General features: G+C 43.4%; 5 protein-coding genes and 3 long non-coding RNA genes across 21 annotated transcripts in view; 4 read left to right on the forward strand and 4 right to left on the reverse strand.

Moving 5' to 3' along the window:
* Positions 1-15,159: 15,159 nt before the first annotated feature.
* LOC130355014 (ADP-ribosyl cyclase/cyclic ADP-ribose hydrolase 1-like) lies at positions 15,160-38,273 on the forward strand. The gene is made up of 8 exons (XM_056555182.1): positions 15,160-15,482; positions 19,305-19,434; positions 25,164-25,299; positions 26,402-26,484; positions 30,758-30,834; positions 32,735-32,827; positions 33,788-33,874; positions 37,757-38,273. Exons 1-8 carry the CDS (start codon positions 15,256-15,258, stop codon positions 37,824-37,826), a joined length of 903 nt encoding a protein of 300 aa, XP_056411157.1. The 5' UTR covers positions 15,160-15,255; the 3' UTR covers positions 37,827-38,273.
* A 6,898-nt stretch (positions 38,274-45,171) lies between these two features.
* LOC130355163 (uncharacterized) lies at positions 45,172-51,751 on the forward strand. Its single transcript, XR_008888456.1, has 3 exons — positions 45,172-45,294; positions 45,944-46,050; positions 51,523-51,751. It is a non-coding gene; the product is annotated as an uncharacterized LOC130355163 (long non-coding RNA).
* Positions 51,752-93,900: 42,149 nt separating this feature from the next.
* Positions 93,901-188,605, forward strand: LOC130355174 (uncharacterized). The gene is made up of 3 exons (XR_008888457.1): positions 93,901-94,021; positions 140,634-140,743; positions 188,475-188,605. It is a non-coding gene; the product is annotated as an uncharacterized LOC130355174 (long non-coding RNA).
* FGFBP1 (fibroblast growth factor binding protein 1) lies at positions 119,135-122,856 on the reverse strand. The gene is made up of 2 exons (XM_056555188.1): positions 122,479-122,856; positions 119,135-120,554 (listed from the first exon to the last, which is right to left on the reverse strand). Exon 2 carries the CDS (start codon positions 120,546-120,548, stop codon positions 119,877-119,879), a length of 672 nt encoding a protein of 223 aa, XP_056411163.1. The 5' UTR covers positions 120,549-120,554; positions 122,479-122,856; the 3' UTR covers positions 119,135-119,876.
* FGFBP2 (fibroblast growth factor binding protein 2) lies at positions 177,152-177,724 on the reverse strand. Its single transcript, XM_056555189.1, has one exon. The coding sequence runs from the start codon at positions 177,722-177,724 to the stop codon at positions 177,152-177,154; it is 573 nt and encodes a 190-aa protein (XP_056411164.1).
* On the reverse strand, positions 179,511-429,128 carry PROM1 (prominin 1). Of its 14 annotated transcripts, none has more exons than XR_008888450.1 (30): positions 428,962-429,128; positions 405,863-406,247; positions 309,649-309,707; positions 307,283-307,309; positions 297,087-297,292; positions 294,069-294,189; positions 286,622-286,685; positions 286,041-286,130; positions 276,976-277,193; positions 276,821-276,895; positions 275,484-275,547; positions 268,346-268,505; positions 248,683-248,835; positions 248,406-248,529; positions 228,910-229,013; positions 227,390-227,474; positions 226,573-226,719; positions 224,479-224,550; positions 221,011-221,103; positions 218,027-218,044; positions 210,717-210,770; positions 208,201-208,281; positions 207,900-207,968; positions 203,093-203,185; positions 196,941-197,056; positions 192,671-192,694; positions 192,218-192,286; positions 188,625-188,704; positions 186,161-186,197; positions 179,511-179,959 (listed from the first exon to the last, which is right to left on the reverse strand). XR_008888450.1 is itself a non-coding variant. In XM_056555183.1 (29 exons), the coding sequence occupies exons 2-28, from the start codon at positions 406,074-406,076 to the stop codon at positions 186,179-186,181; spliced, it is 2,619 nt and encodes an 872-aa protein (XP_056411158.1). In that variant the 5' UTR covers positions 406,077-406,247; positions 428,962-429,127; the 3' UTR covers positions 179,511-179,959; positions 186,161-186,178. The 14 variants fall into 14 exon arrangements, 5 of the variants coding, with proteins under 5 accessions (XP_056411158.1, XP_056411162.1, XP_056411159.1 ...); XR_008888448.1 differs by having other exon boundaries at positions 188,607-188,704; positions 405,863-406,244; positions 428,962-429,127; XR_008888447.1 differs by having other exon boundaries at positions 188,607-188,704; positions 428,962-429,127.
* A 71-nt stretch (positions 429,129-429,199) lies between these two features.
* LOC130355185 (uncharacterized) lies at positions 429,200-447,459 on the forward strand. Its single transcript, XR_008888458.1, has 2 exons — positions 429,200-429,325; positions 447,231-447,459. It is a non-coding gene; the product is annotated as an uncharacterized LOC130355185 (long non-coding RNA).
* Positions 447,460-476,469: 29,010 nt separating this feature from the next.
* Positions 476,470-521,643, reverse strand: part of TAPT1 (transmembrane anterior posterior transformation 1) — a gene marked incomplete in the record, with an annotated part of 65,456 nt that continues 20,282 nt past the window's right edge. Inside the window, 12 exon segments of the mRNA XM_056555190.1 lie at positions 476,470-477,617; positions 479,676-479,836; positions 489,003-489,079; positions 490,667-490,735; positions 491,933-491,992; positions 494,061-494,170; positions 494,376-494,456; positions 496,349-496,418; positions 496,555-496,652; positions 497,389-497,524; positions 497,993-498,155; positions 508,224-508,342. Coding sequence (XP_056411165.1) covers positions 477,394-477,617; positions 479,676-479,836; positions 489,003-489,079; positions 490,667-490,735; positions 491,933-491,992; positions 494,061-494,170; positions 494,376-494,456; positions 496,349-496,418; positions 496,555-496,652; positions 497,389-497,524; positions 497,993-498,155; positions 508,224-508,342 — 1,368 coding nt within the window.

A 521,643-nucleotide genomic window follows, 5' to 3' on the forward strand; every position in this document is an offset into this window, starting at 1 on the left:
AACCACACGTGCTAACAAAATGGTGATGGACTCCACACCCCACGTGCACGTGAATACGGTAGGTGTGTGTATGTATGTGTGTAAGTGTACTAAATGTGTGACATCAAATGCCACTGGTGTGTGATAGCTGCCATGTAAGTCTAAATGTTGGCACCCCTGGAATTTTTCAAGAAAATGAAGTATTTCTCACAGAAAAGGATTGCAGTAACATGTTTTGCTATACACGTGTTTATTCCCTTTGTGTGTATTGGAACTAAACCAAAAAAGGGAGGAAAAAAATCGGATTGGACATAATGTCACCAAACTCCAAAAATGGTCTGGACAAAATTATTGGCACCCTTAACTTATTATTTGGTTGCACACCCTTTGGAAAAAATAACTGAAATCAGTTGCTTCCTATAACATCAATAAGCTTCTTACACCTCTCAGCCAGAATGCAGGACCACTCTTCCTTTACAAACTGCTCCTGGTCTCTCTTATTGGAAGGCGCCTTTTCCCAACAGCAATTTTAAGATCTCTCCACAGGTGTTCAATGGGATTTAGATCTGGACTCATTGCTGGCCACTTCAGAACTCTCCAGCACTTTGTTGCCATCCATTTCTGGTGGCTTTTTGACATATGTTTGGGGTCATTGTCCTGCTGGAAGACCCAAGATCTTGGACGCAAACCCAGCTTTCTGACACTGGGCTGTACCTCGCGACCCAAAATCCATTGGTAATCCTCAGATTTCATGATGCCTTGTACACATTCAAGGCATTCAGTGCCAGAGGCAGCAAAACAACCCCCAAAACATCATTGAACCTCCACAATATTTCACTATAGGTACTGTGTTCTTTTCTTTGTAGGCCTCATTCCGTATTCGCTAAACAGTAGAATGATGTGCTTGTTACGCCGAGCACTCCGGGTCCCCGCTCCTCCCCGGAGCGCTCGCTACACTTCCCTCACTGCAGCGCCCCGGTCGGTTCCACGGACCCGGGGCGCTGCGTTACCACCTCCGGCCGGGATGCGATTCGCGATGCGGGTAGCGCCCGCTCGCGATGCGCACCCCGGCTCCCGTACCTTACTCGCTCCCCGTCAGTTCTGTCCCGGCGCGCGCGGCCCCGCTCCCTAGGGCGCGCGCGCGCCGGGTCTTTGCGATTTAAAGGGCCACTGCACCGCTGATTGGTGCAGTGGTTCCAATTAGTGTTTACACCTGTGCACTTCCCTATATCACCTCACTTCCCCTTCACTCCCTCGCCGGATCTTGTTGCCCTAGTGCCAGAGAAAGCGTTCCTTGTGTGTTCCTTGCCTGTGATTCCAGACCTTCTGCCGTTGCCCCTGACTACGATCCTTGCTGCCTGCCCCGACCTTCTGCTACGTCCGACCTTGCTTCTGTCTACTCCCTTGTACCGCGCCTATCTTCAGCAGCCAGAGAGGTTGAGCCGTTGCTAGGGGATACGACCTGGTCACTACCGCCGCAGCAAGACCATCCCGCTTTGCGGCGGGCTCTGGTGAAAACCAGTAGTGACTTAGAACCGATCCTCTAGCACGGTCCACGCCAATCCCTCTCTGGCACAGAGGATCCACTACCTGCCAGCCGGCATCGTGACAGTAGATCCGGCCATGGATCCCGCTGAAGTTCCTCTGCCAGTTGTCGCTGACCTCACCACGGTGGTCGCCCAGCAGTCACAACAGATTGCGCAACAAGGCCAACAGCTGTCTCAACTGACTGTTATGCTACAACAGTTACTACCACAGCTCCAGCAATCATCTCCTCCGCCAGCTCCTGTACCTCCTCCGCAGCGAGTGGCCGCTTCTGGAATACGACTATCCTTGCCGGATAAATTTGATGGGGACTCTAAGTTTTGCCGTGGCTTTCTTTCCCAATGTTCATTACACTTGGAGATGATGTCGGACCAGTTCCCCACTGAAAGGTCTAAGGTGGCTTTCGTAGTCAGCCTGCTGTCTGGAAAAGCCCTGGCTTGGGCCACACCGCTCTGGGACCGCAATGACCCCGTCACTGCCTCTGTACACTCCTTCTTCTCGGAAATTCGAAGTGTCTTTGAGGAACCTGCCCGAGCCTCTTCTGCTGAGACTGCCCTGTTGAACCTGGTCCAGGGTAATTCTTCCGTTGGCGAGTATGCCGTACAGTTCCGTACCCTTGCTTCAGAATTATCCTGGAATAATGAGGCACTCTGCGCGACCTTTAAAAAAGGCCTATCCAGCAACATTAAAGATGTTCTGGCCGCACGAGAAATCCCTGCTAACCTACATGAGCTCATCCATCTTGCCACTCGCATTGACATGCGTTTTTCCGAACGGCGTCAGGAGCTCCGCCAGGATATGGACTCTGTTCGCACGAGGCGTTTCTTCTCCCCGGCTCCTCTCTCCTCTGGTCCCCTGCAATCTGTTCCTGTGCCTCCCGCCGTGGAGGCTATGCAGGTCGACCGGTCTCGCCTGACACCCCAAGAGAGGACACGACGCCGCATGGAGAATCTCTGCCTGTACTGTGCTAGTACCGAACACTTCCTGAAGGATTGTCCTATCCGTCCTCCCCGCCTGGAAAGACGTCCGCTGACTCCGCACAAAGGTGAGACAGTCCTTGATGTCTACTCTGCTTCTCCACGTCTTACTGTGCCTGTGCGGATGTCTGCCTCTGCCTTCTCCTTCTCTGCTGTGGCCTTCTTGGACTCTGGATCTGCAGGAAATTTCATCTTAGCCTCTCTCGTCAACAAGTTCAACATCTCGGTGACCAGTCTCGCCAGACCCCTCTACATCAATTGTGTAAACAATGAAAGATTGGACTGTACTATACGTTTTCGCACGGAGCCCCTTCTAATGTGCATCGGATCTCATCACGAGAGGATTGAACTGTTGGTCCTCCCCAATTGCACTTCTGAAATCCTTCTTGGACTTCCCTGGCTTCAACTCCATTCCCCAATCCTGGATTGGTCCACTGGGGAGATCAAGAGTTGGGGGCCCTCTTGTTCCAAGGACTGCTTAAAACCGGTTCCCAGTAAACCTTGCCGTGTCCCTGTGCTTCCTCATGTAACCGGTCTCCCTAAGGCCTATATGGACTTTGCGGACGTTTTTTGCAAAAAACAAGCTGAGACTCTACCTCCTCACAGGCCTTATGATTGTCCCATTGACCTCCTCCCGGGCACTACTCCACCCCGGGGCAGAATCTATCCTCTGTCCGTCCCAGAGACTCTTGCCATGTCTGAATACGTCCAAGAAAATTTAAAAAAGGGCTTTATCCGTAAATCCTCCTCTCCTGCCGGAGCCGGATTTTTCTTTGTGTCCAAAAAAGATGGCTCTCTACGTCCTTGCATTGACTACCGCGGTCTTAATAAAATCACGGTTAAGAACCGCTACCCCCTACCCCTCATCTCTGAACTCTTTGATCGTCTCCAAGGTGCCCATATTTTTACCAAACTGGACTTAAGAGGTGCTTATAATCTCATCCGCATCAGAGAGGGGGATGAATGGAAAACGGCATTTAACACCAGAGATGGACACTTTGAGTATCTGGTCATGCCCTTTGGTCTATGCAACGCCCCTGCCGTCTTCCAAGACTTTGTTAATGAAATTTTTCGTGATCTACTATACTCCTGTGTTGTTGTATATCTGGACGATATCCTGATTTTTTCTGCCAATCTAGAAGAACACCGCCAGCATGTCCGTATGGTTCTTCAGAGACTTCGTGATAATCAACTCTATGCCAAAATAGAGAAATGTCTGTTTGAATGCCAATCTCTTCCTTTTCTAGGATACTTGGTCTCTGGCCAGGGACTACAAATGGACCCAGATAAACTCTCTGCCGTCTTAGATTGGCCACGCCCCTCCGGACTCCGTGCCATCCAACGTTTTTTGGGGTTCGCCAATTATTACAGGCAATTTATTCCACATTTTTCTACCATTGTGGCTCCTATTGTGGCTTTAACAAAAAAAAATGCCGATCCCAAGTCCTGGCCTCCTCAAGCGGAAGACGCCTTTAAACGACTCAAGTCTGCCTTTTCTTCGGCTCCCGTGCTCTCCAGACCTGACCCATCTAAACCCTTCCTATTGGAGGTTGATGCCTCCTCAGTGGGAGCTGGAGCTGTCCTTCTACAAAAAAACTCTTCCGGGCATGCTGTTACTTGTGGTTTTTTTTCCAGGACCTTCTCTCCGGCGGAGAGGAACTACTCCATCGGGGATCGAGAGCTTCTAGCCATTAAATTAGCACTTGAGGAATGGAGGCATCTGCTGGAGGGATCAAGATTTCCAGTTATTATTTACACCGATCACAAGAACCTCTCCTACCTCCAGTCTGCCCAACGGCTGAATCCTCGTCAGGCCAGGTGGTCTCTGTTCTTTGCCCGATTTAATTTTGAAATTCACTTTCGGCCTGCTGATAAAAACATTAGGGCCGATGCTCTCTCTCGTTCCTCAGATGCCTCTGAAATTGAACTCTCTCCTCAACACATCATTCCTCCTGACTGCCTGATTTCCACTTCTCCAGCCTCCATCAGGCAAACTCCTCCAGGAAAGACCTTTGTTTCTCCACGCCAACGCCTTGGGATCCTCAAATGGGGTCACTCCTCCCATCTCGCAGGTCATGCGGGCATCAAGAAATCTGTGCAACTCATCTCTCGCTTCTATTGGTGGCCGACTCTAGAGACTGATGTGGTGGACTTTGTGCGAGCCTGCACTATCTGTGCCCGGGATAAGACTCCTCGCCAGAAGCCCGCTGGTTTTCTTCATCCTCTACCTGTCCCCGAACAACCTTGGTCTCTGATTGGTATGGATTTTATTACTGACTTACCCCCATCCCATGGCAACACTGTTATTTGGGTGGTCGTTGATCGATTCTCCAAAATGGCACATTTCATCCCTCTTCCTGGCCTTCCTTCAGCGCCTCAGTTGGCTAAACAATTTTTTGTACACATTTTTCGTCTTCACGGGTTGCCTACACAGATCGTCTCGGATAGAGGCGTCCAATTTGTGTCTAAATTCTGGAGGGCTCTCTGTAAACAACTCAAGATTAAATTAAATTTTTCTTCTGCATACCATCCTCAATCCAATGGACAAGTAGAGAGAATTAACCAGATCTTGGGTGACTATTTACGACATTTTGTTTCCTCCCGCCAGGATGACTGGGCAGATCTTCTACCTTGGGCCGAATTCTCGTATAATTTCAGAATCTCTGAATCTTCCTCCAAATCTCCGTTTTTCGTGGTGTACGGCCGTCACCCTCTTCCCCCCCTCCCTACCCCCTTGCCCTCTGGTCTGCCCGCTGTGGATGAAATTTCTCGTGATCTTTCCACCATATGGAAAGAGACCCAAAATTCTCTCTTACAGGCTTCTTCTCGCATGAAGAGATTCGCAGATAAGAAAAGAAGAGCTCCTCCCATTTTTTCCCCTGGAGACAAGGTATGGCTCTCCGCTAAATATGTCCGTTTCCGTGTCCCGAGCTATAAGTTGGGACCACGCTATCTTGGTCCTTTTAAAGTTTTGTGTCAAATTAATCCTGTCTCTTACAAACTTCTTCTTCCTCCTTCTCTTCGTATCCCTAATGCCTTTCACGTCTCTCTTCTTAAACCTCTCATCCTCAACCGTTTTTCTCCTAAATCTGTTCCTCCCACTCCTGTTTCCGGCTCCTCGGACATCTTCTCTGTCAAAGAGATTTTGGCCTCTAAAAAGGTCAGGGGAAGAACTTTTTTTTTAGTGGATTGGGAGGGTTGTGGTCCAGAAGAGAGGTCCTGGGAACCTGAGGACAATATCCTGGACAAAAGTCTGATCCTCAGGTTCTCAGGCCCCAAGAAGAGGGGGAGACCCAAGGGGGGGGGTACTGTTACGCCGAGCACTCCGGGTCCCCGCTCCTCCCCGGAGCGCTCGCTACACTTCCCTCACTGCAGCGCCCCGGTCGGTTCCACGGACCCGGGGCGCTGCGTTACCACCTCCGGCCGGGATGCGATTCGCGATGCGGGTAGCGCCCGCTCGCGATGCGCACCCCGGCTCCCGTACCTTACTCGCTCCCCGTCAGTTCTGTCCCGGCGCGCGCGGCCCCGCTCCCTAGGGCGCGCGCGCGCCGGGTCTTTGCGATTTAAAGGGCCACTGCACCGCTGATTGGTGCAGTGGTTCCAATTAGTGTTTACACCTGTGCACTTCCCTATATCACCTCACTTCCCCTTCACTCCCTCGCCGGATCTTGTTGCCCTAGTGCCAGAGAAAGCGTTCCTTGTGTGTTCCTTGCCTGTGATTCCAGACCTTCTGCCGTTGCCCCTGACTACGATCCTTGCTGCCTGCCCCGACCTTCTGCTACGTCCGACCTTGCTTCTGTCTACTCCCTTGTACCGCGCCTATCTTCAGCAGCCAGAGAGGTTGAGCCGTTGCTAGGGGATACGACCTGGTCACTACCGCCGCAGCAAGACCATCCCGCTTTGCGGCGGGCTCTGGTGAAAACCAGTAGTGACTTAGAACCGATCCTCTAGCACGGTCCACGCCAATCCCTCTCTGGCACAGAGGATCCACTACCTGCCAGCCGGCATCGTGACAGTGCTTTACCAAAAAGCTCTATCTTGGTCTCATCTGTCCACAAGACCTTTTCCCAGAAGGATTTTGGCTCACTCAAATTCATTTTGGCAAAATGTAGTCTTGCTTTTTTATGTCTCTGCGTCAGCAGTGGGGTTCTCCTCGGTCTCCTGCCATAGTGTTTAATTTCATTTAAATGTTGATGGATAGTTCACGCTTACACTGATGCTCCCTGAGAATGAGTCAGGACAGCTTGAATATCTTTGGAACTTGTTTGGGGCTGCTTATCCACCATCTGGACTATCCTGCGTTGACACCTTTCATAAATGTTTCTCTTCCGTCCACGCCCCAGGGAGATTAGCTACAGTGCCATGGATTGCAAACTTCTTGATAATGTTGCACAATGTGGACAAAGGAAAATCTAGATCTCTGGAGATGGACTTGTAAACTTGAGATTGTTGATATTTTTCCACAATTTTGGTTCACAAGTCCTCAGACAGTTCTCTTCTCCCCTTTCTGTTGTCAATGCTTAGTGTGTAACATGGAACACACTAACATGCAAAGACTAAGTGAACTTCTCTCCTTTTTATCTGCTGTTAGGTGTGATTTTTATATTGCCCACACCTTTTACTTGCTCCAGGTGAGTTTAACCCTTTAACGACGCAAGACGTATATTTGCGTCCTGCGCCGGCTCCCTCACATCGCGTCGGTCCCCGCGCTCATCAACGGCCGGGACCCGCGGCTAATACCACACATCGCCGATCGCGGCGATGTGCGGTATTAACCCTTTAGAAGCGGCGTTCAAAGCTGACCGCCACTTCTAAAGCGAAAGTGAAAGTATCCCGGCTAGTCAGTCGGGCTGTTTGGGACCGCCACGGTGAAATCGCGGCATCCTGAACAGCTTGCAGGACACCGGGAGGGCCTTTACCTGCCTCCTCGGTGTCCGATCGACGAATGACTGCTCCGTGCCATAGATCCAGGCAGGAGCAGTCAAGCGCCGATAACGCTGATCACAGGCGTGTTAATACATGCCAGTGATCAGCATAGGAGATCACTGTGTGCAGTGTTATAGGTCCCTATGGGACCTATAACACTGCAAAAAAAAAGTTTTAAAAAAGTGTTAATAAAGGTCATTTAACCCCTTCCCTAATAAAAGTTTGAATCACCCTCCTTTTCCCATAAAAAAAATAAAACAGTGTAAATAAAAATAAACATATGTGGTATCGCCGCATGTGTAAATGTCCGAACTATAAAAATATAATTAATATAATTAAACCGCACGGTCAATGGCGTACGCGCAAAAAAATTCCAACGTCCAAAAAAGCGTATTTTGGTCACTTTTTATACCATAAAAAAATTTATAAAAAGTGATCAAAAAGTCAGATCAACAAAGAAATCACACCGATAAAAACTTCAAATCACGGCGCAAAAAATGAGTCCTCAGACCGCCATGTATGAGGAAAAATAAAAAAGTTATAGGGGTCAGAAGAGGACATTTTTAAACGTATACATTTTCCTGCATGTAGTCATGATTTTTTCCAGAAGTACGACAAAATCAAACCTATATAAATAGGGTATAATTTTAACCGTATGGACCTACAGAATAATTATAAGGTGTCATTTTTACCGAAATATGCACTGCGTAGAAACGGAAGCCCCCAAAAGTTACAAAATGGCGTTTTTTCTTCGATTTTGTCGCACAATGATTTTTTTTTCCGTTTCGTCGTGAAATTTTGGGTAAAATGACTGATGTCACTGCAAAGTAGAATTGGTGACGCAAAAAATAAGCCATAATATGGATTTTTAGGTGGAAAATTGAAAGGGTTATGATTTTTAAAAGGTAAGGAGGAAAAAACTAAAGTGCAAAAACGGAAAAACCCTGAGTCCTTAAGGGGTTAAAGGAGCATCACATGCTTGAAACAATCTTATTTTTCCACAATTTTGAAAGGGTGCCAATAATTTTGTCCAGCCCATTTTTGGAGTTTGGTGACATTATGTCCAATTTGCTTTTTTTTCCTCCCTTTTTTGGTTTAGTTCCAATACACACAAAGGGAATAAACATGTGTATAGCAAAACATGTGTTACTGCAATCCTTTTCTGTGAGAAATACTTCATTTTCTAGAAATATTTCAGGGGTCCCAACATTTACGGCCATGACTGTAGATGTGCGACCATGTCTGTTTCTTTTCTCTACTTGAATTCACATTGTGTAATATTTGATAAGACACAGTGAATGCAGAACAGTCATAAAGTCGTAAAATCAATGCTAACTTCAAATACGATGACAAAAATAGATTTCTACTACTTCAATAAGACACAGGTAAAACCAGATTAGATATTTTACCAACAATTCTGGAGAATCGCAATTCACCCCAGGACAGATTCTTCTCATTGCTGTAACCTATAATCATGATGTGAATTAATCCAAGTGTCAGTCAACAGCATCGGATCCATGACAGTGCAGCGACACTGGTGGCGCCTGTGATACTGATAGGTCTGTGGGCTCCATTCATTGAGTCTTAGATTTTTACACCCTTTTACTTGTTCTAACCTAGTATATAGAAGCAGTGTGGGGAGAAGGAAGCAAATGCCCTAAAGCAGGGAGGGTGTATGCTAAAAAAGAAATATTCCAGTACATACAGTATCCAATCTATCATGAATAGGCCATATGGCACCATACTAAGTAGTCATACAAGCTCAGTCCATAAGAAACAGAAAATATCGGCACTCACCAATTCAGCTTGCAAGTCTTCTTTATTGAAGCATACTTACAAAAAGGGTACAGAAGAGAAGGGTAGTGGGGGGATAGTGAATGGCGACCGAGCTCCTGTTTCGCACGCTCGGCGTGCTTCGTCCGGCCATGATGGCCGGACGAAGCACGCCAAGCGTGCGAAACAGGAGCTCGGTCGCCATTCACTATCCCCCCACTACCCTTTTCTTCTGTACCCTTTTTGTAAGTATGCTTCAATAAAGAAGACTTGCAAGCTGAATTGGTGAGTGCCGATATTTTCTGTTTCTTATGGACCGATCTGTACATTGCTTGCCTTACCTGAGCACCACCTCCAGCAGCATAGCTACACTAGCATCCATCTGCCGTCTTATACCCCAGGACACCACCAGCAGTGCCGCACCACTTCTAATGTGAATAGTCATACAAGCTCTCTGCACCCAGTATGTCACAAAGGGGTTTTCTTATGAAGACAACCTCAAAGTTCATGACCATATACAACATCATGGTTAGACTCCCCCTTATGTGCCTTAATGGAGAGCCACTCTATAAGAGCAGCTTAGACCATCCCGGTATTAAATGGCCAACCATTATCTGAATGGCTGACTATTTCCCTTGCAGGGAGATGTCAGGTGCCGGATGCCCAGCCATCAGATGATGCATTCTGATAGAGGTTGTCTTCAGGGGCTATTCCTGGGGTGCCAAATAGACTGATATCGCCCTGTGACATAGAGGCAGCGATCATCCAACAAACATGCAAAGATGCGTTTGTCGGCTAATCGCTTGGTTTTAACCTATCGAAAAACCATTGCTAGTCAGCCGCACATCTGCCTGAGTATCCTGCTCTGGACAGTTCCTGACATGGACAGAGGTGTCAGCAGAGAGCACTGTGGTCAGACAGAAAAGAACTATACAACTTCCTCTGTAGTATACAGCAGCTGATAAGTACTGGGAGGATTAATATTTTTAATAGACATAATAAAATATGTGTTTAACTTTCTGGCACCAGAGTACACTTTAAGGTCAGTGCACCCCACAAACATTGGCTTGTGTATTAAGCATCTAGAACATTCCCCAATGCAAATTTTGGGTGAAATAGTTCCAACATATCAAGTCCATTGTTTTGCTGGGAGAAAGGCACTTACCAGAAGGGTCTAGCAGCTGCTTGTCTCTCTTCGTCTCTATTAATAAACATACACGCCTGCAGAGCTGTGTGTATTTATGGAGAGGTCGGGAAAGATAGCTCCTGTATCTTCTGAATGAGCCGACAGATTACTTTCATGTGTAGCCAACTTGACACGAATAAAAGCCATGAGCAAAAATTCTTTACATATTATTGTGCGTAATAGAATCCCTCAACATACAATGGTAATTATTTCCAAATGAACCATCGTTACTTGGATCCATCGTATGTTGAGGGATCCGTGCAATAATAATATAGAAAGTTATAGTCACGTGTCCCCGCCGCTCCGGACCGTCATCACTACCCTGGATCGTCGCTCTCCATCTCCATCATCACGTCCTCGGGGTGTCCCCGCCGCTCCGGACCGTCATCGCTGCCCTGGATTGTCACTCTTCATCACCATCATCACATCCCTGGGGTGTCCCCGACACTCCGGCCTGTCATCGCTGCCCTGGATCGTCGCTCTCCATCTCCATCATCACGTACCCGGGATGTCCCCACTGCTCCGGATTGTCATCACTGCCCTGGATCGTCACTCTCCATCGCCATCATTACATCCCCTGGGTGTCCCCGCCGCTCCGGACCGTCACCGCTGCCCTGGATCACTCTCCATCGCCATCATCACGTCCCCGGGGTGTCCCCACCGGTCGGGACCATCATCACTGCCCTGGATTGTCGCTCTCCATCGCCATCATCACGTCCCCGGGGTGTCCCCACCGGTCGGGACCATCATCACTGCCCTGGATCGTCGCTCTCCATCGCCATCATCACATCCCCGGGGTGTCCCCACCGGTCCGGACCATCATCACTGCCCTGGATTGTCACTCTCCATCGCCATCATCACGTCACTGTGCATGCCACTCCTATTGGATGACGGGACGGCGTGCGTGGCGACGACGAAGGAGAGCGACGGCTATGTAGCGGAACCTGAAGAGGACGGTCCAGAGTGGCAGGGACACGTGAGTGACACTCAACGGAGCACACGGGGCACATTAAATAGCTATCCGGTGGCAGCTGAAGCAGTCTGCCGGATAGCCGTTTATGCGATGGCCCCGACATATAAAAGCATCGTTTGTTGATGCTGCCTTCAACATGCGATGGCCTTACATACAAGGTAATACTGAGCTAGGGATTAAACTGCTATCATATGGCAAAATTATAATAAGTTGTAAATTATATGATATATAAAGTCCAGCTGCAACTTTGAATAATAATAAAATGGTCAGTCCATCCTATTCTTACATTTGGCACGTATAGGGGTACTCCGCTGCTCAGCATTTGGAACAAATTGTTCCGAACGCTGGAGCCGGGAACTTGTGACATCATAGCCCCGTCTCCTTATGATGTCACACCCCGCCCCCTCAACACAAGTCTATGTCTATGCCCCCTCCTATAGACTTGCATTGAGCGGGCGGGGCGTTACATCATAAGGGGGCTGGGTTGTGACGTCAGGAGCTCCCGGAGCCGGCTCCAGCATTTGGAACAGTTTGTTCCAAACGTTGAGCAGTGGGGTACCCCTTTAAAGTGCATTTGTTTTATTTTTTGTTTTTAATGAATTAAAGGGGTATTCCAGGAAAAAAAAAATTATATATATATATATATATATATATATATATATATATCAACTGGCTCCAGAAAGTTAAAAATATTTGTAAATAATTTCTATTAAAAAATCTAAATCCTTCCAATAATTATCAGCTGCTGAAGTTGAGTTGTTCTTTTTTGTCTGGCAACAGTGCTCTCTGCTGACATCTCTGCTTGTCTCGGGAACTGCAGAGTAGAAGAGGTTTGCAATGGGGATTTGCTTCTACTCTGGATAGTTCCTGAGACAGGTGTCATCAGAGAGCACTAGGGTGCGTTCACACTACGGAATTCCGCGGTGTGAACTTAACATTAGTGTGAATGGGTCTGCACGAGACCGGTTCACACTGCGGAATTTCCGCGGCGGACAATTCCGCCGCTGAAATTGTTTCACGCTAAGAAAGAACATGTTCATTCTTTGTGCAGATTCCGCGAGCACTGCATAGCCGTCAATGGTGACAGCTCAGTGCCCCGCGGCCCTAGCGCCGAAGTACCCCTGGCGGCGGCCGCCAGGCGGAATCTCCGCTCATGGAATTCAGCCGCGAGAATTCCGTAGTGTGAACAGGGCCCTAGACAGAAAAGAACAACTCAACTTCAGCAGCTCATAAGTGCTGAAAGGATTAAGATTTTTTAATAGAAGTAATTTATAAATCTAATAGTAGTAAGAGAGGAGTGGGTGGGCACTGCTGAAAAACCACTATGCAGACATCTAATCAGTATTCCCGGGTGTGGCTGGATAAGGTGCTGGACATACACAGGTAACAGTCCTGATAAAATCTCAATAGAAGAAGGAAATGATGTCCGCACTCACCATGCCGTAGAAAATTGGATATGCTTTATTAGCGTCTTCAGAGTTCCATAAGAAACAATATCAAAAACACCCGGGTGCAGGGAGGGGGAGCTGCTCCTGGCAAGGAGACTGGGAGCGGCTGTCAGGAACAACAGCACCGTTTCGCGTTATCCACGCTTCTTCCGGTTCCTGGTTCTCTGGAATACTTTTCAGGTATATATTGGGAAAGACGGGAAGGGGAGGAGTGAACCCATCACCAATATAAAATACCTCATAGGGATACAATAAAAGTTAAAAACAGAGAGGACAGTATAAATCCTATTATCATGTATACTTATTGTTAACTGCTGGACCATATATTATAATTTATAGAAAAGAACTAAGATCGTTCCGATCGTTAAATCCCATTGGGCCCAATGCCTTTAATTTAATTATCCATCTGGCTTCGCTTTGAATTAATTTAAGGTGCCTGTCCACACCTTGCGGTTGTAACGGGATATGTGCTATGCCTCCGAATTTCATGCATTCAAACTTTCCTTCGTGTTTTTCTTCTATATGTGTAATAAGACGTGTCGCTCCTATTTTAGATTTTAATGAGTAAATATGTTCTCTGAACCTTGTGTTTAAATTTCTTTTAGTCTGTCCAATATAATATTGTCCACAAGGACATACTATGCAATACACTACAAATTGCGATTTACATGAAATAAATTGATTTACATTAATAACATTACCTCCTAATTGGAATGATGTCATTTTTAATAGAAAAGTACAATATTTACAATGCCCACATGGAAAATTTCCATGTGGTGCTTGTTTATTTAACCAATCGGATTTATTTACATAATTTTTTTTATCTTTTTTAATTACATCTGCTATTGTTTTATTTTTTCGAAATGTAATAATAGGTTTGTTTTTTGCTATATCTGATACAAGAGGATCCTGTTCCAGCATATACCAATTTGATCCTATAGAATTATTTATGGCAGTGTTCATGGGGCTATTTTCGAACGAAAAAATAAATTTCTTCTGTTTGAGATTGGATTGTTTTCTCTTTTTTACTCTGTTGGGAATTAGTAGCTCTTCTCTTTCTCTGGATTCTGATTTCATAAATGCTTTATCAATGAAATTTTTTGGATAATTCCTTTCTTTTAGTCTTTTTTTCAGATCTTCTGCTTGTTTGTAATAGGTGGTTTGATCACTATTTATTCTTTTTAGTCTGACAAACTGAGAGTATGGAATATTATTTTAAATATAATAAGGATGCGAACTTTGATAATCTAGTAGGGAATTTCTTGCTGTAGTTTTTCGATAGCCCTCTGTTTTTAACACATTATTTTCTATATTTAAAGTCACATCTAAGAAGTTCAGAGATTTGCCTCCATATTCATGTCATTCAAATTTAAATAATGTACAAATTCTTCAAATTGTAATTCCTCTCCGTCCCAAATAATAAGGATGTCGTCCACATATCTCAGGAATCCCTTCACAAAACGGGTGAAGGGATTCCTGAGAGTGTGGACGTAGGCCTGTTCAAATACTGCCAGGTATATATTAGCCAGTGGATATGATACCGATGACCCCATCGGGGTTCCATGAATTTGTCTATACCATTCTTCGTTAAACATAAATGTGTTATTACTTAAAATGAATTCAAGGGCTTCACTAACAAAATCTATGAAATCTTTTGATTTTCCTGAATGTGAAAGAAAATGGGTCATAGCTCGTATCCCTGCTTCCCAGGGAATACGCGTATAGAGACTTTCCACATCTAGTGAAACTAGTTTGTATGAATCTTGCCAAGTATACAGTTCTAAAATACTGAGTAAATTTATAAATCTGTTTAACTTTCTGGAGCCAGTTGATATATAAAAAAATTTTTTTTTTCCTGGAATACCCCTTTAAGGCTAAGTTTCCAATTTTTTCCACAGGTTTTTTTGGTCAGTTTTTGGATATCTGCCACTGCAGTTTTTGAGCTTAAGTCAGAAGTGGGTCCATAATGGAGGAGAAGTGTAAGTCCTTCCATTATATTTCCTATTCCTTTTGAATACATTTCTGGCCTTGGCTCAAAAAGTGCAGTGGCAGATATCCAAAAAAGAAAAAGTGGAAACTTAGCCTTATGCTTATTTCTTCTTTGTCAGTGATTGAACAATCTGATGCGCAGACAGGTGTCAGTGTTTTAGATCAGTTGCACAATGTGAACACAGTCTCACAAAACTTTTTTTTTTTTTAAACTAATTTTCTTAGAAATTCCTTGCCATCCAATGATGAACCAGCCTTTCAAAACTTGACAAAGACCTGCATGTCTGTGTAAGCTGAAACGAACAAGAGTGGGAAGGGAGGGGTCAAACAGTGTATATATTGAGCTGCTGGTCTTCTCAGAAACTCGTCTGGCTGTGTGCATTGGAGGAGTGGGTAGCACATTCCAAGGCCAGCACTGGGACGCATACAGAGCAGCCTTGTCCTGCAGAATAGAAAGCAATGACTGGGCACTGGGCATCTAGACCTGGCATTAGAAACCTGACGCTGGGGATCATGCTGGCTCTGGTACTGATGGTGTTAGCATCCAGCGTAGTGAATGCACACGCAGCAACAGGTCAGCCGAAAGACCAAGCCAAAAAATATAAAGGAGCAGGGACAACGTCCAACCTGAGAAACATCGTCATTGGGCGTTGCTACCACTACATGTCTCTATATCCCGGCATTGGGTGAGTAAAATTATATGGATCTCAGTAGTTGGATTTGAAATATCATTATAAAAGGTAAGTGAGGGGTAACTTGCTGCCTGTTGCATTGTTAGACTGGTATGTTCACATGAGGAAGTCGATATGTTAAAGCTGCAGCATGTAATCAGGGAATTTAAATATTTACTTTATTTTTCTTTTAAACATTGGACACAAACTAAAATCCATAATAAAGTCCTCAGCATCAGGGCTAGGTTTTATGCCACGGAACTCGCTGCTTATACCTGTGGAGTTTCTTGTGTGAAGTCTATAGAATAAACGTGACCTGTGAACATACCATACGGCTGCCATTACACACGCTGCAATTTTTATTTATTTATATTCATTTCTTTATATATTTTTTTTAATCAAATCTTTTTTATTATTATGACAAAAACAAACAAAGTTCAAGGTAATTTTACATATGTTGCTCTATAGAAGCGTATTTAGCCAAATTAGCCAAACCTCTAAGACAGTGTTTTTCAAACAGTGTGCCTCCAGCTGTTACAAATTACAAATCCCGGCCAAAGGCTGTCCAGGCATGCTGGGAGTTCTAGTTTTGCCACAGCTGGAGACACACTGTTTGGAAAACACTCTTAAAGGGTTATTCTGGGATTTTTTTAATATATATATTAGAGGGGCTGTAAAGTTAGTGTAGGTCATAATATAGTGTCTGTACCTGTGTTTAATGGCTGGTCTCACAATTCTTATATGATCATTGCCCCAATGTTTATTTTAGCAGCATACAAAATGAGTGTTGTCTCAGGCTTTTCTCAGGTTGCACTGCGGCCCGAGACATTACATCACTAGTCAGGTGTTGAAAGGGAGCCTGTCTGTGCTTCAATGGGTGGAGTGACGCTGGGTGGGAGAGAGATCATTCTTCACAGGGCTGCAGGGAATTGTAGTTTCAAGCACAGCACAGCATGGAAGGGAGCCCAGCTGTGCTGTAATGGGCGGGGTGGCTGATTTATGGAAGGGAGAAAAGTGACAAACATAGGATCCTGGGATTGTAGTTGGAGGGAGGGAATTCGAACAGGAAATAGCCATTTCACAAAAAGAAAGAAGTAGCATGATGGGGGACTCGCAGCACAGCAATTTAGCCCCAAGACAATCACGGATCCTTCCAAACATATCCACAGATGCAGTTTTCTGACAAAATGCAGAAATGCCAGAAAATAAATTACTAAAACCAGATTCGGGTGCATTTTGACCAAAAAAAAAAAAAGAAAAGAAAAATTACCACTGACACAAATATGTATTCTTTGTGTCAGTGGTGATTTTTGTTTTCAAAATGACACCTAAAAGAATGCCACAAACACAAATGCATCATTTTTTGTGCTTTTTTTGACACATTAAATAAAGCCAAAAAGGCACTGCCCACAGAATTTTAGCTTCACATGTGCCACAAATGCAGCATGCTTAAAGGGGTACTCCAGTTTTCTAAATCAACTGGTGGCGGAACATTAAACAGATTTGTAAATTACTTCTATTTAAAAATCGTAACCCTTCCAGTACTTATCAGCTGCTGTATGCTCCACAGGAAGTTCTTTTCTTTTTAAATGTCTTTTCTGTCTGACCACAGTGCTCTCTACTGACACCTCTGTCTGTCTCAGGAACTGTCCAGAGCAGCATACGTTTGCTCTGGGGATTTTCTCCTGCTCTGGACAGTTCCTGAGACAGACAGAGGTGTCAGCAGAAAGCACTGTGGTCAGACAGAAAAGAAATTTAAAAAGAAAATAAATTCCTGTGGAGCATACAGCAGCTGGCGGGTTGAGATTTTTAAATAGAAGTAATTTACAAATCTGTTTAATGTTCTGGCACCAGTTGAGTAAAAATAAAAAATAGTTTTTCACCGGAGTACCCCTTTAACAAGCGGACCTGGCCTATCAGAAAAGGGGCATGACATGGATGGGAAAGGAGCATGAACTTAATTCTGTGCCATGTGCAAAAATAATGCACCAACATTTATCTGAAGTAAGCCAACTAATTGTTGGTGTAAACTAAAGCTCAAAAATGCAAACAGTCTACAGGTCTATCAATCCGCCTAAGCCACTATATTAGATCTGGTGCATGTGAAGTCTGCCCATCGAAGTTTGTACTGTGTAAGAATTAGCCAGTTTTAGTAAATACCATATATACTCGAGTATAAGCCAAATTTTTCCGCACAATTTTTCGTGCTGAAAACGCCCCCCTCGGCTTATACTCGAGTGAACTATCAATCCCTTCTCAGTGGTCTTCAACCTGCAGACCTCCAGATGTTGCAAAACTACAACTCCCAGCATGCCTGGACAGCCATCTGCGGCCTTCATCATCATCCAGACCCCCCCTTTAGTTTTCTACTCACCTCCCCTCGGTGGGAAGGAAGGTGAGCTGGTCCGGGCCATCTATGCTGCAGGGACCGTCCGGTGGGGAGGGTTAGTCGTTCCAGGCTGTCCATTTTCACCCGGGGGGCCCTCTTCTCCGCGCTCTGGGCCCAGCCCCGGACTAGTGACATTGCCTTGACGACGACGCACAGGGACGCGCATGAACGAGATGGCCTGGACCAGCTCACCTTTCCTTCTCACAAGGGGAGGTGAGTAGAAAACTAAAGGGGGTGTCTGAATGATGACGAATGCCGCAGTGGTCTTCAACCTGCGGACCTCCAGAGGTTTCAAAACTACAACTCCCAGCATGCCCGGACAGCTGATGGCTATTCGGGCATGCTGGGAGTTGAAGTTTTGCAACATCTAGAGGTCCGTAGGTTAAAGATCACTGATCAAGGGATTGACAGGCGGTGATGATGAAGGGGGTCTGGATGATGATGGGGGGGGGGAGTGATGTATTTCCCACTCTAGGCTTATAGTCGAGTCAATAACTTTTCCTGGGTTTTTGGGGTGAAATTAGGGGCCTCGGCTTATATTCGGGTTGGCTTATACTCGAGTATATACGGTACCCTCCACTGTAAATGAACCCCTGTCCTAGGATTCTCATACAGAGTGGCCAATCCATGGGAATCATACTTGGTTTACATGGTACCATAGCAAGAAATGAATCACCACAATGAGCGTTAACTGTGGCCAGATACCGCAAGCACCTTAATTGACAAACGACCACAAGAAATGAGCAGACAACTACAACTGTCTGCACATACCTATACTAAAGGCTTGATAATGGCGCCGAGAGGACGCGGAAACGTTGCTCTCCTGAACCTTGCACTGGAATAATGCAATAAAATCCCTGTTTTTTCAAAAAAAAATGTGTGTGCTGCTATTCTCTGGAATAATATACTAAAGGCTAGGGATCCACAGTAGCCTATGATTTGCTGGAATATTACAGTATTCCCTATAAGAAAATGACAAGCGACATTGCAAAAACTGCAAAACAAATCTAACCTGAATAGGTTGGATTTTTCACCATAAAGGAAAATTTTTGCAACTTTTTTTTTTCTCAGTAATATTTTACTGTAAATCGTGGCCGAATCTTTGCCGCTGTAGTGTCCTCGCTTTAGGTACAGTGGTATTGCACATGTCATCTTACAAATGTTGCTAAAATCTCCCCCTGAATCAGTGTTATCAGGTGCCTAGTAATAGCAAACCTCCCCTACATACAACCCTGTCTTTGAGAAGGAATCAGAATTGTGACAATGCAGTCCAAGGGATCCCATATGCTGCTCTTTTTTGTATTGATCGGATGAATAAATAGCACTTGTTTTCATTGGACGGCTGGAGTGCCGTCTGTTACTTTGTGTGGACTATATATATATATATATATCCATATATACTGTTATTTCTACTACAAGCTCTCACATCTGTCTATTTTCCTACAAAGGGATAAGAACTGCACTGATGTCTGGCAAGAACTACTTGATGCCGTACAGAGAAAAGATCCATGTAAGGTCGCTGAAGAAGATTACAAGCGTCTATCACTTGTGGCTGCACAGACCATCCCATGCAATAAGGTGACAAAATTCTACTTCGTATTACACCGCCATGGCAAGAGCATTGTTTTAAAGGGGTACTCCCGTAGAAACCTTTTTTTTTTTTTTTTAAATCAACTGGTGCCAGAAAGTTAAACAGATTTGTAAATCACTTCTATTAAAAAAAAACTTAATCCTTCCAGTACTTGTATACTGTATACTAAAGAGAAATCCAAAAAAGAAATGCAGTGCTCTCTGCTGACCTCTGCTGTCCATTTTAGGAACTGTCCAGAGCTGGAGAAAATCCCCATAGCAAACATATGCTGCTCTGGACAGTTCCTTAAATGGACAGCAGAGGTCAGCAGAGAGCACTGTGGTCATGACATCAGAGGAAATGCATTTCTTTTTTGGATTTCTCTTTAGTATACAGCCCCTAAAAAGTACTGGAAGGATTAAGATTTTTTAATAGAAGTGATTTACAAATCTGTTTAACTTTCTGGCACCAGTTGATTTAAAAAAAAAAAAAAAAAACGTTTTCCACGGGAGTACCCCTTTAACCCCTTCATGACCCAGCCCATTTTCACCTTCATGACCTGGGCATTTTTTGAAAATCTGACCACTGTCACTTTAAACATTAATAACTTTGGAATGCTTTTACTTATCATTCTGATTCCGAGATTGTTTTTTCGTGACATATTCTACTTTATGTTATCGGTAAAATTTCACTGATATTTGTATCCTTTCTTGGTAAAAAATCTAAAAATGTCATGAAAATTTTGAAAATTTTGCATTTTTCTAACTTTGAAAGTCTCTGCTTGAAAGGAAAATGGATATTCCAAATAAATTACATATTGATTCACATATACAATATGTCTACTTTGTGTTTGCATTAAAAAATTGACAAGTTTTTACTTTTGGAAGACACCAGAGGGCTTCAAAGTTCCGCAGCAATTTTCCAATTTTTCTCAAGATTTTCAAAATCGTAATTTTTCAGGGCCCAGTTCAGGTTGGAAGTGGATTTTAAGGATCTTCATATTAGAAATACCCCATAAATGACCCCATTATAAAAACTGCACCCCCCAAAGTATTCAAAATGACATTCAGTAAGTGTTTTAACCCTTTAGGTGTTTCACAGGAATAGCAGCAAAGTGAAGGAGAAAATTCTAAATCTTCATTTTTTACACTCGCATTTTCTTGTAGACCCAATTTTTGAATTTTTACAAGGGGTAAAAGGAGAGAAATCACCCTAAAATTGGTAACCCAATTTCTCTTGAGTAAGGAAATACCTCATATGCGTATGTAAAGTGTTCGGCGGGCGCAGTAGAGGGCTCAGAAGGGAAGGAGCGACAATGGGATTTTGGAGAGTGAGTTTTTCTGAAAGGGTTTTTGGGGGGCATGTCCCATTTAGGAAGCCCCTATGGTGCCAGAACAGTGGACCCCCCCCCCCCCCCACATGTGACCCCATTTTAGAAACTATACCCCTCATGGAATTTAATAAGGGGTGCAGTGAGCATTTACACCCCACTGGCGTTTGACAGATATTTGAAACAGTGGACTGTGCAAATCAAAAATTTAATTTTTCATTTTCACAGACCACTGTTCCAAAAATCTGTCATACACCAGTGGGGTGTAAATGCTCACTGCACCCCTTATTACATTCCGTGAGGGGTGTAGTTTCCAAAATGGGGTCACATGTGGATATTTATTGTTTTGCGTTTGTCAGAACTGCTGTAACAATCAGCCACCCCTGTGCAAATCGCCTCAAATGTACATGGCGCACTCTCCCTTCTGGGCCTTGTTGTGCGCCCCCAGAGCACTTTGCGTCCACATATGGGGTATCTCCGTACTCAGGAGAAATTGCGTTACAAATTTAGAGGGTCTTTTTTCCCTTTTACCTCTTGTGAAAATGAAAAGTATAGGGCAACACCAGCATGTCAGTGTAAAAAATTTATTTTTTTACACTAACATGCTGGTGTAGACCCCAACTTCACCTTTTCATAAGGGGTTAAAGAAGAAAAAGCCCCCCAAAATTTGTAAGGCAATTTCTCCCGAGTACAGCGATACCCCATATGTGTCCCAAAACTGTTGCCCTGAAATACGACAGGGCTCCAAAGTGAGAGAGCGCCATGCGCATTTGAGGCCTGAATTAGGGATTGCATAGGGGTGGACATAGGGGTATTCTACGCCAGTGATTCCCAAACAGGGTGCCTCCAGCTGTTGCAAAACTCCCAGCATGCCTGGACAGTCAATGGCTGTCCGGCAATACTGGGAGTTATTATTTTGCAACAGCTGGAGGCTCCGTTTTGGAAACAGTAGCGTACCAGACGTTTTTCATTTTTTGGGGGGAGGGGGGCTGTGTAGGGGTATGTGTATATGTAGTGTTTTTTACTTTTTATTTTAGGTTAGTGTCAGTGTAGTGTAGTGTTTTTAGGGTACAGTCACATGGGCAGAGGTTCACAGCAAGTTTGCCGCTGGAAGTTTGAGCTGCAGTGCAAAATTTGCGCCATCTCAAACTTGCAGCACTCACTGTAAACCTCCGCCCATGTGAGTGTACCCTGTACATTCACATTGGGGGGAGGGGGCAAACATCCAGCTGGAGGAAAACTGGTTTGGAAACACTAAGTTAAGTAATAAACTTTCAAGTGTTTTGCAACCAAACTTAGTGTTTCCAAACCAGTGTGCCTCTAGCTGTTGCAAAACTACAACTCCCAGCATGCATGGTCTGTCAGTGCATGCTGGGAGTTATAGTTTTGTAACAATTGCAACAGCTGGAGGCACTGAGGTAGGAAACGGACAATGTTTCCCAACTAGTGTGCCTCCAGTTGTTGCAAAACTACAACTCCCAGCATGCCCAGACTGCCAAGGCATGCTGGAAGTTGTAGTTCGGCAATATCTGAAGGATCAGATGTTGCCGAACTACAACTTCCAGCATGCTTGGGCAGTCTGGGCATGCTGGGAGTTGTAGTTTTGCAACATCTGGAGGTCCACAGTTTGGAGACCACTGTATAATGGTCTCCAATCTGTGCTCTTCCAGATGTTAGAGAACTACAACTCCCAGCATGCCTGGACAGACTGAGCATGCTGAGATTTGTAGTTTTGCAACATCTGGAAGAGCACAGATTGGAGACCATTATACAGTGGTCTCCAAACTGTGGACCTCCAGATGTTGCAAAACTACAACTCCCAGCATGCCCAGAAAGCCAAAGGCTGTCTGGGCATGCTGGGAGTTGCAGTTTTGAAACTCTCAGAGGCAGCAGTGAGATCGCTTTACGGCGATCTCACTGCTGCCAATGAAGATGCCGCACTGCTGCCGGAAACTCACCTCCGGGACGCAGCGCAGCCGGGACCGCACGGAGGACGCCGGGACCGCTCGGGACACCGCTCCGTCGGGTAAGTGACGCCGGGGGACGGGTCAGGGACACTTAGCAGAGCGGTGTGTGTCCCGATCCCCGTGATCGGGACTCACACACCGCGCTGCTAAGTATTCTGATAGCGAAACGCTGCTATCAGCTAGTCAGATTTGACCAGCTGATAGCAGCGATCGCTGGGGGGGGGGGGGTGGGGGACGAAACCCCCCGTGGTCGCACGGTAAGATGGCTGGCTATCAGTGATAGCCACCATCTTACCGGGCGCTGCGGGATGCCGCGAGTAGTGGCAGTAATGTCCATGACGTACCTGTATGTCATGGGTCGGGAACACCTTGCCACCCATGACGTACAGGTATGTCATAGGTCGGGAAGGGGTTAAGTAGATTTGTGAAGAGAAGAGAATTGTTTAAAGAAGATTTGTTCTAAGGAAATTGCCATTTATGGCCTTTCCTTAGAATGGGCTATCAATATTTGAATGCTGGGGGTCCAAAATGAAGGACACTTGCCAAACACGCAAAAGTGAATGGGCTGCATGCTCATACAAGTGGTTGTGCCAGGTACTATTCTCTTGACTTCCTTATATTAAACATTGTTTGTTTAGCCTATCCTAAACCCATCTCTGTTAAAGGTGTTATCCAGCTGTTAGCCTTCCTTACAATAGGTCACCAATATCAGATTGGTGGAGGTCCAATTCCTGAGACCCCTGCCAGTTAGCTATTGGAACAGGCTCCTGCTTTTGGTTGAATTCCCTAACCTGTTCAGTTTTTACTGCTGCTCATTCCTTCCTCACCACCCCACCAGGAACTGTCAAGAGCAGGAGAAAATCCCCATAGCAAACATATTCTGCTCTGGACAGTTCCTAAAATGGACAGCAGAGGTCAGCACAGAGCACTGTGGTCATGACATCAGAGAAATCTAAAAAGATAAGCATTTCCTCTGTAGTATACAGCCCCTAAAAAGTACTGGAAGGATTAAGATTTTTTTAATAGAAGTAATTTACAAATCTGTTTCACTTTCTGGCACCAGTTGGGGGCAGTGGAGTACCCCTTTAATAGAGGTGGTGCAAGGTACTGCAGGCAGCCTTGTCAAATGAATGGGGCAAGCTGCAGAACCATTTCATTCCAAAGTTTTTCTTGTTTTATTTTCAATGTATATTCATTTTAAAGGTATAAAAATTATGAAGGCATACGTATAGTAGTAAAATAATGAATATGGTAGTATCTAGTAAACAAAAAAACAAAAACAAAAAAACACAATGGGGGAGATTCATCAATCAGCCTGAAACCCTAATTGTCTGTTTTTTCCCATAACAACCATAACAATATGAAAGCTCAGCTTTCATATCTTAAAGGGGTACTCCACTGCCCCAGCGTTCAGAACATTTTGTTCCGAATGCTGGGTGCGGGCTGTGGGGGTCGTGATGGCCCCTCGTGATGTTGTGCCACGCACCCTCAATGCAAGTCTATGGGAGGGGGTGTGGCGGCTGCCACGCCCCCTCCCATAGACTTGCATTGAGGGGGTTTGGCACGATGTTACATTAACAGAGCCTCCAAGTAGAACCACATACAGTGGTCCCTCAAGTTACAATATTAATTGGTTCCAGGACGACCATTGTATGTTGAAACCATTGTATGTTGAGACCATAACTCTATGGAAACCTGGTAGTTGGTTCTGAAGCCCCAAAATATCATCAACAAAAAATAGTAAAAAGTGAGGATTAAATAAGTAGGTAACTAATACAGATAAAGCAAGTCCTTACATATAAAAGTAATAAAGATCTGCTGGGGGCTGTAATCACTGTCTATTTCAGTGTTTCCCAAGCAGGGTGGCTTCAGCTGTTGCAAAACTACAACTCCCAGCATGCCCGGACAGCCAAAGGCTTTCCGGCCATGCTGGAAGTTGTAGTTTTGCAACAGCTGGAGCCACCCTCGTTGGGAAACAGGTCTATGAGCTTCTTCAGGGTCCTGTACAGTACACGCAATGTCCTAAAAAGTAAAATGGAGCCGCCCCCTTACTTGGTGTCCAAAGGAGCAGCTAACCCTGGTACAGGTAAAGTGTACAGAACATGTAATACCTCCCTGTACTGTAGGGGGCGCTACCAGACAGCCAGTCAGTACATGCACTTTTGGAATACGTGGGTTTTACCAGTGAATGCCCATTCTGATTGGTTGGTTCTTCCAGCCATTGACATGTTTTGCAGATTCCATAGCATTGTATGTTGAGTCTGGTTTCAAGTTACGATGGTCCAGAAAAGACCAGTGTATGTTGAAACTATTGTATGTTGAGGCCATTGTAAGTTGAGGGATCACTGTATTTAGCACCCATGTTTATACATGTACCTAACATGGCATCATACCACTGACTACTTCTAACCACCCATAATAACATCTTGTGTCTTCTCAGACTCTCCTATGGAGCAGGACCAATGACCTTGTTCACCGTTACACAAAAGCCACAGAAAAGTTCATCACATTAGAAGACACATTCCTAGGCTTCGTCTTCAATGGTCTTATGTGGTGTGGGAAACCTCTTAGACCAGGTAATCTCTATTGCTAAACTAGAACGACAAGCAATTTCTTTTTGAGCCTTTTGTAGCTAGCGAGTGGGGGAAGATCTAATAAATAGTAACCTAAAGGCAGAGGCGTAGCTTGTAGCTTCAGGGCCCCGATGCAAAATCTACAACAGGGCCCCATATGCCAATTATTGTACTGGTCTCTTATGGGGCAGATGTGTTTGGGGCCCCCTTAGGCACCAGGGCCCCGTTGTGACTGCTACCTCTGCTACCTTTATAGCTATGCCCCTGCCGAAAGGGGTTAATGCCAGCATCCCTGGTGGTCCGTGGCAATGTATGGGTAAGTGTCCGCATCCCTCATGGTATGAGGCAGTTATTAATTGGATGTTAACATACCTAGTCAATATCCCTAGGGGTATTGAAGTAATAAAGTGCAGCAAAGAAGGTAATGTCAATATACCTGGAGGCCGAGGGCAGTTAACTGGTTCATTTAAATATTTCTTGTGGTCTAGGGCAATCAAGCTGTCCAAATCAATACCCCTGGTGGTCTAGGGCAGTTAGGGGGCTAATTGTAGATTACTGGTGGTATAGAGCAGTAAAGGGGTACCATACCAAGTTCTCTGCTGGAAGGTAGTGAAGTGGTTAGTCTTTCACACCTAGGGTCGTGTGGTTACTCAGGTTTTGTGACTCCGGTGCAGTCCTAGCTCTAATGAGAGGCTGAACACTGATAGTTCAGCTTCTTGTTTTGTCCCTGCACTGCTTGCAATGATCACAAAGATGAAGGCAAGGAGTAGATAGAGAGTACAAAGAAGCAGCCATTGTACTGCACTCTTTCTCTGCCTGATCAATAAAGAGGTTGTCTCACCATAAGAACATGTTCCCTATCAACAAAATATCATGAGGGGTCCATCTGCTGGGACTCCCCATAATCTCACCTGGACTGGGGAAGCTTCTAAACTACCTGGGCACGCAGCATATAGAGGTTATCTCAGGATTAAAATATGATTTTGACACCTACATATTGAACAGGTATAAAACTTATGGACACCTTCAGAGGTCTTGCGGAGTTCAAGCCTCAGGGGGTCGGAGCTGTTTATCAGTAAATACCTGATAAATCTTTTATTTTTAGGAATGAACTTTAAGTCTTGTCCTGCCTGGAATGAATGTGACAAGAACTCAATTTCCTCGTTCTGGAAGATGGCATCTGCTGCAGTAAGTAACAAGCACCGACCGCTGGTTATATACATATGGGAGAATATTCATTGGACAGTTCTCTTGTCATTTACTTTAACTCCTTAAGGACCCAGCCAATTTTCACTCTAGGACCCGGCCATTTTTTTGCACATCTGACCACTGTCACTTTAAGCATTAATAACTCTGGGATCCTTTTACCTTTCATTCTGATTCCGAGACTGTTTTATCGTGACATATTCTACTTTACGTTAGTGGTAAAATTTTGTTGATACTTGCATCGCTTCTTGGTGAAAAATTCCAAAATTTGATGAAAAAATTGAAAATGTTGCATTTTTTTTTAACTTTGAAGCTCTCTGCTTATAAGGAAAACAAATATTCCAAATAAATTATATATTGATTCCCATATACAACATGTCTACTTTATGATTGCATCATAACGTTGAGATGTTTTTACTTTTGGAAGAGATCAGAGGGCTTCAAAGTTCAGCAGCAATTTTCCAATTTTTCACAAAATTTTTAAAATCAAAATTTTTCAGGAACCAGTTCTGTTTTGAAGTGGATTTGAAAGGTTTTCATATTAGAAATGCCCCACAAATGACCCCATTATAAAAACTGCTCCCCTCAAAATGACATTCAAAAGGTTTGTTAACCCTTTAGGTGTTTCACAGGAATAGCAGCAAATTGAAGGAAAAAATTAAAAATCTTCATTTTTTACACTGGCATGTTCTTGTAGACCCAGTTTTTGAATTTTTACAAGGGGTAAAAGGAGAGAAACCTTCCTAAAATGTGTAGCCCAATTTCTCTTGAGTAAGGAAATACCTCATATGTGTATGTCAAGTGTACGGCGGGCGCAGTAGAGGGCTCAGAAGGGAAGGAGCGACAGTGGGATTTTGGAGAGTGAGTTTTTCTGAAATGGTTTTTGTGGGGCATGTCGCATTTAGGAAGCCCCTATGGTGCCAGAACAGCAAAAAAAAAAAAAAAAAAAAAAATGGCATACTATTTTGGAAACTACACCCCTCAAGGCACATAACAAGGGGTCCAGTGAGCCTTAACACCCCACAGGTGCTTCACAACTTTTTGTTAAAGTTGGATGTGTAAATGATTTATACATTTTTTTCCACTAAAATGCTAGTTTTCCCCAAAATTTTAAATTTTTCCAAGGGATAATAGGACAAAATGCCCCCCAAAAATGTGTAACCCCATTTCTTCTGAGTATGGAAATACCCCAAGTGTGGAAGTCAAGTTCTCTGCCTGCGCACTACAATGCTCAGAAGAGAAGAAGTCACATTTGGCTTTTGAAAAGCGAATTTTGCTGAAATGGTTTTTGGAGGGCATGTCGCAAATAGGAAGCCCCTATGGTGCCAGAACAGCAAAAAAAAAAAACACATGGCATACTATTTTAGAAACTACACCCCTCAAGGAACACAACAAGGGGTACAGTGAGCCTTAAAACCTCACAGGTGTTTGACGACTTTTTGCTAAAGTCGGATGTGTAAATGAAAAAAAGAAATTTTCACTAAAATGCTGGTTTTCCCCCACATTTTATATTTTTACAAGGGGTAATAGGAGAAAATGACCCCCAAAATTAGTAACCCCATTACTTCTGAGTATGGAAATACCCAATGTGTGGATGTCAAATGCTCTTCTGGCGCACTACAATGCTCAGAAGAGAAGGAGCACCATTGAGCTTTTGAAGACAGAATTTGGTTGGAATAGAAGTCGGGGGCCATGTGCGTTTACAAAGCCCCCCCCCCCCCCGTGGTGCCGGAACAGTGGACCCCACCACGTGACCCCATTTTGGAAACTACAGCCCTCACAGAATTTAATAAGGGGTGCAGTGAGTATTTACACCCCACTGGCGTTTGACAGATCTTTGGAACAGTGGGCTGTGCAAATGAAAAATTACACCTGTGGGGCGTAAATGCTCACTGTACCCCTTATTACATTACATGAGGGGTGTAGTTTCCAAAATTGGGTCATATGTGGGGGAGGTCCATTGTTCTGGCTCTATGGGGGCTTTGTAAACACACGTAGCCTTCAATTCAAGGCAAATTTTATCTTCAAAATCCCAATGGCGGTCCTTCTCTTCTGAGCATTGTAGTGCACCCGCAGAGCACTTTACATCCACATATGGGGTATGTTCTTACTCAGAAAAAATGGGGTTACAAATTTTGGGGGGCTTTTTTTCCTATTTTTCCTTGTGAAAATGAAAAATTTTGGGTAACACCAGCATTTTTGTGAATTATTATTATTTTTTTCATTTTTCCATTTAACTTTAATGAAAATTCGTCAAACACCTGTGGGGTGTTAAGGCTCACTATACCCCTTGTTACTTTCCGTGAGGGGTGTCGTTTCCAAAATGGGGTCACATGTGGGTATTTATTATTTACAGAACCGCTGTAAAATCAGCCCCCCCTGTGCAAATCACCAATTTAGGCCTCAAATGTACATAGTGCGCTCTCACTCATGAGCCTTTTTATTCGCCCGCAGAGCATTTTACGCTTACATATGGGGTATTTCTGTACTCAGGAGAAATTGCGTTACAAATTTTGGGGGTCTTTTTTTCCTTTTAACACTTGTGAAAATAAAAAGTAAAGGACAACACCAGCATGTTAGTGTAACATTTAAAATTTTTTACACTGACAGACTGGTGTAGCTCCCAACTTTTCCTTTTCATGCTGGGAGTTGTTGTTTTGCAACAGCTGGAGGCTCCATTTTGGAAACACTGCTGTACAATACGTTTTTCATTTTTATTGGGGGGGACAGTGTAAGGGGGTGTATATGTAGTGTTTAACCCTTTATTATGTGTTAGTGTAGTGTAGTGTAGTGTTTTTAGGGTACATTCACAAGGGCGCAGGTTTACAGTGAGCTTCCCGCGAAAAATTTGCCGCAGCTCATACTTGAAGCAGGAAACTTACTGTAAACCTGTCCGTGTGAATGTACTCTGTACGTTCACATGGGGGGGCAAACCTCCAGCTGTTTCAAAACTACAACTCCCAGCATGTACTGACAGACCATGCATGCTGGGAGTTGTAGTTTTGCAACAGCTGGAGGCACACTGGTTGGAAAACCTTCAGTTAGGTTCTGTTACCTAACTCAGTATTTTCCAACCAGTGTGCCTATAGCTGTTGCAAAACTACAACTCCCAGCATGTACTGATCGCCGAAGGGCATGCTGGGAGATCTAGTTATGCAACAGCTAGAGGTACGCACCTACTTTTCCCAGCATGCCGAGACAGCTGTTTCGGCATGCTGGGATTTGCAGTTTTGCAACATCTGGAGGGCTACAGATAGAGACCACTGCACTGTGATCTCCAAACTGTGGACCTCCAGATGTTGCAAAACTACAAATCCCAGTATGCACAGACAGCAAACAGCTATGTGGGCATGCTAGGAGTTGTAGTTTTGCAAGATCTAGAGTGCTACAGTATAGAGATCACTGTGCAGTGGTCTCTAAACTGTAGACCTCCAGCTGTTGCAAAACTGCAAATCCCAGCATGCCCAGCAGCTGTCTGGGCATGCTGGGAGTTGTAGCTTTGCAACATCTGGAGGGCTACAGTCTCAGACTGTAGCCCTCTAGATGTTGCTAGGCAACTTACCGGCTTCCGTCGGATCCAGGGAGCCGCCCTCTTCTGCCGCACAACATCGCCGCCCGCGCCGATCACCGCCGCTGATCCCGTCCCGCAGCTTCCACCGACGGGTAAGTGGATCTTCGGCGTTCGGTCCCCGCCCCTGATCTGCTATTGGTGGTCGCGTCTAGACCACCAATAGCAGAGATAGGAGGGGTGGCACCTCTGCCACCTCACTCCTATCGCTACAGGGGGATCGTAGGTGTCTTAGACAACCGCAATCCCCCTTATATTCTATCACCATAGACCCGTATGACCCGGAATCGGCACAAATGTGAATGTGAATTCACTTGCGATTTGCGCCGATCGCCGACATGGGGGGGGGTCTGATGACCCCCCTGGGCATTTGCACGTGGTGCCTGCTGATCGATATCAGCAGTCACCCCAGTCCGGTCCCCGCCCGGCGCGCGGCGGGGACCGAAATTCCCACGGGCGTACAGGTACACCCTGGGTCCTTAAGACCCAGGTACAGAAGGCGTATCCATACGTCCTAGGTCCTGTACGGGTTAATACAATAAAAGGGAACAGGGTTTTTACAGTACATTCAACCTACATCATGTCTGACAAACACCAGGTAAGTGGTCTTTAACTACACTTTACCAGGAAACTGTATACAGAATACTGTATATACGAGACTCATAAGTGTTTGCTTTGTTTTCCCAGTTTGCGCGAGAATCCTGTGGAGTAGTAAATGTGATGCTAAACGGTTCAGCAGATGGTGATATTGCCAGGAAAGAAAGGTATTGTACAGAGGGGGTAGAGAAGCTCAATGAACACATGCAGAAACTTGAAGAAAACGTGAAATAGATAGTGATCCACACATGTACATGACTAAACTATACTATTTATGTAGCTTTGAACAATACATTTTCTAGGTTAAGTTCTGACTTCTTGGAAATCGGAAGCAATTTATAGTAAACGTGAATGGGATTTTGGAAACGTGTTGCAGAAATTCTTCCCATCCAGCTGTATCATGTCTGTGCATTCCACTTCTGATTTACACCTTGGATTTCAACCTTTCAATATGTAGGAGTAAAACCCATGAGGCATCCACAGCACAATCCACAGCAAAACATGCATGGAACTAATCATCATTTTTCTAGACCACCTATATTGCTGCCATCTTTTCAACAAACTGCATAAATAGATAGTTCAAGCGAATGTAAGAAACTTTGTAATATATCTTATCAGGGAAAATGGCTTCTTTCTCCTCTAACGGAGCCCCCTCCCCTTCACTTTTAGACAGCTAAATGCAGGATCAAGTTAGATGCTGCCCATACAAGTCTATGGAAAGGGGAGGAAATAGGAGTCTGATGGGAGGAGGAGAGACACAGACACTGCAAAGGGACTATATAAGATCTAACTATAAGTATTAAATATCACCCCACCCAAGGGCTTGGTTCATAGATTATACTGAAACCAATCCACAATAGATAATACCCGACACTACTACTCCGCTAATTCATCTGACGCTATGCTCCTCTGGTACAAGGACCATTCCAGTGCTTACATATAAAGTCCAAGTCATATCCAATAGGAGAATAAAAAGAATGGAGCACTCACCTGCTCTTGAGGGACAGCAAATTTCTTTATTGCATTACAACTTCATGTCGTTCCGATACATGCAGGAGAGCGGACGGATGTGGAGGGGAGTGGGTTGGGCGACGGTCCGTCGCCCAACCCACTCCCCCTCCCCTCCACATTCATCCTCTCTTCTGCATGTATCGAAATGATATGAAGTTGTAATGCAATAAAGAGATTTACTGTCCCTCAAGACCGGGTGAGTGCTCCATTCTTTTTATTCTCCTATTGGATATTACAGATTATACTGTTCACTACTGTTCTAAAATGCTCTCACACTACCCCAGGGACAAGTGAAAATTAGACATGAGGCCTGCAGAGAGAAACAGGTGAAGCATGTCATATATACAGCATATAATGACCAGAAATAGGGTTACTCCTCTTGTTTTTGTTACAATTTACCTTAAAAAAACTGGCACATTTTATCACAAACACTGCAAGTATGATATCAGTTAACTTTTAGAGTCAAACAAGATAAAATAAAAAATGAGAGAAGATATATCATGTGTGAATCCAGCCTTAGAAAAGTAATGGAAAACACAAAACACACATCAGAAGGTCATCCCACCATCAAAGAAAGTAAAGCCACATCTCACAGCCATAATTTGGTAGAGGTGTAGCGATGATGTAGGCAAAAATAATGCTACCATGAAATTTCAGCTTTTAGATCCAAGGCCGCAACATGTCACCTCACCCTTTGAACATTAAAGGGGTACTCCGCTGCTCAGTATTTGGAACAAACTGTTCCGAACGCTGGAGCCGACGCCGGGAGCTTGTGACGCCCCCTCAATGCAAGTCTATGGGAGGGGGTGTGACGGATGTCACGCCACCTCCCATAGATTTGCATTGAGGGGGCAGGTGTGACGTCATGAAGGGGCTATAACGAGCTCCCGGCGCCGGCTCCAGCGTTCGGAACAGTTTGTTCCAAACACTGAGCAGTGGAGTACCCCTTTAATGGCTTCTGATGACTTAGGTCAATGGATCCTATTGCTCACACAATGAGTTGATGTCATGTAGATGCTCAGAGACATCAGTATTAATACCTGTTTTGTTTTCCAGTATCCTAAGAACTGTGGAAGTCCCCAATATGGACCCAACAAGAGTCTCTGAAGTGAAGGTTTGGGTAATAGACGACATTCAAGGAGAGGACAAGTAAATCCTAAATCTTTTCCCAACTTGACAATTGTAACTATTGTTATCACATACCTCATGAATATATTATATTTGGCCTCCACACGTGCCAGGCATCCTCTGGTTCTCTGCCAATCATCATAATGAACCAAGTGAATAGGGCTGAGCTTGGTGCCCCCTTGGTTCTGATGATTAAGTGCCCCCCCCCCCAATCGAATATTGATGCCCTACGGCCCATTATAGCAGAGGACCTAGTAAATTAATGGGCATCTTTTGGTCATTTTGCCTACGGCCAGCTTTATAGTTGTCTATAGTCTGCTCTGTCATCCGGTGTTGCTGCTTGCACATAGTGTACACTCTCCACATATCAGATGCACAGGTAAAAGAGCTGCTCATATTATCTGCATTTGCCCACAATAAAGGAGTGCAATGTCTCCTGACTACCTACAAGTTCCAAGCACAGTTAATACTGAAGGCTGATACCAGTACTAGTCTTTGTAGAAGAAAACGATGATCCAGCACGTCACCGAGGAAGAGTACATGCGCTCAAAACGCGTCTGATGGTATGGTCGGTTTTAACAGTGTCAAGTGATCTTCAATAAAGCTATCATTTCCAAGTGCTGGATCACCGTTTTCTTCTGCATATTGTGTGCCTTGCCAGCCACAGGTCCGTGCACTACATTGGAGTTGTGAGCTGGATTTCCTTTCATATTTAGTACTAGTCTTTGTGTATGTTAATAGTTCTGTGTGGGATCTTTTCACTGGGGTTCAGAAAAAGCATGTAAAGTCCATAGAATTGCCCGGGCTCTTACCTCTGTAAGAGATGTTATCTGTCAGCCTGACTAAGGTCATACTTTGCCTCCTAATTTGCAGATAACACTATATATTGGGCATTGTGGGATGGGTGATCTAGTGTATAGTACTCCTTTTGTATAGAAGTCTGTTTATTTCTAAACAATAAAAATGACTCTTTTATTTCAGAAATTCATGTGACAGCAAGACCTTATTAGAACTAAAAGATTACATTGAAGGCCACAAGCTGCAATATTCCTGCATTGACAACTACAGGTTTGTAGCCCCAACAGTAAAGTATTAGTGATATACGACAGCCGGTTCCAAACGATTAGAGCCGGCACCGGGAGCTCGTGACTTAGTCGCCCCGCCCCCTCACGACATCACCTCCCGCCCCTTCAATACAAGTCTATGGGAGGGGGCGTCATTTTTTTTTATTTGACTATGCTACAGGGGCTGTAAAGTTAGTGTAGTTCATAATATAGTGTCTGTACCTGTGTGTGACGGTTTTCTCACAATTCTTATGTGATTTTCACCCCAATATTTATTTTTAACAGCATACAAAATGACTTCTGTCTCAGAATTTTTCCCAGCTTGCAATGCGGTCGAGACCTGACTCACTAGTCAGCTGATGACAGGGAGCCTGTCTGCTTCAATGGGTGGAGAGAGCAATCTGCAACTAATGTAACAGCTGTAGGCACCCTGATTGAAGAACACAGGTCTGCAGCTCATTTATGTTTCAATGGGTGGGGTAGCTAATGTGTGGGAAGGAGGAAAATAGTATCAAGGGATTTGTAGGCAAACAAGAAAACTGAAAACAAGAAATACAAGTTCACAAAAAGCTAGCCACAGTATTATGGTAATCTCACAACATAGCCATTTAGCCCAAGACAAGTGCAGATCCTTCCTAAGCATGAACATTACTGTCTGCCAGGTATGTACTAAAATCACCTTATGGTGGATAACTCCTTTAATGACCCTACTGTCTCATGGGATCAACCTTGGTATTAATTACCCCCTGGGAACTGGGTAAAGTGAACTAAGATTGTGACAACGTATATTAGTCAAAATATATTTTTCTTCTAGTACTGATATTGATACCTTCAAAAAAATACTTCTCCCACAACACAGTTAAACAACCCAAAAGGTGAAAAACAATAAAACACAGCATAAAATAGGCGTTCCAGACAATAATTTCAGTGTGTCTGCTCTGTGTGAGGTGCAAGTAAGGGATTTAGAAATCTTTTAATGGAAAAGTTTGAAAGAAACTTTATTTTAACGGGTTTCAAGCCAAAGTCAGTGTTATGACTTTTAAACGCATAAAATTAAGTTTATTTTGGATTTTACCCTCAGGTGCTGGATTTTTTCTCCTTTGAAAACAAGCCCTCAGACAGTTATGTTGAAGAAACAAATAAAATAGTTTAAACAGTTAGGGCTATTCACACTACTGATTTTTGAGCAGAATTCTGCTCAAATTCCACTTGGAAAATACGGTGCAGCAGCCTCCTGTTGTTCTTAGTGTGATCTTGCTGCACCAAACACAGGGCTTAAGTCCTGCAGGAACGTGTTGGAACTGAACTCCTGTACTTTTTCCACAGCAGGAACACCGTTCCCATCAGCAGCAGCCCTGCAGTACCAGCCCTTATATGGAAGAGTTCTCACCCTTTTTTTTCCAGGACTCAATCCCTGACCAAACCCACTACGGAATCTAATTCACAAATAGAGAAACATAATATGGCCGCACATCCACAACTTGTACAATGATCTAATGGATTCTCAGCATAATTTCAAAAACTAACAGGTTGTTAGTGGACCTTTTGATCAAAAAGTGCAAGCCCCATCTGATGCTCAAATATCGGATGACTGAATGGTATGCTTTGGAGTCCCTGAAGGGAACTCTTGGAGCTCTTGCTGTAGTAGAGGAATGATTACCTGCTTATATGAAAATATGATGATATTGTTTCATAATGCTCTGTTGTGTTCTTTGTTTTTGGATTTGGTATCTCTATATTTCGATTGAAACTTTACAGACCACGATGTGACATGAGATACATTGTTCTATCCTGGTTGTAGTCCTTGGTTGCTCTGTATGTACGACATAATCACATTTTAGGAATATGTAAGTCTCTTTTATTATGTTGCGGGAATCTCTGTACTGCGCAGATACTTTCTGCAATCTTACTATATGACTACCTGACATGAATGTATGTACATTTGCTTTATAAAAAAGTTCAATAAATTGTTATTTCAAAAAAAATAAATAAATAAAAAAGTGCAAGCCCACTCGCCACGTCAAGGCCACCTGATTAGAGTGGGTCCCTACACTAACATCGGAGTAGCACCGGGCGGCAAACACTGTGGCTGCGACACCAAGCCACAAGGGGAAAGACCCAGTGGCCAGCCAGCCCCATTGCTGCCGACCAAGGCCTCGGTTCTAGGCCACACCACCCCACAGACAAAGCACCACAATAATAATGGTGCAGCAGAGCACCACACCAGTGTGGATGTGCGACCATGTTTATGGTTCTCTATTTGTGAGTTACATTTGTATTCTGTCCCCTCTTCCATGACCAGCACTGCACTTCATCCATTCGGCCCAGGCATTTTTTAATCAGCAGGAGACATAAGGGTTTCCTCCTAGTATTCTCCCAGCTCTTTGGCAGGGAGCAGATGATAGGTGTTCACACTGGTGTGATGCTCTGTGGTGGCCATTGTTGCTGTGATGCTTTGTCTGTGGGGTGGTGTGGTCCAGAGTCGGGGGATTAATGAGGCAGCAGTGTGTCTGCCTGGCATTGGGTCATTTCCCCTGTGGGCTTGATGTTGCAGCTGCAGTGGTCGGCGCCAGGGGCTACGCCAGTGTTAGTTTAGGAACCCAAGCCTGTGTTAGTTTAAAGGAGTAGTCCAGTGATGACTCCGTGGTTTACAACTTATCCCCTATCTTAAGGATAGGGGATAGGTTGCAGATCGCGGGGGGTCCGACCCCTGGGGCCCCCCGCGATCTCCTGTACGGAGCCCCGACAGCCCGCGGGAAGGGGGCGTGTCGACCTCCGCACAAAGCGGCGGCCGACACGCCCCCTCAATACAACTCTATGGCAGAGCCGAAGCGCTGCCTTCGGCAATCTCCGGCTCTGCCATTGAGATGTATTGAGGAGGCGTGTTGGCCGCCGCCTCGTGCGGGGGTCGACACCCGCTATCTCGGCGGAGAGCCGGGGCCCCGTACAGAGAGATCGCGGGGGGCCCCAGCGGTCGGACCCCCCGCGATCTCAAACTTATCCCCTATCCTTAGGATAGGGGATAAGTTTTTCACCACTGGACTACCTCTTTAAGGTGGCCTTGACGTGGCGCGTGGGCTTGCACATTTTCAATAAAAAATCCACTAACAATCAGTCAGTTTTTAAAATTATGCTGAGAAGCAAATAGATCATGTGCAGCCATGTTTCTGGTTCTCTGTGAGTTACACTACGGAGTCTCCAGAGTGGACATTCCTCCGAGGAAATTCAGGATCTCAGACTCCGCCTGAATCCACTCTGTAATGCATTGCCATATATTGAGATGATGCATTGCCATCTATTGAGATGATGCATTGCCATCTATTGAGATGATGCATTTCCGGGGGGGGGGTCCTAGTGTCCACTTGTTCCCAGTGCCTGCTCTAAAAGGAACCTCTGGGTACAGATTTCGTCATGTGAACGCCCTTATGGCTTTCAGAACATAGAAATGACAAAAATTGCTCTGTCCTCCAGGCTTAAGATAGAGAAAGCCTATGACAGTGGGTGACATCACACTTGGCTGACCCCCTCACCATGGTTATGCTGGTGAGGGGCTAGGGGGGCCCCTAGTGATCCATAGGGTGACTGCAGCGATAAAACATTTATCACCTATTCTGCATAGACATAATGACTGGATTTTGGGTACAAACCCTGGAGACTCACTATTTTCCTAAAGGTTTCCAGTTCAGTCTGGTAAATTTGAATATAATTGTTGTCATACATTTTACCTATTGGTCCCAGAGACTGGTAATTGGATTCCTGAGGAGTCCAGAAGATTCCGTGTCTCCACAATACCTACATTATCTCCCATCTTCTCTGTGACATGAGATGTAATACACGTTAACATGGTATTGCTTTCCTATTAACCCTTACATTTTCTTTCCAACAGGCCGGTCCAAGCCCTGCAATGTGCTGACAATCCTGACCATGCTGCCTGCAATCGCTGCAATTACCAATAAGTTAACTCATTGCTAAGTAAAAAAAAAGGATGATTTACCTGCATTTTGTTACCTGATATCATGCGCTTTGGCCTTTCCAAGGTATATGTAAAATACTTGGTTAGTAAAGATCAGTGGCTCAGATTAATTTAAAGGGGTATTCCAGGAAAAAACTTTTTTTTTATATATATATATATCAACTGACTCCAGAAAGTTAAACAGATTTGTAAATTACCTCTATTAAAAAATCTTAATCCTTTTAGTACTTATGAGTTGCTGAAGTCGAGTTGTTCGTTTCTATCTTAGTGCTCTCTGATGACACGTGTCTCGGGAACCGCCCAGTTTAGAAGCAAATCCCCATAGCAAACCTCTTCTACTCTGTGCAGTTCCCGAGACAAGCAGAGATGTCAGCAGAGAACCCTGTTGCCAGACAGAAAACAACAACTCAACTTCAGCAGCTGATAATTATTGAAAGGATTAAGATTTGTTAATAGAAGTAATCTACAAATCTGTTTTACTTTCTGGAGCCAGTTGATATATATAAAAAAGTTTTTTCCTGGAATACCCCTTTAAGAATACTTTACCAGCACTGCGGGCTGTTGTTTTTTTTTTTTTTTTCATATCATGCACACTCACTATCATTAGTCAGTCATTCACTTGGTCATGTGATCACTATTTTGACCCACAGAAATGTACATGGCTTAATGCAGGGTTTTAAAAACAGTGTGTCTCCAGCTGTTGCAAAACTACAACTCCCAGCATGTCCAGACAGCCTTTGGCTGTAAAGTCCTGGGTCAGCTGATTTCCTGTGAACTACAGGATGATGACATCATCACCTATTAGATGCCTCCTGCTAACTAACAGATCCCTCCCCTCCCTGATCTGTATACTGCTGCTATTTATATGAGATCAGAATATATAGTAGATATGCACTCCTCCTGAGGCTGTGTAACACATTGTGTTTTTTTTTTTTTATTGCTGAGAGTTCCCTAATTGTGAAAGTCATGGCAAAAATGTGTCACTTTTTGTTACCACAATTTTGCAGCAGAAACAGTCAAGATGCAGAGAAATGTGTGTAAAATGCAGTAAAAATTCAACATGCAAAAAGACTTCAAATCTGCATTAAAAAAAAACTTGGCTATGGCAATATCTCTCTTAAAAAACACACTTTGAATAAGAAAACGCATCAAAACTGCACATAATGTGAACAGACCTCTACCAGGGTGAACATCAGCAACAACAGCATGATTAGACGACCAGGTGCAGTGATCAAACGCTACACCTAAATCTAGAGGATTCATGGGAAATGTAGGCCGCATTACATGGAATTGCTGCACTATCTAAGCAAAGAAAAAAAATGTGTTTCTTTAATGTGTAGTCACTGGCGGCCACATTTCAGCCTCATATGGTGGGCTGTTTATGTGGCCTCACCCTACATGAGAATCAAGGCTGAAATCAATAAGTCTACATCCCGCATCTCCTACCTCAAAGCCACTGGCTGTTCGGACATGGTGGGAGTTGTAGTTTCAAGCTCCATACCGAATCTACATGAAGAACGAGAACATTAGCAAAACCCCAGTGTATACAGACTACATGTGATTGTAAATATTTTTATGTGATGTTTGTAGTTAACAAACTAGCAATAAACCACTATATACCACTAGATCAGTGTTTTTCCAACCGTGTGTCTCCAGCTGTTGCAAAACTACAACTCCCAGCATGCCCGGACAGCCTTTGGCTGTCCGGGCATGCTGGGAGTTGTAGTTTTGCAACAGCTGGAGACACACAGTTTGGTAACAACTAGATATATTAGTAGTACTAGTAATAAAAAAAAATACTTTCACTTATGTTGTATTACATAGCTGTACCAGTAGAGGGTGCCAAAGTCTTTTTCTGTGCCAACACCAATAAATATGTTGCACTGCCTATTTTGTCCACTAGATGGTGATATAGTTCAAGATAAAGAATTACATGATGTTAACGAAGTAAAGGATGAGGATTCAATGTGCAGCAAAGGAGAAGTCTCATACTGAAAAACGTATCCCCTATCCGCATAGGTCAAAGGGAGTCCGACTGCGATCTCCTGTACGGGGCCCCGGCTCTATCCGGCCACCACGTCCCCTTCATATATCTCTGTGGGAGAGCTGGAGATATCCGAATGGCTCTCCTATAGTCAATATATGAAGGGGGTGTGGCAGGTCCCCCAATTCAGGCAGGGGTTGTGACGCTGCATTCCCAGGGAGAGTCAGAAAAACTATGGATAGAGAGGAAACAGAAAAGAGCGCAACAGTGTGCCGTTACTCCTAGCAACCGTGGATGAGTGTGAAGACGTGGATGAGTGTGGGACAATTCTGCTCACCTTTTGGTGTTGTACTGCGGGTACAACACTATATAGCGTAGTATATGAAAAGCTTGGGAGTGCTGCCACGTCACCTTCCCCGTCTTAAGATGATCCTAGGCGGTCTCGGAAATGGAAACAACTGTGGTCTGCATTGCAGCAGAAAATATCGGTGTATTCGGACGCTCTCCTCACAGATGTAGATCAGTCCCGGATAGGACACAGATCAAATCCAGAGTGGGAAGTGATATAAGCAAATGAACTTTATTTGGCATAGAGGATAAAAAAAAACAATAAAAAGGCCGTATCACAGGGGGTGGGACTACGCGTTTCGAAGGGCGAAGAGGGGATCACGCCCTTTGAAACGCGTAGTCCCACCCCCTGTGTTACGGCCTTTTTATTGTTTTTTATCCTCTATGCCAAATAAAGTTCATTTGCTTATATCACTTCCCACTCTGGATTCGATCTGTGTCTTATCCGGGACTGACCTACATCTGTGAGGAGAGTGTCCGAATACACCGATATTGTTACGCCGAGCGCTCCGGGTCCCCGCTCCTCCCCGGAGCGCTCGCAGCGTTCTCTCATTCGCAGCGCCCCGGTCAGACCTGCTGACCGGGTGCGCTGCGATATTACTTCCAGCCGGGATGCGATTCGCGATGCGGGACGCGCCCGCTCGCGATGCGCATCTCGGCTCCCGTACCTGACCCGTTCCCCGCCTGTGTTGTCCCGGCGCGCGCGGCCCCGCTCCTTAGGGCGCGCGCGCGCCGGGTCTCTGCCATTTAAAGGGCCGCTGCGCCACTGATTGGCGCAGCAGGCCTAATCAGTATTCTCATCTGTGCACTCCCTATTTATACCTCACTTCCCCTGCACTCCCTCGCCGGATCTTGTTGCCATTGTGCCAGTGAAAGCGTTTCCTTGTGTGTTCCTAGCCTGTGTTCCAGACCTCCTGCCGTTGCCCCTGACTACGATCCTTGCTGCCTGCCCTGACCTTCTGCTACGTCCGACCTTGCTCTTGTCTACTCCCTTGTACCGCGCCTATCTTCAGCAGTCAGAGAGGTTGAGCCGTTGCTTGTGGATACGACCTGGTTGCTACCGCCGCTGCAAGACCATCCCGCTTTGCGGCGGGCTCTGGTGAAAACCAGTAGCAACTTAGAACCGGTCCACCAGCACGGTCCACGCCAATCCCTCTCTGGCACAGAGGATCCACCTCCAGCCAGCCGAATCGTGACAGATATTTTCTGCTGCAATGCAGACCACAGTTCTTTCTAGGGAGAATCAGAACCCCGTACAGGAGATTGCAGGGTCCCAGTGATCAGACCCCCCCCCCCCCCACACACACACACTGTGGATAGGGGATACGATTTTTTGTATGACATATCTGCTTTCTAAGGTTATGTTCACATCAGCGTTACGGAGCTCCATTACACATGCTGATAGCGAGGTTGGGTGGAGTTTGTCGAAACAGACGAAACGCAACAGGTCCCACTGACTAGGAATGGGGTCCATCAGGGTTGGGTTAGATGTCTGTTATTTTGAAGAATTTTAGCGGACAAAAGAAAAACGACCCACAGAATTTAGTTTTCTCTTCTAAAGTCCCATTGTTACAATGGAATTAGCGAAAGGTGCTCCGAAAGCTGAAGTGAACATAGTCTTAAAGGAAAACGGTCATCTGTTCACCCACACTTAACCCAATACACTGGGGTTATAGTGTGGGTGAACAGGAGACTGATGAGGGGTTAATGGGTTAAATCCGTATCTGCACTCTGGAGATCTTCTTCTATCTTCAATTAATTGCGCGCAGGAAGCGGGCCCGCTGGCTCAATATGAATATTCATTGTCGCAGGTCATGTGAGCACTGCACCGATTGAGCGCTCACGTGACCTCCGATAATAAATATTCAAATGGAGCTAGTGGACCCGCCTCCAGCGCGCAATTCACTGAAGATGGAAGAAGATTTCCGGAGTGCAAGTACGGATTTAACCCCTCATCGGTCTCCTGTTCACCCACACTATAACCCAGTGTTACCCACTAGCAGTGTTACCTGCTATTGTTACCTACTAGTGCGACGCAAGCTCCACTGCTGTCTCCTTCGTGAGAGGAAGGATCTTCGGCTGCAGAAGGTCCGAGAATGGACTGAGAATTTCTGGCATCATGAGGAGTGTCTTGCACGTCCAAACAGTGCCCGTTGGGTGAAGTTCATGTTTTTACGCTATTTTGATATTGGATGGATTATGTATTCCAGGAATGAAATTGCACTAAAGCATATCTTTTGATATTACATGGATAGATTCGCTGTCAGATTATACAAGGATCTGATTAACTGCATTTGATGAACAGCTAGTGGCACAAACAGCGATTACAAAAATGGGGGTCCCGAGTCCCCATTCTAAACAGCTGACTGTTGCTCCTGTACTGGGGACTCTTGTCTCTCTACCAGTTCTATATTCTTTACACAGGCAGTCCATGCAGCTGTGGTCATCTAGAGATATTGGACACTGCGAAATATATGTGCACGTACACTGAGTGCTAATTTTTATTTCACAATACAAAACCTGTTGTACAAGTGTTTAACCAGCTGCTGCACAAATTTTTGCGCATATGGTCAATTCTGTGCACCAACCAGTTGATCTGCGAACCATGTCCTCTGCAAGGCCATGATAAAGGGGCCTGTTGACCTGAAACTCGTCTGCGTTGCTGTTTTGTCCTATGTGTATTCATCAGATGCCTAATTAAACCCCCTGTTTGTACACCTCACAATGGGGCTAGAATCCTTTTTTGTTCAGTCTTACTGTCCAGAGTCTCTTTTGTCAACTAAAAATTGTCTTAAAGGGGTACTCCGGCCCCAACACATCTTATCCTTTGGATAGGGGATAAGATGTCTGATCGCGGGGGTCCTGCAGATAGGAACCCCCCACAATCTAGCATGGGGATGGAGTTGTGACGTCACGATACTCCATCCCCGTGGTCGGGAGACATAACACTGAGAGCCTCCAGCGCTTCCAGCAGTGCTTACAGGTGGGTGCTGCAAGCTAGATTGCAACGGTTCCCAGCAGCGGGACCCCGCGATCAGACATCTTACTCCCTATATTTTGAATAGGGGATAAGATGTCTTGGGGCCGGAGTACCCCTTTAATTAGAGAACCCCTTTAAATGGAACCTGTCAGCAGTTTCATGCTCCTTTAACCACGGACAGCATGAAAGAGGATGATGGTATGCTATAATTTACTCTGAAATGCTACGCAGAATCATAGTTTTTAAAGCCACCAGGAACAGGGTAAGCAGTCAGAAGGGTGGACCCTGCAGCTGCTCTCTGCCCCGCCAACCTTGAGTGACGTTATCTCTGTCAATACACACATAGTGAGAGATGTGTGACTCAAGGCCAGCGGAATGGGGACCAACCGCTGGGGACTGCAGAGTCTCATTATTTTCAATAGGATTCCGCTGCACTGTGCACACGGAGGAATAACTGCTGTGGAAAATTCTGATTTCGACCTCTGCAGAAAGAACTGGCACGTCAGTTTGTATTACTTGAAAATGCATTGTCATCTATGGAGACTGTGTATTTCTGGGCATCTATGAAATGTCCTCTGCAAATAATCTGCAGCGTGAACATACCCTAAGGGTATGCAGATAATAGAAGAAAAGACTCAGCGACTCACCATTCTGCAGAAACTTCTTTTATTCCGTCAGGAAATCACAGGAGGCACATAATGCAGGGAAGGGCAAGGAATGAGGCAGGGGGTGCGGGTGGGCACGGCACGAAACCACACTGTCCTACCCACACCCCCTGCCTCATTCCTTGCCCTTCCCTGCATTATGTGCCTCCTGTGATTTCCTGATGTTCCTCCTGTGATTTCTTCTATTATCTGCATTGAATGAGATTCCTATACTGGCTGCACCACCTGAATCTGCACATGAACTGTCCGGTTTTATCTTTGGTCGCTGCCCACACTGTGGTCTGATTGTTGCGGTAGTGCCACTACTGTTGTTCTTACAAGTATTCGTTTGATACCCTAAGGGTATATTTACACATAGCATATATGCTGCAAATGTCTCGCAAGCAAATCCGCAGATAAAATCTGTAGCATGTAATCAGCGAATCTGAACATTTGCTTTATTCTTATTATTATATTATATTATATACAGCATCAATTCTGCAAAGAAATCCTCAGCACCATAGCACTGGGTGTACACATAGAATATCATAGTATACATATAGGGGGAGATTTATCAAAACCTGTCCAGAGGAAAAGATACTGAGTTGCCCATACAACTTCCTGTGGAGCATATAGCATATGATAAGTACTGGAAGGATTAATATTTTTCAATAAAAGTCGTTTACAAATCTGTTTAACTTTCTGGAGCCCGTGATTTGATTTGAAAACATTTCCCCCCCCCCGGAGTACCCCTTTAAGGGAAACCACAGTGTGTAATTAGGGAGTTTATCTCAGTGTATACACTATGGGGGAGATTTATCAAAACCTGTCCTGAGGAAAAGTTGCTGAGTTGCCCATAGCAACCAATCAGATCGCTACTTTCATTTTTCAGAGGCCTGTTCAAAAATGAAAGAAGCTATCTGATTGGTTGCTATGGGCAACTCAGCAACTTTTCCTCTGGACAGGTTTTGATAAATCTCCCCCATGTGTGAACATACCCTTAAAGTAGAAATAAGGCTTAGCATTCCATTGATACATAAGCTTGGACTGCCATCTTTACATGTCCCTGTATTATGTGATATTACTATGGTCCTGCTGTCCATAATAGCGGGTGCTGAAATCTCATTTGTAATATGGTCTTGTGAAGACAACCTGACTGTCTATGTTTGCTGCACAACTACACACCTTTACACACTGTAACAGGGGGAGATTTATCAAAACCTGTCCAGAGGAAAAGTTGTCCCAGTTGCCCATAGCAACCAATCAGATCGCTACTTTCATTTTTAACAGGCCTCTTCAAAATGAAAGGAGCGATTTGATTGGTTGCTATGGGCAACTCAGCAACTTTTCCTCAGGACAGGTCTTGATAAATCTCGACTGTCTAAGGAAAATTCAAGGAGTCTGCTTCACGTCTGCTTGTACAAACATGTCTCCTAACCTGACACTAATACAGTAACAAGAGGAGGAAGTACTGTGAGAGGAATGATACATAATAGTATAGTTATATACGCCTGCAGGATTTGTATGTGGCGCAGCAGTCAGATCTAAGCTTTATTACTATCCGCAGTCACATACAATATAATGGCGGAGACTTATCACAAAGGTGGAGGTGCACTCTGTATCCACTATCCACAATTAATACATCAGGCGTTGCTTTAAATCATGCTTTCCAAACTGTGGCCCCCCATGTGTTGCATAACTACAATTCCCAGCATGCCCGGACAGCCAACGGCTGTCCGGGCATGCTGGGAGTTGTAGTTTTGCAACATCTGGGGGGCCACGGATTGGAGACCACTTTGTGCCAGTTTTGATGTCTTCGCTATTCTGTTCAGTGGTAAAAACGTTACACTGGCCCGGTGATAATTTACTTTCTACAGACTAGTACAGTCATATTGTTATGGAACTCCAACTTTAAAGCGTACCTGCCATATCACAGAAAAAAATAATGCTTATATATATGTTCTGCTGCTCACTCAGTCTCACATCCACTGCTCAGGAAGGGGCGTGATCAAAGAAAGCACTAAGCCTGCCCTCACTCACCATGCATTGACTATCTCCCTGAGTCTGCTGTGCTTTGCCGTGTCTCTTCATCCATTCACTGCAGGCTGCTCTGTAACCCCCTCCTCTCTGTTTTTATGCTGCAGTTTGATAGGACAGGAGTGAACACAGAGAAGTGCTAGCCTCACCTTTACTTACTGGACTTTTTCCCAACCTGTGTATCAGCGAGGAAAAAAATGATGCTCTCAAAGAGGTGGTATTTCACTGTATATAATACATGGTTCTACTATATATATATATATATATATATATATATATATATATATATGCAATTAACAAGTATAATTCTACTTCTACATTCTTTCCACTTCGAAATATCATGTGCTTGAAAACTATCTACAGTTGAAGCTGGGCTTACACATGTTCAGGCTGTATACATTACTAGTATACTGGATGTCTGGATGCTGGCAAAATAGTATGGCAGTGTATATCTTGACATACCTGTGGAATGCCCACTGACTTAAAAGGGGTACTCCGATTAAAAAAAAAAAAAAGTAAATCACCTGGTGCCAGAACTGGTGCCAGAATTAGGGTGCGTTCACACTACGTTTTCTCCCATACGGGAGCGCATACGGCAGGGGGGTGCTAAAACCTTGCGCTCCCGTATGTAATTCATTTCAATGAGCCAGCCGGAGTGAAACGTTCGGTCCGGTCGGCTCATTTTTTGCGCCGTATGCGCTTTTACGACCGGACCTCAAACCGTGGTTGACCACAGTTTTAGGTCCGGTTGTAAAAGCGCATACGGTGCAAAAATGAGCCGACCGGACCGAACGTTTCACTCCGGCCGGCTCATTGAAATGAATGACGTACGGGAGCGCATCCGAAGGCATACGGGAGCGCGAGGTTTTAGCTCCCCCCTGCCGTATGCGCTCCCGTATAGGAGAAAACTTAGTGTGAACCCAGCCTTAAACAGATTTGTAAAATACTTAATCCTTGCAGTACTTATCAGCTGCTGTATACTACAGAGAAATTTCTTTTCTTTTTGAATTTCATTTCTGTCTGACCACAGTGCTCTCTGCTGACACCTCTGTCCATATCAGGAACTGTCCAGAGCAGGATAGGTTTGCTATGGGGATTTGCTCCTGTTCTGGATAGTTCCTGACATGGACAGAGGTGTCAGCAGAGAACACTGTGGTCAGAAATTCAAAAAGAAAACAACTTCCTGTGGAGCTGATAAGTACTGGAAGGATTAAGATTTTTTAACACAATGAATTTACAAATCGGTTTAACTTTCTGGCACCAGTTGATTTAAAAATAGTTTTCCACCGGAGTACCCCTTTAAAGGATCAAACAGTCTACTACAGACATTTGGTCCATTTCCCGAATGTATATGTTTATTTTGCACAGCACAAGAAGCTGGGCGCCGGCACCACTGAATAATGTAGTAGAGAAATTATGCATACAGGGCAAAGAAACTCTACCATACACTATAAAACAGCATACACTTGTGGAAATAAAGAAAATAAGCTATACTGACAAAAGAAGCTCACTCAGTTAATACAAATATTTTTGATAAATGGACTAAATGTTGTCACTAGTAAACCATTTGGTCCATTAAAGTGAATGGATAGGCCACACTGTATACTTCGGCATGCCTGTTTTGTCAATATACTGATGCATAATGGTGACGCAGAGCCCAAGAGAGGTTAGGTTCACATCTGCGTCAAAGCTCTGTCACAGAGTCCAAACAGACTCCACCAGACCCTATATACATTAATAGGGTGTCCCTGGTTTCCGTCTCTTTGCAGCATTTGTTGTCCGCTCATGTCTTGCTAATTGAACGAATTCTGTGTATGGAGCACCAATGCAAATGAATAGTAGTATATAACAGTATACAGGGGTGGACTGACAACACTCAGGGCCCCCAGACCAAAAAAAAGCAAGGACCCCCTGTAATGCTCTGCTGCTGGTCACACTTCTGCCCCTATTCTACCCAAATCCCTCCACCACCCCTACACACAAAATAAACAAAATTTTATATATAAGAAATACTTCAAGGTAGGTAAAATAATTTTCCATGACCAATAGTGTTGCTCGCGAATATTCGCAATTCGAATTTTATTCGTGAATATCGCAAATTCGCGAATATAGCGCTATATATTCGTAATTACGAATATTCGTTTTTTTTTTTTTTGTTTTTTTTTTCACAGTACACATCACAGTCTGGAATCATCCCTCTCTGCTTCCAGCTTGTGTGGTGTAAAGAAGGCTCTAATACTACTGTGTGAGACCGGTGTGCGAACTTTCGCATATGCGAAAATTTGCATATGCAAATGTTCACATATGCGAATTTCCGCATATGTTAATTTTCGCACACGCGAATATTCGCATATGCGAAAATCAAACGAGGATATTACGAATATGCGAATATTCGCGAATATGACGAATATTCGTCCATATATTCGCGAATATTCGCGAATTTGAATATGGCCTATGCCGCTCAACACTAATGACCAATAATACCAGTATATAAGGAGTATTGTAAGGACAATGTTGGTGTAAAGTAGAATATATTTTACCCCCGTTTGCTTGGTGTATTTGCACAGTTGCTCAAAAGGACATGATACATTTTGCTCAACTATAGAAACCAGTGAGCTGCAGAGACTGGTTCAAGCTTTGTGCTCTAGCATCTGACACTTTTGTACATGTCCTATTGTTGGTTTGCGCAAAAAAAGTAGGCTGTGTGCAAAAAAAACATTTCTAAATTTAATTTTCGCAAATAATAAATACAGCTCCATTGCAAAAAGTAGGGTATGGTGCACCAAACAGTAGACAACTTTGAAAGAGGTTCTACCAAAAATTGTGCAAATAAACTGCGCAAAAAATGCAATTGCGCAAAATTTGCAGGGACATTTAGAACACTGAAGTGGTGTAAAGCCAATGATAAATGTCCCCCAGGATGTGTATACCATATAAGTGATTACAGTTACAGCAAGGGACTCACAATTACGTCTTTCCTTTTCTTCTCCATTCGGATCAGACCGCCATGTCAATCTGCAGGACAAACATGTTAGACTCTGCATTTTTCCACAAACTGTAATAATGCCCTCCTTGGTGTCCTGCACAGTAAAAGGGCAGGTAGGTAGGTAGCCAGGTAAATAGTTAATTAGGTAAGTAGATCAGGAAGCCAGATATGTAGGTAGGTGACTAGCCAGGTAGTTAGGCAGCCATATATGAAGGCCAGGCATGTACATAGTTAGGTAGCCACGAAAAACAAGGTGATTTTGCAGCACTACTTAGCTTGATGAAAAAAATAGTCGGGTGCCAGCTCCAAATGAACTTGATCAAAGTCCCAAAATTAATCCATCCAAAGAAATGGTGCAGCACTCCGTAAGTAAATCCAAGGTGCAAAAAAGATTTATTCACTTCACATCATAGCATAGCAACGTTTCAGATCACACAGGATCCTTTTTCAAGCTCATACAAACACACATTAGGGGGTAATAAATACCCAAGTGAACATTTCAATCATGGTATAATAATTATAGTGCCAATTAATAAAAAGTGTACGAAAAGTGCATATTTAGTGCATCATATTACAAGTATAAGGCATTAGTGCAATATATAAATAAAGTGCATACGTGTATATTAAAATCATTAAAATAGCTTGAAAGATACAGTTAATATTATACAAACATAGTTAATTGCACACACATGTCTGTCATATTGTATAATCATACCCATGTGTGGCAAACATAAATCATAAACATAAACACTGGCACGGAGAAGGAGGAACGCTCACCTATTGTAATGCATAATGGCGCCGGCAAGCGCGAGGCAATCTCTACTGCGCAAGTGCAGAGAGTTGTGACGGGATCTGTGTGGGGATGTCAGCTGACTCACCCGATCACGTGTTCCACGTCATTGTGTTGTTCTTGTATCACATGACCGTCGTCATGGAGACGGGCAACGCCAACTTGTGCTCTCTCCATGCTACTTGGTCAGACATAAACTATCGCATATTGATATATTAGGAGATCTGCCATGTTATTTGTATTTAATCTATATATGTGGCTACCGAATATAAAGTGAATACAAATATATATATTATTATATAAAAAGATCTCTTATATAAAAAATATTTTTATATATTGTGTATATGTGAGAAAAAAATATTCTCTATTAGGATGCAGTAATAACGGGTCCATGTGGGCAAAAACCCAGCATAACTCAGAGTTATATAGAGATAGCATTAAGAGAGCTAAAAATAATTAAAAAATATTATTATGCAAAGAAAAGAGCAAGAGAGAGAAAAAGAAAGAGAAAAAGAGATAATAGAAAATAAAATTAATATAGTAAATAAATAAAATTATAATAAAAAAAATATAACAAACAATGAAAAATCAAAAATCAAAAATCAAAAATAGAAAATAAATAAAAATAATAAATATAAATATATTGCAAAATAAAATTACTAAAAGATATAAAACATAAAAAGTAAAAAAATAAAGAAAATATTTAATTTGATCTTGGATCATCACAGATGAGAAGAACTCCATGCCTTCCTTAATGAAATCGATGACAAGATCAAATTTACAATGACCCAATCTTTAGATAGCGTTAACTTTTTGGATGTCCTGGTGGTCAAGAAAGATAATCAGTTACAAACAAGACTTTATGTTAAACCTACAGACAAAAATACACTACTGCATTTTCAGAGCTGTCACCCTCGACAGATGGTCAATTCGCTGCCGTTTGGCCAAATGTTAAGGGTGAAAAGGATAGTTAATGAAGAAGAAGCCATGAAGAAGTCCCTTGACCACATGACGTCCAAATTCATAGAACGCAAATATCCAAAACATCTTATTGAGAAACATAGAAATAGAGTGGAGGCCCTGGATAGAGAATCCACTCTACAAACTAGAATAAGAGACCCAGTGAAAAGGATTCCCTTTACTTCTACATATAACACTAGAAGCGGATCAATCTCAAAAATTTTAAACCAACATTGGTACATTCTAAGTAGGAGCTATCCTAATATTGAAGAATTTACATCTAGACCACTTATGTCATATCGTAGGACACGTAATTTAAGGGATAGACTTGTTCAATCAGAAGTCAAGAATAAAAAGAGATCAGGTCAAACGTTCTTGACATCTAGAAGACTGGGATCCTTCCCATGTCTTTCTTGTGTCAATTGTAAACTTATGTCTAAAGGTTCAACGTTTACCCACCCAGGCACAGGCAAAATATACAATCTCAAACACTTTCTTACATGTGATTCGACATGGGTAATATATATACTTATGTGCCCATGTGATCTGATATATGTAGGCCAAACTACCTGGAGCTTAAAAGTTAGATTGAATAATCATAGATATAGCATTAGAAAGAAGAAGTTAGACCTCCCTGTGTCCAAGCACTGTACGGAGGCTGGACACACGGAGAATGATATAAAATTCATGGCGATTGATTGCATACCAGTACCTGCCAGAGGTGGTGATAGACTTGCTCTACTCCGTAAGCGAGAACTATGGTGGATCCACCAATTGGACTCACTACGTCCGAAAGGTCTTAATGTAGACTTTAATATAGTGTAACCATGATGAATTCTTGAGTCCACTCAACAGTATATGATAAATAGACACACATTTTATTATTTACTCTGTAATTAAAATATACTTGTATGTTCTACTTACACTATTTTTTTATTATTATTTTTTAGGTAGATTATGGAATTATATCTGGATGGAGGAGGAGGAACATCTCAACAATTTGAATTCTATCAAGAAATTAATGTAATTTGACATCAATTTTATGATTATTGAAGGGAGACCTGCCATCTTGTTTGATAAAATTAATAAAATATAGACTTCTTTAAGAAGATATATATGAGAGATATTTATAATTTTTTCTAATATTTTCGTAGTTGTGATGCAGTTGATGGATTACCATGTGTGGGCAGTAAACATCTCTCAGAGGGATACATTCTATGTATTTATTTAATTTTCTCTCTATATTTATTATTTTGTTTTATCAATTTCTTTCATCCAAAAAATATTTTTTCTTTTTTTCCCTTTCTTTTGTTTTTTTTGAGTAATTTGACAATTTTGTTTTGTTTTTTATTTTCTTTTTTAGTTTACATTTTTGTTTTTGAAAACAATAAGGAATGAAAATGGGGGGACCCACCCAGTATGATAAGTCGCTGCTGAAATAGCGGGCGCGCTCCATCATTGGACTATGGTGAAGAGAGCCTCTGGACAAGGGTCTAGCGACCTAACTCTGAAGGCTCTCTCTTTGACTGATGTCAGGGGATTCATTGATAGTGTGCCCCCGGGCACTGGTCCCATGGCACCAGGAGTAGATATTAATAGGGATTCTATATGGGTCCCCTTATCCTGAAAAAATCTAGAGACCACTGAGCATTCATGTGATGATCCATGATCAAATTAAATATTTTCTTTATTTTTTTACTTTTTATGTTTTATATCATTTAGTAATTTTATTTTGCAATATATTTATATTTATTATTTTTATTTATTTTTTATTTTTTATTTTTCATTGTTTGTTATATTTTTTTATTATAATTTTATTTATTTACTATATTAATTTTATTTTCTATTATCTCTTTTTCTCTTTCTTTTTCTCTCTCTTGCTCTTTTCTTTGCATAATAATATTTTTTAATTATTTTTAGCTCTCTTAATGCTATCTCTATATAACTCTGAGTTATGCTGGGTTTTTGCCCACATGGACCCGTTATTACTGCATCCTAATAGAGAATATTTTTTTCTCACATATACACAATATATAAAAAGATTTTTTATATAAGAGATCTTTTTATATAATAATATATATATTTGTATTCACTTTATATTCGGTAGCCACATATATAGATTAAATACAAATAACATGGCAGATCTCCTAATATATCAATATGCGATAGTTTATGTCTGACCAAGTAGCATGGAGAGAGCACAAGTTGGCGTTGCCCGTCTCCATGACGACGGTCATGTGATACAAGAACAACACAATGACGTGGAACACGTGATCGGGTGAGTCAGCTGACATCCCCACACAGATCCCGTCACAACTCTCTGCACTTGCGCAGTAGAGATTGCCTCACGCTTGCCGGCGCCATTATGCATTACATTAGGTGAGCGTTCCTCCTTCTCCGTGCCAGTGTTTATGTTTATGATTTATGTTCGCCACACATGGGTATGATTATACAATATGACAGACATGTGTGTGCAATTAACTATGTTTGTATAATATTAACTGTATCTTTCAAGCTATTTTAATGATTTTAATATACACGTATGCACTTTATTTATATATTGCACTAATGCCTTATACTTGTAATATGATGCACTAAATATGCACTTTTTGTACACTTTTTATTAATTGGCACTATAATTATTATACCATGATTGAAATGTTCACTTGGGTATTTATTACCCCCTAATGTGTGTTTGTATGAGCTTGAAAAAGGATCCTGTGTGATCTGAAACGTTGCTATGCTATGATGTGAAGTGAATAAATCTTTTTTGCACCTTGGATTTACTTACGGAGTGCTGCACCATTTCTTTGGATAGTTAGGTAGCCAGGTATGTAGGTAGGTAGCAAGATATGTAGATAAGTAGTTAGGCAGCCAGGTATGTAGGTAGTTAGCCAAGTAGTTAGTCAAGTACGTAGCCAGCACCACCCTCCACCCAGTGGCGGATCCAGAGTCTAGTCTCAGAGTATTTTGTGTTAGCGGACAGAAAATAAGATGTTGCTTACGGAAGTTACAGGTAGGTAATGTCCCCAGGAGGTAGTGCCCCCTAGTAGATCATGCCCCCAGGTAAATAATGTCCCCCAGGTAGGTAGTCATGCCCCCTGTAGGTAAATCCCCCAGATAGCTGACTCTGTATGAAAACCCCCTATGTAGTTAGTAGGTAGCCCTCCTATTAGTATGGTAGTTTGTAGGCAGCAGAGTTCTCTCACATTAGGTGTAGGCAGCAGAGTTCCCCCATAGTAGGTGTAGGCAGCAGAGTTCCCCATAGTGGGGTAGACAGCAGAGTTCCACCACAGTGGGTGTAGGCAGCAGAGTTCCCCCACAGTGGGTGTAGGCAGCAGAGTTCCCTCACAGTAGGTGTAGGCAGCAGGGTTCCCCACAGTAGGTGCAAGCAGCTGAGTTCCCCCACAGTAGGTGTAGACAGTAAAGTTCCTCCACAGTAAGTGTAGGCAGCAGGGTCCCCCCACAATAGGTGTAGGCAGCAGGGTCCCCCCAGAGTAGGTGTAGGCAGCAGTTTTTCCCCCTCCCCCAGCAGGTGCAGTCAGCAGAGTTATTCCCCCTAACCCCCCCCCCCCCCCCATTTCTAGTAGGAGTAGGCAGCAGAGTTAGAGTCCCCCAGTAGGTGTAGACAACAGATTTTTCCCCCTCCCCCCAGTAGGTGTAGACAGCAGAGTCCGCCCCCCCCAGTAGGTGTAGGCAGCAGAGTTCCCCCCCAGTAGGTGTAGGCAGCAGAGTTTCCCCCCCCCTTCCCATGTTGAAAAAAAAATCATGATCTTCTCCTCCAGAGCGCAGCAGGGGCCCGCGTCTTTCTTCCTCCACAGTGCAGGGGCTGATGAGTGACATCATCGGCGCCTGCACTGCTTGCTGCGTGGGGGCGGAGGTCACTTCTTCTCTGAGTAGGCCGCATATGCGGCTCACACAGAAGGGACGTCTTTTCCTGTATGTGCGAGTCCCGCACACACAGGAGAAGGCAGCGCCATCTGCTGGGGATCCGGGACAAGTGTCCTGGGTCCTCAGTAGCGGCGGGCCCTTAACCCGTCCAGGCCCTCGGACCACGTCCGATCGGACCTGCCTGTCAGTATAAGAGTACATTTACATGTTCAGAATTTGTATATATGAAAAAGGATTTGCACCAGAAATCCAAGAATCACACTTTTTTGCAATTTGCTGGTGGATCTGCACAAGGTTTAGCCGCATTTTATTATTCTCACTGATGACTGTTTTTCTTAAAATCCCATTTAGTCTGCATTCACATCATGTTTGGGGCATACAACAGCAATATCTGGGTGGGACTGCCAGACTTGAGGGTCTACCAAGAAGCTGCAGTCGTTACATCCGTGTTAGACTTGATCTGGCAGGAGGATTTTAAAAAATGGGTATCTATAATGGCTCCCCCACCATAGACTTGTATTGAGGGGGCAGAGCGTGACGTCATGAGGGTGGCAGAGCCGTGACGTCACGATACTCCGTCCCCTGCATTGCCCGTCATCAACCACAGAGTGATCCTCGCTCTGTGCAGCTGAGAAGCGGTGGGACCCCTGTGATCAGACATCTAGGGGCAGAGTACCCCAAATTTTTTATTTATTTATACAGTTATCACTTTTCTGGGCACTAGTAATCATGCAATATTACATGAGATGCTTTCACCAGAGTTTTCCGAGAAGTAAAATTTGGTGCCAAAATCAGCAATTTTGGCAAAAAAACCAATCCAATCCAAGTGGCATGAAAATGAACTCTCACGGATTTTCATATTTTTAAAGCCGCACAAGAGACCTTTGAAAATGTGAGGAGAAAAAAAAGTGTAATTAATATCAGTGTAACAGAAATTACAGTAGTTTTTGACTATCTCCCCCAATGTCTTGCTCAGCTATGGTGAAGGAAAAGAACTATAAGATTATCTTGAGATGGTAGGGAACCCTCCTCCATATATGGTGGAGCTGACCAAACATCCGGGTCTTCTGGGACAAAATATTTGACCAAATATTCGAGGTATGTAGGCGATACAGTACAAAATACACCTCAAATTGCTTTATTGATGTTGTTTAATGGCCCAGTGGGAACTTTGAGATTTTGTTTGGCAGCCGCCAGATTAGTAATACAAAGACATTAGTGTAGACAAGTGGTCCCCTCCCTTAGTGAATGGTTTATGGAACTTGCTCAGATCATGAGAGTCGAGGAAGGTATGGCAGTGGCACAGGGTCAAACTGAGTTATATCATAAAATTTGGAGTAAGTGGCTTTTCTTTACAGAAACATCAGAGTTTCCTCGGCTGCTCCTTTATTGAACATGAGCTTATGGAGCAGCAGGGAGAGAGACTCTTCCTTCCCTTTTTTTTTTCTCTTTCCTTCTCGCACTTTTCCTTCATTCCTATATGTTGGGGTGTGTGTGTGTGTGTGTGTGTGGGGGGGGTGACAGGTTTTTTGAACATGAGCTAATGGAGCAGCAGGGAGAGAGACTCTTCCTTCCCTTTTTTTTTTCTCTTTCCTTCTCTTACTTTTCCTTTATTCCTGTATATTGGGGTGGGGGGGGGGGGGGGGTGACAGGTTTAAGTGTGCAGCGGTCACCCCAACCCTGGGCGGGGGCTTATTAGTAGAATGATGTAGAGTAGTTGCCTATTTTTCTTCTGGGGTGGCCAAGTTATGTTCCTGTAGTAACAACATAATTATAATTGCTATTTTGTGTGTAATCACAGGTATTGACATTTTTGAAAATGAATAAAAATGATTTAAATTAAAGCACAGGTAAAAGTCTGTGTATTTATAAAATGCCAATATTCAGGAATAAACCCTCTGAATGTTCCTGAAAATATTACAATATTCAGTTCATTCCAGTTCGTGTTTTATGCGGATTCCAATTTCCAGTCAGTCCTTATAAATGATGACAGAACAAAGACTCCTTGTAACTCTTGTGACTCCTTGTAAATCATGCAGCGTGCGGTATTACTAACCTCTGAATGCTGTGTGTTGTGTAAACCTTGTAGAGAGGTGCTTGAGGGTTACATGTGGTCGGTGAACATCTCGCCTGCCATGTGCCTGAGAACTAATATGTTTTATTTGGCATTGACCAATGTTTCTTTAAATCTATCATGTAGCGCTACTAGGTGTACAGGGAAATGTTTAGGCACTTTGCATACTACAGAATTTCTGCCCGGGAGATTCTGGCGCTGCATCCTTCTATTATCTTCAATGCAGTTCTGCTGCACTGTGCACACTGAAGATTTTCATGGTAGAATCTTAAATTCCAAACTGATAAATAAACATGTTCAACCCATTGGCGGAATTTCGCCCGGAACTGCATTGCTGTCAATGGGGATGGCGCATAATTGCAAGGTCATAGCAGGTGGAAGGTGTGCAGGGAGCCTTACATTCTAAACAGCTAGCTCTGCTAACTCTCTCACCTACATGCATGTTCGGATTGGGAGGGTGTGCATTTATTAGTAAGAAGGGAGTAAAAGACACCAATGTCATCATTCCTCTTGGCCCTCCACACATAGTTCAGTGACTTTACTAGGTATGACTTGTCAGGTGCTATGACTATGTGCATTATTCCTGTGCTATGAAGTGCTTTGTCTCTGTATTGTGATATCATTTTATGCCTGTACTGTTCATCACTGTTTGTGTTTCTCCTGTGATAGATCTATCTCCTTGATAGATTATTATTAAAGGGGTACTCCGGCCCTAAGACATCTTATCCCATATCCAAAGGATAGAGGATAAGATGTCTGATCGCGGGTATCCCGCCACTGGGGACCCCCGCAATCTCTCCATGGTCGTGAGGCTTCAGACACAGAGCGATCATCACTTTGTGCAGCTGAGACAGTTTTACAACATGAATCCATTAACTTCAATGGAACTGAGCTGCAGAAGCACACCCAAACTGGAGACAGACAGGGAGAGGTCTTTGAAAGTAAAAAGGCCTGTTTTTTTTTTATTCCTGGAATACCCCTTTAACCTCTAATATGCTTCATACAATCTCCTTTTTATAGAAACCACTAGGGGTCCCCATACCATCCGAAACATAACCCTGTCCAGCAGCATCATCTTTGACCCAGCTTAAGAATAGGCTGGGACAAAGTCCAGGAAGTGAGGGTGGGACTAGAACTCCTCTGTGCTCACTCCTGTCCTGTCTATTAGACTCCTGTCTGAAAACAGAGAGGAGGGGGTTACAGAACAGCCTGTAGAGACTGGGTGAAGAGATCCAACACATCACAGCAGACTCAGGGAGGAAGTGAATGCATGATGAGCAGTGGATGTCAGAATGAGTGAGCAGCAGAACAGAGGGATTTGCGAGCCACATACAGAAGCTAGACACATGCAAAAGACATGTATAGCATTTTCTATGATTTTACAGGTGCACTTTAAAGTGTCAGTAACAATAAAGCTGATTGTGCCTCTACGTGAGAAAACAAAATATTTCTGTTTACTAAAGAAAAGTACCTGCAACATTCCAGCAAGAGTGTCAGGTCCCTTGTTGCAGGCTGTAATACTGTGCTTATATACACTCACTGTGCAGTTAACTTGCTAGCACAGGTTTACTTGATTGGCTGTATATTTTTTTCCCCTAACTCTGTTTACTGGTTAAAGAGGTACTCCACTGGAAAACATTTTTTTTTTTTTTTTATAAATCAACTGATGACAGAAAGTTAAACAGATTTGTAAATTACTTCTATATAAAAATCTTAATCCTTCTAGTACTTATCAGCTGCTGTATGCTCCACAGGAAGTTCTTTTCTTTTTGAATTTCTTGTCTGTCTGACCACAGTGCTCTCTGCTGACACCTCTGTCCATGTCAGGAACAATCCAGACCAGGAGAAGTTTGCTATGGGGATTTGCTCCTACTCTGGACAGTTTCTGACATGGACAGAGGTGTCAGCAGAGAGCACTGTGGTAGACAGAATGGAAATTCAAAAAGGAAAGAACTTCCTGTGGAGCATACAGAAGCTTATAAGTACTGCATGGATTAAGATTTTTTAATAGAAGTAATTTACAAATCTGTTTAACTTTCTGTTATCAATTGATTAAAAATAAAAAAATATTCCAGTGGAGTGCCCCTTTAACACCTTCCTAGTGCCAGATCCCCTAAAAAGCTGATACCTGTCTTGTGTCTCACCAGCATGGAGCTAGCTTTATCTACAATTTATCAAGGATCTCTGATGTCCATATACCAGTGTTTCAAAACCAAGGTGCCTCCAGCTGTTGCAAAACTACAACTCCCAGTATGCCCGGACAGCCTTTGGTTTCCGGGCATGCCGGGAGTTGTAGTTTTGAAATAGCTGAAGGCACCCTGGCCGGGGAACATTGCCAAATACTCATTCATACTTCCTTGCTGTGGTTTATGGTGGCACGTCTCTATTTCCACATTACATCACAGATAAGACAGAAAGCTACAGTGTAGCTACATCATTTCTTCCTATACCTCTGTGTGACTGTATATCTTCATTAGAGAGATAAAAAACAAAACAAAAAAAAAACAAACAGGATGCGCTCTGTAATGTGATACCTGGAAAAATGGAAATGCTGAATGTGAACCGCACTCAAGGCAAGTTGTACTCCGCCCAAGTACAACAATGGGGTAGGGTATATATGATAGTAGGTCTCTGCAGCCGCTCCACGCCACCATTCAGCATAAAACCAAGAAAGCTCCTCCAACAACTGGCGGAATCAATCAGGCACAGAGACCAAGGTAAGATGAGGGAATTTTATTACCCACAATGCAACGCGTTTTGCGGAGAATCCGCTTCCTCAGGCATGTAGGATTGGAAAAGGTACAGAGGTTATATAGGGAGAATTTACTAAGTGGGATAAAAAATGTACCATTTACAAACAACTTCACAATATATACTACACATAATATAAAACTGATGACAGGTCCATCATATGAATAGTGACAACTGCATGAAGAGACAAAACAACAACACTACAAAATGTTCACATAATTTTTTTTTATAAGTATACATATATAACAAAAAAATATAAAAGTATTAAAAATTTAGCGGTCATTTTCTAATGTCTCATTTAAACCATCCGGGAATAATGTATCCAAAAAGCTTCTCTATTGTTTAGTTTTTACACACGGTTATGAATGTGATGTGGAATGGTTTCAAGTATTGTAAGTTTTAAGTTATTGATGCATTTATAATGCTTTATGGATGGATGACGGGAAATACTGTGAAGCATAAACCCGTTTCGAACCCGTTGCGAAACAGAAATCTCTCATGCCTTTTTCCACTATTGTTAATCAAACTGATCTTGAGCCCTTGATATGTGAGCGATCAGACCAAACTCTGCCTGTCTCAGCTTCATTTTCAACATCTTCTCCTCAGATTCCATGTGCATCTAGTATATCTTGTACATCGGCTTCTTCAGATGATAATACTTTTCCATTAGAGATTACAGTCCATGAAGTTATGGATGATAGTTCCACCTCTACTTACGGATAATTATTCCACACATGAGAATTCCCCATGTTTTTTAGGCTCCCGTCCTGCGTGTGTGAACATTACCCATCCATTCCTACCACTAAAAAGTCCACCATTGAATCACATTACCCAATACTTTTCACCAGTTTACAATACTTCTCTAAAAAGAAAGGTCACCCCTGAGGGTCAAGAGAAGGGGCTAAACATAAAAATTGATCACAATACAAAAAAACAAATTATCAATGTAGAAGTTGAATTAGTCCCACCTGATATAATAGATCAGTCCAAGAAAATGTAATTGTTTAATCTTTCTTGTTATATTTTACAACCGAGCGAAATTGAACTACTAACTGAAGGTCTTTTATTTTGTCCGACAGCTTTAATAATTTTCAGCTTTTCCTGGACCTTAATAAATTTATTCTATTAAAATCATGCTCACTTTGGGGTGACACTTTTCTTAAATACAAAAACGTGATACCGAAGATGCCACCTGGCACTTTTGTGATATACCTGTAACTACAAGTACATCCTCTACATTGTCTACTAGTGGGAGCGAGAGTATTGATTCTATCAGTTCTTCTATTATAAGACATGTAGAGGTTACAACTGTTTCCTCTTTTTATCCTTTGCAACATAGGGGTTGACATTTAGAAACATTTTATTCTTTGGTTTTTAAAGAGTTGTGCAATTTACATGAGACATTAAGATTTTATGGTAATACTGACAACCTTAAAATAAGGAACGTAACATCATTAAATCACTGCAAAATAATACTTTCATCATTGTTCGCCCCGCCGTATGCCATTCATAACCGTGTGCAAAAACAAAACAATAGAGAAGCTTTTTGGATATTTCCCCTGGTTACATTATTCCCGCACGGTTTAAATGAGACATTAGAAAATGTCCCCTAAATTTTTATAAATTTTAGATACATTTTATATATTTTGTGTTATATATGTATATTTATACATTTTTTATGTGAACATTTTGTAGTGCTGTATGTTATGTCTCTTCATACAGTTGTTACTATTCATATGATGGACCTGTAATCAGTTTTTTATTATGTGTAGTATATATTGTGAAGTTGTTTGTAAAGGGTTAATTTTCTATCCCACTTAGGGTTAAAAAATGCTCTCTATATATCGTCTGTACCTTGTCCAATTGTAACACTGCTGGATGTGGGTCCTCCGACCTCTGTGGCAGATGGCACGGGCTGTATCGGGGAGCAGAGTCTAAAGTGCAGCTGGTCTTCACCAGAGCCCGCTGGATGGGCTTGCTGCACCCAGGTCGCTACCCCCGGTACGACTCGACCACACAGGAAGCTGGGCAAGACGAGGTACAGATGGATGAAGCAGAGGCATAGTCGGACTAAGCAGAAGGTCAAGGCAGGCCGCAAAGACGCGTAGTCAAATAACGTAGCGGAAGTGTCAGATATACGGGTAAGGCAAACAGACAATAGGGAACGCTTAATCTCAGGCTAGGGCACTGAAGATCCGGCAGGGAAGAGGAGGAGAAGCTGGCTTAAATAACATATGGGAAGGACCAGGCACCAATGAGTGGTGCGCTGGCCCGTTAAATGTGACGAAGCCAGCGCGCGCGTGCCCTAGGAGGCGTGCCCTAGGAGGCGTGCAGGGAACCAGAGAGCCGGGCAGCAGCAAGTAACAAACGGGTCATGAAAGATATGGCAAAGGAAAAGCTTAGGAAAAGATATGGCAAAGGAAAAGCTTAGCAAGCTGTTGTGCAGATGGTAATCCCGGCAGATGCACAAAATGAGCCATTTTAGAGAGTCGGTCCACTACAACCCAAATGACCGTTGTTACGCCGAGCGCTCCGGGTTCCCGCTCCTCCCCGGAGCGCTCGCTTCACCTCCTCCGCTGCAGCGCCCCGGTCACGTCCTCTGACCCGGGGCGCTGCGATCCTGCTGCTAGCCGGGATGCGATTCGCGATGCGGGTAGCGCCCGCTCGCGATGCGCACCCCGGCTCTCCTACCTGACTCGCTCCCCGTCTGTTCTGTCCCGGCGCGCGCGGCCCCGCTCCCTAGGGCGCGCGCGCGCCGGGTCTCTGCGATTTAAAGGGCCACTGCGCCGCTGATTGGCGCAGTGGTTCCAATTAGAGTTATCACCTGTGCACTCCCTATATTACCTCACTTCCCTTGCACTCCCTTGCCGGATCTTGTTGCCTTAGTGCCAGTGAAAGCGTTCCTTGTGTGTCCCTTGCCTGTGTTTCCAGACCTTCTGCCGTTGCCCCTGACTACGATCCTTGCTGCCTGCCCCGACCTTCTGCTACGTCCGACCTTGCTTCTGCCTACTCCCTTGTACCGCGCCTATCTTCAGCAGCCAGAGAGGTGAGCCGTTGCTAGTGGATACGACCTGGTCACTACCGCCGCAGCAAGACCATCCCGCTTTGCGGCGGGCTCTGGTGAAAACCAGTAGTGGCTTAGAACCGGTCCACTAGCACGGTCCACGCCAATCCCTCTCTGGCACAGAGGGTCCACTACCTGCCAGCCGGCATCGTGACAGTAGATCCGGCCATGGATCCCGCTGAAGTTCCTCTGCCAGTTGTCGCTGACCTCACCACGGTGGTCGCCCAGCAGTCACAACAGATTGCGCAACAAGGCCAACAGCTGTCTCAACTGACCGTTATGCTACAACAGTTGCTACCACAGCTTCAGCAGTCATCTCCTCCGCCAGCTCCTGCACCTCCTCCGCAGCGAGTGGCCGCTCCTGGGATACGCTTATCCTTGCCGGATAAGTTTGATGGGGACTCTAAGTTTTGCCGTGGCTTCCTTTCCCAATGTTCCCTGCATCTGGAGATGATGTCGGACCTGTTTCCCACTGAAAGGTCTAAGGTGGCGTTCGTAGTCAGTCTTCTGTCCGGAAAAGCCCTGTCATGGGCCACACCGCTCTGGGACCGCAATGACCCCGTCACTGCCTCAGTACACTCCTTCTTCTCGGAAATCCGAAGTGTCTTTGAGGAACCTGCCCGAGCCTCTTCTGCTGAGACTGCCCTGTTGAACCTGGTCCAGGGTAATTCTTCCGTTGGCGAGTATGCCGTACAATTCCGTACACTTGCTTCAGAATTGTCCTGGAATAATGAGGCCCTCTGCGCGACCTTCAAAAAAGGCCTATCCAGCAACATTAAAGATGTTCTGGCCGCACGAGAAATTCCTGCTAATCTACATGAACTTATTCACCTAGCCACTCGCATTGACATGCGTTTTTCTGAAAGGCGTCAGGAACTCCGCCAAGATATGGACTCTGTTCGCACGAGGCGTTTCGTCTCCTCGGCTCCTCTCTCCTCTGGTCCCCTGCAATCTGTTCCTGTGCCTCCCGCCGTGGAGGCTATGCAGGTCGACCGGTCTCGCCTGACACCTCAAGAGAGGACACGACGCCGTATGGAGAACCTCTGCCTGTACTGTGCTAGTACCGAACACTTCCTGAGGGATTGTCCTATCCGTCCTCCCCGCCTGGAAAGACGTACGCTGACTCCGCACAAAAGTGAGACAGTCCTTGATGTCTACTCTGCTTCTCCACGTCTTACTGTGCCTGTGCGGATGTCTGCTTCTGCCTTCTCCTTCTCTACAGTGGCCTTCTTGGACTCTGGTTCTGCAGGAAATTTTATTTTGGCCTCTCTCGTCAACAGGTTCAACATCCCAGTGACCAGTCTCGCCAGACCCCTCTACATCAATTGTGTAAATAATGAAAGATTGGACTGTACCATACGTTTCCGCACGGAGCCCCTTCTTATGAGCATCGGAGCTCATCATGAGAGGATTGAACTTTTGGTCCTCCCCAATTGCACCTCGGAGATTCTCCTTGGACTTCCCTGGCTTCAACTTCATTCCCCAACCCTGGATTGGTCCACTGGGGAGATCAAGAGTTGGGGGTCCTCTTGTTCCAAGAACTGTCTAAAACCGGTTCCCAGTAACCCTTGCCGTAACTCTGTGGTTCCTCCAGTAACCGGTCTCCCCAAGGCCTATATGGACTTCGCGGATGTTTTCTGCAAAAAACAAGCTGAGACTCTACCTCCTCACAGGCCTTATGATTGCCCTATCGACCTCCTCCCGGGTACTACTCCACCCCGGGGCAGAATTTATCCTCTCTCTGCCCCAGAGACTCTTGCCATGTCCGAATACGTCCAGGAGAATCTAAAAAGGGGCTTTATCCGTAAATCCTCCTCTCCTGCCGGAGCCGGATTTTTCTTTGTCTCCAAAAAAGATGGCTCCCTACGTCCTTGCATTGACTACCGCGGTCTTAATAAAATCACGGTTAAGAACCGCTACCCCTTACCCCTCATCTCTGAACTCTTTGATCGCCTCCAAGGTGCCCACATCTTCACTAAATTGGACTTAAGAGGCGCCTATAACCTCATCCGCATCAGAGAGGGGGACGAGTGGAAAACGGCATTTAACACCAGAGATGGACACTTTGAGTATCTGGTCATGCCCTTTGGACTGTGCAATGCCCCTGCCGTCTTCCAAGACTTTGTCAATGAAATTTTTCGTGATCTATTATACTCCTGTGTTGTGGTATATCTGGACGATATCCTAATTTTTTCTGCCAATCTAGAGGAACACCGCCGGCATGTCCGTATGGTTCTTCAGAGACTTCGTGACAACCAACTCTATGCCAAAATTGAGAAATGTCTGTTTGAATGCCAATCTCTTCCTTTTCTAGGATATTTGGTCTCTGGCCAGGGACTACAGATGGATCCAGACAAACTCTCTGCCGTCTTAAATTGGCCACGCCCCTCCGGACTCCGTGCTATCCAACGCTTTTTGGGGTTCGCCAATTATTACAGGCAATTTATTCCACATTTTTCTACCATTGTGGCTCCTATCGTGGCTTTAACCAAGAAAAATGCTGATCCCAAGTCCTGGCCTCCTCAAGCAGAAGACTCCTTTAAACAACTCAAGTCTGCCTTTTCTTCGGCTCCCGTGCTCTCCAGACCTGACCCTTCCAAACCCTTCCTATTGGAGGTTGATGCCTCCTCAGTAGGAGCTGGAGCTGTTCTTCTACAAAAAAATCCTTCCGGGCATGCTGTCACTTGTGGTTTTTTCTCTAGGACCTTCTCTCCAGCGGAGAGGAACTACTCCATCGGGGATCGAGAACTTCTAGCCATTAAATTAGCACTTGAGGAATGGAGGCATCTGCTGGAGGGATCAAGATTTCCTGTTATTATCTACACCGACCACAAGAACCTCTCCTACCTCCAGTCGGCCCAACGGCTGAATCCTCGCCAGGCCCGGTGGTCTCTGTTCTTTGCCCGATTTAATTTTGAGATCCACTTTCGTCCTGCCGATAAGAACATTAGAGCCGATGCTCTCTCTCGTTCCTCGGATGCCTCAGAAGTTGATCTCCCTCCGCAACACATCATTCCACCTGACTGCCTGATCTCCACTTCTCCTGCCTCCATCAGACAGACTCCTCCAGGAAAGACCTTTGTTTCTCCACGCCAACGCCTCGGAATCCTCAAATGGGGTCACTCCTCCCATCTCGCAGGTCATGCGGGCATCAAGAAATCTGTGCAACTCATCTCCCGCTTCTATTGGTGGCCAACTCTGGAGACGGATGTTGGGGACTTTGTGCGAGCCTGCACTATCTGTGCCCGGGATAAGACTCCTCGCCAGAAGCCCGCTGGTTTTCTTCATCCTCTGCCTGTCCCCGAACAGCCTTGGTCTCTGATTGGTATGGATTTTATTACTGATTTACCCCCTTCCCGTGGCAACACCGTTATTTGGGTGGTCGTTGATCGATTCTCCAAAATGGCACATTTCATTCCTCTTCCTGGTCTTCCTTCTGCGCCTCAGTTGGCTAAACAATTTTTTGTACACATTTTTCGTCTTCACGGGTTGCCTACGCAGATTGTCTCGGATAGAGGGGTCCAATTCGTGTCTAAATTCTGGAGAGCTCTCTGTAAACAACTCAAGATTAAATTAAATTTTTCCTCTGCATATCATCCCCAGTCCAATGGACAAGTAGAAAGAATTAACCAGATCCTGGGTGATTATTTGCGACATTTTGTTTCCTCCCGCCAGGATGACTGGGCAGATCTCCTTCCATGGGCCGAATTCTCGTATAACTTCAGGGTCTCTGAATCTTCCTCCAAATCCCCATTTTTCGTGGTGTACGGCCGTCACCCTCTTCCCCCCCTCCCTACCCCCTTGCCCTCTGGTCTGCCCGCTGTGGATGAAATTTCTCGTGACCTTTCCATTATATGGAGAGAGACCCAAAATTCTCTCTTACAGGCTTCTTCACGCATGAAGAGGTTCGCGGATAAGAAAAGAAGAGCTCCCCCCGTTTTTTCCCCTGGAGACAAGGTATGGCTCTCCGCTAAATATGTCCGCTTCCGTGTCCCTAGCTACAAGTTGGGACCACGCTATCTTGGTCCTTTCAAAATTCTGTGTCAAATTAATCCTGTCTCTTATAAACTTCTTCTTCCTCCTTCTCTTCGTATCCCTAATGCCTTTCACGTCTCTCTTCTCAAACCACTCATCCTCAACCGTTTTTCTCCCAAATCTGTTCCTCCCACTCCTGTTTCCGGCTCCTCGGACGTCTTCTCGGTCAAGGAGATTTTGGCTGCCAAAAAGGTCAGAGGAAAAAATTTTTTTTTAGTAGACTGGGAGGGTTGTGGTCCTGAAGAGAGATCCTGGGAACCTGAGGACAACATCCTTGACAAAAGTCTGCTCCTCAGGTTCTCAGGCTCCAAGAAGAGGGGGAGACCCAAGGGGGGGGGTACTGTTACGCCGAGCGCTCCGGGTTCCCGCTCCTCCCCGGAGCGCTCGCTTCACCTCCTCCGCTGCAGCGCCCCGGTCACGTCCTCTGACCCGGGGCGCTGCGATCCTGCTGCTAGCCGGGATGCGATTCGCGATGCGGGTAGCGCCCGCTCGCGATGCGCACCCCGGCTCTCCTACCTGACTCGCTCCCCGTCTGTTCTGTCCCGGCGCGCGCGGCCCCGCTCCCTAGGGCGCGCGCGCGCCGGGTCTCTGCGATTTAAAGGGCCACTGCGCCGCTGATTGGCGCAGTGGTTCCAATTAGAGTTATCACCTGTGCACTCCCTATATTACCTCACTTCCCTTGCACTCCCTTGCCGGATCTTGTTGCCTTAGTGCCAGTGAAAGCGTTCCTTGTGTGTCCCTTGCCTGTGTTTCCAGACCTTCTGCCGTTGCCCCTGACTACGATCCTTGCTGCCTGCCCCGACCTTCTGCTACGTCCGACCTTGCTTCTGCCTACTCCCTTGTACCGCGCCTATCTTCAGCAGCCAGAGAGGTGAGCCGTTGCTAGTGGATACGACCTGGTCACTACCGCCGCAGCAAGACCATCCCGCTTTGCGGCGGGCTCTGGTGAAAACCAGTAGTGGCTTAGAACCGGTCCACTAGCACGGTCCACGCCAATCCCTCTCTGGCACAGAGGGTCCACTACCTGCCAGCCGGCATCGTGACAACCGTATTGCCACATTGCCTTAGACAGAACAGGATGTTTCAAAGTAGGCCCCCAATGCTGAGAGATGAGCTGCAAGGACTTACGTATTCCGGCATGACCGGCTAGAAGAGATGAATGACCCCATTTCAAGACTCGGAGTCTTAGACGGGGAGATACGTAAGTCTTTCCAGGAGGCAGATGCTGAAGACTTGCTGGCGCTGCAGAGATGAGACGATCAGGAGGAATAATATGTTGCGGGTGGGATTCCTGGTCTTGGACATCTGAGGATCTAGATAGAGCGTCAGCTCGAAGATTTTTCTCTGCTGGACGGACGTGAATAAAAAAGTCAAATCTGGAGAAGAACAGAGACCCACAAGCCTGCTGGGGGTTGAGACGATGGGCAGTTTGATGATAAAGCAAGTTCTTGTGGTCAGAGTAAATAGTAAGAAGATGTAAAGAGCTCTCCAAGAGATTACACCATTCTTCCAAAGCCAGCTTTATTGCCAAGAGCTCGCGATCTCCAATGGTATAGTTTTTTTTCCGCAGGAGAGAAGGGCTTAGAGAAAAAAACGCAGGTTACAATTTTTCCTTTAGAGGACTTTTGCGTTAAGACTGCACCTGCCCCAACAGAAGAAGCATCCACTTTCAAAATAAATGGCTTTCCTGGATCAGGTCTAGATAAAACAGGAGCAAAAGCGAAGGTGGACTTTAACTGTTTGAAAGTTTCTTCAGCCTCTGGAGTCCAGACCTTTGGATTAGCACTCTTCTTGGTGAGAAAACGATGGGGGCTACCAAGGTGGCGTAGTGAGGAATGAATTGTCGATAATAATTGGCAATGTCGAGAAAGCGCTGAACAGCTTTCAAGTCAAAAGGTCTTGGCCAGTCCAGTACTGTGGACAACTTGTTAGGATCCATTTGAAGACCTTGACTGGTAACAATATACCCCAGAAATGGAAGGCTGTTTTTCTAGAAAGTACACTTCTCAAATTTAGCATAGAGATGATTGTCTCGGAGACGCTGTAAAACCTGGTGGAGGAGAAAGTGATGAGTCTGGACATTGGGTGAGTAGATAAGAATGTTGATCAAATAGACAATGACAGAGGAGTATAGGAGGTCACGAAATATATCATGAACAAACTCCTGGAAGACTGCTGGAGCACTGCAGAGTCCGAATGGCATCACGAGATACTCGAAATGTCCATCACAAGTATTAAACGCGGTCTTCCACTCGTCTCCTTCACGTATATGGATCAAATTATAGGCCCCACGAAGTTCAAGTTCGGAAAAAATCCTGGCACCACGCAGATAATCAAACATTTCCGAGATCAATAGAAGTGGATAGCTGTTCTTGATAGTAATTTTATTCAAACCACAGTAGTCGATGCAAGGCCGCAAATCCTCTCTGAAGATTTTCTTGGATGTAAGAAGACATGGCCTGAGTTTCAGGAAAAGACAAAGGGTAGATTCTGCCCTGAGGAGGTGTGGTGCCGGGCAATAAGTCAATAGGACAATCATAGGGATGATGTGGTGGTAACACTTCAGCTTGCTTTTCACTGAAGATGTCAGCAAAGTCCTGAAGAAAGGCAAACCAGGCATGGGACGAGAACATGGTCCCAATTTTGATACTCGTACGTGGATACAGTGTTTGTTGCAATGCGGACCCCAGTGAAGAACTTCTCAATGGCAAACCGGACATAGGACTAAAAGGAGACACCAGCTTGGACGGAAGGGTATGAAACCAGTTGTTAAAGCAGTAGGTTCGCCAACGAAGTACTTCTCCAATTTTCCAATCAAGATGTGGAGCATGTAGTTGCAACCAAGGAAGGCCAAGTAGACGAGTGGAGGTACAATGAGGAAGTACATAGAAGGACAATTTTTCCTTATGCAGAACTCCTACTTGCATAGATAAGGGTTCTGTGCGGAATACGACAGTACAGTCCAGATTTTATAGAGGCATCTTTAAAATTTCCCACGGAACCAGGGTCCAGGAAGGCAAGAACTAAAATAGTCTCTTTGGAGGCTAGAGAAAGCTGGACTGTCAAATTCAAGCATGGAGAGGTGGCATTCACACCTAGGGAGGCCTCTCCCACAAACCCTAGGTGCGAGCGTTTCCCTGTGACTGGGGACGCAGAGGACAATCTCTGAGGAAATGATCTACACTGGTGCAGTAGAGGCAAAGATTCTCAGCTCGTCGGGTCAGGCGAGACCGGTCCACCTACATAGCCTCCACTGTGGGAGGCAACGTAGAAGGTTGCGTGGTTGCTGGAAGACAGGTACAAGGCAAGGAAAGTGCCGAACTTGTGCAGCATCCCTTTCTTGACATAGTTCCTCACGTCGTTCAGAGAAACGGATATCAATCCGAGATGCCAACTGTATGAGCTCATTTAGGGTAGATGGCAATTCCTGGGCAGCGAGGACATCCTTGATATGACTAGAAAGTCCTCTCTTGAAAGTGGCACAAAGAGCTTCATTGTTCCAAGATAACTCAGATGCCAGGGTGTGAAAACGAATGGCATACTCGCCCACAGAGGAGTTGCCCTGGGAAAGACTCAGCAAAGCCGTCTCAGCAGAAGAAGCTCAAGCAGGTTCTTCAAAGACACCCCGGAATTCAGTAAGAAAAGCCCTAAGATTAGTTGTGAGTGGATCACTGCGATCCCATAGCAGAGTTGCCCAGGCCAAGGCCCTTCCAGTTAGGAGACTGACGACAAAAGCCACCTTTGCTCAATCCGTGGGAAACTGTTCCGCCACGAGTTCAATGTGCATGGAACACTGTTACACGAAAAAACCACGGCAAGACTTGGAATCCCCCTCATACTTCTCAGGAAGAGACAAACGGAGCTTAGATCCCGAGAAGACTGCAGGTGCGGGAGGCAACACTAGAGTAGGAGGAGGCTGTGGCTGCTGCGGTTGTTGTTGAGCAGATAGCAACTGCTGCACCATGGCAGACAATTGGCTTAACTGTTGTGCCTGCAGGGCCAACTGCTGTGACTGGAGCGCCACGATAGAAACGAGATCCGGATTATGAGGCAGAGGAACCCCAGCGGGATCCATGCCCGGATCTTGCTGGAACACTGCTGGAACACGGGCCGTACCAGGGAAAGCAGAGTCTAAGGTGCCGCTCGTCTTCACCAGAGCCCGCAGCAAGGCAGGATGGGCTTGCTGCGGCAGGCCACATCCAGGTTGCTACCCCCGACACAACTCACAAAGGTAGCTGGGCAAGATGAGGTACAGATGGATGAGGCAGAGGCGTAGTCGGGCTTAGCAGAAGGTCGGCAAAGGTGCGTATTCAAATAACGTAGTGGAAGGGTAAGATATCAATAGGGAATGCTTAATCTCAGGCTAGGGCACTGAAGATCCAGCAGGGAAGAGGAGCTGGCATAAATAACATATGGGAAGGACCAGGCACCAATTAGTGGTGTGCTGGCCCTTTAAATCTGGAGAAGCCGGTGCAAGCGCCCTAGGAGGAGGGGCGTGCACGCAGGGAACCAGAGAGCTGGGCAGCAGCAGGTAACGAATGGGCCACGATTCGCATGTGGGCGCGTCCCAAGATGCAAATCGCGGTCCCGCCGGGGGAAGGAGGCGGCAAGCGCTCACGGTCAGATCGCCGGACCGGAGCGCTCGCCATGAAACCAATCCTACATGCCTGAGGAGGCGGATTCTCTGCGAAACGAATTGCATTGTGGGTAATAAAATTCCCTCATCTTACCTTGTTCTCAGCGCCTGTATATTTTCATGGCTAGGTCACGTCTATTTAACAGCTTTACAATGATTGCTTTTCTTGCACATATATCTATAGAAATGACACAGTGTATATAACACTGAGCTGGCTGTTAGGTAATAGTCTCTCCCCACCCATAAATTGTTAAACTACCAGGATAAGAAAAGTCTTATGTGGGATTATAGCTGGTTCTCTAAGGATCATTTCTACTTGGACAATAATTATACATCTTTAGGTATCTATTCACAAATGACGGAAGATGCAGCTTCAAACTACGTAAATCTTACTTAAGCAATATCAAAGGGGTACTACAGTGGAAAACAGTTTTTTTTAAAGACACACAGAAAATGACTACTAAGGCTACATTCACACTACCATTGTGCCCCATCAAGAACGGCCATCAAACTTTTTTTTTTTTTGTTTGACAGCTGTGATTTTGACGCGGCGCAACAAGCATTATATTCATTGGGGTCCATCGGTCATCATTGTTTTTCAGTGGGAGTAGCAGGAGAAAAAGGCGGCGCAAGTAGTATTTTTTCTCCCGCTATTCTCCCTGGCGTTCCCGACGGCAGTCACACTACTGTGTGACAATGGTTGTGTGAAAGTAGCCTTAGCTGATCACTGGCCAAGACGACTAAATGCTATAGCCAGTGATTGGAAGAGCCAAAAGCAGGAAGTGCTGCTCAGACACCATCAAGACCGATGTAATGGGGGGTCTGGACAAGTGAGTATAACCACATTTTTATGCCAGTGCAAGCCTATACTTTTCAATTTTGTCATGCCAGACAATCCTTTAATTTTGCATACACTGTGGTCCCACAACCCTAGTCCATATATCCTGTTAAGGCACATGAACAACACATAGACCGGATTCCCTGTACAGGATCCCCCTGAAAAAGCCAAAGAAGAACTCTGGCAGACCAGCACCTGAATACAATACACGGTCGGACGTTCATTTAATTGACCGGCCTGTAATTGTACATGTTACAACTGCATAGCTGGATGAAGCTTACCCTGGGGACAACACCTAATTGTAAAAACAGGAGGGCTAGGTTGACACTATGGAATTTATGTCTAGAATTCTGCTTAGGAATTTCAATCGGAAAATCTGAAGCAACAGAATCCCATTGCACATGAACAGCTGCACAGTGCACACAATGGAATTTCAGCAACGGCCAAAAGAATGAACTTGCTTATTCTTTAGGCGGAATCCACACGGTAGACATTGCCGTCTATAGGGATGGCAATGTCAGTGCATACCTAGCGCTGACTCATTTAGTCAGCGCTGGGCACTTTTGGAACCTAGTGTGAACCCAGCCTAAGAGAAGCCAGACACACAGTGCTCAAAGCTTTACCAGACCAGATTCAGTTTAAGAAGACAACTCATTTAAGACAGTATATTACAGTAGAATTAAAAATGATTTAACCTTTACAGATTTGTTTTATTTTTACTTATTTGTCACATTTAAATGTTTCAGATTATCCAATTGTAATATAAGATAAAGATAATAAAAAAACATAAGAAAAGCTTGTGCCACCCTTTGCAGTAGTTTTACATCGCTGCTGAGGAGTTTACGAGAATTAATTCAGCTACATCAAAAGGTTTTCATTTATGACCTGTCCATTTAAAGGGTACCTATCATCCTATTCAGGTTGATAGGATCCCTGCACAAAACTCTGGCAACTCTGTAGTCAGTTTCTGTGCCTAGTTCTGTCCGTTTATTCTTTTATTCATATTGCGCTCCATCACTTATTCGAGGCAGGGAGCCAGCTCACCAAGCTCCCCAAGCTCCCCTACCTCATCAATATTCACTCCCCAGCATGCCCCCTTCTGTGATGTGGGAGACTGTGTGTGTGTGTGTGTGTGGGGGGGGGGGGGGGGTTGGGGTGTTCTGACAGAGAGAGGAATTCTTGGATTACTATGTGGCTGAAGCTGAAGTTATCATCCAATAAATGGGCCAATGCCGAGGTGATTAATGCTGAAAAATTATTTCCTGATTTTATAAACTTTTTGGGATTTCAGCAGTGCTATTTTATCTTTATTTTTACTGACTCTTTATATCAGATTCTAAGGCTTTTTATCTGAATGTATCCCGTCTGCTGGTGCTGCTCCTAAAGGCAAGGCTGTTCCTATACTAATGTATTATGTTTTGTGCAATATTGTGAATGCAGGCTATGAGCTGGATCTGCAGAACCATGATTCCCATTTGATGAACAGGTCATTTAAATGGAGAGTTAAATGTTACATTATACTGTAAGTGCCATTTTATCATCAGACATTGTACATTTCTGAATAGAGCACTTTCATAAAGCAAATAGACTTTTTCAAGGTACCCTGGCACATTTATATACAAATAATTGGTAAAGCACATAAGCATTTACATAAAAAGCAATTTATATTACAAAATGAAACCCTGTTATGTGAAATCAAAGCGACATTGATATCCCATATAATATAATATTCATCATATTAAAATACCTATAGTAAATAAAAGTATAACAAATTATTAATAGGAGCCATCTGTGATAATATATTAACATTTACATTTATCAAATGTTCATTCATATACAATGCACACGGTGACAGGAAACCAGGTGCTACGGAATGATGATATTATGCACTGTGCATATGGAGGAGAAGCAACTAATCTCTCCCCTTTAAAAAAAAGTATGCCGGGTTTTCTATTTCTGGCTATACTCATGCACAGTCACTTACTATTACTAGTCCTACAGCGCCATTTATTTTATTCCAGCGCAGCAATATCCCGTCTTAGATAGCGATTGGTGGAGCGGACCGTCACTCCCCAGATCAGATCGTCTTGGAAGGTGAGGGCTGGAGAGCTCCGAGGTTAGAGAAAGGCCCTGTTCTTGAGATCACTGGGGGTCCCATTGGTTGGACCCCCAACAATCAGACACTTATCCCCCCCTGTGGATAGGGGATACATTTTACCTATAAATGGTGGCAAAAAGGTGCTGTTCTACAGCTATTGAGCAATTCACTGTAAAAATGTGTAATTTTTACCACAATTTTGAATAATCGTAGCAAAAAATAGCCAAAACTGCTGTACCCATGTGTAAAGAAATGCAGCAAAAAATTCAAAATGTGAACACAGCCTAAAGTTTTCAGATCTTCATAAAACACCTCAGTTGTGATTATATTTTTGTCTCATGGCAATATTTCACTAAAAAAGAACTTTGAATAAGGAAGCACATCAAAACTGCATGTGATGTGAACTGACACCAACCCACTTACGCACTAGCAGCTTAATTGGATGACCAGGGCAATCGTCATGTGGTGTTCCAGCACCAAAAACTGTCCTATGCCTTCGGACTTCCTTGGGCAGACCTGCAGCACAGGTGTTGGGACCCCTAAAGGACTGGTTATTATCCCTATTATTATGTTGAGCACTATATCAAATGGTTAATATATTTTCATAAGTATTATGTTATCTGTTATTTATAAATGTGTTGTGTCTTTAAGAGTGGAGCAGTGCAAGCCCATGTGACCCTGGTTGCCCAATGGGAACCCCTAAACTGTTAGCCATAGTGTAGTGGGGGAGGAGTTGAACCAGGTCTAGTTTAGTAGTGTCTGAGCTTGTGTGGTAAAGGTGTGAGCTGTATGTGGTGAAGCTCTGAGGGAAGGCCCAGAACAAATCTAATCTCAAGTCTCATCCAGTCATTCTGCAAGGATCCCCCACATATAGGAAATTCAAGCCTGGCGGAGAAAGTCTTAGGACTTTCTCAGAACCCTAGCGACCTGGCACAATCTTCAGTCCTATATCAAGTCAGTATCTATCAATCTATTGGGTTAAAAGCACCCAATAGATTGCCTTGCTGGTAGATAGGATTTGATTATGGCATCTAAAGAGTTAATGCTGAATATCAGCGTGATAGCTGATGTCCGGCATTAACGGTGAGTCTCGGCTGCTGAGAGCAGACGTTACTCATGGGTATAAAGCCTGCTCAGCTTATGCTCCATACACCCGCACCTTCAAAACAGCGTAAATGCACACCCAGTGTTATTAAGGTGTAAATAACATTAAGCCGGGGAACAAATATGGAATCACCTTGTAATTTGTATTTCTAGAACAAATACCAACATAAATGTAAATACTGTATACAAATATCAACAAAAATGTAAATACTGTATACAAATACCAACATAAATGTAAATACTGTATACAAATATCAACATAAATGTAAATACTGTATACAAAACAGTCTTCATGTAGATGGTCTGCTGACAGTAGTTATAGTGAGTATATGTCTGAATGTTTCCTATTCTTTTATACATAAAGCAGGTTCACACATGACTTTAATTACTGTTATTAACAGACAGACCTGCCCTGTACAGTAATTGGCCTATTAAAATTGGTATTTCATGTACTTTTCAAATATTTAACCTCTTAATGATCGAGCCATTTTAGCCTTAACAACCGAGATAATTTTTTCGGTCATAACTGTATTTTTTTTTTTAAGCGTTTTTTTCCAGATTAAAAAAATAAATAAAAAACGAAAAAATAAGGTGGGGTTGCTTTAATTATAAAGAATGATGGCTACTCACCTGCCTGGTACTCCAAAGAATGTTTACTTTCCATCACTTGTTAGGGTAACATACATCAAAAGAGATGCACATTTTTTGCAATGACAAATCCAAATCCAAGTGCAGAGATAAAGCTGGTATGTTGTTGAGTTGCTACTGTAGATGTTAGTTTTGACAACAGTAATATTTAAAAAGGACATAAACATATTTAGGGTAGGTACACACGTGCTGTATTTTGCTGCGTATTTGCTGCTTATTTTTTTCCTACCTCTTGAAGTCAATGGGTAGTAAAATCAGCTGCAAAAAATACGCAGCAAAATACGGCACATGTGATCCTACCCTTAAATCATAACTCTGGTCCCTCTTTGGCACCAGGAAATTTGTTTCAATCTTCCTGCAGCTTTGTAGCCCGGGACTACAGTGATCAGAATACGGATTTACGGGAAGTACCATAGAATTGCATGGGACTTCAGCTAAATCAACAGTTTTGCATTTGCAGCATTTCTGCTGTATGACGGCGAACCTGTCATCAGATTTTACTATACAGTCATGGACGTAAATGTTGGCAACCCTGAAATTTTTCAAGAAAATTAAGTATTTCTCACAGAAAAGGATTGCAGTAATACATGTTTCAAAATTGTGGATAATTAAGATTGTTTCAAGCATGTGATGCTCCTTTAAACTCACCTGAGGCAAGTAACCGGTGTGGGCAATATAAAAATCCCATCTGAAAGCAGATAAAAAGGAGAGAAGTTCACTTAATCTTTGCATTGCAAGACTACATTTTGCCAACATGAACTTGAGTAAGCCAAAATCCTTCTGGGAAAATGCCATTTGGACAGATGAGACCAAGTTAAAGCTTTTTGGTAAAGCACATCATTCTACTGTTTACTGAAACAGAATGAGGTCTACAAAGAAAGGAACACAGTACCTACAGAGAAATATGGTGGAGGTTCAATGATGTTTTGTGGTTGCTTTGCTGCCTCTGGCACTGGGTGCCTTGAATGTGTACAAGGCATCATGAAATCTGAGGATTCCCAACAGATTTTGGGTCGCACTGTACAGCCCAGTGTCAGAAAGCTGGGTTTGCATCTGAGATCTTGGGTCTTCCAGCAGGACAATAACCTCAAACATACGTCAAAAAGCACCCAGAAATGGATGGCAACTAAGTGCTGGAGAGTTCTGAAGTGGCCAGCAATGAGTCCAGATCTAAATCCCATTGAACACCTATGGAGAGATCTTCAAATTGCTTCCAATAAGAGAGACCTGGAGCAGTTTGCAAAGGAAGAGTGGTCCAACATTCCGGCTGAGAGGTGTAAGAAGCTTATTGATGGTTATAGGAAGTGTCTGATTTCAGTTATTTTTTCCAAAGGGTGTGCAACCAAATATTAAGTTAAGGGTGCCAATAATTTTGTCCAGCCCATTTTTGGAGTTTGGTGTGACATTATGTCCAATTAGCTTTTTTCCTCCCTTTTTTGGTTAAGTTCCAATACAAACAAAGGGAATAAACGTGTATAGCAAAACATGTTACTGCAATCCTTTTCTGTAAGAAATACTTAATTTTCTTGAAAAATGTCAGGGGTGCCAACATTTACGGCCATGACTGTATATAGCGTATGGCAAGGCGTTATTTATAATAAAATCTTCTTCCTTACCATCATCGGGAGATGCTCCTACCTGCAGGGATGCCAGGAGGGATATACTTGGTTTGCAACAATGTTATATTCGCATGAATGCCAAAATCCAAGATTTCCAAGCAGAATATTGCCCAAATCATTACACTATCTAAGCTAAGAAAGGATATGTTTAGCAGCTTTCACATGACCATTTCAGGTAGCTTTCCTTCAAAAGTCAGGGTTTAACTTTAAAGGGGTACTCCGCTGCCCCAGTGTTCGGAACATTTTGTTCTGAACACTTGGAGTGGGCGGCAGGGGGTCGTGATGTCATGGCCACACCCCTCATAATGTCACACCTCCTCAATGCAAGCCTATGGAAGGGAGCGGGGCCGTCAGGCCCCTCCCATAAACTTGCATTGAGAGGGCGCGGAGTGATGTCACGTGGGGCGCAGCCATGACATCATGACCCCCTGCTGCCCACTCCAAGCGTGGGGGACCCCCGCGATCAGACATCTTATCCCCTATCCTTTGGATAGGATATAAAATGTCTAGGGATGGAGTACCACTTTAACTCATTCTTAGGAACTGACTGGGAAGGAAAGAATACCTTATCTTACCTTAACTAAAGACAATTGTGAAAACTCAAAAACTACTGATTTTTTTTTTTAACTACTTCCTATGAGAAAATAGGTAAATGTATAGTTCCTGTACACTTTGAGTTTGTTTGCAGGCAAACTATTAAATATTCTATATCATATTGCTTTGTTGCTTCTAGAATTAAATATTTCTAAGGGATCTGCAACAAGACTTAATGTCTGACGCCCCCACATCAGATTCCTACGTATATACTGTATTAGTCTGCACATTGAATTCTGAAACTTTTGCATCATATAGTTATAGGGGAATGTTATATAGCCAAGCCCAAACAAGAATTCCCTAATTTTATTTCTTGGAATAACATCTCTGTCATTTCCTAAGATCCACATCATTGGTTTCCAACACAGAGCTCTGTAACTACATTAAATACACAGTAGCTGCTCGTTCTATCAAAAAATCAACATCTACTCCCAAAATGCCACGCCTGGTAAGCCAGTGATGACTACTGAATATGAATTACTGGTATAATGGCTGGTGCCTGTACATTTAAAGGGACACTAGAAGATGCATCAGCCTCAGAATGCCCCCCCCCCCCCTCCTCTTTTTTTAATTTTTTTTAAAGGGTACCTTTCATTAAAAAAAACTTTTGATATATTATAGATTAATGTATGCAGAATAACTTTCCAATAGCATGTGTGACAGTGTGGCAAGGGAATGGTGTATTTCCCTAGCTAACCCTGGAGAAACCTTCACCTGTGGCCTAATTAATGAAGTAGCAGAAAGGGGAAGTGTGTTTAAAAGTAAGTGAAACAGAGTAGTCTGGGCTCTCCCCAGAAGACAGCAAGGTGGCTTTGGGGGGAGGCAGGGGTCCTGGTGAGGAACACACAGCCCGAGCTGTGAGTGGACCCAAGAATGATGTGGATGAGACACACAGCAAGATGTTGCAAATGCTGTGTGTGAACAATGAGTAGAAGGTTGCAGGAGGCATAAGTTTAACTGGCTGGGAAAAGCCCACCAGTTGATAGTCAGGGCATGCTGGATTGTTTAGTTAGTGACTAGCCGGTCTAGGGTTTTGTTTGTTCCTGTCTTATGTTTTTTTTATCCTGCAACCTGTCAAATAAAGCTGGCGAGGGGCCGGACTTGCATAAAGTACTGTTGTTTGCCTGCTGATTGAATGGAAACGTGTCCTGTGGCGGTGTCAAGGACGATCCCAGAACTATACCCAGATAGAAATCCTTACACGTTATTAGAAAATATGCTTCTTTCTATTTAATTTTCCACTTTAAAAATACCCACTAGGGGTCGCCCTACCAGTCCTGCCCACAAGCCTTTTTTTTTATAGATTTCAGACTCATTCTGGAGTCCTAAATCTCAGACTGCAGCCGGGACACAGACAAGCTCCGCACTGCTCCCTGCCAAGTGGAAAATTAAATAGAAAGAAGCATATTTTTTAATAAGATGCTATTGGAAAGTAATTCTGCATATATTAATCTATAATATATCAAAAGTTTTTTGATGAAAGGTACCCTTTAAATTTTTATGACCCAAGAGCTGCTCCTGCTCTACTAGGCTGCAAATGATTTCCAAAATAAATAATAGAAAAAAACTATAAATGTTTGGCATTGCTCGTAATTTAACATAAACATATTGTTACGCCTAGCGCTCCGGGTCCCGCTCCTCCCCGGAGCGCGTACGGCGTCTCTCTCTCCGCAGCGCCCCGGTCGGTCCCGCTGACCGGGAGCGCTGCACTGTCATGGCCGTCGGGGATGCGATTCGCACAGCGGGACGCGCCCGCTCGCGAATCGCATCCCAGGTCACTTACCCGTTCCCGTCCCCTGCTGTCATGTGCTGGCGCGCGCGGCTCCGCTCTCTAGGGCGCGCGCGCGCCAGCTCCCTGAGACTTAAAGGGCCAGTGCACCAATGATTGGTGCCTGGCCCAATTAGCTTAATTGGCTTCCACCTGCTCCCTGGCTATATCTGATCTCCTCCCTTGCACTCCCTTGCCGGATCTTGTTGCCTTGTGCCAGTGAAAGCGTTTTGTGTGTCCAAAGCCTGTGTACCAGAACTTCTGCTATCCACCCTGACTACGAACCTTGCCGCCTGCCCCCGACCTTCTGCTACGTCCGACCTTGCTTCTGCCTACTCCCTTGTACCGCGCCTATCTTCAGCAGTCAGAGAGGTTGAGCCGTTGCTAGTGGATACGACCTGGTCACTACCGCCGCAGCAAGACCATCCCGCTTTGCGGCGGGCTCTGGTGAAAACCAGTAGTGACTTAGAACCGGTCCACTAGCACGGTCCTCGCCAATTCCTCTCTGGCACAGAGGATCCACCTCCTGCCAGCCGGCATCGTGACACATATATGTCTGTACCTATGTCAAGAGCAAAGGCAACCTGGTGAGATGGCCATTGCCTTTATAGTTATATAGTTTGTTAGGCTAAAAAAAAAAGAAAGTCCATCGAGTTCAACCTAAAACCCTACTGTGTTGATCCAGAGGAAGGCAAAATGAGGCTGATGGCTGATATTTCCTGACTCCAGTATGGCATCAGAATAAATCCCTGGATCAACGTTCTATTCATATAAGTCTAGTACCTTTAACCTGTAATATATTTTTCCAGAAAAAACATCCAGGCCCCAGACATCACAACATCTGTGTCGCTCTGCACTCCGGTTGCAAGCATCGTCCGCGAGCGCAGAGTCTCTGTGTACCCGTCTGCCGGCGAGGCCAAGATTCGCATCGTGGGATGTGCCCGCATGCGAATCCCGGCCCGTCACTCACCATGTACAGCTGCCGCCTCCTCTCCTGTGTCTGAGCTCCGGCGCGTGCGTCCCCGTCTCCTAGGGCACGCGCACGCCGGAGCTCTGAAATTTAAAGGGCCAGTACGCCCATAATTACTGTTCGCACCTGACACTACCTTATAAAGTCCCTGTACCTCCCACAATTCCCTACCAGATCTTCAGTGCCCCTAGCCTGAGATTAAGCGTTCCCTATAGCCTGTTAGCCTTACCCGTGTATCCAGACCTTCCGCTACGTTATTAGACTCCGAACCTTTGCCGCCTGCCTTGACCTTCTTCTACGTTTGACTACGCTACTGCCTTGTCCTTCGGTACCTAGCTTGCCTAGCTACCTGATCGGGGTAGCGACCTGGGTGTCGCCTGCCGCAGCAAGCCCATCCCGCCTTGTCGCGGGCTCTGGTGAAAATCAGCGGCACCTTAGACTCCGCTCCCCGATACGGTCCGTTTCATCAGCCATACAGGTTAGAGGATCCACATCCAACTTCATTACAACATCATGTGGCAGAGAGTTCTATAGTCTCACTGCTCTTACAGTTAAAGGGGTACTCAATGAAAAACTATTTTTTTTTATATCAACTGGCTCCAGAAAATTAAACAGATTTGTAAATGACTTCTATTTAAGAATCTTAAAGAGTACCTGTCACCAAACAAACTTGTCTAAACTAACTCAGGCTGTTACCTAACTACTCCTAACACCCCTCCAGCCCTTAAAAACTATTTCAGAGCTTTAAAAAGCTGTGTATCTTACCTTTCTTCTTGCTCACATACTGCAATTTCCCAGCAGGAGAAAGGGGGCATTGCCCAGCAGGCATTACATCACTGAAGCCTGCTGTGGGGCCACTTTCGCCCTCACATCCTTGCAGTGCTGTGATGAATAGAAGACCTCAAGCTCTGTGCAGCAGCCTTCAGTCTGTGCTTCTTTCAGTGAGGATTTTAGCAGCTTTCAGTATTTGCACCTTTTAGTCTGTGCAGCTGTCAGTGAGGCTCTGGGCAGCTGTCAATCAAGCTCAGCACAGAGAAACACTTTCTTGAGTTTGGTCTCCTGCCATTACAGGCAGGAGACCAAAATCTGAGATTTTGACCATACAGAATGTGTTCTGGCCAAGAAGGGAGACCCCAGGTGGCCAGAAGTATACAGCAGATAAACTAACATAAAACATTGTTTTTTTTTTTTTTTGTTTTTTTAATGGAAGACAATTACAAAAGTTATTTATTTGGCATAAGGAATCAAATATTAAAATTCATGTTTAATGACAGTGCCCATTTAATCCTACCAGTACTTATCAGCTGCTGAAGTTGAGTTGTTCTTTTCTGTCTGTTTTGTATATTTATTGTATAACCTTTCATCTTTATGTATATTGGGCCAATTGGGGTAGTGCATTAGAACTGTATATTGCAGGTGCCCTGATAGGGGTCCAGAGGGATCCTCCCTGTTGTGAAATGGCCTTTTGTGTCTTTTTAAATGTTTTTGAATGTCTGGCTAGTTCATTCTTTGTATATGTAATAACATTTTAATGTTGATTTCAATGGGATCTTTGAGTGTGCGCTATATTGTGTATTTTTCTTTCTTTTGTTGTTTCTTGTGTATTTTTGGTACATTTGGTAGCACCCCTGATTACCAGTGTGGATTGAGCCTGCTTATTGTTCTATTGTCATTCTTTTTCTGTCTGACAACAGTACTCTCTACTGATACCTCTGTCTGTCTCAGGAACTGTCCAGAGAAGGAGCAAATCCCCATAGCAAACCTCTCTTGCTCCGAACTGTTCCTGAGGCATACAAAGGTGTCAGCCGAGAGCACTGTTATTAGACAGAAAAGAACAACTCAACTTCAGCAGCTGATAAGTACTGGAAGAATTAAGATTTTTTAATAGAAGTAATTTACAAATCTGTTTTTGGCGCCAGTTGCTGTAAAAAAATTGTTTTTCACCGGAGTATCCCTTTAAGAATCCCGTGTGTGATGATGGTGAAACCTTCTTTCCTCTAGATGTAGAATCATAGTTTTTGGCCTAAGTATAAACTAGAAAGATCTCTGTACTGTCCATTCATATATTTGTACATTGTGATCAGATCGCCCCTTTTAACCAAACTAAATAACCCCAAGCTTGATAACCTGTCTTGGACCTGGAAACATTCCGTACCATTCATTATGGAGAGAATGAGAGGAGGCCATCAATGTGCACATCTCAATTAATTTCTATGGGATTTACAGGATCCACATCTATCAGACGTTTATGGTAGAGCCCTGCGCGGGACTGTTTTTTTTTTAAATCTGTTTATTGGAATATAAAGAATGAAAAAACAGAAACATGGACATGGCAATGCCACAAAACAGCATAATATGAGGGTAGGGAAAAAAAATAGAAGGGTAGGGGGAAGAGAAATCAAAAGTACACCATGGAGCAACATGCAGCATCATAATTATCCAGTACATATATATGACTTATCCAAAATAGCATCTGTCAAAGAAGTAAAAAATGTAGGGTAGATAAATTAGAATCATAAAGAAAGTTCCCATAAAAGTATACATCACAGTGTGGGTCGTGAGGACCTACTGAGACTAGATTGCAGCCAGTAGTCCCAACATTGAAATTAACGATTAGTTAATTAGTACGATTAGCTACCAGTCTTTCCATAGAGCATGAAAAATTTACTTTGGCCACCAAAGCCGAAAGGTCCGGAATGTCCTGAGATTTCCACAGAGCAGCAATAAGTGTGCGGGCAGAAGTAAGCACATGAAAGATAATGGTGCTGCATTCCGTAGGTAGGTCCTGAAGCCGGAGTGAAAGTAGAGCCATGCCTGGATCTCTCGGTAGTTGGTGATACAAGATCCTAGAAAGAAGGTCAAAAACAGAACCCCAAAACGGAACAATTTTGGCACACGTCCACCAAACATAAAGGAAGGTCCCCGTTTGGGCACCACACCTCCAACACACAGGATTAGCAGATGCATAAATATGAGACAAACGTTCAGGTGTGTATACCGTCTATACATTTGGAGAGTTGCAACGGAAGAGAATATATGCTCGCCCATTGATCCTTGTCAATAGAAATGCCTAGATCTCGTTCCCATGCAGCTTGGAAGGGAAGTGTCTCAGGGGCTAACAGGCGTGGAAAAGCTCGGTAGGCGACCGATACCGCCCCCCCTAGTGCCTGTGTGTTTAGCCAAGTACAAATGGCCAAGTGTGGTAGGATAAGAAGTGACGCAACTGGAGGTATTTATAGAAGTCGTGTGCTGAAATCTGAAATTTGGATTTAATAGTATCAAATGGAAGTAGAGACCCCTGCTCACAGATGTCTCCCAGGCAAGTGATACCCTTGTGGATCCAGTCGGAGAAGGAGATATGAGGAAGGAGGAGAGGAAGGACAGAAAGTGGGGTTGAAGGAAGAGAGATAGGAGAGAGGTTAGACGACAGGGCTAAAGGTGGAAACAGGGGTTTTGGTAATCGCCACTTACCATAGCAGGTGGTACAAGGAGGGGACCCCATCTATTGCTGCCTCCATGGGGAGCCACCCGGCATTGGACTCAGCTCTCCACCACTGCTGGAGACTAAGTGCACTGCTCTATAATAGTTGAGTAAATCAGGAAAGCCCAATACTCCTATTTTAGTGGGAAGGAATAATATTCTAGCTGAGACTCTTGCCCGTTTTCTCTGCCATATAAATCTCATAAGCTGCGATTGAAGCCATTTAATAGAAGTTAGTGGGAATTTGATGGGTAGGGTACGGAACATGTACAGAATACAGGGCAGGAGAAACATTTTGACTATTGCTATGCGCACGAACCAGGAGAGGGAGAATTGAGAGCATTGTTTAATGTCCCGAGAAAGCTGGATGTTAAGTACAGACAGATTAGAAGAAACCAGAGTAGAAGGAGAGGGGGTTAGAAAAATGCCAAGATAAGAGATTCGGGTGGTAGCCCATTTGAAGGGGTATTTATGCAAAAGGGTCTGGATGTCTCCCTGCTCTAATTGTAAAGGGTCTGCGGTGGATTTGCAGATGTTGAGTTCTTAAAGGCTAGCAGTACTAAAGAGTTTAATAAGTTCCAGAACAGGCTCCAGAGAGAAAAGAGGGTGGGTCAATGCGATCAGGACGTCATCAGCGAAGAGACTGATTTTATGGATTTCTCCTCCTACCTGTATGTCCGTAATAGAGGGGTGACATCTAACGCATTCAGCAAATGGTTCCATCACCAGGGTAAATAGAATGGGGGACAGGGGGCAACCCTGACGGGTTCCGCTAATAATTAGGAAGGGGGAGGACAAAGCACCAGAAGTGAATACCTGAATACCCTAGCTGAGGGGGGAGGTGTAAAGAGCCATTAGTGCCGAAATAATGGGGGGGGGAATTACATTTAGCCAGGACCGCCCGTAGGTACGCCCAGTGCACCCGGTCAAATGCCATCTCCATGCCCAGAGAGAGGAGCAGATATGGTGTCCGACCCAGGCGAGCAGCCGCAAGGACATTCAGGATCCTCCTAGTACCATCAGAGGCCTGCCGGCCCCTCACAAAGCCAACTTGGTTGCCATGTATCAGTGACGGAGAATATCAGCTATGCGGACGGCTCACAATTTAGAGTATAACTTGATATCCGTGTTTAACAGAGAGATAGGGCGAAAATTGAGGAGCTCAGTCGGAGGCTTACCGGGTTTGGGAAGTGTTACAATTACGGCATTGAGCATCTCAGCAGGAACAGTGCCCGAACTAACTATTGAGTTAAAGAGAGCGGCGAGTTGGGGGGCAAGAAGAGGCGCATTTAACTTGTAAAATTCATTCACTATGCCGTCTGGGCCCGGAGATTTGGCACCCTTCAACGTCCCGATCGCATTAAGCACCTCTGTAGCAGTAAAAAGGGAGAAAAAGAGAGTCCATGGCTGCAGTGGTGAGAGTAGGCAAAGAGACTGAGTTAAGAAAAGTAGATATAGAGTCAGGGATGGGTAGGGTAGGAGAGTCAGAGCGGGAAAGATTGTACAGGGAGTCATAATAGGCCGCAAAAGCGTTGGTTATGCCCTGGAGGTCGAAGGCCTTTAAACCATCTGGCAAGGTAACATAGGCTATGCGATTCTTAGCTTCTTGAGCTTTATCCTGCCTAGCCAGCACCTTTCCAGGCTTGTTTGCATGCCAGTAAGAATTTACCGCAAATAAAGTAGACAGATAGATCGGCACTACTTAGTCTGTAACACTAGGACTTGTGGGCATAGGGTAGCTAGCTTGGCTGCTTCAGTGAAACTTTGGTGGTGCTCTGACTGGACGTGGTACAGCAGTCTTATAACAGTAGAGTAAGAAAAAAGTCGGCGACTCACCAGAGCTGGTTTTCAAGCAGTTTCTTCTTTATTAGTACTCACATGCATGGGGAGAGAAAAGACGTACAGGGGGTACAGCTGTCTGGCTACGGGACCGTTTCACATGTTCTACATGCTTCGTCTGGCCTATGCTGAATGACTAACTCGTTGCTCTAAATACAGGTGAGGGCTTCTTCCTAACCTATCCCCTGATGACACGTAGTTAGTAATGGGAGAGATGGGTGGTAACCTAATAAGGTATTGGTCCATCTATAGAAATAAAATCATGAAATACAAAAATGTGTAGATACGTAACTTTAAAAACATGGGGCTAGATCAACTCGATCATTAAGACCCAAAGGGCCAGTTGCTTCTGTTTTTAAAATCCAGTAGGTTTCTCTCTGAAGTAAATACTTGTCACGTAGTATACCTGGTCTATGCTCCACCCTTTCTATTCCTGCAAAAGATATGGCTTCTGGATTTGCTCCGTGCGCTTCAACCATGTGGTTTATCAGACGCGGCGCACCTTTTCGGGTGCGTAAAGAATAGATATGGGTATGTCCGCTGGAGAAGCCGGTGAGTAGTGCGGAGGTGAGGTCGCTGGCATTGAGCCTGCAGAGCTCGGGGAGGAAGATCCACCAGGCGAGAGAGCGCTCCTGGAAGCCGAGGAGCAGCCATGTGCGTGAGATCCGGACAAGCCGGCGGCTGGCAGGCCGCCGGCGCCATCTTGCGAGTCCGCAGCAGGGAGGAATTGGGTGAGTTTTAGCAGGGTTTTCTTCCATTTCTGTGCTCGGGCCATCGCAATCAGGAACAGCTGGCAGGGCTGGGAATGACAATTAGAGTAGGATATAGCCAGCTAGTGCCGATATAGAGCCAGAGACAGACGGAGCTCACTGATCAAGTGTCCTCCGCCATGCGCGTCCAGGCCACGCCCCCTGCGTGTCCAGGCCATGCCCCAGCGCGTGCAGGCCATGCCTCCCAGGACTGGTTTTTCAATGTTTGCTCCACTCCCGCCCGCTCCCGCTAAAATGTTTGTCCAATCACGCCAGCTCCTGCTAACATAGGAATGTACAGACACTAGGGTGCAATGCTCTGCACATACTCCCCATGTATAGCAGTGTGTGTAGTGTATGTACAGATGTGAATAGCAGTGACTGAGTAGACTCAGAGGCCCTGGGTCACTGACCGATACAATGCTCTGCACCTACCTGGCCTACAGGGATGTATGAGGGCTAATTTTTTGCGTCATGATCTGTAGTTTTCATATGTACGATTTTTGTTTTAATGGGACTTTTTGATCGCTTTATGTAATTTTTTTATGGCATATGAAGTGACCAAAAATGTTGGACTTTAGTATTTTTTTTAGGTATACGTCATCGACCGTGCAATTTGATTAACATTATTTTTTTAATAGTTCAGACATTTACACATGCAGCGATACCACATCATTTTTATAAAAAATGTTGACATTATTTTAGTTAAAAAATGGGAAAGGCGGGCGGGGATTCAAGTTTTTATTGGGAAAGGGGTTCATTTTATTTTTTTTACACTTTTTACTATAGCTCCCAAAGGGAGCTCTCATAGGGTAGGTGCAGACTGCAGAGCATTGCACCTTAGGGTCTTTAGAAGACACTAGGGTGCAATGTTCTGTCTGCAGTCTACTCTGCACATACCCCCCATGTGTATAGCACTGCTGCAGTCACTGCAGACAGAGGCCCTGGGAGGATCACTGACCCGGCCGGGGCCGCAGCACAGCGCACAGTGGGTGTGTGCTGTAAAATGTTTGGACATTCTGACCTACCGTACGGGGCCCGGGTGGCGGCGGCAGCAGAAGAAGATGGATGGTCACTGATCCTCCAGGGCAGGCTGAGCGGGAGATCCAAATACATAAAATGGCGGCTGGGGGAGGAGACAAGTTGGGAGGAGCAGCAGACCCACCCTGGTGAGTCCGGATCTAAGGAAGAAGCAGGTGAGTGGTGGCTGTAAGCAGAGGGTTGGGCTGAGACTGAGTCACTGAGGCTGCTGTGGGATTATGCGAGAATTGCGGGACCTGCAGGCATAGAGCCTGACCGTCCACAGCAGCCTCCTGACCGCCCGCACATTTTGGGTTGAGTCCCACGGGTCCCCAATCCCAATGCAGGCTCTAGTTTATGGCATTTCCACTGGATATCTGTGATAGGAATACACCTAGGAAAAAGTCCTAGGGAACTCCTAATGATACTGCTTTTCCAGGATTACTGCAAAATAATAATAATATTAGTCATTTGAATCAGGATCTGACTGCACCGTGTGAATAGGCCTCTATGAATCTATCAGTATTCACAGGGGCATTGGTGTTTTCTTTTAGGGATTAGCGTTTTCTTTTAGGCAAATAGCATGCATTTTATATAAAGCAAGGTTTATGACAAACATTTAAATGCCATGATCAAAACATCACAAAGGCCAGTCATGATCTGACGTCACGTTGACGGGGCCCACCCCCTTACTCATGTGTGACCCTTATGCACATAAACATTTAAAGGGGTATTACGGTATTTATTTTTATTTAACCATGCTACAGGGGCTGTAAAGTTAGTGTAGTTCATTATATAGTATCTGTACCTCTGTTTCATGGTGGTCGGGCAATTCTTCTGTGATTTTTGACCCTACATTGATTTTTAACAGCATATAAAATTAGTGTTTTCTCAGGTTTTCCCAGGTTGCAGTGCGGCACAAGACATTACATCACCAGTCAGGTGTTCAGAGGGAGCCTGTCTGCTTCAATGGCTGGAGGCACCCTGGTCAGAAAACACTGGTCTATCGCATTGGAGGCAACACAGGTGTGTTTCAATGGGCGGGGTGGCTGATGTGTGGAAGGAAAAAAAATTACCTCACACCTACAAGCAGGGAACTATGGGACTTTGAGTGAACAAACTCCAACAGGAAATAGCCAGTTCACAAAAAGATAGCCACATCGTTATGGTAATCTCACAAAATACCCATTTAACCCCAAGACAACCACAGATCCTTCCTAAGCATGTCCATTACTGTCTGTCAGGTACGTACTAAAATCACCTTATGGTGGAAAACCACTTTAAACCCCGTTTGTTGTCTGGGCGTGCTGGGAGTAGTAGTTTTGCAACAGCTGGAGGCACACTGTTTGGAAAACACTGCCTTATTCATACTTCGCTCACAGGTACCTTACCTCTGAGACAGTCAGCAAACAGACTAGAACGTGAACTTTAAATGCTATGCGTGCCATCAGTCACAGACATGTCACTACACCAAAGATCAAAGACGCAGAAACAAATACACAAACCAACACTCAAGAACGACAATAGAGTGCAATGTGTCAAGTATGTATACAGTACATGCGCTGTGCACTATAAACACAACCTTAACTTCGCATTTATTTATTTTTTACTGTCAGAATCAAAAACTTTTTATATGTTGTACATCTTGGCAAAACATTTACCTTTCCATATTACTTCATAAAAAAAATGTATTTCCTTTTTATAGAAATCATGGTTTATAAAAATAAAAAAAAACACTAGGGGACTAGGGGTTCCTATACCATTCAGAGCATCCTGTCTGGCTGCAGCATTATCTTTGTCCCAGCTGAAGGACGGGCTTGGACAAAGTCCAGGAAGTGAGGACGGGACTAGCGCTCCTCTGTGCTCACTCCTGTCCTATTAGAATGCAGCATGAAAACAGAGAAGAGGGGGTTATGTAGCAACCTGCGGTGATTAAAGAGACCTAGCACTATTAGGGCTCATTTTGTGTGGGAAAACTTGTTTTTGGAAAACCATTTTGGAATACCTATGACTTTTTAATAGGTTTTTATTTTTTATTTTTATAACTTGCAGGATAAATAATAAAATTATTTTATTGTTCAGGTTGTTAAGGATGTAGTTATACCAAATGTGTGTGTTTTTTTATGTATAAAAGGGATTTTCAGGGGAAAAAAATAAATATATATATTATTTTTTTTGGAGGCAATGTACATCTGAACAGCACAGCTGGGTATTAGGACACCCATGGCCCCCGACTGCCATCGAAATAGGTGAAAAGTTTTGCAGGAGCCAGAGATCTCCGGGGCAGATGTCGGAGGTAAGCGGCACTCTTCACATACTGCGGTCATAAATTGAAGGGTTAAACTACCCAGAGCAGAGTTTCTCCTTCTTCATGGTAGCTACAGCAGGGTCTATAATTCATATAATGATGTCCTGAAAGCCAAAGGGGGCTCCTCTCCTTCTTGGCCCTACCAGGCGGTCAGGCAACCAGATATAGCCTAAGTAGGGGTACTGCCCAGCCCGGGACGAACAGGGTGATAAAATATGGGTGTATTTCCTCCATTTGAAAAGTGACTTACCAAAATGATGTCCCACAAATAAAGAATTTGTGGAAAAAAAAGCTAATTTCTAGTTTTTCCACTGACTTTGAAATAATTCTAGCCACATAATAAGGTCTCAATGTACATACTTTTGCCCTAGGTGAATACTTTAGGGGGCATAGTTTCAAAAATGGGGTCACTTCTGGGGGTGTAGTATTGTTCTGACAGCTAGAATGCTTTGCAAGATAAAGTGCGGCCTATAATTTGTATAATGATATCCTGAAAGCCAAATGGTGCTCCTCTCCTTTTGGGTCTCACCATGTGGCCATGCAACCAAATATGGCCTAAGCAGGGGTATTACCGAACACGGGACGAAATAAAATATGGAGCGCTTTTTCTACTTTTCAGATGCAATGTACAAAAAATATGTCCCACAAATGATGCATTTGTGGAAAAAAAAGAACATTTTTGTTTTTCCACTGACTTTGTAACCATTCCAGCCACACAAAAAGGACTCAAAATACTCACTTCTGGTCTAGGTGAATACTTTAGGGGTGTAGTTTCCAAAATGGGGTCACTTGTGGGGGTTCTTTATGGTTTTGGCAGCTAAAAGCCTTTGCAGGCATGAAGTGCGGCCTATAACCCATCTGGCCTAAAACGATGCCCTGAAAGCCAAATGGCGCTCCTCTCCTTCTCGGTCCCACCACGCGGCCAAGGAACCAAATATGGCCTAAGCGGGGGTATTTCCAAACATGGGACAAGCAGGTAAATAAAATATAGGGTGCATTTCTTTCAATATCAGAAGTGATGTACAAAAAATATGTCCCACAAATGATGCATTTGTGAAAAAAAGCAAATTTAGAATTTTTAACACTGACTTTGTAATAATTCCTGCCAAAAAACTATGGTGTATACTCTCTGTGCCCCCTAGCGAATACCTTGGGAGGTCTAATTTTTAGAATGGGGTAATTTGGGTGTGGGGGGTCCTATGTTCTACTACCTTCAAATTTCTGCAAACCTTGCATAGCACATAAAAAAAAGATGTACTTTTCAAATTTTTAAAATTTCAAGTAAAATTATTAGGCTTCTAATTCATTTAAAATGTTAATTAAAAACGAAAGAAATGCTTTCAAAATAAAGTAGACATCAGAAAGTATATGTTTCATAAACTATTTGGTCAGAAAGTATAAATATTTGCAACCTATTAGTGTTAAAATAGCGAAAAATCTTTATTTAAAAAAAAAATTCATGATTTTGTGCATTGTAAAAAAGAAAACTACAAATGAAATCGGCTTACTCTTACTATGTGCATGAAGGACAACTTGTGACAAAAAAACAATGTCAGAATTATCGTGATTGGCAAAACGTTACCAGAGTTATTCTCTAATTAAGTCAGACATCCCCGATTTGAAAAAACAGGCCAGGGCGTACAGGTTTACTCGTGTTGATCCTTAAAGGAGTACTCTGGTGCAGAGTATTCCTGCTTTGTTCTGCCAAGGCTGCAAAAAAAATGAAAATAAACCTTCATTCCCGGGTTCCCACGGAGCGCCACTACAGCTGATCGGCCCTCCGATTCCATCTTCTTCATACTTCCGTGTGAACGAAGTGTCACATGGCGGTCAGCCTATCGCTGGCCGCCGCAATGTTCTGCCTCGGCCCATAATAGGCTGAACGCCATGTGACACTTCGTTCACACGGAAGTATGAAGAAGATGGACCGGAGGACTGATCAGCTGTAGTGGCGCTCCGCGGGAACCCAGGAATGTGAGTGATGGTTTATTTTCATTTTTTTTTGCAGCCCGGGCAGAACGAAGCAGTAGTCTGCACCAGAGTACTCCTTTAAGGGGTTAAAGAGACTCTGTCATCATTTTCACCCAAACTGACCTGTTGGTACAGGGTTATGGCGCAGGTGACACTGATGAAAACCATACATACCGATTTTCTGTCCGTAGCTCAGTCTTCTGGATATGGTAATGAGGAGCTTGGAGCACGGGGGACGTTCCCATGCCAACCATCCACCCACCCACCATCGTACACAGTGCAGTGTTCTGAAGATCTGTGCACACTGCCTTCTTGTCACTCTTCTCCCACTATGCTGTGCCTGCTGTGCTGCAGAACGGAGCTCCACTCTGCAGCATAAAGTCTCTCCTCCGCATGGACAACAGCCGTTAAGCTACAGAGTGGAGCTCCACTCTGCAACACAGCAGGCTCAGCACAAAACTCAAGAAAGTGCTTGCTTGAGGAAGGGCACATGGACGCGTGAAACAGCTGTTCCAGTCTGCCCTCTACACCCCGATACCTGTATCAATATGCGACATCTGAAATAAAGAAATTGTCACCAATAGTGAATGCCGCATTATCTTTGTTCTTCTATATGTGGATTTGTCACTTGATATATACAGTGCAGAGCACCACCGGAGCACAGCACTAGGACATGGTTCACACAGGTGTCTCCGGTGCCCCGTGTGCCAGATCCTTGTCTTTTAGACAAGGTTCACACACTGCATTTTGAGGCTCGGAAAATGCTTTATGGTAGCTGTCACGCCCCCTCCCATAGGCTTGCATTGAGGGGCGGAGTGTGACGTCACACGGGGGCGGAGGCATGACGTCACACGCAGTCGGCCCTGTGGTCGCTGGTAATCAGACCCGGAGCGAACACGATCTGGGGACTGATTACAAACGGGGTGCCGCGTGCAAGATCACGGGGGGTCCCGAGCGGCGGGACTCCCGCGATCAGGCATCTTATCCCCTATCCTTTGGATAGGGGATAAGATGTCTAAGCACCGGAGAACCCCTTTAAAGTAAAACTGATTTTTTTTTAAATCAGTTTTATGTCCCAAGATTGAACGGCGCCTAAGACATCGTCTTTCCCTTCATGTCACTGTATCTCATTTTATGACAATTTAAAGAACGAGTTTTTTTCCAGAAAAAAACTTGAATAACTAGCTTTTTCCAGAATTCGGGTTTCCTACATTTCTCATGGATCTCTATATTATCTGTCGATGAGGATACAAGTGAAATGGGTCAGCGTTTCCCAAGCAGGGTGCCTCCAGCTGTTGCAAAACTACAACTCCCAGCATGGATGTTAGTCATCTGCATCTAGGTCAGTGTTTCCCAAGCAGGGTGCCTCCAGCTGTTGCAAAACTACAACTCCCAGCATGCCCGGACAGCCGAAGGCTGTCCGTGCATGCTGAGAGTTGTAGTTTTAAAACAGCTGGAGGCACCCTGCTTGGAAAACACTGAATGTATGTACAGGTGTAGATGCAATTAATTTGTCCTTGCCTAAACCACTAGACAAAACATGTATGCTGCTGTATATGACAGTGTCGGCTCTGCTGCATCACATAGTGCAGGTGTATACGGCATGTACGTGCCATGCTTTCTATTATGGCACAGTAACAATGAATGAGGAGGGCAGGGCTCGCCTACACCTGCAGGGTATTCTGGCAGCGGTATGGGCGGAAGTGCTGGCAGCTAGGAGCTGGTGCCCGGCCAGATCTCCTGGAGTGAAGGTGTGAGGCACCCGGAAACATCCGACCGCACGAAGTCACCGCTCATTGGTCGCCAGTGCTGGGGAGATAATCAGGAGCTGCGCTGTGATTGGAGGAGGAGCGGGGGGCGGGGCTAGAGGGGGGACCTGGCGGCGGTACACAAGCTGTGAGTCACCTGGAGACCGCGCCAGATAGATCGGGGAGTGCGCGTGGAGTGACGTCATCGCCTCCCTGGGACTGTAGCACGCACAAGTCTGCCGGGTAGGGGGAGGAATGTGGCAATTATAAATACGGGGGGCCTCAGGGGGACAAAATTGTCTCACCATAACTAACTTCAGGCCAGCGCTTACATTGTTTCTGAGGGAAAAGGAAAGATAAAGTTTGGTTGCCATTAGATACAATGGATACCAGTGAAGCTTTTATGTGAGGTAGAGGAGCAAATGCATTTACCATGCCCTTAATGATGTGTGCACTGTGCCCCCAATGACCTGTGCCACCATGGCCCCAATGACCTGTGCCACAAATTGTACCACCATGCTCCATATGATCTTTGTCACCGTTTCCCTAATGACCTGTGCCACAGTGCCCCTAATGATCTGTGTTACTGTGCCCATAATGATCTGTGCTACCATGCCCCTGGTGATCTGTGCCACGTGCCTCTAATGATCTGTGTTACTGTGCCCATAATGATCTGTGCTACCGTGCCCCTGGTGATCTGTGCCATGTGTCCCTAATGATCTGTGCTACCGTGCCCATAATAATCTGTGCTACCGTGCCCCTAATGGTCTGTGCCACGTGCCTCTAATGATCTGTGCCACGTGCCTCTAATGATCTGTGCTACCGTGCCCCTAATGATCTGTGCTACCGTGCCCCTAATGATCTGTGCTACCGTGCCCCTGGTGATCTGTGCCATGTGTCCCTAATGATCTGTGCTACCGTGCCCATAATAATCTGTGCTACCGTGCCCCTAATGATCTGTGCCACGTGCCTCTAATGATCTGTGCCACGTGCCTCTAATGATCTGTGCTACCGTGCCCCTAATGATCTGTGCCACAGTGCCCCTAATGATCTGTGCCACGTGCCTCTAATGATCTGTGCCACGTGCCTCTAATGATCTGTGCTACCGTGCCCCTAATGATCTGTGCTACCGTGCCCCTAATGATCTGTGCTACCGTGCCCCTAATGATCTGTGCTACCGTGCCCATAATAATCTGTGCTACCGTGCCCCTAATGATCTGTGTTACCGTGCCCCTAATGATCTGTGCTACCGTGCCTCAAATGATCTGTGCCACGCGCCCCTAATGATCTGTGCTACCGTGCCCCTAATGATCTGTGCTACCGTGCCCCTAATGATCTGTGCCACGTGCCTCTAATGATCTGTGCTACCGTGCCCCTAATTATCTGTGCTACCGTGCCCATAATAATCTGTGCTACCGTGCCCCTAATGATCTGTGTTACTGTGCCCCTAATGATCTGTGCCACAGTGCCTCGAATGATCTGTGCCACCGTGCCCCTAATAATCTGTACCACCATGTTCTAATAATCTGTGCTACCGTTCCCCTAATGATCTGTATCACTGTGCACCTAATGATCTGTGCCTCAGTGCTCCTTATGATCAGTGTCACTTTGCCCAAAATGATCTGTGCCATTGTGCCCCTAACGATCTGTACCGCCATGTCCTAATGATCTGTGCCACCTTGCCCCTAATGATCGGTATGACCGTGCCCCTAATGATCGGTATGACCGTGCCCCTAATGATCGGTATGAACGTGCTCCTAATAATCTGTATCCCTAAGGATCTGTGCCACCGTGCCCCTTATGATCTGTGTCATTGTGCCCCTAATATTCTGCATTGCCATGTTCTAATGATCTGTTCCACCTAGGGATGTCCCGATACCATTTTTTTAAGACCGAGTATGAGTACCGATACTTTAATTCTAGTACTTGCCGATACCAAGAACGAGTACTTATATTTTAAAGGGAATCTGACACCAGGGTGACGCGGTTTCTGATGCTGCTGACCGTATGATATGTGGGTTCTTGTTGTGTACAATGGAGGCGGCTGCTGTAATATGAGCCAAGATTTCTCTCTTCTCCATTGGACAGAACAGGGAATTTGCATTGGCGGTGAGACCGATGACCACATGGTGAGCAGCGATAGAAACCGGTTTACCTGCACGATCTACATATTAATTGAAGTTAGTGCAGGTGACTCTGCTGTAAGATTGTCTTTAATAGTAGGTAGTATCCCCTTGCAGACATTAGCAGCAGCCCCCCGGCAGTCATTAGTAGCAGCTCCCCCTGTAGACTGCTGCCCCCCTGTAGACATAAGTAGCAGCCCCCCTTTAGACAGTGGGTCCCCATTTAAACAGCAGCAGGCCCCCCCTTTAGACAGCAGCAGGCCTCCCCTTTAGACAGCAGCAGGGCCCCCCTTTAGACAGCAGCCCCCCTTCACACTACACTACCGTGGTTGACCACAGTTTTAGGTCCGGTTGTAAAAGCGCATACGGCGCAAAAATGAGCCGACCAGACCGAACGTTTCACTCCGGCCGGCTCATTGAAATGAATGACATACGGGAGCGCATACGGTGACATACGGGAGCGCGAGCTTTTAGCTCCCCCCTGCCGTATGCGCTCCCGTATGGGACAAAACGTAGTGTGAACCCAGCCTTAGACAGCAGCAGCCCCTCCCCCTTTAGACAGCAGCAGGACCCCCCGTTTAGACAGCAGCAGGGCCCCCCGTTTAGACAGCAGCTGGCCCCCCCCCCTTTAGACAACAGCAGGGCCCCCCCGCTTAGACAACAGCAGGGCCCCCCCTTTAGACAACAGCAGGGCTCCTCCTTTAGCCATTAGTAGCAGCCCCCTCCTTGCAGGCAGCTCACCTCCTCTGTCGGGTGCTGGTGCTGCCGCTTTCCTGCCCCGTTCTCCGGTCCACATCATGGCATCCTATAGGGGAGCATGTGACATATACGTCACTCTCCTTCCTCCGTAGCGTTACGCTGGGCGCAGGGGAGGAGGCGAAGTGACGAGTGTGTCACATGCTCCTCCATGGAACACTATGATGCGGACAGGAGGATGGAAGAATGGGGCAGCAGAGCGGCAGCAGGTATCAGGCATGGTATCGGGGACATTAAATGAGTCCCCGATACCATGCAAATGGCTAGTATCGCCCCCGATACCGATACCAGTATTGGTATCGGGACACTTCCACCATGCCCCTAATGATCTGTGTCACCGTGACTCTAATGATGTGTGCACTGTGCTCCCAATTAACTCTGCCACCTGTCCTCATGCTCTATGCCACCATGCTCCTAATTATCTGTGTCACCATGCCCCTTATGATCTAAGCCACCGTGCCCCTTTGTGTAATTTGTGTCACTGTACCCCTAATGATCTGTGCCACCATTCCACTACTGAGAATAGGAGAATGGTTTTAGCAGGTCCTGCCAAATCCTATGCAGTCCCGCAAACCTCTAAAATGACACATGGAGCTGATGAAATCACAAGGAGGTGATGAAATGCCACAGGGATAATGAACTTGCATGGGGGAGGGTTATAAAATTGCATGGGGGGGTCTATCTCTAAAGTCTGTGACTATGTGTTTGCGGAGGAACTCGGGAATGGACACACATGTTGCGGGAGGGGGTTGGAGTGGAACACACACCTTGCAGGATCTGGCAATAATGGTCAGAAATCAGCGGAAGCCGGATTAAGAAAACAATTCTGTGCAGGGCCGTAATCTGTGCCACCTTGCCTCTAATGATCTGTACCATCATTTTTTAATGATTTGTACCACCTGATCGTGCCCATAATTATCTGTATCACCGTACCCATAATGATCTATGTCACCGTACTTATAATGATCTATGTCGCCGTACCCATAATGATCTATGTCGCCGTACCCATAATGATCTGTGTCACCATACCCATAATGATCTTTGTCACCGTACCCATAATGATCTATGTCACCGTACCCATAATGATCTATGTCACCGTACCCATAATGATCTATGTCACCGTACCCATAATGATCTATGTCACCGTACCCATAATGATCTATGTCACCGTACCCATAATGATCTATGTCGCCGTACCCATAATGATCTATGTCACCGTACCCATAATGATCTATGTCACCGTACCCATAATGATCTATGTCGCCGTACCCATAATGATCTATGTCGCCGTACCCATAATGATCTATGTCACCGTACCCATAATGATCTATGTCACCGTACCCATAATGATCTATGTCGCCGTACCCATAATCATCTATGTCGCTGTACCCATAATGATCTATGTCGCCGTACCCATAATGATCTATGTCGCCGTACCCATAATGATCTATGTCACCGTACCCATAATGATCTATGTCGCCGTACCCATAATGATCTATGTCGCCGTACCCATAATGATCTATGTCGCCGTACCCATAATGATCTATGTAACCGTACCCATAATGATCTATGTAACTGTACCCATAATGATCTATGTCACCGTCCCCATAATGATCTATGTCGCCGTCCCCATAATGATCTATGTCGCCGTACCCATAATGATCTATGTCTCCGTACCCATAATGATCTATGTCACCGTACCCATAATGATCTGTGTCACCATACCCATAATGATCTGTCACCGTACCCATAATGATCTATGTCACCGTACCCATAATGATCTATGTCACCGTACCCATAATGATCTATGTCGCTGTACCCATAATGATCTATGTCACCGTACCCATAATGATCTATGTCACCGTACCCATAATGATCTATGTCGCTGTACCCATAATGATCTATGTCGCTGTACCCATAATGATCTATGTCACCGTACCCATAATGATCTGTGCCCCTATTGATCTATGCCACTGTGCCCTTAATGATCTGTGCCACCGTGCCTCCAATAAAAGTTTAACCCCCCCCCACCTTTTCCCATTTTTCAAATAAGTTCATGTAAACCAAAATAATCATATTTGGTATTGCTGCTTATTAAAATATAACATTAAGGAAACTGCATAGTGAATGGCATAAACTATAAAAAAAATCCAGAATTGCAGATTTTTGGTCACTTCATATTTCAACCCGACCATAAAATGTAACCTTTATTTCGGTCTAATAATACATTATAGTAGTACAACACAATTTAAAATACCAATATCACTAGGGGGTCATAAGTATATCTGTACACAAAGCCTACTTCATAGTTATCTTATATAGGTATAGTGTATAATGTATTCAACAATGATTCTTGCAGCAGTGGGATGCTGATGGCTGCTATCCACCAACAACCAAACCCCCAGGGACACAGAACTTTAAAAACTTAACCTACATAGCCCCCTTGACATGTTTTGCTCAAAAGAGCTTAATCAGAGATCTAGGCTAATGAATGACCCCCTGTGCACCAAGTGGGTCATTTCCATATAACTAAGAAGAGGGATTGCTGGGGAAAGAAGGCACAAAGTATAATTGTCATCGGTGTCACACACACTACAAGCCTGTAACAACAGGTTAGAGCAGGTGATACTGATAAGAGATTCCCTTTAACCCCTTAAGGACATAGTGTTTTTCCGTTTCTGCACTTTCGTTTTTTCTTCCTTACCTTACCCTTACATATATAACCCTTACAATTTTGCACCTAAAAATCCATATGATGGCTTATTTATTCCATGTGAACAAGGGTATGGGTGTGTTGTAACACCTGGGTGTAACGAGATGCAACTGAGTCTCCACGCTACTCAGTATATACCGTATCCAGTCCAATGTAAATAGCACTCGTACAACAGATGTGTTCCAAGCCTTTTAACACTTTTACTTCCAATACTTCTTCATACAAAGATTATTTCATACAGGAATAGTGTACTTGAACACAATGCAAAATCACCCAGTGCATACTCGCCGATACGCGGTCACAGCATTACAACAGACCTTTTCGGCTCCATGTGAACATGTCCATTTACGCTGTGAACCTTGCTTTCTTCTGAGACTAGCGTAGAAGGCTCACCAGCCGGTGAGCTTGATTGGCGACGTTTCAGGATCACTCCCTTTCTCAAGCCTGACCTGAATAACCCACCAGCACATTATATAGACCTGAGTCTCGCGATATTTCATATCTAAAAGTTAAAATCATTATAAAATCTATATAGTGGTAGATGGTAAATCCACAAAAATTACATCAGAACGGTATTTATAAGAATACATTAAAATTACAATATTCATTAATACCATTTGGGAACATCGCATTTAACTTGGTAATCCAAAATACCTCCCTTTTCAATAACCTATATTTTATTTCTACACTTCTAGTCCCATTTATTTCTTCCAATACCATCCATTTCAGGTCACAGACCTGGTGTTGGCTCTGTTGGCTGGGTAGCCTTCTACGCTAGTCTCAGAAGAAAGCAAGGTTCACAGCGTAAATGGACATGTTCACATGGAGCTCCAGCTGGAGCCAAAAAGATCTGTTGTAATGCTGTGACCGCGTATCGGCTAGTATGCACTGGGTGATTTTGCATTGTGTCCAAGTACACTATTCCTGTATGAAATAATCTTTGTATGAAGAAGTATTGGAAGTAAAAGTGTTAGTCTTGGAACACATCTGTTGTATGAGTGCTATTTACATTGGACTGGCTTATTTTTTTTGTCACCAATTTTACTTTGTAATGACATCAGTCATTTTACCCAAAAATCTACGGCGAAGCGGGAAAAAAAATCATTGTGTTACAAAATGGAAGAAAAAATAACATTTTGTAAATTTTGGGGGCTTCCGTTTCTACACAGTACATTTTTGAGTAAAAATGACACCTTATCTTTATTCTGTAGGTCCATACGATTAAAATAATACCCTACTTATATAGGTTTGATTTTGTCGTACTTCTGAAAAAAATCATAACTACATGCAGGAAAATGTATAAGTTTAAAATTGACATCTTCTGACCCCTATAACTTTTTTTTATTTTTCCACTTTTTTATTTCCACAGGTTTTTTTTTTATGGAAAAAGGGGGGTGATTAAAACTTTTATCAGGGAAGGGGGTTAAATCATCTTTATTAATATTTTTTTCACTTTTTTTTTGCAATGTTATAGCCCCCATAGGGGACTATAACATGCAGTACATTGATTTAATACACTGATCAATGCCATTGCAATGTATTGATCAGTGTTATCGGCAGTTGATTGCTCAAGCCTGGATTTCAGGCTTGGAGCAATTAATCGCCGATCAGACACGCAGGAAGCAGGTAAGGCACCCTTCTGCTGCGTCCTAGCTGATCTGGACATCGTGATTTGACTGAGCTGCCGGGAAGCTTTCACTTTCACTTTAGACGCGGTGATCAACTTTGATCGCCACGTCTAAATTAATGCTGGACATCTGCCTGAACTTCGATGTCCAGCATTAGCCATGGGACCTGGCTGCTGATAGCAGCCGGGACCGTGCGGGTATGATGCGTGCTTAGCTCCTGAGCTCGCTTCATTACCCTCCCGTGCCGCAGCGCCATTTAGAAACAGTGTTTTGAGGCAAGGGTTTAAGTGATTTTGAACGTGGCATGGTTGTTGTTGTCAAACAAGCTGGTCTGGCTATTTCAGTAACTGATCTAATGTGATTTTTATGCACAACCATGTCTAGAAGATATCTAGTGAGCCGCAGTTTAGAGTTCTGTGGAGGAAAATGCATTGTTGATGTCAGAGGAAAATGAGCAGACTTGTTCGAGATGACAGAAAGGCAACAGTAATTCAAAAACCTACTTGTTACGACAAAGACTACACCGGGTGCCACTCCTGTCAGCTAAGAACAGGAAACTGAGGCTGCAATTCCCACAGACTCACCAGAACATTGCCTGGTCTGATGAGTCTGGATTCCAGCTGTGACATTTAGAATTTTGCATAAATAACATGAATGGAGGGATCCATCCTGCCTTGAACTGAGCCGCATGAACGGTTCAGGCTGCTGGTGGTTGTGTAATGATGTGTAGGACATTTTCATGGCACACTTTAAGCCCCCTTAGTAGCAGTCTGCATGAGCATTGTTGCTGTCCATTCTTATATGACCAAGGTGCACCCATCTTCTGACAATGAGTTTACTGTTTAACAATGGCCTCCACAGTCACCAGATCTCTATCCAATAGATCACCTTTGGGATGTGGTGAAACGGGAGATCCGCATCATGGATGTGCAGCCGACATATCTGCAGAAACTACGTTATGCAATATGGAGGAAAAATCTGTGAGGAATGGTTCCAGCACCTTGTAGAAAGTATACCTCGAAGAATGAAGGCGGTTTTGAAGGCAAAAGGGGGTCAAACCTGGTTCTAGCAAGGTGTACCTAATAAAGGTAACAAGCTTAGAGTACCATTAAATAGGAGCACAAATTGAACATATGTGTGAGAAACCCTAAAGTAAAAATAAAAGAAGTCCTTAGTTGATGGAGACCTGCACTCAGACAGAAGGAGCAGCAGAGCATCAAAATAGCAGAATGATGTCAGAAGGGGCATCAGAGTACCAGAGTGCTATGAGAAGGAGTAGCAGAGTATCTGAGTGCTGTCAGAGGAAGCAGCAGAGGCAGGAGCGCTTGATAATAAGCTGAAAATGTAAATCCTGATAGTAGAGACGTGGGGTAACTGGCACCATTTATTGCCTCTTGTCAATATTTATATGCTCGATGGGTCTCACAACCAGTTCACCTGTTTGCATGCGGTATGGTGGTGCTCATGCCAGCCAGAGAGCTATGACTGCATAAACCAATATATGTAGAAAGAAGATGCGGATCACTCACCACTGCTGAGATGCTGTATTCTTTATTCCATAATAACGAACTTAGATGGCTTTACAAACTGTGGATGTCATGGCAGGGCAGAAGAATTGATTCCAAGCCTGAAGAAACTCCTCACATTTTGTAATATTGCAACCTTGTGCTAAATATATAAAAAATGATGACAATGTGATAATATTGTTAGAAATCTTTGCTAATTTATTGAAAAGGAAAAACTCAAATATTGCATTGATATAAGTATTCAGACCCTTTACTCAGTACTTAATTGAAGCATTTTGAAGCACACCTAGATTGAAGCACACCTAGATTTGGGATTTTCTGCAGATTCTCTCAAGCTCTATCATGTTGGATGGGGATCGTCGGTGGAAGCCATTTTCAGGTCTCTTTAGAGCTGCTCGATTGGGTTCAAGTCAGAACTTGACTCTGGCTGGGCCACTCAAGGACATACTCAGAGTTGTCCCTAAGCTACTCCTATATTGTCTTGGCTGTGTGCTTAGGGTTACTGTATTGTTAGAAGATTGTTTTCCTTGCACATATCTTATTTAGCTTTTCCTCAAACCTGACTAATCTTGCTATCCCAGCCTCTAAAAAAAAACACAGCATGATGTTGCCACCACCATGTTTCATGTAGAGATGGTACTAGATAGGTGATGAGCAGTACTGCCTGGTGGCCTCCAGACATGATGCTTAGAATTGAGGCCAGAAAGTTTAATCTTGGTTTGATCACAGTCTGAAAGTCCTTTAGGTGCTTTTTGCAAAGTTTAGGTACCGAGTTTTTCAGCATGATTTTTCGTGCTGAAAACGCCCCCCCCCCCCCCCCCCTCAGCTTATACTTGAGTGAACTCTCCTCCTGTCAATCCCTTCTCAGTGGTCTTCAACCTGTGGACCTCCAGATGTTGCAAAACTACAACTCCCAGCTGGGAGTTGTAGTTTTGAAACATCTGGAGGTCCGCAGGTTGAAGATCACTTCGTCATCATCCAGACCCCCCTTTAGTTTTATACTCACCTCCCCTCAGTGGGAAGGAAGGGTGAGCTGTTCTGGGCCATCTATGCTGCAGGGACCGTCTGGTGGGGAGGGTTAGTCGTTCTGGGCTGTCTATCTTCACCGGGAGGCCCTCTTCTCCGCTCTGGGCCGGCCCAGACTAGTGATGTTGCCTTGACGACGACGCACAGGGACTTCCGTCCCTGTGTATGAACGTCCTTGTGCGTTGTCATCAAGGCAACGTCACTAGTCCGGGGCCGGCCCAGAGCGGAGAAGAGGGCCTCCTGGTGAAGATGGACAGCCCGGAACGACTAATCCTCCCCACCGGATGGTCCCTGCAGCATAGATGGCCCGGAACAGCTCACCCTTCCTTCCCACCGAGGGGAGGTGAGTGTAAAACTAAAGGGGGGTCTGGATGATGATGAAGGCCGCAGTGGTCTTCAACCTGCAGACCTCCAGGTGTTTCAAAACTACAACTCCCGAACTACAACAGCCGAAGGCTGTCCGGGCATGCTGGGAGTTGTAGTTTTGCAATATCTGGAGGTCCGCAGGTTGAAGACCACTGATGAAGGGATTGACAGGCGGTGATGATGAAGGGGTTGATGATGACAGGCGGTGATGATGAAGGGGGGATGATGACACGGTGATGATGACAGGCGGTGATGATGAAGGGGGGGATGATGACGGGGGTGTTAATGACCGAGGTCTGGATGATGACAGGGGGGGATGATGACATGGGGGGGGATGATGTATTTCCCACCCTAGGCTTATAGTCGAGTCAATAACTTTTCCTGGGTTTTTGGAGTGAAATTAGGGCCCTCGGCTTATATTTGGGTCGACTTATACTCGAGTATATACGGTAAGCTTTCATTTGTCTTCCACTGAAGAGAGTCTTCTTTCTTGCCACTTTGACGTAAAGCTCAAATTGGTGAGGTGCTGCAGTGATGGTTGACCTTTTGGAAGCTTCTCCCATGTGCACACAGGATCTTCCTGTAACTCAGCCAAAGGGACCACTGGATTCTTGGTCACCTCCCTTCCCAAGCCCTCTTCCCTGATTATTTTCTGGTTGTTCCAAACATTTTCTATTAAACTATTATGGAGGACACTGTGCTTATGGGAACTTTGAACTAGGGGAATACTCACATACTTTATTCCTTTTGGGAAAATGTACTTTTTAAAATATTACCGGAAAACCTCTTGTAGGAAAGGCCACCCAGAAAGTACCAGTACTAACGTGTTTCCATTTATGTTATGTATTAAGTACATTTCCTCATGACATGACATATCCCTTATGGTGGTTTGTTTGTCCTGGCACGTCGGTCTGTAATAATTTGCCTCATAGTCATTATGGTGTCTTTTATATATTATGTGCCTTTCTGGAAGCTTAGTTCTTATCCAATGATGAAATACATAGATACAGTAGAGTTTTGTGGAGTCGTCATAAGTAGTAAAGCTCAGAATGAACATCACTCTGCTTAATGTTTGTTAAACCTGAGGACTATTCCAGTCTGAGACAAAAAATTATTGAAAATGAATGAACAATACATGTTGCTAAACTTTAAGGGCTGATACTTTAGAAAGTTCAGAACCTTTCATGTTATGACTAATGTGACCTGTAGTAAAACATTCCTATTCTTTTAGTCATCAGTACATAGTGATACTCTAGAGCATTGTTCACTTGTTCATTAATGTTAGTGTCAACAAAATGACAAGTCCTAACAGCAGTTACAATGTACAGATGAACATTACATGATGTAATCTAATTATAAAGGGGTTTTCCAGGAATGGGGTTCTAAAGTATTTTTTTTATTTCTTTTTTCAACAAATGCACAAAAAAATATATACTTTCTGTATTAAAGGGGTTATCCAACATAAGGTGACTTTATTATTCACCTGTCAGATAGTAATGGACATGCTTAGGAAGGATCTGTGCTTGTCTTGGGGCTAAATGGTTGTGAGTCCACCATGACACTGCCATTTCTTTTTGTGAAATGGCTATTTTCTATTAGAGTTCCCTCCCTCCAACTACAAGTCCCGGGATCCCTTGTTTGTAAGTGTGAGGTCACTTTTCTCCCTCCCACACATCAGCCACCGCACCCATTGCACCACAGCTTAGCCACCTTGCATGCACTATTTCTCCCGTTACTATCTTCCGTCACAAAATAACGGCCGTTATTAATAATGGACTATAACGGGTTAAAACGGCTATTAGAACAATCCCATAGACTATAATGGGTTTTTCTAATGGCCGTATAGGATTTTGTAACTGCCATTTTCAGCTGATTTTCAGACGGAACTTCGTACGGATCTTTAAAATGGAGTAATTTTGTAGTGTGAAAGGGGCCAAATGTGTATAGGGTGGTTAGATTTTAACTACCCAACCCTTTTGTTTTTAAGGGGATAAGATGCTGGCAGACCTGTTCACATCCCCTATAAACATTTGGCTGACAGCTGTATGTGGGCACCTTTAGGAAACCAGTGAACCTATCATAATGCTTTTAGAGTGTAGGAGGATACCTGAGTGTCTGAAGAAAGTCCACGTAAATACGGAGAGAACATGCAAACTCCATTCACATGATAGCATTTGTCATATTTGAACTCAGTGCTATTTACTATACAACCCATATAGTATATGTGTCTGTTTAGTTTAAAGGGGGTTTCTAATTTAAAGGAAAAGCTGCAGAAACCAAAGACTGTTCATTCACACGCAAGAACACTACCTTTTAGAGTTATAGGGGGAGATTTATCAAAACCTGTCCAGAGGAAAAGTTGCTGAGTTGCCCATAGCAACCAATCAGATTGCTTCTTTAATTTTTGAAAAGGCCTCTGAAAAATGAAAGAAGAGATCTGATTGGTTGCAACTTTGCAACTCAGCAACTTTTCCTCTGGACAGGATTTTAATAGATCTTCTCCATAGACCGTTATCCAGAGACTGTCATATTCTTGTTTAGCAGAACATTGAGGTGCAGTTCTTACAGGACGTACCCTTTGCAGTCTCCTCCTTGTCTCCTTTGGGTGTTTCATAAGATGGGACTTAAATAGCCCAATTTTGCTACTTTAAATACTGGCAATTTTTCCTTCCCTTCCTCTAAATCGTGCCTATACTGCAGATACGATTATTGGAATTTTGTAAACTGGTTTTTTATAGCTATTTTTCACGTTGGATATTTGCTGTACAGAAGAACAAACAGGGACTGCAAGTTTCACTAAGTATCGGTGTCATTTACACAATAATTCTGGTCTCCTCTTGGTTTTGGACTTCTCAGGTGTTCACAGGAATTTTGCATACATTATTTAACAAGAGAAGAAATATAAAGCTGTAAAACAAGTTTATTGTTAATCTGACTCTTGCAATAAACGAAAGGTATTGCAACTTCAGAAATGCTGTGCTCTAGGTTATTATGTATGAAAGCAGTCATAGCTATATGGTGGTCCTTAGACCCTTGTCAGAGCGGGCCCTGGGAAAGGCTTCTGCAGAGAGGGATTAAAGGGGTACTCCCACCCTAGACATCTTATCCCCTATCCAAAGGATAGGGGATAAGATGTCTGATCATGGGGGTCCTGCCGCTGGGGACCCCCGCATTATTGATGCAGCACCCACCTGTTTTTTCACTGGAACCGCTAGATGGTCTGAGTCGCGACTACGGGAACGGAAGTCCGTGACGTCAGGACTCCGCCGCCGTGTGACGTCATGCCCGTCCCCTCAATGCAAGTCTATGGGAGGGGGCGTGACGCCCCCTCCCATAGATTTGCATTGAGGGGACGGGCGTGACGTCACATACCCTTTAAGGCTATGTTGAGACGTCAGAAAATCTCTGTGCGGATATTCCTCAGACTGCACAATATGGACTATATGGACCGCACAGGAATTCACCATCTCTTAGACGGCTATGCATTGCGTGCGTAGTTCGCAGAAAGAATGGACGTGTTTATTCTTTCTGCGGACACGGAAATTCTGGCATGTGCACGGAAGAATCCCATTAAATCTAATGAAACTCTGCTGCAGTGGAATCTCTGTGCAGAATTCCAATGCAGAATGCTGCACAGAAATTCAAAAATGTTCCTTAACTCTAGGTATTGTTTCTGCTTATAGTACTTAGAGTACAGAAGAGCTGTCGTTTATACCCTACATTCTCCAAAGCCAAGAGTATAATTTTAATCCTCAAACATATATAAGAACATGGAAAAAGGAGTAAGTGACATCCATTAAAACAAAGACTGAGGTGGTGGGATCACTTATATAAATGAACTATAATATCTGTCATAATGTGCAGGTGTATTAATAAAACCTGGGTCATACCAATGGTACTACAATCCTAACCATAAGGGCTGCAAACATAGATCACAGTAATATATACACAAGACCTTTGGTGCCACAAAAAGCATAATAATAATCTGGACCAAAAAACAGACAAAGATGTGGATAGAAGCAGACAGGAAAAATGCTCTCTCACCGCAAAATGAATGAAGAGAGATCCAACTTAAAACAAAAATAGGCCTCAAAATGGAGAGAAACCACAGTGCCCAGCAATGAGAGATCAAGATAAATGGCAAACAAATAACACTGTTCTACAGGTAAAATGTTGCCAGCATGAAAACAGCTGTTCTTACATAATTTTGGGGTGCTAAAAAATTACATAAAAAAATGTATATTGGCTCTAGTTTCCATGATATAAGCAACCAACTAATGAAGTAAGGTTTATAAAGTGCTTTATGCAACTTACACCATAGATTAGATAGTCAGTATTGGTGACCAATAGAAAACCGCCAAGCGTACCAAGATGATGCAGTATTAGCTAATATTACGTCACCAAATTCTATAAAAGTTACAGTATCTGTTGCTTGGAGGGTTTAGGGTGGGTTTACACTGCGTTTACTAACTACGGGAACCCGGACACCTTCTAATTCATTTGAATGAGACAACCAGAGTCACATATTAACTCCGGTTGGCTCATTTTTGCCCTGTATCCTGTTTTCTGACCGGACTGAAATCTGTGGTATGCCGCAGTTTTCAGTCCGATCCCAAAAACGGATACAGGGCAAAAATGAGCCGAACCGAGTTAATATGTAACTCTGGTTGTCTCATTCAAATGAATTAGAAGGTGTCCGGGTTCCCGTAGTTAGTAAACGCAGTGTAAACCCACCCTAAACTCGCAAAACAACAGATACTGTAACTTTTATAGAATTTGGTCACGTAGTATTAGCTAATACTGCATCATCTTGGTACGCTCAGCTGTTTTCATGCTCGCAACTTTTTACCTGTAGAACAATGTTATTTGGCTATTACCTGTAGGTGGAAAATGTAAAATGTCCGTTGCATGAAAACTAGAGCCAACTAACAAATTTCATTATTATATTTGAATTCAGCATGTGAAATTCATTAAGAAATGGCACGTTTCATTTCTGAAACAAAAAAAAAGTTAAAGTTTGTAGAACAGTGTAATCAAAGTCCATTAACTGGGAGAGCGTACCTCAGATAGCTCAGATAGTGAGGTAGGTCCCTCTCTGAAAATATAAGCCCTCTTTAGCAAATTTTCATCCAAAATAGTGGTGTAGATTGCTCTTCTATGTTATCATTTTTTCCAAAAAGAATTGCTTGACTAGTTGCTGGGGCTGCAGTAAGAGTACCGCTGCCTTGTACCCAAGTGCCCAGTTCCCGATGCGGTCCTCTTCTTTCTGGTTCTTGTGGTGTTTTGTGTGGGCAACTCTTCCCCCCTGTACATAATTGTCCTTTATTATTGCCAAAAACCTGTTTCCTTTGCTGGACCTTTCAGCTCCCCAGAGTAAACTTCTCCATAATAATAATTTTTTCCTGCTTCTCTGCCTTATCTACGTGCCTTATTATTAGGTTTGTGCTGCTTCCATTATACTTGGAGGCTTATAACAAGCCCCTATCAGTAGTTTATTATTCTTTCTCATTCCCTTTTTTTCTTTCTTTCTTTCTTTCTTTCTATGTATGGGGACTCCACATATTGACTTTCCTGACAGATGTATCCATGCAGACTCTGTGAGGCAGGATTTTACATATAAGAAAACTCCTTCACCCTTTGTATGGTCATTCTTAAATAGTCTGTAACCCTGCAAAGTTACCCCCTTAAGGGAGCAGCCAATTTTCATTTTTAAATTTTCATTTTTTCCTCCTTACCTTTAAAAGAGAACCTATCATCAGTGTTTATCATGTATAGCATGTGGCAATGTCTTTATAGTTGGTAAACTCTTGTTCTTACTATGCACAGGACATGTAAAGTTTTGAAGCTTAAAAGGTGTCCCCCGCCAGCCCGTAAGTAGTCCCCTGGGTGGAAGCCATCTTCTTCTAATCCCATTTGCTCCAGCTGTAATCATGTCCCTCTCAGCATGATTGACAGCCCAGGCTTGGCCTGCGTCATCCCTTTGCTCCATCTGCTTAGGGAGCAGCATGGTGACAAGGGCTGTCAGTCATGCTCAGTGGACGTGTGGTGTCGGTGCACGATGAGGGAATCATCCTGTTCGTGTCGCCAAAAGAAAGTTTTGGCGGCCACTGGGTGTTAGTAGACGTACCTTGTTTACTTTGTGATGCCATGGCACTGTTTATCCGATCCATGGTCCGAAGGTGGGAAGCAGTTTTCCTGGGCCAGACACGATGAGCTTGTAATGAGCTTGTGAAGTTGGTATATCACAAACAGCTGGCCTCAGTGTGAGAGTGCAGCGTACCCCTTGCGAGCCTTGTTGCCGTTCTGAGACTTGTGGTGCTTTTCACAGAACTGAATTGTAGACTGTAGATTCTGGTTGCTAGGATCCTTCCAAGACACTGTAGACTATTCTGCAGGGGCATGAATCTTCCCAGCGAGTGACACTTGTAGGATAACCAGTGGTAAACTTGAAACTGAAGTAGGCCTCTGCTTAGGACATAGTAGGAAAAAAAGGGAGAAAAGGAGGACAGCGCCTCGTGTATTACCCAAGGTGCCAGTGTCAACAAGGACAGGGTAAGGTTGGCTCTTCAAGATGGCCACTCACTTGATAGGAGAAGAAATTGCGCATATCACCCCAATGAGGTACTGGTGGTAATCTGGAGACAAACTGCTGGGCCCAATGGTGAAATGGAAAAGAAGAAAGCTTCTCCCATACAGGATATAGAGGATAATGTGGAAAAAAAAACTTTTGCGTGCGCTGTTCCTGGTTCCAGTGAATTCAAGCCAGATGTTAAAGTATGGTTAAAGTGCTGCAAATGGTTTTGGTTTTAATATTTAATAAACATAGTGCTTTGCAGCACTTTAACCATACTTCAGCATCTGACTTGAATTCACTGGAACCAGGAACAGCGCCCACAAAAGGTTTTTTTGCACATTATCCTCTGCTTAGGACATGACACACAGCACACCTGAGCTTAGCTGTTGACCAGTAGACTCACTAAGTTGGAAACTAACTGTAGACCAACTCCTCCTCTGTATCTCACTACATAGAGGGGACATTTGGGGTCTCATTGGCTCACATGGTCACATGGGGTTCACTGCTCACATTTTTAAAGGCACAGTGACATATTAAACTTACATACATGGAATCATAACAAAATCAATTTAACCCCTTCAGGACACAGTGCGTACAGGTACACCCTGATGTCCTGGTACTTAAGGACAGGGCGTACCTGTACACCCATGGGAATTCCTGTCCCCGCCGCTTGCCGGGCGGGGACCGGACCGGGATGCCTTTTGAAATCATTCAACAGACACCTCATGCAAACCCCTGGGGGGGGTCCTTAGACCCACCATGTCAGCGATATCCGAAAATCGCCGGTCTATTCAGAAAAATTATTCGGAAAATTAGCGTTGATTCCAGGTCAATTGGGTCTCCAGTGACCCAGGGGAAAAGGGTGATAGATCACCCTTTACCAGCAGAAGTGAGGTGGCACGGGTGCCACCTCAGGATCACGTGATTGGTCGGTCGGAACAATCACTGTCCTGCTGTGCGGTGATCGGGGCGGCAATCGAGGCCTTACATACCTCGGCGGAGGTCAGCGGCAGGATCAAGACAGTAACGGCAGGAGCTGCGGAGGCGGCAGGATACAACAGGAACAACTCCCAGCATGCACAGCCAAAGGGCATGCTGAGAGTTGTAGTTTTGTAACAGCTGGAGACACAACTACAACTCCCAGCATGCTCTTTGGCTGTCTGTGCATGCTGGGAGGTATAGTTATGCAACAGCTGGAGGCACATTTTTTCTATGAAAAAGTGTGCCTCCAGCTGTTGCATAATTACAACTCTCCGCATGCACAGACAGCCGAAGGGCATGCTGAGAGTTGTAGGAATGTGCCTCCAGCTGTTGCATAACTACAACTGCCAGCATGCCCTTTGGCTGTCAGTGCATGCTGAGAGTTGTAGTTTTGCAACAGCTGTAGGCACACTGGTTGGGAAACACTGAGAGTTTGTTACCTAACTCAGTATTTTGCAACCAGTGTGCGTCCAGCTGTTGCAAACTACAACTCCTAGCATGCACTGACAGACCGTGTTGGGATTTGTAGTTTTGCAATAGCTGGAGGCACACTGGTTGCGAATGGTTGGAGTTAAGTAACAAATTCAGTTTTTTGCAACCAGCGTGCCTCCAGCTGTTGTATAACTACAACTCCCAGCATGCATGGACATCCAAAGGGTATTGCATTAGGAGAAATTGCATTCCAAATTTTGAGGGGCTTTTTCTCCTTTTACCCCTAATGAAAAGGTAAAGTTGGGTTCTACACCAGCATGCTATTGTAAAAAAATTTAATTTTTTACTCTAACATGCTGGAGTTGCCCCATACTTTTCATTTTCACAAGAGATAAAAGGAAAAAAAGCCCCCCAAAATTTGTAACCCCATTTCTTCAGAGTATGAAAATACCCCATAGGTAGATGTAAATTGCTCTGCTGGTGAACTACAATGCTCAGAAGAGAAGGAGCGCCATTGGGCTTTTAGAGAGAGAACGTGTCCGGAATTGAAGGCCATGTGCGTTTACAAAGCCCCCATGGTGCCAGAACAGTGCACCCCCACCCACATGTGACCCCATTTTGGAAACTACACCCCTCACAGAATGTAATAAGGGGTGCAATGAGCATTTACACCCCACAGATGTCTGACAGATTTTTGGAACAGTGGTCAGTGAAAATGAAAAATTTTATTTGCACAGCCCTCTGTTCCAAAGATCTGTCAAACGCCAGTGGGGTGTAAATGCTCACTGCACCCCTTAATAAATTCTGTGAGGGGTGTAGTTTACAAAATGGGGTCACATGTGGGGGGTCCACTGTTCTGGGACCATGGGGGCTTTGTAAACGCACATGGCCCCCTTCCATTCCAAACAAATTTTCTCTCCAAAAGCTCAATTGTGCTCCTTCTCTTCTGAGCATTGTAGTTCGCCCTCAGAGCACTTTACGTCCACATATGGGGTATTTCCATACTCAGAAGAAATGGGGTACACATTTTGGGGGGCTTTTTCTCCTATTAACCCTTGTGAAAATGACAAATTTGGGGTAACACCAGCATCTATGGGGTGTAAAGGCTCACTGTACCACTTGTTAGGTTCCTTGAGGGGTGTGGTTTCCCAAACAGTGTGCCATGTGGGTTTTTACAGCATGCAGCAATACTAATTAGTTATTTTTTGTTTGTTTACATTGTTTATATGAAGAGGGGTGATTTCTTTTTTAGTATTCTTTAAAAAAAAAATTGTCTCCCCTAGCGGACTTGTATCAGTAATTATTCAAGTGGCCATACAGATTAAGGACTCATTCACACTGCTGTCAGGCTTTGTTAGGTGGAGCTCCATTGGCAGTTCTGTCAAGTTTAGCAGAGAAAAAATGGTGCAAGCACTTTTTTTTTCTCCGCTAAATTCCTGTAAAAATACCAGATCACTAACGGGCCTCATGCAAGTGAATCAGAGCCGTCGGGACCCGGCAGTAGCTGTTTTTATCCAAACTGTTTTGGGGTCTGATCAGCTCAAGAGAGAAAAAAAAAAAGCCCATCGGATCCTTAATGGGTTGGTGCAAACGGCCGTGTGAACCTAGCCTAATGCAGTTATATTGCAGTATTTGTAGCCAAAAACAGGAGGCAGTTATTTGCCTTACTGGTTAACAATTTTGTGGTCTTTAGTGGTAAATACTATTATCATGTTTCATAACAATATGATAGGCAATGGTAAAGTATGCAGTTTTTCATCATACAGTTTTTCATTGTGAAGGTGGTTTATATATTCCCCCGCACACTGGCTTTAGTCGTCCATAATACGGTTACATATTAACATCCATATTAAAGCTGTAAAGAGATGTAACTCCCGCAGTCCTTAGGATAAATGTTTTTTCTAACCCTCTGAAACAATTTTATTAATATATCAATTATACCTTTTGGTTATGTGCCAACAAAATTTTTTTGCTGACATTTTACAGCTCAAATAACATACATTTTTTAGGCAAAAAATGCTTTATTGAGTAATATTTCTGGCTGTTTTTTATTTATTTACTTTATATATATATATATATATATATATATATATATATATAGATAGATGAAGGGGAGCACCGTGCTCAAGGATTCCAGATCCATATAAATTTTGAGACTTTTATGGGACCTAGAAAAAGATAAAGCCCAAGAAGTTTTTGGAATTTTTATATCCCAAAATATGTTTTAAAAACCATGCCAAAATATGGATGTATTTTCACGCATAAATAGTTGAAAAAAGTGAACTGATGTGTAATTTTAGTGCTGATACTATTACATCTGTAAAATTAAGATGTGTGTGAACTAAGTGACATTTTACTATTGACTTCAATGGAACTTAATGGTAAATAATGGCAATTTTTGGGACTTTTTGGTGGTGATATAAAACAACAGTTTTTGGGACATTTCACAGCCCCAAAAATGGTAAAAACTGTGGTTTATTAACACCTGTGTAGAGGAAGAGTAGTGCAGTTGCCCAGTGAAAAATGAAAGAAGCAATCTGATTGGTTGCTATGGCCAACTGCACCACTCTTACTCTACACAGGTTTTGATAAATGTCCCCCTGTGTGTGCACATAGCCTGATTTTTATATTCCAATGTTTTTTTTAGGTGTCAAACTGCCATTTTGCCCTGAAAACACTAACTCAATGGGGCATTAAATTAAGTGGGAAATTACTGCACAGTTTACATGTCATTATTTTTGTCTGTAATTATTACGACCATAAAAAAAAGTGACAAGAATTTATTTTGTAGAGTACGGTAATGTGTTTTTAATGCTTTTTTACGAGTTTGTTGCCCTTTTTTGCATTTAGACCTGTCAAAATACTTGCAAACAACTACCTAATTGACATGCAAAAAACATACTAAAAATTCCAAGAAGAAACTACAAAAGATACAAAAACATGCATGAAAGTGCTCAAAATGGGCTGAATAGCAGTAGCCTAAATGGCTGTTGTGAAACATGTGAGCAATCTCAGACTGGTTTTCCTATGCCTTGTTAAAATTATAAAATCTACACTAATTTGCATAATTGCACTGTAAGATGCCTGAAAATATCCCAAAAATGCAGAATAAAATCACTTAGGAGTGTTTTAGGCCCAAATTGAAGCATTTACAACACACTTTCCCTGATTTACTAGGACTGGAGGGTAGTTTTGTGCATGTTTTTTTTTTCCACAAATTTTTCACAGCATTTCCACATTTTTACCTACATTTGGACTTTTTCCTATGTTTAAATTTTTTCACAAATGCTCTGAGCTGTCCGGTTTTCCACAGCTCAAATCCAAAAAAGCCCCTCAAAATTTGTAACCCCATTTCTTCAGAGTATGAAAATACCCCATAGGTAGATGTAAATTGCTCTGCTGGTGAACTACAATGCTCAGAAGAGAAGTAGCGCCATTGGGCTTTTAGATAGGGAACGTGTCCGGAATTGAAGGCCATGTGCGTTTACAAAGCCCCCATGGTGCCAGAACAGTGCACCCCCACCCACATGTGACCCCATTTTGGAAACTACACCCCTCACAGAATGTAATAAGGGGTGCAATGAGCATTTACACCCCACAGATGTCTGACAGATTTTTGGAACAGTGGTCAGTGAAAATGAAAAATTTTATTTGCACAGCCCTCTGTTCCAAAGATCTGTCAAACGCCAGTGGGGTGTAAATGCTCACTGCACCCCTTAATAAATTCTGTGAGGGGTGTAGTTTACAAAATGGGGTCACATGTGGGGGGTCCACTGTTCTGGCACCATGGGGGCTTTGTAAACGCACATGGCCCCCTTCCATTCCAAACAAATTCTCTCTCCAAAAGCTCAATTGTGCTCCTTCTCTTCTGAGCATTGTAGTTCGCCCTCAGAGCACTTTACGTCCACATATGGGGTATTTCCATACTCAGAAGAAATGGGGTACACATTTTGGGGGGCTTTTTCTCCTATTAACCCTTGTGAAAATGACAAATTTGGGGTAACACCAGCATCTGTGGGGTGTAAAGGCTCACTGTACCACTTGTTAGGTTCCTTGAGGGGTGTGGTTTCCCAAACAGTGTGCCATGTGGGTTTTTACAGCATGCAGCAAGTGAATCAGAGCCGTCGGGACCCGGCAGTAGCTGTTTATATCCAAACTGTTTTGGGGTCTGATCGGCTCGAGAGAGGGAAAAAAAAAGCCCATCGGATCCTTAATGGGTTGGTGCAAACGGCCGTGTGAACCTAGCCTAATGCAGTTATATTGCAGTATTTGTAGCCAAAAACAGGAGGCAGTTATTTGCCTTACTGGTTAACAATTTTGTGGTCTTTAGTGGTAAATACTATTATCATGTTTCATAACAATATGATAGGCAATGGTAAAGTATGCAGTTTTTCATCATACAGTTTTTCATTGTGAAGGTGGTTTATATATTCCACCGCACACTGGCTTTAGTCGTCCATAATACGGTTACATATTAACATCCATATTAAAGCTGTAAAGAGATGTAACTCCCGCAGTACTTATGATAAATGTTTTTTCTAACCCTCTGAAACAATTTTATTAATATATCAATTATACCTTTTGGTTATGTGCCAACAACATTTTTTTGCTGATATTTTACAGCTCAAATAACATACATTTTTTAGGCAAAAAATTGCTTTATTGAGTAATATTTCTGGCTGTTTTTTATTTATTTACTTTATATATATATATATAGATGAAGGGGAGCACCGTGCTCAAGGATTCCAGATCCATATAAATTTTTAGACTTTTATGGGACCTAGAAAAAGATAAAGCCCAAGAAGTTTTTGGAATTTTTATATCCCAAAATATGTTTTAAAAACCATGCCAAAATATGGATGTATTTTCACGCATAAATAGTTGAAAAAAGTGAACTGATGTGTAATTTTAGTGCTGATACTATTACATCTGTAAAATTAAGATGTGTGTGAACTAAGTGACATTTTACTATTGACTTCAATGGAACTTAATGGTAAATAATGGCAATTTTTGGGACTTTTTGGTGGTGATATAAAACAACAGTTTTTGGGACATTTCACAGCCCCAAAAATGGTAAAAACTGTGGTTTATTAACATCTGTGTAGAGGAAGAGTAGTGCAGTTGCCCAGTGAAAAATGAAAGAAGCAATCTGATTGGTTGCTATGGCCAACTGCACCACTCTTACTCTACACAGGTTTTGATAAATGTCCCCCTGTGTGTGCACATAGCCTGATTTTTATATTCCAATGTTTTTTTTAGGTGTCAAACTGCCATTTTGCCCTGAAAACACTAACTCAATGGGGCATTAAATTAAGTGGGAAATTACTGCACAGTTTACATGTCATTATTTTTGTCTGTAATTATTACGACCATAAAAAAAAGTGACAAGAATTTATTTTGTAGAGTACGGTAATGTGTTTTTAATGCTTTTTTACGAGTTTGTTGCCCTTTTTTGCATTTAGACCTGTCAAAATACTTGCAAACAACTACCTAATTGACATGCAAAAAACATACTAAAAATTCCAAGAAGAAACTACAAAAGATACAAAAACATGCATGAAAGTGCTCAAAATGGGCTGAATAGCAGTAGCCTAAATGGCTGTTGTGAAACATGTGAGCAATCTCAGACTGGTTTTCCTATGCCTTGTTAAAATTATAAAATCTACACTAATTTGCATAATTGCACTGTAAGATGCCTGAAAATATCCCAAAAATGCAGAATAAAATCACTTAGGAGTGTTTTAGGCCCAAATTGAAGCATTTACAACACACTTTCCCTGATTTACTAGGACTGGAGGGTAGTTTTGTGCATGTTTTTTTTTTCACAAATTTTTCACAGCATTTCCACATTTTTACCTACATTTGGACTTTTTCCTATGTTTACATTTTTTCACAAATGCTCTGAGCTGTCCGGTTTTCCACAGCTCAAATCCACCACATTTTATGCGGGAACATTAGTAAATATGTTTGGATTTTTTTTTAAATGTCATGGACACACCCCTTTTGACAATCACACCCCCTTTCCCAGGCTGTCATAACCCAAATGGAGAGTTGGTCGGGTATGGACACCATTTGGGCACAAAACCTGAGAAAAAACTGTTGGGATAGCTTTAAAAAATCAGCCCACTGTGTGTACATAGGTGTACAGTGTAATTTTACTCAGCCTCATTTGCTTTAATTCTTCTGTGTGTATTTGTGTACTACTGAAAGTAGACGGCATTAAAATAAAATAATATGATTAAATTAATAAAAACATAATAAAAAGAGCACAACAAGCAAGTCATCTATTAACTTTTTTAAATGTATTTACATATGCAGGGTGAGTCCAATATAAAGTGGATTTACAGGTATAAATGTTATAACAGCTTTTCACATTCAAGACAATGTAGAATTTAAACGAAACATTTACATCACTTAATTCACAAAATAGCTTAATAAAATATGGGAAAAAAAAATATATAATTTTATCACGATAAGTGCACAGAAATAACCCGACTCAACAAACTACCCTCATGGCTGCATATGGCCTTGTAGATTCTGTAGTATAAAAAGGACGGATTTGGCATATAAGTGAACATATAATAAATACGATTAATACATGTAATAAAATTTGATCAGCCTGAATAATATCACCCATGTGGGCTGTGTAACTGTAGCAGTGTTGTTTGACCTGCTGTGTGAGTTAAGCCTAGCAAAAACTGAAATTATGTCTGTGTACTAGCTCATGCCAACACACCACCCATGGTACATGCTTTTCCCACTCTTTACCGGCCAAGAAAAATACATGTAAAATAACACGTGCTCGTTCAAACTGGGTCCTTAAAGGGGTATTCAGGGCAAAAGCATTTTATCCCCTATCCAAAGGATAGGGGATAAGATGTCTGATCGCGGGGGGCCCGCTACTGAGACCCCCGCGATCTCCCTGCTGCACCCGCATTCTATGTGGCTGCTGAATCTCCAGTTTCAGACACCTCCGGTTTCCGGGACTGGGGACATGACGTCACGCCATGCCCCCTCCATTCATGTCTATGGGAGTCACGCCCCCTCCCATAGACATGAATGGAGGGGGCGTGATGTCACGTCCCCAGTCCCGGAAACCCGAAGGTTCAGCACCCGCATAGAATGTGGGTGCAGCAGGGAGATCGTGGGGGTCTCAGCAGCGGGCCCCCGCGATCAGACATCTTATCCCCTATCCTTTGGATAGGGGATAAAATGTTTATGCCTGGAATACCCCTTTAACCCACTATGGTGCCTGGTTTTGCAACCATGGCTAGAAGAGACTAGTGTTTGTTTCCCTCTCTATGGTCTTTTTTGACCCAACTGGAAAGAGAATATCACCAGCAAAGATGTGTCTCTCTCCAAAGACTGAATAACAGCAACCTAAACCGTCTCTATGGTTCATGATGCTAGCTTTATACCTATTGTTTTATAAGAGAGCAATTTCTGACTGGTTCCTCTATGTTTTGTTAAAATTGTGGAACCCAACAATGAGAGAGAGTTCACCTTAGGTTCATACAACCCAGAGGAAAAGGAGATGTTGCTAACTTGGCTTCTTGTTCTCTCACTGCTAGCCATGAAGCAGATGAATGTGCTGCCTCTTTGTTATATTTACCCTTCACTCTAAATATGTGTTTTGATCTTTATTGGTTATGATAGTGCTGAATGGTTACATATAAATTACCCAACCTTTGTTGAAAAAATCTTTATTGTATAAAAAAAAACATATAAAATAATGTACATAGTACTGTGAAGATGAATCAGTTCTGTTAAGTTTTGCGAGTCCACAAATTAGAAAATCGATTCATCATGTACAATCCATGTTCAGTATATCATTCTGAAGACACATTAAAGAAATCTTGAAAAGCCTTTGAAAGTTAAAATTTTAAATACTGTATATAGCATTTATATATAGCAATAAAAATGATAAAATAAAAAAAGAATTTCATTCTATTTACAAAACAAATCACTGTGGCTTAGCAACTTGAACCCTGCACCATTGAGAAGAAGACTGAGCACAGTGAGCCCCAGGATTCTCCACAATACTCCTTGGCTAATCTTTGCTTCTCAAGTACATCTGCATCCTCTACACAGCCTTTAGTCGGTTCAATGACGTCGACTTTTGTTGGCTGTTCTTGGACTTTGTGTTCATGGTTTGGCGCTGACACACTTGGGGGGAGGTATTTTAGATGTGCCTCTGGTGGTCCTTTCTTACATTCTTTAGACTTAAGGACAGCTTTTTGGTCCTGGCAGATGTTCTTCTGCCTTTTCAGTGCCCGCATGATTTGCTTCCAATACATCTTCTGATTTGCTGCATAGTTTGGACATGTTGTAGGGTTTCCTCCATAGGCGCAGGATACCTTTGTTTCCCCTTTTGTACATTCAACATTTAAAGCCACTGTCTCAGTCCCAGATACAGACCAAGTGCACTCTGCTTTGTCTTTACTGACAAATTTTCCTTGAAGTGATCCTCTCCCTCCTTTAGATCCTCGTTCTCCATTGTGAGTTGGAGATTTTGGCTTTTCCTCTTTACCTGCCCCTCTCTGTCTGTCTTTCTTTCCTTCTTTTTCCTTATTTCCTTCTACCAGAAAAGCCTGTGAGATCAGGAGGGTCAGCAGAGTAAGCAAGGCAAACCTTTCCAGCTTCATGATTCTCTGTTCATGAGAAATGAAAGGACGACATGATAAGCATACCAGGATGTAATGGACAGTGTATGTCAATGTGTAAGAATCTTTAAAAAAAATCTGTATGAATTATATGTATGCTTAAACATACTAGAGGAAACCTTCAAAGGATATTCTAAAATAATCTTCTAATGGTTATATATACATGTAAGAGGATCACATTTGTAAACATTGACAGCTCATTCAGTATTTAAAGGCAATATATAACAGACATCACCTTGGCACTGCTCAGAGCTTTCTAATATTGGAAATTGGAATCATTCTAAGCAAAATAATTTTTTTAAGGAAATCTGTCATTAGTGTCACTTGCACTAACCTGTTGGTACAGGCAGGCAGTGGCAGGTGACACTGAAGACAGCCATACTTACCTGTCCCCGCTCTGTGCACCCGTTTTTCCTCTATCTTCCTCCATATCTTCTGTACCAGGACGGACTTGGAGCATGGGTGTAGGTTCCTGACGTTACTGCTGTTGCTTCCCTGCTGGGTACGGCTGCTAGCAAACAGCATCAGTGACATCAGAAAGCTCCATCCATGCTCCAAGTCAGCCCCGGAACGAAAGATATCGAGGAAGATAACTGAAGCATGGAGCGGGGTCAGGTAAGTATGGCTATCATCAGTGTCACCTGCACTACCTGTCTGTACCGAAAGGTTAGTGCAGGTGACACTGATGACAGATTACCTTTAAATTACATTTTTTAGTAAGATTTCCATTGAAAGTAACATGGCCCTTTTATTATGGAAATCAGTGGTGGCCAAATAACAATTTTCTCACATGTATCTATCACCAGATAATTTCAACTACATTTTCTCTTGCCAAGCCTAGTATGTTAAATAGTACAAAAGTTCTACTTATAGGATGGAAATGAAAGCATGAATTATGAGTTGTGACATGATGTGATGGTACTCTACTATAAGAATGCATAGCTTTGTACTTTACAAGGGATTCAGTGTATCTACAAAATAAAGATAGGCAGTAATTGCATAGTACCGAAATATACTATTTGCAGTCAACATCTTTTTCATGTGTGACTCAAACAAGGTAAAGTTAAATCATACAATGTCATGACTCACTCTATATAGTCCCACCCTGGACTTTAATGGGCACTGTCAGATGCAGAAATATTTTATATGTTGCACATCTTGGCAAAACATTAGCCTTTCTAATATACTTCATAAAAAAATGTATGTCCTTTTCACAGAAATCATTGCTTATAAAATAGACCACTCAAGGTCCCCATACCATCCAGAACATAATACTGTCCAGCTGCAGCATCATCATTGTCACAGCTGAAGCACAGGCTTTGACAAAGTCCAGTAAGTGAGGGTGGGACTATTACTCCTCTGTGCTCACTCCTGTCCTGTCTATTAGGCTGCAGCATGAAAATGAAGAGAAGGGGGTTACAGAGCAGCTTGCAGGTATTTGATGAAGAGACTTAGCACAATACAGCAAACTCAGGGAGGAAGTGAATGTATGGTGAATGAGGGCGGGCTCAGTGCTTGTCTCGGACATGCCCCTTCCTGAGCAGTAAATGTCAGAATGAGTGACAGCCAACGGCTGTCCGGGGATGCTGGGAGTCGTAGTTTTGCAACATCTGGAGGACCACAGTTTGGAGTCCAATGGTCTAGTGCATAGGGGGTGATGCATGATACAGGGATTTAAAGAACACCAAAGAGATTTGCGTTAATCTTTTTTTTTTTAGAGCATTCCTTTAAAAAAAATAACCTTTCAACCCTAGTATTTATAAACAGTCTAAATCAATTACTGTTAAACCAATAACATAATATACAACTCCAATATATACTCATTATGTATTCTTGTCCCATAGATAAACTTCTCCTATGCCATTCATTGGTTTATCAAGAAATGTCTACATAGTAATATCATGATGCATACCGTGTGGTTTGAAGAGTTCCTCCTCGGATGTGTTCTCTTCCAGTGTTGTGTCACATGTGTTGCTAGTTGTAAATGAGAGGTATTTATAAAGTAGAGACACACCTAATCTTCAGATTACGACACAGTCTTCCAATATTTGTTTCAATAGACTCCTCTGCGACACACCTCCTGGATATAGGCCAGCATGAGATGTGCTACCTGACAACCATAATACTGGATTTCCTTTTGTTGTTTCATTGTTCGCTGCCAAATTACCTGCTTAGCAGTCGCTGCCAGGAAGTCTTTCATGTCTCTGTACCAGCATAAGCCCTCTTCCGGGCTCTACCTGTAATGCAGGCATCTTTAATATGCAGGAGAGCTGGTTTTCATCTTCAGTTTGCACAAGATTTTCTAAATGTCATCCAAAAATAGGAAAAAGTGAGGATTAAAGAAAAATAAGCAGGGTAACTTATACAGATAAAGCAAATCCTTACATATAAAAGTAAGAAAGAGCTGCTGGAAGCTGCAAATCACTGTCTATGTAGAGGCCTGAGGCTTCTGAGTCCTGTACAGTACACTCAGTGTCCCAAAAAAGTTAAATGGAACCAATCTTACCTGGTGTCCAAAGCAGAGGCAAAGATAAAGAGTAGTACAGAACATGTAGTACCTCCCTGTACTGTAGGGGGCGCAACCAGACAGCCAGACAGTACATGCACTTCAGTAATACAGGTGTTTTACTGGTGAATGCCCATTCTGATTGGTCGGTTCTTCCAGCCATTTACATGTTTCGCAGATCTGGACTGTATGTAGCCTTGTATGTTGAGTCTGGTTTCAAATTACAATGGTCCAGAAAAGACCATTGAATATTGAAAATATTGTAACCCGAGGCCATTGTAAATTGAGGGATTACTGTAATAACATGTACAATTTTATCAGACACCATAAAAGTATAGAAGTTATAGCTTGGCAAAGTTATGACCACTCCATATTCCACCATACAGTCTGTCTGTACAGCACTCTATTCACACCCTAGAGCAGTATTTCCCAAGCACAGTCCTCAAGTCCCACCAACAGGTCATGATTTGAGGATAGCCTATACAGAGAACGCGTGTGGTGATGCCTGATTCACTGACCATAATTATAATACCAAAAGAAATCCTGATCTAGAGGAATAGAACCATGAAAAGAAATGGGCCCTCATTTACTAAGAGTGTTGTGTAGGTTTCTTTGTGGTTTTTAATTCCCTACAATGTATTTTCCACGGTATTTACTAAGGTTTCCCTACATTTTGCTTTTTTTTTAATACATGCTCTGATCTGTGGGGTTTTCCTCAGCTCAAATTCACCACATTTTATGTGGAAACCTTAGGAAATATTTAGTTTTTTTGTGAAAATTTCGGGAACACGCCCCTATTCGGAGACCACGCCCATTTCCCCAGTGACAACTCCCCTTTGGGTTTTCTTAGCAAAATGGAGAGTCAGTCGGGCTTTTTTTCAATTCTGGCACAAAATCTGGCTCAGACAGAATTTCGGGCGCAAAGCGGCAGAATCTGGCGCACAACCCGACAAAACATGTCGGGTTTGCAATAGTAAATGAGGGCCATGGAGTCCATGTGAATCTGAAGGAAAATAAATCTTTATATACCACTACATAAAATTGAAGGTTTAGTATGGGTTGTTTTCTACACCATATATAACATTCCTATGCACTACAGCCATGTGCACACGCTACATGATAAAAATAAAATCTACATGGAACCTGTGTGAAGCCTTTCCCTACACTGCTCAGATGTTTTTTTGATGCAGACCACTTCTTAGTTCTTGGCATTGTTAGCTTACATTACACCTTCTGGTCCTGCTAGCTCACATTAAGGGGATATGTATCAAAACCTGTCCAGAGGAAAAGTTGCCCATAGCAACCAATCATATTGCTTCTTTCATTTTTAACAAGGCCTCTGCAAAATGAAAGAAGCGATCTGATTGGTTGCTATGGACAACTGGGCAACTTTTCCTTTGCACAGGTTTTGATAAAGCTCCCCCATTATGTTTTAGAGACTGCCTGTCTGAAGCGCAGATGCTGCTGGAATCACCAGACTTTATCAGCTGGCATGTTTACTCTACAGACACAAGGGCCGGACTTGGACTAAAGAGCAGCCCTGGCCACTTGGATTTGTAAACTAACACCAGACTAATCTTTATGGTAGACTTAGCTGGGGGTAGCGCTCACTTTTTGGGCCAGTTCAAATATGTGGTCAGAGTGTGCTTCTCTCCCTGCTCTGTGTCTGTGAGACCTGGACGGCTTCAAAGACTTACATTGTGAGTCGAGTCCATCATAGTCACGTGACACGGAACTGGAAGAGAACGCAAATAGTGCGCACTTCTACCAGCTCTTTCTCGTGATCAGTCGGGGTATAAACACTCAAACCCAAACTGATTAAAACTTTTCATGTGTCTTTACAACATATATATATGCTTGAAAAAGGCTTGTTAGCCGAAACGTTGCATTGTCTCTCTTGATGCAATAAAGACCCTGTAGCTTGCACTTTACCTGGACCTTGTGTTGGGTGCTGTTTCCTTGTGGAGGAAGATCTATATATATATATATATATATATATAACTCCAAAAAAGGAAAGCGGCACTCCAATGGCAGAAAAAAGGTGTATTTATTCACCCATCAAGTCAAATGCGACGTTTCAGCCTCACAATGAAGCCTTTCTCAAGCAGTGTATTAGTGTTACATCACTTCCTTAAATATCATTAATCATAGTGACATCATCACCTCATTTACATTAATTAAATATTAAACATCCATATACAAAATAGAAAAGTACATTTATGCCATCATGTGCATCATAAAACCATATTTGACATCTATGCAAATCATAGCCAAGTGTTGATCTATAGAAAACAGTGTTTAAATACAAAAGTGCATTATGTAAACATAACATCACGTCAGCCGAGAGGGTGGTCCCTCACCTTCATAGCCATGTGTTCACCTCCTGATTCGCTGCTTCATCATCGGGTCCTCTGTTTGTAAATAACTCTACTGCGCAAAACCGGAAGGGCATCGCGTCACTCACGCGCGTTTCCCCTTCACTGACTTCACATACTTAATGCGCAGGACCGGAAATGTATAACTTGACATGCATCCTTATTACTTTCTAAGTGTTTCTCTCATCCGGCTTACTGTGTTACCCCGGCGCATGCGCACACACCGGAGACCACAGAATCAGACATCTTGAAGTCGGGCTATATAGAGAAAACAAAGGGCCAATGCCGTATCTTCAATATTCATTCAGTGGCCATTTTACTAAGGGGCACACTGCCCTCACATTCATTCCACCATATGTAAAAGATTGGCATCGGCACTAAGTCATATCAATACCACTAGGGATAGAATTGGACACACTGAAAATGTACCCCATCAGCCCGATATTCACTGGTGTGTGGCACCTAATCTCAATGGGAAATCCGTGTGGGGTATGAAAAGTATCGGGGCACTCAGATTAGGGAATAATGGAGATGACATAGAACATATAGGAATCATTGAGAGGACAAAAGTAGTTCCATGGTTACCCTAAGTTAATTACCTTGATCAATAGATTATATCAGTTGTATTATTCATCAACAAATGTATATATCCACAGTACCCTATATGTCCCAAGTGTATGCTGAAACAGTCACACACTTATAGGACGGGTATGATCGTCAATACACGATTTATAATCGTATATAGCCCGACCCTGTGTATATCATGTACTTAATAATCGGTCATTTGGGACATCCCGTCCACATATGTGACCATCTAATTGCATACCATCGGGTGTTCAAGGGCTATATCCAAGCTTCCACACTCCATATCAGGTGCATATATGAACCTATGTCCTATCTCTTGTCCAGCTCAATAGATTCCCCCACTGTCCATGTCATCACCTCTCCCCTCCGAGGTCCCACAGAAAACTCCTCCCCTTCCACAACTGTTATCCCAGATCAGTGCCATCACACCAAAGAACATCGGTGAAATTTGGGGCCATCCCCCGTGAACCAAAAACATCCACATTTATTGTCTACAGTACCATATATAATGCAAGAGATTGAAATTCCGGACAGTAAAGAATTCTCAATTTCAGATGACACGATGAATGAAGTCGCGATCAGTGGTGACGTGATGTATCCTCAAGTGAACTTTGTGCACTAAAAATGAAGAAAATAGAAAAAAATATAATTAAAATCAAGAAATGATAAAATCCAAACGTATACTGTTCAAGTCAAGTGGACATCATACTATGTGCCACCAGTCGTATTCCCTCAGTTATCATGACATGAGAGGTTTTAAGCAAAAATCCCTGTTCAGCCCCCTCGGGTATAGGGAGCCTAGTCTGTCAATCCACATGAGTTCCTTCTTTTTTAATTCTTTAGTCCTATCACCTCCTTTGCGTAGTTTAGGGACATGGTCTATAATCATAAATCTCAACTGATCTACCTGGTGATTATGATCTTTAAAGTGCCTAGGTACAGGTAGTTCAATTTTACCAGTGCGGATGGACGACCTATGATTGCTCAACCTAAAGCGGCACTCAGTAGTCGTCTCACCTACATAAATGTATGGACAGGGGCACACCAGGACATAGACTACAAAATCCGACCTACATGTCAAATGATGGCGAATCTTGTACTGTGCATTAGAATTGGGGTGAGTAAAGATATCACCTTTCAATATATGTTTGCAATTATCGCAATGCATACATGGAAAACTACCCGGCTTATATTGTGTAGATAAGTTGGTCTTAACATTGAGGACATCCGTCTTCACGAGTTTGTCTCTGAGGTTCAGAGATCTCCTATAAGCCAACATAGGAGGTGCCTGAAATTCAGGTATATGCCCAAAAGTATCAGAGATGATACTCCAGTGTCTCCGGATACTTCTTCCTATCCTATTACTCAGACGGGTAAATGTGGATACAAAGGGTATACGTGTTTGTTGCGACTTATCTTTACCAGATGTTAATGTATCTGCCCGGTCCAACTGTTGAACCCTCTCAGTGTGATGCCTGATCAGTTCCCTTGGGTAACCCCTCCGGATAAATTTATCCCCCATCTCATTCAGCCTCCCCTCTACTTTTACTGGATCATCCACGATCCTCTTCACTCTGAGGAGTTGGCTGTATGGTAGAGATTTCACCATACTCCTAGGGTGAGAGCTGTCAAACATCAATAAATTGTTCCTGTCAGTGGGCTTAACAAAAAGGTCTGTTTTCAAAACATTGTTCTCAACGTAAACCCATGTATCCAGGAACTGGATGCCATCCTGGGAACATTCCATCGTAAATTTTATGTCCCCGTCTATGGCATTCAGCCCCTGAAAAAACTCTTTTAACTGGGTCTCTGTACCTGTCCAGATAACGAAGATGTCATCTATATACCGATACCACCTTGAGACATGCTCAAATAGGTGGGATGGGTATATAGACGACTCCTCGAGATCTGCCATCACTATGTTCGCGTAAGTTGGCGCCATGTTCGAACCCATGGCGGTCCCCCTTAATTGAACATAGTAATCCTCTCCAAATAAAAAGTAATTACAACTTAAGATGATATCTACCAAGCCTATGATAAATTCTTTGCACTCCGGTGTCTGTGAGTTGTTTCTCAACACCTTGTGGATGCTCTGTATACCTCTATCATGATTGATAGAGGTATACAGGCTTACCACATCAAAGGAAACCAACCATGTTCCATCTGGAAAATGGATGTCCCCCAGTTTAGACAGAAAATCAGAAGTGTCCCTGATATAGGATTTTGTATTAACTGCATACTGACGCAGAAATTTGTCAACATAAATAGCTGATGGACTCAATAAAGACTCTCGTCCAGAAACAATAGGTCTCCCTGGTGGTCTAGTGAGGCACTTATGTATCTTGGGCAACATATAAATCATTGGTGTTTTAGGATTTTTTGGTAGTAGAAAATCATGCAAATCTGAATCAATAATATCAGTTGCTAACGCATTATCCACAAGAATCCTCAACCTCCTTTCCACGATGGCTCTAGGATCCTGTTTCACACACTTGTATACCTCTGTATCTCTAATTTGACGGTAAACCTCCTCCAAGTAGGTTGAGGATTCTTGTGGATAATGCGTTAGCAACTGATATTATTGATTCAGATTTGCATGATTTTCTACTACCAAAAAATCCTAAAACACCAATGATTTATATGTTGCCCAAGATACATAAGTGCCTCACTAGACCACCAGGGAGACCTATTGTTTCTGGACGAGAGTCTTTATTGAGTCCATCAGCTATTTATGTTGACAAATTTCTGCGTCAGTATGCAGTTAATACAAAATCCTATATCAGGGACACTTCTGATTTTCTGTCTAAACTGGGGGACATCCATTTTCCAGATGGAACATGGTTGGTTTCCTTTGATGTGGTAAGCCTGTATACCTCTATCAATCATGATAGAGGTATACAGAGCATCCACAAGGTGTTGAGAAACAACTCACAGACACCGGAGTGCAAAGAATTTATCATAGGCTTGGTAGATATCATCTTAAGTTGTAATTACTTTTTATTTGGAGAGGATTACTATGTTCAATTAAGGGGGACCGCCATGGGTTCGAACATGGCGCCAACTTACGCGAACATAGTGATGGCAGATCTCGAGGAGTCGTCTATATACCCATCCCACCTATTTGAGCATGTCTCAAGGTGGTATCGGTATATAGATGACATCTTCGTTATCTGGACAGGTACAGAGACCCAGTTAAAAGAGTTTTTTCAGGGGCTGAATGCCATAGACGGGGACATAAAATTTACGATGGAATGTTCCCAGGATGGCATCCAGTTCCTGGATACATGGGTTTACGTTGAGAACAATGTTTTGAAAACAGACCTTTTTGTTAAGCCCACTGACAGGAACAATTTATTGATGTTTGACAGCTCTCACCCTAGGAGTATGGTGAAATCTCTACCATACAGCCAACTCCTCAGAGTGAAGAGGATCGTGGATGATCCAGTAAAAGTAGAGGGGAGGCTGAATGAGATGGGGGATAAATTTATCCGGAGGGGTTACCCAAGGGAACTGATCAGGCATCACACTGAGAGGGTTCAACAGTTGGACCGGGCAGATACATTAACATCTGGTAAAGATAAGTCGCAACAAACACGTATACCCTTTGTATCCACATTTACCCGTCTGAGTAATAGGATAGGAAGAAGTATCCGGAGACACTGGAGTATCATCTCTGATACTTTTGGGCATATACCTGAATTTCAGGCACCTCCTATGTTGGCTTATAGGAGATCTCTGAACCTCAGAGACAAACTCGTGAAGACGGATGTCCTCAATGTTAAGACCAACTTATCTACACAATATAAGCCGGGTAGTTTTCCATGTATGCATTGCGATAATTGCAAACATATATTGAAAGGTGATATCTTTACTCACCCCAATTCTAATGCACAGTACAAGATTCGCCATCATTTGACATGTAGGTCGGATTTTGTAGTCTATGTCCTGGTGTGCCCCTGTCCATACATTTATGTAGGTGAGACGACTACTGAGTGCCGCTTTAGGTTGAGCAATCATAGGTCGTCCATCCGCACTGGTAAAATTGAACTACCTGTACCTAGGCACTTTAAAGATCATAATCACCAGGTAGAACAGTTGAGATTTATGATTATAGACCATGTCCCTAAACTACGCAAAGGAGGTGATAGGACTAAAGAATTAAAAAAGAAGGAACTCATGTGGATTGACAGACTAGGCTCCCTATACCCGAGGGGGCTGAACAGGGATTTTTGCTTAAAACCTCTCATGTCATGATAACTGAGGGAATACGACTGGTGGCACATAGTATGATGTCCACTTGACTTGAACAGTATACGTTTGGATTTTATCATTTCTTGATTTTAATTATATTTTTTTCTATTTTCTTCATTTTTAGTGCACAAAGTTCACTTGAGGATACATCACGTCACCACTGATCGCGACTTCATTCATCGTGTCATCTGAAATTGAGAATTCTTTACTGTCCGGAATTTCAATCTCTTGCATTATATATGGTACTGTAGACAATAAATGTGGATGTTTTTGGTTCACGGGGGATGGCCCCAAATTTCACCGATGTTCTTTGGTGTGATGGCACTGATCTGGGATAACAGTTGTGGAAGGGGAGGAGTTTTCTGTGGGACCTCGGAGGGGAGAGGTGATGACATGGACAGTGGGGGAATCTATTGAGCTGGACAAGAGATAGGACATAGGTTCATATATGCACCTGATATGGAGTGTGGAAGCTTGGATATAGCCCTTGAACACCCGATGGTATGCAATTAGATGGTCACATATGTGGACGGGATGTCCCAAATGACCGATTATTAAGTACATGATATACACAGGGTCGGGCTATATACGATTATAAATCGTGTATTGACGATCATACCCGTCCTATAAGTGTGTGACTGTTTCAGCATACACTTGGGACATATAGGGTACTGTGGATATATACATTTGTTGATGAATAATACAACTGATATAATCTATTGATCAAGGTAATTAACTTAGGGTAACCATGGAACTACTTTTGTCCTCTCAATGATTCCTATATGTTCTATGTCATCTCCATTATTCCCTAATCTGAGTGCCCCGATACTTTTCATACCCCACACGGATTTCCCATTGAGATTAGGTGCCACACACCAGTGAATATCGGGCTGATGGGGTACATTTTCAGTGTGTCCAATTCTATCCCTAGTGGTATTGATATGACTTAGTGCCGATGCCAATCTTTTACATATGGTGGAATGAATGTGAGGGCAGTGTGCCCCTTAGTAAAATGGCCACTGAATGAATATTGAAGATACGGCATTGGCCCTTTGTTTTCTCTATATAGCCCGACTTCAAGATGTCTGATTCTGTGGTCTCCGGTGTGTGCGCATGCGCCGGGGTAACACAGTAAGCCGGATGAGAGAAACACTTAGAAAGTAATAAGGATGCATGTCAAGTTATACATTTCCGGTCCTGCGCATTAAGTATGTGAAGTCAGTGAAGGGGAAACGCGCGTGAGTGACGCGATGCCCTTCTGGTTTTGCGCAGTAGAGTTATTTACAAACAGAGGACCCGATGATGAAGCAGCGAATCAGGAGGTGAACACATGGCTATGAAGGTGAGGGACCACCCTCTCGGCTGACGTGATGTTATGTTTACATAATGCACTTTTGTATTTAAACACTGTTTTCTATAGATCAACACTTGGCTATGATTTGCATAGATGTCAAATATGGTTTTATGATGCACATGATAGCATAAATGTACTTTTCTATTTTGTATATGGATGTTTAATATTTAATTAATGTAAATGAGGTGATGATGTCACTATGATTAATGATATTTAAGGAAGTGATGTAACACTAATACACTGCTTGAGAAAGGCTTCATTGTGAGGCTGAAACGTCGCATTTGACTTGATGGGTGAATAAATACACCTTTTTTCTGCCATTGGAGTGCCGCTTTCCTTTTTTGGAGTTGTTTAAGAAGGGTTTGGAGTTTGAACCTGCGAAGGCTGAGCACCCGATCTGGACTTTAAGTCCCATTGTACAGTGCCGGTTCCCTCAATTTTTCTTTTATATATATATATATATATATATATATATTATGACAGTGCCCATTTAATCTCCATAGGCATATATGTATATATTCAGATACTTTCCGAGCAGTATGGGCTGACGATGGTGTGAACACAGCCTAAGCTGTTAATGGCTTCCAGTAATCCTGCTGAGTCATACAGGTAGGGTCTGTGCAAGTTGACTGTAGTCAGGATGTGAACTTATTCATACAATTAATGTATATTCCACGGAATCTAGTGTGTTACAGAATACGATAACTTTAGTCTTGCTATTACATGTCCTTTCTGTGTATATTTTCTTTTCTGGTAGTCATCATTGTAGTCTCTGCTATTTTCTTTTTTCCTCATGATGAAAGAAGAGATGTTGGATCTATTCCTCACTCCCATTCATTCACAGCTGTTCAAATCTGCACCCGCTTCTTGGTTTCTGCTTTCTTTGAATTCTGGGTCTGAAAAAACTCAATAAACTTGTAATGTGTCACTAGTCTTTGTATTGTAGGCGTTCATTGATGCCCACGCTGTTTACCTGCAGCGTCAAAGCAAAAATAATGACTGGAATGTGCGGTTACTTAACCACCAGATCTTGGCTCCTGGATGTTGACTGAATGGTTGAGCATCTCTGTGATGGTCCACGATAAGAACAGAAACATAGCATAGCATCTATCCAAGGGTCATACTGTATGTAGTTCAGCTCTGTTGAAATGAAAGGGGTTGAATTGCAATACCACACACAAGCAGTGTGGTGCTGTTCTTCTAAAAGAAAGCAGCCATATTTTTTCTTGGAAACTCTTCGGCAACATATGATGTACAGGTAACGCGCAGGTGCCTGGACCCTAAGGGCCTGTGCCATACAAGTATGTCATAGTAATGCCGTTAGTCTGTAAAGCAAGATTATGAACTGAGCTTGTGTCTTAAATGGTTAGTGACCGCTGATATCAGCAGCCGGTACTCCCTGTCAATGACCAACATCAGAAATCATGCTGTGTTTGTCATTTAACCCCTTAAGTGCCACAATCAATAGCATTCGCTGAATTTAAGCGGTTCAATGACAGGTTTATAAAAGTATAAAGTATGAAAAGCCTTAACCCTTTAATTAGGCGGGATTGTTTTAGCATTAATGGCCGGGACGTTTATTTTAGCGTTTTGCCTTTTTTAGGCTACATTCACACTACCGTTGCGCCCCGTCAAGAACGGCGCCACTGTTTTTCAGCGGTAGTAGCGGGAGAAAAAGACGGTGCAAGTTGTATTTTTTCTCCCGCTATTTTCCCTGGCGGCTCCGATGGTCGTCACACCAACATGTGATAACGGTGGTGGGAAAGGGGCCTTACTCCTTGCCTTTTATAATCCATAACTCTTTGAGTTTGTATGAGGGCTTGCTTTATGTGGGACATATTGAACTTTGTAATGACATCATTCATTTTACCACAAATTCTACATCGAGGCCAAAGTAAAATTATTTTGGCGACAACATTGAAATTAAAAAAGCAAGTTTGAGGAGTTTTGTATCTACGCAGGGCACTTTATGGTTAGAATGACATGTTATCTTTATTCTGTAGGGCAATACGATTACATTGATAGCTAATTTATAAAGGTTTTGTTTTATCTTACTACTATAAAAATTATAACTTTTTGAAAGAAAAGGAGTATGTCTAAAATTGTCCTCTTCTGAACCATAGAACTAATTTACTTTTCTGTATACAGGACTGTATGAGGGCTCATTTTTTTGCACAGTGATCTGTAGTTTGATCGATATTTTTGTTTTGTTAAGACAATATGATTGCTTTTTATTCCTTTTTCTGGACTTAGGTATTTTGTTTTACATTCAATCCATTTACTGGACTGTTTCACTTTATGTTATTTTTTTTTTTTTATGGAAAAAGGGGGTGATTTCAACTTTTATTTGGGGGGGAGGATAATTCACATTTATTACAAAATTTGGTACTTTAATTAAGTAATAAAATAATACAAAAGTTAGCTATGTATGTGTATTGCTGTATTCATATTGAACAAAGAATAAAGATATCATGTAAGTCCTGGGTCTCGAAATTGAAGCCTGCAGGATGATATTTTGCGGCCTCCTGTCCCGTCCGGATTTAGGACATCCCTGAGTCCTGAAAGATCTTTTTGGGGACTTCAAAAACTTAGTGATTTTTCAGGACTTAAAAAAACGTAGTGGCTGCTGGGAGGTAGCTCACGCAGCGATGTCACTGACGTCCCTGCCATGCGGCCATAGGAGCAGAGCATTGTGCAGGAGGATGTACACGATGCCTGGCATGGTAAGTTACAAGCGGCACTTCAGCTTCGGTACTTCAACCTCCACTCCTCCGTTCCTGGGACCTACTACTATGGCCTATGGAGTAGATCCTGACCCCAGACCAGAGAAGCAGTGGTCAGAGCACCGAAGTGGGACAGTACACAGACATACAGCCTGCAGCCATATACTGTATGGCTGGAGGCTATATGTCTGTGGGGTCATTGCCTACCTAATGTGGGGAAACTATGCTGCCTACCTAATGTGGGCGAATGATGCTGCCTACCTATTGTGAGGGAACTGCTGCCTACCTAATGTGAGGGAACTGCTGCCTACCTAATGTGGGGGAACTGCTGCCTACCTCATGTGGGAGAACTGCTGTCTACCTCATGTGGGGGACTTATGCTGCCTACCTAAAGTCGGGCTCTTATGCTGCCTACATAATGTGGGGGAACTGCTGCTTGTCTAATGTGGGGTAACTGCTGCCTACCTAATGTGAGGGAACTGCTGCCTACCTAATGTGGGGGAACTGCTGCCTACCTAATGTGGGAGAGCTGCTGCCTACCTCATGTGGGGGACTTATGCTGCCTACCTCATGTGGGGGACTTATGCTGCCTGTTTAATGTAGGGGAACTGCTGCATATCTTATGTGGGGGACTTATGCTGCCTACCTAATGTAGGGGACTTAGGCTGCCTACCTAATGTGGGGGAAATGCTTGTTACTTTTTGTGAAATACTTGATGCGGCCCAGCCTCACCCAGCCTCTATATCCAGCGGCCCCCAGATAATTTGTGTTTGAGGCCCCTGATATAAGTTGTACTGTGTAAAAAAAAAAAAATCCCCCAAAAGTTGCTGTCTAATTTATCTATTTGTAATTTTCTGTGAAGTGTTTCCCATGTTATACTTGCAACTTATTTATATTCAAGATATCTTTTTTATATAAGCACTGTGATTGCACCGATAACTTCAAATGCTTTTTTAAATCCATGTAAGGTGGTTTCTGCCCCAAAAATCCTGATTCCGGCATCTGCAGAAAGAATAGACATGTCTATTCTTTCTGCAGATTTAGCTCGAAAATACATCTCATAGACTGCGCACTTCCCAGAGGTCCTAGCGCCCACCGGATCATGCAAATGTGGGGAATGTCCACCTGTGTTTACAAGGCGGACATTCTGCACATATTATGCCCTGTGAACATACCCATACACTTCCTTACATTCTGTTTTGCTTTATACAGGATAATATACAAGAATTTAAAACGCTATAAAACTATAGACGCTGCCTTTCTTTGCTTCTGAGTATTTTATAATCAATGATTTTTTAAGTTTACAGTAGTTACAGTTTTGGCTATAGTAAAAGTAATTTTAATTTATGGCTCATATAAAAACTGTTGTTTTAAAGGCTTGGAGCACCTTTGACATAGAACAATTATATTTGACATGTGATTGTGGTTGGTTTGGGATTTAAAAAGTTGCATCACAATTGTAGCAGCTGCCAACTCTATTGAAAGTGCGGCCCACAGTGCTTCCGGTGATTGTTCAGTGTTCGTTGATTGTCACTTCATATTCACCGGGCTGGGTGCAAGAGCATTAGCAAATGCACTATACAGCAAGGTTTAACGCTATGTAGCATTGGAAGGCCCTACACCTGTATGTTTCAAACTACTAATTTCATTGCTTAAAGGGGTACTCCACCCCTAGACATCTTATCCCCTATCCAAACCTGATGCCAGAAAGATAAACAGATTTGTAAATTACTTCTATTAAAAAAAATCTTAATCCTACCAGTACTTATTAGCAGCTGTATACTACAGAGGAAATTATTTTCTCTCTGCTGACACCTCTGTCCATTTTAGGAACTGTCCAGAGCAGGAGAAAATTCCCATAGCAAACATATGCTGCTCTGGACAGTTCCTAAAAGGGACAGAGGTGTCAGCAGAGGTGTTAGCTGTAGTATACAGCTGCTATTAAGTACTGGAAGGATTAAGAATTTTTAATAGAAGTAATTTACAAATCTGTTTAACTTTCTGGCACCAGTGGATTTAAAAAAAAAAGTTTTCCACCAGAGTACCCCTTTAATACTGGTCTATTGTAAGAGAAGGGAGACGAGAGCAGACACAGCAGCAGTGTGCTTTGAGATCTGTGCCAGAACCAGTAGGACAGTAAGCTATGTCCAGTTAAGCATTACTGTCAACCTAAAGCAAGAGTTTCCCATCTCCTAACCATGTCTCTATGTGTATGGCTGCATAAACAAGTTTGTACACCAGCAATCCTGGAAGTGTGAGCAGATAGCAGAGAGAGAGAGGTAATCAGCCAGAGGAAAAGATCCCTTTAAAAAATTTGGGCCCAGACAAGTCAAAAGTTTTAGTCAGTCAGGGTCTGGGTTTTCACACCCTTAGCGATTGTTAGATACAGTTGGGAGAACCACAGATACCTCATGACACCTCCAAAGGCCTTGTGAAGTGGCAAAAAGGGGAACTAATCAATATGAAACCGATGATTTTAATATTATGGATAATCATAGGTTGTAACATGCCCATTGACATTTCCAAGGTTAGCTTTCTCTGTTATGGCATTTGTTTCCTACTAGTACTAAGCAGATGACAGTAACTAGTAAATAAACCAGATCCATTGGAAATGGAAATTTAAATTTTTCTGGATGACTGATTTTCTAATTTTAGATTTTTTTAACTATAAGGGTCTTCAAACAACTCTCAGAAGCCATCGTAAGTTGAATGTAGCATCAACTTACGATGCAATGTCAGATGCCATTAGCAGCTACCCTGTGGTGTTGATTGTTACAGCTGCCGATGGACTGCTCATTGTCGTTCCCTGTCACGTCTGCGCCGTTGCACCAATGCACATACAGTAAAAACACAGTAAGAATTAATTACTCACTGTGTGTCTGTGCTGCTTCATACCCCCAGCTCTGTGCTTCCCCCTTAGTAACCTGAAGGAAAAAAGAGCAGGTGGATTAGATTGCCTGAATCGCCTGCTGAACCTCCTCCCTCTTACCCACATCAGGAGGCTCAGCACTCCGTGTACTGTACAGGATCCTTGAAGAAGCTCCTGTCCTCTACATAGACAATGATTTACAGCTTCCAGCTGATCTTTCTTACTTTTATATGTAAGGACTTGCTTTATTTCTATTAGTTATCAATTTTTTTCCTTTAATTCTCACTTTTTCCTACTTTTGGATGACATTTTGGGGACTTCAGAACCAATTACCAGGTTCCCATAGAGTTATGTTCATAACATACAATGGTTTGAACATACAATGGTCGTCCTGGAACCAATTAATATTGTAACTTGAGGGAGCGCTGTACGTATGTGTATATAAATATATATATATATATATATATATTTATAGTATATACACTAATGAACAGTAGGGGGCAGACTTATACTGTTAAATGTATTTGGAACGAGAGTCTTTTCAAAGAATGAAAGCACATCTATGTAATTGTATTTTGGCCCACACCTAACAATATAGTAAATTCACTTCATTACATATCACAGACATCAGGCTCTATGATGCTGTAGAGACCGAACGTAATGCTCTTAAAAATTCCTATCACAGACGGAAGAAATGGTATTACTATAAACTTTACTTTTAATTACCAATAGCTAAAAGATAATTATCGCTAACCAGTGGTGATATGAAAGAATAAACCCTTAGGTTACAAAATGCATGCAAATCCATGTTTAAGCAAGACAAAAATAACAAGATAAATTAAGTTGCCCCTTTTATGTCTTAACATACAGATGTATTGGCAGGAACCTACTAAGATATTTAGCGGTTAGTTAGATGCCAATGGCTAAACGTCAAGAGCAAAAACACGATCCTTAGAATTGTGACTAAACAACAACCCAAAGCGTTTCCCCCTAACAATATACAGGGTCCATCAGGAGTGTGTATATAGAGAGCGATAACCATATCCCAGCAATTCTTGCTCTTGATGGAATGTAGATACATAGAACAAAACACAGTCTGCTGGAGGAGCACTCATTTAGATAGCCATGAGCCTGTGCCACTACTATAGTGATGAGATGAGGCAGCAGGATACTCTACGCAGGAACATTCACGGCCGGTTGTTGATGCAAATCCCCAGTAGCCGCACGTGGGAGCAGTGGTTCCCTGCTTAAATGCCCCATCCTTGGCGCCAAAATGAAACAAAAACCACTCCCCTACAGGTCTACCTGGTAATGGGGCCAAGGATTATTTGGTAGATATGGTTGGGAAAATTAAATGTAGATATTGGACAGTAAACATATGGGTAAAAAAAGGGGTACAGGTGATAGGTGCAACACATACCATTAAACTATTTAATAGTGTCCAAGTCTGAGATATTTAGATATAACATGCCCTGTATAAGAATAAATACATCAAGGCACATATAACTAAGAGGCAATTAACACAGTAATAATAGCTAAGGATTCAAAGCCCTGGGTAACCACCCAGTATGAATGAGAAAAATAGTCCTACATACCCCTAATAAATGCAACATCCCTACCTATCTAATGCGGGGCTACCGTCCTAAGAAGGATGACACCACCCGAAACCTGTCCCTCAAAAATCCCTGCCTATCTAACACAGAGCACTCACCCTTAAAAGGGCGAACCCATCCAGAACCTGACCCTAAGGAACCCTATGATACCCTAACAATCACATAGGGGATATGGGTGATGGGAAGAGTGGTTTAGGGAAAATAGGCTATAAGAGGCCATAGTACGACTCATGGGAATATCCAAACGACTGGTCCCCAGTGAACCATTAACCCAGCAATATCCCATACTAGTAAAAATGAAAACTGAGGGTTGTGCACTTACGCATTATAAACCCACTATGTACAGACACTTGTCCTTAAGGTATTACAGTATCAAAAATGTTTTTAAATAAAACCCTCAAGACCTATAAGTACACAATATTGTGTTGTCACCAATTGTTCTAGCTTCAGCATGTTTCTGCTTGAAATGACAGGAAGTTGTTTAGTCATTGTCAGTGTGGAGTTGTTTCAGCAGCTTCCTGGCTCTTTCTTCTCTTCTATGATGATGCATAATCCTCTGCAATCTCCAGAGGCTTAGCTGGATCTTGTCTTTAAAGGGGTACTCCGCCCCTAGACATCTTATCCCCTAGGGATAAGATGTCAGATCGCTGCGGTCCCGCTGCTGGGGAGCCCCGAGATCGCCGCTGCGGCACTGCGCTATCATTGCTGCACAGAGCGAGTTTGCTCTGTGCGTAATGACGGGCGATACAGGGGACGGAGAACCATGACGTCATGGCTCTGCCCCTCGTGACATCAATGCCTGTCCCCTTAATGCAAGTCTATGGCAGGGGGCGTAATGACGCCACGCCCCCTCCCATAGACTTGTATTGAGGGGGGCGGGCCGTGATGTCACGAGGGGCGGAGACACGACGTAACGATGCTCCGGCCCCTGTATTGCCCGTCATTACGTGCAGAGCGAACTTGCTCTGTGCAGTAATGATAGCACAGTGTCGCAGCGGCAATCCCGGGGCTCCCCAGCAGCGGGACCGCGGCGAACTGACATCTTATCCCCTATCCTTTGGATAGGGGATAAGATGCCTAGGTGTGGAGTACCCCTTTAAGCTCTAGCCCTGCCTCCTGAGCAATGTCAACTCCTCTAACCAACCCTACAGCTTACATCTCCATCTCCTAGTCATATACATATATACATATGTGTTCTTATTGGGGCAATTATGTAAGAATAAGGTGTGTTTACAGCACCTTACCTTGTGCTGAACAATGCCATAGCTGAGGAGCAGGCAGGAAATTAATACAGCAGGTGCTGCAGACTGTTTTGCTCTGTAGAGCAATGTTCGGAAGCAGCTATGGGTGGAAGAACTGGTAGGAGTGCTGTGAAAAGGGAATAGGCAGGGTGGAAGTATAGTAATGGAGAGCTAGGGAAACGTAGTTAGAGGAACATAGAAGGGGAGAGGACTGCAGATGCAATAAAGAAGGAGGGCACCTTAAAATCAGGAACATGCCCAGACATTGTCAGGAGTGGATACAGTCACATGGGGGCGATATACACTCAGGCACATGGGGGTGATACACACTGCAGATGCACATAACGAGTTGCAGTGACGAAATTTACGTATATTGGTTCCTCCTGTAATTTAGATTTTTTATTTGTGTGGTTTGGAATCCAGCCCTCAGTTGGTGGATGACTTCGGTTTCCATGGACTGTGGACACGTGTTATTTATGTGAACAATTAATATCAGTAAAGATTTATTACTTGAATCAATAGTTCACCTTTTATGAATTTTTTGTCGTAGGTTGAAAGTCACATGCGACTTTGCCACCATTGACCTCATACACCCAAAAAGAGAAGCTGACATGCCATCATCCTGGTCTCTGCACTGTGATCTCTTGTGAATACCAATAGGTTTGTATATTGGCTTGCCTTGTGTATAGTTTCCATTGTATTACTGCTTTCTCTATTATACTGGCACAAGGCACTTTATTTAGCATATCCCATTTTATTCATATACTGTTAAGAGGGTGTACTGCCCCTGTATATTTATCATCCTTTGTTGCTGGCATTTAGGGCCGGGCTGCCTATCAATTTCTCCTGAGTACAGAAATACCCCATATGTAGGCGTGAAATGCTCTGCGGACGCACAAGAAGGCTCAGGAGTGAGAGCGCACTATATACATTTGAGGCCAAAATTGGTGATTTGCACAGGAGTGGCTGATTTTTGCAGTGGTTCTGATATAAACGCAAAAAAAATAAATACCCATGTGTGACCCCATTTTGGAAACTACACCCCTCACGGAAAGTAACAAGGGGTATAGTGTGCCTTAACACCCCACAGGTGTTTGACGATTTTTAATGTGTCGCATAAAGTGTCGCACGAGCTGTGCGACACAATTTTAGTCGCACAACCCCACAAAAAGTGACGGGATTACCTTAGTAAATGAGGGCTAATATGTCTACTTTATGTTGGCATCATAAAGTTGACATGTTTTTACTTTTTGAGGACATTAGAGGGCTTCAGAGCAGCAATTTTCTAAATTTTAACCAAAAATTAAAAACCTGAATTTTTCAGTTTGAAGTGGATTTGAGGGGCCTTTCTGTGAGAAATACCTCATAAATGACCACATTATAAAAACTGCACCTCTCAAAGTATTCAAAATGACATTCAAAAAGTTTGTTAATCCTTCAGGTGTTTCACAGGAATAGCAGCAAAGTAGAGGGGAAAAAACAAAATCTGCATTCTTTACACTAACATGTTCTTTCAGACCCATTTTTTTTTTCATTTTTAAAAGTGGTATTTGGAGAAATAGCCCTCCAACATTTGTAGCCCAATTTCTCTCGAGTATGGAAATACCTCATATGTTGACAAAGTGCTCTGCGGGCTCTCAACATGGCTCCAGAAGGAAAGAGCAACTGTGGGATTATGGAGAGCGAATTTTGCTGTCATGGATTTTAAGGGGCCAGGTTGCATTTAGGAAGCCCCCATGGTGCCAGAACAGCAAAAAAAAAAAACACACGACATGCTATTTTGGAAACTACACCCCTCACGGAAAGTAACAAGGGGTATAGTGTGCCTTAACACCCCACAGGTGTTTGACGATTTTTTGTTAAAGTTGGGTGGGGGAAAAAGTAAAATATAATTTTTTTACTAAAATGCTGGTATTACCCTAAATTGTTCATTTTAACAAGTGAAAATAGGGAGAAAAAAGCCCCCTAAAATTTGTAACCCAATTTCTTCTGAGTAAGAACATACCCCATATGTGGATGTAAAGTGCTCTGCGGGTGAACTACAATGCTCAATTTTCTCTTCAAAAGCCATTGGGCTTTTGAAGAGAAAATTTCTCTGGAATTAAAGGCCATGTGTGTTTACAAAGCCCCCATAGTGCAAGAACAATGCACCCCCCCCCCACATGTGACCCCATTTTGGAAACTACACTCCACTTGGAATGTAATAAGGGGTGCAGTGGGCATTTACGCCCCACAGGTGTCTGACAGATTTTTGGAACAGTGGTCCGTGAAAATGAAAAATGAAATTTTTTATTTGCACAGCCCATTGTTCCAAAGATCTGTCAAACCACAGTGGGGTGTAAATGCCCACTCCACATCATATTAAATTCTGTGAGGGGTGTAGTTTCCAAAATTGGGTCACATGTGGGGGTTTCCACTGTTCTGTCACCATGTGGGCTTTGTAAATGCTCATGACTTCCATTCCAAACAAATTCTCTCTCCAAAAGCCCAATGGTGCTCCTTCTCTTCTGAGCATTGTAGTGCGGCAGCAGAGCACTTGACGTCCACACAGGGGGTATTTCCATACTCAGAAGAAATGGGGTTACAAATTTTGGGGGGCATTTTCTCTATTACCTCTTGTAAAAATGTAAAATTTGGCAAAAAAAAAAAAAATTGTGAAAAAATTATTCTTTTTATTTACACATCCGATGGGTGTGGGGGGCTAAGGCTCACTGTACCCCTTGTTACATTCCTCGAGGGGTGTAGTTCCAAAATAGTGTGCCATGTGGTTATTTTTTTTTTCTGTGTTGGCACCATGGGGGCTTTCGAAATGCAACATGCCCCCCAAAAACCATTTCAGCAAAATTTGCTTTCCAAAAGCCAAATGTGGCTCCTTCTCTTCTGAGCATTGTAGTTTGCCAGCAGAGCACTTGACGTCCACACATGGGGTATTTCCATACTCAGAAGAATTCACCAAGAAAGGATGCAAGTAACAATGAAAATTTACCACTATGTTAAAGTAGAATATGTCCCGAAAAAACTTTCTCGGAATCAGAATAAATGATAAAAGCATCCCAGAGTTATTACTGTATAAAGTGACAGTGGTCAGAATTGCAAAAAAGGGCTCAGTCCTTAAGGTGAAAAAGGGTTCAGTCCTTAACCCCTTAACGACGCAGGACGTAAATGTACGTCCTGGTGCAGTGGTACTTAACGCACCAGGACATACATTTACGTCCTAGCCGCAAGTATTGGAGCAGCCAGAAACCTGCCGGTAATGGCGGACATCCGCGATCGTGCGGATGTCCGCCATTAACCCCTCACATACCGTGATCAATACAGATCACGGCTCCGGATCGCGGAGATCCGATCATCCAGAACGGCAGACGGAGGTCCCCTCACCTGCCTCCGCTGAGTTCCACGGGTCTTCTGCTCTAGTCTGAGATCGAGCAGATCAAGTGGTTGTGCAAAAAACAAGCCCTCATACTAGTCTGTGGATGAAAATATAAGAGAGTTATGATCTTTAGAAGACAAGGAGGAAAAAACAAAAACTTCAAAATAAAATTGTTTGAGTCCTTAAGGCCCAAATGGGCTGAGTCCTTAAGGGGTTAAGGAGTTAAAGTGGTACTCTGGTGGAAAACTTTTTTTTTTATTTTTTATTAACTGATGCCAGAAAATTAAACAGATTTGTAAATTACTTGAATTAAAAAAATCTTAATCCTTCCAGTACTTATTAGCAGCTGTATATACTACAGAGGAAATTCTTTTAATTTTGGATTTCTTTTCTGTCACAACCACAGTGCTCTCTGGTGACACCTCTGTCCATGTAAGGAACTGTCCAGAGCAGTGGAAAATCCCCATAGCAAACAAATGCTGTTCTGGACAGTTCCTAAAATGGACAGAGGTGTCAGCAGAGAGCACTGTGGTCGTGACAGAAAATAAATCCAAAAATAAAAGAATTTCCTCTGTAGTATACAGCAGCTGATAAATACTGGAAGGATTACAATTTTTTAATAGGATAATAAAAGAATTGGGTGAGCTGACGTCTTCTGCTCCATACAGAATTTACAAATCTGTTTAACTTTCTGGCACCAGTTGATTTAAAAAAAAAATAAAAATCAAGTTTTCCACTGGAGTACCCCTTTAACCCCTTAAGGACCAAGCCCATTTTCACCCTAAATGGTAACTCTCATTAAAACAAATTCTTGCTATTGTACTCCTTATGGTAAATAAAAAATATTTCTAATAAACTTTGTTTAAAAATATTTTATTTGTGCATAAAAAGCTCAAGAGCACATTTTCACAGACTTTGGACCAAAGCCTAAACACAGGAAGTGCAGCCTGGAGTGCTGAGGGGGGGGAGGGTGTCCATTAAGCACAAATGAAACATTAAAAAAATTAAAACATTTTAAATCAAAGTAAATTAGAAATATTTTTTATTTACCATAAAGAGTGCAATAGCAAAAACATTTTTTATGAGAGTGACCATTTAAGGACCAGAGCATTTTTTGCACATCTGACCACTGTCACTTTAAGCATTAATAACTCTGGGAGGCTTTTACTTACGAATTTGATTCCGAGTACGTTTTTTTGTGACATATTCTACTTTAACATAGTGGTTATTTTTCGTTGATACTTGCATCATTTCTTGGTGAAAAATTCAAAAATTTCGAAAAGTTTTTCTAACTTTGAAGCTCTCTGCTTGTAAGGAAAATAGACATTCCAAATAAATGATATATTGATTCACATATACAGTATGTCTACTTTAAATTTTCATCATAAAGTTGACATGTTTTTACTTTTGGAAGACACCAGAGGGCTTCAAAGTTCAGCATCAATTTTCAAATTTTTCTCGAAATTTTCTAAATCAGAATTTTTCAGGGATCAGTTCAGTTTTGAAGTGCATTTGAAGGGTCTTCTTATTAGATATACCCCATAAATGACCCCATTATAGAAACTGCACCCCTCAAAGTATTCAAAATGACATTCAGAAAGTTAACCCTTTAGGTGTTTCATATGAATAGCAGCAAAATGAAGGAGAAAATTCAAAATCTTCATTTTGTATACTCACATGTTCTTGTAGACCCAGTTTTTTTTATTTTTACAAGGGGTAATAGGAAAAAAAGCCCCCCAAAATTTGTGACCCAATTTCTCTCGAGTAAGGAAATACCTCATATGTGTATGTGAAGTGCTCAGAGAGTGAGTTTTGCTGAAATGGTTTTTGGGGGGTATGTCGCATTTAGGAAGCCCCTATTGTGCTTGAACAGCAACCCCCTCCCACAAGGCATACTATTTTGGAAACTACACCCCTTCATGGCACGTAACATGGGGTCCAGTGAGCCTTAACACCCCACCGGTGTTTGACAACTTTTCGTTAAAGTCGGATGTGTAAATTAAATTTTTTTTTCACTAAAGTGCAGTTTTTCCCCTCAAATTTACCATTTTTGCAAAGGGTAATGGGAGAAAATTCCCCCCAAAAATTTGTAATCCCATCTCTTCTGAGTATAGAAATACCCCATGTTAGGATGTAAAATGCTCTGCGGGCGAACTACAATGCTCAGAAGAGAAGGAGTCACATTTGGCTTTTGGAAAGCAAATTTTGCTGAAATGTGTTTTGGGGGGCATGTCGCATTTAGGAACCCCCTATGGGGCCAGAACTGCAAAAAAAATAAAAATAAACATATGGCATACTATTTTGGAAACTACGCCCCTCAAGGAACGTAATAAGGGGTACAGTGAGCCTTAACACACCACAGGTGTTTGACAAATGTGTAAATGAAAAAAAAAAAGTTTCACTAAAATGCATTTTTTCCCCAAATTTTACATTTTTACAAGGGGTAATAGGACAAAATGCCCCCCAAAATTTGTAACCCAATTTCTTCTTAGTATGGAAATACCCCATATGTGAATGTCAAGTGCACCCCATTTTGGAAACTACACACCTCACAGAATTTAATAAGGGGTGCAGTGAGCATTTACACCCCACTGGCGTTTGACAGATTTTTGGAACAGTGGGCTGTGCAAATGAAAAATTACATTTTTCATTTTCACGGACCACTGTTCCAAAAATCTGTCAGACACCTGTGGGGTGTAAATGCTCACTGTACCCCTTATTACATTACGGTACGGAGGGGTCCATTGTTCTGGCACTATGGGGGCTTTGTAAACACACATGGCCTTAAATTCCGGACAAATTTTCTCTCCAAAAGCACAATGGCGCTCCTTCTCTTCTGAGTATTGTAGTGCACCAGCAGACCACTTTACATCCACATATGGGGTATGTTCTTACTCAGAAGAAATGGGGTTACAAATTTTGGGGGTCTTTTTTTGAAGACTAAATTAGATTGAATAAGGGTGGACATAGGGGTATTCTATGCCAGTGATTCCCAAACAGGGTGCCTCCAGCTGTTGATAAACTCCCAGCATGCCTGGACAGTCAGTGGCTATCTGGAAATGCTGGAAGTTGTTGTTGTTTTGCAACAGCTGGAGGCTCCGTTTTGGAGAAACTGCAGGGGATAGATATGTAGTGTTTTACCCTTTATTATGTGTTAGTGTAGTGTAGTGTTTTTAGTGTACATTCGCACTGGCGGGGGTTTACAGTGAGTTTCCCGCTAGGAGTTTGTGCTGCGGTGGAAAATTTGCCAATTTCATTTTGTGTCGCACGGGTGGAAATTTGTGTTGCATGCTAAATTATGTGAAAGGGAATGGCCATGATTGATCAGTATTTTTTATTTACTTTTTAATGGTTGGGGCTGCCTTGATAAACTTATTATTGGTTGTAATATACCCTGAAACCTGTTTAATTGTAATTGAACAAACATTAAAAAAAATAATATTAGATTACAATAAATATAATCCTAATAGTGATGTGTTATGTACAAATTTTAATTATAAAGGTTATATAAGTAATAAAAATAGGTAATTAACAGATATAATTAAATACATTTCCAAAAAATTGGCTTATATAATATGCAAAGGTCTATAAAAAGGTTTTCAGCATAAACACTCCATTCTAATTACTTTACCGACTGCTCAAAGGTGTAGGGTTTTGGTTTCAACAAACTCACATGTTTTTATGTGTATTTTCTCACACACTCGGAGTGATTTTTTAAATTTGTCGGGAACATGCCCCGTTTTTCAAAAACCACACCCCTTTTGTTGGGTTTTAAAACCACTTGGAGAAATGCTGGTTCATGTCGGTAAAATGTGTCGCATAAAGTGTCGCACGAGCTGTGCGACACAATTTTAGTCGCACAACCCCACAAAATGTGACGGGATTACCTTAGTAAATGAGGGCTAATATGTCTACTTTATGTTGGCATCATAAAGTTGACATGTTTTTACTTTTTGAGGACATTAGAGGGCTTCAGAGCAGCAATTTTCTAAATTTTAACCAAAAATTAAAAACCTGAATTTTTCAGTTTGAAGTGGATTTGAGGGGCCTTTCTGTGAGAAATACCTCATAAATGACCACATTATAAAAACTGCACCTCTCAAAGTATTCAAAATGACATTCAAAAAGTTTGTTAATCCTTCAGGTGTTTCACAGGAATAGCAGCAAAGTAGAGGGGAAAAAACAAAATCTGCATTCTTTACACTAACATGTTCTTTCAGACCCATTTTTTTTTCATTTTTAAAAGTGGTATTTGGAGAAATAGCCCTCCAACATTTGTAGCCCAATTTCTCTCGAGTATGGAAATACCTCATATGTTGACAAAGTGCTCTGCGGGCTCTCAACATGGCTCCAGAAGGAAAGAGCAACTGTGGGATTATGGAGAGCGAATTTTGCTGTCATGGTTTTTAGGGGGCCAGGTTGCATTTAGGAAGCCCCCATGGTGCCAGAACAGCAAAAAAAAAAAACACACGACATGCTATTTTGGAAACTACACCCCTCAAGGAATGTAACAAGGGGTATAGTGAGCCTTAACACCTCACAGGTGTTTGACGACTTTGCTTTAAAGTTGGACGTGAAAATTAAAATTTTTATCTTTAACACTAAAATGCTGCTGTTACCCCAAATTTTTCTTTTTCACAAGGGGTAATAGGAGAAAATGCCCTCCAACATTTTAAACCCCATATGTAGACGTGAAGTGCTCTGTTGGCACACTACAATGTTCAGAAGAGAAGGAACAAAATTTTGCTTTTTTCCAAAGAGAATTGTGCTGAAATTGTTTTTGAGGAGCATGTTGCATTTATCAAGTCCTCAGGGTGCCAGAACTGCAAAAAAAAACAACACATGGCACACTATTTGGGAAACTACACCCCTCAAGGAATGTAACAAGGGGTACAGTGAGCCTTAACATCTTACAGGTGTTTGACGGGTTTGCCTTAAACTTGGACAAGAATTTTTTTTTGGATTTTTAACACTAAAATGATGGTGTTGCTCCAAATTTTTCATTTTCACATTGTGTAATAGGAGAGAATGGACCGCAACATTTGAAGCCCAATTTCGCCCGATTAAGAAAACGCCCCATATGTGGATGTAAAGTGTCTACAGGTCTCAGAACAGAAGGAGCGCCTTTGGACTTTAGGAGAGGGAATTTTGCTGGAATTAAAGTCGAGGGCAATGTGTATTTACAAACCTCCCTTGGTGCCAGAACAGCAGAAACCCACCACATGTGACACCATTTTGGAAACTACACCCCTCAAGGAACATAACAAGGGTTACAGTGAGTACTTACACCTCACAAGCTTTTGGAACAGTGGGCCGTAAATGTTAACACTGAATTGCTGGTCTTAACCAAATTTTTTTTGGTAGGAAGAGAAAAAAAGCTCCACAAAATGTGTAGCCCAATTTCTCCAGAATAAGTAAATACCCCATTTTTGGCGGTAAAGCACTATGCGGGTGCAAAACTATGCGGCTTAGGAGTGAGACAGCACCGATGAGATTTGAGGCCTAAAGTGGTGATTTGCACTCACTGCAATGGTTGAGGTCCTGACATAAAATCTTTAAAAGAAAAAAAAACCCAGGCAAGTGACCACAATTTTGAAACTACACCCTTCAAGGAAGGTAACAAGGGGTACAGTAAGTACTTATACCTCACAGGTTTTTTGAACAGTAAATTGAAAAATATGATTTTTTAACACTAAAATGCTGGGGTTACCCAATTTTTTACATTTTCACAAGGGGTAATGGGAGAAATTGGGTTACAGATTTTGGAGGGCTTTTTCTTCTGACTATGGAAATACATCCACATATGGGGTAACGTGCTGGGCGGGCACATAACAAGGCTCAGAAGTCATAGAGGTCTGTTTGCATTTGAGGTCTATGGCATATCAGTAGCTGACGGTTACATACATTCAGAGGAAAATACAAAAAAGAAACACCCACATGTGACACCATTACAGAAAGTACCCAGCCTGAGGAATGGGTATAGGGCTAAAAAGGACATTTTAAAGGGGTACTCCGCCCCTAGACATCTTATCCCCTATCTAAAGGATAGGGGATAAGATGTCAGATTGCCGCGGTCCCGCTGCTGGGGACCCCCGGGATCGCCGCTGCGGCACCCCGCTGTTATTACTGCACAGAGCGAGTTCACTCTGCACGTAATGACAGGCAGTACAGGGGCCCGGAGCATCGTTACGTCACGGCTCCGCCCCTCGTGATGTCATGGCCCGTCCCCCTCAATACGAGTCTATGGGAGGTGGCGTGGTGGTCGTCACGCCCCTGCCATAGACTTGTATTAAGGGGGCGGGCCGTGATGTCATGAGGGGAGGAGCCATGACGTCGTGCTGCTCCGTCCCCTGTATCGCCCGTCATTACGCACAGAGGGAACTCACTCTGTGCAGTAATAACAGTGGGGTGCCGCAGCAGCGATCCCTTGGGTCCCCAGCAGCGGGATCGCGGCAATCTGACATCTTATCCCCTATCCTTTGGATAGGGGATAAGATGTCTAGGGGCGGAGTACCCCTTTAAATGCACGGTTGTTTCCTAAATTTACAGGAATGGATGAAAGATAGCTTTTGAAAATTGCAATTTTCAACCTATACTCTGCTTCATCTTTCTGGGAACAATTAACATGTGACTCCGAATTGTCGCCTGGAAATACGACAGAACTCAGCGAGAACTCTTCGCATTTGAGGCCGATGTTTGTTACGGACTTAACAGTTACATACATTCAGAAGAAAATACAAGAAAGGAACACCCACATGTGAGAATATTACAAACAGTACACCCCCTAGTGAAGGTGTATAGGAGTGAAGTAGAGATTTAAAATAGACGGGTGTTCGCTAAATTTATTTTCCAGAAATGGATGAAGTGTAGTTTGGGGAAAATGAAAATTGCAATTTTATTACTGATATGCCAATTATTTTCCCAGAGTATAGCCAAAAGTAAAAATTATGCCCACCCCAAACCCTATGCTCTGAATCATCATTCTGGGAATGTGAAGTGTGATACTCCCTGAAGCAATCTCTAATGCAGAGGCCCGGATGATAGGGGCAAGTGTCCCACTGAGTGGTGGTGTCCTTACAAATCCCCCTCCTGTGACACACTCTGCATTTTTCTGGGATCGTCCCTTCTTTCCAGTGTGGGGGACCTCACCTGGAAAGTGTTAGCCGGGGACAATCCAGGCAACCACAGTTCCAGAGGTGCTCTGACCTGCTCTTTGGCGGATACCAAAGATTAGGGCCTTTAGAACTTCCTCTTGAAACTGCAGGAATGTCCCTGTGTTGCCAGCGTACTGGGACAGTACAAAAGAGTTGTACCTGTACCTGTAACATGTAGCCCGCAACTTTTTTTGTACCATACCCATGTTTTCCGCATGGCATCATATGGCTTGAGGACTTGATCAGAAAGATCCACTCCCCCATATACTGATTATAGTCCAGAATACAATCGGGCTTGAAGACTGGTCCCGCGGTAGCTCGCACAGGGACAAGGGTGCTGCAGTTCCCATAAATTGTGGACAGCATAAGGACATCCCTCTTATCCTTATACCTGACAGCAACAGGTTTTCATGGTAAAAGGCACGGGACTCACCCCGGATAATAGGAGTATGTAGGGGATGGGTCGGAAGGCCTCTTTTATTCTTCCGGACTGTCCCACAAGCGACCGTGGATCTGGCGGCGAGGGACGTGAACAGAGGGATACTAGTGTAAAAGTTATCCACGTAAATGTGGTAACTCTTATCTATCAATGGATGCAAAAGGCCCCAAACGATTTTCCCGCTAACACCCAGAGGGGGGGGGGGGGGGGGACATTCTGGGGGTTCAATACGGGAATTTCGTCCCTCATACACCATAAACTTGCCAGTGTACCCACAGGTACTCTCGCAAAGTTTATACATCTTCACGCCATACCGCGCCCACTTGGTTGGGATATATTGCCGGAAGCTGAGTCTCCCCTTAAAGCTAATGAGAGACTCATAAATAGTGACCTCCTGCCCAGGGGCATAGGCCTCCCAAAATTTGACCCCAAATTGGTTGATGACCGGCAGGATTTTACACAAGCGATCATACGCGGGATCACTTTGTGGGGGACATGCCGCATTATCAGCATAATGCAAACATTTCCGAATGGCCTTGAACGGGGACGTGTCATGGCCATACTGTGGAGCGGGGTCTGGTAGAGGACGTCCCCACTCCGGTTCTGCCTGACACTGGTTTGTTAACTAGGCACATATGCAGCACGAGGCCCCAAAATGTCCTCATTTCAGCTGCATTGACGGTGTACCATCCATTGGGTCTAGCTAAAAAAGAGCCCGGGTTTGCAGCGACGAACTGTTAGGCCTACAGGTTCGTCTGGTCAATAATCATATTGACAAAGTCGTCACTGAAATAAAAATTAAATAGTCCATTTCAGTGAACCCGACTATGTCAATCTTGATACCTGAGTCGCCAACAAACTCAGGAATCATGGGCTCGTGGTCCGCTGGCTGAGTCCAGACAAATTCGCCGGTACGGGGAGTAAGCTTGGCTGGTTTGACTAGTATGAGCTCCAGGGGGACTCATACTAGCATGGGGCACAGGGTCAGGAGCAGAGGAGCTTTGCGGCCTCGCATGGCAGCATCTCTGCCGCCTTGGTGGTTCATCATTAGAAGATGATGAGGAGGACATGGAAGAAATAAGGAAGGTGGGGTCTTCCTCGTCCTCACTGACGCTTTCATTGTCAGTGGCCAGTAAGGCATGTGCCTCCTTTGCTGAGAACGCCCTGCGGGCCATTTCCCTACTGTAATGGGGGGTGAAGTTTATGTATGTGTGGGGGAAAAACTTTATTCGTTTATGTGCTGCGTGTGGTGTGGTCCGATACTTTCTGCCCTACCCTAACCCTCCCTAACCCACCACCTAACAAAAATATAAAACTAATCTAAAAAAAGAAAAAGAAACTTAAAAAAAAAAAGACTTCTAGCACAAAAAGCCCTGCGCCAGAAAAAAGTGTTTACCTAATCAGTGGTGTGTGCACTAATTAGCAGTTGGTGGCAGCAGGGGGCCCAGAAGTCAGAGGGGGGTCCTGCCACTCAGCCCAGAACAGTGGCTGGAGACACGTACACAGACCCCCACACAAAAAAAGAAAAGAAAAAAACACTAAAACCCCCAAAAAAGCACCTGCCTGAACCCCCCCCAAAAAACACTGATCAGTGATAAATCACTGACAGCGATGGGGCAGGCCGCACACACAGGTATGCTCCGCTCACACAGCACAGGCCTGCTGCTGTTGGCACAGACAACTATGGGTGCAAAAAACTAAATAAAAAAAACTCTTTAATCCGCAAAAAAGTGCATTCTCCAGAACAACAAAAAACGCTGATCAGTACTACGGGACTGATCAGCGGTGGGTGGGCTTTAGCTAACTGTGGCGGGCCTGTAGGGCCGGGGTCACGCAGCTAAAGGTGCTACGGACGAGCGGACCCCTACAATAACGGTATGCTATTTTTACCACCTAAAAACTCTCCCTACCTAACCTAAAGCTGTCCCTTATTGCTAAAAGTGCCGGAAATAGTGCTGAATGGGGAAGATTTGGTGAGCAGGGGCTCCATCCTGCTCACCAGCTCAGAGATGTGTGGTGGGCAGAATGGAGCAATATGCTCCTTCACCCTCCTCATCCCTCCCCATACTGTCGTGATTGGTGCGGTCACTACGAACGCCCAATGACAGATGTACTTATCAGCTGCTGTATACTACAGAGGAAGTTCTTTTCTTTTAGAATTTTTTTCCTCTCTGACCACAGTGCTCTCTGCTGACCCCTCTTTTCATGTCAGGAACTGTCCAGAGCAGAAGCAAATCCCCATAGCAGACCACTGCTAATGATCGCCCAAAACAAAGGCATGCTGCTATGATCAGTGCCATCTTGGATGTGCCTTTGTACCTTGAGCTTGACTACTTTACTCTACCCGACCCTTGATGTAATTTGGAAGTTCTAGCAGGGGAAAGGGTTATCTGCTTTAGACAACCCCATTAACCCTGTATTCACCTACTGGAGAAGTTCACCTGGATATGTAAGAGAGAAATGCAGCCCCCGCCTAGCCATCAATATGGTGAAGAATATCGCAGCCAAATCTCTCTCCCATCCGGTTTACTATATGTGTTGTCTTTTTTTATTATGTTGTTGTCTGTGAATTGTGTAAAATGTGCAAGTTCTTAAATTGTGCTATGCTACATATTGGCATTACCCTCTAAGCCCAGAGGAGGGGCAGCTCTCCAGTCATGGCTCCCTCGAGGTTTCCCCCACAGGGGTTTTTCCTCACCTGAGTACTGGAGGGTGACTCTTTGTGAGACGGGGGTTTGCCATTTTCAGTGTCATGTCATTTTAAATTAAATTGTGACTATTTGACACCTGATTACAATGTTTTGTGAGTTTATTTTGCGTTCTTTGGTGTAATTCCTTTTGCTTGGGAGTTGGGGGTCCATGAGTCCATTACATATTTAAAGTCATAAAGGAAGATATCTGCCTACCACATAGGACCACAACATCCACCATGAGTATGCATGTTTTCCTCAAAGGACAAGATGGAGCAGATGGACAAGATGGAACAAGATGGAGCAGATGGAAGCAGATGGACAAGATGGAGCAGATGGACACAGATGGACAAGATGGAACAAGATGGAGCAGATGGACAAGATGGAACAAGATGGAGCAGATGGACGTAGATGGACAAGATGGAACAAGATGGACGCAGATGGACAAGATGGAACAAGATGGAGCAGATGGAAGCAGATGGACAAGATGGAACAAGATGGAGCAGATGGAAGCAGATGGACAAGATGGAACAAGATGGAGCAGATGGAAGCAGATGGACAAGATGAAACAAGATGGAGCAGATGAAGCAGAGGACGACACAACTCCTGCAAGTTTCCACTCATCGTTTGATTAAAAGAAAACTATAATCATAAAAAATACGGAGAAAAAAAAAGAAAAAACAGTGTATTAAAATTTTAAAGGGGTACTCCAGTGGAAAACATTTTTTTAAAACCAACTGGTGCCAGAAAGTTAAACAGATTTGTAAATTACTTCTATTAAAAAATTCTTAATCCTTCCAGTACTTATCAGCTGCTGTATACTACGGAGGAAGTTGAGTTATTCTTTTCTGTCTGACCACAGTGCTCTCTGCTGACACCTCTGTCCATGTCAGGAACTGTCCAGAGCAGGAGCAAATCCCAATAGAAAACCTCTCCTGCTCTGGAACAGTTCCTAACATGGACAGAGGTGTCCGCACTGTGGTCATACAATAAAGCAGAGGTGTCAGCGCTGTGGTCAGACAATAAAATTCAAAAAGAAAAGAACTTCCTCTGTAGCATACATCAGCTGATAAGTACTGGAAGGATTAAGATTTTTAAATAGAAGTAATTTACAAATCTGTTTAACTTTCTGGCGCCAGTTGATTTTAATCACATTTTTTTCCACTGGAGTACCCCTTTAAGTGTTTGAGGGAATCTGTCAGCTCTGCATCATGCTCAGAGCTCAAGTGTCAAATGGACTAACTCTAACTTCACCAGGTAGAGCTGGAGAAGAGGTTCTCAGATTTCAGATGTAGAATTTTTGTGCTGTGGCCTGTAACTTTTCGATTTATTTGAATTCTTACAGGGTTAGAGGTGAAGGGTTCATTTAAATTCCAGAAACATGTTCCAAATCCTCATACTGTACACGTTGCAGGGTAGCCATGCATTGTGGACTTAAAACCTGTCACACAAAATCCGGTCAGGATGATTGGGTGGTCTTTGTGAAGAGGTGGTCTCTGGAGAGGTTTCACTGTATTCTATTGAGATAATGATCGTAGTAAGGGATCCTGTTACTGACGCCATATGCCCTCTTCTTGGTATTACCGATAGTGATGTAAATCTGGAAGGGCCATGCCTCCAACATTCTAGGGAATAGCTTATGTTTTACCAGGCACTGAAGATTAAATGGGGCCCTTATATATTGTAATTACAGTGACCCCTCGACCTACGATGGCCCCGACAAAAGATCATTACACTCAGAGGCCATCGCATGTTGAAGGCAGCATCAACATACGATGCTTTTTTATGTCGGGGCCATCGCATAAACAGCTATCCGGCAGCGCTGACTGCTTCAGCTGCCGCCGGATAGCCGTTTATAGTGCCCCGTGAGCTCCGGTGATGTCTCTTACCTGTCCTCGGGGCTCCGGCACGTCCTCTTCGGGATCCACTGCATTGTCGGCGCTCTCCATCGACGTCATCACGTCGCGTCCCGTCATCCAATAGGAGTGGCGTGCGTAGCGACATGATGGCGGCGATGGAGAGCGCGGTTGCCGGGGAAGCAGAGGCCTTGTAGGAGCGTCGGGGACACCTCGTGGACGCGGCGACAGCGATGGACGGCGACATCCCGGGCAGCGGTGACGAGCGGTGATGGTCCGGAGCGGCGGGGACAGGTGAGTACAACTTTCTCTAACAGTGGTCTCCAACCTGCAGACCTCCAGATGTTGCAAAACTACAACACCCAGCATGCCTGGACAGCCAACGGCTGTCCGGGCATGCTGGGTGTTGTAGTATTGCAACATCTGGAGGTCTGCAGGTTGTAGACCACTGTCCTATACTTTACATTGCACGGATCCCTCAACATACGATGGTTTCAACAAACGATGGTCCGCTTGGAACGGATTCCCATTGTATGTTGAGGGACCACTGTATGGGTAATTTTTCCTGCATACTATTTAGGTCCATTCCGAAAAGCAAAACATTTCTGTATCCTTTATCTTAGACAAAATTCACCCACAAGTGCTCAAACCACAAACTCCACTTTCAGACACATTTCCTGTCAGTCCAGTCAGGATTAGCAGCTATTTCAGCAGCAAAATGATGGCGCCCTATTGCGCTCGGTCAGTGCTTTTTCCTTTGGCAGGCTGCTGCTCATCCAGAGCACTGAAAGTGGAATTTGCGTACTTATGGGTACACTGATGTTGTTTTGTGTAATTTTTTAAGTCAATTTAGTTGCAGGTTTTTTGGCGGACATGCACATAATTTATCATATAGTTTCCCCATGTGTGATAAATAAAGTCCGCCAAAACGCACAAAATGACTTCAAAACACCATAAAGCAGGTTTCTAGAGCAGCACTTAGGGTGGTTTATGTTTGGGGGGGGGGGGGGGGGGGGGGGGGGGGGGATTCAACCAGTGCGTTATCATTTGGCATTTTTCAAAAAAATATGCAAAATTACAAGTTCATGAAAACTGAACGTAAAGTGGCCCTAATAGACAAGTCTTCAGAAATTAATAATATTGTAAGTAAAAAAAATTTAAAAAAAGAACAACCAAAGCCAACATTGCTCAAAAAACACTCAAAGTAGACCACTAACAAGTGAAAAAATCTCCCCCATAGTGTTTTGGTCAGGATTTTGCTTTGTATTCTTATCCAAAATTAGCAGTGGAACCCACAGACAAAGCTGCATATCTTTTCATTATAGTTTATTTCTGGATCATTTTTGCTACAGGTTTTAATTTAAAAAAAAAAGGAAGCAAAATACCGTGTGTGAACATAGCCTAAGCTATATAAAGTGAATCTCTTCAGCAAAAAATCAATAGAAATCTTCTATGTGTAAACATACCCTTAGATGTGCACACAACAAATTAAGGTGTAACATCTAAAATGATGAAGCATAGCATTACTTTAAGGCTAAGTTTCTACTTATTTTGGGGAAAAACGCTGAGAAAAAGGCAAATCTGCCGCATAGCGTTTTTTCGGCCAAAAAACGTTGTGGCCAGATGTTAGCTGTAAATCAATGAGAAATCGCTAAGTTCTTTTTCTCCTTTGCATTTTTCAGTGTGGTGTTTTTTTAAATCCTTTTGGCATTTTTCACTCTTTTTTGGCGGTTTTCAGCTCCTTGGCGGTTTTGCAAAGACACAGCATCTTGAGCCTATGGCGTTTTTTTTCCCTGAAATCGTGGCTTTTTTCCCCCATAAAAGTCTATGGGAGTAAAAAAACACCAAGAAAAACACCATGTGGATTTTAACTTTGGCATTTTTGCAGGCGGTTTTTATTCTTTTTTAGACTTTAGCGATCCAAAAAAGTGATGGAGAAACCCTTTTTTTAATAAAATTTCGTAGAGTACCATTGGGAAAAAAAAATAAAGATACAGTAGTAATAGAAAAAATTGTATCTAACGAAATGTATCTTTTTTTAACAAAATTTTTAAAACAGGGACCAATTTATGTGGGCAGGCAGGGCACTAAAAATTTTGCCGAGAATAATAAAAAAGGAGTGTGTGTGTTTTTCATCTTTTTTTCTTTATTTTTTAATTTTTTAGGTAGTACTACTACTCCCAGCATGGAGCAGAGTGTGCTCCATGTTGGGAGCAGTAGTACCTGCAGTTAAGGACAGATCAGAGCGAATGTCACTCCTGACACCCGTTGCGATCCTCCTGTATGATGTATAGATGCGGGCTGGCGGGCGCTCTTCTATGGTCCCCTGCACTGCCATATATATATACACCAATTCATATTTCCTACAGAGAGCTGTGATTGGCCAGATGGTTCCAGCCAATCACAGCTCTCTGTGGAAAATATGAATAGGTGTATATATACACGTCAGTGCAGGTGACCATAGAAGAGTGCTTTGCCGCCTCTATACATTATACAGGAGGATTGCAACGGGTGACAGGAGTGACATCCGCTCTGATCTGTCCTTAACTGCAGGTACTACTGCTCCCTCCATGCTTGGAGCAGTAGTACCTGCAGTTAAGGACAGATCACAGCGGGTGTCACTCCTGACACCGGCTGTGATCATCCTTCGTCCCTGAGATGCGGAGCGGCTTTCTCCTGCGCTCGCATTTCTGCTCTGTACTCCGGCCACTCACTCATTCATATTTCCCTCTGAGAGCAGGGATTGGCTGCCACCATCCGGCCAATCCCCATTCTGGGCGGAAAATATGAATGAGTGATGTGAATTTTTTTTCACATCACTGGCTGGCCAGAGTACAGAGCAGAGATTTGAGCACTGTATAGAGCCGCTCCGCATCTCTGTTATATTATGGACGATCGCATTGGGCGTCAGGAATGACAGCCGGGGCGATCTGTCTATTAGTACAGGAACTACTACTCCCATCATGGAACAGTCTGTTCCATGCTGGGAGTAGTACAACCTAAAGAATATATAAAAAAAGAAAAGAAAAGAAAAAAAATAAAAATAAATAAAACACTACATTTTTATTATTGTCGGCTACATTTTTTGTGCCCTGCTCGCCCTCATTAGTGCCCTACCCGCCCTGTTAAAAAATGTATAAAAATATGTTCCATTATAAAAAATATGAATTTTGTTAAATACATTGTTTTTCCATCACTACTGCAGGAAATTGCACCAGCTTTTTTTTCTTGCGTTTTTTTCACACAAAAAACTCAGGACAAAAAAAAAAAAAAAGAAACTGAGCCTAAAGGGGTACTCCGGTGGAAATTATTATTACTTTTTTTTAATCAACTGATGCTAGAAAGTGAAACAGATTTGTAAATTACTTCTATTAAAAAAATCTTAATCCTTCCACTACTTTTTAGCGGCTGTATACTACAGAGGAAATTCTTTTCTTTTTGGATTTATTTTCTTTCTGACCACAGTGCTCTCTGCTGACCATGTCAGGAACTGTCCAGAGCATAAGAAAATCCCCATAGCAAACATGCTGCTCTGGACAGTTCCTAAAATGGATAGAGGTGTCAGCAGAGAGCACTGTGGTTGTGACAGAAAAGTAAACCAAAAAGAAAATACTTTCCTCTGTAGTATACAGCCGCTAATAAGTACTGGAAGGATTAAGATTTTTAAATAAAAGTAATTTACAAATCTGCAAATGTGTGTGCAGCTCACAAACCAAAAATCCGAGGATATATCTGGTTATATGCCGAAACCCAACGGCCAGAGGTAAAATATGTAGGAAAAAATTGTATAAAAATCCACGGCGAAACGGAAAAAAATTAATTGTGCGACAAAATTGAAGAAAAAATGTCATTTTGTAACTTTTGGGGGCTTCCGTTTCTGCGTAGTGCATTTTTTGGTAAAAATAACCCCTTATCTTTATTCTGTAGGTCCATACGATTAAAATGATCACCGGGGTCGGGCGTAGGGCGTTCAGGTACGCCCTTCGTCCTGAAGGAGTTAAAGGAGTACTCCGCTGAAAACATCTTAGGGTATAAGATGTCTGATCGCGGGAGTCCCGCTGCTGGAGCCCCCTGCGATCTTCCGCAGCACCCGGCCTTCTAAACATGACATGAATGGAGTGGGCGTGACATGATGTTACAAGGGGTGTGGCCTACACATCATAATCACGGCCTCCGTCTCCGAGCGTTCTGATCAAAATGTTCAGAATGCTGGAGCACTGAAGTACCCTTTAAGGTTTTAAAAATATAAAAGAAATGATAAAGATGATTGTTCAGTAAAGGAACATCCTAAGTACCTAAAATTTCTAACACTGCCCGTAATGTCTTTGTGTGAAATTGGTGTTCACAAACATTGTATCCTAAGTCCAATATCTATACATATATCATGTTTCTTTAGATATAACACAGAGTAGTCATAGTTATTTTATTAATTAATTCATAGTGTATGTATCATGAAAAAACAAACAAAAGCAATCAGATTGCTATAAAAAGACATTATATACAACAGCTATTCTTTTCCTTGGTATACTTGAGACTCCAGACGACGTTCGGTGAATACAGTCCATGTTCCATGTATTCTGCAAAACTGGGGTTTATAGAAGCCGTTTAAGTATTGGATGTGATGGGTAAATAATATCTTTATTTACAAGGACAGTCCCTTTGCAAAATGTCAAACACCCTGCAGCTTGAAATTCTTCCATCTTTTGCTTATCATCTGTAAGACAAAATGATGTCATATGAATTTTATAATTTTTTTTCTGCATTGCAAAAATGATACTATGTGAATGTTTTCTCATGCTCTATAATTGGCATTGGTAATGCTATTGACCCAAACACAATTTGGAGATTTAACAACACTCACACTAAATAAACATAGATGAGTTGCCCACAGCACCCAAAATAACTTAAAATAAGAGTTAGATCATGTGCCTCCAGCTGTTGCAACACTACAACTCCCAGCATGCCTGGACATCCCTCTTACTTCAGTCATTATCGTTATCAGCCATTTACTGCTTAGACCAGGGCTGCTTTTGTGATGCAACCCCTTTAACTAACAAAGCACCTTGGAAACCAAGTACATCAATAACCCCTTCCCCCTACATGCCTACTATAGTAGTGTACTGTGTAAATCACTTCCCAGCACAATGCCAGTACTTCTCCAGCACTAATTACAGTATGTTATGGCATGGAAGGTGGGCTTTTGAGTAGATGCTCCCCTGTAATTGGCCAGAGAAGTAAGGGAAAGGAAGTTCAGGTGTGAATACCAGTAGCAAACAGACAAGCTCTGGCCCAACCCCCTGAAATAAAAAGAACAAGAAGCAGTGTGTACCATGAAGGGAGCTCTCAGGAACTCATTAACAACAGTGAGAGCACTAAAATGACATTGCCACCTTTCTGGGGATTATCCGTCGAAAAGGGATTTAAAGAAAAATAAAAATATTCCTAGGCTGCCAAAAAAAACTTTAGGTACCTCTCAATGGGTCCCCTAAACCTCCCCTAAACATCAGAGTGCTGTTCAGCCAGCCAGTGGATAAGGAGGGGGGGGGGGGGGGGCAGCTGTGAGCAGTTGATTAGCTGAGCCAATGTGATGTATTGGGCCGCAACACCAGGAAGTGGTTTAGTGGAGGCCGGAGCAGTAATACTTGAGGCAACAGGACTAAGTGAGAGGTAAGTGTAGGTTTTTTTTATTTTTTTTTCCCTTTTGTCAGCCTGAGCTTTGATCTTGATGTTGTAACAAAACTATAAGGTTTTTTAAAATTCTTTTGAGTGCAGATAGGCTTTAACCTATGATCGTTAGTTTCAGGAACTGAATAAAATATTTGCTATTGCCACCTATGACATATACTCTATCTTTGGCATGCTTCTTTTACATCTAACCACTGGTGTTTTTACATCATCACCAGGGGTTAAGTCCTGGGAAGAAAAGTGTGGAAACTCACTCAAGATTTCCACTCAAGGGCTGGTCCCGCAAGATTCCTGCTAATGGAAACAGGGTTCCTGCTGTGGACAAAGTGCAGGAACTCCATTCTCATGCGTTCCTGCAGGACTTCAGCCCTGAACCTCTAAACTTACTGAAAACCATTGTGACAATATGGAAAAGTACTGAATTGGCACATTGCTAATTTTTCCACTAATAATTTGGTATCATATGTGACGTCCCTCATTGCTCAATCTGCTGTCACTTTGATGGACATTGCTCGGGCAGGAAAATGTGGCATTTGGTGTTTTAAAGTCTGTCTTCAGTCATGTCTGCCAAGATGGAGTCCACTCTATTCTTTCTAAAGGGTCATTTTATGTTGTGATGTTTATCCCTGCAGTCGATGGTTAAAGGAAAATATCATATTCCCTTAATAGTAGGTATTATATAGGCTGCCTACTGTAATGGGAAGGGACAGTATATAGTCCTTGCTGATTGCACCAGCATAGTAGCTGATGAACTGTTATAGCAGTTTTCTATAGAGTAGAATATCTATATTTTCTGTATTTTCTGCATGTAAAAATTTGCTCTTCTGCTTCACCGATGAGTTGCAGAAGTTTTCTATTTTCTGATCATAAGGTCATGTTCACACAACAGAATTTCCGAGTGGAATCTGGAGGAAAAATTCAGTTACTGCTTTCAATGGGATCGGCTGCACCTTGCACATGGCGGAAACATTGGCCACGGAAATCCCGATTTGCGCCATGTCAATCCAACTGGAAATGCATTGCTGTCTGTGGAGATGGTACATTTCCAAATGGTCCTAGCGCCAAAATATTGTGCCAGCGCCCGCTATTTGCGTAATGTCCTTTCTGTCGTGTAAACCTAGCCTTATAGTCATAGCCTACTAAACCATGTTAAAATCCACCAGATCATGGTATAGCAAGTATTAGGATGTCAAAATCAATGCACCAAAAGCAAAACATTTTGAAAAAATTGTGTAGTAACATAGCCTCATAAAAAAAAAAAAAAAAAATGCAAATAAAGTATGTGAGAACACTTAGGCAAAGTTTCCACTTGTTTTTTTTTGTGGATTAGCCGGATGGTGGCAGCCAATCACCGCTCTCAGCGGGAAATATGAATGGTTTGTGGCCGGCTGGAATACAGAGCAGAGATGCGAGTGCAGGAGAAATCCGCTCCGCATCTCAAGGATGAAGGATGATCGCAGCGGGTGTCAGGAGTGACATTCGCAGTGATCTGTCCTTAACTGCAGGTACTACTGCTCCCAACAGGTAGCACACTCTGCTCCATGCTGGGAGCTGTAGTACCTGCATTAATAGACAGATCGCAGTGAGTGTCACTCCTAACACCCGCTATGATCCTCCTGTATATTGTATAGATGCGGGCAGCCGCTCTTCTATGGTCCCCTGCACTGGCTTATATATACACCTATTCATATTTCCCACAGAGAGCTGTGATTGGCTGGAACCATCTGGCCAATCACAGCTCTCTGCAGGAAATATAAATAGGTGTATAAATACATCAGTGCAGGGGACCATAGAAGAGCTGCCACCGCATCTATACATTATACAGGAGGATCACAGTGGGTGTCAGAAGTGACACCCAGGGCGATCTGTCAATTAGTACAGGTACTACTACTCCCATCATGGAATCGTGTGTTCCATGCTGGGAGAAGTAGTACTACCTAAAAAATGTAAAAAAGAAAAAAAAAGAAAAAAAAGTGAAAAACACACACACGCTACATTTTTATTATTGTTGTTACATTTATAGTGCCCTGCCCGTCCACATAAATTGATCACTGCTTAAAAAAGAATAAAAATGTTTATACAAAAAAGATAAATTTGGTAAATAACTTTTTTTTCCCATCACTACTGTATCGTTTTTATAATTTTTTAAAATGGTACCCTACAAAATGTTATCAAAAAAGGTATCTCCATCCCTTTTTTGGATTGCTTAAGTCCAAAAAAGAATAAAAACTGCCTGCAAAAACGCCAAAATTAAAACCCACATGTCGTTTTTCTTGGCGTTTTTTTACTCGCCACGATTTCAGGGAAAAAAACACCATAGGCTCAACATGCTACGACTTTGCAAAACCGCCAAGGAGCTGAAAAATGCCAAAATAGAGTGAACAGACGCCAAAGTGAAAAACGCAAAGTGAAAAGAATTTGCATTTTTTTCATTGATTTACAGCTAACTGGCCACAACATTTTTTTCAATGAAAAAACGCCATGGGGGCCATTTTGGCATTTTTTGGGCAAAACGCCCCCCCAAAAAAAACTAAGTGGAAACTTAGCCTAAAGCATGTACTCTCCTGACCCGCCTCCCACTGCTGTTCCAATGGGTTAGATGAGCAAGAAAGTGTCCATCGTTGTGGTGACTGATGAGTTGAGTGGGCACTTCTCTGTGCTAAGACCAAGACCAAGAAGTTCTGCACAGCAGGACTGGGAAAAGTTAGAATGTCGGCAATAGGGAGCGGCGTAGGTAGAGATTTTTTTATTGTTTTTTTTCTCCCACATGTCCACAAGTATCTAGAGCATGCACCTGATGTCATCTTCACTTGATAAGGCGCACCCCTAGGCCATGTTCACACAACAGAATTTCCAAGCATAATTTAGATCAGGAAATTCTGTTGCAGCAGAGTCCCATTGCTTACTGTGCACATCGACCAAAATCCCGATTATGACCGCCATCAAAAGAGTTAACATGTCTGTTCTTGTAGCAGACTCCACTCAGTAATGCATTACCAAGCATTTTCTGCTGGTGCCGACTATTTGCAGAATGTCTGCTCGTGTTTCCTGCGAGGACATTCTGCAAAATTTCCGCCATGTGAACATGGCCTTATAATAGCAACTGTCACGATGCCGGCTGGCAGGAGGTGGATCCTCTGTGCCAGAGAGGGATTGGCGTGGACCGTGCTAGTGGACCGGTTCTAAGTCACTACTGGTATTCACCAGAGCCCGCCGCAAAGCGGGATGGTCTTGCTGCGGCGGTAGTGACCAGGTCGTATCCACTAGCAACGGCTCAACCTCTCTGACTGCTGAAGATAGGCGCGGTACAAGGGAGTAGACAGAAGCAAGGTCGGACGTAGCAGAAGGTCGGGGCAGGCAGCAAGGATCGTAGTCAGGGGCAACGGCAGGAGGTCTGGAACACAGGCTAGGAACACACAAGGGAACGCTTTCACTGGCACAATGGCAACAAGATCCGGCGAGGGAGTGCAGGGGAAGTGAGGTATACATAGGGAGTGCACAGGTGAACACACTGATTAGAACCACTGCGCCAATCAGCGGCGCAGTGGCCCTTTAAATCGCAGAGACCCGGCACGCGCCCGCCCTAGGTAGCGGGGCCGCGCGCGCCGGGACAGGACTGACGGAGAGCGAGTCAGGTACGGGAGCCGGGGTGCGCATCGCGAGCGGGCGCCACCCGCATCGCGAATCGCATCCCGGCTGGAGGCGGTATCGCAGCGCACCCGGTCAGTGGATCTGACCGGGGCGCTGCGGGAGCGAGAGTGTAGCGAGCGCTCCGGGGAGGAGCGGGGACCCGGAGCGCTCGGCGTAACAGTACCCCCCCCCCCTTGGGTCTCCCCCTCTTCTTGGAGCCTGAGAACCTGAGGACCAGATTTTTATCTAGGATATTGTCCTCAGGTTCCCAGGATCTCTCTTCAGGACCACAGCCCTCCCAGTCAACCAAAAAGAAGGTTTTTCCTCTGACCTTTTTGGAGGCCAGTATCTCCTTTACAGGAAAGATGTCAGAAGAACCGGAGACAGGAGTGGGAGAGATAAGTTTAGGAGAGAAACGGTTGATGATGAGTGGTTTAAGAAGAGAAACGTGAAAGGCATTAGGAATACAAAGAGAAGGAGGGAGAAGAAGTTTATAAGAGACAGGATTAATCTGGCACAAAATTTTGAAAGGACCAAGATAGCGTGGTCCCAATTTGTAGCTGGGAACACGGAAGCGGACATATTTAGCGGAGAGCCATACCTTGTCTCCGGGAGAAAAAATGGGGGGAGCTCTTCTTTTCTTATCAGCAAACTTCTTCATGCGTGATGAAGCCTGTAAGAGAGAATTTTGGGTCTCTTTCCATATGGTGGAAAGATCACGAGTTATTTCATCCACAGCGGGTACACCAGAGGGCAAGGGAGTAGGGAGGGGGGGAAGAGGGTGACGGCCGTACACCACGAAAAATGGGGATTTGGAAGAAGATTCAGAAACTCTGAAGTTATACGAGAATTCGGCCCATGGTAGAAGATCTGCCCAGTCATCCTGGCGGGAGGAAACAAAATGCCGTAAATAATCACCCAGGACCTGGTTAATTCTTTCTACTTGCCCATTGGATTGAGGATGATAAGCAGAAGAAAAGTTTAATTTAATCTTGAGTTGTTTACAGAGAGCCCTCCAGAATTTAGACACGAATTGGACGCCTCTATCCGAGACGATCTGCGTGGGCAACCCGTGAAGACGAAAAATGTGTACAAAAAATTGTTTTGCCAACTGAGGCGCAGAAGGAAGACCAGGAAGAGGGATGAAATGTGCCATCTTGGAGAATCGATCAACGACCACCCAAACAACAGTGTTGCCACGGGATGAGGGTAAGTCTGTAATAAAGTCCATACCAATCAGAGACCAAGGCTGTTCGGGAACAGGCAGAGGATGAAGAAGACCAGCGGGCTTCTGGCGAGGAGTCTTATCCCGGGCACAGACAGTGCAGGCTCGCACAAAATCCACAACATCCGTCTCCAGAGTCGGCCACCAATAGAAACGAGAGATGAGTTGCACGGATTTCTTGATGCCCGCATGACCTGCGAGATGGGAGGAGTGACCCTATTTGAGGATTCCGAGGCGTTGGCGTGGAGAGACGAAGGTCTTCCCTGGAGGAGTTTGCCTGATGGAGGCTGGAGAAGTGGAGATCAGGCAGTCAGGAGGAATGATGTGTTGCGGAGAGAGCTCTACTTCCGAGGCATCCGAGGAACGAGAGAGAGCATCGGCCCTAATGTTCTTATCGGCAGGCCGAAAGTGAATTTCAAAATTAAATCGGGCAAAGAACAGAGACCACCTGGCCTGGCGAGGATTCAGCCGTTGGGCAGACTGGAGATAGGAGAGGTTCTTGTGATCGGTGTAAATAATAACTGGAAATCTTGATCCCTCCAGCAGATGCCTCCATTCCTCAAGTGCTAATTTAATGGCTAGTAGCTCTCGATCCCCGATGGAGTAGTTCCTCTCCGCCGGAGAGAAGGTCTTAGAAAAAAACCCACAAGTAACAGCATGCCCGGAAGAATTTTTTTGTAGAAGGACCGCTCCAGCTCCTACTGAGGAGGCATCAACCTCCAATAGGAAGGGTTTAGATGGGTCAGGTCTGGAGAGCACGGGAGCTGAAGAAAAGGCAGACTTGAGCTGTTTAAAGGCGTCTTCCGCTTGAGGAGGCCATGACTTAGGATTGGCATTTTTTTTGGTTAAAGCCACGATAGGAGCCACAATGGTGGAAAAATGTGGAATAAATTGTCTGTAATAATTGGCGAACCCCAAAAAACGTTGGATAGCACGGAGTCCGGAGGGGCGTGGCCAATCTAAGACGGCAGAGAGTTTGTCTGGATCCATTTGTAGTCCCTGGCCAGAGACCAAGTATCCTAGGAAAGGAAGAGATTGACATTCAAACAGACATTTCTCCATTTTGGCATAAAGTTGATTGTCACGAAGTCTCTGAAGAACCATGCGGACATGCTGGCGGTGTTCTTCTAGGTTGGCAGAAAAAATCAGGCTATCGTCCAGATACACAACAACACAGGAATATAAGAGATCACGAAAAATTTCATTAACAAAGTCTTGGAAGACGGCAGGGGCGTTGCACAGGCCAAAGGGCATGACCAGATACTCAAAGTGTCCATCTCTAGTGTTAAATGCCGTTTTCCATTCATCCCCCTCTCTGATGCGGATGAGATTATAAGCACCTCTTAAGTCCAGTTTGGTAAAGATGTGGGCACCTTGGAGGCGATCAAAGAGTTCAGAGATGAGAGGTAGAGGGTAGCGGTTCTTTACCGTGATTTTATTAAGACCGCGGTAGTCAATGCAAGGACGTAGGGAGCCATCTTTTTTGGACACAAAGAAAAATCCGGCTCCGGCAGGAGAGGAGGATTTGCGGATAAAGCCCTTTTTTAAATTTTCCTGGATGTACTCAGACATAGCAAGAGTCTCTGGGGCAGAGAGAGGATAAATTCTGCCCCGGGGTGGAGTAGTGCCCGGGAGGAGGTCAATAGGACAGTCATAAGGCCTGTGAGGAGGTAGAGTCTCAGCTTGTTTTTTGCAAAAAACATCCGCAAAGTCCATATAGGCCTTAGGGAGACCGGTTACAGGGGGAACCACAGGGTCACGGCAAGGAGTACTGGTAACCGGTTTAAGGCAGTCCTTGAAACAAGAGGGACCCCAACTCTTGATCTCCCCTGTGGACCAATCCAGGGTTGGGGAATGGTGTTGAAGCCAGGGTAGTCCAAGGAGAATTTCGGAAGTGCAATTGGAGAGGACCAAAAACTCAATTTTTTCGTGGTGAGGTCCGATGCACATTAGGAGGGGTTCCGTGCGGTAACGCACGGCACAGTCCAATCTTTCATTGTTAACGCAATTGATGTAGAGAGGTCTGGCGAGACTGGTCACTGGGATGTTGAACCTGTTGATGAGAGAGGCCAAAATAAAGTTTCCTGCAGATCTGGAGTCCAAGAAGGCCTTAGTGGAGAAGGAGAAGGTAGAGACAGATATCCGCACAGGCACAGTAAGACGTGGAGAAGCAGAGTTGACATCAAGGACTGTTTCACCTTTGTGCGGAGTCAGCGTACGTCTTTCCAGGCGGGGAGGACGGATAGGACAATCCTTCAGGAAGTGTTCGGTACCGGCACAGTACAGGCAGAGATTCTCCATGCGGCGTCGTGTCCTCTCTTGAGGTGTCAGGCGAGACCGGTCAACTTGCATAGCCTCCACGGCGGGAGGCACAGGAACGGATTGCAGAGGACCAGAGGAGAGAGGAGCCGGGGAGAAAAAACGCCTCGTGCGAACAAAGTCCATATCCTGGCGGAGCTCCTGACGCCTTTCGGAAAAACGCATGTCAATGCGAGTGGCTAGATGAATGAGTTCATGTAGGTTAGCAGGAATTTCTCGTGCGGCCAGAACATCTTTAATGTTGCTGGATAGGCCTTTTTTAAAGGTCGCGCAGAGGGCCTCATTATTCCAGGAAAGTTCTGAAGCAAGAGTACGGAATTGCATGGCGTACTCGCCAACGGAAGAATTACCCTGGACCAGGTTCAGCAGGGCAGTCTCAGCAGAAGAGGCTCGGGCAGGTTCCTCAAAGACACTTCGAATTTCTGAGAAGAAGGAGTGTACAGAGGCAGTGACGGGGTCATTGCGGTCCCAGAGCGGTGTGGCCCATGACAGAGCTTTTCCAGACAGAAGGCTGACTACGAAAGCCACCTTAGACCTTTCAGTAGGAAACTGGTCCGACATCATCTCCAAGTGCAGGGAACATTGTGAAAGAAAGCCACGGCAAAACTTAGAGTCCCCATCAAATTTATCCGGCAAGGATAGTCGTAGGCCTGAGGCGGCCACTCGCTGCGGAGGAGGTGCAGGAGCTGGCGGAGGAGATGATTGCTGAAGCTGTGGTAGTAGCTGCTGTAGCATCACGGTCAGTTGAGACAGCTGGTGGCCTTGTTGCGCTATCTGTTGTGACTGCTGGGCGACCACCGTGGTGAGGTCGGCGACAACTGGCAGAGGAACTTCAGCGGGATCCATGGCCGGATCTACTGTCACGATGCCGGCTGGCAGGAGGTGGATCCTCTGTGCCAGAGAGGGATTGGCGTGGACCGTGCTAGTGGACCGGTTCTAAGTCACTACTGGTATTCACCAGAGCCCGCCGCAAAGCGGGATGGTCTTGCTGCGGCGGTAGTGACCAGGTCGTATCCACTAGCAACGGCTCAACCTCTCTGACTGCTGAAGATAGGCGCGGTACAAGGGAGTAGACAGAAGCAAGGTCGGACGTAGCAGAAGGTCGGGGCAGGCAGCAAGGATCGTAGTCAGGGGCAACGGCAGGAGGTCTGGAACACAGGCTAGGAACACACAAGGGAACGCTTTCACTGGCACAATGGCAACAAGATCCGGCGAGGGAGTGCAGGGGAAGTGAGGTATACATAGGGAGTGCACAGGTGAACACACTGATTAGAACCACTGCGCCAATCAGCGGCGCAGTGGCCCTTTAAATCGCAGAGACCCGGCGCGCGCACGCCCTAGGGAGCGGGGCCGCGCGCGCCGGGACAGGACCGACGGAGAGCGAGTCAGGTACGGGAGCCGGGGTGCGCATCGCGAGCGGGCGCAACCCGCATCGCGAATCGCATCCCGGCTGGAGGCGGTATCGCAGCGCACCCGGTCAGTGGATCTGACCGGGGCGCTGCGGGAGCGAGAGTGTAGCGAGCGCTCCGGGGAGGAGCGGGGACCCGGAGCGCTCGGCGTAACAGCAACTTTATGCACGTGCCTACGCTTTTAATTACAGTTGGAGATGGCCCTTTTTTTTGGGTGAAACAAGTGGCTCCCACCAATCATGGGATGTAAGGTGGTCCTTTAGTGCAGTATTTTCCAACCAGGGCGCTTCCAGCTGTTGCAAAAATACAACTCCCAGCATGTCCTTAAAGGGGTACTCCGCTGTTCAGCATTTGGAACAAACTATTCTAAACGCTGCGGCCTTTGCTGGACTATTATTTTTAGTTATAGATATAAACAAAAAGTTAAGCTTTATGGTTCACCATATGGTACGTTGGACATTTAGGATATTTTGTTATCTATTGGCAATCTGTAAATATTTCAATAGGCTTATTACCCGGCACACATCTGGTACTTTTGGCGTTGTCTGGTGATAATTCAATGACAGTATCTTGCTCAGCGTGGTTCATGCTCTGAGTAACTGAATTAATGTTTTATATATAAATAAAATACTAGTGAGCTTGTATACTTTTTTAGGATACAGTGACTCCAGTGCATTTCAGGACCAGACTATGCATTTTTTATTATACTTGTTCTACATCCTTTTATAGGTTTAACATACATTCTGTATCCATAACATTAAAACCACTGACAGGTAAAGCGAATAAAATAGTTTTGAAATTGATGTTTTGGAAGGAGGAAATGTTGGCACCCCTGAATTTTTTTAAGAAAATGATGTATTTCTCACAGAAAAGGATTGCAGTAACACATGATTTGCTATACACATGTTTATTCCCTTTGTGTGCATTTGAACTAAACCAAAAAGGGGAGGAAAAAAAGCTAATTGGACATAATGTCACCAAACTCCAAAAATGGGCTGGACAAAATTATTGGCACCCTTAATTTAATATTTGGTTGCACACCCTTTGGAAAAAATAACTGAAATCAGTCGCTTCCTATAACCATCAATACGCTTCTTACACCTCTCAGCCGGAATGTTGGACCACTCTTACTTTGCAAACTGCTCCAGGTCTCTCTTATCGGAAGGCATTTTTTCCCAACAGCAATGTTAAGATCTCTCCACAGGTGTTCAATGGGATTTAGATCTGGACTCATTGTTGGCCACTTCAGAACTCTCCAGCGCTTTGTTGCCATCCATTTCTGGATACTTTTTGACATATGTTTAGGGTCATTGTCCTCCTGGAAGACCCAAGATCTCGGATGCAAACCCAGCTTTCTGACACTTGGCTGTTCAGTGCGACCCAAAATCCATTGGTAATCGTCAGATTTCATGATGCCTTGAACACATTCAAGGCACCCAGTGCCAGAGGCAACAAAACAACCCCAAAACATCATTGAACCATATTTCACTATAGGTACTGTTTTCTTTTCTTTGTAGGCCTCATTCCATTTTCGGTAAACAGTAGAATGATGTGCTTTACCAAAAAGCTCTATCTTGGTCTCATCTGTCCACAAGACATTTTCCCAGAAGGATTTTGGCTTACTCAAGTTCATTTTGGTAAAATGTGTCAGCAGTGGGATCCTCCTCGGTCTCTTGCCATAGCGTTTCATTTCATTTTAATGTCGACGGATAGTTCATGCTGACACTGATGCCCCCTGAGTCTGCAGGACAGCTTGAATATCTTTGGAACTTGTTTGGAGCTGCTTATCCGCCATCCGGTCTATCCTGCCTTGACACCTTTCATCAATTTTTGTCTTCCGTCCACGCCCATGGAGATTAGCTACAGTGCCATGGGTTGCAAACTTATTGATAATGTTATGGACTGTGGACAAAGGTAAATCTAGATCTCTGGAGATGGACATGTAACCTTGAAATTGTTGCTGTTTTTCCACAATTTTGGTTCTCAAGTCCTCAGACAGTCCTCTTCTCCTCTTTCTGTTGTCCATGCTTAGTGTGGCACACACAGACACACAATGCAAATACTAAGTGAACTTCTCTCCTTTTTATCTGCTTTCAGGTGTGTGTTTTATATTGCCCACACCTGTTACTTGCCCCAGGTGAGTTTAAAGGAGCATCACATGCTTGAAACAATCTTATTTTTCCACAATTTTGAAAGGGTGCCAATAATTTTGTCCAGACCATTTTTGGAGTTTGGTGTGACATTATGTCCAATTTGCTTTTTTTTTCTCCCTTTTTTTGGTTTAGTTCCAACAAGGGAATAAACATGTGTATAGCAAAACACGTGTTACTGCAATCCTTTTCTGTGAGAAATACTACATTTTCTTGAAAAACTTCAGGGGCGCCAACATTTACGGCCATGACTGTAGGTGTCATTACTACAGTGCCTTGCAGCTTGCTGTGTACAGTATGGTGCTGTGTAGCCACAGACCCGTCAGAGTTCCCATGCTGACCTCTTTCCACTGATCAAGTCTGAAGCATGGAAGCCACACCTCATAACTTACAGGACTTAAAGGGTACCTCTCATGAAAAAAACTTTTGATATATTATAGATTAATGTATGCAGAATAACTTCACAATTGAATGTTATTAAAAAAAATATGCTTCTTTCTATTTAATTTTCCACTTTGAAGAAATGACCACTAGGGGTCTCCCTACCAGTCCTGGCAGCAAGCATTTCTGACTCATGCTGGAGTCCTAAACACTGCGAGCTGCCAGTCTGCTTTGTTCACAAAGGAGAACACTCAGAGCTGCCAGCCTGCTTTGTTCACAGCCTGTTTGGCTGTGAACAAAGCAGGCTGGCAGCTCTGAGTGTTTAGGACTCCAGCATGAGTCAGAAATGCTTGCTGAAAGGACTGATCGGGAAAAATACAATAGAAAGAAGCATATTTTTCATTAACATGTTATTGGAAAGTTATTCAACATTCATTAATCTAAAATATATCAAAAGTTTATTTGATGAGAGGTACCCTTTAAAGGATCTTCTGCCAACAGCTTAGTGCTATATATCACAGAACACCTTCAGAGATCTTGTGGAGTCCATGCTGTGATAGGCTAGTGTTGTTTTAGGGGGATGAGGGGGACCTACACAATATTAAAGTTATGGCTTATCAGTGTATTTCAATACATAAAAATACATCCCTACCACTTAGCTGTATATAGCAAAGCTCAGCTCATAGCAACTAAGAAACTCCCTTAGAGAATAAATGGAGCTGTGTTTGAGCATACACACTGCCGCATCAACAAATTTTTATTCTTAAAGGGGTACTCCGGTGGAAAACTTTTTTTTTTTAATTAACTGGTGCCAGAAAGTTAAACAGATTTGTAAATTACTTCTATAAAAAAAATCTTAATCCTTCCAGTACTTATTAGCTGCTGAATACTACAGCGGAAATTATTTTCTTTTTGAAACAAATCATGAGCACAGTGCTCTGTGCTGACATCTCTGTCCATTTTAGGAACTGTCCAGAGCAGCATATGTTTGCTATGGGGATTTTCTCCTAATCTGGACAGTTCCTAAAATGGACAGAGATGTCAGCAGAGAGCACTGTGCTCGTGATTCAGCAGAGAGCTCTGTGTTTCAAACGGAAAAGAATTTCCACTGTAGTATTCAGCAGCTAATAAGTACTGGAAGAATTAAGATTTTTTTTAATAGAAGTAATTTACAAATCTGTTTAACTTTCTGGCACCAGTTGATTTAAGAAAAAAAAAAAAAAAAGTTTTTCACTGGAGTACCCCTTTATGTTAACCCCTCCACCATATAGTCATCAGTAAATAGAGTAAAGAACACTGATTCCTAATCTGTATTTTTATGTTTCTATTCACTGGCATTCGCCTGCTGTTAGCCTGAAAATAGGGAAGGCTTATGTATAGAGATGACTACAGTGGTCCCTCAAGTTACAATATTAATCGGTTCCAGGACGACCATTGTATGTTGAAACCATTGTATGTTGAAACCATAACTCTATGGAAACCTGGTAATTGGTTCTGAAGCCCCAAAATGTCATCCAAAAATAGGAAAAAGTGAGGATTAAAGAAAAATAAGTAGATAATTAATATAGATAAAGCAAATCCTTACATATAAAAGTAAGAAAGATCTGCTGGGAGTTGTAATCACTGTCTATGTCAGCATTTCCAAACCAGGATGCCTCCAACTGTTGCAAAACTACAACTCCCAGCATGCCCGGACAGCCGTTGGCTGTCTGGGCATGCTGAGAGTTGTAATTTTGCAACAGCTGGAGGCACCCTGGTTGGGAAACAATGGTTTATGTAGAGGACAGGAGCTTCTTCAGGGTCCTGTACAGTACACACAGTGTCCCAAATGGAGCCGCCCTTACTTGGTGTCCAAAGGAGCAGCTAACCCTGGTACAGGTAAGGAGTAGTACAGAACTTGTAGTTCCTCCCTGTACTGTAGGGGGCGCTACCAGACACCAGTCAGTGCATGCACTTCAGTAATACAGGTGATTTACCAGTAAAATGCCAATTCTGAATGGTCAGTTCTTCCAGTTGTGACATTTCACAGATCTGGACTGTCTGTAGCATTGTATGTTGAGTCTGGTTTCAAGTTACAATGGTCCAGAAAAGACCATTGTATGTTGAAACTATTGTATGTTGAGGCCATTGTAAGTTGAAGGGATCACTGTACTTACATTATTCCACCAGTCGTAATAAAAAGGAGAAGACTACTTAGACTCCTAAATTTTCAGGCTTACATCACAGGAATACGAGTGAGTAGAAAGATCAGTGTCTTTTTTATCTGTTTACTGGCTTGAGAATGGTGCTGTGAGAGCATCGAAACGTCGCACTCTTTGTTCATGGAATAAACCAGACTTTTTTTTGCTTTAAACTCCTTTGTGCTGCGGCCAACTCTTTGTGAATGATCTAACTTTGGACCCTGGGACCGGGGTCCCTTGGACCGACCTGCACCTACTTCTACCCTGGATGTGCTGCCTTCCTTTTTGTACTATATATATATATATATATATATGTGTGTGTGTAGATACATTGGGGGAGATTTATCAAAAAACTGTGCAGAGAAAAAATTGCCCAGTTGCCCATAGCAACCAATTAGATATTTTTTTTTTTTTTTCAGAGGTCTCTTTGCACAGGTTTTGATAAATCTCCCCCATTAATCTAGGAGACATCTTTATGAAGTGGCGGTCTGTTGAGGAGGTGTCACTATGTAGGGGAATGTTTATTGTAAAGATTTACATACCCCTATTAATAGCTGTCATTATAAGACATTCTTTGGCTCTGTCCTTATAAAGATAGCGGTCACCTGTCAGAGCCGTCAGAAAAAACATGAAGTCACATGAAGGCCTTTTCTGACCACATCGTAAATTAGGTAAAAAAAGCAAGAAATATATAGAGAGCATTAATAAATAAATGAGTAAACAAACCCCACCACCAATCATCCATCTATGATCCAATGACACTAACTGGGGTATGTTATACATCAAAGTATCCATCAGGTAATAGCGTAATTAAATATTACTTGGATTTCAGGAGGTTGTTTTCTGGAGAATTATATTTCTACTTGTTTTGTACAATAAAACCCACTACTATTTAAAACAACAAAGCAATAATACAAAACAAATAAAGCCCCAAAAAAGGAACACCTTAAAAACTCAAATTTAAAGATCCACTGAGGAAAACTTTTATTCCTTCCCAGCATTTATATTGGTGAGGGTAAGTAGCCACCCTCAATATTCCCCAATATGACACCCATCCAGTCTCCACACTCTCCAACGTGACTGACAGCCCTTGCTTTGTGAATCAGAAGTCACTTTTTCTATATAACTCTATAAGACAGCAGTGACCAGATTGGGAAAATGAAACCATCCGGTAAGAAAGGGAACAGGATGGCTATTAATCCTCACCGTGCTAATGTCGGAAGAGAAAAAAGGTTTTCCCAGAGTGGTTCCATAAAGAGTTCGAACTGCTTGACCAGTACATGGGAAAAAAAATGAGTTAATAGGGTCCAAAATACCTCAGGTATTATAGAGTTAAAGGGGTACGCTAGTATAAAAAGAATGTTTCAAATTTTGCTGATGATGTTATCAAAGGGGTGATACTCACTTACCCTGGTCCCCCAGAGCTCTGCTTGCAGATCATTTCGATCAGCTGTGACTCATATTTTCTTTCTGCTTCTGAGATAAGATGAAGCAAGACTGTGCCGCTCAACCAATCACTGTCTGCAACAGTGTTCCTGAGATAAGTACCGTATTTTTCGCCGTATAAGACACACTTTTTCTTCCCCAAAACTGTGGGGAAAAAGTCAGTGCGTCTTATACGGCGAATACACCCCTATCGCGGCGGTCCCTGCGGCCATCAACGGCCGGGACCCGCGGCTAATACAGGACATCACCGATCGCGGTAATGCCCTGTATTAACCCTTCAGACGCGGCGATCAAAGCTGACCGACGCGTCTGAAGGGAAAGTGACACTAACCTGGCTGTTTGGGACCGCCGCGATTTCACCACGGCGGTCCCGAACAGCCCGACTGAATAGCCGGGTTAGTGCTTACAGGACACCGGGAGGGACCTTACCTGTCTCCTAGGTGTCTTCTCCGTTCAGGGATCCCCTGTATGGCCGGCGCTCTCCTTCCTCGTCATCACGTCGTCGCATACGTGCGTAACGATGTGATGACGGCGGCGGAGAGCGAGGATACCCGGCCGGCAGCAGAGACATTCTGGAGCGACGGGGACACGGCGACAGTGATGGAGCGACATCCAGGGCAGCGGTGACGGGTCCGGAGCGGCGGGGACACGTGAGTATTACCTCCTATGTAGTGGTCTTCAGCCTGCGGACCTCCAAATGTTGCAAAACTACAACTCCCAGCATGCCCGGACAGCCAACGGCTGTCCGGGCATTCTGGGAGTCTTAGTTTTGCAACATCTGGAGGTCCGCAGGTTGAAGACCACTATTGGGTTCAAAATCTTTATTTTTTTAGATTTTGCACCTATAAATTGGGTGCGTCTTATACGTCGGTGCGTTCTATAGGGCGAAAAATACGGTAGTAGGGCACCAGAGTAAGCTGCAGTTGGAGCTGCAGAGGACTGAGCTAAATAAGTATCTTTTTTTATTTTATTTGTAGCACAGCCACAGCAGCATATTCATTTTTTATTTTTTATTTATTTATTTATTTCCGGAATACCACCTTAATGGGTCATGATAAAAACTGTGATAGCAGTGAATGAATGCATATAAATTAGGCTTTATCAATTAAATAAAATATTAATATTACCTGTAGATTATACGAAAATCTCTATGATGTAGGAGCAGAATGTCTGGAAGAACCATGAGCAGTGATCTTTTGCCATCTTCACGGCTTTGGGATTTTGCTCTTCCGGTTGTTTAGGCTTGGGAGGGTCTGGTTTCTTGGTAGCTGGAGGTTTTTTAGTTGTTGGTTTCTTAGTTGTTGGTGATGGCTTTTTCTCAGGTTTCGAGGTATCAGACTGTTGGTTCCTGGGCACTACTTGCCTGAATTGAGAAGGAGCAGGAGCCTTTGGGCACATGCTATGCCTGAACACTTGGGGTTCACATGGGTTTCCACTCTTTCTTAAATCTTGGCTAAGCTGGTTCCAAAATCCCTTTGGGTCCTTGTTGTATGCTCGACAGAAGGATGGCTTGGACGCAAATTCACATAAAAAGTTCTTGCCCTGATTTTTGCATTCGATCCTTACTCTCATCTCGCCTTGACCACTGACGCTCATGACACAAGCATCTCTGCTTTTAGTTTGAAAGGGAATTTTTTCTTCAGGCTGCTGGGCTAAGGTCCCCACCCAGACCAGGGTCATAGTGACTATGACCGTGCCACACTTCATGGCCGGAAATTCAATCTGTAAGCCTCCTGCGCTGTAGAGATGATGGACCAATGCTTCAATCGGGCAGCTGTGCTTAGTGTGAGCTATAAAGGTATACTGATGCCTGAATCTAAGAATGTAATGTTTTCTGGAAAAAAGAGAAGCTTGTCCATACAAAGAATGTGTATGTAATGCATAGCTCAAAGCAGTATTTAATGACCCAGTGTGATCTCAGAGATGGGAACAAGACACATCTTGTTAAACATAGTCAAGTGGTGAAAGTGTCATTTACAAGTTATAGATTCAGAATTTCCTTTTTTATAAAACATTGTAATAATACTGGTTCTAAGAGTGGTAGTAATATCAATAGCTGGTACAACATAAGGCCTGTAATGCTAATATTTTACAGGACTTTTGTTTTCACCTTTTATAATAAAGAACTTTAAAAATATATAACAAAAAATTGGAAACAGTCAGTATAGAATCTATTGTAAGTGTAAACTAAGGCTGGGTTCACATTACGTCTGTGATGTCTGTAAAGTGTGTATGTCAAGAATGCTCCTGCAAGTTGGAGACCAAAATGTTGTTCGGCTAATGTTAGGTTGGGACTTTCCCCATGGCGCACAGATTTGCACAGCATGCGTGAAAAATAGACTGGGTCTGTTGAGTATGATCAATAGACGCAAAAAAATTTGTGCACAATACATCTGGTGTACACTTTAAACTAAGCATGGAGCGGCTAGCTGCGTGTCGTTCGGGGTGGAGAGACCTTTGTGCAAATTTATACAACTTTTGCTAAATTCTCACATCAAACATGAAGGGAGAAAATCGGTACAGCAGTGAAACTGCACTTAAGATACACCCACTGGCGCACTCGGCACAAAAAGGCATCTATGTCAACTAAATTATTTACATGTGGCGCACACATGTAAGACAGGTGCCATGGGCTTGATGTAGAGAAAGAAAGATAATCTTCAGCTCAATTCTCTAGTCGCTTGCTCGGATCTTCACCTGGCCTTGTGATGTATTGATCCAGCACCACTAAAAATGCTAGTCTTTATTGGCATCCATTTAAAGAAGTTCATGTACAAGACATCACATCATCGTGCTGTAAAGCAATCAGACACGTTTTGAGCGCATGTGCTCTCTTGGACACCATGCACCCGAAACGTGTGCTGTGATGTCTTTAATTGGAATTCATTAAATTCATCATTAATGAATTCCAATGGAGACTAGCATTTTTAGTAGTGCTGGATCAAGCTATTCTCTTTGCACAGGGCTTGATCCATCAGCCTCTTTATTAAGCAGATCCCATATTGGTCTATGGCTGATGGATGCCACAGTCAGGCATCTGTCAGAGCCTCTGTTGAATAAATGTATATATTGGGGGCTTACCTAGACAAAAAAGTGTAGATAGCCATAGTGTGAACGTTGGACTAAGTAAAAAAGAATGCAATAAAAAAAATATAATAAGTACTTATGTAAGCAGCCCTTATAACTACGCTGGTTGGTAAGGGACCCATGGTCATTTTTGCCTAGCACCCAAACCTTGTACAAGCACCAGAAATTTTTCAAACAGCTTATTGCTGTGGTTAGGATCCCTACCGATGTAACCAAGGATAGCTCATCAATATTAAAGCCTAGATAACCCCACTAAACATGTAATATAGTTCTACCACTGAAACGTGTCCAAGGAAATGTATGGATTTTATTCCCAGATTCATACACTCACTTTACCAGATGACAACCTTCAATGAAAACACAGTAAGTGATCATGTGATTATTACACGTAATAACTAAGCCACACTAGAGGTTATTAAACAATGTTTACTGACCATACAAGTGAAGATATACAAACTGACATGGTACGCCATTACTCTTAGGTTTTTTTTTCCTCTTTTTACAGAACATGTAACTAAAATACCATAATAAATAGTGAGTATAAATACAAAAGTTTGTCATACAAAAATTAGTACTAGTGTAAACACTTGTACTTAACCCCATAGTTCTGCTATGCATAGCATTACTTCTTGGCAGTGACAGATTTACATACAGTAGCATTAAAAGTAGTGTCACAAAATATGGAACTTGTATGAGTTTCTCTACAGTCCACATGTACTTCTTCCCGGAAAGGACATTTTTGAAGACTGTGAAGGTTTACTGTCTGTCAGGCATTCATGTCTTATGGATTACAAAAAAAAAAGCTTACACTCTGCAGAGACTGAAGTTGAGTGATCTCAGTGTATAATGCTGCCCCTAGAAAAGAAACAGATATAATATTATACTCGGAATACAACTATTTGTTATTAGTCTAATAGGGCCAATCAGAGGGTGGATTCTTAAGAAGTCACCCAAAAAGATACCATAGGGATTTCTAGTTCCTATAAAATCCTTTGCTCGGTGTCATGGCTAAAAGAAACACTACAAACTGGGGTCAACATACTGTAGGTACAATTTTATAGATGTCATGCAGGTGGCGGTGCTATGTTCTGTCTTGCAGAGCTGTAGGCACTCTGTGCGCTGCATATGATGCCTCCATACAGCACAATATTGCTACCTTCATAAAATGGCATCCGATAGAAAATGCTTTATTTTCATTTGGCTTGTGTCAATCTGTGTGTAAAAAAGTGTGTATGGCTCAGTAGGAAATTACTGTTTTCTGAGCTTTCAGACTTTTTATGTCTTTATACAATTTAGAACTTCTACCAGAGTAGATATTTTCACATTCTTAGTTGCTTATTTAATGTAGAAGGTATGTCGGCACTTTCATGGAATCCGCAGTGATGCACGAGGTAGGGTAAGGTAACTAGTAATAAAGATGGTTCCCAGACCTCACCACTATTGCAAAGTGAAGATTTATTAAGCCGAAATATGGTACAAGGATAGGCAGACAGCTGAGGAAGGCTCCTACGCCGAAACGCGTCCTTGTACCATATAATGGCTTAATAAGTCTTCACTTTGCAAGATTGGTGAGTGGCGAGTCTTTATTCTTAGTTGCTTGACCTTAAAGTACAACTACAACAGTGCTTCACAAGTGCAGACCTCAAGTACCCCCAACAGGTCATGTTTTCAGGATTTCCTTAGTCTTTCACAGCTGATATACTTGTAGTCATTGCATCAGGCATCGCTACAATTTTAAAACCTGTGAAAGACTAAGGAAATCCTGAAAACATGACCTGTTGGGGGTACTTGAGGATCTCACTTAGGGAACACTGTTTTAGTTGTGCAGGGTGGGCCATTTATATGGATACACCTTAATAAAATGGGAATGGTTGGTGATATTTACTTCCTGTTTGTGGCACATTAGTATTTGTGAGGGGGGAAACTTTTCAAGATGGGTGGTGACCATGGCGGCCATTTTGAAGTCGGCCATTTTTAATCCAACTTTTGTTTTTTCAATAGGAAGAGGGTCATGTGACACATCAAACTTATTGGGAATTTCACAAGAAAAACAATGATGTGCTTGGCTTTAACGTAACTTTTATTCTTTCATGAGTTATTTACAAGTTTATGACCACTTATAAAATGTGTTCAATGTGCTGCACATTGTGCTGGATTGTCAATGCAACCCTCTTCTCCCACTCTTCACACACTGATAGCAACACCGCAGGAGAAATGCTAGCACAGGCTTCCAGTATCCGTATACACTGCTATATACTACTATATACACCGCAGGAGAAATGCTAGCACAGGCTTCCAGTTGCTGCAGAATGGGCAAAACAAAAATTGGAACAGGACCCTCAGTTTACGCAGAAGATTTTGTTCAGTGATGAGGCAAACTTTTATGTGAATGGTGAAGTTAACAAACAAAACCACCGCTATTGGTCTGACACTAACCCACATTGGATAGACCCCTCTAAGACTGTTGGAACACAAAAATTAATGGTATTGTGTGGTATATGGGGTACAAAGATAGTGGGGCCATTCTTCATCAATGGAAACCTCAAGGCCACTGGATATGTGAAATTGCTACATGATGATGTGTTTCCCTCTTTATGCACTGAAGCTGGCACGTTCCCTGAGTTTTTCCAGCAAGATGGTGCACCACCACATTATGGCTGTCAGGTCCGAGCATTCCTAGATGAACAGTTTCCTGGAAAGTGGATTGGTCATCATGGGCCAGTTGAATGGCCCCCAAGGTCTCCCGATCTGACCCCATTAGACTTTTATCTTTGGGGTCATCTGAAGGCAATTGTCTATGCTGTGAAGATACGAGATGTGCAGCACCTTAAACTATGGATACTGCAAGCCTGTGCTAGCATTTCTCCTGCGGTGTTGCTATCAGTGTGTGAAGAGTGGGAGAAGAGGGTTGCATTGACAATCCAACACAATGGGCAGCACATTGAACACATTCTATAGGTGCTCAGAAACTTGTAAATAACTCATGAAAGAATAAAGATATGTTAAAACAAAGCACATCATTGTTTTTCTTGTGAAATTTCCAATAAGTTTGATGTGTCACATGACCCTCTTCCTATTGAAAAAACTTAAGTTTAATTCAAAATGGCTGACTTCAAAATGGCCGCCATGGTCACCACCCATCTTGAAAAGTTTCCCCCCTCACATATACTAATGTGCCACAAACAGGAAGTTAATATCACCAACCATTCCCATTTTATTAAGGGGTATCCATATAAATGGCCCACCCGTTACTTTAATGTCAAGCAACTAAGAAAATGATGCCTGATGCACTGATCAAAATTATATCAATTGTGAAAGACTAAGAAGATCTTAAAAGAATGGCCTGTTGAGGGTACTTGAGGACTGCACTTGGGAAACATTGAATCACAACGTGATATCTGCGGCAGCCAGATACACTATTAAAGGGGTATTCCAGGCCAAAACTTTTTTTTATATATCAACTGGCTCGGGAAACTTAAACAGATTTGTAAATTACTTCTATTAAAAAATCTTAATTCTTCCAATAGTTATTAGCTTCTGAAGTTGGGTTGTTGTTTTCTGTCTAACTGCTCTCTGATGACTCACGTCCCGGGAGCTGTGCAGTTCCTATGGGGATATTCTCGCATCATGCACAGCTCCCGGGACATCATCATTGAGCAGTTAGACAGAAAACTTCAGAAGCTAATAACTATTGGAAGGATTAAGATTTTTTAATAGAAGTAATTTACAAATCTGTTTAACTTTCCGGAGCCAGTTGATATATATAAAAAAAAGGTTTTGCCTGGAATACCCCTTTAAAACTTGTAGCCTGCTGCTAAAGTGAATGGTCAAATTGCAGATAGTCCCATAGACTTGCATGGGACATCCTGGTACTGCTTCTTCTCATGATTATGGAATGTATGGATTAAGCCTTCAAGAACACCTTAGTGGTGACATCCACCATCCATGCCATTAATAGGACTAAGGCCCCTTTTACACTGCTGGTAAGCTCCGGCAAACTCCCTTTTTTTTTTTTTTTGCAGTTTGCCGGCCGTAATTTTGCGGGAGCATACCGGCAAATTACGGGTCCCGATGAACTCCATTGCATTCAATGGCCGCCTTTATTTTTGGAGAAAAAAAGCTGAAGAAAAAGACGGCGCAAGCACAATTTTTTCTCCTGCTTTTCTCGATCCTAAAAAACGGGCTTGACACTGCCGTAGACAGCCGGCAGTGTGAACGTAGCCTAAGGCTGCATTCCCAATTTTTGCATACGTAAAATCCATACAATTCTATACTTCAAAAACTTACAGAATTGTATATCTAGACGTATCCATTGACTTCTATTGACACATCATATCAAAACACATGCACCCCTTTTGGTCCGTTTATATTTTCTCCCAATTTTTTTGTCAGGTGGAAAATCATAGTTGGCCACAATTTTTTCGGCCAAATTCTAAATGGATTGAAATCGTATACATTTTTTTTTTTTTTTTAACATTAACGTCTACAGGTGAAACTCGAAAAATTTGAATATCGTGCAAAGTTCATTTCTTTAAGAAATGCAATTTAAAAGGTGAAACCAATATATGAGAGAGACTCATTACATGCAAAGCAAGATAGTTCAAGATGTGAATTGTCATAATTGTGATGATTATGGTTACAGCTCATGAAAACCCCAAAGACGAACCCCCCCCCCCCCAATTACTATGATTTGGGGAGCCATGTCATCTGCTGGTGTTGGTCCACTGTGCCTTATTAAGTCCAGGGTCAACGCATCCGTCTACCAGGAGATTTTGGAGCACTTCTTGCTTCCTTTCCTTTTAAGTTGTATTAATGAAATACAATGGACTTTTGCACGATATTCACATTTTTCGAGTTTCACCTACATGTAAATCATATTTGAATCGTATCACTGTATGCTTTGATCTGTATAATTGCAAACATGTTTTTACACACATGCGAGAAGCTTTGGTCTAGAATGAATGAGAAACATTTATTTTAACGTACTATTTCATACAATTTTAGGCCATCCGTTACAACAATATGTTTGATGGATGCAAAAAATAGTCATGTGAATGCTGCCTTAGACTTCTCTGTAGGTTTCATTAGAAAGCCTTCATTACAGGGTCTGTCAAAAATGGCAGACAAAATAGCACAGCATGCAGCAATGTTTTCATTGTGGACACATGAAAGAAACCCAACAGACCCCTTTATAATGAGTGGGATCCATCGGGCTCTGCTGTGACAGATCTATCTATCTAACATAGCCAAGAACAAGAAGTTATTACAGTGCTGTTCTGTTACTCACATCAATCAATTGTAATCTTTTACTACTATTCTATTAATAATGCTGTTTATTTTGGTTTCTTAAAGAGACGGTAGACATGAAATATATGTGTGATAAAAACAAAGAATCACAATATCTACTTTTATTTTATTTTTTATTTTATTTTTTGCTTTTATTTTTTTTTTATTTGCACATTGCTGTGTTGGAAATATGAGAGATAATGTAATGTTTATGGGAGAAGACATTTCCCTGAACTTCTGTCAGACATCGCTATGAAGAACACTAGTTATCTTCTCTTTAACAAGGACCTATGGCCTGTCCTGATATGCCTGTATTCTACGAGAAATAACAATTCTGCAATTACTTTTCTTTTTGTTGTGTGTTGTGCCATCTGAGTGTAACCAGTTTGGGACGTGTCCTTACACCATTTGACTATCTAATCAAAAATGACAGTGCTAGATTGTGTGCAGACAACCCCCCACCCCCACCCCAAACTGGCTACACCCAGATGGCTATTAGTTATTTACTTTTAGTAAGAATAATGGAGGAAAGGCATAAAACAGAGCTATTAGGAATTTCACAGAGAATACATGTATCTGCAATAGCAGACAGGCCCGGAATGGTCTCTGTAAGATGGTAATATGATTAAAAGGTGTCTGAACCTACAGACTGTAGTAAGATTAACCAACGATCTAATACATATGGTGCCAGCCTGACATTCCCCCCAATGTATTGGGTATGTTGGTTTTTTAACATACTAGAGTCTTTGTTCCAAGCCACATGTTTATGTCTATGATGAGCATTCAGCTTACCGCTATCTCATGTTTATTGCAAATGTAGATAACATAAACTTAGGTGTGGTGCCTCTTAAAGTTCCTTAAATAAACTGTTGCAACCTTTTGGATGTTTAGTCATATTCTTTTTTAACTCATCGTTATTCTGTAAGATGAATTTACGTTTTTTCAGTATTCCAGACATTTACGAGAACAGGCCCAAGGCAGAATGTGTCGGGGCTTTCCATTGTCGTCTGAATGGTTGCTTGGAATGTTCCTTTTGGGCTTTTTATTATCTCTACAGTCATCCTATAGTATTTATCCCAATACTTAATGCTTTCTACATTTCTTACTTCCAAAAGTGTTATTTGTTAAAGCCCAGAGAGTCTTTTATCTGCATGTGTCTATACTTTATTCAAAACTAGTATCAGACGTTGCCCGCAGAACAATATCTATCTATCTATCTATCTATCTTTATATATTCTGCTTCACAAGACAGGTAAATTCTTCAGCAAACTGGGAAAGCTGGGGAAGTAGTGTAGGCTTTGCACTGTGTACTGCCTGCCACCCAACTTTCCCAGTATGCTAAAGATAATATTTGAATGGTAAAGTAACCAGAGAGTAACGCGATCAAGAGAGGTACCAGAAGTCGGACACATTGAGTCTCGGCACTGGTCTTCTTCCTGGTGCCGGGGCTCAATCTATCACACTGCCTCTTAGCCAATTTCTCGTTGAGGTGGGACATGGCTGCGGCTGGCGATTAGCTGAGGGCAGTTTGATGTGTCGACCACCGGCAACATGGAAGAAGACCAGGGCAGGAGGATGGGAGCAGCAATACTGGTACAGCGGTGGAAGGGTAAGTTTTGTTTTTGTTTTATATGCTGGCAGCCTAGGGATAATGTTTAAAGAAAAAAAAAAAATATATATATATAAATATATATATATATATATATATATATATATGTATTTTATTTATTTATTATTTTTTTTGTTTAATACAAGTTTAGCTGAACATACCAGAATCTTCATTGTCTTCTACCACTGTTCCATAGCACTGAAATGAATAAAACAAGAAATTTAAAAATACATAAGAGAAATGTGATTGTATAAAAAAAAAAGTTAACACCCTCTGTACACACAAGATGGTCGCATATAGAGCTATTTTTTTTCCCTATAAATTGAAAATATATGACTTTTTTGATGGCAATAGTATAAGTTCTATCAGCTTCTTGTGGGCAAAAGAAAACCCCTCTCCTCACTAGTAGTCTATTCTGAGTTGTCCTATGTAGCTAGTCATGGGTTTAACCAGGCCAAAGCTTGACTGAATACACAACTTTTTGATATTTTATCATCATCATGTGTTTTAACTTATGTATTCATTACGTGTGAAGTTAAATACTTTTTGTCAAAAAAGTACTACAGAAGTGATACCTATTTTGGCTAACCAGAAAAATTATATTTGTAAGCTTGTGAGTAATATCATGTGTTATTTAGCGCTAAACATTTTTAAAAGTTGTAAACAGACTTTCCAGCTTCTTCAGAAAGTAGGCATTTCGTATAATATTCAAAAATGTTCAACAAGTATTACTTTCTACATTTATTACTTACACAGCAACCTAATTCCTTATTTAGTTTACTATAAAAACTTGGTTTATGACTTGATCCAAATTTTTCTTATTATTATTTATTTTTATTCATAGACTTAGGAATTGGAACAGTGTCATTTGACATTTTTCATTTTTAATGAACGAGTAATATATAAAGCACTTTTCACATGAGGTTACAAAACTATGGTGTCCCTTCTATAATCTTGATTTATTTTATTTGCGATCAAGTACCTTTTAAACCATATTTTGGCTACATCAACCATTAAGACTTTATACCATGACATATTACTTCACAGACAATGTCAATAGCATTTATACAGCAGAAAACATATAGAACAAGTAATAGCTTACATGTGACAGAGCCAAAAAACAGACATTGTGACTTATTTTACCAGAATTAAAAGATAACTACCGTATTCGGTTGTAAGACCATTTTTGGTAAAAAATGGCATTGACATAAATAATTAAATGACAGCATTAATCCAGAGCACACCTTTATCTTGAAAGAACATAAATATTCTCAACACTTTACAATTTATTGATGTAAAATGTGTGACTAAAGCAAACCTTGGGTATGGCAATGGGAATCATGCATGCTCCCTTCAAAGACATACCACCATTTTAATTATTCAAGTAAGTTTATTCAGGGTCATTTATAATTAGAGATTAAAAGGGTTATCCAGGAAAAAAAATTTTTTTATATATCAACTGGCTCCAGAAAGTTAAACAGATTTGTAGATTACTTCTATTAAAAAAATCTTAATCCTTTAAGTACTTATGAGCTTCTGAAGTTGAGTTGTTATTTTCTGTCTAAGTGCTCTCTGATGACACCTATCTCAGAAACTGTTCAGACTAGAAGCAAATCCCCCATAGCAAACCTCTTCTACTCTGTGCTGTTCCCGCGACAAGCAGAGATGTCAGCAGAGAGCACTGTTGCCAGACAGAAAAGAACAATTTAACTTCAGCAGCTGATAATTATTGGAAGGATTAAGATTTTTTAATAGAAGTAATTTACAAATCTGTTTAACTTTCTGGAGCCAGTTGATATAAAACAAAAGTTTTTTCCTGGAATACCCCTTTAACCCTACACATGTACTTGTTTTATATCAAATTTATGAAGGACTTTGTTTAAAATGTAGCTCTTAAAACTGATTATTTCCATTATTGATTTGATTAAAAACGCAATACTTTATCATGCTATAGGCCTCTACCACATTTTAGGTCTAAAGTATGTGTTCAATACTGGCTTTATAAAATGTAAATAGCTTTTTAGATTTAGGTCAAAATCTTGATATTAAGCATTATTTAGAACAAGAATGTTTAAAAGTACTGTATTAAATATAGTACTGTGTTAATATAACCAATTTTTTAAATAATTTTATTTTCTTATTGTTTCTAATAACAGCTATACAGTTTTTGCTTTGTTGTATTGTTTAAAATATTAAAAAAATATCAGCTATATTTACCCTGCTGAACCCCTACCATGCTGATGGTTGGGTTGGAGACCACTGCCTTAGAGTACTACATAGGTATAATGGGCCTACGTGGTTGCTGTGCAATTCTGCTCAATATTTAATATAATAATAACTAAATATACTATTTTATATAATATTTAAATGAAATAAAATTTAGGCTGTACGTGAATATTTTATAACAATAGGAAATGTTTTACTTTTCATAATCTTCATTAAGATTGTTGAGAATAATTATGTGAAATATTGCAGAAGCGCCAGTGTTATAAAGTTGTAAAGAAACCAGTTAGAAGGAATTTAGAGAATTTCGTAACAGTAAAGGATAAAGGCAAAAGCTGGAGCCATGGCGAACAAGAGTGAAGCTACAGAGAACAGATATGATACCTCCGCGATCTCAAACACCTGATAGGTTTCATCAATCATCTTGACGTGGTGGGGCAGAAGCTCGAGGGAATCTACTCACAGTGTCAAATGAAGATAGGCTATTCAAGTAGGAAATTCAAGGAACGTAGTATAAAAAAACAGATGTCACTAGGTGGAAGCCAGCATTTACTTAGGAAAATTCAACATTATTTTAAGCTGTAAATTTGAAACCATGCAGTTTTACATTTTACACAAAAGCTGGCACTGCAAGACTCTTGACAAAGCATAAAGACAATATATAGGTAGCCTGAGGCACACATTAAAGGGGTTGCCTGGTTTAGAAAACACATTCTTAAATACATTATTTTGGAGATTATGAGTAAAGAAAAAAAAAGTCCCCCTAATAAGATAGCTTACCTATTTACCATGGCAGAAAGTAGTAACAAAAAAGCATCTCAAGCTATAGAGAACCCAGTACATTGGACAGATCATTGATCAATTTAATGAGCACAGGGTAAGGGCTACATTCACATTACGGAATCTCTGCCTCTGAAACAGTGGACGTTACGACCACTGGGACATGCGCTGTCTCCATGGCAATACATATCGAAGAAGATTCCGCCAAAAGAATAAACCTGATCATTCATTCAACGGAGTCCAGAATTTGTAATTCACTAGAACTGCTGCTGCACTGGAATTTAGCTTTCACAGCTCGGAAATTCCATAGTGCAAATGTACCCATGGTAGTGCTTCTGAGGAAAAGCAATTGTCCAAAGTAGACAACCCCTCTAAAAACACATAAATATTACAAAACATGATATGAATGTAATTCTATAATTGACAAAATAGGGACATTTATCTATTAAACTACCCTTATATGACATTGAAGGATTGTGGCTGTACACAGTTTTTCCCTCCATTTTTTTCTGTACAATAAAAGGGTCTTCTAGCGAAAAAAAAACGTATCCCCTATCCACTTGGGCATCTTCAGGTCTCCCATAAAAATGAAAGGAGCCCATGCTGTCTCTCTGAGAGCCGTCACCCCGTTCTGTAGATCGCAGGGTGTCCCAGCGGTCGGCTCCCCACAATAAGGCATTTAATAGCTTTAAATTCCACAATACCACACAGATGTATAGAGAAAGTGATTTCTGGCCCACACAGCAAGTGCTGTGTGAATTGGGAAGACACAATGGCGAACAACAAGATCCGAAATGGCTTGGTATTGTGGAGCTAAAGCCACCTGGAAAGAGAGGGAGTAGCTGTTAAAGGGTATGTTCATATGTACTAAGAAAATGCAGATTTTATGCTGTGAATTGTATCATTGAGTTACCAGCATAAAATCTAACGTATAAAATCCTCAGTGTATACAGCATGTGTGAACATACCCTAATTGTTGAATGTTACGGCAGGGACTGAAAATACTATTATTTTGCCGTGAGCGATAAACAAAAAAGTGATTTTTCAAAGACGACCAAAAATATGAACGTAAGAAATATGCCTGTATTTTTAATGAACATAGCCTAATACCAGACATAACTAATGTACAACAATGCTGTGGTTTAGGGCCAAAAAAAGCTTATCCTATTTTTCTAATCTTAGACAACCCCTTTAGGAGTACTCCACTGGAAAACATTTTCTTTAAAATCAACTGGTGCCAGAAAGTTAAACAGATTTGTAAATTACTTCTATTAAAAAAATCCCAATCCTTCCAGTACTTATCAGCTGATGTATGCTCCACAGGAAGTTCTTTTCTTTTTGAATTTTCATCTGTCTGACCACAGTGCTCTCTGCCGACACCTTTGTCCATTTTAGGAACTGTCCAGAGCAGCATATGTTTGCTATGGGGACTTTCTCCTACTCTCCTTCAGTTCCTGACATGGAAAGAGGTGTCAGCAGAGAGCAATGTGGTCAGACAGAAAGGAAATTCAAAGAGAAAAGAACTTCCTGTGGAACATACATCAGCTGATAAGTACTGAAAGGATTGGGATTTTTTAATAGACGTACTTTCAAATCTGTTTTAACTTTTTAGCACCACTTGATTTAAAAAGAAAAACTTTTCTAGTGAAGTACCCCCTTTAAGACTCTATTCTACCAGGCAAAATGCAAGATTGAATTTCCCCAACAGCTAGCTGTCATATAGCAATTACAAATGCAATGTGACTTAAGAAATATGTGAACTGTTATTTTCAGCCTAGTAATGGTTAGATATGGTTGTCCAACAGACCGTACAGAAAACATAACATTTCAACTTTCTAAAATGATTTAAACAAGCAAGAGAAAAAGCAAACTATTGCACAGTAGTTCTTTAGATGCTCATGCTTCAGTTTTCTTCAGCCTTAAACAGCCATGCACTAGATTGTCAGACATACTTAGAAAACAGAACAGTAGACCAACCAGCAGACCCCTCTCTGACAGAAAAGCTCTACAGCCTCAGTTTTTGTTTCAAACATTTTAAAACATGCAAATATCACCGACACTGTGTTCAAATTGTGTTTGGCACATATGCCAGGAAAAGCGTCTAAAGGTATACACTGAAAGATATACAGATTTGTAAATTAATTCTATTTAAAAATCTTCCCTTTCAGTACTTATCAGCTGCTGTATGCTGTGGAGAAAGTTGTGTAGTTCCTTCCAGTCTAACCACAATGCTCCCTACTGCCACCTCTGTCCGTGTCAAGAACTTTCCAGGGCAGAAAAAAAATCCCCATAGCAAACCTCCTTCTCTGGACAGTTCCTTGACATGGACAGAGGTGGCAGTAGAAAGCACTGTGGCCAGACTGGAAAGAACTACACATCTTCCTCTGGAGAATACAGCAGCTGATAAGTACTAGAAAGCTGAAGATACTTTGTTTACAAGACGGCAGCGATGACATCCTCCCAACATGGGTCAATTACTAACCGCAGCACAACTGGTTGGTTTGGTTGCAGCTTAGGGTGACATAATTCCTCTAGTAGTGTACACAATTTTTTGTTCGTTTAAAGGGGTACTCCGGTACTAGACATCTTATCTCCTATCCACAGGATAGGGGATAAGTGTTTGATTGTGGGGGTCTGGTCGCTGGGACCCCACATGATCTTATACCCAGCACCCTGGTAATCTGCATGCACGGAGCAATTTCCGCATTGTGCGGGATTACTGTTGACCACGACAGGCCCCCTCCATTTACCTGTATGGGAGATTCGGAGATACACAAATACTGTATCTCCTTCTTTCCCATAGACATGAATGGAGGGGGTGTGTAGACCACAGCCACTTCGAAGCCTAGCACAGCCGGCATTCTGAACATAAAGTAAATGTTTAGAAAGCCATGGTGCTGGGCCGGAGATCCTGTGAATAGAGGATAAGATGTCTAGTACCGGAGTACCCCGTTAACACATCTACAGCCTATTTTAAAAATGTTTAGAAGCCTGAAAAAAATCCTGTATTAAAAAACAAAAAAAACAGACAAGACCTTTGAGCAACTAAGCCAACTGTATAGATTAGCAAATGACATGGACGAATATGTTACAAAATGTCCATGCAACCTGCCCATGTAAGAAGGACAGACAAATGTCATGCAAGAAAAAAAAAAAAAACATGCATAAAAATGAATCATAAAACCAGAACAGCATGCTTAAAAAATGTTTTTTACCTGGTCATTATAGGATTGCGTATACCATACAAATACTCATTATGATAACCATTATTACCATTTTCCATACTGTAACAAAACAATTGCATGAAAAAAATAAATCAATGTGTTGTGACAAAGGAAAAAATAATTTAAATAAAAAAATGGGAAAAAATATAAAAAAAAATACGTGACATGTAAAATTATATCTATGTGATACTTTGTGACAGTAACAGGATAGTTAAAAGAGTGCCATGCAGTAAAAAATCCAAAACTGTATGAAAATAAATCGAGTTACTGTTACCATGATCTTACATCGTGCATATAATTGGAAAACTAGTGATCCCGGTATAAAATACATAGATAAGCACAGACTGACACAGTAAAGGTATCACAAAATGCAAGATAGCCCCTCTGTAAAGATTATACAAAAAGAAAAAGAAAAAAAACACAAAAATAGCATAAAAAGCTTACTTTTTCATGGGGACAGTTTCAACACTACAAGATATAAAAAAAGGGAAAATTACTTTAAAATTGTAAAATTAGTATATTATAAATTACTTATACAAAAAAAAATCATCAGCTTGTGCTCTAGTGGGTCAGGCTTCCAGTCAGTCCTGAATTTTTACATTTGGTTAGTAGTCTATGTGCCAGAAGCACCTTTGGAAGAAAGCAGTGCATTCCCATAGCACCGGTATTGCACAATGCAAATTATATCGGTGAATGCGAAATACAAGAGGAAATATGGGGAACATAGAGCGGTAAAGGTTCTCGGAGAGTGATTTAAAACGCAATAAGGAGGCATGGTTGGAGGTCCAATGGTAAAAACAGTTATCATAAAGTGAAATGCCAAGTCCCTGAAACAGAAGTACTGTAGATAAGAGAAGAAAAACTAGTTAGAACAGACACGTTCCGCCACAGCGAGAGTACAAAGTAAACTTCTTCAGGTCACAATGGTCATGTGGTGAAGTATGTGGTGAAGTAATGATGATGAAACAATAAAACCATATAGATTCATAAATTCCCCACTCTGACAGTGCTCTGGATTGCCTAAGCCACATCTCAAATGTTGTCATTTTAAAGGGGCATTCCGGTTTTATACATCTTATTTTTTGGATAGAGGATAAGATGTATGATCGCAGGGGTCCCATCGCATTCTGTGCCGGGCGCTGCCTCTGAGATGGGGACGTGACGTCATGACCACGCCCCCTAGTAACGTCACGCCCCCTCCATTCATGTCTACGGGAGGGGGCGTGACGGCCGTCACGCCCCCTCCCAAATACATGAATGGAGGGGGCGTGGTGTGATGTCACAGAATACAGGGGGCTGCACCGAGATCATAAGGGTCCCCACAGCGGGACCCTGAGATCATGCATCTTATCCCCTATCCTTTGGATAGGGGATAAGATGTATAAAGCCGGAATACCCCTTTAACGATCTTACCGTCTGAGTATGTGAAGTTTGTATTCTGGTACTGAAGCCGAGGATTTTCAAATTCTCATGTGAGATCAGGTGTTAGTTAGAAGACTACAGTGGCAGTGATCCTAATTCCACAAGGATTTCAGGCAGGCAGGTTTTTAGGTAGAATCCACATGGAAAATCTGTTGGAATCTGCCTGAAATTACTTGGGTTTATGTTTACACTACGGAATAATCATCCGTAGATATTACAGGTGGATGTTCCAAGTGCAGTGGCCACCACTGAAATCCATCATGGCTGGGACAGAGGGGGGAACATGTTTATTCTTTCGAGTGGGTGAACTGAATATCCATTCAAACTAATGATAGATTCATGCAGTGGATTTTTTATAATGTAAACATAGCCTTAAAGGGGTACTCCAGTGGAATTTTTTTTTTAATCAACCGGTGCCAGAAAGTTAAACAGATTTGTAAATGACTTCTATTTAAAAATCTTAACCCTTCCAGTACTTATCAGCTGCTGTATGCTACAGAGGAATTTGTATAGTTCTTTTCTGTCTGTCACACTGCTCTCTGCTGACACCTATGTTTATGTCAGGAACTGTCCAGAGCAGAAGCAAATCCCCATAGCTAACCTCTCCTGCTCTGGACAGTTCCTGACATGGACAGAGGTGTCAGCAGAGAGCACTGTGGTCAGACAGAAAGGAAATTCAAAAAGTAAAGAACTTCCTCTGTAGTATACAGCAGCTGATAAGTACTGGAAGGATTAAGATTTTTAAATAGAAGTCATTTACAAATTGGTATAACTTTTCTTGCACCAGTTGATTTAAAAAAAATAAATAATTTCCACCAGAGGACCCCTTTAAGGCCATGTTCACACATCATAAAATGTGTGGAATTTCCGCACATTTGAAGAATTCAGCGGGTGCAAGGACAGCTCAGAAATGCACCATCTCATAGACTGCATTGCATTTCCGAGCAAAATCCGCAAAAAGGTTAGACATATTTAGTCTATTCTTTTTGCAAACGCTAGAATCAGGATTTCTGCGGCAGAAGCATCTGCTGCGAAAATTCCACCCCGTGCAAAGTGCAGCAGAATCCTAGCGAAATACATGGGACTCTGCTCCACCGTGTGAACATACCCTTAGAGTGCACTAGTTTCCTGCATGGGGTGAACAGATCGCAGATCCACCAAGGAATTTCCTCCCTGAATTTATCTCAGTGTGCATGAGGCCTTATAGATCCCCAGTACTCTTTGAAGGAAAACTGTCAGTTCGCCCGGCCTTTCGCCCGCAATTGTAGTTTTATTCTATGTGTATATCTTGCTGTAACTGGCACGGGCGGGGCTTCTGCACTGACGTCAGCGCCGCTTATGAATATTCATCTCTCTTCACCACTCCTAACTGGAGGGAGGGGGGATGAATATTCATAAGCGGCGCTGACGTCAGTGCAGAAGCCCCGCCCGTGCCAGTTACAGCAAGATATACACATAGAATAAAATCACAATTGTGGGTGAACGGCCGAGCGGTCCGGGTAAGATAGGGCTCATTTTAATCAACGTCTCCCACACTATCCACCAGTACTGTGGATAGTGCGGGAGAAAATATCTGACAGTTTTCCTTTAACAGATCTGATGCATTTACAGTGTACATGAAAACAAACAATGTAAATGTTCAAATTGTACTGTATAAATGCCTGCTTTTACTAACCCAAAACCAACTATAGGGCACCATCGCCGAACCAACATTTAGGCTACGTTCACACGGCAGAATTTCTGCACGGAATTCTACATGAAAAGTTTGGATGAATTTATAGCCAATTTACTTTTATGTAATTCCTTCAGCGTGTGTATGGGACAGCAGAATCCCATTGAAGTGTATTGGCTATAAATTTATGCAGAATTCCATGGTGTGTGAACATAGCCTTATATCGGTAACATCACCCAAGAGGCATAGATAAAATATCCACCAAATCTTTGAAGAATGAATGGGTGCGTTTGCAACACCTACCAAGTCCTATAACGTAATGTTTTAACCAACCAATGCTTCATCAGGCATTAACTCAATTGCGTATAAATTGTGGTGAATAGAATTATAGAATTATGAAGAAATGCATTTCACCCTATTTATTGATGTCATGCGCCACACTTTCCTGTTTTTCCTGTGAAGTCTTCACTTTCATCTATTTGTCTGAAATGTGGGCGTTGCTTTTCCAAATTTTCACAATCCATGTAATGTAATAAATAGTCTGCCCTGTTTTTGACATCTTTTTCCTTTAGATATTTTACTTGTAAAAGAAAGGTAAAATAAATAGAAACTTCCCTCCATTTACATTCTTGTGTTCCTTCCTGTTCCTGTTCGGCTGTGCGATCCTGTGATGTCCCATTCCTCATCACTGGTATCGCTACTAGAGATGAGCGAAGTTACAGTGATTCGATTCGTCACGAACCTCGCAGCTCAGCGGTTGATGACTTATCCTGCATAAATGAGTTGAGCTTTCAGGTGCTCCGGTGGCTGGAAAAGCTGGATACAGTCCTAGGAGAGAGTCTCCAGCCACCGGAGCACCTGAAAGCTGAACTCATTTATGCAGGATAAAGTCATCAACCACCGAGCTGCGAGGTTCGTGACGAATCGAATCACTGTAACTTCGCTCATCTCTATTCGCTACCTTGTTCATGGCCCTGTGTCTGGCATTAAGCTATGGTTCTGCCATACCAGGTTATTATTGTTATTAGTTTTGTATTGTTTTTAGTATGTAGTCTTCTGTGTGGTGCTCGAATACAGGAATCAGTAGTGTTTCCTACAAAACTACAGAATACTCCAAATTACACTCCTAATGTCCTATGCAAACCTTTCCTGCACCATGAAAAAATTGCGCACTTTAGTACATGTCTAATGCGTCACAGATTCCCCATAATATGAAAATCACGTTCACGAATACTTACTAGAAATTTGAAATGGAAATGAACAAGAACAACTATGAATTATTGATAGGGCCATTATGTTGGGTATTTAGAAAGTACAGGAGTTTGGGCATTTTACCTAGCGCTTTTCTCTCTTCATTTTGGTAATTCAATCTCACAGGCTATTAACTATTCTCTACAGCACAATAGAATAAAAAAAGGATCTTCTGCCTCAACATAAAGGCGAATGTACAGTCACCTGGAAAAGCAAATACCCCCAAAAAGCAGACAAGGAATGTCCATATTATATCTTCAACAAATACTTTCATTTGTTGTAAAAACAAAAACAAAAAAAAAAAACAAAAACTAAGTAAATGCATAAATAAATAAATGAATGAATGACGATAGACTGATATATACTTACTCATCATAAACATCTTCTGTCTCCATTCTACGATAGAACTTTGCTAGCTTGATAGCAAAAATAATAGCAGGAATTAAAAAGATTGTAGAGCCTCCCAAACCAAACCAGAAGGAATTCTAAAAAAAATAAACAAGATAAATTGACTTTAACAACTCAAATATTAAGTATAAGGAACACAACAGTCATAACTTATACACTTTGTCAGTGATACTTTAAAAGGGTACTCCAGGAACCTAAACCCATATCCAATCCTTTCCCTCTCACCTATTTATTTGTCTAAATATCATTTATTAGCTATATAGATCAGTTTCCCTCTTTCAGCTGTCACTTATATGCAGGGAGTAAGAGAATGACGTCATAATCAGATCCACCCCGGAAGAAGTCTGGTGACGAAACGTCGGGTGCTGGAGGTCTGCAACTGTTAGCCACTAGGCAAGTTACTGTGTTACTTTTATGTGAATATAGCAATGTCAGTATGATGCTTTGATCCCTAATGTAGCTCATTTAAGCATGAGGTGATGTGTCAAGGTGCCTTTGTATTGTTTTGCACCTTCGCATTAAATGTTTACATGCGCATTTATTTTGTATCTTGGTACAACTTTGTTACTGAGCATTGCATACACCTTCACCGTTCTCTCTTCCCACTGGTTTCCCTCGGATATGTATGTCCATTACATTGGGCATCTTTATTTATTTACCTCTCTCCTCTTTTGGTATTTTAAAGTTTTAAATGTTTGTATTTGCATTCATGTCTAATAAACTTTGTTAAATTGATATATACGCTTCCTTTTGTTGTTATTATACTTTCCTTGCGTATGATCTGTTGCTATTGGCGATTGCTGTATGTTTTCTTGTGTCTAGCAAAAGTACTACACACACTAACACTGGCCAACTTCAGGACATTGTACATGGCAGCATCTGTAACTTAAGAGGACCCCAAAGTAATGTGTAAAGGGGTATTCCAGGAAAAAACGTTTTTTTATATATATCAACTGGCTCCAGAAAGTAAAACAGATTTGTAATTACTTCTATTAAAAAATCTTAATCCTTTCAGTACTTATGAGCTTCTGAAGTTAGGGTTGTTATTTTCTAAGTAATCTCTGATGACACGTGTCTCGGGAACCGCTCAGTTTAGAAGTAAATTCCCATAGCAAACCTCTTCTAAACTGGGCGGTTCCCGAGACACGTGTCATCAGAGATTACTTAGACAGAAAAGAACAACCTTAACTTCAGAAGCTCATAAGTACTGAAAGGATTAAGATTTTTTAATAGAAGTAATTTACAAATCTGTTTAACTTTCCGGAGCCAGTTGATATATATATATATATAAAAAAAGTTTTTCCCTGGATAACCCCTTTTAATTCCTTTTTAGGGATTTGGTCAAAAAGTCTGATTCACTCTTTTAGTCTAGTTCGGGGTCTGAATTAATTTTAGAGGGTTGGTTAATATTTATTGGTCAATTTTTGGTTATGAACTATTTTAGGGTTTAATCGTTTAATCTTGCTTCTGAATTAATTTTAATACTAATCATAATAGTAATAATATATATATACAAAAAGCAAAATCATCGGTAGTTGCAGTATCTTGTAATACCTTTTTTATTGGACTAACAAGATTTTGTAGAGACAAGCTTTCGGGATTCCTCCCTTTATGAAGTCATAAGCATTTCTGAGCTCACAAAGAGAGAACACAGGTTCTATCTCACAAAACATGCAGGGGTGAAAACAACATTAGTGGAGAATGGACATTAAGTTGGGCCATAAATTGTATAGCAATAGGACGATAGATACAGATAAGGATGAGGAGGGGGGGGGGGGGCTGGAGAGCAGAGGTGAGAATGGTGGTTACGCTGGACAGACAATTTTACTATAGAGCCATAGACTGAAGATAAGACTAGACAGGGGAGGGGGAGCAGGGGTGTAATGGTGTTAGAGCAGGGAGAGGGTAGAGAGTTTAGCAAAGGTTATAGGAAATTTTGATAATGGGATAAGAAGCTTAAATCCACATTAAGTCCTCTGTTCTTGGAGTCATAAAGAACTATCATTTTGGCTTCAAATGTCTTTCTTTCCTGGGTGTTCTTGAAGTTTCCTTTCAGGATCTTGATTTTGAGGTCCTGTAGGGAGTGACCTGTTTGGGTGAAATGGTGTCCAACTGGGTGCAATAGTCCTTTACTCTATGGTTGTTGATGGCCGATCTGTGGAGGTTCATCCTTTTATTGAGTGGCTGACTGGTCTCACCAATGTAACATCCCAGGTCACACTTGGTGCATTGTATCATGTAGACTACATTCTCTGTGGTGCAGGAGTATTGTCCCTTGATGTTGTATGTCTTGTTGTTGTGGGAGGCCTCAGAATTTGTGCAGATGTGTTGACAGAGTTTACAGCGCGGTTTGGCGCAGGGTTTGGTCCCATTGTCTGTATCTGATGTGTCTGTGGGTAGTTTCCTATTGACCAGCTTTTGTTTTAAGTTGGGTGGTTGTCTGAAGGCCAAGATGGGTGGTTCAGGAAAGATTTGCTTTAACACCTCATCTTCTGCTAGTATTGGCTGCAGGTCCTTGATGATTTTGCGTATTTCCTCAAGGGTGGGATTGTATGTGGCTACCAGTGGTATGCGTGATGAGGTTTGTTTCTCTCTGTATTGCAGCAGGTGTTCACGTGGTGTTTGAAGAGCAGAGTGGATTTTCTTATGGATGGTCCTTGGTTTGTAACCTTTTTGTTTAAATTTCTCAGCTAGCGTTTGCAGATGTGTGTCTCTGTCATCAGGGTTGGAGCAGATGCGGTGGTACCTGATGGCTTGGCTGTATATTATGCCTTTCTTGTTGTGGGACGGATGGGAACTTGAATAGTGTAGATAGCTGGATCGGTCTGTGGGTTTTCTGTATACAGATGTCTGTATTGTGTCCTTGTTTATAGTTACAGTGGTGTCCAGAAAGTTTACACTTTCTGTAGAGAAGTCCATTTTGAGTTTGATGGATGGATTAAATGTGTTGAAGGCATCATGAAATTGTTTGAGTTTATCCTCTCCTTCAGTCCAAACAATGAAAATATCATCAATGTATCTGTAGGGTTTGTGAATTTGGGTATTCAGGAATCGCTCTTCAAGGTCAGCCATGAACAGATTGGCATATTGTGGTGCCATCTTGGTCTCCATAGCAGTTCCCATCATCTGTAGGTATATTTTATATTTGTAGGTATTGTAGGTATACCTATATTTGTAGGTATATAATGAAATATACCTACAGATGACGGGAACTGCTATGGGGATCCAGATGGCACCACAATATGCAATCTGTTCATGGCTGACCTTGAAGAGCGATTCCTGAATACCCAAATTCACAAACCCTACAGATACTACAGATACATTGATGATATTTTCATTGTTTGGACTGAAGGAGAGGATAAACTCAAACAATTTCATGATGCCTTCAACACATTTAATTGAGGTGTTAAAGCAAATCTTTCCTGAACCACCCATATTGGCCTTCAGACAACCACCCAACTTAAAACAAAAGCTGGTCAATAGGAAACTACCCACAGACACATCAGATACAGACAATGGGACCAAACCCTGCGCCAAACCGCGCTGTAAACTCTGTCAACACATCTGCACAAATTCTGAGGCCTCCCACAACAACAAGACATACAACATCAAGGGACAATACTCCTGCACCACAGAGAATGTAGTCTACATGATACAATGCACCAAGTGTGACCTGGGATGTTACATTGGTGAAACCAGTCAGCCACTCAATAATAGGATGAACCTCCACAGATCGTCCATCAACAACCATACAGAAAAGGACTATTGCACCCCAGTTGGACACCATTTCACCCAAACAGGTCACTCCCTACAGGACCTCAAAATCAAGATCCTGAAAGGAAACTTCAAGAACACCCAGGAAAGAAAGACATTTGAAGCCAAAATGATAGTTCTTTATGACTCCAAGAATAGAGGACTTAATGTGGATTTAAGCTTCTTATCCCATTATCAGAATTTCCTATAACCTTTGCTAAACTCTCTACCCTCTCCCTGCTCTAACACCATTACACCCCTGCTCCCCCTCCCCTGTCTAGTCTTATCTTCAATCTATGGTTCTGTAGTAAAATTGTCTGTCCAGCGTAACCACCATTCTCACCTCTGCTCTCCAGCCCCCCCCCCCCCCCTCCTCATCCTTATCTGTATCTATCGTCCTATTGCTATACAATTTATGGCCCAACTTAATGTCCATTCTCCACTAATGTTGTTTTAACCCCTGCATGTTTTGTGAGATAGAACCTGTGTTTTCTCCTTGTGAGCTCAGAAATGCTTATGACTTGATAAAGGGAGGAATCCCGAAAGCTCGTCTCTACAAAATCTTGTTAGTCCAATAAAAAAGGTATTACAAGATACTGCAACTACCGATGATTTTGCTTTTTGCATCACTGGACTAATACGGCTACTCCTAACTAATCTATATATATATATATATATATATATATATATATATATATATATAGCAGCAACAGATTCTGCATTAATTTTCAGTTTTGGGGGGGAACAAATAAAGACAGGTATCATACAATAGTCATTTAAAACTGTGGATGTTGGGTATAAGTTTAAGGGTTCAGGGTATCGCATTTCAGAGAACTGGTGCAGCACAAGCAAAGTCATGGAGACCGGAGTGAGAGGTTCGGATTATAGAAGATGTTAGTTTAAGATCATTAGCAGAGCGGAGAGAACATGTAGGATGACAGAGGTGAGGAAGGAGATGTAGGGAGGTGCAACACTGGGGAGAAGTTTGTGGGTGAGAGTTAAAGGGGTACTCCGGTGAAAAACTATTTTTTTTACATCAACTGGTGCTAGAAAGTTAAGCAGATTTGTAAATTGCTTCTATATAAAAATCTTAACCCTTCCAGTACTTATCATCTGCTGTATGCTCCACAGGAAGTTCTTTTCATTTTAAATTTCCTTTCTGTCTGACCACAGTGCTCTCTGCTGACACCTCTGTCTGTCTCAGGAACTGTCAAGAGCAGGAGAGGTTTGCTATGAGGAGCTGCTCCTGAGACAGACAGAGGTGTCAGCAGAGAGCACTGTAGTCAGACAGAAAATAATTTTAAAAATAAATGAACTTCCTGTGGAGCATACAGCAGCTGATAACTACTGGAAGGGTTAAGATTTTTAAATAAAAGGAACTTACAAATCTGTTTAAATTTCTGGCACCAGTTTATTTAAAAAAAAATTGTTTTTCACCGGAGTACCCCTTTAAGATTTAAGATGTAAATACATTTTAGCAGTCTGTTCTCAGATTTGAATTTATTTTAGGGGTCTGATCTGGTGTCTGAATTCATTTTAAGGGCTGGTCTGTCAGCTGTTTTATTTAAGATATCTGTTTTGGGGTCTGGAAGTTATATGGGTCTAGTCTTGGGTGTGATTAATTAAGGTGTCTGGTCTTGAGTCTGAATTATTGTTTATGGTCTGGGGTGGAGTTCAGATATATTTTAGGGGTCGGTCCTAAAAATTAATGAATAAAATTAAAGGCATAAGGCCTGGGGGGGGGGGGCTACTGTTACTTTTGACCTTTATTAAGACTAGCTAAGCCCCCCTCAATTATGTTATGCCTAGTACAGAATATGGGGGCACTTCATGACATGAGGATCCAAAGTATACCGAGGACAGAATTCATGTGTGCTTTTTGGGCCACAATGTCGATATAACACAATGTATACGTTTTTTGCTGATACATTGTGGAGAGTTACTTTTCCTTTTTCTTTACGTTTAGGAGTATTTTTAAATATGCAGCAGATTTTATGTACACAGTATCATTTATTCCTCATTGATTAAAAAAGTTGCAGTTGATCTGAGCTCCATTATGTGATGTACAGAGGTTATTGTTGTTTATTGTCTCCACAAAATCTAAAAGACATGAGGCTGATGCTGAGAAACTGCACCAGGGTTCCAGTAATAAAACTGTAAAAATAATTCTACTTTTTGGGGTAGAATAGCCCAATGTTGTATGTTATTTGTCAGAGTTAGTGGTAAATGCTGATTGTAAGGAATTGGTAATCCCATGCACACAGGTCCATGCACCCAGCTTCATGTTAAATGTCAATACAAACTCCAGTTTTCTATTAATATTTCAGAAATTGAATGGGAAATTGGAAGTTGTTTCTTACCACTGAATCTATTATATAGCTGCATAAAAAGACATCTACAGCAGTGTCTACTACATTTGCAATTGGTTTACATCCTGCAACATCCAGGGCGATCTGAAAAAAATAAAAAATAAGAAAGATGGGGATAAGTAACCTCAGAGAATAATACATTTATTACAGTTAAAGTGTAAGCAGTGTGGCAGTAGCTTCTTTAACATATCATAAACCTACATACCGACTGCTTCCTTTTTTCATATAGAATAGTTGTATACTAAAAACAGCAAATTAACAGATTTCTTCAAGTTTTTTCAAAGTACAGAAAACTTAAAATGTCTAGCGAATAGTTGAATTTGCTGTATTCATTTTCTTTTATAAAGTGCAGCATAGACTATTATTAGAGAATAATGTAGAGGTTTTTGTGTATGTCTTGTGCTTACCTGTTTTAGCATGGATGGGATAAGCTCCACAAATGTAAATTGATCACTGAAGTGGTTCTGTAATGCTGCCTCCATTTTCCGTGAATCCTCTGGCTTAAGGTGGGGTATTTGATCACTGCACCTGTTTATCTAATTAAAGGGGTTATCCAGGAAAAAACTTTTTTTTAATATATCAACTGGCTCCAGAAAGTTTAACAGATTTGTAAATTACTTCTATTAAAAAATCTTACTTTCAGTACTTATGAGCTTCTGAAGCTAAGGTTGTTCTTTTCTGTCTAAGTGCTCTCTGATGACATGTATCTCGGGAAACGCCCAGTTTAGAAGCAAATCCCCATAGCAAACCTCTTCTAAACTGTGCGGTTCCCGAGACACGTGTCATCAGAGAGCACTTAGACAGAAAAGAACAACCTTAACTTTAGAAGCTCATAAGTACTGAAAAGATTAAGATTTTTTAATAGAAGTAATATACAAATCTGTTTAACTTTCTGGAGCCAGTTGATATATAAAAAAAAGTTTTTTCCTAGATAACCCCTTTAAGCTGCCAGTACTGGAGTTTAGCCAAGTCAACTCATTAAAGGGGTACTCGGCTGCTATACATCTTATCCTTTGGATAGGGGATAAGAGGTCTGATCAGGGGGTCCTGCTGCTGGTTGTCTGATCTGATGGATGTCTGATCGACGAGTTCCTACGAAGTGGCCGTGATGTCACGTTCAAAGCCTCCGGCTCAGAGCGTTCTGAACAAGATGTTCAGAACGCTGGAGCACAGGAGTACTCCTTTAAACTCATAAGTGGATTGAGGTCAAAGTTCATTTTTTTTTTTTTTTTTACTAATGTCATAAGAAGAAAATAAATTGACCTAGAATCACAACTGAGGTGTTTTATGTAGATCTCAAGTCTTTAGGCTGGGTTCACATTCTTACTGCATTTCCCCACATTTGTTTTACAGCATGTTGGCTGTTTCTGCTGCAATTTTTCAAAATTAAAGTAAAAATTAAACTTTTTTTTTTTTTTTACCATAATTTGCACATTTGCAACAATTTTGGCAGAAACTGAAAAATCGCAGCAAGAAAGGCAATGTGTGAACAAATCCCCAGGGGAGGTGTATATCTACTAAATATCCTGATCACATACAGATAGCAGAAGTTTACAGATTGGGGAGGGGTCTGTCAGCTATTAATAGGGGATCTAGGTGATGATGTCATCCTGTAGTTCACAAGAAGTCATCTGACCCTGGACTTGACCTCCTATTGACACATTCAACACTGTAATTATCTAGTCAAACTGGTGATCACATGATCAAGATAGAGATAAAAAGCAGTGCTAGAATAAAGCAAATGGTGCAGTACAACTTGTGATGGAAAGTGTGCATGATGTGGGAACCAAAAAAAAATAAAAAAAAAAATGGGCGTGCCGTTGGCTGTCCGTGCATGCTGGGAGTTGTGGTTTTGCAACAGCTGGGGGCACCCTGGTTGGGAAACACTGGTATGCAATATACCAAGAACACCATACTGTGGGCATACAATAGATTTCCCTTCACTGACGAATGACAAGATTTTCCATTACCTTGACATATATTATTTCTATATATTGCAGGTAGTTTGGTGATTCATTGTGATAAAGTGTGCGCTGTATATAACCATGAGACAGCCTTTAGGTATTTGCTGGAAACACCTTATGTACATTTACTCCTAAACTTTACATTGTCAATCAAAGGATTTCTAGGTTTTAGTTTAGTAATAATACTTAGTCACTATGTAAAGGAAAATGTCTTCAGGTTTTAAAGATACATTGGGGGATATCTTCTACAATATATATTTAGTACTGTGTATCTTCCAGAGTCACAAATTTTTTTGCACTGAAATGGCGATGTTTAAGGTTAAACATCACTATTTCCGTGCAAAAATGTGTGACTCGAGAGGAATTACGTTGCTCTTAAGAGGCATGAGGGGGGCTTTGCCTCGCATGGAGGGAACGTGCCCGGCTTCACACCCTCTTAGCATTAACAACTTTTAAGCTTGGAGATAGTGTGTTGTATGGCCAGCCACAGTAGTGTCTGATTTTTTATTAATTCCTGAGAATTCTTCTCCTATTTAACTGTGCTTAAGGTGCATATAAATCATTAAAAACGGTACTTACAGTGGGGATCAAAAGTTTGGGCTCCCCAGGTAAAAATTTGTATTAATGTGCATAAAGAAGTCAAGGAAAGATGGAAAAATCTCCAAAAGGCATCAAATTAGATTAGACATTCTTATAATATGTTAACAAAAGTTAGATTTTATTTCCATCATTTACACTTTCAAAATAACAGAAAACAAAAAAAAAATGGCGTCTGCAAAACTTTGAGCACCCTGCAGAGTTAATATCTTGTACTGCCCCCTTTGGTAAGTATCATAGCTTGTAAACACTTTTTGTAGCCAGCCAAGAGTCTTTCAATTCTTGTTTGAGGTATCTTTGCCCTTTCTTCCTTACAAAAGTCTTCCAGTTCTTTGAGATTTCTGGGCTGTCTGTCACGCACTGCTCTTTTAAGATCTATCCATAGATTTTCAATTATGTTGAGGTCAGGAGATTGTGAAGACCATGGCAAAATCTTCAGTTTACGCCTCTTGATGTAATCCCCCGTGGATTTTGAGGTGTGTTTAGGATCATTATCCATTTGCAGAAGCCATCCTCTCTTTAACTTCAGCTTTTTCACAGATGGCATCAAGTTAGCATCCAAAATTTGCTGAAATTTAATTGAATCAATTTTTCCTTCTACTCGTGAGATGTTCCCTGTGCCACTGGCTGCAATACAACCCCAAAGCATGATTGATCCACCCCCATGCTTAACAGTTGGACAGAGGTTCTTTTCATTAAATTCTGTTCCCCTTCTTTTCCAAACATACCTTTGCTCATTCCGGTCAAAAAGTTCAATTTTAACCTCAGCGGTCCACAGAACTTGTTTCCAAAATGTATCAGGCTTGTCTGTATGTTGATTTGCAAAGTTCAAACGCTGATTTTTGTGGTGAGGACATAGAAGAGGTTTTCTTCTGAACACTCTTCTATGAAGAACAGTACCACAACTCCAGTGTCTGCCAGATCATACGTGGGTTTTGAATTGTTTTTCTCACAATCCTGCGAGCTGTTCTGTCTGATATTTTTCTTGGTCTTCCAGATCTTGCTCTAACTTCCACTGTTCCTGATGACTGCCATTTCTTAATTACATTCCGAACAGAGGATATTGACAACTGAAAACGTTTTGCTATCTTCTTATAGCCTTCTCCAGCTTTGTGAGCGTCAACTATTTTCAGTTTCAGATTCTAGACAACTGCTTAGAAGAACCCATGGTGCTGATTGTTGGGGCAAGGTCAGATGAGACTGGGCATTTAAAACCTTTGAGATTGACATCACCTGGTCTTCCCAGATGATGATTGAGAACAATCCATGACACTGGCAGGTCTCAGCTTTGCAAAGAGGGCAGTGCATGCTATAAATTCTGCAGGGTGCCCAAACTTTTGCAGACACCAATTTTATGTTTTCTGTTATTTTGAAAGTGTAAATGATGGAAATAAAATCTAACTTTTGTTGACATATTATAAGAATGTCTAATCTGTAATTTGATGCCTTTTGGAGATTTTTCCGTCTTTCCTTGGCTTCTTTATGCACATTAATACAAATTTTTACCTGGGGTGCCCAAACTTTTGATCCCCACTGTACCCTCCTTGTTTTCACACGGCGCCTGCTCTATCTGTGTCAGTTCCCTGCCGTGCTGCAGCTCCTTTGGTCTGTGTTGCAAAAGTTCCTTCCTGCTCAGCCAATCAGTGACTGCAGCAGGTCCTTGTGCGACACAGACACAATGAAGTGGAACATGGGCGATAGCGGGTGAGGCAGGAGAGCAAGGGGGGTAAGTATATGTTTTTTTCTATTAAGCTGTACCCTGAGCACAGTTAAATAAAAAAATAATTCTTAGAAATATACCTTTAAGAAGATTGCACTTCTTAATAAATTGAGCGACCTGGAAGCCAGCAGGATTTTTCTTAAAACCGATGTGTAAAACATTGTCCCTATTTTATCCTAAGGAACTCCAATAAATTGATCTGAGATTTTGACACTGCAGAAGACATTTCCTAATCTCTCATTGGGTTTGCAAAACCATCTCTAGTTACTAGCCCCCGGTCCATTGAGGGGCACTGGCAACATCCCCCACACTTTTTACATTATCCTATTCTGTCACCGAACTAAGGGCATTGTCATTTATTTTTTTAAATTTTTATATAATAAATTATTGCAAGCTAGGGCTTGTGGGCCTGGCAATAGTATTAGAATGTTATACCAGGCATTTATAAAAAGCTGACTATAAACACTGACTGTACATTTTACATTAAAAGTTCTACAATAAATATATAGTTACTTACTGAATCTTTCACCCACTGAACATACTGAACAAAATAGCCGATCACTGTATCCATAAACTTTTTAGATTCCTGAAACAAAACATAAATTATTAGTAGATTTTACCCAACTTTTTTTTTTTTTTTTAACTGTATCCAATGAGTAGTTCATAAGAAGTGACGTTTATATCGCTGAATCTGCACTTTTTAATCTGGCTGGTGTATAGGCTGGTAGCACATCATACTGCCTGACTTCTAAAACAATATGCTAGAGCTCTGATAAATGCTAACTTATTATAGGGATCAAATACAACAAATGTCTTACCTGCTTTATAATTGTAGAAGCATTATTATTGATCAGTGTTTGAGCTGCATCAATGGATGAAATGACATCATGCACCTTTTCCTGGAAAAAAAAAAAGAACTACTTATAAAGATATGCCTCATTGGACACCATTTATACACTAAGAATTTCACGCCTCATTTCCTACCATATTTGTTGTATGTCAAGTGGTAACATTAAAGGGGTACCCCAGGGAATAGAACTTATCCCATAGCCACAAGATAGTGGAAAAGTGTTTAATCACAGGGTGTCAGACCACTGGGACCCCCGCGATCTCCAGAACGGGGCCTGTCTCTTCCAACACAAACTGATTTCAGGAGTGACAGACCGCTCCGCCAATCAAAAGCCGCAACAATGTCCTGTCTGCTGGTGGAGCAGGCTTTCACTCCTAAGACCAGGAGCCTGAGCACTCTGAGGTAGGAGAGTGGCCCTGTTTTGAGGATTGCGGGGCATCTCAGTGGTCGTACACCCCCCACAATGAAGTTTATTCCCTGGGTAACTCCTTTAACATTACTCCAAACCCTACTAGTAGATGCATTAGCAGTTCTAATGCTACATACTAGCAACCAGGGTACATTTAGATTGCCATGTGTGTTCCTATGTCCCTGCAGGAGAACCTTTTGCATTTTTATTTAAATGGGTTCACACATAGTATTTTGATCAGTGTTTTAGCCAAATTCAGGAGTGCATCCGACACAATAAAACTACGATAAAAAGATTTGCAGCTTTTAAAGTGTTTTGTAGCCACTCCTGGGTGAAGGTAAACATACTGATAAAAATGAGGACCAAATACTAACAGGAATAATACATGTAAACCCAGTCTGATTCAATTAGATATGCCAGAAAATTACTGTAGGATTACTATGTACAAGAATGTCAGGAAAAGAAAAAATCTAAGCAGGACGGAAAACATTATAGAGAGCATTACTAGTTGTAGGTACAGTATGCCCAGTGACTAAAGACAGTTCTGCGTAGCCTTCAAAATTTGCTAACTAAATCTTATCGTTTTATATAATATAATATGCAATAATTTAAAAAGGAAACTGAACAAAATCTCACACTTTTCCAAGGTGCTGTGTACACTATAGGTCCTCAACATTACAAGCAATAAAAAAATTGTTGAATGTCACAGGGCTGTACAGTAAAAGTCTGTGGGGTGCAGCTTAAATGGGCACTCTCATAAAAAAAAATTTTGTTATTGCACTCCTTATGGTAAAGAAAAAAATCTTTCTAATGTACTTTGTTTAAAAAAAAAAAAAAAAGTTGTTTTATTTGTGTTTAAAAAAGCCTCCACTAGCTGTCTCCCTACTTGTCCAGAGCACATTTTCCCCCCATCTTTTGCACAGACTTTGGACTCCTACTGGCCTGGCAGAAGTCCAAAATCAGGAAATGCTGTGTGCAGCCTTATCCAATCAGAGCTCATCTCACACACTGAATTGCTCTTGGCTGTGTGTAGCAGAGTGAGGGAGGAAGTTCTCCCCTGTCTGGCTTCAGATGATGTCACGCCTGTCAGAGAACTAACAAATAATAAAAATAAAGGCAGGGGGTGGTTTATCATGATGGGGGCAGTGAACTGGGAGGATTATAACATAGAACATGAGAGGTATTCTTTAAGCCAGTAGCTGCAGATCAGGAAGTCTGTATAACTTCAGGCAATAGCTGCAAAGCAGGAAGTGATATTTAAGAAGGGGGCGAAGTTTTGATACAAGGGTGCAAGGCTTGCAGGAAATTTGGACTTGAGGGACTTGAATCAACTGTCAGCCCTGCATTGTTGTTATTATGAAAATTCGCTCAGAGTTTTACTGTAAAGCATTACTGTCATTTAGAATAACGGTTAAATAATAAAAGGTTAAATCTGCTAGCCAGCCGGGGAGCGGAGCATGTTGCTTTGAACTTCCCCGGCTTATAACTGGTGATCGCAGAAGGTCTTAGTAGTGAAGCCCAGGATGATCTCAACTCATGACCTGTATGAGCAACACGTCTATAAGCCCTGGCCTATATAACTAGCAGGAACCTGAAAAGAGGTCTGTTCCTAGCAGTCTTCTAGTTCTCTAACTGGGAGCACATGGTGAGTGAGCGTTGCCATCTGTTCACACTGGTGGGGTATTGTGCGGCAGCCATTGCTGCAGTTGGCACCATGTCTGTGAGCTAAGTCAGGCAGTATTGGAGTTGCTCTGCCACTGGGCCGTTCCTCTTATGTGCACTGATGTCGCAGCAGTGATTGTCGCCGCCCAACGCCACGTCATTTAATGTAAGGGACCCGTTACACACAGATGGACGTGATGTGACTAACAGACTTGCACTTTATTATCATAACATATACTATGATCTGCTGGCTTTAAAATTTTACTGAGAAGCACAGGATCTTTGTGCAAGATGTAGATGCTTCAAAAGGTGTTTTCAATTACAGTAATGCTTTAAGAATATTGGGTTAATATTGACAGTGTATTATATTTATACATGATATGGATGTCATATTGTAGTCATGAATTGCATACCTCAATATCAAATGACGTCCTCTCAAGCAATTTAATACTTTGATTTAAAACACTCTGCAAAATAAAAAGATTTCCATCAACACAATAGGATTGGTTAGTAGCATAATCATTCTGACAAATACATAGTAATAAATAAGCATAAAATTATCATGCAAGCATTTCAACTTGTTTGACTCGCCTCAGATACTGTAATAAAACACACGTGTGCAATAATTAGGAACAAAGAAGAACAAGGAATAGAAGCTTGTCCCAATCTGTCAACATTCAAAACATGAATGGTAGGTATAGCCAAAAGGTATTAAATTAAATACACACAATGCATTTCTGGGCAGTATTAGCCCTTTCATCAGACCAGATGAAAAGGCTAATATAAGCTAAAAACACGTTATGTATATATAATTTAATAAATTCCTTTTGGATATACCTACCATGGATAATAAAGTGCATACATCTGTACTACAGTAAAGTACAATTGCCAGTGTTACACTGACTTTCATTCAGCCTGAGAGGCTGAGCCTCATAAGTCATTGTACCTGGCAACCTTAGAAGGTGCCATGTGAACCATTGGAACTCCGGAATCGCATTGCCAGGTATCTGATGGGTGACAGGAGAAGCCCCCTCCCCTGTCATACCTGTAAGTGCGGCGGTCCCACTGACCGCGGCATCTACAAGGTTAACTGTCTGGCTCGGAGCTCCGATCTGCTACTGACAGTTGTGACAGGACCTCTGCTGTAGATGACAGCCGGCTACCGTTGTTTCTCAGCCTGTTAACGCTCTGTGACGGGTAGAAAGATCAAAATGTGCCCTCTAAAATAAAAATTTCGAACAATTGTGCCCCAGATAATATAGTGCACCACACAGAAAATGTGCCTTTCTTCATGCTCCACAAAGTAATAGTGCTACCTATTGTACCCACACAGTAATACCCTCATAGTGATCTTCTTAGAGCCAAACACACTGTAATAGTGCCCTACACAATAATACCCACCATTGTGCCCTCTAAAAGTAATAATGCCACTTTGTGCTTCTTCGAACAGTAACAGAAGCACCTCTATGCCTCAAAACTGTTATATTGATCACATTTATGACCACCACAAAGTAAAAATGACCATCTTTGTGCCCCTGACAAGGTAATGTTGCCCATATTTATGTCTCCTAAAATGTAAAAAGCTTTCAGAAGATAAAATGTTATGTACCTAATATGACTGATTTCACAAAATGTTCTTTATCAAATGTTCTTTGTATGATTCTTGCACACTTGGCTTAATATGGGCAGATATTACCTGTATCGGCAACAGTGTTTGGTCTGTGCAGCTGGACTTCCACTACAAGGCACGCTTTATACAAGCAAGTGAACAATTGAAAGGGGGTAAGCTGACTTTTCTACAAAGTTTTTTACCCCATATAGCTATACAACTTTGGGAAGTGGAAGCTGCGTGTGATCAGTTTTAATGGACTGACCACCTTAGTGAGAAAACTGAGGTGTCTAGACAGCCAAACTAAAAAGTCGCCATTTGTACCACCTTCTAACCCAAATGAACTGGGATAATAGTTTTATTACACTGAAGTAGAATTTTTATTATTTTTATTATTATTGACCCAATAGTTAATCCAAAAAAGATACTCTTACAAACAACTTAATAAACCACAACATAATATTCACTTACTAGCCACCTTCTAAGCTACCAAAACCTGACATTTCCATCTCAGCGTATGGCACTATCATGATTTCCAGGCAGTAGGCTGCCTTGAGGTTATTCTAGACTCTAGACCTTTATTCTAAACAATATGGGGTGAATTTATCAATGTACAATGTTTTTTTGGCTCTGCTTGGCACAAAACATAGTTACATAGTTAGTATGGTTGAAAAAAGACATACGTCCATCAAGTCCAACCAGGGAATTGAAGTGAAGAGTGTAAGGGGAAGGGATGTAGTTTTATAATTCTGCATAAGCATTAATGTTATTTTGTTCCAGGAATGTATCTAACCCTGTTTTAAAGCTGTTAATTGTTCCTGCTGTGGACCGTTCCATAAATTCACAGTCCTCACGGTAAAGAAGGCGCGTCGCCCCTTTAGACTAAACCTTTTCTTCTCCAGACGGAGGGAGTGCCCCCTCGTCCTTTGGGGGGGGTTTAACCTGGAACAGTTTTTCTCCATATTTTTTGTATGGGCCATTTATATACTTATATACGTTTATCATATCCCCCCTTAAACGTCTCTTCTCAAGACTAAACAATTGTAACTCCTTTAATCGCTCCTCATAGCTAAGATGTTCCATGCCTCATATTAGTTTAGTTTAGTCTCTGCACCCTTTTCAACTCCGCAGTGTCCCTTTTATGAACAGGCGACCAAAACTGAACAGCATATTCCAGGTGAGGCCGTACCAATGCTTTATAAAGGGGGAGTATTATGTCCCTGTCCCTTGAGTCCATGCCTCTTTTGATACATGACAATATCCTGCCGGCTTTGGAAGCAGCAGCCTGACATTGCATGCTATTCTGTAGTCTGTGATCTACAAGTACACCCAGATCCTTCTCTACCAGTGACTCTGCCAGTTTAATCCCCCCTAAGACATACGACACATGCATGTTATTAACATATTGCACTAAGCCTTTTTTTGCCCACAGCAGCTTTATGTACAGTCAAATTTCTGTTTGTGGATGCAGTGGTTAGGTATTTACCAATGCTTTGGCGGTTCTGCTATGCTTTTAAAACCACCTTATATTTGGTTTTCATCATTTTAATAATGTGAAATAAATTTTGGACTTTTAAAATCACTTTTTGGGAGCTGGATCCTGCACTTTTCCATTTAAGGACCTATTTATTGTCAGGATCCGGACTGGTATGCAGCGAGGACACTGGAGGTGGATCCTCTGTGTCAGTGGGGTGATGGCGTGGGCCGTACCAGGGGAACGGAGTCTATTGGTTACTGGTTTTCACCAGAGCCCGCCGCAAAGCGGGATGGACTTGCAGCGGCAGGTAACCCCCAGGTCATTCCACCCGATAGCGACTCAACCCCAACTGACGGCTGAGACAGGCGCGGTACACAGGGACAAGGCAAGAGCAAGGTCGGACGTAGCAGAAGGTCAGGGCAGGCAGCAAGAGTCGTAGTCAGGGGCAACAGCAGAAGGTCTGGGTACACAGGCTTGGGAACACACTAAACGCTTTCACGGAGCACAAAGGCAACAAGATCCGGCGAGGACAGGAAGGGGAAGTGGGTTTAAGTAGTGCTAGGGTGTAAAACACTGATTGGGCCAGGCACCAATTAATGGTGCACTGGCCCTTTAAATTTCAGAGAGCCGGCGCGCGCGCGCCCTAGAGAGCGGGGCCATGCGCGCCGGGACAGAACAACAGGAGGACGGGGCAGGTGAGGAGATTGGGATGCAACCCGCGGGCGGGCACGTCCCGCTACGCGGATCGCATCCCCGCCGGTGAGAACAGTGCAGCGCTCCCGGTCAGCGGGTCTGACCGGGGCGCTGCACACAGAAGAACGCTGCGAGCGCTCCGGGGAGGAGAAGGGACCCGGAGCGCTCGGCGTAACATTTATCATTGCAACTTTCTCTGAAATGTCGCAAATCCATGTTTAAAAATGACTAGCCACAGCAGTGTTTGACAATGTTTTATATAAAATGAAATTATCATGAAAAAAAATACAATTTCTGTTCTTGGAATTGCCCCCTCCACTATTAGCATCAACAGTTCGTCCACAGACTTTGAAGACAAATGGTTTAAGCTTTTAGAAACAGACTTTGGCATCTTGATTAAGAAGATTACTGTAAAAACCTTTCCTCCAGATTAGCAATACAATACAGCAACACACATCACTTAGAACAGCCTTGTTTTTCCTTTCAGTTTGAAATTGACTGTGCTGAGGTAATTTCCCCTAATTGTGTATTGCTCAGACAAATTTATCTTATGTTGTGCGTAATTTCATAAATTTGTCGCACGTCAGCACTTTCACAGCTGAAAATTATTGATTGTAAAACACGTCAACCATAAACAGTAATGATAAATTCCCCCCAATATTTAGTCACTCGCACTGTCTTTGTCAACTGCACCCCAAAAACATCTCTAGAATCCACCCTTTTATTACTGTTCATATAGCTAAAACTCTGACTATTGCTCCAATGTATTCTGACCTTGATTACTGTATCTCTATACTCATCACTCTCCCCTCTCCCATCCTTTCTAAATGCAGCAGCCCAACTCATCTTCCTGTCCATCGGCTACAGCAATGTCTTCCCCCTGTGCCGGTCACTACACTGACTTCCCATTAAGTTCAAAATACAATTTAAAAATCTCACTCACAAAGCTCTCCACAGTGCTACACCTACCTACATCTCCTCCCTCATTTCTGTCTGCCATCCTACCTAGGCTCTACGTTCACCTTACAATCCTAAACTAAAATCTGAACCTCCCACCTTAATCTAAATACTTTGGCCATGACCACATGCCCATGACCCCATACCACTATAAATGCACTTCATATCTGAACACACAGAGGTGTGCTGGTAACTGGCTCATCCACCTTTATGTACATGCACATGTAGATTTGGAAAGTCTTCGGATTCTTTAATTTCTTACACATTTTGTTACGTTGCAGGCTTTTCCTCCATCATTCTGCACACAAAACCTCATAAAGACAAAGAGAAAACAAAATGCTACAAATCTTTTTCTAATTTATTGAAAAGGTAAAACTAAAATGTTGCATTGACATAAATATTCAGACCCTTCACTATGTACTTAGTGGAAGCACCTTTGGTAGCAATGGATGGGGGCTGTAAGTGGACAGTTATTTTTAAGTCTCTAGAAATGTTCTACTGGGTTCAAGTCAGGACCCTGGCTGGGCCACTCAAGGACATTCACAGAATTGACCATAAGCCACTCCTGTGTTGCCTTGGCTGCGTGTCTTTTGTCATTTTCTGGTTGGAAGTTCAACTTCAGCCCAGTCTAAAGGTCCAGATCACTCTGGACTTGTTTTTGCTTAAAAATATCTCTCCTCCATTCTGCTTTTCTTCAACTCTGACCCTGACCAGTGGTATTGTCCCAGCCACTGAAAAACACCCAGGATGATGCTGCCACCACCATGCTTTACTGTAGAGGTGGTATTGGGCAGGTGATGAGCAGTGGTTCGTGTCCTCCAGACATAACGCTTAAAATGGAAAGTTCAATCTTGATTTCATCAGACTAGAGAATCTGCTTTTTCACAGTCTCAGAGTCCTGCACAAGTTTTTTTTGCTAACTCCACATGAAATTTCATGTGTCTTTTACTGAGGAGAGGCTTCTTACTGACCACTCTGTCATCAAGCCCTGATTGGTGGAGTGCCCCAGCGATGGTTGACCTTCTGGAGGTTTCTCCAACTTGGACCACAGTCAGAGTGACTACTGGGTTTTTGGTCACCTCTCATTTCAAGGCCATTCCCTTCTTATAACTTAGTTTGGTGGGGCAGCCAGCTATAGGAAGAGTCCTGATTTTTCCATTTATGGAGACCACTGTGCTTTCGGGAACTTTTGTATCCTTCTTCAGCACTTGGGAACTTTTGAACCCTTTCCAGATCTGTGCCTCAACACAATCTCGTCTCTAAGCTCTACATGCAGTTTTTTTCCAACTCATGGCTTGGTTTTTGCTCTGATATGCATTACCAGCTGTGAGACCTTATATAGACAGGGCTGGGTCTTTCTAAATCCTGTCCAATCAACTGAATTTACATCAGGTGATGCCAACCAACATCTCAGAGATGAAGTGAAATGGGAGGAGCCCAGAGATAAATATGAAGTCTCATAGTAAAGGATCTGAAATTATAAAATTCTGTGTGATGGGATTTCGAGTGCAGATTGATGGTGGGGAAGCTTGATTTTTTTAAATTAATTATTTATATTTTTTATTAACATAACAAAATGCGATCCAAAGGATCTAAAGACGCTCCGAATGCATTGTGTAGTATCCTGTTTATATATGATTTCTGGACCATTATACAAATAAAGCACTTTCTGCCTTTAGTCTGAACCCCATTCTGTATAGATTGTAAGCTCTTGCGTACAGGGCCTTCACTCTTCTTGTTAGAATAATTAATGTGTAATTCTATAATGTCTCATTGTCTGCGGAATACGTAGACACTATATGAAAAATCTCATTATTATTATTATAACAAAGCAAAGTAATAGTCTGACCTGGATAGACATGTCTTTTTTTCAGTCTTACAAACTATGTTAAAGGGGTACTTCACTGGAAATGTTTTTCTTTTTTTATCAAATGGTGCCAGAAAGTTAAACAGATTTGTAAATTACTGTCCAGAATAGGAACAAATTCCCATAGCAAATCTATCCTGCTCCGGACAGTTCCTAAAATGGACAGAGGTGTCAGTAGAGAGTACTGTGGTCAGACAGAAAATAAATTCAAAAAGAAAAGAACTTCCTCTGGAGCATACAGCAGCTGAAAAGTACTGGATGAATAATTTTTATTAAAATAGAAGTCATTTACAAATCTGTTTAACTTTCTGGCACCAGTTGATTAAAATTTTTTTTTCCAGGGGAGTACCCCTTTAATAATAAGCCCCTGCCGGTTAGTTTCTCTTAGTACGCAAATGTTTCCTCTCTGTCCTTCATCCAAATATTATATACAGTATAGATGCAATAAATTCGATCAGATGAATTAGAACTGTCATACACAGCAACTGAGTTACCAGTGTCAAGTTGGAGATCCCTTGTGTAGTCCCTACATTTGTGTAGTACATTTTATTTATTTAACTGGTGCCAGTAAGTTAAACAGATTTGTAAATTACTTCTATAAAAAAAAAAAAATCTTAATCCTTCCAGTACTTATCAGCTGCTGTATGCTCCACAGGAAGTTTTTTTTTTTTCTTTTTGAATTTCTTTTCTGTCTGACCCCACTGCTCTCTGCTGACACCTCTGTCCATGTCAGGAACTGTCCAGAGAAGGATATGTTTGCTATGGGGATTTGCTCCTGCTCTGGACAGTTCCTGACATGGACAGAGGTGTCAGCAGAGAGCACTGTGGTCAGACGGAAAAGTCATCCAAAAACAAAAGAACTTCCTGTGGGGCATACAGCAGCTGATAAGTACTGGCCGGATTAAGATTATGAAATAGAAGTAATTTACAAATTTGTTTAACTTTAGTTTTTTTTTTTTTTTTTTTTTATAATCGTGTGCCACAGTGTACCCCTTTAAGCCTTCTTTTATCACAAGATGGCACTGAAGACAAAGGATCTTTAATAGTAATATATAACACCACAGGTACACCACAGGTAAAACATACATTTACAGACGTGCAACATGTCACGTATCCTTACCCGGGCTTTAACATATTTCTTGAAAGGCAGAAGGAGGAATAAAAAAGCAACATCAACAACAGTATTTAAACTACACCGTGATTCCAAGACTAGCTGAGAGCAAACCATTGTTTAGACCATTGGTCTTCAACCTGCAGACCTCCAGATGTTGCAAAACTACAACTCCCAGCATGCCCGGACAGCCGTTGGCTGTCCGGGCATGCTGGGAGTTGTAGTTTTGAAACATCTGGAGGTCCGCAGGTTGAAGACCACTGGTTTAGACCATTAGTCTTTAACCTGCAGACCTCCAGATGTTGCAAAACTACAACTCCCAGCATGCCCGGACAGCCAACGGCTGTCCGGGCATGCTGGGAGTTGTAGTTTTGAAACATCTGGAGGTCCGCAGGTTGAAGACCACTGGTTTAGACCATAATAAGATGTGTAAGCATGCTGTATCATACAACAGCCCTAAAACTATGCCATTTACTGATCTCAGGGCAGTATATGCTATCTATAGAATAGTCTAGAACCATGATGAGACATGTACAGAATATTGTTTATCACTCAACGCCTCAAGAACATTGTGTACTGAAAGGAACAGGAAGAGGCAGATTGAAGCATATCAAATCCATTAGGGAAATAGACCGGAGGGGTGACAACAGTTACAATTCATTCAGAAAGTTTTCATAGCCTTTCACATTTTGTTATGGTGTGGCCTTGTGCCACAATACAAAAAAGTTTGACCAAAACGAAATTTTTGCACGGACATAAGTATTTAGACCTTTTGCTATGACACTTTATATTTAGCGTTGGCTCCTCCCATTTCTCTTGATCCTCTCCGAGATGTTTCTACACCTTGATTGGACAGGATTTGGAAAGACCCAGCCCAGTCTATATAAGGTCTGTAACCATGCAATGGGGGGGGGGGGGGGGGGGGAAATAAATGCCGGTAGAGCTCAAAGTCATGGTTACATGGAGACACAGATCTGGAGAAGGATACGAAAAATTTCTGAAACACTTAAAGTTCCGGTATAGCTGTAGAATAGATGTAGGGTATCTACCCACCTCAAATAGAACACTTAAAGTTCCCAAAAGCACAATATTCTCTATAATTCTTAGATAGAAGACATTTTGAAGAACTAGGGCTCCTTCATGAGTGGGCCTCCAAACCAAACTAAGTAATCGGGGTACAAGGTCTTGGTAAGGCGTTGGTAAGAGAGGTGACCAAGAAGAACCCAATGGTCACTCAGGCTGAACCCTGAAGATTCTGTGTGTAGATGGAAGAAACTCCCAGAAGGTCAACCATCACTGCAGCCATCCACCAATCTGGGCTTTATGGCAGAGTGGCCAGAAATTAGCTTCTCCTCAGTAAAAATACACATGAAAGCCCACCTGGAGAGGGTTAGTGGCTGGGATAGAGTGACTGGCTAGCATTAAGGGAAGGCTGAAATGACCAAAATACAGAGATATTCTTAATGAAAACCAGATCCAGAGTACTCTGGACCTCAGACTGGGCTGATGCTTCACCTTCCAAAAATGACCCTAACACAGGAGTGGCTTAGGAACATCTCTGTGAATGTCTTAGAGTGGGACAGTCCTGACTTGAACCCAAAATCTCTGGACTTGGAAATACCTAAAAATAGGTTCCACTGACAGTTCTCAACCAACCTATCGGAGCTTAAAAGGTTCTGCAGAGACAAATTGCAGAAAATCCACCAATCCAGGTATGTAAACCTTGTGGCATTATCCCCAAGAAGACTGGAAGGAGTAATCTCTGCAAAGGTGCTTCAACTGAGTAAAGGGTCTGAATATTTGTGTCCATGTAAAATGTTAGTTTTGCCTTTTTAATATTTATTTTTAAATTTCTAAAATTCTGTTTTCACAATCTTATTATGGGGTATTGAACACGGAATGGTAGGGGAAACTTGAATTTTGTGGATTTTAGCACAAGGCCACAAGTTAACAAAATGTGAAACAAGTAAAAGGGTCTGAAGACTTTCCGAATGCATTCTAAATATCAGGCTGAAAAGAATGGTGTATATGTTTCATAAGCCCTTCGTGTTCTTATATCAAGCCTATCTAAAATAAAATAGGCCACTGTATAAGCTATCGTGATTTAGCTGTTCACTGCAAGAAAAATAACAAAAAATACATTCATTAAAGTGACATTCTGCTGCCCAAATTTTCAAGCAATGATAAGAAGGGACATGTGATGCCTTTTGGCATCAGTTCAGTCCTTATTTTAATATACCGTAACCCATCCATTCATTCATCAGAAGAGTTTGAGCCCAGCTTCATAACATTTGCAAAGTCTGACCACTGTGGACCAGCTTGGAATGTTCCATGCCACTTTGATTTTTGATTTCTCTACTTGACTTTTTTAGAGGCCATATAGTTGGCCAATTATGGTCATGATCCAACGAAAAAAGCTAAGATAGGCCATGTTCACACGGGCAAAAAAAAGCTCTGAAAAGCCTTGAAAAAAGCTATAAAAAGCTGCAGAGAGTTCCAAGAGAGGTACAGTTTCCAGCTCCCATTAACTTTTTTTTCAGTGCTGATTTTGAAAGTTCCCAATGAAGTCAATGGGAACTGGAAGATTCTTTTGGGGCTTCTTTTGCCCATATGAACATGCCCTTAAACTGTCAGGAGTCAGAGTACCATGGTACTACATTTTAGGGCATACAGGCAAGGGTGTAGCTATAGGGCATCCAGAACTAGCAGACATACCCATGGCCTGGTGCTGCTGTTCACAACACAAAGCAAGCAAAGGCATGGGATGTAGCTAGACCATGATTTGTTACCATTTCCAGCTACATAACGGCAACCAATGTATGACAGTCAAGTATTCATAGATATAGGAGTAATCCATATGTTAGTAACAAGAATATGCTGCTATAGCATTAGAGTTTTAGCAGTCGCAATGAAACGAAAATGTGTAGCCCAGCTATATTTTCTTTATCCCCGCATCTATCTACTGAAAAAAGAATACCCATAGTGTTGTTTACCATTGTCTGCTCCATTGGTACGACTTGCTGAATGTGTATCATCCGTATACTATTAGCGTGTCCTTTTATAGCATTTCCTAATGCTCCTCTGGGCTAAAAGCAAATAGAAAGACTTCTGAGCAAAGCGGTTATTGGTAGTGTGATAGGGGGAGATAAGCAAAAGCCGTGTTACAACATAAGGGTTAATCTTCGGAAAACATTGAATATATTGCAAGTTTTATTACTGCAGCAGTTCAGAACAGCAGTGCAAAGCAGGGCTGCAATCTTCATATCGGATTCTCTTTTTTATTCATGTCATATGTTCCATTTAATTATATTTCAGATGTAGCAGAAAGGAGTTTGTTGTCTATTACCTCATAGTGAGTTATGTTATTGGATCACAGTGTATAAATAATCCCCAAAACAGAAATAACAAATTCAGCTCTGCTACATTTCTGTAAAAACACGCTATGCAACATTTACATTATATTATGGAGCAACGTCACTGGTATATACTCCTCGGCATGTAAACACCATGAAGGACCAGTCATGAGGTTATGCTAATGGGTTAATAGCAGGTGTCACTAAGATCTGCAAAACTGAGGGCCTTCTAGATATAAAAGCCAAATAAAAAGCTGATTTAATCATGTATTTCTGAAAAAGAAATAAAAATAGACAATCGTAGAAAAAAAACTTATAAATGTAAAAAGCAAAGCCCATAATTTAGGGAAGGGCTGTGTCTTCTCCTGTGGTCACACATCCTAACAAGTTAGTAGCGACTGTAGAAAAAGCTAAAAACTATTACTTGCAAACATTGGAAGGAGCTGGAATACAGATGTAGCCTTCTATTTCAAGTAGTAAACGTACACTCTACATCCAACCCTATGGGGGACATATTCAAAAGGTTTTTTTGCAACAAAATTTTGGTGCAAAAAGTTTCTAAATATTCAAAGGGTTTTACATGAGAATGATCCAAGGTTTACACTAGCCATGCAAGTATTTCAAAAGTGGGTGTGGTGATGTACCGTATTTTTCGCCATATAAGATGCTCCGGCACATAAGACGCACCCAATTTTAAAGGGTGAAAATCTAAAATAAAAAGATTCTGAACCAAATACAATGTAAAGTATAGGACAGTGATCTTCAACCTGAGGACCTCCAGATGTTGCAAAACTACAACTCCCAGCATGCCCGGACAGCCGTTGGCTGTCCGGGCATGCCGGGAGTTGTAGTTTTGCAACATCTGGAGGTCTGCAGGTTGAAGATCACTGGATAGGAGATAATACTCACTGTCCCCGCCGCTCCGGAACCGTCACCGCTGCCCTGGTTGTCGGCCTCCATCGCTGTCGCCGTGTCCCCATCTGCTGCCCGGTATCATCGCTCTCCGTCGCCGCCATCACGTCGCTACGCACGCCACTCCTATTGGATGACGGGACGGCATGCGCGACGACGTGATGACGACGAAGGAGAGCGCCGGCCATGCAGGGGATCCCGGCATGGAGCAGACACCGAGGAGGCAGGTAAGGTCCCTCCCGGTGTCCTGTAAGCTGTTCGGGACGCCGCAATTTCACCGCGGCGGTCCCGAACAGCTCGACTGAGCAGCCGGTTACTGTCACTTTCGCTTCAGACGTGGCGATCAGCTTTGATCGCCGCGCATCTGAAGGGTTAATACAGGGCATCACCGCGATCGGTGATGCCCTGTATTAGCCGCGGGTCCCAGCTGTTGATGGCTGCTGCGGTATTTGCCGTATAAGACGCACCAACTTTCCCCCTCCAGTTTGGGGAAGAAAAAGTCCATTTTACATCAAAAATTTTACTTTGCTAGTGTGAAGGTCCCAAAAAATTTTTTTTTATTTTCTTTTTTTTTAAAAGGTGTTATTTGCTCAGTTATTGAAATATAATTATACATTTTTGGTGAATAATAATAATAAAAAAAACACTTTTTAAACTTCGACTTAGACTATGTTTTTTGTCATTGGGTGGCAATACACATCTGTCATCATGGTTGTTTCAATTAAAATTGAAGGGCCAGGTTTTACTACCTGACTACAGTCACTGCACATGCACTCACATTTAACCCCTAGAGGACACGCAACCTACATGTAAGTCACTGTGCCCTGGGAATTAACGCACAGTAACGTACATGCAAGTCGTTGTGCCCTTGTCATTAGCGCACAGTTACGTACATGTACATTGCGGCGGGTTTACAATCTAGTGCTGGAGCTATATAATGGTGGACATCAGCTGACCACACTGAAGTCTGCCATTAACCCTTTAGACAACCTGATCAATACTGATATCTATATCTATTTTCCTCATTTTTGTCAACTGGGGGAGATTTATCAAAACCTGTGTAAAGGAAAAGTGGAGCAGTTGCCCATAGCAACCACTAGGATCACTACTTTCATTTTTTCAGAGGTCTTTTTAAAAATGAAAGAAGCCATCTGATTGGTCGCTATGGGCAACTTCACCACTCTTTTGCTAAATCTGCCAAAGTTGTCACTTGTCGGGGCACTAAGGAGGAGATTTATCAAAACCTGTGTAGAGGAAGAGTGGTGAAGTTGCCCATAGCAACCAATCAGATCGCTTCTTTCATTTTGCAGAGGCCTTGTTAAAAATGAAAGCAGTGAGCTGATTGGTTGCTATGGGCAACTTTTCCTCTGGACAGGTTTTTATAAACCTCCCCCTAATAGTCTAATAATGGAATATTAAAAGAGATTTACAATTTGGCGCCTAACTCTGACAATTTTGGCACGAAAAAGAAAGCAAAAGTGGTGTGGAAAAAACCAAAAGGGGTGCAAAAAAAAAGTATAGAGCAGTATAGAGGACCCTTGAAAAGATGGGGAGAAAAAAAATATAAGTGACCGATATTGGTGTAACACTGGTTACAGTAGGTTTGGAATTTGTCCCCCTAAATATTATAAAGACATCAGCTTTATCTAACAGATCTTATCAGATTTCTGGTAAATAAATAAAGAATATTACGATAGCACAGGCTACATCTGTACATCTCCCGCAGTTCGGGTAGAGCAAAAGTTTTATTTAAAAAAATGATGAAAGAAATAAGAAGAGCATGACGTTTATTTTAGAACGCAGTATTTAAACAGGCTCTATAGGAATAACAAATGTTCTATCAAAATATTAGAACAAGAAAGATGCAATATCTGTCATTCTATAACATTTGGTCATATATTTTTGAGGTATAAAGCAGTGTTTTCCAAACAGCGTGCCTCCAGCTGTTGCAAAACTACAACTCCTAGCATGCCCAGACAGCCGAAGGCTGTCTGGGCATGCTGGGAGTTGTAGTTTTGCAACAGCTGGAGCCACGCTGTTTGGAAAGCACTGCTTTATACCTCAAAAATATGGTACAGAGTGAATTTAAAATGTAATATATATATATATATATATATATATATATATATCTATATATATATATATAGAGAAGTGAAATAATACTGTATATTTTGGATATACAGATGGCACACTTACCAGCAAGTCAGCATTCCCTTCCAGTTCATTGGCGAATGCCAGGAGATCCACTTTAGTACTGCTTTTGCCTGCCTAGAGTAAGAGATGGACATTGTTTATATAAAACAGCACAATATGTTATAACACTTGTGGCAGTGTGGCAAGGAAAGGGTGTATTTCCCTTGCTATCTCTGCAGAATGCTCCACCTGTGGCCTGATTAATGAGGTATCAGGAAGGGAAAGTGTGTTTAAAAGGAAAAGAAACAGAATAGTTGGGGCTCTCCCTGGGTAACAACATGTCGCTGTAGGGGGAGACACACGGACCCTGTTGAGGAAACACACAGTGAACTGTGAGCGGTCCAAGAAGTGGTGTGAACTGTGAGTAAAACAGGTTGCAGGGGCACATGTTTTATGCTGGCTGAGGGTAGCTCACCAGATAGTAGTCAGGGCATGCTGATATGTGTAGTCAGTGACCAGACGGTCTAGGACTTTGGTTTGTTCCTGAGTTATGTTTTGTTTTACCTGCAACCTGTCTAAATAAAGCTGGCAAAGTGCCAGGCTTGCATGAATAACCGTTGTCTGCGGGTTTATTGAGTGGAAACGTGTCCCGTGGCAGTGTCCAGGACGATCCCGGAGCTAATCCCCAAGGAGGAATCCTTACACACTAAAGAAATTTACGGCATTGTTGCGTAACGAGGGGTTGTGGTGATTGTTTATGGGTTATATGGCGTGGTCCAGGCCATTCCTTCCACTGTTGGGGCCTTGCTGATGGATGCCTCCATTATGAGGACACTTTCGTAGGTTAGATCTATTATGGAGGTACTGCTGTAGGCCTATTAGACATGATTGTTCATGAGATAGTGAGGCTGCACTGTAATGGGGGTGACGTGGCTGCTCTATAATGGGCTCCCTGTGGCTGCTCAAGAAAAGTATAAAAGCACATACTATAGGGGAGATTTATGAAAAGTTGCCCAGTTGCCCATAGCAACCAATCAGATCACTTCTTTCATTTTTAATTTATTTATATATTTTTTATTTTTTAATTAATTTAATTTGCCTCTGCAAAATGAAAGAAGCGATCTGATTGGTTGCTATGAACAACTTTTCCTCTGGACAGGTTTTGATAAATCCCCCCCCCCCCCCATAGTATTAATACAAAAACCTTATACACTAATTCAATCCACTTCAATATTTATTAAATATTTATAAAAAAAAATAGACAGACAACACATATACAGTGTGATAAAGAACTACACAGTAATAGAATTTTATGGTACAGTAATATTGCTCTATGGGACCAAGGAGATGGGAACCAAAAGGTATCGTGGTTACCTAATTCTACATATAAAAGTCTATGGGCAATAAAGTGCTAAACACAAGTATTATCCATTATGGGGCTTGTAGCGGGTGTTCAACTCATTGCAATATGGGCAAGGCTGCGTTTACACAGCCATCTAGACCCGTCCCATTCTTCTCCTGTCAAAATAAAAACGGACTTTAAAAAGAAAAAAAAAAAAACGGACAATTACGGATGCAAGAGGATGTTATCCATTTGGATTCGTTATTGTTCAGTTAATAAACCCAAAAAAAAAATATTTTTGTTCTGGGCATACTCAGTAGTTAAAACGGATGAAAAAACAGATTGAAAAAGATGGATGCAAACGGATGAAATGAAAGGGGTGTTCCGGGAAAAAACATCTTATCCCTTATCCAAAGGATAGGGGATAAGATGTCTGATCACGGGGGCCCGCTGCTGGGACCCCCCGCGATCTCCCTGCAGCACCCGCATTCTATGCAAGGCTGCGTCTCCAGATTCGGAAACCGACCATCACGCCCCCTCCCATAGACATGAATGGAGGGGGCGTGGCATGACGTCACGTCACCAGTCCCGGAAACCGGAGGTTTCCGAAACTGGAGACGCAGCCCCGCATAGAATGCGTGTGCTGCAGGTAGATTGCGGGGGTCCCAGCAGCGAGACCCCCGCGATCAGACATCTAATCCTCTATCCTTTGGACAGGGGATAAGATGTTTTTGTGGCCAAATTTGTGGTTGTGGCCAAACTGTGATTATAAGGGTGCTTGGGGATTATATGAACATCCTATGAAATGCACTTACTTCTGCTAAAAATGCATCGAAGTCTATTGTATCTATTCCTGTAGCACTAAAGTCTTCTAAATTCCTTCTTCCTTTTTGGTCCAGCAAAACTATATTCTTCAGGTTTATGTTCATCATCTCAATCCGATCTGATATTTCATCGACATACTAGGAAAGCAAAGGCAATAGACGTTATTAAAAGTCCTGATCTGCAAACTCATTCCTAGTCATATAAATCATCAGATGTGATATTCATATGTATTAAATGATACTACTATTTGTGATATATCTCATATTCAACTCCAGCTATCCCCTTACATAAACTATGGATCTTAGTCATGTGTGAACCATAGACATAGCTCCTGTGGTTTCAGAGATTAAAGGGGTATTCCGCTGCCCAGCATTCGGAACATTTTGTTCCAAACGGTTGGAGTGGGTGGCTGTGAAGTCACGACCACGCCCCCTCGTGATGTCACACCACACCCCCTCAATGCAGGTCTATGGGAGGGGGTGTGGTGGCCACCAAGCCCCCTCCCATAGACTTGCCTTGAGGGGGCGTGGTGTGACATAACAAGGGGCGTGGCTGTGACGACATTACCCCCAGCTGCCTGCAGCAGGTGTTCTAAACAAATACTGAGTTCTGCAGAGGGATTGCGGGGGTCCCAGCGCTGGGACCCCCACGATCAGACATCTTATCCCCTATCCTTTGGCCAGTCACTGAAACCTATGTTATTCCCATTCTGTAATACTTGTTACACTACATCTCAGGAATCATGGGGTTTGAACCCAAATTATTATACTTTCTGACTAAATCTTCTTTGACGTATACAATACTTACCATGCTGATGTTTAAGAATTCATTGAGATTAAACAGATTATCAACCTGAAAAGCTGTAAATATGCCCTTGTTATCCTTGCAGTCACTAAAAGAGAATATGAAGAGATATTATTGTTAGCAATTTCTAAAAGACATAAATCACCTATACACTGAAAGTGCACGTCTGCTTTAGTTATCCATTTGTCGTCAAGCAGATTCTGCAGCAAAAAGTTGAATGCATTGGTTCCACATTCAGCGAGTGCTCTTTGCGGCAATGCATGGTACTCAATAAAATCTATAGGACCCGGTATCAGGCTTTATTTACATCTTCTATTCGGAAGTCATAATCCAGATGTGAACATAGCTGCATGAATAGAAGATTCTCCAGAGCAGGGTTTCTCGACTCAAACTCTCAAGTACCCCCAACAGGTCATGTTTTCAGGATATCCTTAGTATTTTACAGGTATCATCACAAGTGTTCTCTGTACGGGGTCTTTAAATCATGACCTGTTCAGGGGAATTGAGAACTATAGTTGGGAAACACTGATCTACAGCACTTTGTAGCTGCACATACTACAATTCATAGAACCCAGTCATTTCTCAGAATTGATTTTCAAAAACTGATAACAGGACAATTCTTATCATTTTATCTTATTACCTAGTAAAAGTAGATTTTGACCCAAAGCATAAAAATTGCCCCAAATGGGTAAATGAGACATTAAAGTGGCTTCAACTTCTTATTTAAACCATCTACAGCAAGAGTACAGGGTGTCGCTGCCCAAATACAGAGAATAGTTCTCAGCACTATCAAACAGAATACTTCAAAATGTAGGAGGATATTGCATATTGAATATGTGCATATTCCTTAATTAGGGACAAGGTGGTTAAACTAAGTCACCCTTGTTGGCTTTCCCTATTACACCCTTTTTGGATGTTTCACCCTTAGGCTATGTTCACGCAGCAAAACTTCTGCTATTCTGCTCAGATTCCACACAGAAATGCAGACTGCAGATTTTTCTGACCCTACTTATACCCTTGTTACTCTGATCTCCCTACGTGTTTCTTCCACCTATAACGGAGGAGTCCTCAGGGGACTTAGTGTAAAAAGCTAGTCATGAGAAAAATATATGTTGTAGACAGAACAGAAGTGTATATATATATATATATATATATATATATATATATATATATGAAAGCAAGTATATACAAGTACTGTAATATGTTTTACTTGACACAGTTATTTTACTTGGCACATCTCTCATGACACAACTTCTGTTTTACGCAAATATTGCCCATTTTACATTGTGGTGAAAATCCCTGTTTTTTGCTTTTGGCTATTTTTTGTACAGGTTCATTATACCAAAAATTTACCAAAATTTAGAACAATGTTCAGAAAGAATAAAACCGGCCTACAATGGAATAAGGATAGGTTAGAAATTGAACCTCGGTAAAATGTTTGTCAGAGGGTGAAAGCCTTTACTCCACACCTCTGCTCTTTCATATAAATCAATTCCTACCGAATGTTCTAACATTTTTTTTACCTGTAGACTTTTTCAAAGGTGAGATTCATGTTGGCATTTTGATACAGGACTCCGGAGAGGTAATTTTTCCACTGTGAGTTCAGCAGATATGGAGTATCCAGAACCTTGTAAACAAAAAGAACCCAATGTTATTACATATGACAAGATATCAATTCATTGCTGGTAACAAGACCAGGGATGTACATGAGTGTATAACTTATGATCCAATAGGTGCAACAGGTGCGGCACAGCTCACTCGGTCGCCCCTCCCGCTCACGGACAGGACCGGACCTCAGTCCATATAATCATAGAAAGAAATGGAATTGTCCATCGCAGGATGTCAAGCAATACGGTTTTTATTCAGCGGTAACAGTGGGTGATGACATGTCATCACCCACTGTTACCGCTGAATAAAAACCGTATTGCTTGACATCCTGCACTGGACAATTCCATTTCTTTCTATAACTTATGATATACAGTGCTGTGGAAGGGTTTATTATTTGCCACCACAAAGGCCAACGGTTAGTCCCATTGAAGGCGGTCCTCTTCTTTATGCTGGTGTACACAGTGATTACAAAGAGCATCTCCCACTCTGGAGGAACTGTCCTGTCCTGCATTGTACAGACAGTCCATTGACTTGAATGGCCACTGTGTAATATTTGTAATTCTATATTTATATAGTGCACACAGATTTCTGTACTGGACACACAAATTGGCCTCTGTTCCCATTGGGTCTCGCATTCTAAAATTACCTATCAGTATGTTTTTATTTTGGGGAAAAACTGGAAGACCTGGAGGAAACCCACACAGACACGTGGAGAACATACAAACTTGTTGCAGATTTTGTCCTTGGTGGGATTTGAACCCAGGACCCAAGACAACAGTGCTAACCACTAAACCCCAATGGTGGTTACTTTTACCATTGATGGGGCTACAGAGAAAAGGAAATTGAACTGGATCTGTACAGTATTACAGTGAAAGGTGACACCAGTATATAGATTAAACAATAGGGGCTTATCCTCCCCTCCTCTGTAGAATGACCTCTGCACTGGTCACCAAGCATGCTTCTAATGCCCAATACAAAGAATAGCGCTTGTAGGTTGAGTGGATAATATCAAACATGTACAAATGGAGCATAGCTCGCCATCACTGCCCTAGAATATGCAAATAAAATTGGACAGCAAATCGTGTACATTGTTGTTTCTCTTCTGTACATAGCATATTTTCATATACAATCCGAAAAGGAATAAAACCCATGGAGAAAATATAATGAATAATTCTAAGCGGCATGATTGGGATAAGAGACGCATAATAGAAAAAATGTAATTGCAACTTCATTAGTGTGAACAAAAACCAAATGTAAGGGTCCAAAAGAATGAATGTACAGGCTGCAATACTTCTACAATAGTATGACATTAATATGTAAGAATCAAATTGTGACGTAAATTAAGTCCATTTGGTTGTCTACTTCCTATACTAAATATCCAAAAACTTTCTCTATTTAGAAGCTTTCTATGAAAATCGCCTCCTCTCTTCAGTAAATAAACCTTCTCAATACCTTGTATTTCTAAGCTTAAAGTGTCTCCGCTGCTCAGCATTTGGAACAAACTGTTCCGAACGTTGGAGCCGGCGCCGGGAACTCGTGACATCATAGCCCCGCCCCCTCAATGCAAGTCTATGGGAGGGGGTTATGTCTTCTGACCTGAAATTTCAGAGAATTTACAGTACAACCAACCTATTGTTTTCTACAACTAGTGCATGATCCCAAATAAACAACTCCTTTTGTGTTGCAATTAATAAAATTCCTATGTCCATACTTTTTTCCTGTGACCTTCATTCCTTCACATTCACTCCTTCATTGCCTGACCTTCAATTAATAAACATCTAATTTTAATTCATATGGCATTGGTGGGGTCAGAAGAAAGTTTTCTGTATGTGGTCAAATCGTTGAGTAACTAACTCCTCATTCATTTTTTTGTACAAACCGGCATCAAGTAAAACAACTGTGCTGCGCACCACAATATCGTGGTTATTGTGCAGCGGTTATACCACTTTCTTTAGCAGACAGTTCACAGGAAAAAAGTATGCACATAGGAATTTTAATAATTGCAACACAAAAGGAGTTGATTATTTGGGATCATGCACTAGTTGTAGGAATCAATATGTTGGTTGTCCAGTAAATTCCCTGAAACCTCGGGCCAGAAGACATATTTCCGATATTTCAAATAATACTGTGGGAGTTTCAGGTCTGACAGGACATTTCAGAGAACATCACAATGGAGACACTTCAAGCTTAGAAATACAAGGTATTGAGAAGGTTTATTTACTGAAGAGAGGAGGCGATTTTCATAGAAAGCTTCTAAATAGAGAAAGTTTTTGAATATTTATTATAGGAAGTGGACAACCACATGGACTTCATTTACTTCATGATTTGATTCTTACATATTAACCTCTTAAGGATGCAGGGCGCAGTCTATAACGTGGGATCATAGCAGCCCCGCGTCATAGTGCGTTGGTCCTGGAAGCTAATGAAAGCCGGGACCCTAAGCTAATAGCGTGCGGCACCGATCGTTGGGCCACGTGCTATTAACCCTTTAGACACGGCGATCCATGTTGAAAAAATTGCATCCCGGCAGCTTAATCGGGCTGATCGGGACCATCGCAGTGAAATTACATTGTCTTGATCAGCTAGGACACGAGCAGAGGGTCCATTACATGCCTCCGTTTCATGCCTCCGATTGACTTCTCCATGCCTAAAATCTAGGCAGGAGAAGTCATGCCCCGCATGCTGATGATCAGTGTTAGGAATCAATGTACTGCATGTTATGGCTACTAGAGGGAGCTATAACATAGCAAAAAAAAAAGTACTAATTACTAATGATGAATTAACCCCTTTCCTAATAAAAGTAAGAATCACCCCCCCCCCCTTTTCCCATTTTCCCCCCAAAAAAACTGTAAATAAAAATAAACATATGGGGTACCGCCATGTGCGGAAATGTCCGGACTGTAAAAATATATTGTTAATTAAACCACACGGTTAATGGCGTACACGCAAAGAAATTCCAAAGTCCACAATAGCGTATTTTTGGTCACTTTTTATAGCACAACATTTTTTTAATAAAAAGTCCAATCAAAACAAAAATGGCACCAATAAAAACTTTATATCACGGTGCAAAAAATGAGCCCCCATACCAGCCCGTACGCGGAAAAATAAACGTTATAGTGGTCAGAAGATGACAGTTTTAAACGTATACATTTTCCTGCATGTAGTTATGATTTTTTTCAGAAGTACGACAAAATCAAACCTATATACCATATTTATCGGGGTATACCACGCACTGGCCTTTAACACGCACCCTCATTTTACCAAGGATATTTGGGTAAAAAAAGTTTTTTACCCAAATATCCTTGGTAAAATGAGGTTCAGTGTGTGTGCATGTGTATACCCCGATACACTGTTTCTGACAGAAGCCCCCAGGAAAGGCAGGGGGAGAGAGGCCGTCGCTGCCCGCTTCTCTCCCCCTGCCTTTCCTGGGGTCTAGAGCCCTGCTGCCGCCGCTTCTCTCCCCTTGGCTATCGGCACCGTTGCCCCATTGCCTCCCCCATCCCCGGTTTTATGATTACCTGTTGCCGGGGTCGGGTCCGCGCTGCTTCTGGCTCCGGTGTGGCGTCTATGCGTCGTTACACAATGACGAGTGACGTCGCGTCACTCGTCATTGCGCCTCGCAGCGCATAGCAACGACACATAGACGCCACACCGGAGCCAGAAGCACCGCGGACCGGAGCCAGAAGCACCGCGGACCCGACCCAGACAACAGGTAATCATAAAACCGGGGATGGGGAGGGGGAAAGAAGCGGGCAGCGACGGCCTCTCTCCCTCTGCCTTTCCTCGGGGCTACTGCGGGGTCAGAAAAAACGGGGGGGGGGGGGCGGGGGATGAGGGAGGTAATGGGGCAGTGGCAGTCTCTGGACCCCAGGATAGGCCGGGGCAGTGAAGCTCAGGTCTCTGGACCTGCAAAAGCCGCTGCAGTTCATTGATTTAAAGCGCCGCTTTAAATCATTGAACTGCTGCGGCTTATCGGCGTATAACACGCAGATAGACTTTAGGCTAAAAATTTTAGCCTTAAAAATGCGTGTTATACGCAGATAAATACGGTAAGTAGGGTATCATTTTATCTGTATGGACCTACAGAATAAAGAGAAGTTGTCATTTTTACAGAAAAATTTACTGTGTAGAAACGGAAGCCCCCAAAATTTACAAAATCGCATTTTTTCTTCAATTTTGTCTCACAATGATTTTTTTTTCCATTTCGATTTTTTGGTAAAATGACTAATGTCACAGCAAAGTAGCCATAATATGGAATTTTATGTGTAAAATTGATTTATAATTTTTAGAGGAAAAAATGAAAATGCAAAAATGTAAAAACCCTGCATCCTTAAGGGGTTAATGTCATACTATTGTAGAAGTATTGCAGTCTGTACATTCATTCTTTTGGACCCTTTCATTTGGTTTCTGTTCACACTAACGAGGTTGTGATTTTTTCTATTATGCGTCTCTTATCCCAATTATGCAGCATAGAATTATCTATTATATTTTCTACATGGGTTTTATTCATTTTAAGATTGTGTATGAAAATATTCTATGTACAGAAGAGAAACAACAACAATGTACACGATTTGCTGTGCAATTTTATTTGTATATTCTAGTGGTTAACTTTGACCCTGTATTCATGAGAAGTGGTGCATTCGTGTTGCTCATTGTTTTGTGTGCCTCCAGCTGATGGCTATCAGTTCATGAAGTTGTACTCTATTTTAATGTTGGGTAAAACGCTTGCAGTAATCTTTTGAAAAAGTGGGACACCGCAAAACGAGTTAAGCTGAGCTATGCTCCATTTGTACATGTTTGTAAGCTGCTATTTTGAAAGGATTCAATAAAGCCTGTGATATTATCCACTCAACCTACAAGCGCTGGTTCTTCTTCCTTTGATTGTATCCTGCCTCCACCACACCGTGGTTTTTCCGTGCACTGGGACTGCTCCTAGGTTGGAGGGTGAGCTGATCTTGTACTATATACAAAGAATAGGGTCTAGATTGTGTCTATGTCCAAGGGGGTGGCAGTAAAACATATCACAAAATGCTGCTAAAAAACTACATTTAAAGGGGTACTCCAGTGGAAAACTTTTTTTTTTAAATCAACTGGTGCCAAAAAGTTAAACAGATTTGTAAATTACTTCTATTTAAAAATATTAATCCTTCTAGTACTTATCAGCTGTTGTATGCTACAGAGGAAGTTGCATATTTATTTTCTGTCTGACAACTCTGATCTCTGCTGACAACTTTGTCAGTATCAGGAACTGTCCAGAGTAGGGGCAAATCCCCATAGCAAACCTATTCTGCTCAGCACAGTTCCTGACATGAACAGAGATGTTAGCAGAGAGCCCTGTGGTCAGACAGAAAAAAAAACTATACAACTTCCTCTGTAGCATACAGCATCTGATATGTACTGGAAGGATTAAGACTTTTAAATAGAAGACATTTACAAATCTGTACAACTTTCTGCCACCAGTTGACTAGAAAAAAAATTGTTTTCCACCAGAGTACCCCTTTAAGTGTTTTTATGCCATAGCCTGAATTAGATCCTAAAGAGAATGAAAAGCATTAAAGGGGTACTCCGCCGCTTTATGAACAAAATGTTCCGAACGCTTAGAGCCAGGAGCTCGTGACATCATAGCCGCAACCCCTCATGACATCACGCCCTGCCCTCTCAATGCAAGTCTATGGGAGGGGGCATGACAGCCGCCACGCCCCTCCCATAAACTTGCATTGAGGGGGTGGGGCGTGACGTTATGAGGGGATGGAGCTATGACATCACAAGTTCCCTGCGCTACCTCTAAACGTTCGGGACATTTTGTTCTAAACGCTGAGCGGCGGAGTACCCCTTTAAGGTAAAACTGGACATCTCCAGTGTTTTGGTTCAAGAAACTGCATTAGAAACTTCACGTGTGATTTTAGCCTAAGCTGAGATTTACACATTGGGCCTTATTTAAGAGTGGAGGTATTTTCAATGGTATTTACTAATATTGGTCTTTTTATACATTTTGCATTTTTTTTTTAACCTGCTCTAAACTGTTGGGTCTTTCAGAGCTCAAATTCGCCACATTTTATCTGGGGACATCAGTAAATTTGTCATTTTTCCCCCCATAAATGTTCGGCCACAGCCCTTTTTTTGTAAGCACACAACCTTTTGTCAAGCAGCCACGCCCCTTTTACAGGTTTTCTAAGTAAAGTGAAGAGTTGGAAAAAAACGCCAAAGATTCCAGAGCAGCAGAGTCCCATTGACTTCAACGGGTTTTTGCTGCGCTGTGCACACTTCAGGAATTTCTGTGCCAGATGTTGCTGGCATGCAAATTCCTTTTTCCTTGTCCGCACAAAGAATGAACCTGTTTATTGTTTGTGCAGACAACGCGCAAAATGATTTGCCATCTACGGCACATTCCCGTGTGGACCACACTTTCCGGAATGTCCGCACGGAGATTTTCCATGCAAACATTCCAGAAGTGTGAACATAGCCTTAGGGTACGTTCACACGGGCGGAATACCTACGCAATATATCCACAGATATAACAGATTTTGCTACCATTGACTTCAATGGGTTAGCAGAAAATCCTCAATAGAGGCAGATTTATTTCTTCAGACCCATTGAAGTCATTTGGTAGCAAAATCTGCTGTGGATTTGCTGCAGCAAAACCGCTGCTGAGGGGGGCGTGGCTAGCCATGTAAGGAGACGGCTGCAGGACTTTAGAGCTCCGTCCTTGCGGACGAATTGAGGGGGATTCTTGTACTCCACATGGGCTCCAGAAAGTCTGGGAGACAGAGGCACCGCTTGGGACTCTCTCAGGAGCCGGGGGTCCCTATTTCTAGCTTTTTTGGGCCGCTACAGGCACTGGAAGAAGAGCGGCCCGGAATGGCTGGACTCTCCAAGATGGCGCCGCCACACCAGCCGACGCGCGCCTCTGCTCACCCCACGCAGAAGGGGAAGCAGGGAGCGTCCAGCACTAGTGCCGAAGCACTGAAGAAGTCCTTACCGACACTGAGGAATCTTCCGACGAGGAAGAAGACTGGCGGCGCCCCTCGTGGAGGTTCAGCTGCGGCTCCGGTGTCGCCGGCAGAGACACGGATGGTGACACAGCAGGATTCGCGGTCGCAGCACGGGAGGCCTCCACCGCTACACATCAGAGGCAACCGCTCTCCCCCTCTGCTGCCGCGGAGGAGAGGATGGAGCAGGCTGTGAAGACTCCATTGCCTGGCAGTGGGAAGGAGGTAGGTGGCCATGAGAACATCTCTGAATCCCACCATCAGGAGGGCCCCTCCTCCTCCCCTGAGCCCCGAGGCCGGTCCCCTTCACCGGCCTTCAGTATACCCTCTATCTTTAGGAGCCCACCTGACTCCCCTGAACAGCATCTGTCTCCCTCTGGGGGGACTCTGGCCGTAGAGGGACTTCCACCAAGCAGGGGCCACACCGCTGTGCACACTGTCCTCCCCCCACCAGTGTGCAGAGGAGACAGCACCTTAGAGCCCTCAGGTGCTGATGCTATGGGACTTCCCTTACAACCCCCCCCCCCAAATAATAGGGGCTATGGACTTATTGAACCAACCGTCAGCTTCACCTCTTACTGCTTCTCAGGGACTGAGTACCCCAGACGGACCGACCGCTATGCTCACCTCTGTGCTACCACCACCTGATAATGCTGTTGCTCTTCTCAGAGGTCATCCTGAACTACAGGCCCTACTAGCGCTGTTACCAACTAAGGCGGATATGTCCGCTCTTGATATGAAATACGCCTGTCGCCAGGATCTCCAAACCGTTAAGGATGATGTGTCAGCAGTGAAGGAGAGGGTCAGCGCATTAGAGGACTTCCAGACTTCTGTTCTTGATACTATAAAGGACATGCAAACCCCTATGCCCTCTCATACTCATACCCAGCAAGCTCTCGCTGTGCATTTGGATGATATTGGGAACCGGAATCGCCGCAACAACGTGAGAATCCAAGGGCTCCCGGAGGCCACCCGGACTCAGGATTTACTCCCCACGGTCACTGGCATCTTTAACATGATTTTAGGTCACCCGCCTGACTCTTCTATTGAAATTGACCGTGTCCACAGGGCACTTCGGGCTCCTAGTTCGGACCCTGACCACCCCAGAGATGTGATCTGCAGAATTTATCGTTACTCCCTTAAAGAACAATTGATGCATAAAGTACGCCTGAAGGGCTATTTGGACTTTGACGGAGCCACCATTCAGATTTTTCCTGACCAGTCACGGCGCCAAAGGGCCATGTTGAGACCTCTACTCCGCATTCTGTAGGACCGCCATATTGCCTATAGATGGGGCTTTCCATTTGCCTTACGTGTGAACTCGGGGGACACTTCTGTGACTTTGAAAACACCAGATGATCTCTCTCGTTTCCTGGCCACACTTAACCTGCCACCTCTGACTCTCCCGGAATGGGTGGCATTTCTACAAGATCCTTATGCATCGCTTCTCCCGACGGGGACCTCGCAGAGGACTGCTACTAGACGCCCCCATCCTGATTGGCCGATGCCGTAACGCCAACGCTGGCCGAGACATCGACTGGACGGTCCTATCAACTAAGCTTGACAGCCGAACTTCTCTCATCCTGGCGTACCCATATTGCCTGGAGGGTCCCTCTGAACTGTTTGTATTGAGTATTACTAATGACTCTCTGCCGCCTCGCTGAGTAGTTATTGCTTCCCATGTTCATCTCTAATCTAGTTTCAACCCCCCCCCCTCATAGATTATATTGTTAACCCGATCCAGCCCTAGGATCAGATTCATAGCTTCCCATGGCCGTGGACAGTTTTCGCTGTCCGCTAGCAATTTTTCATTGTTGCTTAGCTTAATTGGTCTTACACCTGTTCTCCTTTGATAACACCCCCACTTAGGGCTAGTGTGCGTTTTGCACACTCATTTTGCAGATAGATATCCTGCACTTAGACTACCTTAGCAAGAACATTTGCTTATTTTGTTGTCCCTAATTGAGTTGGTGAATTTATTCATCTTATCTTACATTCTCACCAACCTCTATCTTTCTGTGTTTTTTCTTTCCAGCCTCTGGACATCCCGGACCGTCCCTCGGCCAACCTGCCTTAATCCACCTTCTTTGACCGCTCCTCCAGCTGACTGTGAGTATGACTGACATTAAACTGGCCACACTTAATGTACAAGGGTTCAACGTCCCAGAAAAAAGGTCCAAAGTCCTTTACCACCTTCACAAACAGAAGACAAACATTGTCTGCTTACAGGAGACACACTTCAAGACAGACCATATCCCCAACAGGCTCAACGGCTACTTCCCCACCTGGTTTCATGGCTCTAATGCAGATTCACGCACGAAGGGTGTTTCGATTGGTATTCACCGTTCGTTGCCCTTTCAAATGCAAGCAGTACGCTCGGACCCTGAGGCCCGCTACTTATTCGTACGAGGCCGAGTCTTGGACCAGGTGGTGACAGTGGCGTCGATATATGCTCCCAACTCTGACCAGATCACTTTCTTGACACGTGTACTGGAGGACTTATCTTCCTTCTCTCAAGGCATGCTATTGCTTTGTGGGGACTTCAATATCCCGCTGCAGCCCTTGCTGGATACATCCACCCAGCGCTCGGCTGTTCCTTATAGCCGTCTCAGCAGGCTTCATCGTCTCTTACACTCGCTACAGCTTTGCGATGTGTGGCGTCTACAGCATCCTGCAGATAGGGACTATACCTATTTCTCAAGTCCCCACGGAACATATAGTAGATTGGACTACATATTCCTGACTCACTTCTCGCCTCTCCTCTCCTATGATAGGTAATATTTATCTATCTGATCACGCCTCGGTCTTCTGTACCCTGCACATCCTCTCACTTAGTCCCCCACGATTCATGTGGCGACTCAAGAGAGTCCCTTCTCCTTGACACAGTGTGTGTTTCGGAACTGAAATCAACAATTGTGCAATTTCGAGCGGATAATGCCCCTGATCAGACCCCCTCGCCAATACAATGGGAAGCTCTTAAATGTGTGTTGCGAGGGGTGCTTATCAAACATGGGTCTCGCCTTAAAAGACAAAAACAAGTAAAGCTGAAGCGTCTCTTTGACACCCTTGCTGATTTAGAAGCCTCGCATAAACAATCCTTGATGGAGTTACCTTGAGAGAGATCATCAAGACACGACACAACATCGACACCATTCTAAACGACTCATACAAATATCGCAAACAAAGGTGTTCCAAATCTTTTTACTAGTGGAGCAACAAACCTGGCAGACACTTAGCTAGAGCTCTCCATAATCAGAGAGCGGCGCTATACATCCCTTCCATATGCACATCCAATGGGGAGAAAAATTGTCTCACCAGTGACATCCTGACAGCTTTTGAACGCTATTATACCAGCCTTTATAACCTCCCTACACCACCTACCGACCCCCCAGCGCCGTGGACATACGTCTCCCTGCGAGACTACATCTCCCAAACGGCACTACCCACACTGGACAAAGACATAGTAACTACACTGGAAGCCCCCTACACGGAAGAGGAGATAGGTGAGGCTATTAGCCGCCTACCCTCGGGTAAGAGCCCGGGCCCTGATGGGTATGCCGGAAAGTTCTTTAAAACACTTAAAACTGACCTGATTCCACTTCTCCATCGTTCTTTTAATAGCATTTCCCAAGACCTAGGGTTCCCGACGGACACTCTGAGTGCTCACATCACGGTCATTCCCAAGGAGGGCCGTGATCCTAACCTTTGCGCGAGTTACAGACCCATTTCGCTACTCAGTATTGACACAAAACTGTTTACGAAACTAATTGCGGACCGATTGGTGGCGATTCTTGGACCTCTGATTCACCCGGACCAAACTGGCTTTATGAGATCGTGAGAAACCTGTGATAATACGGTTCACGCCTTCTCCATTATACATCGAGCAGTGACTCGGAAACATCTACTGATGCTTTTATCCCTGGATACTGAAAAGGCATTCGACTGGGTGAATTGGAGGTTCATGGAGGCCTCCTTGGGACAAATTGGTCTGGGCCCTCGAATGTTGGGACGGATAGCGGCTCTGTATAAAGACCCTCGGGCGAGAATCAAAGTTAATGGTTCCCTCTCCTCCCCCATTCCCATTCGCAACGGCACGAGGCAGGGGTGCCCGCTTTCCCCACTATTGTACGTTATATGCATGGAACATCTTCTCATTGCACTTAGGAAGGACCCCACTGTTAGGGGCTTCCAGGTGGGGGGAGAGTCGCACCTCTGCTCGGCCTTTGCCGATGATCTGCTGCTTTACATTTCATCCCCTTCCACGTCCTTACCCACGATTGAACAGACTCTTGATCTCTATTCTCCTTTTAGTAACCACATACTGTAATATGGATAAAAGTGTGGCACTGAACATCACCCTCCTGACGGAGGAGGCCCTTGCTATACAACATACCCATCCCTTTAAATGGACCTCTAACTCAATTAAGTATTTGGGAGTGCAGGTCCCGGCTACCCTGACGGATAGTTACACGTTAAACTTCCAACCCATACTTGTGACGCTGGGGAGAGACTTGTCCAGGTGGTCCAAGGGTGCCTTCTCGTGGTTAGGTAGAGCGAACATTTTAAAGATGAACGTGTTGCCCCGCTTACTGTGTCTTTACCAGACTGTGCCCCTGGCCCTCCCGCTGACGTTTTTCAAAAGATTTGACTCTATGATACGCGCCTTTGTTTGGGCGGGACGGCCATCGAGGACAGCCAAACAGATTATTACTAGACGAAAGCAGGCTGGCGGGCTGACAGTCCCGGACTGCAAGGCTTATTACATAGCTGCCTCGCTAGCTCGATTTCTAACACTCCGTAACACTAGTCTTTTTGCCCCTGTAACACTCTGATCCTGCATAATCCCAGGTTTCCACCGGGCTTGTCTTGCTCCACTTTCATGGGTCTCTCGAGCCCCCCTTCCCTACCCTTACAGTCCCTTTTAACAGGCACTATGCTTCGTCCTTATGAGGAACTGGAGCAGACGGGTCTTCAAAATGCAACCCGTTACCTGCAATATTGTCAATTAAAACACTTTGTACTGACTGAGGGCAGACTTTTGAGACTAGGGAGATCCCTCCTCCCTTTTGAGAAACTATGCACTGACACCTCTCCACCAGCTAGAGCGGTTTCATTGATATATAGCCTTCTCCTTGAGGAAGAGGTGCAGGACTTACCGGCCTATACTCAGGCCTGGGAATCCGAACTCCACACTTCCATAGCTCCCTCTGACTGGACGACGGCCTTTGCAATGTGCCATAAACTGTCTATTTCGTGTAGAGCTCAGGAGACTAATTTTAAAATATTGGCTAGATGGTATTGGGTGCCTGTTACCCTACATAGAATCTATCCATTGGTCCCGGACCTATGCTGGAGGTGTGGTTCGGACAAAGGCTCAATGACACATATATGGTGGTCTTGCCCTGGGCTATCTTCTTTCTGGTCCACAGTAGTGTCTCGTATTAAGACAATCACAGGGGTAGAGCTCAACAATGACCCTAAAGTATTGCTGACTATTCTCCCGACCTCCCGAAAAAAAAACCTCCAGACGACTAGCGAATTTCCTGTTCATGGCTGCTCGGACGGTGATACCTAGACAGGGAAAAGCACACGACCCCCGACTTTGACGGACTGGTACACAGAAATATTATTCCTGTGTCGTATGGAAGAGCTGATGGCTGATTCCTCAGGTCGGACTGACAGATATGCAGCCATATGGCAACTCTGGCTGGCATTTATTGAGACCCCAATGTACAGAACTCATTGAGTCACTCCCCCCCCCCCCCCCCCCCCAATGCCCTTCTTGTCTTGGAGTGATCTGAACCCTGCTAGTTCCCTATTACATGAACAAATGCTGCTGGAGGTGGAGGATGTCGCGCCGGGGATGGCGACCGGAGATGTCCAGGTTGGTTATTTTAGACGTTTTCTCCCACCCAGTTTTGAGTTGTCTCCTTTCCTTGTGTTTTCCTTACTACCCCCTTGTCTATACTGTCCCCTCCGCTCCCTCACCCTCACTTCCCTTCCCTCTTTTTCCTATCATAGTTATCCCCTGAATTCTCACTAGAGTAGCACCACTGTTGACATTCCATATGTCCCTCATTAATGTGCTGAAGCTTGCTTCATTTTCCTCGGTGCCGCTCCATGCAGTTGGCTATTAGCATATTTTAGTAAATGTCTGTACTCAATCCTTCAATGTTAATATTTGATACACCAGATGATGTACGTCAATTGAGTGATACTAGACAGACTATTGTTAACCTTTCAAATGCGTTCAATAAAGTTTTGTTGAATATTTAAAAAAAAAAACGCTGCTGAAATTCTGCAGCAAATCCACATACGTATCCCTTATAAGGTTTTGTTTTTTTTGTCGTAAATTCTGGCGCACGACACATGCGACACAAAAACCCTACAAAATCTACTCAGCAAAGCCTTGGTAAATTAGTGGGTCTGAAACACAGAAAAATGGGCTTTTCTCCTGGTTCTGGAGTGGAACCAACACAATAATGAACAGAATACCATGTGCAGACCTAGCCTAAGGGGGTAAGCTTTTAGTCTTTTTCCTGCAATGTTGGATTTTACATATTTAGAATACCTGTGTATCTCCTACATAGTCTGACTGCAAATTCGGTGATTTTTAAGATTTGTTAAGTTCCTAAGTCATCTTTTTGTGAGGTTTTTTTTTCTTTTTTTTTCTGACCTATCTTGGTGTCTACACTGATAACACATGTTCAGTGACAACCATTAAAGGGGTACTCCGGTAAAAAAAAAAACTATTTGTAAATTACTTCTATTTAAAAAATAATAATATTAATCCTACCAGTACTTATCAGCTGCTGAAGTTGAGTTGTTCTTCTCTGTCTGACCACAGTGCTCTCTGCTGACACCTCTGTCTGTCTCGGGAACTTTCGAGAGCAGGAGAGGTTTGCAATGTGGATTTGCTCCTACTCTGGACAGTTCCTGAGACAGACAGAGGTGTCAGCAGAGAGCACTGTGGTCAGACAGAAAAGAACAACTCAACTTTAGCAGTTGATAAGTACTGGTAGGATTAAGATTTTTTAATAGAAGTAATGTACAAATCTGTTTAACTTTCTGGAGCCAGTAGATATGAAAAAAAAAATGTTTTTCACTGGAATACCCATTTAATGGTGGCTATTACAATGCTCAATGTTCCAGCTTTCTCTCCCTATATGCTCCACAAGTGTTTCCCAACCGGGGTTCCTCCAGCTGTTGCAAAACTACAATTCCCAGCAGGCCCAAAGGCCAAAGGCTGTCCGGGCCTGCTGGGAGTTGTAGTTTTGCAACAGCTGGAGGCACCCTGGTTGATAAAACACTGTGTTACACTATTTTTGACTGCTCTATAGTTTTGACTATATCCTCTTGAACCAGACAGTTCATGATGTATAGAGGCACGGAGACATGAATACATCCTGGATTAGCTCTTTTCTATGCACCGATCACAATAATATACATATAATCTAATCGTGTTTGTTAAGCATTCCTTCCTTTTATTATTAAGCCATTTAATTAAAAAAAAAAATTTAAAAAAATACATAACCTGACAAAGTGAAATAATAGTCTATTACTAGAAATAAGGGGGGGAAAGTCTTTATTTATTTGCGAAAGAAGATTCCAGTGCGGCTTCTGGTGCCTGGAGGTGTAAGGGAGTGAGTGACATATCTTGGCTGTCATACAGGCTGCGGCTTGAGAAAGCATGCACCATTAAATGAGCTGGAAGGACAGACAAATGGGATTTTCCCCCGCAGCGTCATATTTCTGTGGATTATATACAGACTCCTACTATTCCAAAATGTATAAGGAAGGTAACATGTCAAGAAATATCACAGTGCCTTATGATGAAGTGGAATGTGCACAGAGTACGATCCATTCTTCCATGTAGAACAATACTTGTCTTATTAGTCAACTGTGGAGTGACTAATGGAGCCCATACATATTACTTTAAAGGGGTTATCCAGAAAAAAAACTATATATCAACTGGCTCCAGAAAGTTAAACAGATTTGTAAATTACTTCTATTAAAAAAATCGTAATCCTTTCAGTACTTATGAGCTTCTGAAGTTGAGTTGTTCTTTTCTGTCTAAGTGCTCTCTGATGACACGTGTCTCGGGAACCGCCCAGTTTAGAAAAAAAAAACCATAGCAAACCTCTTCTAAACTGGGTGGTTCCCGAGACACGTGTCATCAGAGAGCACTTAGACCGAAAAGAACAACTTAACTTCAGGAGTTCATAAGTACTGAAAGGATTAAAAAATGTTAATAGAAGTAAGTTACAAATCTGTTTAACTTTCTGGAGCCAGTTGATATATAAAAAAAAGTTTTTTCCTGCATAATCCCTTTAACATTGGCTGAGCCCCTGATTTCTGTAGGATGGGACAGCAATCAAACATGTATGGGGTTGTCCGGACACTTACTTGACAGCAGATGTCAAGGCAAAGAAGGGTAGGGCATGCTGGATTTCAATATGCATGATGTTGTAATCCAATGTGTTTACACAGGAGATTAGCGACCATTATTGGTGTCTGTCAACAGTTTATTCCTCTCTAGTAATTGGGAACAAATGTACAATTGTCTTAATAGACACTACTAATGGAAACCTGGATCTCCTAAGGATGTTATGAACAGTAACTGGATGGCAGTAGGGCTGTACGGGGATTATCTTTATATATGTACTCTTTCAAAACTCCCATATAGAGGTTATATTGGAGTCTTCTTTGGCACGAGGCCTTTAGGACCATTTATAAAGGCTGTACCTTAGGAAGTCCTGGAACATCTGGTACTGGACTCCTTGGGTTGTATTATCCACATGATGTTGATGTTGTCTCTCTGGGCCTATTGCCAACAGCTATTTAGTGTGCTGTATAGAAGGTTTGTGGTTATCCACAAAAAAAGGAAGTTAATTTAACCTCTAGATATCTTAGTGGGGGCCTGTTCAAACACCTTTTTATAGCAGGTCATTCCTGAGATAGTGCTTTGTAGTCCCTCTGACGATTGAGGAGGTCCGTCAGAGGGGTGTGAATGGGATTATGTGTTGTGACAGGTGGTCTTAAATATTTAATGTCTGGGGGCATGTATTCAGCGCTGTCCAAGCTCAGTAAACAGGATCTAGTGATCACACAAGATCCTATTTACTAAGCGCGGCCAATACAGCTGTCTGGAGGTGATTATAGAGCAGTACTGAGAAGTATAAACTGTTAATCCAGCACTAGGGTAAGATATAACACTTGCAGTTTCTCTGTGTCTTTCTCCCTCGCTCTGTGTAGGTGGAAAAGTGTAAAGAACCTGAAAATACATATTACACAGTTTTATATTTGCTTGTACTATTGATTTATAAAAATTTTGCTGAAAATCTAGAGATGTCACGTCCCCGTCTCGGAGGCAGCGCCCAGCACAGAATGCCAGGGGCTGCACAGAGATCCCCAGTGGCGGGACCCCTGCAATCGTACATCTTATCTCCTAGCCTTTGTATTGGGGGGGGGGGGGGGGAAGAGAAAATGTATAAAGCCAGAATACCCCTTTAATGATTTCTGGTACCCTTGGGATGGTGAGAGCAGCTAAGGGTAAAACAGCTGTAAACATTAAAGAGGGGAAAACGTAAAAGGGGTTTTTTACACACAAGTTTTTTTGCTCACTTTTGGGTCATAAAAATGGCACAAAAAAATGGTCAAAAGCATATTGTCACAGTAGATTATATCGAATCCAAGGAGAGAACGACTGTTCAAAAACATGGTAATTTTATTTGTAAAATTGTTGCAGCTGTAAAGTTGTTAGGCTTTTTTTTTTTTTTTTAGCTCCAGTTGTATGTTGGCATGTTTTATGCCTTTAAATGGTCATAATAATTCCTAATCACAAACATTTATTTGGGCTAAACCTAGGCTGAAAAAAAAACACATCAGGAAAAACATGTCACATAAAAAAAACTAATGAAAATAAGTCTGCAATTTCAGCTGTATATTGAGCCATAAAATGATGGCTCAAAAAGTGCAAAAAAAAACAAAACAAAAGCAAGAAAATTTTTTTTTTATAAAAAAAAAAATAAAAACCCTGTATGTACACATAACCAAAATACTCAAAACAATACCCTGAGATGGGTCAGGGTCAAAATTATGCCCGTTCCCCTCCTAAGGACGTTGCTGAGGCAACAAAACATGTAAAGGGGGCATTGTTTGCATTTTAAATAGCAATCTCTGTTAGTGTGCTTTAGTAACCTGTGGTACTGCAGGCCACTGGCTGCTTACAGAGCAACATTGGAATTACCACTATAAGTACATTATCACAATACACTGTATCAACACACTAAGAGATTGTGTTGGGTTTTTAGTTGTTTTCCACTTATACTTTTAACAGTGCTTAAATGGGCACTGTCAGATACAAAAACTTTTGATATGTTGTAAAGCATGTATAACCAATAGGTTTTGCAATTGCTTTCATTAGAACAGTTTCAGTATTTCATACTGAAAAAGCCAGTCAAACAACTGACCCCCTGCCTGCTTGAACACATACTAGTCCTGCTGTGTCCATGCATCATCACCTATGTCATGGACACACTTCCTTGATTGACAGCTGTGAGCGCAGGGCTCATAGCTGGAGGAAAAATCCTCCCACTGTCAGCTTGTGTCCCGCTACTGTCAGTGAGGACAAGCTGGGAGTTGTAGTTTTGCTAATGCTAGGGGAGATGTGAGCAGATAGCATACTGAGGGGGCGGAGACCTGAACAGTGAGGCCACGCCCCCTCCCTTTGAGAGGAATTCAGACTAGTGAGCTAGTGTAATAAAAAAAATATATAAAGGTGCTAGACACATAAAAATTAGATGTACATGGTCAGGATTAGATACCGAGTGATATATTACATTTTTTTATTTTTGTTGGATCTGACGGGTACACTTTAATAAAAGCTACATTTTAGGGGGTGGGAACAAAATAAGGGTATTGGTGGCCTAGGGCCTAGTCCTGGGTCAAAACAGTTTCTACACATAAGAAAAGTATATAATAATTGATGGGAAAAGATATTGCCTTCAGGGACCCTTCCCAGCACTCTTTGTTACGATGTTACTTAAAATTTATGTTTGTACTTTGTATTTTATGGGGAGTTTTGGTAGATAAGGTGATATCTTAAGAGGTTATGTTGCTGCTACAATGCAATGGCCTTTCACCACAACAAGGTTTACAAGTCTAAAAAAAAAAGACTCCTGCACTATTTACACATGGTTACAGAGGTGTAACTTGTAGCCCAGAGCCCTAATGCACCAGGACCAGGGTACAACTAATGCCCCAGCATCCTCTATAGTTACACTCTTGCATAGCTGGGAAATATAGGGTTAACTGCTATTTATCAGTCACTATCCTTGCAGAATCTGAGTTACACAGCTGACACTATGGGATGCTCTATTCATACTGGTGTTATTGTTTAAGGCTGCTATGGTTACTTGACACCTTTTTTTATGCTTATGTAATTTTTTTCGTATTTATGTAATTTTTCCGTATTTTACAACAAATTTACTAAAATGTTGCAGGTCAGTTATTAAGTATGTAACAAATCATACAGACCATCTGCCAAAAAAAAAAAAAAACTGTGGTGTACAATATCAGATTTATCAATAGATTTGTCTGGCTGACTTTATGCCACCCGGAATGCCATTGCACCAAAATGTAACAACTTTTTTATAAGCAAGAAATAATAAGAGCAGAAACAGGCACACATCATACAAAACAAAAACAAAAAATATGTTGACCTAGATGCAAAATAGGGGAAAAAATAAGTGCAAACGAGTGATAACTCTATTAGTTGCAGTAAAACATCACATGTCTAATACATGAGCCCTTTAGTAGAGCCCGGCATCAGAATTGGTATCCCGAAAGTTGTTGCGGGCAGGAGCAAAAGTACTGCGCAGTCCCGCAAACCTTTGAAATGCCACAGGGGGCTGACAAAATGGCACAAGGGGGAGATAAAATAGAACAATGGGGAGATAAAATAGCACAAGAGGGAGAAAAAAAAAGGCACAAGGGGGCGATAAAATGGCACAAGAAGGTAATAAAATCATACAGGAGTTAATGAAATGGCACAGGGGGCACTATTTCAAAAAGCCGTGACAAAATGTTTTTGCAGGAGTGGAGCGGGATTAGATGCACATGCATGGACACACATGTTCCCGGAACGGGCGGGAGTGGAACATGTACCTTGTGGGAGATGGCGGTAATGGTCAGAAATTTAGCAGGAGCTGGATTAAAAAAATAATAAAAAAAAAAGGCTTGTGCAGTTTTTTTCTCTTATTTAATAGATAGTTTTCTTCCTTTATGAGGAGTGCTAATTTGCATAACTTTTCCAGGAAGCAAAATACTAAAAACTGGACCTCGTGAAGAAGAATGTGAAAGAGAATTTAGTGACATAATTGTGTAGTTGTCCTTTTTTACGCTATGACATGTATTCTCACCTTAAACAAAGTCTTGTCTTGGAAAGGTTCACACACCAGCTTCTCTACATTTCCACCCGCCAGGAATGTAACAATCACAATAAGCATGAGAACCCAGGAGAAGATGAAACTGAAGCCAACTCCGCTGCATAGAAATAATCAATATTATTAGAGGAACACAGAGTATAACAGAACATAAAACTATGAATTAGAGAAGACCCCCACTGAGAACACCACGTATCAGGGGGATCAGGAGGTGTATATGATGGTAGCTATAAGATGTATAAAATATACTCACGCCATGATAAGGTTCCCTCCGGTATTTGAGATGCAGCCTCTCGTGGTTGGAGAAGCATGTTGGTCATAGCCACAAGTACCAAACAATAGGCCAAGGAAGTAGAAAACGACAATAAGTGACACCATGCAACAGAGGACAAGAGATCCCAGCCACCTGGAGAGGAGAAGTCATTGTGAAATGTATAACATCACATTTCTGGAACTAGAGAAAGTTGTATTATCTGTGAAACATTATTCTTCTAAGATACACCTCATCTGAAAGATATCTGGTGGTCATGAGGCTAATGGCTTTTGCCATCTAAAACTTGGTTTCAAGTCAAAATACTTAAAGGGGTTATCCAGGAAAATAAAATGTATATATATATACATATATATATATATATATATCTCAACTGGCTCTAGAAAGTTAAACAGATTCGTAAATTACTTCTATTAAAAAATCTTAATCCTTTCAGTACTTATGAGCTTCTGAAGTTAAGGTTGTTCTTTTCTGTCTAAGTGCTCTCTGATGACACATGTCTCGGGAACCACACAGTTTAGAAGCAAATCCCCATAGCAAACCTCTTCTAAACTGGGTGGTTCCTGAGACACGTGTCATCAGAGAGCACTTAGATAGAAAAGAACAACCTTAACTTCAGAAGCTCATAAGTACTGAAAGGATTAAGATTTTTCAATAGAAGTCATTTACAAATCTGTATAACTTTCTGGAGCCAGTTGAGATATATATATAAGTTTTTTCCTGGATAACCTCTTTAATGTAAAAGTTGTAGAATCACATAGAATACTAGATCCTATAATATGAAATGTTAACTCTTCTATTGGCTATCTAAAATTAAAAAAACAAATAAGCAGCCCCACTTGACAATAAAGTTGCCCCTTTAAGCACCAAAAAGACCAGATGGACAAAATTAAGCTGTGATTTTGAGGATGAATGGTTCCACATGAGGGCCTTATATTACCCAATATCCCAGGCGTATAGGGTAATGGATAGGTTAATGCCATAATCCCTTGTGGACAAGGGTGATAAGGGGTCAATGCCGGTTTCTCTGGTAGACTTGGTAATGAAGGGGTCAATGTATAAAATCTCTGGTGGTCTAGTGAAAAGATTAGTGTGAGCATCCCTTGTGGTCTAGGGCAATGAAAACATCAATATTGGCATCCTTAATGGTCTTGTGTGGTAAAGGGAGTAAAATCAGCATCCTTAGCGGTTATCTGGGGTCAAGGGGCGAATGTCAGAATACCTGGTGGGTTAAGGGAGAAAAGGGAGATAATCTTTATCAGCCTAAAGATAGTTACCAGCGGCAAGAGTGTAACTTGAGGGGGTGCAGAGGTAGCAATTGCACCTGGGCCCCTCTGCCACATAAGAAAACTCCTGTCTTATAAATGGAACATGGCAGGTGGGGGCCCTGAAACTAAATTTGCACTTGGGCCTAGGAGCCGGCAGGCTGGTAAGTTACTAGTAAGGTGGCTACCCTTTTGTCCAAACCTGGTTTTGCAGCACATCCCTTTCTAGAAGTCGTGAACTACTCACAGTTTATTTTTCCAATCCTTTCTTTCCTGCATAGATACCATAGATGTTCCTGTGCGTCACATAACATATTTTATAGGTGAATACTTCCCTTTATAGGACCAGTATAACATACCTGCAAAATGACTATGAAGTATACATATTTTCTGCTAAATACCCACAGGAATCAATTGCCTAGAGTAGTAGAAGTTCCTCTTAGGAATTTACACATCATGTCTAGAATAGCTGTTTTTTTCAACAGTGTCGAATAGTTAAACAGGTATAAGAAACACCTGGGAGTTCAGGAATATAATGCTTAAAGAGAGCTTAAAGGGGTACTCCAGCCATAAGACTTCATGGCACCCACAAACAGTATATGGGATAATATAGAATACTAAAACCACAAAAACACATTGTATGTACGTCCTTAACCTCTTAAGGACCAAGGACCTGGGACGTCCCCGCACCCTGGGCCTTAAGGACCAATGACGTCCCACGACGTCATGGCCTTTTCCGGTCCCTGCCGCTCGCCGGGCAGAGATCGGAACTGGATGCCTGCTGAAATCCTTCAGCAGGCATCCAGGGCAAACGCCGAGGGGGGCCATGTAGGCCCCCCATGTTGGCGATCGCCGCAAATCGCAAGGGAAATCGCCCTTGCGATCTGCGGCGATACCGGGCTGATCGGGTCTCTGGGACCCGATCGCCCGGTAATTTCGCATGATCCCGGCTGTCACAGACAGCCAGGACCATGCTGGAGTATAGGAGTGAGGTGGCAAGCCTGCCACCTCCTCCTATACCCTGCGATCTGTCGGTTAGTTAACCGACCAATCGCAGGAGGGGGGCGGTTACTTCCTCCCGTCCTGCCCGGCCCCTGGAAGTCCGGAGAGGACGGGAGGAAGACCGGAGGAAGCGGCGGGGGACGGGGGAATGCGGGGGACCGGCCCTGGTACTTACCTCGTCCCTGAAGACCCGGATCCTGGCGATGAAGATGGCGGCGGCGGCGACAGGTGAGTAGATCTTCAGCCGCGGTCGGGCCCTTTACAGCAATGCACGTCGCCATAAAGCGACATGCATTGCTGTATTGGGACCCTGTATACTACAACTCCCAGCATGCCCAGACAGCCCTTGGCGTCTGGGCATGCTGGGAGTTGTAGTTTTGCAACATCTGGAGGTCCACAGTTTGGAGACCACTGTGCCCTTCCAGATGTTGCAAAACTACACATCCTCAGCATGCCCTTACTGTCCAGGCATGCTGGGAGGTTGTAGTTCTGTAACATCTGGCCCTTCAGATGTTGCAGAACTACAACTCCCAGCATGCCTGGACAGTTTGGGCATACTGGGAGTTGTAGTTTTGCAACATCTGGAAGGGCACAGATTGGGAACCACTGTATTAGTGGTCTGCAAACTGTTGTCCTCCAGATGTTGCAAAACTACAACTCCAAGCATGCTGGGAGTTGTAGTTCGGCAACATCTGGCTCTAAAGATGTTGCCGAACTACTACTTCCAGCATGCCTGAGAATGCTGGGAGTTGTAGTTTTGCAACAACAGGAGGCACACTGGTTGGGAAACATTGTCTGTTTCCTAACTCAGTGTTTCCCAACCTGTGTGCCTCCAGCTGTTGCAAAACTATAACTACCAGCATGCACTGAGACTGTGCATGCTGGGAGTTGTAGTTTTGCAACAGCTGGAGGTTCCCCCCCTGTGAATGTACAGGGTACATTCACATGGGCAGGGGGCTTGCAGTGAGTATCAGGCTGCAAGTTTGCAATGCAGCAAATTTTGCGTGGCAGCTCAAACTCGCAGCGGGAAACTCGCTGTAATCCCCCGCCCGTGTGACTGTACCCTAAAAACACTACACTACACTACCACAAAATAAAATAAAAAGTAAAAAACACTACATATACACATTCCCCTACACAGCCCCCCTCCCCTCCCCAATAAAAATGAAAAACGTCTGGTACGCCACTGTTTTCAAAATGGAGCCTCCAGCTGTTGCAAAACAACAACTCCCAGTATTGCCGGACAGCCGTTGACTGTCCAGGCATGCTGGGAGTTTTGCAACAGCTGGAGGCACCCTGTTTGGGAATCACTGGCGTAGAATACCCCTATGCAAATCCCTAATTCAGGCCTCAAATGCACATGGCGTTCTCAATTTGGAGCTCTGTCGTATTTCAAGGCAACAGTTTAGGGACACATATGGGGTATCTCCGTACTCGGGAGAAATAGCCTAAAAAATTTTGGGGGGGCTTTTTCTCCTTTGACCCCTTATGAAAAGGTGAAGTTGGGGTCTACACCAGCATGTTAGTGTAAAAAAATAAAATTTTTACACTAACATGCTGGTGTTGCCCCATACTTTTCATTTTGACAAGAGGTAAAAGGGAAAAAAGCCCCCCAAAATTTGTAATGCAATTTCTCCCGACTACAGAGATACCCCATATGTGTGCGCAAAGTGCTCTGGGGGCGCACAACAAGGCCCAGAAGGGAGAGTGCGCCATGTACATTTGAGGTGATTTGCACAGGGGTGGCTGATTGTTACAGTGGTTTTGACAAACGCAAAAAAAACAAAACCCCACATGTGACCCCATTTCGGAAACTACACCTCTCACGGAATGTAATGAGGGATGCAGTGAGAATTTACACCCCACTGGTGTCTGACAGATCTTTGGAACAGTGGGCTGTGCAAATAAAAATTTTTGTACAGCCCACTGTTCCAAAGATCTGACAGACACCAGTGGGGGGTAAATGCTCACTGTACCCCTTGTTACGTTCCTCAAGGGGTCTAGTTTCCAAAATGGTATGCCATGTGGGGGTTATTTTGCTGTCCTGGCACCATAGGGGCTTCCTAAATGTGACATGCCCCCGAGCAAAATTTGCTCTCAAAAAGCCAAATATGACTCCTTCTCTTCTGAGCATTGTAGTTCGCCCATAGTGCACTTCAGGTCAACTTATGGGGTACCTCCATACTCAGAAGAGATGGGGTTACAAATTTTTTTTTGGGGGGGGGGTATTTTCTGCTATTAACCCTTGCATAAATGTGAAATTTGGGTATTTCTAATATGAAGACCCTTCAAATCCACTTCAAACCTGAACTGGTCCCTGAAAAATTGTGATTTTGGAAATTTTGTGAAAAATTGGAAAATTGCTGGTGAACTTTGAAGCCCTCTGGTGTCTTTCAAAAGTAAAAACACGTACATTTTATGATGCCAACATAAAGTGGACATATTGTGTATGTGAATAAAAAAAAATGATTTGGAATATCCATTTTCCTTACAAGCAGAGAGCTTCAAAGTTAGAAAAATGCAAAATTTTCAATTTTTTCATTAAATGTTGGAATTTTTCACTAAGAAACGATGCAAGTATCGACAAAATTTTACCAATAACATAAAGTAGAATATGTCACGAAAAAACAATCTCGGAATCAGAATGATAGGTAAAAGCATTCCAGAGTTATTAATGTTTAAAGTGACAGTGGTCAGATGTTCAAAAAACGCTCTGGTCCTAAGGTGTAAAATGGCCTGGTCCTTAAGGGGTTAAAAGGGGTACTCCCCTGGAAAACATTTTTATTTTTATTTATTTTTTAATCAACTAGTGCCAGAAAGTTAAAACAGATTTGCAAAATACTTCTATTTAAAAATTCCAATCCTTCCAGTACTTATGAGCTGCTGTATGCTCCAGAAGAAGTTCTTTTCTTCTTTAATTATTTTCTGTCTGACCACAGTGCTCTCTGCTGACACCTCTGTCCATTTAAGGAACTGTCCGGAGCAGGAGAGGTTTGCTATGGGGATGTTAGGATTCGACAGGCTGGAGGTGGATCCTCTGTGTCAGCGAGGGATTGGCGTGGACCGTACCGGTGGACCGGTTCTAAGTTGCTACTGGTTTTCACCAGAGCCCGCCGCAAAGAGGGATGGTCTTGCTGCGGCGGTAGCAACCAGGTCGTATCCACCGGCAACGGCTCAACCTCGCTGACTGCTGAGAGTGGCGTGGAACAGGAGGACTAGACAGAGGCAAGGTCAGATGTAGCAGAAGGTCAAGGCAGGTGGCAAGGTTCGTAGTCAAGGGTAACGGCAGAAGGTCTGGTAACAGTGGTAAGGCAATCACAGAAACGCTTTCACTAGGCACAAGGCAACAAGATCCGGCAATGCAGGGAAGGGGAAGTGAGGTAATATAGGCCTGGAGCAGGTGAGCTAATTACACTGATTGGGCCAGGCACCAATTAGCGGTGCACTGGCCCTTTAAATCTTAGAGAGCTGGTGCGCGCGCACACTAGAGAGCGGAGCCGCGCGCGCCAGGAGGTGACAGCCGGGGACCGGGACAGGTAAGTAGATTGGGATGCGATCCGCGAGCGGGCGCGTCCCGCTATGCTGATCGCATCCCCGCCGTCAGTGTCAGTGCAGCGCTCCCCGTCAGCGGCTCTGACCGGGGTGCTGCAGAGAGAAGAGCGCCGCGAGCGCTCCGGGGAGGAGCAGGGACCCGGAGCGCTCGGCGTAACAGGGGATTTGCGCCTACTCTGGACAGTTCCTAAAATGGATAGAGGTGTCAGCAAAGGGCATCATGGTCAGACAGAAAGGAAATTCAAAAAGAAAAGAACTTCTTTTGGAACATACAGCAGCTAAGTTCTGGAAGGGTTAGGATTTTTTAATAGAAGCAATTTACAAATCAGTTTTACTTTCTGGCAACAGTTGATTAAAAAAAAAGTTTTCCAGTGGAGTAACCCTTTAAGTGCATATATATATATATATATATATATATATATATATATATATATACACACAGTTGTGGTCACTATTTTGTAAAAGTTCAGTTGCTTTTTATTTCTCTCTTTAAAGAGGACCTGTGCTCTATCCTGACATTGTGATTTTTATGTCATAGGATCCCAGTATACAGGCTGTCATACAATGACAAGGGCTTTGGACTCCTAAAGGTTTAATTTTTGTCAGGGGCATGTCTGTGATGAACACACTCCCGTCTGTAGCATGCTTCAGGAATCTCACCAGCTCACACAGATAGCTAAACCCAGAGGTTGGTTCATAGTAGGGATCGACAGATATCGATTTGTTAGGGCCTATACCGATAATCTGTGACCTTTCAGGCCGATAGCTTATACTGATATTCCGGTATAAGTCAGGGATGTGGAAATCCTATAGCCCGACGCCCGGGACAAGTAGTTTTGGGCGCCGGGCAGGTGAATTGTTTACAGATTTAGCCCTGTATCGGGCAGGGAGAGACAGACTTCCCCCTTATTTTTCTTTAATGTCGGTGTGAGGCGCAGGAGCCGATGGAAGTCTACACCTCACACCAGCTCTGAGTGAATGGAGGGGGCGGCGGCCTCCAGCTGACTGCAGAGCCCCCTTATCTCCCCTCCCGGAGGATTGAGGACGCAGCTCAGAAGACACAGCAGGGGGAGAGAAAGGACGTAGACAGCTCCGTGCACAGCTCCATCCCCCGCACACAGCTCTATCCCTCCCCTGCTCTGTCTAGACAGGACCTAATCCACCACGGGGAGGTTGCTTGTTTGCACGGGGAAAACACAGAGCAGGGGGGGGGGAGAGGGGGAGGACGGAAATCTCACCTCACACCGGCGGTGACTACAGCTCTGATGTCCACTCATGGCCGGATCAGGTGAGGAGACAGAGAATACAGGCGGCGGCAGGAAGGGTGGTTGTATATGTATGGTGTGAGTGTATGTGTGATGTGTGTATGTAATGTATGATGGGGGGGCAGCGGCAGGTGTATGTATGATGTGTGCATATGTATGGTGTATGTCAGTGTTTCCCAACCAGGGTGCCTCCAGCTGTTGCAAAACTACAACTCCCAGCATGCTCTGGGCATGCTGGGAGTTGTAGTTTTGCAACAGCTGGAGGCACCCTGGTTGGGAAACACTGGTGGATATGTATGGTGTGAGTGTATGTGTGTATGATGTCTATGTGTGATGTGTATGTAATGTATGATGTGAGTATAATGTCTAAGTGTGATGTGTATGTAATGTATGATGTGTGTATAATGTCTAAGTGTGATGTGTGTGTATGTGATGTATGATGTGGGGTGGGCAGCGGCAGGTGTATGTATGATGTGTGCATATGTATGGTGTATATGTATGGTGTGAGTGTATGTGTATGTAATGTATGATGTGGGGGGGCAGTGGCGGGGGTGTGTGTGTATGTATGATATGGGGGCAGTGGCTGGTGCATGTATGATGTGTATGCATGAATGTTTGTATAGGAGCAGACTGGCATTAGGGCAGTTGTGCCATCTAATTTTATTTATTTTTAGTGGCACCCGCACTAAATTACACCCCCAGAATCCCGCCCCCTTCATACTCACCCGCCAACCAAGAGCCCCACGGATGCACACAAACACGCCCGAACCAAAACTACAACTCCCAGCATGTTGGACCATAACCTAAACTGTAGAACTATACAGTGCAACATGCTGGGAGTTGTAGTTTTGGTTCGGGTCAGCTGCAGAGCTATAGGCTGTATCAGGGCATGCTGGGTGTTGTAGTTACTAACTGTAATTCCCAGTATTCCTTGACATAGACTATGGTTCTGCAGCTGACACAAACCAAAACTACAACTCCCAGCATGTTACACAATAACCTTAACTGTAATACTATACAGTGCAACATGCTACAACACCCACACAACCATAGGCTGTATCAGGGCATGCTGGGAGTTGTAGTTATCTACTAACTAAATGCAACTTCCAGCATTTTCTGACACAAAATGCACCATATAAACTGGAGAAGCAGAACACCCCCCCCCCCCCCCCCCAGTAACACATAAGTCCCTATTGAGACTGAAAAATAGTGATTAAAAGATTTTAAAAAGTGCGTATACATGTGAATAAGCCCCTTTCCTAATAAAAGTTTCCAATTTTCTTTAAATAAAAATAATGTACAAAAATAAACATAAGTGGTATCGCTGCATGTGAAGATGTCCAGACTATTAAAATATGATGTTAATTAAACCGTACGGGGAACGGTGTAAATGTAAATAATAGTCCAGAATTGCTCATTTTTGGTCACTTCATATTAGAATTTTTTTTTAAGGTGATCAAAAAGTTACATCTATACTTATCTGGGCTCGGGTGTAAGAGGATCTACAGCTCTCCGGCCGCTAATATCCTGGCATGCTGCGATCGCCTATTAAACCATTAGATCACCGCTGTCAGCAGTGTCTAAAGGAATCTTATATCCATCCCTGGTGGTCTAGTGGGGGGGGGGGATCAGACTATTTTGGTTGAAATTATTTTATCTACCCAGGACAAGTGGATTTTCTTGAGGGACAAGTAGATTGTGTTCCGCTTTAGTCCCTTGGACAAGTAGTTTTTTTTTTAATTTCCACACCCCTGTAAGTTATCGGCTATTTACCCCCCATCACCCACCCGGCCCTGCAGAAGCCACTGCAGATCAATGATTTAAACCGGGCGCTTTAAATCAATGAACTGCAGCGGCTTTTGCGGGGCCAGAGACCGCCGCCGCCCGCTTCTCTCCCCCCTGCCTGTCCTGGGGTCCTCCCTAGTCCAACCACCACCGCCGCTGCCCCTTTGCCTCCCCCATCCCCAGTTTTATAATTAACTGTTCCTGGGGTCCGCGCTACTTCTGGCTCCGGCGGCGTCCTGAGCTGTCAATGTGTGCACTGACGGTGACGTCATGTTGAGGACGTCATTCGTCATTGCGCTGCGCAGCGCAGGACGCCGCAGGAGCCAGAAGTAGCGCGGACCCCGGGAACAGGTAATTATAAAACCAGGGATGGAGGAGGCAATGGGGCAGCGGCGGCGGTGGTCTCTGGCCGGGGAGGCGGGGCATTATCGGCATGGTAATTGCCGATAATGTCCAAAATCGATAATATCGGCCAAACCGATAATCGGTTGATCCCTAGTTCATAGCAGACATGACAATAAGCAAAGCATAGCAGCAGTGATAGGAAGTAAAGTACAGTACAGGCCCCTTATGTAATTAATAGTACTCATGCATGGCAACTTGTCTGGCATTGTACAGTAGACTCAGTGAACTTTGCTGATTATGCTTCGAGTTCTTTGAATGGTGTACTTCATTTTCCATATTTAGAACCATCTTCTGTAGGGTTCTATAATTAGTTTCCCTACATCCTAAAAGGTTGTACGTGAGTAGCAAATTTTATAAGATCTTGGCCTGTTGAAGCCGAGGTGCCAAGATCTTTAGAGATAGTTTCTAACCTCAAGACCAGTTGTCTCCAAAGGTGGACCTTCAGCTGGTACAAAACTAGTTTTTCAAATGCTAGAAGTCCACAGTTTGGAGACCAATGTTCTAGACTGTTTGAGCTTGGTGATAATAGCTTGGTACAAGCATCATAGCCACCGTTCATAGGCTAATAAAAGTCACATGAGCAGAGACAAGGGGTCAACATGGTCGTCACACAAGGGCCATTATTCCCGTCATGACATTGTTTTCATTTTAGTATCCTTTTTTCTTTGCACATCTCTATCTTGTTTTGTTTTTTCTTTGTATACTGCATTGTGCTTTGCTGTATTAAAACATGAGTTTAAATATATCCAAACATTTTCCATTTTTCCATGAACTTTTTATTTCAGGTGATTTTATACATGGTGAAGTCAACAGTATTAGCACCACTGAATATTTAGAACAACTGTATTTTGTAGTTAAAGGTTCTATTCATATGTCCACACTTTAAATTTTATTTTTAATGCTGTTTATTAAAAAACAAATACACTGTATAAAAAAATGTCCCAGCAAGTTTATCAGAGTCAAAAAATGTCCCGTCCACGTGGTAGTGTAGAGGTCACTTAATACTATTTATGAAGTAATCTTACAAGTAGATATGGTAAGTTATAATCATAGGGCAAAGTTTATAGCTACTTTGTTGTGTACACCTGATAAACAGTGCCTTGATGACATATTGCTAATACGATTGGCAATACTCTTCGGCTGTTTATTTCCTTTAGTGCTGGTTGTACAGTTACTTTATCAGCAAACAGCAGTGATCTGTCTGGAGTCTACAACATGTCTTATCATGGGTTCAGATTGTAGCTCTGTGATTCCTCCAATAAATTTCTTCTATCTTTTCATGTGACAACACTGAAGAAGTGACACTCTACTACAATGTAAGTGTTCCGTTATGCGCTCCGGCCGCACACGCTGGCTGTGAGCGCATGGTCCCGTTACCTGCTGCTGCCAGCAGGGCTGGGATTCACATGGCGGGACGCGCCCGCATTTGAATTCCAGTCTGTCACTCACCAGGTGCTTCTCCTGCCTCTGCCTCTCTGATCTGGCACGTGTGTCCCCATCCCTTAGGGCACGCGTGCCCCGGAGCTTTAAAATTTAAAGGGCCAGTGCACCCATTAGTGTAGTACACCTGTGGCACCTTAGACTCTGCTCCTTGGTACAGTCCGAGTCATCTGCCACACAGGTCCAGCTGATCCACATCCACTGGTGTTCATGTCTCATGAAACATATGTGTTATAGTAAGATCTGGCCATGGATCCCGCTGAGGTACCCCTGCCTGAATTTGCAGATCTTCCCTCCGTTGTGGTACGTCAGTCACAGCAATTGGCGTGGCAGGCGCAGCAACTTACCCAACTGTCTGCTATGATACAACAGCTTTTGCCCTTGCAACAGCACCCGCAACCTGTCCCACTCCCTTCTCCAGCTCCTGCAGTGTCTTCTGGTTCCCAGCTATTTCTACCATTACCCTCTAAATATGACGGTGATTCTAAGTTATGCAGAGGCTTCGTTACACAGTGCTCCATGCATTTGGAGCTCATGTCTGAACTGTTTACGACGGAACATGCTAAGGTGGCCTTTGTTATTATCCTACTGTGCAGAAAAGCCCTGGCCTGGGCTACATCCCTTTGGGACCGCGGTGATCTAGTAGCTTCCAACTTGACAGCTTTTCTGGCAGAATTTCGCCATGTCTTTGAGGAACCCGCACGTGCCTCTTCTGCTGAGATGGCTTTGCTGAACCTATGTCAAGGGAATTCTTCCTTTGGTGACTACGCGGTTCAATTCCGCACTCTAGCCTCAGAACTACCATGGAATGATGAGGCCTTGTGTGTCACATTAAAAAAAGCCAGGATTAAAGATGCACGTGATCCTCCTTCTTCTCTGACTGAACTTATCCACCTGACCACATGTATTGATGTGCTGAAAAGCAGGAAGAACTGCGCTTAGAGAGGGAACCTGCTCAAACACGGAGATATCCTCGCCTGGCACCCATGTTTCAACGTCCACCTCTACAGTTTCCTGCGCCTCTTGCCGAAGAGGCTATGCAAGTGGATCATTCCAGTCTTACGCAAGAGGAGAGGTCACGACGACACAGTGAGAATTTGTGTTTGTATTGTGCTAGCCTGGAACACTTCCTCAGAGACTGTTCTGTTCATCCACAGTATCGGGGAAAACGCTCGCATCTAGGGCATGTAGGAGAGGCGTCCCTAGGTGTGAATACCACCTCTGCTCGCTTGACCATTTCTGTACAAGTCTTCGCTTCTGCCAAGTATTTTTGGATTCTGGATCTGCCGGTGACTTTATTGATGCTTTTTTCGTCCACAAATATCTTCCTGTTACTCGGCTATCCAAGCCTTTGTTCATCTCCTCTGTTAATGGACAAAATTTGGACTGTAAGGTGCTATTCCGTACTGAGCCTCTCGTCAGGCAAGTGGGAGTCTTGCATAAAGAAAAGATTTTATTCTTTGTACTGCCTCACTGTACTTCTGAGCTTCTTCTTGGCCTTCCTTGGCTCCGACTTCACTCTCCGCAACAAGATTGGAGAACTGGAGAAATTATTCGCTGGGGACAGTTCTGTCAAAATCTTTGCCTCAGTCCAGTCCAGCCTAAAGTTGTTTCTCATCCTCCTCCTTTGCCTGGTCTTCCTCCACCTTACAAAGATTTATCTGACATTTTCTGCAAGAAACAGGCTGAGTCTCTTCCTCAACATCGTCCTTACGACTGCCCTATAGACCACTCCTCCTCGAAGAAGGATCTACCCTTTATCGGTTCCTGAGACCAAAGCCATGGCTGAGTATATCCAGGAGAATCTCCAAAAGGGATTTATCCGTAAGTCCTCTTCTCCTGCTGGAGCTGGTTTTTTCTTTGTTGGGAAGAAGGATGGCTCACTCCGTCCATGCATTGACTAAAGGGGACTTAACAAAATCACGGTCAAGAACCGTTACACACTACCTCTTATCTCAGAAGTTTTTGACAGTCTACGTGGTACCAAGGTCTTCTCCAAGTTGGACTTACGTGGAGCGTATAACTTCATTCATATCCGCAAAGGAGATGAATGGAAAACGGCATTTTGAGTATCTCGTAATGCCATTTGGTCTCTGCAATGCTCCAGACATTTTTCAAGAGTTCATCAATGATATCTTCCGTGATCTTCTTTATACCTGTGTTGTCGTATACCTAGATGACATCCTGATCTTCTCTTCCAACATAGAGGAGAATCATACTCCTGTTCGTCTGGTTCTTCAGCGACTATGGAAGAATCATCTCTATGCTAAACTGGAGAAATGGCTGTTTGAGAAGTCTAGTCTTCCGTTTCTTGGCTACATTGTCTCTCATTGGGGCCTGCAGATGGATCCAGAAAAATTGTCTTCAGGCCTACATGCTAATCAATGGTTTCTGGGATTCGCTAACTATTATCATCAATTTATCCCACATTTTTGTCCTTGTTTGCTCCAATTGTGGCTCTCACTAAGAAGGCATCTGATCCTAAGTATTGGCCTCAAGAGGCTGAAGAGGCCTTCTCCCGTTTAAAGTCTGCATTTGCCTCTGCTCCCGTACTTACAAGACCTGATCCAGAGAGGCCCTTTGCTTTGGAAGTTGATGCTTTATCTATTGGAGCGGGTGCCGTTCTTACTCAGAAAAATGCCAAGGGCAAGAATGTAACTTGTGGGTTCTTCTCCAAGACATTCTCTCCTGCTGAGAGGAATTACTCCATTGGAGATCGTGAACTCCTCGCTATCACGCTAGTTTTGGAGGAATGGCGACATTTATTGGAAGGTTCTTCTCATCTGGTCAGCACCTACTCCGACCATAAGAAATCTTCTATACCTTCAGTCCGTTCAGCATTTGAACCCCCGCCAGGAAATGTGGTCACTGTTCTTTTCTAGGTTCAACTTCTTCATCTTCTTCCATCAAGCAGGCAAGAACATCAGAGTAGATGCTCTCTCCAGGTCCTCTGACGTCATTGGTTTGGACTCCACGCCTAGGCATATAATTCCTCCTGACCGATTGATTCCTGCCACTCCTGCCGAAATTCAGCAAGTTCCTCTGGGAAAATCCTTTGTGCCCGCCAGATTGAGACGCAAGGTACTGAAATGGGGTCATTCTTCCTTGACAGCAGGTCATCCTGGAATACACAAGACTCTACTTCTAATCTCCCGGCACTGCTGGTGGCCCCATCTTGAACGTGATGTTTCTGATTTTGTTCGTTCCTGTGAAACTTGTGCCCATGACAAAACCCCTCGACAGAAACCTGCAGAACTCTTACAGTTTTTACCCATTCCGGAGACTCCCTGGTCCCATATTGCCATGGATTTCATCACAGATTTGCCACCATCTCATAATAACACTATCATTTGGGTCGTTGTAGATCGGTTTTCCAAGATGGCTCATTTAATTCCTCTACCAGGTCTTCCTTCTGCTCCACAGCTGGCAAAGTACTTCTTGCTGCATGTCTTTCGTTTACATGGTCTTCCTCTGCATATCGTTTTGGATCGTGGTGTGCAGTTTGTCTCTAAGTTCTGGCGAGCCCTTTGTAACCATCTGGACATCAAACTGGACTTCTCGGCCTACAACCTTCAGTCCAACAGTCAGGTGGAGAGGGTTAATCAAATCTTTGAGACTTATCTTCGGCATTTTGTTTCAGCTCGCCAAGACGATTGGGTCGACCTTCTCCCCTAGGCTGAATTCTATTGTAATCATAAGCATTCCGAGTCCACGAGGTCGTCTCCCTTTTTTGTTGTCTATGGACTCCATCTCCGTTCTCCTCTTCCTCTCCCAGTTTCCTCCAGTGTGCCTGCTGTTGATGAGCTGGTCCGTGACTTCTCCACCATCTGACAACAGACCCGACAGTCGTTATCCCAGGCTTCTTCATGCATGAAGGTGCAAGCTGATAAAAGTAGAAGACCTCATCCGTCCTTCTCTCTTGGTGAAATGGTGTGGCTTTCATCCAAGTACATCCGCTTTAAGATACCCTGTAACAAGCTTGGTCCTCGTTACCTTGGTCCTTTACAGATTCTACAAAAAATTAATCCTGTCTCCTAAAAACTCTGTCTACCTGCTATGTTAAGAATTCTCAATTCCTTCCAGGTCTCTCTCCTAAAGCCTCTTGTCATAAACCGGTTTTCTCAAAAGAATCTTGTCCCCACACCTGTCTCTTGCTCTTCTGACGTCTACAAAGTTAAACAGATTCTTGCCCCTAAAACCGGTAAACAATTTTTTGCGGTCGACTGGGAGGGTTACGACCCTGAGGAGAGATCTTGGGAGCCTGAGGAGAATATCTTGGACTGTGACCTTCTCAGGAGTTTTTAGAGTTGAAAAAGGGGGGGGAAGACCAAAGGGGGGGGGGGACTGTTACATAATGCGCTCCGGCCACACACGCGTGCTGTGAGCGCATGGTCCCATCCCCTGCTGCTGGCAGGGCTGGGATTCGCATTGCGGGATGCACCCGCATGCGAATCCCAGTCAGTCACTCACCAGGTGCTTTTCCTGCCCCCGCCTCTGCCTTTCTGCTACGGGGCCTGTGTCATCGTCCCCTAGGGCGCGCGCCAGAGCTTTAAGATTTAAAGGGCCAGTGCGCCCATTAGTGTAGTACACCTGTGACTCACTGATAAATCCCTCCTCCTCCCACACTTCCCTGCCAGATCTTTGTTGCCTTGTGCCTGAGAGAAAGCATACCTGAGAGTTGCCTTGCCGTGTATCTGATCCTTTGTTCTGTGACCTGACCTTGCTCCTCTGCCGCTTGCCTACTGACCTCCTGCTACATCCTGACTACACCTGCCACCTGCCCTGACCTTCTGTTATCCCGACTATGAGCTGCCTTATCCCTCCTGTGCCTCGCATCTCCTGAGCCACCTGTGGGGTTTAGCTGTGCCAGGGGTAGCGACCTGGGTGCCACCTGCCGCAGCAAGTCCATGCCGCTTTGCGGCGGGCTCTGGTGAAAACCAGCAGCACCTTAGACTTCGCACCCTGGTATGGTCAGAGTCATCTGCCACACAGGTCCAGCAGATCCACATCCACTGGTGTTCCTGTCTTCTGAAACATGAGTGTTACAGTAAGGTAGTGCGTGCATGGTCCCTCCCATATACTTGCATTGAGGGGGTGGGGCGTGACGTCATGAGGGGACGGGGCTATGACGTCAAGAGCTCCCAGCGCTGGCTCTAGCGTTCGGAACAGTTTGTTCCAAACGCTGAGCAATGGAGTACCCCTTTAATGTTGTGTCCCCACAAAATAACTTAAATGGGCACTGTCAGATACAAAAACATAATAGTCCTGCTGTGTCCATGCATCATCACCTATGTCATGGACACACTTCCTTGATTGACAGCTGTGAGCACAGGGCTAACAGCTGGAGGAAAAATCCTCCCACTGTCAGCTTGAGTCCCGCTACTGTCAGTGAGGACAAGCTGGGAGTTGTAGTTTTGCTAATGCTAGGGGAGATGTGCAGACAGCATACTGAGGGAGGGGGCGGATACCTGCACAGTGAGGCCACGCCTCCTCCCTTTGAGAGGAATTCAGACTAGTGAGCTAAATTAAAAGTGTAATAAAAAAAATAAACAAAGGTGCTAGACACAAAAACTAGATGTAAATGGTCAGGATTAGGTAATGAGTGATATATAAAAATAAAAATGTTTTGTTGAAACTGAGGGGTACGCTTTAAACAGCCATTAATGTCTAAACCTTGGCAACAAAAGTGAGCACATCATTAAGTGAAAATGTCCTAATTGGACCCAATTAGTAATTTCCCCTCCCTGGTCTTGTGATTCATTAGTGTTACAAGGTCTCAGGCCTAGGTTATAAGAAGATTGCAAGGACCCTAAAACTTAGCTGCAGCATGGTGGGCACGACCATACAGCAGTTTCACATGACAGGTTCCACTCAGATCATGCCTTGCCATGGTCAACCAAAAAAGTTGAGAGCATGTGTTTAACATCATATACAGAGGTTGTTTTTGGGAAATAGACACACGACTGCTGCCAGCATTGGCGCAGAGGTTGAAGGGTCGGGGGTCAGCCTGTCTATGCTCAGACTATATGCCGCACACTGCAATAAATTGGTGTGCATGGCTTTTGTCCCAGAAGGAAACCTCTTTGATAGATGATGCAGAACGTCCGCGAACAGTTTGCTGAAGAAAAGCAGACTAAGCACATGAATGACTGGAACCATGTCCTGTAGTCCCATGAGACCAAAGGACATGGTTCCAGTAATTCATGGTTTAGATGGTGTCAAGTATGTGCGGCTGCAACCAGATGAAGAGGACAAAGATAAGTGTGCATTGCCTACAGTCCAGCATGGTGGTGGGAGTGTCATGTCTGGAGCTGGATGAGGGCTGCTGGCACCGGAGAGATACAGTTCATTGAGGAAACCCATGAATGGCAGCACGTACTGTGACATACGGAGGCATAGCATGATCCCCCCCTTTGAAGCTGAGGCTGAGACTCTGTATACTTAACTATATAAAGTACAAAGCCCACTACAAGCACACCAATGAATTGGAAATGGCTCTTTATGCACTAACTATAAAACCATAACATAAGAAAAATATTTTTGTTCCTATGATATATTAAAAGAAAATAAAGCAAAAAGCTGAATAAAATTTTCCCCTGAAATCAAGTCTATAGCGTGCCTGGACAAAATGTCTCATATATCAACATTCAGTCTCATAAATGACATTTTTTACATTATGTGACTAATAGCTCAATGGAATCTAAACTATTTGGTATATATACTTAGAGAGATAGACACACACATACACTCACTGGCCACTTTATTAGGTACACCTTCAATTGCTTGTTAACATAAACAATCACAATTAACCAATCACATAGCAGCAACTTAGTGGAACCTGACGATTCCATCATGTCCATATGGACCAAAATCTCGGAGGAATGTTTCCACCACCATGTACAAAGTATGCCACAAAGAATGAAGGCAAAAGGGAGTCCAACCCGATACTAGCAAAGTGTACCTAATAAAGTGGCCAGTTAGGATATATATATATATATATATATATATATATATATATATATATATATATATACATACATACACACACACACACACACACACACACACACAAACACAGAATACATATATTCGAGTCTATTATACATGTTGGCCCTCATTTACTAAGAGTGTCGGGTTTATCTCTGAGTGTTTCTTCATTTACTCCGTGTATTTTTCTCCCTGATTTACTAATGTGTCGCACGGGGAAAAAAAATTGTGTTGCAGGGTAATTTGTATATATGCCCCCCACACAGCGCAATCACATGCACCCAGCAGCGCATGTGTATATATATATATATATATAGATATAGATATACCCCCCACACAGCTCTATCATATGCCCCCCGCAGCGCATGTGTACATATATAAATATCCTCCCCGCATAGCTCTATTATATACCCCCCACAGCGCATGTGTACATATATATATATCCTCCGCATAGCGCTATTATATACCCCCGCAGCGCATGTAGATATATATTATATATGCCCCGCACAGCGCATCTATATACATATGCCTCTGAAGCGCTATTAATGACTAATGCAGTGGTCTTCAACTTGCGGACCTCCAGATGTTTCAAAACTACAACTCCCAGCATGCCCGGACAGTCGTTGGCATTCTGGGAGTTGTAGTTTTGCAACATCTGGAGGTCCGCAGGTTGGAGACCACTGCGCTTCAGAGGCGTATGTATATAGAAGCGAAGTGGGGACCAGATATATAGCGTTATCTGGTCCCCACTTTGCTACAATACATAATCCTCAGCAAACACCACAGCTGCCCCATCGCCTCCCCCATCCCAGTGTTATAATTACCTGTTGCCGGGGCCTGTGGTTCGTGATCATTCTGGCTTAGGCGCTGTTGCTGTGTGCTGTCACTGTGCGCACTGACGAGTGACGTCCCCAACGCACGTTGTGAAGTCACCGTCAGTGCGCACAGACACTAATAGAGGTGAAAAACAAAAGAACAGGATGCGCTCCGTGGTGTATTACCCTCAGTATATGGTAACACTCAATGTGGATTGCGCTTTACCATGAGCGGTTGTACTCCAATCAAAGTACAACCATGGAGTAACATGTGAAGGAAGGCAAAGTCTCTGCAGCCACTCCACGCTAGGTAAACAGTATCAAACAGCGGACATACCTCCGGGAACAGAGCGGGATGAACAGGGGCTGAGACAGGGTGAGTAACTAATAAAATTTATTTCCCACAATGCAACGTGTTTCACGGGCTGGGCAGCTTCCTCAGGCATCTTTTTAATAGAGGATTAGATAAAACGATTTTTTTTTTAAGACACCCCCTAGCCCCCCCTAAATCAGACACTTATCACCTATCCTTTAGATAGGGCATGTATTCCTGCACCAGGGTACTCCTTTAATATTTATAGTGTTGTGGGGATCCAGAGTGGTTAAGTGATTGGTACCAAATATCTCTAGTGGCCTAGGGTGGAGATGGGATTAACACTGATATCCACACTCCATAATAGCTATTGGTTAGAAAATCCTGTGTCTACAACTGACCATAGAGGGATTTATACAACTCTTTCTTAGGAGTTCCAGAGAATTGCATGCGTCCCTTAGGTGTCCCCCTGCTATTATGATGTATCCTTAAAGCTGTTTTTTGCCCTGCACAACATATACCACAATGCATATGTTTTGCCCACAGGGGCTCTCTCAGGTCAAAACACTGTTGACCTATCAGATCTGTATGGGACCAATGTATGGGACCCCTGCTGTTCAGCTGTATGGTATTTGCACAGGTGAGTGCAGTGGCCTTTGTATGGTGAACGCTGATTCATTCACCTGCACACCATACATTTGCTAAAGACTCAGGATAATATGCAGCCATATTCCATCCATGTATTTTAGTCTTAATAAAGCATTTAGATACATGCATCATACTGTGCAATAAACAAGGCAGCAAAACAAGCCATACCTGTAAGAATCATACTGTTCGACCACAGGATAATACTCCCGGACATACGCCTCACTTTGAGTTAAGTAGGTTGTGAGGTTGGATATTATATGAACAACTGGGATCATTTTGGAAAAGGTAGTGATATTTACTCCAATGGAATCCAAAATGTTCTTTACATCTAGAAAAAAAAAAGCAATAAAAACAACAAAACAAAATCAACATTTTTGGCCAATACCTGCAATCTCAGGTGGCACAGCTTTATCAAACTACATACCCGAAATAGAGCATGCAGCTTTCCAAGAGCTGAATATCCAAAGGCTGCCCATCTATGTCCATACATTAAAGGGGTCATCTAGTGTTTATACAGTATTACATTAAAGGGGTCATCCAGTATATGTATATATATATATATATATATATATATATATATATATATATATATATATATATATATATATATATACACACACATACACACATATACATATACATAGTGGGGTGGGGAGGTGAAAAAGAAAAGAAAACTGTATACATTTACCTAGCCCGGATCCCCGCAGCTCCCATATGCCTCTGTGTGGTCTCCCATTCTTCGCTTATCTTCTCACTTCCAAAATGAGCATTTGTTGAAGGACCTTCCCACTCAGCCAATCACTGACCAAGATGGGACACTGCTGCATCAAGTGATTGGCTGAGCCAGCAGGTCCTGCAACAAGCTCTTTTCTCTGAAGCGGGAAGAAGAGAGAAGATGGGGGTACCAGACAGATGCATATGGAAGCTGCGGGGGACCAGGCTAGGTAAGTTTTTTTTTCCTATTCCCCCCAACCCCAGCACTAAGACTAACCCCTTTAAGTTACGGTATTTACTCCAAAACTCACAAATGTATCATGAATGAGGAAAACAGGGCACATGATGAATGATGAACACGATACACACTGGACGCACTGAACTGGTGTTCAATGAAGTTTGAGGGGAAAGTCAGAGTTCTCTTTATCTTTCGCATGAAAAATCTCATGAACATACTTTTTCAGCTCTGACTCCAGGTTTTAGAATTTTAGGTATTTTTCTTCTTTTGCCTGTGGGATCTAGATTCAAGCAAGAGCTGTCAGATTCTGCTAGTGATGTTCAGACTTGAAAGGGGTGTGCGGAAAGTAATAGCCCCGCTTCTGTAATGTGTCAACTTTTACCTAAATATACCTGGTAACATATAACATTGACGGATCTATGTATTATACAAGCATTTCATAACACTACAAGGATTTCATAACACTACAAGAGCCCTGTATAGTTGGAGAATAACATATAAAGCAAATGTGTTATATGGCGACTGGTACCTAATAATGCTAAAGACGTAGATGCTGCGTACATAAAGTCCCCCTCAGGGTGCAATCCTTACATTTATTATCTCCCCACATTTCAGTGAACCCTATCACTCGAAGCATTTTGGAGGCTTACATATTAGCACCAACCAGCCTGTTCTCCACCCTAAGGGCATGTACACCCTCAGATTTCTGTAGTAGATAAGCAGCTTGTACGCTCTGGATCATTCCCATTCAGTGGGGCCAATCGGCATCTAGGCTAGCTGGTGCAGAATGAGTGGATTCCATATCAACAAAGTAACATCTGTCTATCTTTTATTTTTTAACGGAGATTTCAATTTCACAGCAATAATCATGGAACTCAGATTCCACACAATCTTTAGGTGGATTCTGACCTACATGGATACACCTAAGGATGAGAGCCCAATGAGCACTGGCAGAGGTCACTCACTGAAGGAGGGGAGCGGAATTACCATTTAGGTGCATTTCATTTCTGGTCATATCAGAAATTTGGGAGAATTACTGGATAAAATTCTAACCTCTAGCTTTGCTGTATTGTGATATGTTACATAGGCCTTAAATTGAATGGGTTTAAGGGGTGATGTCTTTGGGTAACAAATGTTAAATTATCTCTGTGTGAATTTGTATAATATATTAATAACATTTACAATATTGCTTTTGGATGTAATAGGCTTGTACAGCAGGTGAAATAAGTATTAACATTCTTCTCACCAAATATTTCTAAATTATAAGTTCTCACTTTATTTCTAAAGGTGCTAATAAAATTTTCACCAGATGTTGGTAACAACCCGAGTAATCTATACATACAAAGAAAGCAAAACAAGCTCAGAAATTAAAGGGGTACTCCACCCCTAGACATGTTATCCCCTATCTAAAGGATAGAGGATAACATGTGGGACCCGGCGCGATCCCCAGGCCGGTGCTGCAGCATTCCGAACATGGAAACCTGGGGCTTCCATGTTCTTGATGTGGCACCCCACCCCTTCCATTCATGTTTAGTTAGTATACAGGCTTCCATGTTCGGAGCGCTGCAGCGCTGGCCCAAGGATCACGGGGGTCCACCCGCTGGGATCAGACGCATTAACCCCTTTAAGTTACGTGTAATGTGAATTGACACAAAGGAAAAAGTATTGAACACATGAAGAAAGGTAGGTGCAAAAAGGCATGGAAAGCCAAGACAATAGTTGAAATCTATCAGTAATTAAAAATCAATCCAGCCCCTGTCAGTGGAAATTAATATCAGCTGATTTAATCCAAACCAATGACCTACAAATAGGTCTCATTACCAAGGTGTCACACAAGACACATCTCATGATGGGTAAAAGCAAAGAGCTGTCTCAAAACCTTCACAACCTTAATTGTTGTAAAACATGACAATGGCATTTGTTACAGGTGCATTTCTAAGCTTCTGAATGTTCCAGTGAGCACTGTTGGGGGCCATAATACGGAAGTGGAAAGACAATTGTTTCACCATAAATTTGCCTTGACCAGATTTCTAACAGAGGAGTGAGAAGAATCATCAGAAGAGATGTCCAAGAGTCAAGGACACTTAGCTGGAACTGTTGTCCCAAAGAAAAAGTATTTAATGAGAAAAATGGTGACGTGTTCAATACTTTATTTACCTGCTGTATATGTTCCTGCTTGTACTGGAAGCATATTTGAAGGTTATTATTATTATACCTGTCTTCTTAGGAATCTAGACTATTACACTGATGTTTCTAAGGATTGAGGGGTCAGGTTGTTTTTCTTGTATTCTGTTTTTGGAAATTTAATTAAAAATTATCTGATTTGGACTACTTAGATGGATTCTCTTCGATACACACACGATGTGGGTTCAGCCTGCTCTTACTGTTAAGGCAGCCATACACATAAGATGAGCTGATAAGCTAAGTTGGTCACCTGAATGCTCAGGTTGGTCGAGCATTCATGTGTTTGAACATGAGGGGGAGGGGGTGCTGCTAGGCTTCTCTAGTGGCTTCTCTAATTTGTCTTCCTGAGAACAAAAGGATTTGAGATTTGAAATTCAACATGCTCTACCTTTCTCCCCCCAGACATCAGCTGTTGGGGAAGAGTCGGAAGGTCCCAATATGTGTTACATTATGGCCCAGTCCAGCCGAATTGTTGGAACAAATATAAGATGAGATTTTACCCATTAGGTTAAAGGGGTAATCCAGGTTTTAAAAGAAACATTTTACTTTGCCATAAGCTTTGAGTTACCAAGAAAACCCATCCTAGAGTAACGTCAATGCTCTACGACCAAAAACCAAAACTGGAACCCAGGTGGTAGGACATGGATCAAGTAGTTAAAGGGTAGAAAACATTCTTTTTTTTTTCTTCATATCATCTGGTTCCAGAAAGTTAAACAGATTTGTAAATTACTTCTGTAAAATCTTAATCCTTCCAGTACTTATCAGCTGCTGTATGCTTCAGAGGAAGTGGAGTTGTTCTTTTCTGTCTGACCACAGTGCTCTCTTCTGACACCTCTGTCCATGTCAGGAACTGTCCAGAATAGGAGCAAATCCTCATAGCAAACCTCTCCTGCTCTGGACAGTTCCTGACATGAACAGAGGTGTCAGCAGAGAGCACTGTGGTCAGACTTAAAATAACTATACAACTTCCTCTGTAGTATACAGCAGCTGATAAGTACTGGAAGGATTAAGATTTTTTCATAGAAGTAATTCACAAATCTGTTTAACTTTCTGCCACCAGTTGATTAAAAAAAAAAAATAATTGTTTTCCACCGGAGTACCTCTTTAACTACTTGATCCCGGTCATACCATCTGGGTTCCAGTTTTGGTGTAGTCTTAGAGCATTGATGTTACCCTAGGATGGGTTTCCTTGCTACTACGTTCTCATATAACCTACTGTATTGTGACCCAGTGTCTGTCATATCTTGAAGCAGTGACTTTTGCTGACACTAGAGGGAAGTGCAGTTCTTTGGATATCCTTCTGAGATGTGTTCCTTGCATTTTTAGAATAGATTTAGCAGTCCAGACCCTCTAAGGATCATTGTCTACTGTTCAAATTCTCTTCTAGAAATTTTAGCTTTTTTGGTTCATTGAATATCAGTCTTAAAAATGGCTTTATGTATTTTTTCCCTCTATTTTGTTTCTTCTGCTTTTGGAATTTTCTTTGACCAGGGCAGTGTTTCCCACCAGTTGGACTCTAGCTGTTGCAAAACTACAACACTCAGCATGCCCGATATAGAGGATGAGAGGACCCTACCTGTGAGGGCTTGCAATCTACAAGGAGAGGGGAGGGAAACAGTAGGTAAGGGGGCAGCAGGTCATCTGTGAGCAGGTGGGTAAGTAGCAGCGCGCAGTGCAGTGGCAGAAGGGTTATTGTAGGTCATAAGCTTGCTTGTAGAGATGTGTCTTCGGGTTGTTCTTGAAGATCTTGATGGTGGGTGAGAGCCGACTTTGTATAGGGGAAGAAGTCTTGGAGATGGTTGTGTGAGATGCAGACGAGGGGAGAGCACTGGCGGAGGCGATTTGAGATTACGTGAGGGGCGGTATTGGGAGATCAGGTCAGAGATGTAAAGAGGGGAGACATTGTGGACGCTTCATATGTTGTGGTGAACAGTTTAAGGGTATGTTCAGACGAGCGGATCCACAGTGTATTTTAAGCTGCAGATCCGCCGCCAATGGACCCCTACAGGGTAACTCAGATGTGCCTACTCGGCGTGGCAAAACACGATGCCGCAATGTGCGGGTTGCCGCGTGCATGCACAGTATACTCGCACACATTGCGGCTGCTCTCAGCCTAGCTCAGGGAGCAGGGGAAGCGGCCACGATGTGTGCGAGTACACCGCGCATGCGTGGCGACTCGCACATCACAGCAGTGTGTCTGCTCGTAGTGGCGTATTGCCGCTCTGAGCAGCCACATCTGAGTCACCCTGAGTCACCCTAGGGGTCCATCGGCGTCGGATCTGCAGTGTAAAATATGATGTGGATCCGCTCGTCTGAACGTACCCTAAACTGAATTTGTTGGGCAACAGGTAGCCAGTGAAAGGACTGCCACAGGGTAGAGTCAAAGGTGACCCCCAAGGAAATGGATTTGTGGGATTGGAGAGAGAGTGGAGCCATTGACTGTGATTAATAGATCAAACTTCAACTGTATCGAAATTGGTTGGTTTGGCTGACTTTTTTCTACTGTGTATGTCATCCTTTAGAAAAAGTACTCCTGATCTAACAGAGCGGTGTTTAATCCTGTGTTTAGATCTAAATATACAAATCTTGCAAAAAGTCTTATATAGTCAGGGTAGTTATATACACAGGCAGTAATTTTGAATAAAAAGAGCTCTGACTTCCCTTTTGGCATAAACGGAACAAATAGCCTCCTGTAAGGATACATTATACAGGAACAACTTACAGGGAATGGCTGAGAAACAAATCCAAAAACAGGTCCAAATAAGTTTTTGTTAATAATAAAAAAACAAGAGACGTCATTAGTCACCAACCAACTGTACAAGAAGAGTCAGAATAATAATAGTGTAAGAAAGCGGGAATAAGACATTTCCACAGAACATTTTCAGATCAAATTTTTTCCCTCTAACTCTCTAATCTATGGGAAACATTTTTTTTTTATGATTTTTATGCTAAAATAATTTGCCTGTGCATGTGGTACACGGCAATAGTATGATCGCTTCATGTACACCCACCATATTGATACATAGAACATAGATAACAAGTCTGTCTATTTTATTACTGAAACTAAATTATAATGGGGATCGTAATCCAAAACTGCATTCACAATTCTTTAGGCTTCAGAGCTGAAATGTTGTCTGTATTTTGAGAAGAGCGGTCTTTACCACTGTAACATGATATAGTAAACACTATCCCAATGCATTATAGGAGCTCAGTTGAGCTGTTAAAGGGGTAGTCCGATAGGGAACTGGCAGGAGTACTGTGGGAGAGGAGTAGGCAGGGTGGGAGTACTGGGCAACCCGGAAGTACAGGACTAAAAATAGATTTTTGGTGGTTTTAGAACTGGGGCAGACAGGTAAGCAATGTTTATGCTTCTGCAGTATTTTAAATTTTTATACCTGATGTCAAAGTACCCCTTTAAGGGTTTTCTGATGACACGTTTGTCTTGAATATAATGCAATGCTTTGGTATTAATTAGAGCGCTAAAATAAAGCTAACACCTCAGAGCCATATTAAAAAAGAAGTTAAGTTTGTGCATTTTATTCTCATTAAATTATCATATTTATGGATATTTTTCAACGGGTTTAGTCAGGTTTTCTTTACTATAATTGTCGCAAAATTGTCGCAACTGCGACTACGCGATTTTTCGTGCAACATTTTGACTGGAAAGCGAGAAAAGCAAGTTTTTCAAAAATTAACTAAGTAGTAATAATTTTAAAATGGACTATGGGTAGTCAGGTATTTATTAACTGCGACAGTCGCAACTGCGCAAAAAAAAGTCGCAACAGGGTTAAAAATTGACTAAATTTACTCCAGCTCAAACATGGAGCAGAAAAAGCTACTACCAAAGTAAAAAAGGAAAAATTGCTTACGTGAAAGAAAATTATCAACAGGCGGAAACCAGTTGATAAATAAGTCACACGTAAGCAAAACAAAAGTAAGGAAAAAACTACTAAAAAAAAAAAGAATACATAAGCAAACGTTGATAAATGTCCCTCATTATCATTTCTTTATCATAACGTTATCATCTTGAACCCAGCACTGAAATCTTAACCCAGTATGGCAATACAGTATGTCAAAACTAAAATGTGCAATTTACTATATAAAAAACCAGAGGAACCCTAATTCTGGAGGAGAGATAATGGAATTTACCATAAATAAAATGTCACTCACCTTCCTCTATATTTTTTGTTTGGTTTTGCACCATTTCCGGAGTATGATTGAAAGCAGCATAACCCTTTGGAAGAAGAGTGAAAAAAGCTTAATAAGAAACTGAAAAGCTAAAGGGATAGCCCCATCTTATGAAGTGAAGGCATCTCTCTAGGGTATGCCAACACTTTATGATCTCTGAGACCTTCAGTGACCCTGAGAATGAAGAGGTAAACAGTGCTAATTTAGAGCTGCCCCACCATCACTAGTTTAATAGTCCCCTATAACAACATAACGTGCCTCAATCTCAAGAAAACACTTATGAGGACCCAATAGGTTTTTTCTGTTACACAGACAACCCCTTAGTGTCAATAATCATCATGTAATGCTTTTATTCCCCTGAAGAGGCACTGCAGGTCCCTATGGGACCTAGAACACTGCAAAAAAAATGTAAAAAAAAAGTGTTAATAAAAGGTCATTTAACCCCTTCCCTAATAAAAGTTTGAATCACCCCCCTTTTCCCATAAAAAAAATAAAACAGTGTAAAAAAAATATATATATAAACATATGTGGTATCGCCGCGTGCGTAAATGTCTGAACTATAAAAATATATCACTAATTGCACGGTCAATGGCGTACGCGCAAAAAAATTGCAAACTCCAAAAAAGCGTATTTTGGTCACCTTTTATTCCATTGAAAAATGAATAAAAAGTGATCAAAAAGTCCGATCAAAACAAAAATCATATCGATAAAAACTTCAGATCACGGCGCAAAAAATGAGTCCTCATACCGCCCTGTACGTGGAAAAATAAAGTTATAGGGGTCAGAAGATGACATTTTTAAAGGTATAAATTTTCCTGCATGCGACAAAATCAAACCTATATAAGTAGGGTATCATTTTAACCGTATGGACCTACAGAATAATGATAAGGCATAATTTTTACCGAAATATGCACTGCGTAGGCACAGAAGCCCCCAAAAGTTACAAAATGGCGTTTTTTCTTCGATTTTGTCGCACAATGATTTTTTTTCCCGTTTCGCCGTGAATTTTTGGGTAAAATCTGACTAATGTCACTGCAAAGTAGAATTGGCGATGCAAAAAATAAGCCATAATATGGATTTTTAGGTGGGAAATTGAAAGGGTTATGATTTTTAAAAGGTAAGGAGGAAAAAACGAAAGTGCAAAAACGGAAAAACCCTGAGTCCTTAAGGGGTTATAGAAGATTTCCGGCAAAAAATAACTCCATTCATTTCTTTTGGAGCTACCGGAGTACTTCTTTATTAAGAAATATAAAAAGTAGTTTAGGAAAACCTTCCAAGAACAACTAGTATTATACTAGCCTAAGCATTCAGGGTCTCACCTTTTGTACCAAATTACTGAGATCCGTCTTGAGAACGTTGTTTATTTTGCCAAGATGTTGGTTTATGTCTGGCAACTATGGAAATTAATTTAAGATGGTATCAGTAACTGCATAATTCCATATTGGGTGGGTCATTTACTGGATCTTTGTCTTACCGAACTGAAGTTGGCATTGACCCTCAGTTGGGAAAGTGAGTTCTTGATCTTTTGACAGGGAATCAGTGCCACGTTGGTGAAGCATGCCGGATCACTCAATGTGGAGTTCAGCTGTATTTTGGCATCGGTTAAATTTTCGTGTAGCCGGTCCATTGCTTCTTGAAGGACTTCCACAGACACGCTGACATTCTCCAAAGCTTCTTTGGTCTCCTTGATGGCTGGGAATACAAACATGGAGATTCATATTTTATTAGAAATGTTGTAGCCTAATACAGAAAATGTCCTTTGGTTTATCGTATCTTCCAGTTCTTATTACCAAACCTGATGATCCAGATTGTACTTTAGCCATTCTTTTCCTCCACCCTCTTACCCCTGAGTTGCATAGGGATGGAAATTATTGACTATGTATAGACATTAGCTGACATTGTATTTACATCACCCCAAGTAACAACAACTCATCTGACTCGTTTAACTGGAAATTAAGTTATAAATCATTGTTGAAAAATAGCCCAAAACTAGATGTAATGGAGGACATGGTTAGTTATGTTTACTCCAAGAGATCATCCATCACCCAGTCTAAGCCAATAGAATAAGGTGACAAGAGTAGCTAGACGAGAACAGAGATACTTCTGACACTAAGGTTGTATGTGGTGCATGGACAATGGATGTAGTCGAAAATACATTTGACATAGTCGCCTGAGTTTTTAATACACACTTATGTTGGGAGTAAATGTAATGGTATGAGGCAGTTCCACAGAATGGGTGCAGGATGGGAGAAGTCCTGTAGACTGGAATAAGTGGATGTAATAAGGTTTACAGTTGTAGGTCATTGGCAAAATGAAAGAATTCTTAGGCTTTATTCCCACATAGTATGTTGGCGAATATTTTGTTATCCATCCATCCTCCTGCAGTGCACACATTTCTTTAAAATGTTATTATTAATATTATTATTTATTTTTATATGTATTTCCAATACATTGAAACAAGGTACATGACTTTAAAAGTGGTCTGCACCGAGGGCAGCTAGTTAAAGGGGTATTCCAGGCCAAAACTTTTTTTATATATCAACTGGCTCCGGAAAGTTAAACCGATTTGTAAATTACTTCTATTAAAAAATATTAATCCTTCCAATAGTTATTAGCTTCTGAAGTTGAGTTGTTTTCTGTCTAACTGTTCTCTGATGACTCACGTCCCGGGAGCTGTGCAGTTCTTATGGGGATATTCTCCCATCATGCACAGCTCCCGGGACGTGACATCATCATTGAGCAGTTAGACAGAAAACTTCAGAAGCTAATAACTATTGGAAGGATTAAGATTTTTTAATAGAAGTAATTTACAAATTTGTTTAACTTTCCGGAGCCAGTTGATATATATAAAAATATATAAAAAAAAGGTTTTGCCTGGAATACCCCCATTCCGAGGCTACTGTCAGGAGAAAATAATCTGTGAGGACATTGGAATATTCTGGTTATACCAAGTTATCCTCTATCCATGGAATAGTGGTTCGGTAACTGTCCAACCACTGGGCTCATCCATATTGATTCAGATGTTGCAGTAAAAATATGTCCCCGAATGAACTGAGTGAATCGCGTATGTGCCATCAACATTCCATTCATTCTCTATGGGGCTTCCGAGTATTATTGAGCTTAGTGCTCCGTCTATTCAAGGACACAATTGTTCTGTGTTCTCAGGATCATCAGGTGTCTCTGCAGTTGGATACCCACCTTCTTAGCTATAGGGGATAAGTTGCTGAAACAAGAAACCCCTTTTAGGCGCCCATCAATCTATACAGAAAACATGCAACACTATATATTATTTATACATTTTATACATTTATAGACTTTAGTTGTTTGTGAATTAATTGTGAGAATTGTCCTTAGCAGCAACTGGTCCAAACAAGCTTTACATGGGTTGTCTGCTGCTGGACTATTGGCACCAATTTAGTGTCAGAATCTGGGCGCACTAAAGGATGCACCCAGCCTGAACATTTCATACTAAGAAATATTATTATGTACAGTCTTTCCATATGTTTTATATATTTGGATGACCTGACAATATGTTTTATTGCTTTTAGTAAAATTTGTATCTGTTTTTAAAGGCTGAAGTTCTTCTTGAATGCTTCTATTGGTTGTAATTCTACATGATTGATGCTTGTGGCTTCAGATATAGTAACTGTAGAACATCAGTGATTTAATAACCTGATAGCTCTGTTCTGCTTTACTATGAAGATGAGAAGCGTCCATTTATTACCGGCCAGACAGCCTCATGCATCATCTTTAGTGTCCTAATGTGGAAGAAGAGAGCCGTCAATGTAATCTACTGCTGTCTCTGATGCAAAGCGCTGTATCTTCATTTCATCATAAAATACGAGCCTTAAAGTGACTGAAGTCTGAAGAAATGTCACTTCTCTAAAGATCACTTTGACTTTCCTTTACATGTTAATGGAAATGATGGAGTACACTGTTTGGCAAAGCAGTTTTCAGGTAAAACAAATGGGCAGCAAGAAAGGGAAAACTAAATACGCTCAAAAGTGGGGGTATGCTGGCATTAAAGCTCAGGGAAGCCGCGGGGAAGATATATTTCCCACAGCTTTTTGGAAATTTACAGTTAGACTATAGACTCACTTACATGCCAAGTTCTTTGTCTAGATCTCTGATGCAGGATACTGCATGCAGTCCAGTTCTGATCACTAATATAAGCAAATAATGCACCAACCCTATTGAGGCTTCGTGTATCCAATTCATAGACTCTCTACAAGTGGCAGAAGACTACATTGTAGACTACACAAAATACAAGAGGCCACAACAAATCCTGACTTTGTGTACTAGGCACAATGATGGGTGTTAATGGTCCAGAAAAAGATAAGAGGATGGAGGTGGCATTGGAGACAATCCATTGAACCTAGAGTCGTCTGTTTAGTACAGGATGGTTCATAAATAACGGATGGTTCAAATTAGATTTTGGTCTATTATTGATGAGCTGTGTTATATATACAATGATAACTGCAAAGATTAAGATGCAAAGTGGACAAGCACATGTTTGGAATAGACGTAGAGTGGCCCCTCAGAATAACATCCTTTGGTTGGTCCAGTGAACTTCAGACCAACATAGGCTGTGCTCATCTTCCCCAGGTATCAGGCAAGGATGTCTTCTTGTAGTTCAAGACTTAATTGGTTTTGTATAGAGATTAGAGAATTTTTCAAAAGTTTGGTTAAGCAGGTTTACCAAACTTTGGCAAAAAGTACTTCAGTCCGCTCCTCAATTTCACTGATAGACCTTAAAAGGGGTATTTTGGGCAAATTTTTTTATCCCCTATCCAAAGGATAGGGGATAAGATGTCTGATCGCGGGAGGCCCGCTACTGAGACCCCCCACGACCTCCCTGCAGCACCTACATTCTATGCGGGTGCTGAATCTCCAGTTTCGGAAACCTCCGGGTTTCCAGGACTGGGGATGTGACATCACGCCCCTTCCCATAGAAATGAATTGAGGGGGCGTGGCGGGACGTCATGTCCCCAATCCCGGAAACCCGGAGGTTTCCTAAACTGGAGATTCAGCACCCGCATAGAATGTGGGTACTGCAGGGAGATCGCGCGGGGTCTCAGCAGCGCCCCCCTGCGATCAGACATCTTATGCCCTTATGGGGATAAAATGGTTTTGCCCGGAATACAACTTTTAACCTCATATATGAAACAGTCTAAGAACTACAAGAACCTTGTATAACACTGCTATGTCACCTAGGAGTGTGTGAAAGTACTTTTGGGCGGTTTTTAAGGCAAAGTTAATGTCAACATAACAGCAACATGTACTGCTATGGGTATACAGATGGTACTTGGTGATAACTAACAGCTTGTTTATAAACACGTTGTACTAGTGCCACCACAGATGTAGTGTACCACAGATAAAAACTGGCACACTTGAATTTGCAATGAAACAGACTTTGCGCAGAATTGACACAAGACCCTAATGTACTGTTTTTTTAAAACACAAAAAAACTGGCATACTTACTATACTTAGCAATGAACAAATTGTGCACTGGCAGATGCAAAATGCTCTCTGCAGTGCTGGTTTAACTACAGTTATTGTGTTTGTGTAGTCCTACTCCTAACTGTGTTGTCCCTCACAGAAATCATTACCTAATACCTGCTAAAATGGCATAGGCTAAAATGTGCATAGGCTTTTACAGTGGCTCTGACATCACCCCTATACTGCCTCCCGATTTCCCTGGAATCGTTGTTTACAATGCATTATCGACTACCCTGAGGCCATGTACACCTTCCTCCTTCTCTTTTCTGCCATGTTTTCTTCCTCCTTCTCTTGGCTGATGTTTTGTGTTTGTAGTGAGTTCGGCTGAAACAAATTATCAGAGGTTCACGTTTACAACGAATTAAACTTTTAGCAATGTTCAGACAGAACCCAGGTTTGAGATCCCCTTAGACACCAAGATGTAATGTCTACCTTTGCACACCCTATAGCTATGCCTCTCACTTGGTGCACAATTACCTGTAATGTCCTTTTTGTGCCTGTGAGATTTTTAATGTTTTGTTCCCTTTATAACTCCAGAGCGTTTTTTACTTGGTTGAGCCAAAGAAATGTACACTGAGACTACACACATCACAGCTAAGTAGATATGGAACAAACACTTCACATCACAGGACTATTTTTTGCCAACTTGTATTTTTTTTTACCTTTTATTGCCCTTTCCACTTTGACTTCAAGTTAAAATAAAGCGTGAACAAAAGTAAAAATGAAATATATAACAGAAAGTCACAATGAAACAATTCACAGGACAAACAAATATAGTGATACATAGCATGTGACTGTACATGTGGTCATGTGTAGAAAGTGCCTATTGGATGTTATTGCTTTAGGTCTCTGCCACAAGAGAAATAATAAATGCAAAGTAGTCCTTCTCCATAGGAAAAAGAGCTTCCTCTTTGATGCCACCTATTGGATAGTGACCTTGCAAGACAACGCTCAGCTCCTTTAATAGCCTTGAAACACGACTGGGGATTAGCTAAATCAGAATCTTTTTTAGAAGGAGGAATTATTCATCTGTAGACAGCTGTTTTGGGGTTCTTGCTCTTCATCAGTATCAGCATAAAACTTTACATGCCAGTTTCACGCTTGCCTCAAGGAGAAACTTTACCCTCTCAGCACCAAAAAAAGGCCTCTCTACTAGACAGCCAGCGCCCAGCTCTATACCGACAAGAAGCAAGAACCCTGAAACAGCTGTCTGCAGATGGGAAACTCTTCCTTCTGTAGGAGAGTCTGGCTTGGCTACTAATTCCCAGTTGTGGTTTAAAGAGGTATTCCGGTGGAAAACAACTTTTTTCATATCAACTGGCTCCAGAGAGTTAAACAGATTTCTAAATGACTTCTATTAAAAAATCTTAAAGGAGTACTCCGGTGCTTAGACATCTGATCACCTATCCAAAGTAAAACCTATCTTATCCGTGATAGCTGTCACGCCCCCTCCCATAAGCTTGCATTGAGGGGCGGAGCGTGATGTCACATGGGGGCGGAGGCTCTGTGGTCACCGGTAATCAGACCCGGAGCAAATACGATCCGGGGACTGATTATAAACAGGGTGCCGCGTGCAAGATCACGGGGGTCCCCAGCGGCGGGGCTCCTGCGATCAGGCATCTTATTCCCTATCCTTTGGATAGGGGATAAGATGTCTAAGCACCGGAGTACCCCTTTAATCCTACCAGTACTTATCAACTGCTGAAGTGAGTTATTTTCTGTCTGACGACAGTGCTCTGTGCTGACATCTCTGTCTGTCTCAACAACTGTCCAGAGCAGGAGAGGTTTGCTATGGGGATTTGCTCCTACTCTCGACAGTTCCTGAGACAGGCAGAGGTACTAACTTGCAGGAATGTTATTTCCAAAAGGTGGTGCTAAAAAAGTCTCTTTCTTGCCAGTTTGGTTCTCTTCTCAAGTAAAACCTTTTTCTCCTCAAATAACCATTTAAGTCATATAGATAAGGATATACCATAGTGTACTGTGTACAGAATACAAGTTTTTCCCTATCAATCCAAACTCATTACCCCATAATGACAAAGTGAAAAAGCTGAATTTTAGGAAGAAAGGAAGAAAACCAAAAATTTTGCATGGACATAACTACAATATTCAGACCCTTTTGCTATGGCATCTGGGGCCTCTCTTTTGATCACCTTTGATGAGATTTGGAACTCTGATCTCTGTATCAAAAAACAGAGCTACATCTATATATATAAAACTCAACGTGTATGTGTGTTTGTATGTATGTTCCACAAAAACTTCCAAACGGCTAAAGATATTAACATGAAACTTGGCACACATGTTACTTATATGTCAACAACAAACATAGGATAGATGATTTAACCCTTACTCACCCCATTTGCCAGGGGCGGGCTTATGTTTAAAGTCCCATTCAAGTCCATGGGAAATATATGTTACTGCATAACTTCCAAACAGCTGGAGATATTTCGATAATACTTTGTCACATGTTACTTATATGTCCACTTAAAATATAGGATAGTTAATTTAACCTTAACTACACCCATTTGTGAGTGTCGGGGTTTTTGTTTAAAGTCCCATGCAAATCAATTGGAAATATAGGTTCTCACATAACTTCTGTATGACTGGAGGTATTTCAATACCTGGTACACATATTACAGGTCGGGATAGGAGGTCAGGATAGGAGGACCGGGATAGGAGGCCTGGGATAGGAGGATCGGGATAGGAGGTCGGGATAGGAGGAAGGGATAGGAGTACTGGGTAGGAGGACCGGGATAGGAGGACCGGATAGGAGGACGGGATAGGAGGACGGGATAGGAGGACGGGATAGGAGATCGGGATAGATGGACTGGATAGGAGGATGGGATAGGAGGTCGGGATAGGAGGTCGGGATAGGAGGACGGGATATGAGGACGGGATATGAGGACGGGATATGAGGTCGGAATAGGAGGACGGGATAGGAGGACGGGATATGAGGACGGGATATGAGGACGGGATATGAGGACCGGATATGAGGACGGGATAGGAGGACGGGATAGGAGGACGGGATATGAGGACTGGATATGGGGTTGGGATATGTCAACAATATATGAGGACGGGATATGAAGTCAAAAGCTTCCTCCTTTGTTTATTTTACTCCCCAACAAGGATTAGAAAGGAAAAACCGGGCAACGCCGGGTATTCCGCTAGTCTATTATATAAAGCACATTATGTAGAACAGAAATGAAGCTGCACTCACCGACTCTTCTTACAGTGCTATTTATTTTTAATCGCTGAACAATACAGGGTCTTTATAATATAAAGGTATTAAAGGCATACTCTGGTGGAAAACAATAGGAAGTTGGCGTAGTTATTTTCTGTCTGACCACAGTGCTCTCTGCTGACACCTCTGTCCATGTCAGGAAATGTCCAGAGTAGGAGAAAATCCCCGCAGCAAACCTCTCCTGCTCCAGACATTTTCTGACATGGACAGAGGTGTCAGCAGAGAGCATTGTGGTCAGACAGAAAAGAACAACTAAAACTTCCTCTGTAGCATACAGCAGCTGATAAGTACTGGAAGGATTAAGATTTTTTTAATAGAAGTAATTTAAAAATCTGTTTAACTTTCTGGCACAAAAAAAAAAAAAAGTTTTCCACCGGAGTACACCTTTATGCAGATCATTTTGGACCTATATGGAAAAAAAATGGTGCTTTATGGTGGACTTTTTCTTTAAGTTTTCTAGTAAGTGGAGACCTGCTGAAGGCAATGCTTCTGTGCAAAATATTACCTAACCAATATAGATAACAGTAAAAGATCCCAACCCCTCACATGCTTTATGGCTTTTATCTGCCTTTTCACCCCAGGTAGTGAGAGTCTGGCATTCCTGCTTGATGACATTATGATTCACCAATGAGGAACGCCAAGCTCTTCAACAGGAATTTACAGAAAACAGGATAAATCATCTAAAAATTTATTCTGTTTCTATAAGACAACTAAGTGATTTCTGCGCTCTTACTGTGCAAGCCCTGGAGCCCTAATTCAATTGTATCAGGTCTGATCGCACAGGCCTGCCTGTACACATCCTGCAAGATCTGGCTTAATGGAATAAAACCTGACACAACATTGATTAATATGACACAATCTTGATATGGTTCATATAACCAGAGAATGTTCATATAAAAGAGGTCCCTTTGATGTTGCTATTGCTTAATATCTACACACTTTGATCCTTTGTTGTAAAAAATAATATTAACTTGTTAATATATAACAAATCTTCCCAACATAAAACAATCCAGATCAATGTCAGGAGAAGATCTATAGTCTTTGTTAATGGTTCACAAGTGCTGTAGTTTGACGTTCCTCAACATTGGGCACAGATACAGTTTGCTGCCCTAGCCTTGTATTTTACAACTCTAACCAAAGCAGAGTGGCCTCTCATCCTCTTCCCCGACACACCTCCCCCCTTTCCCAAGTACACCCCTTATTATGTAATGGAGCAGTGGCCCAAATATACAACCCTCCACTACATTTCAAGGCGAGATTTGGATCCCTGTTCGAGATCAGTCAGATGTTCACACCCCCTACCATCAAACACCCCCTACCATCCTGTGGATGTGTCTCCTTCAGAAGATGATTAACTTGGTGTAGACGATCTTTTAGGCCATGCAGTGCTCTCTTGAAAAAGTAAAAGTATGTAAAGAAGGCTTCCACCAGAAGGAAAAAAGATTTCTCTATAGTGCCACCTCTAATGGGTGAATTTTGGCAAGTTTAACAAACTTTTTTCCTTCTGGAGTAGAGCTACATTATATTGTTTTCCCGAGGGAAAAATAAAAATTTAGTTTGCAGTGAAAAAAATTGTTAGGACTGGAACCTTTAAAATGAATATGTCCCTGTTATTCACAATGTTTTTGTAGATGTGGCTTATCGTTTCACACGAGTATTCAAAATTTGCTGTGGTATAGTGTAAGTAAACCATTGAGAATTGTAAAAGAAAGGAAAGGGCTACTACTTATCCTTTATAACAAGAATATGTTTAGATTTACATGGGTCAACTACAAAAAGGCTTTAATAAAAGACACAATTACCTCCGGCCATGTTGAGAACGCCATCAAATGCAGGACGGACTTCTTTCCCTAGCTGCTCATGGACACGCTCACCCAGCAGAGGCCCAACATCTAAAAAAAAGGAGATTATTAGACAACTGGCAATTAATCCACCCAGCTACTGTATACTGTACCATACAGAGACACTCCTTCAGTATCACATGCAGAATAAGAAGGAATTCAGTGTAACAAGTACACCATTAGGACATGAAAGGCTTACGACAATTTTAGTCTAAACTCCTCTTCATCCATGGTCATCACTAGCTGCACCTTGTCTGCACCATAGATGGGCCGCCTTAGAGTAGTATTACACCGGCAGACCGGTGCCCAATGTGAATGGGAATCAAGTAGATAGTCGCTAATTTAAATAGCCTATTACATGGTTGCTGAGCTTATAACACAGGGCAATATTGGCCTACTCTACTGATAATCGCCCCATATCTTAGGGCCTTCAGACGTTAAACCCCATTACAACTGCTATGCCTGCAACTCTGTTAGTCAGATCCATTAGTATAAAATTACTAAAGAGAAATCTTATATTATTATAATGATATGATACTTACTGCTCAGTTCGGCCAGAGCCTTCTCCTTGGTAATGTTGAACTTGTTCAATAAATAGTCAATTTGCTAAAAAAAAAAAAAAAAATATGAAAGGAATATAATCTCATGTAAATGCACCGTAAAGCAAGCAAATGTAACCACAAAACAAACGATACTCCACCATATACCTTGTTTTAACTACTCCCTGCACAGTCTCCACGTCTGGCACAGTGTACATCAAAGCTGTAGTGACAAAAAGCAGTCGAGCCCAGCTGGGTGCACATTCCGCAACATTGGATCTTTATTTCAATAGCTTTACAGCTAAACACGTTTCGGGGTGACCCCTTCTTTAGTAGCGATATATATCTCTCTACTGAAGAAGGGGTCACCACGAAACATGTTTTGCCGATGTACACACCCCAAAAACACAGACCACCTCCAAGAAAAGACCTGTGTTCACATTTGCAACAGCTGGAACTCAACAGTGCAGGGACCACTGTTCAGACGCGTGCTTTCTGCTGCTGGATCCACGAGGACGCCGCCTGCCTGCATTTCCACTCACCGCTTCTCCACTGCATCCATCTACCGGCCAGACGCAAGTTCATGCCCCTCTGGGAAGACGCTGTGACCTTACACACCGCACGGATACCATCTCGGGGCCAGCTGCATAGCCATGCCAGTCTGCAGGAGCGAGGTCCATCACGAAGCTGAAAATTCACCACGGAGTGCTCTCCTGTGTAGCGGTGCGGTGAGTGGTGCAGAGCACCAAACTATGTTTTAAATTATCTACAAGCTACAGTGCATCAACCACAGGCTTTATTGTATCAACTACAACCATTCACTAACTTTACCTACCACAATGTGGAGGGTACTGGAAATGGGATGCAGTAACAATATAATAGTTGGCTGTGTACTTATACAATTGACTTTTTATCTGGACATCCACAGACTTTTTAAACTATCATAGTCTGTGTATTACTTTGTGCATTAACCTATCATACCCTGTGTATATATTTATGATAAAATCTACAGCAAGGGCCCTGCTTGGACATGTATCCATGAACTAACAAATAATACTATTGTAATATTTCCGTTACAACTAACGTAGTCCATTATATACCTACACCAATATATATTTATAAAAGGTCTGTACTTTCGCATTTTTATTTTTCTTCATTTTATTTGGCACGAAGGATTACATGCAACACAAGCACCTCGAGATATATATATATATATATATATATATATATATACACACAGTGGTCCCTCAACATACAATGGTAATTCGTTCCAAACGACCCATCGTTTGTCGAATCCATCGTATGTTGAGGGATCCGTGCAATGTAAAGTATAGGAAGTTACACTCACCTGTCCCCGCCACTCCGGACCAGGTCCTCACCGCTCCCGATGCTGTCCCAGGGGCTCCCGATGCTGTCCCGCTGCTCCGGTGTCTTCTTCAGGATCCTCCGGCTTCTTCCACATCTTCTGCAGGGTCCGGGCCTCGCTTTCTGGTGACGTTATTACGCTGCTGCGCCGGCACGGCGTGCGTAGTGACGTAATAACGACGCCAGAAAGCGAGACCCGGACCCTGGAGAAGATGTGGAAGACGCTGGAGGATCGCGAAGTGGACCCGGAGCAGCGGGAATAGGTAAGCGAACCTGCCCGGGATGCTTAAACTGCTATCCGACAGCAGCTTAAGCATTTTGCGCTGTCGGATAGCAGTTAATGCGATGGCCCCGACATATAAAAGCATCGTATGCTCTGAGAGGCCATCATATGTCGATTTTATCATATGTCGGGGCCATCGCATGTCGTGGGGTTTACTATATATACACACACACACATACACATACACATATACACAGTCATAGCCGTAAATGTTGGCACCCCTGAATTTTTGCAAGAAAATTAAGTATTTCTCACAGAAAAGAATTGCAGTAACACATGTTTTGCTATACACATGTTTATTCCCTTTGTGTGTATTGGAACTAAACCAAAAAAGCAAGGGAGTAAAAAAAGCTAATTGGGCATAATACCACACCAAACGCTAAAAATGGGCTGGAAAAAATTATTGGCACCCTTAACTTAATATTTGGTTGTGTACCCTTTGGAAAAAATAACTGAAATCAGTCGCTTTCTATAACCATCAATAAGCTTCTTACACCTCTCAGCCGGAATGTTGGACCACTCTTCCTTTGCAAACTGCTCCAGGTCTCTCTTTTTGGAAGGGCGCCTTTTCCCAACAGCTATTTTTAGATCTCTCCACAAGTGTTCAATGGGATTTGGATCTGGACTCATTGCTGGCCACTTCAGAACTCTGTTGCCATCCATTTTTGGGTGCTTTTTGACATATGTTTGGGGTCATTGTCCTGCTGGAAGACCCAAGATCTTGGACGCAAATGCAGCTTTCTGACACTGGGATGTACTGTGCGACCCAAAATCCGTTGGTAATCCTCAGATTTCATGATGCCTTGCACACATTCAAGGCACCCAGTGCAAGAAGCAGCAAAACAACCCCAAAACATAATTGAACCTCCACCATATTTCACTGTAGGTACTGTGTTCTTTTCTTTGTAGGCCTCATTTAGTTTTCGATAAACAGTAGAATAATGTGCTTTACCAAAAAGCTCTATCTTGGTCTCATCTGTCCACAAGATGTTTTACCAGAAGAATTTCGGCTTACTCAGGTTAGTTTTGGCAAAATGTAGTCTTGCTTTTTTATGTCTCTGTGTCAGCAGTGGGGTCCTCCTGCCTCTCCTTCCATAGTTTTTCATTTCATCTAAATGTTCATGGATAGTTAGCGCTGACACTGATGCTCCCTGAGTCTGCAGGACAGCTTGAATATCTTTGGAACTTGTTTGGGGCTGCTTATCCACCATCCGGACTATCCTGCGTTGACACCTTTCATAAATTTTTCTCTTCCGTCCACACCCAGGGAGATTAGCTACAGTGCCATGGGTTGCAAACTTCTTGATAATGTTGCGCACTGTGGACAAAGGCAAATCTAGATCTCTTGAGATTGTTGATATATTTAATCAATTTTGGTTCTCAAGGCCTCAGACAGTTCTCTTCTCCTCTTTCTGTTGTCAATACTTAGTGTGGCACACACAGACACACAATGCAAAAGACTAATTGAACTTTTCTCCTTTTTATCTGCTTTCAGGTGTGATTTTTATATTGCCCACATTTGTTACTTGCCCCAGGTGAGTTTAAAGGAGCATCACATGCTTGAAACAACCTTATTTTTCCACAATTTTTAAAGGGTGCCAATAATTTTGCCCAGACCATTTTTGGAGTTTGGTATGACATTATGTCCAATTTGCTTTTTTTTTTTCTCCTTTTTTGGTTTAGTTCCAATACACACAAAGGGAATAAACATGTGTATAGCAAAACATGTGGTACTGCAATCCTTTTCTGTGAGAAATACTTAATTTTCTTGAAAAATTTCAGGAGTACCAACATTTACAGCCATGACTATATATATATATATATATATATATATATATATATATATATATATCTATAGTGTGAGCCCCCAGTCCTCATTATTTACAAAAATTATAAAGATGGGAGGAGCCGAACAAATGCTAGCATGCGTAGATGCAGCTGGTACTCCGTACCTCTCACCTTGCGAGACGTCTAGTTGGTGCAGGCTTGGCAGTGTCTGCGAGAGGTGAGCAGTTGGCGGTGACACCTGTATCACTCGTGTTCCAGGATCGTGGCTGGCGAGGACAGCTGCTTGACAACTGAGGAAGAGGTCATTGATACATGCCAGCTAGTACCCTGAAATGTATCTAGTCTGTATAGACACCTAAGACGCACTGCTACCATTGGGTTGCTATGCTCCAAATAAGGTTCCAGTTTGCTCCATTGCTCCAGAAGACTCAATCCAGGATTGTGATTTAGCACTTACCAACGCTATCAGCACTTACCAGTTGCACTCCTGTAACGTCAGACGCCACTCCTGTCCTCGCCAGCCACAATCCTGGAACAAGAGTGATACAGGTCTCACCGTCAACTGCTCACCTCTCACAGACTGCCAAGCCTGCTCTAACTAGAGGACTAGAGGTCTCGCAAGGTGAGAGGTACAGAGTAAAAGCTGCTTCTTTGCATGCAAGCATTTGTTCGGCTCTTGCCATCTATATAATTATTATGCCAGCAATTATTGCCCCATCAAGGACTGTTGCCTTAATCAGAACTGGTTACGAACATTTTTTGACACATCATTTGACACAGTAATAATACTGAAGTCCGGTGTTTACACACTCATACCAGACACCGGACGATCATATCTACATCTTAAACGTTTTATTATTTAAAGAGTACCGGTCATCAAACCATATTTTCTAAACTAACTCACATTATTTTCCCTAACTACTCCTAACACCCCTCCTACCCTTAAATAAATTTTTCTGAGCTTTAAAAAGCTCTATATTACTTTTCCTCTGGCTCACATTGCGTGAGCTCCCAGCAGGAGAAAGTGGGCGTTCCCCAGCAGGCGCAACATCACTGAAGCCTGTGAGAGCTGTGCCTCACCATGCCCTGCATGCACTTCCATAGTTTGGTCTCTTACCAGGCTGGGAGGAGACCAAACTAACTGTTTGACTTGCGCAGGAAACAGAACAAAGCCACCTAGTGGCTGTTTTTTCAATCACATTAAAAACATACACTGCTCAAAAAAATAAAGGGAACACTAAGATAACACATCCTAGATCTGAATGAATGAACTAATCGTATAAATTATTTTCGTCATAGTTGAATGTGTTGACAACAAAATCACACAAAAATTATCAATGGAAATCAAATTTATCAACCCATGGAGGTCTGGATATGGAGTCACACTCAAAATCAAAGTGGAAAACCACACTACAGGCAGATCCAACTTTGATGTAATGTCCTTAAAATAAGTCAAAATAAGGCTCAGTGTTGTGTGTGGCCTCCACATGCCTGTATGACCTCCCTACAGCGCCTGGACATACTCCTGATGAGGTAGCGGACAGTCTGTGGTGCAACGTGGCGATGGTAGATGGAGCAAGACATGAGGTCCCAGATGTGCTCAATCGGATTTAGGTCTGGGGAACGGGCGGGCCAGTCCATAGCATCAATGCCTTCCTCTTGCAGGAACTGCTGACACACTCCAGCCACATGAGGTCTACCATTGTCTTGCATTAGGAGGAACCCAGGGCCAACCGCACCAGCATATGGTCTCCCAAGGGCCTGAGGATCTCATCTCGGTACCTAATGGCAGTCAGGCTACCTCCTCTGGCAAGCAGATGGAGGGCTGTGCGGCCCCCCAAAGAAATGCCACCCCACACCATTACTGACCCACCGACAAACCAGTCATGCTGGAGGATGTTGCAGGCAGCAGAACGTTCTCCACGGTGTCTCCAGACTGTCACGTCTGTCACATGTGCAGTGTGAACCTGCTTTCATCTGTGAAGAGCACAGGGCGCCAGTGGCGAATTTGCCAATCTTGGTGTTCTCTGGCAAATGCCAAATGTCCTGCATGGTGTTGGGCTGTAAGCACGACCCCCACCTGTGGATGTCAGGCCCTCATGCCACCCTCATGGAGTCTGTTTCTGACCATTTGAGTGGACACATGCACATTTGTGGCCTGCTGGAGGTCATTTTGCAGGGCTCTGGCAGTGCTCCTCCTTGCGCAAAGGCGGAGGTAGCGGTCCTGCTGCTGGGTTGTTGCTCTCCTACGGCCTCCTCCACATCTCCTAATGTACTGGCCTGTCTCCTGGTAGCACCCCCATGCTCTGGACACTACGCTGACAGACACAGCAAACCTTCTTGCCACAGCTCGCATTGATGTGCCATCCAGGATGAACTGCACTACCTGAGCCACTTGTGTGGGTTGTAGACTCCGTCTCATGCTACCACTAGAGTGAAAGCACCACCAGCATTCAAAAGTGACCAAAACATCAGCCACGAAGCATAGGAACTAAGAAGTGGTCTGTGGTCACCACCTGCAGAACCACTCCTTTATTGGAGGTGTCTTGCTAATTGCCTACAATTTCCACCTGTTGTCTGTTCCATTTGCACAACAGCATGTGAAATTGATTGTCAACCAGTGTTGCTTCCTGAGTGGACAGTGTGATTTCACAGAAGTGTGATCGACTTGGAGTTACATTGTGTTGTTTAAAGTAGTCCGGCGCACACTTTTCTTATTTTATCCGGTCCGGGCTGCAAAAAAAAGAAAAAAAATGTTCTCTTGCCTGCCAGCGCGCCCCCGGAGCTCCGGTACAGGTGTTCGGTCGCCGGGCTGTTTGATTCTTACTTCTTGTTAGCCTGGGAAGTCACACGGAGCTTCAGCCTATCACCGGCCGCAGCGATGTCCCGCCTCAGCCGGTGATAGGCTGAAGCTCCGTGTGACGTGCCGGGCTAACAGGAAGTAAGAAGCAAACAGCCCGGCGACCGAACACCTGTACCGGAGCTCCGGGGGCGCGCAGGCAGGCAAGAGAAAGTTTGTTTTCTTTTATTTGCAGCCCGGACTGGATAAAATAAGTGTTTAAGTGTTCCCTTCATTTTTTTGAGTAGTGTATAAAGGTTGAGAATTTTAACAGTAAATAGCAAAGTGTCTTATAATTACATAAGGAACAATGTATTGACAGGTTCTCTTTAAATCTTCCGGGATCTGCAATTTTTGAACTGCCATTTACATGTTTATCAAACAAATCATATAATTTTTTATCTTTTATTGTATGTATATATATATATATATATATATATATATATATATATATATATATATTGGCAACAGTTATATCTAAATGTGTATGGAGCTATATTTATATATCATTCTCTTCTATTAGTAGTACAGCATATATACTAGGTGTTTTATATGTATTTACATCTAACTATTCTCCTCTCAAGGCTCCTGTGTTTAAATAGTATTATTCCTATTTTAATAAAATCATCTATATTTGAAGCAGGATGAGCTCCTTACCATATATTCATTATTGGGTTCATCATGTACCAGATATTTTAGGTCTGGTTAAGTCCTTGAGGTCTGGATCATTTTATACAATTGTAATGTATAATTCATATAGTCTTTTTGTATACATTGTAGAATATGTTTTAGTCTAATACTGCCCTCTGCTGGTCATTTCCAGAGGTACAAATGGCTATTTTTTTTGGTGTGACAACTACAATTTTAAATATTTTTAGCAATGTTTCCCAACCAGTGTGCCTCCCGCTGTTGCAAAACTACAACACCCAGCATGCCCGGACAGCCTTTGGCTGTCCGGGCATGCTGGGTGTTGTAGTTTTGCAACAGCTGGAGGTACACTGGTTGGGAAACACTGCTTTTAGGGTGACTGCAAGATGAAAATACCAAAAAGTATTAGCTATTATATGTAGCTAGCTATCAGCTTATCACAAAACTAGCACCTTGTATACAGCAAATGTGTATAGGTCATCATCATATTAAAGAAGTTATACAAGTATAAGTCCTGAGTACCGTACCAGTGGAGCATCCGCCAACAAGGTCTTCAGGTCCTTAAAGTTGCTTTGTACCAGTTTTTTTGATCCACGAATTTGGTCCGTGAGATTCTGATTGGCTGCAAATGCACAGAGGACGCCAAGACTGCGAGGAACAGGACGATACCATGAATACAACAAGAAGAAGCAGATGTTTTATATATGAGAACTTCAAGTGTTCTGACAAGATATTTCATAGCCTATACATTAAGGGGGTCTCCAGGATTTCATAAAATAGGTTAAAATAAACGTTAAAATTTGGTCATTGAAAGCTGATCTCAGGGACCACGGGAGCAGGGTTTGTTCACCTGATCTATATAGACGCCTCTATATTATGGATTTCTCCATAGACTTGTATGGATGTATCTTTAAAGGGGTATTCCAGGAAAGAACTTTTTTTTTTTTTTATATATATATACATATTATATATATATATATATATATATATATATATATATATATATATATATCTCAACTGGCTCCAGAAAGTTAAACAGGTCTGTAAATTACTTCTATTACATTTTTTTTAATCCTTCCAATAATTGTCAGCTGCTGAAGTTGAGTTGTTCTTTTTTGTCTGACAACAGTGCTCTCTGCTGACATCTCTGCTTGTCTCGGGAACTGCACTGAGTAGAAGAGGTTTGCTATGGCTAAGGTTTGCTTCTACCCTGGACAGTTCCCGAGACAGGTGTCATCAGAGAGAACTTAGACAGAAAAGAATAACTCAACTTCAGCAGCTCATAAGTACTGAAAGGATAAAAAAAATATAATAGAAGTAATTTACAAATCTGTTAAACTTTCTGGAGCCAGTTGATATATAAAAGTTTTTTTCAGGATAACCCCTTTAAATTACTGTTCATAGATCTGCATAGATACTGTACATAGATCTGCCTGTACAGATGAACAGCAAGCAAACAATGGCCCTTTAGTCTGGTCATGCTGGTGACTTCATCCAAATACATGCATTGTACTTATCATCCATAGATTTTACTTCAGTGCTATACCTGTCTGCTAATAATAATGATAATTCTTTATTTATATAAAAATATACATGAGGGAGGAAACCCATAAAAAACATGGGGAGAACATACAAACTCTGCAGATGTTGTCCTTGAAAAGGTTTGAACCCAGGACACCAGTACTGCAAGGCAACAGTGCTAACCATTGAGCCACTATGCTGCCCATCTGCTTATTCATGATTCCCCCGATTATACTTTTCATATGCCTATAAAAGATTCAAAATGACTTAGGATGTCAGCGCCCAATGATGTCACAGCAACCTGCTGTCTACACCAGATTTGGGGGGTTGGCGGAGAGGAACTAGCAGCTCCACAATGGAATGGCAAAAAAAGTATTTTTTTCCCCCATGTTTGTTGGAGCAGAGGGGGACCTACCTGCCTAATGGCAGGGAATTATTGACCCAAAATTGGCATTATTAAAGGGGTATTCCAGTGGAATTTTTTTTTTTTTTAAATCGACTGATGCCAGAAAAAACTGATTTGTAAATTACTTCTATTTAAAAATCTTAATCCTTCCAGTACTTATCAGCTCCAGAGGAAGATGTAGTTCTTTCTGGAGTTCTTTTTAGTCGGACCACAGTGCTCTCTGTCCGTATCAGGAACTGTCCAGAGCAGGAGAGATTTGCAATGGGGATTTGCTTGTGCTCGGGACAGTTCCTGACATGGGCAGAGGTGTCAGCAGAGAGCCCTGTGGTCAGACTGAAAAGAATTCCAGAAAGAAATACAACTTCCCCTGGAGCATACAGCAGCTGATGAGTACTGGAAGCATTAAGATTTTTTAATAGAAGTAATATACAAATCTGTTTAACTTTCTGGAGCCAGTTGATTTGAGAAAAAAAAAATGTTTTTGTCAGGAACTATCCAGAGTAGGAGCAAATTCCCAAAGCAAACCTCTCCTTCTCTGGACAGTTCCTGAAATGGACAGAGGTGTCAGCAGAGAGCACTGTGGTCAGCCTGGAAAGAAATTCAAAAAGAAAATAACTTTCTCTGTAGTATAGAGCCGCTGATAACTACTAGAAGGATTAGGATTATTTAAAAGACGTCATTTGCAAATCTGTTTAACTTTCCGGCACCAGTTGATTTAAAATAAATAGTTTTCCACTGGAGTGCCCCTTTAAGAGTGAAGAGGGACCAACATTCCTAATGAAGGAGAAATATTGACCCAAAAGGGGAACTATTAAGGTTGAGGAGGGACCAACCTACCCGATAAAGGGGAATTATTGATCAAAGCGGCATTATTAAGGGTGAAGAGTTACCAACATTTCTAATGGAGGAGAAATACTGACAAAAAAAGGACACTATTAAGGTTGAGGAGGGAGGAAACGATTGACTCAAAAGGGGCACTTTTAAAAGATAACTGACAGGAGCATCACCCACACTAACCTTCTTAACCAGGATAATAGTGTGGGGGATACTGGTTCCAATGCATGTTACCTTTTTCAGATCTATTGCGCCATTCCTGAGTTATAGACAAAACTCCTAATATGTAAATGACCTTCTTGGTCCACTCGGGCCTTCCCCAGCCCTTTGGTTTACTGCTCTTCCCCCACTGGCCCTATCATCCACCTCCTTTCATTAAAATTCCTATTCTTCTCTTAAGCATTTTGCGGATACGTGCTGTGTCCTCCTCATTGTGAGGAAGCATCATGCCCGCTTGTGGTACAAGGCTGTATGTGGTGATGAGGACACAGCACATTGAAATATCAGTGCCAAGGTCTGGGCACATACATAGTGTACCCTTATTACTGTGTTAAGAATAAGATCACACCATGTATAGCTCTGACTGTATAAACTGTGTAGGATAGAGGAACAGGAGGCCTGATGTCCAATACATCTCCATTTGTGTAATGAACCCATTGAAACGTGCACAAGGTTTGCAGATTAGGAAGATAGCAATGTGCTTTACTCCCCGCTATTTTCTTAAAGAATTTCCTAAATTAGACAACAGACATCTTAAATGGTATCATGAGCACCCAGCACAGACCTTATTATCATTGCCGTCACAAAGAGGAAGGTGGCAAGGCATCCTCTCTGGCATTCTGCATTTTTCTTGTGTCTTTGATGCATTTCTCCTCCACAGTTATCGCAACATCGACACATACAGAAACACAATCCGACCAGAGGCATCAAGAAGAAGAAGAGGAGTCCCAGAGCAGCGGCCACAATGAAGCCGATCTCATAGTGTATGGTCTGGAATATCAGCAGAAACATATCATCAATAGCCAGTATCATAAGAAGTGTAACATCAACCACATCTATCAAATAACCAAGAGCCCCATAGAGATTTTTGTGCCCTTTTTATACAATGTTCATTATACAATGTTCATTTTTTTAAGTTTCGCGCAGAGACGCGCTTCTTCCAGCCTCGTATGAGGCCGGAAGAAGCGCGTCTCTGCGCGAAACTTTGCCGACAGTTGCCTCCACTCTGAGCGCCCTGCTACCAGCTTGATGCCGGGTATATCCTAGAGTCCAGGAGAGTCGGTCTGCTGTTTCCTTGGGTTGAGTGCGGGTACCTGTTTATCTTTATTTGTATATTGTTGAGTGACTTTGGATTTCTTGGTCCTCAGCAACCCCGGACTCAAGGGCACTAGGACTCCGCGTGGCCACAGTGACAGTTCGTTAGGCTCCATATGATATGCTGTTATACAGCTGGGATATAGGTGTCGGTCCCTCTTTACAGCAGTGCCCTCTGTTTTGTGTTTGTTAGTATTGTTACACTGGTTTATAGAGGTTGTCCAGGATGCTTTTATCCTCTATGGTGAAGGAATCACATTGGTAATCCTGCACTACAACAGGGTCATAACTTAAGCATGGTGTCCACTGTTTTGTGATTAGACCAACCCCTTAGACCAGAGTTTCCCAACCAGTGTGTCTCCAGTCATTTCAAAACTTCAACTCCAAGCATGCCCAGACAGCCAAACTGTTGGGAGTTGTAGTTTTGCAACAGCTGGAGGCACCATGTTGGGAAGCACTGTCTTAGACTTTGTAATTAAGGGGATTGTCCTAATAAAGAAACAACCTGTGTCATAAACTGTAAAAAAGTAACTTACTAATATATTGTTTATAGTCATAGTGCACAGATCTTCCATATCATCAAGGTTATTTTGCTTGTAGCTGTGACATCAAGTCTCAGGCTGTGAATGCAGTGCTCCCATCCCTGCTCCCCCCTCCGCTCTTGTCTGCTCGGGATGAGACCAGTGATGTGAAGAGTAGTGATGAGCGGCATATGCCATATTTGAATTCGAGATATTTCGCGAATATGAGGACGAATATTCGTCCCATACTCGTGAAATTCGAATATTTGTTATATTCGTGAAGTTTTTTTTTGAATTGCGAAATTTTGCTATTGCGAATGCGAAATTAATAGCGAAATTTCGCTCGTCTGCGCATATAACATCATGCGAGGGACGTTGCTAAGCTCTGACAACTGTGCTTGCAGAACTCTCATTGGCTCAAAGGCATAAGTAGGGCAGAATTCCCATGAATATTCGCATGCATAAACCTTTCGCCTCACAGTCTCATCCCTGGGTCTTTAATGAAATGATACAAGCATTGCATTTATCAGTCGAAGGAGATCCCTACAATATGCTCAGTTTTCAAAACAGTTTGAAAAAAAGACGAATATTCGAAATAGCAAATTTTAATCGCGAAATTCGTAATATTCGCATATTCGCAAATATGCGATATTCGCAACGAATATTCACACTAGTGAAGAGGGGCGCTGGTTTTACTCTTCATTATATAATTAGACAAGGCACCTGTTCTGATGGAAATTACTGTGATTAAAAAAGACTTCCTGCTGCCTTATCTAATCACACCAGCTCCTGCCCATCACTTGTCTTGTCCCCTAGCAGACAGGAGGGGAAGTGGAAGGAGGGACAGGAGCTCTGCATTCAGAGAGTGTGAGGTGATGTCACAACTAAAAGCCAGACAGTATAGCTGATACGAAGAGATCTGTGCAGTATGGGTAAAAATATTTTACTAGTAAGTGGCTTTATTATACTTTTTGACACCATACACAGGTTGTAACTTTTGCTGGACAACCCCTTTTAAAAGTTTTCAGAATAAGAATTAATTAATTATAGTATTTAAAAAAAACTTTAGACGGGTAATCCCAACTCAAAAAGTCACTACCGGAAAGGATAGTGACCCTGACAGATCCTGAGATAAACTGTGCCCCATTCGAATGGATCACAGGACAGCACTCTATTCATTCTCTTTGGGGCTGCCAAACCCTTCCGAGCTCAGCACTTCCAGCAGTCAGCCCCCCATCAATTAGACTGTTATCCCCTATCTACTGAATTCTTGAGTTCGGAATACCCCTTTAATTTTAAAGAGTGGTATTCCCCCGTAAGATTCCTCCCAAGGAAATTCTTGCATGCCTCGGTATAATAACTCATTGATCTAAAACTTTCTCCTGTAATCTCTGCCAGAAGTTCAATTATCGAGTTTCTTTACCAGGGTCTCCTTCATCAGGATACAAGGTCAAAAGTGATTCACCATAATCAGAAATAATTTATATTGGTAGTAAAATAAGACATCTGGATATTTCTATACTGCGCCATGGCGTAAAGGCGATACTAATTCTTGTCTTTATATCCTGCCTAATAACCTATACTCTTTGCTCACAGATCACTCATGACCTAGATACATATATTGAATGTTTATTAATGTACTTTAAACTTTATCCAGTTATATGGTCTAATAGATATAGATGTATTCAATACTATCACTGTATCATAGCCTCACATGCATCGAGGCAGATAAGCAACAGTAAGACTATGGTCACACACTGGAAAATTCTGCAATTCTACTTAAATTCTGCACAGAAAAGCAGTCATTTGCAGAATTTGAGCATAATTTGGACAGAATTCTGACAGAATTTCTGTGCGCACAAAACAGAATTCTTTGAAATCCAAAGCCCACTGACTTTAAAGGGGTACTCCGGTGGAAAACTTTTTTTTTTTTTTTTTTATCAACTGGTACCAGAAAGTTAAACAGATTTGTAAATTACTTCTATTTAAAAATCTTAATCCTTCCAGTACTTATTAGCTTCTGAATACTACAGTGGACATTCTTTTCTTTTTGGAACACAGAGCTCCCTGCTGACATCATGAGCACAGTGCTCTCTGCTGACATCTCTGTCCATTTAAAGAACTGTCCAGAGTAGTAGAAAATCCCCATAGAAAACATATGCTGTTCTGGACAGTACCTAAAATGGACAGAGATGTCAGCAGAGAGCACTGCGGTCATGATGTCAGCGTGTTGTCAGTGTGTTTCAAAAAGAAAATAAATTCCTCTGTAGTATTCAGCAGTTAATAAGTAATGGAAGGATTGATATTTTTTAATAAAAGTAATTTACAAATCTGTTTAACTTTCTGGCACCAGTTGATTAAAAAAAAAAAGTTTTCCACGGGAGTACCCCTTTAATGGGATTCAGATGCGGAATTCTGCTAAATTAAAGGCAGGTCTTTTGTGGAATGTGAATTTTCCGCCTGAGGAAATCCCGCTGTGTGAATGGGTCAGCGGAATCCCATTGAACACAAGGAGCAGTAAAATTTCGGTGGAATTTCCAGCGGAATTTGGCAGAATTCTGCATGGAAATTCCACTGTGTGAACATAGCCTCAGGAGAGAAATTAAACCAGTTTTATGGGGTTCAAAGGTAACAGCCGCACCCATGGTCTGGTGCACAAGGGGGAATAATGCCCTCTTTCTTTTTGCTGAGGTCTAATTAAGTCTTAAAGGGGTACTGCACTGAACACATCCAAAGGATAGGGGATAAGATGTTAGATCGCGGGGGTCCTGCCGAGTTTGTGATGTCAGTACAGAGCCGTCACACCTCCTCCCATAGACTTGAATGGAGGGGGCGTGGCGGCCTGCATCGCCAGTCATCGGGCATGGAGCAGAGTTCACCAGCAGCGGGACCCTCCCAATCTTTGGACAGGGGATAAGAGGTATAAAGCAGAGTACCCCTTTAATTATAGCCAAACACAATCAAACTAAACTAATAACATATGAGATGTTGTACTGTTAATGTCTTTTATTAAACATATTGAGTAAACGTCCATAGTGCAGAAAGAAAAAGTAAATGAACCTCGGTTTAAATGGCTTTTCTAAAAGCTAACTGGAGAGAAAGTACACTTTTGGGTGTAATACACAGCAACTCCACTGCTGCAGTGGGGTGTACAGCAACTCTAAAGCTTAAAGGGGCCAATTGTCACCTGCTATTAGTGCCTAATAATACTGTACTGGGCAGCCAAAGCTACACCCTTGTTTCTGTAGTCTAATACAGTTTTAAGCGTAGTGGAGCGCATTCTCCTTCTCTCATAAGTGTAACATATTACGCACTCAGCTGGTGTATAAGTATGTCAGGTAGAGAAGTGCCAGGACATGAACAGAGGAGTGGCAGAGGCCTAAATTCATCAGGTGCAGGCAGAGGTCGCAGCAGAATAGGGGTGTGTGGCAACAGGAGTTGCAGATGTCTGAGCTTCTGGTGTCAGCTAGTAGTCGTGTCTCGACCAGCAACCCAGCAGCCGTGATTGATTGGTTCACTCGGTCATCCACTTCATCCCAAATGACATCCGACACCCTCAGTCAACAGTCGGTGGGTTCCTCAGACTCAACCCTCAGTTGGCATGGCCCTCATGCTGCTGCTGCCATCTCTAGGCTCTGTCATTATGCCGCCATATGGTCTCCTCATGCTGATGCTACCACCTCCAGGCTCTCTCATTGTGCTGCCATGGATACTGCAAAACATAATTAAAGGTGCTGGTCCCCACCCAGTTACAGAAATTCCTCCGCATTAGACCACAAGTAAGTGTCGATGATATGCATTAGCTAAAACTTGACTTTTCTTAGGATAAAATATATACCCAAACATTTTTGGAAATCTAACAAAAGGAAATGTGTGCAAAAAACACCATGTGCCACCTACACCACCAAGTATTGCAAAGACCTCTAAAAAGGTGGAAGGGAACAACATATGGTCCATTGTAACCGGTGGGGGTTAAAACTTCCCCTGTAAGGCCCTACTCTCGCATTATTAATTCCCTTCTTTGCAAGTGTTACTCACCCTAAAAAGGGCGGCCCCACACAGGAACCTCTCCCTATTTCCCCCTACAAACACTGCCATTTCCCAGGGTTTTTAGTTGGAAATAGGGATTGGTTCCTGTTTGGGGCGAGTAACACTTGCCAAAAAGGGAATAGGGCGAGATTAGGGCCTTACAGGGGAAGTTTTTACCCTTACCTGGTACAATACGTTGTTCCCTTTCACCTTTTGGAGGCAGTTGTTACTGGTCCTAAAAAGGGCGGCCCCACACAGGAACCTCTCCCTTTTTCCACCTAAAAACCCTGGGAAATGGCAGTGTTTTTAGGTGGAAATAGGGAGAGGTTCCTGTGTGGGGCCATCCTTTTTAGGCAGAGTAACACTTGCCAAGAAGGGAATTAATAATGCAAGAGTAGGGCCTAACAGGTGAAGTGTTTTCCCCCACCTGTTACAATGGACCATACATTGCTCCCTTCCACCTAAAAGGTCTTTGCATCGCATCAGTACTTGGTGGTAGGGGGCACATGGTGTTTTTTGCACACCTTTCCTTTTCTTAGATTTCAAACATTTTTGGGTCCATATATTTTATCCTACGAAAAGTTACGTTTTAGCTAATGCATATCCTCAATACTTCCTTGTGTACACCAACACTTTGCCAAAAGAGACCATTTTCTTCTGCCTACCTGCCTCAACTACTATTCTGATCCTGCCACCCACCTGATGTCACACATCTGATGCCAAGTTCTCCTTCTTTCACCTTAGTCACCGGGTACTGGTATTAACACCCACCACCCCACTCTACCAAAGTGTACCAAAGTGCACGGCAGCGCCGACGTGTGGAGCTGTAACTATGGTCAGAGACAATACATGTCCTTTACGGCCCACTGGGTGAATATGGTTCCTGCACAGCCAAAACAGCAACTTGGGCAGGTCACACCGCTTTCGCCTCCACTCTCTCGGGCAGTTGGTTCTGTGACAGTGTGCAACTCCGCCTCCTCATCCTCCACCATGTCCTCAGCCTCCACTGCATGAACAAGTCTCAATGCCCCTCCAGCATACCATGTGTGCAGGGCATGGAGGTGTCAAGCTGTTCTTCACATGGTTTGCCATGGCGAACGGAGTCACACAGGGGAGGCACTGCTAACAGTGATTCATCAAGAAATCGAATCATGGCTTACTCCACAAAAACTGGAAATGGGAACCATGGTGACCGACAATGGGAAGAACATCTTGTCTGCTCTGCGTCAAGGAAGCCTGAGCCATGTGCTCTGCATGGAACACGTGTTCAATCTGGTTGTCAAGCAATTCCTGAAGTGTTACCCCCATCTGCAAGACATCCTAACAATAGGATGGAAACTTTGCATGCACTTCAGCCACTCGTATACCGCAAAGCACACCCTCCTTGAGCTGCAGCGTCAGAACGGTATCCCCAACAGTCTGATTTGCGACGTTTCCACACGTTGGAATTCCAACCTCCATATGTTGGACAGACTATATGAACAGAGAATAGTCGAAGCCATCACCGATTTCTTAATGATCCAAGCGAATAGGGTGACTCCCCTGTGTAACTTTAATGTCAACCAGTGGCAGCTCATACGTGACACCTGCCATTTTCTCCAGGATTACAGAATGAACAACGTCATTCCACTGCTTCATTTCCTACAACACATGTTGGAAACGATGGCTAGTCATTGCACTGGAGACGTGGCGCCAACATCTCGAAGCCACATGAGCCCTGTGGGGGCTGAACTGTAGGAGTAGTGGGAGGGGGACTGTGGAGAACAGGCAAGGTTTTGTGAAATGGGTGGTTTTTATAGTCATCTGACAGGAGAGGAGGAGCAAGCTGTGGAGCTACAGGGTGATGAGGAAGACAGAGGACTCCGATACACTGTGGCCATGTGGTCTCCTCATGCTGCTGGCACATTAAATGAAACTTTATCTTAATCTATTTTAAATCTTCAATTAAAATTTTCCTAAATAACTTTAATCTTTTCAATTGTGAGGCCCTATGGTCTTGTCAGGCTGTCGCCACCTCCAGGCTGTGTCATTCTGCCACATTTTGGTCTCCTCATGCTGCTGGCTATTTGAATGAATATTAATGAATTTTAAATCTTCAATTAAAATTTTCCTAAACATCTTTAACCTCTTCAGGATGCAGGGCGTTTGGATACGCCCTGCATTCCGAGTCCTTAAGGACCGAGGGCGTATCCATACGCCCGTGGGAAATCCGATCCCCACCGCTAGCCGGTTGGGGACCGGAGCCGGATGCCTGCTGAAATCATTCAGCAGGCACCCTGGCACATCGCCCAGGGGGGTCCTGAGACCCCCCCATGTCGGCGATCGGAGAAAATCGCATGTCAATTCAGACATGCGATTTTCTCCAATTCCGGGCTGATCGGGTCTCTGGTGACCCGATCACCCGGAAAATAGGGCTGATCGGAGTTGTCAGCAACACCCCCGATCAGCCTAAAGGATTGGAGTGAGATCGCAAAGCTGCGATCTACTCCTATCCCCTGCCATTACTCAGAACGGAGTTCTGACCAATGGCAGCGCAGGACAGGGGGTTGCCATGGCAACCCCCGTTCTGCCCGCCCCTGGATGTCGAGGGGCTCTGGGAAGAAGATGGAGGCCGTACCTGCAGGAGAAGATGCCTGGGGACCTGGGATCTTCGCTGGAGCCTGCAGGATCCTGATCAGGTAGGGAATCGACAGTGGGGGGGGGGGGGGGGGGGGGGCGGAATTGAAAGTGAAAGTAAATCGATCTTTACTGTGGCAACCACTAGGGGGGCCAAACTGCAACTCCCAGCATGCCCAGAGAGCCAAAGGCTGTCTGGGCATGCTGGGAGTTGTAGTTTTGCAACATCTGGAGGGTCACAGTGGTGCCCAAACAGTAGCCCTCCAGATGTTGCCAAACTACAACTCTCAGCATGCCTCGACTGCCCGGGCATGCTGGGAATTGTAGTTCTGTAACATCTGTCCCTTCAGATTTAGCAATTTTCATGACATTTTTGAAAATTGCTGCTCTACTTTGAAGCCCTCTAATTTTTTCAAAAAGCAAAAGTATGTCCATTTTATGATGCCAACATAAAGTGGACATATTGTGTTTGTGAAGAAAAATAAAATGTATTTGGAATATCCATTTTCCTTACAAGCAGAGAGCTTCAAAGTTAGAAAAATGCAAAATTTTCATGAAATTTGGGGATTTTTCACCAAAAAAAGGATGCAATTAATGCCGAAAATTTACCACCAAAATAAAGTAGAATATGTCACGAAAAAACAATCTCAGAATCAGAATATTCGGTAAAAGCGTTTTCGCGTTATTAATTTGTAAAGTGACGGTGGTCAGAATTGCGAAAAAGGGCTCAGTCCTTAAGGTGAAAAAGGGCTGCGTCCTTAAGGGGTTAATCTTTTCAATTGTGAGGCCCTATGGTCTTGTCAGGGTGTTGCCACCCCCGGCTGGGTCATTCTGTCACTATATGGTCTCCTCTTGATGCTACCAATTCCAGGCTGTGTCATTCTGCCACATTATGGTCTCTTCATGCTGTTGGTACCTTAAATTAAACTTTTATAAAATGTTATTCTAAACTTTATCTTAATCTATTTTAAATCTTCAATTTAAATTTTACTAAATATCTTTAATCTTTTCTTTTGTGAGGCCCTATGGTCTCGTCGGGCTGCCGCCACCTCTAGGCTTTGTCATTGTGCCGCCATGTGACTCCTTGTTATATTGGGTTTTGTGGTCATACAGTATTAGTTGAAAGTAAACGCTTCAGGCACCCGGGACATTAAACTTGTGAGGAGAGGCAGGGGCTTGAACAGGAGGTAGCTCGCCTCACGGAGGACCGCCATCTTTTTCCCTGCAGCCACTTCTAGATTTATGTGCCCACTCATCCAATGGCACAGAAGCTGAATATGCTCCTGTCCAAGTTGCTGGTATTGCAGTCCCTCCCTTTTCAGGTGGACACTAAGAGCATGGGGGTGCGCTGAGAGGCAGGGGCTGTGACAGGCGGTAGCTGGCCTCGCGGCAGACTGCCAGCTCGATTTAAAGATACAACTAGGAGCTTTGTTATAGTTTACACTGCAGCAATTATACACTATTGGAGGTGGAATTACCGCAGCTACTGGCACCAGACATGCCTTCCCTTCCAATGCCCTCAAAAAAAGGATTTAAAGTTTGCTCATTCCAATTATCAGGCTCTGTCATTGTGCCGCCATTTGATCTCCTGATGCTGCTGGCACATTAAACTTGTGAATCTATTCAACATCTTCTATTTAAATTTAAAAAAAATCTATGTAATCTTTTCAAGGCTTTGGCTCCATGGTCGTCGTCAAATATTACCTCTAGAATTACCACAAGGATCCAATAAAACAGATTGGAGCGATAACAATGAACCATAACTGATTTAATTAAACATTCGCAGTTCCACACAGAGTAGGACAGTCGAAGGGGGGGGGGGTTGCTTAGAGGCAGGGGCTGGAACAGGTGGTAGCTTGCATCGTGGCTGACCGCCAGCTCAATGCTCACCAGAGTGGGTCCTCAAGAAAAGATTTTAAAAAAAATTAAATTAAAAATAAATTAAATAAAAATTACATTAAAAAATCTCTTTAATCTCTTCATTTGTGGTCTGGCTCCAAAGCCATGTGGACTTCCTGCTGCCACATCCAGACGCTGTGCGGCAGTGATTCTAATAGCGATGGCTGTAATCTGCATATCATACTGAATAACAGTATTATTTCACTAACCCAGCACACTCCCTATTAGTGTTACAACAAGACAAAGTGCTCTACACCCCTTATTGAGGCTCTCCGTAGTCCAGAAATAGCTGTATTAATAGCGATTTGCTGCGAATAAATTCAGACCTAACCAAATGTTTTAGGAAAATTTGGTGAATCGTCCGAATCAAAATTTTCAAAAATTTACTCATCTCTGATTATAAACTATTCCTACCGACTGTCTCCTCCAGTATGTCTTTGCACTGGATGTAGGACATTTCAACACAGGCACTTCCTATGTTGTCAATGCTGCCATTAAATATTGAGAGAGAGCTGAATGGTGCCCTCTCTGCGAGAGCTCATAGAGCATTAGATGTCCCACTGATATGTATCTGGTTTACAAGATAACTAGATGGCATTACCTGCAGAGTCAGGACAACGTTCTCCGGCTGCAGAGGGCACAGCAGTGGTGGGCGGCATGTAAGAAAGATGCAACAAGCTCAATATCAGGTTAAAAATTTCATGGATGACTACATTGAATACATGGCTCATAAATAAGCATGAGGTCAGATACACATTTACAGCATATAGATCAGATGCTGCAAAACTACAACTCCCAGCATACCCAGACAGCCAACAGCCCACAATTCTGGGAGTTGTAGTTTTGCAACAGCTGGAGGTCCAGAGTTTGGAGACCACTGCTGTAGACTATGCATTTACATACTACATGTTTATAGTTTATAATGATTTTCTCCTTTTTGTGTCTGGGTGACAACTAATTTAGCTTGATCATTGCATCTTCTCATGGTAATTAGTACTTTAACATTATTTTATCTGAGACATCATAGGCATATTCACAGGGAAAAGCAAAAGCCTCCATTCAGGTTTTTAGGATATATGGAAACAGAAGAAAAAGCTGTAATAACTTGTGGGTAGGCCAGTGTTTTCCAACCAGCGTTCCTCCAGGTGTTGCAAAACTGCAACTCCCAGCATGCCCGGACAGCCAAAGGCTGTCCGGGCATGCTGGGAGTTGTAGTTTTGCAACAGCTGGAGGCACACTGGTTGGAAAACAATAGGATATGCCATAAATACCTCAGACAGAAATCCTATTTAGGAGATATACCGTACCTTAGAAGAGTCTGAAGAAAGGCAAACAACTAGTGATGAGCCAAGCAGAATGAATCCAAATTTCACCAGAAAAATCTGATTAGTTAAATTTTTGTATTTTTAATTTTATAGGCTGAGCAGCCAGGCCGTAATGATTTTTTTTTTTTTTTTTTTTTTTTTACAGCGGCCTCTAGTGATCATTTGCAGGGGTTTCCTCTGCAGCACTTTAGTGATTACTAAATGGACACTAGAGGGCGCAATGAAGATGCCGGTCTAGGCCTGCAAACAGAGAGGAGCAAAGAGCAGGTGAGTATTTTCCACCTCCTGACTCCTGTTCTTACACAAAGTTTAATGGGTACTCCGGTGGAAAACATTTTTTTTTAAATCAACTGGTGACAATAAGTTACACAGATTTGTAAATTACTTCTATAAAAAAAAAAAAAAAAATCTTAATCCTTCCAGTACTTATCAGCTGCTGTATGCTCCAGAGGAAGATCTTTTCTTTTTGATTTTTTTTTCTGTCTGACCACAGTGCTCTCTGCTGACACCTCTGTCCATGTCAGGAACTGTCAAGAGCAGGTGAGGCTGGCTGTGGGGATTTGCTTCTGTTGTCAGACAGAAAAGAAATTCAAAAAGAAAAGAACTTCCTCTGGAGCATACAGCAGCTGATAAGTACTGGAAGGATTAAGATTTTTTAATAGAAGTAATTTACAAATCTGTGTAACTTTCTGGCACCAGTTGATAAAAAAAAAAAAAAAAATGTTTTCCACCGGAGTATGCCTTTAAGTGGTGATACTATGCAGTCCTAGAGTCCAGGCTCGTGAACAGTAAACAGTGATGTGGTATGCATCATTATTATTATTGAGGGAGCAGTCACACGGGGGGACTGGTGCCTAAGGGGGCCCCAAAGCACATCTTCCCCATAAGGGAGCAGTAAAATAATTGGCATATGGGGCCCTGTTGCAGATTTTTCATGTGTATTTTACAAACTGCTCCTAGTTTCAGACTTTTCCCATGTGGACATGTCCCCTGTAAGGTGTCTGTATCGAGGAGCTGATTTCACTTGCTCTCATTTATGAACACATTATCCCGTGAGGGATCTCTTCTCCCTGACAGACACTAATGCTGAGGAGTGTGTGATTTCTGCTTCTTTACACCTACAGAGTCTACCTTTATCTACATGTTAGCTAGAGGAGCACTCTACTCTTCATATCGCTGTGAGCTTTAGTTTTGTAATAGCTGGAGGCACCCTGGTTGGGAAACCCTGATTTAGAGGGAGGCCAATTGGATGCCTTATTAAACACATCGCCAATACTTTGTCACCCTTTTGCAGGGGCATAACTATAGAGGCACAGAGGGTGCACTCAGGCCCAGGACTGTGGGTAAATTCATTCTGTAATGGAGAAAATTTTTTTTTGTTTCTTCTCACTTGCCATTTTGGTTCTAATGTTGGTTGATAGCATGGCCAATATTGCTATTGTGTTTTTTTTTTTCTCTCTTAAGTATATTTAGTGTCCCTTTAAAGAAGAATACAACATAAAGTTAACAGTAGCGAGTCACTGACTATGAAAAATACTTCTGGCCATTGTTTTTAGGGAATTCTCTACATGTCCTCCACAGTTGTGTCGATCACACAGCAAACATGTACAGCTGTAAAACGCAGGGATACCGTATAAATTACCTTTTGATAGTCATTGCGCGCTTCACCAAACTTCTGCTCCGCTATTCGTTTCACTAAGTCTGAAATAGAACAAACAGGAGGTAGGTCAGTGATCTATCACAGAGCAGAATATATTCTTATTTAACAAGATATAGCCGGCCTGTATTTCCATACAATAAACTGTGGCCCTAAAGATGTTGCAAAACAACAACTTCCAGCATGCCCGGACAGCCGTTGGCTGTCCGGGCATGCTGGGAGTTGTTGTTTTGCAACAACTGGAGATCCGCAGTTTGGAGACCATTGGTTTAGAGGGAACTTAGTTCTGTACTATGCAAAAAAAAAAAAAAAAAAGAGCTAAAGAAATTGCGCATTTACCTACAAGACCCCTACAGGTAGTATGAGATGGCGGCTAGCAAGAGCTTGCATTCTGCTTTACAGCAAGTCAGGATATATAGAAGACACAGAGTTTAGGAAAAACATCTTATTTATCGCAGTCCGTTCACCAGTCACGGTTTAAAATAACTATAGCCAGCAGGTGGCGCCATTGTCCATTTACTGGATAACGTTGCAAAACCTCTATAATACTTGCCATTAGAGATGAGCGAAGTTACAGTAATTCGATCCGTCACAAACTTCTCGGCTCAGCAGTTGCTGACTTTAGCCTGCATAAATGAGTTCAGCTTTCAGGTGCTCTGGTGGGCTGGAAAAGGTGGATACAGTCCTAGGAGACTCTCTTCTAGGACTGCATCCACCTTTTCCAGCCCAACGGAGCACCTGAAAGCTGAACTCATTTATGCAGGCTAAAGTCAGCAACTGCCGAGCCGAGAAGTTCGTGACGAATCGAATTACTGGAAGTTTGCTCATCTGTACTTGCCATGCTTACATTAGGAAAATGCTATTTTATTCTGAGCTGTAGTAGTTGTTGTATATATCCAGTATATCCATACAATGATTCTTAAGCTTATAATATACATGAGATACTGAACATAAGAGTGTTTGTCCAACAATGATCTCTCCTTATATGTTTGGCTCAGTTATGAGTGTACGTATATTTCATAGGGAAAAAGGAAATAAGCTGCTGCCAGACACCTATGGCAGCGGGTTATCTCCTGTGGGAATGAATAAAAAGTTCAACATGCCCACTGCTTCTGTCTCTCCTTAGTAAGAAAAACATTAAAGGGGTACTCCGGTGGAAAACTTTTTTTTTTTTTTTTTTTTTTTTTTAATCAACTGGTGCCAGAAAGTTAAACAGATTTGTAAATTACTTCTATTAAAAAAATTTAACCCTTCCAGTATTTATTAGCTGCTGAATACTACACAGGAAATTCTTTTCTTTTTGGAACACAGAGCTCTCTGCTGAATCACAAGCACAGTGCTCTCTGCTGACATCTCTGTCCATTTTAGGAACTGACCAGAACAGCATATGTTTGTTATGGGGATTTTCTCCAACTCTGGACAGTTCTTAAAATGGACAGAGAGGTCAGCAGAGAGCACTGTGCTTGTGATGCCAGCAGAGAGCTTTGTGTTCCAAAAAGAAAATAATTTCCTCTGTAGAATTTAGCAGCTAATAAGTACTGGAAGGATTAAGATTTTTTTTAATAGAAGTAATTTACAACGGTTTAACTTTCTGGTACCAGTTGAGTAAAAAAAAATTCCACCGGAGTACCCCTTTAACATAATTAAAGGGGTACTCTGGAGGAAAGAAAATGTCAAAAAGTTATACAAATTTGTAAATTATTTCTATTTAAAAATCTTAAAGTGTACCTGTCATAAAAAAAAAAAAAAACATTTTATATAATGTAGAAAATAACATATATATATTTGTAATATACATTGGTAAAAAAAAATGTGTACATTTTTGTCCGTGCAGCTATAGAGCCCACTGAGGACAAGCAGGGCTCTGTACATTGGGGACAAGCAGGGCCCTGTACACTGAGGACAAGCAGGGCCCTGTACACTGAGGACAAGCAGGGCCCTGTACACTGAGGACAAGCAGGGCCCTGTACACTGAGGACAAGCAGGGCCCTGTACACTGAGGACAAGCAGGGCCCTGTACACTGAGGACAAGCAGGGCCCTGTACACTGAGGACAAGCAAGGCCCTGTGCAGTGAGGACAAGCAGGGCTCTGTGCACTGAGGACAAGCAGGGCCCTGTACACTGAGGACAAGCAGGGTTCTCTGCAGTGAGAACAAGCAGGGCTCTGTGCACTGAGGACAAGCCCCCCCCCCCCCCCCACCAATAGCTGGATAACCCCTTCTGTGGGTACTGTGGTTTCAAACAACTTCCCTCGATATCATAGTCTAGGACTGGTAGTGAGGTGGCTCAATGGTTAGCATTCTTGCCTTGCAGCACTGGGGAACTTGGTTTAAAACATCTGCTTGGAATTAATACATTTGCATGGGTTTCATCCAGCCCTCTAACATGGTTAGTTTGTGGGTTCCAATGGAGATGGGTCTGATGTGATATGGGTCCCACATCATCCCTAGGCTAGAAAGTACGATCAGTCACCCCCATACTTTCCATCAATCGTGGTCCGTGTCACATAAGGGGGGAGTTTTATATAAACCCCACACAATTTCAGAATATTGGTATCTATGCATCCAGGGGCAGGCGTCCATAATTTTATTTCTTATGCAGACAAATTCACATACTTGTGTTTTTTGCTGCTGTTTTTGTTTAGTTGAGCTGCCTCTCTATGTGATGGAATTAAACCAAAAACAAAAAACTGTTGACTATTAAGCATGGAAGAAATTCTAGGAACAGTTCCTAAAATCCTATACAATGTGGTTGTCACCAACTATCCTAGCACTCCCTATCCTGTACCCCCACTGTTACATGGTTTATTTTGTATACCAGATATTTTTAGCCCCGGTCTGACCATGACTCTGGAATTTTATGGTTCAATAGATTTGCAGGGTCGAGTTTTTTTGTTTTTTCTCACACTGGCATAAGATCAGACATTTTGCCACTCTGCTGCACTAATCTCTTCCTGGGGGTCGCAATGGAAATAAAGAACCATCATTAAATGGGAGTCAATAGAACGTAGCAGCAGTAGAAGGAATTCATTAGCATTAATATCTATAGGAAGCAGAAGAGATCATTGAGCTAAATGTACAATATTTATTATATGCCTAATTAAAATGTGCTAGAATGTAAATTGAACACTATCATAAAATAAAGGGGTGTGGTTAAAAATTAGGGATTTTTGTGCAAAATACTGGTGTATACGGTAGATGTGCTCACCACTTGTGTTGATCTGTGTCAACCGAGATGCGGGAGAAGCCAAGATGGATGCAGGAGGAGCAAACTACATGTAGTATCTGGTGCAAGACTTGTGGCTAACAGAGAGGACATTGCTGGAGAAGAGGGCAGGAGATGCTACTGTAAGTACTGGGGAAATATCCAGCAAAATATCACACTCATCCCTCACTTGGGCTCCAAATTGAATATAAAACATTGACCAAAGAAAGCACACATCCTCAAACAGCAACAATGCCACCACTTATGGATCATGGTTAATAATTCTCAACACCACAATATACTTACTGGTACCATAGTGTAAAAAAGAAAAAGAAACGGAGCACTCACACAATCACTTATCACTTGTACTTCGGATCAAATGCGGAAACGGAGGTCCCGATTCCACTGACTTCTGCAGGGAGGTGATGTATCGCCTCCCTGCAGAAGTCACCGGAATCGGGACCTCCGTTTCAGCATTTGATCCGAAGTACAAGTGATCGTGTGAGTGCTCCGTTTCTTTTTCTTTTTCACACTATGAATTTCATTTTGTTTTATACGTGATGCACCGCCATCGATTCATATCGGACATTTGACACCACCTCTTCATCCATTAGAGCACTACTTGTCTAGTAATTTCCAGTGCCAATTGCTCAATTTACACCTCTGTACTTTTCCTGGGTGCATATATACTTACTGGTATCTATATTGATCTAGTAAAGTCCTCAAGGCCACCAACAGTCTAGTATTAAATTTTTTCCCTGTTCTATTCAAATGGAGTAATGTAAATGGAAACTCATTAAAAAAATTTTTGCTATTGCCCTCCATAGTAAATAAAAAATCTTTCTAATGTACTTAGTTTAAAAGAAATGGAGTTTTCTATGGTTTTATTTGTGTTTAAAAAAGCTGCCACTAGGTGTCTCCCTACTTGTCCAGAGCACATCCCCCCCCCCCCCCCCCCCATCTTTTGCACAGACTTTGGACTCCTGCTGGACTGGCAGAAGTCCAAACCCAGAAATGCTGCCTGGAGTGCTGAGGTGAGTGTGTGCAGCCTTATCCAATCATAGCTCATCTCACACTTAACTGCAGTTTGCTGTTGGTTGCAGAGAAAGGGAGGAAGTTCTCCCCTATATGGCTTCAGATGAAGTCACGCCTGCTGGGTAACACCCCTTTCCAGTCTGTGAACATGAACCTGAGGCCGAGCAGAAAATACAGAGTAATGTCAAAGTAGAAAACTAAAAAATAATAATGTGGCAAGAGCGGGGTGAAATGCAGGGCAGATGTTGTAACCCTGGGGGCAGATGTTATTAACCCCTTCTTGTCATGACATCAGGATGTGGTTTAGCCTTAACCAACCGAAGGTAATACCGCTGGTCCTGGGCTAGGTTAAGGGGCAATGAAGAAACCGACACCAAGTTACAGACAACGGTAACTTTGCTGAGGGTAGACAGCTGATACAGTCTATGCAGTACAGCCAATATCCCAAAGAGGTGACAGGTGACACAGAGGGACCTCGCAGGCTTGCTGGGACTTGCAGTATGTAGAGACACTTTAGTGCAGGCAACAGTGACTATATAGAAGACTTGACTTGACTGACTTGACAATTGACATGAAGATGACTTTGAGCTTACTTGAGCTGACTTTGTGGCTGCCGAATTAAGAATTGAGGCCTCCAATGCTCTTGGCACACTCAGACGTCTTGACTGAACTGGACCTCAGGAACAAGAGCTAAGAGCTCCAAAAGAAAGACTGTAGCCCCTCCCCTGGTTTTTATAGGGGAGCTTAGCAAGGATCCCTTAGGTCACTTGGGGGGGGGGGGTCACCTGGTCACTAGTGCCTCCTGGGTAACAAGCATATGGTATAATATTTAAAGCAACAGTACACTAGTAATACAAACATATATACAATAGGGGTTACAGTGTAAGGGGGGCCCTGGAGGGACTCTGCCTGACAGGGCAGGAGAAATGTACAGGAACACACCATCCCATACTGGGTCACCACAATAAAAATAAAGGCAGGGAGTGGGGCAGTGAACTGGTAGGATTATAGAATTTATCAAGTTAATGAGAAGTGTGTCCTGAGGACTGGGTTAGGGACCAATGGTCTAGAAGACCAACAGGTCACATGGACGAGAAAATATATAGGGTAAGGAAAAACTGTTACAGTTAATTACAGAGCTTACAGACTATAAGGAATGAGATTGAGGCAGAAAGTGTTTTATTTATACAAAGGTGCAGCCATGTTTTTTAAGGGGAATTTATAACAGTGAGTAAACCAGTCACCAACCACTCTCTAAAGGTCTAAAGCGCATATAGCATAGGGAGACACAACTGAATCATAGTGGAAGGGGACATATTGATAGTAGGGGAGACCAATTAGGACATGTTTAACTGGTTAACGACCAAGGAAGTGTACACACGTCCTTCTGCTGTTAATGGTGTATGGCGCGGGCTCCCGATTCAAGCCCGAGTGAGTAATACCGTCCGGCCCCCAGTGGATCAGTGGATTCTTGTAGCTGAGGGCCGGCATTAATAGCCGACATGCAGCGATCGCTGCGGCCAGCTATTAACCCCTTAGATCACCGCTGTCAAAGCTGACATCGGCATCTAAAGGGACCTTTAAACACTCCCTGGTGGTCCAGTGGGTTGGATCAGGCTTTATCACTCTCAGAGCCGCAGCAGCCACAGAAGGAGGTGTAAGCCCTCCGGCTACCTCAGCAGTGAGGCTTACCTCTCCTTCTGTGGCTTCTGCGGCTCTGAGAATGATAAACCCTGGCAGGACCAGACTTTATCCATCAAGTTCAGAGCACACAGATCAATGAGGTTCTATGGAACTACATTTATCTGTATGAGGAATCTAAGGATTTCTCCTAAAAGTCCCCTAAGGGGACTAAAAGTGTATAAAAAAAATATATATAATAAAAAAGTTTAACCCCGCATCACATTGCGTCGGTCCCGGCGCTCATCAACGGCCGGGACCCGCGGCTAATACCACACATCGCCGATCGCGGCAAGGTGCGGCATTAACCCTTTAGAAGTGGCGGTCAAAGCTGACCGCAGCTTCTAAAGTGAAAGTGAAACTATCCCGGCTAGTCAGTTGGGCTGTTCGGGACCACCGCGGTGAAATTGCGGCGTCCCAAACAGCTTACAGAACACCGGGAGGGCCCTTACCTGCCTCCTCGGTGTCCGATCGACGAATGATTGCTCCGTGCCTGAGATCCAGGCAGGAGCAGTCAAGCGCCGATAACACTGATCACAGGCGTGTTAATACACGCCAGTGATCAGCATAGGAGATCAGTGTGTGCAGTGTTATAGGTCCCTATGGGACCTATAACACTGAAAAAAAAAAAAAGTGTTAATAAAGGTCATTTAACCCCTTCCCTAATACAAGTTTGAATCACCCCCCTTTTCCCATAAAAAAAATAAAACCGTGTAAATAAAAAAAAAATAAAAAAAATAAAAAAACATGTGGTATCGCCGCGCTCGTAAATGTCTGAACTATAAAAATATATATTTAATTAAACCGCACGGTCAATGGCGTACACGCAAAAAAATTCCAAAGTCCAAAAAAGCGTATTTTTGGTCACTTTTTATACCATTAAAAAGTGAATAAAAAGTGACCAAAAAGTCCGATCAAAACAAAAATCATACCAATAAAAACTTCAGATCATGGCACAAAAAATGAGCCCTCATATCGCCCTGTATGTGGAAAAATAAAAAAGTTATGGGGGTCAGAAGATTACATTTTAAAACGTATAAATTTTCCTGCATGTAGTTATGATTTTTTTCAGAAGTGCGACAAAATCAAATCTATGTAAGTAGGGTATCATTTTAACCGTATGGACCTACAGAATAATGATAAGGTGTCATTTTTACCGAAATATGCACTGCATAGAAACGGAAGCCCCCAAAAGTTACAAAATGGCGTTTTTCTTCGATTTTGTCGCACAATGATTTTTTTCCTGTTTCGCCGTGAATTTTTGGGTAAAATGACTAATGTCACTGGAAAGTAGAATTGGTGATGCAAAAAATAAGCCATAATATGGATTTTTAGGTGGAAAATTGAAAGGGTTATGATTTTTAAAAGGTAAGGAGGAAAAAACGAAAGTGCAAAAATTGAAAAACCCTGCGTCCTTAAGGGGTTAAAGGAGTACTCCGATGCAAATCTTTTTTGGGGCAAAAGAAGCATCAAGCAAAGTTATATAGCATTCTAATATACTTGCGCTTTCCTTATGGCCCCTTTCCCGGTCTTATCCTGCATTTTTCCGCTGACCGGAAACTGGGTCCTTTACCTGCATTTGATGACGCTCGGCTGCTTATTCCGAGCACTCCGCCGGCAACTTAGCCCGTTGACTCATACCTCCCATGAGTCATTGCAGCCTCTGCCGTCCTCCCAGCCCGGAGTCGGCTACTCCCCCCTCACTAATATATTCATATATGCGCTGAGCTGAGCTGCCATAGGCTCAGCTCAGCAAACGTGGAGGGGGCGTGATTTATCATAATTTCTGGAGGGGGCCGAGCAGGGGAGATACAGGCAGGAGCTGGCCGGATGTGACGAGCGGGCATGCTGGGAGATATAGTTTTTACAGTGCGGGCCGGGCACATAATGCGAAAACGGCTGGGCCCTTCTACACGATTGAGGGCTCCATCAAAAGGTATTTTAATGGGCTACATTATGGCATACATTTTTTTGGGGGGGAGGCTGCATCGGAGTTTTCCTTTAAGTAAAAAAAAAAAAACACATTAAACCTTTCCTTATTAACCCCTTAATGACCAAGCCCATTTTGACCTTAAGGACCAGGCCAATTTTATTTTTGCATTTTCGTTTTTTCCTCCTCGTCTTCTAAAAATCGCAACTCTTATATTTTCATCCACAGACCATTATAGGGCTTGCTTTTTGCACAACCAGTTGTCCTGCGTAATGACGTCACTAATTTTGCCATAGAATGTATGGCGCAACTGGGAGGATTAAATCGTACCTGTCAGATCCCTAAAAAAAAAAAACTGTTATATATGTTACTCAGTACCTCACCCTGATTATGTACATGTAATTTTATGTCTTGTAGGGAACAGCTTACACGGTGGGGTCGGCAATGACCGTATTCACACAGGCAGCGGGTTTCAAACCTCCAAGAAGATTTGTATTTAAAGGATTTTAGGCACAAAGCACAGTGCAAACAAAAAAAAAAAAAAAAACCTAAGCCTGTCCGGCTTTAGCTAAATATCAGGATACCTCACTATCCTTCTGTAGTCCTAATATCTGTCCCCAAGCAAAATCACAAATTGTCCATAGAGGAAGGTTCAACCTGGTAGGTTTGAGCTGCAGTGGTGGCTGTGGCTTCTCATCTCAGTCTCTCCTCCAACTCTCAAACCCCAACAGCCCTTTGTTTTAAGGCTTCCTCCCCAGCAATCAACACAGGAATCCTCACCTGAGAACACCTTGGGGAAAGGAAAACCCATAGTGGACTAAGGGTGTGGACTGGAGCACTCCCACTTCCAAACTGCTCTCCAGTCCAGGAAATCTAGCCCATGTAGCTCTGCTAAAGCAGCATAAAACCTTATGCATTTCCTTTACCATGCCTGGCTGAGGAAACCAGGTGAGATATACACCCACTTTCCCATACACTTTACCACATATCCCCCCTCTTCTTCAGACCAGAGGTCTGGGGATTTTTAGCGACCATACAGTACACTCTGGACAATGCATCCGCATTCCCTTGTAATTTTTCTGATAATGTTCCAATTTAAAACTTAAACCATCTGGTCACTCTTCCATTTCTCTCTTTATTTTGTTTCATCCAGGCCAAAGAAGCATGGTCTGTCACCAAGACAATTTCTCTACCCAGCAGATAATATTTCAGGGACTGTAATGCCCACTTGATGGCAACACACTCTTTCCCTATGGCATAATTTCTCTCTGCTGGCGTAATTTTCCTACTCGGGTACGTTACTGGATGTTCTCCCCCATTTACCTTTTGTGACAGGACTGCTCCCAAACCTGTATCAGACACATCCGTCTGGACCAGAAACTGCTCTGAAAAGCCTTTTCTGCCTCTGGGGTCCACTTCACCCTTACTGACTTACCGCCCTTCGTTAAGTCTATCAATGGTGTAGCAATTGAGGCAAAGTTGTGCACGAACCGACGGTAGTACCCGGTTATGCCAAGGAAGGCCTTCACCTGTTTCTTCGTTAATGGCCTAGGCCAGTTCTGTATCGCCTCAATCTTATTGATCTGGGGTTTAACCAGCCCTCTACCAATAATATAACCCAGGTATTTTGGTTCCTCTAGACCCACTGCACAGTTCTCAGGATTTATGGCTAAGCCTGCATCACTGATGGAGTCTAACACAGCCTGTCCCTTACAGAGGTGACTTTTCCAGTCAGAGAAAAAAATTACTACATCGTCCAGGTAAGCAGTGGCATAGTCTCAAGATTTGATCCATCAGCCTCTGATATGTAGCAGGGGTCCAATGTAACCCAAATGGCATCACAACATACTGAAACAGTCCTTCTGGAGTGGAAAACTCAGTTTTCTCTTTAGCCTCCTCAGATAACGGTATCTACCAATAACCCTTCGTAAGATCAAGAGTTGTGATGTACCTTGCCCTCCCAAGCATCTCAATCAGTTCATCTACCCAGGGCATGGGGTATGCATCGAATTTTGAGACCTCATTTAATTTTCTGAAGTCATTACAGAATATCCACATCCCATTGGGCTTTGGGATTAGCACAATGGGACTTGACCATTCACTAGAAGACTCTTCAACTACACCTAATTCAAGAATGTGCCTGACCTCAGAGGATACTGCCTCCCTACTTGCTTCTGGTATCCTGTATGGCTTCAGGTTTACTTTACTTTGAGGCTAAGTTTTAATATGGTGTTTTATTAGGTGGGTTCGGCCTGGTAGGTCAGAAAACTTGCGTCTATTTTCCTGCAGGAATTTCCTCACCTCCTGCTTCTGTTGCCCTGACAATGTCTCACTTATTGTTACTGGGTGAACTGGTTGCACCACATCTTTAACCCCTTAACGACGCAGGACGTATATTTACGTCCTGCGCCGGCTCCCGCGATATGAAGCGGGATCGCGCCGCGATCCCGCATCATATCGCGTGGGTCCCGGCGCTAATCAACGGCCGGGACCCGCGGCTAATACCACACATCGCCGATCGCGGCGATGTGCGGTATTAACCCTTTAGAAGCGGCGGTCAAAGCTGACCGCCGCTTCTAAAGTGAAACTGAAAGTATCCCGGCTGCTCAGTCGGGCTGTTCGGGACCGCCGCGGTGAAATCGCGGCGTCCCGAACAGCTGACCGGACACCGGGAGGGCCCTTACCTGCCTCCTCGGTGTCCGATCGACGAATGACTGCTCCGTGCCTGAGATCCAGGCAGGAGCAGTCAAGCGCCGATAATGCTGATCACAGGCGTGTTAATACACGCCTGTGATCAGGATGAGAGAGTGTTATGGGACCTATAACACTGCAACAAAAAAAGTTAAAAAAAAGTGTTAATAAAGGTCATTTAACCCCTTCCCTAATAAGTTTGAATCACCCCCCTTTTCCCATAAAAAAAATAAAACAGTGTAAAAAAAAATAAAAATAAACATATGTGGTATCGCCGCGTGCGTAAATGTCCGAACTATAAAAATATATCATTCATTAAGCCGTACGGTCAATGGGGTATGCGCAAAAAAATTCCAAAGTCCAAAAAAGCGTATTTTGGTAACTTTTTATAACATTAAAAAATGAATAAAAAGTGATCAAAAAGTCAGATCAAAACAAAAATCATACCAATAAAAACTTCAGATCACGGCGCAAAAAATTAGTCATCATACTGCCCTGTACGTGGAAAAATAAAAAAGTTATAGGGGTCAGAAGATGACATTTTTAAACGTATAAATTTTCCTGCATGTAGTTATGATTTTTTCCAGAAGTGCGACAAAATCAAACCTATATAAGTAGGGTATCATTTTAACCGTATGGACCTACAGAATAATGATAAGGTGTAATTTTTACCGAAATATGCACTGCGTAGAAACGGAAGCCCCCAAAAGTTACAAAATGGCGTTTTTTTTTCGATTTTGTCGCACAATGATTTTTTTTTCCGTTTCGCCGTGCATTTTTGGGTAAAATGACTAATGTCACTGCAAAGTAGAATTGGCGACGCAAAAAATAAGCCATAATATGGATTTTTAGGTGGAAAATTGAAAGGGTTATGATTTTTAAAAGGTAAGGAGGAAAAAACGAAAGTGCAAAAACGGAAAAACCCTGAGTCCTTAAGGGGTTAACTCCAGTCTAGGTGGCCACTAAAGCCTCGCGATCTTTTCCATGACTTGATCAGGTTTACATGGTAAACCTGGAAGGGTTTTCTCCTGTCTGGCTGATGGACCTTGTAGTTCACCTCACTCACCTTTTCTACAATCTCATAGGGACCCTGCCACTTTGCTAGAAACTTACTTTCAACCTTGGGCACTAAAACCAGGACCCTTTCCCCAGGTTTGAAGGCCCTCACCCTGGCAGATCTGTTATAAATTTTGCTCTGGGCTTCCTGTGCTCTTTGCAGATACTCTTTGACTATAGGCATCACCGTCGCTATCCGTTCCTGCATCTGCTCGACATGTTCAATAACACTTTTATAGGGGGAAACCTCGGTCTCCCAGGTTTCTTTAGCAACATCTAACAAACCCCTTGGATGTCGCCACAGACTAACTCAAAGGGCGTAAACCCTGTAGATGTCTGGGGCACCTCCCTGATAGAGAACATGAGGTAGGGTAACAGACAGTCCCAGCCATTCTTTTCTACTACCTTTTTTAGCATATGTTTTGGGGTTTTGTTAAACCTCTCTACTAACCCGTCCGTTTGAGGGTGGTACACTGAGGTACAAATGTGAGTGATTTTTAACAACTTGCATAGTTCTTTCATGACCTTTGACATAAAGGGCGTACCCTGGTCAGTAAAGATTTCTTTAGTGATCCCTGTGCAAAAGAATATGTAAAAAAAACTCCCTAATGTAATGTCCCAGTACAGGATATACTCATGTACAGTACTTAGGCCCTATCAGATTGAGTCCCTCATTGTCCTAGGGACTCCCTGCAGCATCTCCCCCATAGTAGTAAGTCTAATGGTATGTATAGTGTTGTAAATATAGTGCATGTTATGTATAGGTATATAAAGCATAAAAGGACCTTTAACCTCTTAAGGACTCAGGGCATACCTGTACGCCCTGAGTCCACTCTCTTTGCATAATGTGGGGCCACGGCGTGGCCTGCATCATAGCGGGTCGGGACCCGTGGCTAATAGCGTGCGGCACTGATCGCCGCACCGCACACTATTAACCCTTTAGATACTGCATTCAAAGTTGATCACTGCATCTAAAGTGAAAGTAAACTGCTCCCGGCTAGCTCTGTTCGGGACCACCGTGACTAAATCGCGGCGTCCTGAACAGCTGGAGCACACAAGGAGGGCTCCTACCTTCCTACTGTGTGTCTGATCGCCGAATGACTGCTCAATGCCTGAGATCCAGGCATGAGCAGTCAAGCCGCAGAATCATTGATCAATGTTATCCTGGGATATGGGATAACAATGATCAATGTAAAAAATCAGTTTGTGCAGTGTTATAGTCCCCTATGGGGGCTATAACATTGCAAAAAAAAGTTTAAAAAAAAAAAAAAGTTAATAAAGATCATTTAACCCCTTCCCTAATAAAAGTTTGAATCACCCTCCCCCCCCCCCCTTTTCCCATAAAAAAAAAAAAATTAATAAAAAAAATAAAACCTGTGTAAATAAAAATAAAGATATGTGGTATCGCCGCATGCGGAAATGTCCGAATTATAAAAAATATATTGTTAATTAAACCACACAGTCAATGGCGTAAGCGCAAAAAAATTCCAAAGTCAAAAATAGCGTATTTTTGGTCACTTTTTATATCATGAAAAAAATGAATAAAAAGCGATCAAAAGTCCAATCAATACAAAAATGGCACTGCTAAAAAAAAAAAAAAGAGCCCTCATACTGCCCCGTACGTGGAAAAATAAAAAAGTTATAGGGGTTAGATGACAATTTTAAATGTATTAATTTTCGTGCATGTAGTTATGATTTTTTCCAGAAGTACAACAAAATCAAACCTATATAAGTAGGGTATCTTTTTAATCATATGGACTTATGGAATACAGAGAAGGTGTCATTTTTACCGCGTAGAAACGAAAGCCCCCCAAAAGTTACAAAATTGTGTTTTTTCTTAAATTTTGTCGCACAATGATTTTTTTTTCCATTTCGCCGTAGGTTTTTGGGTAAAATGACTGATGTCATTAGAAAGTACAATTGGTAGGACAAAAAAAAAAAAAACATCATATGGATTTTTAGGTGCAAAATTGAAAGAATTATGATTTTGAAAAGGTAAGTAGGAAAAAATGTAAGTGCAAAAATGGAAAAATCCTGAGTCCTTAGGGGTTAAGGACCTTTAGATGTATCAACTGTTATGTTCACATGTGTTATGTTACCCAGAGAGCACCAGTTGACCACCAGACCTGCAGCTTGACCTATGGGCTTCTTGCTCACCCCCCCCCCCCCCCCTGCCCTTTATAAGAGGGGCAGCCATTACAATCTCTCTCTTACACCATCACTCCTGCTGAGGAACAGCAAAGCACAGACATCACAGATCCTGTGTCCAGTGAACCTGGAGGCCATAAAGCCTGAACACCAGCCACATTGTCAGTAAGTCAACTATTCTATGTCTGCTGTCTTTACCAAAGTCAAGTCACTAGTCAAGTCCATTATGGTCAGAATGTCTGTATTGAAGTCTGACCCAAAAGTACTGCAAATCCCAGCAAGCTTCAAGGCCCTTTCCGTGTTACTGGTCGACTCTCTGGGATTCTGGCCTAGCTGTAAAGACTTTAACAACTGTCTAACCGCAGTAAAGCTACTGGTAACCCTTACCTGGTCTTGGACTATTATTGCCCTGCCTAATATTGGCATAGCGATACTACCGTTCAGGTGGTTACCGGAAAAACCAGGCCCTGGCGTCACGAACATTAGGGGTTAATAACACCGGGTAGCATAATCCAATACAACCAATATGTATTGGTGCCCCCTAGCAGATTTGACAATGGACCCCACCAAATTCATGGTAATTCTCTCAAAGGGTACTTCAATGATGGGAAGTAGCACTAAGGGGCTACGAAAGTGTGGTGTTGGGGCACTTAATTGGCATGTGGGGCATGACTCATAGTACATTTTCACTTCTTCATACACCCCAGGCCAGAAAAACATTGGAGGACCCTCTCTTGTGTTTTGTTAGTGCCCAAATGCCCCCCCCCCCCCCCCCCCCAAAAAAAAACCATATGGTTATGAGTCATGTCCAGTACCACGCGTCGGAATGGTTTTTAGCACCAGAAGCTGTGCCACAATTTAATTGTTAACTTTGGTGATCCGATATACGAGATCCCCATTCATGGCAAAATGTGGGCATTTTTGGTCAGCTTCTGGTTCCTGTGGTACACTATTTACTAGCGTAACATTTGCCCGTGCAGTTCCCAGAGTGGGGTCTCTCACTTGCTCAGTCCCAAAGTTACCCTGAGACACTTCTAGATCTAAGACCTGTTGGCCAGGTAGGGAAGTTTCTTCTTCTTCCCCAGCGAACACCTGCAAGGGAAAAAGGTAACCACTACACATTTCCGGTGGACCCACATTTCCATTATGCCCTTCATTGGTACTATTGTTTCCAATGGTTGTCTCATATGTCCCATTATTAACAGGGAGAGGTAGAGATTCTGCCGTAGTTTCTTCCCCAGCTGCAGAAGTACTTCCCCTTTTCCACAACTCCCAGAACAATGGGAAATTGCGGCCTAATACAACTGCACACCTAAGTCGTTTTAAACCCCGACTTCGTAGGTCACAGTTCCAGAAGGATTTACCAACTTAACAGGGGCCACAGGGTAAGCTACAATATCCAGGTGGATGCATAGCACTCTTATGTGTTTGTTCAGCACATAGTCTCTAGCCACAAGGCTGGCCCGAACCAAACATACCAGGCTACCCGAGTCCAAAAGGGCCTTCACGGAACAGTCATTTATCTTTACCGTACATGTGGCTCAGTCTCTGATCCTGGAACGGCTGCACATGCAGGTTCTGCAAATAGTGATTGTCGCCGGCTAGCGTCACACACCATGGGCTCTGGGGAAAGAGGGCAATAGACTGCTGGTTCTGGTTCCAGCCACTTTTGTACCAGATGAATAAGATCATACATCTGGGACTGGGCAGGTTTGTCCATGGTGTAGCTCCAACTGTGCACTCTCCTGGCATGAACAGCTGGCGTAACACCCAGGCGAGCAAGGATCTCCATTTTTAGTTTAGCAGTCCTGCATATCCTACTCTCTAAGGTCATAGTAGGCCTTTTGTAGTTCACCTGTCATAAATGGCACAATCACTTCTGCCCACTCTGCAACTGGAAGTCTCTCTCTCTCTCTCTCCGCCACTCTTTCAAATACAGTGAGGTAGGCCTCAATGTCGTCTTCAGGTGTCATTTTTTGTAAGACCCGCTGAATGGCCCTTCTCACATTAACAGTCTCAGGGGGGGCTTACCGCCACTCATGAGGTCTGAGCCACAACAGTCTCTCTGAACGCAGCAATCTGCTCTCTGCTAACAAGCGATTTGATTCTTGCTGTTGTGCCAAGGTCTGCTGTTGTTGTGCCATGGTCTGCTGTTGTGCTTGTTGCTGGGCTGAAAAGCTTCTGCATGAAACTTCTGTTGCTGTTCCAAGAACTGCTCAGGTCTCAGGTTAGCATGCATCAGCTACTTTATCACCTCCTTCATTGTGCTGGATGGGCATTGCAATGCAGCAGCAGCTTTCACCCAGGACATACGCTTCTGGCCCTTAAAATGTCCACAAAATTCAAATGCAATGTTTTGTCATGCCGTTGCCCCTAGCAACAGTTTGCCCACATCCTCCACCAATTGTAGGGAGCAGCTCACATGGTGGGGTCAGCAATGACCGTATTCACACAGGCAGCGATTTTCAAACGTAGAAGAGGATGTGTATTAAATTATTTTAGGCACAAAGCACAGTGCAAACAAAACCTAAGCCTGTCTGGCTCTAACTAAATATCATGATACATCACTATCCTACTGTAGGCCTAATATCTGGCCCCAAGCAAAATCAGAAATTGTCCATAGAGGAAGGTTCAACCTGGTAGGTTTGAGCTGCAATGCTGGCTGTGGCTTCTCTTCTCAGTCTCTCCTCCAGCTCTCAAACCCCAACATCCCTTTGTTTTAAGGCTTCCCCCCCCCCCCCCCCCCCAGCAATCAACACAGGAAGCCTCACCTGAGAACACCTTGGAGAAGGGAAAACCCATAGTGGACTAGGGGTGTGGACTAGAGCACTCCAGTCCAGGAAATCCAGCCCATGTAACTTAAAAGAGCCTTAGCAGACTATGCTCTGCTAAAGCAGCATATAACCTTCTGGATTTCCTTTACTGTGCCTGGCTGAGGAAACCAGGTGAGATATACATCCAATCCACCACTTTCCCATACACTTTACCACAGTCTCTATTACCCATATTTCACTAAAAAATAACATATTACAAAACAGTTCAATGGGGGAAATTTATCAAAACCTGTCCAGAGGAAAAGTTGCTGAGGTGCCCATAGCAACCAATCAGAACGGTTCTTTAATTTTTGAAAAGTCCTCAGAAAAATGAAAAAAAGCAATCTGATTGGTTGCTATGGACAACTCAGCATCTTTTTCTCTGGACAGGTTTTGATAAATCTCCCCCAATGTCTTTTCCATCTTGTTAAAGGGAAGGGGAGTGTCCTTCTCTTGCCTGCACTGTGATGGCTCCTCCCCCTCCCTCAAGTTGCTAACTCACTGTTCTGGAGGGAGCCTGGTAGCTTTGCTCTGTAACCCTTTCCTCTCTGGTTTTATGCTGTAAACACACACACACACACACAATGATTATTAGAGATTGCCTGTACTCTACCACCAAAGACAATATGGTGAGTGTATAACTTACATCTTCCTGTCATTCATGTGTGTCATCATGTCCATGCATGTCCTGTAATGCTGGGACTGGGTAGTTTTGGAATAGTTGGAGGTACAGTGTTTGGATAACTCTTTTTTACAGCAGTGTTGCCTTCAGCTGTGTGCCTACAGCTTTTGAAAAACTACAACACCCAGCATGCCCAGACATCCTTTGACTGTCCAGTCATGCTTGGAGTTGTAGTTTTACAACAGCACATGTTTGGTAAAACTCTGTGTTACAGCAGTGTTGCTGCAAGCTTTGTTCCTCCATCAGCCTTGTCCATGACTCCCTGACACCCTTATGCTGCAGTGGGACTTATCAGTGTCCCAGGAGGTATGGGGACCCCTAGTGGTGGGATTTTCAAAGGCAGTTTTCTTTAATCAAATATGATTTTTTTTTTTAAAGTACCGTATTTATCGGCGTATAACACGGCGCCGATAGCCAGGGGGAGAGAAGCGGCGCCGACAGCCAGGGGGAGAGAAGGGGCAGCGGCACCCATTGCCGGCGCCGCTGCCTCATTGCCTCCCCCCATCCCCGGTTGCATAATTACCTGTTGCCGGGGTCGGGTCTGCGCTGCTTCAGGTCTCCGGCGTGCATCCCCTGCGTCGTTGCTATGCGCTGCACGGTGCGGCGCATGGCGTCAGTGCGCCGTGCCGTGCAGTGCATAGCAACGACGCAGGGGACGCACACCGGAGGCCTGAAGCAGCGCGGACCCGACCCCGGCAACAGGTAATTATGCAGATTGGCCAGTGGTAAGAATCATTGTCATTACTGTTATCCACACTACAAGCCTGTACCAACAGGTTATTGAAGGTCGCGCTGATGACAGATGCTCTTAAGACAAACACAACTCTAAGGCTAGGTTCACACTGTGGAATTTCTGGGCAGAATTTCTGCCAGAGATCAAGCTGGCAGCACTAGGACTGCACGGACTACATTGCTGTCCCCATAGATGGCAATGCATTTCTGAGCAGATCTCCCAAAAGATCCACCCAGAAATGCATTGCAGTCTATGGGGGCAGCAATGCAGTCTGCGCGGTCCTAGCACCGCTGGCTCGATCTCTGGCACAAATTCTGCCCAGAAATTCTGCAGTGTGAACCTAGCCTAAAAGGCCTCATAAGGTTATCCCACATTCCTGGAGGGGCAAGCTGTGCATAACTAGCTTGCCCCCTGACTGGTGAGCAGTTAAGGGGTTAAGAAATATACAGGCAAGGTTTTTAGCCCCCTCCCCCGCCTGTAAAAACTTGTTGTTAACTATAGTGGTATGTCCCATGGGTGGGGGGGAAGGAGTGCACCAATCAGTGGTGTAATAGTTTCCCGGGCTTTCAGGGGCCCTCCCCTGGGCATTTATAGCTGTGGTGCCTCCCTTCCCCCCCTCAATCTGCCCAGGACCCGGAGTTTGCTGGCTGGTATGTGTCTGCCCCTTATTTGTGGCCTGGATGGAGCAGGAGGGTGAGGGCTGGCATGTTCCCTTATGGCTGAGCTGGCCTCCCCTCCTGTTGCACCCGAGGCGGGTTTGGGAGGCTGGCGGACCTCTCACAGTCCCGCTCTCCTACCCACTATAGTCCCTGTGAGCCCTGTCCCGCCCGTTACTTTTGCCCTCTTCCCTGCCCGTGGCCAAAGCCCTCTCCCCTGCCTGTGCCTGTATCCCTCCCTATGGGCATGCTCCTTATGAGCATGCTCTGCTGTTTTCCTTGTCCCCCCCCTGTCCCCCTCCGTCTCTCTTTCCTCTTTGCGGTCCCCTCCGTCTCTTCCCCCCCCCCCCCTGTTCTGCTGCTGCTGTTTTAACTCCCTATGTGCAAATGGACGCTTATGTGCAAATGGACGCGCGTTATATCCGTGGGGTCCCGGTTGCTCTTAGCAACCAGGACCCATGCTACGCTGGACATCGCCGATTACATCTTTAGACGCGGCGATCTAAGTTCATCGCCGCGTCTGAAGATGTACTTTCAATCATCCCGGCTGCTCAGTCAGGCTGACCGGGACAATCCCGATCTAATCGCGTTGTCCCGGTCAGCTGGGACGCAGCAGGCGGGTCACTTACCTGCCTCCTGCGCGTCCGCTCGTTGATTGATTGCTCCAAGCCTTAAACCTTAAGTCAATAAAGGTCATTTAACCGTTAAATAATAAAAGTTTGGTTTGCCCCCTTTTCCCCATCCAAAAAATAACATATAAATAAATAATACAAATAAAAAAAAAAAAAAAAAAAATATATATATATATATATATATATATATTTAAACAAATGGAAAAAAAATTGATAAATAAATAAAAGTGTATATATGTGTATGTATGTATATATAGGTATAACTAAAAAAAAAAAAAAATTAAATAATAAAAAAAAAAAAAAAAAAAAAAAAAATGTGTGTTGCAGACATGCATGTATGTGGTATCTCTGCATGAGTGCATGTCTGGGGTATAACAATATGTCGTCGCTTGAAGTGTTCCGTCTATGGCGTGCACGCAAATATTAATAAATGAATAATTCAAATAAAATAATTTTAAATTAAAAGAAATAAAAAAATATTAAATTTCACTATACACGTGATATACATAATAAATAATATTGGTAATTTAATACACATATGACATTTCTGTTTAGCATATTCGGTCAATTTTCCTACTGTATGTATTAATAAACGGCGTTCACAAAAAAATAAATAAATAAATAAAACAATCCGAAAATGCCAAGGGTACTGCGGGCTCTTTCGGATTACGGCGCAAACTATTTGAGCTCTCCTTTCGTCCCCTCTCATTTACCCAGCTTCTCACTCCCCTTACCACACCCCCTGCCCACTGCATCTGCCCCCCCCCTATCACCTCTCCGCCCCGTGTTCCCAGATCTCCCCCCCCCCCTTCTTCCTCCTGCCTCTCCAATGCCCCCCGTGGAGGGGTAGTGAGTGTGGTGGCGGAGTGCCCGCGACCCGGCGGTCTCCGACTTGCCTTGTCCCACGCCTGCGGCGGTGGTGAAGTGGTTCTTCCAGCTGTTGGCTTCTCCATCTTCTGGAATTGGTGAGTGTTCTGATGCGGGGCTTGGCCCCTTCCCCGGTTAGTGTGCTTATGGCTGCGTTCTGTGCAGTGTTCGTCCTTTTGTTTCTGTGTGTATGTTGAGTTTGGTCTCTGGTTGGGAGTTGGGTACGTCTCTTCTTGGGTTCTGGCTGTTGGTCAGTGGTCTGAGCAGCCATCAGTTGAATGTGTATTGTGTGGGAGACCAGAGTTCTAATCCTGCTTTCCTCCTCTATTTCAGGGTGCTTTGGTAGGGTATCATAAAAAAGTAAAAAAAAAAAAAAATATATGTTTTCTGCGGTGAGTGCTCTTTTGGCCTTACGCTCTGGGTGGCCGGGGTTTGGCAGACTTGGCTCCTGCGGCTTGTTCCTTTTCCTGATTCGGTGGGTGCCGCCCAGTTACGGTTTTGTTTCTTTTGGTTTTCTCCCCCTTTTGTTTGGTTTATCTCTCCGTATTTTCCCAATCTCTGGTAGGCATGGGACTTCTGTATGTCGTTTTGGGTGCTTTAGCTGATGTGTTCGGTGGGTAGGTTTCGCTTGAGTCTCCGGGGGTAGGTTCGCTTGAGTCTCTGTTTGCCTTGCCTTGTGAGTTTTTCTGTTCGTGGTGGTATTCCGGAGGGCGATTCTCCTGTGCTCTGCGCTTGTGGGGGTTTGGTTTGTTGTTGCAAGGCTGACATGCAAATTGTGAAGCGTTCCATATTTGGTGCTCGCTTCGGCAGCACATATGTTAAAATTGAAACAATACTGAGTAGATTAGCGTGGGTTCCGCATGCCGCGTTGGCGTTGGTCTGCTGCTTTCCTGTGGTCAGGGTGTGATTGCGTTTTCTCTGTTTTGGTTTCTTCGGGGCTCGCTGGGTGCCCTGGTTACGGTCCTTGCTGGTTTCCTGATTGTTCCATGTGGAATATGGTTCCGGGCGGAGTTTTTTCCTCCAGGTTGTCTCTGGCCGCCGAGGGTGTGTGGTATCTGTGCCCCCGCATATGTGCCCCGGGTGCGCTAAGGGCTGACGTTTCGGCTGGTTGGGGTTTTTTCATGTGTCGTGCAGTGGACAGGCCTGCTTTCTGTCCCCCGTTGCAGCTCACGGGAAGCTCGCTCTGTTTCCGGATGTGGCCGGTTTGGTTGGTTGTTGGTGTGGTTTGGTTTCCCTGTGGTGCTGCTGGGTGGTTTAGCCCTGGGTCTTGGTAGTTAGTGGGTTTCTGCCATGCTTGGGTTTTGTTAGCGCTTTTGCCTTGGTATTGGTTGTGGGACTTTGGGTGCTTGCTTCGGCAGCTCATGTTCTGGACTTGTAACGATACTGTGTGGGTTGGCTTGGCCCCTGCGCTTGGTAGCGCTCTAATTTGGTGTTACTTTTCTTCTTTTCTGGGGTGCTTTGAGTGATCGTGGCGTGTTGTCGGTCTGACATTCGGGGAGTTGTCACTGATATTACTCTTGCGGATTTCTTCCTGTGTTCGGCTTGTTGCACTTAGTGCTTCGCTGTTGTGAGTTACTATTTATTTTGGGGCTGTGCTCCCTGGGGTCGGTATTGGGTGTTGATGCTTTGTCTCGTTTTTCTCTGGCAGTGGTTCCGGAGGTTGCTCCCTTGGGCGGAGTCGTAAGGTTTGCCTGTGTGGCTGGCCCGTGGGTCATCGTGGAGTTTGGTGTGTATTTCTTGGTCCGCTTTGGTGGCTCCTGCGACTTGGTCACACTCACGGTAAGGCGTTTGCGAGTGGTTGGTGGTGTGGAGGCCGGGATGTCTACAGTGGAGGGGGGTCCCGGAGGTTCCAAATGTGTCTGTGGATAGGGGATTTGTTTTTCGTACCTGGAATGCCCTTTGTTGTTACCTTCCGGGCTCTGATGTTTATTCCTATTTCGTTTTCATATGATGTGATGACGGAAGTTGACTGCTGTGTCACCTCTCCAAGGAGGTTCGAGATTTGGGCTGTGTTCTCTGTGCATCCAAATAACATTCTTAGTACATGACGCCGGGTATCTTCACCTGTTCATGTGAATCACCTTCTATAAGAAAAAAAAAAAAAAAAAAAAAAGGAGAAAACAGGTGGGTGGCTTTCCCACTGTGCTGCGACCCAGTGGGGTGCGGTTGGCGCATGGCGGGGGGTAATTTTTTATTTTCTACTTTGCGGTTGGTGGGATGTTGGTGCGTACCTAGGGGCTGGGCCCGTGAGTGGGTGGCCTTGCTGTCGGCGACCGGTTTTTCCTATCAGTTTTGGGTCACTTGGTTGCAGCTGCGGGTCGGATTTTTGGTTGTCGCTTTTGCGTCGTTTTGCTCACCCGAGGTTTGCGCTGGCTTTTTTCGGGGCTATGTGGATGGGGCACTTCCTTTCTCCTCATCTGGGACTGGGGTGTCTGTTTTTTGGGTGCCTATTTTATGCAATTTGCGACACATAAAAAAAAAAAAAAATAAATAAAAAATAAAAAAATAAAAAAATAAATAAATAAAATAAATAATAATAAAAATTAAAGGCCCCATTTTTTGTCCGAGACTGCTTCGGCGATCCAGGTAGCGCAGCTTGTGCTGCATGGGGGTCAGCGAATGACTGTTTTTTCGGGTTGTCGTCCTATTGCTTGAAGGGGCGGCTGTGGGGCGCCTCCCCCTTTTTTCTTTTTTGCTCCCCGCCCCGATTATTCAGTTTCGAGTTTTTTGTCTGTTTTGGGTTTTGCTTTTCTTTGATAGGATGGGGTGTTGTGAGTTTGAGATTCGCCCTCTTTTGTATCGGGGCCGGTGGAGATGGCTTGGTTTCCGGAGAGGGTAGCGCAGCGCGTGGGGCGCTGACGATCTGCATGTTGCGTTGCTATTTTTGCCCAGTTTGATGTTTCCCATATGTGTTATGTTTTGCGATCGGTTTTCCGCAAGGTGGTGCGAGTGCTGCGGCTCTCTTCGGTGTTTGGGTGAGTCTGAGAGATGTGTTCGCACAAGAGTTAAAAAAAAAAAAAAAAAAAAAAAAAAAAAAAAAAGATTAATAAATACTGTAAAATGAATGAATACGAATTAGTATAAGAAATAGGTCCTGGCGGCAGGTACCTCGGTTTTCCTGGAGAGGAAAAGTGTTGGGCGGTTTTCCTGGAGAGGAAAAGTGTTGGGCGGATTTCCTGGAGAGGAAATGTGTTGGGCGGATTTCCTGGAGAGGAAATGTGTTGGGTGTGTCCGGGGGGCTGAAGTGGCCCCAGGTGTTGGCTATCCAGTATCTCTTGGGTGGGGGTCGGAGCCCAGTGTAGGGCTAACTGGTCTCCTCCGTGGCGGTAAGAAGACGGTGAAAGCGGGGTCAACCCGGGGTAGACCTCCACACAGGACAGTGTGGCAGCACCTCTCGGGTTGGCAAGAAGCCAATCGGTGTCTTTGTTACAGTTAAATTGTTATTTATATAAGTAATTTTATAAATAAAGCTGTGGCCGATCCCCACCCATAAAAAAGTTGAATTGTTGTTGTGTCAGTTATTATTTAATTAATTATTGTAATAAGGGGGAGGGGTAGTTATAGCCTGCTAGGAGCTAATTGGGTCTCAACAGTCTGGAGGGGCAAGCTGTGCATAACTAGCTTGCCCCCTGACTGGTGAGCAGTTAAGGGGTTAAGAAATATACAGGCAAGGTTTTTAGCCCCCTCCCCCGCCTGTAAAAACTTGTTGTTAACTATAGTGGTATGTCCCATGGGTGGGGGGGAAGGAGTGCACCAATCAGTGGTGTAATAGTTTCCCGGGCTTTCAGGGGCCCTCCCCTGGGCATTTATAGCTGTGGTGCCTCCCTTCCCCCCCTCAATCTGCCCAGGACCCGGAGTTTTGCCCTCCCTCCCTCCCTTTTTGTATCTCTGTTTATTGTAAGTCACAGCTTGGCGGTAAGAAGACGGTGAAAGCGGGGTCAACCCGGGGTAGACCTCCACACAGGACAGTGTGGCAGCACCTCTCGGGTTGGCAAGAAGCCAATCGGTGTCTTTGTTACAGTTAAATTGTTATTTATATAAGTAATTTTATAAATAAAGCTGTGGCCGATCCCCACCCATAAAAAAGTTGAATTGTTGTTGTGTCAGTTATTATTTAATTAATTATTGTAATAAGGGGGAGGGGTAGTTATAGCCTGCTAGGAGCTAATTGGGTCTCAACAGTCATGCATTGACGTGATGGAGGAGGATTACACAGCTGGAGTAGATGATACTGCGGTGTCCCGGTACAGGACATGGTCCTGTACCCTCCCTAAGTCCCCTCAGGAAGAGTCCCTGCAGTCCATAGGGCTCTCCTGCAGGGTTCACCCCTTTGCTCACCTTCTATTGTCTTATATAAATGCATTGTATATATTGTGTATGCATTGTCAATATGTATAAGGAAGTGTTAGTCATGTGAAGCACTGTCATGTGACATACCTTGGGTACAGGACCCACAGGCTTTGCAACCAATGGGCTTTAGTCCAGCCTCCTTAGTATATAAGGGGCTGTAGTCTTGTGTTCCTGCACTCTCTTATCTCCTGGATTTCAGCCAATACCTGTACTATCTAAATTCATCTCATCTAGGCCAAAGCCTAAAGAACCTGCAGCCACTTCAAAACGTGAGTTTATAAAGCTCTATCTACAATTCTAGTGACTACTACTCAACTCAAGAATAATATTAGTAGCACAGAGGCCTGCATAGATATTCTCAATACTACAAGTCCCAGCAAGCCTGCGAGGTATCCTGTGTCCCAGTTGCCTCTAGAGAAACTGCATAACTGTAAAGACTTTCTTAAGAATTACAAGTAAAAGTTCCAGTTCTTGCATTATTCCTGCTGTGGACATTCCTTTATTGAAGACGGTTATTGGGTTGGTTGACAGTGCTTGCCATACCGGAAGAACCACATCCTGGCGTCACGAATAATCAGGGGTTAATAACACCTTACCCCAAAGGGTTAATACCACCAGGCCCTGCTACACCACAGCAACACCCAGCTCACCACATAGCTTTTGGCATCACAAACAGGATACGGGTGTGTGCCTTTAATAATTCAGCCATCCGGGCCACCCGCAATGAAAAACGGGTGTATACCGCTATTGCAAGTGCCACTAGTCCTCCCCGTATGCAGGAATGTGTATAGAGAACTGTCCAGGATTGTCGCAAGCTGCGACCGAAATTGCGGCCAAAAGTGTACAGGACATTGTTGCTGAAATTGTGCTTTGCCGGGGCGCTAGAAAAAGTAAGGGGGGAAGAATACTGTATTGTGGCCATGTGTAAAATTAGGAACGAAGCCATGTTACGTGCCCCGCTACAAAAAGTATCTGAAGGGGTTAAGGAAGAACCCGAGAAGCACGCCAAAATGTCCCACGCTGGTCTGCGTCCCACCCGTGGGCGTGGAATCATGTAGGCGTCTCTATGCCGAAGTGGAACTGTTGTCTGCTTGTGTTTGCCGGGGGACAGGAAGTCAGCCCTGCACCGATGACGTCCTTCCAGCCCTCCTCAGTCCGTTAATGGCAGAGAGGTGTTCAGAGTTGGCGGAGCCCACCTTAGCATGTGAGGAGAGCAGCAAGATGGGGCCGGAGCAGCGGAAAGTTTATTTAATTTTATTTTCATTTTTTCCTCATCACCTTCTAAAAATCATAACGCTTTAAATTTTGCACCTAAAATTCAAATTGTCCAAGTCCACTACAAGTCACTGGTCACCTCCTTGGGGCTGGCTAAGCTGTTTAGACTGTTACACCTTTCTAACTCAGTAAAGCTGCCGTTGTTCCGTAACTTGGCGTCTGAGTCATTATTTGCCCCACATGCCTAGCCCAGGATACAGCTGCATACCTTCGGGTGGTGTTGAGGTTAAACCACGCCTTGGCATCATGAACACAATCTGCCCCTAGGGTAATTCCATCTGCCCTCATCACACCCTCACCACACATGTACAGTATATGCAATTATTTATACACTGTTGATGGTATGTCTAACTGGATAATTGTTATCATGTATAGCATATCTGTAGCTTCAGGACTTTTGGGCATTAGGAACTAACATCCTCTTAAAGGGGAGATTATTGAAACTGTTTACTGGTAATGTTGGAGCTTACTGGGTGTGACGTTTTGGACAGAGTTGTTAGTCTTTGGGGTGGTGACCAGAGCAGTCAGCAGCCTGATAAAGTTCCCTATACATTTTAGTCAATCGTTGACCGAACCTTTTATCTACGGCAGGACCAGCCGACTGTTTAAAGTATATGAGGACCTCATGATTGTCCCCTGCTAGATGATGTTTGGAAAGAAAAGGGTCCAACTCTAATGCACTCAGAGAGATCAGCCACCACCAGAGCTACCAGGCAACAGCTTATCCCTGCTCTCTCCAGTGATAAGACATGAATGGTGTATGGAAAGATCAGGAGAGATAGCAGTTAAAGATGTAAGGCCAACTTGAGTGTCTGGAACTGGGCTATTATTCAGGGGGCCAGTATGCATAAAGTGTGAATTGGGACTATGCTAAAAGAACTGTTCTAACTTTTACCTTGAGCGTTCTTTTAGCCACAGAGTACAAGGCTCTATCAGCTAAGGTCTAATCGTATTGCTAAATAAAGCTTAAAGTTGCAGGTTTTTGTATGTCATTGAATTCCTCAATGGATAAATGAACAGGACAAGAATGTATGCTTGATGACAAGTTCAGATCAGATCAAAGCTGAGCAGTGAACAAAAACCCCCTGTCTGGAGCAACTATTGAGCATCCACACGATACAAAGGAGCTTGACCAGACATAACCTGATTAGATCAGTACTATTAATAGGGGGCTTAACGTCAAACCAGCTGTTGTGTTTTGTGTGTGGCGGATATCTCTACAATGCATGTTAAGCCCATTGTTTACAGGTTGAAAAACAGGAGAAATGCCCCGCAAAATATACTATACAGCAAATGTTGGCTTATTAAACTAAGCCGAAGTGAAATTAACTCCGGGTGAAGTTGTGGCATAAAAACACTTATATCACCATATCCATAACCATATAACCATAAGCATAACCAGCCATTCCCTGAAATAATAGTATCATCAAATATGCTCTAGGGTGAATCAATCCAATAATAAGTTATTATTCACACTATGAAATTTTCATGCACGGATTTGGAATTCTGCACGGAGATTCTGCAGCAGCAGAGTCCCATTGATTTATGCGCAAACTGCACATTTTCTGTACTGACATTCCCCCATCTGGACATAACCGTAACACTCACTTCAAAAGACAGGAACACCCCTGTGGATGTGGATCCGCTGGACCTGTGTGGCAGATGACTCGGACTGCACCAGGGAGCGCAGTCTAAGGTGCCACTGGTTTTCACCAGGGCCTGCCGCAAAGCGGGATGGACTTGCTGCGGCAGGTGGCACCCAGGTCGCTACCCCTGGCATGGCTCGACCACACAGGCGGCTGAGGAGATGCAAGGCACAGGAGGGATAAGGGAGCTCGTAAACAGGATAGCAGAAGGTCAGGGCAGGCGGGACAGTAGCGTAGTCAGGAACGTAGCAAATGGTCAGTAGGCAGGCGGCAAGGAGCAAGATCAGGTCACGGAGCAAAGGATCAGATACACAGCAAAGCAATAACAGGAATGCTTTCTCTAAGGCTCAAGCCAACAAAGATCTGGCAGGGAAGTGGGTGGTGGAATTTATCAATGAGCCACAGGTGAATTACACTAATGAGCACACTCTGCCGAGGCTCTCCCGTGCAGGAGGCGTGTTGGCCTTAGCAGGACGCCGCGGGTGACATGCCCCCTCCATGTATGTCTATGGGAGAGGTGGAGATGCAGCGTTCCCATTGTCCTCCAGACCGGTGGCAATAGTGAACATAATCAATTTTTAGATGGCCCCGCACTGTATGGTAATGCCCCATAAATAGTCCCAGGAGCGTGCGGCATCTTTATGTAGTTACCGCTGTTGGGACTGTAACCACACCCACTAGACATGATTAACAGCCCGTATACCGCCTACGTCATTGCTCTCAGAGAGCAGAGTGGTGATGCCCGCCATGTCTGGACAATCAATCACGCCTAGTGGGTGTGGTTACATTCCCAACAGCGGTAACTACCGTACATGAAAATGCAGCACACCTCTGGGGCTACTTACAGGGCATAACTGCGTGGGACCATTAAAAAAATTATTATGTTCACTATCGCTGACGGACTGAAGGACAACAGGACATGGCAAGAATGCAGATTTGACCCTATATAACGTACTGCTACAAGTTATATATGGTAAAATCTGATGACAGAATCTCTTTTAAATCTTCAACACATGGCCCTTTCAGCATGGATTTTAGCTGCAGCATCTATCTCAGACTTTAAAAAAAAATTAGCTTAGTTGCTACCATACGTGCTGTGGGTTTTTCCATTTCAACAACTTTTTTTTTTTTTTCAAATCAGCTGGTGCCAGAAAGTTAAACAGATTTTTTAAATTATGTCTATTTAAAAATTTCAATCTTTCCAGTACTTATCAGCTGCTGTATACTACAGAGGAAGTTGTGTATTTCTTTCCAGTCTGACCACAGTGCTCTCTGCTGCCACCTCTGTCCATTTCAGGAACTGTCTGGAGCAGGAAAGGTTTGCTATGAGGATTTGCTGCTACTCTGGAGAATTCCTGACCCAGAAAGAGGTGTCAGCAGAGAGCACTGTGACTGGAAAGAAGTACACAACTTCCTCAAGGGCATACAGCAGCCGATAAGCACTAGAAGGCTGGAGATTTTTAAATAGAAATCATTTCAAAACCTTTAAAAACTTTCTACTACTAGCTGATCTATAAAACCTTTTTTTCAAAAAACATATTATCCCCTATCCGAAGCATAGGGGACAAGATGTCTAATTGCTGGGATCCGTCGCTGGGGACCCCCACGATCTCCGGTCATCCGTGCATGGAGCGAACTCAGCTCTGTGCCAGATGAATGGCGACTACAGCCGCCACGCCCCGTCCATTCATGTCTAGACATGAATGGAGGGGGCGTGGTGTGATGTCAGGAACACGGAAGCTCCAAGCTTCCATGTTCCGGATGCTGCTGCCGGCCCAGAGATAGTGGGGGTTCCCAGCGGCGGGACCCCTGCGATCAGACATATTATCCCCTATCCTTTGGATCGTCACACCCCTCCCTAGACTTGCATTGAGGGGGCATGGGGACGTGGCCATGACGTCACGAGAGGGGCGCAGCCGTGACGTCACAAGTCTCCGCCCCGCATCGCCAGTCATCTGGCACGGAGCGAAGTTCACTCCGCGCACCAGATGTCTAGGGTGCTGCAGCTGAGATCGCGTGGGACCCGCAATAGGGGATAAGATGTCTAGGGGCGAAGTACCCCTTGAAGGAACATTCTATGCAATGTATGTTGCCATCCCTGAACACACTTTGCCTACCAAAAATAGTCAAATGGGCAGAAGGACCAGATTCCTAAACACTCAATTACTATTGGCTGACATAATAAGTAATATACTCCAATAGTGAGTCCCATAATAATATGGAGGATCACATCGATCATATCACAATAAGTGTTCAGCTTCCCTGCAGCATTCCACAGGAGAAATGAAGCATTACATGGTACCCATGCAAATCAGTGGGTTGTCTTCATAATGCAGGACACAACAGGTCCTCTAGAGTAAGAGATGTATATAACTGTGGTGGCCCAGTACGGGAGTTGTACCCCCGTACCTCTGCTGCCCTGTCCGGCAACCTCCCTACAGTGACCAGTCCAGCAGCCACAACTGTACAAGTTAGTTACAACCAGAGAATTGTCAGTCTCAAGTCAAGTCAGCTAAAGTCATCTGTCTTAAGTGAACGTGGCCTTCATCAATATTGTCCCAGTCCACTACAAGTCCCAGCAAGCCCTAAGGTCTCTGAAGTCACTGGTCAACTCCGTGGGTCTGGCAAAGCTGTATAGACTGTTCCATCTGTCATTCAGTAAAGCTACCGTTGTCCTAACTTGGCGTCAGAGTCATTATTGCCCCCGTACCTAGCCCAGGATCCAGCGGTATACCTTCGGGTGGTATTGGGGATAAACTCCGCCCTGGCATCACAAATACAAGGGGTTAATGCCATTACGCCCCTAGCGTAATTCCATCTGCCCTGCATCACACCCTTTACCACATAACCTCTCTTCAAAAAGAGATTATGATCTAAAACAGAAAAGCCTACTTACCTAAATTCCCTAATACCCAATGTTGAACGTACCATAGTGGTAGATCATGAGGCTGCTATGGGGCCCGTGGAGAGCTGGTCCCATTTCTGTTTCTATTGGTAAAAACTATGCAGAACTCTTCTCTCCAGTCATCTGCATTATTAACAAATTAATGGATGTGGGAATTGATCAATGGGTCATGGAAAGTAAAGGTTAACAAAAAACAGAAGTTTCTGTCCTAGGGAGCACAATCAGACACCACAATTGGGGGCCCATTTCTAACTTTGCTAAGGCACCCCCTCTCTCCTACTGCCAATAGCTTATATGAAAATGGGTTTCTTAACTGGACAACCTCTTTAAGAGAACTACTGTTCTATTTAGTAGGTGCAGAGAGTCCATGTCATGAACCTATAGATTCTCTAAAATAAAATATGTCTAATAAAAGATTCTTTATAAGTTGCTGAGTAGTCTTAGAATGTAGAACCTGTTGGAATATAAGACATGGAAGATCCTGACTACTTTACTTCTTCATAGATTTTCTGGAATGTCTCTAGTCTTTGTTGAATTCCAGAATATACACCAGTAACCTCCCCAGTCACACCAGGTGGAGATGTTCACTAAACCATCATGCCAGGATGTGCAGGCTTTTATCATTTTGTATGTCTGAAGCCATGTTTTCTTGGCTTGTTAATTCTTCCTACCTTGGTATTTTGCTACATATGATTTCTCACTTTTCCAGTGTTTGGATTGCATATACAGTATGCAGTGTCCCAATGGGATCCCTTTGGGGCCTGTGGTTAGGGTGTCCTCTTATAAATGCCTTATTTCAGATGTACCTGCTTGTTTATACTGTTTTTTTTTTACCAATTTGCACTATAGTATTATACTTTATAATGTTTCATACTGTTGTAAATCTGATGTACTACATGAGGCTAAGAGCCTTCCACACAGCTAGGAACCTTCCAGAAGGGAAGGAGGTGTGCAGTGTCCCGAATTGTCTCCAAGCTACTGTATTATGTAGTTGTGTGGTTGAGGATTAACCTTTCTAGTGTCAGAATTTATCTCTCAGTATTGCTAGTTAAACATGTATAACTTGCAATTTTCTGGGTCACGTGAGGAAAAGGAGTATTAGGCCTAGTCAGAATTCAGTTTCAAGTTAAAGCATGCTACAAACAAGTAACCAAGCCCTGGCTATGCTAGTAAAATTGGTTCCAGTTGATAGAGTTTAGCCCAAGTCAGATATGGGTCAAATTGCAATGAACAGGGACCTGTGTGGAGTTCAGGTTATTTTAACCTAAGACTGTCTCCAGTCCATGCTAAGAGGGCACTTATTTCCAAAATCCTGTTCCTGCTCCGAGAGGGAGAATTGTCTTTTCAGAAGAGCTGAGCAAGGACTCTTTTGCAAACACTTAACTTATTGTTGCCTAACAGTCAAAGTTAGTGCTGCAAAAGGGAATCTTGCTGCACTTAAAGTCTTAAGACTCGTTGGTTATTCCTTGGTTTCTTGATATTCCTTGGTTACAGTAATAAACAAAGCTACCCATGGTTCTTCACACGGTACTCCACGGCTACTTGCAAGGCCCTATTCACATCATGTTTTGGAATACCATGAAAAAGTTATTTTACTTTACACCACAGCATATCCACAGTGTAACCATAAGCTTTCACATACCAAACATAGTCTATTTATGACTATATTTTTCAGTTTTATGTCAGTATACATGTATTTGTGGGCAAGAAAATAATAGTAGACTATATTTGCTCCTCACCTTGTTTGCTCCTTAGCTTTTGGCTACTCCCCGGTACACATTTTAATACCTTCTTTGCTCCTTAGCTTATGGCTACTCCCTGTACACATTTTAATACCCTTTTGATGGTATTGCAACCTATAATGATGGCAGGTCAGTAAGCATTAGTAAAATAATTCAACATGGAGGGCCTTATGGCATTTTAGAAGGTTTTTTGTTACATTCTTCAGACAGAATAGAATAGAAAGGAGTGAAAATCTGTTGTTATTGAAGGGTTACATCTATTACATTGTAACCTACCATTCTGTATTGAGGGATGTCTGCTAACAATGCCAGTCCGTGCTCACATGGATAACTTGGCATACACTACTCCATCTGGCAAGCTAATGGCGCCCACATAGCTACACATTTAGTGTTCAGTCTTCCAAGTGAGAGGCATCTGGCAGATTCAGGCTCTCTTCTGTTATACACGATTCACGACCAAAAGGTATAGAAAAGATAGTGATAGTGTGTGCATTGTGTAATAAATCTGTTTCCAATGCAAATACTGTAATGATGAAAGACACTGGATTATACCATATGCATTACATTTCTGATGCATATTTAAAGCGATTTCAAAAGGCAGTAAAATCAACACATGTAATATCTAGCATGCCCCTGCTGATTTTGTGCAATTTCTCACTGACAAAAAAATGGTCAGTCTATAATATTAATGGTTGTTTTTTTTTTAACAGTGAGAGACAGAACAATGAAAAAATCCAGTAAAACGTATATCAAATAAGTTATTAATTGATATACATTTTAATAAGTATTTCATCCCATATTGATCAACAAGCTTTCTGTCTCCCACCATGGCCAAGACCAAAGAGCTGTCCAAGGAGGTTAGGAATGAAAATCTGAATGATTCAGAGGAGAACTGGGTGAAAGTGTTACGGTCAAATAAGACCAAGATCAAGATTTTAGGCATCAACTGTGTTTGAAATAGGAGGAATGCTACCTATGACCCCAATAACACCATCTCTACCATCAAGATGGAGGTGGAAAAATTATGCTTTGGGGGTGTTTTAATGGGAAAGGGACAAGAAAACTTCACCACATCAAAAGGGACCATGGATGGGGCCATGTAGCATCAAACCTTCAGTGAGAACCTCCTTCACTCAGCCAGGGCATTGAAAGTGGGTCATGGATGAGTATTCTAGGATGACAATGACCCAAAATAAACAAGCAAAAGCAACTAAGGAGTGGCTCAAAAAAACACCTTGAGGTCCTGGCCAGTCTGCAAACCTCAATCCCATAGAAAATCTGTGGAGGGAGCTTAAGGTTCGAGTTGCCGAACATCAGAAACCTTATTGAGCGGTAGAGGATCTGTAAAGAGGAATGGGACAAAATTCCACCTGAGAGGAGTTGAAACCTGGTGGCCAACTACATGAAGCGTCTGACCTTTGTTATTGCCAACAAGGGTTTTGCCACCAAGTACAGGGTGGGCCATTTATATGGATAAACCTTAATAAAATGGGAATGGTTGGTGATATTAACTTCCTGTTTGTGGCACATTAGTATATGGGAGGGGGGAAACTTTTCAAGATGGGTGGTGACCATGGTGGCCATTTTGAAGTCGGCCATTTTGAATCCAACTTTTGTTTTTTCAATAGGAAGAGGGTCATGTGACACATGAAACTTACTGGGAATTTCACAAGAAAAACAATGATGTGCTTGGTTTTAACGTAACTTTATTCTTTCATTAGTTATTTACAAGTTTCTGACAACTTATAAAATGTGTTCAATGTGCTGCCCATTGTGTTGGATTGTCAATGCAACCCTCTTCTCCCACTCTTCACACACTGATAGTAACACCACAGGAGAAATGCTAGCACAGGCTTCCAGTATTCTTAGTTTCAGGTGCTGCACTTCTCGTATCTCACAGCATAGACAATTGCCTTCAGATGACCCCAAAGATAAAAGTCTAAGGGGATCAGATCGGGAGACCTTGGGGGCCATTCCACTGGCCCACGATGACCAATCCACTTTCCAGGAAACTGTTCATCTAGGAATGCTCGGACCTGACACCCATAATGTGGTGGTGCACCATTTGGTGGAAAAATTCAGGGAACGTGCCAGCTTCAGTGCATAAAGAGGGAAACACATCATCATGTAGCAATTTCACATATCCAGTGGCCTTGAGGTTTCCATTGATGAAGAATGGCCCCACTATCTTTGTACCCCATATACCACACCATACCATCAATTTTTGTGTTCCAACAGTCTTGGAGGGATCTATCCAATGTGGATTAGTGTCAGACCAATAGCGGTGGTTTTGTTTGTTAACTTCACCATTCACATAAAAGTTTGCCTCATCACTGAACAAAATCTTCTGCGTAAACTGAGGGTCCTGTTCCAATTTTTGTTTTGCCCATTCTGCAGCACCTGAAACTACGGATACTGGAAGCCTGTGCTAGCATTTCTCCTGCGGTGTATATAGTAGTATATAGCAGTGTATACGGATACTGGAAGCCTGTGCTAGCATTTCTCCTGTGGTGTTACTATCAGTGTGTGAAGAGTGGGAGAAGAGGGTTGCATAGACAATCCAACACAATGGGAAGCACATTGAACACATTTTATAAGTGGTCAGAAACTTGTAAATAACTCATGAAAGAATAAAGTTACGTTTAAACCAAGCACATGACCCTCTTCCTATTGAAAAAACAAAAGTTGGATTCAAAATGGCCGCTATGGTAACCACCCATCTTGAAAAGTTTCCCCCTCACATATACTAATGTGACACAAACAGGCCGTAAATTTCCCCAACCATTCCCATTTTATTAAGGTGTATCCATATAAATGGCCCACCCTGCACTTAGTTTTGCAAAGGGGTCAGATACTTATTTCACTGAGTAAAATGCAAATAAATTAATAAATTATTTGAAATGCATAGGTCTCCACTTTTTGTTGTTATTCTGATAGACTGAGGATGACATTTTTTTCTATTTCTGTAGGTTTCCAATAACTGAAATAGAGACACATTATAAGACAGAATTACCTTCCTACAGCAACTTGGCAGCTTTTAAGAAGGAACAGTAGGTTTATATAGTACAATGTATAACGTAAAAGCAAACTGAAAAATGTCTGCAATTAATAAGTTATGGAAGTGTATAGAAATATGAAGTATGGAAACAATCTCAAAGCTCATGTGGTACCCAATAATCCTGCTATATGCTTTAGTGGTTGCTCCTAAACAGTGGATGTGATACTTGGTGGTCTTGCCTTAAAGGAGTAGTCCAGTGGTGAAAAACGTATCCCCTATCCTAAGGATAGGGGATAAGTTTCAGATCGCGGGGGGTCCGACTGCTGGGGCCCCCGGCGATCTCCTGTATGGGGCCCCAGCTCGCTGGCTAGATAGCGTGTGTTGACTACCACACGAAGCGGCGGCCGACACAGCGCTCCGGCTCTGCCATAGAATTGTATTGAGGGGGCGTTTCAGCCGCCGCTTCGTGCGGTGATAAACACGCCCCCTTTCCACGGGCTGTCGGGGCCCCATACAGGAGATTGCGGGGGCCCCCGGCGGTCGGACCCCCCGCGATCTGAAACTTATCTCCTATCCTTAGGATAGGGGATACGTTTTTCACCACTGGATATCTCCTTTAAAGTGTTACTATCATTTAAAAATCTTTTGATATGTCATAGAGGCATTTCTAAATTTTTGATTGGTGGAGCGGGTGGGGGGGGAAGATTTATCAAAAACTGTCCAGAGGAAAAGTTGCTGAGTTGCCCCTAGCAACCGATCAGATCGCTTCTTTTATTTTTCAGAGGCCTGTTCAAAAATGAAAGAAACAATCTGATTGGTTGCTATGGGCAACTCAGCAACTTTTCCTCTGGACAGGTTTTGATAAATCTCCCCCTAGGTGAGCTCTTCTCCCCACTCGTTCAAGCTGTTGGTGGTGTTCTAAACATTTATCACAGAAAATTTGGATACAAAGATACAGAAATTAGCTATTGGGACTAAATTTACAGAGACTTGAAATATGCACTCATTTAAAACTCAGCATTTATTTAGTATGTAGTAAAATAAGTGTCCTCAAATAACACACATGTGCCACAAACAAAACCAAATGAATGTGCCAAAAAGACAAAAGAGGCCCCAAAACCAGAGGCTATAGCGGGAAGCATGCTGATTTTTGTCCTATGTAAATTAGAATGCAGCCTAATAAATGTAAAAATATTGTCCTATATATAAGTATGTTATACACACCTAGATATACAGCAAGTCCCAAACATGTTCTAAACACTCTGACAGAGCAAAAGTTTTGACATGTGTCTATGACGTGTCAAAAGTATTTTTTTTTATGATACTAATGCTTTAAAGAGGCTCTGTCATTATGCAAAACTTCTTTATATTTTGTAGTATTACTAATAAGATAACTTTAAAAAAAAATACATTTATGGAAAAAAAAATTAAATTTTACTAAAGAAAGCAAAAATGAAAATAGCCACCACTAGGGGTCATCTGTCTTTATGCAGACAGACTACGCTGTATTTTGCAGCATACTGGATACCGACCGTAAAGCATGTTGGTATCCAGTATAGGAGATTACCATTGCACCAATACCTAAACTTTGGACCTAAACTACAACTCCCATGATGGGAGTTGTAGTTTTACAACAGCTGGGGGTACAATCTTTGTAAAACTCTGTTTTAGAGCTGTGTAGTCTCCGGGTCTTGCAAAACTACAGACAAAGGATGTGGGGGCATGCTGGGAGTTGTAGTTTTTAACCCCTTAAGGACTCATGGTTTTTCCGTTTTTGCACTTTTGTTTTTTCCTCCTAACCTTTTAAAAATCATAACCCTTTCAATTTTCCATCTAAAAATCCATATTATGGCTTATTTTTTGCGTCACCAATTCTACTTTGCAGTGACATTAGTCATTTTACCCAAAAATGCACGGCGAAACGGACAAAAAAAATCATTGTGCGACAAAATTGAAAAAAAACCCGCCATTTTGTAACTTTTGGGGGCTTCCGTTTCTACGCAGTGCATATTTCGGTAAAAATTACACCTGATAATTATTCTGTAGGTCCATACGGTTAAAATGATACCCTACTTATATAGGTTTGATTTTGTCGCACTTCTGGAAAAAATCATAACTACATGCAGGAAAATTTATACGTTTAAAAATGTCATCTTCTGACCCCTATAACTTTTTTATTTTTCCACGTACGGGGCGGTATGAGGGCTCATTTTTTGCACCGTGATCTGAAGTTTTTATCTGTATGATTTTTGTTTTGATCGGACTTTTTGATCACTTTTTATTCATTTTTTAATGGTATAAAAAGTGACCAAAATACGCTTTTTTTGACTTTGGAATTTTTTTGCGCATACGCCATTGACCGTACGGCTTAATTAATGATATATTTTTATAGTTCGGACATTTACGCACGCGGCGATACCACATATGTTTATTTTTAAAAAATTTTTACACTGTTTTATTTTTTTTATGGGAAAAGGGGGGTGATTCAAACTTTTATTAGGGAAGGGGTTAAATGACCTTTATTAACACTTTTTTTTTTACATTTTTTTGCATTGTTATAGGTCCCATAGGGACCTATAACACTGCACACGCTGATCTCTTACACAGATCACAAGCATGTATTAACAAGCCTGAGATCAGTGTTATCGGCGATTGACTGCTCCTGCCTGGATCTCAGGCACGGAGCAGTCATTCGCCGATCGGACACCGGGGAGGCAGGTAAGGGCCCTCCCGGTGTCCGGTCAGCTGTTCGGGACGCCGCGATTTCACCGCGGCGGTCCCGAACAGCCCGACTGAGCAGCCGGGTCACTTTCAGTTTCACTTTAGAAGTGGCGGTCAGCTTTGACCGCCGCTTCTAAAGGGTTAATACCGCACATCGCCGCGATGTGTGGTATTAGCCGCGGGTCCCGGCCGTTGATTAGCGCCGGGACCGACGCGATATGATGCGGGATCGCGGCGCGATCCCGCTTCATATCGCGGGAGCCGGCGCAGGACGTAAATATACGTCCTGCGTCGTTAAGGGGTTAAACAGCTAAAGGCAACACTGCTCTAACACAGTGCTTTACAAACACAGCAGCTCCAGCTGTTGCAAAACTACAACTCTCAGCATGCTTAAACAGCCAAAGCTTTCTCTGACTCCTGAATGGCAAAGAAGCTGATCAGACACTGTCTGTGTCTTTGAAAGCTGAATGACACACATAGTGAGAGCTATGTTGATTAGCATCCAGCTTTTCTAGGAACAGATAGAAAATGTATCCATAGAAACTATGTTCATCAATAATGGAAGTTTACTGTGAATGCTTTGTATGAATAGATTCTGTTATACATATTAGACAGTCCACCAAGCCTGCCAAAATCAGCAGGTTCCTCCAACTTTTTTTTTATAATGTTTATGAAAAGGTTATTTGAAAGTACCAGTCATGGGAAGAGCTATAAATCATGGCAGATTGTCATACAAAAAGTGACTATGTTTAATGATGTCTTTAGTGAGGGAGACCACCAAGAAACTATGAAAAGACTGGGAGTGTTAAAGGGCTATTCCCTGTAAATAATATGTCATTTCCTGGCATTAGGTTTCCTTTAAAGGGGTTCTCCGCTGCTCAGCGTTTGGAACAAACTGTTCCGAACGCTGGAGTTGGCGCTGGGAGCTCGTGCTGTCATAGCCCCGCCGCCTCGTGACATCACGTCCTGCCCCCTCAATGCAAGTGTATGGGAGGGGATGTGACGGCTGTCCCCCTTTAAAGGAAACCCCTTTAACCCCTTAAGGACCACGGACGTAAATGTACGTCCTGGTTTGGCGGGACATCCCGGGGACCCGCCCGTAATGGCCGACATCCGCGATCGCGCGGATGTCCGCCATTAACCCCTCAGATGCCGTGATCGATACAGATCACGGCATCTGCAGCATTGCGGTACTTTGATTGGATGATCGGATCGCCCGCAGCGCTGCCGCGGGGATCTGATCATCCAGCATGACAGCCGAAGGTCCCCTCACCTGGCTCCGGACGTTTCCCGGGGTCTTCTGCTCTGGTCTGTGATCGAGCAGACCAGAGCAGAAGATGACCGATAATACTGAGCAGTGCTGTGTCCTATGCATAGCACTGCACAGTATTAGCAATCAAAGGATTGCTGTAGATAGTCCCCTATGGAGACATAAAAACTGTAAAAAAAAAAAAAAAAGTTGAAAAATGTGAAAATAAAAAGTTAAAAAAAGGTGAAAAATCCCCTCCCCCAATAAAACTGAAAATTGTAAATTTTTCCCATTTTACCCCCAAAAACCGTAAAATTTTTTTTTAATAAACATATTTGGTATCGCCGCATGCATAAGATCCCGTACGGTGAACGGCGTAAACGTAAAAAAAAAAATCCAAAAATGCTGCTTTTTTTGTCACATTTTATTAAAAAAAATTATAAAAAATGATCTAAAAGTTTTATATATGCAAATGTGGTATCTAAAAAACAGTAAAGATGACGGTGCAAAAAATGAGCCCTCATACCGCCCTATATACGGAAAAATGAAAAAGTTATAGGTGGTCAAAATAGGGCGATTTTAGATTACTGATTTTGTACAAAAAGTTTTAGATTTTTTTTAAGCGGTACAAAAATATAAAAGTATCTAGCCATGGGTATCATTTTAATTGTATTGACCCACAGAATAAAGAATACATGTCATTTTTACTGTAAAGTGTACAGTGTGAAAACAAAACCCTCCAAAATGTGCAAAATGGTTTTCATTTAAATTTCCTCCCTAAAAAAATGTTTTCGGGGGTTCGCCGTACATTTTATGGAAAATTAGAGGTTTCATTACAAAGTACAATTGGTCACGCAAAAAACAAGCCCTTATATGGGTCTGTACATGGAAATATAAGAGAGTTATGGATTTTAGAAGGCAAGGAGGAAAAAACTAAATAAAATAAAATTAAATTGGCCTGGTCCTTAAGGTGAAAATGGGCTTGGTCCTTATGGGGTTAAGGAAACCTAATGCCAGGAAATTACGTATTATTTACAGTTAATATAGCTTTTTTTCCCCCTCCTTGCACATTACCGAGTATGCCCACAACACTACCCTATCTAGGGTTATGAATATTCTTTTTATATTCTGTTTAATTGTTCCTGTTGATAAAATCAATTGTGTAAAGAAAGCCACAGCAAAAAAAAAAAAAGTTTTTTTTCTATTGATCAGCTTAAAGAGGTACTCCTCCTCTAGACATCTTAACCCCTATCTAAAGGGGCGGGACCCCAGTGAGCTCCCTGCTGCACCCGCCGTTCGTATAGAGCAGGGGTCCTCAAACTTTTTAAACGGGGGGCCAGTTCACGGTCCCTCAGACCGTTGGAGGGCCGGACTATAGATAACAAAACATGAATAAATTCCTATGCACACTTATATATCTTATTAGTGGACTACCACTTTAAGTACACAGCACAGTTCCCCCCACATTAGGTTGGCAGTATAGATCCCCCACATTAGGTTGTAGTTCCCCCACATTAGGGTTGGCAATACAGTTCCCCCACATTAGGGTTGGCAGTACAGTTCCCCCACATTAGGTGCAGTACAATTCCCCCACATTAGGTTGGCAGTATAGGTCCCCCACATTAGGTGCAGTACAATTCCCCCACATTAGGTTGGCAGTATAGTCCCCCACATTAGGTAGTAGTTCCCCTACATTAGGTTGTAGTTCCCCCCCACATTAGGTGCCGTATAGTTCACCCACATTAGGTTGTAGTTCCCCCACATTAGGTGCAATATAGTCCCCCACATTAGGCTTGCAGTATGTTCCCCCACATTAGGTGCAGTATAGTTCTCCCACATTAGGTGCAATATAGTCCCCCACATTACGTTGGCAGTATAGTCCCTCCACATTAGGTGCAATATAGTCCCCCACATTAGACTGGCAGTATAGTTCCCCCACATTAGGTGCAATATAGTCCCCCACATTAGGCTGGCAGTATAGTTCCCACACATTAGGCTGGCAGTATAGTCCCCCCACATTATGTTGGCAGTATGTTCCCCCACATTAGGTGCAATATAGTCCCCCACATTACGTTGGCAGTATGTTCCCCCACATTAGGTGCAATATAGTCTCCCACATTAGGCTGGCAGTATAGTTCCCCCACATTAGGTGCAATATAGTCCCCCACATTAGGCTGGCAGTATAGTTCCCCCACATTATGTGCAATATAGTCCCCCACATTACGTTGGCAGTATGTTGGCCCACATTAGGTGCAATATAGTCCCCCACATTAGGCTGGCAGTATAGTTCCCCCACAATAGGTGCAGTATAGTCCCCCAAATTACATTGGCAGTATAGTTCCCCCACATTAGGTGCAGAATAGTCCCCCACATTAGGCTGGCAGTATAGTCCCCCAAATTACATTGGCAGTATAGTTCCCACACATTAGGTGCAGTATGTTCCCCCACACTAGGCTGGCAGTATAGTCCCCCAAATTACATTAGGTGCAGTATAGTTCCCCCACATTAGGTGCAGTATAGTCCCCCACACTAGGCTGGCAGTATGTTCCCCCACATTAGGTGCAGTATGTTCCCCCACATTAGGTGCAGTATAGTTCCCCCACATTAGGTGCAGTATAGTCCCCCACACTAGGCTGGCAGTATGTTCCCCCACATTAGGTGCAATATAGTCCCCCACATTAGGTGCAGTATAGTTCCCCACATTAGGTGCAGTATAGTTCCCCACATTAGGTGCAGTATGTTCCCCCACATTAGGTGCAGTGTGTTCCCCCACATTAGGTGCAGTATAGTTCCCCCACATTAGGTTGGCAGTATAGTTCCCTCACATTAGGTGCAGTATGTTCCCCCACATTAGGCTGGCAGTATAGTCCCCCAAATTACGTTGGCAGTATGTTCCCCCACAATAGGTGTTCCCCCACAGGCATACAGCCTCCAGCCATAAAGTATGGCTGGAGGCTGTATACCTGTGTACTGCCCCATTTCAGTGTTCCGATCACCGCTCCTCGGGTCCGGCCATAGCAGGACCGGAGGATCGGTGGTCAGAACACCGAAGGGACGCGCCGCTGGTAAACACTTACCTACTACCAGCGCGCGCGTCCTTGCTTCTTCTCCGCTGCTCCGCGCTCGGTTGCCATGGGCGCACGCATGGGACGTCAGTGACATCGCTGCGTGCGCCTGCTCCCGGCGGTCCCCGCGTTTTTAAAGTAAACGCGGGCCGCAGGGACTTCACAGAGGCATCCTTGTGTTCCGAAAGCATCTTTCGAAACACAGGGACGTCCTAAGGCAAAAACACCTGGCGGGCCGGGTAAATGCGCTCCGCAGGCCGCATGTGGCCCGCGGGCCGTGGTTTGAGGACCCCTGGTATAGAGCGTCGGGTGCAGTGTCAGAGCTCCGGAGGCTTGTGACGTCACTGCCGCGCCCCCTCAATGCAAGTCTCTGGGGGGTGGAGTACCCCGCTTAACTGAATCCACTGTTTTTTTTTTGAGAAACTGTAACCTCGATGAGTGGGAGCTAAAAGGGGCATCTCTCACTGGAGGACCCTGCCAATCTATACATTTCATAGACAACATATTGATTTCATTGGGCACTATGCAATGCTTTGTTTTCCCTGTGGTGGTGCTGCAGGAAAATTGAACACACTGTCAGGTTCCACTGCAGATGATCTCTGAAGGTCTCAGTATTCGGAGACTCTAATTGGCTTATCAGCTAATAATAATGGATTGTTAGAAGTGGATTTCTGATTATCTGAGTGATACTTAAATGGACACTGTCAAAATAAAAAATAAAAATTATATGTTGTACATCTTGGCAAAACATTAACCTTTCTAATATACTGTTACGTTATGCGTTCCGGCCGCACACGCTGGCTGTGAGCGCATGGTCCCGTTACCTGCTGCTGCCGGCGGGGCTGGGATTCGCATCGCGGGACACGCCTGCATGAGAATCCCAGTCAGTCACTCACCAGGTGTTTCTCCTGCCCCTGCCTCTGCCTCTCTGCTCCGGCACGTGTCCCAGTCCCGTAGGGTGCGCACGCGCTGGAGCTTTATGATTTAAAGGGCCAGTGTGCTCATTAGTGTACTACACCTGTGGCTCATTGATAAATTCCTCCTCCTCCCACACTTCCCTGACGAATCTTTGTTGCCTTGTGCCTGAAAGAAAACATTCCTGAGAGTTGCTTGCCGTGTATCTGATCCTTTGCTCTGTGACCTGACCTTGCTCTTCTGCCGCCTGCCTACTGACCTCCTGCTACGTCCTGACTATGCTACTGTGTGGCCTGCCCTGACCTTCTGCTATCCTGACTACAAGCTGCCTTATCCCTCCTGTGCCTCGCATCTCCTCAGCTGCGGATCCACATGTACCAGTGTTCCTGTCTTCTGAAACGTGAGTGTTATATATACTTTATAAATAAATGTATAGAAACACATTTATAGAAATGATGCCTTATAAAAAAAAGATCACTATGGATCCCCATACCATCAACAACTTAATTCTGTTCAGCTGCATCATCATCTTTGTTCTAGCTGGAGCACAGTCTAGTACAACATCCAGTACGTGAGGGTGGGACTAGCACTACTCTGTGCCTCACTCCTGCCCTATCAGACTTCAGCATTAAAACAAAGAAGAGGGGGTTACAGAGCAGCCTGCAGAGTAGACCCAAATAGGAAGTGAATGCATGGTGAGTGAGGGCGGGCTTAGTGCTTGCCTCGAGGAACCCCTTCCTGAGTAGTGGATGTCAGAACGAGTGAGCAGCAGAACAGAAGGATTTGTGAGCCAAATGCTTGATACACAGAAGCTTGATACATAAAAAGACATGGAAAGAATATCACAGAAATTTCTGTGATATGACATGTATGCTTTAAAGTTATTGGCATGAGCTTGGAGCGCTCTACACTCCCTACAGTAATAGGGAAAATTTTGTTAGCAGCAACCTACATATTGTTCATAGTGCATTGATGACTGCTGAGGGTACACTATGCTGTCCATACAGTGCGTCACAGTAGTATGACTATAGGGTGGATTAGGAGGAAGATGCAGACCACAAGCTACAGAGGAGAGGCATGATCCTGCAGAGAAACAGCTCATTGTATGGCTTGTAGACCACTGCCACTTATGGCCCAGTCAGTGTGACAACCCAAGGTATATGTCAGCAGCGTACAAATTACATCTGGTATTTTAACTCTCTGATAGGAAAATTGGTAGTCACAAGGCAGGTTTGGAAAAAGGATGGGTAAATATATATATATATATAAATAAAAAAAAAAGCATAGTGTTAGTCTAAACACACAGTTAGTGTAGGGTTGGGGAGCTTTAGAAAAAGACATGTATAATGATGGGAGCACCCTATTAAAGGATAACTATCGTTGTATAGGTTGTCCGACAAGTCATAGTATCAAGTCAAAAGTTTTGGTCAATGGGGGTCTAGGTGCTGAGATCAAGCCCCTCCCCCCCCCCCCCACACACACACACACCCACACGCCACCAATCACTAAAATAAAGAGGTATCTCTGCTCATTTCTGTTCCTTAGACTGTCAATGTACAGATTTATAGAGTCTCATAGACTTTCTACAAATCTAAACTCTGCTCTTTTTGTTCTCTAAAGAGCGGCAAAAAAAGTGAACAGGCACAGCGGTAGCTTCTGCCCTATATGTTTTAGTGTTTAATTTTGGGTTTGGTCTCAACATCGGGACCCCCGCAGATCAAAGCTTGTTACAGGTTACTATGACATAACAACAGGTACAGGATTTTTCTTGCTTTTTTGTAATGCATACTCTTCTTTTTCCCAGCTTGTCTGATAATGTACTCCTAACACTGACATTAACTTGTATAAGAGAGGCCTACCAATCCTTAGCCATTGCTCTGTGGTTCGTTATCTTATACTGGAATACCATTCAGTAGGTCTTATTTGTGCAAAAAGTAACAATTCTGTTGGATTTTCACAATGGTGAAGTCTTTAGAAATTGTCTCCTTATCATAAACAACCATTTCTTTTTAAGGTCTTTTCTGGTCAATCTATAGAATACCAAGAAGCCAATGTATTCAGTATCAGGGAAAGCAAAATTCAGACCTGATCGTCATTGGTGGATATTGAAAAGGGAAGTTTGATACATATTTTCTGGCTTGAGGATGTCATGGATTATCACTGGGGTGGACATCCATGTGCAGTAGGTGAGTCTTACTAGTATTATTGTGAAAACTTGGATAAGCACTACCTGCTTTGTAAGTTTATTTTTCTCTTTGACACTTCGAACTGAAAAAGAAAAACATTTTCTGTTATGAAAGCACAGACAGATACAGTCATGGCCGTAAATGTTGGCACCCCTGAAATTTTTCTCGAAAATTGCAGTAACACATGTTTTTCTATACACCTGTTTATTCCCTTTTTGTGTATTGGAACTAAACCAAAAAAGGGGGAAAAAAAAAGCAAATTGGACATAATGTCACCAAACTCCAGAAATGGGCTAGACAAAATTATTGACACCCTTTCAAAATTGTGGAAAAATTATATTGTTTCAAGCATGTGATGCTCCTTTAAACTCACATGGGGCAAGTAACAGGTGTGAGCAATTTAAAAATCACACCTGAAAGCAGATAAAAAGGAGAGAAGTTCACTTAGTCTTTGCATTTTGTGTCTGTGTGGGCCACGCTAAGCATGGACAACAGAAAGAGGAGAAGAGAACTGTCTGAGGACTTGAGAACAAAAATTGTGGAAAAATATCAACAATCTTAAGGTTGCAAGTCCATCTCCAGAGATCTAAATTTGCCTTTGTCCACAGTGCACAACATTATCAAGAAGTTTGCAACCCATGGCACTGTAGCTAATTTCCCTGGGCATGGACGGAAGAGAAAAATTGATGAAAAGTGTCAACGCAGGATAGTCTGGATTGTGGATAAGCAGCCCCAAACAAGTTCCAAAGATATTCAAGCTGTCCTGCAGGCTCAGGGAGCATCAGTGTCGGTGTGAACTGTCGACATTTAAATGAAATGAAACACTATGGCAGGAGACCCAGGAGGACCCCACTGCTGACACAGAGACATAAAAAAGCAAGACTACATTTTGCCAAAAATTAACTTGAGTAAGCCAAAATCCTTCTGGGAAAAGGTCTTGTGGACAGATGAGACCAAGATAGAGCTTTTTGGTAAAGCACATCATTCTACTGTTTACCGAAAACAGAATGAGGCCTACAAAGAAAAGAACACAGTATCTACAGTGAAATATGGTGGAGGTTCAACGATGTTTTGGGGTTGTTTTTCTGCCTCTGGCACTGGGTGCCTTGAATGTGTGCAATGCATCATGAAATCTGAGGATTACCAAAAGATTTTGGGTCGCACTGTACAGCCCAGTGTCAGAAAGCTGGGTTTGCGTCCGAGATCTTGGATCTTCCAGCAGGACAATGACCCCAAACATACATCAAAAAGCCACCAGAAATGGATGGCAACAAAGCGCTGGAGAGTTCTGAAGTGGCCAGAAATGAGTTCAGATCTAAATACCATTGAACACCTGTGGAGAGATCTTCAAATTGCTGTTGGGAAAAGGTGCCTTCCAATAAGAGAGACCTGGAGCAGTTTGCAAATGAAGAGTGGTCCAACATTCCGGCTGAGAGGTATAAGAAGCTTATTGATGGTTATAGGAAGCGACGGATTTCAGTTATTTTTTCCAAAGGGTGTGCAACCAAATATTATGTTAAGGGTGCCAATAATTTTGTTCAGCCCATTTTTGGAGTTTGGTGTGACATTATGTCCAATTTGCTTTTTCCCCTCCATTTTTTGGTTTAGTTCCAATACACACAAAGTGAATAAACATGTGTATAGCAAAACATGTGTTACTGCAATCCTTTTCTGTGAGAAATACTTCATTTTCTTGAAAAATTTCAGGGGTGCCAACATTTACGGCCATGACTGTATATGTAAAACACCATGTATTCTCTTCCCTAACAGCGATCTAACAGTGTCATCAGTTTGGTATGTGAACTGCAGCTGACAGATTCCCTATAAGAGAACAGGGCAATTTTGTTTAATACATAATACATCACTATTTGGACTCTGCCTAATGTTAATCCACTCACAGTAAATTAGCATTTGGGGATTTAATAAAAATGTCGAAGGGTCTGTAACCAGTTTCTAAACAGAAGAAAAACAAACAAATTAAAGGGGTACGCCTTAGGGAAAAAAATCAAGTCAACTTTAGCAAGAAAATAATTTAGATTTGAAATCCTTCCAGTACTTATCAGCTGCTGTTTGCTCCAGAGCAGGAGAGGTTTGCTATGGGGATTTGCTCCTACTCTGGACAGTTTCTGTCATGGACAGAGGTGCCAGCAGAGAGCATTGTGGTCAGACTGAAAAGAACTACACAACTTCCTCTAAAGTATACAGTACCCTTTTAATGTTTATATATATATATATACACACACACATATATATATATATATATATATATATATATACACAGTGGTTCCTCAACAGATGATGGTAATCCATTCCAAATGGACCATCATTTGTTGAAACCATTGTATGTTGAGGGATCCGTGCAATGTAAAGTATAGGACAGTGGTCTACAACCTGCGGACCTCCAGAAGTTGCAAAACTACAACACCCAGCATGCCCGGACAGCCAACGGGTCACCGTAAACGGCTATCCAGTGGCAGCTGAAGCAGTCTGCGCTGCCGGATAGCCGTTTATGTGATGGCCCCGACATACAAAAGCATCGTATGTTGATGCTGCCTACAACATGTGATGGCCTCTGAGAGGCCATCGTATGTTGAAATGATCGTATGTCGGGGCCATCGTAGGCCGGGGGGGGGGGGGTCACTGTATATATATATATACATCTGCAGCAATGACGACAACAGAAAGTGCAGATTATAGACTATGGTTCACACTGGAGATATGATGCCATTATTAGTGGCAGGGAATGAGTGTGGGGTCAATACCAGCCATGCCCCAATTAATAGACAACACTGGGTGATTATCATGGTCTCACATGACCAAGCTGGAAACCCAGACAGCAAATTCTTCTGTTTTTGGAACAGTCACATCGTTGTGGTGTTTGTTTCACTAATCCCGTTCTTAAAGGATTGCTCAATTTTTTGGGGATACAATGGAAGACAAAGCTGCTGATTTGTTGCTCACATCCCACTGACGAATTAATCCAGGATTAACATTATCTGACTGAGGTGAACACCTGGCTGCCACAGAAACACTTACAGCTCCAGATTCACAGGGATAGCGACATAACGTCTTATAAACAGGGTTATGGATGTAAGATGTCTTATCGCTCAGGGCAGCCACAGCTCCTCATGCATTCCAAATATTTCTATGCAATCTCTGATGACAATTTCATTTCACTGAATGGAAAAGATGCAGAAATATTTACAAATTTAGAAATATCTTTCTTTAACCCCTTAAGGACCGAGCCCTTTTTCACCTTAAGGACCGGAGCGTTTTTTGCAATTCTGACCACTGTCACTTTAAACATTAATAACTCTGGAATGCTTTTAGTTATCATTCTGATTCCGAGATTGTTTTTTCGTGACATATTCTACTTTAACTTAGTGGTAACATTTTATGGTAACTTGCATCCTTTCTTGGTGAAAAATCACCAAATTTTATGAAAAAAATGAAAATTTTGCATTTTTCTAACTTTGAAGCTCTCTGCTTGTAAGGAAAATAGATATTCAAAATATTTTTTTTTGGGTTCACATATACAATATGTCTACTTTATGTTTGCATCATAAAATTTATGAGTTTTTACTTTTGGAAGACACCAGAGGGCTTCAAAGTTGAGCAGCAATTTTGAAATTTTTCACAAAATTTTCAAACTCGCTATTTTTCATGGACCAGTTCAGGTTTGAAGTGGTTTGAAGGGCCTTCATATTAGAAATACCCCATAAAAGACCCCATTATAAAAACTACACCCCCCAAAGTATTCAAAATGACATTCAGTAAGTGTATTAACCCTTTAGGTGTTTCACAGGAATAGCAGCAAAGTGAAGGAGAAAATTCAAAATCTTCATTTTTTACACTCGCATGTTCTTGTAGACCCAATTTTTGAATTTTTGCAAGGGGTAAAAAGGAGAAAATTTTTACTTGTATTTGAAACCCAATTTCTCTCGAGTAAGCACATACCTCATATGTCTATGTTAATTGTTCAGCGGGCGCAGTAGAGGGCTCAGAAGGGAAGGAGCGTCAAATGGTTTTTGGGGGGGCATGTCACCTTTAGGAAGCCCCTATGGTGCCAGGACAGCAAAAAAAAACACACATGGCATACCATTTTGGAAACTAGACTCCTCAGGGAACGTAACAAGGGGTAAAGTGAACCTTAATACCCCACAGGTGTTTCACGACTTTTGCATATGTAAAAAAAAATTATTATTTTTTACCTAAAATGCTTGGTTTTCCAAAAAATTTTACATTTTTAAAAAGTGTAATAGCAGAAAATACCCCCCAAAATTTGAAACCCAATTTCTCCTGATTCAGAAAACACCCCATATGGGGGTGAAAATTGCTCTGCTGGCGCACTACAGGTCTCAGAAGAGAAGGAGTCACATTTGGCTTTTTGAAAGCAAATTTTGCTCTGGGGGCATGCCGCATTTAGGAAGCCCCTATGGTGCCAGAACAGCAAAAAAAAAAAACACATGGCATACCATTTTGGAAACTAGACCCCTCGGGGAAAGTAACAAGGGGTAATGTGAACCTTAATACCCTACAGGTGTTTCACGACTTTTGCATATGTAAAAAAATTTTTTTATTTTTTACCTAATATGCTTGATTTCCCAAAATTTTAACATTTTTAAAAAGGGTAATAGCAGGAAATACCCCCCAAAATTTGAAGCCCAATTTCTCCCGATTCAGAAAACACCCCATATGGGGATGAAAAGTGCTCTGCTGGCGCACTACAGGTCTCAGAAGAGAAGGAGTCACATTTGGCTTTTTGAAAGCAAATTTTGCTCTGCGGGCATGCCGCATTTAGGAAGCCCCTATGGTGCCAGAACAGCAAAAAAAAAACACATGGCATACCATTTTGGAAACTAGACCCCTCGGGGAACGTAACAAGGGGTAATGTGAACCTTAATACCCTACAGGTGTTTCACGACTTTTGCATATGTGAACATTTTTTATTTATTTTTTACCTAAAATGCTTGGTTTCCCAAAATTTTTACATTTTTAAAAAGGTAATAGCAGAAAACACCCCCCAAAATTTGAAGCCCAATTTCTCCCGATTCAGAAAACACCCCATATTGGGGTGAAAAGTGCTCTGCTGGCGCACTACAGGTCTCAGAAGAGAAGGAGTCACGTTTGGCTTTTTGAAAGCAAATTTTGCTCTGGGGGCATGCCGCATTTAGGAAGCCCCTATGGTGCCAGGACAGCAAAAAAAAAACACATGGCATACCATTTTGGAAACTAGACCCCTCGGGGAACGTAACAAGGGGTTAAGTGAACCTTAATACCCTACAGGTATTTCATGACTTTTGTATATGTAAAAAAAAAAATTTTTTTTTACCTAAAATGCTTGTTTTCCCAAAAATTTTACATTTTTAAAAAGGGTAATAGCAGAAAATACCCCACAAAATTTGAAGCCCAATTTCTCCCGAGTACGGCGATACCCCATATGTGGCCCTAAACTGTTGCCTTGAAATACGACAGGGCTCCAAAGTGAGAGTGCCATGCGCATTTGAGGCCTAAATTAGGGATTGCATAGGGGTGGACATAGGGGTATTCTACGCCAGTGATTCCCAAACAGGGGGCCTCCAGCTGTTGTAAAACTCCCAGCATGCCTGGACAGTCAGTGGCTATCTGGCAATACTGGGAGTAGTTGTTTTGCAACAGCTGGAGGCTCCGTTCTGGAAACAGTGGCGTACCAGACGTTTTTCATTTTTATTGGGGAGGGGGGCTGTGTAGGGGTATGTGTATATGTAGTGTTTTTTACTTTTTATTTTATTTTGTGTTAGTGTAGTGTAGTGTTTTTAGGGTACAGTCACACGGGCGGGGGTTCACAGTAGTTTCTCGCTGGCAGTTTGAGCTGCGGCAGAAAATTTGACGCAGCTCAAACTTGCAGCCGGATACTTACTGTAATCCTCCGCCCATGTGAGTGTACCCTGTACGTTCACATTGGGGGGGAACATCCAGCTGTTGCAAAACTACAACTCCCAGCATGTACGGTCTATCAGTGCATGCTGGGAGTTGTAGTTTTGCAACCGCTGGAGGCTCCGTTTTGGAAACAGTGACGTACCAGACATTTTTCACTTTTATTGGGGAGGGGAGGGGGGCTGTGTAGGGGTATGTGTATATGTAGTGTTTTTTACTTTTTATTTTATTTTGTATTAGTGTAGTGTAGCGTTTTTAGGGTACAGTCACACGGGCGGGGGGTTCACAGTAGTTTCTCGCTGGCAGTTTGAGCTGCGGCAGAAAATTTGCCGCAGCTCAAACTTGCAGCCGGATACTTACTGTAATCCTCCGCCCATGTGAGTGTACCCTGTACGTTCACATTGGGGGGGGGGGGGGGGGGGGGAGAAACATCCAGCTGTTGCAAAACTACAACTCCAAGCATGTACGGTCTATCAGTGCATGCTGGGAGTTGTAGTTTTGCAACAGCTGGAGACACACAGGTTGTGAAACACCGAGTTTGGTAACAAACTCAGTGTTTTGCAACCAGTGTGCCTTCAGCTGTTGCAAAAGCTACAACCCCCAGCATGTACGGATAGCGGAAGGGCATGCTGGGTCTTGTAGTTATGCAACAGCCGGAGGCATACTACATTGGCTGGGGATGCTGGGGATTGTAGTTATGCAACAGCTGCAGACACACTGGTTTACTACTTAACTCAGTGTGCCTTCAGCTGTTGCAAAACTACAACTCTCAGCAGTCACCGACAGCCAACGGGCATGCTGGGAGTTGTAGTTATGCAACCACCAGATGCACCACTACAACTCCCAGCATGCACTTTAGCTGATTGTGCAAGCTGGGAGTTGTAGTTACACAACAGCTGAAGGTACACTTTTACATAGAAAGAATGTGCCTTCAGCTGTTGCAAAACTACAAGTCCCAGCATGCCCATAAGGGCATGCTGGGAGTTGTGGTGGTCTGCCTCCTGCTGTTGCATAACTACAGCTCCCAGCATGCCCTTGTTGCATGCTGGGAGCTGTTGCTAAGCAACAGCAGGAGGCTGTCACTCACCTCCAACGATCCAGCCGCACAGGTCAGTCCCTCGTCGTCTCCGCCGCCGCCGCTGCTCCTGGGGCCCCGATCCCAACAGGGACGCCGGGGATCGGGGTCCCCAGCACCGGGGGTCGTCTTCCCGCACCCGCTCATGTCCTCCGGAAGAGGGGCGATCGTGAGGTGGCACCAGTGCCACCTCACCCCTGCTGGCTCTGGATGTTCGGGGCCGTCTCTGACGGCCCCGATCAGCCAGTAATTCCGGGTCATCGGGTCACTGGAGACCCGATTGACCCGGAATCTGCCGCAGATCGCTGGACTGAATTGTCCAGCGATCTGCGGCAATCGCCGACATGGGGGGACATAATGACCCCCCTGGGCGATATGCCGGGATGCCTGCTGAACGATTTCAGCAGGCATCCGGCTCCCCTCCGGCTAGCGGTGGGGGCCGGAAATGCTCAGGGCGTATCCATACGCCCTCGGTCCTTAAGGACTTGGAAACGGGGGCGTATGGATACGCCCTATGTCCTTAAGGGGTTAAGGCTAAGTTTCCACTTGTTTTTTTTTTTTTTTTTTTTTGCAAAACGCAAAGAAAAACGCCAATTCTGCCGCATGGCGGTTTTTTTTGGTCAAAAAACGCTGCGGCCAGATGTTAGCTGTAAGTTAATGAGAAATCGCAAATTTCGAATTCCACTTTGTGTGTTTCACTTTGGCCTTTTTTCACTTTTTCCGCTCTTTGGCGTTTTGAAAAAAACGCTGTAGTTCCCTCAAACCGGCGTTTTTTGTCAAAATCGTGACGTTTTGCTCCAATAGAAGTCTATGGGAGTAAGAAAATGCCAAGACAAACGCTATGTGGATTTTAACTTTGGCGTTTTTGCCGGCGTTTTTTAATCTTTTTTTGGACTTTAGCAATCCAAAAAAGTGATGTAGATAGCTGTTTTTAATAAAATTTCGTAGGGTACCATTAAATTTTTTTTTCAAAAGTGTACAGTAGTGAAGGAAAAAATTGTATCTAACGAAATGTATATTATTGAAAAAAAACTATTACTTTTTAAACAGGGATCAATTTATGTGCGCGGGGAAATAAAAATGTAGCCGACAATTATAAAAATGTATTGTGTGTGTTTTTCACTTTTTTGCTTTATTTTTAACATTTTTTTTTGTTAGTACTACTACTCCCAGCATGGAACACACTGTTCCATGATGGGAGTAGTACTACCTGTACTAATAGACAGATCGCCCGCTGCGATCTTTCTGTATAATATATAGATGCGGCGGCCGCTCTTCTATGGTCCCCTGCCCTGACGTATATTTACACTTATTCATATTTTCCGCAGAGCTGTGATTGGCCAGATGGTTCCAGCCAATCACAACTCTCTGTGAGAAATAGGAACATGTGTATACATACGGCCGTGCAGGGGACCATAGGAGAGCGGCCGCCGCATCCATACATTATACAGGAGCATCACCGCGGGTGTCAGGAGTGATACCCGCAGTGATCTTTCCATAACTGCAGGTAATACTACTCCCAACATGGAGTACACTCTGCCTCATGCTGGGAGCTGTAGTACCTGCATTAATAGACAGATCGCAGCGGGTGTCAGAAGTTACACTCGCTGCGATCTGTCTATTAATACAGGTACTACAGCTCCCAGCATGGAGCAGAGTGTGCTCTATGTTGGGAGTAGTAGTGCCTGCTTAAGGACACATCACAGTGGATGTCACTACTGACACCCTCTGTGATCGTCCTGTCTATAGCAGAGATGGAGCGGCTGTATACATCGCTCGCATCCCTGCTCTGCACTATAGTCCGGGCCGGCCACTCACTCATTCATCTTTTCCTCAAAGCTGTGATTGGCTGAAACCATCCGGCCAATCACAGCTCTGGGTGGGAAATAGGAATTTCTGTTGACATCAGTCTCCGGAGTATAGTGCAGAGAGGCGAGCGATGTATAGACCCGCTCGCTTCTCTGCTATATTATGGACGATATATGTCAATAGTACAGGTACTATCACTCCCAGCATGGAACAGTCTGTTCCATGCTGGGAGTAGTAGTACTACATAAAAATTTTTAAAAATTTATTTCAAAAAAAGTGAAACACACACTTTATTAAAAAATAATAAAAATTGGGTTGCAAAATATATACATTGCGTTTAATAAAAAATTTTCCATCACTGCTGCATCCTTTTTTTTTTTTGGTACCCAAGAAATTTTGGGTACCAAAAAAAAAAACGCCAAGGTGCAATTTCCACACAAATCAAAAAAAACGCCAGAAAAAACGCATGATGACGTCACTTGCACTATCGATTTTTCAGGCGTTTTTTTAATCCCTAAAAACGCAGTGCAAAAAACCAAGTGGAGACTTAGCCTTATAGTCACCCCTCTCCTGACTGTGAAAATACATTAAAACTGAGATCAGCTATTAGTCTTCCCATCTTTATTTAAAAAAGCTGGATATAAGTGTAAGGCAACTGGCCTAAACAGAAGATCTCCGCTACTGCTTATTTTGATATCTGTTACAGGAATATTCTGTCCCATTTCTCTGGCTGAGCCTTGGCCTTATATTGCAAAAATCTGTAGAAAAGCAAACAAATAATGCAAACTACACATCTGTTTCAGGAACTGTAGAAAACCCCGCTGCCAAAACACTGCCAAACACCGGGGCAAACACTCTATGTTTAGTATGCCTGCATCAGCATTTGGACAAACTTTGCAGTTATCAATAATACAAGTGAATATAAAAAACATTATAACAATCTCCTTCTGCCCTGAAGGACTCCTCTGATGTTCTGCACTATCACCCAGCTGACATCTCCAGCTTCTTTGTTAATTACTATTCTGGTCTTTATTGTCTTCCTTCACAGCTTCTGTCTGACCCAGTGGAGTGGGCAGCTGTTCTTGGTTCTTATCTGTCCCGAGGCGGCTTGCCCACTTCGTCAGGGGCTGATCGTGAGGCTCGCAATGCAGCTATTACCGGGGAGGAACTCCTCGAGGTTCTTAAATCCCTTCCAGTTGGCCACTCCTCCGGACCTGAGGGATTCTCTTACCTGTACTACAAGACTTACTCCTCCATACTTGTACCTAAACTTGTCTCACTTTTCAATTCTTTTATGGGGGGTGAGGAGATCCTGCAGTCCTTTTTACACTCCCTGATTACCCTGATACCTAAACCTGGCAAAGATCTCCATGATTGCTCTGGTTACAGGCATATTGCCCTCCTCAACTCTGATTTAAAGCTATTTTCCAAGGTTTTAGCGTTCAGACTTAGCTCCTTTCTCCCCTCCATCATCCATAAGGATCAGGTTGGGTTTATCCCCTGTCATCAGGGTGGTGATAATACCAGGAGGGTGGTAGGTCTGGTAGACTTAATCAATCGGAGGTCTGAACAGGCGTTGATTCTTAGCTTGGATGCGGAAAAGGCCTTCGATAGGTTGGGGTGGCCATTTTTTTTGCCACCCTGCAGAAATTTGGTATCATGGGTAACTTCCTCACGACTCTGCGGGGTCTCTATTCCTCCCCTACTGCCTCCCTCAAACTCCCTCATGCTACATCCCCTACCTTTCCTCTGTTTAACGGGACTAGGCAAGGATGTCCATTGTCCCCTCTGGTATTTGCCGTCGTCCCCTCTGGTATTTACCTCCTAGCCTTTATAAAGCTTTGCATGACTATGGTGTGGTCTCTGGCTACAAAGTTGTGGTGTACCGGTACCGTATTGCATACCGTATTGCAACTACGTTCAAGTAGGGTCGCTCAGGTGGGACAGCCCGTAGTCGCCTCAATTCTAATTCTCTAATGTTAATATATGTATATATTTAATAATAATATATATCTCATATAATGTATAGTACTTACCTTGTTTAGCGTCGCAGGACCTTCGGTCATGTGACCATGTTAATATCCTCTAGGGTATGTAGGAGGACCTTTGGAGGTCCTTGGGTCACGTGTTGCCTATAATCCTTTGTAATGGTGATTGACACAAGTATGGACCAATTAGCACTAGTCCAGCCCCTGCCCATATAAGGGAGCTGTAGCCGATTATCGCTCTCTTGGGTTGCTGCTCTCGTGGATGCCGGACTAGCAGGACATATCTGCGCAACTTGCAAAGACAAGCTAGGCCTGAAAAACCTACCAGCCTCAGCTGAACTAAAACCGTGAGTTCTAAACTACTCCCGCTAAAGCTAGCGTGACTACTGGACTGCAACTAAATCCCCTAAATCCAGTGGAACAGCACATAATACCTTAAAGACTCTAAGTTGCTAAAGTCCCAACCTTTGTCAATCTCCAAAGAAAGCAGTTGTATGCATAGAGACTGTTCCGTTTATGAAGCTTGCAGAAAATCTTCAGTAAAAGTTATACCTGTTTCAGAAAACTCTCTGGTTGTGGACATTCTATTATTATCTACCTCCCTATCGCTCTTGGGAAGGGTGGTGGTAGGAACAACATTACTGAGGAGCCCTCACCCTGGCGTCACGAATAGCAAGGGTTAATAAGCACCCTTTAATAACCACACAGCTACACTCCCCATACCCTACACCCCCCAGGCTATCACAAAGTTAATCTCTATAGATCGGAGACACTCCCTCTGAATCTTCCCTTACAGGGGTGTGGAAATTTTATAAAGAACTACTTGTCCACGGGACTAAAATGGAGCAAAATCTACTTGTCCCTCATGACGATCCACTTGTCCGGGCCAATTTTCGCTTTTATGCTCTAATTTTTTTCTCCTCGCCCTATAATAGCCATAACTACCTACTATAATGATACCTTTTAATTTTTCCATAACATATTCTCTGAACCCAAAAAAAATACATATTAAGGGAAGTGAAATTGAAATAGTAAAAGATAATTTAGCAGATTTGGTGATTTTTCTTTTCTACGCCATTACCTTGTGGTTGAGGTAACATGTTAGTTTTATACTTTAGGCGCCTGATTACAGTAATACCAGATTTGTATAGTTTACGTCATGTTTCACTAATTCTGAACTTTTTCAAATTTTTTTAATTGCCATTTTTTAACCCCTGTAGCTTTATTTTTTTTCCGCATACCAGGCTGTATGAGGGCTCATTTTTTGCGCCATAATCTGTTTTTTGTATCGGTACCATTTTGGTATTGATCCGACTTTTTAATCGCTTTTTAACTTTTTTTATGGGATATTATAAAATTTGCAAATCTGTGGTTTGGTATTTTTTTACATTTACCGTACGGGATACATAATGTTATATTTTAATAGGTTGTACAATTACACACAAAGCAATACCGAATATGTTTATTTTTATTATGTTTACATGTTTTTATATAGGAAAAGGGGGCCATTTGAACTTTTAACATGGAAGGGGTTAATGCAGCGGTCTTCAAACTGTGGCCCTCCAGATGTTGCAAAACTACAACTCCCAGCATGCCCGGACAGCCAACAGCTGTCCTGGCATGCTGGGAATTGTAGTTTTGTAACATCTGGAGGGCCACAGTTTGAAGACCACTGGGTTAATGTGTGTCTTTCAAACTTTTATTAAAACTTTTTTTTTTTTTTAACACTTTATTACACTTATATGAGGACTCATTAGATTCCTCAGACAGATGAATAGAGTTCTATTGAACTCTATTAATCTGTGTGCTCTGTGATCCATTGATAGAGCCTTGTCCAGCAAGGCTCTATCAATGACAGAGCCGGGACAGGAGGAAGCAGAGGTAAGCCCTCCGGCTACCTCCATAGTCCATAGTGGACCTCCCCCCGCGATTGCGCTGCGGGGGGGCGATCCCCCCCACTAGCCCACCAGGGAGCATTCACATCTCCCTTTAGACGCCACTGTCAGCTTTGACAGCGGCGATCTAAAGGTTTAATAGCCAGCCGCGGCGACCACCGCATGCTGGCTATTAGCGGCGGCCCCCGACTACTGAGAACAGCCGGGGGCTGCAGAGTATGGAGCGGGCAGGAGTCCGGAGCCCGCTCCATACTCCCCTGTGAGCGCCGCATGCATCTCCCCGTGCAGATGTGCCTCCGCTCCTCAGCTCTCCGAAGCTACAGCTGGGGGGAGTGAAGGCAGAGGACGCAGGGGGAGCAAGAAGCCACGCCCCCTCATCTCCCCCCGCACGTCTGCAGAGCAGGGGAGAGAAGAAATACACAGCTTCTCATCTCCCCTGCTCTGCTTCGGAGGACACAGGTTTTTACAGCCGGGGGCTGCAGAATATGGAGCGGGCAGGAGTCGGCAGCCCGCTCCATACAGACTGCAGAGCGCCACCGCGCTTGTCAGGTCCGCCCCTGCTTGCCCAAAGCCGGGCTAAGGGCCGGACAAATTCACCTGCCCGGCGCCCAAAACTGCATGTCCCGGGCGTCGGACGATAGGAATTCCACATCCCTGCCTTATCTGTGTCCCCTCTCTTACGCTCTCATTAAGTACTATTAAGTACTTGGGGCTCCATATCACTTCCCATTACACACTCTACTAACTACCTCCGCCTTTTCAAGGAACTTAGGGCCATACTAGAGAAATGGCGGTCACAATATATCTCCTTTTTTGGCCGGATTACGGCGGTTAAAATGATGATTCTTCCGAAATTGTTATATTTTTTCGAGACATTGCTGACTCGGGTGCCATTATCCACACTTCACTCTTTTCAGTCTGCTATTTTCCGTTTCATTTGGGACGGCAAGAGACACTGTCTTCCGATGTCTGTCATGATGGCTAGCAAGGCCATGGGGGGGCTAGTGGTTCCTAATGTGCCGAAATACTATTGGGCAGCTCATTTGTGTCACCTTGTGGCTTGGTCCTCCTACTATGCATACAGCCATTAGATGGAGCTGGAGAAGCTTTGGTTAGCTCCTATTCACCCGAATACTCTTCACTGGTCCCCTCAGGCGTCTTCTGTTTCTCTCTCCCCACTCCTGGGTCCCATGTCAGGAAGTTTAGACTGTTTTCTCCATCTTCCCCACTGCGGTCCTTCCTTTATCACCCTGATTTCCCTGCTGGTCTGTCATCCCTTATGGTGCGGGAATGGGGCTCTAGGTCTAGGTCTTTTTTGCTGGGCTGATGTAGTGGACCCCATCTCTCGCTCTCCCCTACCCTTGGAACAATTGCTGGCTTGCTGGGATCTCCCCTCGTCCAAGCGTTTCCACTAACTACAACTCAGGCATTTTTTTGTCCTCTACGACTGGTTCTACAGTGGTCTCTCAGCCTACTGGATTTGAAAGGTTGTGCTGTGGTGGACCTCAGGTGAGGGGTCTTCTCTCTGACATATACTCCCTACTCCTACTCCTCCTGATGGAGACCCCCGTCCCACCGCTACATGGGCTGATGGGAGGTTGCTCTTAATACTACAATTACCCTACCTCAGTGGCGGGTTATCTGGGAGAGGGCATCTAAGGCTTCTATCTGCACAGCCTATAAGGAAACCAAGTATAAAATGATCACACTCCTGATCTCTTAAATAAATTGAACCCTACCATCCCTCCTCAATGCCGGCATTGTGGGGTGGGTTTTGGTACGGTGTTCCATATTTTTTGGTCCTGTCCTCTCATAGGGTATTACTGGAAAATGGTACAGCGATTGATATCTGATACCTTGGGTGTCTCGATCCCTCCAGATCCCCGGATATATCTTCTCCACCTTTCTCATCCCGCTCTATCTAAGAAACCGTCCAAGCTTTTTATGCATATTGCTTTAGCTGCAAAAACGCTTGTAGCTAAATGTTGGAAGAGAACTCATCCTCCATCTGAGTCCGATCTGTTGGCCCGTATCCGTGAGATTCGCTCCTTGGATTCCCTCACGGCCTCGCTAAATAATTCTGTTCCTTCTTTTCTCTCGGTTTGGGAACCCTGGGACCGCTACTCTGATCGACATCCTCCTTGATCTCTCTAGCTCCATTTCCTCTGCCTTTTCTTACTCCTTCTTTTCCCTCCCTCTTCCCTCCCGGCTCTGTGATTCGTTCTGTTTTTGTCTTCATGGTCCCTCTATGTTACCTTCTTTCCTACCCATTCCCCCCCCCCCTTCCTGTGTTTGTAGCCCTTTGTGCGTTAATGATTACTTTGTTGATGTATAGAGGCACACCTCTTACGCTCTCACATGGTTAGCATAATGGTCATACAGTGTTTGTGCCCCGGTACAGGGTGCCTCTGCTTGGGCTTATATGCCTTTCCTGACTTACCATAGCTCCCCATTGTTAGCCTTGCTTCTGTATTACCTGTTGAATACTGTCGGGTTTCGGCCCTTCATGTCATTATATGCATGTTTGGTTTATTTGGATTTTTATCTTGAAAATTTCTTCAATTCAAATTACAGTTAAAAAAACAAAAAAGCTTACAAAATAATTACCATATATGTGGGTATGTGTGAAACTAACTTACTATAATACCAATACCCTATTAAAATATAACCTTTAATATATGTTAAAAAATATACTACAGATATTTAATCTCCAGCAGCCTGCTGTATATGCAAATATTAACATCAAGCTAGTATCTGTACATGTCAAAGGTATGCACATTTGAAAAACAGATATATGCAGACAGGTTAACAATACAGTATAACAATATTGTTAAGTATCACTCACGTTTCTGCAGGCTGTATTCTTTTCAGTCCTTAGGGAGGTGACTGTCATGGGGTAGGATAAAGTTAGGATGGTATTCGGATGTGTATAATTATAATGGTTAGGGTAATCTAACTAACACTCCTACTGTGTCCAAAATCTTACCCTACCTGACAGCGGGGGAGGCGCCCCCACTTCAACCGTTGACTCTCCACTCCCTATGGCTGACTAAACAAAATGTATGCATACATATCGATACAAAGCCATTCATTATATATATATATATATATATATATATATATATATATATAATGATGCATCATTATGCAGCAGATCTATGGGTATAAAATAGTGAAAAACCGTTAAATAAATCAATCCTTCACCAAATGAACAAAATGAAAATAAGGAAAGATAAAGAAGGATAAAATTTCAACCTTTGGAATACCTCTACGCGTTTCCCCCCGGTAGCATAATGGTGGCCGGGGTTACTCAGGAGGTTTTTAGCAGGGAAGGTACTGTGCAGGTACAGATGGAGGCAATGTCACAGCAAAAAATCATTGATCCATAGATATTACCTGCACAGGGAGGCATGCATACAATCACACTGCATGCCAAAAAACAAAAACAAAAAGAAAATATTGTAATATATTTCATTAGGCAAAAGTGCTTCTTTCTTCTATCATCAAATCCAAACACCCCCCAGCCCACCCCTGCTGAAATCTAGTGAAAATAAGCATTTTTAAGGGTCTGCAAGACAAGTAATCCAAGTCTATGGTTACGGTCTGCGCTCCTGCCACCTGTGCTGGCCGTGAGCGCATTTCCCTGTCATCTACTGCTGCCAGCGGAGCTGGGGTTCGTATCGCGGGACGTGCCCTCATGCGAATTCCAGCCTGTCACTCACCTTGTTTCTCTGCCACCTCCTCTCCTTCCTCTCACCTCCGGCGCTCGTGTCCCTGTCTCCTAGGGCGCGCGCGCACAGGAGCTGTAAGATTTAAAGGGCTAGTACGCCCTTAATTATTTGTTCACCTGTGTCTCCTCTATAAGTTCCTGCTCCTCTCCCACATCACTGCCCGATCTTTGTTGCCTTGTGACATTGTGAAAGAGTTATTGTGTTTTGCCTTGCCTTGTTACTGACCTCCTGCTACGTTCCTGACCTTGCTCCTGTGCCGCCTGCCTACTGACCTCCTGCTTCGTTCCTGACCACGCACCAGTGCCGCCTGCCCAGACCTTCTGCAATCCTGACTACGCTCGCCGCAGCAAGTCCATTCTGCTTTGCGGTGGGCTCTGGTGAAAACCAGCAGCACCTTAGACTCTGCTCCCTGGTAGGGCCCGCGTCATCTGCCACACAGTTCAAGTGGATCTACTACCCAGAATGTTCCTGTCTACTGAACAGTGAGTGTTACATCTATGAAAGGTGGAGGAGGGAGTTGTACCCACCAGCTCAGGGAGAAATTTTGTGAACAATACCATATATAAATAATGTAATGGGCAGAAATAGTGCTGCTTCTCATATCATCAGGCTTGTGAGCCACAGTTCATGCCTCCCCTTCCTGATGACAGGTATAGCTGGAGATTGCTGTGAATGAGAACATGGCACCCAGCTGCCTCATCTAATAAGCCATAAAGCTTATAACCCGTAAAATCATAACAATGGTCCTGTGCTGACACTCTAGGAAAGGGGCGTAGCTTATTGCTATGTGATGATGACAAGTCACAACCTTCAAGGAGATCCTGCACTTCCAGGAAAGGGAGAGCAAAGCTGTATTATCTGCTATATACCATTTATGCAAAAATGTGAGACTTTTGGGCTGTTTTAAGTCACCCTTGGTAGTATTAATAATGTGGGTGGGGCTTTGTGCTAGTGCCCTCTCCTTTCAGACTGTCATGTATAATGCTGGTCTTTTATAAATTCCCCCTTTGTGTTTCTTTTGATAGGATTTCCCACTGGAAGGATAACTGTAACGCCGAGGGATCCTGGTCCCGCGGCTTCCCCGGAGCGCTCGCGGCGTTCGGCTTGTAGCAGCTCCCTGACTGGTAGCGCTGTCCCACTGCCTGCAGCGGGGATGCGATCCACAGTCGGGTCCTGCTGTGTCTTCCTCCCGGCGCGCGGCCCCGCTCCCTAGGGCGCGCGTGCGCCGGCTCACTGAAATTTAAAGGGCCAGTGCACCACTAATTGGTGCCTGGCCCAATCAAGTTAAAATGCATAAATACTCACTTCCTCTTCCTCCCCTTGCCGGATCTTGTTGCCTTGTGCCCTGAGAAAGCATTTTGTGTATTGCCTAGCCTGTGTATCTGACCTTCTGCCGTTGCCCCTGACTACGAACCATTGCCGCCTGCCCTGACCTTCTGCTATGTCTGACCTTGCCTTTGCCTTGTCCTTTGTACCACGCCTGTCTCAGCAGCCAGAGGGGTCGAGTCGCTACTGGGGGACACGACCTGGTAGTTACCGCCGCAGCAAATCCATCCCGTTTTCCGGCGGGCTCTAGTGAAGACCAGTAACTACTTAGAACCGATCTCCCAGTACGACACGTGCGATCACCTCTCTGGCACAGTAGATCCACCACCAGTGTTCTCAACAGCCGCTAGTCCGGATTCTGACAGTAGATCCGGCCATGGATCCCGCTGAGGTGCCGCTGCCAAGCCTGACTCACTTCCGTGGTCGCCCAGCAGTCCCAGCAGATTGCCCAACAAGGACAACAGCTGTCGCAGTTGACCGCCATGATTCAACAGCTTCTGCCTCCACAGCCTCAACCATCTCCTTCGCCAGCTCCAGCATCCCCTCCTCTCCGAGCTGCCGCTACCAATGCTAGAGTCCGCTTGTCTCTCCCAGATAATTTTGACGGGGAATCTAAGAGGTGTCGGGGATTCCTGTCCCAATGTTCCCTGCACCTGGAGATGTTGTCGGACCAGTTCCCCACAGAACGGTCTAAGGTGGCGTTCGTGGTCAGTTTACTATCTGGGAAGGCCTTGGCCTGGGCCACACCGCTCTGGGACCGCAACGATCCTGCCACTGCCTCTGTCCAGTCCTTCTTTTCTGAAGTCCGCAGTGTCTTTGAGGAACCTGCCGTGCCTCATCTGTGGAAACAGCCTTGTTGAACCTTGTCCAAGGAGACTATACAGTGGGCGAATATGCCATACAATTCCGTACTCTGGCCTCTGAGTTGGCCTGGAACAATGAGGCTCTCTGTGCGACCTTTAAAAAAGGTTTATCCAGCCACATTAAGGATTGTCTGGCCGCACGAGAGATACCCTCCTCCCTGACTGAACTCATCCAGTTGGCTACCTGCATTGATATGCTCTACATTGAAAGACGTCAGGAGCTCCGTCAGGAGAAAGATCTTGTTCACACCAGGCGAAACCAACGCCTGGCTCCTCTCTTCCAGCATCCTTTGCAGCCTGTTACTGTGCCTCCCGCTGAGGAGGCCATGCAAGTGGACCGGTCTCGCCTGACCCAACAAGAGGACTCGCCGGAGGAACGAGAACTTATGCTTATACTGTGCGAGCTCTGAACATTTCTTAAAGGACTGTCCTCTTCGTCCTCAGCGTCAGGGAAACGCTCGCACCTAGTGAACGTGGGAGAGGCGTCACTGGGTGTAAATTCTTCCTCTCCACGCCTGGATTTCTCCAGCCGCTAAAGTCGCCTACCCTGCGGAGGCCTTCTTGGACTCTGGTTCAGAAGGAAACTTCATTAAAGCCTCCTTCATCAACCGTTTTAACATCCCTGTTATCCGTCTCCTCAAGCTCTTCTTCATTTCTTAGGTTAACGGAGAAAACCTGAATTGCACCGTGCGTTACCGCACAGAACCCGTGCACATGACCGTGGGGGTTCTCCATCAAGAAACGATTGAATTTTTTGTTCTGCCAAACTGCACCTCTGACATCCTTCTAGGCTTGCCCTGGCTCCAGCGTCACTCTCCTACCCTCGACTGCGCCACTGGGGACATTAAATCCTGGGGCTCTTCCTGCCACACACGTTGCCTTAAGCCGGTACCTACTAGCCAAGTCTCCATCGCTTCTCCATTGCTCGGCCTTCCTAAGGCCTAACAGGACTTTTCTGACATCTTTTGCAAGAAGCAGGCAGAGGCCTTACCACCACATAGGCCCTACGACTGTCCTATTGACTTGCTCCCTGGTACCACACCGCCCCGTGGCAGGATTTACCCTCTCTCCGCTCCAGAAACTAAGGCCATGATGGAGTACATTCAGGAGAATCTCAAGAAAGGTTTCATCAGGAAGTCTTCTTCTCCTGCCGAAGCAGGATTCTTTGTTGCCAAGAAGGACGGGTCACTACGCCCTCTGCCTCTCATCTCAGAACTCTTTGACCGTCTGCGCGGAGCAAAGATTTTTACTAAGCTTGACCTCAGGGGCGCGTATAACCTCATCAGAATTCATGAAGGAGATGGAAAACCGCTTTTAACACCAGAGATGGCCACTTCAAATACCTCGTCATGCCATTTGGTCTTTGCAACGCCCCTGCAGTCTTTCAAGACTTTGTCAATGAAATCTTCTGGGACTTATTGTATTCCTGCATAGTGGTCTATCTTGATGACATATTAATCTTCTCCTCCAACCTAGAGGAACCTCCATGTTTGTCAAGTGCTCCAGCGCCTCCGTGTTAACCATCTCTACGCCAAAATTGAAAAGTGCCTCTTTGAATGTAGCTGTCTTCCTTTCCTGGGATGACTAGTCTCAGGACAAGGTCTTCAAATGGACCACGACAAGCTCTCCGCGGTCTTGGATTGGCCACGCCCCTCGGGACTTCGCTCTATCCAGCGCTTCCTCGGATTCGCTAATTACTACCGTCAGTTTATCCCCCACTTCTCCACTATCGTGGCTCCCATTGTGGCACTAACAAAGAAAGATGCGAATCCGAGATCCTGGCCTCCAAAGCGGAAGAAGCTTTTACTCGCCTTAAGGCCGCCTTCGCCTCCGCCCCAGGCTTGACTAGACCCGATCCTCTGAAACCGTTTTTCCTTGAGGTAGACGCCTCTTCGGTAGGAGCCGGGGCGGTCCTTCTTCAAAAAACCGCTAAAGGAAAAAACGTCACTTGCGGTTTTTTCTCTAAAACTTTTTCTCCTCCTGAAAGGAACTACGCTATTGGTGACCGTGAATTGTTGGCCATTAAGTTGGCACTAGAGGAGTGGAGACATCTCCTGGAAGGATCCCTTCACCCTATCACCATCTACACTGACAAAAAAAATCTGTCCTACCTACAGTCCGCCCAGCGCTTAAATCCTCGCCAGGCCAGGTGGTCGTTGTTCTTTGCCCGCTTCAATTTCCAGATCCATTTTCTTCCTGCAGACAAGAATGTCAGGGCGGATGCCCTATCACGTTCCACCGATGCCACAGAAGCTGAAGCCTCTCCTCAACACATCATCCCTCCTGAGTGTCTGATCTCTGCTGCTCCTGCTTCTCTGGTGCCAGTTCCTCCAGGAAAAACGTATGTCCCTCCACGTCTTCGCCTCCGGACTCTCAAATGGGGTCATTCCTCCTACTTGGCGGGTCACGCTGGAATCAAAAATCCATTCAGTTGATCGCCAGACACTATTGGTGGCCTGCCTTTGAAAAAGATGTGACTGAGTTCGTACGGTCCTCTACTGTCTGTGCATGTGACAAAACTCCTCGCCAGAGGCCTGCGGGTCTTCTCCTTCCTCTGCCGCTGCCCGAACAGCCTTGGCCCCACATAGCGATGGACTTCGTCACTGACCTTCCTGTATCCCATGGCAACATTTGGGTGGTCGTTGATCGATTCTCCAAAATGGCTCATTTTGTTCCGCTTCCTGGTCTCCCTTCTGCGCCACAGTTGGCGAAGCAATTCTTTTTGCACATTTTTCATCTCCACGGACTTCTCACGCATATCGTCTCTGATAGAGGCGTTCAATTCATCTCAAAACTCTGGAGAGCACTCTGCACCCAATTGAAGATTAAATTGAATTTTTCTACCACCCGCAGTCCAATGGACAAGTGGAGAGAGTGAACCAGATCCTTGGTGACTACCTGCGACATTTTGTCTCCTCCAGCCAAGACGATTGGGTCGACCTTTTACCCTGGGCTGAATTCTCGTACAATTTCAAAAATTCTGAGTCATCCGCCAAGTCTCCATTCTTTGTGGTGTAAGGCCGTCACCCGCTTCCCCCCCTCCCCATTCCCACTTCATCTGGAGTTCCTGCCGTAGATGAATTGACCCTGGACTTCTCCTCTATCTGGAAAGAGACTCAAAAGTCGCTCTCACTGGCCTCTTCTCGCATGAAGAAACATGCGGATAAGAAGAGAAGAACTCCTCCTGTCTTTGCCCCTGGTGACAAAGTGTGGCTCTCTGCCAAATATATTCGGTTTCGTGTCCCTAGCTACAAGCTGGGTCCTCGTTACCTCGGGCCATTTAGAGTCAAAAGTCAAATCAACTTTGTCTCCTACAAGCTCCATCTTCCTCCTTCTCTTCATATTCCTAACTCCTTTCATGTATCCCTTCTCAAACCTCTCATTCTTAACCGCTTTTCCCCCAAGGTCACCATTCCTGCTCCTGTCACTGGGTCCTCTGACGTTTTCTCAGTAAAAGAAATCCTCGCCTCCAAGGTCGTCAGAGGTAAAAAAAAAAATTCTTGTTGACTGGGAGAATTGTGGCCCCGAAGAGAGGTCTTGGGAGCCCGAGGACAATATCCTCGACAAGGAGCTCATCCATAGGTTCCTGGGTGCCAAAAAGAGGGGGAGACCTTAGGGCGGGTACTGTAACGCCGAGCACTCCAGGTCCCGCGGCTTCCCCGGAGCGCTCGCGGCGTTCGGCTTGTAGCAGCGCTCCTGTCACTGTCCCTGACCGGGAGCGCTGTCCCCCGGCCTGCAGCAGGGATGCGATCCGCGTGGCAGGACGTCCCCGCCCGCGGGTCGCATCCCAAGTCACTTACCAGTGGGGTCCTGCTGTGTCTTCCTCCCGGCGTGCGCGGCCCCGCTCCCTAGGGCGCGCGCTCACTGAAATTTAAAGGGCCAGTGCACCACTAATTGGTGCCAGGCCCAATCAAGTTAAAATGCATAAATACTCACTTCCTCTTCCTCCCCTTGCCGGATCTTGTTGCCTTGTGCCCTGAGAAAGCGTTTTGTGTGTTGCCTAGCCTGTGTATCTGACCTTCTGCCGTTGCCCCTGACTACGAACCATTGCCGCCTGTCCTGACCTTCTGCTATGTCTGACCTTGCCTTTGCCATGTCCTTTGTACCACGCCTGTCTCAGCGGCCAGAGGGGTCGAGTCGCTACTGGGGGACACGACCTGGTAGTTACCGCCGCAGAAAATCCATCCCGCTTTGCGGCGGGCTCTGGTGAAGACCAGTAACTACTTAGAACCGATCTCTCAGTACGACCCGCGCCATCGCCTCTCTGGCACAGAGGATCCACCTCCAGTGTCCTCACCAGCTGCTAGTCCGGATTCTGACATTAACTCTCCTAAATCACAAATTCCCTGTTATTTTCACCAATTTTTGACACTCTTCTTTTAAAGGTCTCACATAAATGAATAATTTGCTAAACCATTTATCCACTAGGAAGGACACAGAGTAAAAATAATGATTGTTTTGCATGTTGTGCTTTTGTAAGGGTCTATGGGAGGAATTTATCAATGCTTAAAGGGGTATTCCAGGATTTTGTTTTATATGACTATGTTACAAGCGCTGTAAAGTTAGTGTAGTTCATAATATAGTGTCTGTACCTGTATGTGATGGTGGTCTCGCAATTCTTCTGTGATTTTCGCCCCAACATTTATTTTTAACAGCATACAAAATTACACAGGTCTCAGGTTTTCCCAGGTTGCAATGCGTTGAGAAGTGTCATCACTTGTCAGGTGATGAAAGGGAGCCTGTCTGCTTCAATGGGTGGAGCAACCGCTGGGTGGGATATAGATAATTTTGCAACAGCTGTAGGCACCCTGGTTAGAAAACACTGGTCTTTTGAATGGAATGCAACTCATTTGTGTTTCAATGGGTGGGGTGGCTGATGTGTGGGAGGAAGGAAAGTGATCTCAAACTTAAAAGCATGGAACTATGGGATGTGTAGTTTGAGAACGAAATCCAACAGGAAATACCCAGTTAAAAAAAAGATAGCCACAGCGTTATGGTAATCTCACAACATAGCCATTTAGCCCCAAGTCAAGCACAGATCCTTCCTTAGCATGTCCATATTGTCAGGCAGGTAAGTACTAAATTGACCTTATGGTGGATAACCCCTTTTGTATATAGTCCGAAACTTGAAGTACTTTTTAAGCTGTTCACCGTGTGGTCAAACTGACATTATCTTGTTTCTTTAGGTCAGGACACTTACAACAATACCCAATTTGTATCATTTTCGTCATGGTTTATTACTTAAGAGAAAAAAAAATCTAAAATGTCATTATTTTTAAATTGCTATTTTCTGACCCCTATAACCTCTTAATCTTTCTGTATACTGGGCTGATTTCTTTTTTCCATGATCTGTGGTATTTATCTGTGCCCTTTTGTTATTGATTATACATTTTAAATGCTTTTTACTCCATCTTTTCTGGGATGTGAAGTGATAAAAGAAAAACAATTCTGGGGTTTGCTGTTATTGAACATTTAGGCAATTTACCATGCGGGATAGATGATATTTTATTTTAACAGCTCCAACAATTCCACCTGCAGTGATACCAAATATGTTTATTTTATTGTGCATATTGTTTATATGGAATATGGGAAAAGGGGGCGATTTCAACTTTTAGTATGGAAGGGGTTAATGTATATGTGTAAAACCTTTATTAGATTTTTTTTTTTCGCTTTATTAGTCCCCCTAGAGGATTTGTATAAGAAATCATCTATTCAACTGTATTGATCTATTTTATCTGCACTCTACTGGTAGAGCCTACTACAGACAGGCTTTATCAATAGGAGAGTCCTGGCAGCCATGGAAGGCAAGGTAAGCCCACTGGCCGCTGTGACCATGGATAACCCCCCTCCCCCTTCAGTCCCATACCCCCCTAGTTCTTCAGATTTTTTTGTCTAGCTATAATGACTTTGCAGCATTTTCATACCGTAGTAGATTATATCAACATTTAGAATTGTGTTGAAGCCAGTATCATTACCATTGCAGATTTCTACCATGAACAGAGACTCTGCACATTTTAATAATAATCTTAAAATACGGGCTCCCCAATAGGGATTTACTTAATATCTATGTATTCACCATTCCCTAGCTTCGCATGTCACAGAATCCTTTACCACCTGACAAGCCGTTCAATATTTTATTGCAAAATTCACTGTTTGAAATAGGAATTTCATTGTTCTATCATTTATTGACAACTATGTTGCCTTCCAGTTAAGCCTGTTATATGCACCAATGGGAATCCGACTCCAGCAAAGATTCAAAGTCTTACACCGGGTTACACAAATCTGTAAAGGCACTATTCATTGAGAGATGTCTAAGAATATTCCTCTTTGATAGCACTTAACCCCTGTATTAATAACTAAAATCCCTAGATATGAATACCTGGTGGGATTGTTAATCTTTTTAGTCATTTTGATATGAAGATGTTTTTTTTATTTATTTAACCCCTTGAGAACAAGGACAATTTTTGTTGTTGCACTTTCGTTTTTTTCCTCCTCAGTCTTTAATAGCTATAACTCTTATTTTCATCTACACACCCATATAAGGGCTTATTTTTTGCAGGACCAATTTTGCAATTTCTTTTTCTTTTTTACGCCATTCGTCGTGTGGCCAAACTAACATTTAATCTTGATACTTTAAGCCGGCGCCATTAAAACAATCCCCAATTTGTATTTTTGTAAATTTTAAAATAAACCTTTTTATTTTTTTGTTTACCGGACTCTATGAGGGCTCATTTTATGCACCGTGATCTGTAGTTTTTATCAGTACCATTGTGGTATTATGTGATAAAAGAAATTCTGGAGTTTGATATTTTTTTATGTTTAAACCATTCACCATACGGGATAAATAATTATATATTTTATTAATTCAAACAATTACGCACTGGGTGATACCAAATATGTTCATTTTATTATGTTTACATATTTTTCATATGGAATTTGGGAAAAGGGAGTGATTTAAACTTTTAATATGGAATTTTTTTTTACACTGAGGGGACTTTTAGGAGGAATCATTAGATTTCTCAAACAGATCAATGTAGTTCCATAGAACTGCATTGATCTGTGTGATCAATCACAGAGCCACGAACACTAGGGAACAAGACATATGCCCTCTGTCTTCCTCAGCAGTAAATTGCCTCATTCCAGCAGCAACCCAACCCCCCCCCCCACCCCCCGTTATCGCACTGCAGGGGGGCGATCCACCCCACTAGAATGTTAAACTAGAGCTACGGTATTATTATTATTATTTTTCATTAAGAGTCATTAGAGTCATTAAGTATACGGTGTGCAGGGACTCATATCATACCAGACAGCAGAAAGGGCATACCTATATTCCATTCCACCCCAAGGGAGGTGCTAGTATACCATTGATTATAGAATGTTAAGCTAGTAGATTTAACAACCTGTTTTGACTACAAACAATGGCATCTCTGGTCTGTATTCTGACTCCAGTCTGGTTCAGGATCATCATACAACAGAACCTTTCAGCTCTTTAGCTCTTGGATTCTAGTCATTGATAGATTGGTTTGTGTTACAAATTGTTATCTTTTGAGATATGTATTCACTTCTCAACATTGAAATTGTAACACCAAGAAGAGAAAGTCATAAAAAATGTAAATAAAATATTAAAAACATTTTGATTTATTCAATATGGGGTATGCGTGCCACGCACCCTTGCACGCTATTAATTAGGCTATTAATGGTTGTCTGAAAAATGTTCTGCCACGCTGAATGCACTTGGGCACGGAAGTAATCAAGATCCCCTACTGGCAGCTCCCTTTGCAGTTGCGGACCAATGACTTCCACAGTAGTACTTGATAGGAGACAAGTCTGAAGACACTGCAACCAATGTTAGAAACTATGCCACATATGCGGCTTACTGTAGCACAAGCAACATGCAGTATGGTGTTGTTATGTTTAAAAACGGCTCCTGGGACTCTTTAGAAAAATCTTTATCACTGGTTTCACAACCAAATCAATGTAACGCAAAGCTGATAGTGTACCTGAAATGAAGACTAGAGGGGTCCAGCTTCCATACATTATGCCACCCACAAGTAGACCAGTGTGATATTCCCTTGTCAAGGCCTTTTCATGGTGTTGCCCACATGTTCTCCAGACTATCTCCAGCTGTCCAACTGCATGCAAGACAAATGTGGAACTCACCGCTAAAGAGGATAGACCTCGATTTCAGCCTCCATTGCAGTCTTGCTCTGCACCATGACAGCCTTTGAGAGTGGTAGTGTGAGCTCAATGGAACACCTGTAGTTGGACATCTTGCTTGTAGTCCATTGTCGTGCAAGTGCCCTTTGATGGTTTGTGTAAACACTGTTTGACACCCTTGGCATTTTTGTTACGTCCAATTTCACTTGCCGTATAGAATAGATCTCTATGCCCCATTCTTCTATTCTAATGAGTTGACCTGGCAAAAGTACACCTCTGTACACCCTTTATCTGTCATTCTAGTTTGTTATTAGTCTCCCGAGAAATGGGACATGTAACATTAAGCAGTGCTGACTGGAGATGCCGCGAATTGTTCGCCGGCGAACGGTTCCCTGCTAACATAGCTTGTTTGCGTTCGCCACACCGTGCGAACATATGCAATGTTCGATCCGCCCCCTTTTCGTCATAATGTGTCACAGTCAGCAGACACATTACAGCCAATCAGTAGCAGACCCTCCCTTCCAGACCCTCCCACCTCCTGCACGGACTCCATTTTAGCTTCATTCTGAAGCTGCATGGTTAGAGAGAGGATGGATAGTGAACCTGCTCCTGATTTAATAGGGAAAGCGATAGCTAGGTGGTTTATTCAGGGTACACTACACTCCTGAAGCACTTATCTAATCTCTGCTGTAAGGAAAGCACCCAAAAAAGCTCTTTTTAGGGCTCAAACATCAGTCTGAATTTTTTTGTTTTTCCCCTGGGTACTCTAATAGCATTTGCCTGCCTGGCAGCGTGATTGGCAGGCTCACAGGGTATATTGTGCCCACTTGCCCAGTGGCACCACTCATATCTGCTGTCACAATAGCTTGCAATATAGCAGTAGTATAGCAGTCAGTTTCTTTCACATGTGTGTTTTGCAACAGCTGGAGGCACCCTGGTTGGGAACTACTGGTTAAAAGGGGTACTCCGGTGGAAAACTTTTTTTCTTTCAAGCAACTACAGTATTCAGTGTCCACAAAAGCACTCATCTGATCTCTGCTTTAAGGACAGCACCCAAAAAAGCCCTTCTTAGGGCTCAAACATCAGTTTGCATTTTTTCCACCTGTGTACTCTAATAGCATTTGCCTGCCTGGCAGCATGTGTGGCAGGCTCGCTCACAAAGTATATTGCGCCCACCTGCCCAGTGGCACCACTCATATCTGCTGTCACAATAGCTTGCAATATAGCAGTAATATAGCAGTCAGTTTCTTTCACACGTGTATTTTGCAACAGCTAGAGGCACCCTGGTTGGGAACCACTGGTTAAAAGGGGTACTCTGGTAGAAAACTTTTTTTCTTTCAAGCAACTACAGTTGCTTTAGGGCACTTTCTGCCTGGGAAACAAACAGAAATTTTTCTGGCCGCTGTTACAGCAGTGGCTGCAACAATACCAAATTTTTCACGCATGTGTACATGCCTAATTTTTCTGGCCGCTGGTGCTGCACTGTGGCTTCAAAAACCAAACCAAAAAAAAGGCACATAACAGGGATTAAACTGATAAGAATAGAACTACTTAACACACCACTCCTATCTGGTGTCACAATAGCTTGCATTAAAAAAAATTACAAATCTTTTGACTGTAATATAATAGCAGCCAGTTTCCTTCACACGTGTGTGTTTCCGACCAAAGTCCCCTGCACGCTGACACATGCAAAAGAAGCCCACAGCAGAGTGGGGATATCGGGGACCCCTTCCCACCCTTATTAGGCTCCTTGTACATAACAGTTTGTTTAACTCTGTCCATTTTGCCCCAGATGGAGTGAAACACGGTCCGGGTGGTGGCCCTGCAAACGGTGGCAAGGGGGGGGGGGGGCATTTCCAAAAAACAAGTCCGAAGTGGAGGATACACATCAGGCACCAAATATAGTGCCACTCAACGGAATCAAAAGCCTTATAGATATCCAGGCTGACCACGTAACCAGGGGAGACACTCTCCTCCGCTGCAGAGATGTTGAGCTGAAGTCTCAGCACAGGCCAGCAGAGAGGGGGTTAATGGAGCAGCAGCAGGATCAACTGTCAGCATCACTCAGGCTCCAGCAAGTCCTGCAGCCAGGACACTTCCTTAGTACGAGAGCCCCACCGTCCCAGCAGCTGGAGGAGCGGGGGTTGCCCATGAGACCTACATTACCTGATCGATCCAACATAATACCTGATGTTTTAAAGCACGTTATTCCAAACAATTTAGGAATGTTAGGTGATTTATGCCCTTTATGGATTAAAACCAGACTCTGCATCAACTATGTAATTTTCCATGGGAGTTTTGCCATGGATCACACTCCGGCACGCCACAGTCCAGGTGTTAGTCCCCTTGAAACAACTTTTCCATCACTATTGTGGCCAGAAAGAGTCCCTGTGGGTTTTAAAATTTGCCTGCCTATTGATGTCTATGGCGGTTCGCCCGGTTTGCACCTTCGCGAACATTTGCAGAAATTCGCGTTCACCGTTCGCGAACGCAAAATTTTATGTTTGCGACATCACTAGTGCTGACCTCTCAGCCTATGTGCATAGGGATTTCCTGGAGTTCAAGGTATCTTTCCTTCTCAGTTTGTGACAAATAGTGATAACTGGCACACTGATGAACAGGGGATAGGGGATAAGATGTCAAGGGGTGGAGTACTCCTGTAAAGCTAAGAGCCACAGTGATATATTGAGAGTCATGACACAATGATAATAAGCATATCCCTGTAGTACAGGGATAATACAGACAGTGATGTCACAGAACAGGGATAATCCAGGCAGTGATGTCACACCACAGAGGTAATGGACACAATGATGTCACCAGATAATGGTATGATGTCAAAGCACAAGATAATAAGGAAAGCCATGTCAGTACAGAGAATAAATACCGATTTTACCATGGTAGAGTTGGCACTTGATACTTTCTGGCACAAGTGTGACTGTAACCTTATAGTCAGGTGTACACACCCAATGAGTGTGAATACTTGTTAAATTTAAGGATCTAGAAATGTCATTCAGATCCAATTGATAGGGTGCAGTAATTCTGGTCCAGGCAGCCAGATAGAAGAATTTGGTTGCTGGATTATGTGGAATGTTCCCTTAAATGTCTGTTTCTTCATCTGATGTTGCGCGGAATTACAGAGGTTCACACGAAACGTCTATAAATACACAGAATGCGTATTTTGCGCTATAAATATTACAGATAATTTTCTGCTACGTGGCACCTGCTTATGAAAATCCTGAATGACGGAATTGTGTTTCTCCGCTCGTATCCTCTAAACTATATTTATCTGAGTGTTATGAATAATTAACCTGTAAGCGCCGCATCATTGAGAGCAGTTTATTTACAGCTGCTGCCGAAGCATTTATCCAATATTAATGTGAGACCAGGGAGCTATTCTGTTCCGTCTTCATGGCCCTCTGAGGTTAAGCAGCATTTAATGATTGGGTAGTTATTGCTCAGCAGTGCTGGAACCAGGTTGGCAATGACAGTGATGTAGTATTACAATGTCTTTCTTATACACAATGGCAAATAATATCATTGACCCTCAATACAGAAGAAAATGTGGGCTAAGATGGTGCTGTTGGTGTTGTCCTGTCCCTAACAGAGAAAAAGAGTGGCCAAGGATGAATTCTGATTAGAGTTAGAGAGCGAGCTGAGCCACCAGAACCCAGAATAGGTCTGAACTTCGACGGGTTTGCGGCTGGCAGAACTTTCAAACATTGCTAGCTTTGGCTTGGCTGAACCTGGCTATATAGAGTCTGAGCTGAGCCCGCAGCTAGACAGCTGCAAGCACAGCTCATGCTTTAACACTTGCTGGGCTGAGCGCTATGTGCCAACCCAACAAGAAGTTAGGGCTACTGTAATTAAAAATAATTACAATGACATGTCAATCAGACATATCAAAAGTCGTTGGTCCCAGCAGATTGCAATCCTAAGACTCTTCTATGCAGGGAAATGATAGATCTCTCTGCTGGCCAGGAGAGCCGAGCACAAGGCTGTCAGCTTCCCTGGCCTGTCAATAATTGCAGAGGGTCCCAGGACTGAGACCTGCCGCTATCACAGTAATATGTTTTTGCTCAGCAGCGTAACCTAACTCTTTAATTCCCGGTTCTTTCCAAAAGTTCGGCGAGCTAAACCTTTAGAAAGCTTGCTTATCTATACTCCTCAATCCTCATCTTTAAATGGTGGAGGATTAAAGGGGTACACTGCCCCTTGACATCTTATCCCCTATCCAAAGGATAAGGGATAAGAAGTCTGATCACGGGGGTCCCACGATCTCGGCTGCACGGAGGGAACTTCGCTCCATGCCGGATGACTGCCACTGCGGGGCGGAGGCTCGTGACGTCACGAGCGGGTGTGGCCATGATGTCACAAGCCTCTGGCACTGCACCCAATGCTCTAAACGATCGCCGGGTACAGCAGGGAGATCGCAGTGGTCCCCAGTGATCAGACATCTTATCCCACATCCTTTGGATAGGAGATAAGATGTCTAGTGGTGGAGTACCCCTTTAACCCCTTAAGGACCAAGGACGAATGCGTATGCCCTAGCAACCTGCTAGTTAAGGACCAAGGACGTACGCATACGGCGGTGATCGGCGGCAGAAGAGGATTGCGATGCGGCTCCCTGGATCCTACGGAAGCCGGTGAGTTGCCTAGCAAAACGTATTGTACGGCAGTGTTTCCAAAACGGAGCCACCAGCTGTTACAAAACAACAACTTGTCCTCCTTTTTACCCCTTATGAAAAGGAAAAGTTGGGGGCTACACCAGGCTGTTAGTGTAAAAAAATTAAAATGTTTACACTAACATGCTGGTGTTGCCCCATACTTTTTTATTTTCACAAGCGTTAAAAGGAAAAAAAAAGACCCCCAAAATTTGTAACGCAATTTCTCCTGAATTCATAAATACCCCATATGTGGGTGTAAAATGCTCTGCAGGCGCACAACAAGGCTCAGGAGTGAGAGCGCAGTGTGTATATTTGAGGATTTGCACAGGGGTGGCTGATTTTACAGTGGTTCTGACATAAACGCAAAAAAGTAAATACCCACATGTGACCCTATTTTGGGAAACTACACCCCTCACGGAATGTAACAGGGAGTATAGTGAGCCTTAACACCCCACAGGTGTTTGACGAATTTTCGTTAAAGTTGGGTGGGAAAATGAAAAAAAAAAAAAATTTTCACTAAAATGCTGGTGTTACCCTAAATCTTTCATTTTCACAAGAGGAAATTGGAAAAAAGCCCCCCAAAATTTGTAACCCCATTTCTTCTGAGTAAGAACATACCCCATATGTGAATGTAAAGTGCTCTGCTGGCGCACTACAATGCTCAGAAGAGAAGGAGAACCATTGGGCTTTTGGAGAGAAAATTTGTCCGGAATTGAAGGCCATGTGTGTTTACAAAGCCCACCGTGGTGCCAGAACAATGGACCCCCCCCCACCACATGTGACCCCCATTTTGGAAACTACACCCCTCATGTAATGTAATAAGGGGTTCTCAAAAGGGGTGCTCAAAAGCTCAATGGCGCTCCTCCTCTTCTGAGCATTGTAGTGCGCCAGCAGAGCACTTGATGTCCACACATGGGGTATTTCCATACTCAGAAGAAATGGGGTTACAAATTTTGGGGGTCATTTTATCTTATTACCCCTTGCAAAAATTTAAAATTTGGGGAAAAACCAGCATTTTAGTGAGATTTTTTTTTTTTCCTTTACACATCCAAATTTAAGAAAAAGTCATCAAACACCTGTGAGGTGTTAAGGCTCTCTGTACCCCTTGTTACGCTCCTTGAGGAATGTAGTTTCCAAAATAGTATGCCATGTGGTTTTTATTTGCTGCTCTGGCACCATAGGGGCTTCCTAAATGCAGCATGCCCCCCAAAAACCATTTCAGCAAAATTTGCTTTCCAAAAGCCAAATGTGGCTCCTTCTCTTCTGAGCATTGTAGTTCACCCGCAGAGCATTTTACGTCTTAACATGGGGTATTTCCATACTCAGAAGAGTTGGGGTTACAAAATTGGGGGGGGGGGCATTTTCTCCCATTAAACTTTGTAAAAAAATGATAATTTGGGGGAAAAAACTGCACAGTGAAAATATTTTTTCCCCCATTTACACATCCGACTTTAACAAAAAGTCGTCAAACACCTGTGGAGTGTTAAGGCTCACTGGACCCCTTGTTACGTGCCTCGAGGGGTGTCGTTTCCAAAATGGTATGCCAGGTGGGGGGTTTTCTGCTGTTCTGGCCCCATAGAAGCTTCCTAAATGTGACATGCCCCCCAAAAAACATTTCAGAAAAACTCACTCTCCAAAATCCCATTGTCGCTCCTTCCCTTCTGAACCCTCTACTGCGCCCGCCGAACACTTGCCAAACACATATGAGGTTTTTCCTTACTCGAGAGAAATTAGGTTACAAATTTTGAGAGGATTTGTCTCCTTTTACCCCTTGTAAAAATTCAAAAACTGGGTCTACAAGAACATGCGAGAGTAAAAAATGAAGATTTTGAATTTTCTTCTTAACTTTGCTGCTATTCCTGTGAAACACCTAAAGGGTTAAGACACTTACTGAATGTCATTTTGAATACTTTGAGGGGTGCAGTTTTTATAATGGGGTCATTTATGGGGTATTTCTAATAAGAAAGATCTTCAAATACACTTCAAACCTGAACTGGTCCATGAAAATTCTGATTTTGAAAATTTTGTGGAAAATTGCTGCTGAACTTTAAAGCCCTCTAATGTCTTCCAAAAGTAAAAACATGTCAACTTTATGAAGCCAACATAAAATAGACATATTGTATATGTGAATCAATGTATAATTTATTTGGGACGTCTATTTTCCTTACAAGCAGATAGCTTCAAAATCTCGGAATCAGAATGAAAGGTAAAAGCATCCCAGAGTTATTAATGCTTAAAGTGACAGTGGTCAGATGTGCAAAAAACGCTCTGGTCCTACAGTGAAAATTGGCCTGGTCCTTAAGGGGTTAAGGTCCTAGAATATTCCCCCGTCGTGGAAACTAATTCTATTGATTATAGTCAAAAGGGATATTATTGTATCAATAGCTCTCTGTGGGGTGCATATCTGCTGACACAATGGCGGTGATATTCAAATCACTTCACATCAAAAACGTCACATTTTGCGCCAAAATTTTGGTGCAAAAAAGTTTACATCAAATATTCACAGTGTTTTTACATGAGAATTATCCAAGATTTACACTAGTCACACCGGTTTTGCAATGTAAATTTCATGTTTCACAAAGGGATGAATGTCCATTTTACATCAAAAATTTCACACCTGCTTTTTGTTAGTGTAGAAATTAATAAAAAGGTTGTAGTTTTTTTTCTTTTGTTTTTTTTTTCTTTAGTTTTTTGGGAAAAGGTGTTATTTAATCAAATATTGAAAAATAAATAATTATTATTTGAAAATGCTATTTAAAAAAAAAAAAAAATTTCTTGGTCACTGCACCTGAACAGATTATTTTTTCTTTTTTTTCATGGTCACTGCACCTGAACTCACATTTAAAGGAAAATGGGCACCCGTTCACCCGCACTATAACCCGATAGGGCCGATACACCAGTTTATAGTGCGGGTGAACAGGAGACCGATGAGGGGTCTCAGACTGCTATACCTACCTGTAGTCCGGCGCCCCGTTCCTCCAAAGGTCAGCACTCACTTGCGCACTGAGGCGGACCCGCTGGCTAGATTTAAATATTTATAAGCGCCGGTCACATGAACGCTCAGTAGCCACGAGTGCGCAAGTGAGCGCAGGAAGAAGGGGGACCTTTGGAGGAACGGGGCACCGGACTGCAGGTATAGCAGTCTGAGACCACGCATCGGTCTCTTGTTCAACCGCACTATAACCCGGTGTATCAGGTTAAAGTCCGGGTGAACGTGTGACCGTTTTCCTTTTAACCCTAGAAAGGTTTTAAAGTTTGCAATTATGACGTGAAAAAACAAAAACAAAAGTGGCACGAAAAGAATTTTCACATATTCAGACATCTTATTCTCTAGCCTTTGGATAGGGGATAAGATGTTTAGGAGCAGAGTACCCCTGTAAATACTTTCACTAGAGGATTCTACAATTGAAAGTTAAAGGAGTAGTCCAGTGGTGACTCAGTGGTGAGCAACTTATCCCCTATCCTAAGGATAGGGGATAAGTTGCAGATCGCAGGGGGTCCGACCGCTGGGGCCCCCTGAGATCTCCTGTACGGAGCCCCGACAGCCCGTGGGAAGGGGGCGTGTCGACCTCCGCACGAGGCGGCGGCCGACACGCCCCCTCAATACAACTCTATGGCAGAGCCGAAGCGCTGCCTTCGGCAATCTCCGGCTCTGCCATTGAGATGTATTGAGGGGGCGTGTCGGCCACCGCCTCGTGCGGAGGTCGACACGCCCCCTTCCCACGGGCTGTCGGGGCTCCGTACAGGAGATCGCAGGGGGCCCCAGCGGTCGGACCCCCCGCGATCTCAAACTTATCCCCTATCCTTAGGATAGGGGATAAGTTTTTCACCACTGGACTACCCCTTTAAGTTTGAATGAGCATACATACCCTCCTGTGATTCTATAATTGCTGTCTGGCGAATTACCCATAAGACTCAACCTGTCTGTATATGACAATGTGATTCTACATATATCTAAAAAAAAAAAAATTATAATGCTTTTTTTTTTTTTTATTGCATAGAGAGAAGGGAATCAATACAAACTTCTTACTCTGAGGTCTGTGCATCTGCCCTTGGCAACTCGTTCAGAACTCCGCTATTAGATAGGAGATTTTGCTTCCCTCGCCTGTTCCCTACCTCCCAATATTTCATTTTATGCAGACATCTAATGGACTTCTATGGCCGTACACTGAATTATCTCATATTAGGAAGCGTTGTCCTCTATGCTTCTACCATTTTCTCTTGTTAGTTATAGTAGCTTTGTTTTGCTCTGCTCTATTCCTACGATTATGTAACATCACAGACTTATATCTCTCAGCCTGTGCTTCGGATTTGCGCTTCATACTTTGTTTTTGTTTTGTTTTACACCAAAATACTGAAATTAGAATCCACTGCAATGAATGTAAATTTTTATGTTAAGTTCTAATTCATCATTTGCATTGGAATCTTTATCATCTTACCCCCATTGATAGTAATAAGCCAACGTCTTTATCACGTCAGTGGCCACCTGCTATCTATTAGGCCTGACAGCCGGGAGCTTGTGACAGGAGATTTAACTATATCTGTCGCCCCTGTTTTCCTCACTTCTTAATTTCTCCTTCATGAACAGTTACAGGATAAATTATCTCCATTCTAAGTGTGTAAATGGTTAATGCCGCCAGTGCCATACAACCAGTTACATGCAAAAAGGAAAAAAAAAAAAACAACAGCAGCGACTGAACATATATATCGCTGTGGATTATAAATTGACTGACATATGGTAGAAAAAAAAGATTAAAGGATTAGCTAATTAAATCGTATGACTCAGATCCCCGCACCAGCCCCACATCCAGGACTGTGGATCCATACCAGGATACATGCCAGGAAGAAATACAGCCAGTTGGGGCACAGAAGTTTCTCGCTTTGACAGGATGAATGCGGAGTTCCTACAGAGATGAGGAGGAATACTGTATTTTTCGCCCTATAGGACGCACCGGCATATAAAATGCACCCAAATTTAGAGGTGCAAAATCTAGTAAAAAAAGATTCTGAACCCAACAGTGATCTTCAACCTGCGAACCTCCAGATGTGGCAAAACTACAACTCCCAGCATGCCCGGACAGCCGTTGGCTGTCCGGGCATGCTGGGAGTTGTAGTTTTGCAACATCTGGAGGTCCGCAGGTTGAAGATCACTGGATAGGAGGTAATACTCACGTGTCCCCGCCGCTCCGGACCCGTCACCGCTGCCCTGGATGTCGCTCCATCACTGTTGCAACGTCCCCGGGGTGTCCCCGTCGCTCCGGATGTCTCCTTCCCTTCCCACGCTCTCCATCGCCGTCATCACGTCGCCGTCATCACATCGCTACGCACGCCGCTCCCATTAGATGACGGGACGGCGTGTGCAACGACTTGATGATGTTGAAGGAGAGCACCGGCCATGCAGGAGATCCCGGCACGGAGCAGACACCGAGGAGGCAGGTAAGGTCCCTCCCGGTGTCCTGTAAGCTGTTCGGGATGCCGCGATTTCACCACGGCGGTCCCGAACAGCCCGACTGAGCAGCCGGGTTAGTGTCACTTTTGCTTCAGACGCGGCGGTCAGCTTTGATCGCCGCGTCTGAAGGGTTAATACAGGGCATCACCGCGATCGGTGATGCCCTGTATTAGCCGCGGGTCCCGGCCGTTGATGGCCGCAGGGACTGTGGCGATAGGTATGTATTCGCCGTATAAGACGCACCAACTTTCCCCCCCACAGTTTTGGGGAAGAAAAAGTGCGTCTTATACGGCGAAAAAAACGGTATGTAGGCACTTCTTAAATCACCATTGTATAACGTACAGATAATACTGGGAAGAGTCTCAATAAAGATTGTATGTGCAAAGTGTGAGCTATATGTCTATCTATCCATCCATCTATCTATCTCTTTCATATCCTGGCCGCTTGACAATGGCCATGCGAGATGGCCAAAATGTCGCCACGTTATTCTGGTATTGAATAAAGCGACACGTTACCTGCTTGGCTTCTGTGATATTTCATGTGGATATTTCAGAGGTTGTTGGACCAAGCCTTTCTATAGTTGCACCCTATCTGGACTTTTTTGTGCTGCTTCTCTTCATTTATTGTTTCTATCTATCTATTCAGGATATTCGTTGTATACTACAATAAAAAGTAAAAGTGACAGTCATGGAGTTAGCCATATTACAGCTGCTCGCAAATGTTATATGGGATCCTCAGACGGTGTTCACACATTGGAGGAGATTTATCAAAGCCTGTGTAGAGGAGAAGTTGCCCAGTTGCCCATAGCATCCAATCAGATCACTTCTTTTATTTTTCAGAGGTCTTTCAAAAATGTAAGAAGCTATCTTATTGGTCGCTATTGGAAACTGGTCGACTTTTCCTCTACACAGGTTTTAATATATCTTCCCATAGTTTTTCACTGTATATTTTGAGCCCAATGTCCATTTTACACCACAAAAAAATTCAATTTTTACCCCATTGAATTGCATTGAGTTCAATGGAAAAATGCTAAACTGTTTAGTTTAATTTTATGGCAGTAATAAAAACAGTCATCAGAACAAGCAGATGGTACTTGTTTAATGCCGTTTTATGTCCACAAAACCTCCATGTTTGGTGCATTTTTTTAAGGCATTTTCAGCATATTTTGCCTGTAACACTTCAAAACACTTGAAAATTGCAGACAGAGGCCTAATTTGCATAAAACCTATAAACACCCAGAAAAAAAAAGTTTAACAAAATGCTTTGTCCATTAAACATTAACTTGCATAACATTGTTCCAAAAATGCTTGACAATTTGTGGCGGATTTTCATTGTAAAACAAGTGTATTTTTGTGCCTCAAAATACTGTATACTCAAAATACATTGTGTGGACAAGGACATACTGCATTACTGCAAGATATGTACAAAGAATAATGGGCTCAACCTCCTATTCCAATAATTTGGGTGCTTTCTGTTGCCTAAAGATAAAATAGACCAACCAGAAAAAGTAGAGCAAGAGGTGATAGTACACCAATAACAATATACATCAGTAGGCTTTATTAGTACAAAAAATAGCCATATACATTTAAAAACACTTAAAAAGGCGGTCTATGGTGTGCATATGACCACCAACAGCCATGGAGAGGGATCCCAAACCCCAGGGACTACCGCCAAGAATACCCGTGTAGTCTCTCAACAATGTATGTAATACAGTATCTCTTAAAGACAATACAGCCTTAATTTGAGATGAAAAAAAATTACCAAATAGATTATGCAAGGTAGTAGCTATAAATAGTACACATACCAATATACATCTATACTATGCAGTTCATATGCGTCAGGTACAGCGGCATACAACCTTAATACTATACAGGTACATTCAAGCATTCTAAAGTCAGAAAGAGAATGTCAGATATACATCACACCAACATAAGGAGAGCGGGTGTCCCCCAAAACCTAGCTGCCCACACGTTCCGTCACTTTGTGTGACTTCCTCAGGGGCGCATCACTGATGGCTGTTTTTATAGAGGTGTACAGACCTTTTTACCTTTAAAATACATAATGAATCCAAGAGGTAAAAATCTGGGGCATTCTTTATTCGTGGCAGTGTTCTTGAGCCCACCCACTTGAATGAAGTGCAACCCCAAACATGAATGATCTCAGGATGCCATGATTTTGGCATGACAGATGACTTTCCCACAATCATTCTTCCAGATGTCCCTATTAACAAGGGGACTTCAGAGAAAATGACTTACACAGTCCAATCCTTGTGCAGGGGGATGAAGCCCCCTTAGACTGTATGGGGCATCTAGAAGAATGATTGTTTAGAGAAGAAATGGAGAGCTCTATCATGAGTCCTGTGTCATACCGGGGGCGTAGCTATAGAAGTAGCAGAGGTAGCAGTTGCATCGGGGCCCTGGTGCCTAAGGGGGCCCCAAAGCACATCTGCCCCATAAGAGAACAAGTATTTTTATTGGCATTTGTGGCCCTGTTGCAGGTTTAGCATCGGGCCCAGAAGCTACAAGCTATGCCTCTGCCAACGGTAAAGCATCCTGGGACCATTCACGTGTGAGGTGGCTTTTTATCCAAAAAATTGTCTCACTAACAATTTTGAACACTGTCATGCATAAAGAATGGAATCTAAACATCCTTCAAGAGCAAATTCTCCCAACAATCCAGGAGTAATTTGGAGGCGACTCTGGAGGCTTTATCCAGCATGGTGTCACAAGGAAAAAGTCATAACCAAGTGGATTGGTGAACAAAAGATTCACATTTTGGGTCCATGGCCAGAAAACTCCCCAGATCTCAATCCCATTAAGAACATGTGGTCAATCCTCAAAAATCAGGTGGACAAACAAAAACACAGAAATTGTGGAAAACTCCAAACACTGATAAGGTAAGAATGGGTTGCCACTAGTCAGTATTTGACTCAGAAGACGATAACCAGCATGGCAGGATGATTGGCAGAAGTCTTGAAAAAGAAGGGTTAACACTGTAAATATTGAGATTTTGTATAAATTTCATGTATTTGTCAATAAAACTTAGCAAATTTATTAAATGCTTATAATTGTACTTCAGTTACCATAGAAACATCTGACTAAATGACCAAAAAAACAGGAATTGGCAAACTTTGTAAAAAAAAACTAAATTTGTTTCAGTTTCAAAACTTTTGGCCCCGACTGTACAGTGCATGGGAAATTGGCCACGTTATGTTACAAAGTTAGACAACAAAATACTGGGCAGTTGTATAGTTCCAGAAAAAAACTAAGAAGTACAGTGACCCCCCCCCCAACCTACGATGGCCCCGACATACGATCATTTCAAGATACGATGGGCTCTCAGAGGCCATCGCATATTGAAGGCAGCATCAACATATGATGCTTTTGTATGTCGGGGCCATCGCATAAAGGGCTATCCGGCAGCACAGACTGCTTCAGATGCCACCGGATAGCCATTTACGGTGCCCCATGTGGTCCGCTGACGATCACTTACCTGTCCTCGGGGCTCCGGTGCTTCCTCTTCGGGATCCCCTGCATCGTCAGCACTCTCCATCGTCGTCATCACGTCGCTGCGCACGCCGTCCCGTCATCCAGTAGGAGTGGCGTGTGCGTAGCGACGTGATGGCGGCGACGGAGAGCGAAGATGCCGGGGAAGCAGAGGCCTTGCCGGAGCGTCGGGGACACCTCGGGGATGCAGCGACAGCGATGGACGGCGACATTCCGGGCAGCGGTGGCGAACGGCGACGGTCCGGAGCGGCGGGGACAGGCGAGTACAACTTCCTCTAACAGTGGTATACAACCTGAGGACCTCCAGATGTTGCAAAACTACAACACCCAACATGCTGGGTGTTGTAGTTTTGCAACATCTGGAGGTCCGCAGGTTGTAGACCACTGTCCTATACTTTACATTGCACGGATCCCTCAACATGCGATGGTTTGCGAGTTCGCTCTGTGCGTAATGACGGGCGATACAGGGGACGGAGCCGCGTGACGTCATGGCTCCGCCCCTCGTGACGTCACGGCCCGTTCCCTTAATGCAAGTCTATGGCAGGGGGCGTGACGACCGCCGCGCCCCTTCCCATAGACTTGTATTGAAAGGGGCGGGCGGTGACGTCACGAGGGGCGGAGCCATGACGTAACGATGCTCCGGCCCCTGTATTGCCCGCCATTACGTGCAGAGCGAACTCGCTCTGTGCTGTAATGATAGTGCAGTGCCGCAGCGGGGATCCCGGGGCTCCCCAGCAGCGGGACCGCGGCGATCTGACATCTTATCCCCTATCCTTTGGATAGGGGATAAGATCTTTAGGGGCGGAGTACCCCTTTAAAGGGGTATTCCAGGAAAAAAACTTTTTTCTATATACCAACTGGCTCCAGAAAGTTAAACAGATTTGTAAATGACTTCTATTAAAAAATCTTAATCCTTTCAGTACTTATGAGCTTCTGAAGTTAAGGTTGTTCTTTTCTGTCTAAGTGCTCTCTGATGACACCTGTCTCGGGGAAACGCCCAGTTTAGAAGAGGTTTGCTATGGGGATTTGCTTCTAAACTGGGTGGTTCCCGAGACACGTGTCATCAGAAAGCACTTAGACAGAAAAGAACAACCTTAACTTCAGACGCTCATAAGTACTGAAAGGATTAAGATTTTTTAATAGAAGTAATTTACAAATCTGTTTAACTTTCTGGAGCCAGTTGATATACTGTATAAAAAAAAGTTTTTTCCTGGATAACCCCTTTAATATGGCCCTGCCCAAGTGTAGTCAGCTAGTGACTACATTCAGGTAATTTCCCAAGCATACACAGTTTTTGGCTCAGACGGAGAAATGCTGCTTGCTAGTCTGAGACAAGACTTGTTGGGAAAATGACCCCAACATAGTCACTAGCTGACTACGCTAAGACCATTGAAATAGAGGGGCAGGTGCCTGTACGTACATGGATACAAGATACGTCATTTTGACATTTTCCCAAGGTATTCTTGCCTCTACGGCACAAATTGTGGTGTAAACTTAGTCAGAGAACCAATCTACAGTACCATACCAATTATCATCTGAACAAGGACACAAGGGCACAATCCGCAAAGCAGACCTTTAATCTTATGGATAAAAATGCAAAGAAAATGAGGTACTAAATAATTTATTAAAACCTATAGAAAAAAAAAATTACCATTATCTTTTTTAATGATGTGATATCAAAGAATAATAATGAGAAATCTCTAATCTTGAGCAGGTCCCAACAAATTAAAGCCCCTTAGATGTTCCTCTTGGCCTTAAAACAGGTTTCTGCTATTGACCTACTTTCCACAGAATTGTCAGAGGACCCTCGACAAGCCATCTTCTAATTATCCAGCAAATTAATTCTACTCGCCTGGACTCCTGCACAGGAAACATTTCTTTCTATGAACGGCACTTGGTGAAATTTGTGTATTCAATTTATTTTTTATTTTTAAAGTGAAATTCTCATAACATGAAAAACTTGAACGCAACGTAGTTGTCCCTATTGGCTCCTTCTCATATAAAAGAGTAAAGACTGATAACGTTATAGCTTTTTTTCATCTTTTGCACTATGGCAGTGGTCTTCAACCTGCAGACCTCCAGATGTTGCAAAACTACAACTCCCAGCATGCCCGGACAGCCAACGGCTGTCCGGGCATGCTGGGAGTTGTAGTTTTGCAACATCTGGAGGTCCGTAGGTTGAAGACCACTGCACTATGGCAAAATTCCTAAACTCCCCGTAGTCTTTGGACATTAGTGCCCATGGGTTTTCCCAGGACATGGTCCATGTCAAACAATCTCAGGACTGAAACTAACCAATAATCCTACTAATAGTTCAGTACATGATTGTGACATTACTGTGGGCATAATTATCTCTGTACTTGTGACATTACTATGAGCATTATTTTTGTACTGTGACATTAAAAGGGTACTCCGGTAGAAAACTTTTTTTTTTTTTTTTTTTAAATCATCTGGTGCCAGAAAGTTCCCGTTAACAGATTTGTAAATTACTTCTGTTAAAAAATCTTATTCCTTCCAGTACCTATTAGCTGCTGAATACTACAGAGGAAATGATTTTCTTTTTGGAACACAGAGCTCTCTGCTGACATCATGAGCACAGTGCTCTCTGCTGACATCTCTGTCCATTTTAAGAACTGTCCAGAGTAGGAGAAAATCCCCATAGCAAACATATGCTGTTCTGCACAGTTCCTAAAACAGACAGAGATGTCAGCAGACAGCACTGTGTTCCAAAAAGAAAATAATTTCCTCTGTAGTATTCAACAGCTAATAAGTACTGGAAGGATTAAGATTTTTTTAATAGAAGTCATTTACAAATCTGTTTAACTTTCTGGCACCAGTTGATTTAAAAAAAAAAAAAAAGTTTTCCACCAGAGTAACCCTTTAACCCCTTAAGGACCAGGCCATTTTACACCTTAAGGACCGGAGCGTTTTTTGCAATTCTGACCACTGTCACTTTAAACATTAATAACTCTGGAATGCTTTTAGTTATCATTCTGATTCCGAGATTGTTTTTCGTGACATATTCTACTTTAACTTAGTGGTAAAATTTTATGGTAACTTGCATCCTTTCTTGGTGAAAAATCCCAAAATTTTATGAAAAAAATGAAAATTTTGCATTTTTCTAACTTTGAAACTCTCTGCTTGTAAGGAAAATGGATATTCAAAATATATTTTTTTTGGGTTCACATATACAATATGTCTACTTTATGTCTGCATCATAAAATTTATGAGTTTTTACTTTTGGAAGACACCAGAGGGCTTCAAAGTTCAGCAGCAATTTTCCAATTTTTCACAAAATTTTCAAACTCACAATTTTTCAGGGACCAGTTCAGTTTTGAAGTGGATTTGAAGGGTCTTCATATTAGAAATACCCCATAAAAGACCCCATTATAAAGACTACACCCCCCAAAGTATTCAAAATGACATTCAATAAGTGTATTAACCCTTTAGGTGTTTCACAGGAATAGCAGCAAAGTGAAGGAGAAAATTCAAAATCTTCATTTTTTACACTCGCATGTTCTTGTAGACCCAATTTTTGAATTTTTGCAAGGGGTAAAAAGGAGAAAATTTTTACTTGTATTTGAAACCCAATTTCTCTTGAGTAAGCACATACCTCATATGTCTATGTTAATTGTTCGGCGGGCGCAGTAGAGGGCTCAGAAGGGAAGGAGCGACAAATGGTTTTTGGGGGGTATGCCGCATTTAGGAAGCCCCTATGGTGCCAGAACAGCAAAAAAAAGGGGTAACGTGAACCTTAATGCCCTACAGGTGTTTCACGACTTTTGCATATGTAAAAAAAAAATGTTTTTTTTACCTAAAATGCTTGTTTTCCCAAAATGTTTACATTTTTAAAAAGGGTAATAGCGGAAAATACCCCCCAAAATTTGAAGCCCAATTTCTCCCGATTCAGAAAACACCCCATATGGGGGTGAAAAGTGCTCTGCTGGCGCACTACAGGTCTCAGAAGAGAAGGAGTCACATTTGGCTTTTTGAAAGCGAATTTTGCTCTGGGGGCATGCCGCATTTAGGAAGCCCCTATGGTGCCAGGACAGCAAAAAAAAAAAACCACATGGCATACCATTTTGGAAACTAGACCCCTCGGGGAACGTAACAAGGGGTAATTTGAACCTTAATACCCTACAGGTGTTTCACGACTTTTGCATATGTAAAAAAATATATATTTTTTTTACCTAAAATGCTTGTTTTCCCAAAAATTTTACATTTTTTAAAAGGGTAATAGCAGAAAATACCCCCCAAAATTTGTTAGGCAATTTCTCCCGAGTACGGCGATACCCCATATGTGGCCCTAAACTGTTGCCTTGAAATACGACAGGGCTCCAAAGTGAGAGCGCCATGCGCATTTGAGGCCTAAATTAGGGACTTGCATAGGGGTGGACATAGGGGTATTCTACGCAAGTGATTCCCAAACAGGGCGCCTCCAGCTGTTGTAAAACTCCCAGCATGCCTAGACAGTCAACGGCTATCTGGCAATACTGGGAGTAGTTGTTTTGCAACAGATGGAGGCTCCGTTTTGGAAACAGTGGCGTACCAGACGTTTTTCATTTTTATTGGGGAGGGGGGTTGTATAGGGGTATGTGTATATGTAGTGTTTTTTACTTTTTATTTTATTTTGTGTTAGTGTAGTGTTTTTAGGGTACTGTCGCACGGGCGGGGGTTCACAGTAGTTTCACGCTGGCAGTTTGAGCTGCGGCAGAAAATTTGACGCAGCTCAAACTTGCAGCCGGATACTTACTGTAATCCTCCGCCCATGTGAGTGTACCCTGTACGTTCACATTGGGGGGGGGGGGGGGGACATCCAGCTGTTGCAAAACTACAACTCCCAGCATGTACGGTCTATCAGTGCATGCTGGGAGTTGTAGTTTTGCAACCGCTGGAGGCTCCGTTTTGGAAACAGTGGCGTACCAGACGTTTTTAATTTTTATTGGGGAGGGGGGCTGTGTAGGGGTATGTGTATACGTAGTGTTTTTTACTTTTTATTTTATTGTGTGTTAGTGTAGTGTAGTGTTTTTAGGGTACAGTCGCACGGGCGGGGGGTTCACAGTAGTTTCTCGCTGACAGTTTGAGCTGCGGCAGAAATTTTGCCGCACATCAAACTTGCAGCCGGATACTTACTGTAATCCTCCGCCCATGTGAGTGTACCCTGTACATTCACATTGGGGGGGGGGGGGAGAAACATCCAGCTGTTGCAAAACTACAACTCCCAGCATGTACGGTCTATCAGTGCATGCTGGGAGTTGTAGTTTTGCAACAGCTGGAGGCACACTGGTTGTGAAACACCGAGTTTGGTAACAAACTCAGTGTTTTGCAACCAGTGTGCCTTCAGCTGTTGCAAAAGCTACAACCCCCAACATGTACGGACAGCTGAAGGGCATGCTGGGTGTTGTAGTTATGCAACAGCTGGAGGCATACTACTTTGGCTGGGGATGCTGGGGATTGTAGTTATGCAACAGCTGGAGACACACTGGTTTGCTACTTAACTCAGTGTGCCTTCAGCTGTTGCAAAACTACAACTCTCAGCAGTCACCGACAGCCAACGGGCATGCTGGGAGTTGTAGTTATGCAACCACCAGATGCACCACTACAACTCCCAGCATGCACTTTAGCTGATTGTGCAAGCTGGGAGTTGTAGTTATACAACAGCTGAAGGTACACTTTTCCATAGAAAGAATGTGCCTCCAGCTGTTGCAAAACAACAAGTCCCACCATAAGGGAATGCTGGGAGTTGTGGTGGTCTGCCTCCTGCTGTTGCATAACTACAGCTCCCAGCATGCCCTTTTTGCATGCTGGGAGCTGTTGCTAAGCAACAGCAGGAGGCTGTCACTCACCTCCAACGATCCTCGCCGCACAGGTCAGTCCCTCGTCGTCGCCGCCGCTGCTCCTGGGGCCCCGATCCCAACAGGGGCGCCGGGGATCGGGGTCCCCAGCACCCGGGGTGCACGTCCCGCACCCGCTCACGTCCTCCGGAATAGGGGTGGAGTGGGTTGCGGGAGTGACACCCGCAGCAGGCGCCCTGATTGGTCGGCCGGTAATCCGGCCGACGAATCAGGGCGATCGTGAGGTGGCACCAGTGCCACCTCACTCCTGCTGGCTCTGGCTGTCCAATAATTCCGGGTCACCGGGTCACTGGAGACCCGATTGACCCGGAATCCGCCGCAGATCGCTGGACTGAATTGTCCAGCGATCTGCGGCCATCACCGACATGGGGGGTCATAATGACCCCCCTGGGCGATATGCCCCGATGCCTGCTGAACGATTTCAGCAGGCATCGGGCACCGGCTCTGCTCCAGATGGTTGCGGGGGGCCGGTAAAACACATGACGTTCTCATACGTCATGTGTCCTTAAGGACTCGGAAATGGAGACGTATGAGAACGTCATGTGTCCTTAAGGGGTTAAAGGGGTACTCCACCCCTACACATTTTATCCCCTATCCCGCAAATGGGACCCCCACAATCTCCATGCAGCACCCGGCATTCTAAACAGTAGGTTTAGAATGCTGGGTTCCTGCAGCGGGAGATGTGACGTGATGCCACGCCCCCTCCATTCATGTCTATCTATGATAGGGGGAGTGACGGGCAGTGAGGGGGCGTGGTGTGATGTCACTGCTGCTGAAGGTGGTCAGTAGAGATTAGCGAATTTACAGTAAATTCGATTCATCACCAACTTCTCGGCTCGGCAGTTGATGAATTCTCCTGCATAAATTAGTTCACCTTTCAGGTGCTCCGGTGGGCTGGAAAAGGTGGATACAGTCCTAGGAAAGAGTCTCCTAGGACTGTATCCACCTTTTCCAGCCCACCGGAGCACCTGAAAGCTGAACTAATTTATGCAGGAAAAGTCATCAACTGTCGAGCCGAGAAGTTCATGACGAATCGAATTTACTGTAAATTCGCTCATCTCTAGTGCTTTGCTCGGATTATTTTCTATGCTCCTGGTCCACAACATAGGGGTCTATAGTGGCCTTCTTATAGCTAGAATGCTTGAAGAAAACTGCATGACTGTTATTCAACACAAGTTTATTGAACAACAACAAAAAAAAGTTACTCTTAACCCTCAAATTAAACTTCTTTTATCCTATTTTAGAATACAGTTTCCATGGTTTCATAAAATATAGCTCCTCTCTGATAGTAGAATGCTGCGAGCCAGAGTTTTATAACTCTTTTCTGTCAGAATAATTAAATGAACAATACTAAACATTCCTCATTCATGCTGCAATAATACTGGATGATTATTATAAGTTATTACACTACTGAAATGTTATATGGGAAATCTGTAAATGGTGACCAGGCTACAGCCCCCGGAAAGTTCTTCTTTTAAATGGGAACTGTCACCAACTTTTATTTTTGATATGTTGTAGTAGTACTTATGTACTACAACATATCTCTAATATATTTTCATTATATATATTTTTATTACAAAGGTGAAATTAACGTTTGAGAAGCAGCCACTAGGGGTCTCCCTCCTAGTGGCCGGCTGCAGCCTGGCGTGACGTCACACCTGAATTAGGACCAATGCCGGCCGGGCAATCAGTCCAAATTCATTTAGGCTGCGCTTGCTCCCTGCCTCTCAATCAGACAGGCCGACCCCGCCTCCCATCGCTGCTGTCCTGCACTTACTTTTTTTGCACTGTCGCTGCACTGTCCTGGTATGTCTTCTTTGGGGGGGGGAGTGGGTTGCACGGCGGGGTTCGGGTAGCGGGGTTTAGGGGGGGCGGGCGGTTTTCGCATTGCGCCGCGGCCATGGAAAAGTACTATTTTTAACACAGGGTGCCTCCCGCTTTTTCCCCACTACAATTCCCAGCATGCCCTGACAGCCAATAGATGCCAAGCTGGGAGTTGGTGAAACAGCTGGAGGCACCCTGTGTAGATGAACTAAGGGCGGAAGTGTCGGCCCGAACAGGCATCAGTGACGTCGCGCCTGCTGGGGAAGTCTGCCTGGTAGTGAGCACACTACCAGGCAAACAAAAAGCCTTTTTTAATATAGTAAAAAAATAATAATTTAAAGGGTAGCTCCCACCATCATGTTTTTTTTTTCTGTCCCTGCCTATTGCCCTTCTATCCCTAACACCCTCCCTGCCTTTATTTTTTTTTTACTATTTTAAAAATGCCATTTAGTCTGCCTGGTAGTGTGCTCACTACCAGGCAGACTTCCCCACCAGGCACCACGTCACTGATGCCTGCTGGGGGTCCAACTTCCGCCCTTAGTTCTCCTAAAAGGGTGTCTCCAGCTGTTTCACCACTACAACTCCCGGCATGCCCTGACATCTATTGGCTGTCAGGGCATGCTGGGAGTTGTAGTAGTAAAACAACTGGAGGCACCCAGGACAGGAGCTTCATGGGGGAAAGAGTGAGCCGGGAGCCGATGCGGGAGGGACGGGTGCGGGGGAGCCTCTCCCTGACGCTTGGTGAGTAACACCCAAACAGTGACATGGTTTTGTTGTTGGACTGAAAACCGTTGTCTGCCAGCGTGTTCCCAAAACGTGGGTAATACACCCTAACTGAAAGTAAAAACCAGAATGTGTGGGCACAGAAAAGGAATCCAATTAGAGGGGTACTCCAGGGGAAAAACATTTTTTGTTTTTCATATCAGCTGGCTCCAGAAAGTTAAACAGATTTGTAAATTACTTCTATTAAAAAATCTTAATCCTTCCAGTACTTATCAGCTGCTGTATCCTACAGAGGAAGTTGAGTTGTTCTTATTTGTCTGACCACAGTGCTCTCTGCTGACACTTCTGTCAGTGTCAGGAACTGTCCAGATCAGCAGAGGTTTTCCATGGCGTTTTGCTCCTACTATGGACAGTTCCTGACATGGGCAGAGGTGACAGCAGAGAGCACTGTAGTCAGACTGAAAAGAACAACTCAACTTCCCCTGTAGTATACAGCAGGTATAAAGCTGCCTGTTGCCTATGAGATTAAAAGACTTTGGGATGGGGACTGTGTACAGAGGAAAACTACCTACCTGGGCTTATATACTGAGGGGAACATACCTACTGGCGGTCTATATACTGGGGAACCTACCAAGTGGGGGCCCATCTACATGGGAAGGTTACTTACTGGTGTCCATACCTACTAAGGCCTATATACCGGATAACCTACCAACTGGGGGCCTAAATACTGGGAATCCCACCTACTGGTGTCCTTTCTTCATAGGAAGCTAACTCCCTGGTAGGTAGGGTACCCTAGCTACTGTAGCCTATATACTGGGGAACACTACTACAGAAACTACCTACTGGGGGCCTTTCTACAGGGGGAACCTACCTACTAGGGGAACCTGTCTACCTACTGGAGTTACCTAACTTCCTATTGGGGGGGCCTTCCTTGCTGAGTGCAACTAGAACATGTGAAAAATGATTGTATTGTTCCCTGATATATCCATACATACATATGAGTTTGTCCCTCAGACATCTTGTACCATCATTTAAAGAGATGTATGAGAGGTCATATTTAGTGTTGAGCGGCATAGGCCATATTTGAATTCGCGAATATTCGCGAATATATGGACGAACATTCGTCATATATTCGCGAATATTTGCATATTCGTAATATCGTTTTATTTTCGCATATGCGAAAAAGTCGCGTGTGCGAAAATGAGCATATACGAAAATTAACAGACAATAATTAGCATAAGCGAATATTCGCATATGCGAAAAGTAGCATATGCTAATTTTCGCATATGCGAAAATTCGCACACCAGTCACACACAGTAGTATTAGAGCCTTCTTTACACCACACAAGCTGGAAGCAGAAAGGGGAGATCACTGTGATGTGTACTGTGAAAAAAAATAAATAAATAAAAAAAAAAAAAAAGAATATTCGTCATTACGAATATATAGTGCTATATTCGCGAATATTCGCGAATAAAATTCGCATTGCGAATATTCGCGAGCAACACTAGTCATATACAGAATATGATGTAATCAAGGTATGTGTCCTAGATGCTGAGTTCTGGGGGGGTGTTGCTGTCCGGGTATGCTGAAAGTTGTCGTTTTGCAACAGCCGGAGGCACCCTGGTTGGGACACATTGCTCTAATCCTACCCTTAAATCTTCTCTCCTACTCTAAATAGATTATCATTTCCAAAGTTGTCTACACACATTTGATCCTGGGTGAAAGAAAGTCTACTTACAACTCTAGAAATCATTTTTTTTATGATACTGTTGTGTACTCAGGACCGACTTAGCATATTGTTATATCAGCACATGGAGGGAGATTTATCAAAACCTGTGCAGAGGAAGAGTGGTGCAGTTGCCCATAGCAACCAATCAGATTGCTTCTTTCATTTTCCACAGGCCTCTTTAGAGGCCTGTGGAAAATGAAAGAAGCGATCTGATTGGTTGCTATGGGCAACTGCACCACTCTTCCTCTGCACAGGTTTTGATAAATCTCCCCCATGGAATGTACACGTGATACCCATAGTATTATTCCTTCTCAAGTAAGTCACTGCTTATGGTTACACCGTCTCGATTTTATGGATAGTGTTGGTATATTGTGGATACCAACCATAAATAAAACCTACCGTATACAGCGAGGATTAACCTTTACAGCCCAATATAGAATTAGTACCATCTGACAACCTTGTTGCATCACAGCTCAGATATAAGAAGATAAGGCCCTTATGGTCACGTACCTTGAGGAAATGCATTTGGCTGCACGATATACAAAAATCCTTGCACTAGATGAAACAACAAGCCTATAGGTCCCGGCTCATGGTAGGCATTGGTGTCATAACTTCCAGTAGGTACATATCCAAAATCCAAGGGTGCGCTGTTGTAAGGAAGGGATTTTTCCGAAACAGTACATCCAGAAAGTAGCAACAATAGTATAGAAAGTTTCAGAGCCATTGGTGTCACAACCACATGAGCCTTGGAAGAGTTGGGTTGGTTGAGATGGTCCAAGCTTCTTTATCTTATTGATGTGCTGAGCGTCTGATGTCCTCAGGTCTGTGTCTGATCTGAACGTCTGCTCACTTGGTGGTAGGAAGGATTTACTAGACAGGATCTTACAGGTCACTGCTGGGAAGAAGAAGAACAAAACCGCATTAACGTCCATAGATTAAGGAGCCAACGCAATACCTGTCTTCCGGGATACCAGAATAGATGCAGAGGATAAAAACACTGAGATATATATATATATATATATATATATATATATATGTGTATATTGTAATATGTTATTGCCAAGGAGACTGTGTATTTAAAAAAGGAACTGGCTCGAGGCTAGAAGACTATCTTAAGAAACTTATGGTTCATTTATCTTGCATTTCCTATACAGTATCTGCTCCCAGATACGCAGACTAAGGTTTACCAGCTATCGAACATGACTCTTTAACTAAGAAAAACTTTTATTCCAGCATTATAAGAATATGGCACCACAGTTGGTAAAATGTACAGTTGGTCCCTCAAGTTACAATATTAATTGGTTCTGGGACGACCATTGTATGTTAAAACCATTGTATGTTGACACCAGAACTCTATGGAAACCTGGTAATTGGTTCTAAAGGCGCCAAAATGTCATCCAAAAATAGGGAAAAAAGTGAGAATTAAAGAAAAATAAGTAGATAACTAATATAGATAAAGCAAGTCCGTACATATAAAAGTAAGAAAGATCTGCTGGAAGCTGTAAATCACTGTCTATGTCAGTGTTTCCCAAGCAGGGAGCCTCCAGCTGTTGCAAAACTACAACTCCCAGCATGCCCGGACAGGAACCAAAGGCTGTCCCGGCATGCTGGGAGTTGTAGTTTTGCAACAGCTGGGGTACCCTGCTTGGGAAACACTGACATAGACAGCTTCTTCGGGGTCCTGTACAGTACACGCAATGTCCTAAAAAAAGTAATGGAGTCGCCCTCACCTGGTGTCCAAAGGAGCAACTAACCCTGGTACAGGTAAAGTGTACAGAACATGTAATACCTCCCTGTACTGTAGGGGGCGCTACCAGACACCAGTCAGTGCATACGCTTCAGTAATACAGGGGTTTTACCAGTGAATGCCCATTTTGATTGGTCAGTTCTTCCGGCCATTGACACGTTTCACAGATCTGGACTGTCTGTACATTGTATGTTGAGTCCGATTTCAACTTACGATGGTCCAGAAAAGACCATTGTATGTTGAAACTATTGTATGTTGAGGCCATTGTAAGTTGAAGGATCACTGTATTGCTAAAACACTGCAGTTTCTGAAACTAGCCAGAAGAGGTCAGTAACACAAAATACAGTCTGTGTTGTTTTACAACACGCTGTAAAACTAAATGAACTAAAAAGTCGATGAAAAAGTGAACGAGGAATAGTTTTATTGCTATAAAATAATAATAAATACTGTTATAAATAATTTTGGAGTATTTGGAGTGTTTTTTTTTTTTTTGCATGTGGATTCCAACTAGGACTTTTTTTTATTGGAATCAGTGCCATGTTTAAACAAAGTAATTGTGGTCATATTTGCAGCCTGAAAAATGTCTGTTTTCAATGCAAAAGATTGGATAGAAAATCAACATATTTTCAGCGATTTTTGCACAAAAAGAATTGCCATTTATTTAATTGCTGGGTGGCACTGACAGAGTGCATGGGCCCCTCCTCTTCCTGTATTGCCTGTCAATCAATCTTATGGCCACTCCTGCTGCTCTCCACCTGCACAAGACATAACAAATGTAACTAGTGCTGAATATATGGAAAATATTTTATTAAGATAATTAAAAGGAATATATTTGTATGCAGAGATGACTGTAAGAATGTCCTAAATGGGAAAGAGTACAATAAACAGAGAGTCGCCAAGGGAGAAATGAATGAGACACCATAAAGTCCTCCTGCCATGCAGCCACACACCTACCTCCTCCTACCCCTTAGGAGGAGGGGTAGGTGTGTGGCTGCATGGCAGGAGGACTTTATGGTGTCTCATTCATGTGACTGCTATTGTAGTGCCTTATTTTACCCTCTTTTTATTATTTTTTATTGTATGTATTTTTGGCATATGTGTTAATAAAAGTAATTTTACATGATCTGGTTCTATTTTGTTGGTAGTGATACATTCAGGTCTGCACACTGCACACTACTAGTGCCCAATCACAGGAGAGGAGTAACATCGTTGGTATATCATCATCATTATCGCTCTGTGCGCAGCCCCGCGCTTCTGCACCGGTAACTGTAACATCGCTTGTCCAGCTGAAAGAACCAGGAGATCCACGCTGACACAACTAGGTCTGCAACGATATTCTACACATCGCATACCCGGCTGCAAGAACCAGGAGAATGACAATTGGGTGAGCGGTACGCTGTATCCCCTACATTCTTCATAGACTTATTATACAGACTTGCTATTGTTATACTACTACCTCAATCAGGGATGGACATTTAAACCTGTTCATTATCTTACCTATTTGTGTATATTAATTGCCTCCTATCAGCAAGGGCCCTGCTGGGGGAAGCATTGTGTAATGTTGACAAATATATCCTTTTAATTATCTTAATAAAATATTTCCCATATATTCAGATCTTGAGCACTAGTTACATTTGTTATTTCTATTTATTATTTTATAGACATCTTCGGTTGGCGTTTTACTAGTTGCCCGATCTACACACTGTTGTTTTAGTATAAGAGAGCCATCCCATTGTATTTTTTCCTTTCTTAACACAAGGCACCCCTATGTATTAACAGTAGTAGCACTACAGAAGTACCCTGGATGTGGGGCCCTGTCACAATTGCGACTACTGTGACACCTGTAGCTACACCACAGTCTGTGCTATATGTGACATTTGAAGTGCTTTTTTTTATATGGCAGAGGGACATTTGAGTCCTGTCAAAGTCTAGGTGCAAGTACATCCCCTATAGCTATATTTATATTAAATTTTATTGGAAAACCTATAAAATCAAATATTTGGCAGAAAAAAAAGGAAAAACTCCTCTGTACACTATAAACTCCCTTGTGCATGAATATTCTAGTCTGACGGCAGTGGCATTATGAGTTTACATAGGGCATGGAGCTAAATGTGAGCCCATTGTATAAGAGTTGGCTATGAAAGGATCAATTTAACCCTCTTAGTAATTAAAAAGCAACATGACATGGTAGAGCGATACATTTCTTTATTGATGCTTCGGAGGTCAGCTGTGAAATAGGATAAGAGATGAAAGGTTGGGAAGCTGACTCTGTATATATGAGATTATCCTGACAATAGTCTCCAGAGACAAGAGAACTCATACATGGTTTCTGGAGCCGTTCACATTATAGTAATATATGTAAAGATACAGTACGGTGATCACTACAGATTCTAAAATGATATGTTTAGCAGAGGTGACATCACGTATCAAAAAATGTGGAATGTGAATGACCAATGCCACTATCCATGTCTGGGAGGCTTCATATTTGACAATAAATTATACACTTGCTGAGCTTAACAATAAATCTCAAACTTCAGATGAAACTGAAGGCGCATTTTCAGCCATTTTTTTCCACCTTTTTAATGGGCATATTTTTTGGGGCAGTAGCAAAGGGAAGATGCTTGAAATGTAATTGTAAAGTTAGAACAATTGCAATCTTAAAATGAATGTGAACACCTCCCCCCCCACCCCTGTCATGTGATCTCAGAGATCACGTGACAGTGGGGGACGCATTCAGCGCTGTCACATTCATAAATGCCACACACGTCATTGGGGACTGGCTTGGCAGGAAAGACTAAAAAGAGACAAGCTCCCTGTGATCATGCGAGTTATAAGGCCGCATAGGAAGCCGGGAAAGGCCCGAGACAACACTGATCTGGAAAGCCACTGACTCTAGAACTGCTGGGGGCAGACAAACAGCATCAGAAAAGGACAATGCGACACAGAAAGATAATAAAAAACTATTACACAGTGTTATAACTTGGACTCAAAGACTTACAATAGAGTGAAAACCCGAAATACCCTTTTAATGTATTACCAATGTGCTCCAAATTTTGGATCACAGCCATGAGGTTACATGTAAGTATAGAGTGATAGTAGTCAGGCTGAATGTATTATGTAGTAAGTGCCATAATGGTAACGTTGACTCTAGTTCATGCTAATAAAAAGACACCTTCCTTTCGTTAAGGGTTATTCTTACTGCATATTAAGAAATGTGGCTCACTGTGTCCACATTGACCCTCATTTACTATTCTAAACCCGACTTCTTTTGTCGGGTTTTTTTGGCGCATCTTTGTCTGCGCCATGTCGCAGACATCGTGTGCCAGTCTGCGACACGATGCAACATTTTTTCCCCACTGACCCGATGTGGATTCTCCCAAACCCGAAAAAGGGGCGTAACCCGACATTTCTGAGCTTTCCCACGTATTTATAAAGGTTTCCAACCCGAATTTGTTGAATTGTTGTGGATTTTTTCCCGACAACTCAGAGGAGTTGGAAACCAAAACCAACAAAACCCACGTGCGACAAACAGGATGCGACATAATAATAAATACCAGGGAAAAAAGCAGTCGGATAAGAAAGCAAGATAGACTTATAACCCCATTTTCTAAGTAAATGAGGGCCATTGTGTCCTAATGCATTGAGATGCGTTCTTCTGAATAGATCATTCATCATATGTATTCAAAGCCAGGGATATACAATAAATGCATTTCTAATAATAGGCAGCATTGCTCTAACTCAGTGTTGCATTGGTTGTACTGGAGAAGGCAATACACCCCCAAATGTGAGAGACCAATTAAATTGTCAACATATTTAGGAATTACTGTCTATGCTGGGGTAGGTAAAGTACACAGTGAGAACACAACCCTATCTGTTCTATAAGTACAAAATATATCAAAAAAGAATTTGAGCTGCCCATAGACAGATCCTGTTATTTGTGACAGTGTATGGATGACAACTGACCTGGGAAGCCGGCTTTCTATCTGACACAAAAGGAGTTCAAACATATTAGATTTTTTCTGCTGAGCAACCTCTTTCTGGCACCCATGAGAAGATTTAGTGTTAGACACTCTTTGGAGGCCTCATTATTATGAGGGCAAAGTTCAAGCACTCTAGTGGAGGCAGACTGAGTGCTCCCGTTTTAACCAAAGTTTTACTGTGGATGCAGCAGCCCATGGGATGTGCAGATGGAAATAGAAGTGCTGGTGGGAATGGTGTCATAGTGGTCATGGTGGCTGGAGTGCTTCCATCATTGCTCCCACACACTTAAATCAGTGCTATAAAGAGGGGGTTACACTTACTTCCTCCAGTTAACTCCTTATTACTGTGCCCCAACTCATAATGTTTAGGGTGCTCTTAGGGGGCTCACAGTCCTCTGTGCTGGAGGCAAAGTACTTATACATGGATTTAAGATAGGCTTGGTTTTGGACATGCAGGGTTTAAGCAATGTGTTTTTATTTTCCTAGGGATTATGGAGGTGGTCATTTCTTTAGTTTTTGTTACTTTCTTCCTGATGTAGGCTATAAACTTCTTGGCTTACAGTATTGCTTGTTTTAGAGGCAGGAAAACTCATCTTCTTGTATCACTGGTTCTGCAGTTTCCAAAGAAGGGTGAAGTTCTATACAACAATGACTTTTAAAACCATGCTGTCTCAGAAGAGAGGCTGCACTGTCTCAGCACAGAGGCTGCACTAAAACTGGACTGTCTCTCTTATTAGGGAAGTTAGCCTAGAATAAACTCCTCCTTCCTTTCTGAAAGGTTCCGCCCCTTTTTAGTGACAAGAATAAATGTAACAAATGCTGAAGGTCTTTGTGATAGTTCTGGCCTGCACTTGTTGGTGATACTTGGAAGGTCATTCATACCAAACAACATTCAGTAGAAGCCTAGGTCATATATGAAGGCAGAGAATGATCATGACTTGCATTGTTGCCCAGAATAAGAACCTTCACGTATAAACATATATAATAGGACCTAGAAATATGTTGCATCATTAACGTATCATCATTAACTATTGGGCCTCCTAAAAATTCATGATCCAATTGTTACTGCAACCACTGCACCCCCTACAGTCACAACGTTGGGAAGCAGCTGTAGCCATAAGGCTAAGTCCACATCATGAGTATGTTCGGGTCATTTTCTAAACATATCAGAGTTTTGTCTCGGATTGAAAAGTTCCGCAAACCACTCTTCCCCGTCAAAACTTGTATACTTATACTTGGAAAATGGCCAGGACTTAATAGTAGACTATACTTGGGCCATTGAAATGAATGGGGCCTGTGCCTATCCGAGCATGGATATGTTGGCAGGTCATTTTGACAGCTTCCCGATGTTTCATTGCCTTGGAGGCACAAATCGAGATGTAAACCTATCCGTAATGAGCCAAGTCACACTCGGCAGTGTTGTCTTCCCAACTACTAAACCTGTGGATTTGAGTTGCCGTCCGCACTGCTGATCACATATTCTATCCACATGTGCTATATTCTGGAATGGAACAGTCATTTTGATATCTAGCTGACACCCACACAGCATGAGCTGTAAGACATTCTCAGTGGCTGTATACACTGTATAGTCCTCTCAAAGTGTCTTTAAAGTAATGATTACAGGCAGGAATTCTCTCTACTCTCTCCCACACGTTTTACATTTTAAAGACCTTCTGACAAAAAATGTGAGATCATCATTCAATGCATGACATTCCCAAGTCTTATACCTCAGTGATAGAAATGCTGAGTTGATGCCATGCAGTTTCTTAGCAGCCACCGATCATTGCCAATCACCCATTTTAATTATAGACATCAATTGTTAATAAATACAAAAAACAAAGGGCAGAAAAGTAACATAAGTTTGACCTCTGCATCCTTTATTTAAAAAAATAAGGCCCTATACATGCGGCACAGCTGTATGCACAGAGCCTAAGAGCACCACGCAGGAATCATATTACACTTTATTAAGGAGCCATATGGCCTCCATCCGCTTATGTACTGTGCTCAGTCAAGTGTTTCTAGAAGGGAATTTGGAGGCCCAGTCGACACTTTGTCATGTTCCTTAAACTGGTGGTAGGACACGTTATCCTGCTGAAAGAGACCACTGCCATTAGGGAATACTGTTCATTTAAAGGGGTGTACTTGATCTGCAACCATATTTGGGGATAGGTGGTACATGCCAAAATTCAATTGAATGTCAAGACCCAAGGTTTTCAAGAACACTGCCCAGAAGATTCCACTACCTCCATCGGCTTTTCTTCTTACTCTCATTGTACATCCTGGTGCCATCTTTTTTTTTTTTTTGGAAAGCAATGCTTATACACCCATCCAATCACATGATCTAAAGAAAAACCAGGTCACTGTCATGCTTTCTTCTATTGCTCTTCTAATGATTCCATGCCTATTTTGGACAGTTCCTGAGGTGGACATGGGGCAGCTACACAGTAAGATATGGTATAGTCTTCACCTTCCCATCATAGACAGAAGTAACACTTTCTTCTATAGTAGCTCTGTAAGGTTGTACTAGACAGCTTAGCCATTGCTTCCTACGTGTATCATTGAGCCTTGAGGGGCTTTCTTTGACCACTTTTCGTAGTTACTAACCACAACATCCCATGAATACCCCACAAGACCATCTGTTCTAACCCCTTATCTAACCATCAAAATGTATTTCAACAATTAGTATAAAAAAGTAAATCACTCTACTCCAACAAAGAGGTCATCACTTTACATAGTTCTAAAGGGTTAAAACCAGAGAATTGAGTCTAAAATTTCTGTTTTTAGAATAAGATTGTATCCTCCAACTCTCCAATGGGAGCCAGGTTGCTCCATTGAGTGGTAGTGACTGGCCCTTCGGGCCAGATAGTAGCGGTGCGTGGCACCAGTGGTAAGGAAGGTAAGCATAGTCAGCTGACCTAGTAAGGGTACATTTACACCACGTTATTCCCAATCAGAATTACGCGCAGTGAACTTTAACATCAGTGTGAATGGGTCTTTCATGGACAATTCCGCCACTGAAATTGTTCTGCTCAAAGAAAGAACATGTTCATTCTTTGAGCGGAATTACGCGAGTACTGCATAGCCGTCAATGATGACGGTGCATTGCCGCGGGGTCCTACCGCCGCCGCCACCTCCCAGGCTGAATCTCCGCTCTCTGATTATTACATAATCTAACAAAATCATGCAGGTTTTTTACAAATGACAGATACACTTAATTTTGTTGTTGTTTTTGTAATGTTGCAGAAATACATGTATAAACATGAAACAAATGCACACAAACTGTACAATAACAAGGAAATCTTTTTGATGCATTTTATGTTCCAAACTAAAATGCTGATATTCTTTGCTTTTAAGCACCGAAGAGGCGTTCCATAGCCCCTGAAATGCTGAGTGCTGGAAGGCCTTCTTGCTCCCTATCCCATTCCTGTTTAATTGACAGTCAGGGTCCAGCTTCCCTCGCCAAGCCTTGTTCCATATCTCTTTCTTGCTGTGTGGATACAAATTTTGCACAGGTAGAGGATTTGGACTGTTTTACACAGTTTATATAACTGCTATTTACTTTAACAGGAGTTGTGTAAACAGCATAGCTTGCAGTGCTACAGTGTTATTGTAATGAGAGTTATGCAAACTCCATAAAACATTTGACTTGGCTGTGCTTGGCTTCCAAACCACAGTGATCCCTCAACTTACAATGGCCTCAACATACAATAGTTTCAACATACAATGGTCTTTTCTGGACCACTGTAACTTGAACCCAGACTCAACATACAATGCTATGGAATCTGCGAAACGTGTCAATTGCTGGTAGAACTAACCAATCAGAATGGACATTTCACTGGTAATACCCCTGTAGTCCTAAAGTGCATGTACTGACTGGTGTCTGGTAGCGCCTCCCTACAGTACAGAGAGCTATTACATGTTCTGTACTCTTTACCTGTATTACTGAAGTGTATGCACTGACTGGTGTCTGGTAGCTCCCCCTACAGTACAGGGAGGTACTACATGTTCTGTACTACTCTTACCTGTATTATAGAAGTACATGCACTGACTGGTGTCTGGTAGCGTCCCCTACAGTACAGGGAGGTATTACATGTTCTGTACTACTCTTACCTGTATTATTGAAGTGCATGCACTGACTGGCTGTCTGGTAGCGCCCCCTACAGTACAGGGAGGTATTACATGTTCTGTACTCTTCACCTGTACCAGGGTTAGCTGCTCCTCTGGACACCAAGCAAGGGGCGGCTCCATTTAACTTTTTTAGGACATTGCATGTTCTGTACAGTACCCTGAAGAAGCTTCTGTCCTCTACATAGACAAGTGTTTCCCAAAGAGGGTGCCTCCAGCTGTTGCAAAACTACAACTCCCAGCATGCCCGGACAGCCTTTGGCTGTCCGGGCATGCTGGGAGTTATAGTTTTGCCACAGCTGGAGGCACCCTGGTTGGGAAACACTGACATAGACAGTGATTTACAGCTCCCAGCAGATCTTTCTTACTTTTATATGTAAGTAATTGCTTTATCTGTATTAGTTATCTACTTTCTTTAATCCTCACTTTTTCCTATTTTTGGATGACATTTTAGTGGCTTCAGAACCAAATACCAGGTTTCCATAAAGTTCTGGTCTCAACATACAATGGTTTCAACATACAATGGTCGTCTTGGAACCAATTAATATTGTAACTTGAGGGACCACTGTACCTCCAGTGGCTGCAAATATGAGGGAATTAATTTGGGGGGCTGGGCTCTCTCTAGATCAAGAGAGGTGCAGCCCCTCATCTTACAGATACCTGAAGCACATCTTGTGTATATATCCTAAATGTCCTAGAGTGAAATACCTGTAAATTGAATAATTGAATAAATTGAACAGCCAGTGCAGGGCCAGGGCAAACTAATTTTTTTATCACAATACAAAAACAACAGGGAAGAAATTCTGGTATTGTAAAAAATAAAAAAATATTTTCATGAATGATGTTATATACGACCATGATAATACCTAATATCATATTGGGGGAGCTCTTTATGATAATGCTTACCTTCCTGCCATGAGTTTATTGAGGGTAGTTGTAAGATGGTGCAACAGAGATGATTAGCAAGATGTACTATATCTCTAATATCTATCCTCCCGGATTCAGCCAGTACCTCTGTAGCACCAGCCTTTCTTCCTATACTTCAGCCCCCACAGTATAGACTGAGCTGTTGAGGAGGAGGGACACTGTATACCGTATGCTTTACCATTTGCTTGGAGAACGTTGATGTAGGTCCCCCTAATGTGAGATGCAGCTTTCATGGATCATGTGTTTTTTCAGCACATCCCAAAGCTGTTCAGTCGGATTCAGGTATTGATTAGTATGTTCTTCAAACCACCCATGAGTATAGCAGGGCATGTAATTCTGCTGAAAAAGGCCAGAGAATGCCACTGCCATCATGGTGGGTACCTGGACACTTTGCACATTTTCTTGTTTCGGTGGCTCTAGCGCCATCTTCATAAATACCAATGCATTTCCGAGCGAAATCCCCAGAAACATTGAGCCGGTTCAATGTTATAGGATAGAAAATTCCCATGTCAATTCTCTCTACGGAATTTGCAAGGAAATGCTTAGCCATCTATAAGAGACAGCACATTTCCGCGCGGTCCTAGCGCTGACACATTTTGCCGACACCCGCGGCCTGCAGTATGTCAGCCCAGAGATTTTCCATGCAGACATGTGTGAATGTTGCCTTAGGCCGGGTCCACACGAGCGAAAAATGTGCGGGCGCTAGGACCGCTCAAGAATGTGCAGTCTCATAAATGGCAATGTATTTCCTTGCGGACTCAGCAGAAAGAATAGACCTGACTATTCTTTCAGCGGACACGAAATCGGAATGTCGGCCGTGTGAACAGGGCAGCAGAATCCCGATAATTCCTGGAGTGTCCATGAGGAATATTCATAGCCTTAGGCTATGTTCACATAGTGGAATGTCCACACAGAAAATCTTTGTGGGGACATTCCACAGACACTGGAGCGCCCGGCAGAAAATGGCAGCGCAAGGAAATCCTGTGGAATCAGGATTTCAACAGCAGATTTCACATGAATCTTCCACATGAGTCCCATTGATATTAACAGGATTCTGCTGCTCTGTTCACATGGTTTAATGATTTTGCGGACTCCAGAAGGAAATGCATTGCCGTCTATGAGATGGCTCATTCCCAAGCGTTCCTAGCTTTGCTGTCCGTGGAAAGTGGGTACGAAGATTTTCTGTGCGGACATTGCCCTGACATACGGTCACTTGGAAATGCATCATCACACAGACAAGAATGCATTTCCATGCGGACTTTGCAGAAAGAATCGACTATGTCTATTCTTTCTGCAGGCTCCAGAATTGGGATTTCCGCAGCAGAAACATCTGTTGCAGAAATTCTGCTGTGTGCACAGAGCAGCAGAATCCCATTCATATCAATGTGGCTCTGCTGCTGCGGAATCACCGTATGGAATTCCAATGCAGGATACTGAACAGAAATTCCCTTGTGTGATCATAGCCTAGGGGTACAGCCACATGCAGTGGAAAAAGCTGCAGCATTTCTGTATCTATTCATTCACAACCTGGTGTGGATTTTGTTCTGCAGATTTTAGTGTGGATAATGCATATTAAAGTGTACCTGTCGTTAATAAAACCTTTTTATATAATGTAGAAAATAACATTATATGTATATTTGTAATAAACATTGGTTAAAAATGTGTATATTTTTGTCTCTGCAGCTATTTGTGTGTCTCTGTGAGGAGTCCAAATGCAGGAAGTGAGGGCAAGACAAGCAGGGCTCTGTACACTAAAGACAAGCAGGGCTCTGTACACTAAAGACAAGCAGGGCTCTGTACACTAAAGACAAGCAGGGCTCTGTACACTGAAGACAAGCAGGGCTCTGTACACTGAAGACAAGCAGGGCTCTGTACACTGAAGACAAGCAGGGCTCTGTACACTGAAGACAAGCAGGGCTCTGTACACTGAAGACAAGCAGGGCTCTGTACACTGAAGACAAGCAGGGCTCTGTACACTGAAGACAAGCAGGGCTCTGTACACTGAAGACAAGCAGGGCTCTGTACACTGAAGACAAGCAGGGCTCTGTACACTGAAGACAAGCAGGGCTCTGTACACTGAAGACAAGCAGGGCTCTGTACACTGAAGACAAGCAGGGCTCTGTACACTGAAGACAAGCAGGGCTCTGTACACTGAGGACAAGCAGGACTCTGTACACTGAGGACAAGCAGGACTCTGTACACTGAGGACAAGCAGGACTCTGTACACTGAGGACAAGCAGGATTCTGTACACTGAGGACAAGCAGGACTCTGTACACTGAGGACAATCAGGGCTCTGTAAACTGAGGACAATCAGGGCTCTGTACACTGAGGATAATCAGGGCTCTGTACACTGAAGACAAGCAGGGCTCTGTACACTGAAGACAAGCAGGGCTCTGTACACTGAGAACAAGCAGAGCTCTCTACACTAAAGAACAAGCAGGGCTCTGTACACAAAAGAAAAAGCAGGACTCTGTAAACTATGGACAAGCAGGGCTCTACACTAAGGACAAGCAGGGCTCTGTACACTGAGAACAAGCAGGGCTCTACACTAAGGACAAGCAGGGCTCTGTGCACTGAGGACAAGCAAGCGGGGCTCTGTACACTGAGGACAAGCAGGGCTCTGTACGCTGAGGACAACCAGGGCTCTGTACGCTGAGGACAAGCAGGGCTCTGTACGCTGAGGACAAGCAGGGCTCTGTACGCTGAGGACAAGCAGGGCTCTGTACACTGAAGACAAGCAGGGCTCTGTACACTGAAGACAAGCAGGGCTCTGTACACTGAAGACAAGCAGGGCTCTGTACACTGAAGACAAGCAGGGCTCTGTACACTGAAGACAAGCAGGGCTCTGTACACTGAAGACAAGCAGGGCTCTGTACACTGAAGACAAGCAGGGCTCTGTACACTGAAGACAAGCAGGGCTCTGTACACTGAAGACAAGCAGGGCTCTGTACACTGAAGACAAGCAGGGCTCTGTACACTGAAGACAAGCAGGGCTCTGTACACTGAGGACAAGCAGGACTCTGTACACTGAGGACAAGCAGGACTCTGTACACTGAGGACAAGCAGGACTCTGTACACTGAGGACAAGCAGGATTCTGTACACTGAGGACAAGCAGGACTCTGTACACTGAGGACAATCAGGGCTCTGTAAACTGAGGACAATCAGGGCTCTGTACACTGAGGATAATCAGGGCTCTGTACACTGAAGACAAGCAGGGCTCTGTACACTGAAGACAAGCAGGGCTCTGTACACTGAGAACAAGCAGAGCTCTCTACACTAAAGAACAAGCAGGGCTCTGTACACAAAAGAAAAAGCAGGACTCTGTAAACTATGGACAAGCAGGGCTCTACACTAAGGACAAGCAGGGCTCTGTACACTGAGAACAAGCAGGGCTCTACACTAAGGACAAGCAGGGCTCTGTGCACTGAGGACAAGCAAGCGGGGCTCTGTACACTGAGGACAAGCAGGGCTCTGTACGCTGAGGACAACCAGGGCTCTGTACGCTGAGGACAAGCAGGGCTCTGTACGCTGAGGACAAGCAGGGCTCTGTACGCTGAGGACAAGCAGGGCTCTGTACGCTGAAGACAAGCAGGGCTCTGTACACTGAAGACAAGCAGGGCTCTGTACACTGAAGACAAGCAGGGCTCTGTACACTGAAGACAAGCAGGGCTCTGTACACTGAAGACAAGCAGGGCTCTGTACACTGAAGACAAGCAGGGCTCTGTACACTGAAGACAAGCAGGGCTCTGTACACTGAAGACAAGCAGGGCTCTGTACACTGAAGACAAGCAGGGCTCTGTACACTGAAGACAAGCAGGGCTCTGTACACTGAAGACAAGCAGGGCTCTGTACACTGAGGACAAGCAGGACTCTGTACACTGAGGACAAGCAGGACTCTGTACACTGAGGACAAGCAGGACTCTGTACACTGAGGACAAGCAGGATTCTGTACACTGAGGACAAGCAGGACTCTGTACACTGAGGACAATCAGGGCTCTGTAAACTGAGGACAATCAGGGCTCTGTACACTGAGGATAATCAGGGCTCTGTACACTGAAGACAAGCAGGGCTCTGTACACTGAAGACAAGCAGGGCTCTGTACACTGAGAACAAGCAGAGCTCTCTACACTAAAGAACAAGCAGGGCTCTGTACACAAAAGAAAAAGCAGGACTCTGTAAACTATGGACAAGCAGGGCTCTACACTAAGGACAAGCAGGGCTCTGTACACTGAGAACAAGCAGGGCTCTACACTAAGGACAAGCAGGGCTCTGTGCACTGAGGACAAGCAAGCGGGGCTCTGTACACTGAGGACAAGCAGGGCTCTGTACGCTGAGGACAACCAGGGCTCTGTACGCTGAGGACAAGCAGGGCTCTGTACGCTGAGGACAAGCAGGGCTCTGTACGCTGAGGACAAGCAGGGCTCTGTACGCTGAGGACAAACAGGGCTCTGTACGCTGAGGACAAGCAGGGCTCTGTACGCTGAGGACAAGCAGGGCTCTGTACGCTGAGGACAAGCAGGGCTCTGTACGCTGAGGACAAGCAGGGCTCTGCACGCTGAGGACAAGCAGGGCTCTGCACGCTGAGGACAAGCAGGGCTCTGCACGCTGAGGACAAGCAGGGCTCTGCACGCTGAGGACAAGCAGGGCTCTGCACGCTGAGGACAAGCAGGGCTCTGCACGCTGAGGACAAGCAGGGCTCTGCACGCTGAGGACAAGCAGGGCTCTGCACGCTGAGGACAAGCAGGGCTCTGCACGCTGAGGACAAGCAGGGCTCTGCACGCTGAGGACAAGCAGGGCTCTGCACGCTGAGGACAAGCAGGGCTCTGCACGCTGAGGACAAGCAGGGCTCTGCACGCTGAGGACAAGCAGGGCTCTGCACACTGAGGACAAGCAGGGCTCTGCACACTGAGGACAAGCAGGGCTCTGCACACTGAGGACAAGCAGGGCTCTGCACACTGAGGACAAGCAGGGCTCTGCACACTGAGGACAAGCAGGGCTCTGCACACTGAGGACAAGCAGGGCTCTGCACACTGAGGACAAGCAGGGCTCTGCACACTGAGGACAAGCAGGGCTCTGCACACTGAGGACAAGCAGGGCTCTGCACACTGAGGACAAGCAGGGCTCTGCACACTGAGGACAAGCAGGGCTCTGCACACTGAGGACAAGCAGGGCTCTGCACACTGAGGACAAGCAGGGCTCTGCACACTGAGGACAAGCAGGGCTCTGCACACTGAGGACAAGCAGGGCTCTGCACACTGAGGACAAGCAGGGCTCTGCACACTGAGGACAAGCAGGGCTCTGCACACTGAGGACAAGCAGGGCTCTGCACACTGAGGACAAGCAGGGCTCTGCACACTGAGGACAAGCAGGGCTCTGCACACTGAGGACAAGCAGGGCTCTGCACACTGAGGACAAGCAGGGCTCTGCACACTGAGGACAAGCAGGGCTCTGTACACTGAGGACAAGCAGGGCTCTGTACACTGAGGACAAGCAGGGCTCTGTACACTGAGGACAAGCAGGGCTCTGTACACTGAGGACAAGCAGGGCTCTGTACACTGAGGACAAGCAGGACTCTGTACACTGAGGACAAGCAGGACTCTGTACACTGAGGACAAGCAGGACTCTGTACACTGAGGACAAGCAGGACTCTGTACACTGAGGACAAGCAGGGCTCTGTACACTGAGGACAAGCAGGGCTCTGTACACTGAAGACAAGCAGGGCTCTTTATACTGAAGACAAGCAGGGCTCTGTACACTGAGGACAAGCAGGGCTCTGTGCACTGAGGACAAGCAGGGCTCTGTGCACTGAGGACAAGCAGGGCTCTGTGCACTGAGGACAAGCAGGGCTCTGTACACTGAGGACAAGCAGGGCTCTGTGCAGTGAGGCTCTATGACATGCTCCCGGCTCACACATCAGAATGACAAGCCAGGAGCCTGCACAGAGCCCTGCATGCCCTGCAATCACTCCCTGTATTGGGACTGCTCATAGAGACACACAGGCAATGGCTGCATGGACAGTATTTTTTCATCCAAAAATATAAAATAAAAAAATTAATCAATGTGTATTACAAATATCCATATAATGGTATTATCTGCATTAAATCAACGGTTTTTGTTAACGACAGGTACACTTTAAACTAAAACAAAAGGTTTAAAAATCCACAATGGTATTGCAAATTTATTGAAGGGAAAATCTGCAATAAATTCCCAGTGTTTCCAACACAAAAAAAATTGGCATGCTGTAGATTTGTAATCCACACCTCAGGTGCACTTCCACAAGGATCTTCTGAAGATTTTTTCCACAGTGTGTGAAAATAGAAACATAGAATGTGTCGGCAGATAAGAACCATTCAGCCCATCTAGTCTGCCCAATATTCTGAATACTTATTAATAGTCATTGGTCCTATCTCATATGAAGTATAGCCTTATGCTTATCCCCATCTTATATGGCGGATAGCCTTATGCTTATCCCATGCATGTTTAAACTCCTTCACTGTATTTGCAGCAGCCACTTCTGCAGGAAGGCTATTCCATGCATCCACTACTCTCTCAGTAAAGTAATACTTCCTGATATTACTGCAGAAACCTTTACCCCTCTAATATAAAACGATGTCCTCTTGTGGTAGTTTTCTTTTTTTAAATATCCCCTCATTCTTTGTTCATTCTCTTTATGTTTTTAAAAGTTTCTATCATATCCCTCAGTCTTGTCTTTCTTCTGAACTATACATGTTAAGGTCCTTTAATATTTCCTGATAATTATTATCCTTCAACTCATGGACTAGTTTCATAGCTCTTCTCTGAACTCTCACCAAAATATCTATATCCTTTTGGAGATACGGCCTCCAGTACTGCGCACAATACTCCAAGCGAGGTCTCACCAGTGTTCGGTACAGCGGCATGAGCACTTCTCACTCTACTGCTAATACCTCACCCTATACACCCATGAGCACGTCCCTCTACTGCTTATACCTCTCCCTATACATCTAAGCATTCTGCTAGAATTCCCTGCTGCGCTATTACATTGTCTTCCTACCTTTAAGTCTTCTTAAATAATGACTCCTAAATCCCTTTCCTCAGATACTGAGGTCAGGACTGTATCACATAGTCTATACTCTGCCCTTGGGTTTTTACACCCCAGGTGCATTATCTTGCACTTATTCACATTAAACTTTAGTTGCCAGAGTTCTGACTATTCCTCTAGTTTACCCAAATCCTTATCCATTTGGCGTATCCCTCCAGGAACATCAACCCTGTTACAAATGTTTGTGTCATCAGCAAAAAGACCAATACCTTACCATCGAGACCTTCTGCAGTATCACTGATAAGATAGTAAATGAATTGGGTCCCAGTACAGATCCGAGGTATCCCCCAGCAAGTTATGTGATGAATAGGACTTGTGCATGGAACTTGTTGGGTGTTGTAGGGTTACCTCAGCATCAGTACCATACAGCATGATCTGCGTCCCAAATATGAAGAATACGGCAAGTGTGACCTTATCTTGAAGTGTAAGGCTGCGACTCCACAAAACTTGTTTGTTTTTTTTACCTGGGAAAAAAAAAAAAGCCAGAAAAAACTGCCCTAATTTTGCTCTCCAAGATGCAGTTTTTGTGGTGTTAAAGGGGTACTCCGGTGCTAAGACATCTTATCCCCTATCCAAAGGATAGGGGATAAGATGCCTGATCGCGGGGGACCCGCCGCTGGGGACCCTCGTGATCTTCCACGCTTAGAATCAGCCTCCTCCCATAGCCTTGCATTGAGGGGGCAGAGCGTGACGTCACTCGGGGCGGAGCTGTGACATCACTATGCTCCGTCCCCGTGATCGTCAGTAATCAGACTGAGGACTGATTCTAACAGGGTGCGGTGTGGAAGATCACGGAGGTCCCCAGCGGCGGGACCCCCGCGATCAGGCATCTTATCCCCTATGCTTTGGATAGGGGATAAGATGTCTTAGCGCCAGAGTACCCCTTTAATTTGTGGGGTTAAGTATAGGTGTTTTTCCGTTTTATCCCCTGCGTTTTTTTCCATTATGTGATTCATTCATGTGGAAGCCAAGGTCGTCAGCCCGTTTTGCAAACATTGGTGCAGTGAGATGCAGATTATTCAGTATGGTACTGTTGCTTAGGCAACCCTACAACACCCAACAAGTTTTGCGCACAAGTCCTATTCATCACATAACTTGTGTATTTGTGCTGCAGATTTTCTTCAGCAGATTTTGGTGAGGTGAGACACAGTATCTTATCAGTGATACTGCAGAAGGTGTCGATGGTAAGGTATTGGTCTTTTTGCTGATGACACAAAGATTTGTAACAGGGTTGATGTTACGGAGGGATACGCCAAATGGAAAAGGATTTGGGTAAAATAGAGGAATAGTCAGAATGCTGGCAACTAAAGTTGAATGTGAATAAGTGCAAGATAATGCACCTGGGGCGTAAAAACCCAAGGGCAGGGTATAGACCAGTGGTCTCCAACCTGCGGACCTCCAGATGTTGCAAAACTACAACTCCCAGCATGCCCGGACAGCCAAAGGCTGCCCAGGCATGCTGGGAGTTGTAGTTTTGCAACATCTGGAGGTCCGCAGGTTGGAGACCATTGGTATATGTGGTGTCCCGGTACCGTATTGCATCCAGTACCTAGTGTAGAGGTCCCCAAAGTCAGAGTAACTACGTTCAGGTAGGGTTCCTCAGGTGGGACAGCCCCTAGTCACCTCTCCTTAAGTCTAACTTGTATATTAATAAATGTATATATATATATTAGTAATTCTATCTATATTATATAGGAATGTATAGTACTTACCTTGTTCAGCGTTGCAAGACCTTCGATCATGTGACCAGGTTAGTATCCTCTATGGTATGTTGTAGGACCTTAGGAGGTCCTTGGGTCACGTGTTACCCAGCATTCTCTGTAATGGTGATTGACATCCGTATGGACCAATAAGCTTTAGTCCAGCCCCTGCCCATATGAGGGAGCTGCGTCCAATTATCGCTCTCTTGGGTTGCTGCTCTCGTGGATGCCGGACTAACAGGACGGTGCTACTCAACATTCAACGACACGCTAGGCCTCAAAACCTACGGCCTCAGCAGAACCAAAATCGTGAGTCTTATATTAATTTCTGCTAATACTAGCCTGACTACTGGACCGCAACTAATTCTCCAAGTCCAGTGGAGCAGCGCAATAGTCTAGAGACTCTTAAAGCTAAAGTCCCAACCATTGTCAATCTCCAAAAGGAAGCTGTATTGATGAGAGACTGTTATGTTGATGAAGTGTACAGAAAATCTTCAGTAAAGTTAAGCTGTTTACAGAAGCTTTCCGGTTGTGGAAAATCCATTATTACTATCTACTTAAACTCAGTATCATCTACCTCCCTATCGTTCCAGGGAAGGGCGGCGGTAGGAAAAGCTTTATTGAGGAGCCCCCACCCTGGCGTCACGAATAGCAAGGGTTAACAAACACCCTTTATTAGCTGCACAGCTACACTACCCATACCCTACACCCCCCAAGCTACCACATTGCGACTATGTGACACAGCCCTGACCTCAGTATCTGAGGAAAGGGATTTAGGGGTAATTATTTTAGAAGACTTAGGCTAGGTTCAGACTACGGAATTTCCGCCGGCAATTCCTCTTTGAAATTGCCGGCGGAAATTCCACTTGCTAAAAAGTATAGTGTAGTGAATGGGTTTCCGATCACAAATTCACACTTCGGAATTTGTGAAGCGGAATTTGTGAACGGAAAATCGGCTTGGAAATTTCCGCCTGAAGAAAGGGGTTGCTCTTTCTTCAGGCGGAAATCCGCGCGGAACACATTGCAGTCTATTGGAGACTGCAGTGTCCGTGTGGTCCTAGCGCCGACTGATTCAGTCAGCGCTGGCCGCACTCGGAATCTCCGGCCGGAAATTTTCTGCCCGGAGATTCCGTAGTCTGAACCTAGCCTTAAAGGTAGGAAGACAATCTAATAGAGCAACAGGAAATGCTAGCAGAATGCTTGTATCATTGGGCATCAAAATCTGCAGCAGCAAATCTGCATCAGATCTGCAGCAAAAATACAGACCGTGTATGTTTTCCTCAGAAATGGCACCAACCAGCGCAAGCTGTGTCTCCTTCCCCTCCAATCCAAGCAAATTTCACATGAAGTTTGCACCAAATTAGCATTTTTTGGAGAGAAAAAAAGCCATAAGACATGACTTATATTATTGCGGAAGGTGGAATGCGGAATTTTAGCTCTGGAATGTCCGCAGTGAAAATTCTGCAATGTGAATGGGACTGCGTAATCCCACTGAAGTGAATAGGCTGGAAACACATGGGGGGAGATTTATCAAAACCTGTGCAAAGGAAAAGTCGCTCATAGCAACCAATCGGATCACTTCTTTCATTTTGCAGAGGCCTTGTTAAAAATGAAAGAAACAATCTGATTGGTTGCTATGGGCAACTGTTCCTGTGCACAGGTTTTGATAAATCTCCCCTATGCAGAACTTCCATGCGAATTTCAATACACACAGAAATTGTGCCCAGTGAGCATAGCCTTATAGGTCCCCCATGCCATATGTGAAACTTCCGAATCTCTATAGCTATACATCGATATATCCTTATTCCACACTTGTAGTTCATGACTTTAGTGAAGCCGGATGACCAAGCCTGTAAGAGTTATAGGGGGAGATTTATCAACACATGTGCAAAGGAAAAGTTGCCCAGTTGCCCATAGCAACCAATCAGATCGCTTTCATTTTTAACAAATCCTCTGCAAAGTGAAAGAGGCAATCGGATTGGTTGCTATGGGCAACTTTTCTTTTGCACAAGTTTTGATAAATCTCCCCCATAACGATGGCCATATGGTCACCTAGCTTTTCTTACCGAGGGCACAGCATCTCATTCTTTCTGGCAGTTAGGCTAGCTAGATCCACACAGCGCTCCTGCCCCCCATTAATCATATGCGTTGGCATCCCGCCGAAAATTGGGATGGTGACGTATACTGTTAACCTGAGCAGCGGACCTCATACACTTATATGGGCAAATAAGGGGGGCTGTTGGTTAAATAGCGCATACATCCCAAAAGGAGTCACTAGATTCGACTTCTAGACTGTTCGACCATAGAAGTGAATGGAGTCCACTGCTCCTATTAGGCTAGGTTCACACTAAAATTCCGCCTGCAATTCCGCTTTGAAATTGCAGGCAGAAATTCTGCTTACTAAAATTTATAGTCTAGTGAATGGGTTTTCCGTTCACAAATTCAGACCTCAGAATTTTTGAAGCGGAATTTGTGAATGGAAAATCTGCTTTAAAAATTTCCGCCTGAAGAATGGCGTTGCTCATTCTTCAGGCGTAAATTCTCGTGGAATGCATTGCAGTCTATTGGGGACTGCAATGTCCGCCTGGCCCTAGCGCCAACTGATTCAGTCGGCGCTGGTCACACTCGGAATCTTCCCTCTGGACATTCCGCAGTGTGAACCTAGCCTTATACCTCAGCATCCCGTTTTCAATAAGATGCCGACTAGAGATGAGCGAATTTACAGTAAATTCGATTCGTCACGAACTTCTCGGCTCGGCAGTTGATGACATATCCTGCATAAATGAGTTCAGCTTTCAGGTGCTCCGATGGGCTGGAAAAGGTGGATACAGACCTAGGAGACTCTTTCCTAGGACTGTATCCACCTTTTCCAGCCCACCGGAGCACCTGAAAGCTGAATTAATTTATGCAGGATAAGTCATCAACTGCCGAGCCGAGAAGTTTGTGACGAATCGAATTTACTGTAAATTCGCTCATCTCTAATGCCGACAGATACGATCAATAAGGGCAGGAACGCAGCCTTACAAAGAAAAAAAAAAGGTTCAACTTCCTTTCCTTTATTTTTTCATAGGAATTAGAGGAGATGGACAGTGAGGACACCGTGTTATCGTAATAGGAAAATAGGTCTAGATTATTAGGAGAAAGTAAGGTATGCAATTCCGATCCTCATACACGACTCCTGGAATCCGTAAAGTAACAGCATGGGGTAGACTTGCAAACTGCATTAGAAAATAAACCCTTTAGAGTAGTGTTTCCCAACCGGAGTGCCTCCAGCTGTTGAAAAACTACAACTCCCAGCATGCCCGGACAGCCAAAGGCTGTCCGGGCATGCTGGAAGTTGTAGTTTTTCAACAGCTGGAGGCACCCCAGTTAGGAAACACTGCTTTAAAGTATTGGCTAGCTGGTGGCAAAGCAAGGGTTAACAACTACTCCAGGTGTTCACTACGAGGCAGCTTTGCAGGTCAGTAGGTGGATTCTCAATTACAACTCTCAGACCACCCCTTATGCTGTTTTCCCCCCCCTGGCATGTGAATTCGGGATCTAAGCGGGAACAGCAAATCATTATTATCCCCCCCACCCTCTCCTTCCCCGTCTCCAGGATTCAATCCCCCTCGCTGGGGCTTAAAGTCACAACCGAAGCAGGCGTGAAATTATATTAATGGCAGGAAGAAAAAAAACAGTCACAAAAAAATACAACAGGTGGAGGGAAGAAAAAAAAAAAGCATCTGCTGGGGGCAGTAGTTCAAAAGCGTTTGTACACCGACTGGTTAATCCCCTAAAATGCAATTTCCCAAAATGCAAGGAGAACTACTGGATAATTCCCACAATGAACGGGTTAAATCGCCAGACTTTGTATCCTCGTCTGGGCACAGGTGTCAATCACAGCGCCAGCCATCCGGAATAATTCACCTGTCCTCGAGCAAGGGCATCCTAACCTAGTGACTGGCAGGACCATCCTGAGACCTTCTGGGGCATTTTGAAGACCGCAGCGTGACATGTATTCTACAAGTGCATTGTGCTCGGAGTACAGGTAGGTAGTAGACTTACCTGGAAGGCATAGACCCTCCAGAGGCAGGGGATAGCATGCGTCGCTTTATGTTCCATTCAGTAGTGGAAGTGTCTGTATGCAGTGGAATGTGCGCTATGTCATTGATGAGATGCCCCCCCCCTAGGGTCAGGAATGACTTGCCGGATCTATGGCAGTGCCTAGCTGCTAGGTTTCCTCTCCTGCAGTGAGTCTATCTGCTGCATCCTCATTGAGCACTCACTGGAAGGAAGAGTCATTCGCTTTCAACCCAATGACAATCTTCAATGGTTGAGCTAAGACCACCCAACTATGAATTATTCATGATCCAGTTCTCAGGGGCTCCGCATCCAAAGCTTCAGACGGAAAGCTTTTAGCTGCTGCAAGGTGGATATTTTCATCTCCGTCTATTTTATGCATGAACATTTTAAGAGAACAGTCAGGCGGAATTTCAATGGTTGGCTGGGAAAGGAGGGGGACGCAGGACGCAGACATGACAAGGTTACACTTCTTAGGGCTGCTCTGGGCTCTCATGGCGAAAAGTTATTTTTTTTATTTTTTTTAATTTTATTTATTTTTTATAGACTTTTGACGGGGTGGGGGGGGGTCGGGGTTATCAATGTTGGTGCGGGAGTGCAGAGGCGTAACTTGTAGCTTTAGGGTCTATTCACACGTACAGTATTCTGCGCAGGATTTCAAGCTGTGTTCAGTTTACATTGAAATCTGCAGCAGAAAATCCTGCGCATCAAATCTGCGCAGAATACTGTATGTGTGAATAGACCCTTGAAGGGGTACTCCACCCCTAGATATCTTATCCCCTATCCAAAGGGGGGGAAAAAATACGTCACCACTGCAAATCCCAGCTGGAAATTTGTGCTACTACTACACTTTTTAAAAGGGCGCTTTCAGCTACACCAGTGTTTTCCAAACAGTGTGTCACCAGCTGTTGCAAAACTACAACTCCCAGCATGCCCGGACAGCCAAAGGCTGTCCGGGCATGCTGGGAGTTGTAGTTTTGCAACAGCTGGAGGCACACTGGTTGGGAAACACTGAGCTACACCATGTGAAAAGCCACAACATTTTTGGGAAATTGAGCCTAAAATAGACGAAAAACTGCTCTACCACTAATCATAAATTACCCCCCCCCCCATAGACTTTACAGCGTACTTGTCAGATCCCACAAATTTTTTTTAGATGTTACTCCGTACCGAATCCTGACCATGAACATCTCATTTGTATGCCTCTATCACCTATATTTATTATTTAAAAACTCCCTCTCTTCATTAGTTTACAGTGTTAGAAATCCTCTATGGGGAAGGGGGCATGTCCCTCCCTTGTGGTGATTGGTGTGTGGTGGGAGGGGGCGTGTCCCTCCCTTGTGGTGATGGGAGGTGATTGGTGTGTGATGGGAGGGGGCATGTCCCTCCCTTGTGGGGGTGGGAGGGGATTGGTGTGTGATTAGAGGAGGGCGTGTCCCTCCCTTGTGGTGGTGGAAGGTGATTGGTGTGTGGTGGGAGGGGGCGTGTCCATCCCTTGTGGTGGTGGAAGGTGATTGGTGTGTGGTGGGAGGGGGCGTGTCCATCCCTTGTGGTGGTGGGAGGTGATTGGTGTGTGGTGGGAGGGGGCGTGTCCATCCCTTGTGGTGGTGGGAGGTGATTGGTGTGTGGTGGGAGGGGGCGTGTCCCTCCCTTGTGGTGGTGGGAGGTGATTGGTGTGTGGTGGGAGGGGGCGTGTCCCTCCCTTGTGGTGGTGGGAGGTGATTGGTGTGTGGTGGGAGGGGGCGTGTCCCTCCCTTGTGGTGGTGGGAGGTGATAGGTGCACCTGCTCATGCAGCCTTGTCCATGACTCATAGACAAGCTTGATGCTGCTACAGGACTAATTAGTGTTCCAGTAAGTATGAGGACCCCTTGAGGTGGCATTTTCAGCAGCCATTTTCTTTATTAAATATTTAAAAAATAAACAACCATATTACAAAATGTCTTTAATTTTCATCAGTAACATATAAAAAGTTTTGGGATCTGGCAGTGCCATTTAACTACATTAAAATAATGTGCAGCTGACTGGGGGTCACCCTTTTTTGTGCAAGACATTCTCTGATCACTTCATCAGTCAGTTTAACATGAAAGTAATTTGCTGCCCCTAAACAACAACTTTCGGCATAATTAATAGGCAGAAATGCGCCCATATTGCACTTGTGTCAAACTCTGCTTAGCCTATGTTCACACAGTGAAATGGCCACAGACAGCAGATTGCCGGCAGAACATGCCGGCAGAACATGCCGGCATTAGGACCACTGGGAAATGCGAAGGTATTCCTCATAAACAGCAATGCATTTCCAAGCAGAATTCGTAAACACAATTAACTGGTTCAATGGTTTTGAGTAGAGATGAGCGAACTTACAGTAAATTCGATTTGTCACGAACTTCTCGGCTCGGCAGTTGATGACTTTTCCTGCATAAATTAGTTCAGCTTTCAGGTGCTCCGATGGAGACTCTTTCCTAGGAATGTATCCACCGGAGCACCTGAAAGCTGAACTAATTTATGCAGGATAAGTCATCAACTGCCGAGCCGAGAAGTTCGTGACGAATCGAATTTACTGTAAGTTCGCTCATCTCTAGTTTTGAGGCCGCAAGAATCAGGATTTCCGCGACAGATGTTGCTGCCACAGAAATTCTACAGTGTAAGGGTACGTTCCCACACGGCGTATTTTGCTGCGTATGTCCTGCGTATTTGCTGCGTATTTGGTGCTGCGTATTTTCCTACCCATTGACTTCAACAGAGAAAATAAAATACGCAGCAGCAAATACGCCGTGTGGGAATGTACCCTAAACAAAGCAGCAAAAACCCACTGAAATCAATGAGACTCTGCTGCTGCAGAATATCTGTTCGGATGATTCATGTGGAATTCTGACATTCTGTCCATGTGAAATTAACCTTAAAGGGGTACACTGGTGCCAGAAAGTCACGCCCCCTCCCTTAGACTTGCATTTTGGGGGCGGGGCGTAACGTCATGAGGGAGTGGGGCTATGACGTCACGAGCTGCCAGCTCCAGCGTTCGGAACAGTTTGTTCCAAACGCTGAGCAGTGGATTACCCCTTTTAAGTCCCTTTAGATACAAATGACGGGGGGGGGAAAACATATGGGAATATACCCTAAGAATGTATCCCCAGGTGTAAATCTGCAGAATGTCAATGAACATTAAAGAGTTCATGTCATTAACGGGAAAAAATAACTGAAATGTTGACAAGACATGTCAAGCATTTTGTTTGCACCAGGTATCACTCCTGTGACCCATTGCGATCACTAGTTATAAGCCAGGGAAGTTTGAATCAGTGCACGGCTCCCTACCCCTCTGTCAATCAAAGCCCAAACAAAGTCTATTTAGTTGGATCTGGCGGCCAGCTGGGAAGTCTAGTGCCATGCCTTGCAATTTCCAGCTTATTTATTTCTTTTTTATAACAATAGTTTTTATTGAATTTGTAAAACAAAAGCATGCAATGCATTAACAGCAGACATTGAATTAAGGGAAAACCAGATTTTACGGGGTTACCAAAGTCAAGATAAAGTACAACGTCCATATTACAAATTGAAAATATGGGACTTCGATTGGTTTTCAATAACACATGAACAGCTTATAACTTATAGCAGTGGATCTCAGGAGTAAGACACTGTGGTGTCCCAAAGCTGAACCATCTTTTGCTACTGTGAACACTGTTAGGGTGGCTGAGCCTAAAAGGTCTCCAGCTCTGTGTTTGGTCTATTTCTTTCAATGTATTACAATGCAAATGTGTTTTTCTGTGTCTTTAAACAGTATCAGTCTGTACTGGGCCTATATGAGTGTAAGGGGTTAACTTTCTTTTCCAAAGAATCAATGCTTTCTGTACAAGAACTAGTAATATGTCACAGGTCGAACCCTTCAGCCAACTAGAGGCTAAGGGGCCATCGTAGTGCCACAAAAATCCAAAAAGCACATGTTAGAGTATTCTCGCCCTGGCCAGAGAAGAGGTGACATGACCTTATGCATCTCTCTCACCTTGAAGCCATGTTCACATGGTGGAATTTCCAATCAGAATCCAGAGGAAAAATTTTAGCTTGAAAATTCTGCTACACCTTTTATATGTAGCTCCTCGAGATGGACTGTAAAACACTCAGGCAGGTAGCCAGACAAAATCAGATGCCGGCGGTGCTAGGACAACAGGAATACCAGTGAATGCAATGTATAAAGTAAGGAAAACAGGTGTCCTGCACTCACCGTGGAGATTCTGGTAATACGGCTCCCATCTCTGGCTGTTAATCCGGCATGATAGACAAAGGTAGCGTGGGGCGCTCAGAGGCGACTGCCAGCGGTTTCACGCATATGAATGCGCTTCTTCAGGCCTCGAGAGGCCGGAAGAAGCGCATTCATATGCGTGAAACCGCCGGCAGTCGCCTCTATGCGCCCCAGAGGCGACTACCGGCGGTTTCACGCATATGAATGCGCTTATTCCGGCCTTGAGAGGCCATTCATAAGCATGAAACCGCAGGCAGTCGCCTCTGAGCGCCCCACGCTACCTTTGTCTATCATGCTGGATTAACAGCCAGAGATGGGAGCCGTATAACCAGAATCTCCGCGGTGAGTGCAGGACACCTGTTTTCCTTGCTTTATACAATGAAGTAAACATTGAGGTGAATGGAATTTTCACTATCCCACTCATACAGAAGACTTTCCGCCACAGAATTTCCACTGTGGAAATCTGCATTCTGGATTCTGCAAAAACATTGAACCTGTCTATAGCTTTTGCAGAATTCCTCAGCAGAGCCCATTGAAGTGAATGGGACTCTAAATTCCATCCGGAATCTGTGTGTTGAGCACAAGAAATTCTGCATAAATTCTGCTTAAATTCAATGCACTCAGGGCCGGACTGGGGCTGAAAACCAGCCCTGGAAAATATATCATACCAGCCCCACAGCATTGTGTCATTGTGGCAGCTGCAGGGAAGGGACAGGGGAGCATGGCATTTGATTTGCCAGGCAAGCATAAGAGAACTATGTTGTGGCAGCGCCCTGAAGTCAAAGGGTGAAGCAGGAACACAGTAATGTGGTAATAGACAGAAATGTGGTATTAATGCTATATAAAATCCACTTTGGGAAGACATTAAGAGAAAAATTAAATAAAAACCCTCCCTTTCTTGCTCTTGCGCTGCCATCAGAATCGTGGAACTCAGTTCCTGGTGTCCGGTGCTTCTGGGTTAGGTGACGTGATGTTACACGGCTGCCCACTTAATCACGGGCCAAAGCAATGTCCAGCCTCAGCTGCTGATTGGTTGGCTGACCGTGTGACGTCACGTCACCTAACCCGGAAGTGCCAGATACCAGGAACAGAATTCTGTAATTTCTGCGAGAGTGCAGGAGTGGAAAATTTAAGAGAGGGTTGTTGTTTTTTTACTGTCTGTCCTCCCGTAGTAGATATTACATAGGGTTAAAATAATGGAGTCCCCCTTTAATAAATTGGATTTAAATCTAAGAGTCAGGATTTTTTTAAATGACCAACACAAATTTTCAGTTTTTGAAATGTCTGTTTAAAGAGTACCTATCATCAACTACACTTTCCCTAATCCCTGTCCCCATCTGTCCCTGAATCTAACTCTATCCCTATAGAGTTAATTATTTAATTCAATACCCCCTATAAATACCTTTTTATATTTCATCTTCGGTAGCTCAGTATGGTGCTGTGTGCAAGTGGAGGAAGTGGGCGGGGCCTGGCAGGCGCAATGTCATCTGATGCCTGACCGGGGCCTGCTTCCTCCCTTCTTCCTGTATGCGGCGCTCCCTCTTGGAAGCACGTATACAGGCTGAGTACAGGGGAGGGACAGCAGCTTCTGTGTCTCCTCCTCTCGGTTTGGCTTTACTTGTAAGGGATACGCGCACAGCGTTCGCTCCCGCCTGTCTGATTGACAGGCGGGGAGTTGTGCTGAGTCTGTGTGAGTCCGAAATCACTGAACCAGGGACTCCTAGGGAGACCCCTAGTGGCCACAGATTCAAAATCTGGGGGCGGAGGAAAAGCAGAGCAGTGCCCACGGGTTATATGATTAGTTCCCCAGCGCACCGTACCTGATAATTAATTCAAGGGGGGTGGGGGAGGGTAGGGGGTAATGAGTGAAAATAAATACCGTGGAACCGCCATAAGTTTGAAAAATACACATTTTTGCTCATACTGCCCAGCACTAGAACAAGCTATAAAATATTTTAAAAAATTGATAGGTACTCTTTAACCCCTTAAGGACCAAGCCCATTTATACCTTAAGGTCCAGAGTGTTTTTTTGCACCTCTGAACCACTTTCACTTTAAGCATTAATAATAACTCTGGGATGCTTTTACTTTTCATTCTGATTCCGAGACTGTTTTCTCATGACATATTCTACTTTATGTTAGTGGTAAATTTTCATCGATACTTGCAAAACACATGGCATACTATTTTGGAAACTACACCCCTCAAGGCACGTTACAAGGGGTCCAGTGAGCCTTAACACCCCACAGGTGTTTGACGACTTTTCATTAAAGTTGGATGTGTAAATGAAAAAAAAAATTTTTTCACTAAAGTGCAGTTTTTTCCCCCAAAATTTGCCATTTTCACAAAGGGTAATGAGAGAGTGTGCACCCAAATTTGTAACCCCATCTCTTCTGAGTATGGAAATACCCCATGTAAGGACGGAAAATGCTCTGCGGATGAACTACAATGCTCAGAAGAGGAGTCACATTTGGCTTTTGGAAAACAAATTTTACTGAAATGGTTTCTGGGGGGCATGTCGCATTTAGGAAGCCCCCATGGTGCCAGAACAGCAACCCCCCAACATGGCATACTATTTTGGAAACTACACCCCTCAAGGAACGTAACAAGGGGTACTGTCCAGAGCAGCATATGTTTGCTATGGGGATTTTCTCCCCATCCTTTCCACGGGAGTACCCCTTTAACACCCCACAAGTGTTTGACGACTTTTTGTTAGTCAGATGTGTAAATGAAGAAAAAAAATTTCACTAAAATGCATTTTTTCCCACAAACTTTACATTGTTACAAGGGGTAATAGGAGGAAATTCCCCCCCAAAATTTGTAACCATTTCTTACGGAAATAATCCAAGTGTGGACATAAAGTGCTCTGCTGGCGCACTACAATGCTCAGAAGAGGAGAAGCGCCACTGAGCTTTTGGAGAGAGAATTTGTGTGGAATGGAAGTCAGGGGCCATGTGCATTTACAAAGCCACCCAAGTGGTGAACAGTGGACCCCCCACATGTGACCTTATTTTGGAAACTAAACCCCTCACAAAATTTAATAAGGGGTGCAGTGAGCTTTTACACCGCACTGGTGTTTGACAGATCTTTGGAACAGTGGGCTGTGCAAATGAAAACTTGTATTTTTTTATTTTCACGGACCACTGTTCCAAAAATCTGTCAGACACCTGTGGGGCGTAAATGCTCACTGCACCCCTTATTAAATTAAGTGAGGGGTGTAGTTTCCAAATTGGGGTCACGTGGGGCGTCCATTGTGACACTATGGGAGATGTAGTTATGCAACAGCTGGAGGTACACAACTACAACTCCCTGCATGCTGTTTGCTGTGTGGGCATGCTAGGAGTTGTAGTTTTGCAAGATCTAGAGGGCCACAGTTTAGAGACCAATGCACAGTGATCTCCAAACTGTAGCCCTCCAGCTGTTGCAAAACTGCAAATCCCAGCATGCCCAAACAGCTGTCTGGGCATGCTGGGATGCTGGGAGTTGTAGTTTTGCAACATCTGGAGGGCTGCAGTTTAGAGACCACTGTATAGTGGTCTCAAAACTGTAGCCCTCCAGATGTTGCTAGGCAACTAATCACCAGCTTCCGTAGGATCACCGCACCAGGGAGTCGCATCGCCGTCCTCTGCCACCGATGGTAAGTGGACCTCCAGCGCCGCTCACCGTCGGTTCCCTCATTCTGCCCGGATTACTGTACTGTGGGTGGGCAGAATGGGGGAACCGAACTTTAACCGCCCCCAATCTGCTATTGGTCGGTCGCTTCTGACACCTCACTCCTATCCCCCTTATTTTCCGGGTCACCGGAGACCCATATGACCCAGAATCGTCGCAAATCGCCAGTGTGAATTCACCGGCGATTTGCAGCGAACACCAACATGGGGTGGTCTCAGGACCCCCTGGGCATTGGCACTGGATGCCTGCTGATAGATATCGTCAGTTATGTCGGTCCGGTCCCCGCCCGGCACGCGGCGGGGACGGAAATTCCCGCGGGCGTATAGGTACACCCTTGGTCCTTAAGTACCAGGACGTCAGGGCGTACCCGTACGCCCATGGTCCTTATGGGGTTAAACATTTTTTTTTTCTCTCCATTTTTCCAGTTATATTTTGCACAGCTAATACAATGTTAACACTAACCCACTTATCCAGAGTAATAAAAATAAACACCTCAGACCAGTCTTAGGTCAGAGACATCATAATTACAGCATGGGCATGCAGGGGTTAAAGGGAACCTGTCATCACTTTTATTCTGCCCAAATCGTGGGCAGCATAAAACTGGTGCAGGCATTGCGATTCCGGAACACTATGATTTACACTAAGACGTCTGGTTGTTTCAGAGTAATCATAGTTTAAAAATGCCATCTGAATACGGGTAAATAGTCACAGGGGCGGGTTGAGGCGGCTGCTCCCTGCCCAGCCGGCTTGATTGACACGTCTCTCCCTAGCAGTGTATAGGAAGACACAGTGGTCAGCACTACAAAGTCCAACACTTCCCGCTAGGGACTTGTTTAACCGATGCACGGACACCAAACGCCTTTTCCCGACTTTGCAGGTTCCTGCATACGGACTGGTGCTCAATACCAATAGTGTATAGTAGTAAGCATTACAGGCTTGCAGTAGTAAATGACAGCAAGCACTCACCAATGTCTCCAGCATATATACTTACAGCTGTTGCACCTGATCCTCACTCTTCATCAGACCCATTCTCACACCTCAGGGTTTACAAATACGCCTCTCTTGTGATGCGTGAAAGAGGGCGTACATGTTAAAAGTACATATAGTATAGAAAAGTATAAAATCATACAGGTGTGAGAATGGTTAAGGTCTGATGAAGAGTGAGGATCACGTGCAACCGCTGTAATCTGTTTTGTAGCTATCGCGGCCTTGTCCTCCACAATACTCTGTATCTATGCGAGAGAGAGAGTGCTCCCCATCATTTCATACTGCAGGATGTATAGGGTCTAGGGGGAGATTTATAAAAGCCTGTCCAGAGGAAAAGTTGCTTAGTTGCCCATAGCAACCAATCCGATCGGTTCTTTCATTTTTCAGAAATAAAAGAAGCGATCTGATTGGTTGCTATGGGCATCTCTGCAACTTTTCCTCTGAACAGGCTTTGATAAATCTCCCCCCTAGGTCTCCAAAGGATAGGGGATAAGATGCCTGATCGCGGGGGGCCCGCCGCTGGGGACTCCCATGATCTTTCACGCAGCACCCCGTTACCATCAGCGAATCGCCCCCTCCCATAGGCTTGCATTGAGGGGGCGGAGCGTGATGTCACACGGGGCGGAGCCGTGACATCACAATACTCCGGTCCCGTGATCAGCAGTCATCAGACTTGGAGCGAACATGATCCGGGGGCTAATGGTAACGGGGTGCTGTGTGAAAGCTCACAGGGGTCCCCAGCGGCATGACTCTTAGATGTCTTAGCGCCGGAGTACCCCTTTAAGTTATAAAGTCCCCCCGGCTGCCCAGCAAGTATTCCCCTGGGTGGGGACTTATACTTACCAGCACCCGTTGCTCCGGCCGTGGCCCCGCCCCATCATCGTCTTGATTGACGGCTTACGTCATAGCTTTGCTCCCTAAGCAGACAGAGCAGAGTGGTGACATGAGCCGTCATTCAAGCCGTTGGGGCGGGGCCACGGCCAGAGCATTGGGTGCTGGTAAGTAGAAGTCCCCACCCAGTGGACTACTTGCCGGGCAGCTTGGGGGGGGGGACAACTTCCTGACTTAATATCTTCACCATCCCTGAGGGCAAAAACGTCCCCCAGGGATGGTGAGGATAATGATTTTAGCATATATAGCACATTGCCAAGTGTTTTATATGCTAAAATATGCTGATTGGTTCTCTTTAACTGTAGTTAAATATAAAAAATATATAGTTAATAAAAAACTGTAAATTAACAACGTAAATTGCAAAAAAAATAGAACCAAAATGCCCTTCCCTTACAAAGTAGTAACAACTGGTCTCATCTCCCCTCTCCAGCACCCCCCACATCACAGGTATCCCCTCTCCAGCACCCCCCACATCACAGGTATCCCCTCTCCAGCACCCCCCACATCACAGGTATTCCCTCTCCAGCACCCCCCACATCACAGGTATTCCCTCTCCAGCACCCCCCACACCACAGGTATCCCCTCTCCAGCACCCCCCACATCACAGGTATCCCCTCTCCAGCGCCCCCCCCCCCATCACAGGTATCCCCTCTCCAGCACCCCATACATCACAGGTATCCCCTCTCCAGCACCCCCCACATCACAGGTATCCCCTCTCCAGCGCCCCCCCATCACAGGTATCCCCTCTCCAGCACCCCCCACATCACAGGTATCCCCTCTCCAGCGCCCCCCCCCATCACAGGTATCCCCTTTCCAGCGCCCCCCCCATCACAGGTATCCCCTCTCCAGCACCCCCCACATCATAGGTATCCCCTCTCCAGCGCCCCCCCATCACAGGTATCCCCTCTCCAGCGCCCCCCCACATCACAGGTATCACCTCTCCAGCGCCCCCCCATCACAGGTATCCCCTCTCCAGCACCCCCCACATCACAGGTATCCCCTCTCCAGCGCCCCCCCCATCACAGGTATCCCCTTTCCAGCGCCCCCCCCATCACAGGTATCCCCTCTCCAGCACCCCCCACATCATAGGTATCCCCTCTCCAGCGCCCCCCCATCACAGGTATCCCCTCTCCAGCACCCCCCACATCACAGGTATCTCCTCTCCAGCGCCCCCCCCCCATCACAGGTATCCCCTCTCCAGCGCGCCCCCCCCCCCCCACATCACAGGTCTCCTCTTTCCAGCCCCTTACATCACAGGTCTCCCCTCTCCAGCACCCCCCACATCACAGGTATCCCCTCTCCAGCGCCACCCCCACCCCCACACACACACACATCACATGTTTCCCCTCTCCAGCTCAACCCCCCCCCCCCCCCACATAACAGGTCTCCCCTCACCAGCACCCCCCACATAACAGGTCTCCCCTCACCAGCACCCCCCACATAACAGGTCTCCACTCACCAGCACCCCCCACATAACAGGTCTCCCCTCTCCAGGGCCCCCCCCCCTATCACAGATATCCCCTCTCCAGCACCCCCCACATCACAGGTATCCCCTCTCCAGCGCCACCCCACCCCCCCACACACACACACACATCACATGTCTCCCCTCTCCAGCTCAACCCCCCCCCCCCCCACATCACAGGTATCCCCTCTCCAGCGCCCCCCCCCCCCACATCACAGGTATCCCCTCTCCAGCGCCCCCCCCCCCCCATCACAGGTATCCCCTCTCCAGCGCCCCCCCCCCCCCCCATCACAGGTATCCCCTCTCCAGCGCCCCCCCACATCACAGGTATCCCCTCTCCAGCGCCCCCCCATCACAGGTATCCCCTCTCCAGCGCCCCCCATCACAGGTATCCCCTCTCCAGCACACACCCCCATCACAGGTATCCCCTCTCCAGCACCCCCCACATCACAGGTATCCCCTCTCCAGCACCCTCCCCCCCCCCCCCCCCCATCACAGGTATCCCCTCTCCAGCGCCACCCCCCCACACACACACATCACATGTTTCCCCTCTCCAGCTCAACCCCCCCCCCCCCACATAACAGGTCTCCCCTCACCAGCACCCCCCACATAACAGGTCTCCCCTCACCAGCACCCCCCACATAACAGGTCTCCCCTCACCAGCACCCCCCACATAACAGGTCTCCCCTCTCCAGGGCCCCCCCCCCTATCACAGATATCCCCTCTCCAGCACCCCCCACATCACAGGTATCCCCTCTCCAGCGCCACCCCCACCCCCCCCACACACACACACACACATCACGTCTCCCCTCTCCAGCTCAACCCCCCCCCCCCCACATCACAGGTATCCCCTCTCCAGCGCCCCCCCCCCCACATCACAGGTATCCCCTCTCCAGCGCCCCCCCCCCCCATCACAGGTATCCCCTCTCCAGCGCCCCCCCCCCATCACAGGTATCCCCTCTCCAGCGCCCCCCCACATCACAGGTATCCCCTCTCCAGCGCCCCCCCATCACAGGTATCCCCTCTCCAGCGCCCCCCATCACAGGTATCCCCTCTCCAGCACACACCCCCATCACAGGTATCCCCTCTCCAGCACCCCCCACATCACAGGTATCCCCTCTCCAGCACCCTCCCCCCCCCCCCCCATCACAGGTATCCCCTCTCCAGCGCCACCCCCCACACACACACACATCACATGTTTCCCCTCTCCAGCTCAACCCCCCCCCCCCACATAACAGGTCTCCCCTCACCAGCACCCCCCACATAACAGGTCTCCCCTCACCAGCACCCCCCACATAACAGGTCTCCCCTCACCAGCACCCCCCACATAACAGGTCTCCCCTCTCCAGGGCCCCCCCCCCTATCACAGATATCCCCTCTCCAGCACCCCCCACATCACAGGTATCCCCTCTCCAGCGCCACCCCACCCCCCCACACACACACACACACATCACGTCTCCCCTCTCCAGCTCAACCCCCCCCCCCCCCACATCACAGGTATCCCCTCTCCAGCGCCCCCCCCCCACATCACAGGTATCCCCTCTCCAGCGCCCCCCCCCCACATCACAGGTATCCCCTCTCCAGCGCCCCCCCCCCCCATCACAGGTATCCCCTCTCCAGCGCCCCCCCCCCCCATCACAGGTATCCCCTCTCCAGCGCCCCCCCACATCACAGGTATCCCCTCTCCAGCGCCCCCCCATCACAGGTATCCCCTCTCCAGCGCCCCCCATCACAGGTATCCCCTCTCCAGCACACACCCCCATCACAGGTATCCCCTCTCCAGCACCCCCCACATCACAGGTATCCCCTCTCCAGCACCCTCCCCCCCCCCCCCCCCCATCACAGGTATCCCCTCTCCAGCGCCACCCCCCACACACACACACATCACATGTTTCCCCTCTCCAGCTCAACCCCCCCCCCCCCCCACATAACAGGTCTCCCCTCACCAGCACCCCCCACATAACAGGTCTCCCCTCACCAGCACCCCCCACATAACAGGTCTCCCCTCACCAGCACCCCCCACATCACAGGACTCCCACCTCCCCTCCCTCACACAGTAATAACATTAGGTTCCCCTTCCTCTCACCCAGTATAGGAGATCTTCCCCCGAGCAGCTGCAGTGACTGTAGACAGGAGGAGGAGCAGTGAGAAGGCAGAATGTAGAGGCCGAGGAGAGCGTCCTGTCTGTACAGCTCAAGGACAGACTCTGTGGCCTCCAGACCTCCGGTCCCTGTGTGTCCCTGTGTGTGATGCTGCAGCTGCGGTGCACACAGGTCCTGACAGGCTGATTCAGATTGATTCAGATTGTGTTTATGCTGAAAAAAATGATAGTAAAAAATGGATGAAAAAATACTCGTTTTCAATAAGTAGCTGATGAATGTAAGGGGTTAAACGTGGTTGGACCACTGACTTAAGTGTTGAAATATAAAGGGTAAGGGCCCCTCCATAATACCCAACTGTATCCAGCCTGGCCCAAACTGTGGAATGGCATAAAACAGGCGCCAACCTTGCCAACTATATACAATTTCTGCATTTTGAATAAGTAACTGGTGATTTCAAGGGGTTAAACGCTGTTGAGCCACTGACCAAAGGGTTGAAAAAGAAAGAGTAAAGGCCTGGGAACAATGAGGGACATTTAGCAATGTTTGCTTATGTATTCATTTTTTAGTACTTTTTTTCTTTACTTTTTATTTCTTTTTTTTTTTTTTGCTTATACGTGACTTATTTATCAACTGGTTTCAGCCTGTTGATGATTTTCTTTCACGTAAGCAAATTTCTTTTTTCCTTTGGTAGTAGCTTTTTCTGCTCCATGTTATAGCTGGAGTAGATTTAGTCAATTTTTAACCTTATTCTGCGCAGTTGCGACTGTCGCAGTTAAAGAATACCAGACTACCCATAGTCCATTTTAAAATTATTACTTCGTAGTTAAGTTTTGGAAAACTTGCTTTTCTCGCTTTCCAGTCAAAATGTCGCATGAAAAATCGCGTAGGTGCGACATTTTTGCGACATTTTTAGTAAAAATGTTTTAAACTAAATCGCTTGATAAATGTCTGTCAATTTGCAGGCGCAGAAGGACGGCACACAGACGTGGTGCACAAACATTCTCACAGCCCTATTTCTCCAAGGATGTTAAGTAGTAAATGGTCTGAATATACAGTATATGACGCTCTCAGCAGGGATATGGCGGAATGATTCCTAGTATATGGTCTGGACATACAGTATATGACGCTGTCAGCAGGGATATGGCGGAATGATTCCAAGTATATGGTCTGGACATACAGTATGTGACGCTCTCAGCAGGGATATGCCGGAATGATTCCTAGTATATGGTCTGGACATACAGTATATGACGCTCTCAGCAGGGATATAGCGGTATGATTCCTAGTATATGGTCTGGACATACAGTATGTGACGCTCTCAGCAGGGATATGGCGGAATGATTCCTAGTATATGGTCTGGACATACAGTATGTGACGCTCTCAGCAGGGATATGGCGGAATGATTCCTAGTATATGGTCTGGACATACAGTATATGACGCTCTCAGCAGGGTTATAGCGGTATGATTCCAAGTATATGGTCTGGACATACAGTATATGACGCTCTCAGCAGGGATATGGCGGTATGATTCCAAGTATATGGTCTAGACATACAATATGTGACGCTCTCAGCAGAAATATGGCGGTATGATTCCTAGTATATGGTCTGGACATACAGTATATAATGCTCTCAGCAGGGATATGGTGGTATGATTCCAAGTATATGGTCTGGACATACAGTATGTGACGCTCTCAGCAGGGATATGGCGGTATGGTTCCTAGTATATGGTCTGGACATACAGTATGTGACGCTCTCAGCAGGGATATGCCGGAATGATTCCTAGTATATGGTCTGGACATACAGTATATGACGCTCTCAGCAGGGTTATAGCGGTATGATTCCTAGTATATGGTCTGGACATACAGTATGTGACGCTCTCAGCAGGGATATGGCGGAATGATTCCTAGTATATGGTCTGGACATACAGTATGTGACGCTCTCAGCAGGGTTATAGCGGTATGATTCCTAGTATATGGTCTGGACATACAGTATGTGACGCTCTCAGCAGGGTTATAGTGGTATGACTCCTAGTATATGGTCTGGACATACAGTATATGACGCTCTCAGCAGGGTTATAGTGGTATGATTCCAAGTATATGGTCTGGACATACAGTATATGACGCTCTCAGCAGGGATATGGCGGTATGATTCAAAGTATATGGTCTAGACATACAATATGTGACGCTCTCAGCAGAAATATGGCGGTATGATTCCTAGTATATGGTCTGGACATACAGTATATGACTCTCTCAGCAGGGTTATAGTGGTATGATTCCTAGTATATGGTCTGGACATACAGTATATGACGCTCTCAGCAGGGTTATAGCGGTATGATTCCTAGTATATGGTCTGGACATACAGTATATGATGCTCTCAGCAGGGATATGGCGGTATGATTCCTAGTATATGGTCTGGACATACAGTATGTGACGCTCTCAGCAGGGTTATAGTGGTATGATTCCTAGTATATGGTCTGGACATACAGTATATGACGCTCTCAGCAGGGTTATAGCGGTATGATTCCTAGTATATGGTCTGGACATACAGTAATGTGACGCTCTCAGCAGGGATATGGCGGTATGATTCCTAGTATATGGTCTGGACATACAGTATGTGACGCTCTCAGCAGGGATATGGCGGTATGATTCCTAGTATATGGTCTGGACATACAGTATATGATGCTCTCAGCAGGGATATGGCGGTATGATTCCTCCGCTGCACTCGGACTTTGCCTGCAAATTTTAATTGTCCAGACATTAAGGGCGGTTTTTATGAGAATTGATTCAATAAAGTTAATTTATCACAGGAAGTGGTTTCAGTGAACTGACAATTTTCTGTATATATACTAGAGGCCCAATGGTGTTTAACCCTTTAAAATCATCAGTTACTTATTCGTAATACACATAAGCAACTGGCAAGGTTGGCACCTGTTTTCATGCCATTCCACAGTTTGGACCAGGCTGGATACAGTTGGGTATTATGTAGGGGCCCTTACTCTATATATTGCAACCCTTAGGTCCGTGCCCCAATGGCGTTTAAGCCCTTAAATTACTTATTCAAAACGCATATTTTTTCATCCATTTTATACTATCATTTAGTTCCACAAAAACACAAATAATCTAGATTTTTTTTTTCTTAAAGGGGTTATCCAGGAAAAAACTTTTTTTTATATATCAACTGGCTCCAGAAAGTTAAGCAGATTTGTAAATTACTTCTATTAAAAAATCTTAATCCTTTCAGCTGAAGTTGAGGTATTATTTTCTGTCTAAGTGCTCTCTGATGACACGTGTCTCGGGAAGCGCCCAGTTTCGAAGCAAATCCCTATAGCAAACCTCTTCTACTCTGTGCAGTTCCCGAGACAAGCAGAGATGTCAGCAGAGAGCACGGTTGCCATACAGAAAACAACTCAATTTCAGCAGCTGATGATTATTGAAAGGATTAAGATTTTTTAATAGAAGTAATTTACAAATCTGTTTAACTTTCTGGAGCCAGTTGATATAAAAAAAAATTTTTCCCTGGAATACCCCTTTAATTCGATTGTTCCCAAATAATATTCAACATTTTTGTATAAAAAAACAGGTTTACTGCAGAGAAATAAGATGAGAAAAGGTTTATTTGTCATAGTCATCTAGAAGAAAATGCTTGAATATGAAGCAAACTTCAGTGAATAAGAAGCTGCCGAATAAGAAACCAACTTCCGCCTCGTGTCTGAACATACCCATAGAGGGAGTTTGCTTCCAGCTACAACGTTGGTTCCAGCATGAGGCAACAAAGCTGAATCCTGTCTAGTGTGTCCGGCTACAGGGGTAATACCATCACAAGTGGTAGCGTAGGAGACAAAGTTTTGCAAAGTAAGGACTAGGTGCCGGTTTTCTCTGGTCTGGCCTAGTCGAGCAACAGACTAAAGTTTTGGGGTTCTCCTTCTGAATGCTCCCAAAGATAATGGTTTATTAGAGTAACCCAAGGAAATGTAATTGTACCACTGCACTCACCCTCCATGAAGACCCCTGAAGCATGCACTCAAATATTGGATAATAGCTAGTGTAGAAACAGTCTTATGCAAATCCTAAATTACAGTCAAATGCTAAATTTGAGACCTGTATGAAGTCGGCACCCCATGTTCCCAAAAGATGAATATAAATACACCATTCGTTTGTGCTGCAAAAATGAGCGTTTGTGTCGGTTTGGTTCCTGAGACAATCAATTTAAAGAAGAAAAAAGGAGTAACTGGTTGGAAGGTACTGCCCCTCAAGGCAACTTTAAATGTAGACTGTGTTTGCACTGCAGTTTCAATCTTGAAGCAAAATTCCTCAAGCTTGGAGGCACAGAATGCAGGATCAGGAATTTTATAACATGCAAGAGCAAATATGGAGTATATGTAATCCTATGCCGCTGCAGACTTTTTGCAGGATACCTGGCCGTATAGGAATAGGTGCCCCTGACTGCAGGGACACGGGAGGTTAACAGGTACCTGGGATAGAGGCCCTCCCACAGATCGGGGCGGAGAGTAAGGGGTGTCTAGCTACGCCCATAGAGTACATAGGGGACCCCCCTCCTTCTGTTCCTCCTCTTACCTCACCAGCGCCAGAGGGAACGTCCCACCCTCCCTCCCTTTAGTGTTGTAGGTTGCGTTGTACTGTTATTTATTTACCCGCGCTCCGGTTGTTCGGCGCGCTGGGTTGTTTGTTACCCCTTAAAAAATAAAAATAAAAAATTAAAATATATATATATATATATATATATATATATATATATATATATATAAAATATATAAAAAAAATCAAGAGATGTTTCCTTTGTTTTCCATATCTGTTGTTATATATATATATATATATCATATTATATGTTTGGTGGCTTTTATTGGTCCTCCGGTTCATTTGCTTATTGATTTTGTTGTATGTTTGTTCATTTTCAGTCACAGCTGGCATGGAGATGTTATGACCTGGTGGATGGAAGGTGCCGCTGGCAGTCATGCCCATCGGGGACCCGACGGCCGGCACACCTCTGCGGATGTGGAACAGGTCAATATACTTTTGGTTATAGAGTTACTGCCATGCAGTGTTATGTTTAGAGTGGCACGCTATAGTGCTATTTATTATTGTTAATAAAATTGGAGCTGTGACCACCACCTCAGCCCACTAAGAGAGTACTGTCTTTGTCATTATTCAGAGATGGGGGAGGGTATGAGGTTGTAAGAGGGTAGGCGGTGTTCAATGCAGTCTATATAGGAAACTTCGTTGTCTGTACCATAGAGTGCGGGAGCACTTTAGATCTGTCAGCACAGGCATAGGATCTCCCAGTTTAATTGAACATGTTAAGAGCATACATGGGGGTGACCCTAACGTACTCAAGTTCACTGGCCTAGAAGTAGTTAATTGCCCCTATAATGGGGAGATATAAATAGGTTATTACTACAACAGAAAGCAAAGTAGATTTTGCGAACAAATGCTATGGGCCCCCCCAGGGGCCAAAACAGATATCAGTTAGTCTTGTTGCCCAGTATTGTAATTATGTATATATTATTAACTTTAATGTTGTTCTTCTTTTTCTATGTATTGCACTAACAGACAGAATGGGGTTAACACTGTGCGCGTTGTTCTCCTTCCTTCTCTGCAGTGCGTAGCTGTCAGTCTGAGTGGCGTCCTTGGTTGCCAAGCGCCCTGGTCATGTGTTCAGCACCTCAGTGACGCCGGCGTTGCCTCACTGTGAGGGGAGGTTCCCTCCCCGTGCAGGGGGTGCGGCGACAGTCATGTGAGCCGGATCACATGATTCAGTGAGCACTAGTGATGAGCGGCATTGCCCATATTCGAATTTGCGATATTTCGCGAATATATAGACGAATATTCATCTTATATACACGAATTTCGTGTATTCGTTATATTCGCATATTCACATATTCGAGAAAGAAAACAGTGAGGGGGTGGGCAACTTTACTCTTTGTTGCTAGGGATGTTGTTGATAACCTCTGACAAGTGTATTTGCATCATTCTAATTGGCCCACAAGTGAAAAGAAGGAATAAGCAAATATGCGCATATGCGGAAAAAGGTGAATATTCGTAATTTCGAATATATAGCGAATATATTCGCAATATTGACGAATTTGCAATAAAAATTTGAAATGCGAATATTCGCACCCAACACTAGTGAGCACGGCAACTTCCGAACTCACCGCTCGGGACCTGGCGCGGATGCGGCACACATAAAGGGAGACACCACATGACCTGGAACTGTAATCACCTGTCCAGTAGGTAGCAGGTATGACTGCATAAATGCATCAGTTTACTGAAGGGTTAGTTGGGAACCAGACGATGTGCTGATCGGCACGTAACATATGTCGCTCTAGCCTTTGAAAGCACCCGCAATGTGTACCCCCACTATCCATCTACAATAAAGCACTGAAGAAACTGAGCGGTGAGTGCAGCCTTTTCATTCTTCCCTTTGGATTAATTGCATTTGCATTGTTGTAGGCTTTGCACCACCGCCTTTGTGTCGTATATTGTACACATACCGCCAACGGTAAAAGGACCACTGTTATTGGACATTGTGCATTATTACTAGTAGTCCCAGCTTATCTTCTCCATTTGTGAGATTTTTATGAAGCCTGGCCCACTTTCCACCCCATGTTATTACATTTTAAAAACAAATACACCATTCGTTTGTGCTGCAAAAATTTAAGCTTTGGTTTCCGAGATATTGCACGCTCAATTTGCTTAAACCCTGCGCACTCTCCACCCCATGTTTGTTAATTTAAAAAAGAAATACACCATTCATTTGTGCTGCAAAAATGAATGTTTGTGCCCCTTTGGTTTCCGAGATATTGCGCGCTCGATATGCTGACTTTCCAGCCCACTTTCCACCCCATGTTATTAAATTTTAAAAGCAAATATACCATTTGTTTGTGCTGGTTTGTGCCACAAAAATTAAAATTTGTGCCTCTTTGGTTTCCAAGATATTGCGCGCTCGATATACATAAGCCCCATCCACTTCCCCCTCCCATGTTATTAATTTTTCAAAACAAATACACCCTTCATTTGTGCTACACTTGTGCTGGTTTGTGCCACAAAAATAAACTTCTCTGCTGCTTTGGTTTCCCAAATATTGCACGCTAGATTTGCAGAAAAATATACACTATTCGTTTGTGGCGCACATCACTGTAACTGATGCATGGATAAAAGGAGAGGAAAAGAATTGAAAAACACTGGCTAGCCATAGCAATTTTATAATAAGAAAAATGTATAAATTGTTCCATACTAGAGCCCATATTTCATTTAGATTTCCTGCATGTGATGCCCCTCCCCTATGCTGGGCATTTTAAAGGGTACTCCGCCTCTAGACATCTTATCCCCCTATCCAAAGGACCCCCGCAATCTCCCTGCTGCACTCGGTGTTCCTTTAGAGCGTCAGGTGCCGCACTGGAGGCTCGTGACGTCACGGCCTTGCCCCCCCATAGTCTTGCATTTAAGGGGCATGGCCATGACGTCACGAGCGGAGAGCGGCCGTGGCGTCACGAACCTCCTGCGCAGCACCCGATGCTCTAAGTGAATGCCGGGTTTGAGAGGAATTCAGACTAGTGAGCTAAGTTAAAAGTGTAATAAAATAAATAAATAAAGGTGCTAGACACATAAAAATTAGATGTATATGGTCAGGATTAGGTAATGAGTGATATATTTAAAAAAATAAAAATTGTTTTGTTGGATCTGATGGGTACGCTTTAAAATGCCCAGCATAGGGAAGGGGCATCACATGCAGGAAATCTAAATGAAGTATGGGCTCTAGTATGGATCAAATTATACATTTTTCTTATTATAAAATTGCTATGGCTAGCCGGTGTTTTCAGTTCTTTTACTCTTGTTTTATCCATGCATCAGTTACAGTGATGTGCGGCACAAACGAAGTGTATTTTTTTTCCAGCAAATCTAGCGTGCAATATTTCAGAAAGCAAAGCAGCACAAACGAATGGTGTATTTGTTTTTAAAATGTAACAACATAGGGTGGAAAGTGGGCGGGGTTTCAGCATATCGAGCGCGCAATATCTCAGAAACCAAAGTGGCACAAACATTTGTGCCACTTTGGTTTCCGGACGTTATTTTGTGACGGAAGATAGTAACGGGAGAAATAGTGCATGCACTATCTTCCGTCACAAAATAACGGCCGTTATTAATAGCGGGCATTAACGGGTTAAAACGGCTATTAGAAAATAGACTATAATGGGATTTTCTAATGGCCGTTTAGGGTTTTGCAACTGCCGTTTTACAGTGGATCTTTAAAACAGAGTAATGTTGTAGTGTGAAAGAAGCCTAATGGCTATGCTCGTCCATGAATTCGGTACATGTCTCGCATGTCTGTGGCAGAGCTCAGGGCAGATGTCAGGGCCCACCAAAGGATCCTCTGGTGGGCCAGTCTGATGCTAGTGTGAACTTTGCACATACAATACTGTACAGGTCCAAATTATCAGAGGCTCTGTGTGTAACAATTAGGGCAGATTTACTCATTTTAACAGTGTAAAATTAAATTAGACAGTCTTTACGACACATTGGCATTGTTCTAGATTTTGATTTCTTTATTGAACTTGTACTCTGGTAAAAAAAAAAAAAAAAAATCTCATCAACTGGTGGCAGAAGGTCAAACAGATTTGTAAATTATGTATATTAAAAAGTCTTAACCCTTGAATTCCCTCATATACCGAGACAACCCGAAACATAACTTATTTAGGGAACTCACCTCCTATGTCTACTTGGCGGAATATATGGGTTCAAGCTGCGAAATCCTCTTCGTGTATAATGCACAAAGAGAATCAATGTAAGATTCTCTTCCATTGGTACCATACACCAGATGTGCTGAACCGTTTTTACCCACAGGTATCGTCAAGATGTTGGCGATGGGGCTCGGTTTCCGGAACCCTGCCACATATATTTTGGGCTTGTCAATCCCTTCGCCATTATTGGCTGGAAGTTCAATCTCTGGTAGCGAAGACTGTAGGGATACATATTCCCTTATGTCCTCTTACTTATGTTCTGAACGTCCCACCTCCAGGTGTAAGAAAACATAAACTTAGACTTTTCCATTACATACTTGATGCAGCTAAATGTTTATTGGCCCAAAAATGGAAAAAATCTGAACCCCCATCAGCTCAATCACTTACTGATAGAATCCTTGAAGTCAGACGAATGGAATATTTATCAGCGTTTTCTGAAAATAGACTCTCGTATATTACAGGACGGTGGACACAACAGAGTGCGGGGGGGTACCACAAGCGACAGCTCTGTTTCGCTCTGTCTTGAGCTTCTACGGGCTAAGCCCGTAGAAGCTCAAGACAGAGCGAAACAGAGCTGTCGCTTGTGGTACCCCCCCCGCACTTTATGTTCACCGTCCTGTAATATACGTGAGTATATGTAATAAAGAAAACCAGAAGAACCCGGTGAGTGCCGACTTCTTTTCTCTCTATGGATTTTTTAGTTTATTTGTGACTGTACAGTCAGAGCACCGATAGGACTTTAAGCATGGCGGTCATACCCACGCTACTTATCCCACTCAGCTTTTCCACCATGGTATAGCAGTGCTGGGCTTATTTCATTTTGTACGTATGTTGGTTATTTATAATACTGATGACCTTTTTGTCTGATAAGCGGACCTTTGGGCCCCCCTGGCATCTGGATTTTTAGTTCCTTAAGTGAAGCTTTTATTTTAAAGAGGTTTTACACAAAATTGCCAGGGGGCAAGGAATTGGAGGGCTAATAAAAAAAAAGCAACAACTTCTCCTCCTCACTCCTCAACTTGCTCCCAGTCTGTTCCATTCCTGATCCAGAACCCTGGCGGACAAGCTCCAATGACGTCTCTGTGCATTCATAATGGAACACAAGCCAGTCACTGGCCTCTGCGGTCATGTATAAGAGCAAGGGCCTTCACATTCCTTGCCCCAGGAAAATTTTGTTTAAAATGTGGTTAACCCCTTTAATAGAATAATAATTGGTCTTAAGGGTAAATTATTCAACCAACCCATGTCATGCATGTTAGAAATCGGAGATCCCTCCCCAGCAGTAGCGAGCCATGATAGTACTGACATAACCGCTTCGTAGCACATTCACTGCATTTTCAGGTGCACTATCTACATGTGACAAAATGCAGATTATTACAGAAATCCAGGTCATTAAAACTGCTGCGCTGTGAGAAGGTAAGATTATATACCAGGCAGCCACCCCTTCACTCATCCTTCTGTTTGTGCTTCTGTGGTGCCCCGGTACAGGACCTGGTCCTGTCCCTCTTTCTAAAGTCCCCTCAGCCAGAGCCCCTCCATGACAATAGGGCTTTCCTCTGGGACTAACCCCTAGTCGCCTCATATAAATGGTATTTAATATAAATATATGTTTAATAGGTTGTATAGGAATACCTCTGTATAGGACCTTTAGAGGTCACGTGCCTGTAAATAAATTGTATTATGGTTCAATGACCTTTGGGTCCTGTGATACCCAGAGTTTACTGGGTCAGGACTGACAGGTTCTGCTGACCAATGAGCTTTGTCCCACCCCCTTAATATATAAGGGGCTGCAGCCACTAAATTAGCTCTCTTAGTCTCTTCCTGCCGGACTATCAAGCAGCACTAATCTCATCAGAATCATCAATTCAAGCTAGGCCCAAAGCCTAATAATCCACAGCCACTGAACATGAGTTACTCAAAGCTCAAACTACTGAATTCTGTGTGGCTTCTAGAAACTCAAATCTCCTAAAAATAGTAGCATAGTGGCTAGCATCAAAGCTCATGGATTCCAAAGTCCCAGCAAACCTGTGAGAACCCTGTACCACGGTTCTCTCTCTCAAAGACTGCTGTGTTATATGTCGTTGCATAAAATATACAGTAAAGTTACTTTGTTTACTTCATAAAGTCTGCTGTGGACATTCCATTATTTCTCCCTGCCGTTTGTGGGACGGTTGGCGGTAGGATTATTACATTGAGGAAACCTCACCCTGGCGTCACGACAATTAAGGGTTAACACCAATATACCCTACACTATCACCAGCACCACCCCCTCACCACAACTCTATATTAACAAGTAGTTATATGACTAAAATCTAATCACAACGCCAGAGAATGCGGATAACCGGAGAATATGCCGGTCTGCCAGGCATAGCTATGAGAGGGTAGTAAGACTGATGGAGCCGGTGGATACTATCCAGTGGTTACCATCCACTTCTATTGTTTGGCTCTACCATCCTGATCTATTATTTTACAGATTTTTCATTGGAGGTTAGGACTACAATATGCGTTGGATTGGCCTTTTAGGGACTGCAAAATCCTGCGGTGGGCCCATGCAACTGATGTGGTGTCCCAGCACCAGAGGCTGTCCTGTGACTTTGGACTGTCTCGGGCAGCTTGGCAGCGTTAGGTGTTGGGCCCACTGGAGTCATCCTGTTATATTAATTATGTGTATATTGTAATATAAGAATAATATATTTTCCTGAATTACATTTTATTACTGTTCTATGCAAATATGTTTAACATGGTCTAGTGCCTTTAAGAGTGTTACCCATGAGACCCTGCAGTGAACCCCATGTGACCCTGCCTGCCAATGAGACCCCAAAAGTCTCCCCTGTATAGTGAGGTACAGGGGAGGAGTTAGTCAGTCCTCTGCTGGTACTGCTGAGTCCAGTCAGTCTAGTTCCAGCAAGGCTTCTGAGCAACAGCTTGGCTCAGGTGTGCTGTGTATCGTGTGCTTTGAGGAGAGGCCTACTTCTACTCTAATCTCTATCCTAGTAATCCTGCAAGAAAATACTCGAGTGTGGGAAATGAATGCCCCTGCGGAGAAAGCTACAGTATATTGGCAGGACCCTAGCTACCAGAATTCATTCATTCAACTACTACAAGTCTCAGAATGGCAACAGGGCTCCCTAGGGGTTACGCTGCACTCTCGCACCAAAGGCCAGTTGTCTACGCAATTCCACCTGCATTTGCTCAGTAAAGACAGTTATCCATGACCTGACGTTGGTGTGCTTATTTGTTCATCGGGTCTGGCCCAGGAGACGCTGCCTCTAACCTCGCAACGTGTATAGGATAACTGTGCCCTGGCGTCACGACGTGAACAGGTACTCTTACTAACACCCCATGGCCGCCACACTGATCAATACAATAGCTGTCTCCTAGAGGTGGAAGCAGAGCCTTAAACATGCAGCTACTTGGTCTGTGCGTGCATCATATTGCACCACATGGCCCGCAGCCTACAGTGGACACTCATTCTTCAGGTTATTAGATAAGCACAGTTCTTATATTAACCTTGTCTTGCATTATTGCTCTATAGTTAAGGGGTTGCTCACAAGTGCCTTCCAATTGTAATTCATATTTGGAGCAGTGAGATATGTACAGATAGATAATCCCAGACCCCACACTGTCATATCCTTCCCCCATACTAAGGAATGCAGAGAAATGTAGTCCATGGTAAAAGGCATAGAGTAAAATGGTCCCAGCCAGATAATACCTAGATACACTAAACCTGCGTTCACACGGCAGAATTTCTGCACTGAATTCTGCATGAAAATTCTGCATGAATTTATAGCCAATTCACTTGAATGAAATTCCCGTAGCGGAAATTCTGCTGTGTGAATGGGACTAGAGATGAGTGAACTTACAGTAAATTTGATTCGTCACGAACTTCTCGGCTCGGCAGTTGATGACTTTTCCTGCATAAATTAGTTCAGCTTTCATGTGCTCTTGTGGGCTGGAAAAGGTGGATACAGTCCTAGGAGACTCTTTCCTAGGAATGTATCCACCTTTTCCAGCCCACCGGAGCACCTGAAGGCTGAACTAATTTACGCAGGATAAGTCATCAACTGCCGAGCCGAGAAGTTCGTGACTAATCGAATTTACTGTAAGTTCGTTCATCTCTAAATGGGACAGCAGAATTCCATTGAAGTGTATTGGCTAAAAATTTATGTAGAATTTTCATGCAGAATTGGATGCAGAAATGAACTGCCTTGTGAACGCGGAAAATCTTAGTGCGGACATTCCGTATAGTGCAGGACGCCGGAAGAATCTGCCGGCGCTAGAACCCTACAGAATGCACCGTCTCATAGACGGTAATGCATTCCGTGTGGAATCCGCACAAAGAAGGAACACGTTCATTGTTTGTGCAGACATGGAAAAAGGAATTTCCATGCTGGAAACATCTGGCATGGAAATTCCGCCATGTGTACAGCGCAGCAGAATCCCATTGAATTCTAAGCGGACATCTGCACTGAATTTCCGCCGTGTGAAGGCGGCATTAGGCCGCCTTCACACGACAGAAATTTTGCATATCTGCATGAATTCTGCATCCGCATTGGTTCTGTTCAGAATTCCGCAGTTTTTTTGCGGAATCCGTGCGGAGTGTATGCGGATAGAATTTATTTAATTAAACAGTCAAAGTTGGTGCGGATTCTGACCAAACTTAGATTTTTCTGGACCGTGGAAAACAGAATTTCAGCAGCGGAATGACATTGCGGAATCCCATTATAGTTAATGGGCAATAAATGCATGCGGAACTCTGCACTGAAATCTGCATGGAATTCTGCATAAGGGTACGTTAAGACGAGCAGAACCACAGTGTATTTTATGCTGCAGATCCTCCGCCGAAGGACCCCTACAGGGTGCCTCAGATGTGCCTGCTTGGAGCGGCAATCCACTACGAGCAGACACACTGCGATGAGCGAGTCGCCACGCGCATGCGCTGTATACTCGCACATCGCAGCTGCTCTCGGCCTAGCTCAAGGAGCAGGGGGAGTGGCCGCGATGTGTTCGAGTACAGTGTGCATGTGTGGCGACTCGAGTCACGGCACATAGCAGCAGTGCGTCAGGCACATCTGAGGCACCCTGTAGAGGTCCTTCGATGGCGGATCCGTAGTGTAAAATACGTTGTGGATCTGCTCGCCTGAATGTACCCTAAAGGGGGAGATTTATCAAAACCTGTCCAGAGGAAAAGTTACCCAGTTGCCCATAGCAACCAATCAGATCGCTTCTTTCATTTTTAACAAGGCCTCTGCAAAATGAAAGAAGCAATCTGATTGGTTGCTATGGGCAACTCAGCAACTTTTCCTCAGGACAAGTTTTGATAAATCTCCCCCAAAAATTCTGCATACATTTATAGCCATTTCACTTCAATGGGAAGCGGAATCCCATTGAAGTTTATTGGCTATAAATTCATGCAGAATTCAGTGCAGAAATTCTGCCGTGTGAACCCGACCTTACTGACTAAAGAATAACACACTGAGAAGTGGTTGAAATTGAAGAAAACCTACCGTATATACTCGAGTATAAGCCGAGTTTTTCAGCACCATTTTTCGTGCTGAAAATGCCCCCCTTGGCTTATACTCGAGTGATCTCTCCGCCTGTCAATCCCTTCTCAGTGGTCTTCAACCTGCGGACCTCCAGATGATGCAAAACTACAACTCCCAGCATGCCCGGGCATGCTGGGTGTTGTAGTTTTGAAACCTCTGGAGGTCCGCAGGTTGAAGACCACTGCGGCCTTCGTCATCATCCAGCCCCCTCCTTTTGTTTTGTACTCACCTCCCCTCGGTGGGAAGGAAGGGTTAGCTGGTTCGGGCCCTCTATGGTGCAGGGACCATCCGGTGGGGAGGGTTAGTCGTTGCGGGCTGTCCATTTTCACCAGGGGGCCCTCTTTTCCACGCTTCGGGTCCGGTCCCGGACTAGTGACGTTGCCTTGATGACGACGCACAGGGACGTTCATGCACAATGTCCCTGTGCATCGTCGTCAGGGCAACGTCACTAGGACCAGCTCACCCTAACTTCCTGCCGAGGGGAGGCGAGTACAAAACAAAAAGGTGGGGGGGGGCTGAATGATGACGAAGGCCGCAGTGGTCTTCTACCTGCGGACCTCCAGAGGTTTCAAAACTACAAATCCCAGCATGCCCGGACAGGCGATGGCTGTCTGGGCATGCTGGGAGTTGTAGTTTTGCAACATCTGGAGGCCCGCCGGTTGAAGACCACTGATGAAGGGATTGACAGGCGGTGATGATGAAGGGGGGGGGGGGGATGATGATGAAGGGGAGGCGGATGATGAAGAAGGCCGCAGTGGTCTTCAACATGCGGACCTCCAGAGGTTTCAAAACTACAACTCCCAGCATACCCAGACAGCCGATGGCTGTCCAGGCATGCTGGGAGTTGTAGTTTTGCAACATCTGGAGGTCCGCAGGTTGAAGACCACTAATGAAGGGATTGACAGGCGGTGATAATGCAGGGGGTGGGATGATGACGGGGGTCTGGATGATTACATGGGGGGTTGATGCATTTCCCACCCTAGGCTTACAGTCGAGTCAATAACTTTTCCTGGGTTTTTGGGGTGAAATTAGGGGCCTCGGCTTATATTCGGGTCGGCTTATACTCGAGTATATACGGTATATGTGTTAATATAATGATGGGCAAAAGGATATGTTTATTGGAGAAAACTGTACAATTGAAAGAAGGCTCTAGTATCCTGTTGATCACCTGGATATAAGATAAGATCTGATTGGACATAGAGGCATACAGGTTCCATATGGCATCCTATGGCACATTTGTCCACAGATGTTGCAGCCGGATGTCAGCTGCAAATGTTACATTTGCAATAAGTCAGTCCACTGGACCAAGGAACTGTTGCAATCTGTCAGAGACATTACTGGGAAACCCTGGGCGAGTATTATCCTGCTGAAAAATATCACTTGGAAGCCCTGTCCTGAGAGGCAACACTTGTGGCCACAGGATGTCCTGCACATATCACTGAGTGTCCCTCGTATCAGTCCTAGTGGTGACCGACTGTATTATGTGATGGCTCCTCAGATCAACGCACCAGCAGTTGGAGCAGTGTGTTGTTCCAAAGAAAAGGCTTCATTAGTGTTGGGCACGAATATTCGCATTTCAAATTTTTATCGCAAATTCGCAAATAGTGTGAATATATTTGCTATATATTCAAAATTGCGAATATTTGCTTTTTTTCCCGCATATGCGCATATTCCTTCTTTTCACTTGTGGGCCAATTAGAATGATGCGAATACACTTGTCAGAGGTTATCAACAACATCCCTAGCAACCAATAGTAAAGTTACCCCACCCCCTCACTGGGAATTTTTGGGGCATTCCCCAGGAGGGGAGGGGGATGCATTAAGCAAACAGTTTGTCAATTTGTATATTATTGCTCATTTTATACTCAATTGTAAACCATTGTACTCCAAAGTATATAGTATTACATAGAGACTGGTTCAGCATTCTCAGATCCAGTAATATTAGCCAAGTGATAAATAACAGGGCATTAGCTGGGGAATGCTGGATGTCGCTCTTGACAGTTTCTACTTCACATCATCGTCCATAACTGAATGAACACAAAGGATCTCCCTGATGAAGCACAATGACAACCACACACAATGGGAGCCGTATAAAGGGCTGCGTGAGAGTGCTGGCATAATGTGTCCTGTCTATTGAGCCATCAGGTGTGTGTATGCAGATTTATATGTATAGCTAAAGAGGCCATGCTGCTCGCTCCCATTCACTTTAAAGTAGCTGAGTTGTAATACCAGGTACAACTGCATGTATAGAAGAGTTGCCTTGATTTGAAGATTATTGAGGAGACTGGGGTGCTCCATTAAAGGGGTTATCCAGCATAAGGTGATTTTAGTACATACCTGGCAGGCAGTAATGGACATGCTTAGGAAGGATCTGCGCTTGTCTTGGGGCTAAATGGCTATGCTGTGAGATTACCATAATGCTGTGGCTAGCTTTCTGTGAACTTGTATTTCCTGTTTTCTGTTTTCTTGTTTGCCTACAAATCCCAAGATACCATTTTCCTCCTTCCCACACATCAGCTACCCCACCCATTGAAACATAAATGAGCTGAAGACCTTTGGTTTTCAATCAGGGTGCCTCCAGCTGTTGCAGATTGCTCTCTCCACCAATTGAAGCAGACAGGTTCCCTGTCATCAGCTGACTAGTGAGTCAGGTCTCGACCGCATTGCAAGCTGGGAAAAATCAGAGACAGCAGTCATTTTGTATGCCGTTAAAAATAAATATTGGGGTGAAAATCACATAATATAGTGTCTGTACCTGTGTGTGACGGTTTTCTCACAGTTCTTATGAACTACACTAACTTTACAGCCCCTGTAGCATAGTCAAATAAAAAAAAAATCCTGGAATATCCCTTTAAGTCCCACTGTCTTTTACACTAATACTCTGTCCTAAGCACTAACAACCAACAACATACATTCCCAGAGTAAAAATCATGCCAATCTAATGACGTGGGTACTGCCACTTTACTAGCTTTATCGGCAGTAGGACCACGACTGTAAGGGTATGTTCACACAGAGGAATTGGAGAGGAATTTCCACCAGTAATTCTGCTCGCTTTTTCCTCTCCAATTCATTCAGCAGTGAAATCCCCCATAGAGTTGTGCAGAATTTCTGCCCCTCAGTTCACACTGAGGAATTTCCTCAAGCAGAATTCTGACGAGGAAGTCTGTTCCGCTTGGAGAACATGTTCTTTCTTTCAGGTGGAATCAGCGTCTTACTCATAATAGAGATCAATGTTAATTTTTTCTTTCAGTCAGAATAATTTCCACGCGGAATTGGCGCGGAATTTCCGCATTAAAAAAAAAAGGGGATAATATATATTACACTCTTCTCCTCCTCCGCTTGAAATTTTCACGTGTTGAATTCCGCTCGAATTCCGCGCGAAATCTCTGAGTTCTTGTGGAAAAGTAACAATATTTTGAGGCAGAAAATTTCTGCTTGATTTCCGCCCCAATTCCTCAGTGTGAACATACCCTAAGGGTATGATTACATGGAGCAGATATTCTATTGATTGGTTATCCTGTGTTTGGGACCAGAAAAGTGACAGTATATATGTATTATACAGTAATTATGTTGCAGATTCTCCTCATTGACTTCAATGAAGAAGTCTACAATAAAGCCCTCATGGAATGTATTGCTGCTGAATTGCTGTATCTGGAATCTGTCTTGACACACACAAAATGCCCACTTAGCCATTTATTGGCCATGGTGGTGACCCGCCTCAGGGAGACGCGGGTAATTCAATTCGTTGAGACAGGGACCTGGGCACTGTCCAAATGGAAAAATAGGGAACTGTGGATATCCATTTTTATGCTTTAACGCCTTTGTCCCCCCTCAACAATTTTGTTATTTAATTTGGCTGGACAACCCCTTTACCTCTTACCGACACATGGGAAGGCTCTCCATACACAGCAGCCACCGGACACGATCTGCAGTTGGCCCTTGCCGTCAGTGTCTGTCATTGGAGATTACTCTGCCAGTCATTTAACTCTTTAGATGCTGTGGTCAATAGAAACCGCAGCATCTAGTGAGTTATTTGACAGGTACTGCATCTGTGTTCTGAATACAACCAAGTCCCACCTCCCCTGCAAAAGAATTGCAGTGTGCTGACAGGATGCCATGGCTGCCAGAGGTCTTCTAACTGCCCCTTTGGCTGCCATGTAGGATCCACTATTACAGGCTGTAGTAGAGGCTACAGGCTGGTAGATCAACAAAATGTCACTTCTCTGCAATTTACTGAATAATTACTTATAAAAGTCCAAAGTCCCCTATAGGAGTAAAAAAAAAAAGTGTAAGTCAAAATTTTAAAAAATACAAGAAAAATTAAACAACCCTTTTCCCATTTAAAAAATCTTTACTCCAAAATTAACATCTATGGTATCGGTGCAAGCAGAAAGGTCTACTTTAAAAGAAAAAAAAATAATAATAAAAAAAAAAATTGCTGATTTTTCGTCATTGTACATTACTGAATTTTTTTTTTAAAGGGTGATCATATAATCCTGTCTACCTCAAAATACTACAGATAAAAACTACAGCTCATAGTGCAAAAATTTACTTTACTTGAGTATAAGCCGACCCGAATATAAGCCGAGGCCAGTAATATAACCCCAAAAACCCTGGAAAAGTTATTGACTCGACTATAAGCCTAGGGTGGGAAATACATCATCCCCCCATGTCATCATCCCCCACTGTCCTCATCCAGACCCCCGTCATTAACACCACCCCCCCCTTCATCATCACTGCCTGTTAATCCTCTCAGTGGTCTTCAACCTGCGGACCTCCAGATGTTGCAAAACTACAACTCCCAGCATGCCCGGACAGCCGATGGCTGTCCGGGCATGCTGGGAGTTGTAGTTTTGAAACATCTGGAGAGCCGCAGGTTGAAGACCACTGCGCGGGCCTTCGTCATCAACCAGACCCCCCCCCCCCTTTAGTTTTCTACTCGCCTCCCCTCGGTGGGAAGGAAGGGTGAGCTGGTCCGGGCCATCTATGCTGCAGGGACCATCCGGTGGGGAGGATTAGTCGTTCCGGGCTGTACATTTTCACCGGGAGGCCCCGGACTAGTGACGTTGCCTTGACGACGACGCACAGGGACGTTCATGCGCATGAAAGTCCCTGTGCGTTGTTGTCCAGGCAACGTCACTAGTCCTGGAGTTGTAGTTTTGCAACATCTGGAGGTCCGAAGGTTGAAGACGACTGATGAAGGGATTGACAGACGGAGAGTTCACTCGAGTATAAGCCAAGGGGGGGGGGGGGGGGGGGTTTAGCACGAAAAATCGTGCTGAAAAACTCTGCTTATACTCGAGTATATACGGTACAGGCAGAATAGTTGTCAGCTTTACCACAGGGTGAATAGTGAGAATATGTCCTCTTTAGGGCCAACAATGGTCTGAGCTTTAAGGTGGTAAAATGGGTTAATGTAAAGACCCCTGCAAGCAGAAAGTCTAATAAAGTGAAACCTTTATAAAAGACCACCTCTTTAATAAGTTCAGCTCCTTACCCAGACCACATTTTCTATTTCATAATTTTAAAGCATTCTTTAAAAAATACCTTCCCCCCCCCCCCCCCCCCCCCCCCCCCCCCCCCAGGTAACCACTTTTGGTAACTTTGCGTAGTTGTTTCACTGTACGGATTCTAGACAAGTTTTCATTATCTGAATATAACCAATATAGTTTACATTCACTGGCAGCCAGCAAAGATTTTGAAAGTGGTTAGAAATGAAAAGTTGCAAAATTTTTCATGACCCATTTAGGTTATGTTGACATTTAATTAAAAACTTCTAATAATAGAACATGTGGCTCCGCCGGGGCTCCTCTTCTATACTCCTGGTGACACTTCAGTTCTGTGCAGAGATAATAGAAGTAGAAGATGTTCCACAGGATGATTCTGTTCCAGTATCAGAGTATCAATCTGCCCGTGGTTCCATTTGATGTAATGATATGTTTTGGCTGTCTTGACGATAAGTGACCTCTGCTGGTATCGAGCACCATTACAGTGTAATTTACTAGGATAGCGCTACAGCTGTGTTTTATTACCATCTGCTATTTTCCTGTAAATCACTCACTTTGCAGAGCTGCAGGGAATACTCGTACAAAACACTGAACAAGGCACCAATGAGACGCCGGAGCCATATGCAAACTTCCCAAAGTCATATGGACATTTGTTTTTAGTTCTGTTGGTGACTCCGAATTGACTGAGCATGAAAAACGTAGTGATCTGACCTACTAAACAAAAAGATGCTTAGTGGTCATATGTTTCAGAGAAAAAAATATAAATCTACAGATAAAAACAAAACAAAGTTCTTTCCTTTAATCACATTAAAGTTAATCTTTAAATGGTCACTCTGATTAAAACTAATTTTTGCTATTGCATTCCTTATGGTAAACAAAAAAGATTTCTGATAGAAAACTTTGTTTTTTCTAAAACAAAAGTATATGTTTTATTTGTGCTTTAAAAAGCTCAAGAGCACATTTTCCCTCATCTTAAACACAGACTTAAGTCCGAAGTCCAAACACAGGAAGTGCAGCCTGGAGTGCTGAGGGGGGTGTCCAGCCTCATCCAATCATAGCTCCTCTCACACTTAACTGCCATATGCTGTTGGTTGGACACCTCCCCTTCCCTCAGCACTCCAGACTGCACTTCCTGTGTTTGGGCTTTGTCCAAAGTCTGTGTATGAGATGGGGGAAAATGTGCTCTTGAGCTTTTTTTTAAGCATAAATAAAATATAGAAAACTTCATTTTTTTAAACAAAGTATATTAGAAATATTTTTTGTATACCATAAGGAGTGCAATAGCAAAAAATTGTTTTAATGAGAGTGCCCATTTAAAGATACACACAGACGTTTTATTTTTTTGCGTATAAGGTGCAGCTATTTTTAGAGAATGATCCAGAGGTTCTTACTGCCTGGTGCTTACCTGTCTTGGTGTGTCGGATTCCAATTCCATCATAGAAATTATTTTCTAAGGCTGTTATAATTTCCCATGAATCATCTGGCTTTGCAGAGAGAGAGGAGGTGATCTAATTACCTGGCTAGACTTTAGCAGCTGAGACTCATAAGTGGGTTGGGGTCCGTTCACAATATATGGAGTTGTAACGCGAGCTGCGCTAACTTCATGCACGTCAGGTTCCGGCTGCTATCAGCATCTGCATCGCCGATCTCGGGGTCTAATGAGTAAAGCATGCATCAGAAGGTCTCATTACTTGCTCCGTGCTGCTCTCGGGATCTTTTTGTATGGTCAGCTGTCTGGCTAACTATACAAGTAGATCGTCGATTGCTTTTATTGGCATAGCACTGATCAGTACAATCAAAAGATTGCCATGAATAGTCCTGTGGGGACATAAAAAATGTAAAAACAAAAAGTTATACATTTTTACAAACATAAATAAGCCCATTCACCAATAAAAAGGAATTCACCTCCTTTTCCCATTTTACAAAAAAGATTAAATAAAAAAAATTATAAACAATGTAAAAAAAAACTTGAAATAATGTGAACAAATAATAAACAATTGGTATCGCCATATGTTAAAATGTGTGAACTATGCGGTGGATAGCGTAAACGTAAAAAGTAGTTTCCCAAATTTTTGTTCATATCATATGTCAAAAAAACTGGAATAAAAAGTGATCAAAAAGTCAAGTATATCCCAAATATATATGTGTGTGTATATATATATATATATTTTTTATTTTTTTTGTTTTTTTTTTTGTTTTTTTTGTTAATTCATCCTTACATTTAATGGTAAATTGAAAGGTGTCATTACAATGTACAAATGGTCACACAAAATACAAGCCCTCATATTCCTCTGTGAATGGAAAAATGAAAGCGCTTTGGCTCTTAAAAGGAGGGAAGGAAAAACACAAACGCAAAAATTAAATTGTCCATAAAAGGGAACTCCGCTGCTCAGCGTTTGGAACACACTGTTCCGAACGCTGGAGCCAGCGCCAAGAGCTTGTGACGTCATAGCCCCACCCCCTCATGATGTCACGCCCCCTCAATGCAAGTCTATGGGAGGGGGCGTCATGCCCCCTCCCATAGACTTACATTGAGGGGGCGTGATGTCATGAGGGGGTGGGGCTATGACTAGTGTTGAGCGGCATAGGCCATATTCGAATTCGCGATATTTTGCGACTATATGGATGAATATTCGTCATATATTCGCTAAATTCGCATATCCGTAATATTTGCGTTTTATTTTCACATATGCGAAAATTATCATATGCGAAAATTATCATATGCGAAAATTAGCATAAGCAAAATTTGCACGTCAGTCTCACACAGTAGTATTACAGCCTTCTTTACACCACACAAGCTGGAAGCAGAGAGGGGTGATCACTGTGATGTGTACTGTGAAAAAAAAAAATAATAATATATTCGTAATTACGAATATATAGTGCTATATTCGCGAGCAACACTAGCTATGACATCACAAGCTACCGGTTCCAGTGTTCGGAACAGTTTGTTCCAAACGCTGAGCAGCGGAGTACCCCTTTAAGGGATATCGGTAGTGTGAACAAAGTCTAAGTACTGTAAGGTATTTACAAAGGCACTTAATAATGTATGTAGATTTATTCTATATAAACTGTAGAGCTCATGTGTGGGCAAATGCCATATGTGTTCAGTGTCTAATTGACAAGATACATATCAGAGAAGATGTCAGAACAGCAAATACGTGGTATAATACATCTTGTAAATATCTCCGCGCTGCAGCGGTACACATTCTCCCCTGTGATCACAGGAATCACTTCCACTTACAGACACAGCACAAGATGAAACCTGACAGGAAAGTGAATATCTCCTGGTACCTTGTATCAATCATTCCTGTAGCAGAGGTCACCATAGCGCAATTGTTTTGTCCTTGGCTATAAACACATATTATTAATAGGAGACGTCAGGACTCTTTTACTCATCACTGTAGTATTGGAACTGTCGCCATCAGAGAGTGAAATAATTGTCTTTTCGGTCTTAAAGGGGTACTCCGGCGCTTAGACATCTTATCCCTTATCCAAAGGATAGGGGATAAGATGCCTGATCGTGGGGGTCCCGCCGCTGGGGACCCCCGTGATCTTGCATGCCGCACCCCGTTAAAATCAGTCCCTGGAGCGTGTTTGCTCCGGGTCTGATTACTGTCGATCACAGGGCCGGAGCATTGTGACGTCACGGCTCTGCCCCCTCAATGCAAGCCTATGGGAGGGGGCGTCACGCCCCCTCCCATAGACTTGCATTGAGGGGGCGGGGCGTGATGTAACACGGGGGCGGAGCCGTGATGTCACAATGCTCCAGCCCATGATCGACAGTAATCAGACCCGGAGCAAACACGCTCCGGGGACTGATTTTAATGGGGTGCGGCGTGCAAGATCACGGGGGTCACCAGTGGCGGAACCCCCACGATCAGGCATCTTATCCCCTATCCTTTGGATAGGGGATAAGATGTCTAAGCGCCAGAGTACCCCTTTAAAGCATACCTGTCATATAACAAAAAAATAAATAATGCTTCTATATGTTACTCACTAGGTCATGCAGATTAATTTGCATTCTTTGTGTGTCTAGATTCTGTATTTGGCTCACAAATCCTTCTGTTCTGCTGCTCACTCATTCTGAAAACCACTGCTCATGAAGGGGTGTGTCCCAGTCAAGCCCTGAGCCTGCCCTCACTTACCATGGAGTCACTTTCTCTGTGAATCAGCTGTGCCGGGTCTCTTCATCCAATCACTGCAGGCTGCTCTGTAACCAGTCTGATAGGACAGGAGTGAGCACAGCGAAGTGCTAGACCCACCCTCACTTCCTGGACCTTGTCTGGGACCAAGATGATGCTGCAGCCAGATAGGATTATGTTCTGAATGGTATGGAGATCCACATTTATTTTATTTTATTAGCCATAATTTCTATAAAAATGATAAATTTTTTTATGAAGTATATTAAAAAGGTTAATGTTTTGCCAAGATGTACAACATATAAAAGAAAGTGTTTGATACAGACAGTGCCCATTTAAGCTTGCCATTCTTATGAGTGTTTTAAAGGGGTACTCCCGTGGAAAACATATTTTTTTAAATCAACTGGTGCCAGAAAGTTAAACAGATTTGTAAATCACTTCTATTAAAAAATCTTAATCATTCCAGTATTTTTTTTTAGGGGCTGTATACTAAAGAGAAATCCAAAAAAGAAATGCATTTCCTCTGATATCATAACGACATTGTTCTCTGGTGACCTCTGCTGTCCATTTTAGGAACTGTCCAGAGCAGCATATGTTTGCTATGGGGATTTTCTCTTGCTCTGGACAGTTCCTAAAATGGACAGCAGAGAGCACTGTGGTCATGACAGAGGAAATGCATTTCTTTTTTGGATTTCTCTTTAGTATACAGCCCCTAAAAAGTACTGGAAGGATTAAGATTTTTTTTTTATAGAAGTGATTTACAAATCTGTTTAACTTTCTGGCACCAGTTGATTTTGAAGGGGTACTCCGCCCCTAGACATCTTATCCCCTATCCAAAGGATAGGGGATAAGATGTCAGATCGCCGGGGTCTTGCTGCTGGGGACCCCCGGGATCTACCATACAGCACCAACCTTTAGCGGCTTCCAGAACCGCTGGAGGTCCTCAGGCCTCCATCTCGACCACGAGATTGGAGCAGTGAGGTCACGCACCGCCCCCTCACGCTCCCGGGACTGATTCTAACGGGGTGCAGAGTGGAAGATCACGGGGGTCCCCAGCGGCGGGACCCCCGCAATCAGGCATCTTATCCCCTATCCTTTGGGGATGTCTGGGGTGCCGCAGAAGAGATTGCAGGGTCCCCAGCAATCAGACATCTTATCCACTATCCTTTGGGGATGTCTGGGGTGCCGCAGCAGAGATTGCGGGGTCCCCAGCAATCAGACATCTTATCCCCTATCCTTTGGATAGGGGATAAAATGTCTAGGGCAATGTACCCCTAAAGTCATTAGCTTTGCAGTAGCAAAACTTGTAACCCTAAATATCTACCAGGAAGAGGAGGGCGCACATGCCTTTGTTCTCGGTCATGCAAAGTGCATGAAAACAAAAAAAACTTTTTAAAGTCATGACTGCAGGCCCAAATAAGTCTTCTCTCAGCTCCTTGTATTGGAAGCATCCCTGGCCCTGCCTCTCCACAATGATTGACAGCTATAGCATCCAGTCAATAAACCAACAAAGCTGTCAATCCTTAGGGAGGCCGGGAGATGAGCCTGTTGGGCCAAGACATTTAGAGTAGGGTCACACACACCGTATTTTGCTGCTGCATATTGCAAAATACTGCGTTCAGATGAGCGTATCCACAGCGTACTTTACACTGCGGATCCACTGCCAAAGGACCCCTACAGGATGCCCTTAGATGTGCCTGCTCGGAGTGGCACTACACCGCTATGTGCAGACACACTGCGATGTGTCAGTCGGCGTGCAGGAGCGGTGTACACGCACACTTAGAAGGACCCTGTAAAAAGTCCTCCGGCAGCAGATCCGCAGTGTAAAATATGCTGTGCATCTGCTCTTCTGAACGTATCCTTAAAGCCAATGCGTAGCAAAATCGGCTACAGAAAATAAGACACGTGTGACCCTACCCTACTACACCATGCACTTTGCATGACTGAGAACAAAGGTATATGCTCCCCCCTTCCTGGTGGCTATTTGGGGCTGTGACCAGTTTTGCTACCGGTGACAGATTCTCTTTAAGACATCCTTGTTTGGTGAGGTTGCCTCCATAGCTGTATACTTTGGCAGTAGTTTAATACATAACCCCTGCTGAATTCACAGAACAACATACGCTCCGGTATCCAGGTAACAGGAACTATTTGTCACGCGTTCAGTCGGATTAAAATGACCGTTCTCACAGAGATTATAAAAGATTACAAAATTTATTTTTGCGGAGTTTTACAAGATACACTCATAAAACTTGTACACAATATGATTTCCAACAGAAGAAAAACTCTTTCTTTCCTTCATAAATAAGCAGATTAAGCAGAATATCATCTCAGAGCACTGTACAAATCAACACGGGGATCAACGTTTTATTAACATTTTTCAAATTTGCTTGCGCCAATTGTATATTACCTAATTCTGATATTTAAGCTCCTTATTTAAAAACACACAAAATCCTTGCGTTCCCCTATCCTATGGGATTCATTAATTATTGCTCCTAAACAAAGTGCGTATACAAGCACGGTACGAATTATGCGGCACGCATAACACTCTTCTATAAGAATACTACTTAAATAACTCAAGACATGGGGCCAATGCTGGTTTTGGGGCCAAGAACACTGCAAAATTTCATTCAACTGAAATGCTAAATATTCTTGAATTTCTATTAAAAAAATCCATCACACGCGGCTACTACTGCCAACAGCAAACACTCGATATGTGTTACTTCTGTTCTGTCCATACAAAAGTGGACCAAGGAAGGAGAATTGCCAAAAAAGTTATTTTTTTTAATATATATTTTTTTATTTGGTACCTATGACAACACTTCCTGCTCTTCTCTTTAGCCATGTTCCACCTTAAAGGGGTACTCCACTAAAAAAAAATTTTTTTTTAAATTAACTGGTGCCAGAAACAGACTTGTAAATTTCTATGAAAAAATCTTAATCCTTCCAGTACTTAGTTGCTGTATACTACAGAGGAAGTTCTTTTCTTTTTGAATTTCCTTTCAGTCTGACCACAGTGCTCTCTGCTGACACCTCTGTCTGTATCAGGAACTGTCCAGAGCAGGATAGGTTTTCTATGGGGATTTGCTCCTACTCTGGACAGTTCCTAAAATGGACAGAGATGTCAGCAGAGAGCACTGTGGTCAGACAGAAAGGAAATTCAAAAAGAAAAGAACTTCCTGTGGATCATACAGCAGCTGATAAGTACTGGAAGGATTAAGATTTTGCAATAGAAGTAATTTACAAATCTGTTTAACTTTCTGACACCAGTGGAGTACCCCTTGGAGCACTCCGGTTAAAAACTTTTTTTTTTTTTTTTTTAATCAACTGGTGCCAGAAAGTTAAACAGATATGTAAATGACTTCCATTGCTAAATCTTAATCCTTCCAGTACTTATCAGCTGCTGTATGCTCCAGAGGAAGTTGTGTAGTTATTTTCAGTCTGACCTCAGTGCTCTCTGCTGACACCTCTGTCCATGTTAGGAACTGTCCAGAGTAGGAACAAAACCCCATAGCAAACTTCTCCTGCTCTGGACAGTTCCTGACATGGACAGAGGTGGCAGCAGAGAGCACTGTGGTCAAACAGAAAAGAACAACCCAACTTCCTCTGGAGGATACAGCAGCTAAGTACTGGAAGGATAAAGATTTTTTAATATACGTAATTTACAAATCTGTTTAACTTTCTAGCACCAGTTGATTTAAAAATAAAAATAAAAAAAATAAAAATAAATTACCCCTTTAACATAGGACAATGGTGAGGGTTCAGATCATCATCAATCATCAAAAGTGACTTGAACAATGGCAGTGAGTGAACAATGATGTGGATGATGATGATGAAGATCCCAACAATCTCCCTATGATAACTCTGCTGCCAGAGCCAAGAATTAAAGTGCTGTCATGGGGGGAAAGAATTTTTTATTAGAAAACGGCACCACTTTTGTCCGTGAGCTGTGACTGGTATTATAACTCCGTCTCATTTAATTGAAAAAAAAAAAGAGCCGCAATGCCAAATGCAATTCATAAGCAGGAGGGGTGCTGTTTCAGGATAAAGAATTAACTTTTTTTTTGGGCTAACCCCATTAAAGCTATGAATAGAACATTGAAGAACCATTAATTCAAAACGCACAATGTTTTCTTAGTTTAGAACAGTGGTCTTGAAACTAAGGACCTTCAGATGTTGCAAAACGACAACTACCAGCATGCCCGGACAGCCGTTGGCTGTCCGGGCATGCTGGTAGTTGTCGTTTTGCAACATCTGGAGGTGCACAGTTGGAGGTGCACAGAACTTCCAGCATTGCTACAGTGTTGTTCTCTATAGGTTCATTTATCTGAAATGCTTTATGGATACCAATCTGATCATTTAAAGGGGTACTCCATTGGTAAACATTTTGTTTTTTAAATCAACTGGTGCCAGAAAGTTAAACAGATTTGTAAATTACTTCTATTTAAAAATCTTAATCCTTCCAGTACTTACCAGCTGCTGTATGCTTCAGAGAAGTTCTTTTCTTTCTGAATTTCTTTTCTGTCTGACCACAGTGCTCTCTGCCGACACCTCCGTCCATGTCAGGAACTGTCCAGAGTAGGAGCAAATCCCCATAGTAAACCTATTCTGCTCTGGACAGTTCCTGACATGGACAGAAGGGTCAGCAGAGAGCACTGTGGTCAGACAGAAAATAAATTCAAAAAGAAAAGAACTTCCTGTGGAGCAAACAGAAGCTAAATACTGGAAGGATTAAGATTTTTAAATAGAATTAATTAACAAATCAGTTTCACTTTCTGGCCCCAGTTGATTAAAAAAATTCCACTGGAGTACCCCTTTAATGTCCCCGAGAAGCCCTATGGATATGCTTGACCTCTACACGTAGACAGAGACCCCCTCAGAGCCCATGAAAGATCTAGACTTTCACCTTCCGCAAGAATTAGTTTCACAATTTAAAGGGGCGTTCCAGGAAAACTTTTTTTTTTTAGAAAGTTAAACAGATTTGTAAAATGCTTCTATTAAAAAAAATATTGATCCTTCCAATAATTATTAGCTTCTGAAGTTGAGTTGTTGTTTTCTGTCTGGCAACAGTGCTCTCTGCTGACATCTCTGTCTGTCTCGGGAACTGCACAGAGTAGAAGAGGTTTGCTATGGGGATTTGTTTCTACTCTGGACAGTTCCCGAGACAGATGTCATCAGAGAGCACTTAGACAGAAAAGAACAACTCAACTTCAGCAGCTCATAAATACTGAAAGGATTAAGATTTTTTAATAGAAGTAATTTACAAATCTGTAACTTTTTGGAGCCAATTGATATTTTATATATATATATACATACACATTATATATACATATAAAATGTTTTTTCCCTGGATAACCCCTTTAACAATTTAGGATAGGGTTCCTCATCCTGCAAATCTTTAGCTTTTACAAATCTACAGGAGTTGTTTAACAGCTCGAGAACCACAGAAAGGGGTACATGAAGTTGGGACAATGGTCTCCAAACTGTGGCCAGGACACATGCTGGGAGTTATGGTTTCGCAACATCTTGATGGCCACAGTCTGGAGATCCCTAAGCTAGTATAACAGGGCAATGTTAGGCATAATTCATTGCTGCAAATAACAATGGGGGAGATTTATCAAAACCAGTCCAGAGGAAAAGTTGCTAAGTTGCCCATAGCAACCAATCAGATCGCTTCTTTCATTTTCCAGAGGCCTTTCCAGAAATGAAAGTAGTAAGCTGATTGGTTGCTATGGGCAACTCAGCAACTTTTCCTCTGGACAGGTTTTGATAAATCTCCCCCAACGTCGCTATTTTTGCAGTCACATTTCACAACTGTGCCCATGAGGTACAATGCAATTCTACCATTGTACTAGGGTATACCAAATAATCCATGTGTGTGGCATAGCCTGAGTGACAGTCCACCCCCAACTAAAGCACACATTTCTCATATTTCCTTACAAAGTCCAGCTGAAGGACTACATGCTAAAAAGGTTTTTACATTTTCTTTCCAGAAAACCTTTTTATGATGCCAAGCACAGCATAATCTATGGCAAAAAAAAAAAAAACTTGATCCCAAGAATGAGCCTATTGAACAAGTCACAAATGCGACTTTATGTGCACGTGTGCATCTTTTTATCCTCATGTTGATTTCAAGTCCGGAATTTAGAATTTTGGCTCATCTTGAGGAATGCTGAGGGTCCTAGGGGTTGGACCTCTTCCTTTATTTATTCACATATTTAGTTGAAAAACGTCCGGCACTCGGGAAGATGCAGGTAAAACTTGTCAATGGCTTTATTCACACTCTTAAGGCAGGACACAAACTGACGCGTTTCGCACGCTCAGGTGCTTAGTCGTAGATCTACGACTAAGCACCTGAGCGTGCGAAACGCGTCAGATTGTGTCCTGCCTTAAGCGTGTGAATAAAGCCATTGACAAGTTTTACCTGCATCTTCCCGAGTGCCGGACGTTTTTCTTGTGTGACTTCTACTAAGCCGGGAGCAGTACCGGTGTCCGCAGCACGAGATCGTGCAGCAAACGCGAGAGTGGTGAGCAGCCTTACCTCGTCTGCATATATATTTATTTATTTTATTTTTTTTATATACTTTTTTTGGAGGGGATAAGATCACTGGATCTTGAAGACCACTGTTATCTGGACTGTGCGTTTTCAATCTACTGCATCCATACAGGAAGGTATGTGTACATATTTTCTATGTACGTATATACTTGAGTATAAGCAGAGTTTTTCAGCAACCTGCGGACCTCCAGAGGTTGCAAAACTACAACTCCCAGCATGCCCGGACAGCCAACGGCTGTCCGGGCATGCTGGGAGTTGTAGTTTTGCAACCTCTGGAGGTCTGCAGGATGAAGACCACTGATTAAGGGATTGACAGGCGGTGGTGATGAAGGGGGGGGGAGGGATGATGACGGGGGTCTGGATGATGACATGGAGGGGGGGATGATGTATTTCCCACCCTAGGCTTATAGTCGAGTCAATAACTTTTCCTGGGTTTTTGGGGTGAAATTTGGGGCCTCGGCTTATACTAGAGTATATACGGTATACCTAAAGGCCATGTTCCCACAGTCATAAAATGTGTGGAATGTCCGCCCAGAAAACACAGGCAGACACTCTGCAGATTTGAATTTTCTGGTGGGTGCTAGGACCACTTGGAAATGCGGCATCTCATTGACAGCAATGCATTTCCAAGAGGAATCCGCAGAAATAGACATATCTATTCTTTCTGTGGATGCCAGAACCGGGAATCCCAGTGGGACTGCATTCTGAACAGCCAAGTTTCTCAAGACTATATTACTGCAGAGCCTAAAGTACTTTTTTTTAATGAAACTTTTGGTTTTAAAATTGTAAAACATCATCGTATTGCATAACTTGTGTTACTGCTGAAGACTAGGAAAAGTCTATCCCCTAATCAGATATCTTGGAGGGTGTATCTACATATGCAAACTTTTGGGCAAAATGTCCGGCAAAAATGTAGTAATGTGATGTAGGTCTGGGCTCGTTCACGCGTTCCAAACAAAGCCAGGAACAGATCATACTAAAAGGACATGTATATCTGAAGCGCCATTTTTATATATTTTTTTTCCTTCAAATTCATTTCTGGCTTTATATTTATTAATTGCAATTAAAAACCTGAAGGTGTGAACACACCCTAAAAAGGGCCAGCGATCAGCTGCGGAATGAGAAAAGGCTCATTCATCATCTGACTGGATTTTCTGTGCAGTTATTTAAACAGGTGATGTGGGGCCACCAGTGGTGACTTTAGTGGGCCGGACGGACAATCCAGTGATAGTGGGTGTGGCTAGGATGCAAGGTTGATCGAGCCTTGTGAAAGCTCAGCGAGCGCCGATCATTGAGATTGGCTCCTAGGGTACGTTCACACAAGTGGACCCACAGCGTATTTTACGCTGCAGATCTGCCGCTGAAGGACCGCTGCATGGTGGCTTTACAGGTGCCTGCTTGGAGTGGCACTACTTCGCTATGAGCAGACACACTGAATAGATGTGCGAGTCGCCGCGCATGCGCGGTGCACTCACAAACATTGCGGCCGCTCCCCCTGCTTCATGAGCTAGGCAGAGATCAGCTGCAATGTGCTAGTATACTGTACATGCAAGCTGCGACTCACACATTGCAGTGTGTCTGCTCGTAGCTGCGTATTGCCGCTCCGAGCAGGCACATGTAAAGCTACCATGCAGTGGTCATTTGGCGACGGATCCGCAGCGTAAAATACGCTGTGGGTCCACTTGTGTGAACATACCCTTAGGCCAGAGTCACATCTGCGTTGCGGATTCCATCAAAGAATTAGGACACCATGATGGAATTCTGACAGATCCATTAACGTCAATGGGGGGAAGAAGTGATCTGATTGGTTGCTATGGGCAACTTTTCCTCTGGACAGGTTTTGATAAATTTCCCCCAATGGGCTCAGTTGGTGACCGATGTGCTGCAGAGCCACCATCACTCAGGTGGTTGTGTGAACCTACCTGATCAGATTTACCTACAGGGTTACAATCTGTACAATCTAAAAATAAGGCCCCAACACTGGAACATATTAAGTGGGTCTTTTCAAGTCTTTAAAAGGTTGTCTAGGATTAGAATTTTTTTTTTTTTAACTCTTGGATACAGCACCACCCCTGTGCATTGGCAGTAAATGGTATTGCAAACCAATTCACTTGAATTGGGATGAGTATCAATACCAGGAGACACTTCTTTAGCACTTCCATCTTTTCCTTTACACCTTACTGCACATCGTACTATGAAGCAGTGCGTTCTTCTGAAGGAGCAAAAGGATAATGACAGGAGACACTATGGCACATACGGATGAGCAAGGTTCTTTATGAAGGTATCCACTGTGTCATAAACCTACCTAGATTCACACCGAATCCAAAGCCATGCACTCTTATATACACGTGCACACCGGTATATGGGGGTGATATCTCCGCTTACTTGGAGCATGTATAAAAATATGGTGTAACAAACAGGTAATTCATATACAATTACCGCTGGTATGGCGACTCCTGATGTCTCCGTAGTAGACCACACCCAAATTCCTCTTTGGTAAAGAGGATCTGTCATTGCAGGACACACAATGTATGAATAAAGTCACTCTCTATGAATTGTTTCTTTCACTGCTTGGTGTGTAGGTATATCAAGCATTCGACAACAGCAGCCTACCTCTGACACAAAAGTCAGTCATTTGTCTAAAGCAGTGTTTCCCAACCAGGGTGCCTCCAGCTGTTGCGAAACTACAACTCCCAGCATGACCGGACAGCCTTCGGCTGTCCGGCCATGCTGGGAGTTGTAGTTTCACAACAGCTGGAGGCACCCTGGTTGGGAAACACTTGTCTAAAGCAATATGAAAATCCTAGTATCTCCCTCCAGCTATGACAGATCCTCCCTAAATTAAAAGGGCCCATCTTCACAACCAACATTTTTGTTCCAATGCATCTAAAACAAAAGTTGTGCCCACAGCTATTATGCAGATCCGTGTTCCCATGGTTACAGACTACAAACAAACCCTGTGTAGTCTGACCCTGCAGTCTCTCTCCCTTCCAGCAATCTATTTAAGTCTCAGTCGGTGACAACATTGCCATTCCCAATAGACTGCAAACTATTTCACAGAAAGCTCTGCTGCTGAAATTGTGTTGTGTTAACTGTGCAGCAGATTCCTATTGACAGTAATGGGACTCTGCTGCACAGGATTTTCAAGTGGAAATTCCGTAATCTAAACCCAGCCTTATTAACATTTCTGGTAAGATAGCTGGAAGCAAGGGGAATGCAAGACAGATGATCGTGCTACTGCAGAACTTAACTACACTGTGTTGGTTTACAGTAACCATGGCAACACACATGTATGTATTAAGTAACTCTAAACACAAAACAATATTTTTTAAATTTGGACACCAATTTCAATGCACCAAAATAAATAAAAAAATTAAAAAAAAACAGACTACACAGTGTTTGTAGTCTGTTACTATGGATACATATTGGTCTGTATAGCAGCTGTAGGCACAAGCCGATAAACATCATTTTTCATTGGTTGAAAAGGTGGACTTTCTCTTTAAAAGTAACCCTGTCATCTGCACACAAGGGCAGTCATTTTGTATTCAGGATCCTTATGCCTAAACCAGCCCATGTGGTTTATAGCTAGGCACTACTATTGTAGCATTCGACTTATAAATGGCTGATGGCCATCACATGTACCAGTGACAGGATGACTAATTAACCCTTTATTGCATTTAAATTCAGTCTAGGGTTCCACTTTATGTGTGCGTCACAGACTACACACAAGCTCTATAGGTTACCATTCTGCAGTCTTTAAAGGCGACATTTTGATTCACCTCAGCCAGGTCACATACACAGTTTTCCTCTTGATAGTCTCTTTGCGGTTAAGGTTCTTTTGCATGCAGCACAAAACATCACACTCGTAGTAAAGGGCACCATTAACTTACCTGGTGTATTAAAAAAAAAAATTAAAAATTATGGAAGAGTCACGTGATGACACTTGACGTCAGACGCAACCATGGTCTACGTCCGTCACAGTAAGTCCACACCCCTTTAGACTGTCTAAGAGATGCATCTCAGTGAGTGAGAATTGTTGGTTTACTAGTACCTGTTAAAATACTCTGGAAAATAACTATCTATACCTATGTACAAAAAAGAAAATGCTTCTACGTTAAGGCTTCTAAAATCCAAACATAATCTACATACATGTGAGCAGGGCTGGGGCTCCAAGTAACCTTATGACACAGAGGTGAAGGAATTTGTCTCCACCCAGCATGTTCCGTGGTTCTGTTTATATGAAAACTTTAAGGCATTTGATCTTGGCCTAGTGAACTAACCTGTATTACAGATAAGTGGCAATGACTGATGAGGATTTTCTTTTTTTTTTTTTTTTTTCAGTCCAATTTTTTCTAAAGTAAAATGAAGGGTCATATACAAAGCTCAGCTTTGCAAAGCAGAGTTCTCCCAATTTTTAGTCTATCTTAACGCCTCCTTAGAGAAGGCGGCAAATATCATCTCCTAGAACCTGCGCCAACACAGATCCAGAGCAGATTGCCAGTGGAAGGGGGGATAGACTTTGCCTGTGGAAATAATTTAAACAAAAATAAATATTTAAGTGCCAAGTCCAGAAGTTGGACTAGTCAATTCTGTTTCCACAGATGGTGAACCGGTCAATGTCCAGCAGGTCCTTGCTAGCCGATTGGTGTTGGAGATCTGGGTTTTCCTGTGTAATGTCTTTCTCCTCTGCATCTGGCGTTGTCAGAAACAGGTCGGCGCTGCTTTGGACAAGAAGCGGAGCGGTGGAGTTCTGGCGGGGAGGCTGGCTGGTGACTGAAGCACTGATCTGGTCATCTGTAGTTCCTGGCATCAAGAGACATTGTTGTCAACCCAACATTATTATAGACTGAAGAATCTATTCTGGAGGTTGCAACTAGAGATGAGCGAACTTACAGTAAATCCAATTCGTCACGAACTTCTCAGCTCGGCAGTTGATGATTTTTCCTGCATAAATTAGTTCAGCCTTCAGGTGCTCCGGTGGGCTGGAAAAGGTGGATACAGTCCTAGAAAAGAGTCTCTTAGGACTGTATCCAGCTTTTCCAGCCCACCGGAGCACCTGAAAATTGAACTAATTTATGCAGGAAAAGCCATCAACTGCCGAGCCGAGAAGTTCGTGACAAATCGAATTTACTGTAAGTTCGCTCATCTCTAGTTGCAACAGTTTATTTAATACAGGTTTTAAAAAATGTATATATTGTTGGGACAGTCTAAAAAAATGAGTGAAGTTAGGCTGGGTTCACATTACGTTTTTGCCATACTGTTTTCAATCAGTTTTTCTTAAGAAAACCGTATGGCAAAAAAAAACAGATGGAACAGTATGGGAAAAAGTAAACCCTATGCGTTTTTTTAAACCGTATACTGTTTTTAAAAGTGCATACAGTTCCGCCCGTTTTTATAAAAAAAAAAAAAAATCATACGTTTTTGAAAATGTTGTCCATTTTTAATGGGAGGGGTGTTGGATGCAAATGCGCATGTGCAAAGTAAAAACTGTATACGGTTTCCCGTATGGAACCGTATACATGTGCGTTTCTCATTGACGTCCATGTTAAAAAAAAAAAAAAAAACGCATGCGGTTGCAGTACGGTTTTTAAACCGGAGACAAAACCGTGGTCAACTACGGTTTTGAGTACAGGAGAAAACCGTATTGCAAGCAAACCGTACGCAACCGGGTGCATACAGTTTTCAATTATTAAAACGTATACGGGAAACGTACTAGAAAAACGTGGTGTGAACCCACCCTTACAGTGATTCGATTCATCACAAACGTCTCGGCTCGGCAGTTGCTGCCTTTAGGCTGCATAAATTAGTTCAGCTTTCAGATGCTCCGGTGAGTCTCCTAGGACTGTATCCACCTTTTCCAGCCCACTGGAGCACCTGAAAACTGAACTCATTTATGCAGGCGAAAGTCAGAAACTGCCGAGCCGAGAAGTTTGTTACGAATGGAATCCCTGTAACTTCGCTCATCTCTACCTACCACCAATCTTCCTGTATTACACTTCAGTGTTTTTCTCTTTGTTGCCTGGATTATCTTTTTGTTTTTTGCTAGACATCAAAGTAATGTTTGTTGCTGTATGCTTGCACCCAATGCTGCCATGTAAACTACAATCTATACCAGTGTTTTCCAACCAGGGTGCCTGCAGTTGTTGCAAAACGACAACTCCCAGCATGCCCGGACAGCTGTTGGCTGTCCGGGCATGCTGGGAGTTGTCGTTTTGCAACAGTTGCAGGCACCCTGGTTGGGAAACACTGATCTATAGAGTGATTAGTTCAGGAGATTAGGCTGTACACCCCAGATGCCGTCCTAGTAACTTGTGCTCTCCAAACGCATGATACCAAGAACCTGCTAGATTCATAGGATCTAAGGTAATGAAAATGTAACTGCATACATTCATAACTTAGATTTAAAAGGGGTTATCCAGGAAAAAACTTTTTTTTATATATCAACTGGCTTCAGAAAGTTAAACAGATTTGTAAATTACTTCTATTAAAAAATCTTAATCCTTTCAGTATTTATGAGCTTCTGAAGTTAAGGTTGTTCTTTTCTGTCTAAGTGATCTCTGATGACACGTGTCTCGGGAAACGCCCTAGGTTTGGTATGGGGATTTGCTTCTAAACTGGGCGTTTCCTGAGACACATGTCATCAGAGAGCACTTAGACAGAAAAGAACAACCTTAACTTCAGAAGCTCATAAGTACTGAAAGGATTAAGATTTTTTAATAGAAGTAATTTACAAATCTGTTTAACTTTCTGGAGCCAGTTGATATATATAAAAAAAGTTTTTTCCTGGAATACCCCTTTAAATAGGATCTTGGGGATGGATTACCCCTTTAGGTCCACTAGTGGGGAGAAGGGTGCGCTCACCTTGATTTGACTTGTTTTTGCTTGGGGTTTTCTTTGGCGTCTTGCCTGGAGTACACGTGGGCGGTGGCTGAAACAGCTTCTCTTCCATTTTGGCATCTTTAACATACTGACAAGACTTCCCAAGCAGGACAATGCTGTTAAGAACTTTCAGTGTTATCAGCCTAAAAGAGGAGGGGGAAAATGCATAAATAAACTAGCTACTGCAACATCTCCTAAAATAACATGCAAGGTCTCCTGGGATTTTAAGATTGCCCTTCTCTTTATAGGCACCACCAGTCTGGCTGGCTTATTTTCAGTAAATACAAGTAGAAAAAATGAAAATGGAACTTTCTCAAGTGCCAGACCTCTCCCAATGGTTGGTTAAAGGGGTACTCCGGTGAAAAACTTTTTATTTTTTTTAGATCAACTGGTGCCAGAAAGTTAAACAGATTTGTAAATTACTTCTATTAAAAAAAATCTTAATCCTTCCTGTACTTATTAGCTGCTGAATACTAGAGTGGAAATTCTTTTCCGTTTGAAACACAGAGCTGTCTGCTGAATCCCGAGCACAGTGCTCTCTGCTGACATCTCTGTCCATTTTAGGAACTGTCCAGAGTAAAAGGGAAATCCCCATAGCAAACATATGTTCTGGACAGTTCCTAAAATGTACAGAGATGTCAGCAGAGAGCACTGTGCTCATGATGTCAGCAAACAGCTCTGTGTTTCAAAAAGAAAAGAATTTCCGCTGTAGTATTCAGCAGCTAATAAGTACAGGAAGGATTAAGATTTTTTTAATAGAAGTAATTTACAAATATGTTTAACTTTCTGGCACCAGTTGATTTAAAAATAAATAATAGTAATTTTCACCGTAGTACCCCTTTAACAAGGCTTAGAAACCAGATTAATAAATTGTAGTTTATTGGGAGCACCAAAAAGTTTAGAAAACTGGGGTATGACTGAAAGGGTAAAATGTAACTTATTTTGAGGTTAAATAGATAAAAACATGTAACCCCCCAACAAAACATTCAACAGATAAATAAATGTAATTGCAGACGGATAAACAGATATCCTCCACAAAGGATTTGAGTTCAATTCTGTAAGGAATTATCCACTTTTAGGTCTCTTATTGCACTGTATGAACTTGTGCCCTGAGGCCTATCATACTTGGTTTCATTGACAGTAATCAATAATGGCACACCTGGGACATGCATATATGGGTGCAAACGTAGGAAACTACACAACCTGTATAAGTCAATATCAGCCGTTTGTATTTGGTAAGAGACGGCTTGTGAGCCCTGTCCCTATTTTACCTACACCGCTCTATCATGTAATGCAGACCCAATCCCTAAGCACACCTCACTAGCTGTGTGGCATGTAACTGGGGTACTCGCCCTAATAAGGGCAACCCCCGTGCCGCAGAAACCTGTTAGCTATACTACACAGTCCCTGTTACAGATGTACAGCCAGGTTACTTTATTAAAGTGCAATGTGCATGGGATAAAGTGCAACAGAGAATTAATTGATGTGTAAACTAGGGATCGACCGATTATCGGTATGGCCGATATTCTCTATTGATAATCATGATTTTGGGCATTATCGGCAATTACCTTGCCGATAATGCCCCACCCGCCGAACCGCTACCGCCCCCCCCCCCCGACGCACCCATTGCCTCCCCCATCCCCGGTTTTATAATTACTTGTTCCCGGGCCCACACTACTTCTTGCTCCGGCTGCGTCCTGCGTTACGCTGTGCGCAATGACGAGTGACGTGAAGTCACCGTCAGTGCGCACAGTGACAGTTCAGGAGGACGCCACCGGAGCCAGATGGGGGGAGTGGTGGTGGTGATGGGTCTCTGGACCCCCGGACAGGCAGGGGGAGAGAAGCGGGTGGCGGCGGCCTATGGCACCACAAAAGCCACTGCAGTGCATTGATTTAAAGCGCCCGCTTTAAATCAATGATCTGCAGCGGTGTCGCGGAGGGATAAATAGCCGATAACTTATACCGATATTCCGGTATAAGTTATCAGCTATCGGCCCTAACCTCCACTGATTATCAGTATCGGCCCTAAAAAAACGATATCGGTCGATCCCTAAACTCAGCAAAGTGCAAAAATAGAACCTGATCACCTACGCAGCGTTTCGCTTCCTCATGTCAGAGAGACCCATACAGACCTAAAAGTGGATAATTCCTTCCACAGTTGGACACAAATCCTATGTGGAGGATATCTGTTTATGCGTCTGCAATGACATTTATTTATCTGTTGTATGTTTTGTTGGGGGGTTACATGTTTTTATCTATTTAACCTCCAAATAAAAGTTACATTTTATCCTTTCAGTCATACCCCAGTTTTCTACACTTTTTGATATTCACAAGGTGGGGACTTACCGAGCTCATATGGTACATCCCATTAAGCTGTAATACATATTTATTGAGAGCACATATCAACACGTTTCTGGCCCGGAGTGGGCCCTTGGTCAGGACAGGTAGCTGACGAAGGGCCCACTCCAGGCCCGAAACGAGTTGATATGTGCTCTCAATAAATGACAATTTATTAATATGGTTTCTAAGCCTTGTTAACCACCCATTTGGAGAGGTCTGGCGCTTGAGAAAGAAGTTCCATCTTCGTTTTTTCTACTTGTGTCTACCATTACCGAACCAGAAGGCATCCAGAATCGGGAAGAACTTAGCTGCAGGACCTCAATTTATAATATATGCGCAAATAGATGTTGTGCTCTCAGCGCAACGTCACAGGGTAAGTGTCCTTATCCTGTACCAACTTGCTTGTGCTTGGCGTACTTCACCAGGGGCGCTTGTGTGTCTCTCTCCTTTATTTCCTCTCTTTCCCTGTGTATCTTCAGTAAATGGCAGTGTGACATGAAGGGAAGGGGCATGGATGGAAGAAGAGGACGGAATGTCTACTGCAGGTCAAAGTAAAATGGATGTGAAGCTACCTGCAAGTTATCACTAGCATGAATAATTCCACCATTAACACTTATCCCCTTATACTGTCGGTGGGGGTAAGTGTGTGATTGTGAGGGGATACCACTTGGCTATCTTTATCAGCCCCAACAGACAAGACCACTCAAGACCACTAATCTGGAGATTGTGGTGGGACTCAGCTTTCAGACCCTCTGCTTAGTAGATACTCTCTGCTCTGTCTAAGAAAAAAAAAGGGCCTGATTGGAGACCTCCCCCAATAGGGAATATAGAGTTAATTTTCCATGTCACAGAACCCTAGCATATATATATATATATATATATATATATCTATATATCTATATATATATCTATATATATATCTATATATATATATATCTATATATATATCTATATATCTATCTATCTATCACTATATACACAATATACATTACCTATTGAACAAAGAAGAGATCAATTTGGTGGGTGCATACAAAGCATGCTACCTGTAACCCTACATATTTTGGTATAACAAATAATATCTGCCAAGAGAAATTATAACATTAAAGGCAGATTACTTATGACAGGACAGCTCCTCCTCCCTCTCTCAACACAGGTCATAAAGCATGCCCAAAACACTCTCCCGTATAAGTCATCTTCTGATGTTTTTAACATACAGATTCCTTTTCATTTGAGCACTTCATTAGGAGATACCCTCTTACGATAGTAATAAAGAATGTAGGAGCGTGACATCAAGAGGGGGCGGGGCCATGATGTTCTTCGCTCCAAGCAGCTGGTGAACGGGGTTGCTGCAGAAGAGATTGCGGGGGTCCCGCCACTGGATAGGGGATAAGATGTCTAGGGGCAGCATACCCCTTTAATAATCCCTAGTAATTATTTAAGAGGATCATTTTCAGAAAACATCTGGCTCCACATTGCATATTTCTGTGTTTCACAACATGTAAAATCTTAAAAGCTTTTGGCTTCAAGATACATTGGAAATAAGATTAAATAATTTGCTGGTCTAATTTAATATGTAAGGTAAAATGTTCTTCTCCACAAATAGACAGCTGCGGGACAGCCCTGCGGTGTTAAGCCGGCATAGCAAGTGCTTCAATTTACCATCGAAGAGCAAAACGGATATTAAACACATTATCGGAATCTCTGCTATAAAGGAGACAATTTACTACAGTGACAATGAGCCTGAGGGTCGGCCGAGACAGCAAACACGGATCCGAAGGCTGGCGTAATGTCGCTATTATTTTCTCTTCCCTGATGCTTATAGCACAATTGTCAGTCACAGCGAGATTATGTTTTATGTGTAAATCTCCATTGGTTCAATATTCAATAATTGTATTCCTGGAGAGCAGATTCCTAGTTTTTACTGCTCCAAATTAAGGATTTAAAGGGGTATCCCCATCTTTTCCATTTCCATATAACCTGAAAAATGCATTCTCTGAACCAGTCCCAAGTCTTGGACCAACATCTAGGGGTTAGGGGGTGTAAAAAAAAAAAAATTTGATTCACTCGATTATCGCGATTTTTCATTTGGCAATACTGTATCGATTCAAAATATTTTTGAATCCATCTTTTTAGGGATGTGGAATTCGTATCTCCAGACGCCCGGGACATGCAGTTTCGGGCGCCGGGCAGGTGAATTTTTCCGGCTCGTGCAAGCAGGGCCGGACCTGACAAGCGTGGCGGCGCTCTGGGTGTATGTAGCGGGCTCCTGACTCCTGCCCGCTCAGTACTCTGCGGCCCCCGGCTGATTTCAGTAGCCGGAGACCGCCGCTAATAGCCAGCATACGGCGCTCAGCAGTCTGTATGGAGCGGGCTCTGGACTTCTGCCCGCTCCATACTCTGCAGCCCCCGGCTGTTTTCAATAACCAGGGGCCCCCGCTAGTAGCAATCACCGCGGCTGGCTATTAACCCTTTAGATCGCCGCTGTCAAAGCTGACAGCGGTGTCTAAAGGGACCGGTGAATCCTCCCTCCCCCTCCATGTTTCTCTAGGTCAGTGTTTCCCCAACAAGGGTGCCTCTAGCTATTGCAAAACTACAACTCCCAGAATGCCCGGATAGCCAACGGCTATTCGGGTATGCTAGGAGTTGTAGCTTTGCAACAGCTGGAGGCACCCTGGTTGAAAAACACTGCTCTAGAGGATATATTGAGGGTCCGTGTCGGCTGCCACTTCGTGTGGCGGTCAGCACACCCCCTTCCTGGGGACTGCCGGGGTGCCGTGCAGGAAATCGCTGGGGGGGCTTGGGGTCTCAGTGGTCAGACCCCTGCGATCTAAAACTTATCCCCTATCCTGTGGATATGGGAGAAGTTTTATTGCACTGGAGTACTCCTTTAAGTGGCCCAGCCAGAGCCTTGATGTGATCCCAATGGAACATCTCTGGGGAGACATAAAAATGGCTGTCACAAATTGTCCCCATTCAACCTGACAGAGCTTAAGAGGATCTGCAGAAAAGAATGACAGAAATCCCCCATCCCAGGTGTGTAAACCTTGTGGCATCATCCCCAAAAAGACTGAAAGCTGTAATCCCTGCCAAAGGTGCTTCAACTAAGTACTGAGAAAGGGTCTGAATACTTATGTCAATGCAATATATTTGTTTTTCCTTTTTAATAAAATAAATAAAAAATATTTCTAACATTTGGTTTTCACTTTGTCATTATGGGGCATTGAAGGCAGAATGATGGGGGAGGGGAGACACAAGGCCGCCATATAACTTGAAGTGAAGGGGGTTTAAAAGATTTTCCAAACGCATTGCACATTGGATAGTTGTCAGACAAGCTTGTATGGCTCTCTGGCTACATAAATGCGTATGCTCAGCTCAGCCTAGCGTGCCTATTTCTTTTAGGGAGTTGTAGTTTTGCAACAGCTGTAGGCCCATTGGTTTGGAAACCCTGAAGTAAGGGCATAATTATTACAAATTAGACACTAAAGGTGGTCTTACCTTATGCTGAGGAGAATAAGATGTGACCCTGGAGAATATATAGTGTCTTCTATGCTACCTTCAGACCATGGCTGACTTTGGCGATTTTCAACCAGGGTGCCTCCAGCTGTTGCAAAACTACAACTTCCAGCATGCCTGGACTGCCTTTGGCTGTCCAGGCATGCTGGGAGTTGTAGTTTTGCAACAGCTGGAGGTACCCCTGTTCCAAAAACACTGGCTTACCTCAACGTTTAAGGCCCTGCTAATGTGATAGATATGGATTCCTACACGCTACTTGTATCTGTATAACAGAGAAGACGCTACAGTAAAATATTCTAGCTCGGGAGAATGAAAACAAATGTATAGCTGCTAATCGGTCACATAAACTTCAAGCCCAGGAAGAGATGTAAGGTGGAATTTAGAAGAGTGCTTATGTTTTGAAGACTCTACGAGAAATGGAACATGGCATAAGACCGCTTGGTAAGTGCGGCACAGACGCTGCTATTAAAATGGTAATTCTGCAAGAGGAACAACAAAGAAAAGGGTGAATGCGAGGGCATATACGGAGGCATCTGCAGGGTGTCAGCTCACTGCTGTACAATTAAATGGAAATAAAACTTCAGAAGAGCGGCCATTTGTCTGGATAATCCCGCCAACACCCCCCCATTATATTATGCCAGCTCATGTATTTGTGGCTGAAGGGCCAGTAGGTGCTATAAGGGCTCCAAGACCTCATACTGCATAGGGGCCAACCAATCATCTTGTAGCCCATTAGTTCTGAAACAGTGACCATAAGGTACTGTAGATATGGTAGAAATGGGCTGTTCCTAAAAGAGTTTTCAAGCCTTGTAAAATTGATTGTTTATTCCAGTAACCCTGCTAATTATATATAGGGTACCCTATTGATAGGGAATACATTTTAGATCACAGGGGGTCCAACCGCTGGGACCCCCCGCAATCGCCCATACGGGGCTCTGGTTCTATGGTCAAATAGCGCGTGTTGATCACCACACAAAGAAGCGGTGGAGATGCCGCAGAGCCGGAGATTGCCGAATGCAGCGCTCTGGCTCTCCCATAGAGTTGTATGGAGGGGGCGTCAGCCGCCACTTCGTGTGGTGGTTGAACACGTCCCCTTCCTGCGAACTGCTGGGGCCCCGTACAGGAGATCCCAGTGGTCAGATTCCCCGCCGTCTGACACTTATCCCCTATGCCAGTGTTTCCCAACCAGGGTGCCTCCAGATGTTGCAAAACTACAACTCCCAGCATGCCTGGACAGCCTTTGGGAGTTGTAGTTGTGCAACACCTGGAGGCACCCTGGTTGGGAAACACTGCCCTATGCGAAGGATAGGGGATACGTTTTTATATACCAGAAAACTCCTTTAAAGACATTGCTGCACACACAGGAGCACTACAGCCCCTTCAAACTTCCGATCGGCAGAGGTGCTAGAAGTCAGAACCCACCGATGTCATACTGATGGTCTATCCCACAACAGAGGCCATCAATTTTTAAGGCTAGATACAGTGCATAGTGAACGTATTCGGCCCCCTTGAACTTTTCGACCTTTTGCCACATTTCAGGCTTCAAACATTAAGAAATAAAACTGCAATTTTTTGTGAAGAAACAACAACAAGTGGGACACAATCATGAAGTGGAACAAAATTTATTGGATATTTTAAACTTTTTTAACAAATAAACTGAAAATTGGGCGTGCAAAATTATTCAGCCCCCTTTAAGTTAATACTTTGTAGCGCCACCTTTTGCTGCGATTACAGCTGTAAGTCACTTGGGGTAGGTCTCTATCAGTTTTACACATCGAGAGACTGAAATTTTTGCCCATTCCTCCTTGCAAAACAGCTTGAGCTCAGTGAGGTTGGATGGAGAGCGTTTATGAACAGTAGTTTTCAGTTCTTTCCACAGATTCTCGATTGGATTCAGGTCTGGACTTTGACTTGGCCATTCTAACACCTGGATATGTTTATTTGTGAACCATTCCATTGTAGATTTTGCTTTATGTTTTGGATCATTGTCTTGTTGGAAGACAAATCTCCGTCCCATCACAGTACAGGTGCATTTCTACGGATATTTGATTACACAGGTGGATTCTATTTATCATCATTAGTCATTTAGGTCAACATTGGATCATTCAGAGATCCTCACTGAACTTCTGGAGAGAGTTTGCTGCACTGAAAAGTAAAGGGGCTGAATAATTTTGCACGCCCAATTTTTCAGTTTTTTTATTTGTTAACAAAGTTTGAAATATCCAATAAATTTCGTTCCACTTCATGATTGTTTTATATCTTTAGGTTTGAAGCCTAAAATGTGGCAAAAGGTCAAAAAGTTCAAGGGGGCTGAATACTTTCACTATGCATTGTAACCCCTTTTAAATTTCTTGGACTAACAATGCTATAATGTTAAAGTGGCACTCCGGTGGAATTTATTTTTTTATATCAAATAGTGCCAGAAAGTTAAACAGATTTGAAAATTACTTCTATTGAAAAATCTCAATCCTTCCAGTACTTATTAGCTGCTGAATACTACAGAGGAAATTATTTTCTTTTTGGAACACAGTGCTCTCTGCTGAATCACGAGAACAGTGCTCTCTGCTGACATCTCTGTCCATTTAAGGAACTATCCAGACCAGCATATGTTTGCTATGGGGATTTTCTCCTACTCTGGACAGTTCTTAAAATGGACAGAGATGTCAGCATAGAGCACTGTTCTCGTGATGTCAGCAGAGAGCTCTGTGTTCCAAAAAGAAAATAATCTCCTCTGTAGTATTCAGTAGCTAATAAGTACTGGAAGGATTAAGATTTTATTTTTTTAATAGAAGTAATTTACAAATCTGTTTCACTTTCTGGCACCAGTTGATTAATAAAAACAAAAAAAGTAGTTTTCCCAACAGCTGGGTGAATTTTAGAGACCCCCTTATTCATGCCATATTTCAAGAAACCTCTACCAGGCCCACATGGTGGCTTCATATTTATTTAGATGTCATCCCACATAACCATAACAGTCCATCCTGACACAGCTCGGTGATGTGCGCACAACTGCATCCTTTCCATATAGCACCATATGGGCAGAAAAGTAGTAAGAAGCAGCATTCCTAAATCTTCAATAAAACAGTAGGTGTTTTAAACACCCATATGGTTTCATGCAACAGTTTTCCCCTCCATGAAGCCATTTTCAGTTGGAAAATTGCTCCATGGAGGGGCTGAAATGTTGCTTTGAACATATGGGTGAATAAAACAAATACGGTTTTATTGAAGATTTTGAAGCGCTGCTTCTTACTACTTTTCTGGTGGATTAATGGGGAACCAATGGTCCTTCATTATTCACAGATCTTTTCACACACATCTTGTGGTTTAATGCACTATGGGGTTTTACTAAATGTATAATTCAGGTATTCCATTCAGAGTAATGTATTCCATGTGGGGCTCGGTAAATCTATTAATCAAGCAGAGATCTGTCTGAAAACACTGGTATGGAATACTCACCCAAAGTAGAAAAGCACAACACAGGTGTATGCCAGGACTCCCTGCACCTTTACTGAACTGGTTACCACTCTGATTAGCTGTGAAGAGAACACAGGTTATAAGATCAAGTACAGTACATGGGGGAGATTTATCAAAATCTGTCTAGAGGAAAAGTTGTTGAGTTGCCCATAGAAACCAATCAGATCACTTCTTTCATTTTGCAGAGGCCTTGTTAAAAATGAAAGAAGCGAGCTGATTGGTTGCTATGGGCAACTGGGCAACTTTTCCTCTGGACAGGTTTTGATAAATCTATGTGTATATATAGTACTGTTAATCCTTTCACCACAAGGTACTATGCACACAAAATGCTCATCATGGATCAGCCCAGAACTGTGCACAGTGTCACACTAGCTCAATCTTCTACAAGGCTCAAGCATTGCAGTAATGAATGATGATAACTTTCAGCTTCAAAGCCCATGTAAAGGAAAGAATGCCAGATAATGGATGATCAAAATATCCCTGAAGAGAACTCCTGTGTCTTCCCAGTCTTATCTGTGATGCTCTACAGAACGTGTGGTCAGCAAAATTTCTACAACCCATCTGTACATGTGCTCATGTGTGTTCATGCTGCTGCAGTCTGCTCAAAATATGACTTAAATGGGTACTACAGTATATTAAAACTTATGCCCCATCAACATGGAACAGTCTAAAGGTATTGTGGGGGTCTGACTGCTGAGACCCCCTGCGATCTCCAGAATGGGCCCATTCTCTCCCCTACATGGAGCGGTGGGATGGCGCTTGTTCCATGCATTCTTGTGTATCTCTAGCGCTTCCATAGAGAGTGCATGGAGCGAGCACAGATACCACCACTCATGCAGGGGCGGAACAGGACCCAATCTGGAGATCGCAGTGGAGCCTCAGTGGTTGAACCCTCTTGATCAGATTCTTATTCTTTATTCTGTACAGACTCTGAACAGACTGCACCAGCATGAACACACATCAGCACATGAAGCTATAATTTCTCAAAATTTGCTGGTTTGGGGAATGTGATAAAGAGTTTGTGGTGTTGACTTTTCCTCCAAATTCCCTAGATCTAAATAAGAACAATTCTTATGATGTGCTCAAAAAACAAGTCCGATCCATGGAGGCTGCACCTTTCAACTTAAGAATTTGGTGCAAACAACTTGTTGTCAGATACCAAATGTCACCTTTAATGGCCTTGTGGAGTTGATGCTTTAAAAAAAGGTCACCATAAGGGAGATCTACACAATATTCGGCTTTAATGATATGGCAGACCTGTGTACTGGTACATTGTATTTTACTTCTTGTTGGCCTTCATATGTAACACTCTAAACTACACAGGCGCATGTTTCTTTATACTATATTCTATAAATACTTGTACATTTTAATTCTGATTTCCTTAATTCAATAATTTACAGTAACCCCATTACTTGGTTGAATGCCTTGGTGCTCGGTTACTGAATAACTTTCTCCAGGCAGTTACATAAGAAGCAGTAGCACCCGGCGGACCCTGGCATTATCATGGCTGCACCCCATCCATTCTCATGCCCGATCTGTTACATCTCATCTTGTCCTCCTTTGCTGCTGGCATGATTCACTCTGAATACAATGTATATTAATGACCTGTAGCCGACAACATATCAGCGTCACACATTAACACTTACAAGCACGGCAAGCGGGAGAGGGATGAATCCCATCCGCCGGGAGACCGAGTCGCTATAGTCAGTGTAAGCCTGAAACAATATAAAAGACAAAATGGTTTAACCTTACTGAAAGATACAAAAAGGGAGTCATGGTGGAAGGGACAGAGAACCTCCTTCACAGTTTATGTTCTTTGGGGGAGATTTATCAGAACCTGTCCAGAGGGAAAGTTGCCCATAGCAACCAATCAGATTGCTTCTTTCACTTTTCAGAGGCTTTTTCAAAAATTAAAGAAGAAATCTGATTTGTCGCTATGGGCAACTCAGCAACTTTTCCTCTGGACGGGTATTGATAAATCTGCCCCTTTGTGTATAGGGAAAACCCCTTCGACCTGGCATGTATACAGTGGTCCCTCAAGTTACAATATTAATTGGTTCCAGGATGACTATTGTATGTTGAAACCATTGTATGTTGAGTCCATAACTCTATGGAAACCTGGTAATTGGTTCTGAAGCCACCAAAATGTCATCCAAATTTAGGAAAAAAGTGAGGATTAAAGAAAAATAAGTAGATAACTAATATAGATAAAGCAAATCCTTATATATAAAAGTAAGAAAGAGCTGCTGGAAGCTGTAATCACTGTCTGTGTCAGTGTTTCCCAACCAGGGTGCCTCCAGCTGTTGCAAAACTACAACTCCCAGCATGCCTGGACAGCCGAAGGCTGTCCGGGCATGCTGGGAGTTGTAGTTTTGCAACAGCTGGAGGTTGCCCTGGTTGGGAAACACTGGTCTATGTAGAGGACAGGAGTTTCTTCAGGGTCCTGTACAGTACACGCAATGTCCTAAAAAAGTAAAATGGAGCCGTCTTTACTTGGTGTCCAAAGGAGCAGCTAACTGTGACATAGGTTAAGAGGAGTACTGAACATGTAATATCTCCCTGTACTGTAGGGGGCGCTACCAGACAGGAAATCAGTGCCTGCGCTTCAGTACTACAGTGCACGCGCTAAAACAGGGGTTTTACCAGTGAATATCCATTCTGGTTGATCGGTTCTTCCGGCCATTGACATGTTTCGCAGATCTGGACTGTCTGTAGCATTGTATGTTGAGTCTGGTTTCAAGTTACAATGGTCCAGAAAAGACCATTGTATGTTGAAACTATTGTATGTTGAGGCCATTGTAAGTTGAGGGATCACTGTATTGCCATGTATAACAGAGACTTGTTTTTATAGTATATGGGAAAGGGATGGGGGAATCATTCATTATATATTAAGGCACTTTTAAAGTACGTACATTCTTCTGACGGCTGCTCACAAGTTCAAAGGCAAGACTGGCTCTGTATTCACTGTACACCTTTCGGAAACACAATAAAAAACATCAGTGTACAACGTACAGGAATATAATAGAATCAGAATTATAATAGAACTTTGTTATGGACCTCTGTACTTGTCCTAGCATATCTCCATTCATTATACCAGTGCTACTTATCCTCATGAAGGGACATTGAGCAATGAAAGCTTCTGCTGAACAGCTGGGTGTTCGTATATACAGGTCCATTGTCCATATAGCTGACCAATAGAGATGAGCGAACTTACAGTAAATTCGATTCGTCACGAACTTCTCGGCTCGGCAGTTGATGACTTATCCTGCATAAATTAGTTCAGCTTTCAGGTGCTCCGATGGGCTGGAAAAGGTGGATACAGTCCTTGGAGACTCTTTCCTAGGAATGTATCCACCTTTTCCAGCCCACCGGAGCACCTGAAGGCTGAACTAATTTACGTAGGAAAAGTCATCAACTGCCGAGCCGAGAAGTTCGTGACGAATCGAATTTACTGTAAGTTCGCTCATCTCTACTGACCAACATGGGTGTCTGTCCTTGGTACTGCAGCTCAGTCCCATTTAAGTGGACGGGACTAAGCTGCAGTAATAGACACAGCAACACTTGCTGCACTATGTACTGCGTCCATAGAACAGTGTTTCTCAACCAGTGTGCCTACATCTGTTGCAAAACTACAACTTCCAGCATACCCGGATAACCAAAGGCTGTCTGGGCACGTCGGCATACAGGGAGTTGTAGCCTTCCAACAGATGGAGCCTTCTTGGTTGGAAAACAGATGAAAATCTGTGCAAACATTTTTTTATTGAAGGTGCGGGCAGCCTTTATCTAGCATTGCAGCCCCTTCATTCTGGAGTAGAGATGAGCGAACTTACAGTAAATTCGATTCGTCACGAACTTCTCGGCTCGGCAGTTGATGACTTATCCTGCATAAATGAGTTCAGCTTTCAGGTGCTCCGGTGGGCTGGAAAAGGTGGATACAGTCCTAGGAAAGAGTCTCCTAGGACTGTATCCACCTTTTCAAGCCCACGGGAGCACCTGAAAGCTGAACTCATTTATGCAGGATAAGGCTCAACTGCCGAGCCGAGAAGTTTGTGACGAATCAAATTTACTGTAAGTTTGCTCATCTCTAATTCTGAGCATTGCTGTGGGTTCTGGCAGTCTGAGATAAAATATAAACTATTTCAGAGTTAACAAACTTTACAAAGTTCTAGTTGCAGTCTCACGAACAAACCTTCTCTTCTGTGTTTTTTCGGGATGGATGATGTCTCATCCACTTATGACATGTATCCATTTCTGCAAAGTAGCTGCCACAATATATGGCAACCAAAGGTGCCATACCTCAGACCCGAGCTACTACTACTACTGCACTGTTAAAGGGGGTAGTATGGTTTAGGTAATTTCAGCTTATTACTGAAAGTACCAACATGTGCCAGTTCAAGAGACAAGCAATGCAGCAACATGTGCCAAACCTCATGATAACCATTGTACATTCTATATATATACTGTCACTAGATATATTCTGTCCTGTGTATTAACCCTGGCATCTGTGACGTGGAAGAGGTTCAGAATAAAGCTGCGTCAGGCATTCTCTATAGGACAGGTCTTCAGTTAAGGAAACAAACCCACTACTACCACAATGCTGATGATCGGAGGCAGGGTTTGCCGAGTCTTTTCTGGCATGGCTATGCCCACAGCCCGTTCCTTTTCACAATCAGCAGGGGTCCAAGGTGTCAGACCACTAATCATACAGAGAACTCCTAGTCTGGTCATATGCCTTCATGACACTGGAATACCCCTTTTAAGTAATAAACATTAGTATTACAAGTAAAATACCATTTAAATGATCTCTGCTAGCTGTCAATAAAAGAAAATTATTTTTTCCATCCAGTGACAAAAAAACCAATGCATCTTACAGCTGTGGGTCTGCTGCAATTGTGTCATGGCTAGGCAGTCCTCTGTAATGCACTACAAGTCTTACTCCTGGTATTTCTAATGGTTTTGGATAATCTCAAGTAATTACGACAGGGTGCTCCATCTTTGAACTGGGAAAATGGCAAAAAGGAGGTTTTTATGGCTACTTACATCTGCAGTGATGTCATTGAATTTGGTTATAAAGGCGTGTTTCACAACGTCCACTGCAATCTCAGATGCAATGACCATGCAGACATCAGGGAATAACACCCACAGGTGATCTGAAGAGCGGAAAATAAGAGATTATAAGGAGCTATAATATATCAACTTACATTATAAAACGTGAATGAGACATTATACAAGGTATAACTACCTACTGAGATATATTCCTCTATGGAGGAACTGCAATCTGAAAATGCTTAGCCTCAGTGATGCAACACCTTAAATGTTCTTACATATAGATAAAAAGGGCAATAAAATAGTGACCTGGGTTCCAGGAGAACTGCTCCATGTTCCTCAGACATACAATCAGTAGTAGTACATAATTTGTAAATCTCTCTTTAATATCTGCAATAAACAAACAGATAAGGGTTAGAGGATGAAGTATAAGACTAAAAGCACAATCAATAACAGGGGAATGTGTCTTACTGGACAATCACAGCACTACCACAAAGGAAGCTATAGCTCTTACAAGAGGCACCCGGGTTGGGAAACACTGCACTAGAGACTGGAACATAACTACATCCATTCAAAAGGAGTAAAGGCAGCAAGTGTTTTCCCAGCAGGGTGCCTCCAGCTGTTGTAAAATTACAAATCCCAGAATGCCCAGACAGACTTGGGCTGTGCGGGCATGCTGAAAGTTGTAGTTTTGCAACAGCTGGGGACACCCTGGCTGGGAAACACTGCTGTAAAAACACACACACTGATATGAACTTTAAGTGTCCACATTGATTTGAATGAGGTTGACGCTACGCGTATTAGCCGCAGCACAGCGCAGCAATGCCGGGCCCCGTTCAGGAGATCACAGGGGGTGGCAGTGGTCGGACCCCCCACGATCAAACACCCATTCCCTATACTGTGGATAGGGGATAAGTGTATTTAAGCTGCAGATGTCCATTAATGTATCATTGAGGAAATACTGGGACCAAAACGAATGTAGTAATTCCAACTAAACTACCAGTGTATTAATAAAATCCACAAAACACTGCATTAAAGGAGATGTCCGGCACAGACTTTTTCTATTCCGTCCTGCCCGGGCTGCAAAAAAAGACAAAACAAACTTTCACTTACCTCCATATGTTCTACCGGAGCTCCGCAACAGCTGATTGGTCGGCCGGGCTGTCTGCTTCCTACTTCCTTTGGCCCGGTACGTCCCACAGCGCTTCAGTCTATAACCGGCCGCAGCGATGTCCCGCCTCGACCGGTGATAGGCTGAAGCGCTGTGTGACATACCGGGCTAACGGAAGTAGGAAGCAAACAGCCCGGCCGACCGATCAGCTGTTGCGGAGCTCCGGGGCAACATATGGAGGTAAGTGAAAGTTTGTTTACTCTTTTTTTGCAGCCCGGGCAGGACGGAATAGAAAAAGTCTGTGCCGGAAATCTCCTTTAAAAAGGTTGCCCAATGAAAGGAAAAACCTGGGTATGGTGTCAAAAAGTATAAGAAAGCAACTTACTAATATAATGTTATTAGCCATAGTGCAGACATCTCTCTATATCAGCTGATCTGTCTCCCTTGTAGCTTTGACAACATGTCCCTGCTCGCCTCCTGTCTGTTAGGATAAGACCACTGATGTGAAGAGGGGAGCTCTTACTGCTATGTTAAAAAAATCTAATGAGCAGTAGTAAGAGTTTCTCAGATAAGACAACAGTGAGGCTGTTCTGAGGGAAACTACTGTGACTGGGAAAGGCTATCTTCTGCCTTCAAATCTAATAGTAGTATGAGCTCCCCTTCTTCACATCAATGGTCTTGTCCTAAGCAGACTGGAGGGGAGCAGGGACAGAGCAGCTCTGCTTCAGAGACCAGCCAGGCCACTGAGCTGATAATAGAAGATCTCTGCACAATGGTTGATAACATTATCTAAGTAAGTTGCTTTATTATACCTTTTGACACCTACACAGGTTGTTTGTTTCTCTGGACAAGTACTTTAAGGGGGTATATGGGCATTGGTGGCAGAAACATGGATATGAGCATGTGGTGCTGCATTTTGTGGCATATTAACATTGCTCTATTTACCCTTACAGAAATCAGCTACACATTATCCAGGCAATACAGAACACACATACCGCTATAAAAAAAAAAAACAGAACACACATACCGCTATAAAAAAAAACAGAACACACATACCGCTATAAAAAAAAAACAGAACACACATACCGCTATAAAAAAAAAACAGAACACACATACCGCTATAAAAAAAAACAGAACACATACCGCTATAAAAAAAACAGAACACACATACCGCTATTGGACATTTGGAACAGATTGTTCTTCTCAAACTTCTTGAACACGCTCCCTTTTATTTCAACAAACTGAAAAGCAAATAGACAAAGTAAACATGCAAGTAATGGTGCTACTTCCAGCTAAAGTACACTGGCATCAGAAACATATGCATGTACTATTTAGTCTGGTATTAGTGTTTATACATCATTTCTACAGAGCACTTACATTATTAGACATCATGATGGTGAGGAGGGACTTGTTGTGGGAGTTGAAGGCGACATTCAAGGTGGTTGCTTGTACTAATATAAGGATGGCGTGTAAAACTGGGGGCATAACCCATAAGGAAAATAACTATTTGGTTTCTGGTCATTATATGAACACTTTTGGACATTGTGTGAAGCCCCTTTTAGAACAGGTATGTGGCTTTAGAGTGACTACACTTGTCGTGTAGGTTAAGGTATAAAAGTGAACACTGCAGTGCATTCTGGGAAGGATAATGTTACATACATGAGATTACTATTATTCTGAGAGATTCCATATGAATTTGTAGTCAGCAAATTGGGAAAAAACTAAAAATATAGGGGGAGATTTATCAAAACCTGTCCAGATGAAAAGTTGCCCATAGCAACCAATCAGATTGCTTCTTCCACTTTTGAAAAGGCCTGTGAAAAATGAAAGAAGCGATCTGATTGGTTGCTTTGGGCAACTCAGCAACTTTTCCTCTGGACAGGTTTTGATAAATCTCCCCCAAAGTGTCAGTCCTCCTGAAGGAACTGTACGTTCTATTTTTAAACAGCCAACCCATTGATTCGAATATAAAGTGTAATAACTAGTTTTCACTGTGGAGGCGCTACAAGGCGCTGTTTTCCATAGATTACAGTTGATTACTAAGGGCCCCAGTAGAGGGACACTTTATGATCAGCTTATTAAAAATAGCCTTCTAACAAGTAGGGATTGTCTAAAGCGGAGAAGCCCTCATTTAGAAATATGATTCAGTCAATCTTCTTGCAAAGATGAGTAGTATACACAGTATATATGTGTGTACTATGTAAAGGATACAGACATATAGGACGCCCATGAAGAAGTGAGGGATAACCCCCAGGTGGGCTCTTTTCCTCTCCTTCGGTTCTGTAGCTGTCCAATATAAAGCATCCAAAATGTCTTGTCCAAAGGAAGAAAACAGGCGATCAGCAACCTGAAAGGAAAGGTGAGATGACGTTTATATGCCACTAAAGACACTATCCTGTGTGCCTCACCAGGTATATGTAGGTAACTTATTTGCATATGCAAAAGAGAAAAAAAAAAAAAAAAAAGCAGTCTATCTAGTACTATATGTAGCTACAATGTAAATCTTCGTCCGACCTATTCTACATTCTTTGACTATGCCAAACCATGTGCCAAGGCTCTTTAACAGGTCCGACTTACAAAAGGTAATCCGCACTAAGTAATAGTAAATCTGACCCTGTGTCTCTGCTTGGAAAGTGAGTATAATGCAAATTTATCAAAAAAAAAAAAAATGTTGCAGTACTTACACATAATAAGTACCATACCATAAATCAACAGTGACTCACTGAGCAATAGCCAACAAATGGCATGCTTAGTGTATGTTCTGTTTCTACCGAGTCACCCATGCTTCATATTGGGGACCCTGCCCTTTACTTACCTCCAGCATGTTATAGATAATGTAAAGCTTGATGACGGACTGTCCTCGGATCAGGTGGTACATCATGGAATAGTCCACATAGTGCATCATAAAATAGCAGATCACCATTATCACCCCCTTTAGGATGTCACAGACTTGCGCAGGCTGCAGAACACGGCCACCACTGAAAAATATAAGAACAAAAAGGCAGAAGTTTTATTTACGTCTTCTGTGCAGCGGTTGTAAGTAACATACATATGTGCAATCACATAATTACAGTTGCAAAAAAAAGACACGTCCATCAACTTTATAAATCTTGAATAATAATCTTGAAGACATAATCAAAAGTGATTAGCAACAGAGAGACCTGCGTAAAAATTTACGTCAAAATTTTGACATCTAAACTCAAGAGTTCAGCGTTGATGAAATTCCTTCCGGAGATGCTACTAAACTAAGGTAAACAGCAAGGAGGACGTACTGCCATCTAGTGTCACACAACAATAATATGTGACACTTCATTGCAGTATAGATGCTGTAGTGCGGCGATTCCCAACCAGGGTGCTGGGAGTTCGGTAATGCAGTGTGGCACCTCTTCAGTAAATGGGCTGAGCTACAGTACCAGACAGTCACACGTGCCATACATACTGGTACAGCGATCCCTTAACTTACAATGGCCTCGACATACAATAGTTTCAACATACAATGGTCTTTTCTGGACCATTGTAACTTGAAACCAGACTCAACATACAATGCTACGGACAGTCCAGATCTGCAAAACATGTCCATGTCTGGAAGAACCGACCAATCAGAATGGGCATTCACTGGTAAGACCCCTGTATTACTGAAGTGTATGTACTGACTGGCTGTCTGGTTGCACCCTCTACAGTACAGGGAGGTACTACATGTTCTGTACTACTCTTTACCTGTGCCAGAAATGGCTGCTCTAGGTGAGGGCGGCTCCATTTTACTTTTTTGGGATATTGTGTGTACTGTCCAGGACCCTGAAGAAGCTCCTGTCCTCTACATAGACAGTGATTATAGCTCCCAGCAGATCTTTCTTACTTTTATATGTAAGGACTTGTTTTATCTGTATTAGTTATCTACTTATTTTTCTTTAATCCTCGCCTTTTTCCTATTTTTGGATGACATTTTGGTGGCTTCAGAACCAATTACCAGGTTTCAATAGAGTTATTGTCTGTACATACAATGGTTTCAACATACAATGGGCATCCTGGAACCGATTAATATTGTAACTTGAGGGACCGCTGTATAGGTAAGTCTGCTATACGAACCACGGCACACGTCAATTTGTAGTAGAGTGTTATTAGTTATATGGCGCACCATGGCCCAGATTTATCAAAGAATGTCCACAGTAAAGCTATTTTCCCACGTTTATTTGGGTGGTGGCTTTGACTAGCATGCATCTTATTTATCAAGAAGGTGCAGCAGGATGATGAATTTTGCGCAGCTCTGCTGTGGTGGGTAAAGCTCTACCACATACACTTTTTCTAGACACTTGTGAGAGAGGGAAGTAGACACTTTCCCGGGTCCTGAATTTGGAAGGTTAGGTGTTTTTACTTACTTTCACAGAGCTGCCAGGACATTTTTACTTGCATTTTAGATGCTACAATCAAACTTGATTGCGGTATCTAATGGGTTAAAACTGGACATCACCTTGATCAGTGATGTCTGGCATTATAGATGGGTCCTGGTGGCAGATAGCCGCCAAGACCACCCAGCTATGACCCAAGCTATGAGGATAAAGGTTGAATTACGGAAGGTAGAAGTGATTCTCACACCTACTGGTACGTGGTGTAGCTTTGCGCCTAAAAAAAGTACCTTTGCGCACAAAATAGAGACATGACAAAAGTCGCAAATGATAAATACGTGACCACTGCAAGGTCAAAAAGAAAAAGTTCTACGGGTAGGCAAAAAGAGTGAAACTGTCTATATCAAAAGACACATAAAAGTCTCTAAATATGCTGCTTGCTCCTGAACTGCGCCAAAACATAGACAAAAAAAAATGCTCTAAAAGCAATGATAAATCTCCCCCATGTGTTAATTGGGTTTATTAACGATTAATTAAGGATTTGTTCTGAACCTGTAACACATGGACCCAGATTTATCAAACTGTGTGAGAAAAAAAAGAGAGAAATTTTCCCACAGTAACCAATCACAGCTCAGCAAATGAGCTGAGGTAAAGTGAAAGCAGAACTGTGATTGGTTCTTGTGGGAAAATCCCTCCACACAGTTTGATAAATCTGGGCATTGTTTTAGTGCATTTAAAAGGAGTAGTCCAGTGGTGAAAAACTTATCCCCTATCCTAAGGATAGGGAATAAGTTTGAGATCGCGGGGGTCCGACTGCTGGGGCCCCCTGCGATCTCCTGTACAGAGCCCCGACAGCCCGCGGGAAGGGGGCGTGTCGATCTTCGCACGAAGCAGCGGCCAACACGCCCCCTCAATACAACTCTATGGCAGAGCTGAAGCGCTGCCTTTTGCAATCTCCGGCTCTGCCATAGAGATGTATTGAGGGGGCGTGTCGGCCGCTGCTTCGTGCGGAGGTCGACACCCGCTATCTGGCCAGAGAGCCTGTCCCCCGTACAGAGAGATCACAGGGGCCCCCAGCGGTCGGACCCCCCGCGATCTCAAACTTATCCCCTATCCTTAGGATAGGGGATAAGTTTTTCACCACTGGACTACCCCTTTAAGTAAATTCATCCCTGTTTTTAGAGAACAGAGTTGTTTGGAATTCTTCACTGAAGATGAACTAGTACAAGACCCATTGTTTCCAAACCAGGGTGCCTCCAGCTGTTGCAAAACTACAACTCCCAGCATGCCCGGACAGCCGAAGGCTGTCCGGGCATGATGGTAGTTGTAGTTTTGCAACAGCTGGAAGCACCCTGGTTGGGAAACACTGATTTAGTATGATGCAGGCATAGTTATATCTTTATAGTAATTATGGGGGACATTTATCAATGTTTGCTTATGTATTCCTTTTTTTGTTCTTTTTTTCTTACAATTTTTTTTTGCTTATGTGTGACTTATGGTATTTATTAACTGGTTTCAGCCTGTTGATAAATTTCTTTCATGTAAGCAATTTTTTTTGCTTTGGTAGTGGCTTTTTCTGCTCCATATCTGAGCTGGAGTAAATTTAGTAGTTTTTTTCATTTGTTGTGACTTTTGCACTATATAAATCTCAGACCACTGCAAGTCAATAGTCACTTTTTGCTTTGGTAAGCAAGTTATTTTTTTTTTTTGCTTAGGGCACTGCACAATGAAAAAGTTGCACAGAAAGTTGCGACAATTTTAAGAAGAAAAAAAATAATTACCAGATGCTTTGATCAATGTCCCCCTATATCTTAATAGTATTTATATCTTTGAATAGACGTTAGTAGACACTGAAAGGAGCTTTCATAGTACCACTCAAAAATTTCTAGCTTTACAATGTTATGGTCAACCCGGGACAGAGTCATAAAGCAGCGACATGAAAAATCATCTTTATGCTTCTTTTTTAAAGAATACCTGTCATCAAACCTTAATTTTCGAAACTAACAGATTATATTCCCTTACTACTCCTAACATCCCTCCTGCCCTTAAATTTCTTTTTACCCGAGCTTTAAAAAGCTGTGTATCATACCTTTCCCCTTGCTCACATTGTATGAGCTCCCGGCAGGAGAAAGTGGGCGTTCCCCAGCTGGCGTGACATCACTGAAGCCTGCGAGAGCTGTGCCTCGCCATGCCCCGCATGTACTTCCTGAGTTTGGTCTCCTGCCAGGCCGGGAGGAGACCAAACTGCTTGACTTGCACAGGGAACAGAACAGAGCCACCTAGTGGCTGTTTTTTCAATCACATTAAAAACATATAAAAATGTTGAGAATTTTAACAGCAAGTAAATAGCAAAATGCCTTATAATTACATAAGGAACAATATATTAAAAGTTTAGCTTGGTGACAGGTACTCTTTAGAGACTACGCATACACTTACAAGCAGGGGGGCTGCAGACAGAAAACAGGGGTGTTAGGGGCAGCTGTTTTATGCATACTTCCTCTAGCTTTCTCTACCCCGTACAGGTGCATTTCATTACATGGTGTTACCTTCAACCGTAAACTATCCTTCAACTACAAAATGAACAATGTTGACAAGGGTAGTTTAGGAGGAGACATTTTGGGTAACCAATTGGTTTGTGACATTACCTCCCTCCCTTTTTTAATCCTACTGCTGTTTATTTTCACCTATATAGTGAAAGGTTTTCTATAGGTAATCAAGGGCTTACGACACGCTTCTTCTTGGAGCTCCATCCGACAGGTAGAATCGGATTGAGAGAAGGCTACTGCTTGGTTGTTAGGCTGCATTCACACCACATTTTTGCAATACAGTTCCCGTATAAGTTTTCAATTTGAAAACCGTATTGAAAACAGTATGAATTGACTCTCCATTGAAAACCGTATGCCAAACGATGAATTCGGTTGTATACCTTTTGTGTCTTGTACGGTTTTGTCCTACCCAAAACCATAGCCTACCACGTTTTTTTGTCTGGGTGAAAAACTGTATAGAAACCATATATGGTTCCTTTAACATGGGAGTCAATGAGAACCGTTGTCACCGTATGTGTGTACGGTTTGCACAATCCGTTTGAGTTTGCACATGCGCAGTGCACACCGAATGGAATGAAAAGTTAAAAACATATACTTTTTTTTTTTAAATGGATGCAACCGGACATCATTTTCAAACGTATACGGGTTAAAATTTGTACACACGTTTTGATACAGTTTAGTCCGGTTTTGAGGAATCAGTTTTTCATCAAAAACCTGATACAGGAACTGTATTGCAAAAAAGTGGTGTGAATGCAGCCTTAGAGAGATATGATTGGAAAGTAAGCAAAGCCGATAAAAGGTGCTTGTATGGTGGCAATGATCACCGAATGCAACAACCTGGAGGCAAAATGCAAACTTGACGATAGGAGTGTGTACGGACCTCTGTCCGCTGCTTGTAAGTTTATGCACACAGTCTTCCAAGAAGCAGCTATCCCCGAGTAGTGAGTGCAGGGTTCAGATTCTTCATGTTGCTGGTTTTGTGGATACTGTTTGAAGCTGAGCACCATCACTGAAGGGAAGCAAAGGTGCAGGTCCAAGGAAGCTTCTCTCTGAGGCGGGTGTACTGAGACTTAAAAGGGTACTCCGCTGCTCAGCGTTTGGAATAAACTGTTCTGAACGCTGGAGCCGGCAGCTTGTGATTTCACAGCCCCGCCCCCTCATGCCGCCACACCCCACCCCCTTAATGCAAGTCTATGTGAGGGGGCGTGGCAGCCGTCATGCCCCCTCCCATAGACTTGCATTGAGGAGGTGGGGCGTGATGTCTTGAGGGGCGGAGCTATGATGTCACAAGCTCCTGCTGCCGACTCCAGCCGTCGGAACAGTTTGTTTCAAACAGAGCAGCGGAGTACCCTTTTAAGATGCAGTACCAGATCTTAGCTTTTCCTTGTATATTTCATAGGGATACATGTCTGGTGTGTCTGTCCATTCAACACTAGAGATGCATCAAACAACTGCATGTCCTATTATTATGACGGATTCTTCAAACTGAACTTCAATGCAGATGTGTATGAGTCCTAAGTGGAGCCACCAATATTTAATAGGCACTGTTATTTGCAAAAAAACTTTTTGGATATGTAGATAACATTACATGTATATTTCTAATATATATTGTTAAAAAAAAAAAAGTGTATATTTATGGGTGAAAAAATGCTCTATTCGACTTACCACTAGGTGTCCCTCCACTGTCCAAAACACTGTCATGTCCCTGCAGCTAATATCCGTGTCGCTGTGCGGTGACAAAATACAGAAAGTCTGGGCAGGACAAGCAGGGCTCTGTCAGGCTCCTGCATTGTCAATCATCCTGATGTGTGAGATGGGGCATGTCAGAGAGCCTCAGTGCACAGAGCAGCCAGTTATTAGCTCTGAGGAGTGAGGGAGAAAAAAGTTTCCCCAAGGGAACACCCCTCCTCTTCAGTGAACTGTAATGATTGTGTGCGTACATACACAATATACATATATTCATCAAAAAGGATTAAAAAAAAATCCCTACAGACTTGTCCAAAGCAGTGGGTCTGCTACAATTTTATCCAGTCTAGACAATCTCCTTTGAGATAAGCAGCCTGATGGGTGACAATGTAGGAATCGGAACAGGACAGAGATCTGGGTGCCCACCTCCCAAAAAATCATTTTAACTGGTTTGAATTTTAGCAAACCCTCAGCTGTGTAAAGTAATAGATATGTGTAGGGTTTAGTCTTTGAGCATAAACAATAATGTTCTCTTTCACTGACAGAAAGCTGGCTCAGCTGTTGCCTATAGACTAGACTATAGAGAGCCACGTGCGGACAGATTTCTATTCATTAGACGTCTATGGTGGGCAATGCCTATCTGCATTTTGCTTTCATTAAAACGCACCTCACAGAGACGTGGTTCAGAAATTCAGCTATGATATGATATAATATTTAGAGACGACACTGCAGCTCCAGCCTCACTGACCCCTCCAGATCTACTGTATATACATATTCATACAGCACTAAGCAGTTTATGTATCTTGCTTATACAGCTTACATTATCAGTATGGACTATCTGCATACCAAGGAGAGGTACCATTGAGGAGCTTATGTTACACTGTCTGCACTGTAATATCGTCATGCCAGCTCTAGGAACATTGTTGTTACAGCAGCGGCCCTGTCTCCCGTAACATAAGTACGCCATTTACCTGCTAAAGAATCTGCCGATATTTCACAATGAATAAACTTCACAAGCAGAACAATGAATGAAAGTCTGCAGCTTCTAATACTCAGAATATTAGGTAGCAATTCTATGGCCACAAAGACAATTGGTGGCTCCTATAGCTTTGTACAATGCTCATCTTCATCCATTTTATGAATTAGGTTATAAAGTGTGGAACATTACAGCCTGGGAGTTACATATGGGGCAAAATGTCAGCGACTTAACTTCTGCTTCTACTTTGTATTTTCTTAAAGAAGTTTATCCATAAAAATGTTTTTGTCCCACTAGGGTAGCGTTTCCCAACATCCAGCATGCCCGGACAGCCTTTGGCCTTTTTGTTTGTATTTACTATGTATACTCTTGTGTGCCATGCATAAGTGTATGTTCATTTTGTATGTCTAATTGTTTAATTGTACGGTAAAAGCTGTTTTCATACATCCCTAGAGTTTATTTTTCCCTTGGGAGATTAATTTTTAAGGGCACACTGACAAAGACAAAAGTGGGGGGGGGGGGGGGGGAGGGGGGGGGATGGGAAAGTATATATTAAAAAAAAAATAAAAAAAAAATTTAAAAAAGGTATAAAAATATGCTTTAAAATGAAAAAATACTAAAATTTGGTGGCAATTAAAAAAAAAAATTATCTTAACGGTCTATTCACATGTACAGTATTCTGCACAGATTTGATGCGCATGATTTTCTGCTGCACATTTCAATGTAAACTGAATGACTGAACACAGCTTTAAATCCTGCGCATCAAATCTGCGCCAAATACTGCAAGTGTTTTTTGAGCGCTCCAATTCAGTAGGAAATAACCATACTTTACAGTCTGATCGCGGGGGGAGGGGGGTTGGCCACTGGGTCAGGCATCTAAGCGGAATTTCCAGGAGGGATAGTGGAGGAATGCCTTCATGCAGAATTATGCTTCAGATTTGTTCATAGGGAATACATATTTGTGCAGTTGTCGAGTCAAACAATGCTTGACCCTGCAACTGCACTGACGTATATACAGGACTCAGAACATTGGAATATTCTTCTTTTATCTTCATTGACATTATAATGCCGCAGACTTCTACCCATTGACACACATCGAGATGACATGGAGACGCATGGATTTGTTCAATATTAATCGTAATAAATATGAACTTGTATACATAGGAGTGTTCTTGATTTCCACACATTGGACATTGTGCTAAACCAGCCTTTACAATTAAAGTTAGGAGAGGTGATGGGTCCTTTTAAAGGAGAACTCTAGCCACGATTAAAGGGGTATTCCAGGCTTATACATCTTATCCCCTATCCAAAGGATAAGCCCAGCAATGCCCCCTCCATTCATGTCTATCCATACACATAAATGGAGGGGGTGTGGCATGACATCACTAGGGGGCGTGGCGTCACGTCCCCCCTCTCGTGGGCAGCGCCCGGCACAGAATGGAGGTCCCCATCAGCGGGACCCCTGCGATCAGACACCTTATCCCATATCCTCTGGATAGGGGATAAGATGTATAAACCCGGAATTGCCCTCAATCTTACCCCCTATCCACAGGATAGGGGATAAGTAGCTGATCACAGGGGGTCCAACCGTTGGTCCCTGGCTAGAATACTCACCACCCTTACAGGGCTGACAGCTAGACCTTAAAGGGGTATTCCAGGAAAGATACTTTTTTTTTTATATCAACTGGCTCCAGAAAGTTAAACAGATCTGTAAATTACTTCTATAAAAAAAAATCTTAATCCTTCCAATAAATATCAGCTGCTGAAGTTGAGTTGTTCTTTTCTGTCTGGCAACAGACATCTCTGTTTGTCTCGGGAACTGCACAGAGTAGAAGAGATTTCCAAGACAGGAAAGGACAACTACTTCAGCAGCTCATAAGTACTGAAAGGTTTAAGATTTTTTAATAGAAGTAATTTACAAATCTGTTTAAAGAGTAGCTCCCACCATCCATTTTTTTCTGTCACTGCCATCTATCCTTAACCCCCGCTCTACCTTTAAATTTTTTTTTACTATATTAAAAATGGCTTTTTGTCTGGTAGTGTGCTCACTAACCAGGCAGACTTCCCCAGCAGGCACAACGTCAGTGATGCCTGCTGGGGGGGGCCAACTTCCGCCCTTAGTTCATCTATACAGGGCGCCTCCAGCTGTTTCACCACTACAACATCTATTGGCTGTCAGGGCATGCTGGGAGTTGTAGTGGTGAAACAACTGGAGGCATCCTGTGTTGAAAACAATATATATTTGTTATGGCCGCAACCCACTCTATCCCGACCCCACGGCCGCCGCGAAACCCGCTCTACCGTCCACCTCCCCACCCCGAAAATCACTTAGTGCAGGGTAGTCCTGAGGCCGGGAGGCAGGGCCGGCGTGCGAGGCCAGGAAGCCGCATCCTCTGTGCTCTCAGTGCTCACTCCCCCGTCTGATTGACAGGCAGGGAGCGAGCGCAGGCTGATTGTCTGACTGAATTAGGACCGATTGCCCGGCCGGCATCGGTCCTAATTCAGTCGTGACGTCACGGCAGGCTGCAGCCGGCCACTAGGAGGGAGACCCCTAATGGCCGGTTTTCAAATATAAAATTAACTATTTAAATAAAAAAAATAATGAAAGTATATTAGAGATAGGTTGTAGTACATAAGTACAAAAAAAAAAAAAAAAAGGTTGGTTGGTGCCCATTTAACTTTCTGGGGCCAGTCGATATATGGAAAAAAAGGTTTTTCTTGGTTACATAGTTACATAGTTAGTACGGTCAAAAAAAGACATATGTCCATCAAGTTCAACCAGGGAATTAAGGGGTAGGGGTGTGGCGCGATATTGGGGAAGGGATGGGATTTTATATTTCTTCATAAGCATTAATGTTATTTTGTTCCATGAATGTATCTAATCCTGTTTTAAAGCTGTTAATTGTTCCTGCTGTGACCAGTTCCTGAGGTACACCGTTCCATAAATTCACAGTCCTCACGGTAAAGAAGGCGTGTCGCCCCTTGAGACTAAACTTTTTCTTCTCCAGACGGAGGGAGTGCCCCCTCGTCCTTTGGGGGGGTTTAACCTGGAACAGTTTTTCTCCATATTTTTTGTATGGGCCATTTATATACTTATATACGTTTATCATATCCCCCCTTAAACGTCTCTTCTCAAGACTAAACAATTGTAACTCCTTTAATCGCTCCTCATAGCTAAGATGTTCCATGCTCCATATTAGTTTAGTCGCGCGTCTCTGCACCCTTTCCAGCTCCGCAGTGTCCCTTTTATGGACAGGTGCCCAAAACTGAACAGCATATTCCAGGTGAGGCCGTACCAATGCTTTATAAAGGGGGAGTATTATGTCCCTGTCCCTTGAGTCCATGCCTCTTTTGATACATGACAATATCCTGCCGGCTTTGGAAGCAGCAGCCTGACATTGCATGCTATTATGTAGTCTGGTTAACCCCTTTAACAGTCACACTTCTAAAGGAAGAAAACTTTGCAATCTCAGTGGCAATTTTTTGGCTTCTTACCTTAACCCACAACAAGGTAGAGTAATGAACCTGACAAAGGCCAGAAGGACCCTCAATGGGAGAAGTGTGAACACGTACAGGAAGGCGTCCAGGCACAGGAAGAACCCGAAGAACATCAGCTGCAAGACAAAGTATGAACAACAATTATATCTGACCTCCAATAAACCAGAAGGTCTGACAATCTGGCACTTTCCAGCTTAGAATTGCTAAATAATGTACAAAACAGGTACATTTAGTAACATCACACCTTGTGTAACACACCGGCCCTATACTGTACAAATCCACTAGGTACATGGATAATAATATGTTACGCTATTATTTACTGCCACTCCCTGAACTAATAAAGGGCATTGCTGGGCTTAAAGCCCAACTCTACTGAAAATTCAGGTTTGATGGCTGTTAACCTCAATGGCCCATCCTCCTCAACATCACCAGGGACATAATGTTCTCGCACCATGCTGTCTCTGAGCCGACTATGACATTAAGGCAGTGTTTCCCAAGCAGGGTGCCTCCAGCTGTTGCAAAACTACAACTCCCAGCATGCCCGGACAGCCGAAGGCTGTCCGGGCATGCTGGGAGTTGTTGTTTTGCAACAGCTGGGGGCACCCTGCTTGGGAGACACTGCACTAAGGAAACACGGTCGTCTTATACAGATTAAAGGGGTACTCCACTGGAAAACATTTTCTTTTAAATCAACTGCTGCCAGAAAGTTAAACAGATTTGTAAATGACTTCTGTTAAAAAATCCCAATCCTTCAAGTACTTATCAGCTGCTGTATATAATACACAGGAAGTTCTTTTCTTTTTGAATTTCTTTTCTGTCTGACCACAGTGCTCTCTACTGACACCTCTGTCCATTTTAGGAACTGTCCAGAGTAGGAGCAAATCCCCATAGAAAACCTATCCTGCTCTGGACAGTTCCTGGCAGTGGGTACAGTGGTCAGGCAGAAAGGAAATTTAAAAAGAAAAGAACTTGTGTATTATACAGTAGCGGATAAGTACTGGAAGGATTGGGATTTTTTAATAGAAGTAATTTACAAATCTGTTTAACTTTCTGGCATCAGTTGATTTAGAATAAAATGTTTTTGAGCGGAGTACCCCTTTAAAGAAAAGTTGGCTGCACCCAATGATTTCAGCAGGACGAGCTGACTTTTTATGTGCATAGAGGGATGATATTCGGTAATAGTTTGGGCATTCTGAATGTCAGCTCCAGATCCTTTTGTTTTACCCTGGGGATTGGCAGCCACTAGGTGTATCTGTCAGTGACTTTCTCCTCTCTCCCCAATAAAACTGCATGCTTAGCTAAGCTGAGAGTGCACGTGTATGGGGTATTCAGGACAAACAACTGAATAAGTGTTTGGGCCACAGCTATTCTATAGCCACCTTTATCCTTGACCAACGCATCTGTTGCTCTTTAGAGAACCTGGGTGGTTGTTCACACACTGGAATGTCCCCACAGAAAATCTCAGTGCGGAAATTTAGCAGTCTGCAGGCTCCAGTAAAACATGCCAGCGCTAGGACCGCACAGCAATGCACTGTTTTATAGACAGCTATGCATCCGTGCAGAGTCCGCAGAAAGAACGAGCATGTTTATTCTTTCTGCTGACACAGAAAATGGAATTTCCATGGTGAAAACATCTGGCACGGAAATTCTGCTGTGTGTAAAGCGCAGCAATATCCTGTTAAATTCAACAGGACTCTGCTGCAGCGGAATCTCCGTGCCGAATTCCAATGCAGAATTTGGCATGAAAATTATGGCGTGTGAACGTGGCCTAAAAGGAGAGCTCTCTCCTCATTTGAAGAAATTATCCTCCCTCATATTTAAAGGAGTAATTTTTTTTATTTGACTATGCTACAGGGTCTGTACCTGTGTGCGACGGTTTTCTCACAATTCTTCTGTGATTTTCACCCCAATATTTATTTTTACCAGCATACAAAATGACTGTTGTCTCAGATTTTTCCCAGCTTGCAATGTGGCAAAGACCTGACATGACTAGTCAGCTGATGACAGGGAGCCTGTCTGCTTCAATGGGTGGAGAGATCGCTTGGTGGGAGAGAGATCAATCTGCAAATAATGCAACAGCTGTAGGAACCCTGATTGAAAACCACGGGTCTTGGATGCAGCTCATTTATGTTTCAATGGGTGGGGTGGCTGATGTGTGGGAGGGAGGAAAATGGAATTATGGGATTTGTAGTAAAAAAAAAAAAAAAAAAAAAGAAAGAAAACAAACAGGAAATACCAGTTCACAAACAGCTAGCCACAGTGTTATGTAATCTCACAACATAGCCATTTAGCCCCAAGACAAGCGCAGATCCTTCCTAAGCATGTCCATTACTATGTCAGGTAAGTACTAAAATCGCCTTATGGTGGATAACCCCTTTAACTCCACAATTCTGTAAAAAAAATGTATGCCTATCTAGGGTGTACAGCTACACGGCTTGTATGGAAGTATAAAGGTATTGTAGCACAGCAGCGATTTTATTCTAAGCACTTAAAGGAGTACTCTGGCACTTAACTTATCCCCTATCCACATGATAGAAGGCAAGTGTCTGATCGCGGGGCTGGAGGAGGTCAGACCATTGGGACCCATCGAGATCTCTTGCCTGGAGCCCTGACTCTCTCCCATGCACTGAGCATTCACAGCTCGGCGCAAAGAACAGCAACTGCTCAGTGCATGGGGAGAGCCAGGGTGCCGGGTAGAAGACTGCGGTGGATCCCAGCAGTCGGCCCACCCGCAATCAGACACTTATCCCCCATCGTGTGGATAGGCAATAAGTTGTTAAGTTCTGAAGTAGCCCTTCAAACTAAGTCCAAAGTTGTGAGCCTGCTGGGCGGTACAGTTGCCGTGGCAACCATACTATGCTAAGCTCCGAGTGCTTTTAGGAGCTGAACAGGACTCGTGCACCGAACTTTGCTGAGCGTGATACAGTTGCCTAACTTAATCGTCCAGAGTGGCCTGCGTCTCCCTACGGTGACACTAAAAATCATGACACTGGACTTGCACTTTAATGTGTGTTACGTTATCGGAATCCAATAGATGAACAATGGTGAGCTGTCTTAGGTGTAAAGGGGTGAACCAAGATTAGAAAAACATAGCTGCTTTCTTTTAGAAACCATGGTCTCTTGTCATCAGTTTGTGTGTGATATTGCAGCTCCGTTGTATAGAAGTAAATGGAGCCAAGTTGTAAAAACAGAAATGTGGCCCAGATTTATCAAACTGTTTGTAAGAAAAAAATGGAATGATTCTCCATCACAATCACCCAATCACAGCTCAGCTAAAAAGCGCTGGTAAAGTGAAAACAAACTTTAACTCACCTTTCCTCCGTTCCAGTGTAGCGCCACTACAGCTGTTTGGTCCTCTGGTACGGTATTCTTCCTTCTTCCGTCACACTGTGCTCAGCTTATTACTGGCCAATGTGGGACATCGCTGTGGCCGGTGATAGGCTGAACGCAGTGTGACGATCCGTGCACATGGAAGAAGGAAGAATATCGGACCGGAGGACCAAACAGCTGTAGTGGCGCTACACGGGAACAGAGGAAAGGTGAGTTCAAGTTTTTTTTTTTTTTTTTTTTTTTTTGCAGCCCGGGCACAATGGAACGAAAATACTGTTCCTTTAAGGGAAAACAGTTCACGGCAGGGGCGCCGGATGGATTTAAATATTTATAAGCGTTGGTCACGTGAGCGCTCAATAGGCACGAGCACTCACGTGACCAACGCTCATGAATATTTAAATCCAGCCAGCGGACCCGCCTCCAGAGCGCAAGTGAAACTGAAAGTGAAAGTAAAACGATCTTTACTGTGGCAACCACTAGGAAGGCCAAACTGCAACTCCCAGCATGCCCATACAGCAAAAGGCTGTCTGGGCATGCTGGGAGTTGTAGTTTTGAAACATCTGGAGGGTCACAGTTTGGAGACCACTGTTACAGTGGTTCCAAAACGGTAGCCCTCCAGATGTTGCCAAACTACAACTCTCAGCATGCCTGGACTGCCCAGGCATGCTGGGAGTTGTAGTTCTGTAACATCTGTCCCTTCAGATTTAGCAATTTTCATGATTTTTTTTTTTAAATTGCTGCTCTATTTTGAAGCCATTTAATTTTCTCAAAAAGCACAAATATGTCCATTTTATGATGCCAACATAAAGTGGACATATTGTATTTGTGAAGAAAAATAAAATTTATTGTGAATATCCATTTTCCTTACAAGTAGAGAGCTTCAAAGTTAGAAAAATGCAAAATTTTCATGAAATTTTGGGATTTTTCACCAAAAAAGGATGCAAGTATCGCCGAAAATTTACCACCAAAATAAAGTAGAATATGTCACGAAAAAACTATCTCAGAATCAGAATATTCGGTAAAAGCATTTTCGCATTATTAATTCGTAAAGCGACGTGGTCAGAATTGCGAAAAAAGGCTCAGTCCTTAAGGTGAAAAAGGGCTGCGTCCTTAAGGGGTTAAGCAAGCAAATGTCGCAGGGACCTAAAATTGACAAAAGAAATGATCCTAATATGTGTTCTATGTGTTCCTAATTTTTTTTTTTTTTTTTTATATGATCTGGTAGGCCCTACCAGATCATATAAAAAAAAAAAAAAAATTTGAAAAAAACAAAATGATGAAATAAAATGTAAATACTAATGCATGCTGGACCATATCTGTCTGATGCATCTTGTCAACACATGTAACCTAAAATTCAAACAAACACCCATGCATATCTATATCAAATAGCAATAAAAGTGACCTACATGTCTCAATTGTATAAGCTATACCTATAAATGGGGGAAATACATAACACATTAGTATCCCCATATTGTGACATGAGTAGAAGGGCACTATTATGCGAATCATGCGAATAGAACTTGCGCATGCGCATTTAGCACATATGCTAATTTTTATGCACATGCAAATTTTTATGCGCAATATGCGAATTACGTAGTTTCTGGCTCCTTGTCATGTGACACGTGGCGTGGACTTACGGCCGCATTGGAGACAATGGCGGCAGGTACACTCTGTATACAGCACACGCACAGCTGTGTCTCCCTCTCCCCCCCCCCCCCTTGGTTGGTGAGATAGCCCCTGGTATACATGCATACAATAGTTAGAAGGTACAGTATTAGCTGGTGGTGATAGCCATATTTGGGATTGTGGTTTGAGTCATGGGGGGTTGGTGGTTATTTGGGTTATAACCCTCCACCACGTTCTTTGTGTTTTTAAGTGGTTTTAAATGTCTGTGCTTTTTTGTTGGGTGATTTAATAAAGATTCATAAATTTTTTATATCATTATTGTGGTGTGCATCTATCTATAGTGGCTAGCTTTTCTTTCTTTTTTGATATACATAACCCATAGATAGGCGATACATTTCAGCCTTTGGATACCCATTGCATGCCCAGTGCTGAAGACAACATAGTGAGCCACCTTTTCACCCAGCTCAGTTTTTAGCATGTAATGCGGAAATCCTCGGAAGTGATTGCCAGGCATGCGCTCTCACATCTTCTCCTGGCAAGGTGGGACATTTTACTGCCACATTTAGCTGTCTGCGTTGACTGCGATCAATGCCAAGTCTTTCTAAAATTACAGTTCAGACACTGTCACCCCCTTGTAGAGCAGCACTTTGCTGACAGAGGGTTTGAGCGCACTTTACATCGCCTTCTCAGGTTTTTTGATGAAAAGATGAGGAGATCTGCAGTATTTAAAGGGGGGGATGGAAGAAGTCATGGCGGGAGGCAAAATGTGACACTGGAAACAGAATATATAACTAGGACATAGGGGATGCAGATAAGAAGGAAGAGAAACAAGGGCGGGGAGGGGAAGAACATAAGATTTGCAGGATAAAACTCCATAACATGGATTAGAGAAAGAACTCTATAACACATGGCCTATAGACATAACACTACAAATCTATGAGAAACAGGAATGCAAGTGGAGAAACAACCACCGTGTAGGTCACGCGGAAGCTTAAAGCACGTCTCTAATGATATTGTAGTGGCAGGATACATATTTAAAACTGGCGCCAACTCTGTAGCATGCGAGTTGCCTCTGCAAAAGCTGGTGACCTACGGATTTGCTGGAGATCCCATGATAATGACTTCTGGCTAATCTGTAGTTTTGCTTTTTTACCAGACTTTATCAGGAGCTACTTTTTCTAGACAAAACTGCTTGAGATTATGTAGAGTAACAAAAAGTTACAAAGTTTGCTGCCTAAAAAAAAAATTTCTATAGTAAGAGCTACCATGTGACCCCCCCCCAATATTCAGGGGGGTGTGATGCAGTACTCCTGCTGCATTACCTCTTGCCCATTCTTCACATGAGGCAGGGTTGATGTAACCCGCGTGACTCTGCTCCCCAACCTGTGGCTGTTGCAAAACTACACCTCCCATCATTCCCGACCAGCTGGAGAGCCACAGGCTGGGAATTACTGATGCGACCCATGTGGCCCATTTCTTAAAGGCAATGTGTCATCAGAAAATGACCTATTGTTTAAATCAGGTTTTTACATTAACCATATCTTTTAAAGGAGTAATGTTTCTCCTTGAGGGCAACACCATAGTGGTGGAGAGTCATAGGCCAATAGCACTCCACTGGGCACTGCTGACTTTTTTTTGTAATTTTTTCTATATTTCATAATAATCCTTAAATCTTGCAGTTTCCATTCTAGCCACTAGGCTTAAAACTAAGCTGAGACTTCCTGTTCTAAAGAGATCATTTCCAAGAAATGCCTTTCTTCACAGGAGCACAGTGAAAGGTGACACCAGTTTACAGATCACACTGGATCCACCATTCATAGCACAGCTCAGCATCCCCCCTCCTTATAGAGTCACCTCTGAAAAGGTCACAGAGATATCCCATTAACATCTCCAATTCATGTGAATGGGACAGGCCCTGTAAATTGTTCATGGGTCCTGCCGTAAAGTATATCACTAAATGCTGTTGAAAACAGCTCAGGCTAGATGGCAGCCCCAACTATTAGAGATGAGCAAACTTGCAGTAAATTCGATTCGTCACAAACTTCTCCGCTCGGCAGTTGACTTATCCTGCGTAAATTAGTTCAGCCTTCAGGTGCTCCGGTGGGCTGGAAAAGGTGGATACAGTCCTAGGAAAGAGTCTCCTAGGAATGTATCCACCTTTTCCAGCCCACCGGAGCACCGGAAAGCTGAACTAATTTATGCAGGAAAAGTCATCAACTGCCGAGCCGAGAAGTTCGTGACAAATCGAATTTACTGTAAGTTCGCTCATCTCTACCCACTATAACTAGGGATCGCCCGATATTGATTTTTTTTAGGGCCGATACAGATACTGATAATCTGTGAACTTTCAGGCCGATAACTTATACTGATATTCCGGTATAAGTTATTGGCTATTTCTCCACCGGTAATTGCAGATACTGATAACGTCCAAAATTGTGAATATCGGCCGATAGCGATAATCGGTCGATCCCTAATGAGAACATGGAAAATCTGGGCGACACATTCCCTTTAATGTTGCAGAGCGTTTAGTGAGAAACAGCCCTTTGCAAGCCATTATACCTACTGAGGGAGTGGACTCCTCGAAGTTAAGTTAGCTGCAAAAACTACATATGCACTTGCACTGCCATTTGGGGGGGGGGGGGGGGGGACTGCACTGGACAGGATATACCACCATCTTGTAATCTGCAGAACTGCCCCCCACCCCCCGTTGTGAGAGTAAAGTAGATGCAAAGCTACCTGCATTTCTAGCTGTGTAAAGCATGGCACATGGGAGCGCTGCTGTACAGTGAAAAACTCAGTTGGGGTGTACAAAGCTACGATACCGCAGTGTACCCTTCATTCTTAAAGTGGCGGTCCCAGAGATCAGATCTTCACAGATCAGAAAATGATGGCCTATGCCAGTGGTCTCCAACCTGCGGGCCTCCAGATGTTGCAAAACTATAACTCCCAGCATGCCCGGACAGCCAACGGCTGTCCGGGCATGCTGGGAGTTGTAGTTTTGCAACATCTGGAGGTCCGCAGGTTGGAGACCACTGGCCTATGCAATAGAGATGGTAATTTCCCTTTTAGAGCACATGCCCTGCTAGTTAAGGTAATCCTGTAAAGCAATAGATTATACAGAATGTGCAGTGACAGGAACACTGATGGGATGTCCTATTCCCCATTATATTACAGATCCTCAGATAAGATGGCTATTACCAGGAGACACGAGTGACCGCTCGGAGTATGCTGCGGACAGAGGAAGGAAGAAGAAGCTGTGCACAGGGAGTCTCTGGGCTCCAACCCCACACATGGCACTCCGCCAGGTAATGTTACACAGAGTAAGCCAGGAGCTTCTGACTAACTGCTCTGCGACATTACACGTTCTCTGGCTCCTTCACCGATCCCCTGGTGCTATTTCATCTGTATATTAAAATCAGAAAGATGACACAACAGGGATTTTCAGCAAGAAAAACGAAAAGTCATCATCATGGACAGGCAAAAACTACAGGGAGATTTCCACAGGTGGGATGCGCTGCAGATTTGCACACACACAAAAAAATAAAAAAATTTAAATGTAAAAAAAAATTAAAAAACATGTGAGTTTTTTTATGCTACCAAAACCACAACATCAGGGCAGTCCCCTGCGGCCCTTTACCCAAAAGAAGGAGATCTATCAAAGGCCAGTGGGGTGAAGAGATTCTGCCAGAGACTGTCTTAAAGGGGTATTCCAGGCAAAACCTTATCTTTTTTTTATTATATTAGATAGAGATTATCTATATCTATATCTATATCTCTATCTATCTATATCTATATATCTATATATCTATGTCTATATCAATCTCAACTGGCTCTGGAAAGTTAAACAGATTTGTAAATTACTTCTATTAAAAAATCTTAATCCTTCCAATAGTTATTAGCTTCTGAAGTTTTCTGTCTAACTGCTCAATGATGATGTCACGTCCCGGGAGCTGTGCATGATGGGAGAATATCCCCATAGGAACTGCACAGCTCCCGGGACGCGAGTCATCAGAAAGCAGTTAGACAGAAAACAACAACTCAACTTCAGAAGCTAATAACTATTGGAAGGATTAAGATTTTTTAATAGAAGTAATTTACAAATCTGTTTAACTTTCCAGGGCCAGTTGATATATTAAAAAAAGTTTTGGCCTGGAATACCCCTTTAATGTTCCCTTTAAAGCCTACCTGTTATATCACAGAAAAAAAATATGCTTCTATGTTACCCTGTAGGTCATGCAGGTTCTTTACATGTTGTTTTAGGTGTCTAACGTCTGTATTTGGCTCACAAATCCCTCTGTTCTGCTGCTCATTTATTCTGAGATCCACTGCACAGGGGAGTATCCAAGGCAAGCACCGAGCCCGCCCTCACACACCATGCATTTACTTCCTCCCTGAGTTTGCTGTGCTGTGTCTCTTCATCCAATCACTGCAGGCATCTCGATAACCCTATCCTCTGCGTTTTCATGATGCAGTCTGATAGGACAGGAGTAAGCACAGAGGAGTGCTAGTTCCACCTTCACATACTGGACTTTGTCCCTCCAGTCTGTACTTCCGCTGGGACAAAGATGATGCTGCAGCCAGACAGGATTAGTTTCTGGATGGTATAGGGACCGCTAGTGGTCTTTTATCAGTATATTAGAAAGGTTAATGTTTTGCCAAAATGTACAGTGGTCCCTCAACATACGATGGTAATCTGTTCCAAACGGACCATCGTTTGTTGAAACCATCGCATGTTGAGGGATCCGTGCAATGTAAAGTATAGGACAGTGGTATACAACCTGCGGACCTGCAGATGTTGCAAAACTACAACACCCAGCATGCCGGACAGCCAACGGCTGTCCAGGCATGCTGGGAGTTGTAGTTTTGCAACATCAGGAGGTCCGCAGGTTGAAGACCACTGTTAGAGGAAGTTGTACTCACCTGTCCCCGCCGCTCGTCACCGCTGCCCGGGATGTCGCCATCCATCGCTGTCGCCGCGTCCCCGACGCTCCGGCAAGGCCTGTTTCCCCGGCATCCGCGCTCTCCGTTGCCGCCATCACGTCGCTACGCACGCCGATCCTATCGGATGATGGGACAGCGTGCGCAGCGACGTGATGACGTCGATGGAGATCGCTGGCGATGCAGGGGATCCTGAAGAGGAAGCGCCGGAGCCCCAAGGACAGGTAAGTGACCGTCACCGGAGCACACGGGGCACCGTAAACGGCTATCCGGTGGCAGCTGAAGCAGTCAGCGCTGCCGGATAGCCGTTTATGCGATGGCCCCGACATACAAAAGCATCGTATGTTGATGCTGCCTTCAACATGCGATGGCCTCTGAGAGGCCATCGAAAGCTGAAATTATCGTATGTCGGGGCCATTATAGGTCGAGGGGGTCACTGTACAACATAGAAAAAAAGTTTTTAAACCTGACAGTGGCCACTTAAACCTCAATCCCCAATGAGGCAGGTAAGCCTCAACATTATATGGTGGAAGTAAAAAGGTGCAAAATAAGGCTCCTATATTGTGACAGTCATATGGTCATGCCTAGTGCCTCATGCTGGCTTAAAGTCCATTAGCTAAACTAATAGAGCAGTCATGTTGCCCTGCACTATAAAGCATTCTCTATGGAAGCGCCAGAGATACCCGAGTACAATGCTTCTATACCTCCAGTGCTCTCATAGATAATGCATGGGTTGTCCCAGAGGTTGGACTCCTGGTAATCAGACACCCTCTTTCCCGTGAATACGTGATACGTTTTTTTTTTTTTTTTACACATTGGTGGACCACAAAGAACTGACATAACCCATCAATATAACACATACAATTACAATGCCAATGCAACCTGCAAGAACGATAAAAGTAAGGCATTTGTTGACTGAACGGTGAATTTCAGTTTTGTATTCTGGACACAAGATATAGGGCTCAAAAAGGCATAAACATAACTGGGAATGCTCAACTTAGAACTTCCTGAAAACATCCATCCGTATGATACAGATGTATGTTTATACCCACAAGTCCATATGCTGCAATGAGATAACGTTACAAGCGTGTGACTGTAAGGAGCAGCCCAGATCCTTCCCCTCCCCGGCTGCCCGTGACGTTCCTTGTTTCTGTGGTAACAGTGACAGCTACAGGATGTCACCGCTACACTGCAGACAACACATCGCACTACACATTATGTGAACCGTAAAATAACTGTGCAAATGCTTTCATCTACTTATCTTGCGCAGACTGACCATGTGATCTTTTCGCTTTAATTCACATTGTGAATTCATGGATTGTGTAAATTGCAGGTGGCTATGGGGAACCTGATCTAACTGCTTAGGTCCAAAATCTGACCTCACATAGGCTGTCTGTGGGAACTGAGGAAACTATCATGAATCTGTACAACAGTATGTAAATTAATATCTGACTGATTTTGTCTTCACTGTATACAGAGCAATAGAGTTCCCCCTTATAAAGTGATGTATCCACCACAAATCGAGACACTGATCAGAAAACTGTTTACAGGGGTACTCCACAGGCCAGCGTGGAACTAAATGTTCCGAACGCGGTTTTCGTGCTGCGGGGTCGGCCACGCCCCCTCGCGATGTCACAGGCATGCCCCCTCAATGCAAGTCTACGGGAGGGGGCATGACAGCCATAGACTTAGAAACACAGAACATGTCGGCAGATAAGCACCATTTGGCCCATCTAGTCTGCCCAATATTCTGAAACCTATCCCTGGCCCTATTTTATATGGAGGATAGCCTTATGCTTATCCCATGCATGTTTAACCTCCTTCACTGTATTTGCAGCTACCACTTCTGCAGTAAGGTTATTCCATGCATCCACTACTCTCTCAGTAAAGTAATACTTCCTCATATTACTGCAGAAACCTTTGCCCCTCTAATTTATACATATGTCCTCTTGTGGTAGTTTTTCTTCTTTTAAATATCTTCTCCTCCTTTACCGTGTTGATTCCCTTTATGTACCGTATATGCCGGTGTATAAGACGACCCCCAACTTTTACAGTTAAAATGAAGAGTTTGGGATATACTCGCCATATAAGACTACCCCTCTACCGCAATGTACAGTACCTTGTAGTTCCCCCCACATTAGGTAGGCAGCATGTTCCCCCACTCGGGAGTTCCCCCCATAATAGTAGGCAGCTCCCCCCCCCCCCCATAATAGTAGGCAGCTCCCCCCCCCCATAATAGTAGGCAGCTCCCCCCCCCCATAATAGTAGGCAGCTCCCCCCCCCCATAATAGTAGGCAGCTCCCCCCCCCCCATAATAGTAGGCAGCTCACCCCCCCCCCCATAATAGTAGGCAGCTCACCCCCCCCCATAATAGTAGGCAGCTCCCCCCCCCCCCCCATAATAGTAGGCAGCTCCCCCCCCCCCATAATAGTAGGCAGCTCCCCCCCCCATAATAGTAGGCAGCTACCCCCACATTAGGTTGTTAAAGCTGCTGAACCAAGAGTAAGCATAGTGTGCCAGTCATTACATAGGGGTGACAGTATTGCAGATGCACGTTTTATATATACCAGCAGCCGAGTACCTGGCATTTCCTGGTGTTTCTACCTAAACTTTGTGAGAGAGGAAAAAGTAACAATAACACTTCTGTCCTTATATCCTGACCACATGTGGGACTGAACTGTGATGGGGAGATTGTAGGCAGAAAATAGAAGGGGCATGGCTTTCTGGGACGTGGCTTGTGGAAGGGGCATGGTCAGACCGACACATTCACTCGAAGATGTGGAGCAAGGTGTGGCTAAGCTGTGATGAAGAGACTGTGGCCTAAGGACGTGTGATGTGGGTGTACTGGGGCGAAAATTATGCCCCCCCAAAAAAAGCTGAACCGACACACTCAAAAGCAGTAGTCCTAAAGACTTGCATGGGACTTCAGACAAAAAACCCACATGCAGTCTTCATTCCTTCATTTATTTCTACACTACCTGATGTGCAGTTTGCAACCTGCTCCTAGTTCCAGACTTTTCTAATGTGGACACAGCCTCTCACTAATACATGCTGAATTTAAGATGTGTGTGAAGGATGCTGGTGCCTTCACTAGCTGTCATGTATGGGCACAGCAATATTCCTGGGCTGATTGCCTTTTCTAGAAGCTGTAAGGATCTCAACTCCCTAAAAGATACTCTTCCTGAGAAGTGTGCGATTACCCCCCGAGTTTGTCATGGGTGATGTGCTTTCTTTCTACACAGCCTATGGGATTCATCCTCCTCCTCTTGTGTATTTTCCTCCCTTGCTACAGGCTGTGTGATCTGCCCTACCCAAAGACTTGGATGTTTTTCTACCTCTCCACTCTCTCATGTGCCCTGTACACGAGTATTGGACAGACCATACAATATAATAACACATTCACACCTGCATATGTTGTAAACCAAAACCAGGCATGAGCAGGAAAAATAAACTATAATGGAAAGATTAACTCCTTTTATGTTTTGGACTCCAGGAAGAGTTACTGTAATTTATTTAACTTTTT

This window comes from Hyla sarda, chromosome 1 (assembly GCF_029499605.1).
Source record: "Hyla sarda isolate aHylSar1 chromosome 1, aHylSar1.hap1, whole genome shotgun sequence".
Lineage (NCBI taxonomy): Eukaryota > Metazoa > Chordata > Amphibia > Anura > Hylidae > Hyla > Hyla sarda.

Excerpts from the sequence above, each read along its gene's own strand:
- FGFBP2 (XM_056555189.1), bottom strand. The coding sequence starts at position 177,724 with ATGAAGTGTGGCACGGTCATAGTCACTATGACCCTGGTCTGGGTGGGG.
- FGFBP1 (XM_056555188.1), bottom strand. The coding sequence starts at position 120,548 with ATGAAGCTGGAAAGGTTTGCCTTGCTTACTCTGCTGACCCTCCTGATC.
- PROM1 (XM_056555183.1), bottom strand. The coding sequence starts at position 406,076 with ATGGCTCTGAAACTTTCTATACTATTGTTGCTACTTTCTGGATGTACT. Across the intron at positions 224,551-226,572 it reads TCGATGCATTTTTAGCAGAA|GCAGGCAAAAGCAGTACTAA; the intron begins GTAAGTGCATTT and ends CTCTTACTCTAG. Across the intron at positions 192,287-192,670 it reads GAAACTGTCCCCATGAAAAA|TATGGAAAATGGTAATAATG; the intron begins GTAAGCTTTTTA and ends GTTTTGTTACAG.
- LOC130355014 (XM_056555182.1), top strand. The coding sequence starts at position 15,256 with ATGACTGGGCACTGGGCATCTAGACCTGGCATTAGAAACCTGACGCTG. Across the intron at positions 32,828-33,787 it reads GACATTCAAGGAGAGGACAA|AAATTCATGTGACAGCAAGA; the intron begins GTAAATCCTAAA and ends CTTTTATTTCAG. Across the intron at positions 33,875-37,756 it reads TCCTGCATTGACAACTACAG|GCCGGTCCAAGCCCTGCAAT; the intron begins GTTTGTAGCCCC and ends TCTTTCCAACAG.